The 576,716-nt window shown below is 43.5% G+C and overlaps 6 protein-coding genes and 2 long non-coding RNA genes across 13 annotated transcripts; 5 read left to right on the top strand and 3 right to left on the bottom strand.

Annotated features, from left to right (window-relative positions):
* The first annotated feature begins 107,523 nt into the window (after positions 1 to 107,523).
* On the top strand, positions 107,524 to 170,520 carry LOC137321705 (hippocalcin-like protein 1). 2 transcript variants are annotated; one of them, XM_067984266.1, is made up of 4 exons: positions 107,524 to 107,648; positions 157,300 to 157,698; positions 162,219 to 162,324; positions 169,436 to 170,520. In XM_067984266.1, the coding sequence occupies exons 2-4, from the start codon at positions 157,321 to 157,323 to the stop codon at positions 169,531 to 169,533; spliced, it is 582 nt and encodes a 193-aa protein (XP_067840367.1). In that variant the 5' UTR covers positions 107,524 to 107,648; positions 157,300 to 157,320; the 3' UTR covers positions 169,534 to 170,520. The 2 variants fall into 2 exon arrangements, with proteins under 2 accessions (XP_067840367.1, XP_067840366.1); XM_067984265.1 differs by lacking the exon at positions 107,524 to 107,648 and adding an exon at positions 108,534 to 108,878.
* A 38,194-nt stretch (positions 170,521 to 208,714) lies between these two features.
* On the top strand, positions 208,715 to 242,182 carry LOC137321707 (uncharacterized). Of its 2 annotated transcripts, none has more exons than XR_010962888.1 (3): positions 208,715 to 208,792; positions 237,830 to 237,997; positions 241,697 to 242,182. It is a non-coding gene; the product is annotated as an uncharacterized lncRNA (long non-coding RNA). The 2 variants fall into 2 exon arrangements; XR_010962889.1 differs by lacking the exon at positions 208,715 to 208,792 and adding an exon at positions 225,118 to 225,162.
* odc1 (ornithine decarboxylase 1) lies at positions 219,470 to 225,647 on the bottom strand. The gene is made up of 12 exons (XM_067984267.1): positions 225,527 to 225,647; positions 224,600 to 224,746; positions 224,360 to 224,513; positions 223,895 to 224,068; positions 223,634 to 223,806; positions 222,315 to 222,449; positions 221,832 to 221,913; positions 221,585 to 221,668; positions 221,348 to 221,510; positions 220,580 to 220,695; positions 220,281 to 220,495; positions 219,470 to 219,877 (listed from the first exon to the last, which is right to left on the bottom strand). The coding sequence occupies exons 3-12, from the start codon at positions 224,459 to 224,461 to the stop codon at positions 219,733 to 219,735; spliced, it is 1,389 nt and encodes a 462-aa protein (XP_067840368.1). The 5' UTR covers positions 224,462 to 224,513; positions 224,600 to 224,746; positions 225,527 to 225,647; the 3' UTR covers positions 219,470 to 219,732.
* A 284-nt stretch (positions 242,183 to 242,466) lies between the features above and the next one.
* Positions 242,467 to 297,348, top strand: LOC137321709 (uncharacterized). 3 transcript variants are annotated; one of them, XR_010962892.1, is made up of 6 exons: positions 242,467 to 242,550; positions 252,114 to 252,222; positions 277,503 to 277,539; positions 286,896 to 286,972; positions 288,786 to 288,896; positions 295,702 to 297,348. It is a non-coding gene; the product is annotated as an uncharacterized lncRNA (long non-coding RNA). The 3 variants fall into 3 exon arrangements; XR_010962890.1 differs by having other exon boundaries at positions 286,896 to 286,958; XR_010962891.1 differs by lacking the exon at positions 242,467 to 242,550 and adding an exon at positions 242,563 to 242,645 and having other exon boundaries at positions 286,896 to 286,958.
* nol10 (nucleolar protein 10) lies at positions 282,004 to 346,185 on the bottom strand. Its single transcript, XM_067984269.1, has 21 exons — positions 345,993 to 346,185; positions 337,668 to 337,713; positions 334,300 to 334,398; positions 325,986 to 326,063; positions 323,196 to 323,233; positions 322,832 to 322,968; positions 321,800 to 321,865; positions 320,471 to 320,531; positions 319,648 to 319,733; positions 317,182 to 317,260; positions 312,911 to 313,060; positions 310,776 to 310,842; positions 308,939 to 308,991; positions 307,279 to 307,405; positions 300,764 to 300,843; positions 300,380 to 300,478; positions 299,266 to 299,355; positions 295,644 to 295,817; positions 288,643 to 288,887; positions 287,126 to 287,228; positions 282,004 to 282,435 (listed from the first exon to the last, which is right to left on the bottom strand). The coding sequence occupies exons 1-21, from the start codon at positions 346,056 to 346,058 to the stop codon at positions 282,316 to 282,318; spliced, it is 2,064 nt and encodes a 687-aa protein (XP_067840370.1). The 5' UTR covers positions 346,059 to 346,185; the 3' UTR covers positions 282,004 to 282,315.
* Positions 346,186 to 346,303: 118 nt separating this feature from the next.
* On the top strand, positions 346,304 to 413,827 carry LOC137321710 (V-type proton ATPase subunit C 1-B-like). Of its 2 annotated transcripts, none has more exons than XM_067984270.1 (13): positions 346,304 to 346,549; positions 347,420 to 347,589; positions 347,962 to 348,029; positions 351,393 to 351,478; positions 362,827 to 362,921; positions 366,216 to 366,307; positions 372,192 to 372,290; positions 372,394 to 372,462; positions 379,588 to 379,680; positions 382,421 to 382,514; positions 390,927 to 391,024; positions 399,785 to 399,914; positions 413,467 to 413,827. In XM_067984270.1, the coding sequence occupies exons 2-13, from the start codon at positions 347,461 to 347,463 to the stop codon at positions 413,560 to 413,562; spliced, it is 1,149 nt and encodes a 382-aa protein (XP_067840371.1). In that variant the 5' UTR covers positions 346,304 to 346,549; positions 347,420 to 347,460; the 3' UTR covers positions 413,563 to 413,827. The 2 variants fall into 2 exon arrangements, with proteins under 2 accessions (XP_067840371.1, XP_067840372.1); XM_067984271.1 differs by lacking the exon at positions 346,304 to 346,549 and adding an exon at positions 346,596 to 346,789.
* Positions 413,828 to 420,081: 6,254 nt separating this feature from the next.
* LOC137322146 (protein disulfide-isomerase A6-like) lies at positions 420,082 to 482,163 on the bottom strand (the record flags this gene model as incomplete). Its single annotated transcript, XM_067985261.1, has 15 exons — positions 420,082 to 420,538; positions 444,189 to 444,282; positions 451,208 to 451,366; positions 454,616 to 454,688; positions 454,796 to 454,883; positions 457,798 to 458,005; positions 458,241 to 458,355; positions 460,785 to 461,010; positions 462,963 to 463,100; positions 473,125 to 473,239; positions 475,512 to 475,636; positions 481,366 to 481,472; positions 481,602 to 481,728; positions 481,838 to 481,895; positions 481,997 to 482,163. Coding segments are annotated over 15 exons (1,869 nt in total), but the record flags the coding sequence as incomplete, so codon positions are not given.
* A 21,902-nt stretch (positions 482,164 to 504,065) lies between these two features.
* kcnf1a (potassium voltage-gated channel, subfamily F, member 1a) lies at positions 504,066 to 508,976 on the top strand. Its single transcript, XM_067983742.1, has one exon. The coding sequence runs from the start codon at positions 504,674 to 504,676 to the stop codon at positions 506,129 to 506,131; it is 1,458 nt and encodes a 485-aa protein (XP_067839843.1). The 5' UTR covers positions 504,066 to 504,673; the 3' UTR covers positions 506,132 to 508,976.
* Positions 508,977 to 576,716: the final 67,740 nt, after the last annotated feature.

Consider the following 576,716-nt stretch of genomic DNA (forward strand, 5'->3'; position numbering starts at 1 on the left):
CACCATGCCAGCAAAAAATGAATTATAAAAATATTTAGTAAGCGATAATGTAATTAAACTAATGCGCAGTCAAGATTACAACCAGTAGCATTTCTAATTTGTTTATTCTGCAGACCTGCAATGTGAAGTCTATTGAGTGCCCTGGAATTTACTTTAGTGATATTTAAAGGTATCCTAACAACCAACTGCTATAGCACATGCTTTAATAAATTGCAGTATATTAGGCATTAAAGCTACTGTTTAGTTATTTTTTCTACACACTTCAAATGTGTTTAATGATCAGAGTTGCATCTTTTTCCTGAAGTTGACATTTCATACAGTCAGAAGGTCATTTTGAGTGATTAACACAGGAGCAAATTGCACTGGGCACCAAAACCTAATAAGCTTTATGTTTCTACAGTTCAAATTGCTTTTGGTGTTAATACTGAAGTGGTTAAGGAACCTGTGTGTCATCCTGTTAGCTGTATTGGGTGAGTGGGTGTATGTGCATGAATAATTCCGGCTGTTTCTGGCAGTAAAAGCGTACAGGTGGCATCACCCAAACGACATGCACACTGCCAGATAAGAGCCAAATCCGACATGATGAACGTAGACACTCAGTAATGTCATCATTACAGACTGTTTAGAATGATCTAATTTCCAACTTGTGGGTAGGAAAATATACTGTACTGGAGTGGTTGATTGTACCCCTACTCTGGCTGCCACTCATCTTTGATCTGCAAAAAGAACCCCCCTCATTAACCATCATGTAACATAGACTATGGATCAGCTTCACTGGTTTTGCATCTCATAAAATTGTAGCACTGTAAATGAAATGTTCCCATACTGTTGCTCATTTATACGAGCCCTAACTTTGGGAAAGGGAATTGGCCCTATAATGTTATGGAACACAACTTGTTTGAGGATATAGGAACATAGGAACAGGAGTAGGCCATTCAGCCCCTCGTGCCTGCTCCGCCATTTGATAAGATCATGGCTGATCTGTGATCTAACTCCATATACCTGCCTTTGGCCCATATCCCTTAATACCTTTGGTTGCCAAAAAGCTATCTATCTCAGATTTAAATTTAGCAGTTGAGCTAATATCAATTGCCATTTGCGGAAGAGAGTTCCAAACTTCTACCACCCTTAGTGTGTAGAAATGTTTTCTAATCTCACTCCTCAAAGGTCTGGCTCTAATTTTTAGACTGTGCCCCCTACTCCTAGAATCCCCAACCAGCAGAAATAGTTTCTCTCTATCCACCCTATCTGTTCCCCTTAATATCTTATAAACTTCGATCAGATCACCCCTTAACCTTCTAAACTTAGAGAATACAACACCAATTTGTGTAATCTCTCCTCGTAACTTAACCCTTGAAGTCCGGGTATCATTCTAGTAAACCTATGCTGCACTCCCTCCAAGGCCAATGGGCTTCATTTTAGCACCTGCTATCGGGTGCGTTCCTGGCGGGGGGGCTCCGAAAATCGGGGAATCCCGGAGTGGGTCTGGAGCCCGGGTCCAACCCGCCCACTTCCGTGTTCTCCACTGACGCGCCGACGGGCGCGCGCAGCCCCCACATGTGGGACTCCCGCCGGCAATTAAAGCCTGCGGGGTGCCACTTGAAAGTATTTATTGTGCTATTTCAGGTCTTTAACTGACCTGATTAAGGGATTATGTGAGGAGGGGTGGGATTTTATAGACAACTGGGACTGTTTCCCATACTGGGGGAAACACTCCCAGTTCAAATGGATGTGTTGCAGCTGTCAGCCTGTGGCAGCTGCAAAGGTCCATTTGACAGGTTGTGGGGGAGACCCTCACTCATTGCAGCAGGCCACTCTGTCACTTGAGACAAAGTTTGGCCTCCACCACCCTCCTCCTGACAAGAAAATTCACCAACTTGCACACTTACCCCGGGGTCCAGAGACATGTACCTACCTTGCGGACCCCCTCAGATGTACATCTTCCGGATGGGGGCCGCCATAGCTGCAGTCCTGACCTCCTCGGAGGGCGAACAGCATCACCAGCCTCGCCGGCCACGCCGTCCACCTCTGACACGTGGAGCTCCACAAAACAGTGCTGTGACACAGGAGGGAGGGCAACCGCAGAGAGAGATGCGTCGCAGGGGGCACTACCCTCGCCACAGGGTCCACAGAGCGAGGCTCAGCTTCCTGGACCTCTCTGAGCAGCAGTGCACACGGAGGCTCAGAGTCACTCGACATGTAGTTGTGGACATCTGCAGCCTCCTTCATACTGAGCTGCTCCCGGCTGGCCCAAGCACCATCTTCTTATCTGTCGCTGTCAAAGTCACCACTGCCCTCAACAACTTCTCCGCATCCTTCCAGGGTGGCACCGGGGACATTACTGACATCTCTCAGTCGTCTGCACAAAAGAGCCCTGCAAATACACCTACACCCACTCTGCAGTGACACAATAGGTGTCATCAGTTGTGGGTCTTCATTGTGATTCTCAGGAAAGGGCATTATTGCACAAACCAGACAGGATTCGCAAAGACGTGGCAGTAGTGGTGCCAATATAATATGTAATGTGAGTTGGACAGAAATTCAATACAAGTAAAAACCATGACAAACCTTTAAACACCCTTGTGCATCCCTTTCATGCTCACAACACGTTTGCCTTACGCTGCCTACTGCACATATGTGATGCATGCCCTGTGGCTGCAGCACAGGTAGTGGCAGGTTGAGTGAGGCTGGCTGTGAAAAAGATGCACGAGAGGGTGAGTTTGAGATAGAGCCATGAGATTGTATGAGGATTGGGTTGAGTGGTAGTGGTGGGATGAGTACTGGCGAGGTGAGTAAGTGCAGGGAAGATGAGGATGAGCTTTGAGTGGGTGTGAGGGGTGATGTGACAGAGTAGTGTTGGCAGTGCAGAAGGAGATGTGGGGTGGGGGCGGTGATGTGGCAGATGGAGTGTAGGGGAATGAGTAAGTGTACTCACTTTGGCTGACCTACTTAAGTCATTGGAGAGCCTCCTGCACTGTATGCAGGTGGGCGATATGTTGGTGGTGCAGGTGAACTCCTCTGCCACCTCGAGCCAGGCCTTCCTGGTGGCAGAGGCAGGCCGCTTCCTTCCGCCCTCCGGGGGGAAGATCTCTGTCCTCCCCCTCCTCCTCACCCCATCTAATGATACCTGGAGTGAGGCATCAATAAACTGGGGGCAGCCTTCCCCTGGGCTGCTCCATGCTGTAATTTTTGCTACTTGTTGCAGCATCTGTCAGTGGAGGACTGCCCTTTTAAATAGAGCTCCTCCAGCTGACAGACCTTACTGCGCATGCGCAGTCTGCCCGACGCGCAGATCAACAGCGGGGAACCCGGAAGACCAGGTAAGTGGATCGCGCGGGGGGCAGACTAATTTCGCCGGGCGCGTTTCCCACGCGCCCAATAGCCGCCCCGCCGCAAACCCACAGCCCTGCTAACATCGAGCCCAATATGCCCTTCCTAAGGTGCGGTGCCCAGAACTGCTCACAGTACTCCATGTGCGGTCTAACCAGGGTTTTGTATAGCTGCAGCATAACTTCTGCCCCCTTGTACTCTAGTCCTCTAGATATAAAGGCCAGCATTCCATTAGCCTTATTGATTATTTTCTGCACCTGTTCATGACACTTCAGTGATCTATGTACCTGAACCCCTAAGTCCCTTTGGACATCCACTGTTTTTAACTTTTTACCATTTAGAAAGTACCCTGTTCTATCCTTTTTTGATCCAAAGTGGATGACCTCACATTTGTCTACATTGAATTCCATTTGCCACAGTTTTGCCCATTCACCTAATCTATCAATATCGCTTAGTAATTTTTTTTTTCATCCACACTGCTTACAATGCCACCAATCTTGGTGTCATCGGCAAACTTAGATATGATACTTTCTATGCCTTCATCTAAGTCGTTAATAAATATTGTGAATAATTGAGGCCCCAAGACAGATCCCTGCGGGACTCCACTAGTCACATCCTGCCAATGTGAGTACCTACCCATTATCCCTACTCTCTGTTGCCTTTCGCTCAGCCAACTTCCTAACCAAGTCCGTACTTTTCCCTCGATTCCATGGGCTTCTATCTTAGCTAACAGTCTCTTATGTGGGACCATATCAAGTGCCTTCTGGAAGTCCATATAAATAACATCTATTGACATTCCCCTATCCACTACTTTAGTCACCTCTTCAAAAAATTCAATCAGGTTTGTCAGGCATGACCTACCTTTCACAAATCCATGCTGGCTCGCTCTGATTAACTGAAAATTCTCGAGGTGTTCAGTCACCCTATCCTTAATTATAGACTCCAGCATTTTCCCCACAACAGATGTTAGGCTAACTGGTCTCTAATTCCCTGGTTTCCCTCTCTCTCCTTTCTTAAAAAGCGGAGTGACGTGCAATTTTTCAATCTAGAGAGACAGTTCCTGAATCTAGAGAACTTTGAAAGATTATAGTTAGGGCATCCGCAATGTGCTCACCTACTTCCTTTAAAACCCTGGGATGGAAACCATCTGGTCCTGGGGATTTGTCACTCTTTAGTGCAATTATTTTCTTCACTACTGTTGCTTTACTTATGTTAATTTTATCGAGTCCCTGTCCCCGATTCAATATTAGTTTTCTTGGGATTTTCAGCATGCTATCCTCTTTTTCGACTGTAAATACTGACTCAAAGTAATTGTTCAACATGTCCGCCAGTTCCCCATTGTCAATGACAATATCCCCACTTTCAGTTTTTAAGGGCCCAACACTGCTCCTGACCACCCTCTTTTTCCTAATATAACTATAAAAGTTCTTCGTATTGGTTTTGATATCCCTTCGAGTTTCTTTTCATACTCTCTTTTTGTAGCTCTTACTATCTGTTTTGTGACCCTTTGTTGATCTTTGTATCTTTCCCATTCGCCAGGATCTGTGCCATTTTTTGCCTTTTTGTATGCCCTTTCCTTATGTCTTATATTGTCCCTTACCTCTTTAGTTGTCCATGGCCGTTTTTTTTGACAAGTAGAGTTCTTGTCCCTCAGGGGTATAAACCAATTCTGTGTCACGTTGAATGTTTCTTTAAACATTTCCCACTGATCATCAGTCGTTTTACCCATTAACAGATTTGCCCAGTTTACTGTGGACAGTCTCTGTCTCATCCCATTGAAGTCGGCCTTGCCCAAGTCTAGAATCTTAGCAGCTGACTCACTTTTTTCCCTTTCAAACACTGCATTGAACTTGATCATGTTATGATCACTATTGGATAGATGTTCACGCACAGTTAAGCCGTTAACTAAATCTGGTTCATTACTCATTACTAAATCTAGTATGGGTTGCCCCCTTGTTGCCTCTAGGACATACTGCTGTAGAAAACTATCCCAGACACACTCAAGAAATTCGCTACCTTTCTGACAGTTGCTAGTCTGCTTTTCCCAATCTACACGAAGGTTAAAGTCCCCCATTAAGACCACTATGCCTTTCTTACATGCTTGTCTAATCTCTGCATTTATACAATCTAGCACTTCAGAGCTGCTGCCAGGGGTCCTATACACAACTCCCACTATAGTCTTAGATCCTTTCCTATTTCTCAATTCAACCCATAAGGTCTCTGTTGGCTGCTTACCTCTCATTATATCCCTCTTTATCATTTAAGTGATTTAATCTCTAATCATGAAGGCTACTCCTCCCCCTCTTCCATTTTCCCTATCTCTCCTGTAGACCTTATAACCTGGTATATTCAGTTCCCAATCCTGACCATCCTGCAGCCATGTCTCTGTAATAGCTATCATGTCATACCCTCCAATTTGAATTTGAACCTGTAGTTCATTTAATTTATTCCTTATACTCCATGCATTTGTATATAGAACTCTTAGTTGGGCCACACATCCTCGCCTGACCTTCAGTTTTGATGCTGGGTTAATCGCCTTACGCCTTCTAGTTTTTACTTTATCTGTAGTGCCTAAAGTACACTTTCTTTCCGCTGCTCTACGCTTTTCCCTTTCACTTGTTCTTGAACAACTGTTTGTACTATTTGTATTGTAAATTTCCCCTGGGTCTTCCCCTCTCTTGCTGCTCTCAACTTTACTCCCTTCTGACTCCCCGCTCAGGTTCCCATCCCCCCCGCCACTCTAGTTTAAACCTTCCCCATCAGCAATAGCAAACACCCCTGCGAGGACATTTGTCCCGGTCCTGCTCAGGTGTAACCTGTCTCGCTTGTACAGGTCCCACCTTCCCCAGAACCGGTCCCAATGTCCCAGGAATCTAAATCCCTCTCTCCTACACCATCCCTGCAGCCATGCATTCATCTGGTCTATTCTCCTGTTCCTATACTCACTAGCACGTGGCACCGATAGTAATCCTGAGATCACTACCTTTGAAGTCCTGCTTTTTAATTTATCTCCTAACTCCTTAAATTCACCTTGCAGGACCTCATCCCTTTTTTTACCTATGTTGTTGGTACCAATATGGACCACGACTACTGGCTGTTCACCCTCCCCCTCCAGAATGTCTTGCAGCCGCTCCGTGACATCCTTGACCCCAGCACCAGGGATTTAACATACCATCCTGGAGTCACCTTTGCGGCCGCAGAAATGCCTATCTGTTCCCCTTACAATTGAATCCCCTATCACTATAGCCCTGCCACGCTTCTTCCTCCCCTCCTGTGCAGCAGAGCCACCCGTGGTGCCCCAAACCTGGCTCTTGCTGCTTTCCCCTGATAAGCCATCTCCCCCAACAGTATCCAAAGCAAAATATCTGTTTGAGAGGGAGATGGCCCCAGGGGACTCCTGCTATACCTGCCTAGTCCTTTTACTCTGCCTGGCGGTCACCCATTTCCTTTCTGCCTGCATAATCTTTACCTGCGGTGTGACCATCTCACTGAACGTGCTATCCACGATAACCTCAGCATCGCGGATGCTCCACAGTGAATCCACCCGCAGCTCCAGCTCCGAAATGCGGTTTGCCAGTAGCTGCAGCTGGACACACTTCCTGCACACATGGTCGCCAGGGACACTGGTCGTGTCCATGACTTCCCACATAGTGCAGGAGGAGCATATCACGGGTGCGAGCTCTGCTGCCATGACTTGCCTTAGACTCTCAGACTCTCCTCCCGCTCTCGGCCTCTCCTTTTATACTGTGCTCACCTCTCGGACTCTCCTGCCTCACCTGTGACGTCGCACAGTAGTTTTCTCTTGTTGCAGGTCTGCTGCTGCTTTTATTCCCCAATCTCAGTCTTCTGCTGCTCCGGTCCACTGCCGCTCTGCGGAAAAAGTTAAGAAAAGCAAGGCAAAGCAGCACCTCCTTCCCCCACTTCACCGAACTCCCACACTTACCAAACTTTGAAGTGTTCACTCTGTGTTGGCTGCACTCCATGCTGTCGCACTAACAGGCCGCTGTATTTCTACAGTTTGTGACTCAGATGAGTCAGGCCTGCCCCACCTTCAGGAACCAGTTTAATCTAGCTAACCAATTAACTTACTACAGCAGCTCTCTCTGCTGAAGCCTGAAAGAAACTTAAAAATTTAAACTTTAAAATTGAACTTAAACAGTTGAAAGCAATATGTATTAGATTTTAAAGAGATTAACCCCTAAACTCCCACACTTACCAAATTCTCAGCAGTTCACTCTGTTTTGGCCGCACTCCGGTTGGGCATGACACCTATGATGGCATGCCCAACCCTTGTCCCCTTTTTTCCCCTCCCTCACTGATTCCTCCAAGTCATGTGCATCCTGTGACTTAGAGCTTGGGTTAGATGCTCCCAGGCTACCACCACCAGTGCTGCATTTACCCTTATACCAGGGGATGCACAGAAGAAGCCTGGCGGAGACTTCATTATTTGCTATTTCCTCCTGTAGGCAGATGCCTGAACTTTGCTGTGGACCTTCCCAAAGCAGCACAGCTGAAGTCAGGAACTCAGTTGAAATGAGATCCAGTCTGTGCCTACCAACACATTTCCAGGCACAAGTATGGCAGCCACTGCTCCAACTCCAAAAGGAAGGCACCTTTATATCATGGCTTCCATCCAAATGCATATTAAATATTTTTTATAAAAGGACTGTCTCCAGATATTTTAAGTAAAGGCCATTCATTCCATCAGCTTGCTCTTTTTTCCAGGTCCTGTTTAAAGGACTATTCAAATTGATTTTATCTGTTCTTTAATCTCTTTCCCATCCTGAACCCATATCCTCCTAGTCTTTGAACCTAGATTTGATCCGATTCCTTCTGAGCGCTTAAAGTAATTCAGTATCTGCACTCGGTGGCCGTCTATTTCATAGGCTGAAGGTTCCAAGTACGAAGAAAGAAAGAAAGTCTTGCATTTATGTAACGCCTTTTACAACCTCAGGACGTCCCAAAGTGCTTTACAGCCAGTGACGTACTTTTGAAGTGTAGTCAATATTGTGATGTAGGAAACGTGGCAGTCAATTTGCGCACAGCAAGGTTCCACAAACAGAAATAAGATTATGACCAGATAATCTGCTTTAATGGTGTTCATTGGTCAAGACATCAGGGACTTCCCTGCCATTCATCAAACTGTGCCATGGGATTATATACATTCAATTTGAGAGGGCAGATAGGGTCTTGGTTTAACATTTCTTCCGAAAGACTTCCTGACAATGCAACACTTCCTCAGTGCTGTACTGGAGTGTCAGCAAAGTTTTGTGCTTAAGTCTCTGGAGTGGGACTTGAACCTGCACCCTTCTGACTCAGAGGCAAGAGTGCTACCACTGAGCCACAGCTGACACAACTCAAGTTAAAAAGGAATGAATGTTATGGGGGGAATATTTTTTGTTTAAAGTACTCCCTCATTGTTAAAAAAAATGAATAAAATATGCCTTGATATTTAAAAAAAAAAATCAAATTTACTACCTCAACGAGGGCTTGCTATGACATGTATAAATGTAGAGATTAGACAAGCATGGGGACGTTCAAAAAAGAGTTTAACGTGATACAAAACCAGTTTATACCCCTAAGGGGCAAGAGCTCTACTTGCCAAAAAAACAGCCATGACTGACAAAAGAGCAAAGGGACAACATAAACTAAAAGAAAAAGCATACAAAAATGTAAAAAATTGTCACAGATCCTGGCGACCGGGAGAGATACAAAGAACAGCAAAGGGTGACAAAACAGATAGCAAGAGCTACAAAAAGGGAGTATGAAATGAAACTTATAAGGGATATCAAAATCAACACAAAAATTTTTTACAATTATATTAGGAAAAAGAGGGTGGTCAAGAGCAATGTGGGCCCCTTAAAAGCAGATAATGGTGATATTGTAAATGAAAATAAGGAAATGGCGGACATGTTAAATAATTACTTTGTGTCAGGAGTCAGAATAGAGGAAGAGGATAGTATCCCGGACACCCCAAGGAAACTAATTTTGAATCAGGGATGGGGACTCACCATAATTAACGTAAGCAAATTAACAGTAATGAAGAAAATAATGGCACTAAAGAGTGACAAATCCCCAGGACCAGATGCTTTCCATCCCAGGGTTTTAAAAGAAGTAGGTGAGCACATTGCAGAGGCTTTAACTGTAAACTTCCAAAGTTCTCTCGATTCAGGAACTGTTCCTTTAGATTGGAAAATTGCGCGTCACTCTGCTATTTAAGAAAGGTGAAAGAGGGAAACCAAGGAATTATAGACCAGTTAAACTAACATCTGTTGTCAGGAAATTACTAGAGTCTATAATTAAGGCTAGAGTGACTGAACACTTTGAAAATTTCTAGTTGATCAGAGAAACCCAGCATGGATTTGTAAAGGGTAGGTCATGCCTGATGAACCTGATTGAATTTTTTGAAGAGGTGACTAAAGTAGTGGTCAGGGGAATGTATATGGATATTGTTTACATGGACTTCCAGATTGTATTCGATAAAGTCCCTCATAAGAAAGAGACTGTTAGCTAAAGTTGAAGCTCATGGAATTGAGGGCAAATTATTGACCTGGTTAGGAAATTGGCTGAGCGGCAGGAGACTGAGAGCAGGGATAACGGACAGGTACTCAAATTGGCAGGATGTGACTAGTGATGTCCCACAGGGATCTGTGTTGGGGCCTCAACTATTCACTTTATTTATTAACGACTTACATAACAGGTTAGAGAGCCACATACTCAAGTCTGCCGATGATACAAAGATAGGTAGCATTGTAAGCAGTGTAGATGGAAGCATAAAATTACAGAGAGATATTAATAGATTAAGTGAATGGGCAAATGGATTTCAATGTAGGCAAGTGTGAGGTGATCCACTTTGGACCTAAAAAGGATAGATCAGAGTACTTTCTAAAAGGTGAAAAACTCGAAACAGTGGAGGTCCAAAGAGACTGAGGGGTCCATGTACATAGATCATTAAAATGTCACTGTCAGGTACAAAAAATAATAAAAAAAGCTAATGGAATGCTGGCCTTTATATCTGGAGGACTAGAATACAAGAGGGTAGAAGTTATGCTACAGCTATACAAAGCCCTGGTTAGACCACACCTGGAGTACTGTGTTCAATTCTGGGCACCAGGCCTTACGAAGGATATATTGGCCTTGGAGGGAGTGCAGTGCAGATTTACTAGAATGATACTTGGACTCCAAGGGTTAAATTACGAGGAGAGATTACACAAACTAGGGTTGTATTCCCTGGAATTTAGAAGATTAAGGGGAGATTTGAACATAGTTTTCAAGATATTAAAGGAAACTGATATGATAGATTGAGAGAAACTATTTCTGCTGGTTGGGGAGTCTAGGACTAGGGGACATAGCCTAAAAATTAGAGCCAGGACTTTCAGGAGTGAAGTTAGGAAACACTTCTACACACAAAGGGTGGTAGAAGTTTGGAACTCTCTTCCGCAAACGGCAAATGATGCTAACTCAATTGTTAATTTGTAAATCTGAGATTGATAGATTTTTGTTAACCAAAGGTATTAAAGGATATGGGGCTAAAGTGGGTATATGGAGTTAGATCACCGATCATCCATGATCTCATTGAATGGCGGAACAGGCTCGAGAGGTTAAATGACCTACTCCTGATCCTATGTTCCTACATGCCTTGTTGCCTTCAGGCCTTTCTGGTGACATTACTGATGGGCAGTAGCTCTGTGCATCCCAGAATGGCTCCACTGATTGCAGTGATCCCTGCAACTTCAAAAAGCCTGAGAGCTAATCCAGAACCAATCATCCAAAGGAAAAATTATCATCAGCACGGGCATAAAAGGAAAGGCTGTAGATTTATACAGCGCCTTTCACAATTTCAGGAAATCCCAAAGCACATGACAGCCAATGACGTACTTTTGAAGTGTAGTCAATGTTGTGATGTAGGAAACGCGGCAGCCCGTTTGCATAGAGCACAATCCCACAAACACCAATGAGTACATGACCAGATAATCTGTTTTTCAGTGATGTTGGTTGAGAGATAAAAATTGGCCAGGAAGCTGGGAGAGCTATGCTGCTCTCCTCTGAATATTGCCATGGGATCTTTTCTCATCCAAAAGACAGCACCACCGACAGTGCAGAACTCCCTCAGCACTGCAGTCACAGCCTGGATTACGTGCTGAGGAGCTTAGAGTGGGACTTGAACCTACAACCTTCTAACCAGCCAAATTGCCACTTCCTGTGTTGAACTGTCAATGATTCTGTGAAGACTGCCAGCTGGACGGCATATTTTACTGATCACATTTTCCCAGGGTTGTGCAGTTCCTAGGTAGGTCCAGAGTTATGTAACCTATTGCAATCAATGGTGCCACTCCAGGTCACATGGGTTCCTCCCCATATTAGGTATGTCCCCAGAGTAGCCTGGTGGTAAGATGGCAAGTCATTGAGGTAAAAAGAAATGAACATTTAAAAAAATTGTCAAGCATATTTTTTAATCAATATATATTTTTCAATAGATAATTTGACAGTATGTCGAACAAAAGTACTTGCCTTAGACTTCCCCAATTATGTTTAGTTTGTTACATTCAGTTAGGGTTGTTCAACAAATAATTCAAATAACCTAAAATCTGGACTTATTTTTATACTCTGTAGACTGACTTATATTCAGAAATATTTAATTTGTCATGCTTATTATTATCTTATTTATAAAAAAAATCTTAACTTTATCATCATTTAGTACCAGTAGGTATTATATCTGTTAAATTATGAAATTTTATTTACAATATAATGTCCATTCACCACCAGCAGGTGGATCTTTTGTGGACTTCATACATTTTCTCAGAAAATTCTGCTTTACCAGATGACTTGGTCATATACAGACTTTGATACTCTATTTCTTTCCCAGTTTTCCCTCCTTTTCTTTGATTCATACTTGGATGTGCCGGTCACTGAAGGCTGTTGCTGATGGCTTGAGAGAGCATCATTAACAGGCAGCATTCTAGGCCTCCCAGAAATAGTTTCAGCGGACGGCTTTTGCTGACCTTGAGGCAATTAAAGAATTTAAACACAAGGATTAGAATTTTAAATTGGAGGTGTTGGGGAACTGGGAGTCGATGTAGGTAGGCACGGACGGGGGTGATGGCTGAGCAGCACATGGTGCAGCATAGGATATAATCAGCAGAGTTTTGGATGAGCTGACCTTTACAGAGAGTGGTGGATGGGAGACCAGCCAGGAGAGCATTGGGTTTGTCAAGACGAGGGGTAACAAAGTCATGCATGAGGGTTTCAGCAGTGGATGGGCTAAGGCAGGGAGTGAACCGGATGATGTAATAAAGGTGGAAGTAGGCAGTCTTTGTGATGGAGCAGAAATAGAAGCTCAGCTCATGATCGAATAGGACGGCAAGTTTATGAAGAGTCTGGTTCGGCCTGTGACAGTGGCCAGGGAGGGGATGGAATTGGTTGCAAGGTATGGAGTTTGTGCCGGGGTATTTTTCCTCCTTAATGGTGCTGGAGCTTGTTCTGTCATTCTATTAGATCATGACTGATCTGTACCTCAACTCCATTTACCTACCTTTGATCCATATCCCTTGATACCCTTACCTAACAAAAATCCATCACTGTCACTCTTGAAAATATCATGTCTTCAGTCTTCCCAACATTTAACTGGAGGAAATTGCAGCTCATCCAAAACTTTATGTCGGACAAACCATCTAATACAAAGGCAGTGGAGGGTTGTGAGATGTGGTGGAGAGGTAGAGCTGGGTCCCACTGCCAATTTGTGGGGCCCATTTTTTAGGTGTCCCGGGCGGTCACCTAAAACAGGCATGAGACCCTTTGAATACGTTAATCGTTGAATACGATAATGCCTGCCTATACATCAATGATTTGGATGAGGGAAAAAAATGTAATATTTCCAAGTTTGCTGATGACACAAAACTAGGTGGGATTGTGAGTTGTAAGGAGGATGCAAAGAGGCTTCAAGGCGATTTAGACAAGTTGAGTGAGTGGGCAAATACATGGCAGTTGCAGTATAATGTGGATAAATGTGAAGTTATCCACTTCGGAAGGAAAAACAGAAAGGCAGAGTATTATTTAAATGGTGATAGATTGGGGAATGTTGATGTACAAAGGGACCTGGGTGTCCTTGTACACTAGTCACTGCAAGCAAACATGCAGGTGCAGCAAGCAGTTAGGAAAGCAAATGGTATGTTGGCCTTCATTGCAAGAGGATTTGAGTATTTTTTTTATTCATTCATGGGATGTGGGTGTCGCTGGCGAGGCCAGCATTTATTGCCCATCCCTAAATGCCCTTGAGAAGGTGGTGGTAGGCCGCCTTCTTGAACCGCTGCAGTCCGTGTGGTGAAGGTTCTCCCACAGTGCTGTTAGGTAGGGAGTTCCAGGATTTTGACCCAGCGACGATGAAGGAACGGCGATATATTTCCAAGTTGGGATGGTGTGTGACTTGGAGGGGAACGTGCAGGTGGTGTTGTTCCCATGTGCCTGCTGCTCTTGTCCTTCTAAGTGGTAGAGGTCACGGGTTTGGAAGGTGCTGTCAAAGAAGTCTTGGCGAGTTGCTGCAGGGCATCCTGTAGATGGTACACACTGCAGCCACTGTGCGCTGGTGGTGAAGGGAGTGAATGTTTAGGTTGGTGGATGGGGTGCCAATCAAGTGGGCTGCTTTGTCGTGGATGGTGTCGAGCTTCTTGAGTGTTGTTGGAGCTGCACTCATCCAAGCAAGTGGAGAGTATTCCATCACACTCCTGACTTGTGCCTTGTAGATGGTGGAAAGGCTTTGGGGAGTCAGGAGGTGAGTCACTCGCCACAGAATACCCAGCCTCTGACCTGCTCTTGCAGCCACAGTATTTATATGGCTGGTCCAGTTAAGTTTCTGGTCAATGGTGACCCCCAGGATGTTGATGGTGGGGGATTCGGCGATGGTAATGCTGTTGAATGTCAAGGGGAGATGGTTAGACTCTCTCTTGTTGGAGATGGTCATTGCCTGGCACTTGTCTGGTGAGAATGTTACTTGCCACTTATCATCTCAAGCCTGGATGTTGTCCAGGTCTTGCTGCATTATCTGAGGGGTTGCAAATGGAACTGAACACTGTGCAATCATCAGCGAACATCCCCATTTCTGACCTTATGATGGAGGAAAGGTCATTGATGAAGCAGCTGAAGATGGTTGGGCCTAGGACACTGCCCTGAGGAACTCCTGCAGTAATGTCCTGGGGCTGAGATGATTGGCCTCCAACAACCAGTACCATATTCCTTTGTGCTAGGTATGACTCCAGCCACTGGAAAGTTTTCCCCCTGATTCCCATTGACGTCAATTTTACTAGGGCTCCTTGGTGCCTCACTCGGTCAAATGCTGCCTTCATGTCAAGGGCAGTCATACTCACCTCACCTCTGGAACTCAGCTCTTTTGTCCATGTTTGGACCAAGGCTGTAATGAGGACTGGAGCCGAGCGGTCCTGGCGGAACCCAACTGAGCATCGGTGAGCAGGTTATTGGTGAGTAAGTGCCGCTTGATGGCACTGTCGACGACACCTTCCATCACTTTGCTGATGATTGAGAGTAGACTGATGGGGCGGTAATTGGCCGGATTGGATTTGTCCTGCTTTTTGTGGACAGGACATACCTGGGCAATTTTCCATATTGTCGGGTAGATGCCAGTGTTGTAGCTGTACTGGAACAGCTTGGCTAGAGGCGCGGCTAGTTCTGGAGCACAAGTCTTCAGCACTACAGCCGGGATGTTGTCGGGGCCCATAGCCTTTGCTGTATCCAGTGCACTCAGCCGTTTCTTGACATCATGTGGAGTGAATCGAATTGGCTGAAGACTGGCTTCTGTGATGGTGGGGATATCAGGAGGAGGCTGAGATGGATCATCCACTCGGCACTTCTGGCTGAAGATGGTTGCAAATGCTTCAGTCTTGTCTTTTGCACTCACGTGCTGGACTCCACCATCATTGAGGATTGGGATCTTTGCAGAGCCTCCTCCTCCCGTTAGTTGTTTAATTGTCCACCACCATTCACGACTGGATGTGGCAGGACTGCAGAGCTTTGATCTGATCCGTTGGTTGTGGAATCACTTAGCTCTGTCTATAGCATGTTACTTCTGCTGTTTAGCATGCATATAGTCCTGAGTTGTAGCTTCACCAGGAGCAAGGATGTCTTACTGTAGTTATACAGGGCCTTGGTGAGACCACACCTAGAGTATTGTGTGAAGTTTTGGTCTCCTTACTTAAGAAACGATATACTTGCCATAGAGGGAGTGCAGCGAAGGTTCACCAGACTGATCCCTGGGATGGCAGAACTGTCATATGAGGAGGGATTGGGTCGACTTGGCCTGTATTCACTCGAGTTCAGAAGAATGAGAGGGGATCGCATTGAAACATATAAAATTCTGACAGGGCTAGAAAGACTGGATGAGGGAGGATGTTTCCCCTGGTTGGGGGGTCCAGAACGAGGGGTCACAGTCTCAGGACAAGGGGTAGGTCATTTAGGACTGAGATGAGGAGAAATTTCTTCACTCAGAGGGTGGTGAACTTGTGGCATTCTCTACCACAGAAGGCTGTGGAGGTCAAGTCGCTGAATATATTTAAGAATGAGCTAGATAGATTTCTAGACACAAAAGGCATCAAGGGGTATGGGGAGAGATCGGGAATATGGTATTGAGATAGAGGATCAGCCATAATCATATTGAATGGTGGAGCAGGCTTGAAGGGCCGAATGGCCTACTCCTGCTACTATTTTCTATATTTCTATGTTTCTACGTTTCTATGAAGAACCTCTCTACAAAATAAGTTACCAATGAGCGGGGCAGGCGACAGACCCGCCCCACTCAGGATTCTTCAGCGGCCCCAACTAAAGGTGTTATTTTTTTTTTTAAAAACCCTTTCCAAGGAGCTAGGAGTAGCAGCACTGTCCCCCCCCACCGACTCCACAGTCCTAGCGATCATCTCTCCTATCCCGCTCCCCCTCGTTTCCTGCCTCAAGCCCCCCTCCCAGAACTTATCTGAGGACTGCTGCCGGCAAGGCAGGCAACCCAAAATTGATTTTTCTCATCAGGTGAGCTGCCCTTGGAGGTGCGACCAGTGCCGGCAACTCGCCCCGAACATGTAGATGAGGCTCAAGGCCCATCTTCGGGCCCAGACTAATTTCTACCCCCATGTCTGCAAATGATTTTGAGGGTTACCCATTAGGCTAGCTCCCTGCACAAAGCCTTAGTTCTGGAGGCAGCTATTAATATTTATTCAAATAAACTGATCCTGCAAAATTGTGGACAGTCAACTCATTGTGCAGTTGGATAGTTTTGTGCTATCAGTTGTGCATTCAAGCCTAACACTAGCCTAGACCACAACACTGGCCTTACAGTTCCTAGGATTTTGCTTCTAAACATTTTTTTTAAAAAATTGAAAATATGCTATTTTCTAAACTCTGATACAAGCCCCGAATTTAATTGTGTCCAAATGTTACCAAGAGCCAACTTTACTTTTATCCTCATTTCCTGAAGTATTATTGGATACATTCCATCTGGTTGTGTTGTCTTATGAATATTCAAACAATCCTGTTTTTAAATAACCATTTGATTATGATTCTGTCTAGTTTCTCTCTGAATTCAGATTCAACTACCAATGGTTTCTGTTTTGGAAACATAAGAAAAAAATTATTTAGAAAATTTCTGCCGTACTTCTCCCCCACTACCTCACCCCTCATCATTAAAGGGACCCACTTGCTCTTTCACTTTCCATATCCCTTATATTTTTGACATTTTCTCTCCATTATAGATTATCTTTATAGCAGTTCTTATTTTTTGTGTTTTTGTTTTATATTTCAGCTACCCTATTGGGTCTAGCCTTTGATATCAATCTTATGCTTCCAGATTGTAGTGATTTTAATGTGCAATGTAACCAAGTTTTTATATAGCCATTAGATTAGAACCCACCTATCTTTAAATAACCATTGTTTTGTCTAAAATATTTCATTTTATTTGGATTTCTCTCCCTTTAGTATTTCACTTTTTATGCTCAGTTTCAAGCCTCATTGCTTTAGAATTGGCTTTCCTGAATATTTTATTAACTCAAGCTTTTCGTGGCACAGGATCAAATCTAATGACAAGATAATTGTTGGTAATCAAGGGCCAAAATTTTTGTGCTCACTAATCTTACTGAAAAAGTAAACGTAAGGGAACAATGGTGAAATGTCAGGAGGAAACATAAGTGGATAATTCATTTCCCTTGTGTTTAAATGCTGCTCTGAGGATTCCTATCACTCATTTTAAAAAGAGTCAAAAAATCTAGCATTGAGTGAACAAAGGATAACCTAATTTGACAATGTCTTGTTAAAGGTCATTAATGCTGAACTTATGCAGCATTCCACAGTTACAGTCATATTGAAAAGTATTTTCCTCCAGGATGGGCTTAGAATTAGTAAACTTAACAAAGAGGATGACTTTGAAGTTTGACCACAGCAATGGTAGTAATGAATTGTAGAGAGATTTCTGTGTGAGAGTGTGACATAGTCGCCATTGGCAGTTATATTACAGTGGATCAGAGGAAGGAGAAGATGGCAGCCAATGGCACATGACAATTATGCTACTTGCTGAAGGTACCCCCATAGTAGTTGGTGTACTGCGTTAGAGTCTTAAAGCTTGGTAGAGGAGCAGCGCATGAGAGACTCAGGCTCATCAGGGCGCTTGGGCTTGAGGTGTGCCAACTTGTCCATCAAGACCTGCAAGGACAGTCAACCACCTGCCATGCGCTACCATTGGCATGAAGGTCACCAGTGCCTCAACTTCTATGCCAAAGGTTCTTTCCAGGTGCCAAGAGAGGACATGTCTGGATTCACCCACTTTTTGGGGGCTTTTAGACATCTGTCACTTTATTTTCTGTCATTATTTTGTTATAAAATTCCAAGATATACTAAAAATGTATTAATTTTAGGAAGTTGTACAGTGCTAATGGTGTACTTGTTTAATGTGTACTGCCGCCTTGTTGGCCTTTGCCTGTGGTGACCTTCTCCATGTTGAGTGTGGATGTGCCTTACCAGTGATGCAGACACATTGGAGGTAATTGTGACTTTGGGCAATAGTGTAAAATAGGCGATATCAGATCAGCCGCCTGTTATATATCTCGCCCGATTTAAATAAAAATCAGGAATGATGTATAACGGGCTGCTGATCTGATATCGCCCGTTTTACACAATCGTCCAAAGCCAAAATTACCCCCAGTAAATCCGAAGGATGGCTGGCCAACTGGTAAGTTGCAAGGGATACAGAAGGTTTTCCAACTGTATGTGCAACTAACCCTGATGGGCCTGCGTCACTGTCATGTGTCTATTGCTGTAGTCACAATGCTTTCAGAGGTGGTACTTAGTGCAGTAGATGTGACGGCTGCTTACATAAGTACTAACCTGCTGCTGCTATGGTACCGCATACTGGTAGAGGGTGTCTCCTCACCATGGCACCTGATCTGTGTAAGCATAGAGCAATGGGGATCTGAGTTATTGGAATCCTGCCATCATGATCATCTGTAACTCTTCTCCAAATGAGTTGAAGCTGACCTTGACTCCATCTTTGTACTCCAAAGCTAGCGTGACAGCAGTGGGAACATTCACAAGAGCTGTTTCAACTGTGCCTGTGGCTTGCATAAATAATGCCTCTGTTATATTGGTTTTTTGGGCTCTTTCGCTGATCAAGAATAAAAGATGTGACTGGTGCAGCCATGTACTCATGGAAGACTGCATTGCAGACAGCCACTGCTCCATGAGCTCATGAGTTCATGTAGCTGATGGTAGTGCATGTCTGGGTGTTGGCTTCCTTCACATTAGGCAGACCTCCTTCCAATGTCATATGCAAGAAGGAAAGTGACAACTCAGCACTGTGCTGCTGGTGTAGCAGCCTCTATTTCAAAGGAGTTCCACTAAGGTCTCTAGCCCCACACAACTGAAGAGGGGCACTCAGAATGCTGGATCTCCTCCCTATACCAGCTGGCTACTCATCAACTACCAGCACCCCTACCCTCCCCTCATCAGTGTGTGGTTCCTCCCCCTGTTTTGCTTCACTGGACCCTTTCCTCCTTGGAGAGAGTAGATAGTACATTATGCATACATATATAAAATTATCCATTTAGCTTATGCATTAACATAATGTTCACTATAACACATTGGACACAATCAACGTGTCTGAACAGACTGGTGTAAATCATACAATATATGATTAATATGTTACATAATCACCAATTATGCCCTTTTCCAATTTCTACAGTCTTCCTCTAAACTCTTCCTCATGAACAAATGAGCCATGGCTTCCTCATATGGAGTGAGTTCTTACTGGCTGAGGTTCCATTGCCTGTTGCACACTGTAATTTGCATTAATATGCCACTTTTCTCTTTGAAGATAGAGGCCCAATCCACTGCTGTTCAATATACTCCTGCTGTAACTTCATCAGTAATCCGTCCAAACAGCTGGAAACTAGGTTGAGACCCATCCTCCATGCATCCTCCACTTCCACACCTCATTAGCCCTTTCCCTTGGAAATTGTAAACAATTTTACAACACCAAGTTATAGTCCAGCAATTTTATTTTAAATTCACAAGCTTTCGGAGACTTCCTCCTTCCTCAGGTAAATGCCTCATTTGTTCATGAGGAAGAGTTTAGAGGAAGACTGTAGAAATTGGAAAAGGGCATAATTGGTGATTATGTAACATATTAATCATATATTGTATGATTTACACCAGTCTGTTCAGACACGTTGATTGTGTCCAATGTGTTATAGTGAACATTATGTTAATGCATAAGCTAAATGAATAATTTTATATATGTATAAAATTATAAACATTTACCTGAGGAAGGAGGAAGTCTCCGAAAGCTTGTGAATTTAAAATAAAATTGCTGGACTATAACTTGGTGTTGTAAAATTGTTTACAATTGTCAACCCCAGTCCATCACCGGCATCTCCACATCATGACTTCCCTTGGAAAGGCATAGCTTGTTTCCAGTGGATCTCCTACATAGTTTTCACATTGCATCCTTTTTACTGCTTGTCTTTGTGTGTCTCTCTTATTCTATTTCTGAAATCTCTCACTCTGATCTGATAGTCTTTTTTTTTGCCTTCGTCTGTTTCCACTCAGAACCCCGCTCATCCATAAGGGGCACTTAGCAGCTAGGACATGGCAGGAGGAGGCACAGATATGGCAACTATTTTTCAGAGAGATGCCATGCACACCCAAGCCACCTCAGAGGGCCGAAAAGTGGGAAGTAGCAAACAGGAACAGCCAACCAGCACAGTTGTTGAAGTTGCAGAGCCATGTTATAAGTGAGCACAAAGACACACAGTGCCATAGATGTGTCAAAAGGCTTCCATTGAGGTGCAGCAGCCTGCCATCACACTTAAACCTTCCACTGAGGTAGAACTTAGGAGGAGCATAAAGTTATGTTGAAAATGTGAAAATGCCACAACATACACTCTCATCAAGGTTAAGTACCCAATAAGCAAACGATAAGATCACCTACTCAAGACTAGTAGGGAAATAAACTGGTTACACCTACTTTGGACTGAAGTGTAATACTTATTTTCAGAAGGGACATATTAATATAGCATTGGATGGGTTGATAGGGATGTAGTAGAGGCAGGGTAAAGATGATGGCCTTAGGCTGGGATGAGGAGAAGCAAGAATGAGGCAGCCAGAGTGGGAGTCTAGAGGCCCAAGTAGAAGGGAAAATGAGATGGGTAGGCAGGTCAATAAACCTTATATTAGAATGAAATTAATATAAAATTGAATAAAATTAAATTTTCATTAATTTTACCTAGCACAGTTAACAAAATTAAACTAAAACTTACCAGCGGTACTACCTAGAGAAACAGGGATTGGCTGACGGAGATTGGAGCATTGTTTTTTTTTTATTCGTTCGTGGGATGTGGGCGTCGCTGGCAAGGCCAGCATTTATTGCCCATCCCTAATTGCCCTTGAGAAGGTGGTGGTGAGCCGCCTTCTTGAACCGCTGCAGTCCATGTGGTGAAGGTTCTCCCACAGTGCTGTTAGGGAGGGAGTTCCAGGATTTTGACCCAGTGATGATGAAGGAATGGCGATATATTTCCAAGTCGGGATGGTGTGTGACTTGGAGGGGAACGTGCAGGTGGTGTTGTTCCCATGTGCCTGCTGCCCTCGACCTTCTAGGTGGTAGAGGTCGCGGGTTTGGGAGGTGCTGTCGAAGAAGCCTTGGCGAGTTGCTGCAGTGCATCCTGTGGATGGTACACACTGCAGCCACAGTGCGCCAGTGGTGGAGGGAGTGAATGTTTAGGGTGATGAATGGGGTGCCAATCCAATGGGCTGCTTTGTCCTGGATGGTGTCGAGCTTCTTGAGTGTTGTTGGAGCTGCTCTCATCCAGGCAAGTGGAGAGTATTCCATCACACTCCTGACTTGTGCCTTGTAGATGGTGGAAAGGCTTTGGGGAGTCAGGAGGTGTGTCACTTGCTATAGAATACCCAGCCTCTGACCTGCTCTTGTAGCCACAGTATTTATGTGGTTGGTCCAGTTAAGTTTCTGGTCAATGGTGACTCCCAGGATGTTGATGGTGCGGTTCGGTGATGGTAATACCGTTGAATGTCAAGGGGAGGTGATTAGACTCTCTCTTGTTGGAGATGGTCATTGCCTGGCATTTGTCTGGTGCGAATGTTACTTGCCACTTATCAGCCCAAGCCTGGATGTTGTCCAGGTCTTGCTGCATGTGGGCATGGACTGCTTCATTATCTGAGGGGTTGCGAATGGAACTGAACACTGTGCAATCATCAGCGAACATCCCCATTTCTGACCTTATGATGGAGGAAAGGTCATTGATGAAGCAGCTGAAGATGGTTGGGCCGAGGACACTGCCCTGAGGAACTCCTGCAGCAATGTCCTGGGGCTGAGACGATTGGCCTCCAACAACTACTACCATCTTCCTTTGTGCTAGGTATGACTCCAGCCACTGGAGGTATTGCCCCCTGATTCCCATTGACCTCAATAGGAAGGCTTGTGAGGACTGAAAGGTAAGTATAACGGTAAGTGAACATATCATGCAGTTAAAAGTGTTATCCAGACATGATACACTTGCTTGACACCCAGGTGTGACAAAATTGTGACACAGGAAGTAAATGTGAGAAACAGGAAGTCATGATTGATGCATGATTCTTAATATTGTATATAGTAACATAGGTATAATTGTAAGATACCTTGCCAAGGTATAGAGAAGGACACCCCCCGCCAACCCCCATTGATCTGTCCAAACATTGGAATCTCTGGTTGAGTATGTTCCAATGAATTCAAGAGGAGACATTAGTTTCATTTTATATCTGCATTCTGCCTCTGAGGCATTTTCAACCGATGCATTAGCCAGGGCTCTAGTTGGTCTCCTAGCAGCCAACCATCTAGTGTGCTTACTCCTTCCAATAATGGTGATATGGTTGACTGGTGCAAAAGGAAGGCTCTATGGCTACTGCTAGGGTCTTGTGCATTAACCTGCATTATTCTGTTCCTGTGGCCCAACACCACCTACGCATTAATGGAATGAATATTTCCTATTCATATATGCCAAGGCGATGTTGAGAGAGATCCTGTTGGCCACATGTGTGCCAGATATGAGGCCTGCATCTTTGGAAAGCATGCCTCCTGTTAATAGCACAATGCCCTCTCTTGTTGTTGCCTCCTTTCCATAGGGAAAATGATGAAAGTGATTCCCTGGCAAACAAGGTTTCTGTCACTTGTTTCATGCGTCGGTGAACTGGAGACTGATTGATGTAACAAATGTCACAAGTAGTGAGTTGGATTAATCCAGTTGCTAATATTGTGCTAACTTTCACAGCCACAGGCAGGGCTGCCCCTGTGGTAAATCTGTTTGCAGCTTAGGCTGGAGGAGATGACTTAATTCTATGGCAGCTTCCCTTATGAAGCGTAGATGGAAAAGGCAAATTCTTCAGACGTCCCCAAGTAAGTCTGCCTACATCTGAAGACTCAGTTCCTGGCATAAGATCAAGTAGGTGCTAGGTGCTGAGGTGCAGTTGCAGCTGCCTTTGTTCTCTCTGCATGAAATCCTTTTCCTCCTCCAAATCCATCACTGCCATTGGGATGTCCAGTGGAATTGCTATGCCAAATACTGTGGTTGTTGCTCATGAAGCAGCTGCTGTCAGCAACAGCAGAAATGGTATCTGCAAAAGTAGTCTTGCAATGCAAAAAAAGGAGCGGCAAGTAATGCACAAAAGATTATGCAGATACATCTGTATGAAAAGCATAAATGGGTGAGCAAAGGTGAAAGATGAACTGGTCAAAAAGATTGCTGATTTTGACATTAGAATTTAAATACAAATGACCAAAATCAAGAGCTCTGCAAGTAAAATGTAGAGGTAAAAGGAAGTCTCTCAGGATGGACAAATGTGGTGAGTGGGATTCTACAGGGATCTTTGTTGGTACAACTGTGATTATGATGTGCATAAATTATCTGGACTTAATATGAAATCATTGCTCAGCTCCATTCAAAAGACATTCCATCTTTCTGCTGCAAGAGGTGTAATATTTAAACATTTCAATATAGGCTAGCTGTCAATGGGGTAAAATAAATAGCTGTTGTGGTAAAATAAAGTGCTTACCACTGATGGTTGGCCCATACTATTTGCTGGAGGAAAATCTAGGCCTTTAAACAATGAACTTCAGCTATTAAGGAGATTGAGCATGTAAGTTAATTGCCTGGAAGCGAACAATATTACTGACAGCTTTGCTTTTTTTTCATAGAAGAAATGTTTTATTATACAAGTTTTTAGACAGTTTCTTTGACAGGGGTTTCATATTCATCAGCTCTATCTACTGTAGCATCAGCATCTTCACCCGATGGTTTGTGATGGAGAGAAATATTAGAAACACAGCACGGAAAAAACAATACACTTTCAAACTGGGGGCTCAGTTCGGTGTGGGCCACCTGCATCTATGTAGCAAGGGCAGAAGCAAAAATGCCCATGGTGCCTGCTAGATTACACTTCAGTGTTTTATATAAGGCATGGGGAAAACTGGGCTTTCAAACAGCAATGATAGGATAACTAGTAGCTGCCTGGTCTGAATTGAATAAAGCCCCGTGACTAAAAGACAGTGACAGATACTGTCATTGACTCACAGCGAACTGCTTCACAGACAATTGCCGGTGGAAACAAGAGTAGCGACTCGCTTTACTGCAAATTTAAAGCGAGCTAGCGGAAATGTACCACAAAATGGAACATTAAATTACAGTGAATAATATTTTCTTTTGTCATGGTTTAATCTTTCCCAGAACTATTCGGGTAAATCAAAAGTAGTTATGACGTCTTTGGATTCATCATCATCATGTAAAAATTAAATTTTAATGTTCCAGGAAGTTGTGGGAGTGGGTAGATGTAAAATGTTTGCAACCCACGGCTGTAATATAAGTCGCTGAGTATTGCATAAAGATATTTCATGTTAAGGGGAAGAATAGTATGATGAATATTATAGCAGTGTGGTATACCTCACTGGTATTTTTACCGCAGAAAATGAAAATATCAAATAACTGAAACCATTTGGGCAACTCACTCGTCGAATCGTCAGTTTCTGGGCCAATAAATGATGACTTGAGTCGATTGTAACTAAAAGTGCATGTTTATGTTGCAAGTTTAACATTGTTGCGAACTGTGAATCTTGTGTCAGGCCCAGAGAGAAGCAATGTGAGACTCCCTGGACAAGGCAAACTTACACCACTTTGACTCTGCCTGGTAAGTAAATCAACCTGATTTGCCAAGGCTGAGAGACCCATTGGGCCTCCTGGATACTTTTTAAACTTTCCTGACAACTTAAACGTTGAAAGTGGGAATTGTCCGCTCAGTGTCTCTAAACATTTAAATTTTAACTGCTGGGAGAAGAGCTCTGCCCGAGTGTAATCCGTCCTTACTCAGAGCTCTCTCCTGGTCAGGGAGATTGAAGTCACACTTAGACAAGAAGCAGTGTAAATAGGGTACTGACGAAAGATCGGATCGCGGGAGAGAAGCGATTGGATTGGATCACGGGGGAGGGGAGAGATCAGATCACGGGAGGGTCAGTCGATTGCGGGGGTGGGATGGGGAGGGATAGCTTGGGGGGGACTCCTGCTCCTCCTGGCCCACAAGCAGTGCTGGAAAAGCACTTAGCTGCTCGATCCAGCAGTTCTCCCCCTGCCTTTAGCTGCCAGGTTTTCCAAGGAAAACCCGTGCTCGGGGCGTTAAGTCCAAATCACTGACAAAATCTGAGGCACAGAGCCTCATTTAAATATTTTAATTACCGACCCGCCTCTCGAGAGCAGGTTACTCAACCGACCCCCAACCCACCTCGGATAAACCAGAAGTAGGCACGTTCGTGGCAGGTTGGGGTCGGGTTTCCCATTTTTAACAATTTAAGCCCCCCCACCTACCACTGTCCCGCCCAGTGGTTAAAATTACTCCCGTTAGTTCTGTTTCTCTCTGCACAGATGCTGCCTGATCTGCTGAGAGTTTCCAGCATTTTCTGTTTTTATTTCAGATTTCCAGCATCCGCAGTATTTTGCTTTTGTGTAAATAAGTCACTGCCTGGCTGGAACCCATATTGCAGTTGCTGGCCTGACAGCAGTAGCTGCAGTTTAAATACAGCTTAAGACGGTCTTAAATCAGAATTTTCTGTATTCTGGAACAAATGATATCATAGAAAAAAAAAGACTGGAGGCCAATAGGTTGAAGTAATATCAATACAATGCAAACATATTTTGTGAATGAGAGCCTTCTGATAGTTTGCTTGGAAATTGTGCCATTCTTTTCAATGAGAGAAAAATATGACAGCAGGTCATTCTGTCAACAACTCACTTAAACACTAACATGGCCCTATTGGAACCTTTAGCTCAATGGCTCAATTGGTAAATACACCACCCAGTAAGAATACATACCAGGAAAATTCCAGGTTCAATCTGAACTCTCTGCTCAGCAGGGCAGATCTAGGGCTCTATAATTGGCTGGAATGCCCTTGGGCTAGATAGAGGGATAAAGATCAGCCAGTTCCCTGTCTGTGATTGCTATCCAGTGGCGCATGCTGGAAAATCACTTATAGGTATTGGATGAATACAGGATGGAGCTGGGCTGTGATAACCCACACAGTCAAATGGTCTGCTGATACTCATCGTCAAGGCTTGCACATGAAGGATGGCAAATGCTTGCAACTCCAAGAATTGCCACCATAATCAGCATGAGTCAGTAGGGTAAATTTAGGGAATTTAGCAAGAAGCTGCAGTCACAGGGAGAATGGGTTGGAGAATGGGCTACAATACTATAGTGCTGAATCTCCAACCCATGCTTCTTTCAAGCTGGGAGGTCGAGATCATTAAATTTACCCTAATGTCAGCAGAAGAGGGGGGAAAATTGGGAATAAAAATATAATGCCATGTCTTATGATTTTATGCAATTGAATGAAAACTTGGATCTGGCAACAGATACTGGCAGATTAAATAGGCACTCAGTTATCTTGCAAGAAAAGGCTTTTTAAAGAATATTAAAAAAAAACACATCTTGCAGTATTCTTCAGTAGCTAGAACTAATAGACAAAATAAGATTAGCTGTCCTTGCTTAGTAACAAGAGAAGATGTGATATCTAGAAATAAAATTGATGTGCTCAGGGTAACATAATTCTTTTTAAACTGACACAAAATCACTGACAGAAACCTGTGCCTTTTCCTGGCATACTGCCAAAATATTGTGAGTGCTTTAAAACAGCAAATATTAAAATTTAGGTACTGTGGGAAGTTGGAGCTTTAACCCATCATTATTCACGTTGCAGCCTTGAGCTGCTTTTAGCATGGCATGTGAGCATTAGTTAACTAGTACAGGCAAAAGCAATTAAAGACTCAACTACTCAATACAAAAGCAAAGCTTGGCCTTAAATACCCCAGCAAATTTGGAGTAGGATATATGCTAATAGGCTGAATCAAATGAGTTACCAATTAGAGCCAACCTCAATACAGCTAGAGTTACCTCTTAAAGGGAAAGATTACTTTCCAGCCGCTATAGGTTTAAAAACAGAAAATGCAGCAAAAGAGACTAAAATCAGCAATTTATTTAACCAAGGAGTAAGAACACTAAATCGTGCATAAAATATTATGCTATTGGTGGAATAGAAAACCTTTTGTCTGTGCACAATTTTCTCACCATGCCTATTGAGTGAAGAAAGGACAATAAATTATGTAGTAATATTGCACCTTAGAATAAATACTGGATTTTGAGGGTGGAAGTGTTGTGTTGATAATGGCATATTAAGAGAAACAGTCCTGAAAAAATGGGTTTAATATCCTGCCTAAGGTTTGTGTTAGTGGTTGTTTTTCTATTAAGAGGGAGTACAGAATAATGGTTAAAGAGATGGATAAATGTCCCTAGTATGACAAGGTGATCAGGTGAGAAAGCTGAGAAAACAGAAGGAGAAATGGTGAGTGTGAGGAAAAAGCAGGAGAAAGGCTAAGAAAGAACAAGGGCAACTACTGGCCTATTAACCTAATAAAAATAATGGGTAAAATACCTGAAACCTTTCTAAGAAGCAGGCTGAAGGGGTACTTGCCGAGCAATAGCTTAATAAAAAGTAGCCAGCATGGATTTAAAAGGGGAAGATCCTTAATTACAAACCTCCTCAACTTCTTGAGGAAATTACTAATCAAATAAATATTCAGATTTCCTTGATGCAGTTTCTTTGGACCCTCATAAAGCTTTTAACAAAATTTCATATGAAAGACTTCAATTAAATTAAAAGGCATGGGAATCCAGGTATAAGAAGTTAGTTTAAAAAGATAGAAACAGGGTACATGTGAGTGGTATAGTGTCAGACTGCTGGAAAGTGTTGTGGGTTCCCTCCAGGATCAGTGCTTGGATCCGTGTTGTTCCTGATCTACATAAATGCTTGTATTCTTAAACTAATAATAAGCTTATCAGCCTTCCAGGCAATACTAAAATAGGGAGAGCAGTAGAAACTAGGGATGCTGTTTAAGATTTGCAGAAGGATTTAGATCTGTTATCCAACTGGGCAGACAAAGGCAAATTTAAATGTAACACTGAAAAATGTAAAGCATTGCACATTTGATGAAAAAAAGTAACATAGCAATCCAGTGAATGGAATAAATTTAACACAGACTTAGAGACCTGGGAATAATAGTAGACTAAAAAGGAAAAACTGCAAATGTTTGAAATCTGAAATACAAATAGAAAATGCTGCAAATACACAGCACGTCAGTCAGTAGCTACAAAGAGAAAAGCCAAGTAAAGACAATTAGTAGATTGGTCACTTTCAATATCTAGGCAATGAAGTGAAGCAGTTAAAAAAAAAATATTGTGATATAAAAGTGAATTTAGCGATCCCACACTTCTACTGGGAGCTGTGCTTGAAGGGTGTATAGGTTGGAAGTAGTGCTACAGTGTTGTAGCCCTAATTCTCTGACTCACACTCCTTTTGAGCACAGTTCCCCACTGGAACTTTGGGAGTACTCAATTTACCCTCTATATACATAACAGTAGATTTCAAGTCTACAGAGGTTATGCTAAGGTTTTACAATTATACCGGTCAGACCACATTTGGAATAAAGTGGTCAATTCTGGCCACCATGCTACAAAAAGGTTGCATATGCATTGGAGAGAGTGCAAAGAAGAGCAACAGGAATCATCCAAATTTATAGGAATAGGAGTAGGCCATTCAGTCCCTTGAACCTGTTCCACCATTCAATTAGATCATGGCTGATCTATATCTTAACTCCTTCTACCCGTCTTGATTCTGTAACCCTTTATACCCTTGCCTAACAAAAATGTTATGATGAAAGGTGGGAAAATCTTAAGCTCTGCAGTCTGGAGAAAAGACACCTCACTGAGATATATAAAATATTAAACCTGGAATATTACTTCAAAGTACCTCAGGCTATTAGGGCCAGAGGGCATAAATTTAAATTAGTGAAAGTGAATTTAGACCAGATATTTGGAAGAATGTCTTTATCCAAACATGAAAAATGTTTGGTATAATCTGCAAAGCAAGATAGCAGAAATGGAGATTTTCAGGGTATTCAAAATGCCGTTAGATGCTAGGTTGGAAGAGTTGAGCTATTAGGAGGATGAATTTTGATGAACCCATCACTTGCTATTCTTAACTCTTATGTTATAAACAAGCAGTGGGAATTATAAAAGGCAGGTATGAGAGTGAAAGCAGTTTGTGGTGCAGACAATAGATCTTCTAATTCTTGGCCCCGGCCTTCCCCTTCCCCTCCTGTTTGTGCTCTCACATGTGACTTGTGTGTTTTCACATTAAGGAATATAGCAGAGAGGTAGTTGGATAACGTGATAAATACTAGATGGTGCATACCAAGGAGTGTGAGGGATGGAACTCTAATTCTAACACAGCCATGGTTCAAGTGTTGCAGAGGTAGAATCATTTCTCTTAGTGATTGATATCAACTCAAAACCATTCTGCTCGGATCTCACAGGAATCTATGCACCGTTGCCCCAATTCCATTCCCTTCCCTTGCTCGGGCTGTATTTGACAGTGCAAAGCTTGGTATCCTGCTCTTCAAATTTCACATCCAGTCCATTACCAAGACTTTGTCTGCCTCTGCACATAGGAACATAGAAACAGGACTAGGCCATTCAGCCCCTCATGCCTGCACCGCCATTTGATAAGATCATGGCTGATCTGTGATCTAGCTCCATATACCTGCCTTTGGCCCATATCCCTTAATACCTTTGGTTGCCAAAAAGCTATCTATCTCAGATTTAAATTTAGCAATTGAGCTAGTATCAATTGCCGTTTGTGGAAGAGAGTTCCAAACTTCGACCACCCTTTGTGTGTAGAAATGTTTTCTAATCTCACTCCTGAAAGGTCTGGCTCTAATTTTTAGACTGTGCCCCCTAGTTCCAGAATCCCCAACCAGTGGAAATAGTTTCTCTCTATCCACCCTATCTGTTCCCCTTAATATCTTACAAACTTCGATCAGATCACCCCTTAACCTGCTAAACTGTAGAGAATACAACCCCAATTTGTGTAATCTCTCCTCGTACCTTAACCCTTGAAGTCCAAGTATCATTCTAGTAAACCTACGTTGCACTCCCTCCAAGGCCAATATGTCCTTCCGAAGGTGCGGTGCCCAGAACTGCTCACAGTACTCCAGGTGCGGTCTAACCAGGGTTTTATATAGCTGCAGCATAACTTCTGCCCCCTTGTACTCGAGTCCTCCAGATATAAAGGCCAGCATTCCATTAGCCTTATTGATTATTTTCTGCACCTGTTCATGACACTTCAATGATCTATGTACCTGAACCCTAAGTCCCTTTAGGCATCCACTGTTTCTAACTTTTTACCATTTAGAAAGTACCCTGTTCTATCCTTTTTTGATCCAAAGTGGATGACCTCACATTTGTCTACATTGAATTCCATTTGCCACAGTTTTGCCCATTCACCTAATCTATCAATATCCCCTTGTAACTTTGGGCTCAATTTTCGCATCCCCGAGCAGGTGCGTTCATGGCGGGGGGAGGGGGGGGCTTCGAAAATCGGGGATTCCCGGGGCGGGTCTGAAGCCCGGCTCCAACCCGCCCACTTTTGGGTTCCCCAGTGATGCGCTAGCATGCGCACGCAACACCCGCATGTGGGACTCCCGCTGGCAATTAAAGCCGGCGGGATGCCACTTGAAGTAATTAATCAGGTACTTCAGGTCATTTACAGACCTGATTGGCATGATATTTTAGGAGGGGTGGGATTTTCAAGTCAACTGGGACTGTTTCCCGCTCTGGGGGAAACACTCCCAGTTGAAATGGACGTGTTGCAGCCACCAGCCTGTGGCAGCTGCAAAGGTCCATTTGACAGGTGGGGTGGGGGGAGACCCTCACTCATTGCAGGAGGCCACTCTGTCACTTTGGACAAAGTTTGGCCTCCACCACCCTCCTCCTAACAAGAAAATTCAAAAAATTGCACACTTACCCCAGACACATTTACCTACCTTGCGGACCCCCTCAAATGTACAGCTTCCGGAGATGGGCGCCGCAGTAGCTGCAGTCCTGACCTCCTCGGAGGACAAACTGCATCATCAGCCTCGCCGGCCACGCCGTCCACCTCTGACACGTGGAGCTCCACAACACAGTGCTGTGACACATACACCTGCACAGCAGGAGGGAGGGCAACCGCAGAGAGAGATGCGTCGCAGAGGGCACTACCCTCGCCACAGGGTCCACAGACCGAGGCTCAGCTTCCTGGACCTCTCTGAGCAGCAGTGCACACGAAGGCTCAGAGTCACTCGACATGTAGTCGTGGACATCTGCAGCCTCCTTCATGCTGAGCTGCTCCCGGCTGGCCCGAGCACCATCTTCTTACCTGTCGCTGTCAAAGTCACCACTGCCCTCAACAACTTCTCCTTCGCATCCTTCCAGGGTGCCACCGGGGACATCGCTGACGTCTCTCAGTCATCTGCACAAAAGAGCCCTGAAAATACACCTACACCCACTCTGCAGTGGCACAATGGGTGGCATCAGGTGTGGGTCTTCATTGAGATCCTCAGGAAAGGGCATTATTGCACAAACCAGACAAGATTTGCAAAGACGTGGCAGTAGTGGTGCCAATATAATATGTAATGTGAGTTGATCAGAAATTAAATATAAGTAAAAACCATGACAAACCCTCAAACACCCTTGTGCATCCCCATCATGCTCAGGACACGTTTGCCTTACGCTTCCTACTGCACATATGTGATGCATGCCCTGTGGCTGCAGCACAGGTAGTGGCAGGTTGAGTGAGGCTGACTGTGAAAGAGATGCATCAGAGGGTGAGTATGAGACGGAGCCATGAGATTGTATGAGGATTGGGTTGAGTGGTAGTGGCGGGATGAGTACTGGCGAGGTGAGTAAGTGCAGGTAAGATGAGGATGAGCTTTGAGTGGATGTGAGGAGTTATGTGATAGAGTAGTCTTGGCAGTGCAGAAGGAGATGTGGGGTGGGGGCGGTGATGTGGCAGACGGAGTGTAGGGGAATGAGTAAGTGTACTCACTTCGGCTGACCTACTTAGGTCATTGAAGCGTCTCCTGCACTGTATACAGGTGCGTGATATGTTGGTGGTGCAGGTGACCTCCTCTGCCACCTCGAGCCAGGTCTTCTTGGTGGCAGAGGCAGGCCACTTCCTCCCGCCCGCTGGGGGGAAGATCTCTGTCCTCCCCCTCCTCCTCACCCCATCCAATAAGACCTGGAGTGAGGCATCATTAAACCTGGGAGAAGCCTTCCCCCCTGGGCTGCTCCATGCTGTAATTTTTCCTATTTTCTGCAGCATCAGTCAGTGGAGGACTACCCCTTTAAATAGGGCTCCTCCAGCTGACAGCCTATGCTGCGCATGCGCAGTCCGCCCGCTGCGCAGCTTTCCAGCGCGAAACCTGAAAGCAAAGGCAAGTACCTTCAATCAAGCTGCAATCGTGTTCGGAGCACCCCGATTTCACTGGGCGCGTTACCCACGTGCCCAGTCGTCCCCCCACTGCCAACCCGCTGCCCTCCTAATATCGGGCCCATTATGTTTTCATCTACACTGCTTACAATGCCACCAATCTTTGTGTCATCAGCAAACTTAGATATGAGACTTTCTATGCCTTCATCTAAGTCGTTAATAAATATTGTGAATAATTGAGGCCCCAAGACAGATCCCTGAGGGACTCCACTAGTCACATCCTGCCAATGTGAGTACCTACCCTCTGTCGCCTTTCGCTCAGCCAACTTCCTAACCAAGTCCGTACTTTTCCCTCGATTCCATGGGCATCTATCTTAGCTAATAGTCTCTTATGTGGGACTTTATCAAATGCCTTCTGGAAATCCATATAAATAACATCCATTGACATTCATAGGAACATAGGAACAGGAGTAGGCCATTCAGACCCTCGTGCCTGCTCCGCCATTTGATAAGATCATGGCTGATCTGTGATCCAGCTCCATATACCTGCCTTTGGCCCATTCCCCTGTCCACTACTTTAGTCACCTCTTCAAAAAATTCAATCAGGTTTGTCAGGCATGACCTACTGGCTCTCTCTGATTAACTGAAAATTCTCGAGGTGTTCAGTCATCCTATCTTTATAGACTCCAGCATTTTCCCCACAACAGATGTTAGGCTAACTGGTCTATAATTCCCCGGTTTCCCTCCCTCTCCTTTCTTAAAAAGCGGAGTGACATGTGCAATTTTCCAATCTAGAGGGACAGTTCCTGAATCTAGAGAACTTTGAAAGATTATATTTAGGGCATCTGCAATGTGCTCACCTACTTCCTTTAAAACCCTGGGATGGAAACCATCTGGTCCTGGGGATTTGTCACTCTTTAGTGCTATTATTTTCTTCATTACTGTTGCTTTTCTTATGTTAATTTTATTGAGTCCCTGTCCCCGATTCAATATTAGTTTTCTTGGGATTTCCGGCATGCTATCCTCTTTCTCGACTGTAAATACTGACGATAAGTAATTGTTCAACATGTCCGCCATTTCCCCATTGTCAATGACAATATCCCCGCTTTCAGTTTTTAAGGGGCCAACACTGCTCCTGACCACCCTCTTTTTCCTAATATAACTATAAAAGTTCTTCGTATTGGTTTTGATATCCCTTGCAAGTTTCTTTTCATACTCTCTTTTTGTAGCTCTTACTATCTCTTTTGTGACCCTTTGTTGATCTTTGTATCTTTCCCATTTGCCAGGATCTGTGCCATTTTTTGCCTTTTTGTATGCCTTTTCCTTACGTCTTATACTGTCCCTTACCTCTTTTGTTGTCCACGGCTGTTTTCTTTAGCAAGTAGAGTTCTTGCCCCTCAGGGGTATAAACCGATTCTGTATCACGTTAAATGTTTCTTTAAACATTTCCCACTGATCATCAGTCGTTTTACCCGTTAACAGATTTGCCCAGTTTACTGTGGACAGTCTCTGTCTCATCCCATTGAAGTCAGCCTTGCCCAAGTCTAGAATCTTAGCAGCTGATTCACTTTTTTCCCTTTCAAACACTAACTTGAACTCGATCATGTTATGATCGCTATTGGATAGATGTTCATGCACAATTAAGCTGTTAACTAAATCTGGTTCATTACTAATTACTAAATCTAGTATGGGTTGCCCCCTTGTTGCCTCTCGGACAGACTGCTGTAGAAAACTATCCTGGACACACTCAAGAAATACGCTAACTTTCTGACAGTTGCTGGTCTGCTTTTCCCAATCTATGTGAAGGTTAAAGTCCCCCATTAAGGCCACTATGCCTTTCTTATATGCTTGTCTAATCTCTGCATTTATAAAATCTAGCACTTCAGAGCTGCTGCCAGGGGTCCTATACACAACTCCCACTATAGTCTTAGATCCTTTCCTTTTTCTCAATTCAACCCATACCTCTTACCTCTCGTTATATGCTCCTTTATCATTGAAGTGATTTCATTTCTAATCACTAAGGCTACTCCTCCCCCTCTTCCATTTTCCCTATCTCTCCTGTAGATCTTATAACCCGGTATATTGAGTTCCCAATCCTGACTATCCTGCAGCCATGTCTCTGTAATAGCTATCATGTCATACCGTCCAATTTGAATTTGAACCTGTAGTTCATTTAATTTATTCCTTATACTCCGTGCATTTGTATATAGAACTCTTAGTTGAGCCATACACCCTAGCCTGACCTTCAGCTTTGATGTTGGGTTAATCGCTTTACACCTTCTAGTTTTCACTTTATCTGTAGTGTCTAAAGTACACTTTCTTTCTGCTGCTCTACTCCCATCCCCCTGCCACTCTAGTTTAAACCTTCCCCAACAGCACCAGCAAACACCCCCGTGAGGACATAACCTGCCTCCATCAGTATCTCACCCCCACCACTGTTTTATCTACACCTATGTCACCTCTAGGCTCAATTTTTCAATTGCACTCCCAGTAGGCATATTGCGACTCTAAAGGAATCAAGAGGTATGGGGATCAGGCAAGAAAGTGGAGTTGAGGTCGAAGGTCAGCCATGATCTTATTGAATGGCGGAGCAGATTCGAGGGGGCGTATGGCCTACTCCTGCTTCTATTTCTTATGTTTTTATACTAATTTTCACTACACAGTCTGCAACTCATTCAGATCACTGCCCACTTCCTATCTCATAATAAGTCTTGATCACCCATCATCCTAGTCCTTACCAATCCTAACTTTATCCTCATCCCTCAGTGTATTGATTTCAAAGTTCTCGTACTTGTTTACAAATCCCTTCAAAGCCTTCCCACAAACTACCACTGCAGTCTCCTCCAGCTGATATACCAGCTAGCTCCTTCTACTTTTTTTCTGAGTCTGAATTACTGTGTGTTCTTTCCTCCCTCCCATAGGTGGCCAAGCTTTCAGCCATTATGGTCCCACTCTCTGGAATTCTTTCTCTAAACCCCTCCTGTCTTGCTAAGTCTCCATCTTCAAAACTCACCTCAAAACCTTCCTCTTTGACTATACCTTCATTCAGCTCCCTAACCTCCCTATTTCTGCTTGTCCAATTGTGAAGTCCATTCCTCCTTGTGAGTGCCTTGGGACATTTTGCTACATTAAAGGCACTTTATAAATGTAAGTTTTTGTGTTGTTGCACTGTGGTGATAGTCCTTCCTAATTGAAGATAACAGCCCCTGTTGGAAAGTGAATCAGTCTTGGTGATTGTGTTGATGGCTATTAACTAAAGGATTGATTAAGAAAGGGAAGATAGATTATGAAAATAAATTAGCAAAAAATATAAAAACAGATAGCAAGAGTTTCTACAGTTATATAAAAAGAAAAAGGGTGGCTAAGGCAAACGTAGGTCCCTTAGAGGATGAGACCGGGAAATTAATGGTGGGAAACATGGAGATGGCAAAAATGCTGAACAAATATTTTGTTTCAGTCTTTACGGTAGAGAACACTAAGAATATCCCAACACTGGACAAACAGGGGGCTCTAGGGGGAGGGGGGAGGAGCTAAATACGATTAAAATCACTAAGGAATTGGTACTCAGTAAAATAATGGGACTCAAGGCGGATAAATCCCCTGGACCTGATGGCTTACATCCTAGGGTCTTGAGGGAAGTGGCAATAGGGATTGTGGATGCTTTGGTAATAATTTTCCAAAATTCTCTGGACACAGCAAAGATCCCGGCAGATTGGAAAACTGCTAATGTAACACCCTTATTTAAAAAGGGTAGTAGACAGAAGGCTGGAAATTATAGACCAGTTAGCCTAACATCTGTGGTGGGTAAAATTTTGGAGTCTATTATTAAGGAGACAGTAACGGAACATTTAGATAAACATAATTTAATAGGACAAAGTCAGCATGGCTTTATGAAGGGGAAGTCATGTCTGACAAATTTGCTTGAGTTCTTTGAGGACATAACGTACGGGGTGGATAAAGGGGAACCAGTGGACGTAGTGTATTTAGACTTCCAGAAGGCATTCGACAAGGTGCCACATAAAAGGTTATTGCTCAAGATAAAGAATCACTGGATTGGGGATAATATTCTGGCATGGGTGGAGGATTGGTTATCTAACAGGAAGCAAAGAGTTGGGATAAATGGTTCATTCTCGGACTGGCAACCAGTAGCCAGTGGTGTTCTGCAGGGGTCGGTGCTGGGTCCCCAACTCTTTACAATCTATATTAACGATTTGGAGGAGGGGACCGAGTGTGACATATCAAAGTTTGCAGATGATACAAAGTTGGGAGGGAAAGTAGAGAGTGAGGAGGACATAAAAACCTACAAGGGGATATAGACAGGCTGGGTGAGTGGGCGGAGATTTGGCAGATGCAATACAATATTGGAAAATGTGAGGTTATGCACTTTGGCAGGAAAAATCAGAGAGCAAGTTATTATCTTAATGGCGAGAAACTGGAAAGTACTGCAGTACAAAGGGATCTGGGGGTCCTAGTGCAAGAAAATCAAAAAGTTAGTATGCAGTTGCAGCAAGTGATCAAGAAGGCCAACGGAATGTTGGCTTTTATTGCTAGGGGGATAGAATATAAAAACAGGGAGGTATTGCTGCAGTTATATAAGGTATTGGTGAGACCGCACCTGGAATACTGCATACAGTTTTGGTGTCCATATTTAAGAAAAGACATACTTGCTCTCGAGGCAGTACAAAGAAGTTTCACTCGGCTAATCCTGGGGATGAGGGGGTGGACATATGAGGAGAGGTTGAGTAGATTGGGACTCTACTCATTGGAGTTCAGAAGAATGAGAGGCGATCTTATTGAAACATATAAGATTGTGAAGGGGCTTGATCGGGTGGATGTGGTAAGGATGTTCCCAAGGATGGGTGAAACTAGAACTAGGGGGCATAATCTTAGAATAAGGGGCAGCTCTTTCAAAACTGAGATGAGGAGAAACATCTTCACTCAGAGGGTAGTAGGTCTGCGGAATTTGCTGCCCCAGGAAGCTGTGGAAGCTACATCATTAAATAAATTTAAAACAGAAATAGACAGTTTCCTAGAAGTAAAGGGAATTAGGGTTACGGGGAGCGGGCAGGAAATTGGACATGAAGCTGAGTTCGGATCGGTCAAGGCCCTGTGGGTGGCGGAGCGGGCCCAGGGGCTGAGTGGCCGGATCCTGCTCCTACTTCTTGTGTTCTTTAGATTTGAGGTTAGGATCAGATCAGCCATGATCTTATTGAATGGCGGAGCAGGCTCGAGGGGCCGATTGGCCTACTCCTGCTCCTATTTCTTATGTTCTTATATCACACAGGTAAACTCACTCACATACTACGGAGACCCAAATGACCTATTTGGGGTTCAACATGCTGCTACTATTAATTTTTTATGCTATTGCCACTTATTCTTCAAGAGATTAATACAGTGATGCTTGTATTGACTGTAATTGCTTGCCAAAAAATACAGTGAGCTGCAAGATTTTCCCTGCTGTCAACATCAACATCACATCGATTGAGGTTGTGCTTGGATGTGTCCTTATGTACCTACCCTGCTTCTGTTTGGCCTGTTCTAGTTCGCTATACGAAATTGCTTTTGACATTCTAAAGTCTTCCACAAAGGAGTCATAACCTGACCAGAGAAGCTGTGCTCTTAAAAGCATGGCCTTAATGCCAGTGGTCTTGGCATACTCAAGGACCTCACAGTTGGTAATTATGTCCTGCCACTTGATGTGCAAAATAGGAGCTTGTCAAACGGCTGGAGATCATTGCAGAAATCCATCTATGCCTCCCACACACACAGCCCATTGGTCATTTGCCGGAGCGACATCATTAACATTTCGTGGGACTTCCCTGGTCATGTGAGTGGATTATTGCAATCTAAGGCAGTGTCCCAAACCACTACATGTGTAGGGTATAGGGAGCATGGCAAAAGTGTTCACTTTGGGACACACCTCAACATCGTTTCTTCTAAAAATATTTTATTTTTCCAACCTCTTCGTGCAGGGGGAGGGGCGCCCCACAGTTTGGGAAATGTTGCTTTACAGTAAGGACCTGTAGGGTAGGAGCCAGTGCCATTAGGAAAACAGTACCACACAGACTGCACCGGTTCAAGAAGGTGGCTCACCACTACCTTCTCAAGGGCAATTAGGGATGGGCAATAAATGCTGGCCTTGCCAACGACGCCCATATCCCATGACCAAATAAAAAAAAAGTATGTTTTATTTTTATACTTGTGTTTTATTGAGCTTTGATTCATGTTTTGTAAGTTATCAACAAATATCTAATGTTTATGGGGGGTGCGAGAGTGCTCACCCTCACTACTGTGGAGCGGGATCCAAAATAGCTTGGGAAACGAGGGGAAGGGAACAGGAACTTCGTTAGCAAGCAATATTAAAGAGTCCCCACCGGAATCCTGCTATGTTATAGCGTCCTCAGTGGCAAGCAAGGTCTCATCACTCACCTCAACTTTTCTGCCTTTACTTCCTTCCAGACTAGGATAGGGATCAATTGCAGTATTTGGCTACACCTGTTAACATCTAAACAGGTCATCATGGCCAGCACTTCCACATTCTTTTTTGTGTTTTGTAATGCTGACTGAAAGAGGAATGTTGGTCAAGACTCCCAGGTGCTCTTTAAATATTATCATTGGGACCTCTCATATCCCCTTGAACCAGTCGAATAAGATGACAAGGGTCTGATTTAACATTTCATCTGAAGAATTGCACCAGTAACAAAACGGCACTCACTCAGAACTGCAATGGAGTGTGCATCTAGATTAGTTGCTGATGAGCGGGGGTTGGAACCCACAACCTTCTGACTCTGAGGCAAAAATTCCACTGACTGAGCCAAACTGATTCTGTAATCGGTGTTATGACATTTTTTGTCAGAGAATAAATAGTAACCTTGTTCAGTTATTGTTTGCCTAATGAAAAACAGAATTTTCTGATCAACCACATATTTATTTACTGCTGCTAGTAAATTAAGTGATCTAATAGTAAGTTAAATAGGGAAATTACATGAATTTAGCCCCTTAGCAACAAAAATTATTCACTTAAGCTTTGCAAATGAATGGTTTATAATACAATGACCATAAACTGTAGAAAATGCCAGCACAAGCAAATTAATCAGAAGAGCTCACATGTCCAATTTAACAATTGCAAATTCTTGTAATGGAATTATTTATAACAGGAAGCAATTGTTGATACACCAAGTTCTTCACAAAGAGAAGGGGCTCCACTCCACTCATTAAGGCGAGCATTAGAGAACACTAATGTGTTGGCCTCAGTGTATAGTTCAGTTTTGGGGAAAATGCTGGAGTCTATAATTAAGGATAGGGTGACCAAACACCTTGAGAATTTTCAGTTAATCAGAGAGAGCCAGCGTGGATTTGTGAAAGGTAGGTCATGCCTGACAAACCTGATTGAATTTTTTGAAGAGGTGACTAAAGTAGTGGACAGGGGAATGTCAATGGATGTTATTTATATGGACTTCCAGAAGGCATTTGATAAGGTCCCACATAAGAGACTGTTAGCTAAGTTGGAAGCCCATGGAATCGAGGGAAAAGTACGGACTTGGTTAGGAAGTTGGCTGAGCAAAAGGCGACAGAGAGTAGGGATAATGGGTAGGTACTCACATTGGCAGGATGTGACTAGTGGAGTCCTGCAGGGATCTGTCTTGGGGCCTCAATTATTCACAATATTTATTAACGACTTAGATGAAGGCATAGAAAGTCTCATATCTAAGTTTGCCAGTGATACAAAGATTGGTGGTATTGTAAGCAGTGTAAATGAAAACATAAAATTACAAAGCGATATTGATAGATTAGGTGAATGGGCAAAATTGTGGCAAATAGAATTCAATGTAGACAAATGTGTGGTCATCCACTTTGGATCAAAAAAGGATAGAACAGGGTACTTTCTAAATGGTAAAAAGTTAAAAGCAGTGGATGTCCAAAGGGACCTAGGAGTTCAGGTACATAGTTCATTGAAGTGTCATGAACAGGTGCAGAAAATAATCAATAAGGCTAATGGAATGCTGGCCTTTATATCTGGAGGACTAGAGTACAAGGGGGCAGAAGTTATGCTGCAGCTATACAAAACCCTGGTTAGACCGCACCTGGAGTACTGTGAGCAGTACCTTCAGAAGGACATGTTGGCTTTGGAGGGAGTGCAGCGTAGGTTTACTAGAATGATACCCGGACTTCAAGGGTTAAGTTACGAGGAGAGATTACACAAATTGGGGTTGTATTCTCTGGAGTTTCGAAGGTTAAGGGGTGATCTGATCGAAGTTTATAAGATATTAAGGGGAACAGATAGGGTGGATAGAAAGAAACTATTTCCGCTGGTTGGGGATTCTAGGAGTTAGGGGGCACAGTCTAAAAATTAGAGCCAGATCTTTTAGGAGTGAGATTAGAAAACATTTCTACACACAAAGGGTTGTAGAAGTTTGGAACTCTCTTCCGCAAATGGCAATTGATACTAGCTCAATTGCTAAATTTAAATCTGAGATAGATAGCTTTTTGGCAATCAAAGGTATTAAGGGATATGGGCCAAAGGCAGGTATATGGAGTTAGATCACAGATCAGCCATGATCTTATCAAATGGCGGTGCAGGCACGAGGGGCTGAATGGCCTACTCCTGTTCCTATGTTCCTACTCTCAGGTCAGGTGTATCACGGTTTAGATGCAGTGTAAAACTTTCTCTACTCTGCCCAACAAGTTACCTTAACATCAGTCTAAGTGAGACTGACAACCGTGTCGTGCTGTAGGGAGTTTTTGTGATGTAGGATCTAGGGCTATGATGAGTTGCATCATCCAGCACCAAATTTATTTGACATGTGTTATATTCCACTCCTGAAATTTTCCCTTTTGTCGTTCCCCCCCACCCCAGCTCTCTATATGTGGCTGCACATGGGAATTGCTAGACAAAAAAAGACCAAGGTCCATCTAGTTCACCTTCTACCATTCTACCTTCTGGTGGTTGCATGATACAATGATAATGGACTTGTTGACTAATCATGGCAATCAATCTCTATCAATTAGTCTACAACAGTCCCAGACGTGAAACAAGGAAAACTCCAGTGTTGGAAAGCTTTGGAAACCATAGGCCCAAAGTTATCTTTTTCCTCCCAAACATGCTACAGTTACCACATGTCATGTCTCAAATTACTCATGTACTGTATCCCAAAATGTTATTTTCTGAAAGAAATCTATCCACATCTGGATTGAGACTATCCAAACTCATTTCACTTAGTATACTTACATCCAGCAGAAAAGGGAGGCCTTCATCACAGAGGTCTGGACTGCGTTTAAACCAGAGCCCCAGATGTGAAAGGACAGTGTGCTAACCTGGACTACAAACAAGAAGGTTTCTCTCCATAAACTTAGAGAGCTAAGCCCGGGGACACTTTTGAGCCTCCCTTCTGAATTCTCTCTAATATATCAATGTTGTTTTCATGGTGTGCTGTAAAAGTTGCACACACTACTCCAAACATGGCCTCACTAATGATTTGTGTAACTTGTTAAATAACTTGCTTCGTCTTGTAGTCCAGTATTTGCACAGCTACGGTGATTCCATATTTAACTGGAACCTCAGCGCTCATGCAAAATTGGGGAAGAGCCCAGCAAAGCAGTTTCTTATCTCACTATTAAAATAGCTAACATTCGTTGAGAAATGCAGCAGAGTTTGGAGAGACAGAAAGCAATTAAAGTGATTAGATAGCTGTACATTTTTTTATGTTGGTGGGTTTCCTTTTACAATTCTCTAACTGATGTGATAGTCTGTGATGATAAGGTAAAAAAAAACCCCAAAGATTAATAATACGACTGCGGCATAATGATGTTAAATGTGATTAAAATTTTGCGATTCATGTTCATTGCATTGCACTGTAGCATAATCTAATGTTAAGTGTCCCAAAATACTTAAAATGCATTAGTATAATTAGGTTTGTTTGAGTGAGCAAGACAGAAATATGAGATTGAGACACAAAAAGAGAAAAGCATAATCACAGAGCAAAAGTGAAAAACAGAGAAGGAAAAATCATAAGCTTTAATTGTTATACACTAATCAATTCAAATGCCTTAAGATCTTCCTTGTTTTCATGTCTGGTGTGTTCTGACTTTGTTTGTATATAATGAAATATACAACTGCCCAACCCCATTTGGCTGCACTTTTTTTGCAAGCTACACCTACTCTACTTTGATTCTTTTAAAGTAACTCCCCCAACTTCCCATCCACAGCACCCCCTCTCAACCTTCCCTTCAATTTGCTGCCTCCTCTTCCCCCTCCCCACTCCCACACATTGGTTCCATTATCCCCCACCCTCTAATCCTGCTTGAACTGGAAAAATTAAAATTGGACCTGACTACCCATGTGCAATGCCATGAGAAATTGACTTGCATAGATTTATATTTAATACTGATAATTTCAGAAAAAATCCTTTTTTCCTGATGCATGATAATGCTGTCGGTAGCACTTTCATCATAACTGCTAAAATCATGTTTTGTTGCTCAGGCTGAACTTTGAACAACAAATAAGGTGCCTGAGGGTTGCCTGTTAATTAACAATTGCAAGCTCAATGGGTGACACCAGCAGACGGAAGACACATCTTTGAGAGTTCTGATGCCCTTTTAAACTGTGGCAGTTTCATCCTCCCAATTAAAGACATCACAAAACCATTGAATCATGTTACAGAATGGTAAAACATATCCACTTTTATTTTGCTTTATTTATATATTTATACACAATTCATTTTCTGTGGTATTGCCCACAAACAAAAGCTTTTCAAGGTTTCTGCATCACTCTGCGGTATCTTGTACTGTTTGCGTATCTGTCCGTCTGCGGGTCTCTTTCTCCCTCTATCTTTACAATTTTATTGGCGCTCTTTTACTCACAGATGAGGCACAGGATGCAGCTGGCTGTTTACTTTGCTGTGATGATGGCCTCGATTTTAACTCGGCGGCATATTTGGGATGGGTGGGGGTGCGGGCGGGAGGGAAATCCCCCACGGGAATCTCAGCGTGGGACCAGGGCCATTTTAACTCCCGGGCCTCATGTAAATAATCAGGACAGTCTCCCTCCTGAAACCGGCAGGACTGCATCAGGGCCGGCGTACATTTTCACGTTGTATTTTTTAGTTAACTGTTCCTTTCACATTTTTCTCTGTCTGCTGTACCACCTGTATAATTTGCTTCACAATGCCAGCTCCATTTCTCATTCATTGCTTGCTACCTGTAAAAAGATATATGGAATGAGCTGATCTCATTGCTTTGTTTCTCACTGAGTTGAGCAGCCGTGTCTCTGGGGCTTCATTCATCCCACTGACCACATTGATGTTTAGGGTCCTGGTTTCGACCTGGCACGGGTACTTGGCTAGCTCATCCCCAGTCATTTTACCTCATCATTAACCTTGAAGATGCTTTTGATTGAAGACTTCTCTTCTTAATGGGCTTGTAGATTCTTGAGCGTCCTGAGGCCATGCACTTAAATTAGGTTTAACGGATGTGAACGTATGAGGAAAGCCTAGGAGTGGGTCCGGGTGGGGGATGGTGCAGGCCAGCGTTGAGGCTATAGCCAGGCCGTTTATTGAGATGTGGCAGGGTTGCATGTCGAAGCAGCAGTTGGGCTGGGATCAAGAATGCTGGGTATAAAGTCAGTCCAGGAGTGGCCCGCTATCAAGTGTGGGATCCAACAAGGATTCTGGATGACAAGAGTGGTCACGGCAATGATTAATAGAAAGACATTACCAGGGCACAGTAACTAATAAAGAGGTTACTAGAAGCAATGACAGGGTGTTTTCTTAGGTCTGCAGGAACCATGTAACTATCAGCTCACTATAAATGGACACTCAGATATGCATGGACTGATGAATGGTTCTTTATTTTGTACTTAAAACTAAGTGGGACTGTATGAAAGAAGGCATGCCAAGGTGAACAACAGCCAGCAAAGCCTGATTGGCAACACCTGCCAAGATGCCAATAACCATATCTGTATATCCTGGCACACCTACCTGGCAGCAAGAAAGGGGAAATGGCTTCAGGGCTCCAGGTCCACAGAGAGCCAGACACAGAGCTGTGCCATCTGCTTCAAGAACACGTGCAGCTAACATGTACCAGAGGGATGCACCGATGACAATAATAGCACTCAACTCTGCTTCTACCTCCCTCCAGCCATGCTGACCTATAGGAATGGTGCCCTGGAATGGCAAACTAGGGCAGCTCCCTTGCAACCAATTCTTACAGGGCCACCGCCTTGGGTGGGATGCATTCTTCCACATCCCCATCCATTCTCCCACCCATTGGATTTCCCAATGGTGACTTTGAATACGCCTGCATATATAGGCATCAGGGCCCTTATCAACCCCATGGTCTTCATGAACAACAAGGGTTTGCACATAGTTAATGTTCAGTTCATATCTGATGATAGAACCATTATTATGCACATCATTGGCCCTTACCCAGGAAGCATCTATGATGCCTTCATTATTTGGCAGCCCACGAAGACTGGATTGCTGGAAGGGGGGAGAAAAACTGAGGGTTGAGGAAGGCTCTTGGGAGACCAGCTCTGAACTCTACATCCAGGCTGCTGACCCCACTGAGAAATCCCCCAATAACAAAGGAGCACTTTGGGTTATGTGTTTGCCGTTTGCCGGCCACCACCTCCACTTCCCATCCAGCTTTTGCACAATGAACGAACGTGTGCAGAAAGGGCAGTGATATTCTATGATGTTTGAAATGGTACCTGCCAGAGGGTACTTAGGTTTGTGCCAAGCCTGATCCACAAGAAATGTATGCAAAAGTAAGGAGCACATCTACCTTTGCCTTCTTCCTCATACTCTTAAACCTATTAAATCAGAGCCAGGTATGAGTGACCTGGGTGACTGCATTGACTTGGTCGGCATTCTCCCTCCATGCAGTTTGCACCTCGGTTTTTACTGAAAGGTGGCCTTCAGTTCCAAATAGGACCACTCTCCTTTGGTGCACCTGCTGCAGTAGGACCCCAACTCTTCAATGCCTTTCTAAATGACGATTTATGCTGTCCCTCAGAATCAATTCCAAAATTTGTCCACCACCGACATTAGACTGACTGGCCTATAATTACCCGGTCTATCTCTTTCTCCCTTTTTTAAACAATGGTACAACATTAGCATTTTAACTGCTGCATTTAATTAATATGATTGGTCATTAACAAAAGTAGAAAATAACTAATCAGAAAATATAAAAACTCAGACTTATATAATTAACCAATGAGGAGGAAGAAAATTGATGCTCAATATAGACAACAGACTCAACCTACATGACGGACGTGAAAAATGTTATTACAAAGATGTGGGTTTTGTTTGTTAGTGCAAGGTAACATGGTGGACAGTGGAGGACTGAAGGCCTCAGAAATCAACCTCTTAATGTGAAGTAAAGTGTTTTTGCAACACCTGATTTGACCTACAGTGACTGTGGGGTAGATTTTGACTCTGCGATAGTGTAAAACGAGTGATAGCGAATCGGCAGCAAAGTTAATGGAAATAAAAATCGGGAGAGATATAAAAAGTCTAAATCTACCCCATTGAGCCTTGATTTGCTGCACTTTACAGTTATGTAGCATACCCTGTATGTGTACTAAAGTAATCCATGTTGCAGTGTGATTATTTCATTTGATATAATGTTATTCCATGCGAAAATGCAATTATTTTTATAATAGGTTTTCCAGTGTAACCTGTTAGGCGTTCTGGGCATTTGATTCAGTAAAGGAAGAATCCTACCCGGCATTATTACATGCAGGGGGAGGAAATCAATCTGACTGTAGCAAACTTGACCTCAATTAAACTTTCTCCCCAATTTCAATCTTCTCTGCAATCACATCCCACCAAAATAATTCTACATAATCATATTCCAACAAAAAAAAATTCTGGTACAATCATTATAACAGTTGCTCACCACACTATTATACGCCCCCTAAAATAGCGTTTATAATATAATAATCCCACAAAAAATCCATTTTCCAGCCAGTCCAATAACTCGTTCCTATATTTCCAAATGTGCCTGCCATGCCTTAGGAATGTCCCTGATAAATAACTGTACCTTAACTCCCACATGCGACTACATATCCCAACACAACACATGCACAAAGAACAAAATGTCACTGCAAGCTAATGAAACATAACCAAGCAAGCTGACTGCAATACCCAAAATTCACCAAGTAGCCCCAGAATTCCCACTCCCTCCCTACTATACTAGAGCAACCACAGGCCTCCCATTTTGCTGATCCCTCTAGGCCTCAAACTCTACCTAGCTGCCCCAATGGCCAGCACCACTATCCTAATTTACAGGCCCTGCTCAAGCCAATTTTGTTCCCCATATGAGCTCCCCTGCTGTCTCTATGCCAACCTTAATGCTAGGCCTAGTGCTGTTGGAGACACAATGAGGTACTCCTGCTGAGTGGGAGGATAAGTTTTAAGCAGGCTCACATGACTGGAACTGGTAGATCAGCTGATTTCCTGAATCAGCTGATCCGGCTGCTTCTCTGCTTCATTGCTTAAGAACATATAAGACATAAGAAATAGGAGCAGGAGTAGGTCATACGGCCCCACAAGCCTGCTCCGCTATTCAATAAGATCATGGCTGATCATCTCCTTCAACTCCACTTTACCGGCCTATCCCCATATTGATTCCCTTAGTGTCCAAATATCCATCAATCTCAGTCTTGAATATACTCAACGACTGAACATCCACTGCTCTCTGGGGTAGAGATTTCCTAAGATTCATAACGTCTGAGTGAAGAAATTTTTCCTCATCTCAGTCCTAAATGGCTGACCCCTTATCTTGAGAGTATGACCTCTAGTTCTAGATTCTCCAGCCAAGGGAAACAGCCTCTCAGCATTTACCCTGTCAAGCCCTCTTAGAATTTTATACGTTTCAATGAGATCACCTCTCATTCTTCTAAACTCCAGAGAATATAAGGCCATTCCACTCAATCTCTCATCATAGGACAACCCTCTCAACCCAGGAACCAATCTAGTGAACCTTCACTTCATCTCCTCTAAGGTAAGGAGACCAAAACTGTACACAGTACTCCAGGTATGGTCTCACCAGAGTCCTATATAATTGCAGCAAGATCTCTTTGTTCTTAAACTCCAACCCCCCTGCAATAAAGGATAACGTACCATTTGCCTTCCTAATTACTTGCTGTACATGCATGTTAACTTTCTGTAATTCGTGTATAAGGACACCCAAATCCCTCTGACTACCAACATTTCCACCAACATTGCTTACAAGCAGCAGGATCACACTTGGGAAATCAGCTGATTTGCCAGTCCAACTCTGAATGAGCCTGCATGTATCTTAAAAGTGCTGCACTACGCCTTAATTTAAATCAACTAGTTGACTTCCCGTGACATTGCACACAGGGAGTCAAGACCAAGGGGTTGAAATTCGACTTTGGTGGTAACGCAAAATGGGCAATAACGAATTGCCAGCCTGATTGACACAGGCTGCTGATTCATTATCGGCAGTTCTGCGCTGCCAGCAAAGTCGAATTTCACGTCCTAAGTCCAGTCTTCAAGTTGTTATTTTCATACCTTCATACTCTTCCCTTGGAGAATAGTGTGACATAGTGAAAGGATTCACAGGCTTATTAGCAGTCTGACGGGCGACAACATGAACACTCCTTCCATGGCTGTAACCATTTTTATACCACAGATAGGGTGGTTAGTCTTATACAGCGGAGGGTTTTCTGGGCTCCCACAACCCATTTTGATAAAGGTGGGCTACCCATTGATGGGCGAGTATCCCGCTGAATACCAACCCAGAATTCAGAGCCAGAGCTCCAGTCTCCACTGGCCGGGGCTGTCTGGTACGGGGTTTGAACCCTTCACCTGACTCAGAGGCAGAAATGCTACCACTAAGCCAAAGTCTCACTCCTAGTCTTCAGATGAAGCAGGATTAGAGAGTGGGAGATAATTGGATCAGAGCTGTAGTAATTCATTCCCCATTTTAAAGTCATACATTCTGATCTTACTAGTCTTTTTCATTATAAATTGCTATATTCACATTCATAATAGAAATGGGTAAATGTGGTCATTACACCCTCCTGCCAGTGGTGACGCTACAGCACCCCTGCTGGCAGAAGGTGTAATTACAGCGTGACAGGTTTACATGGGTAGTTTCCATTATAAATGTAGACACAGCAGTTTACAATGGAAAACGTTGACAGGAAGTATGTACAGACAGCATCTCCAAGGAACCAGCTACTCTTTCAGAGGCTGATCGACCTGTTGTGCATTTCCAGTATTTTCTGTTTTTCTATCTAACATGTTCTAAAGTGAAGTAAATAACTAAACAGCTTTTAGCAAAGTAGCGATTAATGTTTCCCACAATTATAGTGAGCATCAGGATTTAATAATTTGGATTAAACTTCATTTACAGTTTAAAAATATGCATTTAATGTGAAAAGAGAAGTTTGTTACTAATACTCAAATATAGGTTAATGTTGGCCTGGAGACTTTTGGTCATACTTCTAAATCTGGGGCAAGTCTGAAATGCATGTGCAATTGGTTTAAGCCAAAATTCATGGTTCCAGACACTAAAAGCAGTTCTCATTACCTTGATCTCACTCTGAAAATAATTGGGTAACTTTCTATTCTTAGGGGTAAATTTTAACCCCACGAACGGGTGGGCTGGAGGCGGACGGGAAGGTAAAAATTGTAATAAAAACTAAAACCCGACTCCAACCCGCCCACTTCCGGTTTTAACAGGGGCGGGCGACCAACCCGCTCTCAGGAGGTGGGTCAGTCCGTGAAAGCTTTTAAGGAAGCTACGGCCTCCATTTTGACAGCTTTTTTGTTTTTAACTCCTGGGGGCCGGGATTCCCCGGCCTTCTGCTTCACGCCATGTAAGAGGAGGCATGAAGGCACGGATCAGCAGGTAAGTGCCTTTATTGCACTGCTCATGGGTCAGGAGGAGCAGGAATGTTTCCTCCAGGCCAACAAGCCTACCTGCCACGAACCCACACATGTAATCAATCGACCCCAACTCCTCCCATGTCCGTCCCTTCCCCCCCCACGATCTCCAATGCCCCCCCCACGATCTCTGACGCCCCCCCCCCCCCCACGATCTCTGACGCCCCCTCCACGATCTCCGACGCCCCCCCCCCCACGATCTCCGACGCCCCCCCCCCCACGATCTCCGACGCCCCCCCCCCACGATCTCCGACGCCCCCCCCAACGATCTCCGACGCCCCCCCCAACGATCTCCGACGCCCCCCCCAACGATCTCCGACGCCCCCCCCAACGATCTCCGACGCCCCCCCCACGATCTCCGACGCCCCCCCCCACGATCTCCGACGCCCTCCGGGATCTCCGACAACCCCCACGATCTCCGACGCCCCCCCACGATCTCCGACGCCCCCCCCAACGATCTCCGACGCCCCCCCCACGATCTCCGACGCCCCCCCCCACGATCTCCGACGCCCTCCGGGATCTCCGATACCCCCCCACGATCTCCGACCCACCCCCGCGATCTCCGACCCACCCCCGCGATCTCCGACCCACCCCCGCGATCTCCGACCCACCCCCGCGATCTCCGACCCACCCCCGCGATCTCCGACCCACCCCCGCGATCTCCCTCCCCCACCGCGATCTCCCTCCCCCCCCGCGATCCCCGACGCCCCCCCCGACGCCATCCCCGACGCCCCCCCCCCCCGACCCTCCCCCCATCCAAGACTAACCTGCTGGCATCCGCTCACTGGCTGTTCTCCTGTCCAACTGACAGCTGGCCTGTCAATCTGGCTGGCTTGTTGGGCGGGAAACCTAAAAAAAATGAAAGATGTCCTTGGTCAAATCCAGGTTTCCCGTCAGGAATCCTTCCCCCACCCAGTCCTCTTCCCGGCTCCAGGTATAAGGGGGTAAGGCTTCCTTTTTTCGGAATCTCCTACCCAAGTTACTTCACACATCGGGTAATTTTCAATGGAACAAACATCAGTTTTACACCCTGCCTGATTTTCCTTTCCGCTGACCCCCTCTGTTTCATACACTTTAGCTCTGATCAGTCTAAATCGGTAATTTTATTATTTTATCTTATTGCAATTTGCGTCAATTCTCACAGCCTGCATACTTCTGCTTGATGTACAAATCCTGTCTGTCCAATATATAGAGGTGAAAAATTTAACCTGCAGCCAACAGACAGAAATTTCAGCACTGAAATGTTGATTAGCTGTTTGTGCTGGAAGTTGGATGTGTGCAGCATGAAATAGTAATGTGAGCTGAAAGTTATGGTCCCCCCAACTGAGGTCAAAGAGGAATGGAATTGGATATGACCCAATAAATAACATTTGCTGCAAGGTGTCTGCAGGACTAACTGGCCTCCACAGCTTTCTCGCTTGAATCCAGGTCCTGACAGGTATTTTCCATCACTTTATCTTTGCTTTTAGCCTTGCCTTTCAGCAATCAACGGGAGTAATGAGATGAGAAGAAGATGTTTCTCTGCTTCATTACCACTGCAGCACTTTGTTTGCTGCTTCTTTTAAAATATTGGCACTTTGCCCTTAGTGCTGTGCACATACATTTGTTACGTCCCAGGAGAAGAAAAGGTATGTGAGTGGGCAGCTAATGAAGGAAAAAGGGGGCATGGCTGCGCCACAGTGCTGCACCAAACGGGAAACCCTGCACTGATGCTCTCGCAAGATTTCCTCTGCCCAGCGCCAGTTTCAGAAATGCAGGAAGTAGTAATTTAAATAAGAAACTGGGGTACTGTCATGGTCAGAAAATTATGCTAATGAGGGATATCAAGGCACTATGGCCATTTCTGATGTTTAGGCACATGAAACTTCCTGTAATCTGCACCCATTTGTAAGGTTTTTTTTGTCAGTTGGTGTGTGTTATGCGTAGAAATCCACAGTGTTTAAGAGACTCTAAACCAAGCTTCTGGTAAATCCACACAGGTAGAGTCAAGATGAGAGAGTTGTCCTATGAGGAGAGATTGAGTAGAATGGGCCTATATTCTCTGGAGTTTAGAAGAATGAGAGGTGATCTAATTGAAACATATAAAATTCTTAGAGGGCTTGACAGGGTAGATGCTGAGAGGTTGTTTCCCCTGGCTGGAGAGTCTAGAACCAAGGGTCATGGTCTCAAGATAAAGGGTCGGCCATTTAGGACCGAGATGAGGAAAAATTTCTTCACTCAGAGGGTTGTGAATCTTTGGAATTCTCTACCCCAGAGGGCAGTGGATGTTCAGTCGTTGAATATATTCAAGACTGAGATTGATGGATATTTGGACCCTAAGGGTATCACGGGATGTGAGGATAGGGCGGGAAAGTGGAGTTGAGGTAGAAGATCAGCCATGATCTTATTGGAAGGCGGAGCAGGCTCGAGGATCCATATGGCCTACTCCTGCTTCTATTTCTTATGTTATGTTCTTATGTCCGATATGGAGTGCAGATTCTGTCCCCACTTACCCCAGTCCAGAAAGTTTAAGTGCAAGGTGGCAAGAGCCCAAGCTGAGGGGTAATGTTGGAGTTTAATCAGCCAAAACTACACATCAATCTACCGTCACAGAGCACTAATAAGCTTCCTGTTGCTTGTCCAGCCAGGATTGCCCTACTTTCAGGGCAGGGTTATCTGGAGCCGAATGGGAAGAATCTGAGCTCCCGGTTTTTCAGCTCCTATTAATAAGCCAGGCTGACTGGCCAATCATTGATAGTGTCTTGGAGTACCATGGACTTACTTGGCTTGGGTATCGGATAATCAAGTGCCACAAGGGGTTGTTTCTGTTCCAATCTTTCATCTTCAGGTGTATGATCTTTCAGCCACCTTGATCTAAGAGAAAACCTGCTTAACTCCCCCTCCTTATCAAACCACTGATTGGGGGTTAGCAACAAAAAGCAGAGATTCGAGCCCTAGCGAGGCAGACCAGCAGATACGAAGAGCTCCCTATAAGTAGAATGATGAACATGACAACTCACCATAAGATGTGCAGATGTATTGCCATAATCTTGCTGACATAACATGGACACACACCATACTCCATACCATATTGTTGGTTCCACCAGTTAGAGGTGTGTAGCTTCAGCAGCAACTGCCTGTATCTCAGCAACCCATAGAACCATAGAGGTTTTCAGTGTAGTAGGAGGCCATTCAGCTCATCATGTCTGCACTAAATCTATGCTAGAGCAATCTAAAACTAGCCCACTGCCCTGCACTCTCTCCATATGCTGTATTTTCCTCTGCTTCAAATATTGATCCAATTTTCTCCACTGTAATGTACAGCAAGAATTGTATCACTTTGCTTCCTATTTCTTGACTCTGTCTATATGGATTCTGCCTTAATTCATTCTAGCACAGTGATAGAATCCTTTACTAACATTACCACCCCTTTTATGCCTCCCCAGCTCCTGAAAATATTATAACAAGGAACATTTGTTTCCTAGTCCTGTCATCTCTGTTTTAGCCATTATATTCTATCCCTTCATAGTTATTAATTAATCACATACATACTACTTAATCTTAACTCCAATTGTTTGGGTTGTTGATTCTTATTCTTTTTACTGGTTTTGTCATTTCATCTTTTGATATCCCTTGCCTATTCTACAACAGTATTTTTATCTCCCACTTTCTCATTGCCTCTTTCCCTTACTCCTCTGACAATACTTTCTCACTATTTAATAGTGGTAGGTACCAAACCCTGCGTATCTAAGTGCATGTTCTTATACCCAGCCTCTATCTAACACCTTCCAGCAGCTGTCTTCCTCATCAGCTATTTGCAAGCTGTTATTGTAATATTGAAATCAGGGCTGAGGATTTGGTTTTGGAATATTCACAAGTATTAATAATCCACTGCGTAAATGTGCTGAAGCTTGCAATACTGACATTTAAATTAATTTTGTGCACAGCTAGTATAGCAAAGCCAGAGGAAATTATTAGAAGCAGTGGAAGCCAAAAGCTAAACTTAACCTAATGAAAAGTTTCTCCACATTTAGAGTCCTTGGGGTAGATCTTGACTTTGTGCGATAGTGTAAAATGGGTGATTAGCGAATCGGCAGCCCGTTTTACATCTCTCCCGATTTTATTTCCATTGAAGTCAGTGAAATAAAAATTAGGAGAGGTATAAAATGGACTGCTGCCTCTCTATCATCCATCAGTCCTCTGGCACAATTTTCCTTTCCTCAGAATTGAGAAAAATGATAGTCAGTGGCGGTGAAACTGATCTTCAATGGGAGTGCAAAACGGGTGACAGAGAATCGGCTGCCTGTTTTACACCCGACTCGATTTTCTTTTCCGTTGAAATCGAGCAGGTGTAAAACGGGCTGCTGATTTGTTATTGCCCATTTTGTGTTACCGCCGAAGACCAATTTCACGCCCAGAGGCACCACATGTTGTTCCCTAGCTTCCTTCAGGATATGATGTGGAGATGCCGGTGATGGACTGGGGTTGACAATTGTAAACAATTTTACAACACCAAGTTATAGTCCAGCAATTTTATTTTAAATTCACAAGCTTTCGGAGGCTACCTCCTTCCTCAGGTGAACGATGTGGAAATGAAGTCCTCGAAATGAAGTCGCATTTATAATTCACAGAACAATGCTTGGTGATAACAGACAGTTTTTTCAACTGCCCGTTGCCCGTTGCCCGTTAAGTAAAAAAAACCAAACGGGCAACGGGCAACGGGCAGTTGAAAAAACTGTCTGTTATCACCAAGCATTGTTCTGTGAATTATAAATGCGACTTCATTTCGAGGACTTCATTTCCACATCGTTCACCTGAGGAAGGAGGTAGCCTCCGAAAGCTTGTGAATTTAAAATAAAATTGCTGGACTATAACTTGGTGTTGTAAAATTGTTTACAATCCCTCAGGATACTCGGATGTAAACCATCAAGTCCCTGTGCCTTGTCTACCTTGACTTCTTTAGTACCATTTCTCTTTAAACAGTCACCTCCACGGACGCTTCAACACCGGCCTCTGGTGGTTCTCCAGTCCCAATGTCCACCTTCTCTATGAAAGCTAAGGCAATGTACTTATTTAGTATCTCTGCCATTCCCTCACTCTCCATTACAAGATTGCCTCCATCTCTTAGCAGCTCTACCCTTACTTTGACTATCCTTTTAATAATAATATTGACCAATTGGCACGCAACCTTTTCCAGTCCTCCAGGCCCAGGAAGTTTAAAGAGCAGAAGTTGAAATCAGCTCTGTGCGCAAAAGTGCAAAGAACCGGCAGGAGATTCATGGGCCAAATCAAAGGACAGGTTTGGCCCATGGGCCATGTCTTGAATGACCCCACTCTGCAGCACTCGTGTAACATTTCCATTTCTCACACCAACCGCCTTCCCTCAGTGACAGTTTTGTTTTTGTCCTGTGAAATTCATATGCACAACAGTTTAAACTGCCCAAGCTCATTTCAGTTGGGACTCCTCTAGCTATTGAGTTTTCATCTCATCAGTATGGACTGGATTTGAACACAGGTCTCAGAAGTGAAAAGACAGTGTTCAAACCCAATGTAGCATCCACTCTCTCCATTATGTTTAAATTTTAAGTAGCATTGCAATGACACTTTCACTTATTTGTTCAGCCTGACATTTTCATGTCCAAATGATGCACTGAACAAATTCTTTTTTTAATTTGCCTAAAGAAAATATGCTGTGCTATCTTCGTTTTTATTAAAAACTAATGGAGATTTTTAACAGTTCTTTAACAGATGACCACTCCTGTAGGATAATTGGCAGGAAGGCATTAATATAATTGCTGCTTATTCTGCCGCTGTATCAGGACCTCTCCAAAAGGTTTCTACACAGTGTGTCAGTCTCTATTGTACATTTGTCAGCTTTAAAGAAAATCACGATTTTGCAAATAAGGGGGAAATGTCACAAACCATGAAGCATCTGGTTGGGAGATCGTTTTTTTATTACTGATTTCTGAGGAGATGAAAGAAGATCCAAGGAAACTTTATTGAGGGAAAATCAACAAACAAATTTTAACAAAACCGATTCTGCATCCAGAGCAAATGTAAATATTCATATTACATACATAGAATTACAACTCAGAAATCTGTGTTGGTATTTATTCTCAACATGAACAGTAGTCCGAATCCCATGTGCCCACTCTGCTCCTATGTTTCTTTATCTCCCTTTCATTCAATCACCTACCTAACCTATTCTTAAATGTTGACTTGGTGGGGTAGAATTTGGTATGCATTTTGCACATTTTTTGGGTGTAAAACGGGCGCAACATATACCAATTTCTGGGTGCAAGGTTCTGTGCCCGGTCTGAACCAGCGGCATGGCCACCACCATATTGGTCCTCGCTGTTTGTAGGCGTCCCTGGCAGCCGACTGAAAGCAGCATTGGATTAATTTAAATATGCAAAGAAATCTTGTGCCTGTTTCAGGACCTTTCAGCAACATTCATGAAACACTTTTCAATTTTGGGCACCGCACTTTAGGAAAGATGTCAAGGCCTTAGAGAGGGTGCAAAAGAGATTTACTAGAATGGTACCAGGGACGAGGGACTTCAGTTATGTGGAGAGACTGGAAAAGCTGAGGTTACATACGAATTAAGAGCAGGAGTAGGCCATTCGGCACCTCAAGCCCACTCTGCCATTTGATAAGATCATGGCTGCTCTGATTGTGACCTCAACCCTACTTTCCCATCTACCCACTATAACCTTTGACTCCCTTGTTAATTAGGAATCTATCTAACTCAGCTTTAAAAATATTCAATGAACCTGCCTCCACCGCTCTCTGGGGCAGGGAATTCCACAGACTCACGATCCTCTGAGAGAAAAAATTTCTCCTCATCACCGTCATAAATGGGAGACCCCTTATTTTTAAACTGTGGCCCCTAGTTCTAGTCTCTCCCACAAGGGGAAACATCCTTTCAGCATCTACCTCTTCTAGTCCCCTCAGGATCTTATATGTTTCAATAAGATCACCTCTCATTCTTCTAAACTCCAATGTATACAGGCCCAACTTGTCCAACCTTTCCTCATAAGATAACCCCCTCATCCCAGGAATCAGTCGAGTGAACCTTCTCTGAACTGTCTCTAAAGCAATTATGTCCTTTCTTAAATAAAGAGATCAAAACTGCACACAGTATTCTAGGTGTGGTCTCACCAATGCCCTGTACACCTGTACAGCTGTAGCAAAACATCTCTACTTTTATATTCCATTCCCCTTGCAATAAATGTCAACATTCCATTTGCCTTCCTAATCACTTGCTGTACCTGCATACTAACTTTTTGTGATTCATGTACTGGGACACCCAGATCTCCCTGTACCTCAGAGTTCTACAATCTCTCTCCATTTAAATAATATACTGCTTTTCTATCCCTCCTGCCAAAGTGGACAAGTTCACATTTTCCCACATTATATCCCATCTGCCAAAATTTTGCCCACTCACTATATCCCTTTGCAGACTCCTTATGTTCTCTTCACAACTTACTTTCCTACCTAACTTTGTGTCATCACCAAATTTAGCAACCATACATTTGGTCCCTTTGTCCAAGTCATTGGTCGAGATTGTAAATAGCTGAGGCCCAAGCACTGATCCCTATGGCACTCCATTCGTTACATCTTGCCAACCTGAAAATGACCCATTTATGCCTACTCTCTGTTTCCTGTCAGCTAACCAATCCTTCATCCATGCTAATATGTTACCCCCTATACCATGAACTCTTATTTTGTGCAGTAGCCTTTGATGTGGCACCTTGTCAAATGCCTTCTGGAAATCCAAGTACACCACATCCACAGGATCCCCTTTATCCACGTTGCTTGTTACTTCCCCAAAGGACTCTAATAAATTAGTCAAATTTTTTTTTTATTCGTTCATGGGATGTGGGCATCACTGGCGAGGCCAGCATTTATTGCCCATCCCTAATTGCCCTTGAGGAGGTGGTGGTGAGCCACCTTCTTGAACCGCTGCAGTCCGTGTGGTGAAGGTTCTCTCACAGTGCTGTTAGGAAGTAAGTTCCAGGATTTTGACCCAGCGACGATGAAGGAATGGCGATATATTTCCAAGTCGGGATGGTGTGTGACTTGGAGGGGAACGTGCAGGTGGTGTTGTTCCCATGTGCCTGCTGCTCTTGTCCTTCTAGGTGGTAGAGGTCGCGGGTTTGGGAGGTGCTGTCGAAGAAGCCTTGGCTGCAGTGCATCCTGTGGCTGGTACTCACTGCAGCCACAGTGCGCCGGTGGTGAAGGAAGTGAATGTTTAGGGTGGTGGATGGGGTGACAATTAAGTGGGCTGCTTTGTCCTGGATGGTGTTGAGCTTCTTGAGTGTTGTTGGAGCTGCACTTAAGAAGCTCGACACCAGGCAAGTGGAGAGTATTCCAACACACTCCTGACTTGTACCTTGTAGATGGTGGAAAGGCTTTGGGGAGTCAGGAGGTGAGTCACTTGCCGCAGAATACCCAGCCTCTGACCTGCTTTTGTAGCCACAGTATTTATATGGCTGGTCCAGTTAAGTTTCTGGTCAATGGTGACCCCCAGGATATTGATGGTGGGGGATTCGGCGATGGTAATACCGTTGAATGTCAAGGGGAGGTGGTTAGATTCTCTCTTGTTGGAGATGGTCATTACTTGGCACTTGTCTGGCGCGAATGTTACTTGCCACTTATCAGCCCAAGCCTGGATGTCGTCCAGGTCTTGCTGCATGCGGGCACGGACTGCTTCATTATCTGAGGGGTTGCGAATGGAACTGAACACTGTGCAATCATCAGCGAACATCCCCATTTCTGACCTTATGATGGAGGGAAGGTCATTGATGAAGCAGCTGAAGATGGTTGGGCCTAGGACACTGCCCTGAGGAACTCCTGCAGTAATGTCCTGGGGCTGAGATGATTGGCCTCCAACAACCACTACCATCTTCCTTTCTGCTAGGTATGACTCCAGCCACTGGAGAGTTTGCCCCCTGATTCCCATTGACTTCAATTTTACTAGGGCTCCTTGGTGCCACACTCGGTCAAATACTGCCTTGATATCAAGGGCAGTCACTCTCACCTTACCTCTGGAATTCAGCTCTTTTGTCCATGTTTGGACCAAGGCTGTAATGAGGTCTGGGGCCAAGTGGTCCTGGCGGAACCCAAACTGAGCATCGGTGAGCCGGTTATTGGTGAGTAAGTGCCGCTTGATAGCACTGTTGACGACACCTTCCATCACTTTGCTGATGATTGAGAGTAGACTGATGGGGTGGTAATTGGCCGGATTGGATTTGTCCTGCTTTTTGTGGACAGGACGTATCTGGGCAATTTTCCACATTGTCGGGTAAATGCCAGTGTTGTAGCTGTACTGGAACAGCTTGGCTAGCGGCGTGACTAGTTCTGGAGCACAAGTCTTCAGCACTACAGTCGGGATGTTGTCGGGGCCCATAGCCTTTGCTGTATCCAGTGCACTCAGCCGTTTCTTGATATCACGTGGAGTGAATCGAATTGGCTGAAGACTGGCTTCTGTGATGGTGGGGATATCAGGAGGAGGCCAAGATGGATCATCCACTCGGCACTTCTGGCTGAAGATGGTTGCAAACACTTCAGCCTTGTCTTTTGCACTCACATTCTGGACTCCGCCATCATTGAGGATGGAGATGTTTACAGAGCCTCCTCCTCCCGTTAGTTGTTTAATTGTCCACCACCATTCACAACTGGATGTGGCTGGACTGCAGAACTTTGATCTGATCCGTTGGTTGTGGAATCGCTTAGCTCTGTCTACAGCATGTTGCCTCTGCTGTTTAGCATGCATGTAGTCCTGAGTTGTAGCTTCACCAGTTTGGCACCTAATTTTTAGGTACGCCTGGTGCTGCTCCTGGCATGCTCTTCTACACTCCTCATTGAACTAGGGTTGATCCCCTGGCTTGTTGGTAAAGGTAGAGTGAGGAATATGCCGGGCCATGAGGTCACAGATTGTGCTGGAATACAATTCTGCTGCTGATGATGGCCCACAGCGCCTCATGGATGCCCAGTTTTGAGCTGCTAGATCTGTTCTGAATCTATCACATTTAGCACGGTGGTAGTGCCACACAACACGTTGGATGGCGTCCTCAGTGCGAAGACGGGACTTCATCTGCACGAGGACTGTGCGGTGGTCACTCCTACCAATACTGTCATGGACAGATGCATTTGCGACAGGTAGATTGGTGAGGGCGAGGTCAAGTAGGTTTTTCCCTCGTGATGGTTTGCTCACCACCTGCCGCAGGCCCAGTCTGGCAGTTATGTCCTTCAGGACTCGGCCAGCTCGGTCAGTAGTGGTGCTATTGAGCCACTCTTGGTGATGGACATTGAAGTCCCCCACCCAGAGTACATTTTGTGCCCTTGCTACCCTCAGTGCTTCCACCAAGTGATGCTCAACATGGAGGAGGACTGATTCATCAGCTGAGGGAGGACGGTAGGTGGTAATCAGCAGGAGGTTTCCTTGCCCATGTTTGACCTGATGCCATGACATTTCTTGGGGTCCAGAGTCAATGTTGAGGACTCCCAGGGCCACTCCCTCTTGACTGTATATCACTGTACCGCCACCTCTGGTTGGTCTGTCCTGCCGGTGGGACAGGACATACCCAGGGATGGTGATGGAAGAGTCTGGGACGTTGGCTGAAAGGTATGATTCTGTGAGTATGGCTATGTCAGGCTGTTGCTTGACTAGTCTGTGGGACAGCTCTCCCAATTTTGCCACAAGTCCCCAGATGTTCGTGAGGAGGACTTTGCAGGGTCGACTGGGCTTAGTTTGCCTTTGTCGTGTCCGGTGCCTAGTGGTCTGTCCGGTTTTATTCTTATTATGACTTTCTTTAGCGAGATTTTACAACTGAGTGGCTTGTTAGGCCATTTCAGAGGGCAATTAAGAATCAACCACATTGCTGTGGGTCTGGAGTCACATATAGGCCAGACCGGGTAAGGACGGCAGGTTTCCTTCCCTAAAGGGCATTAGTGAACCAGATGGGTTTTTACGATAATCCGGTAGTTTCATGGCCACCATTACTGATACTGTTTTTTTAAATTCCAGATTTTATTTAATTAATTGAATTTAAATTCCCCAGCTGCCGTGGCAGAATTTGAACTCATGACTCCGGATTACTAGTCGAGTAACACAACCACTATGCTCCCGTACCCCTACATGAGCAGAGAATGTTAAGGGGAGATTTGATAGAGGTGTTCAAAATCATGAACAGTTTTGACAGGAGAAACTGTTTCCAGTGGCAGAAGGGTCGGTAACCAGAGGACACAGATTTAAGTTGATCGGCAAAAGAGCCAGAGGCGACATGTAGAAACATTTTTTACGCAGCGAGTTGTAATGATCTGGAATGCACTGCCTGAAAGGGTGGTGGAAGCAGATTCAATAATAACTTTCAAAAAGGAATTGGATAAATATTTGAAGGGAAAAATATTGCAAGGCTATGGGGAAAGAGCAGGGTAACGGGACTAATTGGATAGCTCCAATCGAGCCGGCACAGGCACGATGGGCCGAATGACCTCTTCCTGTGCAACCTCCCCTCCCCCCATCCTTTCCCCCAACCCTTCCAGGACTTACCTGAGGGCCACTGCTGGTGAGGCAGCAAACCCAAATTCGATCCCGACATCAGGCGAGCTGCCTCGGGAAGTGCCGGCAGCTCGTCTCCATTATTAAAATGAGGCCAAGGCCCAATTCACTGTAGATGGTGTTCATTCTGTCTGCCATCTCCTTCCAGGCATAGTGCACTGCCACCTCATGTAGTGGAATGTCCACTTCACCAGCTATCAAAAAGGGGCTCCTGGAGTGGAGCTTGAACCCAGAACTTTGAGTGGAAACAAGTATAATATCATTGAGCTAAGCTGATACAATGGTAAACAGTAAGTTCCTGTTTTCCAAACTCTACCAGTTATACTTAATCTGAGTGTTATTATTGTATTTATTATTGACACCAATGGATCCTGTAAGTGACCAAAGAGTAATCGTATTAACCATCTCCACCAATATGACTTCATTAAGTTGATAAAGACGAATTTTGATGAAACCGAAGCTAGTCATTCTTTCTCGTATACTAACTAACATACTTTCAGATGAGATATTAAACTGAGGATCTGTTTGCCTGTGCAGGTGGACATAAAATATCCCATGGCATTTTTTTGAAGATGGCCTGGTATCCTGGCCAACATTCATTCCTAAACCATCTGAACTGATTAATTGCTCATTCATCTTCATTGCTGTTTCTGAGCCCTTACTGTGCACAAATTGAATACCACGTTTACGTACAAAATAACAGTGACTACACTTCAAAAAAGTAATTCATTGGCTGTGAAATGCTTTAGGACATTCTGATGCACCATTTACATGAAAGTTTGTTCTTTCTTTCTTATGGTGCTTTTCATAATTTTTTGATCTTATTTCAGATTACCAGCATTTTTGATTTTTCTTTTCAATCTTTTTATCTCTATTGAGGTGCTAAAAGTGTCATACTGACCTATCAAATTAGATTGTGGAAGATTGTATGTCAGTAGTAGGAATTATGAATAATAGCAAGTTGTTCAAAATCAACTCAATCAACCGGTCTAGTATTATATCTGTTAATGAAAAGCCTGTTCAGCACTCACTATAAAGGGTCACAATATTTAGTTTATCATATGTAAACGAAAGGGTAATTTTTGCAAGGCTCTGTACCACAATAAGGATTTGCTAGATTCATTTCATGCTTGATAATGCCAGGCACATTTTGGGGCAGGTTAAGGAGGCCTCACTATCGGTGTGAACCCCCCATTTTTAACGCATTGCAAAACTGGGACTGAAATGTTAACTATTGTTGTTGTTTACGGGGCCGGGGAGAAGCACTCCTGTTCCTCCTGACAAACAAGCAGGGCTCGAAAAAAGCACTTACCTGCTGGATCAGGCCATTCTCACCTCCCTTCAGCTGCAGGGTTTCCCAAGCCCTAGGAAACCCGGCCACAGTCATTAAATGTAAAAGTCAGTTCAGTTTTGAGACACGCAGCCTCATTAACATATTTAAATAACTGACCCGCCTCTTGAAAGCAGGTTAGTTGCTTGCACCCATCCCCCGCGGCAACGCGCGTCCATTACAACCGAAATTTGAAGGCGGGTTGGGTTTCCAATTCTTGAAATTTTAAACCCCCCCCACCGAGACCATCGTCTCACGCCCACCCTGGGGAGGTTAAAACTCCTCCCTCTGTTTTGGCAGAGGCCAGAAGCACTAGGCTGTGATAAATGGATGTCTATCTTCTATAGGGGTACTTCAGGGAAACGTGCTTGGTCCCAACCTGTTTCTTGTCTTCATTAATAATTGGTGGTCAGTAGAAGTGACATTGACCTCTTCGCTGATGATATCACTCTCTACAGAGAACCAGTTACTCTCTACACTCTATCTAAAGGACGAACAGTGACTGTGGGCATAATTGAACAGCGGGAAGACTTTGGGCTCGATTTTACCACCCGCTATCGGGTGCGTTCTCGGCGGGGGGGCCCCAAAAATCGGGAAATCCAGGAGCGGGACCAGATCCCACTTCCGGGTTCCCCGCTGACGCGCCGGCGTGCGCGCGCAGCCCCCGCTGGTGGGAATCCCGCAGGCAATTAAAGCCAGCGGGATGCCACTTGACAACATTTAGTTAGGTATTTCAGGTCATTAACTGACCTGATTAAAGGACTATGTGGGATTTTGGAACAACATGGGACTGTTTCCCACACTGGGGGAAACACTCCCAGCTCGAATGGACGTGTTGCAGCTGTCAGCCTGTGGCAACTGCAAAGGTCCATTTGACAGGTGGTGGGGGGGGGGGAGACCCTCACCCATTGCAGGAGGCCACTCTGTCACTTGGGACAAAGTTTGGCCTCCACCACCCTCCTCCTGACGGTCAAAGTCACCAATCTGCACACTTACCCCGGGGTCCGGAGACATGTACCTACCCCCCTCAGATGTACATCTTGCGGATGGGGGCCGCCGTAGCAGCAGTCATGACCTCCTCGGAGGGCGAACAGCATCACCAGCCTCACCAGCCTCGCCATCCACGCCGTCCACCTCTGACACGTGGAGCTCCACAACAGAGTGCTGTGACACATCCACCTGTACAGCACGAGGGAGGGCTACCGCAGAGAGATACGTCGCAGAGGGCACTACCCTCGCCACAGGTTCCACAGACCGAGGCTCAGCCTCCTGGACCTCTCTGAGCAGCAGTGCACACGAAGGCTTAGAGTCACTCGACATGTAGCCGTGGACATCTGCAGCCTCTTTCATGCCGAGCTGCTCCTGGCTGGCCCGTGCACCATCTTCCTACCTGTTGCTGTCAAAGTCACCACTGCCCTCCTGAACTTCTCCTCCGCAGCCTTCCAGGGTGCAACCGGGGACATCGCCGATGTCTCTCAGTCGTCTGCGCAGAAGAGCCCTGCAAATACACCTACACCCACTCTGCAGTGACACAATGGGTGGCATCAGTGGTGGGTCCTCATAGTGATACCCAGGAGCGGGCATTATTGCACAAACCGGACAGGATTCGCGAAGACATGGCAGTAGTGGTGCCAATATAATGTGTGATGTGAGTTGTTCTGAAATTCAATATAAGTAACAACCATGACAAACCCTCAAACACCCTTGTGCATCCCCTTCATGCTCACGACACGTTTGCCTTACGCTGCCTACTGCACATATGTGATGCATGCCCTGTGGCTGCAGCACAGGTGGTGGCAGGTTGAGTGAGGCTGGCCGTGAGAGAGATGCACGAGAGGGTGAGTATGGGATAGAGCCATGAGATTGTATGAGGATTGGGTTGAGTGGTAGTGGCGGGATGAGTACTGGCGAGGTGAGTAGGTGCAGGTAAGATGAGGATGAGGTTTGAGTGGGTGTGAGGGGTGATGTGACAGAGTAGTGTTGGCAGTGCTGAAGGAGATGTGGGGTGGGGGCAGTGATGTGGCAGATGGAGTGTAGGGGAAAGACTACGTGTACTCACTTTGGCTGACCTACTGAGGTCATTGGACCGCCTCCTGCACTGTATGCAGGTGGGCGATATGTTGGTGACGCAGGTGATCCCCTCTGCCACCTCGAGCCAGGCCTTCTTGGTGGCAGAGGCGGGCCGCTTCCTCCCGCCCGCCGGGGGGAAGATCTCTGTCCTCCCCCTCCTCCTCACCCCATGTATTGATACCTGGGGTGAGGCATCATTAAACTGGGAGCAGCCTTCCCCCTGGGCTGCTCCATGCAGTCATCTTTGCTATTGGTTGCAGCATCAGTCAGTGGAGGACTGCCCCTTTAAATAGAGTGCCTCCAGCTGACAGATCTTACTGCGCATGTGCAGCCCGCCCGACGTGCAGATCAGCAGCGGGGAACCCGGAGGAGCAGGTAAGTGGATCCAATTAGTGGTTTGCCTGCTACGATCGCGCGGGAAACCCACAGGCCTGCTAAAATCGGGCCCAAATTGTGTGGTGTCTTCAACCCGAGAAGACCAAGTCAGTTTCGAAAGGCTGGGATGTTGTCCACTCACTCTAGGTGCAAGGATTGGAAATTCTCATCTATTACAAAGGACCATATCTCATCAACATTGAGACAAATAAGTTGTGAAAATGGTTGTAAAAATTTGTAGAAGCATGAGGGCCCCCAAGAGATCTTGGTGTGCCTTTCATTTAAGTAGAAAATAGGGAAGATTTTTCCTCTGTCCTCTTCCTAAGTAGCGCTCAAAATAGGCACAAATGAAGAATGGCTGCTAATCCTTTGCTCCGATTGTTCTCCTGAACAGCACTGCCCATGAACTTCCTCTATGGCTTTTCTGGTGTCTGCACCTGACTGCGCCAAGGAGGCTGCAGCAATGTATATTTCACACAAATAAAACTCAGAGACCTCTGCACTCAAACTTCCTCTAATTGCACTGGGTGCAGTTCAGGGGCAATCACTCCCAGTAAAACCTGGCAATACGGATCCTAGCTGTTCAGTCTGTCTTAAGGGGCAGGCTGGTATTGCTCTGGAATATCTTTATTTTTGACTTTTTGAATGAAGAATGGTTTTGCTGCTTCTGTACTTGTTGCCAAAGCTGCTAGTACTTTACACTTGGGGATGGAGGCTGTGTTTAGCACTGGGCTGCCTGCCCTTTTGTGTTGTAGCTTATTTGGAAACAGACAAGGGGAAACAACCTCAAGCACCTTTGACAGTTGTTTAAGTCATTTGCCCGGCCATTTCCATTGCCACAAACATCTGTTTCCCTACCATAGAGGAGAATCCTCACCCACCTGCCTACCTTCCTGACTGTGCAACTGCTCTATGCTACTCAGAATAAAAAGGGAAGCCTCACATTCAATCCACACCCTCCTCCTATTCCCACAGCATCATTCTTCCAACCCAAACTTTATATCCCTGTTCCTCCACCTATTGCTGCCAATCTCTTACCAGCTCTTTCCAAGGCCAGCTGTAAGCAACTGCTTGCGATGCTGCTGCTGCCAATCCAGCCGTGGCACAACAGCATGCACCCATTCACAGGGGACAGAACATTTAAGTAAATATAAAGACCACCAACATGCAATTTACAGCTTCATCAGACGATGTCCAGATAGTAATCTTGCCCCCTTTTCTTGCAAGAAAATCCTTCTGGCTTTCCCATGGGACTATAATTGTGCTTTCCCCTTTGATGGTGTTGGCGCCTTTCTAGCCCAGGATACAGCCAGACCTCTTCTATTTATGGCAGTGGCCAAAATTGCCCCACAAGTGCGCCCACTTGGTGCCTCCTTCATTTAAATGAGTTACATTGAGTCTACAGCACTGAAACAGGCCATTTGGCCCAACTGGTCTATACTGCCATTTATGCTCCACACAACCCTACTTCATCTAACCCTATCGGGATACCCTTCTATTCCTTTCACCCTCATGTGCTTATTTAGCTTCCTCTTAAATGCATCTATGCTATTTGCCTCAACTATTCCTTGTGCTAATGAGTTCCATATTCTAACCACTCTTTGGTTAAAGAAGTTTCTCCTGAATTCCCTATTCAATTTGTTAGTGACTGTCTTCTATTGATGACCTTTAGTTTTGGACCCCACCACAACGGGTAACATTTTCTCTGTCTACCCTAGCAAACCCTTTCATTATCTTCAAGACCTCTAGCAGATCACCCTTCAGCCTTTTCTTTTCCAGAGAAAAGAGCCCCAGCCTGTTTAGTCTTTCTTGATAAGTACATCCTCTCAGTTCTGGTATCATCCTTGTGAATCTTTTTTGCACATTCCTCAATGCCTCTATATCCTTTTTATAATATGGAGACCAGAATTGTGCACAGTACTCCAAGTGTGGTCTAACCAAGGTTCTATACAAGTTTAACATAACTTCTCTGCTTTTCAATTCCATCCTTCTGGAAATGAAACCCAGTACTTTGCTTTTTTTATGGCCTTATTAACCTGCACCACTACTTCCAGCGATTTGTGTATCTGTACTCCGAGATCCCTTTGCTCCTCTACCTCATTTAAATCCTTATTATCCAAGCAGTATATGGCCTTCTAATACTTCCTATCAAAATGCAGCGCCTCACACTTAGCTATATTGAAATTCATTTGCCAATTACACACCCATTCTGCAAGTTTATTAATGTTTTCTTGCATTTTAACGCATTCTTCCTTTGTATTAACTACACCCCTCAATTTCATGTCATCCGCAAATTTTGAAATTGTACTTTAATTTAAAATTTAACTTAATTTAAAAAGGAAAAGAGTAAGTAAAGAGCTTTGGTCCTCTAGAGAGTGAGTCTGGGGAATTAATAATGGAGAAAAAGGAAATGAATTGAACAGATATTTTGCGTCTGTCTTCACTGTAGAGGATACAAATAACATGCCAGAAATAATTGTGAATCAAGAGGTGAAAGGGAGGGAGGAACTTAAAACATCTACAATCATCAGGGAAAGGGTTCTGAAAAAAATATTAGATCTAAAAGCTGACAAGTCCCCAGGTCCTGACAGACTTCATCCTAGGGTCTTAAAAGAAGTGGTTGCAGAGATAGAAAATGCATTGGTATTAATTTTACAAAACTCCCTAGATTCTGGAAGGGTCCCATCAGATTGGAAAATAGCAAATATAACTCCTCTATTCAAGAAAGGAGGGAGACAGAAAGCAGGAAACTACAGGCCAGTTAGCTTAACATCTGTCATAGGGAAAATGCTAGAATCTATTATTAAGGAGGTCATAGCAGGGCACTTAGAAAATCTCAATGCAATCAGGCAGAGTCAACACGACTTTGTGAAAGGGAAATCGTGTTTGACTAATTTATTAGAGTTCCTTGAGGAAGTGACAAGCAATGTGGATAAAGGGGATCCTGTGGACGTGGTGTACTTGGATTTCCAGAAGGCTTTTGACAAGGTGCCACATCAAATAAGAGCTCATGGTGTAGGGGGTAACACATTAGCATGGATAAAGGATTGGTTAGCTAACAGGAAACAGAGTAGGCATAAATGGGTCATTTTCAGGTTGGCAAGATGTAACGAGTGGAGTGCCACAGGGATCAGTGCTTGGGCCTCAACTATTTACAATCTGTATCAATGTCTTGGATGAAGGGACCGAATGTATGGTTGCTAAATTTGGTGATGACTCAAAGGTAGGTAGGAAAGCAAGTTGTGAAGAGGACATAAGGATTCTGCAAAGGGATAGAGATAGGTTAAGTGAGTGGGCAAAAGTTTGGCAAATGGAGTATAATGTGGGAAAATGTGAACTTGTCCACTTTGGCAGGAGGAATAGAAAAGCAGTATATTATTTAAATGGAGAGAGATTGCAGAACTCTGAGGTACAAAGGGATCTGGGTGTCCTGGTACATGAATCACAAAAAGTCAGTATGCAGGTACAGCAAGTGATTAGGAAGGCAAATGGAATGTTGTCATTTATTGCAAGGGGAATGGAATATAAAAGTAGAGATGTTTTGCTACAGTTGTACAGGTCATGGGTGAGACCACATATATAATACTGTGTGCAGTTTTGGTCTCTTTATTTAAGAAAGGACATAATTGCTTTAGAGGCAGTTCAGAGAAGGTTCACTCGACTGATTCCTGGGATGAGGGGATTATCTTATGAGGAAAGGTTGGACAAGTTGGGCCTGTATACATTGGAGTTTAGAAGAATGAGAGGTGATCTTATTGAAACATGGAAGATTCTGAGGGGACTAGAAGGGGCAGATGCTGAGAGGATGTTTCCCCTTGCGGGAGAGACTAGAACTAGGCGCCACAGTTTAAAAATAAGGGGTCTCCCATTTAAGACGAAGATGAGGAGAAATTTTTTCTCTGAGGGTCGTGAGTCTGTGAAACTCCCTTCCCCAGAGAGTGGTGGAGGCAGGTTCATTGAATATTTTTAAAGCTGAGTTAGATAGATTCCTGATTAACAAGGGAGTCAAAGGTTATAGTAGGTAGACGGGAAAGTAGAGATGAGGTTGCAATCAGATCAGCCATGATCTTATCAAATGGCAGAGCAGGCTCGAGGGGCCGAATGGCCTACTCCTGCTCTTAATTCGTATGTTCGTATGTACTTCTGATTCCTGAGTCCAAAATGTTGATGTAAATTATGAACAACAGTAGTCCAAGCACCGACCCCTGTGGAATACCACTTTCCACCTTTTCCCAGTCTGAGTAGCTACCCTTAACCCCACTCTCTGTTTTCTGTTTTATAGCCAGCTTACTAATCATTCTGCTACCTGTCCCCTGACTCCACATGCACTGACCTTAGTCATGAGTCTACAATGCAGTACCTTATCAAAGGCCTTTTGAAAATCCAAATATATTACATCTACTATATTACCCTTGTTTACTTTTTCTGTTACTTCTTCAAATAATTCAGTAAGGTTGGTCAAGCATGACATTCTCTTCTGAAATCTGTGCTGACTACTCTTTATTATGTTTTCATTTTCTAGATGTTTTTTCTATTACATCTTTGAGTAAAGAATCCATTATCTTTCCTACCACTGACTGGTCTATAATTCCCTGGACTTGTTCTATCTCCCTTTTTAAATATAGGAGTAACATTAGCTGTCCACCAGACCTCTGGCACTATTCCCTTTTTTAATGAATTTTTATATATATGTAATAGTGCCTCTACTATCTCTTTTAACTGCTTTTAATATGCACGGATGCAATCCTTCTGGACCAATGGTTTTATTCTCCCTATGTTTGATTAGTTTATCAATTATCTCCCCCCTTTTTATCTTAAATGTCTTTATACCTTTTTTGATCTCCTCTTCTAATGTCCTGCCCACCTTGTTAGTCTCCCTGGTAAATACTGAGGCAAAGTAACTATTCAATATTTCTGCCATTTCACTGTCAATACCTGTGAGTTTATCATGTGCATCCCTTAGTGGCCCTATCCCTATCCTGATTTTTCTTTTGTTATTTATGTGTCTGTAGAATACTTTACTATTTATTTTCATATTCTTTGATAATTTAATTTTGCAATTCCTAATTATTTTTTGACATCCTTCCAAACCTCCTCGTATTCCCTTTGTCATCCTTTCCTTTATTGTCTATGCACTTAGTGTATGCCTTTTTTTTGGTTTCAATTTTACCCTTATCTCTTTATCCATCCATGGTGATTCATTATTGGCTAATTTGTTCTTGTTTTTTAGTGGAATATATTTCTCTTGGACTCTATTTTAAATATTTCCCACTGCTGTTCTATCTCTTTGTCAAAATCTTTTTCCAGTTTACTATCCCTAGTTCCATTCTCATCCCCTCTATTACTTTGGTCTTTATCTTACTTATGTCTTTTTCAATCATTAGTTGAAACCCTATTATGTTATGATCGCTATTGCCTAGATGTTCCCCTATGCTTACTTCTGTTCTTATTCATCTCCCATTACTAGATCCACCAGTGATTCCTCTCTTGTTGGGCTTCTCACATACTGGATAAGAAAGGAGTCATGTACATACTGTAAAAACTCCATTCCCATACATATTACACCTTTAAACGCCACCTTCCTGTCCCCCAACCATTTTGTATCCCTGCATCCCCAGAGTTTAAAGTAAATAACAGATGTCAATAGAACTCTACAGGATCATTTGCAGGAAAAAATGGTTCCATAAATAACCTTGGAGATTGCAAATATATAGAAAATTAGCTCCAAAGTTGTTAAAAGGGTACTGTTTTCTTGAAAACCTGTTTGACAGCCCTTTTGTGATTTGATTGCAAACAGAGAGCACAGTGATATGAATCTCACTGAAACACATTATCATTTTCAGACAACGTTTTACTCAACAGGAAAAACTACTTGTTGCTTCTGACTCATTTTGATCTCTCAACAAATAAAAAATAGGTTTTTCAATAATTTCTCATGAAGAAGGTGCTTCCTTAACCATACAGAGCAGACTGGAGGAGAAACACACAGCATTAAACAAAGCTTGCAAACCCATGTGCAGGCAGGGAGTTAACGAGTTTCAACAAGCTAGGATTGCCAAAGAGAGAAAAAAAACGTAGGCAGAGGAATGAGTGTCAAGACTGCTGCGACTACACCCTCAACTGGGTTGGCTTTCAATTCCCTTTCACGTGTCCGTTTTGTGGTAAAATATGTCTCTCTAGGATTGGTTTACAAAACCATCTAAATGATCACCAAAGATGGGGCCGAACTTAACTCGAATCTGCTTTTTTTTTTCTTTTTATGCTGAGAAACAATCTTACTCGATTATCGAGGGATTGCCAAAGGAAGCAGCCCCAGAGCCTCAGGCCTTGTGACATTTCCCTCATGACAGCATCTGGCACCTGCAAGAGAAGTCACAAGTCTGTTTTCACATTCTTTGGTTAAATAAATATTTACTTGTCTCTTTGCTGGAGTGGTCTAGTGGCCTATCCTAATTAAGAAAAAACAAAAACAGATTTCATGTGGACAAGTTGCAACTCTTAATGGGAATAAATCAAATGATATCAGATTTTGCCATGTGCTTTTTGGCATGATATAGATGTTGTTCCAAGAAACATGCAAATACTTGAAACAAAGAGAACTTTTTATGGACTTCCACAAAAAAAGGTGTATTCATGTTATTTGCTGTTGTTTGTTATTTGAAAATCAAGGCCTTTCTTTCCAGAAGGTCCCATAAACATGAACAGACTTGTATTCATTGGGTTAGGTTTCCAACCACCCCTGCTACAGCTGATACATTAAGTCTCCAGGGCCTGATGTTCCTCAAGCATGCTCCTAGTTTGCTTCTATGTATGTATAGCTGGTTCCAGGACAGCAGCTTTGTGGCTAATATAATGCTTTTGATTCACTGGTGGCAACTAATTAAAATTTTGATGTAACAGCTGAATCATAAATCCTGGCAATAGAATACTGAGCAGATTAAAATCTAATATTCATGTTGCCTCATTTTTTATTTTTAAAAATTTGTTATTTTTCCTTTGCCATTTCATAAGCCCCCACCCCATGCTCTGGTCAAGAGGGTGATTGCCTGACTTACTTCCAAGGCTCCTCCAATGCTGTTTCTAAAACTAGCTGTTTGGAGGTATGAGAGAGAAGCCACAGATGACCCTCCCTCCAATTTTACTCCCTCCCTGTTTGGAGATGCCTGACATCCACTCAATGCTTCCCAGAATAATATGGTTTAGTTCTGACACTTCCTGTGTGGGGAATCATGGGTACTAACCTACATTCCACCAATCCACGGCACCACCCCTCTTAAATATATGAATGGAATTACAGCCAGATGTGGATTCACAAACAATCTCAATTTAGAAAAAAAATCAATCGAATAATAAAGAAATTTGTGCAAATAAAATGTAGGTTGAAAACGTGTGTAAAAACTTTCATGCCAATGCTTTCAGTGTCAAACACCCTTCCCCTCACTCAGGAAAAGAATCAGAACCAGCTCTCATGCAACATGAAATGTCCTAAAGCCACTAGAGTGGTGATCAATTACTGTCCATCATCATCCCCCTGCGATATTGTCAGTCTTTCTCAAGGACAGTGGAAACCTTTTTATGTTCAGCATTTCATTGAATATTTTAAGCCTGAACTTCACCTACTAAGGTCTGTCAGTGCCCAATGCTTCTTTGACATTAACCCTGTCCAGGCATTTGTCGGCTTCATTGATCCAGCTTCATAACCATGTTTGTCAATTCACTTTCCTTTTATTTTACTGATATTGTAGGATCAGAAGACCATGCAACCCCAAATGGCATCACAGTCACACAGTTTGAAAGAATCTAAAGAATCTAATGGTTGAGTCTCAAAACCATTAGTTCAAATTCATTAGAATTTTACAAGTCACAGTTGAGGGTAGGCCTATTTTGATGGACCAATAAGGGTGACATTGGGTTGCCCAGTGTCACCAAACAAGAATCAGCACAACAAATACCCCTTATAGGACACCACTAATATAAGAAAGAAACACTAAGTTTGATTGGACCAGAAGAAGCTCAACATAAGCAAAAAAAAAAATCCCAACAAGAGCAAAGGGAACATTCCTGGGATTCATTTATTTCCTCCTTAAATTTGCATATAAAGTTAGTGCATAAACCTGTCTGTGATTTGAGACTTCCTGTTTGGTATCTGAATTTAAATCACATGTTTGCTATTGTTGGGTAGGGCTGTCAGACATTGCATCAGGAATGTACTAATTCCTTCCTCAGACAAAGGATCTCAGTTTACAGTGAGCCATAATTTGTTTTGAGCAATTTATTTGGTGTTCATTATAATTCAAGTGACAGGGAAAAATAGTTTTCTGCCAATGAATCTCAGATTTGGGGACAAGGCAGTACGGTGATATAGTAGTCTGTTTGACAGTCTGGAAGCACCTGAAGTTCATGCATCACCAATATACCTCTTATTTTGGGGGGCGGGGGGGGTTGCTGAATATGTTATGTAAGTTTTAAGGCCAATTTGCTTCATTTAGTCATTTGTCTTCTCATCAAAACGTTCTGACCCCAAAATGGGTTGCAATCTCCGCAGTTATATCAGATCGTGTCTGATAGTGTCTTCCAGTGCTGACCTCACAGGGGCTGGGTACACACAAGTGTCACTTCGGGCACATCTCCACGAATGACCGCTGGAAACTCCAGCACCCGCCCGCCCATGGGAGAGGAGGTTGCCTAGGGGCCCACCCCCCTGAACTTGCCAATTCTCAGTCCTGTAAACATAGGAACATAGGAACAGGAGTAGGCCATTCAGCCCCTCGTGCCTGCTCCGCCATTTGATAAGATCATGGCTGACCTGTGATCTAGCTCCATATACCTGCCTTTGGCCCATTACCCTTAATACCTTTGGTTGCCAAAAAGCTATCTATCTCACATTTAAATTTAGCAATTGAACTAGCATCAATTGCTGTTTGCGGAAGAGAGTTCCAAACTTCTACCACCCTTTGTGTGTAGAAATGTTTTCTAATCTCGCTCCTGAAAGGTCCAGCTCTAGTTTTTAGACTGTGCCCCCGACTCCTAGAATCCCCAAACAGCGGAAATAATTTCTCTATCCATCCTATCCGTTTCCCTTAATATCTTATAAACTTCGATCAGGTCACCCCATAACCTTCTAAACTCTCGAGAATACAACCCCAATTTGTGTAATCTCTCCTCGTAACTTAACCCTTGAAGTCCAGGTATCATTCTAGTAAACCTACGCTGCACTCCCTCCAAGGCCAACATGTCCTTCCGAAGGTGCGGTGCCCAGAATTGCTCACAGTACTCCAGGTGCGGTCTAACCAGGGTTCTGTATAGCTGCAGCATAACTTCTGCCCCCTTGTACTCTAGTCCTCTAGATATAAAGGCGAGCATTCCATTTGACTTCTTGATTATTTTCTGCACCTGTTCATGACACTTCAATGATCGATGTACCTGAACCTCTAAGTCCCTTTGGACATCCACAGTTTTTAAATTTTTACCATTTAGAAAGTACCCTGTTCTATCCTTTTTTGATCCAAAGTGGATGACCACACAATTGTCCAAATTGAATTCCATTTGCCACAATTTTGCCCATTCACCTAATCTATCAATATCCCTTTGTAATTTTATGTTTTCATCTCCACTGCTTACAATACCACCAATCTTTGTGTCATCGGCAAACTTAGATATGAGACTTTCTATGCCTTCATCTAAGTCGTTAATAAATATTGTGAATAATTGAGGCCCCAAGACAGATCCCTGCGGGACTCCACTAGTCACATCCTGCCAATGTGAATACTTACCCATTGTCCCTACTCTCTGTCGCCTTTCGCTCAGCCAATTTCCTAACCAAGTCCGTACTTTTCCCTCGATTCCATGGGCTTCTATCTTAGCTAACAGTCTCTTATGTGGGACCATATCAAATGCCTTCTGGAAGTCCATATAAATAACATCCATTGACATTCCCCTGTCCACTACTTTAGTCACCTCTTCAAAAAATTCAATCAGGTTTGTCAGGCACGACTTACCTTTCACAAATCAATGCTGGCTCTCCCTGATTAACTGAAAATTCTCGAGGTGTTCAGTCACCCTATCGTTAAATATAGACTCCAGCAATTTCCCCACAACAGATGTTAGGCTAACTGATCTATAATTCTCTCTCTCCTTTCTTAAAAAGCGGAGTGACATGTGCAATTTTCCAATCTAGAGGGATGGTTCCTGAATCTAGAGAACTTTGAAAGATTATAGTTAGGACATCTGCAATGTGCTCACCTACTTCCTTTAAAACCCTGGGATGGAAACCATCTGGTCCTGGGGATTTGTCACTCTTTAGTGCTATTGGGCATCATTTTAGCACCCGCTATCGGGTGCATTCCTGGCGGGGGGGCTCCGAAAATCGGAGTATCCGGGAGCGGGACCGGAGCCCGGCTCCAACCCGCCCACTTCTGGGTTCCCCACTGACGTGTCGGTGTGCGCGCGCAGCCCCCGCATGTGGGAATCCCGCAGGCAATTAAATCCAGCGGGGTTCCACTTGAAGGTATTTATTTTGCTTGTTCAGGTCATTAACTGACCTGATTAAGGGATTATGTGGGATTTTAGAGCAAACTGGGACTGTTTCCCACACTGGGGGAAACACTCCCAGTTCAAATGGACCTGTTGCAGCTGTCAGCCTGTGGCAGCTGCAAAGGTCCATTTGACAGGTGGGGGGGGGAGACCCTCACTCATTGCAGGAGGCCACTCTGTCACTTGGGACAAAGTTTGGCCTCCAGCACCCTCCTCCTGACAATCAAAGTCACCAACTTGCACACTTACCCCGGGGTCCGGAGACATGTACCTACCTTGCGGACCCCCTCAGATGTACATCTTGCGGATGGGGGCTGCCGTAGCTGCAGTCATGACCTCCTCGGAGGGCGAACAGCATCACCAGCCTCACCAGCCTCGCCATCCACGCCGTCCACCTATGAAACATGGAGCTCCACAACAGGGTGCTGTGACACATCCACCTGTACAGCACGAGGGAGGACTACCGCAGAGAGAGATGCGTCGCAGAGGGCACTACCCTCGCCACAGGGTCCACAGACCGAGGCTCAGCATCCTGGACCTCTCTAAGCAGCAGTGCACACGGAGGCTTAGAGTCACTCGACATGTAGTCGTGGACATCTGCAGCCTCCTTCATGCCAAGCTGCTCCTGGCTGGCCCGAGCACCATCTTCTTACCTGTCGCTCTCAAAGTCACCACTGCCCTCAACAACTTCTCCTCCGCATCCTTCCAGGGTGCCACCAGGGCCATCGCCGAGGTCTCTCAGTCGTCTGCACAAAAGAGCCCTGCAAATACACTAACACCCACTCTGCAGTGACACAATGGGTGGCATCAGGTTTGGGTCTTCATAGTGATCCTCAGGAAAGGGCATTATTGCACAAACCAAACAAGATTCGCAAAGACGTGGCAGTAGTGGTGCCAATATAATATGTAATGTGAGTTGGTCAGAAATTCAATATAAGTAACAACCATGACAAACCCTCAAACACCCTTGTGCATCCCCTTCATGCTCACAACACGTTTGCCTTATGCTGCCTGCTGCACATATCTGATGCATGCCCTGTGGCTGCAGCACAGGTAGTGGCAGGTTGAGTGAGGCTGACCGTGAAAGAGATGCACGAGAGGGCGAGTATGAGATAGAGCCATGAGATTGTATGAGGATTGGTTTGAGTGGTGGTGGCGGGATGAGTATTGGCGAGGTGAGTAAGTGCAGGTAAGATGAGGATGAGGTTTGAGTGGGTGTGAGGGGTGATGTGACAGAGTGGTGTTGGAAGTGCAGAAGGAGGTGTGGGGTGGGGGCGGTGATGTGGCAGATGGAGTGTAGGGGAATGAGTAAGTGTACTCACTTTGGCTGACCTACTGAGGTCATTGGAGCGCCTCCTGCATTGTATGCAGGTGGGCGATATGTTGGTGGTGCAGGTGACCTCCTCTGCCACCTTGAGCCAGGCCTTCCTGATGGCAGAGGCAGGCCGCTTTCTCCCGCCCGCCGGGGGGACGATCTCTGTCCTCCCCCTCCTCCTCACCCCATGTATTGATACCTGGAGTGAGGCATCATTAAACTGGGAGCAGCCTTCCCTCTGGGCTGCTCCATGCTTTAATTTTTCCTATTTGTTGCAGCATCTGTCAGTGGAGGACTGCCCCTTTAAATAGAGCTCCTCCAGCTGACAGACCTTACTGCGCATGCGCAGTCCACCCGACGCGCAGATCAGCAGTGGGTAACCCGGAAGACCAGGTAAGTGGATCCAATTGGGCTGCGATCACGCGGGTGGCTGACTAATTTCACCGGGCGCGTTACCCACGCGCCCAATAGCCCCCCCCGCCGCGAACCCGCAGCCCTGGTAACATCGAGACCATTATTTTCTTTATTACTGTTGTTTTACTTATGTTAATTTTATCGAGTCCCTGTCCCCAATTCAATATTAGTTTTCTTGGGATTTCCGGCATGCTATCCTCTTTTTCTACTGTAAATACAGACGCAAAGTAATTGTTCAACATGTCCGCCATTTCCCCATTGTCAATGACAATATCCCCACTTTCAGTTTTTAAGGGGCCAACACTGCTCCTGACCACCTTCTTTTTCCTAATATAACTATAAAAGTTCTTCGTATTGGTTTTGATATCCCTTGCAAGTTTCTTTTCATACTCTGTTTTTGTAGCTCTTACTATCTGTTTTGTGACCCTTTATTGATCTTTGTATCTTTCCCATTCGCCAGGATCTGTGCTATTTTTTGCCTTTTTGTATGCCCTTTCCTTACGTCTTATATTGTCCCTTACCTCTTTCGTTGTCCATGGCTGTTTTTTTTGGCAAGTAGTGTTCTTGCCCTTCAGGGGTATAAACCAGTTCTGTATCTCATTAAAAGTTTCTTTAAACATTTCCCACTGATCATCAGTCGTTTTACCCATTAACAGATTTGCCCAGTTTACTGTGGACAGTCTCTGTCTCATCCCATTGAAGTCGGCCTTACCCAAGTCTAGAATCTTAGCAGCTGACTCACTTTTTTCCCTTTCAAAAACTGCATTGAACTCGATCATGTTATGATCGCTATTGGATAGATGTTCACACACAGTTAAGCTGTTAACTAAATCTGGTTCATTACTCATTACTAAATCTAGTATGGCTTGCCCCCTTGTTGCCTCTCGGACATACTGCTGTAGAAAACTATCCCGGACACACTCAAGAAATTCACTACCTTTCTGACAGTTGCTGGTCTGCTTTTCCCAATCTAGGTTAAAGTCCCCCATTAAGACCACTATGCCTTTGTTACACGATTGTCTAATCTCTGAATTTATACAATCTAGCACTTCAGAGCTGCTGCCAGGGGTCCTATACACAACTCCCACTATAGTCTTAGATCCTTTCCTATTTCTCAGTTCAACCTGTTCCTATACTCACTAGCATGTGGCACTGGTAGTAATCCTGAGATCACTACCTTTGAGGTCCTGCTTTTTAATTTATCTCCTAACTCCTTGAATTCACCTTGCAGGACCTCATCCCTTTTTTTACCTACGTCATTGGTACCGATATGGACCACGACTACTGGCTGTTCACCCTCCCCCTCCAGAATGCCCTGCAGCTGTTCCGTGACATCCTTGCCCCTAGCACCAGGGAGGCAACATACCATCCTGGAGTCAGGTTTACGGCTGCAGAAATGCCTATCTGTTCCCCTTACAATTGAATCCCCTATCACTATAGCCCTGCCACTCTTCTTCCTCCCCTCCTGTGCAGCAGAGCCACCCGTGGTGCCCCGAACTTGGCTCTTGCTGCTTTCCCCTGATAAGCCATCTCCCCCAACAGTATCCAAAGTGGTATATCTGTTTGAGAGGGAGATGGCCCCAGGGGACTCCTGCTCTACTTGCCTGGTCTTTTTACTCTGCCCTCGCTCACCCATTTCCTTTCTGCCTGCGTAATCTTTACCTGCGGTGTGACCACCTCACTGAACATGCTATCCACGATAGTCTCAGTATCACGGATGCTCCACAGTGAATCCAGCGGCAGTTCCAGCTCCGAAATGCGGTTTGCCAGTAGCTGCAGCTTTTTTTTTTTTATTCGTTCACGCGATGTGGGCGTCGCTGGCAAGGCCGGCATTTATTGCCCATCCCTAGTTGCCCTTGAGAAGGTGGTGGTGAGCTGCTTTCTTGAACCGCTGCAGTCCGTGTGGTGAAGGTTCTCCCACAGTGCTGTTAGGAAGGGAGTTCCAGGATTTTGACCCAGCGACAATGAAGGAACGGCGATATATTTCCAAGTCGGGATGGTGTGTGACTTGGAGGGGAACGTGCAGGTGGTGTTGTTCCCATGCGCCTGCTGCCCTTGTCCTTCTAGGTGGTAAGTCCTCACCTCTCGGACTCACCTGCCTCACCTGCGACGTCGCACAGTAGTTTTCTCTTGTTGCAGGTCTGCTGCTGCTTCTATCCCCACTCTCAGTCTTCTGCTGGACACACTTCCTGCACACATGGTCACCAGGGACACCGGTAGTGTCCATGACTTCCCATATAGTGCAGGAGGAGCATATCACGGGTGCGAGCTCTGCTGCCATGACTTGCCTTAGATTTACCCTGCGTTCACCTCTCAGACTCTCCTCCCGCTCTCGGTCTCTCCTTTTATACTGTCCTCACCTCTCGGACTCACCTGCCTCACCTGCGACGTCGCACAGTAGTTTTCTCTTGTTGCAGGTCTGCTGCTGCTTCTATCCCCACTCTCAGTCTTCTGCTGCTCAGGTCCGCCGCCGCTCTGCGGAAGAAGTTAGGAAAAGCAAGACAAAGCAGCACCTCCTTCCCCCACTTCACCGAACTCCCACACTTACCAAACTCTGAAGTGTTCACTCTGTGTTCCGCTGCACTCCAAGTCGGCCGAGCTAGCTAAATTTTCTCAACAAAAAGCAATTTGCTTCGTCAGAGGTCTAGGCTGCTTGCCTGTCCTAGACCCCACTGGTGGGGCCCAGATACGCCCTTGTGGAGGTCTGTACACCTCCACTCAGTGTAACAGCCGACACACAGACACTGGGTCCTGAGTCAGCTTCAGGAGCAGGAGCTCTCGGCTTAGGGAGTCTCTGGCTTTGGCTCCAACGCTTGCCCATCATTTGCCTTGTAATGGGTGAATGGATGTTACACCTCTTATAAGGCAGTGGGAAAACTCACATTCCTGGAGGTTCTACTGGTTTTCTGCAGAAGTTATGGTGGAACCCCTGTGGAATTTCAGGGTCTCTGTACATTGTAGTCCAGCTCACCATCGACTGTAACATTTTTTAACCTGCTTATTTTTTAGATCTGGAGTACAAAATATTCTGTCCTCGATCCCATTTGGAATGAGGTTCTGTTTTGTAGAGCTGGTCACATGAGCAATGTATGTGTACCCAGAGTGAAAAGGGAAATCACTATAAGTAAACAGAATAGTACATTTGGTATTGCTACGTGTAATATACCTTTTCAGATTCAGACCTCTGGAACTTTTGATTATTTTTATTTGAATTAATTACAAAAAGGCTGTTATGGACCTTTTAGAACATTGGTCTGGATAATAAGGAACAACTAAATGAGCTAGGCTGACATTTAGAAGTGGTGCAAGGCAGTCACCTGCCTTTGTTTTAAGGTATAATCCTGGGGGGTGAGTTTCCACGGGAGTTCTCCCGCTCATCCACCATCACTTCGGCAAAAGAGCCATAGAAATCCCAGAAAACATAATTTGGTTCTGTCACCAGGCACACCTCTTGTGACCGCGCAAGTTTTTCTGTGCCTTTTCCTAACATTTCTTCTACATGCCAGCTGAAGGCCTGGTCTGTTGTACAATAATATGAGCCCCTTGGGATGGAAATAGCCTTTTTCTCAGGACCCCCAAGTCCTGAGACAGGTTGACTCTGTCATGGGCTCCTTGGCAGCCTGAACCTGCAAAGATGAGGGCTTCTGCAGGGAGCTGATGGAGTGCTTCTCTGCACTGCTGCCGTGAGGAGACACAGGCTCTGAGGCATGCACACGGCCTTTTACACTGCTACTGGGAACAGGATTCTGGTTACCAGCAATCAGTGGGAGAACAGACCTCATGGAATCAGAAAGATCCTTCAATGCCCAGAGGTTATTCAATCAAATGTCCTTTAGACTCTTCAAGATGTTGCCCTGTATACTTTGTAATCCAATTGACAACGACTTCTCCAGATGGTCGCCCAAGACCTCCAGCCCTTCATTTAATGCCTCCACATTGAGTTGACCGACTTGCTTGGCTATCTGATGAAGCAGGAAAAGGTTTTCAGATGTTTCTGCAGCTGGCCACTTTCTCTAGGCTGCATTGCTAAGAGTTGAACGCCTCTTGGATGTTGGAACACCACAGGTCATTGGACTCCAGCACTATTCCAGCCATTTGCCACACATCTTGGAAGTCATGCAGAACCTCCATATGTATCTAATGCTCTGACAGCATCCTTTACTTCACAGCAGTACCCCTTAGATCATCATCCGTTTGTTCTACAGCCAGGGGTTGCCTTATGCCTCCACTCAACTACTTTAGGCTCCACTTCCACATCTGCATCTTTTGGCTTCCTTGAGCTCTGTGTCTCACTACATGTTAATTCCACATCTTCACTATCTGTACCCCTCAATTGGATGACTCCGGAATGCTAAGTATAAGGGAAAGGGTTAATGATGGGGTGAGTGGTCGACAGTGTAGGTAGAGGTAAAAGAGACTGCAAGATCTTGTTCTTCAGAAATCTTCTCCGCTGTATCCTGGCTTGCAGCCTTTGCAGGAAACAAACTTTGGTGTACTTGAGTAGAATTGAAACATAATCAGCTACTTTGTAGATTTGTTATAAAGAGAGTGGTAGCTGGTGAAAAGATTGAAGAATACATGGAAACATTAGAAAACAAATGTTATACATTCTCACAAACTCACTGAAAGCACAGAGACTCCCACATCTCCATCTTCAACTGCCAGGCCAGAGTGGAAGCCAATTCTATCCTTTGCTTCCTCTTCATGTGATGTAAAATGCCAAGCATTGGCATGTTCTCCTCTGGTAGCCTGGTGTTCCCTGGCATTGTACGCTGTCTTTTCCTGCAAGAGGACTGCATAGTGTTAATTAGCTGCTGCAGTCTCCAAATCCTGCAGTCACAAGCAATCAGGATTCATGGGATGGATGATAGTAAATAAAGAGAGTATATAAGGAGAGCAGTAAATAGCAAGTTCTTTCTTTCTTTCGTTAGTAAGAGTAGGTGTCAGGGAGTAGGTTGTGAGACTTCTCTTTGCTAGCATGCATTACAGAATGTGAAACACTCAACAAGAGTGCTGCCAATTTACTTTGCTTCAGGGACTAGGGACATGGTGCCAGATGATACCCTAACGGGCTATGCCTGACTATTGTTATATGGAATATCCATGTGCATCTTTGTGATTCAGTTATCTGCCCTGTTATTCGTCTGAAAACTCTCTTTGTTGACCTAGTGAGGTCATCAAACTACTTCCAACAGTTTATGAAAGATCTTGGGGTTATGGCGATCCCACTTACAATCACAGCTTCATCCTTCCAGGTGGCCCACGCTGCTGCATGTGATACCCTCCTCCTCCGTACTCCAACAATGCCATTCCACCATTCGTGAATTTGTACCAGCACAACTTTTACATCAGCCTGCAAAAAATTAGAAGCCCCCATATCTTCTTCTTTAACTCCAGCCATTTCAGTCCCTTTAACTGCATGCAATCCTTTAAAAAGGGAAGTTACACCCTTGTTATGTCTACTTACTTGCTGTTCCTCGGATTGTATCCTACAATCTTTGCTGTTGCTGCTCCTTCTCTTGCTCGCAGTGGATTGCTTTCATCCCTCTCCAATTTATTTCACCTGTGCTCACTCCTTTTCTGGCACTGTGCTCAAAGTATTGCCTTTTGCTATGGTTCATCTAAATTAACGGTTTTAATAATGTGCGATCACCGATGCAGCTAACTAAATCAAGAAATTAACCAATTTAATCTTTAAATCAAAGAATACAGACAGATATTTATATACATGAAACACTCAATTCAAATTTTACTACACAAAAGATCAAGCATTAAGTTGGTCAACCTGAGTCCTTGTCATTCTATATATTAGATGGCAGAAGGGTCTGCCTGACCTCTGTGACCTCTTCACTTTCTTCCCCATCCCTCTCAAATAGAGATACCTCATTTGAAGTAGCACAATATGAAATATTTTGGGTCCTCGTCATGCAGGGCAGTTTAACATCTGATATGTACCCACAACATTATGTGGGCAAGATCCACCTCTGCAAATCTATGTTCACGATGACTGAAGGTATTGTTCTCCATCAGCTTTCTGAAACTTGCATTCTATAGAAACTCAGAGGATGTTAAGAATTAAAAAGCAACACTCAGGCATGCTCAATTATGGCTATTGTGCTAATATCAATTTCGCATGGAGATAGGAACGAAGCAAATTGATGACATTTTACAATGGTACACAAAGGTTTCCCTCCAAGCTGTGGAACTAGAGCATTAGTTGTGTATTTCTGATATGAGGGAATCAGTGAAGAAAAATTATTCTTGAAACAGAAGGAAATGCCTCAGTAATAAATCAGCCAGTATAAATATTTTTTTAATATGAAAGCATTCTGCCCATTTCAGATCTCCATGCACCTCATACTTTCACAAGGCCAAAAAGCTTTCAACAATGCTACTTAAGTCTGTCATCAACTGCTTGTAGGTATATAAGGGCAGCAGATGGCTGGCCCTCTGATTTTCCTTCCTCCTCTGTAAGGAAGAGCCTTCATTCCACTCAATAGCGCAGCTGATTGGCATTACGCTGTGCAGGGAATCAGCACAAACCTGGCAATTTGTTTTTTTTAGTTTGGCCCAATCAAACAATAACAAACTGTGATCAACTCACAACATTTTATTTTAAATGTTGAGAACTGAGTTGTATGTTTGAGAATGTTGAACTTTTTTTTTACATTTTCTCAAGCATTTGAATTCAGCAAGAGTTGCCATGAAAACGAGTATTCTCTAACTGAGCATACACTTTCCAAGGAATTTTCTACACCTGGATACTATTTTCTGAGCTCAGGTTGTGATCAATTATGGGTGTTATGATGATTTAACATAATGGAAACTAAATTAAGTAGAAAATGTATGACCAGTAAATGCAATTGTTTGCAGATTCTTTTAAATTTGGCCTTTAATGTGCTGAAAACTCAAAAATCCATTTGAATATACAGTAGATATTAAAGAGTAATAGGCTAATGGTTAAACAACACCTGATTTTAACTTGGGGTCTAAGTTAAAAATAGGTAAGCAATACAATTTAAAATATCTGTGTCTACAGTTGCAATACCATTTAACAAAGATCTCAAACCCGTAGCATTGCACATTAGAATTATATTCTCGATGCTCAAGTCTCATTAGCAATGTAGCCATGTTTAACATGGATCTTGGAGCAGAGCGGTGTTACCATAGAAACATTTGCTCCTACTGTAGTTTCTCACTTTGTATGGAGTTTAAGCCATCAAAGTCACAACTGAATTTAGCTTGATTTGATAAAGCAAAATATTTTGGTGCTAATGTGGATATGATATCCAATCAAGGTAACATGTTCCTATGGATACATGACTTCATTAAGAAGGCAGTCTCTCACAAAAGTGAAGTGACTAACTCCAGGAGAGCAGGTCATTTGTTTGTCATACATGGCAGCTTCAAAAACTAGTCACCTTGAAACAAAAAATAATTTGGTCTTTGGAGCTTTACATAAACATCACAAAATGTTTGTTAAGTAAGTGATAAATACTTTTTAAATTTAAACAACATACTGATTTCTAATACACCTTTAAGTTATATTTAGCTACTTCAACTAAAGAGGTAGAAATACATGAAGCATTTTTCCAGTGAATAAAAGAAACATAAAACAAAATAAATTCAGATCAAAGAAATATTGTTTGTGGGACCCTAGATATTACCCAAACTGAACATACAACATTTTTCTAAGTTTTAATTATGGGTTTATTCTAAATACAAGGGACTTGTTACAAAAATCGAGGCACATGTTATTAAATAGAATGTAATCACATGAATGCAGGGGCAGGGGGGCTGGGGACAGAAAGCAGAGATAGGGGTAATTACATGCTTTTTGACTGGCAGGATGAGGGTAATAGTGAACTCCAAAGATTTGTGCTGGGACTTCTTTTGTTTTCCATTTATATGAATGATTTGCACATAGGCACAATAGGAATGATATGGAAGTTTGCTGAGGATACCAAATTAGAGGGCTTGGCAAACTGTGAGGAAGGATTCAGGAGACCGCAGGGGTAATCAGACAAGCTCGTGAGTGAGTAGATAGGTAGGAAATGCTGTTCAATACAAAGATGTGAAATGGTATATTTCCAGAAAAAGAACAGCAATAGGAAGTATACCCTCAATAGTGAGTGGAAGAGCAGAGATCTAGGTGTGCAGATACATAGACTGTTTGTATTGCTTTTTAACCATCTGAATTTCCAAAGTATTTACATTTTTTCTATTGTTATTAAGAAATGAAATTGTAAATACTAGAGAATGAAGCAGTTTTCTATGACAGACTTCTGGGAAACATTATCAACTCAAGGATATCATCAGCTAAAGCACTAGAACATTCAGACGTTACACTAGATGCAATCTTACCTCAGGTGAGTATATTCATTTTACCTACCACCACCCTTTGCATTGCTGGTCACTGACCTCCATTTGAAAAGCTGGACTTTATGAACTGTTTGCTGCAGGGTCATGTCCGTTATGCAGTAGACTTAATGGAACACAATTTTCTCACTGCTATTCTGCTGTTGCTGAAACAAAGGCCTGGAGTTTCCTCCATGGGCGCAATATGACTTAAACTTTGCCATAAAAATACATTGAAAGAAACAGATAATACAAAGCAGTTCTCAGTAAGGATACAGTTTTTTAAAAAGCTCAGAAAGTGCAATTGAAAGACCAGAAAAATGACTTTGTTTCCTGCTGCACCTGAAAATCTGGACACAATGTATAGAGACCCCCCCCCCCACCCCCGAACAAGTGGAATTGCAGGATATTTGCATTTGAGAGTCAGGGGTGTGGCCAGTTTTGTGGGCAGAGATTTGTTCGAACGGAAGCTTTGATGGATGGACGTAAAAGATGGAGGAGACTTGGGCATATTGTAGTTCCATGTGTAACTCACTTACACCCAATATTCCACGGTCTTTTACGTGCGTATCTGAGCACAAATGTAGCGGAGACACCAGGCCCCAGTATTTATTCCCTTAAATTGAAACAGAAAGTGCTTGAAATATACAACAGATCGATCAGCATCGAACAAAGAAAAGACACTTTCCCTTTTTTGGTGTTGCTCAGATCACTTGTAACCTAGGTCTCCCTTAGGATGACCATCACCACATCAATAGGATTAACCATCCTAAGCTTTATCCAAGGGAAAGTTGTTCATCAAGTTAAAACCACTTGATCATTCTTTGCTTTACAAACACAATCCTATCCAAATGCAGCACCATTTTGTTTTATTGTACATGTGACAAAAACACCTGAGGATCAAAGACCACTGAACTGAGGTCACATTGTAACTTTGTAAGCACAATGACTGTTGCCAGGTACATGTACAAATTAAACCTGTACCAAAAGCTGCTCTTGGGGTTGGGAAGCCAACAAAGAAAATGTTTCGTACAACATGCTCCCTGCTTTCATTACCACAGCCACCATAAACCACCTTCGATGTTATACAATAAATTACAATTAAGAGCATTTTTAAAAAATGGGACATTGAGAAAAGGGGCAGCGGCAGCATGGATATGAAATTGGCGAAGTGACAGGAAACAGAGAGTAGTGGTGAATGGCTGTTTTTTGGACTGGAGGAAGGTATACAGTGGTATACCCCAGGGGTCGGTGCTAGGACGACTGCTTTTTTTGATATATACTGATGACTTGGACTTGGTGTACAGGGTTCAATTTCAAAATTTGCAGATGACACAAAACTTGGAAGTGTAGTGAACAGTGAGGAGGATAGTGATAGACTTCAAGAGGATATAGACAGGCTGGTGGCATGGGCAGACACATGGCAGATGAAATTTAACGCAGAGAAGTGCGAAGTGATACATTTTGGTAGGAAGAACAAGGAGAGGCAATATAAACTAAAGGATACAATTCTAAAGGGGGTGCAAGAACAGAGAGACCTAGGGTATATGTGCACAAATTGAAGGTAGCAGGACAGGTTGAGAAAGCGGTTAAAAAGTATATGGGATCCTGGGCTTTATAAATAGAGGCATAGAGTACAAAAACAAGGAAGTTATGATGCACCTTTATAAAACACTGGTTCGACCACAACTGGAGTATTGGGCACCGCACTTTAGCAAGGATGTGAAGGCCTTAGAGAGGGTGCAGAAAAGATTTACTAAAATGGTTCCAGGGATGAGGGACTTCAGTTATGTGGATAGACTGGAGAAGCTGGGATTGTTCTCCATGGAACAGAAAAGGTTGAGAGGAGATTTGATAGAGGTGTTCAAAATCATGAGGGGTCTAGACAGAGTAGATAGGGAGAAACTGTTCCCATTGGCGGAAGGGTCGAGAACCAGAAGGCACAGATTTAAGGCAATTGGCAAAAGAACCAAAGGCAACATGAGGAAAAACTTTTTTACGCAGCGGGTGGTTATGATCTGGAATGCACTGACTGAAAGCGTGGTGGAGGCGGATTCAATCATGGCTTTCAAAAGGGAATTGGATAAGTATTTGAAGGAAAAAAATTTTCAGGGATACGGGGAAAGGGTGGGGGAGTGGGATTAGCTGGATTCCCCTTGCAGAGAGCCGGCATGGGCTCGTCGGGCCAAATGGCCTCCTTCCGTGCTGTAAGCGTTCCATGATTCTATGAAACATTAGGAAAAAAAGAAAAACTGAGTGGTACAAAATACTGTCCTTTCATCTCTGAGGTATCAGTGTAAATCCAACTCAAAGTAGTGGGATTAAAGGCTCTCTCTATCTGCCTGCATTAAGAGTCCAAAGAAATGGGCAGTGTCAACATAGTTCCTAGGGTCTCTACACTAACCAGCCTGGGAGAGTAGCAATTAGTGGCTGGCTGGGAGCCCCATGCATTAGGCATCACCTGCAGGTGTGAGTTTCACTGGTGGCTAAATCCAGCTCTGTGACTTGTAGTTTTGTCACTTGTGCCCTAGATCTCTCTTGGCATCTTACCATCTGCTTCAATGGCATATTGCTTGGTGCTCACTTGGCATCCTACTATGAGTCCAACATGTACTTCATGCTCTACAGCATTTTGTTTTCTGTTTGTCTAGCACCATACCTGGTACATACTCAGTACTTTCCCAATGCTCGTTTGGCCTGATAACTCATTGGTTCGATACTCATCTGGCATGATGCCAGATACTTGTCCAACGCCTTCCTGGTGCTATCCTTGACCGAACACATTATCTGTTGATCTGTGCACCCAAACCAGAAAGCTCCAATTTTTTCAGGAGACTCTCTCATTTATTCTTATAGTTTTTCTCTTGCTTTTGTTTCCTGAATATTTTTTTATTACAAAGCAAAGGGTAGGATTACATCATCCTGCCAATTAGTTCAGATTGAAGGACATCTCACTCCAAGGATAATTAGACCTTAATTCAGATAAGATTAAGTTCCATTAAGTGCACTTAGTTCCCATAGTGTAAATATATAAATATATACTTACAATATAAATGTTATTATGACCTATCACCTCTACATCAGTCTACAGCATATGACTTTTGCAAAACTCTTAAAGTATGACAGTATAGTTCCAAATAAAACTATTAAAAGAATACTGATGGGGCAAACATTGTTCAAATAAATCTATTTGTTTAAAAGTTTTAAAAGCATCTGTCACATCATATTCCCTGATGTCACAATCCAGACATCATGGGGCCTGAAATTCTTGGAAAAGGGGTTTTCTGCCCGGGGAGGGCCAGGAATTTGAGGCAAAACCTGTTCCACTGGGATTCCATGCCATTGAGTAAGGCCACCTAAATTCTGATGGTGGGGAAAGGGAGTGAATTTTCCAGCTGCCTTCCCAGTGCCACGGGGGCATGTCTGGGGAGGTCCCAGTCTACCATTGGAATTCTGCCCTTTCCAAACTTGGCTGGCCTCATCCGTATTCTCACCAGCTGAGATCTAGAGTGAATCCCAAGGAGGCCCAAGAAAGGGCCCAAACCTCAGAAGGTCAAGGTAATTGATCAATTCAGGATCAATTACCTGCAAAAAATGCCCCCATAGTTCCCTGAGGAACTGAAGACTGAAAATTCAATGTTTTTTGGGGCCTTTCCGGGGCTTTCCGTCCATTGGTGGAATGGCACAGCATCGCTCCGACATTCCTGCCAGCAGTTCAGGTTTGGCACCGCTGAAATGCCTTTACTAGCATGATGAACCTGCCCCATGTATGTAGATGACCCCATACCTATAATTTGGTACGGGATCTGGGCCTCTCTTCTCAGGTGGACTTTAGGTCCACTCTACCACTCTTCTGCCGGTAGTCTGGCCTGACAGGAATTTTGGACCCAACACTTTGTATGAAACACCAAGTTATGGTTAAACAATCGTCTCAACAAAAGTATACAAGAAGAAAAAGAAATCCAGTTACGGTCAAGCCCACTTAAATGAATAACTGATAAAAGAATAAAGCGTTTAAGAGAATAAAACCTCCATGCACAAATTCCTTTTCTATATTTTACAATGACAGCTGTCCCTGCTAAATAAATAAAATGTTTAAATTAATTTCAAAAGTCTGGATTTATTCATTTGGTTGTTGCACTGCCTCATTAAAGCCACTGTTTTAAGTCCTTCCTTTGCCAATCAATGCGTTAAACTCTTTTTACAAGTGTTTCAGTCAAGGTGTAAAAATTGCCTAATAACCAATTCATCTTACAAGACCTCCTTCCTCCTTTCTCTAACAGACTCCTCTTCCATTCCAGGCAAACTCAGTGAATGACAGATGTTGAGAGGAGAGAATCTCTGGAAATATATTACAAAAAAATCAGACCAAAGTTTGGATTTGGAGTTCTGAAAAATAATTTTCGTTATTTTAATCCCTTTTTAAATCATCTTGAACACTGTTACATTATCCATCCAAGAGGATAGGGATGCAAATTACTCACAATCCTTTGGGCAATATCCTTTCACTATGAGATGTATAAGACTAGCCTGGAAGTGACTTACCCTCTGATTCTCCCTTTGTCTTTCTGGGGAAATACCTCCTCTTCCCCCTTAATGAAGCCTCCCTGCCTGGCTCTAGCTTCCACCACCTACCCCTGCCCAGACCGCCGCAGTAGCAGTGTGACCCTTATCACCAAATCTCACTTCGGTCTGTCCCCCTACTCCTCTGGCACCTTCTCTTCCTTTGAGCATCTCACCTTGTTCCACCCCTCTCGCCTCTCCTTTAAACTCCTTGTTCTCTACCGCCCACCCAAGTACCACGTCACGGGTCTCACCGAGATATCTTCACTGCTTTCCTCCCTCAGCCTCTGCATCTTGTGACTTCTCATCCTCGGTGATTTCAACCTCCACCTCAACTCATCATACCCTCTCTCCTCCGAGTTCACTGCCCTCCTAACCTCCCTTAATCTCTCCCACCAAATAAACTTCCTTACCCATATTCACGGCCACCCCCTCAATCTTGCCATCTGACGTGGACTCTCTACTCCTATCATGTCAATCACAGATAAGGCCATCTCTGATCACTTCCTTGTATCCCTCCTCACCCACATCCCCCTTCCCCCTCCCAACTCCACTTCCTTCTGTGTCCACCCCTGAATAAAACTCTCCCCCAGGTCACTTACAATGGCACTTTCAAATTCCCAACTCTCTAGCCTTTGCCCCTCCATTCACCACGACATTTCTGCAGCTACTGATCTGCTCACAGCCTCACCTCCACCTTTGATACCACTGTCCCCATTAAAACCATTACCCTCTCTCACCCTGGACGTACCCCTGGTACGGCACTCATTTCCGCTCCCTTTAGTCTAAGGGACACAGACTTGAACGTTTATGGCGGACAACTGGTTTAGCCATTCATCGCCAGATCTGGCTGGACCACATAAAACACTATTGGGTCCTACTCTCCTCTGCCAAAACTGCTCACTATTTCATGATCATCCTGGAATGCAAAGATAACCCCCAGTTTCTCTTCACAACGTTGGCGTCCTATTTGACCCTGAAATGAGCTTCCGACTATACATTCGCTCCATCACCAAGACTGCCTACTTCCACCTCCGTAACATCGTCTGACTCAGCTCACCTGCTGCTGAAATCCTCATCCATGCCGTTGTTACCTCTAGACTCGACTATTCCAAGGCTCTCCTGGCCGGCCTCCTATCTTCCACCCTCCATAAACTTGAGCTCCTCCAACACTTTGCTGCCCGTATTCTAACTCGCACCAAGTTCCGTTCTCCCGTCACCCCTGTGCTCACTGACCTACTTTGGCTCCCGGTCCGGGAACAATTTTAAAATTCTCATCCTTGTTTTCAAATCCCTCCATATCTCTGTAACCTCCTCCAGCCCTACAACCCTCCGAGATCTCTGCGCTCCTCCAATTCTTGCCTCTTGCGCATCCCTGATTTTAATCGCTCCACCATGGGCGGCTGTGCCTTCAGCTGCCTAGGCCCTGAGCTCTGGAATTCCCTCCCTAAACCTCATTGCCTCTCTACCTCTCTCTCCACCTTTAAGATGCTCCTTAAAACCTACCTCTTTGACCAAGGTCACCTGTCCTAATATCTCCTTATGTGGCTTGGTGGCAAATTTTGTTTGCTATTCGCTCCTGTGAAGCCTTGGGATATCTTACTACGTTAAAGGCGCAAAAAAAAAAGCATGTTGTTGTTGTTGTTGTTGTTGATGATGATGATGATGATGATGATGATGTTTCCCAGTGTACATTCTGGGTATTGTAGTTCCATAGTGAAAACCTAAGCTCCCATGATTCATCTATTTCACACATTTATACAGAATTTGTCAACAGGAACCAGAACTTTCTAGTTTTTCCCCACTGGTTGTTATGAAATAGGTATTGTCCTTGTGCACTCTGCCTATAGTAGTTACACAGGAACAGTGTGGAAAATACAACTCCCATTATGTACCTCTCTTACACACACAAACACATACACACAAGACCTCTGGAGTCCCCCAAGGATCTATCTTTGCCCCCCTCCTATTTCTCATCTATATGCTGCCCCTCAGTGACATCATCTGAAAACTCGTCAGATTTCACATGCACGCTGATGACACCCAGCTCTATCTCATCATCACCTCTCTCAACCCCTCCACTGTCTCTCATTTGTCGCACTGCTTGTCCGATATCCAGTACTGGATTAGCAAAAATTTCCTCAACTAAATATTGGAAAGACTGAAGCCATTGTCTTTGGTCTCCGCTGCAAACTCCGTTCCCTCACCACCGATTTCATCCCTCCCCTGGCCACTGTCTGAGGCTGACGCAACCTTGGCATCCTATTTGACCCTGAGATGAGCTTCCGACCACACATCCATTCAATCACCAAGACCGCCTACATCCGTCTCCGTAACATCGATGTTTCCGCCCCTGCCTCAGCTCATCTGCTGCTGAAACCCTCATTGTTACCTCTAGATTGGACTATTCCAATGGTCTCCTGGCTGGTCTCCCATCTTCCACCCTCCATAAACTTGAGCTCATCCAAAACTCTGCTGCCCATATCCTAACTTGCACCAAGTCCCGTTCACCCATCACCCCTGAGCTCGCTGACCTACATTGGCTCCCGGTCCGGGAATGCCTCAATTTTAAAATTCTCATCCTTGTTTTCAAATCCCCTGACCTTGCCCCTCCCGATCTCTGTAACCTCCTCCAGCCCTACAACACCCCGAGATCTCTGCACTCCTCCAATTCTTGCCTCTTGTGCATCCCTGATTTTAATCACTCCACCATTGGCGGCTGTGCCTTCAGCTGCCTGCGCCCTAAGCTCGAATTCCCTCCCTAAACCTCTTCGCCTCTCTACCTCTCCCTCCTCCTTTAAGACACTCCTTGAAACCTACCTCTTTGACCAAACTCACCTGTCCTAATGTCTCCTTATGTGGTTTGGTGTCAAATTTTATTTGATAACACTCCTGTGAAGCACCTTTGGATGTTTTACTATGATAAAGACGCTATATAAATGCAAGTTGTTGTTGTTGTTGTGGCCAAGGGCTGCCCACCTGAGACAGCAATAGACATTTTTTCCGACTGGAAAAATTCCACAGCAGCTATCTAAAGTGACAGAGCTCAAAAAATCCTTGACACTATCCAATACCAATCCACCATTGGCAAATTTAGAAAATACTGTGGAACTGTGACTTGATTGGGTGAAAATTACTAAAAATAACCTCAGCAAATTTGCCTTTTTGATTTTAAATGAGGGCAGAATGTTTCTGAATGTAGTCCTTGTCACCAGTGATTGCGCCAGCTCAGCATTCCTGCAGCAGGAGTATCAATATCCCTGTGTTCAGGTCCATTAACATACATTTCTCCACGCAAAATCCTTCCAGTTTTCCATTGGCAGCAATTTTCACCACTTTGGTATTAATGTTAATGCTGGACTCTGCCCAATCTTGACTTACCTCTGATAACATTAGCGTTGCTATTTTTGGGTCTGCGCTAGCTAATGCTCTCGGGTTCAGCACCACTGGTCGCTCCCATAAGCGATCCCGTATGTACCATTAGTTTACCGTTACTGCCCAATTTCTAGTCTTAAGATAGAGTGACTCGGGGTGGGGAGGGGGCGCAGGGATTGTAACAATGAAACCCCCTTGTCACATGAACTGGATATTGTAATCATACGCTTGCAGTCTTCCGAAAGGTGGACTGATCACCTGTTTGTAGACCCACCCACTTTCGTGAGAAGAGGCCGATTGAAAATCAACAAAGCAGGTTTATTTTACAATTGTTAAGTAAATGAGCAGAATATCATTTGTAATGAATCTTACCAGACTTCAACTTAATTACTTTATCACTCTCACAACATGGAAATTAATAAAATTCACCACACTGTGCTATTAGTGTGCTAAATATCATTGTTCTGGTCAGCCGTTTCTCTGATCCTGAGCAGCTTTATCTTAAGGAGGACTTGCCACACCCATCTGTCTTCCTTAACAGATCATCTAACAACTGAATTAGTCCATGTATCCCCAGTCCTTTTGTTCCCTAGCTGGATAGAGAGCCAGCAGTTTGACCCCCGACCCCAACATCTTCTCAGCTCTCCCCATCCAGGGATGGACCACTAGGCATGCCAATTCTTCCAGCTGCCACCTCCCTAGCTGGGAGTCCCTAGAAACTATCTCCTGCTGTTCTCAGATGAACAGGTCCATCCTGACATAATGGGGGCAATTTTTAACCACAAGCCACCTGTTGGAAATTGGGGAGGGCACTTTAGCCATCCCAATGAGGCCCAACGCCAGCCTGATGCAATTTCCAGGTGGGCCTACAAACAGGTGAGCAGCACACCCACCTGTTTGGACTAAGGCTGCTTAAATATGCACTATGGGGTCTGCACCAGTTGTAGGATCCTGATTGCAATTTTGGGTACAAATGGGTGAAGCGTGCACCGTGCTCCACCCATTTGTATCAAGTGGTCAGCGGTCAATCAACGCTCTTAAAGGGACCGCTAGTGGCCGCTCAGGAAAAGGCCCAGAATTTTTGGGGGAAGAGTTTTTGTGGGGCCAAGAGGAGCAGGAGCAGGTCTTTCTTGCTCCACAAAAATACTGTGGCCCACAGCCAGCCTGTGCTCGACCCCCTCCAGGATCAATTCCTTCCAACCCCTCGGATCGACTCCCCCCAGGTCCGATCTACCGACCAGCTGAGTGTGGGAGCTGGCTGAATTCCCGTCCTCCCACAAATGGTGAGCTGCAGTGGGGCACCTGTTTAACACTCACAGCTTGCCATTGGCATTCAAGTGTGGCCCGAATCCATAAATGGCTCAGGCCTCCCAATGCCAGCTTCGGGCAGGCAGCATGGCCGCTCTAGTTTTAGGGAAGTCGAATTCTTAATGGTCCATAGGAAGATCTAAACAACTTCCATTGTGTTAAACTGAAGTGATATGCAAGAGGCACCAGTTCATGAACTGGTTCATTTGGCTTTAATAAACATTCCCTAGTACTAACTGTTCTGTGACTGTAACCCCTCATAAACTAAATTTAACTTAATCGTAATGTTTCAATATAAATTGTATACCAAGATCTCTCCGTGATGAATATTCAAAAGTTCCAAAATGTGACAACCAGTTTCAAATTTTTGAAGTTTAACTGGCATATGTAACACCAAGTGACATTATACAGCTGAAAAAAGGTAATTCCAGGGCTATTACATCTCCTCCATATACAAGTCAAGGAAAGCTCTTTTTATGCATAGGTCTCTGTCTGTGCTTGTTGATGCTGGAGAAGGAGATAAGCTTTTTTGGGTCAGCATTGCTTAACATCCCCAAGGCAGAAGCTACATGGTTTGAATGCTGTGTTTTGAACTCCAGGACCAAGTATAAGGTTAAAAAGAAATCCAATAACTTGCGCAAAGGTAAAACATCACTAACATATAAAGTAAGTATCAAAGGACAGATTGTGAATCCATTCTTAGGGAGCTGCTTGATTTATAAGAATCTTGTTACCATCACACAACATGATGTAAATATGGTGTGACAGTTGAAATAAATGTGCAAATGGGCTACAAATAGCGTAGACTTCACATATGGGGTAAACTCAAACTGAATGTTATTGTAAATTTGTATTTGTAAGGAATGCACAGAATGTCCAATAAAGGCCAGTGGCTCTCTGGAAATGGAGAGGGAGGCATTATATGGAATAGAAACATGTACACCCACTGTCGTTTGCATTCTGTGTTTGAAATGGTGTGAATGAATTGGAATGCCCTACGTATGACTTAACACAGTAGGGCATAAATAGCACCTGTTGCCCTCAAGTTTAAAACTGCTATCCCTGACTCACTCATGCAGATATCAAACTTCATCTGTGCACTTGGTTCATCACTATATCTTAGCAGTAATGAAAGACATTCACACCACACATACTGCCATGACTGATATTAATATAACCACGTCTCTGTTGTCCTGCAGGTGAAGGGCCCACAAGTGTTTTTTTAATTCGTTCGTGGGATATGGGCGACGCTGGCAAGGCCAGCATTTATTGCCCATCCCTAATTGCCCTTGAGAAGGTGGTGATGAGCCGCCTTCTTGAACCACTGCAGTCCGTGTGGTGACGGTTCTCCCACAGTGCTGTTAGGAAGGGAGTTCCAGGATTTTGACCCAGTGACGATGAAGGAACGGTGATATATTTCCAAGTCGGGATGGTGTGTGACTTGAATGGAAACGTGCAGGTGGCTTTGGTCCCATGTGCCTGCTGCCCTTGTCCTTCTAGGTGGTAGAGGTCGTGGGTTTGGGAGGTGCTGTCAGAGAAGCCTTGGCGAGTTGCTGCAGTGCATCCTGTGGATGGTACACACTGCAGCCACTGTGCGCCGGTGGTGAAGGGAGTGACTGTTTAGGGTGGTGGATAGGGTGCCAATCAAGCGGGTTGCTTTGTGCTGGATGGTGTTGAGCTTCTTGAGTGTTGTTGGAGCTGCTCTCATCCAGGCAAGTGGAGAGTATTCCATCACACTCCTGACTTGTGCCTTGTAGATGGTTGAAAGGCTTTGGGGAGTCAGGAGGTGAGTCACTCGCCGCAGAATACCCAGCCTCTGGCCTGCTCTTGTAACTACAGTTTTTATGTGGCTGGTCCAGTTAAGTTTCTGGTCAATGGTGACCCCCAGGATGTTGATGGTGGGGGATTTGGCGATGGTAATGCCGTTGAATGTCAAGGGGAGGTGGTCAGACTCTCTCTTGTTGGAGATGGTCGTTGCCTGGCACTTATCTGGCACAAATGTTACTTGCCACTTATCAGCCCAAGCCTGGATGTTGTCCAGGTCTTGCTGCTTGCGGGCATGGACTGCTTCATTATCTGAGGAGTTGCGAATGGATCTGAACACTGTGCAATCGTCAGCGAACATCCCCATTTCTGACCTTATGATGGAGGGAAGGTCATTGATGAAGCAGCTGAAGATAGTTGGGCCAAGGACACTGCCCTGAGGAACTCCTGCAGCAATGTCCTGGGGCTGAGATGATTGGCCTCCAACAACCACTACCATCTTCCTTTGTGCTCCAGCCACTGGAGAGTTTTCCTCCTGATTCCCATTGACATCAATTTTACTCGGGCTTCTTGGTGCCACATTCGGTCAAATGCTGCCTCGATGTCAAGGGCAGTCACTCTCACCTCACCTTTGGAATTCAGCTCTTTTGTCCATGTTTGGACCAAGGCTGTAATGAGGTCTGGAGCCGACTGGTCCTGGCGGAACCCCACTTGATAGCACTGTCGACAACACCGTCCATCACTTTGCTGATGATTGAGAGTAGACTGATGGGGCGGTAATTGGCCGGATTGGATTTGTCCTGCTTTTTGTGGACAGGACATACCTGGGCAATTTTCCACATTGTCGGGTAGATGCCAGTGTTGTAGCTGTACTGGAACAGTTTGGCTAGTTCTGGAGCACAAGTCTTCAGCACTACAGCGGGATGTTGTTGGGGCCCATAGCCTTTGTTGTATCCAGTGCACTCAGCCGTTTCATAGGCACAGTATGCATAATCTCAGATGGATGCTCACACTGCAGCTATGGAAACTTTGGGTGACAAAATGCTGGAAGTTGTGAATGTTTTGAGAGCTTTGAGTTGTTGGGAGGAACATTGCAGATTACCCTACAGGAGGGATTGCGACAACTCATTCGGGCATGCTGTTCTGTTCTAATGCCCCACATGAGGTCATGCTCCCCTATAGTGCGTTGCAAGATATTATGTCGGGTTTGTCAGATGTCACTCAAGTCAGTAGCAATCCTATGCAAACGCACAGCCTAGCACAAATGTCAGTGGAACATACTTCTGCCCTCTTGGATGTAGGGGTGACAGTATCTCAGGAATCTCCTGAGACTGATGCTGATGTATCAGGGTTGCTTATGCCTAGAGGTGATTAATCTTCTGCTTCATCAGGTGTACAGAAGGTGTTTCATAGCCCCCAGCTGTTTGTTAGTCACTGGGGACCACATTCCAAAAAGTAAATTAGAACCTACAAGTTTGAGAAGGAGCATCGGGTCACAAAAGCACAGCAGTATTAAGCATACAGTAAATTCATCTCACTCATTCAATTGACAGCATCCATTTCCAGTACGTTACATATAAGTCATTGCACATAAATACAGCTGTTCACGCACCATACTTCTGCTCATACTCTCTGTTAAAGGCACAAAGACATTTAGGACACAGACACGGACCTGCACATTACAGTTTAATGACTGTTACTACCAATTAAAACTGTCCATACCTGTTTTGTGGACACTAAAGGATACTAGCAGATGTGGCTGGAAAGCAAAGGCGTAACGGTCTATGAAGGTGTTTGGCATTTAATTTTAAGGGAAAGATTTTTGGAAATAGTGCCAGACAATTTAAGAATCTGGTTATTTGCTCAGAAGTGTAAAAGCCTCAAGCAACTGGCACACATGCTGATCATTTTATGGTCTTATGACCACGGGTGGGAGACTAGATGCCACATGCCGGCTCATGAGGCTGGAGGGGGTCAGAGATCTGAAAACAAGGAGCTCAGGTGACTGACATGTGGCGAGGTAAGCCACAAGACAAACCACTGATCGTTCTCTTGGAAATCCTGCAATATAATCCGGGAGGCCACTTGAACTCATGAGGTATGAGTCGGCCAGTTATGCAGTGACTGCTGATGTAAATAGGTTGACTCCTTACCGTTGCCCAGTCACTGCCAATGGGATTCTGGGTGCTCTTTCATAATGGTACATGGCAGCCTGGTGAAGGACTATCATAAGTTGCCCGCATTCAGGACTGTGGCTGACCACAGTTATACCAGTGGATTGAGTTTGGTTGGAATATATAGGTTATACAGGGGTCACAGAGTTTACTCACCCATGCCTTTCATTGTTTTAACAGGACATGACTTGGATGTAGAGTGGGTTATAGACAAGCAGCTCAGGGAATAGGAGATCAAGACAATGCAGCACAGAACTGGCTTTATAAAGTGCAACGCAAGCAGCTTCAGAAGCCGCTAAATGAATTGCACAAGGTCTGTGGCTCCCTACAGCCTAAATAATTGAGACTGAAGTGATTTACGGTGGACGGCTTGCTGGGTTGGCTCCCTTTAAACTTCACCCACGTACAATTTTCCACTTTCACCACTAGTGTATTCCATGCACCTGCCCAATCAGCACCTGGACCTGTGAATAAATATGCAAATAGTTGGTCCAGAAAATAAAATGCTATTAGGATACTAACATTCTGGTGAGATTAGCATCAGTTCTTAACCATTTAGAATTGAGTTATACAAGTATTTGAAGATCACCCACAATATTTTGCCATGTAAGCTCTGTTTGAAGAAAGGCCTTCCTGCCACTATTCTAACATATGCTGTTCTTTTTTTTTATTCGTTCATGGAATGTGGGCGTTGCTGGTGAGGCCGGCATTTATTGCCCATCCCTAATTGCCCTTGAGAAGGTGGTGGTGAGCTGCCTTCTTGAACCACTGCAGTCTGTGTAGTGAAGGTTCTCCCACAGTGCTGTTAGGAAGGGAGTTCCAGGATTTCCAAGTTGGGATGGTGTGTGACTTGGAGGGGAATGTGCAGGTGGTGTTGTTCCCATGTACCTGCTACTCTTGTCCTTCTAAGTGGAAGAGGTCGCGGATTTGGGAGGTGCTGTCGAAGAAGCCTTGGTGAGTTGCTGCAGTGCATCCTGTGGATGGTACACACCGCAGCCACAGTGCGTCAGTGGTGAAGGGAGTGAATGTTTAGGGTGGTGGATGGGGTGCCAATCAAGCGGGCTGCTTTGTCCTGGATGGTGTTGAGCTTCTTGAATGTTATTAGAGCTGCACTCATCCAGGCAAGTGGAGAGTATTCCATCACACTCCTGACTTGTGCCTTGTAAATGGTGGAAAGGCTTTGGGGAGTCAGGAGGTGAGTCACTCGCCACAGAATACCCAGCCTCTGACTTGCTCTTGTAGCCACAGTATTTATATGGCTGGTCCAGTTAAGTTTTTGGTCAATGGTGACCCCCAGGATGTTGATGGTGGGGGATTCGGCGATGGTAATGCCGTTGAATGTCAAGGGGAGGTGGTTAGACACTCTCTTGTTGGAGATGGTCATTGTTTGGCACTTGTCTGGCGCAAATGTTACTTGCCACTTATGAGCCCAAGCCTGGATGTTGTCCAGGTTTTGTTGCATGCGGGCCCGGACTGCTTCATTATTTGAGGGGTTGTGAATGGAACTGAACACTGTGCAGTCCAAAGGCCAATGTTCGGTCTATCCCTAGCACCTTACAGCAACGTTCATCACTTGGTCCAACAGTGGCAAGCACCAACACAGACACATCCATTTTGGTGGGCGTTTCAGTTGGTGAGTTGTAGGAGGGAGCAGACCACGAATGCTAGCGGAGGTGGCACAGGAGGAGCAGAAACCTGCTGCCCGAAGGGCCAGCTCAAGGCCTGGTTCAGCTGCTGTCCCCGGGCTTGGGACGTCATGGGGCCTTCATACAGATGAAGGGGCAGATTTTCCCGTTCTTAAACCTGGTACTATTGGATTACCTGGGCACAGCGAATACAAGAAAATCAGCCAGGGAGGATCACACACCCGTAAGAAAACCTGCCCGATTTTTCACCCATTTAAATGAACGGACAGAAAATTGGGTGGGCTATATCAGGAGCATGTGTTCAGTTTTCCTGTATTTGCTGCACCTAGGTGACCCAATAGTCCCAGGTACAGCAACAAGAAAATCTTCCCCAATGTCTTAGATCTGAGCATGAGCTTTTCATGCAGTCAATTCAGTGTATGCAAAGTCTGAGGATGACAATAGAGGAGTCAATTCATCACATCTGTGAAGTGATGTTTGACTTGCTAAATGAACGTCAGAGCAGCTTGGAAAGGGTAGCCACACCAGTGCCACCTGCAGTGGAATCCCCAGTGACAAAGGTCCTGAACCCAGGTGTAGATTTTCTAATAAATGCCTTCACTGTGGCTATAGAAATCCTGAGCTTCCATATGCAGCTGTCTCATTAGTCCAGTTTCAACATGCCGGGGGATCAATTTGAAAGAGACAGTGCCTCAACAATCAGGCCTTGTAGAGGGAGTGACTAGCAGCAGGGGAACTGCAGCAGTTGGTATGGATGATGAAACTATCTCTCAGGGCAAGACCACATCTGTCAATCCCAGCTGCCCCGTTCAAATGAATCGTGATGTTTCCAGAGAGTGTGCAGGACCAGCAGTTACAGAGTCACTTCATGAACCAGCACAAGGAAGTACTGGACCACCTCCATCCTGAGAAATACCCAACAACCACTGACCCTGCATAGAATCATAGAATGGTTACAGCACGGAAGGAGGCCATTCGGCCCGTCTCTGCAGGCTTGCTGCAAGATCAATCCAGCTGGTCCCACTCCACCGCCCTTAGGAAGGCAAATGGTATGTTTCCCTGCATTGCAAGAGGATTTCAGTACAGGAGCAAGGATGTCTGACTGCAGTTATACAGGGCCTTGGTGAGACCACACTTGGAGTATTGTGTGCAGTTTTGGTCTCCTTACCTAAGAAAGGATATACTTGCCATAGAGGGAGTGCAGCGAAGGTTCACCAGACTGATTCCTGGGATGGCAGGACTGTCATATGAGGAGAGATTGGGTCGACTCAGCCTGTATTCACTCGAGTTTAGAAGAATGAGAGGGGATTTCATTGAAACATATAAAATTTTGATAGGACTAGACAGACTGGATGCAGGGAGGATGTTTCCCCTGGCTGGGGGTCCAGAACGAGGGGTCACAGTCTCAGGATACGGGGTAGGACATTAGGACTGAGATAAGGAGAAATTTCCTCACTCAGAGGGTGGTGAACCTGTGGAATTCTCTACCACAGAAGGCTGTGGAGGCCAAGTCACTGAATATATTTAAGAAGGAGCTAGATAGATTTCTAGACACAAAAGACATCAAGGAGTATGGGGAGAGAGCGGGAATATGGCATTGAGGTAGAGGATCAGCCATGATCATATTGAATGGCAGAGCAGGCTCGAAGGGCTGAATGGCCTACTCCTGCTCCTATTTTCTATGTTTCTATGTTTCTATCCCCGTAGCCCTGCAAATTTTTTCCCTTCAAGTACTTAACCAAATCCCTTTTGAAAGCACGATTGAATCTGCCTCCATCATCCCCTCAGGTAGTGAATTCCAGATCACAACCACTCGTTGTGTAAAAAAGTTTTCCCTCATGTCGCCTTTGGTTCTTCTGTGTCATCTATGTCATCTGGTTCTTGACCCTTCCGCCAATGGGAACAGTTTCTCTCTCTCTACTCTATCTAGACCCTTCATGATTTTGAATACCTCTATCAAATCTCCTCTCAACCTTCTCTGCTCTAAGGAGAACAACCCCAGCTTCTCCAGTTTATCCACGTAATGAAGTCCCTCATTCCTGGAATCATTCTAGTAAATCTCTTCTGCACCCTCTCTAAGGCCTTCACTTCTTTCCTAAGGTGCGGTGCCCAGAACTGGACACAATACTCCAGTTGTGGCCGAACCAGTATTTTATAAAGATTCAGCATAACCTCCTTGGTCTTGTACTCTATGCCTCTATTTATAAAGCCCAGGATCCTGTATGCTTTCTTAACCGCTTTCTCAACCTGCCCTGCCACCTTCAACGAATTGTGCACGTATACACCTAGATCTCTCTGTTCCTGCATCCCTTTTAGAATTGTACCCTTTAATTTATATTGCCTCTCCTCGTTCTTCCTACCGAAATGTATCACTTCACACTTTTCTACATTAAATTTCATCTGCCACGTGTCCGCCCATTCCACTAGCCTGTCTATGTCCTCTTGAAGTCTATCACTACCCTTCTCACTGTTCACTACACTTCCAAGTTTTGTGTCATCTGCAAATTTTGAAATGTGCCCTGGACACCCAAGTCCAAGTCATTAATATATATCAAAAAAAGCAATGGTTCTATTACCGACCCTTGGGGAATACCACTGTATACCTCCCTCCAGTCCGAGAAACAACCGTTCACCACTACTCTCTGTTTCCTGTCACTTCGTCAATGTCATATCCATGCTGCCACTGCCCCTTTTATTCCATGGACTTTGATGACAAGTCTATTATGTGGCACTTTATCAAATGCCTTTTGGAAGTCTAAATGCACCACATCAACCAGATTACCCTCATCAGCCCTCTAAGTTACCTCAAAAAACTCAATCAAGTTAGTTAAATTTAGTTAATCATGATTTGCCTTTAACAAATCCGTGCTAGCTTTCCTTAATTAATCCACACTTGTCCCAGATTATCGTTTCTAAAAGTTTGACCCACTGCCGAGATTAAACTAAAATTTCTGAAAATTTTAATCATCTTTTTTCCTTATAACTGAAATTTCTAATGTCCAGGATAAGGGTTTAAACATAGGAACATGGGAATTACTAGATGAAAAAAGACCAAGGTCTATCTCATTTGCCTTCTACCATCCTGGTAGTTGCATGATACAACAATAATGGAGTTGTTGACTAATCGTGGCAATCAATCTCTTTCATTTAGTCTACAATAGACCCAGACACAAGGCAAGGAAATCCCCAGTGGTGGAAAGCTTTGTGAACCATAGGTCCAAAGTCACCTGTTCCTCCCAAGCAGGCTACACTTACCATATGTCATGTCTCAAATTACTCATATACTGTATCCCAAAATATTACTTTCTGAAAGAAATCTATCTAATTAGCATTTAAATTAATCAATACTAACTGCTTCCATTGTCTCCCTAAGGAGCCTGTTCCATAGTTTTACCACATGCTGACTGAAATAATGGGCAAAATTTTCACTTTGAGCTGGGAAGGGTGGGGAGGGGGGGAGGGGTGGATGGAGGGGGGGGGGTAGGTGGGGGGTAGGGGGAGAGGGAAGATTTTTGGGTGCGAAACCTGGAAGGTAAGTTGGCAAATCTCAGTCTCGAGCTTAATGAGGCCAATATATTTTACTTCTGGGTTTCACGCCTGGCAGCCAGCCTGATTGACAGGCCGCAGCCAGGATTCAGAAGGAGGGAGGGAGGGATTATGGGCCGGGGAGGAGATCGGGGGGGGCCAGGAAGAAGATCGGGGGGCCAGGGAGGAGATCAGATGGGCCGGCACTTGGAGATCGGAGGTCCATGGAGGTCGGATGAAGAGTCGGAGGTAGGTGGGGGTCCACCATTGGGGGGTGGGGGGGGGTGCGGACGATCACGAGTGTCCTATCGGCCAGATGAGCTTGTTGGGCCTGGAAGAAGTGCTCCTGCTCCTCCCGGCCCACAAGCAGTGCAATAAAGGCACTCACCTCATGGATCCGGCCCTTTCCACCTGCTTTCACCTGATGTGAATCGGAAGCGATTGGAAACCTGAACAGGTAAGGTTAAATTCATTTTAATTTTCCAATACACAAGAATTAAGTCCCTCAAGTGTTCCAATGAGGTACATTGCCCTTTTAAGTATGGGCCCGCCAGCTTTAAGTGGCGGCGGGACTTCCTGTCTGCTGCCCACACAGATCTGCCTGGGTTAAACCCAAAAGTGGGCAGTTTGGAGCCCGGATGTGGTCATGCCCCCAAAAAGCTGTTACTTTAACCTCCCCACTCGCCCCCAATCCACCTGTTCTTGGGGGTTAAAATTTAAACCAGTGTGTCTGCAGATTAATTTTGAATTTACCCCCCTTCAAGCACAGGCCATGTCCTCGGGCTCTACTGCTCTGGACAAGGTGAAAAAGCAGCAAAGAGAATCCTAGAAACAGCAATCATTTCACCTCTCAACCTCCTGTTTTCCAGTGAAAAAATGCTTAATTTACATAATCGCTTCTCATAATCCTCACAATCCAATCCCTCCATCCCCTCAATCATTCTGGTTGCTCTCTTCTGTATACTTGCAATAGCTGTAATATCCTTTCTGTATTGTGGCGACCAGAACTGTACGCAGTATTCTAAGTGCGGTCGCACCAATAATTTATAAAGTGGCAGGGCTACCTTACTATTTCCACTCAATATTGATATTTTAATGCATCCCAACATCTGATTTGCTTTACTCACTACCACTGAGTATTGTTGCGATAGCTTCAATTTATCGTCAATCAGGACTCCCAGATCGTTTTCATTTTCTATGCACGTTAAGTGAGGACAAGACTAGTCTTGGTTGTGATAGTCCACATGAAGTAATGATATAATTCACTATCCAGGACCCCATACGGAGAGTGGCCGCTTGAGTGAGGTACAAGCAAGTTGCCAGCACTTGTAGACGCGAACCTCTGCATGAGTCAATGTTTACAGGAGAGGAGAAAATTGGAGGAAAAAAAATGAAAATGAATATTGCAACTGTTTAAGTGATCGGTCTACTTAGGCTCTCGATTTACTTACTCAAAAGTATTTACTTCAAACTCTTACTATATGGTGGTGTGGTGGTAGAGCAGTTGGGAACAGGAGAAACATGCGTATTGTTTTTTCAGTTATTTAACTATTATTGACAATTTAAAAAAATTCTTGTTCTGATAGTGATTTCAAGTATATTTTTGATCATGTGAAAATTATGAGTAACAAATTATACTGTATTACATAGAATAGCCACCATACCTGTGTCCCCACTCTGGAAAGTTCTGTTGATGCGTTATGGGCAGTTAGCAGCCTTTGACTGACTCATGGCACCCACAATTCCAGCCCCTGTCCTTCAGTGCCTCTGGCAGATTTAAGAAGTCTACTTCCATAGGCCAGGCATCATTAGCACTCATGCACCCATTTATATGATGAAGCAGCACTATGGGTGAGGAGCCAGCAAAAAAATGTGAAACCCAGTGTGGGACCTGTTTAAGTTAATTTAGCAAGGATAACACAGCTAGCTTCATACTTCAGAGCAGTCTCCTCAAAACTGGACATTTTCTTTGCCGCAACATCTAGCACATAGCACAGCAGATGCTGGAACCTGCATGCCTACTTTCACAACCCACAAAGCATCGCAAAATCAAGCCTCAGCTACACCAGTACCTTTAAACTCTTGCCTATAGTTATTAATAGAATAGAATCATAGAATCTTACAGCACAGAAGGAGGCCTTTCGGCCCATCGTGCCTATGCCGGCTCTTTGAAAGAGCTATCCAATTAGTCCCACTCTCCTGCTCTTTCCCCATAGCACTGCAAATTTTTCATTTTCAATTATATATCCAATTCCCTTTTGAAAGTTACTATTGAATCTGCTTCCACCACACTTTCAGGCAGTGCATTCCAGATCATAACAATTCAATGCTTAAAAAAATATTCTCCCCCTTGGTCCTTTTCCCAATTATCTTAAATCTGTGTCCTCAGGTTGTCGAATCTCCTGCCACTGGAAACAGTTTCTCCCTATCTACCCTATCTATCTTACTTACTCTATCTATCAAAACCCTTCATAATTTTGAACACCTCTATTAAATCACTATTAAGAGTGACATATATCAAAAAGGTTACATTTTTAAATCAAATGAGTGGTGTTTATATAGTCTGTGAATTTGGACATTGATAAACTGTAAATAAGAGTACAGTCGTACTATATGTATTGGCCTGAGACTGGTAGGTACTTGTTGGATAGAAGTTATTCCTTCACTCAGGTGAATTTGTTGCGCTCTGATTGCTGGTTTCTTGGTCATCTGTATAATAACGCTTGCACGCATGAATGTTCATGCACGCTGCAAACTCATCATCGAAACTTGATAGATAGTGGAGTGGATGAAAGTGACAGTTCACAGTAAAAGGATGGGCTCTTTGAGGAAAACACCGCTTCAGTGATGGTCTTTGATTATTTGACTATTAGCTTCTGCTGGTGTACAGCTAAACCAAGGCAGGCTGGGACTTGCATGCAGTAGCAGGTAAGTGAAACTACCCAGTGGAGGCAATTTTTCTCCTTTGACTAAATGCATTTAGGTGCGAGATCGCCAATCTGACATCTGAATTATATTCTAAAACAAAAGCAAAATACTGCGGATGCTGGAAATCTGAAATGAAATCAGAAAATGTCGGAAACTCTCAGCAGGTCAGGCAGCCTCTGTGAAGACAGAAACAGAGTTAATGTTTAAGGTCGGTGACCTGTCATCAGAACCCCTGAATTATACTTCTGTTTTTGCATCAACTGCTTTGCATTTACATGAAAATGGAAATATAATGTAGAGGTGCAAAGTAGTGTGGAGAGGTACATCAGAGCAATGAAAAGGGGGACACAACCCACAGTCGGGAGCACTTCCCCCTTAGCCACCGCCAGCCCAGTGGTTATGACCCATGGTATAATTTATTTGTCAAAAGCAAAATACTAGGGATGCTGGAAGTCTGAAGTAAAAACAGAAAATGCTGGAAATACTCAGCAAGTCAGGCACCATCAGTAGAGAAAGAAACAGAGTTAACGTTTCAGGTTGATGACCCTTCGTCAGAACTGGTAGACTAGTCTTTGTATTTGTCCTATTGCTATTGACCTGCGTGAGTGATCTCATGTGTTCAACAAATCTTGACTTTGATTGGCTGGAATTCATTCATCTGACTCCAAAATATTTTGATCCCTCAGTTAATATGGAAGCATTATTGACTGCAGTAACTCTAAAGCAGATTGCTGGTCACCCAGTATATAGGACCGCTGTAAAAAGTTACCCTTTAAAAAAACACCTTTAACTATTGCATTAGCGGGTAAGTGACTGTGGCTGAAAAGAACATAGATGATGGTTTCGGTTTACTGGAAATAAGTACTCAAAAATTATTTTTATTAGGAGAGATTTCTGGTGTGTAAAACTGCTCTACTATCTGACTACGTTTGGAAATATATTACCAAATCATATGACCTGCAGTTGTTGTGAGACATGTCATCTTACTTTAGATATTAAATAGCGAAAAATACCAAATGCACTTTTGTATCAATAACATAACTTGATCGCTGTTCTCAGGAGTTGCTTTCTATAGATCGAAACGCACCAATGCTTATCCCATAGCACATTGCACGAGTAGGTCCTCTTTAAGTTGTACCCTAAGCATTTATAATCCAATAAGGAAAAGTGAAAACTTCTGGTGTAATAGTGTTAAGGAGCGCTCCTATAACAATACAGTAAAACACAGCGGCAGTAAGGAAGTTCTTTTTTTAAATATTGCGTCTTGTAATGTGTGGATTTGGTGTTCAAACAAATATGTAACCTCCCCCCGACCTAGTTAAAGGAGTTATCTAATGAGAAAGACAGGGAGTCAAGCTATTGCTGCACCGAATAAATCCTTAAACTTGTGTAGATTCAAGCATCGATTCAGGCCTTTAATTTGTCTTCACTTCCTGCCACTCAGCGAACCATGGACAGGCAGGAATGTGCTAAGTAAAAAAAAAGGGGGGGGGGAGTTTGATTGCTCAAGTGCTTTTACTTTGACGTATGAGAATATATGTGCATTTTCTTTGAAAAAAAACAAGAGGTGCTGAGTAATTGCAGTAGATTATATGCTGTGGGAGGATTGCACCATGATGAAGAGGAAACGGATTGCAGTGTGTGAAATTCCCCCCTTCCGTGGGTGGGTGGGATGCCCCTTAAAAAAGGTTACATAGTAGTCGTGCGGCGGCTCTTAATCTTTTTGCCTGAAATGGGAACAGCTGCCGGAGGGGACAGGTCTTCCTGCAGCCAACTAATGTTTACTGACACACATTTGTTGCGAGCTTTTATTTTTTTCCAAAATACCGTATTAGACTAAACTTATTTTGCTTTTACCTTTTAACGGTTCCTTTTTGGTTAAAGTTGATTCTTGTATCATTTTTTAAAAAAAAATAAGGAGTCACCAAGAGATACTTTTAAATAAGATATATAATTTCCAAAACTCTTGACGACCGGACCTACAAAGTAAAGGTGACGAAGAAAAGCTAATCAAAGAGCCCTCTGGGGGTAGACGGTGAGTGCTGTGTGTGTGTGCGGGAAGGAGCCGGGTTGCAGACCGAGAAACAACAGTGCAACTACCTGACCTGTTATTGTAACATGTAAATTGTAGTCGCGGCTCCACACACCGGGCTGCAGGCGTGAAGGGGTCCGCGAAAAAGTGCAGAATGGGCCGGGGTGCCTTTTTTTTTTCAAGCGAAACAGTGTCTAAAGCTTTCATCCCCAGTTCCCAGGAGCAGCATTTAAATCATTTTAGACTGTAAATTAATCGCAACACAAAAAAAAAAGCGTCGACAAGATTCTGCTTTTTGCAAACTTTTTTTTTCTGGACGGGGCGGGTGGTAACAAATATTTAGATTTAAAGAATTCACCCTTATTGAAAAGTGTATTGACTTTTCAGGTTCCGCTAGGCGTAATTTTTTTAACCAACTGATTCCGCAGTCATGAGCGTTATTGCTAGAAAGCTGAGCTGTGGCTTGTGACTGTTTGCGAGATGGGCATTGGGGTTGGACCAGCGTGTGTTCTAAATTCCTCTTTAAAAGAAAATCTGATCTCGCTCGCTGACAGCTGTATTACCCGTGTATAGAGTTAACAGTGAAACGCTTATTTGCGCCGTTTTGCATTTTGGAATCTGAGCGTCTAAATGTACATCTTTCCAGCTTTATTGGACATAACGCGAAAAATCTACTTCGCAATGACCCAATAAAGTAGCATACATTTTTATAAAAAGTATCGTGTATTCTAAGCTCAACGTTTCCCTGAGGTTTAGAAAAAACGATACCCTGATTTTAGTAGTTTAAGGTCATTTCCCTTAAGTACAATTACATGACCACTATTTATCAGAGATTAATAATTATAAAGAAAATGTATTCTGGAAGGAGAATGAAGTTGCTGCACTTTAAAACAGTATGTTAAAATATCACTAACATGTTTCACACTTTTATAACTGTTGGTTTCACAAGATGACGTACAGTAATCCACGGATGAAATACAAAGCTCGCTGACTATAGCGGGCCTGTGGCAGAGGTACAGTGTGAAGCACTGGTACAAAGCCTGCGCTTGCTTCCTTCATTACATTTCTAGGGGTCCAAACCAAGTATTAGATCCATAGATCTAGTTGATGAGCTTGAAGGAATTTGCTGGTGGTCTCTGCTTAAATTATTAGAACACACAAGGATGTTAACACTTTCAATGGCATAAACAATGTTTCCAGAGTGTCCGTTGCCAGTGCTGTTTACCAGTGTACAGTTTGTACGTGATTTTACTTTAGGAGCTCAAAACTGGCTATTTGGCTTTGTTATTTTTAGTGTTCAAAACTGATTCGTGGTAGGGAGCTCTTCTCACAGGTAACGAATGCCTACATGTGCATTTTGTTTACAGTATTAGCTTAACTGAAAATATTTAGGTTGAATCTGATGCTACCCTACATCTTGCACTTCAGTCAGTGAATTCACAGTCAACAATGTAGAAGCCTGACAGAAATTTGTAAACTAACTGCAATCAAATTAAATGTTTTTGTATCTTCACACTCTCCTTGGTGAATAATTATGAAGTAGTGTAAGAATTTCCAGGTTGATTAACAGTCTTGAGCCGCATGAACGCTTCTTCCATGGCTGTTTTTATACCAGCCTATAGTCCTTTATGCTGGGAGGGTTTTAAGATCCCACCGTACACGAGTATCCTGCAGAATGTCAAATTAAATGAATGGAGGCTGCACTTAGTTGCTGTATGATTTTAATTTTAGATTGTGTAACACCTATTGTGTAGTGTGGTAGTACTAGATGGACAGCAAAATACTTGCTTTACAACTAGGTTCAAATCCCAGGAGTTCTTGGAAGCATAATTTTCAATTTTTATGCCTGTTAAGATGAGGATGTTGGTATGAGGGAATGCCCTATGTTTGGTATCCAGTGTTAGTATCAAGCACTCAAGTCAGTTACACCATAGGCCAGATTAAAGCTGCTTCATCTGTGCTCCCACAGTATACCTAAACACCAACCTCAGGACAGCTTCTCCTATTGGACTAGTCTGAATTTTTCCAAATCCCATATCAGCCATTCTGGCCTCTTTTGAAATGTTTATGCTATACCTCTGTTGAGATTGGCACCATTTATATTAGACCTTTACAAAGAGGTCTTTAATTCCACCAATTTGAGCTGAATTTAAATCAAAATTGAAAGGGTGGATTCCTAATTCACTGTAAAAGTTTATTTCCCCCATTCCACATTTTAAAGAGGAATGTTCTATTCTCCATTAGGCTGCTGGGTGAAGAACACCACATGAAGTTGAGATGTGAAGCAAAAAGGGAGAAAAGTTGTTCATACTTTTTGAAAGCACATTTTCTACTTCAAGTTGTATCAATTTTTCTTTGAAAAAGCAGCACCAAGTGACTCAGCCCCCTTGGCTGAAGGAGATTGCATGACAGTGAGCAATTACGAGGGATGGGGAGGGGTGGAGCAGAAAGGACAGAACAAGAGATCCAATTAAGATAGAATTTAAACGATTCTTCAAAATTATACTTCAAACAGGCCTAAGCAATTAAAGCTTCATAGAAACATATGTAAAGAATCTTATAACACCAGGTTATAGTCCAAAAAATTTATTTGAAAATCACCAAGCTTTCGGAGGCTTTCTCCTTCGTCAGGTGAATGTGGAAATCCCCCCTCAGCCTCCTTTGTTCCAAAGAAAACATCCCCAGCCTATCCAATCTTTTCTCATAGCTAAAATTCCAGCCCTGGCAACATCCTCGTAAATCTCCTCTGTACCCTCTCTAGTGCAATCGCATCTTTCCTGTGATGTAGTGACCAGAACTGTATGCAGTGCTCAAGCTGTGGCCTGAGCAATGTTTTATACAGTTCCAGCATAACCTCCCTGCTCTTGTATTCTATGCTTCGGCTGATAAAGGAAAGTATCCCGTATCCCTTTTTAACCACATTATCTACCTGTCCTGCCTTCAGGGATCTATGGACATGTACTCCAAGGTCCCTCTGTTCCTCTACACCTCTCAGTATCCTCCCATTTATTGTGTATTTCCTTGCCTTGTTTGCCCTTCCCAAATGCATTACCTCACACTTCTCTGGATTGAATTCCATTTGCCACTTTTCTGCCCACCTGACCAGACCATTGATATTTTCCTGCAGTCTACAGCTTTCCTCCTTGCTATCAACCAAATGGCCACTTTTTGTATCATCTGCAAACTTCTTGATCAAGCCTCCCACATTCAAGTCCAAATCATTAATATATACCACAAAAAGCAAGGGACCTAGTACTGAGCCTTGTGGGCCCCCACTGGAAATAGCCTTCCAGTCACAAAAACACCCCTCGACCATTACCCTTTGCTTCCTTCCACTGAGCCAATTTTGGATCCAATTAGCCACTTTCCCTTGGATCCCATGGGCTTTTACTTACTTGACTAGTCTGCCATGTGGGACCTTATCAAAAGCCTTGCTAAAATCCATGTAGACTACATCAACTGCGTTGCCCTCATCGACCCTCCTTGTTACCTGCTCAAAAAATTCAATCAAGTTAGTCAGACACTATCTTCCCTTAACAAATCCATGCTGACTGTCCTTGATTAACCTGTGCCTTTCTAAATGACAATTTATCCTGTCCCTCAGAATCGATCCCAATAATTTGCCCACCACTGTGGTTAGACTGACTGGTCTATAATTACTCAGTCTATCTCTTTTTACCTTTTTAAACAACAGTACAACATTAGCAGTCCTCCCATCCTCTGGCACTACGCCTGTAGCCAGGGAGCATTGGAAAATGATGGTCAGAGCCTCTGCTATTTCCTCCCTTGCTTCTTTTAACAGCCTGGGATACATTTCTTCCGGGCCTGGCGATTTATCTACTTTCAAAGATGCTAATCCCCTTAATACTTCCTCTCTCTGTTTATCCAATCCAATATTTTACACTCCTCCTTGGCAACAATCGCTGCATTGTCCCCCTCTTTTGTGAAGGCAGACGCAAAGTATTCATTAAGAATCATACCCACATCTGCCTCCACACATAGGTTACCTTTTTGGTCTCTAATAGGCCCTACTCTTTCCTTAGTTTTCCTCGTGATCGTCATGAATTTATAAAACATTTTTGTGTGTTCCTTTAATTTTACTTGCCAGTATTTTTTCATGACCTCTCTTTGCTTTCCTAATTTCCTTTTTAATTTCATCCCTGCACTTTCTATCCTTCTCTAGGCTTTCTGCAGTATTGAGCTCTTGGTGTCTGACACGAGCTTCCCTTTTTTGTGTTATCTTGCCCTGTATGTTCCTTGTCATCCAGGGGCTCTAGATTTGGCAGTCTCATCCTTTTTCTTTGTGGGAACATGTTTACTCTGAACCCCTTGCATCTCTTAGATGTTTAATTGCTATGGTATAAATGAATGAATTGTGGGATATGCCACATTGATCCTGACTTTGTTCTCCAGTTACCTGCTGAGCTCACTTGGAAATAAATTGCATTGTACAGCCTCTTGTAAAATATTATCTCCATATTGAAATTACATTTTTACAGGTGGTATTAAAAATAAATATTTGCTTTATCAAAACAAAATCTAAAAGTGCTACAAAGAAAAGGCTTTACTTTCCTATCTACAATACAACGTTTCCAGGTACAAATGAATATTCACTTTCCATAACAGTTGATCAAGGTGGACTTGTCTCTGGAATGGTGAAGTAAAAGAAGCTGCATTGCAAGGTTTTGATCTTGGTATAGCAATCCCAAGAGTAGTGATACGGGTTTTGTAGTTTTGAGTACAGTTTTAGCAAATTCAGATACTGTACTACAGTCTGGTCAGTTGAGATCAGATGTTTGGACTTGCTCAAATTTGGAATGGATGTGTATAACACAGCTTTTTAAAATATTGTGTATAAAGTATGTAATCAGCATTTCTAGAACTTATAGTTTATTATATCCTGTTTATGGATAGTGACACAGCTTCCACTAAGTACCATGCAGTATCTGAACTCGTGTAAAGTTGGTTTATACCTGCCTTAATGTAAGCAAGGTTCTTCCTAACCATTTTTGGCAATTGAATAGAATGCCCACTATTTGACCTTTGTGGACTTATTATTTGTAGTATGAGCAAACCTGGTGCTCATTTTGCAATGCCAAATTAATGAGAAATTTGACTACATAGTGATTCAAACCTTCAGGCATTTTTAACTAAAATAAAAATAGAAATAACTTCTATTTTGTGAATAATGGCTATGTGGTAACCTGCTAAATTAGATATGTTATAAATAACATAATACACTATAATGGATCACCAAGACGTAATAGGATTTCCTATCGTTGTGGACTTTAACTCAGCCAACCTAATCGTATAATTGAGTATATTACAAAGTTGGAGATTCTTTTCAAGGTATTCTAACATTTTAATTCAGTAGCACCTCTATTTAAAAAAAAAATTATAACCTCATTTCCCAAATGCTGCAACTAGTGGTTTCAACAATCCAAATGTCATCAGTTTAATCTCACTTGTTTATATGAAAATTGAATGTTTGCTAACCCTATAATTTTAGCCCAGTTCTAAAGACTGAGAAGATTGCCTAAATTGCACACCAAAGTACGCACAAATATGTGGGTTTTATAGTGGAAATTAATAGTTTGTGTACAGGATTTTAGGGTAATGCATCTCAAAAACAAAGTCCATGATGAATTGAGTTTTATATCGTAGATTAATAATTGTAACAGCTTTTTGGGGTCAAAACCCATTTGGCCCAAATCATCTAATTTTTGTGATTAGACCCTCATCAGGAGGTTCAGAACTTCCATTATGGATCTGGATATAAATCCTCTTTCTTTTATATAATTTAATTTTAAAAACTTTTATTTGTGGTTCCCCAAAGTTGTGTGACAATTTATAGTCAAACTATCCTGTGAGCTACTTGCCAACATTGCTCTGAGCCAGCCAACTGCTATAACCAGAGTATCCTGGTGATGGCTTTGCTCCCGGTTTTCCCATGCGAGGGGGTATCTGGCTGCAGCTTGACTCTTCTGAGTGTAGATCAACAACCCTGATGTAGGAGATTACAGATGGAGTTCCATGTCCAATGTCACTGGTGTCTGGCACTGTTCTGCTCAGCATAATTTTATAATTTAATTTTTGAGCGTTAAGTGCTGAAACAGGGAAAAAAGTCATAATTTCTTGTGGACAATGCACTTCTGTTGAAAGTGAGTATATTTTTTCATATTGACTGACTGTAAAGTACAATTGCCTGTAGCCAAAATATTTTATACTTTGCCTTCACTTTAGATGCCCCACCTGAATATTACCAAAAATAAATTGTAAAGCTTAATGGCCTAGTTACAAAAAATAGATTTTTGATTCACTGTGGGCATCAGGCCTTTGAGATTTTGTCATGTGCTGGAATTATGTTGAGAGTCTGAGAGATTGAGTTTTGAAGCAGAATTTTCAACTTTCAAATCCTGAAGAAGGAAAAATAAAATCCATCAGGCATGCTACCTTCAAGATAAGTGGATTTTTTTTTGTTTTTAACTTGATACATTATGTAACTCCTGAGTGAAGTTATCAGCCATACATTTATATTTTTTTAAAAAGAGGAAATTGTACAGGATATGTGGCAAGTTATAAACTCAACAAATTTATTAGCAATTTGTTCAAAACCAATTTAAAACTATATGGATAGGCTGTTATTTTAAAATTGTGCACATCCATGGCAAATCCAGTTGCATTAGATCTTCGGTGGGTGGGGAAGGAATAGAATTCCCAGCAACAACATTTTTTTAAAAAAAGAAGGGAAATGTCACAACTAAATTCTTTGGTTTAGAAATTGGTCGATATTGGAGATTCAATTAAAACATATTTTAGCACTTCCTAACCTTTTTTTATTATTAGTTTGCTTGTCTGTGCTTAGCAGCTAATACTTCACCAAAATTGGAGATCAAGTGTTTTCAACTTGCCACCCGAATGTAAAACTATGGGCGGCTGATCCACAGCCATATTGAAACTACCCAACATTCATTTCCAGTTTCATTTACGCGTGGGCGGCAAGTTGAAAATCTATCCAGCTGATTCTGTTCTATATGGACGTGGCAATTCAGACGTTGCAAATAGATCTTAACAGTTCATGTAACAATGTTGCCAAAACTATCATAGTTTTCATTTTGGAGATGTGAGAAAATAGTTTACTTAAATACGTCCCTTTATAATGTGAAACCAAGTGGTGTGGAACATTGAAGTGTCAATGGGTTTTGTCATAGTGATGGAATATAGGCTTCTGTCCTTTGAGTCCCCATCTAGTGAGATCCCAGTCTCGGCCATGCCATCAACAAGTAGCCAAGACCAGGACCAGTTACACACCATCTGGAAATTGGCTGAAGAGATACTAGAAGATGGCCACCCATCCATCCTCTGGACTGGGGATTGGATTTTGATACAAAAATATTGTGCAGGAGGAAGGTAATAATTAGTCCTAATTTATGGTTGGATAGTCTGTAGAAATTAGAACTACCTGCTAATTCAATACTATAGATGTTTTGTGTATTCAATGACTTTTTAAAAGTAAAACTTATGGTTTGTGATCAGCTCATGCCCAATTAATGTGAGGTGTGGTTTTAGTTCTCTTGGTCGGCTGTGACTTGAAGGTATATAAAATGAGAGGAAGCGGACTTTAAATATTTAATTTTGTGCCTTTATCTATTCTCATTGTAGAATATGCTGGAAATGCACAGCATGTCTGTCTGCATCTGTAAAGAGAAAAGATGAGAATTCAGGAGTAGACTCTTCAATACTGTGTTTATAGCAAGTAGTAGCTTTTTTTGCACAAAATGGCTACTTAATATTTCCTGTTGGTGTGATTCAAATTGAGTTGATGAAAATGATCATACTGACTCATTCAATGCAAATAGGACTCTTATACTTCCCCCCCCCCCCCCCCCTCTGCCACAAGCACAGCAATGTATTCACTGGCCATGATGGACAGTGACCCCAATCAACATCAACATGTCTAGGATGGATGGAAACTGATGTAAACCCTCTTAAAGTGGATTTTTTTTGGTGTGGGCGGGACAGGGAATGGATATTTAGCTAGAATTTTTAGGACTTGCATGTGAGTATAATATGATAGATACATGATAGTAAATGGATTTCAATAGTTTACAGCAGTTCACACTTCCAGCTTTTTAATACGTTAAGCTATTAAAATTTATTTGCTGTCTACAGTGAAACCTGGTCCTATGGATACTGAAATGACAGACAACTGTAAAATATGGACACTTCAAGACAGTCCCAAATATTTTATATTGTAAAAGATAAGAGGTACTTTGAAACAACGGACACTTGCAAAGTATGGACAGCCTTCAATGTACTAAGCCTATTTATTTAGTGTATTTTAAAATACCTTAAAACACAGGACAGTGCATCTTTCCTAAAGTGATGAGCTCAAAACTGAACATAGTGCTCCTAATGAAGTCTGACCAGTGATCTATGTGACTACAGCAGTACTTTGCTGCTTTTATATTTGAAGCTACTTGTGATAAAATGCAATATCCTGACAGTTTTTTTTATCATTTTCTAACAAGTAAACAAGCTTTTATAAGCAGTGGCAGAGAGCGTGGATAAGAGTGTGAACTGCTCTCAGCCCCCGAGATCAATGCCAGAAGTGGAGCGACTGCAGCTGTCCCTCCGATCTTCACTGCCCTTCTTTTGGAGGAGGGGACTGCTGGGCTTCTGCCTGGAGTGCAGTTTCAGCAGTGGAGCTGAGATGTGGAAGCCCACCTGAGCGGAGAGCCAGGACGGAGTCTCATTGCTCTGTGACTTTACAAAGTTGCCCCCTTTCTCGGTGTCTGCCTCTCTTTTTTTTCTTTTTTTTCTCCCCCCTCCCCCCAAAAAAATCGGTGCTTATAACAATAGAAATGGTAAAATTACACTGCTTTCTTGTCTCGTGTTGTACAGATTTTAAAAAGTCAGTGTTCCTTGAAGTACAAATCCAAAAAAAACATGGGTTCTTGTGTTAATTTTGCATTCGGTTACATTAGGATTACCTACCAATCCTCTAGGATCATCTTGGAGTCTCTGAGAATTAAAGATTAATCTCTTGGGCACTGCTGCAAGCGACCTGGGAGAGAAATCATAGGGACGTTCATTTTTTTTTTCATTGAACACTTTTTTTTGTTAGTTGGGGATGGGGTGGTGGAGGGCATTTGACTGGGTGAAGCAGTTGGAGGTGTGAAATCATGTAATGAAACCTCCAGAAATATGTCTAGCCAGAGTTGGTAACCCTAGGTGACATACACATTACTTTAACTGGTAAGGGAATCATTTCCTGGCACAAATTACTTGAAACTGCTGCATAAAATGTAACATTTAAAAACACAACCTCGGCTTCTTTTCATGATGTAAGGTTTAACGTTGTAGAAGACCAGTTTGCTGGACACCAATGCTTAAGGTTTGAATCTTAGTTACTTTTGTATGTACAAAAGCATCAAGAATTCTCTTTGTAGGAAGTGTGGCAAAAGAAATATGTAAATTGTGGTGTGGAATTTGCATCCTTGGCTTTTTAATCCCACCTGATGCAATCTATATTTTCTCTATTACAAGTCATTTATATATAAAAAAATCTACATGGTGCAATGTAAATATTAGATTTTATAGTGGTTATGGAGCTGAAAGTGTCAACAAGTAATGAAAATGCACTATAGATTTTTTTTTTAGGAATCCTTTATAAAGTGAAAAGAAATCCTAAATAATTTAGAACAGGCTGAAATGTAACCCCACTGATAGGAATTGCAGGGAAGAACGCAAGGAATTTTTTGTTTTATCTTGGTATGTCAGGTTCTCCAGTGTGAGATTGGTGTTTTTGTATAATTTGTTTTCTCTTTTTAAAAAAAACCTGACATTTCATCACCTGATTCAGTGCAGATGATTGCTGTCCTTGGGCTTTGAAGCTTGTGATCAGGAAATTTATTTTGTGACACTCTGATGTAGTAATGAATGAGTCAATATTCTGATACTTAGTTCAAATTGCCAGTATTCAATTGACCTTAACAGATGGCTGTTCTGTCCCTTTTTTTAGAGACACGGGTTACCAAGCATGTGTGGTAGCAGATAAATTCATGCTTTGCAAATGCACCAGAGAATTTTCTTACCTCCTGATGAGCTTTAGGCACTTCCGGTGAATTTGGGGTAGAAGGACAGGAGCTGAGTGCATGTTAACTCAGGTTCCTTTAACCTCCAGTTATAGCGTAGCAAAGACTTGAGTGCAGATCTATTTTGTGTTTGGCAGGGTGATGATGTGTGTCAGGCAGGGGGAGGGTTTGAAGAAGCTAAAAGGACAGAGGAGTTAAGTGCTAGTTAATTCAGTTTGCCATAATTCATTATATACCTCCAGTTATAGCGCAGCAGAGACTTGAATGCAGATCTATTATGTTTGACGCAATGATGAGTCAGGCAGGGAGAGGGTTTGAAGAAGCTAAAAGTAGTAAACAGAAGTAATTAGCTTGGTGGGGGAACCCTCCTGAAGGCTCACTTGAGCTTAGCCAGTGAGTAACTAAGCCATGCGAAACAGAAAGGTTTATATTTCTGCCTGGGTTGGCTGATCTCGGCCAAGGTGGTAGGGGCACTACACTTGATCACAGCACGCTTTAGGTAAGGAGGAGAAAATCAGCTGGGGTTTTTCTCATTGCTGTCCAGAGACCACTGCTAGAAATGTACAAGTATAGATGTTGATTTATGCTTGCTGCAATTAAATAATCAGGATTCACTGCTGAGGCTCCTTCTTCAATAATGGTCCCTTGAGTGAGGTACTATATCTCAGCACAGGATGAATGTCTTCATGTGGTGATGAAAATTGGCCATGAAAACAGTAGGTGGAGGGGAAAAGTAACTAAGGGAAAGAAAGCATTCACTTTTACACTGCTTGTTTGTAGGACTTGATTATTGTAGAGCTCTACTGTTGAAAACCACTTTGCATAGAGATTCACGTGCACAATTAATTACTTTGACATTTTTGTACTTTGTCAGGGTGGAGTACAATGAAAAGCCACATCTAAGGACAATGGAAAAACTTGGTTCAGACATTTCACTTTATTACTAACCACTATCATAGTTTCTAAGCAGTCATTTTTCAGATGGGTTTCTTTTTTAATGTTCTGCTGTTGGCTTATAGTGAACAGAGTGCAAATAAATCTATTTTGAATGCTCAAATGGCATAGTACTTCAACTTGGATTGACTGAAGTGGAAGTTTAGTGTACATTACTAGGGGTATAAATAATTCAGTGGAGGGAATAGTTCACATGAATGAATATTTACTTAGTCAACATTCTTGTGTTTTTCATTTGGCCAAGCTGACTTGCATCATCCTTAGTCTGGGATTTTCATAAGTCTAAAAATAGCTCATTATGCTGTGTTGCTTATCTTTTAGTAAAAGCATTTTTGGTTGAAAGAAATGATGCTTTGACTTCCAACTATTTTGTTTCTGTAGAAATAAATTGTAGCCTATGTAATTATTTTTGTTACCCTTAAACAAAGACCAATTCAAGAAATGGCAGGTGTGCATGGTCACATTGTTTTTACAAACTTTGAACTATTTCAGAAATAAAATTCCATTATATTGAGCAAGAAAATGACCTGTTTATGAACTAATGTTGTTGTGTATGTGTTTTTTAGTTAGGTCCTTGGCTACACATAGCCATTGTTGATTTCAGTAAGAATCATAAACCAGCTCCTTTTGTCAATGCAGAATCTTCACTGTTGTGAATCTTGCCTCTGTTTTGGTCACTGCAAGTTTGGTGCGTATCTGTGCCCAGTTGCCCCAGCTACTTTAATGAAATCATTTATTCAAACTTGCAGTTGGGGATAAAATAATGTCACCTTCTATAGATCTATCTGAAGTTTGTCTACATATTTCTGAGATTAATTTAGGACAGTATAATTGGTATCTAATTTTAGTGCTTCTATCAAATCTAACCTCTAGGGCTCTTTGAACTGCATTCAATGAACATTTAGCATTTTTTAAGCTGTCTAAAGATAGCGCAATCGGATTTTAAAAATAATTTTGAGTAATATGGGTAGTCCCTAATGTCAACAAAATGTCAAATGAAGGCATAAATTTGCACATGTCTCTAGATGCAAAGCAAATACGCGGCCTAAAAGATTTTGGGTGTAAGTACAATATGCCCAAATTTCCTTGACCTTTTACGATCATCTATCGATTCCCTCTACCCGAATGCATCTCTGCCCTTATAACTGGCCCCAGCCAGTTATAAATGCTAGTATCCTGCAATTATGCTTGTTCGGAGGCTCTCTTTTTAAATTGTGAGCAGATTTTCAGGCGCACAGGCAATTGTAGTCACCTGAAGCAGGTACAAAACAGCTGCTACAGGAAGCATTGAAGGCATTCTCATCCTGTTACTACAGACAGCTATTTTACAATCTATTTTAACAAAAATGGCACTTTTCCTGGCTCTACCCTTGATTTATAATATATAATGGAGGAAACGAACCAAAGCTGGGAGGCCTAGAGAATACAGCACACCATATGAAAGCATCTGGTCTGGAGAGTGTATAGGCCTCGAATGACATTCCAGGAGATTGCGCTTTACCAAGGAGACCATAGGCCGACTGTGCAACTTGCTCCGAGATGACTTAAAGCCCCGGTCCATATGCAGCAGATCCTGAACTGTAGAAATTAAGGTGACCATGCCCCTCAACTTCCAGGCATCCAGGGAGGACCTATGCAGGATTAGTCAAGGGGCATTTGGCAGGTAACTGATACCCTGTTGGGTAGGCCTGGGGAGCTCATCAGGTTTGGAATGTCTGTGGTGGAGCAAAGGCAGAGGCCGTTAAGCTTCTATAGGGTTGCTGGGTTCCCCGGAGCACTGGGTGCAATTGACAGAATGCACATTGCACTGAAGACTTCCCTTCAGAACCCACACCGCTACATGAACAGAAAGGGCTACCACTCCCTCAACAGCTTGCATGTGAACGCACAGCACGTGAATGCCTGTTGCGATGCATTCATTGTGCACAACTCAGTCATTAGATACATGCTTGGGGCCCAGTGGGAGGATGAATAATTGGTGACAGGCAGGTGATTGTGAGGACTAGCGGGGTGACGAAGCATTCCTCAGGTGCTTGGATAGAATCATAGAAGTGTACAACATGGAAACAGGCCCTTCGGCCCAACATGTCCATGTCGCCCAGTTTATACCACTAAGCTAGTCCCAATTGCCTGCACTTGGCCCATATCCCTCTATACCCATCTTACCCATGTAACTGTCCAAATGCTTTTTAAAAGACAAAATTGTACCCGCCTCTACTACTGCCTCTGGCAGCTCGTTCCAGACACTCACCACCCTTTGAGTGAAAAAATTGCCCCTCTGGACCCTTTTGTATCTCTCCCCTCTGGGAATGTCCTCCGATGTTCCCTAGAGAGGGTAGTGTGGATAGTTGTCATGTGATGTGCCCTGCACAACCTCACCATAACAGAAGGGCTGGATCTTGACATACCCGGAGAGAAGCAGAAGGTGCTGTAGCACGAGAGCCGGAGCCAAGGGTCATGGCACGTCCACAGGAGGCATCGCTTCGAGGGGACAGGGCAGTTAGAGCACGGCTTGTGGCTCAGACTTTTACCCAGTGAGCGTCCCTGCAGAGATCGCGACCAGAAGTGTGGGACACCGCTCTCAACGTCAAGGACAGTTTTGTTACAAAAATGTTTCACAAGTTTAAAATGCAAATTGTTACAAATAATTATAAATGTTGCCTGAAAAAGTTAAACTATACTTGGACATTTCAACAAATTGTTAACTAGACCCTGAGAAACCTTTTTTAAAAATTAGTGTTTGCAATGTTAATCTCTCTCTAAGTTTGAGCAAGTATTTACAAGAATATATCAATATTGAGTTACATCAAAACTACAGCACCAAAACGGGCCATTCGGCCCAACTGGTGTATGCTGTCATTTATGCTCCACAGGAGCCTCCTCCCTCTCTACTTCATCTAACCCTATCAGCATACCTTCCTGTTCCTTTCTCCCTCATGCTTATCTAGCTGCCCCTTAAATGTATCTCTGCTATTTGCCTCAACTACTCCATGCATTCCACATTCTTACCACTCTTTTTGGGTAAAGAAGTTTCTCCTGAATTCCCTATTGGATTTATTAGCGACTATTTGATACTTATGACCTTTAGTTTTGGACTCCCCACAAGTGGAAAGACTTTCTCTACATCCACCCTATCAAACCCTTTCATTATCTTTCTATCAGGTCACCCCTCAGCCTTGTCTTTTCTAGAGAAAAGAGCCCCAGCCTTTCCTGATAAGTATATCCTCTCAGTTCTGGTGGTATCCTTGTGAATCATATTTGCACCCTCTCCAATGCCTCTATATCCTTCTTACAGTATGGAGACCAAAACTGTGTACAGTGCTCAGTGTGGCCTAACCAAGCTTCTGCACAAATTTAATAAAGCTTTTCAATTCTACCCCTTTAGAAATGAACCTGTGTTTGGTTTGCCTTTTTATGGCCTTATTAACCTGTGTCGCTACCCCTAGATCCTTTTGCTCCTCTATCCCATTCAGCCTCTTTTATTATCCAAGCAGCATGTGACCTACTTGTTCTTCCTACCAAAATGCATCACCTCATACTTATCTATATTGAAATTCATTTTGCCAATTACATGCCCATTCTGCAAGTTTAATAATGTCCTCTTGGCATTTTGATGCATTCCTCCTTTGTATTAACTACCCGCCCCCCCCCCCCCCCCAAATTTGGTGTCGCCTGCAAATTTTGAAATTGTACTCCAGATTTGCAAATCCAAATCGTTAATGTAAGTTGTGAACAACAGTGGTCCCAACACTGATCCCTGTGGAACACCACATCTCAACTTTTGCCAGTCTGTGTAGCTACCCTTAATCCTCTACTCTGTTTCCTGTTTTGTAGCCAACTTGCTATCGTTTTGCTACATGTCCCCTGACTCCACGTGCTCTGACCTTAGTCATGAGCCTACAATGTGTGGACCTTATCGAAAGCTTTTTGAAAATCGAAATAGATTACATCTACTGCATTACTTTTGTCTATTCTTTCTGCTACTCCTTCATTAAAAATAATAAATGTTAGGAACTGTTTAAAAACTTGAGTTAAACTATTGTAAACTTTAGAAATTGTTAAAAGGTTTGCAAACTTTGACACATTTAAAGATTTTATTCAAAAACTAATTATTTAGCAGCAATATCACATCAAAAACAAGATATTCAACAAACAAGCAGGACATGACTGGTCACAATGTTCCAGCTGGGCAGTTTCCTTTTCTCTTTCCCCCCCCCCCCCCCCCCCCTCCACTTCCCAACAGTGATTTCTGTTCGGCTTGGTTTCTGGCTTGGTTTCTTGCCTGATCGCCTACCTCTGGAGTCGCACCTGTCATTCAGGCAGTCAGAACTCACTTGTCTGGATTAATGTCAATCTTGCCTACCTCTCCGCCTCTCTCCTCCAAGATGCTCCTTAAAACCTACCTTTTTGACCAATATAAATGATACCATTTCCTGCATTCCAGTCTTTCCTTTTAGCCTGTGCCATTTGTAACACCTTCATTACCATCGTTGTACCATTCCACTTGATCATTAGCCTATGGTCAGTCCAGTGTCGTAATTTGATATTCCATACCATATTCTTCCAAAATTGTTTAAACTCTTTCAACCATTGTTGGTTCACAGCGATGTGATGTAGTTAAGTCCAAAACTAGGGTCTTAATTTTAAAAATAGTCAATTATGTTGGTATGAGGGGCACGTTGGCTAAGGTGGAATGGGAAATTAGATTAAAAGATATGATGGTAGATAAGCTATGCTGAATATTTAAAGAAATGATTCATAATGCTCAACAAGTATACATTCCCTTGAGGAATAAAAATTCCACAGGAAAAATGATCCAATCATGGCTAACTCGAGAAGTTGAGGATAGTATTAGTTTAAAGGTGGGGTTTAAAATGTTGCCAAAAGAAGGAGTAAGTCTGAGGATCAGGAGGGTTTTAGAAATCAGCAAAGGATGACTAAGAAATTGAATGAGAGTAAACTAGCAAGAAATATAAAAACAGGTTGAAAGAGCCTCTACAAGTATGTAAAAAGGAAGAGAGTAGCAAAAGTAAACATGGGTCCCTTAGAGGCATAGACAGGAGAAATTATAATGGGGAATAAAGAAAAAGTACTGGTGAAATTAATGGGACTAAAAGCTGACAAATCCCCTGGACCTGATGGCTTACATCCTAGGGTTTTAAAAGAGGTGGCTGCAGAGATAGTGGATGCATTGGTTTTGGTCTTCCAGAATTCCCTAGATTCTAGAGCGGTCCCCATGGATTGGAAGGTAGCAAATGTAACCCTGCTATTCAAGAAAGGAGGGAAAGAGAAAGCAGGGAACTATAGGCCAGTAAGCCTGACATCAGTAGTAGGGAAAATGCTAGAATCTATTAAGGCAGTTGTAACAGGGCACTTAGAAAATCATATGATTAGCCAGAGTCAGCACTGCTTTATGAAAGGGAAATAGTGTTTGACAAATCTTAGAATTTTTAGAGGGTGTAACTAGCAGGGTAGATAAGGGGGAACCAATGGATGTAGTACATTTGGATTTTCAAAAGGTATGCAATAAGGTGTTACACAAGGTTAGGGCTCATGGGATTGGGGGTAATATATTAGCATGGATTGAGGATTTGTTAACAGATGGAAACAGAAGGAATAAACGGGTCATTTCTGGGTTGACAGACTTTAGCTACTGGGACGCCACAAGGATCAGTATTTGGGCCTCTGGTGTTTACAATATATATCAATGACTTAGATAAAGGGACCGAGTGTAATGTATTCAAGTTTGCTGACGATACAAAGCTAGGTGGGAAAGTAAGCTGTGAGGAGGATGCAAAGGGAGAGACAGGTTAGAGACAGTGGGTAAGAAGTTGGCAGATGGAGTATAATGGGATATGTGAAATTATCCACTTTGGTAGGAAGAATAGAAAAACAGAATTTTTTTTTAAAAGATGAAAGACTAAGAAATGTTGGTAGTCAGAAGGATTTGGTTGTCCTTCTATCTGAAGCACAGCAAGTTCACATGCAGATTCAGCAAGCAATTAGGAAGGCAAATGGTATGGTAACCTTTATTGCAAGGGAATTGGAGTATGAGTAGGGAGGCCTTGCTGCAATTCTACAAGGCAATGGTAAGACCACACCTGGAGTACTGTGTACAGTTTTGGTCTCCTTACCTAAGGAAGGATATATGTGCCTTAGAGGGAGTGCAACAAAGGTTCACCAGATTGATTCCTGGGATGAGAGGGTTGTGCTATGAGGAGAGAATGAGTAGAATGGGCCTATATTCTCTGGAGTTTAGAAGAATGATAGGTGATCTTATAGAAACGTATAAAATTCTTAGAGAGCTTGAAGGTAGATGCTGAGAGGCTGTTTCCCCTGGCTGGAGAGTGTAGAACTAGGGGTCATATTCTCAAGAGAAAGAGTGGGCCATTTAGGACTGAGATGAGGAAAAATTTCTTCACTGAGGATTGTGAATCTTTGGAATTCTCTACTCCAGAGGGCTGTGGATGCTCAGTCATTAAGTATATTCAAGACTGAGATCGATAGATATTTGGACATTAAGGGATATGGGGAGTTGAGTTAGAAGATCGGCCATGATCATATTGAATGGCAGAGCAGGCTCGAGGTGCCTTATGGCCTACTGCTGTTCCTATTTCTTATGTGAAAGCGGTATTCCATACGTCGCGAAGATCTGCTTCATTGTCCTTGCGATGTTCACTGCTGTACTTCCCTTCAAAATGTTGACGTCAAAAGATGTACTGTAATAGCCCATGACTACCAGCAAATGCTCACCACTTGGTAGAGGTCCTGTAAGACTTGCTGCCGAATCCTGCTACTATCTGCTTGGCAGCCTGCTTCACCCCAACAGTTCCAATGGAAAAATAGGTCCCGCCATATGGCAATGTTTGCACACCCATTCCATGTGCTGGTGATTCCTGGCCTCCACACTTTGAGCCTCAGTCGGTTCTTCATTTTTACCATCCCTTGGTGTCCTTTGTGTACCAACATCAAGACTTGCTGCTGTAAAGTCCATGGGATGACAATTCAGTTCCCTCTGGTGACCAATTGACCCAGCGCGCACGGTTCTTTTCGGGACGATGCTGTGGATAGTGGCTTTCGTCCCAACGTCCAGATTGGATGCATGGCCGATCAGTTATGCCCTTTCTATTTGCCGTGGACACAAACAACTGCCATCGCCTGCTCAGCAATTACCCGTACCTCCTCAGCTAGGAAACATTCTCTTTCCTTAGTGGACTTGTGGGCTCAACCTAGACAACACATCAGCAATGTTTTGCTTACCAGGCCTATCAATCAGCTTGAAGTCATGTGCTTACACTCGCCAGACCCTAACTGACACCTTTGACGTTTTGAAATAAATGTGCTCCACTGGCTTGTGGTCTGTTTTCAATTCAGGACAAAAACATAAGTGTTAAAGTGCTTGCATGTCCACACCATAGCTAATACCTCCTTTTCCGTCTGCGAATAACATCATTCCACATCAGTCAGGCTCCTACTCTCATAACTGATGGCTCTCTGCACTCTATCCTGTTCTTGCGTCAGCACCGGGTCTGCCATGAATCGTGTTCTAAAGTTTTTGTCGAGATACGCCAAAGATGCAAAGATCTGACCAGTAAACTTGACAGTCAAGTGTCCTGCTGCATTTGACCCTAGCGATAAAGCATGTTCTTCCTTGTCAGCTGCTGTAATGGTTCTGCAACCATCGCTAAATCAGAAAAAAAACTTGTAGCTATACTGCACCAAAACTAGAAAACTCCAGACATCCAACGTAGATTTGGGTTTCTTCTGCACTCCTAACTGCCCCTATCTTTCCCGACGTCAATCAGTGCCCAAAGAATGTCAGTTCAATCAGTCAGAATCCACACTTGTCTGGATTAATTTCTTCAGCACCACAAAAAGGTGTTCATCTACCTTCGCATTCCTGCCATGCACAATCACATCGTCTGCAGTGTTGCTATTCCCTCAACTGGACAGCACAGTATGAATGCTGCTTTGATGCTCTCCACATCTTTCCTCCTTTTAAGACACTCCTTAAAACCTACCTCTTTGGTCACCTGTCCTAATATCTCACATGGCTCAGTGTCAAATTTTGTCTGATAACGTTCCTTTGAAGCACCTTGGGACATTTTACGAGGTTAAAAGAGCTATGTAAATTGAAGTTGTTGTGCTCAGCCATGTTAGAAATTTCAAATGTCAAACATTTAGGAAAAGTCCTCAGTCCATTATAAATGTGGTGGTAAATCCCAACTCGGATGCCAGCTCAATTTGATGGAAGCCCCATTTCAGATCTAACTGAAGTCTAAAACCCTTTACTACCATTAAAATCCCTCGACTATTTCCTCCAGAGTCAGAAGTGGATGATGTTCTCATCATGGTGCATGTTAATCATCCCCATCTTTGGGTACCATAACTAAAGGACTAATCTGTGGACTCGGACCATTTACTGGCTCAATGATGTCGTCAGCTTAAAAACGGATCCAGCTTTGCATCCATCTCGTCGCGACAACTGAAGTTTTCTCAGCAGCTGAGCTATTGGCTTAACACAGGTGTAGTCTTAGAAGTTCTGCAGCTTATCAATTATAGTGAAAAATTTCCTGAACCTCATGGATTTCACCAACAGTCAAACCTATAAAGTATTTAATTATCCACCGTCTTATGACCCAATAACAGCATGCCTTGCAATTAATTACAGTAAACTCAGCCTCGCGCTTTGCATTGCAAAACTGCACCACAAGTCCCTAGCACTTTCAGCAGCTTTGCCATACCATACGCAAACAGCTTCCTTGTGCATTTATTGGTCCTGCACTTAATCCTGCTATCCTTCAAGGCTTCCCATGTGGATTTGTAACTAGGTCACATGAAACACCACTACCGATCAGCGATGCACCATAACATCGCCCAGATTTACATCACCACATCCATCGTCATATAGGCCTGCTTCAACAACAGAAAGTGTGTAGGCTGATTTTACTTTGGCAACACTCCTGACCCAATTACACCCCTATTGCCTACCCTGAAGATTGTGCCCAACTTTCAGTTTCCTGGTCATGCTGTGAAGTGGCCAGCCTCCCTGCAATTCCTGCATTTCTTCCCCCTCGCCAGACAATTCAGGTCCTTTCACAAAATGTCCTTCTCTGTTACATGCAAAACGAGTCCCCTCCGGGGTTGCTCCTAAGTTCCTTGGGCCTTGCCCCAGTCAGCTGCCTTAATTCCTGGCTCCTGCATCCATAACCTTAATTCCCCATTTCACTTGCTCGTGAGCCCTGCGTATTCCTAATGATTTGTCCATGCTCAACATGGTTCCTCTCCCAAGAGTTCTATCTCAGTGTGGAAGACTGGCACTGATCAGTTATTTGATTATCAACACAGTTAAATGCCTGTAGTCTCAATCGGCGCACACGCACTGCTCTATTGTTTTCCCCCTCTTACTGGTGGAAAGTGTGCCTCCCAAATGGAGCATTGGCCTAAGGAGGAAAATAACTGGTCAAGACAGCAAGGGCTCATGGGGTTGGGGTAATATTAGCATAGACTGAGGATTGGCTAAAGGACAGAAAACAAAGTAGGAATAAACCGGTCATTTTCTGGTTGGCAGGCTGTAACTAGTGGGATGCCACAAGGATCAGTGCTCGGGCCTCAACTGTTTACAATCTATATTAATGATTCAGATGAAGGGACTGAGTGTAATGTATCCACGTTTGCTGACGATACAAAGCTAGGTGGGAAAGTAAGCTGGAAGGAGGACAGAGTGTCTGCAAAAGGATATAGACTGGTTAAGTGAGTGGGCAAGAAGGTGGCAGATGGAGTATAATGTGGGGAAATGTGAGATTATTCACTTTGGTAGGAGGAATAGAGAAACAATATTTTTTAAATGGTGAGAAACTATTAAATGTTGGTGTCCAGAGAGATTTGGGTGTCCTTGTACATGAGTCACAGTTATCTTACAGGTACAGCAAGCAATTAGGAAGGCAAATGATATGTTGGCCTTTATTGCAAGGGGCTTGGAGTAAAAGAGTAAGGAAGTCTTCTTGCAATTGTACAGGGCTTTGGTGAGATCTCACCTGGAGTACTGTGTACAGTTTTGGTCTCCTTACCTGAGGCAGGATGTCCTTGCCTTAGAGGGGGTGCAATGAAGGTTTACTAGATTGACTCCTGGGATGAGAGGGTTTTTCTATGAGGAGAGATTGAGTAGAATAGGCCTATACTCTGGAGTTTAGAAGAATGAGAGGTGATCTCATTGAAACTCATACGATTCTGAGAGCGCTTGACTGGGTAGATGCTGAGAGGCTGTTTCTGCTGGCTGGAGAGTCTAGAACTAGGGGGCACAGTCTCAGGATAAGGGATTGATTTTAGGACTAGGATGATAAATTTCTTGAGGGTTGAATCTTTGGAATTCTCTCCCTCAGAGGGCTGTGGATGCTCAGTCATTGAGTATATTCAAGGCTGAGATCAATAGATTTTTGGACTCTAAGGGAAACAAGGGATATGGGGATCGGGCGGAAAAGTGGAGTTGAGGTGGAAGATCAGCCATGATCTTATTGAATGGTGGAGCATGCTCGATGGGCCATATGGCCTACTCCTCCTATATCTTATGTTCTTTAGGATGTCCTCATACCCCCACAAGGGCACCCTTGTTGTCTTGACTGATCATTTCACACATTAGACCAAAGTGACTAAGAATTCTAGCACCGCCAATCGCACTGAATGTGGAAGTAGAGCTGCCTTCTGCTCATCTTTGACTCCTCGGGCAGCCAAGTATAACTTGAACACTCTAATCCACTGCATCCATCTTTAGCCATGTGTGTGGAAGTCACCTTCATATCAAAACATGGGAATTTACCCAATTCATTGGACACAATGTCCCCTTCATCACTGACTTGATTATTCCTCAACATTCTCATTGCCAATTGTGTATTAGTACTGCCAGGGTAATCAAACACTAAAGAACAAACTATTTATTTTGTAGCTTCAACATACATAGTGGAACTGAAATTTGTATGCATCATTATATGTGACCTGCTCATGTTCGTTCCTACAGTAACAACAGTATTCCACGATGTTATTGCCTATTCCTTGCAAGAGCTGAACATTTTAAAAATTATTTTAATGGGATGATATTGGCTTGAAATATGTAGATGTCTTTTTTGACTTTTGGCATAACCATTTAATTCCCTTGTTCTAAAGTCAATCAAGTTGGATAGTAAAACCATTACTTTTGTTTGAATCTCCTTGGTGTGCCTTTTTTTGGGGGTAGGGGAGGCTTGACCATCATACATTGAAATAGTTTGTATTTTATGAAACTAAATATAAAATGAGGGCATGTTCAAATTTATTCACAGGAACTTATCCAATTGCTGCAAGACTGAGCATCAGTCACTCTGAATTAGTACTTCAAAAGTAGACTGAGCGTGTACTTTGTACTCTTTTTAGCAATGAGTGCCAGGAATTCCTTACCCTGCTGGGAGTTAGCTGTTTAAGCATAGGTTTAGGTTTTGGGAGATGGTATGGCAAGTTTTAGTCTCCAGAACCTCTGATTGGAGGCAGGGTCGGGCTTAAATTTGGCTGCATTTGTAACCGCATTCATCTGTCTGTATTGGGTGGAATTTTTGTCCTAGGTGAAGTAGACGTGAAAGTTTCTAATCTCATCCTGCTGCAGGTGGAGGTGACCAGGATCACCCACATGGTGTAGGAAGGAGGGCTTCAGATTCTTGGGGAATTGGGACCAGTTCACGGGCAGGAGGGACCTGTTCAAAATGGACGGGTTGCACCGCAACAGAGCTGGGACCAATGTCCTCGCATGGAGGTTCACCAGTGCTGTGGGGGAGGGTTTAAACTAATTTGGCAGGGAGATAGACACCAGGATGTCGCATTAGAAAGGAGAAACGAGGTGCACTATAGTAAGAAATAGGATAGCATTAAGGGATCAGACAGAGAGAATACAAGAAGGTCCAAGATAGGTTTACAGTGCATGTGTGTAAACATATGAAGTGTGGCAAAAAAGGTTGGTGAGCTGGAGGCACAAATAGTCACAAGGGAATATGATGTCATGGCGATAACGGAGACCTGGCTCAAAAAAGGGCAGGATTGGGTACTAAGTATTCCTGGATACAAAGTCTTCAGGAAAGATAGAGAAGGAAAGAAAAGAGGAGGGTGGTGGTGGCAGTATTAAGGAGAATATTGCAGTGCTGCAGAGAGGATATCCTTGAAGGGTCAAGGATGGAATCTATTTGGTTAGAGTTAAACAATAGGGGCGTCATTATGCTAGGTGTATTCTATAGGCCACCAATTAGTGGAAAGGATACAGAGGAGCAAATTTGCAGGGAAATTCGAGAGGTGCAAGAACTAGAGAGTAGTGATAATGGGGGAGTTCAACTATCCTAATATAGACTGGGATAGTAATAGTGTAAAGGGCAAAGAGGGGGAGGAATTTCTGAAGTGTGTTTAGGAGAAGTTTCTTGATCAGTATGTTTCCGGCCCAACGAGGAAGGAGGCATTGCTGGATCTAGTTCTAGGGAAATAAAATGGGTCAAGTGGAGCATCTTATAGAAAAGACAAGAAGCAATCTAGAGTAAAAATACTTAATTGGAGGAGGGCCAATTTCAGTGGGTTGAGAACAGATCTGGCCTGAGTAAATTGGAATCAAAGATTGGCAGGCAAAACTGTAATTGAACAATGAGTGGCCTTTTAAAGAGAAGGTTTGGGTACAGTCTAGGTACATTCCGATGAGGGGTGGGGGGGGGAGGGGGAGAAAGTAGGGCAACCAAAACCAGAACTCCCTGAATGACGAAAGAGAGAGAGAAAGTAAGATGAAGCAGAAAAAGTGGGTGTATGACAAATGTCAGGTTGATAATAAAAGTGAGAACCAGGCTGAATATAGAAAGTACAGAAGAGAAGTGAAAAAGGAAATAAGAGGGGCAAAGAGAGAGAATGAGAATAGACTGGTGACTAACATAAAAGGGAATCCAAAAGATTTCTATCGGTATATAAATAGTAAACGGGTAGTAAGAGGAGGGGTGGGGCTGATTAGGGACCAAAAAGGAGATCTACACATGGAGGCAGAGGCATGGCTGAAGTACTAAATGAATACTTTGCATCTGTCTTTACCAAGGAAGAAGATGCTGCCAAAGTCACAGTAAAAGGGGAGGTAGTTGAGACACTGGATGGGTTAAAAATTGATAAAGGCAATAATAGAAAGGCTAGCTGAACTTAAAGTTGATAAGTCACCTGGTCTGATGGGAAGTATCCTTGGTTGCTAAGGGAAGTAAGGGTGGAAATTGCGGAGGTATTGGCCATAATCTTCCAATCCTCCTTAGATATGGGGGTGGTGCCGGAGGTCTGGAGAATTGCAAATGTTACACACTTGTTCAAAAGAGGATGTAAGAATAAACCTGGCAACTACAGGCCAGTCAGTTTAACCTGTATGGTGGGGAAGCTTTTAGAAACAAAATAGTCCAGGACAAAATTAAGTTACTTGGACAAGTGTGGATTAATAAAGGAAAGCCAGCATGGATTTGTTAAAGGCAAATCATGTTTAACTAACTTGATTGCCCTCATCAAAAAAACTCAATGTGGTTGATGTGTTTATGGACTTTCAAAAGATGTATGTTAAGGTGCCACATAATAGGCTTGTCAACAAAATTGAAGCCCATGGAATAAGAGGCAGTGGCAGCATGGATATGAAATTGGCGAAGTGACAGGAAACATAGTGATGAATGGTTGGTTGTTTTTCGGACTGGAGAAAGGTACACAGTGGTGTGGTGTTCCCCGTGGGTGGGTGGGTGTATCAAGAGAACATAGACAAGCTGGTGGGCAGACATGTGGCAGACGAAATTTAACGCAGAAGTGCGAAGTGATTTTGGCAGGAAGATCGAGGACAGGCAATATAAACTAAATGATACAATTCAAAAGGGGGTGCAGGAACAGACTACTGGGGGTATATGTGCACAAATCTGACAGGTTGAGAAAGCGGTTTATAAAAGCATGTAGGATCCTGGGCTTTAGAAACAGAGACATAGGGTACAAAAGCAAGGAAGTTGTTGAACCTTTTATAAAATACTGGTTTGGCCACACCTGGAATATTGTGTCCAATTCTGGGCATCGCACTTTAGGAAGGATGTGAAGGCCTTAGAGGGTGCAGAAAAGATTTACTAGAATGGTTCCAGAGATGAGGGACTTCAGTTATTTGGGAGACTAGAGAAGCTGCAGTTCTCCTTGGAGCAGAGAAGGTTGAGAGGAGATTTGATAGAGGCGTTCAAAATCATGAAGGATTTAGATAAAGTAAATCGAGAAACTGTTCCCATTGGCAGAACAGTCGAGAACCAGATGGCACAGATTTAAGGTGATTGGCAAAAGAACCAAAGGCAAAATGCGGTAAAACTTTTTTATGCACTGAGTAGTTATGAACTGGAATGTGCTGCCTAAAAGGCTGGTGCAGTAGATTCAATCGTGGCTTTCAAAAGGGAATTGGATAAATACTTGAAAGGAACAAAGTGCAGGGCTACAGGGAAAGAGCGGGGGGGTATGGGACCAACTGGACTGCTTACAAAGCCGGCACGGGCTCGATGGGCTGAATGGCCTCCTTCTTGCTGTAACCATTCTATAATTCAGTGCTTACTTTTGTCTTCTATTTAGTAGGTATAGCAATTCAAGATCCCAGAACTTAGTCTTGCACAGCTTCAGATATCAAATGAAGGGAGATGTATCTGCAGGGTAGCTGTGTGCTTCAGAGATATAATGGGGTTAGTTTGCATTGGATTTCAGTGTGCAAGTGGTGTACTGGAGGTAACAAAAAAAAGTTCTGCGTGAAGTGAGACTTACCAGCAAGTTAGTAGGACGACATAATTCGGTCTTTGTGGAAAATCGCGCCTGTTTTTGTAAATTTTTTTTTCCTCGTGAAAACACTGGCAGGTTGCTTCTGCATCATGGTGGGGAGTGGATCGACTGAACCAAGGCACCTTCAATGCAGTGTGGATTTCCCTCCAGGCTGTTGAGATCAGCGATGCAACAGGTTTCTGGGCTGCTGATTTTCCCCCCCCCCCCCTTCCAGATCTCTGAAGGAGTTAGTAGGGTGGGATTTTCTTCCATGCCCTAGCACCAGTGGATAGGCAGCTTAGTTACAGGTTCCCCATTAGTAGTAGTGCTTAAAAATGAGGAAGTTAAAACCTGCCTTCCAGAATGGAGAGTTGGGACTACTGCAAGCATATTACAAGTCACCTCCCTGTCTGGTTCAGTAATAGGAAACAAAGGGTAAAAGATGATGGATGTCTTTGCGAATGGAAATCCGTTTCCAGTAGTGTGCCACAAGGCTCAGTGTTGGGTCCCTTGCTGTTTGTGGTATATATTAATGATTTGGACATGAATGTAGGGGGCATGATTGGCAAATTTGCAGATGACACAAAAATTGGCCATGCAGTTGATGGCATCTACAGCTATCCTCTTCACTAAGAAGATATCAATGGGTTGGTGGAGTGGGCGGAAAAGTGGCAAATGGAGTTCAACCCGGAGAAATGTGAGGTAATGCACTTGGGGAGGGCAAACAGTGAAAGGGAATACGCAGTAAATGGGAATATATTGAGGGGTGGAGGAAGTAAGACCTTGGAGTGCATGTGCACAGGTCCCTGAAGGTGGCAGTACAGGTAGATAAGGTTGTGAAGAAGACATACGGAATGCTCTCCGTTATTAGCTGAGGGATAGAATACAAAAGCAGGGATGTAATGATGGAACTGTATAAAACGCTGGTAAGGCCACAGCTGGAGTATTGTGTGCAGTTCTGGTCACCACATTACTGGAAGGACGTAATTGCTCTAGAGAGAGTGCACAGAAGATTTACAAGAATGTTGCCAGGGCATGAAAATTGCAGCTACGAGGAGAGATTGGATAGGCTGGGGTTGTTTTCCTTGGAGCAGAGGAGGCTGAGGGGTGACTTGATTGAGGTGTACAAAATTGAGGGGCCCAGGTAGAGTAGACAGGAAGTATTTGTTTCCCCTAGCGGCGAGTTCAAGAACTAGAGGACATAGATTTAAGCTGATTGGTGGAAGGATTAGAGGGGACATGAGGAAAAACTTTTTTTACCCAGAGGGTGGTGGGTGTATGGAATTCGCTGCCCGAATTGGTGGTAGAAGCAGGGACCCTCACTTTTTAAAAAAAGTACCTGGACCTGCACCTAAAGTGCTGTAAGCTGCAGGACTACGGACCGGGTGCTGGAGGTGGGATTAGAATGGGCACCTGGTTGTTCTTCAAGCTGGCGCGGACATGATGGGCCAAATGGCCCCCTTCTGTGCTGTATCTTTTCTATGGTTCTATGTCTCACATATGTTTAAGGTCACTGAACTAATGAGCAGCGATTATGGATTACAGTATCTGAAAGAGACAGCAAAGGGAGGCTTGCTCTTCAATGGAGAGATGGATAGGCTGCTACACCTGTTTGGGTGTGTAGATGTGCTTTGTGGTGGGAATAGTTGAGCTTGTAGCCTGAGAACTGGCTAAATTATTTGGCCTGATGGTGAGGAAGGATGAGATCTTTCAGAATATCTCGTAGTTATACTATATGCTCCATGGATGTGTGGGTTCATTCTTATTGCCATGACTATGGGTGACCTCTTATTATCTTGAGGTTAAATTATTTACAAATACATAATTAGAGGACATGAGAATGAATTTAACACCGTCTCACTCTAAATTAGATTTTTTTTTTTCTTTCCAATCCAACTGCTTTTTAAAATAGCTGGGTTGGATTCCCCACACTGCCATGCACCTATGAATGCATTCCAATTGTTGCTCGGGAAGGGAAAAATCTGCTATTTTTGCTCCTGGTTGCTACCCAGTGACCTCTGCTGAACACTGCGGAGCAACTCCAAGAAAACCATTTGATCAGAGGATGTTCAGTACCAATGGGGTATTGAATTTTCTTCAACCATCTACGGACTGCCTTCAGAGACTTTAACAAGATCCTAATTTGTGAGATTTCCCCTAGAGCTGTTTGACCTCGAGTTATGAGTGACTCCTTGAAGAGCGGAAGACTGAAATACTCTGCTAGCAAGCAGAGGGAAAATTAGGCTAAAATTTAGTGTACTATTGCTTCATGTTTTTTTTGTGGGGTGGGGGGTGAAGAGGGAAAGAGAGAGGTGAAGGAAGATTCATGCTGAAACTACTTCTGCGCCTCCTTTGTGTTCCTATTAGGTTACTGACTTGAAATATTTTACATGTAAATGTGAGAAATGTACACGTTAGCTGAATTATAATTTTGAGACTTATGGTGACTATAAAATATGGTTTAGTGTGTATATGGGCCACGTACTAATATTGACCCGTGGCTAAATTAATGTTATTAAAATAGCCAGTTGATGTGTAGTGCACAAAAATGAAATGTAGTGTTACTTGAGTTGTATGTTAAGCGCCTTGGGATGTTTTACTACGTTAAAGGCGCTATATAAATTCAAGTTGTTGTATATGTTTTATATCGCTGATTAAGTGTAAATAGGAATTTTTTTTATTTCCAAGGGTAAAAGTTTTGTTTTAAAACAAAAGATGGTTAAGCAGCTTTGTAATATCAAGGAAGATAACTTTCTGTCTTGTAAAGAAATAATCAATTCACGAGCACTGTTGACATAAGCTGGAACATGTTACAAGACATGTATCAATGACAACACACACCATGAGTGAAGTTCAACTTTTACCACTTTCCCCTTGGATTTTACTTTGAAATGTTCGAGGTGGGTGACAAGTGGAGTTTGTGGGTTTGTTTAGAAATTTTTTCCTTTGCAGTGGCAGATGCCCCTATAGTTGGGGTTGGATTTAACATTTGTATGCTCAAAACAAATTCTTTAACAAAAAGGCAGTTACACCATATGCACTTGAACTAGTAATATCTGGCTTCATTTCACTATTTGTTGCAGGGAAGTGGCATACTCTATATAACATTTTGTTCTTCGTATTGTGATAGTGCTTCCAATTTCTGTTGCACCTCATTGTCCAACAGTCAGCCTGAGTGGTGGGCTGCCTGTATTATTTATCAGTAGGTAATGAAAGCCACTACACTAACCATTTGTAACATGCTATTTGTGTCCTTATACATGAATCACAGTTAACATGCAGGTACAGTAAGCAATTAGGAAGGTAAATGGTATGTTAGCCTTTATTACAATGGGGTTGGAGTGTAAGAGTAAGGAGGTCTTGCAGCAATTATACAGGCCTGGGTGAGACCACACCTGGAGTACTGTGTACAGTTTTGGTCTCCTTACCTAAGGAAGGATTTCATTCCTGTAGAGGGGGTGCAATGAAGGTTCACTAGATTGATTCCTGGGATGAGGGTTGTGCAATGAGAGATTGAGAAGAATGGGCCTATACTCTGGAGTTTAGAAGAATGAGAGGTAATCTCTTTGAAACGTATAAAATTCTTACAGGGCTTGACGGGGACGATGCTGAGAGGCTGTTTTCGCTGGCTGGAGAATCTAGAACTAGGGGTCATAGTCTCAAGGTAAGGGGTGGGCCATTTAGGACCAAGATGAGGAGAAATTTCTTCAGAGGGTTGTGAATCTTTGGAATTCTCTACCCCAGAGGGCTGTGGCTGCTCAGTCGTTGAGTATATTCAAGATTGCGATTGATAGATTTTTGGACACTGAGGGAATCAAGGGATATGGGGATAGGGCAGGAAAGTGGAGTTGAGTTAGATCAGTCATGATCTAATTGAATGGTGGAGCAGGCTCGATGGGCCGTGTGGCCTACTCCTGCTCCTATTTCTTATGTAATTCAGTTTATGGTCGTCATGGACATGTTTTTGGTGTTGACTCAGTTCTTCGATGTACCTAATAGATTGTTTTAAGGATGATTTAACTCTTTGAAAATGCCAGGACTTATGGGCTTTCTTAGTTTTCAGGGCAGCATTATAGAAAGATTATTAACCATTTGAATTTCCAAAATTAAATGTATGACCAGTTTTTCAAGTTAAGCCATTATTCATGCAGCATCATCATTTCCTGGGACTTTGTGCCGCTCTACCAAAACCCTCGCTGAAACAGTGCAAAATGGATTGATACTCTGTTCTTAATTATACATTCCTATAACTTCCTCAACAGATGTTAGACTGACAGGTCTATAATTTCTTGGTTTCTATCTCTCACCTTTCTTAAATAATGGAGTGACATTAGCAATCTAAAGGGACAATTCCTGAATTGAGAGTTTTGGAAGATTATGGCTAAAGCATCTGCAATTTCCTCACCTGTTTCCTTTATACCCCTGGCATGGAAACCAGGTGCTGGGGATTTGACAGTCTTTAGTGCCATTATTTTTTCTGATACTGTTTTCTTGCTTATCTTAACTTTAGTGAGTTCCAGTCCTTGATTCTTTTTAGTTTCCCTGGAATGTCAGGTATATTATCCTCTTCCTCTACTATGAAGTCTGACGCAAAGTAATTATTCAAAAGTCTGCGATTTCCTTATTTTCATTTGCAATATTACCCACATCTTTTTTAAAAAGGGCCCACATTAACCTTGACTATCCTTTCTCTTCTAATATAATTGTAAAAACTGTTGTAATCATCTTATCCCTTGCAAGTTTCTTTTTGTATTTCTTTTTGCAGCTCTTACTATCTTTTCTGCCTCCCTTTGCTCCCAGTCCCCTGGATCTGCACTATTCTTTGCACTTGTGTATGCTCTTTCCTTTAGTTTTATGTTATCTTACCTCTTTTGTCGACCATGGCTGTTTTATTGCAGTTGTCACAATTGCAATATTGGGTGAATCTTACCAAAATAACTTTCTTGTTTCTGTATGTTAATTAGAAAGCATGATGCAGAGGTATAATTGCGGTTAATTTAAATATTTATACTATGCCTTATGATTTTTACATCTTGGGGTGGATGTCTGTTTATATACTCCTGTTTTATTGAAACAAAATCTAATATTGCAGTAATCGACCCAAAAATAGCAAGTTATATTAAACATTTTAATAGGGTGCCTTGTCTTAATATTCATTCATAGTTTCACTAATTTAGATTTAAGTAGACTATTCCACCTACTTGAAACATTTTCTTCCAAGAACAAAAACTGAAAAATGCTGGTAACACCCAGCAGGTCAGATCGCACCTGTGGAGAAGTCCAGACAAATGCCAAATTGTCCTAACTCCGATTTTTAGAAATTGAATTGAACCTGGACTTCATAATATGCCAGTTCTTTAATGTAAAATTCTTACCCTGCTTACTAAGTCTGCATAACTTCTTTCCCGCAGACTTTAAATGTATATTCCCCCTCTTTTTCCCCCCCCCCCCCCAATCTTTTCGAAAAGATGTGCTGTACTTTTTTTTTCCAAGTATGTTTAGTGAAGTAAGGACATAATGCAGGTTTACTGCAAAGCAGACATAATCCTACATTGTATTTGCTTACTATAAAAATACAGCTATTTAATTGGGGGAAATGTAGTGAGAAAAGAAAGTGACTTTCTGTAGTCTGATGCTTTGGTTAGAAGAAAAATAAATGCAGTGTTTCCTGTTAATCTTGTGGTGGAGTTGGTTATTGTGTACACATACTCTACTATGGAATGATGAGTTCTTGATCACAGCTGAACTCCTGCTGAGCAGAGGTTAGGTACTTCTAAGCAACTCTGAAAGGGAAGTAAAATTGACCTACTTTACCATTGTGTACTCTTCAGTAGACTGTTTTATAAGTCCTCCAATTCTGGCCTCTTGCGCATCCCCGATTTTCATCACTCCACCATTGGCGGCAGTGCCTCCAGCTGCCTAGGCCCTAAGTTCTGGAATTCCCTCCCTAAACCTCTCTGCCTCTCTACCCCCCTCTCCTCCTGTAAGACTCTCCTTAAAACCTACTTCTCTGACCCCTGTCCTAATATCTTATGTGGCTCAATGTCAAATTTTGTTTGATAACACTGCTATGAAGCACCTTGGGATGTTTCGCTATGTAAATGCAAGTTGTTGTTGTATGACTTTGATGAGCAGTGTAATATAGTCTTGAGGTAGTGTCTTGCACATTTTGCACCAGCTGCTGTATGACTGCAGCAGATGCAAAGTGAATTAAAAAAAATTTTATTCTCAGGTTCATTTTTTGTTGGCAAAAGCTGACTGTGACTGTCCTTACAGTCAGCTCTTTTTGTGAACATGAAAAATAAAGATGACGTGAAAGAATTCCATTTCCTGAGGGAATCTTCAGACTTATTGCTTCAGTGAGAAGAACAGATTTTCCTTTTTAGGGATCTGCAGATGTTTACTGTAAATGTGCAGAAAGTTGTAAGTATTTTACAACAGTTTTCATTTTACATCTTATACAAAAAATAAAGCTACAGTGGTTGAAGGATTTACAAGCCACTCTGACTTTAAAGAAGCTGTGCTAAATTTCATAATTTCACCCCTGTTAAACTGTGACCCTCTCCTGTGGTTTAAATCAGTACCTTGAATATTTTAAAAATAGATGCATTTCATTTTCTCACTTTTGAAATGGTTAGGCCTCATGGTTTACAATGAATCTCAGACTAAAAATCCCCCCCCCCCCAAAAAAAAAAGAATTGGGGATGAATCTTGGATACTAAAATTAAAAACCATTGCAAGAGACGAGGTGAGATCAACCTTCATTAAACTGCTTGAAGTGAGCATGTGAATTAAACTATACAAACGGCAAAAACACTTAAATTTTCCACATTTACATGCTTTTAGAAACTCTAGTCAAAAATTATTTATTTTAAATTCATGTTATAAATTATGCTCATTGTTTATATAGAAACTGATAATTATTAGTAATTGGTCAGGCAAAGGCTCACCTCCCTTCCACAGAACACTATTATACATGGATACATTTTATAAAAATTTGCTTTAAAAAAAAAAGTGGGCGCAGCATATATTGGGTATTATACCTTAAAATTTACAATAATGAAGGTATACCACTTATAAATAATCTTGATTAGCTTCAGAGTATCTTTTCCATATGTGTCAAAGGCAGCTTTGAAAGAGAAACTTCACTTTGCCCAAAACTTGGAATGAATTCGGCTTACTATTTAGTCCCATAACAATTATTTTGTTCCAAGGTCTTTGTATGGGTGTATCCACACTTTGTTCATGTGGCGTATAGCTTATTGAGTACCTTTTTAAGATGGGGACTTTGCATTGCATTTCTGCATAGTTTGTTGAACCAAAGACTAACATTCTCACGGTGATAAACCATTTTGATTTAAACTGAACCAACTGGGCACAGATGCTTTACTACGGTACTAGAATTCTGTCCTTATAAGGCAAATATGTTTACAGCATTGTGCCTAGTTAGCATTTGCTTTTCACAGCTTTGTTCAATTAAGTTATATCTCTAACACATTAAGCAGTTGAAATCAGGATTAGCATACACAGCATTATGTTGTCCAGGAAGACTTCACCTATCTTGTGATTGCTCTGCATAGCTGAAACAGCCTTTTCAGAACTTGAAGTAATTCTTTCAATATTCAGTAATAAAATAAGGATGAATTCTTATTAACTCTTGGGATGATCAACATTGCTAATTATTGGGTTAGTTTTAATGGAATGGGTTTAGTGTGATGGCTTATTACCTAGCAGTTTTTTAAAATCTGTATTCAAATTCTTTGAAGTAACAAAGGGTAGACTAGGGTGATATAGTGGATGTAATCTATTTTGGATTTTCAAAAGGCCTTTGATGAGCTACCACATAGTAGACTTGACATAAAGGTCAGAGTATGTGGAGTCAGGGACAGGTAGCAGAATGGATAGCAAGCTGGCTGCAATTCAGAAAACAGAGTAGGGATTAAAGATAGTTACTCACACTGGCAAAAGGTGGGAAGTGGTGTTCCATAAGAATCGGTGCTGGGACCACTGTTCACCATTTACATAAACGATTTGGACTCTGGAATCGGAAGTGCAATTTCAAAATTTGCAGATGGCACCAAATTGGGGGTATAGTTAATACTAAGGACTGCAACAAAATACAGGAAGACATTAATAAATTTGCAGAATGGATGTCTAATTGGCAAATTAATTTCAATATAGATTGCATTAGTTGTGATCCTCCAATTCCCTAGATTCTAGAACAGTCCCACTAGATTGGAAGGGAGCAATCCGCTATTCAAGAAGAAAGGAGGGAGAGAAAAAACAGGGAACTACAGGCAAGTTAGCCTGACGTTGTCGGGAAAATGCTAGAATCCATTATTAAGGAAGTGGTAACAGGGCACTTAAAAAATCATATGATTAGGCAGAGTCAACATGGTTTTGTGAAAGAACAATCGTGTTTGACGAATATAGAAACATAGAAAATAGGAGCAGGAGTAGGCCATTTGAGCCTGCTCCGCCATTCAATACGATCATGGCTGATCCTCTATCTCAATACCATATTCCCGCTCTCTCCCCATGCCCCTTGATGCGTTTTGTGTCTAGAAATCTATCCAGCTCCTTCTTAAATATATTCAGTGACTTGGCCTCCACAGCCTTCTGTGGTAGAGAATTCCACAGGTTCACCTGTGAGTGAAGAAATTTCTCCTCATCTCAGTCCTAAATGCACCTGCATGTTTGCTTTCAGTGACTGGTGCACAAGGACACCCTGGTCCCTTTGTACATCAACATTTCCCAATCTATCACCATTTAAATGATGCTCTGCCTTTCTGGTTTTCCTTCACGTTTATCCACATTATTCTGCATCTGCCATGTATTTGCCCACTCACTCAACTTGTCTAAATAGCCTTGAAGCCTCTTTGCATCCTCCTCACAACTCACGATCCCACTAGTTTTGTGTCGTCAGTAAACTTAAAAATATTACATCTGATTCCCTCGTCCAAATCATTGATATATATTGTGAATAGCTAGGGCCGAAGCACTGATCCCTGCAGTACCCCACTAGTCACTGCCTGCCACCCCAAAAAAGACCCATTTATTCCTACTCTGTTTCCTGTCTGTTAACCAATTTTCAATCCATGCCAGTATATTACCCCCAATCCCATGTGCTTTAATTTTTAATTCTTATGTGGGACTTTATCAAAGGCCTTCTGAAAATCCAAATAAATCACATCCACTGGTTCTCCCTTATCTATTCTACCAGTTACATCGTCAAAAAACTCCAGTAGGTTTGTCAAACATGATTTCCCTTTCATAAATCCATGTTACATAGGAACATGAGTATGCTATTCAGCCCCTCGAGCCTGCTCCGCCATTTGATAAGATCATGGCTGATCTAACTCCATATACCTGCCTTTGGCCCATATCCCTTAATGCCTTTGAATTTGTCTAATCCCGTTGATACTTTCTAAATGTCATGCTATCACATCCTTTATAATAGACTCTAGCATTTTCCCTACTAACGAATTTCCCTGCGAGGGCATTGGCTGCAGCTCCGTTGAGATGCGACCTATCTGGCCTGTACAGGTCCCACCTCTCCCAGAACTGGTCCCAATGCCCCAGGAATCCAAAGCCCTCCCTCCTGCACCATCTCTCCAGCCATTCATTCATCTGCTGTATCCTCCTATTTCTATATTCACTAGCGCGTGGCACCGGGAGTAATCCAGAGATTACTAACTTTTGAGGTCCTGCTTCTTAATCTCTTTCTCCTAACTGCTTAAAATTTGCCTGCAGGACCTCATCCCTCTCTACCTCTGTCATTAGTACTGATATGGACCATGACCTCTGGCTGTTCACCTTCCCCCTCTTTTCCACCCCCCCCCCTCCCCCAAGAATGTTCTGCAGCCACTCAGTGACATCCTTGACCCTGGCACCAGGGAGGCAACATACCATCCTGGAATCATGTCTGCAGCCGCAGAGACGACTGTCTGCTCCCCTAACTATGGAATCCTCTATCACTATATTGCTCTCCTGACCTTTCTCCTTTCTCTCTCCTCCTCATCCGCCCCCCCACTTCTCTTGTACAGCTGAGCTATCCATGGTGCTGTGGACTTGCCTCTGGCTGCACTCCTCAGAGGAACCCTCTCCCTCACCAGTATTCAGAACTGAATATTGGTTAGAGTGAGATGTACTCGGGACTCCTGCACTACCTGTCTTGTCTGTCTGATGGTCACCCAGTCCCTCTCTGCCTGCACTCTCTTAAACTGTGGGGTGACCACATCCTGAAACATGCTATCCACCTAGCTCTCAGCCTCACTGATGCACTGCAGCGATGCCAACTGCTGCTCAAGCTCCGAAACCCGGAGCTCGAGCTCCTCCAGCTGACTACGCTACCTGCACCTGTGGTTGTCCAGGACACTGGACGCGTCCTGGAGTTCCCACATGGTACAGGCCGTGTATTCGACGGTTGTGAGCTGCCCTGCCATGCCTTGATTTATTAGTGTTGACTTAATTTATTTTTGTTAAGTTTAGTAGTTAAAAAAACTCAACAGAAAAAGCAAATGCTTACCAGTGAATCAGCTCCTTCCCCTGTTTGTTTAGTTTTTAGTCTAGTTAATAATGTTGTTAAATTTACTAAACAGCAGTTTTACACCCCCAGCATTTAATTTAATTTTACCCAATTCCCTAACTCGGGGTGGGGGGAAGCTGCTGTAAAACTTACCAGCAAGGTATAAGAAGGCCTCTTTATTGGAAAATAAGTGTCCAAACGGGATAGAGGAGCAGAGGGATCTGGGGTAAAGATACACTTCACTAAAAGTAGCGACATGGGTTAATAAGGCCCTTTTTTTTAATAAAAAGCAAACAAAGCACTCTGGTTCATTTCTAGAAGGGTAGAACTGAAAAACAGAAGTTATTAAACTTGTATAGAACCTTGATTAGACCACACTTGGAATATTGTGAACAGTTCTGGTCTCTTATAAAAAGGATATAGAGGCCCTGAAGGTGCAATGAAGATTTAGAATGATACCAGAACTGAGGGGTTATACCTATCAGGAAAGATTGTACAGGCTGAGGTTTTTTTCTATAAGAGAAGACTGAGGCAACCTGATAGAGGTCTTTAAGATTATGAAAGGATTTGATAGAGTAGATGCAGAGGGCTGGATCAGAACTAGGGGCCATATATATAAGATAATCACTAATAAATCCAATAGGGAATTCAGGAGAAGCTTCTTTACCCAGAGAGTAGTTAGACTGTGGAACTCGCTACAATAAAGAGTAGTTGAGGCGTTGATGCATTTAAGGGGAAGCTAGATAAACACGAGGGAGAAAGGAATAGAAGGATATGATGGAGTTAGATGACTGGTGGGAGGAGGCGCGTGTGGAGCATAAACACTGGTGTGGATCTGTTGGGCTTAATGACCTGTTTCTGAGCTGTACATTCTATGTAATGATACTGCATTTGGATATTAACTCCAGGTTAATACTAGATGTACTTCTTGGTTCAAAACAAGATTTCACCTCTGGTGAATAATTACAAAACAGACTTAACTCAGTGATATTCAAGGAGAATTTTGCAACAACTGAAAGTCGGGGTTGTACTGATCTGTATGCAAGCGAATGGCAGTTGGAAACTCTGGGTTTCTGTAATGCTTAATTGGCATCTAGTTTCTACTTGTTGAACAAAGCACAATGGGAAAAGCTGCAGGTTTACTGTTTTCAATAAATCTGAAAGGGCACATTTTCAATATTTGAATTCCTCAATGGCTCCAGAAAATAGACAGCGAATGTGGGCAGTTCAGGGATTATAATTCTGAATAAATTGCAATGTTTTGAAGAATTTCGATCTTCCTAAAAGATGTAACAAAAATGACCTTCAAATAAAATACCTGCATTTGACATGAAATGAAAAACAACTTCAAAATGATAAAACCTATTGACCTTAGTGTCAAGTGTAGACTGAACCAAATGTTTACAACAGCTGTGTAACTGTAGATAATTTTTAGATTATTTTTTATCTCGAGACTTTCTATCTAGGGTTAACAATGTTGCAGTATTACAAGGTTTCTTGTGTTCTGAAAGAGATTATTTTTTAGAAGAAGGGAACAAGGCCCATTTTCCAACCAGTAACAAATAGCTAAGCAAAGGATTTATCTACTCCAGTCATTCTATTTTCACTGTACCATAAACCCTATTCGCAGGCTATGCAAGTCTCCACTTCTTTCATCTGATTGGAAGAGTGTGTGCTTTTTTTTCCTATTTTACATATTTGGGGTTGGATGACTGCCAATTCCAAGTTGTGAAGTTTGGCAATGTCCTCATCTTCCCTTCTAAGTTTTTTTTAATGTGTATCTCTTTTCTTTCTGTCACATATCTTGACTACTTGAATCAATTGTAGCATCACCTGATATTCCTGAAGTTTCAGAATACTCTATTCTGCAACCTGTTTCCCATTTCTGGGTTTAACTTGTGTTCCTGTTCATGTCTGCTTGTTGTCTACATTAGATTTGCTTGGAAGGGTGTTTATAGCCATAATGGGGAAAATCTTAAGTTTTGAGCATCAGTGGTGGCTGAGGGTACCTGCTTCCCCTTTCATGTTGTGGATTACTCTTTTATATTCCAAGTATAGGCAGACCTATTGAAGCAAATGAATCTTTACAGGAAGCATAGTGGGAATAAGCATACTCTGAGTAGTTGTGGGTGTTGGGTAGGCTTGTAATAGATTGTGGGATGCCTATTGCAAAGGATTAGAGAAATCAGGCAAGGGAGGAGTTAGAGATTATCATGTGAAGGATTGGTGGAAGAAACATAGCTAATAAATTTTCAAGATCAGAGCAACAACACAAAGCAACACCAATAGTCAGCACCACCAGAATAACAGTAGAATAGGTCAGGGAGGGAGTTTGAGTAGGATTTGAATAATGTTCCCACAAAAACACAGGCATAGTTGGGACTTGAGCTGTTTCCCATAGTGACGCCTTTCATGTGGAGGAAGTGAGTGGAGTGAAGAGAAGGTGTTCAGTATAGGATATGAAAATGTAAAGTCACTGTACATCCATGCTGAACAGGAGACAGGTTTATGATGTTCCAACATTTTCTGTTTTTATTTGATTTCCAACATTTGAGGTTTTTCCTTTTTTTTAATAATACCTGTATCAAGCAGCTCTGCAGTGCCTTCTAGCTATAGAGGCCTTTTTAAAAATCTAAATCCCATACCTCTTGCTCTAGTTTCCACTTATAGTACTTACGTGTGCTTTTTCCATTTATACTACTGTAGATGATCTTGAAGTTCCAGCCGCACAGCTCCGAAAAGGCTGCCAGGTTACTGTTTCTCAGTTGTTAGGGCTTCATGTATGCTCCAGTAATCAGAGCCATAATTAAACCCTAATCATACTGGACTTCTAGAAGCCCTTGAATTTGTGGCAGACTAAATGGCTGTTTCATCTCATGCTTTGTTAATTTAGAGCATATTGTGGTTGAAAATATTGATTGCAAATATTGTAATTTTAATTTTTATTTCTTTCCCCATTGACCCCAACTGATCCCACTGATTCTAAACATTCAGTGCCTGGATGCTTAAAAACAATAAAAGGCTGTCAGTGACTAGTTTGTTTAATGTAGAAAAGCAGTTAACCTACATTACATTCTAGTTAACTCTGGCAATAGATAGTTTTTGTGCTGAGTCATGATTTTTTTTGTGTAGTTAGTCAATGGCAAGTGACTGCACTCAAATTGTATACTTTAATTGGAAATGAGTGAAGAGTGGACTTGTTTTCATATTTTCCTTTCATCTCTAGAATACGGGTTGAAATTCATCCCAGATGGTTGAGCTAAAAGTTTCTCCTCTTTGCTACTTGCGAGGGTCCTACGTGAAGTGAATGAGCAACTTCAACAACATTCCTTGTGGGTGTTGATCCGCAGCATTAACATTGCCAGTACTTTGGAACTAAATTGTGAGCCTTGCACAGAAGATGGCTGAATGGAAAATTGAAATAGCACTGGTTTCAGCACAAGCCTTTCTGTGGTTGAGGCACTTCTTTTGAGTTGAATAAAACTGCATTAGTGTCAACTTGACTGAGGTAGTAGCACTCTTGCCTCCTGGGTTGAAATATTTGTGGGTTCAACCCCCACTTCAGCCTATTTGCGTACCAACCTGGAAAACTTGCAAAAACAAACTAACTAACCAAACACCTCCCAAAAGGTTAACATCAAGAGTATAGACTGATGTATAGAAAAAAAGTTACACAAAGTGCAGTAGGACATGGGTGTGATAATGTAATCATTTGCAATGCAGGAAAATATAGTAGAAAGTAAGTATTGCAGCAATTGTTTATGGGAAATTTCTTAAGAGCTTGAGCCTGAAAACATGATTTATTTTCTAGACTGGTCTAATGAGAATTCTGTTTGTTTTCCCCTCCCTCCCTCCCTCTTTCTCTCTCTTTCCTCCCCCCCCCCCCCCCCCCCCAAAAAAGAAGAGAATTTAGATTTTTTGACACTTTGGGCAAGAGTAAACTCGAAAAAATGTACCACTTAGCCCAGCTGGTAGCACTGTCAGAGTCAAAAGGTTGGGGGTTCAAGCCCAATTTCAGGACTTGGGCACATAATCTAGGTTGACTCCTCATTGCAGTACTGAGGCAGTGGTGCATTGTTTTAGGTGCTGCTTTTCAGATGACCTATTGAACTGAAGTGGTCCAGGTGGAGGCTAAAGAAGAATTTCCTATTGCCTTGGCCAACATTCCTCCTTCAACCAGTACTACCAAAAATAGACCTCTTGGTTATTCATCCAGTGTTAACCTGGGCATTTCAATGGCTGTAGGAAATGTTAATTTAGAAACAGCAAATGGAGCAAAACATTATGGAATCCACATACCAAAAGAGAGGCAAAATTGATGAATAAAGTATTTTTTCCTCCTATAGGTTTGAATGAGCATTAACGAAACAATTAAAACACAATTAAGTTCCCATTATTAACAGTCCATTGTTAAACATCATTGCTTTCTGCCCTCAAGCTCTGATGAACAAAGATTGTACATTCATATGTCTAAACAAGTGAAAGTGTGTGTTTTTGCAGTAGAAATGTTTGTCACTAACTGTATATTGGGTGATCCAGTTTAAAGATTAAAAATTTTGTTTAAAATCTTGTTTTTTCACAATCCCATGGTAACATCACCTTTTAAATTTATGTAAATCCTGACTGGGTTATTACACTATGTTCATGCTAATAGAAGAAAGAATTCTAACCTGATTTTTTTAAAATGTCTTTGCACGTTGCTAATCTGGAAAAGCAGTTCATTTTATGCAAATGTCCTTACAACAAATTGAAAAATTCTAAATGTATTGTGAGCCAAACCATTACTGATTTTAATTCTTCTGTGGTCATTCAATTGAAGGTGACCTATTTTAAAGTGTTTGGGATTTCTGTAAGCAGACAGCATATCTCTTGAACTGAAATTTGCACCCTCCTGTGTGCCATAAAAGGCATGGTGTCACGGGACTAGAGATTTGTTCCTTTACAGTATAATGTACCAGACCGCATGAGATGCCTGCCCCACATTCCTGTCCATTCAAAAAGGTGGTAAATATCACTCAGACCCTTCTGTTCAAGCTTAAAACTAAGTCAAATTTATTCACATTTGAAAGTTACACCCAAGTAGAAAAACATAGCATGAAACTAGCAGTATAATGCTTACACAATAACTCCACCCTCTCGCTCTCAGGACCTCGTCCCTACCTATCATCTCTGTAACCTCCTCCAGCTGTTCTCTCCTTCCCTTCCTTTCCTTCCTTCTGCCCCCCCCCCCCCCCCAAGTGCCTTCAGCAGTCTGGGCCCCACGCTCTGAAATTCTCTCTTTAAATGCCTCTTCCTCTCCTCCTCCTTTTAAGGCCTCCTTAAGATCCACCTCTTTGTCGAAGCTTTTGGCCATCCCTCCCAAAATCTCCTATGGCTCAGCATTAATTTTTGTCTGAATTCTCCTGTGTGAAGCGCCTAGTAAAACTTTTCTATGTTAAAGGCACTGTGCATAAATGCAGGTTGTTGTGGTTGTCAACATGCAATTGATATTAACCAGTTACTGTACTTAACTAAATAGTTTTCTAGCCAGCTAATGATTCATTTGCTTTTGCCACCTGACCATAACAGAAACCATTCTTAATTTCTGATTAGAGTCCCATGTGGATGACTAATTTCAATTATCCCTTTATATTCCTATATTCTGGCTGACATGCATGTTAAACTACATGCCTACTATTGCATAAATGTAAGGAATCTTACAACACCAGGTTATAGTCCAACAGTTTTATTTGAAAATCCCAAGCTTTCGGAGGCTTCAAAAGCCTCCGAAAGCTTGTGATTTTCAAATAAAACTGTTGGACTATAACCTGGTGTTGTAAGATTCCTTACATTTGTCCACCCCAGTCCATCACCGGCATCTCCACATCATGGCTACTATTGCATAGGCATCTGGTCCCAAATGATGTTCTTTGGACAGTTTTGTGTATTGGCTATTCTCTGCCACAAAATTAAAAGAACTCTGAGATTAACTAACCAAAGCTAGCTTTAATTTATTTTACTCTAAGCTCTGGGATTCCCTCCCTAAAACCCCTCCACCTCTCTTCCTTTAAGACCCTCCCTAAAACCTACCTTTTTAACCAAGTCTTTGGTCACCCATGCTAATATCTCCTTCTTTGGCTCTGTCAATTTTTGTCTGATTACACTCCTGTGAAGTGTTTTGCCACATGAAAGGCACTATATAAATACAAGTTGCATCTAAAGATAAATACAGACATTTTCTCTGTTAAAAGCTCTGCTACTGTTGCAGCATGTACATTTTATAGTTTTATAGCCTTAATGTTCACACGCAAGAAATCAGGTTTAATTTTTTTTGATGTTTTGCTTGTTTGAAAAATCCTGGATATTTGCATCATCGACTTACTGATTTTATATAATTAATCAAACACCTATGACCAGCAACACATTTTGTACTTGCATGTCACTGTGTTGACTTTTGGCATGTATGCTGAAGTATGTACACCCACTGCAGCAATGAGGAAGTGCTTGTTGTCAGAAGTGCTGTCCTTCAGTAATCTGTTAAATCAAAGCCCAGCTTGCCTGATCTGGTGGTCTAGATAGATTTTTAAGATCCTTAGAATCAAAGAGTAGAGTTCTTATGCTGTGGCCAGCATTTCTTCCTCAAATGACCCCTGCCAAATATAGATTAACAGATCATTGATCTCATTGCTGTTTGTACAATCTTGGTGTGCAAAAAATGCCATGTTTGCTTACATAATTTGCTGTATAGGAAAGCAATTGTGTGTGAAGCAGTTTTGAGATGTAACTAGATACTATAAATTTTTATATTTGGCTGTGCTGTATGTGTGCTTGATGCTGGAGGGGAAAATGTTCTATTCTCCAGCACTGAACATCTACACCTTGATTTTAAAAAAAAATTAAGTATGCTGAGATCATGCATCCATCTTCTACAGTTTTACAAATAAATTAATATTTCAAATAACATTGTAAATAATGACTTGGCTAGTGGTATATTGCAGCTTTGGGTAATGAGCAAGATTTTAAGAAAATGGTGTACTGTATTTTGTAGGTAAAATTGTTGGTGTAAAAACATTTATGGTGGAGGTGCGTTTCCTACTCACTTCCATACACAGAATTGGGTCACCTGAATGTTTGATTCTTCTAAATGCTCATTCCTGCTGTTCATGATTCATGTTCTACTGTTAAAATCTTACCTCTTGGTTTAGTTCTATGGCCAGTTATTACTAGGCTACAGACCCTACAAAAAGGTGCAGCTGAATTCTTGCCTTGTATCCCTTTCCTGGACCTTTTTTGAAACCAAGAAAGCTGGTAGTGAATGATCTGTCCTTCATCTGCCAGTGCTGCTCCCCTTGAGCTGCTCATTAACATATGTAAAATGCTTCAAATCTTCCATGAAGGGGAGGGCTTAAAGTTTTCTTTGAAATTGAACTTTTGTACTTTAAATTAAAGAACAAACACAACGTGCTCTCCATTACCAGTCACTCATGTAATCATTTTTTTTCTTAATACTTTCTGGAATAATGGGCCAGAATTTGCTGTCAAAATAACAGTGAGGCTAATAGCACTCGTCATTATTAATGCGCAAATGCTACAGCAACTTCAGGCGAGGGGCAGATGCCCAGTTAAATGTGGATATCCAAAAGTTGCTGTCAGAGTTGCGCCACTCCACTGTTAGCTTCACGAAAACGGCATCTCACTGTCTGCCTCACCATTAACATGCATTGAATGTTGTGAAGTTGCTGTATTTGCGTGGTAGATATGAACTAAACTCATCACAGAAAATTAAGTCTAAGTACCCTTTTAACAACGTGGTAAGTGTTAATTACTGCCAGTCAACCTCTCTGGCACTGAAAATTAACTATAACAAGTGCGGAGTCTCATTCCTTCAGGTTTTAGTTGTTGGAGATTTTAAAAATGTAAAATTTTAAATTTAGATTTGTTTTTAACTTTTCCTTTGTCTCTTTCTCTCAATTCAATCTTTCCCTCCCTTTATTTTCCTTTCTGTACCTGATTTAACATTGATTTCACCCACTCTAACTTACATTTCCTTCTCCGTCCTTGTGCTGTTTCACAATCCTGCAATCTGATTGGTTAAGGAGATACACAGTTGCTTGCCCTGAGCAGTTAGATCGCAGATGCCCGGTTTCCCTCGCTGCGATGTTATCAGCTCGCATTTTCAGCAATTTGCCACCCAAAAAATCTAAAAGCCTAAACGGATAAGGGCAAGTCTAACTAGCAGCAGATACCATTAGATGCCCTGCCACAGCAAACTATGGCCCAATATTTTCCTCAGGATGCACTCAGCTTCCTTACACAGCTTTGGAAAATGAATTATTGCACTTTTGGTAACACCAGCAGAAAGTATTAGGATCCTATTAAGAGCCTCAACAATTTCTTTGAACTTAGGAACTATCTGTTCTGAAATGGGAAATTACAGTATTTCAATTTTTAAGTTACTGTGCTGGGTTATAATTTGGATATATAGTTTAATTTGTTCTATTAGAGTTTTAATAAAGTTTGGACAGAATTGGGGTAGTATAGTGTGCCATTAATTGGAGTGTTTCAGAAGGCTAATGTGAAGGGTACAAATGACTAAATCAAAAGCAAAATATTGCAGAGAAAGAAAGATTTAATATTTCGGCTCGATGACCCTTCGTCAGAACTGGAAGGGTCATCGACCTGAAACATTAACTGTTTCTTTCTCCACAGATGCTGCCTGACTTGCTGAGTATTTCCAGCATTTTCTGTTTTTAATCTTAAACTACTAAAGCAACATTCAAACACTTTGTAAATGTCTTGGGTTGTAATGCAGTAAGGACTGGCATATTCAAACCCTTTGTGCAATGTTAAACGTCTCACAAAGACGATGGAACCTCGCAGGTCCAGATATAAACAATGGTGATGTTGCATGCAATAATTTGATCCCAAAATCTAAATAAAAAGATATTAAAAGTAATTGATGGTTTGAATGATTAGTTTGTGATTTGGTCTGCAGACCCAGATCCCTGATCTTCAGTTAGCAGGCAATCCATCAGACTCAGACCCAGATCCCTGACCTACATGTAGATCAGCATTGGTACCTAAAATAATTTTATTTATTACATCGCAACAAGGTCAAAAGTAAATCTAAAATTGCTATCAACGCTTGTTAAAATTCAGCTTTCTTACAGTTTTATGTGTTGCTGCTTTTTTTTTGTATTTAAGAAGTTTGACCATAAGAAATTACTTTTAAAATGTGGGAGGGGAGAAAAGACTGTCTTTAAAAATGTTTTTGTATATTATCCATTTGACATTGTAGGTGCTGTTCAGTCAGTGTTGTGTTGGCTGTCAGTTCTTGGTTGTATGGAGGCCTCTTATTTTTCTGGCTCAGTCTGACTGTCCTCCCTCGACTGAGATTCAGGGGATCTGAACTGGGACAAAGGACTGAAATATTTCTGCAAATCCAATAAGTTCCTAGTTGTGATAGATGACATCTGCATTTGGCAGCTTATTTCTTCATCAAATGGTGGTTTGGGTGCGGGGGGGGGGGAAATATCCTGCACATGCAGTTCTACATATTTCTTAAGTATCCACAACACAGTTTTCAATAGCTTCGATAGGTTAAATTTTCAGGTTTGGGCTCATCATAGCCTTGACTCTGATTAGCTGTGCATTTGAACATTGCTTGACTTCCACGTCTGTTTTTCAGTCTTTTACACCTATTCTTTCCTCCTTGCATCAATCTTATAAAATTAAGAATTAATTTCCATCCCTGCTTGGCTGCTCCTTAGTTTATTTCCTCCCTCCTTCTTGGTGGTATATATTTAGTCTTTGCAGGTTTGAAAGGAGAGGTTAATTTATTCATGGGCTATCAGTTTGCTGTTTCTATTTTGGTTATATTGCTTACACCACTGGAGTGCCTGTTAAAATTTGGCAGTTTGGAAAGGACTGCTGCCTTACTGGTGAATTAAGGGTTTATCCACCAAATGCATGAACAGCTCTGAAAGCTGGAAGTAGAAATTGAGACGACGGCAAAGTGGGCTGTGGGAAGAGTATTGCCAGAGCTTTCAGGTCAATATTTGACTGTCCAGTACTGGATAGTGTTGTGGTCTGTGTAACATGTTGTGGTTTTTGCAGTTGAGCAGTTATGGTGCCTTGACCACCTCCTAAAGACAGATGGTTAACTGATGTGGAAGTATTAGTTTGTGGCTATGCAATAACACTTAATACTTTTGTCAGTAGAACTGGATAATATAAAAATTATGTAACTTGCTCATTTACTAATCTGAACCTACAGATGAAAAGGGAGAAAGAGAACGTCTGGTAGTGTTCAATTAAAATGTTATCTCGTAAATACACAAACTAGCTCATATTAGTGTGGAATGGAGTTTTTCAGGTTCTCCAAAACCTTTTATTGCCTACTGAAAAGGCAGTTTCTATGGGCAGACTGATACCTCCCAATGAAGCGAACAAAACTTAACCTTGTACATGAAGTGACTGCAAATAGCATGCCGCAGGGTTAGGAACCCACCTAACGCCACTGTTAATGTGTTTTATTAACCTAAAAATTGGGAATATTGTCATTTTAATGCAGACTGCACACGGCACGCTAACTGTGGCCTAACCAATGTTCTCCACTAAATTCACCTAGCATTTACATTCTCAAGCTGTAAATAATGTTTAGATCTGGTATTATCTGACTTTGCTGAACAGCTGAAAGCATCTCTCTTCCACAAGAAATGCAGTCAAAGTACCTGTGGGATATATATCAGTCTGAGTAATACATGTGCTCCACATTCAGCTGCAGATGAACAAAGCAGTATGGGCCCTCCCTGAGCTATTATTCCACACAACCTTTTCTTTTTTCCCGTCTACCCAAAAAGGCACATTTGTAACCGAGGGGCCTGAGACCAACAATGGAAAGTTGAGTTTTTCACTTCCTACCCAAAGCTCTCTGGGATAGATCCTGCTAAAATTCTATGCATACCTACTGCTCAGTGAGTTTGCTGCATCTCAGCTACCTGTTGAGGAATGAACACTTGACCTCAGTAATATGTAGTGCTGTTTAAATATATACAACTTTAAGAGCCTGTTACCAACGTTCAGCATTTACAGTTTTCCTTTGGGAGATGGTTAGTGCTGCCTCCCTACATCCTTCAAGATAATTGAGTGAAGAGGCTACATAATCTATGCAACTTTGAAAGCGTGGGAGTTGGAACCACAATACTTGTGTGCAATCACAGAAACTCGAGAGCCATTATCTACTCTTGTATTAACTTTCCTGCTTTTAATTATGGCTTTAACTTCTGTTACAAGGTAGGGGAGGATGAAATCATTTTATTGACCATCTATATATCAATGCTATGAAACATGATCATGATTGACCATTTAAGACAATGAAATTAGTGTATAATTATCATTGACCAAGGCTACTAGTCTTATTTTCATTTCTGCATTTGGGAGAGACTATCCATCTTGAATTTCCATTTAAAATAAATTGTATGCTAACTTTCCCAATTTGCAAATAGTAACTGTGGAGGAAAAATTACTCTTAAATCCTATCCAGTAGAACTCTTAAGCATGAGTCTTGTACTGAATGATTCATAGTTGCTTCATGAAAGAGTATATCTTTAAGAGCTTGGAATTTTGTAAGTGGCCAGTCAACTGGTACCTCTTTCATATACCATGTAGCTGATGGATAACATGGGACCTGGTACCCTGGGTGTCCTCTTGAGATAAAGGATTATTAGACTGTTTGGGGAGGACTGGTTGCACACTCCATTTCCCTAGTGCTTTTACTCTTGCCTCTTTTCTTTTACTCCCCGTGCCAGACCCCTGTCACTCGATAGATAGAGGTGGCAAATTAATCCATTACTTCGGTAACCCCTTGAACTTTTGAGCGCAGGAATGATATTTGCTCCTCTGTTCTTTGTTCCCCCAATGCTATTTATCTAATTCTGTTGAGGTACTTGAATGGTGGACACACCAATTATAGGGCCTTGGATATAAGGTAAATGCATTTGTCCTAACTATAATTTGTTTATTCAGCAGGTTAAAATAATTCACTCACATGTTAACTCTCATTTCCTGTTTTATGTAGGTTTAATTCGAGACCAAGAGGATGGGAAAGCAGAATAGTAAACTTCGTCCAGAAGTGCTTCTGGACCTGCGAGAAAATACAGAATTCACAGATCATGAGCTCCAAGAGTGGTACAAAGGGTTCCTTAAAGATTGCCCTAGTGGCCATTTAACTGTAGAGGAGTTCAAGAAAATCTATGCAAATTTTTTTCCATATGGAGATGCTTCAAAGTTTGCAGAGCATGTGTTCCGTACCTTTGATACAAATGCTGATGGAACTATTGACTTTAGAGAATTTATAATTGCACTTAGTGTCACATCCCGAGGGAAACTCGAACAGAAGTTGAAGTGGGCGTTTAGTATGTATGACCTGGATGGGAATGGGTACATTAGCCGAGGTGAAATGCTGGAGATTGTGCAGGTATGCCATTGGGTAATAATTGTTGAATTTGTTTGTATAGTAACTTTTTTTTTCCTTCTGCACCGACACCAAATTTCTCCTTTCTTCCCAACCCCCACCCCCCTACCTTTCGTGGAAACGCACCAAATTCCAACTACAGCATCAACAACTTGCATTTATATAGTGCTTTTAATGTAGTAAAACATCCCAAGAGGCTTCACAGGAGCGTTATCAAACAAAATTTGACACCAAGCCACATGAGCTATTAAGACAGGTGACCAAAAACTCGGTCAAAGAGAGGTTTTAAGCAGCTTCTTAAAGGAGGAGAGAGAGGTTTAGGGAGGGAATTCCAGAGTTTAGGGCCTAGGTAGCCGAAGGCATGGCCGCCAATGGTGGAGCAATTAAAATCGGGGATACACAAGAGGCCGGAATTGGAGGAGCGCAGAGATCTGAGGGTTGTAGGGCTGGAGGAGTTCACAGAGATGGGGAGGGGCGAGGCCATGGAGGGATTTGAAAACAAGGATGAGAATTTTAAAATTGAGGCATTGCTGGACTGGGAGCCAATGTAGGTCAGCGAGCACAAGTGATGGGTTAACGGGACTTGGTGTGAGTTAGGATACGGGCAGTAAAGTTTTGGAGGAGCTCAAGTTTATGGAGGGTGGAAGATGGGAGGCCAGCCAGGAGAACATTGGAATAGTCGAGTCTAGAGGTAACAAAGGCATGGATGAGGGTTTCAGCAGCAGATGAGCTGAGGCAGGGGCGGAGATGGACGATGTTAGAGGTGGAAGTAGGCGGTCTTGATGACGGAGCGAATTATGAGGTCTGAATCTCATCTCGGGTTCAAATACGATACCAATGTTGTGACCGGTCTGGTTTAGCCGGAGACGGTGGCCAGTGAGAGGGATGGAGTCGTTGGCTAGGGAACAGAGTTTGTGGCTGGGACCGAGGACAATAGCTTTGGTTTTCCCAATATTTAGTTGGAGGAAATTTCTGCTCATCCGGTACTTGGATGTTGGATAAGCAGCACGACAAATCAGAGGCAGTGGAGGGGGCGAGAGGTGGTGGTGAAGTAGAGCTGGGTGTCGTCAGCGTGCATGTGAAATCTGACATCCACAGATTGGATGGTCCAGCCTGTATCTCCACAAATGTCTTTAGCCTAGTGTTTGACTAACCTTCCAGAGAGGTATTTTTTGATTATCTGTCTCGATGTTGAATATTTGAAAGTGAAAATAAAGATTTTAGTCATTCATTTTCGTAGAGATCCAATAGAGCCAGGTGTGAGGCAAGGCCATACAGTAGCATTGGGAAAAGTGTGGAGTTTCTGGAGAATGAAGGCAGGTGAGGACGACATTGAGAAACCTGAGCCTGAAAGTGAAAGAGGTGTGGATTAGGGTTTTAAGAGGTATGGGTGGAGCATGCAGTGTTTTGAAAGTGAAAGAAAAGGGTCTTGGCAACAGATCAAATGTGGATGGAAGCTCTGTTTAGATTCAGACAGGAAACCAACATCCACATTTCAGACTTTGGCTTAATAACAGCCAAAATGGTTGAAATTTAGGCTAAGGATATGTAGGTGCTGGCAGGAGGCAAAGGTTTGATTATAATTTTACTATTGTTGAGCTGGAGGTTTTTGACTTGATGTTGACCAAGCAGATGAAAAGGTTAGCAACAGCTTTGGGGTTGGTGGAAGTGGAGAGGTGAAGCAGTGTGTCAACCACGTGCACATGGAAGCTATCCCTTTAATTATAGATGTCAATGGGGAGTAGCATATAAGGAGCCAACGATGGAGCCCTACGATACTGTGGAGTGACCGTGCATGCCTGAGGGAGATTCCATTAAAGGAAATATGTCTGCATTGCAGAGGGTATGAGTGGAACCAAGAGGGAATAGTGCCATGGAGGAGACATGTATGAAGATGGATAGGATGAGGAAAGATTGGGGCAGCATCAGACGCACAGGATGTTAGCAAATTTTGACTGGTGCAGTCTTGGTGTAGGCAGGGCAGAAACCAGATTGGAATGTGTTGAACAGGGAGAGATGGGTTCATAGTTTAGAGGTGTCCATAGTTTAGAGGCAATAACTCATTCCAAGACTTTGGATAGAAAGGGAAGCTTGTAAATAGGGTGGTGTGGAATTAGTGGGGGTGTTTTTGAGAAGGGGGTATGTTAATTTTGACGGAGATGAGGATGAAGTGAGCCTGTGGTTGAGGAGGGAAAGTTAAATGGTTAGAAGCTGGGATGGGTTGATTGGGTGTCAATGGTGAGCTTGATGGGTGGTCGGTGACTGGGTGGGGGCAGGATTGGGAAGAGGCCAGAGGACAGTGTGGTGATCTCAATTTTGGGCTGAGGTCCTTGCATTTGGTATACAAGGTGAATATTGAGCAGAGGAGGGTGGTCAGAGGGAGAAGTCTACCGTTTCTCTGCTCTCCAGTATTTGGGAGTAGGAGCAGGATTTGGTTGTGCAAAGCGAGCAACTATACTCTCAATACAAAAATAATCATTAGCATTTTTATATTCTCAAGTTCAAGAATTGAGCTTTGATCAGAAATCATAAATGTACTGCAAAATCTGTTGCTGTTACTTAAGCAAATGCAATCTGAGGAGATGTAGCTCAGAATAGGGTTAACAATTTGGATTGGTGATTTACTAAAAGAAATGTGCTTTTATTACATAGTCTTTAGTCAGTTTCACCTGATGCCAACAACTCCTTGCTAACCTGAATAATGTAACAGCTTGGCTGAGAAGCAATCTCGTGCTTGGATGTTGAGATTCTTTCATTACTATCAATAATTTGTTCAATGTTCAGCTTGTAGTGCAATCTTGGAGTACAGGTTAGTCTGATTTGAATTGAGAATTGGATTTTAGGAAATAAATTTTAAAATCCCAAGATAATTTAAATAGGGTGTAAATAGGTCCCAATAACCCATTTAAAATTGATTCTCATTTACCTAAATAACCTTTTTCAAACAATCCCAAGATGCCATTCAAAGGTTCCTTCCTCCTGTCCAACAATGTCCCCTCTTAAAGTTACACTCTGGACTTGTCTAGTTACAGGAACTTATGTAAGCAGGGCAAAATAATTACCAAATGCCATTCCTGCTTATTTCCACAGAGCATAAAATGCTAACACATGCTGACTAATTATTTGGTAGTGAAATGGCTGGTAATGGGGGTGGGGAAGAGAGGAAGAGGAAGGCAAATAAAACCTCAAAAGAAATGTTAAGCAACATTCCAGAAGTTGTGTGGACTAGCATTAACTAACTAATGTGACATCAAAACTGAGCAATCCATATTCCTTTTTACCAAGTATCATGTTTTGTATTTTACTAAATAGGATGTGTATTTGCTAGTGCAGTGTTGGCCTCCATGGTTTGTCTGGTAGGTGAAGGAAGAAAAGTAGATGGCTTCCCATAGTCCTGATTTCCACCCCCCCCCCCCCCCCCCACTCTCTGCTTTCTTCTCTTCCTCTTTCACCACTGTTCTCCCAAGGAAACGAAACATCATAATGATTCTTTGCCCTCTTTCCTGCTGGAACTTGAAGTGTTCATTTGGGGTGGAGGGGCTATGTGTTTGAGCTTTTTCTGCAAGCTGCAATATCTCAGGGCTCGCACCACAAGCGTAATGAGTAGATGGAAAATCAAATTAACCCAGTGATGAAGCCTAATAGAAGTTGCTTGGAAATTCTTCCAAATGACCCATTTTCAAAAATTGTAATAAATTAAAATAGTGCTTCTCTTGGTGGATTGTGAAATATAATTGAACAATAAACTGCATTTCAAAAGCTATTGTTTAAAACTTACAGAAACATATTTCTGCCTCAGACCTTTATATCTTCACACTGAAGCAAATGACAGTCCAGTAAATGGTGCACGTCCCAGCAATTTGTTTTCACTAACCTGTCTCGCATAAGCTTGCAAAATTCCAATTTTGTGTTTATTGGGAAAGGTGCTGTTGTATCCTTGACATACTGGGAGGAGAAATGGAACTATGAAGTTGTGCATTCCATGTATTCCCATCTATCCCTAGTTATTGCTTCTTCCTGAAGTTTTTTTAAATCAGCCTGTCCTTGTTTATTATAATTAAGGACTACAAAATTTCCAGATAATTGACCTGGAGATGGGAGAAAATAAAATCTTTAATCTTGAAATCTTGCAAACTGGCACGCAGCATGCTTTTGTACTCCCTACTCCCATGTTTATGCCCTAATCTGTGTCACTGCCAAAAAAAGCCCTGCTTAGAGATGACTGCCAAAAGAACATTAATTGTTATGCTACCTTATGTATCATAACTATGAAATGAATCTTGATTTGCATTTAGAAGTTAAGTCTTTAACATTTAATTAGAAAAATATCACTTTGCTGAACTATGGTAAAATACAAGGATGGTAATTCCTTGAGCTTACAATGTCCACCCATTGTATTTGAATGTAATGTTCAATCCTCACCTTGCTCTTCCACACAAACATTTCAAAAGTTTTGAAGTATTGTCAATTCCTTGATACAGTAAATGAAATATGAGCTAACCAATCCCATTTCTTGGTGTCAGGCAATTTATAAAATGGTGTCATCTGTGATGAAGATGCCAGAAGATGAATCTACACCAGAAAAACGGACAGACAAGATTTTCAGACAGATGGACACAAACAACGATGGTACGTAACAATGGGAATGCAGTGAGATGTATAAGCAAGAGTTTGTGGTTTCCTACCAGTATGAGCTCCCTGGTTAAAGGGATGAATATTTATACTGATAATAGGAGAAGAACATTCATTACACACTGAAGCAGACTGTTTAGTTTCACTATCTTTGAATAAGGAGAAAGGCAAGGCCCTAAAAAAAAAAATCAGACAAGTTGGTTTGTTATTACTTTGAAGAAGGAAGAGTAGAAATGCAGAAGTTAGAGCACTTTAATATTAGGAACATAAGCCCTAATGTTTAGGGCCAGATAAGATCATAGGTAGAGCTCTATCAAATTCAAGCAGCTTACTATCTGAGTGGATTTTCTTGTCAGTTGATCAGATGAGTGGAAGGTTGTAGTCTGCATTGCTACGTGTGTTGATAGTTATCTTTCACAGCATGCTCACAAGTAGGAGCTCTCACTGGAACAAGTCTGCCTTTTTATTGGTTGGTCTCAAATCTACTGTCTCAATTAATTCTTATATTCTATATTTCTGCAACTACACCTTGTGTTATCTCTTGAATCCATATACTATTTGATTCAACAGTCTTCCCTGGTAACTGTTCTTATGCCTTATGTTGCCCATTATGAGGTGAGGTAGTTGTGTTTGAATTCCTCTTTTTCAATTTCAATTTCAATTTCAATTTCTGAATTGTGTGCTGTCTCTCCCTCTTTCTTGAGATAAAGGGGTGAAAGTTATGTTATAGCTGTACAGAGCTCTGGTTAGACCCCATCTGGAGTACTACATCCAGTTCTGGGGCACTGCACCTCAGGAAAAATATATTGGCCTTGGAGGGGGTGCAGCACAGATTCACCAGAATGATACTGGGGCTAAAAAGATTAAATTGAGGTCAGGTTACATAGACTAGGCTTGTATTTCCTTGAATAAACATTATCTGGTGATCTAATTAAGGTCTTTAAGATGATCAGAGTTGATAGGGTAGATGGAGAGAAACTATTTCCTCTGGTGGATCCAGAACAAGCTAGGCCATTCAGGGGTGATGTCAGAATGCACTTAATACAAAGGGTAGTGGAAATCTGGAACACTCCCTCCCAAAAAGTTGTTGAAGCTAGGTCAACTGAAAATTTCAAAAGTCAGATTGATAGATTTTTGTTAGGCAAGGATATTAATGGTTATGGAACAAAGGCGGGTAGATGGAGTTAAGACACAGATCAGCTATGATGTAATTGAACGGCAGAACGGGCTCGAGGGGGTGAATGGCCTACTTTGTTCTTCTGCCTCTTATAGTAATATGTTCCTAGTACATCGAACAGTACTTGAGATAAGGTCTAACATCCATCACATTTTTGTATATTCAATCTGTCTAATGCCAGTAACTTTCTACTGCAGCCTCGCTTTGGGTTAATGATCACAAAGGATCCATTAACCGTCATTGGTGCACTATCTCACTACTTCCTCCTTGATCTTTCTGCTGCCTTTGACCCAGTCGACACCATCCTCCAATACATCTCCTCTGTTGTCCAGCTTAGTGAGATTGCCCTCACTTGGTGCCACTCTTATCTATCCAATCATAGCCATGGATTCTCTTCTCACTCCTGCCCTATTACCTTGAGTCCACTAAGGATCTATCCTTGGCCCCTTCATCTTCCTCATCTACATGCCGCCCCTTGGTGGCATCATTCAAGACACTGTACCAGTCTCCATTTGTATGCTGACAACACCCAGCTCTACCTCTCTACCACCCCTCTCGACCCTTCCATTGCTTCTGTGTTGTCAGCTTGTTTGACGTCCGGTCCTGGATGAACCATTTCATCCAGTTAAACATTGGGAAGACCAAAGCCATTGTCTTTTTGGTCACTGCCACAAAACACTGTACCCTTGCCTCCGATCCTTTTTAACCTCTGCCCCTCCCTCCCCCACCCACCCCCTTTCTCTTCTCCCCACCCACCCCCTTTCTCTTCTCCCCACCCACCCCCTTTCTCTTCTCCCCACCCACCCCCTTTCTCTTCTCCCCACCCACCCCCTTTCTCTTCTCCCCACCCACCCCCTTTCTCTTCTCCCCACCCACCCCCTTTCTCTTCTCCCCACCCACCCCCTTTCTCTTCTCCCCACCCACCCCCTTTCTCTTCTCCCCACCCACCCCCTTTCTCTTCTCCCCACCCACCCCCTTTCTCTTCTCCCCACCCACCCCCTTTCTCTTCTCCCCACCCACCCCCTTTCTCTTCTCCCCACCCACCCCCTTTCTCTTCTCCCCACCCACCCCCTTTCTCTTCTCCCCACCCACCCCCTTTCTCTTCTCCCCACCCACCCCCTTTCTCTTCTCCCCACCCACCCCCTTTCTCTTCTCCCCACCCACCCCCTTTCTCTTCTCCCCACCCACCCCCTTTCTCTTCTCCCCACCCACCCCCTTTCTCTTCTCCCCACCCACCCCCTTTCTCTTCTCCCCACCCACCCCCTTTCTCTTCTCCCCACCCACCCCCTTTCTCTTCTCCCCACCCACCCCCTTTCTCTTCTCCCCACCCACCCCCTTTCTCTTCTCCCCACCCTCCCCCCCTCTTCTCCCCACCCTCCCCCCCTCTTCTCCCCACCCTCCCCCCCTCTTCTCCCCACCCTCCCCCCCTCTTCTCCCCACCCTCCCCCCCTCTTCTCCCCACCCTCCCCCCCTCTTCTCCCCACCCTCCCCCCCTCTTCTCCCCACCCTCCCCCCCTCTTCTCCCCACCCTCCCCCCCTCTTCTCCCCACCCTCCCCCCCTCTTCTCCCCACCCTCCCCCCCTCTTCTCCCCACCCTCCCCCCCTCTTCTCCCCACCCTCCCCCCCTCTTCTCCCCACCCTCCCCCCCTCTTCTCCCCACCCTCCCCCCCTCTTCTCCCCACCCTCCCCCCCTCTTCTCCCCACCCTCCCCCCTCTTCTCCCCACCCTCCCCCCTCTTCTCCCCACCCTCCCCCCTCTTCTCCCCACCCTCCCCCCCTCTTCTCCCCACCCTCCCCCCCTCTTCTCCCCACCCTCCCCCCCTCTTCTCCCCACCCTCCCCCCCTCTTCTCCCCACCCTCCCCCCCTCTTCTCCCCACCCTCCCCCCCTCTTCTCCCCACCCTCCCCCCCTCTTCTCCCCACCCTCCCCCCCTCTTCTCCCCACCCTCCCCCCCTCTTCTCCCCACCCTCCCCCCCTCTTCTCCCCACCACCACCCCCCCCTTTCTCTTCTCCCCACCACCACCCCCCCCTTTCTCTTCTCCCCACCACCACCCCCCCCTTTCTCTTCTCCCCACCACCCCCCCCTTTCTCTTCTCCGCACCACCCCCCCCCCTTTCTCTTCTCCCCACCACCACCCCCCCCTTTCTCTTCTCCGCACCACCCCCCCCCCCCTTTCTCTTCTCCCCACCACCCCCCCCCCTTTCTCTTCTCCCCACCACCCCCCCCCCTTTCTCTTCTCCCCACCACCCCCCCCCTTTCTCTTCTCCCCACCACCCACCCCCCCTTTCTCTTCTCCCCACCACCCACCCCCCCCCTTTCTCTTCTCCCCCACCACCCACCCCCCCCCCCTTTCTCTTCTCCCCACCACCCACCCCCCCCCCTTTCTCTTCTCCCCACCACCCACCCCCCCCCCTTTCTCTTCTCCCCACCACCCACCCCCCCCCCTTTCTCTTCTCCCCACCACCCACCCCCCCCCCTTTCTCTTCTCCCCACCACCCACCCCCCCCCCCTTTCTCTTCTCCCCACCACCCACCCCCCCCCTTTCTCTTCTCCCCACCACCCCCCCCCCCTTTCTCTTCTCCCCACCCCCGGCCTATTCAACCCTCAGCTGAACATCCAACCCCATATCCTCCCTGTCGCACAGACTACGAACTTCTACCTCCATAACGTCACCTGCCTTAGCACCCGCTTCAGCTTATCTGCTCTAACGCTTATTGATGCTTTTGTTACCTCCTGACTTGTCTCTCCTTTCTAATCTTCAGCTTATCCAAAACTCTGCTGCCTGTGTCCTATTCCAACCAAGTCCTGCTCGCCCATCACTCCTGCCGTTGCTAACCTACATTAGCCTCCGGTCCCTCAACACCTCCAATTTAAAATTCTCATCCTGGCCTCACCTGTCTATCTCTACAACCTCCTCCAGCCCTAAGACTGCTCGCAGCATTCCTCAGACTCTGGCCTCATGCATTTTTTCACCCCATCGTTGACTGCTTTGCCTTCAGCCATCTACGCCCTACGCTCTGGAATTCTCTCCCTAAACCCCTCAGTCTCTCCACTTCCCTGTTTTCTTTTAAGCCCCTCCTTAAAACTTGCCTTGTTTTTGGAGCTTTTTGTCACCCCTCCTAATATCTCATTTGGCTGTGTCTATTTTATCTGATTATGCTTCTGTGAAGCACCTTGGGCTGTTTTTCTATGTCAAAGGTGCTATATAAATGCAAGTTGCTATAGGAAATATGATCATGGAGTCAGTGGCATTGGGTGGAGTAGAAGAAAGATTTGGGTGGGATTGCTGGTTGGTTATGAAGTCCTTTTTGTCTATAAGAAGTAATTATTGTAAAAGGAGCCACTTGTAGAACGAGTTTAGACTGAGGTGCTAATATTGATGCTGTCATTAATGAGCCTGTATTTGGGTTGTTGGCAGAAATGGATGCAAAAAGTATTAATGGATTATGAGGGTTAGTTCCTAGGATGATTCTTGATCACAAGAGGCTGAGAATTATTCTTAAAAATGAAAGGGAGCAAATACATGGTTATAGAAGGGATGATGTAGCTTGTGTCAAGCTAGAAACTGGTATGAAACTAGCATTAAAGAACTCAGGGGAGATTATAAGATTATATGGAGTTATGGAACAATCTTGCATGTGTTGTCAGTTTATTCTATTAATTCATACAAAGATGGAGTACAGAATTTGTTAAACCATTCAGAAAGAAGCTAGAGATTTCCAAAAAGGGGAGAAGTAGAAAGAGCTAGGGATGAGATGGAGCCAGAAATTTGGGACATAGAGACCAAATGATCCTTTTGCATTCCTAATTGTCTATTTCTATGATGATAAATTCACATGTGCACTATAGGATGTTAAGCAACTCATTTTACTATATGATGTAGAGATGCCGGTGATGGACTGGGGTTGACAATTGTAAACAATTTTACAACACCAAGTTATAGTCCAGCAATTTTATTTTAAATTCACAAGCTTTCGGAGGCTTCCTCCTTCGTCAGGTGAACGATGTGAACCTGACGAAGGAGGAAGCCTCCGAAAGCTTGTGAATTTAAAATAAAATTGCTGGACTATAACTTGGTGTTGTAAAATTGTTTACATTTTACTATAGAAGGATTCAAACTAACTTTTCTAATTTCTTACAGGTCTACTGTTTATATTTGTCCAACTAATTGAGCCTATACTCACTGTGGTCCCATGATCTGCCAACCCATCAGTAACAGCCCTTTCCAGTTTTGACATTGGAGATTGGAAATTGAACTGTGTGCACAACTATGCCAATCTTCATTCTGTTGGATTGACTAAAAACCAACTCCAAAGGCCAACTTACTTATATTTATACCTTGTTTCCTTCTAATGGTTCCTGCTGCTGTGCAGTTTGGAGGTAGGAGTGTATGTGTCTATATATTATATAGAAGACTATACTTGCTATAGCCACACACACTCCCCCATCTCCAAATTGCACAGTAGGCAGAAGGAGGAGGCAAAAAAAAGGCAAATAACAAATTTGGATATTTTTTAAAGTAAGAGCAATAATGAACTAGTTGATTTCCTGTGATATTACCCCTGGAGAGTTGGGACCAAGTATAGCCTTGAGCAGAGGATCAGACTTGATTGGACCAGGGTGCACAAACTTCATTCAGTTCCTATTATAAAGTCATGTATTCTGTCATTTTTATTTCCACTATAAATGTTGGCATAGGAATTTATAGTGGAAACTACCTATGTAAACTTGTCATGCTGTAATTATGCCCTCCTGCCACTGGTACTTCAGTGCCTCCATTGGTGGGAGGGTGTAATTGGAGTGATAATTTTGCATAGCCAGTTACCATTATAAGTTTTGACATAGGAATTTATAATGGGAGAAAAAGGTAACAGGAAGTCATACAGATCTGTGATTTTTTTAATATAGATAAGAAAAACATTAAACATGAAAAATTAAACAAGGGAAGGAAAGGAATGATGGGTTAATCAGAATTGCCACTACAAACCAACTTAAATCAGGATTAATGGCGTAGTGAAGCTGGGCTGAAAACCTAGAAGAGCTGCTGGTTCAGAGAGACTGTTGTTTCCATGAATGTAATAGGACACTCAGTTGATTTGGTAGGATGCCAATTTGTTTTCTGTCAATTCAGTGCATCAGCAAAGATGATTGTTCAGGTTTAGAGGCCTTGGCACCTGAATTGCAATGTTTGAGGATAAAATTATGATATTGGCCACATTTTAGTTCCCCTTTATTTATGAGCATAGCATCTGTGTCCAGATAATGGATCATCAGAGATGTCTGGCTGACTATTCCCCACAAGACTATTATGTGTATATCATTTCAAATACACCATTTTGTTACAGTTCCATCAACAGATGGCAACAACCCAAAGCAATCTGCCTGCAATGACTGAGAAATTAATTGCAGAATACACAAATAGTTGGCATCTTCAGGGTGACATTTTAATCTGCAACACTTTTTTAAATGGACAAGATAAATTAAAATGATCTTTGAGTAAAATGTGATGTTGCCAAAATGGCATATTGCAGGTTTAGAATTTGGTTTGTATTTCCTTGTGCAGCATGCTTAATTGCACACTACAACTAATGTAAACACTTAAATTATAGAGGTAAACCTTCCCTATCCAGCTGGCTGCACTAAACTTTGTTTAACTGCTCTGAATAATTGTAATGTTTTCCAATTAGCAAATATGCAATTGAATTGACAGCAAGCTCAATGGGATGGACTACACTTTTAAAAAAAAAAAAAAATCTGATTTTCCTCCACCTATATCTGCCTCAGTGGTATGAAAGAGTTCATTGTTATTAACCGAAAACAAACACTGCAAGTGCAAAATTCTATTAGTGATAGAATTTTAAAATGTCAGTGTTGGAAAGTCTGTACTACATTTTGTGAGGTAACCATAAAATATTTTTAATTTTATTTCTAGGTAAACTGTCTCTTGAAGAATTTATAAAAGGTGCCAAGAGTGATCCTTCCATTGTTCGACTACTACAATGTGATCCCAGCAGTGCAAGTCAGTTCTGACTTAACTAAGATTTGTCTGGACAGTAATGATGACCCACTGGCTTGTCATTCAAGCTTAGCTTGCAACAGATGCCTTTCACTCATTCCTAATGGTTTGGTGGACAGATTCAGTTGCCAGATTTTGCTGTATCATGCATTAAAGTGGCTGGCATTCTGCTTTTTGCAGTTACATAAATGAAGCATTCCCATGCAATGGAGCATTTCCACAGATATTCAGAGTTTAAGGTTATGTTTACATGCAGTTGTCTGAGCTTTTTTGAATGCAGTTAATGTATCTGATGTGTAGCTTCAATTACTTATTAGTTCAGTGAGCGACGATGGAAGTGTTTATTTGAGACTAGATCATAGCCAGGTGTTGAAATAACAATGAATGTAGCTGACAGCTAAAAAACCTTATGAAAGCGCCTGTAGCTTCTATTCTGTAGGAAAATTGCTTGCACTTGAAAAATGTTGGGCATTTCAAAAATTCTTTATGGTGGAATATACAGTAGTTCAATATTGAAGGCAGATCTATATATTTAATGTAATGCTATTTAGCCTTTTCATGTATTTCATTTCAAAGCATATATTCATACAATATATATTTTTATCTTGTTACTCACTAGCGATTGAACATGTGTCAACTACTAGTGACCGTCATGAACATTTAATATTTGCCTATTATGTAAAATATATTGATCACAAATAAGTTAATTTTTTATTATAAATTGAGGAGAATCTGTTTTTAGGTTTGAGTAAGGAAGGAGAAACTTCCAAGTTGTGTTGGCAGAATTAAATGGTAAATTTACAGCAGTAGGGGATTATTGGAGTAAAGGTCAAGTTATCTGGAAATGAGTATTTCTGCTGTTACCGATGTATTGCAACATCCTTTTGCAATGTTTCTATATTTTCAGCTGTCAATAGTTCATATCTTGTGTACACCAGTGTTACTTAACATCTGCCTATTGCCGAGACATGTAGCAAAATAAAGCCTACCTTTTCTTGTCAGTGACCTTGTGATTATTTATAAAATCAATTGTAATACTATACAAATTAAATCTCCATCGTCCAAGAAGTGTCACCAGTTCAGTGGACCCAAACAAATATTTAATTTGAAAAGCAAACTTCTCACTGTGCAACCATTGATTATAACCTACAGTGGGTGGTGGTCTTGCTCCCCACTGCATTGTTCCTTGTTTCCTATCATTTCAATTCTTTTGAATTTTTGTGACCGTTCCTTCATCATCGCTGAGTCAAAATCCTGGAATTCCCTACCGAACAGCACTGTGGGAGTACCTTCACCACATGGACTGCAGTGTTTCAAGGAGGCAGCTCAGCACCACCTTCTCGAGGGCAATTAGGGATGGCCAATAAATGCTGGCCTTGCCGGTGACGCCCACATCCCGTGAATGAAGTAAAAAGAAAATGCAAGATGAACCACTGATTTGTTCTGTTTATGGACTATTCTCTGATGTGGGCAAATGTTCTTTTGGAGATTAAATAGAAGGTGGTGGAGAAGAGGCTCATCCTCGGATGTATATTAACTGTATCAAATGAAGATCTCATTTCAGACAGTGGAATTTTTGGAGACTCCTTGGAGGGGCAGATTTACTCCTCCATGTTTGCACATGGACTCTAACAATTCCCTACTCAGCAGGAAAACTAACATTTATTTTGGACCTGGCAGTAATAATCCTCTGACCCATAAAGTTCTTTTGATTTAAAAAGTATAGAGTTTCTCATGTTCTGAATGTTGGCCCAAGTATTATCCACTCTTGGTGTCTTGATGACTTTGTGGGTTCTTGGTCCTAATTTGAAAGCAACTTCTTTTTTATTTGTTCATAGGATGAGGGCATTGCTGGCAAGGCTGGCATTTATTGCCCATCCCTAATTGCCCTTGAGATGGTGGTGGTGAGCTGCCACCTTGAACCGCTGCAGTCTGTGGTGAAGGATCTCCCACAGTGCTGTTAGGTAATGAGTTCCAGGATTTTGACCCAGCGACGATGAAGGAACAGCGATATATTTCCAAGTCGGGATGGTGTGTGATGTGGAGGGGAACGTGCAGGTGGTGGTGTTCCCTGTGCCTGCTGCCCTTGTCCTACTAGGTGGTAGAGGTCGTGGGTTTGGGAGGTGCTGTCGAAGAGGCCTTGGTGAGTTGCTGCATTGCATCCCTGTGGATGATACACACTGCCGCCACAGTGCGCCGGTGGTGAAGGGAGTGAATGTTTAGGGTGGTGGATGGGCTGCCAATCAAGCTGGCTGCTTTGTCCTGAATGGAGTCAAGCTTCTCTAGTGTTGTTGGAGCTGCATTCATCTAGGCAAGTGGAGAATATTCCATCACACTCCTGACTTGTGCCTTTATAGATGGTGGCAAGGCTTTGGAGAGTCAGGAGGTGAGTCATTTGCCACTGAATACCCAGCCTCTGACCTGCTCTTGTAGCCACAGTATTTATGTGGCTGGTCCAGTTTAGTTTCTGGTCAATAGTGACGCACAGGATGTTGATGGTAATGCCATTGAATGTCAAGGGGAGGTGGTTAGACTGTCTTGTTGGAGATGGTCATTGTCTGGCGCGAATGTTACTTGCCAGTTATGTGCCCAAGCCTGGATGTTGTCCAGGTCTTGCTGCAGGCGGGCACAGATTGCTTCATTATTTGAGGGGTTGCGAATGGAACTGAACACTGTGCAATCATCAGCGAACATCCCCATTTCTGACCTTATGATAGAGGGAAAGGTCATTAATGAAGCAGCTGAAGATGATTGGGCCTAGGACACTGCCCTGAGGAACTCCTGCAGCAATGTCCAGGGGTAACTACCACCATCTTCCTTTGTGCTAGGTATAACTCCAGCCACTGGAGAGTTTTCCCCCCGATTCCCATTGACTTCAATTTTACTCCGGCTCCTTGGTGCCACACTTGGTCAAATGCTGCCTTGATGTCAAGGACAGTCATTCTCACCTCACCTTGGAATTCAGCTCTTTTGTCCATGTTTGGACCAAGGCTGTAATGAGGTCTGGAGCCGAGTGGTCCTGGCGGAATCCAAACTGAGCATCGGTGAGCAGGTTATTGGGGAGTAAGTGCCGATTGATAGTACTGTTAATGACACCTTCCATCACTTTGCTGATGATTGAGAGTAGACTGATGGGGCGGTAATTGGTTGGATTGGATTAGTCCTGCTTTTTGTGGACAGGACATACCTGGGCAATTTTGCACATTGGTAGATGCTAGTGTTGTAGCTGTACTGGAACAGTTTGGCTAGAGGTGTGGCTAATTCTGGAGCACAAGTCTTCAGCGTTGCAGCCGGGTTGTTGTTGGGGCCCATAGCCTTTATTGTATCCAGTGCACCAAATTGTTTCTTTATCACATGGAGTGAATCGAATTGGCTGAAGACTGGCTTCTGTGATGGTGGGGATATCGGAAGGAGGCCGAGATGGGTCGTCCACTCAGCACTTCTGGCTGAAGATGGTTGCAAATGCTTCAGCTTTGTCTTTTGCACTCACGTGCTGGACTCTTCCATCGTTGAGGATGGGGATGTTTACAGAGCCGCCTCTGCCTGTTTAGTTGTTTAATTGTCCACCACCATTCACAACTGGATGTGGCAGGACTGCAAAGCTTTGATCTGATCCGTTGTTTGTGGAATCGCTTAGCCCTGTCTATAGCATGTTGCTTTGCTGTTTATCATGCATGTAGTTCTGTGTTGTAGCTTCACCAGGTTGGCACCTCATTTTTAGGTACGCCTGGTGCTGCTCCTGGCATGCTCGTCTACCCTCCCCATTGAACGAGGGTTGATCCTCTGGCTTGTTGGTAATGGTAGAGTGAGGAATATGCCGGGCCATGAGGTTACAGATTGTGCTGGAATACAAATCTGCTGCTGATGGCCCACAGTGCCTCATGGATGCCCAGTTTTGAGCTGCTCGATCTGTTCTGAATCCATCCCATTTAGCACGGTGGTAGTGCCACACATGTTGGATGGTGTCCTCAGTGCGAAGACGGGACTTTGTCTCCACGAGAACTGTGCAGTGGTTACTCCTACCAATACTGTCATCGACAGATAGGTGAGGACAAAGTCAAGTTGGTTTTTCCCTCATGTTGGTTCGCTCACCACCTGCTGCTGTCTGGCAGCTATGTCCTTCAGGATTTGGCCAGTAATGGTGCTACTGAGCCACTCTTGGTGATGGACATTGAAGTCCCCTACCCAGAGTACATTCTGTGCCCGTGCTACCTTGAAGCGGTGCACAACATGGAGGACGACTGATTCATCAGCTGAGGGAGGGCGGTAGGTGGTTTCCTTGCCCATGTTTGTCCTGATGATGCCATGAGGTCCAGAGTCCATATTGAGGACTCCCAGAGCCACTCCCTCCTGACTGTGACTGCCACCTCTGGTGATGGTCATGGAAGAGTCTGGGACGTTGACTGAAAGGTATGATTCTGTGAGTACGGCGATGTCAGGCTGTTGCTTGACTAGTTGTGGGACAGCTTTCCCAATTTTGGCACAAATCCCCAGATGTTAGTGAGGAGGATTTTGCTGGGTACACTGGGCTTGGTTTGCCTTTGTTGTGTCCGATGCCTAGTGGTCCATCCGGTTTTATTCTTATGATTTTCTTTGTAGCGAGATTGTACAACTGAGGGCCATTAAGAATCAACCTCATTGCTGTGGATCTGGAGTCACATATAGGCCAGACCGGGTAAGGATGGCAGGTTTCCTTCCCTAAAGGACTATTAGTGAACTTATTGGATTAGGTCGACTAGGCCTATATTCACTAGAGTTTAGAAGAATGAGAGGTGATCTCATCGAAATGTATAAAATTCTAACAGGACTAGACACTGAGGATGTTCCCGATGGCTGGGAAGTCCAGAACCAGGGGTCTCAGTCTCAGGATACGGGGTATGCCATTTAGAACCGAGATGAGGAGAAATTTCTTCACTCAGCGGGTGATGAACCTGTGGAATTCTCTACCACAGAAGGCAGTGGAGGCCAAGTCATTAAATGTATTCAAGAAGGAGATAAATATATTTCTTAATGCTAAAGGGATCAAGGGGAAAAAAGGTACTGAGTTAGACGATCAGCCATGATTTTGAATGATGTGGAGATGCCGGTGATGGACTGGGGTGGACAAATGTAAGGAATCTTACAACACCAGGTTATAGTCCAACAATTTTATTTTAAAATCACAAGCTTTCGGAGATTATCTCCTTCGTCAGGTGAGTGAGTGAAAGGTTCTCAAATCGCATATCTTATATTAGGCTGGGACACCATCACACCAAAGGTGTCGTTGGTGTTCAGACAGGTTAGCCACGGAAAACAGTAGGTCCCAGTATGCTGAATACACATTGTGTCAAATTACACAGACAGTGAGAAAGAGACCCAAAAGGCAGAGAGAGAGAATATTAAAAACAGATCATTTTTTTTCCCTTGCTGATGGGAAGGCTACACGTAACCCCACCAGCAAGGGGGAAAAAAAAGTTATCTGTTTTTAATATTCTCTCTCTGTCTGTGTAATTTGACACAATGTGTATTCAGCATACTGGGACCTACTGTTTTCCGTGGCTAACCTGTCTGAACACCAACGACACCTTTGGTGTGATGGTGGTGTCCCAGCCTAATATAAGATATGCGATTTGAGAACCTTTCACTCACTCACCTGACGAAGGAGATAATCTCCGAAAGCTTGTGATTTTAAAATAAAATTGTTGGACTATAACCTGGTGTTGTAAGATTCCTTATGATTTTGAATGGCGGAGGAGACCTGAACGGCCAACTCTTGCTCCCATTTTCTATGAACCAGAGGGGTTTTCATAGCCACCATTACTGATACTAGTTTTTTTTTACTTAATTAATTGAATTTAAATTCCCCAGCTGCCTTGGCAGGATTTGAACGCATGACTCCAGATTATTAGTCCAAGTTACTTGATTACTAGTCAAGTAACATAACCACTATGCTACCATACCCACTGTCAAAATTTATAGATCAGTCTACTTTATAAAGTCCTTATGGCACCTCACTAGAGACCATACTAGATGCAGGGAGGATGTTACCAATGGCTGGGGAGTCCATAACCAGGGGTCACAGTCTCAGGATACGGGGTATGCCATTTAGAACAGAGATGAGGAGAAATTTCTTCACTGAGGGTGGTGAACCTGTGGAATTCTCTACCACAGAAGGCAGTGGAGGCCAAGTCATTAAATATATTCAAGAAGGAGATAGATATATTTTTTTAATGCTAAAGGGATATGGGGAAAAAGCAGGAACAGGGTACTGAGTTAGACGATCAGCCATGATCATTTTGAATGGCGGAGCAGGCCTGAAGGGCCGAATGGCCTACTCTTGCTCCTATTTTCTATGATTCTATGATCCTCTGATTTCTGTTCATTGAAAGGCAATGCACTTTCTAACCACTCTCCTGGCTTGGAATCTGAGTTTAGTATTATGCAAAGTACCAAAGATTGGATTAAAAAAAATTAAGTTCTCATCAATTTTATGTTTATTTATGTAATGAATGATATCCCTGAATAGAATACCATTCCCTTCACTTCCATGTTGAAAGTTGTGCCCTTTCAGTACTTTTTTAGAAACTGAATGCTTCATCTATTCAGCTCATCATATTTGTAGTTTGAGGGGGGAAACTATTCTGCAGATACTGTATGCTATTCATGGATCTCTCTGGACACAAACATTATTTGGTTTTATATTTTTATATATAAATATATATATCAATGTGATGCTAACTCTGCCATGGGTTGTGCTTTAGTTTCTTTTCTCTTTCCTTCCCCTCTTCCACTTCCACCCCCCCCCCCCAAAAAAAAAACCCAAAACCTCTTGCAACATATGCTGGCATACTTTCACTATCTTATCCAACCTGAATATCTTCGCTCACTCAATCTTCACGTAATTAGGATTTGGTGTTTTCTTAAAAAAAACTGATCATTTTAGCCAGGTTGCAATCTTTCATGTTTCTCAGCTCACCTACACTCCCCATTCTGTTTTGCATTTTAGATCTCATTGTGAGCTGCATTTAAAGGTTCTTTTCAGAACTATAAAGCCTCAGAAATGCCCTCAAGCACTTTGCACTTAAAAAGTACTTAATTGTATTCAATCACTGTTCCATAGGCAAACATGATAGCCATTTTATGCACTGCAAGTCCCACAAACAGCCATGAAATGAATGACTAGTTTGCTTTTGGTGGCTTTTGTTGAGGGAAGAATATTAGCCAACACACTGAGAGAACTCTCTTTGAATAGCATTATGGTCTCTTTAATCAGTGTCTATTGACATCACTGATAGCCAATGAGTTGCAGGCATGGTGGGACTTATGGCAGGACTAACAGTAAACAATCTATTTTACAGCAAACAAAGTCTATTTACTCAATAAATGGCAAACAGAGTCTCTGCGAACTACAGCAAACAGAACTCATGACCGAAACTACAGCAACATCTCCCGATAAAAGCAGGGTGATTTCTCCAGCAAAATGCAGTGAGTGGAGGATATGTGCATAAAATCAATCCTAGTCACTTACAGCAATGTGGTCTCCAGGTGTGATTGGCAGGGAAATTACCCAATCATCTTCATTTTGGCTGGGAATAGTGGTGTCACTATAAGCAGCCCTCTTTTTTAATAGCCAATAGAACAAAGAGCCTTCAGATTAACATCTTATCCAAAGGAATGCTCCTCTAATCGAGCAGCATTCCCTCAATACTGCACTGGAGTGTCTAGGTTACGTACTCAAATCCTGGAGTGCGCTTGAACCCACAATGTTCTGCCTTGAGGTTACCAAGCTGAAACCAGCTCTGTTAGCTTTGTGCAGAATTTCAACGGTTTGAATCATGGGCAAAGAACTAGCATTGTTTTGGTTTGGGCTGTAGAGTGATGTTGCATGTTTTGAGGATAACTACCACCGTTTGGTCTAGAATTTGTGATCTAGTTTGCCAGTACCAGCAATACAGTTGCTAATGTTGGATGTATTCCTAGAAGTTTCATCACATGACCAACCGCCCAACCAGTTAAACAGCCTTTTTCCCCTGCATCTCCAATATTTTTATAATGAATAAATGAAAGTGTTCAAAGAAAATAAAAAAGACACTCTTTAAATGCCCCTCTGATTTTCCTCCTGGGTTGCTCGTGACACTGTCCAGAGGATTAATCTTTAATTCTTGAAACTCCAAGCTAATCCTGAAGGTTGGTGACCCTGATCAACAACCAAGGCAAATGGAACTTTTGACAAGAGGGAGAGTAGCTGATTACTCTTGAAATATTGACATAAAACATTGGATGTAGTAGATACACCACAATCAATATTTCAGCACTAAATTTTGTAACTGAGCTTTCAGTTACGCTACCTCGCCAGTGATGGAAAATAATAAATGAGTCGTACATGGAAAATGAATCACTATTGTTTGTTTCTTATGCCCTCTACATACAGATGCTTTTTACAATATCTAAATGTGACTTTCCAAATGGTTTGCCAAAGTTAATCTGGCTTTTTTGCAAAATTTTAATTTGCAGCACCATTTGTCTGATGTTGAATCTTGCTCCTTTGTAGCAACAGATAGAGAAATTCTATTTGTGCCACTAAATTTTTTCAAAATTATTGTATGAAAACTGTCATTCTTTAAGGTTCCATTTTTAAAAAGTGTAGACACGCACGCGCGCACACACGCATCTAAGTTTTCTTTTCCTCTATCACATACTGTTGTTTGAGTGAGACACTGCCCTCCTCTGTCAACTGTGTTCTGTAGTCAGCTAATGGGAGATGCACAATAGCAGTCCATGATGACTTACCTCTCACTTGGACTCTCTTTTCTTGGACTCTCTTTTCTTGTTGCCCGCACGCACGCGCACGCGCACACACACGCACACTTTTTGGTAAAATAGCTAGTCGCCACTCATTGGTTCTACTTGGCAGTCTAGTTGAAGTAAAATCTAAATGTGTGTTTTGAATTTGGCAGTGTCACCACCAACTGCGTTGTGTGTGCAGACCCCCAGCTGTGATTTATGATAGGTCGGGCACTTTGTAGAACCTGACTACATAGTCAACTGAAAAGGCTGGATTGGAGTTGGTAAATGGGTACAATGGGGCAGTCACTCCGTTTCTTCACACTGGGCACATTAGCTGCTACTGTCCAATTTTCCAATTATATTGTTTTTAAATGCAAAGAATTCAACTGTAAAAATGCCAAAGAGATGTTAGTCAATCCTACTTTTCAATTGTTTTGAGGTTAAAAACTTCATTGTATCTGATATTTGTTTGCAATTAGATTTTGTAATCTAGTATTCTGAATAAGTATCCTATCTATGACTATTACATTTTTTTGAAGGAATAAACAGTGATAAATAGATGTCAAGAAGTCTGTAATTACAAAGAAGGAAACACATGAAGCAGATGCTAAAACTCTTGGGGACACCAGCATAACATCATTGTGAGCACCAACACAACAAGGACTGCAGCGGTTCAAGGAGAAGGCCCATCACCACCTTCTCAGGGCAATTAGAGCTGGGCAATAAATAGTCTTGCTAGTGTCATCCACATCCTGACAGCAAATTAAAAAAAGACAGCCAAAAATGAAGAAAAAGGAAACCTGAGGTGTAGGTATGAAACTGCAGGCAAATGACAGAAGCCCAGCACCCAACACATTATTGGGTGGCTGTTGAAGTAGAGGTAACACTGCATAAAATGGTTGCCATGAAGGTTGCTCTCTGAGCCCCTCCATGGCACCATATCTCCATAAGTCAGTATTGTAGCCGGCCTGCTAGGACGTAGAGCCAAGTTTCAGACTATAAGCTGACAATTACTGTCATGACAGTGCTATGCTGTATGATAACTGCATGTGACCTTGAAGGAGATGGCATAGCACTGTATCTGCCCTTCTGTTAGCAAATGCTCCTGCCCATTTTCTGCATCCTGCTACATACCACCCTGAAAATGGGCTGCAAAGGTAGTAAAATCCAGGCTTGAGCATCATTTAACCTAAGGTATTGGTGAGAGCGCACCTGGAATACTGCATACAGTTTTGGTCTCCATACTTAAGAAAAGACATACTTGCTCTCGAGGCAGTACAAAGAAGGTTCACTCGGTTAATCCCGGGGATGAGGGGGCGGACATATGAGGAGAGGTTGAGTAGATTGGGACTCTACTCATTGGAGTTCAGAAGAATGAGAGGCGATCTTATTGAAACATATAAGATTGTGAAGGGGCTCAATCGGGTGGATGCGGTAAAACTAGAACGAGGGGGCATAATCTTAGAATAAGGGGCTGCTCTTTCAAAACTGAGATGAGGAGTAATTTCCTTTACTCAGAGGAATTTGCTGCCCCGGGAAGCTGTGGAAGCTACATCATTAAATAAATTTAAAACAGAAATAGACAGTTTCCGAGAAGTAAAAGGAATTAGGGGTTACGGGGAGCGGGCAGGAAATTGGACATGAATTTAGATTTGAGGTTAGGATCAGATCAGCCATGATCTTGTTGAATGGCGGAGCAGGCTCGAGGGGCCGATTGGCCTACTCCTGCTCCTATTTCTTATGTTCTTATGTTCTAACCTCTGGAACATACGTTTGTTCCTCTACTAAGCCTCCATCTCTTGAGAGGGACAAACATTGGCCAACGATCTTCCTACTTTGCTGGTAGATATAATTATAACATAAAAATATCCTCCACGCAAGGGATTCACTACAAGATGGGAAAAGGTTTGTATTTTGGTGCCATCCTTTGCATTAAGATATCCTGACTATTTTACTCTACCTTCAGTCTCAGATTTTTGGAGGTCTCTTACTTATCTCATCAAGGTGCTTTTGGATAGCAACTCTGTTAGGTATTAAAATCCTCGAATACTGAGATTAATATAAGATGTTTGGAAAGTGATACTGCTCATTTGTTTCAATACCAGTCTGTGATCTACACCTTACTGTTCACAAACTTACGTAGGTTAAGAACATAAGAAATAGGAGCAGGTGCAGGCCATATGGCCCCTCGAGCCTGCTCCGCCATTCAATCAGATTATGGCTGATCTATGACCTCAACTCCACTTTCCCGCCCAATCCCTATATCCCTTGATTCCCCTAGAGTCCAAAAATCTATCCATCTCAGCCTTGAATATATTCAAGACTCAGCATCCACTCCTCTCTGGGGTAGAGAATTCCAAAGATTTACAGCCCTCTGCGTGAAGAAATTCCTCCTCATCTCAGTCTTGAATGGCCGACCTTTATCCTGCAACTATGCCCCTAGTTACAGACTCCCTAGCCAGGGGAAACAATCTCTCAGCATCTACCCTGTCAAGCCCCCTCATAATCTTATATGTTTCAATAAGATCACCTCTCATTCTTCTAAACTCCAGAGAGTATAGGCCCATTCTACTCAACTTCTCTTCATAGGACAACTCTCTTAATCTAGTGAACTTTCATTGCACCGCCTCCAAGGCAAGTATATCCTTCCTTAGATAAAGAGACCAAAACTGTACGCAGTACTCCAGGTAAGGTGTCACTAAAGCCCTGTACAACTGTAGTAAGACTTCCTTACTCTTGTACTCCAACCTCCTTGCAATAACAGCCAACACGTCATTTGATTTCCTACTTGTTTGTTGTACCTGCATACTAACTTTTTGTGTTTCCTTTATGAGGACAGCCAAGTCTCTCTGAACACCAACATTTAATAATTTCTCACCATTTAAAAAATATTCTGTTTTTCTATTCTTCCTACCAAAGTGAATAACCTCACATTTCCCCACATTATACTCCATTTGCCACCTTCTTGCCCACTCTCTTACCCTGTATATATCCCTTTGCAGACTCTTTGGGCTCGATTTTCGGATGTCCGAGTGGGTGCATTCATGGCAGGGGGCTCCAAAAATTGGGGATTCCCAGGGCGGGTCTGGAGCCCGGCTCCAACCCGTCCATTTCTGGGTTCCCCAATGATGCGCTTAGATGCGCGCACAGCCCCTGCATGCGGGACTCCCACCGGCAATTAAAGCTGGTGGGATCCCACTTAAATCAATTAATTTGATACTTCAGGTCGTTAGGAGACCTGATTTGGAGGATATTTTAGGAGGGGTAGGATTTTCAGGTCAACTGAGCGTGTTTTCCGTACTGGGGGAAACACTCCCAGTTGAAATGGACGTGTTGCAGCCATCAGCCTGTGGCAGCTGCAAAGGTCCATTTGACAGGTGTGGGGGGGGGGGGGAGACCCTCACTCATTGCAGGAGGCCACTCTGTCACTTTGGACAAAGTTTGGCTGGTACCACCCTCCTCTTAACACAAAAAATCACCAACTCGCAACCTTAACCCCGGTGTGCAGACACATTTACCTACCTTGCGGACCCCCTCAAACGTACATCTTCCAGATGGGGGCCGCCATAGCTTCAATCATGACCTCCTCGGAGGACGAACAACATCACCAGCCTCTCCGGCCACGCCGTCCGCCTCTGACACGTGGAGCTCCACAACACAGTGCTGTGACACATCCACCTGCACAGCAGGAGGGAGGGCAAAGGCAGAGAGAGATGCGTCGCAGAAGGCACTACCCTCGCCACAGGGTCCACAGACTGAGACTCAGCTTCCTGGACCTCTCCGAGCAGCAGTGCACACGGAGGCTCAGAGTCACTCGACATGTAGTCGTGGACATCTGCAGCCTCCTTCATGCCGAGCTGCTCCTGGCTGGCCCGAGCACCATCTTCTTACCTGTCGCTGTCATAGTCACCACTGCCCTCAACAACTTCTCCTCCGGATCCTTCCAGGGTGCCACCAGGGACATTGCCGGCATCTCTCAGTCGTCTGCACAAAACAGCCCTGCAAATACACCTACACCCACTCTGCAGTGACACAAAGGGTGGCATCAGGTGTTGGTCTTCATGGTGATCCTCAGGAAAGGGCATTATTGCACAAACCAGATAAGATTTGCAAAGACGTGGCAGTAGTGGTGATAACAAAATTTTATGTTTTTTTGCAAAACAAACAAAAGTAAATCAAAAACATGACATTTTGTCTTACACCCTTGTGCAGCCCCCTTGTGCTCACAAAACCTTTGCCTTGCGTTTCCAGGAACCCCTACGTGGTGCTACCTCTGTGGCTTCAGCAGAGGTAGTGGCAGGTTGCTCTTGCCCATGCCCTGACCGATGAGATGCTTTGCGCGGACGCCCTTTGGGTTTCGGTGCCCGTGAGGGCCCCTCCAAAGACTGCTCCACCTGCATCTGTGCAGGGGCAGACTCAGCCACCTGGAGAGGGGGCAGCATTGCGGGTACTGGTTGAGAGGGGGGCAACGGGTGAGACGTGGGAGCGCTTTGAGTGGCGTCCCCACTTCCATGTCCCCTTTCACCATCAGCCCTCTCCTGGCCCAGGCCCACATCACTCCTTCCACCCTGCTGGACGACAGTTTGGAGGACTTGTGTGAAGCCTTGGAAGGCCAGTTGTAAGGTATCTGCCTGTTTAAGGCGGCAGAATGTTGCTCACCCTGAACCCGAACGGCCGTTGTCAGGGCCTGAATGGACTCATTGTTGAGCCGTGCTTGAAGCTCGATGGAGGCTAGCCTTCCCTCCATCGCAGACATTCCCACAACTACCCGCGACACTATCTCAGAGATGCCTTCACATCCCTGTGACACTATCTCGGAGATACCTCCTGTACCCGTGCCACCCTTCCACTCATGCAGGAGTTGGACTCCTCCATCCTCTGCGCGATTGTGGAGAGTGCAGGTGACAACTGTTCCTCGGCAATGTGCTGCTGCCCTCGACGACTCTCCTATTCATGGCTGGCCCCCAGGGTTCAGCATCTGGGTCCAGCTGAGCAGAGCCTGGAGAAGAGTGCTCCCACCGACGCGGACTCTCCACGGCTGCCCCTGCCACCAAGGTCTGCTCGTGCTCACGTGTGTGGTGACTCACCATGTGCAAGCCCAACTAAGTGAGGACGGGGACCCACCAAGGTGTGTGTATCTGTGTTGGTGGATGGCTGGCTCAGATGTGAAGATACACCCTCAGAGGCCGGCAGGTCCTCTGAGGAATCGCCCTCCGCCATCATGGCGTTCGCAGATGGCCCTGCAAGAGAACAGAAAGCAATATTAAGCATGTGGACAGATGTTGAGGTGCTGCAGATGCCAAGTGATGCTAAGATCATTCGCTATCATGAGTGCTGAGTTAGATTTCTGTCACCAGCCGCTTGTGCACTCCCAGTCTCGGCGTCCGCCACGGACAGGCACTCCAGCGTCCGGCTTATATCTAGTGCCTGCTGCTCCGCGTCTGTTAAGACCACCTGGTGTGGTGGGCCCCCTCCAGTCCTTGCCCTCTCCCGGGCATTCTGGCATCTCTTCTATCAAGGCAAAACACAGAGAGGCATGATTGAGTGATGGTTGCATGGTGACCCGCTGCATGCATTGGTGTGGGTGGGGGTGAGCGTGAGGGAGATGCATGGGTGGGTGCGTGTGAGACATAGCCATGAGATTGTATGAGGATTGGGTTGCGTGGTAGTGTTCGAATGGGAACTGGGGCGGTGAGTAAGTGCAGGCAAGATGAGGATGATGGTTGAGTGGATGTGAGGAGTGATGCGAGAGCGTTGTGGTGGCAGTGCAGAAGGAGTTGTGTGGTGGTGGAGGTGATGAGGAAGACGGAGTGTGGGAGAATGCTTAAGTATACTCACTTTGGCTGACCTGGTTAGGTCATTAAATCGCTTCCTGCACTGGACCCAGGTTCGGCACACATTGCTGCTGCTGCTGACCTCCTCGGCCACCTCCAGCCAGGCCTTCTTGGTGGCGGAGGAAGGCCACCTCCTCCCATCTGATGGATAAAGAATTTCCCTCCTCCTCCTGACCCCATCGAGCAGCACCTGGAGTGAGGAGTCAGAGAACCTTGGAGCAGCCTTACCTCTGGCCTGCTCCGTACTCCAAAATTGTTTCTTTGCTGCAGAAGGAGCATTGGAGGACTGTCCCTTTAAATAGGGCTCCTCCTGCTGACAGCCTGTGATGCGGGTGCGCAGTGCGCCTGCTGCGCAGGTCTGGAACAGGAAACCCAGAAGCACGCGTAAGTAACTTCAATTAGGCTGCGAACGCGTGCGGAGCACCCCGAATTCACTGGGCACGTTACCCACGCGCCCAGTCGACCCCCTGCTGCCAACCCGCCTCTCTCCTAATACCGGGCCCTTTGTGTCCTCCTCACAGTTTACTTTCCCACCTAGCTTTGTATCGTCAGCAAACTAGGATACATTACACTCGGTCCCTTCATCTGAGTCATTAAAATAGATTATAAATAGCTGAGGCCCAAGCACTGATCCTTGCGGCACCCCACTAGTTACAGCCTGCTAACCTGAGAATGACCCATTTATCCCTACTCTTTGTTTTCTGCCCTTCAACCAATCCTCTGTCCATGCTAACGTATTACCCGCAGCCTCATGAGCCCGTACCTTGTGTAACAACCTTTTATGTGGCACCTTATCAAATGCCTTTTGTTCTCTTTGAACAGATAGCTTCATACAATCTCACATTTCTCCAACAAAAGCAATCACTCTTATTTCTCCATCCCTCTCTGCTGCCCTCAACATGGTTGACCAAACGGTCCTCCTCCAAAGGCCTTGCCTCCATTATCCAGCTCTGTGGAACTGCCCTTGCTCTGTTGCATTCGTGCTCATCTGATTGCAACTAGAGCCACTGGAATTTCTTTGGGGGTTCTGGCATGCGACCAATAGAACCAGCAGAAGATCAGCATCGACCCCAGATAGACATGGAAGAGGGGTTTCTTCCAATCTTCCACCGAAGTTATAGCGGCCAATCAGGAGAACCCCCGAGGAAATTCTTGATGTCCATTTCTAACAATTACTTCTCATTCCCACACCGTCACCACTGGAGTCCCCCAATGCTCAATTCTTGACCCCCTCCTCTGCCTCATATCATTTGCAGATGTGGTCCGCTTCCACATATATACTGATAATCCAGCTCCAGCTCTCCTGATCCCTCCAATGCTTCTGCACTTGCAGACTGCTTGACTACCACACAGTTTCAGATGAACCATAATTTCTTCCAGCGAAACATTAGGAAGACTGAAACCATCGTCTTTGGCCCATACTGCAAACTTCATCCTCTCCCAGCCACTGTCTTGAGCTGGGCCAGGCTGTTTACAACCTTGCCATCCTTATTGATCCTGAGCTGCGCTTCTGCCCCCATATCCTCTCCTTAACAAAGACCGCCTATTTCCACCTGTGTAACATCGCCTGTCTCCACCCAAAGCTCAGTCCATTTTCTACTGAAACCTTTGTCCATACCTTTGTCATCCCAAGACTCTACTAGACCAATGCTCTCCTGGGCAGCCTCCCATCCTCCACTGTGTAAACTTCACTCATCCAAAATTCTGCTGCCCATATCCTTTCTTGTACTATCCCACTTGCCTATCTTCCATGTCCTTGCTGACCTACATTGGCTCCTGGTTCCACAATGCCTCAAATTTAAAATTTGCAAACTTGTGTTTAAATCCGTCCCTATCTATCTAACCTCTAATAACCTTACATATCCTCCACCCCCCCCCCCCCCCTCACAAACACTCCATCCTATGACTCCAGCCTCTTGTGCTCATGTTCCCTTCATCCCAACATTGGTGGCTGTGCCTTCAGCTACCTAGGCCTCACACTGGCTATCCCTCCCTAAACTCCTTCTTGCCTTAGGACTCTCCTTAAAACCACCTCTTTGACCACACTTTGGCCCCTTGTAACTTAGCTTGCCATCCATTTTGTTTTCCTTATGCCAGGATGAAGTGCCTTGGGACATTTTTTTATATTAAGGAACTTAATAAATGTTATGTTTACAATCAGCACTAGCTTGCTTCTCTTTTTCTATTGATCAGGTAACACACATGCCCTTTCTCATTCTGAATGAGCTTGAATAAATTGTCAGTCAGTCTAAACTATATTCTTGATCAACCCAGTAATCCAGCTAATCTCCTAGACTTTTTCCTCATCCCAAGACCTCACCACTGGGCTCTTCTGACCCTGTCTGATATCTACCTCTTGCAGAATATACTGCAACGTATCACTCTGATGGTCTGTCCAATTGAACCTCTTTGAGAAAAAAAGAGTACACATAAATGATTTGATGTCACTGAGAAAGAATATCCCAACATACAACTAATGGAATCCAGACTGCTAAATAATGCACATAAAGATTAAACTCAAACCAATCAATCTTTCACCTTCCTTGTGAGCATTTTTGAGTGGGATAAACCGGTTGCCTATAGAGATTTGTTTAATCACATAACTGAGAAAAAGTTACATCTGCAAAACATTTTCTTAAAGAAGTTTGTCTATGGTTATCCATAAGAATTTGCATAATTTGCAAAACCAACTTTTTCAAGTTAGTGGTATATAGTTATATAACCATCAATAAGGTTATAACATTGAAACATAGGAAGAGGAATAGCCCCTCGAGTCTGTTCCGCCATTCAATGAGATCATGAATTCTCTACCCTAGAGGGCTGTGGATGCTCAGTTGTTGAGTATACTCAAGACTGAGATCAATAGATTTTTGGATTCTAAGGTATTCAAAGGAATATGGGGATCGGGCGGAAAAGTGGTGTTAAGGTCAAAGATCAGCCATGATCTGATTGAATGGCGGAGCAAGCTTGAGGGGCCATATGGCCTACTACTGCTCCTATTTCTTATGTTCTTATGGCTGATCGGTGATCTAACTGTATATACCCACCTTAGCCCCATATCCCCTAATACCTTTGGTTCATAAAAACCTATCAATCTCAGATTTAAAATTAACAATTGAGCTAGTATCAGCTGCTTTTTGAGGAAGGGAGTTCCAAACTTCTACCACCCTTTGCATGTAAATGTGTTTCCTAACTTCACTCCTGAAAGTCCTGGCTCTAATTTTTAGGCTTTGTCCCCTAGTCCTAGACTCCCCAACCAGTGGAAATAGTTTCTCTCTATCTACCCTATCAGTTCCCCTTACTATCTTGAAAACTTCGAACAAATCTCCCCTTAATCTTCTAAATTCCAGGGAATACAACCCTAGTTTGTGTAATCTCGCCTCGTAATTTAACCCTTGGAGTCCAGGTATCATTCTAGTAAATCTACGCTGCACTTCTTCCAAGGCCAATATATCCTTCCTAAGGTGCGGTGCCCAGAACTGAACACAGTACTCCAGATGTGGTCTAACCAAGACTTTGTATAGCAGTAGCATAACTTCCACCCCCTTGTATTCTAATCCTCGAAATATTAAGGCCAGCATTCCATTAGCCTTTTTGATTATTTTCTGTACCTGTCCATGACATTTTAATGATCAAAGTACATGGACCCCTAAGTCTCTTTGGACCTCCATGTTTCGAACTTTAGAAAGTGCTCTGATGTATCCTTTTTAGGTCCAAAGTGGATGACCTCACACTTGCCTACATTGAAATCCACTTGCCACAGTTTTTCCCATTCACTTGATCTATTAATATCTCTCTGTAATTTTATGCTTCCATCTACACTGCTTACAATGCTGCCTATCTGTGTTATCGGCAAACTTGGAAATGTAGCTCTCTATTCCATCATCTAAGTCGTTAATAAATACAGTGAATAGTTGAGGCCCCAACACAGATCCCTGTGGGACACCACTAGTCACATCCTGCTAATTTGAGTACCTGTCCGTTATCCCTACTCTCTGTCTCCTGCCACTCAGTCAATTTCCTAACCAGGTCAATAATTTGCCCTCAATTCCATGAGCTTCAACTTTAGCTAACAGTCTGTTATGAGGGACTTTATCGAATGCCTTCTGCAAGTCCATATATACAACATTCATAGACATTCCCCTGTCTGCTACTTTAGTCACTGATTCAAAAAATTCAATCAGGTTCGTCAGGCATGACCTACCCTTTACAAATCCATGTTCATCAGGCATGAACTACCCTTTACAAACCCACACTGGCTCTCTCTGATCAGCTGAACATTTTCAAGGTGTTCAGTAACTCTATCCTTAATTATGGCCTCTAGTAATTTCCCAATAACAGATGTTAGGCTAACTGGTCTATTATTCCCTGATTTCCCTCTCTCAACTTTCTTAAATAACGGTGTTTCATGTGCAATATTCCAATCTAAAAGGAACGGTTCATCAATTGAGAGAACTTTGGAAGATTATAGTTAGGTCATCTGCAATGTTCTCACCTACTTCCTTTAAAACCCTGGGATGGAAGCCATCTGGTCCTGGGGATTTGTCACTCTTTAGTGCTATTATTTTCTTCATTACAGTTAATTTGCTTACATTAATTATGGCGAGTCCCGGTCCCTGATTCAAAATTAGTTTCCTTGGGGTGTCCGGCATGCTATCCTCTTCCTCTACTGTAAATACTGATGCAAAGTAATTATTTAAGATGTCCGCCATTTCCTTATTTTCATTTACAATATCACCATTATCAGTTTTTAAGGAGCCCACATTGCTCTTGACCACCCTCTTTTCCTTAATATAATTGTAAAAAATGTTTGTGTTGATTTTGATATCCCTTATAAGTTTCTTTTCATACTCCCTTTTTGTAGCTCTTGCTATCTGTTTTGTCACCCTTTGCTGATCTTTGTATCTCTCCCAGTTGTCAGGATCTGTGCTATTTTTTGCATTTTTGTATGATTTTTCTTTTAGTTTTATGTTGTCCCTTACCTCTTTTGTCATCCACAGCTGTTTTTTTGGCAAGTAGAGCTCTTGCCCCTTAAGGTTATAAACTGGTTCTGTATCACGTTAAATTCTTTTTTGAACACCTCCCACTGAACTTTTACTCATTAACAGATTTGCACGGTTTACTGTGGACAGTCTCCGTCTCATCCCATTGAAGTCAGCCTTACCTAAATTTAGAATCTTAGTAGCTGAGACGGGTTTCTCCCTTTCAAACACGATGTTGAACGCAATCATGTTATTATCGCTACTACATAAATGTTCATGCAATGTTAGACCGTTAACTAAATCTGGCTCATTGCTCATTAATAAATCTAATATGGCCTACCCCCTTGTTGGTTCTAGGACATATTGTTGCAGAAAGCTGTCCTGAAGACAAGAAATTTGTTACCTTTCTGATATGAGCTCGTCTGCTTATCCCAATCTATATGAAAGTTAAAATTCCCCATTAAAACCACTCTGCCTTTGCTACAGCTTGTCTAATCTCTGCATTTATACATTCTGCCACTTCACAACTGCTATCAGGGGCCTATACACAACTCCCACTACAGTCTTACATCCTTTTCTATTTCTTAATTCTCCCCATGAAGTCTCCAATGCCTGCTTACCTCTCGTTATATCCTCTCTTATCATGGAAGTAATTTCATCCTTAATCACTAAGGCTACTCCTCCCCCTCTATCTGTTTCCCTATTCTTCCTGTTGACCTTATAACCTGGTACATTCAGTTCCCAGTCCTGACCGTCTTGCAGCCATGTCTCAGTAATGATTACCATGTTGTACCCTCTAAGTTAAATTTGTACCTGCAATTCGTTCAATTTGTTCCTTATACTCCATACATTTGTATAAAGAATGCTTATTTGGGCCACACATGCTAACCTGTCCTTCTGCTCTAATGTTGTTTTTCTCACACATTTCTTGTTTCTCTCTCCTGATTTAATTACTTTACATCTTTTAGTTTTCCCTTTACCTGTAGTGCCTAAAGCATAATTTCAGACTATCATTCTACTCTCATCCTTTTCGGTTGTTTTAGAATTATTATTTATACCACCTTTTCCACCTCAGCCCTCCCCCCCCATTTACTAAAGTCCTTGTCCCCACCCTATTTATCCTTTCCGCTAGGACTCTGGTCCCAGCCCGGTTCAGATGGAGCCCGTCCCAATGGTACAGTTCCTTCCTGTCCCAGTACTGGTGCCAGTGTCCCGTGAAATGGAACCCCTCTTTCCCATACCTTCAGCCAAGTGTTCACCTCCCTAATCTGTTTATCCCTACACCAATTTGCACATGGCTCAGGTAATAATCCAGAGATAATAACCCTCAAAGTCCTGTTTTTTAAATTTAGCTCCTAGCTCTCTCTGAACAGGACCTCTTGCCTACTCTTTCCTATGTTGTTGGTCCCAACATGGACCACAATGACTGGATTGTCCCTCTTCAATATCCTTTCAAGCCATTCGAGATGTCCCTCACCCTGGCACCAGGTAGATAACATACCACATGGGACTCTCGATCCTGATCAAAGGATGCTATCTGTCCCCCTAATTATTGAATCCCCTACAATTACCACATCACGCTTCTCCTCTTTCCTTTAGACAGCCTCCTGCTCCAGGGTGCCATGGTCAGTATTCTGGTTGTCCTTCCGACAGACTTTATCCTTATCCTCACAAGTAGCAAGTACATTGTACCTGTTGGATAGGATTAGTTTCTGCAGATCCTCATTCTCTATCTCACCTGGGTTCCCCTTACTCTGTACACTATCGGTCACACCAACCCTGTTCTGATCCTGTACCTCTCTACGAGGTGTGACTAAGGTCTGGAGCAAACTGTCCAGATATTCCTCCTCCTCCCTTATGTGTCAGTGTCTCCAACTCGCACTCCAGCTCAATGACTCTGAGCTGGAGAGATTCGAGGTGGAGACATCTACTGGAGATGTGTTCGTTCGGGACATTCCCAATGTTCACAAACTCCCACATACTGCAGTCCAGACACAGAACCTGCTCTGCCATATCTTAGTCTATAATTTTTTACAGATACTGGACTAGAAATTGGGCTGACCAGCACCTGTTGTTTCGGCGCTACGCAGCCTTTCGAAGTGCCAAGATGGTGTCATGGCTGCGCACGCACGTTTCTAGCGGGACATGCGCTGGACGCCATCTTGGTAAAAGTAGTAGTGCATGTGTAAATAACGAACGCCAGCAGCATGTAAAGTAAGGAGAAAATGGATACAATCAGTGTGCAATGCTGATTTAAAGTGATAGACACTACTTTGGCACTTAACACTCCGCTGAACATACTGTCTTAACCATGACCATCTGAACATGTCTTAGAGTGCCTGGAGGACCCACCAGTGCTATTCAACCTACAGGTTAGTTGCTGGATTATTGCTTCTGGCTACTGATGCATTTGTAACTGTTTTTGGAGGTCTCCTAAACTTGAATACTAAGACAAGGGGTCATAGCCTAACATTTAGAGTCAGGACGTGCAGGATTGAAGTTAGGAAACACTTCTACACGCAAAGGGTGAGAGAAATCTGGAACACTCTTCTGCAAACAGCAGTTGATGCTAGTTCAATTGTGAATTTTAAATCTGAGATTGATAGATTTCTGTGAACCAAGGGTATTAAGAGATATGGGGCTAAGGCGGGTATATGGAGTTAGGTCACAGATCCACCATGATCTCACTGAATGGGAACAGGCTTGAGGGGCTAAATGCCACTGCCACTTGCTGCCTCCTGATATGCACCACCTTCTCCTGCAAGAAAGCAGGATGTGTGTCTGCATGATGTGCCTGTCATGGTTGAATAGCTGCCAGTGTGTGTGCCCTTTGAGTTGTGGGTGGGCGGCTTGCAACAGGGTTAATGTGCAAGGGTGAGAGGAAGTATCTGATTGGCATAGTTGAGTACTGATGGAAAGAGTTTTTTGGTATATGGGTGATGGGGGGTGTAGTGCATGGAGCAGTGGATGCGGCTAGTGGTGCAGTTTGGTAGGAGATGCCATTTGACAGTTGACCTCATTCACCTTGACCACTCATATCAAAGCATTGAACTTCTTCCTGCACTGCATCGATGTTCGTGGTGCTATGCGCCTGGCATTGACTTCGTCCCCCGCTGCCTTTTGGGCATATGTCTGGAGGGCCACTTGCCCTCCCACGGATATAGGATGTCCCTCCTTCTGCCCACCTCTTGCACCAAGGCCTCCAGTACATCAGCAGAGAACCTTGGTGCATGCACTCTCAAGGCCTGGTACAAGCTCAGATTGGCAGATTGGTGAGGTCTGGTATGCAGATTGGAGGATGTGGGATTTAGTAGTGCGCAACCTTTATTCAATGTTTTAACATAACTTAACAGTTTGTAAACATAGGGACGGGACCCGCATCTGTGTTTTACGTGTGCGATGTCCAATCTCCATTCAGACTCCATGCAGACAGCAGACTGTTATGTTCAGCAAATAACAGGTACCAGCTATCTTTAAGAGATTTTAAGAGACCTCCTCCCTTTAAGAGATTGGGGCTCCCCCTGCTGGTGGAAAGTGTAAATTTTCTTGAATCCTCGTGTCTGGCCTGCTGTCAGTAGGTACTCAAGCAGGAAACAGCAGGCGCGGATTAGCCGCGGATCACGCTACCTGCACCCGATTATTAGCTTTGTCCAATTTAACCCCCAATGACTTTTTAGTCTGTTTTGTTTTTTCTCCTTTTTGTAAAATTTAGCACTTCCTTCCCCCTCTACACCTAATTCCCACTCTCACCAAATTCTCAAGTTCCCGCTCGGTTCCTGATCTACTCTATTTGTAATGTACTCTGTGCTTCAGCTCTATACTTCAGCAGATACCTTCTAATTTAGCACCTTTTGAGAACACCAGTTACAACTGCTCTATCAGCTTCAAGCTCACGGTCATTACCCCCTATTCAGGCAATCACTTACAGCTGCTTGACTGTTAACTGTTAACTGTCACTGATTTGCAGTCTCTGTTAACCATTAACTAACTTGCAATTTCTTTCAAAGTTTTAAAGTTCTAAGTTAAATTTTCAACTAAATTTTAATTTCAATTCACCCACTACTTTACCACAGATTCCCACTCTCACCAAATTTTGAAATCCCCACTCGATTCACGATCCACTCTGTTTGCGATGCACCTTGTGTTTCAGCAGATACCTTCTAATTTAAATACCTTTTGAGAACACCAGTTACAACTGCTCTATCAGCGTCCAGCTCACAGTAATTACCCCCCATTCAGACAATCACTTACAGCTGATTGACTGTTAACTGTCATTTTTTCTTTTTTATTTGTTCATGGGATGTGGGCGTCTCTGGCAAGGCCAGCATTTATTGCCCTCGAGAAGGTGGTGGTGAGCCGCCTTATTGAACCGCTGCAGTCCGTGTGGTGAAGGTTCTCCCACAGTGCTGTTAGGAAGGCAGTTCCAGGATTTTAACCCAGCAACGAAGAAGGAATGGCAATATATTTCCAAGTCGGGATGGTGTGTGACTTGGAGGGGAACGTGCAGGTGGTGTTGTTCCCATGTTCCTGCTGCCTTTGTCCTTCTAGGAGGTAGAGGTTGCGGGCTTGGGAGGTGCTGTCGAAGAAGCCTTGGCGAGTTGCTGCAGTGCATCCTGTCGATGGTGCACACTGCAACCACGGTGCACCGGTGGTGAAGGGAGTGAATGTTTAGGATGGTGGATGGGGTGCCAATCAAGTGAGGTGCTTTGTCCTGGATGGTGTTGAGCTTCTTGAGTGTTGTTGGAGCTGCACTCATCCAGGCAAGTGGAGAGTATTCCATCACACTCCTGACTTGTGCCTTGTAGATGGTGGAAAGTCTTTGGGGAGTCAGGAGGTGAGTCACTCGCTGCAGAATACCCAGCCTCTGACCTGCTCTCGTAGCCGCAGTATTTATGTGGCTGGTCCAGTTAAGTTTCTGGTCAACGGTGACCACCAGGATGTCGATGGTGGGGGATTCAGAGATGGTAATGCCGTTGAATGTCAAGGGGAGGTGGCTAGACTCTCTCTTGTTGGAGATGGTCATTGCCTGGCACCTGTCTGGCGCAAATGTTACTTGCCACTTATCAACTCAAGCCTGGATGTTGTCCAGGTCTTGCTGCATGCGGGCTCGGACGGCTTCATTATCTGAGGGGTTGCGAATGGAACTGAACACTGTGCAATCATCAGCGAACATCCCCATTTCTGACCTTATGACGGAGGGAAGGTCATTGATGAAGCAGCTGAAGATGGTTGGAACACCTGCAGCAATGTCCTGGGGCTGAGATGATTGGCCTCCAACAAGCACTACCATCTTCCTTTGTGCTAGGTATGACTCCAGCCACTGGGAAGTTTTCCCCCTGATTCCCATTGACTTCAATTTTACTAGGGCTCCTTGGTGCCACACTCGGTCAAATGCTGCCTTGATGTCAAGGGCAGTCACTCTCACCTCACCTCTGGAATTCAGCTCTTTTGTCCATGTTTGGACCAAGGCTGTAATGAGGTGTGGAGCCGAGTGGTCCTGGCGGAATCCAAACTGAGCATCGGTGAGCAGGTTATTGGTGAATAAGTGCCGCTTGATAGCACTGTCGACGACACCTTCCATCACTTTGCAGATGATTGAGAGTAGACTGATGGTGCGGTGATTGGCCTGATTGGATTTGTCCTGCTTTTTGTGGACAGGACATACCTGGGCAATTTTCCACATTGTCGGGTGGATGCCAGTGTTGTAGCTGTACTGGAACAGTTTGGCTAGAGGCGTGGATAGTTCTGGAGCACAAGTCTTCAGCGCGACAGCTGGGATGTTGTCGGGGCCCATAGCCTTTGCTGTATCCAGTGCACTCAGCCGTTTCTTGATATCACGTGGAGTGAATCGAATTGGCTGAAGACTGGCTTCTGTGATGCAGTGTGACTTGCAGTTTCTGTTAACCGTTAACTAACTCGCAGTTGCTTTTAAAGTTTTAAAGTTCTACGTTAAGTTTTAAAGTAAATTCTCAATTTCTCACCAAATTCTCAAATGCCCATTCGGTTCACAATCCAGTCTGTTCGTGATGCGCTTAAATTTGTTGAAATGGCACAGGTTGCATAAAGAACATTTCTTGCACTAAAATAACAATACCAAAACCACTGAAGCAAAAATGGGCTCCTTTTATGTATATATTTATCCGTATTCTGAGAAATTGAAGCTTTAAAAACAAAAATATTTCTAATTTGCAGCATCTCTGGGCGATTCTAAGGGTTTCCTGTGTCTTGCAGAGTTCCTTTTCTATATGTGGTTTTCCTTTTGTCAATGAATGCATTATGAAACTGAAGACTTCCTGAATATGCCTGCAGCATTTGACCTCATTTTAGACCTAAGAAGTTACTTTCTTTCAAGACTCAAAAATGCCTAGATATAAACCGAGAAACACGAATTCTATTGTTATATTTATTTATCCAAACTTTATAGCAAATAGATTTTGATCAGACTCAAAATTAACGAAAATCTAATCAAGACCTGACGTTATGTCTGTGCTAATTCTTAATGCTGTAGCTTTCTTGCTGGATACATGCCACTTTGAAGGAGATGTGAACTCTCATGACTAAATCATCTCTTCGCCCCCGTACTACCCACCACATCTATTATGCGCCACCTGCTGACTGTTCTGTATGCTTTTTTAACACAATACCAAAAATGTTTGCGAATGTGCAGTGTTTGATGTTTCCACATATGGGGTGAGCGTGTGAGCATTGTACACAAGTATAAACCAGCAGCACAACCAGCAAAACTTCAATGAACCTGCACTCTTGTTTCACATACTGAGCCCAATTTGCAGAGCTAGGCCTTGCGGTAAAGAACAAACAGTCTACTCCTTCAATTTAAGTTGCTTATTTCAAATTATCTAAATATTCAATTTTGTTAAGCACTCAATTCTCTGTGTTCTTTGCATTGCTGAATTCAAATTGTTGGATGATTCAGTTTTTAGCACAAAAAATGACTCAATTATCAGGAGTAGACTGTATTTGTTTTTAACTGTAGTGCAAGTCTTATAGGGACTGAGGTCATAATTTTACCAAGCAACTAAATGTGAGTCATAAAGTGGTGTATTGTTGGTAGAAAGTGCTAATGGACTATGGTTGATACTTGTCTGATTTGAGGGCCAGCACGCCAGAAGTAAATACTAGTCAACATTAGTGAAAAGTGAAGGTATTTAAAATGTTTGTTATTTGTTTGTTAAGGCCTTATGGTTATTAATGACAAATGTGTTCAGCATTCTGTATCTGTAAAATCAAATTGAAAAATTATCATTTTACTCCTGGGCGGACATGGCGTTGGTGAAATTAGAATCTTCAACTGACTTTTTTTCAAGTCCTCCCTACTGTTATTTTCCTTATATATCTTTTAAATATTTCTGCACGGCCTTGACATTATTTTCACTTCCTAGAAATATAGAAACATAGAAAATAGGAGCAGGAGTAGGCCATTCGGCCCTTCGAGTCTGCTCCGCCATTCAATATGATCATGGCTGATCCTCTATCTCAATACCATATTCCCACTCTCTCCCCATACCACTTGATATCTTTTGTGTCTAGAAATCTATTTAACCCCGTCTTAAATATATTCAGTGACTTGGCCTCCACAGCCTTCTGTGGTAGAGAATTCCACAGGTTCACCACCCTCTGAGTGAAGAAATTTCTCCTCATCTCAGTCCTAAATGTCCTACCCTGTATCCTGAGACTGTGACCCCTCGTTCTGGACCCCCCAGCCAGGGGAAACATCCTCCCTGCATCCAGTCTGTCTAGCCCTGTCAGAATTTTATATGTTTCAATGAGATCCCCTCTCATTCTTCTAAACTAGAGTGAATACAGGCCAAGTCGACCCAATTTCTCCTCATACGACAGTCCTGCCATCCCAGGAATCAGCCTGGTGAACCTTTGCTGCACTCCTTCTGTGGCAAGTATATCCGTTCTTAGGTAAGGAGACCAAAACTGCACACAATACTCCAGGTCTCACCAAGGCCCTGCATAACTGCAGTAAGACATCCTTGCTCCTATACTCAAATCCTCTTGCAATGAAGGCCAACATACCATTTGCCTTCCTAACTGTTTGCTGCACCTGCATGTTTGCTTTCAGTGACTGGTGTACAAGGACACCCAGGTCCCTTTGTACATCAACATTTCCCAATCTATCACCATTTAAATAATACTCTGCCTTTCTGTTTTTCCTTCCGAAGTGGATAACTTCACATTTATCCACGTTATACTGCATCTGCCATGTATTTTCCACTCATTCAATTTGTCTAAATCGCCTTGAAGCCTCTTTGCATCCTCCTCACAACTCACAATCCCACCTAGTTTTGTGTTGTCGGCAAACTTGGAAATATTACATTTGGTTTCCTCATCCAAATCATTGATATATATTGTGAATAGCTGGGGCCCAAGCACTGATCCCTGCGGTACCCCACTAGTCACCGCCTGCCACCCCGAATTTATTCCTACTCTCTGTTTCCTGTCTGTTAACCAATTTTCAATCCATGCCAGTATATTACCCCCAATCCCATGTGCTTTAATTTTGCACACGAACCTCTTATTATTCTGGTCTTGGTCTTTGCTCTTGCGATATGTTTCCTTTTTTCTCATACAGATATACTTTCTTTCCACATCTTTCTTAATGGTCTTTTAAAAAAATTTCATCATGCTTCTTTTTTATTTTCTAGTTCTGCTTATTTAATACTCCTGGACCTCTTCTCAAAGCTGCGAAGTTTACTCCTTTAAAAACTTGCAATTCTGTAATGTAAATTTTGGTCTCAGCCTTTAATACAATATCATAGCCTTAATACAGTGTCAGTTGGAACTATAAAATGATAACAAGAACCAAAGTGCTAACTCACCTCCAGGTTGTTAATCAGTTTTGATGGACTGACAAACCCTATGGGCTCTATTTTCCTGAGTATGTAAGGTTTAGGTGTGTGTAAGCAGATAAAAAAGGACAGTAATGGACTTATCTCCTGTTTTTACCACAATTTAGGCTCTGAAATTATGCCATGGGTTACTAGCAAACAGACACTAATGCATTTGACCAATATCCTCTATCTGCTATTTTAATGGAGGTATTAACCCTTTGGAAATAACCAAGTTAGTGCCTCTGCTAAAATAACAAATGCATTAGCATTTTTCCCCTGGTATCCCTTGATATAATTTCAGAGCCTTTAACTTTTGCTCCTGTGCTAGAATGTGCTAACAAAAAAATTGCTTGTAAAGGACCATTAATCCCTAGTTAAAGGCTAATCAACAGAAACAAATGCAGTTTGGTGTCACGGTGGAGGGGTAGTTGAATATAAAAATGTATTTAATTACTAACACCCTGTGAGTTTGTTGTAAAAAGAAAGGGTAAGATTTCACAATTTCAACAGAACACTAACAGAAGTGTTGGTTCTATTAGTATGGTTTTTATATTCACAATACAGGTGCAACAGAATTAACTTATAAAAACTGCAAATTTCATAATTAAGAATGCACTTATCTAAAATAATTTGTTGCTTTCTTTTTTCTAAAAAATCCTGGTTTTATATATTCCTTAAATATAATCATCCTCCATATTCAACTTGGGTTTCATCAACACTTGCTTGTAACTGTCTGCCAAGATATATCTGGTACTGTGAAAAATAGGAAATAAACATACAGATGTTTTAGTTCTTATCAAAGAACTTTAGAACCAATTTTACCAGATTTTAAGGACAAAACATCTGAACCCAAGAGTACAACAATAAATGCAAGTTGAGCTGAGTTGATTCCAAATAAACTGTGGATCATTATCAATAGGTCAGTCCCTTTAGCAGTGTTAGAATATTTGTACTTGTAGTTTCATGCTATTTATAGTCACATTTCCTAACCATATGCCAGCAATTATTCCACACATTATTAAAATGTCTAAAAATAGAACCACTTGCTACCACATGGAGTGGTTGAGGTGATTAGCATAGGTGGATTTAAGGGGAAGCTAGATAAGTACATGAGGGAGAAAGGAATAGAAGGATATATTGATAGTGAGAAGAAACAAGGTGGGCGGAGGCTCATATGGAGCATAAACGCTGGCATAGACCTGTTGGACCAACTGGCCTGTTTCTGTGCTGTAAAATTCTATGTAATTCTATGTAAATTAGTTCCCTCAAAAATTATAGGGCTAAACTTTGATAAGGTTCCCAAAACCATGCCTGATTCTGGAAAGTCCCTTTGACATAAAAATTGAGGACAATAGTGATCTTCACTGCCACTGGTAGTGTAGTGCAAGTGATCAATAAACTCTCTAAGTCTTCTTGGACCAGGTGACACAACGCAGCCACAACTTTCCTGCTGAGCCCATGCCTACTTGTGAATTGTTCATTTGTCATGCCCAAGTAGCTTGTCTGTTAAGGTAGTCCAACTGCCTAGGCTGTCGGCAGTCCCAGGGTGGTCTTCTCCTTCTGCTGCTGCACTATAAGGTTCTAATGATTGCCGCCCTCATACTCTTTGGAAAAAAATCACCTCCTTGTTATTCACTTTGTCACTGTAATACTTTGAAGTGTTTCTTTTCCTTAAGCTTGTTGGCACAAGGTCTGACCTGTTCTTAAATACTCAATTTCTTGAATATCCTCCTCAGCTGCATAAATAAATGGCTTTTTTGCATAGGAAGCTGCACTTATATAGCGCATTTCACATTCACAGGACGCCTCAAAAGGCTTCACAGCCAATGAGTTACTTTTGAAATGTAGTCACTATCACTTTGTAGGCAAACTTAGCAGCCAATATGCGCACTGCAAGGTCCACAAACATCAAATTAAATAAATGACTAGATAATTTGTTTTGGTGTGGTTGAGGGATAAAGGTTAGCTAGGACACCAGAAGAACTCCCATACTCTTCTTCAAAAAGTGGTACAATATCTACCTGAGTTGGGAAATAAGTCCACAGATAGATAGCATCTTCAACTCCATCTGTACTGCACTGAAGTGCTAGCCTAGAATGATATGCTCAAGTCCTGGAGTGAGACTTGAACCCATGACCTTCTGACTCAGAGATAAGAGTGCTACCTTTGAGCCAAACTGACACCTTTTAATCTTTGTAATCCATTTTTGGAGTGGTGAGAATTCTCAGAGCAGTGCTAAACTTGAGCCAATAGTCTGTTAGTGTTTTCAGCTGACATACCACAACTATTTACTCACTTCTGCTTTTTCAGTAAAATTAGCAAATAAAGCAAACTATGGCCCTAAACTCTTTGCAGTGTGGCCAAGTTCAAACTGTTAGGTGCAATATAAAGAAACATTGGGAAAATCACAATGCACATTATTGTAAAATGTTAGAGGTTTGTATTCATAAAAGTAATCCTAGTTGAAATGATATCAAACAGAGATTTTCCATTCTCCATATATACCTGAAATATTATTCTGTTGAATAATGAATAATGCATTCATTTTCAAGGTAAGAATATGGTTTTGTTTTTAATACTGTAATTTAATATTAGTCAACTTGATAAACAGCCAAGAGACCTTGGGTTACGCTATGAAACAATCCTTTGGGACTGGTACTTGTGTCAGAGTGTGAGTCATGTAAATTAACACAGCATAGGAGTAAAGAATGTGGTGGCAATTTACTGATCATCACTACCACTGCTGGAGTACAATTTTCTTGAATTATTCACCATTTTATGACTAACTTGTTGATTTGAAAATAAAAACAATTCAAGAACCATTGGCCTTGAATTTCCTCAGTTCTCTCAATCTCCTGCTATAATTTTGAAACCCCCAGAGCAACAGTTTAAATGGTTGTTTTTAATTGTTTACCCTATTTCTCTGGGGGTTCCACTGATCTTGTGCTGGGGAAGCCCGTTATGTCAGCAACTTGAGCTGTACAGGGCACATAAAGAGCAACACAGTCAAGTGGCAAACTGGTTCTTGCTATCAAAAAAAGGCTACAAAGGTTTGAGTTTTGAGTAGTTTTCGCAAGGTTTTAAGGCAATTGTTTTAACATGCTCAGTAATCTCGCATAAGGCTAGGATGCCCAGATCAGAGGAGCTGGGCATAAATTGCCTGTACATGGAATATTTTCAGTACAAGGCCCCTTGGGCATCTGGGCGCTGGTCAACAATGGTTACGCGACATAGTCATGTAGTTCTGTAGGTGCAGTGTGTCCGAGTTTATGTTATAGTGTCCAACTCTTTGTGTAGGAGCATCATATGGTGCACTTGCAGAACTTTCCCAATCCACAATTAAACATGGTAGAAAACAAATGATCCAGCAAAGGGACTTGTAAACAACTGAGGCAATGTGCCACTAGAGACTCCTGGTGAGCATAGGAGTTGTGTTATTAATTCCCCCACAGCAGTGATAGGAAACATAACATTTCTAAACTGATGCTTCCCTGTGTCGAGGTGAGAGATCACTACACATCTAGCTCATCAAATCAGATTTACCAGTTTTTCTTTTTGCTATTTTCCCATTTTCCCTCCTCTTTTCCTGATTCAGCTTCAATGTTATCACAAACATCACAAAGATAAATATAAATGAGGGAGACATCAGCCCATCTACCTCATCCTCCCATGGAAAACTATGATCCCCAGCATCGCTTGCATCTAGCCATTTCTTGAATTATTCCAGAAATTTTGTTTCCACCAACTTACCTGGAAGATCATTCCAAGTGCTTCCTCAATTGGCTTTTACAATTTTGTATCTATGTCCCCTTGTCCTGCAGTCTATTTTTACTTCCAATTTAACTTGAAATAGTACTCTGGATTAACTTTTTCTATTCCACTTAGAGTCATATATCTTTTTTCAAGGCTGGAATTTGAGCTTTTCTAACCTTTCCTCATAACTCAGTCCTCTAACAGTAGGGATCAGTCTCATGGCACTTTTTGCACCACTTCCAGGGTTTGACTGTCTCCCCTGTGCCTTTGTGACAAGAACTGACCACACTACTTAGGATGGGGCCTGACCAGAGCAATATACAGTTGTGAATAATGACCTCAGACATATATATACTGATTAAGGACATACGAAATTGATGGGGAGGAAAAGACCAGCTGGTCCATCAAGCCTGCCCCACACCGCGATGGCCGGACCATCATGGCTAAACACTTCTTCCCTCCCTGGACCTCCCCCCACCTTACCTCACACCCACCCCCGCAGCAATGTAATCTCCTGGGAGAAGTAAAAAAACAGAGACAAAATCCAGGGCCAATAAGGAAAAAATTACTCTGTAAAATTCCTCTCTGACTCCCTCTGGTGATCAAAACTAGTTCAGGAGATCACATGGACCAAGTGTTACCTATAAAGACATTTACCTTCTATATGATGCGATCTCTGCCCTAGTCAGTAACCGGTCCAGCTTCCTCTTGAAGGCCTGCAAAGAGTCAGCACCCACCACACCAGCCGGCAATGTATTCCAGAGGCTCACTACTCTCTGGGAAATGATGAACCGCCTAACATCCAGTCTATTCCTATTCCTATTCCTACGTAGTTTAAACTCATGTGCCCTGATCCTCTCCAATCTGTTAAACTGGAATAATCGATCAATAAGTATTTTATGGACCTCAGAGTCTACGCTGCCCTAAAGTAAATAGACCAAGGCCCATGAGCCTATCTGAGTAACTGAGGTTCTTTAAGCTAGGAATCATTCTTGTAGCTCTCATCCAGACCTTTTCCAAGGCCACTATATCACCTACCATGTAGGGGGACCAAAACTGGGCACAGTACTCTAGACGCAGTCTGACCAGCGACCTGTGTAATGTCAAAATTGTGTCCTTTGATTTATAACTGGTTCTATTAATACAACCCAATATCTTGTTAACTTTAGCTACAGTTTCTCTACATTGGTGATGAACCTTTAGTGATCTGTGCACAATAACACTAAGATCTTTTTGTCGCTCAACCTCTTTCAGTATTGTTCCCTGCAAATGATACGTGTATTCTGTGTTGGCCCTACCAACATGCATCACACTACATATATCTAAATTAAACGCCATTTGCCAATATGTGGCCCATTCCCCTAGCACATCTAAATCTTTTTGAATTTTATTGCAATCCTCTACTGTCTTAATCCTTGCACAGATTTTGGTGTCATCAGCAAACTTACTTACCATACGCCCAACACTGCTGTCCAGGTCATTAATAAAGACCATGAAGAGCAGCGGGCTTAGGACCGATCCCCGGAGGACACCACTAGTAACATGTCTCCAAGCTGAACCACATCCATTAACTACAACAGTCATTATAGCTCAGCATTCTGCTTGTGATATTGATTGGTGCTCTGCAATGACTATACATGGTAAGTATTTGTAGTTTGTAGTTCCTTGGCTGCTCTATCAGACTTGACTACTCCTCATCCTGTTTAGTAGCCATCTGAAAATTTAACCAACTTCCATTGCATTTCAGAATCCAGGTTGCTTATGTATATTGGAAATGTTAGGGTCCAAGCACTCATCTGTGGGGCATTCTACTTAGTACAACTCCCCAGTTGGATATCACTCACCCAGTTAGCACCCATTGCCAAGGCTTTCAGTCAGTTTCCTCCTTCCTGGGTTTTGCTCAGAGGTACTGGAATATTGTCCCAAACAGTTGCATGGCTCCAAATGACTAAGAGTGAGTCTACTGTACAGGCAGTAATACTGCCTGGGATGGCAGCTCTATGAGGCATTGGATTGGTGAAAACATGGACAGAGTAAATATAAATATTTCTGGAGTGTCACGCCCTTGAATAGGCTGTCATCAGTATTGTTTCAAATGAGTTCATTGGGGCCAAATCTTCTCCGGATTGGGTTTTGAGTCAAGTCAATGACATCAGATGTAATGAAGCTGGCCAGATGTAACGAGTAGACCAAGAGTTAGTGCACAAGTAGCTGCCTCTATTAATTAGAATTAAAACCTACTAACTAGCCATCGTTGACATTTTTCTCAGCAACTGTGTCTCCATTTGAAGACATTCATCCCATGGAGGTAGAGACCCTGGATTCTTTGCCTTTATCTATCTATACTTTCTTATGGCTGGAAATCTTTTGTTTCTCTATATGAACACACTGACAAATTCCAAATGCTACAAAATCGTTAACAAGTCACACCAAACCATGTGAATTTGATAAAACCTCCAATTCTGTTACATTTCAACTTGTAACTTCATGATTCTTGTATTATGAGTGTTTATGTGTGTTAATTTTGTCATGCAACTGGAAATTTCTCTTTCAAAGAAAAGGGAATGTGACATGGAGACTTACTAATATTTTTTTATTTAAATAGAGGAGCTGTGGAGTACAGACATAGTCTGTTTCAACAGCACCACCTATTGTCTGTGCTCACAGGTTTCATTTGAAATACATGTTTCATTTGTACTTTTAGGTAGTTTAAATGCTTACCTTGGAAATCTCAACTAGATGTGATGAAAATTCAAAGATCATCACTTTTAGTGCTAAGCTAAATATTATCTAAATGCATGCGTTGATTTGTGTGTGATGTTTTTCATTATTTGAATTATTGTATAATCTTAAATGCCATAGGCACAATGGGCCGAATGGCCTCCTCCTGTGCTGTACCTACTATGATATTATGAACAGTACCTGAACACTTATTGTTGTCTTCCAGCCTTCCCTTATTTCTACTTTGCTTCATTTTTGTGTTTCTACTGTTTATTATGTATTTAGATATTTACATGTAACTGCCATTTCTCAATCCTATCTTATTTTAATGGTTTTGTGTAAATTCCACTGCTGTGATACCAGAAAAGGGAATGGTATTCAGTTATGGGGCAATGAATAGTGACTGTGGTTATCAGAGAATGGATTCACTAATAGGGGACGATTCTTCCCTCAGTGCCACTCTCTATTGCTCAGCACTCAGCACTGAATACCAGTGAGGGTGACGACACCTCGAAGGAGTGCAGTCCTGAGCATGCCACCATAGGGCAAAGGACTGCACAGGGGGGCACAATGAAGTGTAGAAATGCAGTAGTCATAGGGGATTCGATAGTCAGGGGGTCAGACAGGCATTTCTGTGACTGTCGACGTGAGTTCCGCATGGTGTGTTTCCTCCCTGGTGCCAGGGTAAAGGACATCATAGAGAGGGTGCAGAACATTCTGCAGGGAGAAGGGGAACAGCCATAAGTCGTGGTCCATGTGGGTACCAACAACATGGGAAAGGAAAGGGATGGGATCCTGTGGCTAGAGTTTCAGGAGCTACGGAGGAAATTAAAAAGCAGGACCTCAAAGGTAGTAATCTCTGGATTATTCCCAGTGCCACACGCTAGTGAGTACAGAAATAAGAAGATAAGGCAGGTTAATGCATGGCTAGAGACATGGTGCAGGAGGGAGGGCTTCAGATTCTTGGGGCATTGGGACCAGTTCTGGGGCAGGAGGGACCTGTTCAAGATGGACAGGTTGCATCTCAGTAGAGCTGGGTCCAATGTCCTCATGGGGAGGTTCACTAGTGCTGGGGGTGGTGGGGGTTAAACTAATTTGGCAGGGGGGTGTTAGAAAGAAACAAGGTACACACAGGATTGGGAGAGACAGATAGCATTAGAGTAAGAAATAGTACGGTATTAGGTGGGATCAGACTAAGAGAGAATACGAGAAGGTCGACGATGGGTTTAGAGTACATGTGTGTAAACGCACAAAGCGTGGTAAATAAGGTTGGTGAGCTGCAATAGCACAAATAGCCACATGGGAATATGATGTAGTGGCGATAACGGAGACCTGGCTCAAAGAAGGGCAGGATTGGGTATTATAAGGTATTCAGGAAAGATAGGGAAGGAAAAAAAGGAGGGGGTTGGCATTATAGATTAAGGAGAAAATTACAGTGCTGGAGATAAAGGATGTCCTGGAGGGGTCAAGGACAGAATCTATTTGGTTAAAGTTAAGAAATTATAGAGGTGCCATTACACTACTGGGTGTATTCTACAGGCCACCAACTAGTGGAAAGGATATGGAGGAGCAAATTTACAGGGAAATTACAGAGAGGTGCAGAACTATAGAGTAGTGAAAATGGAGACTTCAGCTATCCTAATATAGACTGGGATTGTAATAGTGTAAAGGGCAAAGAGGGGGAGGAATTTCTGAAGTGTGTTCAGGAGAACTTTCTTGATCAGTATGTTTCTGGCCCAATGAGGAAGGAGGCATTGCTGGATCTGGTTCTGGGGAATGAAGTGGGTCAAGTGTTAATGGGGGAACATTTAGGGAACAGTGATCATAGTATCATAAGGTTTAGATTAGTTATGGAAAAGGACAAGGAGAAATCTAGAGTAAAAATACTTAATTGGAGGGCCAATTTCAATGGGTTGAGGGTGGATCTGGCCTGGGTAAATTGGAATCAAAGATTGGCAGGCAAAACTGTAATTGAACAACGGGCAGCCTTTAAAGAGGAGATGGTTCGGGTACAGTCTATGTACATTCCCATGAGGGGGAAAGGTAGGGCAACCAAAGCCAGAGCTCCTTGGATGACGAATGAGATAGCAAATAAGCTGAAGCAGAAAAAGGGGACGTATGATATATATCAGGTTGAAAATACAAGTGAGAATCAGGCTGAATATAGAAAGTACAGAGAAGAAGTGAAAAAGGAAATAAGAGGGGCAAAGAGAGAGTATGAGAATAGATTGGCTAACATAAAAGAGAATCCAAAAGTCTTCTTTAGGCATATAAATAGTAAATATGTAGTAAGAGGGGTGGGGCCAATTAGGGACCAAAAAGGAGATCTACACATGGCGGCAGAGGGCATGGCTGAAGTACTAAATGAATACTTTGCATCTGTCTTTACCAAGGAAGAAGATGCTGCCAAAGTCACAGTAAAAGGGGAGGTAGTTGAGATACTGGATGGGGTGAAAATTGCTAAAGAGGAAGTACTAGAAAGGCTAGCTATGCTTAAAGTAGATAAGTCACCCAGTCCAGATGGGATGCATCCTAGGTTGCTGAGGGAAGTAAGGGTGGAAATTGTAGAGGTGCTGGCCATAATCTTCCAATCCTCTTAGGTACGGGGGTGGTGCCAGAGGACTGGAGAATTGCAAATGTCACATGCTTGTTCAAAAAAGGGTGTAAGGATAAACCGGGCAACTACAGGCCAGTCAGTTTAACTTCGGTGGTGGGGAAGCTTTTAGAAACGATAATCCGGGACAAAATTAATAGTCACTTGGACAAGTGTAGGTTAATAAAGGAAAGCCAACATGGATTTGTTAAAGGCAAATCGTGTTTAACTAACTTGATTGAGTTTTTTGATGAGATAACAGAGAGGGTTGATGAAGGAAATGCAGTTGATGTTGTGTTTCTGGACTTTCAAAAGGCTTTTGGTAAAGTGCCACATAATAGGCTTGTCAATAAAATTGAAACCCATGGAATAAAAGGGCCAGTGGCAGCATGGATGCAAAATTGGCTAAGTGACAGGAAACAGAGAGTAGTGGTGAACAGTTGTTTTTCGGACTGGAGGAAGGAATACTGTGGTGTTCCCCAGGGCTCGGTACTAGGACCACTGCTTTTTTGATATATATTAATGACTTGGACTTGGGTGTAGAGGGTAGAATTTCAAAATTTGCAGATGACACAAAACTTGGAAGTGTAATAAACAATGAGGAGGATAGTAATAGACTTCAAGAGAACATAGGCTGGTAGAATGGGCGGACTCATGGCAGATGAAATTTAATGCAGAGAAGTGCGAAGTGATACATTTTGACAGGAAGAACGAGGACAGGCAATATAAACTAAATGGTACAATTCTAAAGGGGGTGCAGGAACAGAGAGACCTGGGGGTATACGTGCACAAACCTTTGAAGATGCCAGGATGAGTTGAGGAAATAGTTAAAAAAGCATACAGGATCCTGGACTTTATAAACAGAGGCATAGAGTACAAAAGCAAGGAAGTTATGTTGAACCCTTATAAAACATTGGTTCGGCCACAACTGGAGTATTGTGTCCAATTCTGGGCACCGCACTATAGGAAGGATGTGAAGGCCTTAGAGAGGGTGCAGAAAAGATTTACTAGAATGGTTCCAGGGATGAGGGACTTCAGTTTCATGGATGGACTGGACAAGCTGGGGTTGTTCTCCTTAAAGAGAACAACCCCAGCTTGTCCAGTCCATCCATGAAACTGAAGTCCCTCATCCCTGGAACCATTCACATCGTTCACCTGACGAAGGGGGAAGCCTCCGAAAGCTTGTGAATTTAAAATAAAATTGCTGGACTATAACTTGGTGTTGTAAAATTGTTTACAACTCCTTAAAGAAGGTTGAGAGGAGATTTGATAGAGGTGTTCAAAATCATGATGGGTTTAGATAGAGTAGATAAAGAGAAACTGTTCCCATTGGCGGAAAGGTCGAGAACCAGAGGACAGATTTAAGGTGATTGGCAAAAGAACCGAAGGTGGCCTGAGGAAAGACTTTTTTATGCAGCGAGTAGTTATGATCTGGAAGGTATTGCCTGAAAGGGTGGTGGATGCAGATTCAATCGTAGCGTTCGAAAAGGAATTGGATAAATATTTGAGGGAAAAAATTTGCAGGGCTACGGGGAAAGAGCGGGAGAATGGGACTAACTGGATTGCTCTTACAAAGAGTTGACACAAGCTCAATGGGCAGAATGGCCTCCTTCTGTGCTGTAACGATTCTATGATTCTATTTCAGGGTGAATAGGGCGGCTGCAAGAAGGAAAAAGAAACTACTGTTCACTTACTGCCTGAGGCCCGCACGATGCAATTTTGGAGCGGCCCTCAATTTAGGCAGCCAGCACTCCTGCCCGAAACAGGTAGGCGCCTCATTAATATATTTAAATCAGGACCCTAAGAGCAATTTTGGTCTTCCACCAGGCGGAGTGTACACTCACCCAGTTGAACTGAAGCTTCCAAAGCACTGGTCCTTAAAGGGACCTACTGGAGGCTGCTCTGAAAACAACACAGGTACATTTTTTTTGAATGCTCATCCTGGCCCCACAAAAATTGATTACACCTGCAGCTGGTCCCTCTGTCCCTCCCCCCTCCTTTAACAAGATTCTACTGGCTTGGTTTCACAGAGGAGCAGCCAGATTTCCCTTGCCCTTTCTCTGATAGGTGAACTTGTTTAGGTGTCATTGAAATGGAAGGTGGGGGTGCTGAACCTATACTGCAACAGGAAAGCTTAAATTCATTTGTGCAAATTCCTGATTCTTCATTTCTACTTATTAATTTAGAAGGTCCTATACTCTTTAGAAACAATTGGTTGCAATAATAACATAAATGGAAGACTTCTTTGTGGTGGTGGTCGGGGGTGTTCCAGCTGTTATCCATTGGGGTCCTTGGTGGAGGAATTGATTTTTTTTGCACTCTCAAAAAGGTACATTTGTATATATAAGTTCTGAAGCCTTTGCAAATTTTGATTGCTTGCTGCTTGCAGGAATGCATAGATATAGCCAGGTTTCGTAGCATGACTGCTTGTGCTGGGAACCACGTGTGCCTCCTATCTGTAGCTCTGAGCGGAAGAGCTACAGGATCTGAAGTTCATAAGTCCTGCATTTAAAAGAATGATGCTCACAGAATATCAATATTGGTGCAGGCAGTGGGGAATGCATTTGGACAGTGTGCTGCAAATGGGGCTCAAGTGTGCTCTAAATGGAGGCTCCAGTGGATAAGACTACCAGCAGAATATGCTTCCAAGTGGGGGAAATTTAGCAGCACTGCAGTCTATGAAAGGTGTGGTAGCAGACCCCAGAGACAATCTATACTTCCTTTATGGATGCTCAGGCAGCTGCCAGAGACCTGGGGTGCCAGATTGAACAGAACTATCACTTCCAGCTTTGATAGGCTTTGTGATCAGTAGTAGACAACTTTGAGGCAAGACTTCACCGTTCTTATTAGGGGTGCTACCCCACATATCACTAGCCATGCAGTTAGTGCCCAGTACTAGTGGAATGGCAGGAATGCAGTCAAGATGATGATTTTGTCTCAGGATAGTTGCATGTAAGGATCTATCCTTGGCCCCCCTCCTATTTCACACTTACATGCTGCCCCTCGGTGACATCATCCAAAAACACATCAGGTTCCACGTGCGTGCTGACGACACCCAGCTCTACCTCACCACCACCTCCCATGACCCCTCCACTGCCTCTGATTTGTCATGCTACTTGTTCGAAATCCATTAATGGAGGAGCAGAAATTTCTTCCATTAAATATTGGGAAAACCGAAGCCATTGTCTTCGGTCCCCATCACAAATTCCGTTCCCTAGTCATCCACTCTATCCCTCTCCCTGGCCACTGCCTCAGGCTGAAGCAGACTGTTTGCAACCATGGCATCCTATTTGACTTTGAGCCGTGCTTTTTTTAAAATTCGTTCATGGGATGTGGGCGTCGCTTGCAAGGCCAGCATTTATTGCTCATCCCTAATTGCCCTTGAGAAGGTGGTGGTGAGCCGCATTCTTGAACCGCTGCAGTCCGTGTGGTGAAGATTCTCCCACAGTGCTGTTAGATAGGGAGTTCCAGGATTTTGACCCAGAGACGATGAAGGAACGGCAATATATTTCCATGTCGGGATGGTGTGTGACTTGAAGGGAAACGTGCAGGTGTTGTTGTTCCCATGTGCCTACTGCCCTTGTCCTTCTAGGTGGTAGAGGTTGCGGGTTTGGGAGGTGCTGTTGAAGAAGCCTTGGCGAGTTGCTGCAGTGCATTCTGTAGATGGTACACACTGCAGCCATGGTACGCCGGTGGTGAAGGGAGTGAATGTTTAGAGTGGTGGAAGGGGTGCCAATCAAGCGGGTTGCTTTATCCTGGATGGTGTTGAACTTCTTGAGTGTTGTTGGAGCTGCACTCATCCAGGCAACTGGAGAGTATTCCATCACAATCCAGACCACCTACCTCCCCCTCCGTAACATCACTCATCTCTGCCCCTACCTCAGCTCCTCCACTGCTGAAACCCTCATCCATGCCTTTACTACCTCTAGAATCAACTATTCCAATGCTCTCCTTGCTGGCCTTCCACCCTCCATAAACTTGAGCTCATCCAAAACTCTGCTGCCCGTATCCTAACTTGTACCAAGTCCCGTTCACCCATAACCCCTGTGCTCACTGATCTACATTAGCTCCTGATCCGGCAACACCTCGATTTATAAATTCTCATCCTTGTTTTCAAATCCCTTCATGACCTCACCCCTCCCTATCTTTGTAACCTCCTCCAGCCCTACAACCCTCCACGATCTGTGCGCTCCTCCATTTCTGATGTCTTGCACATCTCCAATTTTCTTCACTCGACCATTGGCGGCCGTACCTTCAGCTGCCTAGGCCCTAAGCTCTCCGATTCTCTACCTCTGTTTCCTCTTTTACAATGCTCCTTAAAACCTACCTCTTTGACCAAGCTTTGGTCACCTGTACTAATATCTCCTTATGTGGCTCGGTGTCAAATTTTGTTTGATAGTCATTCCTGTGAAGCGCCTTGGGATATCTTACTGCATTAAAGGCGTTATATAGGTGCAAGTTGTTGTTGTATGCCCTCCTCCCAGGCCACTCTAATGCCTGCACAAGCGGCAGAAAGGTGGTCAGGCCAAGTTTCCCAAGTTGCAGTATAAGACGTGCAGTCCAAGCAGCTGAGAGATGTGGAATACATACTCACACACTGAAAATAAAATTATAATGGCATTAAAATTGTATGCAAACATTATATTTGGCAAAATATACTAATTTCTTGCACGAATAAGAAGGGAAAATGAAGACAGGACTGTTAATGCCTTGACCTGACGTGGAAGTCAAGAGAAGGCTTGAGTAATACATAATAAATGTCTTGCAGTCAGAAATAAGTTCTCCTGTACACTGTCGTCAGGTTGCTACTGCTCTCTTGCTCCTTCTGAACTTGGATGCCTTTTTCCTCAAAGGCATCAATGATGCGTCCTCTTTTATAAGTTAAAGCTGTGTAGCAGGCAGCACACATCCACAATTCCTGAGGCTCTAGATACGATATATTGCAGGGTGTCAATTCGAGCACTTGAAGCACAACTTCAACATGCCAAATGGCACCCTCAATTATTACTCTGGTGACTGCATTGACCTTACTGTACATAGAATTACATGGAATTTACAGCACAGAAACAGGCCATTCCACCCAACTGGTCTGTGCCAGTGATTAAGTTCCACACGAGCCTCCTCCCATCCTACTTGCTACTGTGTGGGTCCTGGCCAGAGATTCACTCTCCTAGTCTGAAGTCCATTTCTCCACCACTTCTGGATCTTATTGCGACCTCCAACTTTGCCCCACGATCGATACTGCACACCTCCTGGCTCTTCATTCCCACGGGAATACCTCCAGTGGTGCGTCCTTTGATACTCTACCCTTCAAATAGCTTCTGGACTCACTCGCCCTCCACACCTGTCTCCGAACTTGGCCATCAGTTGGTCGATGCTCCAAGCTGACTTCACCTTGTCTACATCAACTTTATCCCACCACGGAACCTCTGACTTTAACTTTGGACTCCCTCCTATTGTCTCCTTTATTACCAGGACATCTCCATCCTAATCTTGCTACGTAACCATGCCTATGTAACTTGAGTTTCCGTGTGTCCATTCGTATGCATGTTTTGGCTGCCACGCCAGACCCAAGCCCATCACTTCTATTTCCCTCTTTTTTTTCTTTTCTTTTTACCCCTCCTGGGCCCCTCTCTCCCCCGTCATGCCTCCTTTCATTTCTCCCCTCGGGTACCCTGCCCCCCCAAATTCCTATCCCAACCCTTCAGCACTCCTTGACCTTCCTACTCTCCTGCCGCCATCCCAGGCTTGACACCCTAACAGTAAGCCTACAGCTTCCCTGTGCCTCACCTGGCATCCTCCAAAGAGTCCAAGGAGGCACTCGTCCCTGCCTCCTTATGAGCAGTAACCCCAACTGCCCCATCCTACTCTCTCACTGACCTTCCCGCCCAGCGCGACCGCTGGGGGCTAATCTTGCCAATCTCCTTCCTATCCCACTCACCCCTCCCAGCGCTTGACCCTATGGACTCTGCCAGTCGATCAACTATCACAGCCACTCTCCGCATCTCCCTCCGGAATGTCCGCTCACTTGTGAACAAGGCTCTTGCCATCCATGAACTTACGAGGATGATTGTATCGACATCATGGCCTTGACGGAAAGTTGGCTGACTGGTGATGACACCTTCCCCCTTAATGAAGCTTTCCCACCTGGCTACGTCTTCCACCACTTGCCTCATCCAGACCTCCGCAGTGGCGTTGCGACCCTTATCACCAAATCACACCTTGGTCTGTGCCCCTACTCCCTTGTGGAGCAGCCACTTAAGGAGCGGGAGAGAACCGGCAGAACATCGCGAGAGGTCCGAGGAGCGGCCACATAAGGAGCGGGAGAGAACCGCAGAACATCGCGAGAGGTCCAAGCAGTGGCTACATAAGGAGCAGTGAGTCTGAAACAGACAGGGAAAAAAAAGCAACGTCAAAAAGTGACGTCACAACACAAGGGGAACGCCGAGGGTAAGTCAGTGTAAGTATTTAGTTTATTGGTTAGTGATTTTAGTTGTTATTGTTTTTAGTGGTTAGTGTCTTTACTGGTTGGTTAGTGTTTGCTAAACAGTTAAATAACCTTAAAGCTAATCAGTTTTAAATAACTGTTAGCTGACATGGCAGGACAGCTGGGGCCCATCGTCTGCATATTCTGTGCCATGTGGGAACTCCAGAACACTTCGTGTGTCCTGGAAAACCACATATGCAGGAAGTGCCACCAACTGCTCGAGTTCGAGCTCAGAGTTTCTCAGCTTGAGGGATGGCTGGCGTCACTACAGTGCATATAGGAAGCTGAGAGTTTCGTGCATTACCCGTTTCAGGACATGGTCACCCCGCAGAGTTCAGGAGGAGAGGGTGTAGGTGACCACCAGACTAGGAGGAACAGGCAGGCATTGCAGGAATCCCCTGGGAATGTGGCATTCACAAACCGGTATTCAGTATTGAATACCAGTGAGGGTGATGACACCTTGGGGAATGAAGTCAGAAGCAAATCCACGGCACCACAGGAGACTTGGCTGCACAGTAGGGCACAAGTGAGGAATGCAGTTGTTTTCGGGAATTCGACAGCCAGGGGGATAGACAGCCGTTTCTGCAATCGCAGATATGAGTCCTGAATGATGTGTTGCTTTCCTGGTGCCAGGGTAAAGGATACCACTGAATGGGTGCAGAACATTCTGTGCGGGGAAGGGGAATAGCCACATAAATACTGTGGCTACAAGAGGAGGTCAGAGGCTGGGTATTCTGGGGCGAATGACTCAACTCCTGACTCCCCAAAGCCTTTCCACCATCTACAAGGCACAAGTCAGGAGTGTGATGGAATACTCTCCACTTGCCTGGATGAGTGCAGCTCCAATAACACTCAAGAAGCTCGACACCATCCAGGACAAAGCGGCCCGCTTGATTGGCACCTCATCCACCACCAGCGCACTGTGGCTGCAGTATGTACCATCCACAGGATGCACTGCAGCAACTCGCCAAGGCTTCTTCGACAGCACCTCCCAAACCCGCGACCTCTACCACCTAGGACAAGGGCAGCAGGCACATGGGAACAACACCACCTGCACGTTCCCCTCCAAGTCGCACACCATCCCGACTTGGAAATATATCGCCGTTCCTTCATCGTTGCTGGGTCAAAATCCTGGAACTCTCTTCCTAACAGCACTGTGGGAGAACCTTCACCACACGGACTGCAGCAGTTCAAGAAGGCAGCTCACCGCCACCTTCTCAAGGGCAATTAGGGACGGGCAATAAATGCCGGCCTCGCCAGTGACGCCCACATCCCATAAACGAATTTTAAAAAACCCCAACCTCTACCACCTAGGATAAGAGCAGCAGGTACTTGGGAACACCACCTGCACGTTCCCCTCCAAGTCACACACCATCCCAACTTGGAAATATATCGCCGTTCCTTCATTGTCGCTGTGTCAAAATCCTGCAACTCCCTTCCTAACAGCACTGTGGGAGAACCTTCACCACACGGACTGCAGCGGTTCAAGAAAGCGGCTCACCACCACCTTCTCAAGGGCATGATGTGGAGATGCCGGTGATGGACTGAGGTGGATAAATGTAAGGAGTCTTACAACACCCACCAGGTTATAGTCCAACAGCTTTATTTAAAATCACAAGCTTTCGGAGGCTTCCTCCTTCGTCAGGTGAGTGTGACGAAGGAAGAAGCCTCCGAAAGCTTGTTATTTTAAATAAAGCTGTTGGACTATAACCTGGTGTTGTAAGACTCCTTACATTTCTCAAGGGCAATTAGGGATGGGCAATAAATGCCGGCCTCGCCAGCGACGCCCACATCCCATGAACAAATAGTAAGAAAAAGGTCATGGTCCATGTTGGAACCAATGACAGACAGGTAAAGGGTTGATGCTTGACAGTTTCAGAAGCTAGGAAAAAAGATTAAAGAACAGGACCTTAAAGGTGGTCATATCTGGATTGCTCCCAGTGCCACATGTGAGTGAGTACTGAAACAGGAAGATAGTGCAGGTAAATGTGTGGCTGGAGAAGTGGTGCAGGAGGGAGGGCTTCCGATTCCTGGGGCATTGGGACCAATTCTGGTGCAGGAGGGACGTGAACAGGGCTGGGACCAATGTCCTCGCAGGGAGGTTAACGAGTGCTGTGGGGGAGGGTTTAAACTAATTGGCAGGGGGAGGGGAACTCACACGTAGCAGCGGAGAGGACACACGGTGCATAGAAAACGAGTTGGGACAAATAATAACAGAATAAAGAATAGTGTAGAAAGAGCAGGAATTAGATTGAGGAAAAAAGTCACGCCAGACCAGCATGGTGTTGGAATGCACGTGTTAATGCGAGGAGTGTTACAAATAAGGTTGATGAGCTGCAGGCACAAGTTGCCACATGGGGTTATGATTTAGTGGATATAACAGACCTGGCTTAAATATGGGCAGGAATGGGAAGTAAACATTCCTGGTTACAGTGTATTCAGGAGGTTAGGGAAGGAAAAAAGAAAGGAGTGGCTGTATTGATCAAGGATAACATTACAGTTCTAGAGGGGTGATATACTAGAGGTTTGAAAGACTGAATCTATTTGGTTAGAGTTAAGGAGCTGTTACGTTGCTGGATATTTACTATAGACCCCCAAATTGTGAGATGATGATAGAGGAGCAAATCTGTAGCTAAATTTCAGAGAAATGTAAAAATAATAGAGCAGTAAGGGACTTCAATTACTCTAAATATAGACTAGGGAAAAAACAATGTTAAGGGCAAGGCAGGTGAAGAATTCCTAAAATGTATACAGGAGAACTTTCTTAATCAGCATGGGCGTTAAATTTGATAACCTCCGAATCCGGCCGCGGGGGTCACTGCGCAATTAACTAGCACCCCAGTGTTTCCGATGCAGGCAATGTGAGATTCGTGCTGCATCCACATCATTTGTACGTGCAGCTAGCACTACCCACGCATTGAATGGTTGCACGCACCAACAGGAGTCACGATATGTTGCCTGTTAAAAGCACTAGTTAAAGGCAGCCTGCACCTTTTAAAGTGAGGTGCACTATCAATGGAAGCAGTGGAGGACGACAAGTAGAATAGCTGGAGCAGCAAGAGAGCATGCCCAGAGATTCTCAGACAACGCAAAGGAGGCCTGAGTGGGGGGAGTGGACCAACAGGGGTATTTGATAAAGTGCCACACGGTAGGCTTAACAAAGATTGCAGCCCATGAAATAAAAGGGGCAGTAGCAACATGGATACAGAATTGGTTAAGGGACAGGAAACAAACAGTTGTTTTTCAGATTGGAGAAAGGTGTACAGGGGTGTTCCCCAGGGGTCAGTACTAGGATCACTGCATTTCTTGATACATGTTAATGACTTGGGTATACAGAGCATAATTTCAAAATTTGCAGATGACAAAACTTGGAAGGGTAGTGAACAGTGAGGATAGTGATAGACTTCAAGAGCATATAGACAGACTGGTGGAATGGGCAAACACATGGCAGACGAAATGTAACAGAAAAATGCAGTGTGATACATTTTAGCGGGAAGAACGAAGAGAGGCAACATAAACCAGAGGGCACAATTCTGAAAGGGGTACAGGAACAGAGAGATAAGGGGTTATTTGTGCACAAATCTTGAAGGTGGCAGGGCAGGCTGAGAAAGCAGTTCAAAAAAAGCATATGGGATCCTATGCTTTATAAATAGAGGCATAGAGTACAAAAGTATGGAAGTCATGATGAACCTTTATAAAGCACTAGTTCAGCCACAACTGGAGTATAGTGTCCAGTTCTGGGCACCGCAGTTTAGGAAGGATGTGAAGGCCTTAGAGGGCACAGAAGAGGCCAGGGATGAAGGACTTCAGTTACATGGATAGACTGGAAACATTGAGAATTGTTCTTCTGGAACAGAGATGGTTGAAAGGAGATGGAGAAACTGTTTCCATTGGCAGAAGGTTCAAGAACCAGATTTAAGGTGATTGATAAAAGAAACAAAAAAGGTGACATGAGGAAAAATTTAAGAAACAGCAAGTGGTTAGAATCGGCAATGCACTGCCCGAGGGGGTGGTGGAAGCAGATTCAATCATGGCCTTCAAAAGGGAACTGGGTAAGTATTTGAAAGGAAATAATTTGCAGGGCTACTGGGATAGGGAGGTGTAGTGGGACTAGCTGGATTGCTCTTGCATAGAGCTGGTGCAGACTCAATGGCCTTCTGTGCTGTAACCCATGATTCTAATATCCCTGCTTCTCAATTCTATTCTTCTAGAAATGAACCCCAGTGCTGTGTTTGCATTATGATGTCAACTTGCATTACTACTTTTAACAATGTGACTGTATATCCTAGATCCCTTTGCTCCCTCTACCCTTTGAGTATGGGGCCTCCCTATTCCTACCAAAATGCACCCCATCACTTATCAATATTGAAATACATTTGCCATTTACACATCTATTCTGCAAGTTTAATAACTTGCCTTGTAATTTCTCCCCACAATCTTCCTCAGTATTTAACCCCCCCCCCATTTGGTGTCATCTGCAAAGTTTGAAATTGTACTTCCCACCTTTTTCCAGTCTGAGTAACTACTTTTAACCTGTTTTATAGCCAATTTGCTATCCATTCTGCTTATCCCAACTCCACATGCTCCAAGCTTAGTCATGAGTCTACTTTTCAGTACCTTATCAAAGGCCTTTTGAAAATCCAAGTATATTACATCTACTGCATTACCCTTGTCTACTGTTACTTCAAAAGAATTCAATTATTCAAGCATAACCTTCCCTTTTAAAATCTATGCTGACATTTTTGGTTTCTAGATTTTTTCCCCATTACACCCTGATACAGATTCCATTACCTTTCCTACTACTGTTATACTTACTGGTCTATTGTTCTAGACTTGTTCTTTTTAAAGGGATAGGAACATTTAACTGTCCTCTAGTACTATACAGTTTTCTAATGAATTTTTATAAATCTCTTCTAGCTTTTTAGTATGCAGATATATTCTAGCTTTTTAGTATGCACAGATATATTCTAGCCAGACATGTGGATTTATCCTCTAGGTTGATATCTTGATTTCTTCAGTCATGTCCACCCCATTAGTCTCCCTGGTAAATACTGAGGTAATTCAATATTTCTGCCATTTCAATCATTAAATGCATGTTTATCTTGTGCATCCATTGGTGGCCCTATACCTATCCTGATGGTGGCCCTATACCTATCCTGATTTTCCTTTTATTACTGTATTAATAAAAAAAGCTTGCACTAATACAGCACCTTTCACAACCTCAATGTCCAAAAAAGTACTTTTGAAATGTAATGTAGGAAACATTGCAGCCAACTGGCACACATCAGGGTCCCACAATGTGATAATGACCAGAATTTGTTTTAATGTTGGTTGAGGGGTAAATATTGACCCAAACTCCTCCAAAATACTGCCATGGGATTCTTGTGTCTGCCCAAGGTGGCAGACAGGATCCTCTGTTTAACATCTCATCTGGAAGATGGCACCTCAGTACTGCACAGGAGTGTCACCCTAGATTTTGTGCTCAAGTCTCTGGAGTGGGACATGAGCCCACAACCTTCTGACACAGGCAAGAGTGCTATCACTGAATTAGAGCCAACACCCAACTAAGCAGTCATCCAATTTAACTCACAGCATCTGCCAAGTTTCAAAAGGTAAAAAAGGCCAGTCCAATCTTCTGCATTACCCAACCTCCAAAAGCTATAACAGTTGGGCAAAAGTGTAATAATTTCCAAATCTATATGGAACAATTCAGTAAGTCACAATCCTTACAGCAACATCTAAAGTAGCTACTTGTTCCAATAAAATGCATTACAGCAAAATTAGAAAAATATCCCTAAACTAATGCACAATGCTGCCCAGTCAATTTTGTGTTCACAATTTACATGATGCAGCTTTGTTCATTCTATCTTCTACATTGCAGTGAAATGTGCTAAGATCAAAAGAGCATCTTGCAAACTCCAAGTTATCAACCCATCACTAATGATTGAAATCCAAATAAAGTTTTATCTTTTATTTCAAGCTCAAATAAAAATACAAAAGTTATAAAAGTGTAAACAAGTTTCCATAGGAACACTTCAGAATGTGATCCCACCTCCTAGTCAACCATTTTGTTGCATACATAAACTAATTCATGATATTTTAAAATTCAAGCACAGCATTCTGCATCAGTTACTGGTCCCAAAAGGCAGCCATTTAATATATTACCCAAACCTAGTTCAGCTAACAATTGCCAACTGGTCAGTTATTATATCCAACAATTTAGACATTAACTCTTGCAGATGAGCATGAAGAACAAAGAAGCTCCATTCCACTTTCCCAGGCACAGGATGCCAGTACAGTATTAGCAGCATGATCCTCAGCATGAGGGGGAAAATCACCTTCCTTGATTTGCTGCATTAATTGCCTAGAAGAAAAAAAAATTCAATCACACTGCATTCAACTAACCATAAACTACATGAAAATGGTTCCAAATTTAGAAGGGAAACTGCACTGTATGGAGTGATTGAAATGCTGCACAGACCAGAAATTGTGCTGGAAGTATATCAAGTCAAATTCTGCAGGCTCATGTGACACCAGAGGGTCACTTCCACCTGCAGAACTACATCCCAGAATAAGCCAGTATTCTTGGAAGGATGATGACAAGCAGGAAACTATAAATGATGCTGGTTTCATTAGTACATGTTAAATGTAGGAAAACTAGAAAACAGTGCCCATTTCCAAACCAAAATCAGTGACAATGGCAATTAAGCTGCTCAACTTAAGTACAACAGCAAAAATAAAAGTTTCAAAACTATAAAATACTGTACCAGGTCGGCCTTGACATAACATAGAAGATCTGGGGTCTTTGAAAGCCATTGAATGTCGAAGCAGCAGCAACAGTGTAGGCTCCCATGTTCTCATACACCATCCAGTCTCCAACCTGCAGCTCTGGCATATCACAACGTTCTACAATACGATCAAGCCCATCACATGTTGGGCCCCAAATACTAGTTGAGTACAGCCTCTCATCAGACTTTGGTTTCTAAACAAAAAGTATATCAAGATTAATATACATGCCATCTTATATACACATTTGCACAATTTAGTAAGATTTTAAAAGTCTTACCTTGAGCAGAACTGGCATTACATGAGCGTGATCATACAGTATGCAGTTGAATGATCCATAAACTCCATCATTTACATAGTACATGAGAGTTCTGTCATTTTCACCATCATCTTCATCTTTTTAAAAAAAGTATTGCATATTAGTTGCATGATGCAAACAAACCAGTCTATATTAAAGCAATGTGGTCATTACAAGCACAGTACGCCAATCTCAAGATCAAATGCTTAATACTGTTCATTGTCTAACAATTTGTAAGTAACAGATCCACTAACTGAGCACGTTTCAAATAGGAAAATACCATTAAGCAACAGGTATAATATTGTAATCATTTTTTAATTACTTGAATGGGATATGTAGCACAAACTAGGGATCAACACCAAGAAAAAGGGAGTCAAGATATCAGGTTCAAATGATGGGGATGGAGTGCTAATTTAAAACCCTAACAGCTATGGATCAGAGAAATTATTTGCTCTCCGCCAAAAACAAGTCTCAATTCAGTATTTTTAATCAGCATCTTTATTAATTCTTACAGCTCCTTTTCAGAAGTTCCCAGCATTTGTGACAGGAGACATTTGTTCCATAAACCCACATTATGAACAGCCTAAGAATTAAGATTAACATATGATTGAGGTCTCTGCACCTTTCCAATAGGAGCTTTCTAGCATACGTTAGTGATCCTTTTAATATTGTTACCCCTAACAATTTCTGCTAGAAATATTCTGGGCCTAACTGTACAATAAATGGCTATGCTATTGTTGATATACCTACCATCAGAGCTACTCTGTTCATTGAAGACCACCTTCTTAGCAATGATATTCACAGTAAGCGTGTAGGCAGACGCCACATAGAACCGACCAGGCTCAGCAATGACTTGAACTCCAGAATCAGTAGGGAAATATTTGTCCAATGCAGGGTTGATAACAGCTGCAATCTAAAAATATTAAGAGTTAATATTATCCATTTTCAGGCAAATTCACTTAGATACTAAACAGCAGCACTTCTCACCTCTTCAAATTTGAGCTTGGTATCTTCTGAACCAGGGAAACCACCACCAATATCAAGCAAGTACATGTTGAAACCATAATCAACCTAAAATTAAGAGGACACAGTAAGCAAACAACACTGTCTGGATACAAGTCCAAAACAGTAACTTGGACTTCAAGTTGAGAGATTATATATATGGCAATGAACATTTAAGTACTTTAATGTGTTAAAATTAAGACATTAAAACTGGTGAAATCAAGATACCTACCCCCATATCAAAAACAAAACGAGCATCTGCAATAGCCTGGGCATACGTTTGAGCATCTGTACAACCGCTTCCCACATGAAAGCTTTCACAGGGGAGAAAAAAATTAGTCCATATAAGTCAGTACCTAAAATTTAAACCAATGTGATACAGGAGTGCTTTTACCAAAAAAGGTACTTAGACATCTGGGTTCTTCTGGTCAAGTACAGACAGAAGATTTTTTTTGGGGGGGGCAGGGGAAGAAAAGAAGCAGTATTCATGTAACATTCAGATGCCATTAATTCAAAGTGGTTGATAGTAATGCAATGTAGCAAATTGCCTGCTTTAAAACCATTTACACCATAATTACAGTTGGGCCACATTGATTATTTTAACCCCCACAAGCTACTAAGATTTGGGAAATCTTTGTAGTACTGTTTTCTACACAATCTACTATTGCATAACTCAAGCCATCTGTACAATTCAAGATAACATCGGCAGATCTACCTTACTCCAATAACATCAATATTCAGCTCTTTGGCACGTTCAAGGAGAAGTCTACTAGTCTTGAGTGTTGCTCCAAACTTCACACTCAGGCGGCAGATAGCCTTGGAGTCATCAGTAGCAATGCGCAGAACCAGCCTAGGACAGAGGAAGAGGTGGATGCATTTTACGCCAGGATTTGACGTTAGTTCTGATAAAGGTGTCAATGAAACAGTATAAAGGAGAATCCAATATCCAGTAGATGAACCACCACAGGCAACCTAAAATATGAAAACCTGTACAGGAAACAATATCCTAGAATTAAGATCTGTCAGACAAAACACCTGACAGAAGTGAGATGAAAAAGCACAGCTTGCCCAATTAAGAGATTCTGGAATAATCTAATTTAAAACTAATCTAAACACAAAAGTCAATGGTATAAAAGTTATTCAAATAATATGTAGATTGTAATACCAACTGTCTAAATATCAGTGAATTAATCTGCACCTGCCCAGGCAAGCAAAATGCCAGTGACCATCCTCCATGCAAAGATTTTTAGTCAAGTATGATCATTTCCTCCATTTCAAGCTGAAGCTCAATTTTCCCCAGTCCAATAGAATTGTGCCAATAACTAAACTGAGTGTCTAGTTGTAAAGAAAGCTACATACAGCATACAAATGTTACTTGCCATCCTACATATTTCCACTGGACTGGTCTCAACCAGCAATTAGATATTTCCCCTCCCTCAGTAACGAAGATCTAAAGGATTGTTGGGACATTTAAGTCCTCCTCCCACCCCCTTGTACAAAAAGCACCAATGTAACATGAACACTTCAACTCTGCATAAGCTCAAACACTGCTTTTATTATAGGATTGATATGACCTCAATCATATGTTAATCTTAATTCTTAGGCTGTTCCACAATTTCTATTTTTTTTAAAAAAGTCAGCATTTGTCAAGAGTAGTTATTTACTAAAATGCCCTACACAATTCAGAGAAGACCAACATGCTATGACACTAGCTGGTTGCTCACTTCTCTCCCACCAGACCCCAGTTAGCAGTGCTTTCAGCCACCTGGGTCCTACACTCAGCTCCCATTGCCTTGTTACTTCCTTCTCTGCCTTTAAAAATCCCCACATTCTCTGTTCAAACTTTGTCAACTTCTAATTGTACCACTCAGTTAAATATCTTGGGATGTTGATTACAAAAAGGTATTATAAAAGTGCCATATTTCAAACCAACTAATTTCCACACGAAAAGCCATGTGCAAGATTTTTGAAACTACATTAGCATTTTGTGCACAAATTACATTATTCCTTAGTAGTACTTGATCAGTAACTTACTTTGCGCTTGGATGATATCTGGCTACTTTCATCAGTTCCACTTCACTATCAAATGTCATCTTCTGCACCCCATGTGTTGCAGCATATTTGATCTGAGACACTTGTTTGCAAGGGTTAGCATAGATTATTTTCTCAACTGGAACTTCAAGGCTCTGCACCAGCTGAATTTCAGTCTGCAAAGAATTATTGTATTAAATCACCACAAAAATTTAAACAGTGGGAAGCTTAAATTAGAATAGAGAATTCAGAATATTAGCATACCTTGCTAGCACAATCAAATCCAGCACCCAAAGTAGCAAGAGTTTTTACCACAGCTTTATCATCATTGCATTTGACAGCATAAAAAGGAGTCACTTGAGGGAGGACTCTGTGCCACCGCAAGTGCTTCTTGACAATGTCACCCAAGTCCGCAACATAAAAAGCATCTTTGTCATCCTAGGATCGAAATAGGTACAAAAATAAAATTCTCATGTTAGAGTCAAAAACACTATAGCACCTTTAATGTAGAAAAAATATCCCAACAGGCTAAAGTCTTAGGAATTTGGGGGGGGGGGGGGGGGCAGAAGGCAAACAAGGTTAGTTTGCACAGCTGGAGGATGTTAAGCAAAAGGTTGTGGCAACACCATGGGGGGATAACTAATAAAACTAACATTTATATATAGCACCTTTAATGTAGTAAAACATCCAATGCACTTCACAGGAGAATTAAGTAACATTAATACTTACAGAATGAGAAACGGCATTTATTTTGCCTTCTAAGATATCTCTGGCACTGAATCCTTCCTCAAGGAAAGTAAAGTCAAATTCACCATTGCTGAAGTCATTCATTTTGAGATTTGTAGGAAGTTTCACAAAGCAGGAATTCGTAATATGCAACAAACTGAAAATAAAGTCATAAGCTAAGTGATACAGGATAACAAATTTATACATTCTGCATAGTATTAACTGGTAAGCATTTATACCCACATGGACAAGTAAGAGATGGAATCTATTTAAAAGCAGAACTCAGCTGTCTCGCCAAGGCGGCTTTCCAACAGAGTTAAACCCTCGAAGATACAACGCAAGGTCTGGGCTCTCCGTGTAGCCGTTGTATGCCTTTCTGACTTGTTCGTTCTGAAACGGAATATCAGCAGACAACAAATTTAAAAACAAAGCCTCTTTTTTTTTCCTGAATACAATAACACGCACTCTGCACAGTACAGCACGAATGCATACTACAGTGACACGCGCACTCCATTCAGCACTAGTGTCCAAATGCAATCCTCTCGGTCTGTCCCTCCCCCCGCCTCACTCACTCACTCACTACCCTCCAATTGCCTCCACTGTGGGCAGCAGCGGCAGTGAGGAGGGGGAGGGATATCATTTAACTGACATGTCCGTCGACCAATGAGAAAGCCGAACTCGTTTCCCCACCGGTGCCGGGGACCATGCCTGAGAACCAATGGGGGGAAGAGGGGGCGGTGCCAGTTCGCAGATCCGTTTGCCGACACCACAAGACCGGCCAGACCACATCCTCACTGCACCCGAAGGTATTTTATTACAGCCGCCAGTACTAACCACAGACTTTAGTTACACACTTTTTTCGGTTACTAAAAATACAAGACGTATTAATTTCAAACTCCCCCCACCGCCTCAAACTCGAGATCAGTGGGGTTTTCCCCCACCCCCCAACTGCACATTGGATTGTGTCACTCAAGATGAAGCCTTTAAATTTAATTTTTCCTGCCGTTTTTTTTTTAAAAAAGAGGATTTTTAAAGAACAAGATCGAATTTCTTTCCCCCACCCTCCCCACTTTGAATTAACACGTAGCACGTGGCAAATTTATATCGGCACATTAAAAAAATAGCACAAAAGGCTCGCGTATTAAAACATTAAAAGTACAAAAAAATTACCTTAAAAAACATTTACGAAGACTGTGTCCATCGAAGAAATCCGTTTTAAAAAAAAAAGGAACAGTCGTCCTGCGCTGCGCTAACCGTTCACTGCTGCTATCAGACAGAATAAAACCGGCTGTGCTTGCGCCTCCACCTTTTATAGAGCGAGGCCGGGTTGCTATGCGACGTGTCCAGCCCAAACCGGTCCTGATCGGTTTGCTCTTGTCTGTTTCAATGGAGCAAGCGCGAGACTAACAGACGCAAGACCCTGCGTCACCCTGATTGACACCTCGCAGGACCAGTAGGGATTCGCACACGTCACACCTGCAACAGGAGCACAGCATTGTTAACTGTGTGGTTTTGTTAATCAATCTTGTGCAATATAATGAATCTTGGGGGCTGCTGTAAAAGTTACAGAACATTGATCTAATCGTTTTTGATTTTAAATCAAGATTATCTGGGATCTGTCACTAGTTTGGAATTATGTTTCGTTTGAGTCATCTCAAGGAAACACTTGGCTCGACCGTTCCCTAACCTTCAGCATCCACATCCGCCAACCACACTTTATTGAAAGCGTCTGCCCCCGGAATAAACTGCCCCAAGTCACTTACAATTGCACATCCAAACTATCATTCCTCAAGATACTTATGCTATTGTCAATCTGCTCAACCACTCTCTCACCTCCACCTTTGATGTCTTTTGGCTCAGGTTAATTTTTTTTAATTACACCTCTGTGAAGCGCCTGGAGCCATTTTTTTTATGATAAAGGCACTATATAAATGCAAGTTGAAACTTCCTACTTGAACTTGCCACGTTATAAATGCACCCTTCCATAGTGGTGATGCTGTAGAGTCTCAGTTTTGCATCTCCCAGCTCCTTAGCTTGTACTATGGAGAAAGTCATAAGCTCCAACCAACTCGACTCTAATTTCCAAATTGCTGGAAGTTTTACTTTTAACTAAAAATTATAACGTAACATCAAAGTATTGTATTAAAATAAGGACAGAATGTATGACTTTAAAATGGGGATTGAATTTCATCTGCATACCCTGGTCCAATTATCGCCTGCCCTCTAACCCCACTTGGTCTTAACTCCCTGTGTGCAACATCACTGCAGATTGACTAATAGTTTATTAAAAGTCTTGTGAATAACGCACACTTGCTTCTATTAACATTTTCCCTATCACAGTAATGTTCCATTATAAAACACAATATCCTATGACTAATCGTGATCTGCTAGTAATCTATCTGTATATTATTAAAAATCTTGCATAGGGCAAACACTTTTTTTATTCGTTCATGGGATGTGGGCGTTGCTGGCAAGGCCAGCCTTTATTGCCCATCCCTAATTGCCCTTGAGAAGGTGGTGGTGAGCCGCCTTCTTGAACCACTGCAGTCCGTTTGGTGAAGGTTCTCCCACATTGCTGTTAGGTAGGGAGTTCCAGGATTTTGACCCAGTGACGATGAAGGAACGGTGATATATTTCCAAGTCAGGATGGTGTGTGACTTGGAGGGGAACGTGCAGGTGGTGTTGTTCCCATGTGCCTGCTGCTCTTGTCCTTCTAGGTGATAGAGGTCGAGGGTTTGGGAGGTGCTGTCGAAGAAGCCTTGGCTGCAGTGTGTACCATCCTGTGGATGGTACACACTGCAGCCACGGTGCGCCAGTGGTGAAGGGAGTGAATGTTTAGGGTGGTGGATGGGGTGCCAATTAAACGGGCTACTTTGTGCTGGATGGTGTTGAGCTTCTTGAGTGTTGTTGGAGCTGCACTATTCCAGGCAAGTGGAGAGTATTCCATCACACTCCTGACCTGTGCTATGTAGCTGGTGGAAAGGCTTTGGGGAGTCAGGAGGTGAGTCACTTGCCACAGAATACCCATGGTAATGCCATTGAATGTCAAGGGGAGGTGGTTAGACTCTCTCCTGTTGGAGATGGTCACTGCCTGGCACTTGTCTGGCGTGAATGTTACTTGCCACTTATCAGCCCAAGCCTGGATGTTGCTGCATGCAGGCACGGACAATGTGGAAAATTGCCCAGGTATGTCCTGTCCACAAAAAGCAGGACAAATTCAATCCGACCAATTACCACTCCATCAGCCCACTCTCAATCACCAGCAAAGTGATGAAAGGTGTTGTCGACAGTGCTATCAAGCGGCACTTACTCACCAATAACCTGCTCACCGATGTTCAGTTTGGATTCCGCCAGGACCACTTGGCTCCAGACCTCATTACAGCCTTGGTCCAAACATGGACAAAAGAGCTGAATTCCAGAGGTGAGGTGAGAGTGACTGCCCTCGCTACCACACGGACTGCAGCGGTTCAAGAAGGCGGCTCACCACCACCTTCTCGAGGGCAATTAGGGATGGGCAATAAATGCTGGCCTCGCCAGCGACGCCCCCATCCCGTGAACGAATAAAAAAAAAGGACTGCTTCACTATCTGAGAGGTTGCGAATGGAACTGAACACTGCAATCATCAGCGAACATTCCCATTTCTGACCTTATGATGGAGGGAAGGTCATTGATGAAGCAGCTGAAGATGGTTGGGCTTAGGATACTGCCCTGAGGAACTCCTGCAGCAATGTCCTGGGGCTGAGATGATTGGCCCGCAACAACCACTACCATCTTCCTTTGTGCTAGGTATGACTCCAGCCACTGGAGAGTTTTCCCCCTGATTCTCATTGACTACAATTTTACTAGGGCTCCTTGGTGCCACACTCGGTCAAATGCTGCCTTGATGTCAAGGGCAGTCACTCTCACCTCACCTCTGGAATTCAGCTCTTTTGTCCATGTTTGGACCAAGGCTGTAATGAGGTCTGGAGCCAAGTGGTCCTGGCGGAATCCAAACTGAACATCGGTGAGCAGGTTATTGGTGAGTAAGTGCCGCTTGATAGCACTGTCGACAACACCTTTCATCACTTTGCTGGTGATTGAGAGTGGGCTGATGGAGCGGTAATTGGTCGGATTGAATTTGTCCTGCTTTTTGTGGACAGCACATACCTGGGCAATTTTCCACATTGTCGGGTAGATGTCAGAGTTGTAGCTGTACTGGAACAGCTTGGCTAGAGGCGCGGCTAGTTCTGGAGCACAAGTCTTCAGCGCTACAGCCAGGATGTTTTTGGGTCCCATAGCCTTTGCTGTATCCAGTGCACTCAGCCATTTCTTGATATCACGTGGAGTGTATCGAATTGGCTGAAGACTGGCTTCTGTGATGGTGGGGATATCGGGAGGAGGCCGAGATGGATCATCCACTCGGCACTTCTAGCTGAAAATGGTTGCAAACACTTCAGCCTTGTCTTTTGCACTCAGGTGCTGGACTCCGCCATCATTGAGGATGGGGATGTTTACAGAGCCTTCTCCTCCAGTTAGTTGTTTAATTGTCCACCACCATTCATGACTGGATGTGGCAGGACTGCAGAGCTTTGATCTGATCTGTTGGTTGTGGAACCTCTTAGCTCTGTCTATAGCATGTTGCTTCTGCTGTTTAGCTTACATGTAGTCCTGAGTTGTAGCTTCACCAGGTAGGCACCTCATTTTTAGGTACACCTGGTGCTGCTCCTGGCATGCTCTTCTACACTCCTCATTGAACCAGGGTTGATCCCCTGGCTTGTTGGTAATGGTAGAGTGAGGAATATGCCGGGCCATGAGGTTACAGATTGTGCTGGAATACAATTCTGCTGCTACTGATGACCCACAGCACCTCATGGATGCCCAGTTTTGAGCTGCTGAATCTGTTCTGAATCTATCCCATTTAGCACGGTGGTAGTGCCACACAACACATTGGATGGTGTCCTCAGTGCGAAGACGGGACTTCGTCTCCACGAGAACAGTGCGGTGGTCACTCCTACCAATACTGTCATGGTCAGATGCCAATACTGCGACAGATAGATTGGTGAGGATGAGGTGAAGTAGGTTTTTTCCTCATTTTGGTTCGCTCAACCTCTGCTGCAGGCCCAGTCTGGCAGCTATGTCCTTCAGGACTCGGCCAGCTCGGTCAGTAGTGGTGCTCCCGAGCCACTCTTGGTGATGGACATTGAAGTCCCCCACCCAGAGTAAGTTTTGTGCCCTTGCTACCCTCAGTGCTTCCTACCAATACTGTCATGGAGCACAAGTCTTCAGCGCTACAGCCAGGATGTTTTTGAGTCCCATAGCCTTTGCTGTATCCAAGTGGTGCTCAACATGGAGGAGGACTTCCTCTCCATAAATTTTATTTCCTAATTATCATGATTTTTGGTCACGCATCTGTCAGCATTTATCATTGTAAATTGCTATGTCAACATTTCCCTTTCAACTTTGTTATGTCAACAGTCACAATGTATCCGCAGACTCTGGCCACTAGGTGACTCTCTTCCAATTCCATCACCATTATATATAAAAAGAACCGTATATTCATCAACTGACCATAGGCAATTTACTAGTAATATTTTAAATTACATACATGTGGCACACATTCTATTGAAATCTTCTGTGTAAACCACCTCCTAGGAAGATTTTTTTGCAATTACCTGTGCTGTTTATAGGTTACATTGAGTTACATTGAAACTACAGCACAGAAACAGGCCATTCAGCCCAACTGGTCTGTGCCGGCGTTTATGCTCCACACGATCCTCCTCCCTCCCTACTTCATCTAACCCTATCAGGATACCCTTCTATTCCTTTCTCCCTCATATGCTTATTTAGCTTCCCCTTAAATGCATCTATGGTATTTGCCTCAACTGCTCCTTGTGGTAGCTCTTTGCACATTCTTATCACTCTTTGGTTAAAAAAGTTTCTCCTGAATTCCCTATTGAATTTATTAGCGATTATTTTATATTTATGACTTCTAGTTTTAGACTCCCCCACAAGTGGAAACACTTTCTCTACGTCTACCCTATCAAACCCTATCGTTATCTTAAAGACTTCAATCAAATCACCCCTGAGCCTTCTCTATTCTAGAGAAAAGCACCCCAGCCTGTTCAGCCATTCCCGAGAAGAATATCCTCTCAGTTCTGGTATCATCCATGTGAATCTTTTTTGCACCCTCTCCAATACCTCACATCCTTTCTATAATATTGGGACTGAACTGTGCACAATACAAATGTGCTCTACTCAAGTTTCTATACAAGTTTAACATAACTTCTCTGCTTTTCATTTCCATCCCTCTAGAAATGAGCTCTAGTGTGTGATTTGTCTTTTTTATGGCCTTATTTACCTGCGTCACTACTTTTAGTGATTTGTATATCTGTACCCCTAGGTCCCTTTGCTCCTCTATCCCGTTTAGACTTTTATTATCAAGCAGTATGTGGCCTCCATATTTTTCCTACCTCACACTTATCTATATTGAAATTCATTTGCCAATTACACGCCCATTCTGCAAGATTATTAATGTCCTCTTGCATTTTGATGCGTTCTTTCTTAGTAATAACTACATCCCCCAATTTGGTGTCGTCCTCAAATTTTGAAATTGTACTTCCGATTCCCGAATCCAAATCCAATCCGAATCCAAAGTTAATGTAAATTGTGAACAACAGTGGTCCCAGCACTGATCCCTGTGGAACACCACTTCACACCTTTTGCCAGTCGAAGTACCTACCCTTAACCCCTACTCTCTGTATTCTGTTTTGTAACCAGCTCGCTATCCATTCTGCCTCCTGTCCTCTGATTCTGAACTTAGCCATGAGTCGACAATGCAGTGCCTTATTGATGGCCTTTTGAAAGATCCAAATATATTACATCTACTGCATTACCCTTTTCTACTCTTTTTGTTACTTCTTCAAAGAATTCAATAAAGTTGGTCAAGCATGACTTTCCCTTCTGTAATCTGTGCTGACTATTCTTTATTATATTTTCGTTCTCTAGATGTCTTTCTATTACATCTTTGAGTAAAGATTCTATTATCTTTCCTACCACCGATATTAAGCTAACTGGTCTGTAGTTCCTTTGTCTTGTTCTATCTCCCTTTTTAAATATAGGAATAACATTAGCTATCCGCCAGTCCTCTGGCACTTTTCCATTTACTAGTGAATTATTATACATATGTAATAATGCCTCTGCTATCTCCTCCCTAACTTCTTTTAATATTCACAGATGCAATCCATCCGGACCAGGGGTCTTATCCTCCCTTAGTTTGATTTGTTTATCAATTATCTCCCCCCTTTCTATTTTAAATGTTTGAGGGTTTGTCACGGTTTTTACTTATATTGAATTTCTAATCAACTCACATTACATATTAATGTCCTGCCCACCTTGTTAGTCTCCCTGGTAAATATGGAGGCAAAGTAACTATTCAATATTTCTGTCATTTCGCTGTCGTTACCTGTGTATCCCTTAGTGGCCCTGTCCCTATTCTGATTTTTCTTTTGTTATTTATGGGCTCGATTTTTGGACGTCCGAGACGGCGGGTTCGTGGCGGGGGGGGCTCCGAAAATCGGGGATTCCTGGGGCGGGTCCAGAGCCCGGCTCCAACCCGCCCACTTTCGGGTTCCCCAGTGACGCGCTTAGATGCGCGCGCAGCCCCCGCATGCGGGACTGATCCCACTTAAGGCAATTAATGTGATCGTTCAGGTCGTTAGCAGACCTGATTTGTAGGATATTTTAGGAGGGGTGGGATTTTCATCCCAACTGAGAGTGTTTCCCGTACTGGGGGAAACACTCCCAGTTGAAATGGACATGTTGCAGCCACCAGCCTGTGGCAGCTGCAAAGGTCCATTTGACAGGTGGTGGGGGGAGACCCTCACTCATTGCAGGAGGCCACTCTGTCACTTTGGACAAAGTTTGGCCGGCACCACCCTCCTCCTAACAATAAAATTCACCATCTTGGAACCTCAACCTGTGCAGACACATTTACCTATCTTGCGGACCCCCTCAAACATACATCTTCCGGATGAGGTCCGCCATAGCTGCAGTCATGACCTCCTCAGAGGACGAACAGCATCACCAGCTTCGCCGGCCACGCCGTCCACCTCTGACACATGGAGCTTCACAACACAGTGCTGTGACACATCCACCTGTACAGCAGGAGGGAGGGCAACCGCAGAGAGAGATGCGCCGCAGAAGGCACTACCCTTGCCACAGGTTCCACAGACCGAGGCTCAGCTTCCTGGACCTCTCTGAGCAGCAGTGCACACGGAGACTCAGAGTCACTCGACATGTAGTCATGGACATCTGCAGCCTCCTTCATGCCAAGCTGCTCCTGGCTGGCCCAAGCACCATCTTCTTACCTGTCGCTGTCAAAGTCACCACTGCCCTCAACAACTTCTCCTTCGCATCCTTCCAGGGTGCCACCGTGGACATCGCCGATGTCTCTCAGTCGTCTGCACCTACACCTACACCCACTCTGCAGTGACACAATGGGTGGCATCGGTTGTGGGTCTTCATTGTGATCCTCAGGAAAGGGCATTATTGCACAAACCAGACAAGATTTGCAAAGACGTGGTAGTAGTGGTGACAATATAATATGTAATGTGAGTTGATTAGAAATTCAATATAAGTAAAAACCGTGACAAACCCTCAAACACCCTTGTGCATCCCCTTCATGCTCACGACCCGTTTGCCTTATGCTTCCTACTACACATATGTGATGCATGCCCTGTGGCTGCAGCACAGGTAGTGGCAGGTTGGGTGAGGCTGATGGGAAAGAGATGCATCAGAGGGTGAGTATGAGACGGAGCCATGAGATTATATGAGGATTGGGTTGAGTGGTAGTGGTGGGATGAGTACTGGCGAGGTGAGTAAGTGCAGGTAAGATGAGGATGAGCTTTGAGTGGGTGTGAGGAGTGATGTGATAGAGTAGTGTTGGCAGTGCAGAAGGAGATGTGGGGTGGAGGCAGTGATGTGGCAGACGGAGTATAGGGGAATGAGTAAGTGTACTCACTTCGGCTGACCTACTTAGGTCATTGAAGCGCCTCCTGCACTGTATGCAGATGCGTGATATGTTGGTGGTGCTGGTGACCTCCTCTACCACCTCGAACCAGGCCTTCGTGGTGGCAGAGGCAGGCCATTTCCTCCCGTCTGCCGGGGAGAAGATCTCTGTCCTCCCCCTCCTCCTCACCCCATCCAGTAGGACCTGGAGTGAGGCATCATTAAACCTGGGAGCAGCCTTCCCCCGGGGCTGCTCCATGCTGTAATTTTGGCTCCTTTCTGCAGCATCAGTCAGTGGAGGACTGCCCCTTTAAATAAGGCTCCTCCAGCTATGATGCGGGTGCGCAGTCCGCCCGCTGCGCAGCTTTCTAGCGCGAAACCCGGAAGCCATGGTAAGTGCCTTCAATTAGGCTGCGATCGCGTGCGGAGCACCCCGAATTAACTGGGCGCGTTACCCACATGCCCAGTTGACCCCCCGCTGCCAACCCACCTCCCTCCTAATATCGAGCCCTATGTGTCTGTAGACACATGTGGCTGTTATTTATATTCCTTGATAATTTAATCTCGTAGTTCCTCTTTGCTTTCCTATTTGCATTTTGACTTCTTTCCTAACCGCTTTGTATTCTCTTTTGTCATCCTCTCTTTTATTGTCCATGTACTTAGAGTATACTTTTTTCTTTAGTTTCAATTTACTCTTACCTCTTTATTCATCCATGGTGTTTCATTATTGGCTAGTTTGTTCTTGCTTGTTAGAGGAATATACTTTGTCTGAACTCTATTGATCACCGTTTGGAATATTATCCACTGCTGTTCTATTTGTTTGTCTGTCAACATTTTTTCCAGTTTATCTACCCTACTTTCATTCTCATCCCCTCAAATTAGCTTTTTTCAAATCTATTACTTTGATCTTTGACCTACTTACGTCTTTCTCAATCATTATTTTAAACCTTGTTATGTTATCATCATGTTTTGCCTAGATGTTCCTGATGCTTAGAAATTCAATTGCACTGAAAAACAGGTGCTCAGGGAGCATTGCATACACTGCACACACTTTTTCATGTCACAATGATAACGTGAAATTTATGCAGGCAGCTCATTATATGCCAGGCGTACAGCCAGTGCTACACACGCTGATAATTGGCTGCAAGCCTGTTGGGGAGGGTGAGAAATCAGACTTCACTGACACCACTTAAAGGCAGCCAGCACCTCTTAAAGGGGAGGTGCACTCTGGTTGGAGACAGCAAGGTAACTTCAGAACTGTGAAAATGGGTACAAGAGAGCCAGATAGGGCACCTAGGTTCTCTGATGCAGCGCTGGAGACCCTTAACCTGGCGGTGGAAGGAGGAGGAGGAAGATCCTGATCCCACTTGGGGGCAGAAAGCACTCCAGACAATTGCTCCGCCACCAGTGGAAAGAGGTTGCTGAGGGGAAATTTAGAAATCTAATGAGAAAAGTTAAGACAATAGAACAGTGTAGTGACTTGGGTAAAGATAAGCAGAGTGCAGCAGGAAGGGACAGAGAGTTTACCAATAATAGTGCAAAAACAAGTAAGGTCAAAGCAGGAAAAAATGGTAATAAGTCAAAATTAAAGACTCTTATCTGAATGCACAGAGCATTCGTAACAAGATAGATGAATTAATTGCACAAATAGAGATAAATGGGTTTGACCTAATAGCCTTTATAGAGACGTGGTTGCAAAATGACCACGGTTGGGAACTAAATATTCCAGGGTACATGACATTTAGAAAAGAGAGGCAGAATGGAAAAGGAGGGGGTGTAGCCCTAATAATAAAGGATGACGTAAGGACAGTGGTGAGAAAGGATCTTGGCTCAGAGGATCAGCAAATAGAATCAGTATGGGTGGAAATAAGAAATAACAAGGGGCAGAAAACATTGGTGGGAGTAGTTTCTCGGCCCTCTAATAGTGGCTGTACCGTTGGACAGAGTATTAATCATGAAATAATAGGATTTGTAACAAAGGTAATGCAGTAATCATGGGGGACTTTAATCTGCATATAGACTGGACAAATCAAATTTGCAAAGGTAGTTTGGAAGACGAGTTCATGGAATGTATTTGAGATGGTTTCCTAGAGCAATGTGTCACGGAACCAACAGGGAACACGCTATTTGAGATCTTGGGCTCTATTTTAGCACCCGCGATCGGGTGTGTTCGTGGCGGGGGGGCTGTGAAAATCGGGGATTCCCGGGGCAGGTCGGGAGCCCGGCTCCAACCCGCCCCATTTCCAGGTTCCCCACTGATGCGCTGACATGCGCGTGCAGCCCCCGCATGTGGGACTCCCGCCGGCAATTAAAGCCGGCGGCGTACCACTTAAAGTAATTGAACAGGTACTTCAGGTCGTTTACAGACCTGATTGACCTGTTATTTTAGCAGGGATGGGATTTTGCAACTGACTGGGACTGTTTCCCATACTGGGGGAAACACTCCTAGTTCAAATGGACGTGTTGCAGCCATCAGCCTGTGGCAGCTGCAAAGGTCCATTTGACAGGTGTGGGTGGGGGGGAGACCCTCACTCATTGCAGGAGGCCACTCTGTCACTTTGGACAAAGTTTGGCCTCCACCACTGAAGGGATTCGCAAAAATTCACATGTTCCCCCCACCCCGAAGATTTATTGGAGTTATTAAAGAAACCCTGGTGTGACTGTTTTAAAAATCCAGGATCTTTCAAAATGGCTGCGGTCAGACTCATGGCCTAAAAAAAAGCCTGCAGCATTCTCTAACAACTTGTCAGGCTTCGTGTCTCAGACAGGTTTCCTTGCACAATACAGTTGCATTCAAGCCCTGAGGCAAGCCATCAACATGGCCGGCCAACACATCAAAATTCAAGCAGGAAGTGATTGCAGGACAAAAGGTGAACCATCAAGGTACATTCGGAACAATGGTAAAGCAGTTATGGAACAGATCGATACAGGAACTGGCCATTATGTAAATGGGCCAGAAATGAGGTCCTTTGTCTTAAAGCAGTTATGGAACTCAGCAATACAGGAACCGGCCATTAATGTAAATGGGCCAGAGATGGGGTCCTTTGTCTTACGTTTCGTGCTTAAATCAAACAATGAAGCACGCTGATGAGGTACGAAAAAAACCTGTTACCAAGAGGGTATAACTGGGGCTTGCCCAGTATCTCTCTCTCTCTTTCTCTTCGCCTGGTGGCCGGGGTCCTGCTGCTCACTAGCTCAGACTTGAGAAGGAAGGCCATCCAGAAAAACCTCGCAAACGCAGCAGGAGGCCAGGCCTTTTCATCTGTTTCACCGGTGAGCATTAATTTTCTGGCCGCCACAATAAAATCTAGCTAGGTATAAGGGTGGGGGTTAAGGGATATTGCTAAACTTGTGATTTTAGAATTTTCCCTCGATGTGTCCGTTTTCTTCCACCCCGATAAGTGTAAGACTGTATTACATCCATAGCGATTTCTTTCTTTTATCTTCTGTATAATACTGTTTACCTTGTAGTTTTAGTTTTCTTATTAATAAACATTGGTTTTCCTTGTACCAATCCACTGGTCTGTTCGTCTGTCTTTGTTACCACTCGATAAGTCCTCAGCTCAGAATCAGGAAGGGGTAAGCGATTCGCAACCGCACAGGCGGGCAGGGCAGCTCAGGAAAACATAACTGGCTGACCTATTATAAGCCCGAGAAACAGTAATAAAAACCCCTTACACCACCCTCCTCCTAACAATAAAATTCACAAACCTGCACACTTACCCCGGTGTCCAGACACATTTACCTACCTTGCAGACCCCCTCAGATGTACATCTTCCAGATGGGGGCCACCGTAGCTGCAGTCATGACCTCCTCAGAGGGCGAACAACATCACCAGCATCGCCGGCCAAGCCGTCCACCTCTGACACGTGGAGCTTGACAACACAGTGCTGTGACACATCTACCTGCAAAGCAGGAGGGAGGGCAACCACAGAGAGAGATGCGTCGCAGTGGGCACTACCCTCGCCACAGGATCCACAGACTGAGGCTCAGCTTCCTGGACCTCTCTGAGCAGCAGTGCACATGGAGGCTCAGAGTCACTTGACATGTAGTCGTGGACATCTGCAGCCTCCTTCATGCTGTCGCCATCCCCAAATTTGTCTTCACTAATCTTTTTCTCTTGACATATTTATAGAAGCTTTTACAGTCAGTTTTTATGTTCCCTGCTAGTTTACTCTCAATCAATATCTTTGTTCTCCTTTGCTGAATTCTAAACTGCTCCCATTCCTCAGGCTTGCCGCTTTTTCTGGCAATTTTATATGCCTCCTCTTTGGATCTAATACTATCCCTAATTTCTTTTGTAAGCCACGGTTGAGCCACCTTTCCTGTTTTATTTTTGCACCAGATAGGAATGAATAATCGTTGTAATTCCTGCACACGTTCTTTAAATATTAGCCATTGCCTATCCACCGTCATACCTTTTAGTAAAGTTCCCCAATCTATCCTAGCCAACTCACACCTCATACTTTCGTAATTTCCTTTATTTAGATTCAGGATCCTAGTTTCGGATTCAACTACTTCACTCTCCATCTTAATGTGGTATGATGATCAGTGGGAAATGTTTAAAGAAACATTTAACGTGATACAGAACCGGTTTATACCCCGAGAAGCAAGAACTCTACTTGCCAAAAAAAACAGCTATGGACAACTAAAGAGGTAAGGGACAGTATAAGAAATAAGGAAAGGGCATACAAAAAGGCAAAAAACGGCACAGATCCTGGTGAATGGGAAAGATATAAAGATCAACAAAGGATCACAAAACAGATAGTAAGAGCTACAAAAAGAGAGTATGAAAAGAAACTTGCAAGGGACATCAAAACCAATACGAAGAACTTTTATAGTTACATTAGGAAAAAGAGGGAAGTCAGGAGCAGTGTTAGCTCCTTAAAAACTGAAAGTGGGGATATTGTCATTGACAGTATTTACCGTAGAAAAATAGGATAGCATGCCGGAAATCCCAAGAAAACTAATATTGAATCGGGGACAGGGACTCAATAAAATTAACATAAGTAAAACAACAGTAATGAAGAAAATAATAGCACTAAAGAGTGACAAATCCCCAGGACCAGATGGTTTCCATCCCAGGGTTTTAAAGGAAGTAGGTGAGCACATTGCAGATGCCCTAACTATAATCTTTCAAAGTTCTCTAGATTCAGGAATCGTCCCTCTAGATTGAAAAATTGCACATGTTACTCCGCTTTTTAAGAAAGGAGAGAGAGGGAAACCAGGGAATTATAGACCAGTTAGCCTAACATCTGTTGTGGGGAAAATGCTGGAGTCTATAATTAAGGATAGGGTGACTGAACACCTCGAAAATTTTCAGTTAATCAGAGAGAGCCAGCATGGATTTGTGAAAGGTAGGTCGTGCCTGACAAACCTGATTGAATTTTTTGAAGTGGTGACTAAAGTAGTGGATAGGGGAATGTCAATGGATGTTATTTATATGGACTTCCAGAAGGCATTTGATAAAGTCCCACATAAGAGACTGTTAGCTAAGATAGAAGCCCATGGAATTGAGGGAAAAGTACAGACTTGGTTAGGAAGTGGCTGAGCGAAAGGCGACAGAGAGTAGGGATAATGGGTAGGTACTCACATTGGCAGGATGTGACCAGTGGAGTCCCGCAGGGATCTGTCTTGGGGCCTAAATTATTCACAATATTTATTAACGACTTAGATGAAGGCATAGAAAGTCTCATATCTAAGTTTGCCGATGACACAAAGATTGGTGGCATTGTAAGCAGTGGAGATGAAAACATAAAATTACAAAGGGATATTGATAGATTAGGTGAATGGGCAAAACTGTGGCAAATGGAATTCAATGCAGACAAATGTGAGGTCATCCATTTTGGATCAAAAAAGGATAGAACAGGGTACTTTCTAAAAGGTAAAAAGTTAAAAACAGTGGATGTCCAAAGGGACTTAGGGGTTCAGGTACATAGATCATTGAAGTGTCATGAACAGGTGCAGAAAATAATCAATAAGGCTAATAGAATGCTGGCCTTTATATCTAGAGAACTAGAGTACAAGGGGGCAGAAGTTATTCTGCAGCTATACAAAACCCTGGTTAGACCGCACCTGGAGTACTGCGAGCAGTTCTGGGCACCGCACCTTCGGAAGGACATGTTGGCCTTGGAGGGAAAGCAGCGTAGGTTTACTAGAATGATACCCGGACTTCAAGGGTTAAATTACGAGGAGAGATTACACAAATTGGGGTTGTATTCTCTAGAGTTTAGAAGGTTAAGGGGTGATCTGATTGAAGTTTATAAGATATTAAGGGGAACAGATAGGATGGATAGAGAGAAACTATTTCTGCTGATTGGGGATTCTAGGAGTAGGGGGCACAGTCTAAAAATTAGAGCCAGACCTTTCAGGAGTGAGATTAGAAAACATTTCTACACACAAAGGGTGGTAGAAGTTTGGAACTCTCTTCTGCAAAAGGCAATTGATGCTAGCTCAATTGCTAATTTTAAATGTGAGATAGATAGCTTTTTGGCAACCAAACGTATTAAGGGATATGGGCCAAAGGCAGGTATATGGAGTTAGATCACAGATCAGCCATGATCTTATCAAATGGCGGAGTGGGCTCGAGGGGCTGAATGGCCTACTCCTGTTCCTATGTTCCTATTCAATAAGGTGCCACATAAAAGGTTGTTACACAAGGTAAGGGCTCATGGGGTTGGGGATAATATATTAGCATGGATTGAGGATTGGTTAAAGGACAGAAAACAGAGAGTAGGGATAAACGGGACATTCTCAGATTGGCAGGCTGTAAATAGTGGGGTGCCGCAAGGATCGGTGCTTGGACCTCAGCTATTTTCAATCTATATTAATGACTTAAATGAAGGGACCGAGTGTAATGTATCTAAGTTTGCTGATGATACAAAGCTAGGTGGGAATGTAAGCTATGAGGAGGACAAAGAATCTGCGAAGGAATATAAACAGGTTAAGTGACAGGGCAAGAAGTTGGCAGATGGAGTATAATGTGGGGAATTTTTTTTATAATTCATTCATGGGATGTGGGCGTTGCTGGCAAGGCCATCCTTTATTGCCCAACCCTAATTGCCCTTGATAAGGTGGTGGTGAGCCGCCTTCTTGAACCGCTGCAGTCCATGTGGTGAAGGTTCTCCCACAGTGCTGTTAGGAAGGGAGTTCCAGGATTTTGACCCAGCGACGATGAAGGAACGGCGATATATTTCCAAGTCGGGATGGTGTGTGACTTGGAGGGGAACGTGCAGGTGGTGTTGTTCCCATGTGCCTGCCGCTCTTGTCCTTCTAATTGGTAGAGGTCGAGGGTTTGGGAGGTGCTGTCGAAGAAGCCTAGGCGAGTTGCTGCAGTGCATCCTGTGGATGGTACACACTGCGGCTACTGTGCGCTGGTGGTGAAGGGAGTGAATGTTTAGGGTGGTGGATGGGGTGCCAATCAAACGGGCTGCTTTGTCCTAGATGGTGTCGAGCTTCTTGAGTGTTGTTGGAGCTGCACTCATCCAGGCAAATATAAGGTTACTCACTTTGGTAGGAAGAATAGAAAAACAGAATACTTTTTAAATGGTGAGAAACAATTAAATGTTGGTATTCAGAGAGACTTGGGTGACCTTGTACAAGAAACACAGGAAGTTAGTATGCAGGTACTGCAAGCAATTAGGAAGGCAAATGGCATGTTGGCCTTTATTGCAGCGCGTTGGAGTACAAGAGTAAGGAAGTCTTACTACAGATGTATAGGGCATTGGTGAGACCTCAGCTGGAGCACTGCATACAGTTTGGTTTCCTTATCTAAGGAAGGATATACTTGCCTTGGAGGCGGTACAACGAAGGTTCACTAAATTAATTCCTGGGATGAGAGGGTTGGCCTATGAAGAGAGGTTGAGTAGAATGAGGTCGAAGATCAGCCATGATCTAATTGAATTGCGGAGCAGGCTCAAGGGTCCGTATGGCCCATTCCAGCTCCTATTTCTTATGTTGTTATCATATGTAGGTCAATGTTAGGACCTCAGCTCTTAGGACATGGCTGCAATGCCGGTAAAAGTTCAGTGACCTCACCAGAGTTGTCGAGGTAAGAATCTCACCTCTCACATCAATTACTCTCTCCTCACACCTGTACCACCTGCAGCCACACTACTCACAACACTTCCCTTCCCTACTTGCCTTCTTCACTCTCCTACAATTACTGCACCACTCTTCACTCCACCTCCTTCTACTCCTACTCACACACTCTGCAGATCCTACTCTCACCATTATTGCAGCCCTTAGTTCCCCACACCTCGCTTCTGCACAACATCCACACTATTCCACCATGACAGGCACATTCTAATATCAGCTCATAAAGCTGTCACTAACACACTGTCTTCTTTTTTGCAGGAGAAGGTCGCGCACAACAAGAGGCAGGAGTCGGCGACCGGAGGAGGCCGAGCCCACCTGTACACCCTTTCCCCACTCGAGGGAAGACGTGTTGGCCATCACGGACAGGGAGTGGGTCATGGCTGTTGCAAGTTGCAATGCTGGAGGAGATGTTGTGCAGGTTTTCTTCTAGTACTGCCAGACTTGGGGACTTTCCTCCCATATCTACTAGATCCCCAATGCTTCCATTGTCCAAAAAACCCTCCCTACTACTGAAAGACCCCTGAACCCCACTGCATGGGTATATGGTGCTGCCATATTCTGGAACCTGCCACCTATTGCTGCACTTCAAGGTCAACAAATTAAAGTTTTCTATTTTGTGAACACTGATCTCACATGACAGTAAAGGCTCAATCAACTAATGGCACATTAAAGATTGTTTTACATGGATTGCTGCAATGATATGTCATATCTGCCATGTCTTTGTGCATAATTATTATGGGTCAGCTCCATATTTGATTACACATTAGTGGTCTCACAAGTAGTTTCAGCTGTTGTTTCACATTGTTTCAACCCTTTTATTACTGCATTTTGGGTTTTTTTCTCCACTTTTAATGTTCAACCTGTAATTAAAACTACAAATTTGAGCAGTGGTCTGACATGTAGTATTTTCACTTTCCAAAGAAAATAGGCGAATATGGGCATTCCGTGTAATCTTTGGTGTACTACATACCATAATTAAGGGTAATAATTAATCTTGGGCACGGCAGTCCACGCACAGAATGTACAAGGGCACAGGTTTCAGATTGCAGGAGACTTGGCCTGCTTATCGAAACTGTCTTTTCACCATAAACCCGAGACAGGAAGTTCAAACGGTAACAATTTGTTGGATAAATGTCACTCACAGACCAAACATCTTGTTTAAAGTTCAAAATAAAAGAAATGAGTGCAGAAGCAAACAACAATTACTGTGAGTACAAAGGCCCAGAAAGACATGGGCAGAGAGTTAGAATTGGCAGCAGAGGAAAGCTAATGCTGTTATGAAGATGAAACGTAGGTCGGCATTAGAGGAGGAGTAGCACAAGCTCAAGGAGGAATAATGTCAGCACAAGGAGAAGAAAAGGGCATCAGTGCAACTACAAAGTGGAGGAAAAGGAGAACAATGGAGGCATTCAAAATATTGAAGGGTTTCGATAGAGTAAATAAGGAGAGACTCTTTTCACTGGCAGAAGAGTCAATAACCAGATGACACAGATTTAAGGTAATTGGCAAAAGAGCCAGAGATAAGATGAGGAGAACTTTTTTTATGCAGCGAGTTGTTATGACCTGGAATGCACTGCCTGAAAGGATGGTAGAAGCAGATTCATTAGCAACTTTCAAAAGGGAATTGGATAAATACTTGAAGGGAAAAAAATTGCAGGGCTATGGGGAAAGAGCAGGGGAGTGGGACTAATTGGATAGCTCTTTCAAAGAGCCGGCACAGGCACAATGGGCCGAAAGGCCTCCTTCTGTGCTGTAAAATTCTATGATTCCTTAAGATCAGCGATTGGGGAAGTTGATTCAGCCCATTATTCTGTATTATATAACTTTATTATGTCTAAGCTTATTCCAAATATTAAGGAAGGGGATGACAGATGGTTTCTTAAGGGCATTCAAACTGCTGGCAAAGCTCTGAAGGTAGAGAAAAGAAGTATGGGCTGAAAGGCTGGTACCGTCATTTAACTATTTACTATTGCAAGTAGATTTGATACAGATTATAATGTAGTGGAGCAAGCAATTCTCAGTGTTTTTAACCAGACACCAGAAGTAAATTTAAAATGTTACAGGAAGCTTAGGACCGTAGTTAGAGAATGAGCAAGAAGAATGCAAGATATATTGAAATTGTGGCTACTGGAAGAAAATATAATGACCTATGATGAACTGTGTGAGATAATATTAAAAATAATTTTCTGGAAGTTGTTCAAGATAATATATGACCCAGTATCCTGAGTCAGATCGTCAATTGAGCTTATCATTTTCAGGCCTCACATGTTTCAGGCAGCGGCCGAGTGAGCGATGGGAGGGCAGAGGTTCCACACCAATGGACAACCGAGTGATTCACTGAGTTAATAATCTGCTGACACCCCAGAGATTGTATAGCCCACAGGCAAGAAATAGGAGTCATTTTATGAGTCCACACTCAGCCATGAGAAGAAAATTGCAGTTATATGGGAGGCAAGGAATTTCAGCACTATGGCTGAGAGTGTGGAGGAATCTGTTTCCAGCATGTGTGGTGTTATCTCCCAGGGCATAACCGTTCTGCGGTGTACCCTGGATAGTGTGGTCACCAGGCCCTCACAGCAGGAGTCCATGTGGCATGCATTGCAGCTTTGTTGGAAGCTCAAGCAGCTGCCATGCAGACTCGGCTCCACAATGGAGAGATTAATGGATTGAATTGATAGGGGCTTTGAAGGGGTCGGTCATCTTCTGCAATCTGCTCTCCCGCAGATCAGTGGAAGTGCTGAGGCCCAGCCCCAAGGGAGTGGCAGTGGCGTAATGGGAGCGGCACTTGCTAGTCTCTCTCAGGATGTCAGCACATCTTCCTCCTTCGTCACTCTCTCAATCCATGGTGTCAGCAAGTCAGCTGGGAAAGACTTCCCCGGCAGTAGCTGAGGTGCAACAGTCTGCAAACAGGCCCTCATTTGCTCCAGCATCTAGAAGTTAGCGGCCATGAGCATCTCAAAGGACCCTACATGAGCAACAGCAGCCTTCCATCTGCTTTGCTAAGACCAGTAGGGGAGCACCTCATAGTAGTAGTAGAGTTAGTAAACCTGTAAAGAAAAGCACTGTGGGTTGATCACTTGGGTGAGAAATGAATGGAGAGAAAGTATTTGCCATTAAATTACATTTGGCACTTTGGTCTGCAGTGTAGTTTAATAACAGTTTCTGCATTTGCATTGTCTGTATGTCATTGATATAAAAGTTAAGTAAATGGTTTGAATGTTCCTTAATGCAGGATGAAGGGAGTGGTGAAGGATGTATCAAGAACTGTTAAGCAGAGGAGCTTCGTAAGTTATATGGGCAGGGACGTGAGCAGCTTAGTGGAATTTCTGAGCAATGAGCTGATCCCTCACATCTCTTGCTATAAGGTGTTGAGCTGGCCCTCCTTCTTATGCTGCTTCCGGTCCTTCCCCGAGTCTTTCTTTTCTGATGAACACTCCTGCTGCTGCTGCTCTGCCTCCTCCAAATGCAGGCCTCACTGTAATGAGAAGTTATGCAGCATGCAGCTCACCACAACAATGTGACTGACTGAGGCATATTGTAGGGAGCCCCCCGACTGGTCGAGACACCTAAATCTCTGCTTCAGCATCCTTATAGAGTCATAGAGTTATACAGCACGGATAGAGGCCCTTCGGCCCATCGTGTCCACGCCGGCCATCAGCCCTGTCTACTCTAATCCCATATTCCAGCATTTGGTCCGTAGCCTTGTATGCTATGGCATTTCAAGTGCTCATCCAAATGCTTCTTGAATGTTGTGAGGGTTCCTGCCTCCACAACCCTTTCAGGCAGTGAGTTCCAGACTCCAACCACCCTCTGGGTGAAAAAGTTCTTTCTCAAATCCCCTCTAAACCTCCCGCCTTTTACCTTGAATCTATGTCCCTTTGTTATAGAACCCTCAACGAAGGGAAAAAGCTCCTTAGTATCCATCCTATCTGTGCCCCTCATAATTTTGTACACCTCAATCATGTCCCCCCTCAGCCTCCTCTGCTCCAAGGAAAACAAACCCAATCTTCCCAGTCTCTCTTCATAGCTGAAGCGCTCCAGCCCTGGTAACATCCTGGTGAATCTCCTCTGCACCCTCTCCAAAGTGATCACATCCTTCCTGTAGTGTGGCGACCAGAACTGCACACAGTATTCCAGCTGTGGCCTAACCAGTGTTTTATACAGCTCCATCATAACCTCCTTGCTCTTATATTCTATGCCTCGGCTAATAAAGGCAAGTATCCCATATGCCTTCTTTACCACCTTATCTACCTGTTCCGCCGCCTTCAGGGATCTGTGAACTTGCACACCAAGATCCCTCTGACCCTCTGTCTTGCCTAGGGTCCTCCCATTCATTGTGTATTCCCTTGCCTTGTTAGTCCCTCCAAAGTGCATCACCTCGCACTTTTCCAGGTTAAATTATGGTGTGTTCTACAACGATCCTGGTGGTTCCCTGGCTTCAGTTATGTCTGTGTTGCTGGGGTTTGGTGTGGTTCCGCAGGGGTGTCATCAGCCACGTCAGTCCCCCAGCAGCGATGCTGTCTCGTTCCTCACGGTCGAATATTGGGGGTGGGGGTGGGAGGGGTGGTACATTGTCTCAGGATTAATGCATCTTGGCAGCTCCCTGGGTACCTTGTTCAGACCTGCATGATGGTGTTCCTGTGATCAGCCACTAGCTGCACAAAGATGGAGTGGAATCTTTTCTATTTACATATGTTGCTGGCTGCTGTTCCGGTGCCCTGATGGCAACATGTGTGCAGCCAATGATGCCCTGCACATGAGGGAGCCATTGACTGCAGCATCGTTCCCTGAGCCCTCTTCGGCTGATGATTAAATGGGGAAGGAGATGTACTGTTCCATCCTGGTCAGCATGGCGTCAGTCACCTGCTTAATACAGCAGCGTACTGCAGATTGTGATAGCCGCCCGTTATACATCTCTCCTGATTTTTATTTCCATTGATTTCATGGAAATGAAAATCAGGAGAGACGTATATGGATGCCCAACCTGATTTCGCTAATTTTACACTATCGCCCAAAGTCAAAATGACCTCCAGTGAGTCTGCTCCAAAACCCAGTAACCTTTGTTTCCGAGGCCTTTCAAATTATATGGGGTCTTTAAGAGGCCGGGGGTAATTCATATGCTGCTTAAACTTAACCACTCAGATGGAATTCTAATTTTAATTACTGTCAGATGTTGAACGTACAAAAATGACGAATAGGAAAAGATCCACTGGTCCACCTAACCTGCCCCATATAGTTGTGATGCTCTATGCATCATGATACAGACACTTCCTACCCGCCCAGAGCCATATAATCTGGGAGAGGCGAAAAGCCTGATAAAAACCCAGGCCAATTAGGGGGAAAATTCCTCTTTGAATCCCTTTAAGCGATCAATACAAGTCCAGGAGATCACTGATCCTGATTTGTATTACAGGGTACCTACCCCTTGTACAGTGTGATCTCCTCCCCTGCCAGAAACAGGTCCTGCTATCTTTTGAAGGAATACAGTGAATCAGCGTTCACTGCACAAGCTGGCAACTTTTTCCACAGGTGCACTATTCTCTGGGAATAGAAGAATCGCCTAACATCCAACCTAGTTCTGCCCTTACATAACAACCTATCCAGTTGAAATAATTGGTCCACATTAAACACAATCTAGTCCCTTCATTACTTCATATGAAATGGGCAGATACATGGCAGATGAAATTTAACGCAGAGAAGTGTGAAGTGATTCATTTTGGTAGGAAGAATGAGGAGAGGCAATATAAACTAAAATGGTACAATTTCAAAGGGGGTGCAGGAACAGAGAGACCAGGAGGTGTACATACACAAGTCTTTGAAAGTGGCAGGACAAGTTGAGAAGGCTGTTAAAAAGGCACAAGGGATCCTTGGCTTATAAATAGAAGCATAGAGTACAAAAGCAAGGAAGTTATGCTAAACTTTTATTAAACACTGGTTAGGCCCCAGCTGGAGTATTGTGTCCAATTCTGGTCACCACACTTTAGGAAGGATGTCAAGGCCTCAGAGAGGGTGCAGAGGAGATTTACTAGAAAAGTACCAGGGATGAAAGACTTTGGTTACGTGGAGAGACTAGGGAAACTGGGGTTGTTCTTCTTCTGCTTCGAGCAGAGAAGGTTAAGGGAGATTTGATAGAGGTGCTCAAAATCATGGACGGTTGTGATAGAGTAAATAAGGAGAAACTGTTTCCAGTGGCGGAAGAGTTGGTAACCAGAGGGCACAGATTCAAGACAATTGGCAAAAGAATCAGAGGTGACATGAGGAAAAAAGAATTTACGCAGCGAGTTGTTATGATCTGGAATGCACTGCCTAAAATGGTGGTGGAGGCAGATTCAATAGAAACTTTCAAAAGGGAATTGGATGAATACTTGAAGTGGAAAGATTTTGCAGGGCTATGGGGAAAGAGCAGAGGAATGGGACTAGGTGGATAGCTCTTTCATAGAACTGGCACAGGCACGATAGGCCGAATGGCCTCCTTTTGTGCTGTATCATTATTTGATTCTATAATAAACCTTGATCAAATCACACCTGAGTCTATGCTTTTCTAAAGTAAACAGATCCAGCTCTTTGAGCCTATCTGGGTAACTAGAGCGTTTTAAACTGCAAATTAATCTTGTGGCCCTCCTCTGCACCCTTTCCAAAGACTCAATATCCCCCACCATTTGAGGAAACCAAAACTGGACACAGTATTCTAATTGAGGCCTAACCAAACTCTTGTACAAGGTCAAAATGATATGCTTTGTTTTATAGTAAATTGTCCTGTGAATATGTCCTAGAACCCTGTTCTCTTAGCTATACAACAACAACAACTTGCATTTATATAGCGCCTTTAACGTAGTAAAACATCACAAGGCGCTTCACAGGAGCATTATCAGACAAAATTTGACACCAAGCCACATAAGGACAGGTGACAAAGAGGTAAGTTTTAAGGAGCGCCTTAAAGGAGGAGAGTGTGGTATAGAGGCGGGGAGGTTTAGGGAGGGAATTCCAGAGCTTAGGGCCGAGACAGCTGAAGGCATGGCCACCAATGGTGGAGCGATTAAAATTGGGGATGCTCAAGAGACAAGAATTGGAGCAGCGCAGAGATCCCGGAGGGTTGTAGGGCTGGAGGAGGTTACAGAGATAGGGAATGGTGAGGCCATGAAGGGATTGGAAAACAAGGATGAGAATTTTAAAATCGAGGTGTTCCTGGACTGGGAGCCAATGTAGGTCAGCGAGAACAGGAGTGATGGGAGAGAGGGATTTGGGTGTCCTTTTACATAAATCACAGAAAGTTAACATGGAGGTACAGCAAGCAATTAGGAAGGCAAATGGTATGTTGGCCTTTATTGCAAGGGTGTTGGATTATAAGAGTAAGGAGGTCTTGCTGTAATTATATAGGGCTGTGGTGAGACTACACCTGGAGCACTGTGTACAGTTTTGGTCTCCTTACCTAAGGAAGGATATACTTGCCTTAGAGAGGGTACAACGAAGGTTCACTAGATTGATTCCTGGGACGAGAGGGTTCTTCTATGAGGAGAGATTGAATAAAATGGGCCTATATTCTCCGGAGTTTAGAAGAATGAGAGGTGATCTCATTGAAACATATAAAATTCTTAGAGGGCTTGACAGGGTAGAGGCTGAGAGGCTGTTTACCCTGGCTGGAGAGTCTAGAACTAGGGGTAATAGTCTCAAGATAAGAAGTCGGACATTTAGGATCAAGATGAGGAAAAAATCTTCAATCAGAGAGTTGTGAATCTTTGGCATTCTCTATCCCAGAGGGCTGCTGGTGCTCAGTCGTTGAGTATATTCAAGACAGAGATTGATAGATTTTTTGACACTAAGGGAATCAAGGGATAAGGGATATGGGGATAGGGCGGGAAAGTGGAGTTGAGGTAGAAGATCAGCCATGATCAGCCATGATTTTATTGAATGGCAGAGCAGGCTCGAGGGGCCGTATGCTCCTATTTCTTATGTTCTTATGATAAGGGCCACACCACCACCGTGGCGGTCTGGGCGGGGCAAGTGGTGGAAGATATAGCCTGGCGGGGAGGCTTCATTAAGGGGGCAGGTATCATCACCCGTCAGCGAGGTTTCCATCAAGGCCATAACATCAATGCAATCATCCACAATACACTCATGGATGGCAAGGGCTTTGTTTACAAGTGAATGGACATTCTGGAGGGAGAAGTGGAGAAGGGCGGTGATAGCTGATCTACTGGCAGAGTCCACAGGGTCAGTGCCGGGAGAGGTGAGAGGGATAGGAAGGAGATTGGCAAGATTAGCCCCCATCGGGCGCGCTGGGTGGGAAAGTCGGTGAGAGAGTAGGATGGGACAGTTAGGGTTACTGTTCGTAAGGAGGCAGCGATGAGTGCCTTGATGGGCCCTTTGGTCGATGCCAAGAGAGGCACTGAGGGAAGCTGTAGGCTTATTTAAGAGGGAATCAAGCCTGGGACGGCGGCAGGAGAGTTGGAAGATCGAGGATTGCTGAAGGGTTGGGGTAGGGATTTGGTGGGGGCAAAGTACCTGAGAGGAGAGAAATGTAAGGAGGCATGATGGAGGAGAGGGGCCTAGGAGGGGTAAAAAGAAAAGAAAAAAAGGGAAATAGAAGCGTTGGGCTCAGGTCCGGAGCAGCAGCCAAGACGTGCATGGGAAACTCAAGTTACATAAACGTGGGTAGATAGCAAGACTGGGATAGATATGCCTTGGTAATAAACAGGGAATAGAGAGGAGACAATAGGAGGGAGTCCAAGGTTAAAGTCAGAGGTCCCGTGGTGGGATAAAGTTGACCTCGATAGGGTGGAGTCAGCTTGGAGCATCAACAAACTGATATCCAGGTTTGGAGAAAGGTGTGGAGGGCGAGTGAGTCCAGAAACTCATGGCATTGGTCATGAACCTTTAGCGAATGATGCACTATAACCCCTAGATCTCTTTCACCACTGGCTTAAATTCTGTTGCCTGTAGGGTGTATGTATATTTAGCATTAGACTTGCCCACGTGCATAACACTACACTTTTCTAAGTTAAATGTGATTGGCCAAACACAAGCCCATTCCCCCAACACATTAAGATCTGTTTGTTGTAGTCAAGCATCCTCCTAACACCCGCACGTGTCTTGGTGTCGATCATTCCCCCCAACACCTACATCTAGGTCATTAATGAAAATAGTAAATAGCAACGGTCCTAACACTGATCCCTGTGAGACACCACTGGTGACTGGTCTCCAAGCAGATCCAAATCCATTGACAAAAACTTTCTGCCTATGGGCATTCAGCCAATTCTCAATTCACCGCAGCAGATTAGCACTAACTCCACACGATTCTATCTTGTAGAGAAGCCTCTTATGAGGTACCTCATCAAAAGCTTTCTGAGAGTCCAGATAGACAATGTCTACCAGGTTACCCTCATCCGCTAACCTCGAAAAATTCAATCAAATTCGTAATACACGACCTTCTTTTCCAGAAGCTGTGTTGGGTGTCCCTGATAAGGCCCTCTGTATCCAAGTGGTCCTATAGAGTATCTCCAACGATATCTTTGAGCTTCTTATCTATTACTGAAGTCAAGCTAATCTGCCCTTTAGTTACCCAGTTGTGCCTTACCACTCTTTTAAAAAATAGGAACTATGTTGGCATCCTTCCAGTTTGAGGGAAAGCAGTCAAATTGAAATGTCAACACATACCGATTGAATGAATGTGAAATAGATGAATTTTATTGCTCATACTGCTGAATCACTAAAAGGAGAATGTTTATAATACCTATATGTTAACACCTTACCTCACGAGGATGTGAGAGCTGATTTCAAAAGACTGGCTATAAAATGAAAGAATTCCCATTGCACAAATCACAGTGCAGGTTGCTTCATCTTTAGTTCTAACTGGGAGATCTGAACTCATCCATAAACAACATTGTATTGTGAAGTTTTACAAAAGACTGCTTCATCCAAAAGTTCTGCTGCTTAACAAACTGTGTGAGAAATGTGGATATTGTGGACTGTTGTTATCTTTATTGCTTTAAGTATTGTACTCTGTATTTTACTGTGCAGTAGGACCGGAATGTTGGGAAAAAGCCCAAACTGCAACAATAACCATTCATGGAAATACTTGCAGCTAGTTTCAATCCACGGCATGATCCATGAGAATGATCCTACCCTTTTCAGAAGCAAATTGTTCAATGGAAAAAAAGAAAGACTTGCATTTATTTGGCATCTTTCATGACCTCAGGACATCCCAAAACGGCTTTACGGCCAATGAAGTACTTTTGATGTGTAGTCACTGCTGTAATGTAGGAATGTCCAATGCCCAATCAAAATTTTCCAAGTTTAATTTTCCCTCTTGGAATAGTTTATCTGTCCAGTCTTTATGTCTTCCAATATTACTTACAGTTATTGGGTTAGTGCCTCTTCTCAGTCCCCAATCTCCCCTTCTTTTTAACTACAGTGCGTTAGCAGCCTATAATAATTATGTCACAGTGTGGCTGCTAAATAAAAGAAAATCATGTTCCCTTGATTGATAAGGAGTCTGGGGTCATTCTGTTCTCTCTACAAGCATCCACTGAACCCAAATTCTATTTATTTCAGGCCCATGATGTAAAAATATATATGTATATTGTGGCTGCTTCTACATTTGTTAGCCATGCTATTTAGAATTCAAAAGAGATTTGCATTCCATTGAGCAGAGCTCATTTGTAAAATCTCTCTGCAGGCTGCAGCTGGATTACAAGCTTTTAACTGACACCTTGTGGTGGTGGGTCAACCTCTTCACTCCGAGATTGAGGGAGAAGAATTAGAAATGACTATGAAGCACCAAACAGGTATTTATTATTTAGTAAAATCGCATAATTATAAGGTCCCCTTTTGGACGTGTGTTAGCTTTTGATACACAAGGAAAGTACAAAGGAATCAGTCAGGAGTTGCAAGAGCTGCAATCCCCAATGGCAGTGCTCAGAGCTGTAGATGGTTGTACTTTATGAATGCTGCTGCTTTTTGTAACAATAATAATTGTTACAAAAAAAGAGAGTTTTTGCTATTTTATTCTTCAAGCAGTTGCTACTTGAGCACTATTTTGTTAGAACTACTTGATTAAATTACTACCTTTTAACTCACTGTCAGCCATCTACAATGTAGAGCATCATATAGAGTACAGTATATGTAATAATTGCATGGAACATTGCTGAATTCACAATATTTTTGAATAGCTTTAAGAGAATTGCATTTTTTTCGAGTGTAAAATTGGTTCTGCATCCTCAAATGGCTCATCTGAGCTACATCTAGAATGTGTTCTTAATGCATAAAAACTCTCATCTATGCAAAGCATAGCAGTAGGGGGGCTAATTTAAAAGTGGGTACATGTACATCATGTACAGTACATGAGAGCTTTGCTCATCCACTAGTATCTTGCTTCTTACTTGTTTCTCCTTTAATGTTTCTAGCTTCTTCCTCCATTTGTTTCTGTCTCTATTTCCACCTCTTTTCATTCTCCTCTCTCTTTCTTGACTTTTGTTATTTATCAGCACAGGTGCATTCAGGCGCTACCTCTAGCGTACCTCTAGTATTAAACTACAAAGTTATTTTGATACAGAATAGTCTTTAACTCTAGAGCAGCATTGGATGCTTCACTCCATAGATTATATTTAAAGACTAGACTGTTAAATTCCAACTTTAGTTAATGACAATAAAATAACAGCACCCCTGTTCTAGCTGGAGATTAGAATGAGGCCAATGAGTTAAGAATGTCACATTTCAGCAGTTTATATACTGCAACTTCACTTAAATAAAACCATTAAAATATTTCCTATTACTGACCTTATTTCATTCCATGGATGGAACTTCCAACTTTGGGGCGGGCGTAAAATGGGTGGTAGCTAGTTGGCCACCGGTAATATACACCCCGCCTAATTTTCCTTTCAATTGACTTCACCGGTAAGGGAAATTGTGCTGGGCATATAATGGGCAGCCAATATTTTTTTTTTCTAACTAAACATCTCTTGATGTTTTTCACAGACAAATTAAAAATAAATATATCTCTCTCTTTCTCAAACTTTCTCTCTGCTTCTTTCCCATGCTGTATTTCCTTTCCACCTCCCTATCTGTTTACTCAGTTTGTATCTTTCACCTTTTTTAAAGACTTGGCTACATTCCATTTCTAACCTGGGCCAATTGTCTTCCTGTTGCAGTGAATTCCAAATCATAGCCCCAAATAGTACTGGGACACATAGGAACATAGGAACAGGAGTAGGCCATTCAGCCCCTCGTGCCTGCTCCGCCATTTGATAAGATCATGGCTGATCTGTGAACTAACTCCATATACCTGCCTTTGGCCCATATCCCTTAATACCTTTGGTTGCCAAAAAGCTATCTTTTACACCATTTAGGAGGAAGCAGAGACCAAAGCATGGGCCTGTGAAAGAGAGCAGCGCATGAGAAGGAGTGGGAAGTCTGGGACTGGAGCTAGGGCTGGTCAAGAGGAGAGGCCAACAATAAGCTGCTCCTTTGTAGCCATGTTAAGCATGTAGCTGAGGGCAGAAGGACAGAAAACTTGTGTTTGAGACCAGCAGCTGAGTGCAACTATCCTATGAGGAAAAGAAAACAAGAGCTTGAAGACCCAGGACTGGCTGGAATAGCTTTAGATAGCAACCAACATGAACTGAACCTCACATTTGATTGGTCCCTGCTAACCACATGACCGATAATGAATTAATGGTCATGTGATTTGTATACATCAATCATCAGAAAATGGACAGACAAAAGAGTAATTTTCTAAAAATTTATACAAGTGGATGTCCTGTGGCTTTCCCCTCAGCAGTACAGGTGATATGCTATTTTATAATGATGAGAATATTGTACAATGTATTGTTTTTCAGCCACCCAAATCATTATTAGCCAGTTGCAAGCTATGTTTACGTTGCCCTGTCTCTTTAAGATCATAAAGTTTAATTCTTAAAAGAAAGCAGCCTGAGGTCAATAAGAGTTTAATTGTTGAGGGAATGATTGTAATATTCTTGTAAAATTTCGGCAGCATATTAAAAAAAGAAGGAAATTACTGTCTTTTCGTTTGTTCTATACTTTTGGTGTTGAAATGTGACAGACTTACAGCTGTTATATAAGGTAAGTGGATAAATACATAAAATCTGTTATACTGAAGCCTCACCAGTGGATAAATCCTAACTCAGAACACCGAGACCTGTTTGTATCAGCAACAATAGATTTATGCAAATAAATGGAAACAAATAAATCGGGGTGGATACGGAGGGGCGGATTGAAGTCCTGCCCCACTGGAACTCTGCCCGAAGAAGGGGATTTCCCCCCCCATAAAGTGGAGATTATGATATTAAGCAGGGCAGATCTCCAATTTGTCACCTGTCGCTATCTTTCATATCCTCCAAAACCGCCTTTAACAGCACACCTTAAAAAACTCACGCTCCATTCACTCCAATAACTGCCCTATTTCTAACCCTCTTTCTTTCCAAAGTCATGTTTTACAACTTCCTTCTCACCTATAACACTGAGACTGCCCTGGCTAAAGTTACAAACAGCATCCTGTGTGATTATGTCCAAGGCTCCTTATCCTTCTGTGACAGCATCAACCCTGCCGTCTTCCTTCAATTTGTGTGAAACACTTTGAAATGTTTCGCACATTTGAACCTGTCCTATATAAACGTAAGTCTTTCATTTTTTTTCTTTCATCATTACATGCTACTCCTCAGCAACATTATCCAAAAGCAAGGAGTCCGCTTCCACATGTACGTTTATCTTACCATCACCACCTTTTATTCCAAAACATTTGCTACTTTTTCCACCGGTTTGTTTAACATTAAGCTCTGGATGGATCGTAACTTCCTCCAACTTAATGTTGGTAAAATCAAAGCCAACCTTCTTGACTCCTGGCCCCATCTTCATGCCTAGGACTCCCATTGACTTCAAGCTTAACCTGGGGGTGCAAAGCCTTGACATTCTGCTTGGACCTAAACTTGGCTTCCTTCTCTACACCTGATCTGTCACTAAGACTGTTTCTTGCATCCCCACCTGTTCTTCCACTGCCAAGATCCTAGCCCCTGCCTTCATCACCTTAAGGCTTGATTTCCCAAATGCTTTCTTTGCCATCCTTTCTTTCTCAATGCCCTGCATACAGATGGTAGACTAAACTTCCAGTATAAGTTTTGTGATACGGATCCAGGTTCAGTATCATTTGGAGAATTAGTGAAGTATCGCATCTCATTATTTTGTATGTGAACATAAGAACATAAGAAATAGGAGCAGGGGTAGGCCATCCGGCCCCTCGAGCCTGCTCCGCCATTCAACAAGATCATGGCTGATCTTCTACCTCAACGCCATTTTCCTGCACCATCCCCATATTCCTTGATGCCTTTAATATCTAGAAATCTATCGATCTATGTTTTGAATGTACTCAATGACTGAGCCTCCACAACCCTCTGGGGTACAGAATTCCAAAGATTCACCACCCTCTGAGTGAAGAAATTTCTCCTCATCTCAGTCCTAAATGGCCTACTCCTTATTCTGAGACTGTGACCCCTGGTTCTAGACTCCCCAGCCAGGGGAAACATCCTCCTGCATCTACCCTGTCGAGCCCTGTAAGAATTTTGTATGTTTCAATGAGATCACCTCTCATTCTTCTAAACTCTAGAGAATACAGGCCTAGTCTACTCAATCTCTCCTCATACGACAATCCCGCCATCCCAGGAATCAGTCTGGTGAACCTTCGTTGCACTCCCTCTATGGCAAGTATATCCTTTCTTAGGTAAGGAGACCAAAATTGTACACAATACTCCAGGTGTGGTCTCACCAAGGCCCTATATAATTGCAGTCAGACATCTTTACTCTTGTACTCAAATCCTCTTGCAGTAAAGGCTAAAATACCATTTGCCTTCCTAATTGCTTGCTGCACCTGCATGTTAGCTTTCAGTGACTCATGTACAAGGACACCCAGTTCCCTTTGAACATCAACATTTCCCAATCTCTCACCATTTAAAAAATACTCTGCATTTCTGTTTTTCTTACCATAGTGGATAACTTCACATTTTTCCACATGATATTCCATCTGCCATGTTCTTGCCCACTTACTTAACCGGTCTATAGCCCCTTGAAGCCTCTTTGCATCCTCTTCACAACTCACATTCCCACCTAGTTTTGTGTCATCAGCAAACTTGGAAATATTACATTTGTTCCCCTCATCCAAATCATTGATCTATATTGTGAATAGCTGGGGCCCAAGCACCGATCCCTGCGGTACCCCACTAGTCACAGTCTGCCAACCTGAAAAAGACCCATTTATTCCTACTCTCTGTTTTCTGTCAGTTAACCAATTCTCAATTCATGCCAGTATATTAACCCCAGTTCCATATGCTTTAACTTTGTTCACCAACTTCCTGAGTGGGACCTTATTGAAAGCCTTCTGAAAATCCAAATACACCACATCCACTGGTTCCCCCTTACCTATTCTACTAGTTACATCCTCAAAGAACTCCAATAGGTTTGTCAAACATGATTTCCCTTTCATAAATCACTGCTGACTCTGCCAAATCCTATTATTATTTTCTAAATGTCCTGTTATCATATCCTTTATAACAGACTCCAGCATTTTCCCTACTACTGATGTCAGGCTAACAGGCCCGTAGTTCCCAGGGGATGCAAGTTCTGTAACTGAATGAAATCTACTGTGTGATTCTTTTCCCACCATTCAGCTTCTTGCTTCTTTAGTAAACCTGATTTGTAGGTTAGAACCTAAGTCACCATGGTCTGATAAAGTGACCATTCTTTGGTGTCTGAAGTCTAGGAGAACGTGAGATGGCTTGTGTGATTTCCATTTAGCAAATCAGAGTAACAAGGGAGATCTGTTTGACCTCTGGGCTACACTACGTTACCATATAATGCATGTATAAAGTTGCACTTTGGTTTATAGGGAGAAATGGTTCACTGACAGGGCTAGGTTTGCCAACTCTGGTTGGAGGCATTCCTGGAGGTTTGATCACATGACATTCTGACCACATGACATCTGACCATGTGATGCCAGATCACATAACATCAGATCATATGGCTTTACAAATATTATTGCATTTAACTTATAAAGGTTGGGTCCTCTGTAGTTGAGTATTTTTGCTCGTGGTTTCACGTAAGCAGCTGTTGTGCGACAAGTTCCAAGAACCTCCTGTGAGCAGGCTTAGAGGGGAAACGGAGGGTGAGGAAGAGGGGAAACGGAGGGTGAGGAAGAGGGGAAACGCAGGGTGAGGAAGAGGGGAAACGCAGGGTGGGGAAGAGGGGAAACGGAGGGTGAGGAAGAGGGGAAAAGCAGGGTGGGGAAGAGGGGAAACGCAGGGTGAGGAAGAGGGGAAACGGAGGGTGAGGAAGAGGGGAAACGGAGGGTGAGGAAGAGGGGAAACGGAGGGTGGGGAAGAGAGGAAACGCAGGGTGAGGAAGAGGGGAAACGGAGGGTGGGGAAGAGGGGAAACGCAGGGTGAGGAAGAGGGGAAACGGAGGGTGAGGAAGAGGGGAAACGCAGGGTGAGGAAGAGGGGAAACGCAGGGTGGGGAAGAGGGGAAACGGAGGGTGAGGAAGAGGGGAAACGCAGGGTGGGGAAGAGGGGAAACGGAGGGTGAGGAAGAGGGGAAATGCAGGGTGAGGAAGAGGGGAAACGCAGGGTGGGGAAGAGGGGAAACGGAGGGTGAGGAAGAGGGGAAACGCAGGGTGAGGAAGAGGGGAAACGCAGGGTGGGGAAGAGGGGAAACGCAGGGTGGGGAAGAGGGGAAACGGAGGGTGAGGAAGAGGGGAAACGGAGGGTGAGGAAGAGGGGAAACGGAGGGTGGGGAAGAGGGGAAACGGAGAGTGAGGAAGAGGGGAAATGCAGGGTGAGGAAGAGGGGAAATGCAGGGTGGGGAAGAGGGGAAACTGAGGGTGAGGAAGAGGGGAAATGCAGGGTGAGGAAGAGGGGAAACGCAGGGTGGGGAAGAGGGGAAACTGAGGAATTCCCCCATTTCAGAGACCCCCATTTCAGAGACCCCCATTTCAGACAACCTCCCATTTCAGAGACTCCCCCATCGCCTAGACTCCCTGATTGCCAAGACACTCTGATTGTCGAGATTCCCCGAATGCCCAGATTCCCTGAATGCCCAGATTCCTGATTGCCGAGACTCCCCGATTGCCGGAACTCCCCGAATGCCGACACCCCCCCATTCCCGACTCTCCAGCCCCCTCCCAACTGCACTCCATGCGATCGCAGCTCTGCATGTGACGTCATCGAGCCGGAGGCTTCTCCAACAGCAGCCAGTGATGTTGTGGAGTGGGGGTGGTGGGGGGGGCACTGCAGCGGGAAATTAAAATCGCAGATCTCCCAGGCTGCTGGAGACAGCCTCAGAGGAGGAACCCCACTTTCCGGCAAACTCCCGGTAATTCTGGGAGGGTTGTGAACCCTGGACAGGAGGGATCCTTATTGGTGAGCACAAGAGAAAATAGTTGGTGAAAGGCAAAACATCTACGTAAACACATCATGGTAATGTAAGTTATTGTTCTGCTGCATTGTTCTTGCCATTTTCTTCATTTAATGGCTGACAATAATCCTTCATGCCACTTCCAATGATTCCCACAAAGTACTTACACAATGGATTCTGGGAATTGCACTCTTTCATATTGAGTTTAGCAGTGTCTTTCAAGTCTGTCGGAAATAAGTAAGTCATTGTACACTGCAAATTCAAACATGGTAGTAACAAAAAGCTCTCTTTCCTTCCCTGCCCACCCTCACCCATCCCAACGTAACTCATTGTGTGATGGGGTACTGAGCCATCAACCAGGATGGTATCAGGCATGATCCTCGGTCTGTGCTGAGCAAACTGGCCTAGTGTTGGAACGAGTACAATTTGCTGCTTGTTTTCCTCAGCTAGGGAGAAGGGAAAAAATGATTGGCCACGGTTCTTGTTCCCGATCTCTATCTATTCTCTGTTGTTGGAAACTTCTAATGGGAGACACTGGATAGCGATCAGGTGGTAGCAAGTGGTTCAGCTGTAATAGTCCCCACAGTTAAATAGCAAACTAACATTCACTAGCACGGTTTGCACATGAACGACCACTTGGGCATGAACTGGAGGGCCACAGGCACCCATGGAATCATACTTCATTGAGTCACGAGCTTCAGGAGAAGACAAGACATAGGAGAAAATTAAAGGAATGTTTACATTGGGGTGAAGAGTGGGGTGGGGGGGCGGGGGGTGTGGGGAACATGTTAGCAAATCTTTGAAAACTTTACCAGACTACACAAGGTCTGGACTTTTGGTGTTCGGATTAATATGTGCTGCTTCCTGACAGCAGTTCAAGGATAATTAAACTTTGCATATAGTTGCAGACAAACATTAGATTTGGTCAGGAGTTAACAATCAGGTCATTTTAACCTGGAATATAACTTGTGGGAGGGAATTTCTCAGTAAGTGGAGTTGAGCACATGACCAATTGTATTTGTTAGTCTTGGTAAGAACAAACTACTTATTTCCATGACATAATCGCAATGTTAAGTATTTATCTCAGGGCGCTGGAATGCAAAGGGGAGGAAGTTTTGCTTTGGTTAGACCCCATCTGGAGTACTGTGTTCAGTTTTTGGCACTACTTCTCAGGAAGGGTGTATTGGCCTTGGAGGGGGTGCAGCGCAGATTCACCAAGATGATCAAGGTAGATAAATCTCCGGGACCTGATGAAATGTATCCCAGGACGTTATGGGAGGTTAGAGAGGAAATTGCGGGTCCCCTAGCAGAGATATTTGAATCATCGACAGCTACAGGTGAGGTGCCTGAAGATTGGAGGGTAGCAAATGTTGTGCCTTTGTTTAAGAAGGGCGACAGGGAAAAGCCTGGGAACTACAGACCGGTGAGCCTGACATCTGTAGTGGGTAAGTTGTTAGAGGGTATTCTGAGAGACAGGATCTACAGGCATTTGGAGAGGCAGGGACAGATTAGGAACAGTCAGCATGGTTTTGTGAGAGGAAAATCATGTCTCACGAATTTGATTGAGTTTTTTGAAGGGGTAACCAAGAAGATAGATGAGGGCTGTGCAGTAGACGTGGTCTACATGGACTTTAGCAAAGCCTTTGACAAGGTACCGCATGGTAGGTTGTTACATAAGGTTAAATCTCACGGGATCCAAGGTGAGGTAGCCAATTGGATACAAAATTGGATTGACGACAGAAGACAGAGGGTGGTTGTAGAGGGTTGTTTTTCAAACTGGAGGTCTGTGCCTCAGGGATTGGTGCTGGGTCCGCTGTTATTTGTTATTTATATTAATGATTTGGATGAGAATTTAGGAGGCATGGTTAGTAAGTTTGCAGATGACACCAAGATTGGTGGCATTGTGGACAGTGAAGAAGGTTATCTAGGATTGCAACGGGATCTTGATAAATTGGGCCAGTGGGCCGATGAATGGCAGATGGAGTTTAATTTAGATAAATGTGAGGTGATGCATTTTGGTAGATCAAATCGGGCCAGGACCTACTCCGTTAATGGTAGGGCGTTGGGGAGAGTTATAGAACAAAGAGATCTAGGAGTACAGGTTCATAGCTCCTTGAAAGTGGAGTCACAGGTGGATAGGGTGGTGAAGAAGGCATTCAGCATGCTTGGTTTCATTGGTCAGAACATTGAATACAGGAGTTGGGATGTCTTGTTGAAGCTGTACAGGACATTAGTAAGGCCACACTTGGAATACTGTGTACAGTTCTGGTCACCCTATTATAGAAAGGATATTATTAAACTAGAAATAGTGCAGAAAAGATTTACTAGGATGCTACCGGGACTTGATGGTTTGACTTATAGGGAGAGGTTGGATAGACTGAGACTTTTTTCCCTGGAGAGTAGGAGGTTTAGGGGTGATCTTATAGAAGTCTATAAAATAATGAGGGGCATCGATAAGGTAGATAGTCAAAATCTTTTCCCAAAGGTAGGGGAGTCTATAACGAGGGGGCATAGATTTAAGGTGAGAGGGGAGAGATACAAAAGGGTCCAGAGGGGCAATTTTTTCACTCAAAGGGTGGTGAGTGTCTGGAACGAGCTGCCAGAGGCAGTAGTAGAGGCGGGTACAATTTTGTCTTTTAAAAAGCATTTGGACAGTTACATGGGTAAGATGGGTATAGAGGGATATGGGCCAAGTGCAGGCAATTGGGACTAGCTTAGTGGTATAAACTGGGCGACATGGACATGTTGGGCCGAAGGGCCTGTTTCCATGTTGTAAACTTCTATGATTCTATGATTCTATGATAAGGGGCCATAAACAAGTTGCATAAATGTGGCTTATATTCCCTTGAGTATAGTAGATTGAGGGGTGATCTGATCGAGGTGTTTAAAATGATAAAAGGATTTGATAGGGTAGATACAGAGAAACTATTACCTCTGATGGGGGAATCAAGAACAAGGGGACAAAATCTTAGAATTAACATTCGAGCCAGACAAGTGCCAGGCAATGACCATCTCCAACAAAAGAGAGCCTAACCACCTCCTCTTGACATTCAATGGCATTACCATCGCCGTAGCCCCCGCCATCGACATCCTGGGGGTCACCATTGACCAGAAATTTAACTGGACCAGCCACATAAATTCTGTGGCTACAAGAGCAGGTCAGAGGCTGGGTATTCTGCGGTGAGTGACTCACCTCCTGACTCCCCAAAGCCTCTCCACCATCTACAAGGCACAAGTCAGGAGTGTGATGGAATACTCTTCACTTGCCTGGATGAGTGCAGCTCCAACAACACTCAAGAAGCTCGACACCATCCAGGACAAAGCAGCCCACTTGATTGGCACCCCATCCACCACCCTAAACATTCACTCCCTGCATCACCGGCGCACTATGGCTGCAGTGTGTACCATCCATAGGATGCACTGCAGTAACTCGCCAAGGCTTCTTCGACAGCACCTCCCAAACCCACGACCTCTACCACCTAGAAGGACAAGGGCAGCAGGCACACGGGAACAACACCACCTGCACGTTCCCCTCCAAGTCACACTGCCCCAACTTGGAAATATTTCGCCGTTCCTTCATCGTCGCTGGGTCAAAATCCTGGAACTCCCTTCCTAACAGCACTGTGGGAGAACCTTCACCACACGGACTGCAACGGTTCAAGAAGGCGGCTCACCACCACCTTCTCAAGAGCAATTAGGGATGGCCAATTAATGCTGGCCTTGCGAGCGATGCCCACATCTTATGAACGAATAAAAAAAAATTAGAGCTAGGCCTTTCAGGAGTGAAATCAAGAAGCACTTTTCACACAAAGAAACTGGAACTCTTGCCCCCAAAAGGCTGGGGATGCTGGGATAATTAGAGCTTTCAAGACCTGAGATAGGTGAATTTTTGTTAGGTAAGGATAACAAGAGATACAGAGTAAAGGCAGGTAAATGGAGTTGGGGTACAGATCAGCCATGATCTAATTGAATGGTGGAAAAGGCTCAAGGGACTGAATGACCTACTGCTGTTCCGAATGTTCCTATGTTCCTAAATATGTGTTCAACTTTGATGCCTTATTAAACTGTTAAAAGAAAAACAACCAAAACTTCGTGGCAGAGAGTATATGTAATTTTCATATGCAAACTAATTCTGGGGCTACAACTTAAAAGGCTCATCAGCTATTAGCATTATGTTAGTGCAGCCACAAGTGCTGCATTTAAACCAGTTTGACCAATATCCTGTTAAGAACATTAGAAATAGGAGCAGGAGTAGGCCTTATGGCCCCTCGAGCCTGTTCCGCCATTCAATAAGATCGTGGCTGATCTTTGACCTCAACTCCACTTTCCCGCCCTATCCCCATTCCCCCTGATTCTCTTAGTATCCAAAAAGTGTTTACATTGCCAGTTTCCTACCTGGCTCAAACTCTGATTCTCATGCCAAGGAGAGAACCTGCACAAAGCTCCTCTCCCAGCGGTTACATTTTGAATGTTTGGAAATTGTGATCACTAGCATCTGCATGGTTTAAATATTTAAATTAACTCCAGGTAGGAGTCCCTCGGGCTCCTTTTAATCATCGTTCAACACCACACTAGAGTCATACTCCATGTAGTATTGAACCCATGCGGTGAAAGGCAATGATCGCTGCGCCAGAAGAAGTAGACCCTGGGCCCGACCGATATTGGGCCTCATTTTAATAACCGGTGAGCTGCAGACGCTTACCACACATCCCCAGGCAGCTCAACGGCAAAGCACAAATGAATGTCGGGTCGCTGTGACGTCGGCAGCAGCCCCCAGGTAAGTCTTGGGAGGGGAGGGGAAGTGATCAGGAGGGGGCCGAGCGCGGGCCAGCAGCAGCCCTTGGGAGTGGTGTGGCGCTGGGAGGAGCACTCCAGCTCATTAAGGCAAGTACCTTTTTGGTGGTGGCGGCCTCCAGCGGTCCCTTTAAGGGCATACAGAGCAACGCCTGCTCTGCTCAGGGCAAACGAATTTCCGGGCTGGATCCTAAAACAGGTGTTTGGCCCCTCATTAACATGTACAAGGGGTCTAACACCTGTTTCGGGCGGCCGTCAGGTTAGCCTGAAAAATTGCCAGACCAACTATGTTTTCCAGGGCTCTCTGGACCCCGCGAAATTGGTTCTTTTTGCCCTCCTTTTCCACCTGGAAAACAGGCGCAATGAAGTCCAATTTGCCCCCAATAACCTTCAAGGAGTCTCTTCAGAATCAGGTGAGCTTTGCTTTATAACTGTTGGTGAGAAGTGGAAACCGCTTTGTAGCAAAGCCAAAGTTATAGTGGAAATGCACCAAAAATAGCAATGGTGAAATTAAGCTCTGAATCTTATGCATGTTTCAAAATTATATTCATTCAAATTCAATTACAGCAAATTATCTTTGGTTAAAGTAAGCTTGAACTAATACTGATTGAGCACTTCATCAAAAACTTGTGATCTGGAGACGGATGGCCTTACTGTAACTCAGCCTGGAGTTATCGGTCTCTCCATTTCGTTAATTAGCCAGGAGCATTTTGTTACATGGCCACTGACTATCGCACAAAAGAAGTACCCCTAAGATTTCATCACAAAAGGGCCCTGTTGCAATCCATTTTTGATAGACAAATGCTGCATGCACTCGTATCAAATATGATTCAAAACCTTTTTAAATGTTCACAATAGATCATGAAAATGTGATTGTGTTTTTGAATTGAATATGAATTGAAATCTGAAAAGACACATCTCCACTTGTTGATGCACAGGATTATATACTTGCCAAAATATAATTAGTGTAGTACCAACATAGTGCTTAGACAAAGGGCTCCAACTGAAGGTTATTTCTGGTCATACACTGAAGCACTGCAAAATTGCTTATGTGGCAGCATGAAGCCTGGATGGAATCCTTCCAAAAGTTATTCTCTTCAGGCTCACATAATTATACATACATATAAATATAAACACACACAAGAGACTAGAACATTTTCATCACATAGGACATCAAATGAGCTTTTACATCAGTACACTAATGTGAAAACTAATCGGAGAACAAAACATTCTTTCAATGTGACGAATTACATTTCAAATGTTTAAGAGGGTTTGGACTGAAAGATGAATAATAAGAAATGTGTTGATATAGCAACTGATCTCCAACTATTTATGATCGAAAGAACCTGTGACAGCTGGCCAGACACTGTGGCCCTGAAAGTCCACGCCATTTTCAGGGGCAGAAAATCAGGCCAACTCACTCGTGTGGTCGGCAGATCGGGGGTGGGGAGCTGTTTTAAGCCAGTTTTCTTCCCAAAATCGAAGCGTCCAAATGTGTAAGTGCGATTTGGCCCTTCCAGCGATCTGCCCACTGAGTCCCCATGCACCTAATTTAAATATATTTAAATGAAAGGCAGTGATGCTGCAGCTCCAAATTTCCTGTATTTAAGCTTGTAATGCACAAGGAGTAAGTTAGAATGGGAAATATAAGGCGCACCTGTTGCCAGAATCAGCCGAGGCTGGTGGAAGTGAGGATTCTCTACACACCCTCATGCTGTTACCTATGGAGTCCCCCAAGGATCTATCGTTGCTCCTGTTCTGTTCTTCAATTGCATGATGCCCCTCAGCGACATTATCCGAAGGTATGGCATCAGGTTGTACATATACACTGACGACACCCGGCTCTACCTCTCCACCACCTCTCTCAAACCCTCCCCTGCCTCTGTGTTGTCAAGCAGCTGAGTCACAATTTCCTCCAGTTAAACATTGGGAAGACCAAAGCCATCATCTTCAGCCCCCGTCCAAACTCTGTACTCGTGCTACCGATTCTATCCCCTTCCCTAGCTACCATCTCAGTTTTTGACTATTCGCAAATTCGGCTTCCTATTTGACTCCAGCTCATCCAAAATTGCTGCTCATGTTCTAACCCGTACCATCTCACGCACCCATAACCCTCGTGCGTGCTGATCCACCTAGACTCCCCGTTCCACAATGCCTCCAATTTAAAATTCCTTGGGCTATAAATTCGTTGGCGCCCAGTTTCGGGCGCGGAGGCGGCAATGCGGCTGCAACACGTGCACAAATCAGGAGGCCTGAGGCCGGCCCAAAGTTGGGCCTTGAGTCTCATCTAAATAACCTGGGCGAGTTGCCAGTGCTTGCCGCGCCTCCACAGGCAGCTCGCCCTTGTGCAGAAACGAATTTCAGGCCTCCTGCCGCGTTGGCAGTGGCCCTTAGGCAAGTGCTAGGGGGAGGTCGGCAGGAGGGTGCTGAACGTGACCAGCAGTGGATACCAGGAGTGTTGTGGAGTCGGGAAGAGCACTCTACTCCTCCTGGCTCAACATGAATTAAAAAAAAAGAAAACTCATCTTTTCAGTGGCAGACGATTCTTTGCCCGCATCCTCGCCAGGAACATCTGGCGCCTGCTCCACTCAGGGCAGCCCAATTTCTCAGAAGGGTTCTAAAACAAGCATTAGGCCTCTCGTTAACATATGCAAGGAGCCTAATGCCTGTTTTAGGCTGCCGACCCAGACATCTGAAAATTGTCCAAGGCCAAAATGGTGTTGGATGTTTTTCAGGCGTACTTGAGGCGTTGGGCATAGCACTGCAAAATTGGGTACACTGATGACCAATTTCTACCCCCTCACGTTCTTAATCCCTTAAAGGCCTCGCTATTCCATATCTCTATAACCTCCTCCAGCCCCACAACTCTCTGAGAGCTCTGCGTTTCTCCATCTCTGGCCTTTTGTGTATCACTTCAACCCATCATTAGCAGAAATGCCTTCCAAAGTCTAGGCCCTAAGTTCCAGAATTTCCTTACTAAACCTCTCCTTCGCTCTCTCCTCCTTTATGGGCCTCCTTAAAACCTACTTCTTTGATCAAGCTTTTAGTTACCCCTTCTACACGCTAATGATGTGGTGTTTTGAGGGAGAAGGCTGGATGCCTGGGGTATGCTATTCTTTGGAACTCTCTCCCTAAACCCCTCCTCCTCAGCACACTTCTCTCCATCTTTAAAAACCTCATCAAAATCCATCTCTTTGACCTAGACTTTGGTTACCAGCAGCCCCCCCCCCCAACCCCCGCAATCTTTTCTTTCCCAGTTCCATGTCTTGTTTCATTGGGCTCAATTTTAAAATGAAAGTCCGAGTGCATTGGGGGCTGGGGGCAAAGATAAAGTTTTTTTGGAGCTGAAGAAGCCGGCAATTTAAAGTGCTTGAAATGTTCATGAATGTAATTAATTATGCTGGCAAGTGATTTCAACGCTGCCTCAACGTGTTTCCCGTGCTGTGTGAAACACGCGATGGGAAATGAGTCGTGTTTCAGCCGGCAGCTATTTGGACATTTAAATCCCTGTTTGACAGATGGGGATAAAAGGTCTGTTATTGCAGCAGGCACTCAGTTCTCTCAGACAAACTTTTGGCTGGGAGATATTTGTGTTTAGACTGAAAATTCATGGTTTCCACGCAGAAACGCACTGTTTACACATATTTTCCAACTTTTTGGACCCCCTCAAACTGACACCATCAGGATGGGGGGGCGTGATGGCTGCATTCACCAGTACATCTGAGGACGAGGAACATCACCATCCTCGCCAGGCACGGCGTGCACTTCCGCCACGTGGAGCTCCACAACACAGTGCTGCGCCACAGGCACCTGCACAAGAGCACGGAGGGCAACAACAGAGGGACCGACGTTGCAGGAGGCACTACCCTTGTCAGAGGGTCTACGGACCGAGGCTCAGCTTCCTGGACCTCTCTGAGGAGCAGTGCATACAGAGGCTGAGAGTGAGTCGCCAGGTGGTCACAGACATCTGCAGCCTCCTTCATGCCAAGCTGCTTATGGCTGGGCCGAGCGGCATCTCATTACCCGTCGCAGTTAAAGTGATCACTGCGCTCAACTTCTTTGCCTCTGGATCATTCCAGGGTGCCACCGGTGACATCGCCGGGGGTCTCTCAGTCATCTGCACACAAGTGCATAAGGCAGGTCACCGATGGCTTGTTTCGCAGGGCCTCGCAGTACGTCAACTTCCCCATGGACGACCTCAGCCAGACGGAGAGGGCAGTGGGATTCCACTCTGTGGATGGCTTCCTACGTGTACAGGGTGCAATCGATTGCATGCATATAGCAATCTGAGCACCTCCTTACAAGCCAGGATTGTTCATCAACAGAAAGGGCTATCACTCCATCAACGCTCAGCTCGTTTGTGACCACCGCAAGAGATTTCTTCACGTGTGCACCAGATTCCCTGGCAGCTGCCACGATTCGTTCATTCTGAGTGAATCCAACATCCCGGGCCTCTTCGACGTACTGAACACCCTTAAGGGCTGACTCCTCGGGACAAGGGATACCCCCTGCACACATGGCTCATGACACCTCTGAGGAACCCCATGAGCGAGCAACAGCTTTGATACAACAGCCACATCACCACCAGGTCTATAATTGAACATGCGATAGGGCTGCTGAAAATGCAATTTCGGTGCCTCGATCATTCTGGGGGAGCGCTTCAATATGCACCAGCGAGAGTGGGTCGTATTATAGTAGGGTGTTGTGTCCTGCACAACATGGCGCAATAGAGAGGGGTACCGGTTGAGAAGGCCCCATCACCTCATCCACCATCCACATCTTCCATCACATTGAGGAGGAGCAGGAGGAGGAGGAGGAGGAGGAGGACGAACCCATGGGCAGAGCAGCGGCTCACCTGGCTACTCGTGAGGCCAGGGAGTCACTCATATGTGAACAGTTCTCATAAGATCAGAAAGTGAGAAGAGTCCAGTCCTCACAGCACCTGGAAAGACCAGCACCAACACCAGCCCACCCCCCCACCCACCGCACCCCCCGCACAAAACAGTCCTGCAGCTACACATACACCCACTGTAAAGTGACCCAATGAGCGGCATCAAGTGTCGCCGTTTATGGTGAGGCACATGAAAGGGCGCTATTACAAAAGCCAGTCAAGAAATGGCAAGACATGGCAGTAGGGGTGAGAATGATAACATTTAATGTGACTTTAATATAAACCAAATATAAATGAAAAACATGACCGTCTGTCAGACACCCTTGTGCATACCATTTGTGATCACAAATCCTTAGCCTTTCTCTTCCTACCGCTTCTACGTGGTGCATCCCCTGTGGCTGCAGCAGAGGTAGTGGCAGGTTGCTCATGTCCATGGTCGAACTGCTTAGATGCTTTGGACCTACGCCGTCTGGGTTTTGGAGCCCGTGAGGGTCCCTCCAAAGACTGCTCCACCTGCAACTGTGCAGGGGCAGACTCGGCCACCTGGAGAGGAGGCAGCATTGTGGGTACTGATTAAGAGGAGGGCAATGGGTGAGACGTGGGAGCGCTTTGAATGGCGTCCCCACTTCCATGGCCCCTTTGGTTATCATCCCTCTCCTGGGCCAGGCTGGACAACAGTTTGGAGGACATGTGTGAAGCTTTGTAAGGTCACTTCCAACGTATCTGTCAGCCTGTTTAAAGCGGCAGAATGTTGTTCACCCTGAGGCCACACGGCAATCGTCAGGGCCTGAATGGACTCATTTGTGAGCCGTGCTTGAAGTTCAATGGAGGCTAGCCTTCTCTCCATCGCAGACATTCCCACATTTACCTGAGACACTACCTCAGACATTTCCACAGTTACGTGCGACACTATCTCAGACAGTTGCTCATGTCCCTGCGACACTATCTCAGCGATTCCCTCCTGTACCTGTGCCACCATTCCACTAATGCAGGAGTTGGACTCCTCCATCCTCTGGGCTATTGTGGAGAGTGTGCGTGGCACCTGTTCCAGTACCTCGCAAATGTGCTGCTTCCCTCGATCATTCTCCTTTTAAAGGATGGCCCCCGGGGTTCAGCATCTGCATCCAGCTATGCAGAGCCTGGAGAGGAGACCGCCCACCGACGTGGACTCTCCACAGCTGCCCCTGCCACCAGTGTCTGCTAGTGCTCACTTGTGTGTGGTGACTCACTAAGTGCCAACTAACTGACTACTAGGACCCACCAAGGTGTGAGTATCTGTGCTGGTAGATGGCTTGCTAAGATGTGACAGTGCGCTCTCAGAGGTTTCCTCTGAGGAATCGCCCTCTGCCATCACTGCGGTCGTTGAAGGGCCTGTAAGAGAATAGAAAGCAATATTAAGCATCATCACAGATGTGTCATGTTGCGATGAGCATACTGAGGTGTTCAACATGCCAATCATTGTTAACATCAATTCATGTTGTGTGTGATGAATGTTAAAGTTGTGTCACCAGACGTTTGTTGGGTGCCAGTCTCAGTGTCCCCGATGGACAGGTACTCGAGGGTGCGGCTGTTCTCCGGGGCCTCCTCCTCCACGCCAGTGAGGACCGCTATTTGTTGTGGCCCCCCTCCAGTCATTGCCCTCTCGCATGCATTTTGCGCTCTCTTCTAGAAGAGGAGAAAGTACAGACCTGTGAGTGAGTGATGGTGAAGTGGCCAACCGATGAATGCATTGGTTTGGGTGAGGCTGACTGTGAAAGAGGTGCTTCAGAGGGTGAGTATGAGACAGAGCCATCACATTGGATGAGGATTGGGGTGCGCGGTAGTAGTGGGGTGACTAATGGGGAGGTGAGAATGTGCTCAGGAAGTGCAGGTAAGTTGAGGATGAACCTTAAGTGGATGTGAGGAGTGATGTGATGGAGTAGTCTTGGCAATGCAGAATGGGTGGCGGGGTGGGGGGGTGGTTGTGATGTGGAACACGGAATGCAGGAGAATCAGTAAGTGTACTCACTTTTGCTGACCTGGTTAGGTCATTGAAATGCTTCCTGCACGGGACCCTGCGGGATATGTTGCTCCTGCTCATTACCTCCTCTGCCACCTCGAGCCAGGCCTTGGTGGTAGAGGCAGGGCGCTTCCTCCTGTCGGCTGGGTAAAATAATTCCCTCCTCTTTCTCACCCCGGCCAGTAGCAGCTGAAGTGAGGCATTGCTGAATCTTGGAGCAGCCTTGCCCCTGTGCTGCTCCATTGGATTTTCTTGCTCTTTGCTCCAGCAAAATCCACTGGAGCAATGGCTCTTTAAATCCAGATGCTCCAGCTGACAGCCTGTCATGCGGGCGCGCAGTCTGCCCACTGTGCAGCTTTCGGACGGCAAACCCGGAAACAAGGTTAATGGTCACCAATTATGTCGCGATCGCACGGGGAAAGGTATGTTTTTATTATCCGGGTTTGCCACGTGCCCATTGAACCCCCCCCCCACCACGCTGCCATCCCGCCACCCTTTTAAAATTGAGCCCATTGTGTCTATTTCTGTAGAGCCTTGGGACTTTATGATAAAGATGAGAATAATGCAAGTTAATGTGATGTTGTTGCACCAACATTACACACAGTTAATTCTATAACTAACATTCCTGTCGGCTGCCCAAATACTGGACGTTATTTTAATATTTTTCATTGAACTACATAGAAATACATAGACAGACAGACATTGAAATCATACTGTTTACGGAGTTACAGAGACAGAACCAGTGCACAGGGACAGGGCCAGTGTTGGAGCAGAGTCAAACTTGATCTACAGGCTCACTAAGTAACTAGTCAGGATGGTATGATTAAGGGATGGTTCTTTAAAGTATTTATACGTGACTATTAAATTATGATTCACACCATACCCGATTTCAATGTCGTGTTTCTCTATAGACTGTACTGATTTCAGTCTCCTTTCTTGCTCTGCATTTATAAGTAATGTGCATGTATGTTTCAAACAATGAAGCACACTATGTACAAAAGATAATGTACTCAACTTGCAGTCAAAAGTTCTATTAGAGATAAAAGGAAAACCTACGAATGCTGGTCATACCCTCTCGAAGATGATTACTTAGATGTGTGTTGCCAGCATTTTCTGCCTTTGTACAGTCAGCATAATTCACTGTTTAGGCTCACACATAAAGAATGGTCACTTGCATAAGGTACTGAAAGGCTGATCCCACTCATGAAACTGTACCCCCAAATGAATCGGTAACTTCAGGAGAGGAGCAGAGGAAATTTTGGGGGAAAAGAATTAAAATGACTACAACACATGATTAATGTTAACATTCACATCACTTTCTTGTGGTGTTGATCTTTTACAAATGGACATCAACAATAATAAAAGAAAACAGATTAAGTGTTGTACCTGCGGAGGCTATTAATAAAGATGCTGTGTTGTCCATATTTAAATACAATAGGTTATGTTTTAGGTGTCCATTTGTAACACATCTTATTTTTATACAATGGAAATTTTTACAAGGTAAAATGAAAGAAAAAAGCTTTCCTGCCTTGGCCTTCCCATTTTAGGGCAGCCAAACAATGAATCTTCAGATTGAAATAACTTATTCAGCACAACTTTTTGCCCATTACTGGTTTCAACGGGTTTCAACAAATGAAAGACCAAGGGCTTTGAAAAGCCTTTGTATTCACCAGCAGTAAACACAGAGGGCTGCTTTCACCATTGCTTTGTCTGATGAAACTAGAAGAATTTAACACTGAAACATCTCAAAATCTGGAGTCTATCTGCATATACTGCTAGTATCTTTTCTCTTTTTTTCACCTTTAACAATTTTTTCCTTCCTTCCTCCTCTTCTCAAGACACTGAGTCATTGCTGCAGTGCATTTACGAACATATGAAAAAGACGGACAGAAAAAGACCAGCAACTAGGCAACATGACGCTCAATGTTCCCCACCCAGCAGCAGCCATTAAACCCCCTGGGAGAAGCAAAAGAAGTTTTAAAAACCCGAGGCCAATTCAGGGAGAAAAGAATTGTGGCAAATTCCTTTCTACCCCCGAAGACGATCAAAAACGAGTTCCAGGAGATTAGAGTGACCATGAGGTACATCACCCAACGTCCCACCTCCCTTTTGTACACAGCAATATCAGCCCCCTCCAGGAGCTTGGGAGTGGGGGGGGGAATATCTTTGAATGTTTGAAATGAATCCACACTCACTGCATGAGCCGGCAAATGGTTCCTTAGGTTAATCACCCTCTGCGGAAAGAAGAACCTCCTGACATCGAACCGCGTTCTATGTTTACATAACTTATACGCATGTCCCTTTTTTCTCCATAACTTACCTAACTCAAATAATCTATCTACATGAACACAGTTTAGTCCCTTAATCATTTTAAATACTTCAATCAGGTCACCCAGAAGACTGCTTTTCTAGAGTAAAAAGTTATTGTGATAGCTAAAGGTTTTTAAATAAGGTATTAATCTAATGGACCTTCTCTGAACCTCTTCCAAGACCTCAATATCTGGGGACCAGAACTAGACACAATATTCTAGGTGAGGCCTGACCAAGGTCTTGTACAAGGACACTACAGTGCTTTTTGTTTTATATTGGATTGTCCTAGCTATACATCCCAATACTCTATTTGTTTTTGCCATAGCCTCTCAGCACTGGTCGTGAACCTTTAGAGACTCATGCACTGTAACACGCAGATCTCTTTCCCACTCAACACACATTAATTCAGAACCCAGCACGATATTCACATGCTTGGTAGTATCCCTGCCCACGAGCATAGCACTACATTTGTCTCCATTAAATATCATCTGCCAGATCCTGACCCATTCCCCCATCACTTCTAGATCTGATTGTCATCTTTTTTTCTTCTCAATGGTTCTGACACTGGCCCAAATCTTCATGTCATCTGCTAACATGCAGACAGTAGCCCCAGTGCCATCATCCAGATCATTAAATTAGATCACGAAGAGTATCGGTCCTAACACCGATCCCTGCGCAATTCCACTAGTAACGTGTTAAACCACTACCATTAATGACAACCCTCTGTCTACGAGAATGCAACCAATTCCCCATCCAACCATGGATCCACCCTCCAATCCCACAGGACTCTATCTTATTTAGTAACCTGTGATGTGTCAAAAGCTTTTTGAAAATCCAAATATATAATCCAAAAACCTAGTAATCGCCTCAAAGAATTCAACCAGGTTGATATATCATGACCTTCTTTTCCAGAAGCCATGTTGTGAGTCACTAATAATCCTTCTCTGTCAACGTGGTCTTACAGACTACGTATCCCTAATTATCCCTTCTAACAACTTTCCTATAACTGCCTCAAGCTAATGGGTCTTTAATGTTCTGGTTCTGCCTTGTTGCCATTTTGGTACAACATGAGCCTCCCTCCAGTCCATAGGAATGATCCCACACTTTGTGAGCTATTATATAAGCAAAGGGCTCACTTAGCACAGATTCCATTTCTTTGAGCACGCACGGGTGAATGCCATTCTGACCAGCAACTCAATTTGATTTGAGACACCTTATTCTCTCCAGGATTAGATCTGCATCCACTTTAACATTTACAACATTAGTGTCCATGGGTGCTACTTGGCCTCTGGTGCCTCACCCAAGTGGCCATTATTTACTCATGATAGTGAATGTCTTGGCCCTAAGCTCTGGAATCCCTTCCCTAAACCTTTCCACCTCTCTCACCTCCTTTAAGATGCTCCTAAAACCTACCTCTGACCAAACTTTTGTTCACCCGTCCTAATATTTATTTTTTTGGCTCAGTCAATTTTTATCTGATTATGCTCCTGTGAAGCACCTTGGGACATTTTACTACTTCAAAGGCGCGATATAAATTTAAGTTGTTGTTAGCGGGCTATTTGACAATGGTAGCATCACAGTCCAGTCCAATCCAATCTTTGTCAGACATCCCCCCACATGCACTTCCACCAGGATCATTGTATAGTGATCAGAAGTGGGAACTCTGGACAATTTTCCCCTCAGTGACACAGAGGTGCTGAGGTCAAGGGTAGTGCTCCTGCCACCTGTCCTGACTGAGGTCAACCAAATCAGCACAGATTACGGATTAAAATTGGGATCTCTTCATTTGTATGGTTCAACTATTCACTGCCTTAACCAGTGAGCTACCGCTGAAGGCACTGCGAGCACATTTTCAACATCAAACCTCATCTCAAGTTATACATTTGGCTACATTAAATATATTCACGTCAGCTTAGAACAATAATTTTCACTTTTGCAATCGTAGTGATCTTTGTGATCTAACTCGGCTAAATTGGCAGAGTTTTAGCTTTTTAGACCTTGCTCTGAACATATTGTGCAAAATGATTGGGAACCGTTGTTCCATGACTGATACCAAGTATCGCCTACAATTCACGTAATTTTGCTACTTTGTCATAGTTGTATTTACATGCTGGGAGAGATGTTATTCGTGCACTAAAGCCACGTATTTAGAGTTGCAAGGTCACTATATTTTTGACATTGTTGCAAAAATATACAGTATTAAAAATCCCTTCACCTAACAAAACCAGTGCCATAAGAACTTAATTTAAAGGATCAGTGTCATTGGGCCCCCCGACTGTCGGGAGAGGATTGGGGGGGGGGGGGGGGGGGGGGGAGAAGTAGCAGTGGGATAGGGGTCGCCCGAGTAACCTGCTCTGGAGAAGCAGGTCCATAATTATAATATTTAAATAAGGCTCTGTTCTCTCTCTCCCTCCCTCCTTGCTGCCGCACTTCGAGGTCCCCCACCATGCCCCGATCTCCGATTGCCGGGGACCCTAAATTCGGCAGGATCTCTCTGTCTCAGGATCTCACGCGCCCCCACTCCCTCCCTGCCTCCCCGTATATATTGGGGCCATTGTGTTTGGTAAATCTCTGTTTCAGGAGGGAGCAGAGCCAGAACAGCTCTTCATCATTAAAAAGACTAGATGCAATAATGCACGGGATCATGTCATATGTTTGCAAACAAAAGGTTTATGCAAGATACTTTTCTTGAAGGTGGCCTTTTAATGTCGTCTGTAAAATATTAAGAGTAATATGTGGGTTATATAGACTGTAGTCATGAATCCAAGCAGCAATAATAGTATGGCCTGCACTCATGTATTCAAGTAATAATATTTGGGGTTATATAAACTATATTAATGTATTCAAGCAATAAAAACTGGTTATATAAGCTGTACTAATGCATGATTTTCCTGAATTTCTATTGCACCAACTCACAAGGGATCTGGAACTACAACTGAAGATATACAAGATCGCCTTACTGGGAGGAGGGTAGGGGAAAGATTAGATTCCTTTAAAATAACAAAATAGGATTTCCCTATTGTATTGAACCACACAAAGGACTTAGATTTGATCCCTAAACTGTGTGGAGTCAGCTAATTTCAGCAGGCCAACTATAGGACTATTAAAGCTGCCTCAGCATCACTGGGCAATGGAGGGGAAGAACCAGCCAAGGTCCCATTCCTATTCATTATCCAGTGGCACTCACTGAAAAATCTGTCTGTACAAATGCTAGATAAGGGCCAGTATTGTGATGATCCCCAGATTCAAATAACCTGCTAAAACTCACTGGGGTAGATCTTGACTTTGGGTGAGTGTAAAACGGACAATATCAGATCAGCCGCCCATTATAGATCTCTCCCAATTTTCATTTCCATTGAAATCAATAGAAATGAAAGTCAGCGGAGGTATTTAACAGACGGCTGATCTGATATCGCCCGTTTTACACTATCGTCCAAAGTCACAATTATTCCCAACAGCTCTCTGTATTACTCACTTGAAGGCAGACCCATATTAGAACAAATATGGATTAACTCCTCAATGTTTACCACTGCAAGAAAGGCAGAACTAATGGCTGTCTCATGAGAGTGTATCTTGCTGAGGAAGCTCATATTGTATCCAAATCCACACCGATGACTTGAAAGACTTGGTATAAAGGGCTTGAGATTACTGTTCATCTTTAGTTCACTTGAAAAGTACATGTCCAAATCACTTGGCATGACATAACTCAATAAGCACAAATATGGCTGCTTGTGTAAAAAAAAAATCAAAGTACACAGTTCCAAAGTCTAAGAGACTAAGAATCTCAAAAGTCATCTTGGACTTAGAACTGTTGACTGTACTGAGAATACAGGACTGTACAATCATATTAACACTATTATTTTCATTTTCATTTTCTAAGCAGAGCAGGCCTGCTTATGGAAACTACCTTTTACAGTGAACTTGAAAGTTGGGAGGAAGCCTGAATTATAAAAGCAACTTTGGCAAAAAACTGGAGGGCCAACATTGGCTTATGAGCCATCAACAACTTGCATCTATATAGCGCCTTTAATATAGTAAAACATCCCAAGGCGCTTAATCAGACAGAAATTGACACTGAGCCAAAGGAGGAGTTATTAGGTTGGGTGACCAAGAGCTTGGCTAAAGTGGTAGGTTTTAAGGAGTGTCTTAAAAGAAAGGTGGAGAGGTTTAGGGAGGGAATACCAGAGGGGTACCAGAATATCACGGAATACCTATATGGCTGAATGCACGGCTGCCAATGCTGCGGCGAAGGGAGTAGGGGATGCAGAAGAGGCCAGAGTTGGAAGAGCACAGAGTTCTTGGAGGGTTGTAGGGCTGGACGTTACAAAAGTAGGGAGGGGTGAGGCCATGGAGGGATTTGAACACAAAAATGAGAATTTTAAAATCAAGGTGATGGTGGAGCGGGAGCCAATGTAGGTCCATCCCTAGCATCCAGGAGGAAAGGAGCAAAAAAAAACGTTATTTTCTTTTAAAGCCTCAAATTGAAACAAACACACATTGCCTAGAATTTGTAGAAATTTGGACATATGGGGATTTCACAGCACTTGGATCTTTTGGTATTTCTGCATCCACACAGGCTTACTTGATTGAACAGAAAAGAGCCAGGGTTACCTGTAACATTTACTGACTTAGAAAATTTTCTGTTTCTTTTTTAAACAGTGACCCAAACATAAGCTGCTATCGGGTATGTAACGAGGTAAGAAATTGAAAAAAGATTTATAATTTGGTGTAAAATAGAAAAAAGAAAATGCTGTTTGACGTTTACTATGGCAACAAGAAGCTGTTATAAGGAGAATGTAATAGCACCAAGGTCTAGGAGCCAAAGAGTTCCAAGAATAACCCAAATTTTCTGCACTCCCACCTGTTATCTAAAAAAGCCTTCATTCCTTGTGGCTCTACAGCTACAATGTGCGATACTGCACAATCTCAAGGACTTTGCAAAACCAGTTATGTTCTCAAGAACTCTCAAGTATCCCAGAATCCTATAGGACATTGACTTTACTTTTTATCTGAACTGCTGCAGATGTATAATAATTGCTACACTTGCGTGCCAGAATTGTGAGTAGAGTTTTATATATAGCGATCAGTCAATCCTGGTGTCATATTACCTGAAACATAGCACAAGCAGCTGTAATTCAGTTTCCTCAGTGACAAAAACATTTGGTGCTAGAAAATGGATTCTCTGTAATTTGGCAGGATATGATTTCAAAGATTTTGAGAAATCTAATGAAATGTTCAATTTTCTTTAAATCGGGGTGAGATGCATTTTGAAACACTGCCACAATTTCTGTAGCTACCTTTGCTAAATTCTGACGATAAATAGTTAGTATCAAAATTGGAGAACATGCTAAACTTGACCCACAAAGGCCAAATTGAATTTATAAAAGGTAAGATTATCACCTGCGCACAGTATTCAAGGATTTATATAAAAAAAGCTTAAAACCTACCTTGCCATCTTCTTGAATGCAGGACAAGTAATTAATCAAGGAGTTTAGGAGCACAAGAATGTTGCTAGATCAGAAATACATTTTATTAAGGTTACTTTCCCAATATAAACAATCCTCAAGTAGATTTACGACTGCTGTAAGAGGGCAGAGAATTGGCCTGCTTCCAAAACGATGGTTGGTCACAAGAAACTGCCCAAGTTGAAATACCACATTCAATTTTCCTTCCTCCTGCTGGGAGATGCTGCAGCTTCCAACAAACATGCTCTGAGGTCTGTACCTGCATCCTCCTGGCTCTTTGGCACCTAACATCAATGCTCCAATGCTCATTGTCACTGTGCTGCATATCAACAGCAACAATTTACATTTACATAGTGCTTGTAACGTGGATAAATGTTGAGGTGATTGCTAGAAGCGTAATCAAAAAGTTAATGGACACCGAGCCAAAGGAGGTATTAGGAGGGATGATCAAAAACTTGTTCAAAGTTTTAAGCAGGGTCTTAAAGACAAGAGGGATGTGAAAAGGCAGAGGTTTTTTGAGGTAATTCCAGAGTGTGGATGTAGGGGGGCTGAAGGCATGGACACTAATGATTGCATAGAAGGAGGGGTGGGGGGTGGGGATGCACTTGAGTCCAGAGTTAGAGTAATGGAGAGTTCGGGGGGGGGGGGGGGGGGGGCGGGGGAGTTGTTGTAGGGCTGTAGGAAATTACAAAGATAGGGAGGGGCAAGGCCATGAAGGGATTTAAACACAAGGGTAAAGTTGAGGTGCTTGAGTGATGGGAACCAACGAAGGTTAGTAAGGATAGGAGTGATAGGTGTGGTACTTCAAAAAAAAAATCTCTGGGTGTGGAAGTTGCTGGCAAGGCCGGCATTTATTGTCCATCCATAGTTGGTGAGGTGGTAAGGCCTTCTTGAACTTCTGTAGTCCGTGTGGTGAAGGTTCTCTCATATGCTGCTTTGTAGCAGTTTGATACAACTGAATGGCTTGCATACCATTTCAGACAGCAAGTTGGTGTGTCAACCACAGTGGTATGGGACTGGAGTCATATATAGGCCATACAAGTACATTAGTGAACCAGTTACACTTTTTAACAATTCAACAGGTTCTTCTGTCACTTTTATTGGTTTCAGATTTCTTCAAAAAACTGAATTCAAATACTCCCAACTGCCGTGGTGGGATTTGAACCCACATTCTCTGGATTACTAGTACAGTGCCATAACCACTACACTACCATACCCACAGATGCAGGATAGGAAATGGTCAGCAGAATTTTGGATGAGCTTAAGTCTACAGTGGTTGGCACGGTCTCACAAAAGAGTACATTTACTTGTGTTCACTCTGGAATTTGATGTATTCAGAGTGTACTTCTATAGTATGCTTTCTTATTCATCGAAATTAGAAGCATACAGGAAAGGGTGCACTTATTTCATGCTCAGTTATTCAATCAGTTGGTTAATGGCATGGCAAAGATGTGTTGTGATGTTCTAGGATAGATACCAAACTTAAGGATTAAACCTTTATTTGAAGGTTGTAAACAATTTTACAACACCAAGTTATAGTCCAACAAATTTATTTTAAATTCCACAAGCTTTCGGAGGCTTCCTCCTTCGTCAGGTGAATGGTGTGGAAATGAGATTTTCGAATCCTTCGCATTTTAAAATCACAGAACAATGCCTGGTGATTACTGCCCGTTGCCAAGGCAATCACAGTGAGCAGACAGAAAGGTGTCACCTAAAAAGGCCACCGAATATACAAACCCCCAAAAAAAGAGAGAGAGAGAGAGAGAGAAGGAAGACAGTCATACCATTCACCTGACGAAGGAGGAAGCCTCCGAAAGCTTGTGGAATTTAAAATAAATTTGTTGGACTATAACTTGGTGTTGTAAAATTGTTTACAATTGTCAACCCCAGTCCATCACCGGCATCTCCACATTATTTGAAGGTGGGGGAGAAGGATTTAAGACAGCAGTGACATAGGTAGACTGTGGTTAAACAGAAGACAACTTTGGTGATCAGTTGTGATGTAGGAGTCCTCTGAGTGATGGTCATCCTGATGCTCTCATTAATGTAGTTCTGTCTTCAAAGCAGCTAGAGACCTCCCCAGGAATGTCCACATCCAGTCGTTTCTTGAATGACAAATTTGTGCAGGGCACAGCATACTACAACTCTGCAGGTCCTAAGAGACGGAGCATGCTCTAGCGTCTCCCCTCGGCAAACTGTCAAGGAAGCGAAAGGGCCCCTTTAAGACATCAACAATTCACTCAATCATTACTCCGGTAGAGGTATGTGTCGCATTGCAGCACTCCTCTGGCCCTAGTAAGCCTTGCACAAATTGTCCATTTAAAAAAAAACTAGATTGCCATGTTAGATAAAACATCTGTAAAACAAGACAACCAACCCAACTGTATAGTCAGCACCGTTATCATTTAGCAGACGTCAACTACAGGTAGAAAGTAGATATTTGCCTTTGAGATAGTGTTTTAATCTCTCAAACTAGCAAACTAATAGATGGCATCTTATGGATAAGACACACTAGCACTAGGCACTACTTTGGACAGCTATATTAAAAGTACATTATGTAAATAATTCATTATGTATCAATTCTTTTGCTTTTTCATAAATCATCAGCAAGGTGTCACAGGAATTGGTGCTGGTGGTACTACTGTTTAGAGCACATATAAACTATTTAGAGCTGTGGACAAAAACAAAAGGGTGAGTTTTAACCCAGAGCAGGTTTCAGGCAAGTGGGCACAAAACGAACCCGCTGTCAAAAATTTCAGGCCCAGGACATTTCAACTCCCTGGCCTCATCAACATGCCACCATTCAGCTGTCTACCAGAAACAGACAGAAAGCATAAGTGGGCGGGAGAGAAAGTTCAGGCATTATGAAAGCCAGCTGCTGGCACTAAGGGAAAGATCACTGGCACACAGGTGTGTGGGCAGGGTCTCCCGGGTGGGAAAGGGGAGGCCCAGATACTCCACTCCTCCTAGCAGGAAATCCAGCATGACTGGTCCAATAACGACATCATAGGACCCTGATTAGCATTTATGCATGAGGTTGCCACACACGTCCAGCAGGCACCTCATCCGCCGACAAAACCAGCACCATTAAAATTAGAAATTGGGGGTTCGGAGTGAGAGATGGAGCTGCTCCATTTTAACTGCTTAGCTAATTGATTCCTGCCCAGCAGGGCCGGGGTGGGGGAGAAGAGAAAGAGAGAGGGAGGGAGAGAAGGAGAGAGGAAAAAAGTGAAGAACTTGCATTTATATACTGCCTTTGACAATCTCAGGTTGTCCCAAAGCATTTTCCCAATAAAAAGTACTTCATTTGTTGTAGTGTAGGAAAGTTAAAATTCCCCCCAAAGTTACATTTACAAACTTGGGGATTGGGGAAGTCAGTATTTGGTTTGCCTGTTCTCTAATAGATCTGGCTATGGAAAAAAAAAAGTTCTTACATGATATTTATAAATCATCTGCATTGTTTCAACATCCTTTCAAGAAATGCTTGAGGAAATACACCTTCAATAAAAATAACATTAACATGCCCTAGATTATGGCATTTATATACTGAAACTCTATTTCATACCACAAGATTGCTGGTTTCATTTAAAGGAAAGGAACAATGCTAAACTAATAGAACAAGCTGTTTTCTGTATATGCTTGTGGATACGGAAAAATGCTAATTTAGAAAAACAACAGGTGGTACTAAACAGACAAAACACGAACAAACAATATTTAATAAATTTTTTAAAAACCCTGTGCTGATAAATATACATGATATTTTGTCTGTACAGTGGAGAATGTGATCCAAAAATACAAATTTTCAAGGTCTCACATCATCCAATACTTCTAAGTTGTCTAATCTGAAGTAGCAGATGGCAGAGTTCCTGTCTGAAGCTACTGCAGATAGCCTTTATTGTTGGTTTTCTTTTTACTGATGGTGTTTTGATTTTAGAGTGTTTGGAACTGCTCGGCACCCAGTTATTCACTGAGGGAAATAAAATGGAAACCCAACAATGTTCTTTGCTTTAGGAGAACGGCTGGCCTTTCGCTGCTTTGCCTCGGAGGTGTCCTGCAGAACGCCTGAGTCGTCTCCTTTCTTCATGATGCTGCTTCTCAGCCTCTTGTCGCTTCTTTTGTTGTTCAGACTATGAAGTGAAGGTTAAGAGATTTAACAACTTGCATTTCTACAACACATGCAGTAAGACTTCTCAAAGCACTTCACACCGAGGACAAAACAGTGGATGCAGAACAGAATGGGAAAATGGAGAGGATTAAGGTGGGGGAACCAAAGGCACGGGTTTTGGGGAGGTTCCTGAAAGCAGGGAGGGCAGAAATGTAGGGATAGATTTTCCGCTTTAGGCACAATCTGGAAATTGCGCTGAAAATTTGCTTGAAATTGCGATTAGGTTAGGCTTTAAGTTTCCGCTAAAATTCATTTGCATAATCACAAACATAAAATCTTCCATGAACCAGCGCAATAAAACGTAATTGTTCCCCCCCGCTTCCATTAAAAAGTATTCCTTGATGTATTTAAAGTGTGGTAACCTGGTGCAGTTTTATTAATACAACTGAAAATGGGTTTATCATCACCAAAAATATGCCTTTTTAATAATGGTCTCTGTCCTCCACCTGCAAGTAACCTGATTTAAAATCACTGAAAACGACTTAAAAAACTACTGAACCATTTTACATTTTCGCTGTTGTACACTAATCGGTCATTTAGTAAATTAAATATTTTTTGATATGAAAAGACTTTTACAACGTGACTACTAGTGCCTCTGTGCCTAACAAATTGATTGTAATTTGAAGAGCCTTCCCGAACCAGCGTAATCTTGCAATTTCGACGTGGGGGCGTGGCCAGTTTGTGGGCAGGGCCTGATTCGGGTGAAATGAATCTTGATCCAGCGTAAAAGATCGCAGAAAACATCAGCGTAAGTGGTTTTGGGCAATAATTCACTCACATTTAAAATTCCCTGGTGCTGGTTTGGCCGATTCTGCCTGGATTGCACTGATAATAATGGTGTAAACGAGCTGAAACTCTACCCCTAATGACTAAACAATGATGAACAATACATAAACCAAGTGTAGTAGTTATTATAAGTTCATCAGGGACATAATCTGCATTTGCACCCAAAAGTCCTATAATAATTTGGCGTAATTTTTAAGTGCTACTCCCTTTAATACTTTGCGCTGCATTTTCAGAATTATTAAGAGCAGTTTTTGCTCAGAAACCGGAACTTTTCAAAGAGTAAGATCAAAACAGTGGCTTATAAAATATGCATCAATATACAGTACTTTATGATGTTCATGCAAACCTATTTGACACAGAATTAACATTCAGGCGCCGAGCCCAAGAAGTTTGTGCTTATTCATGGAATGCTTCATTTTGGAACTCCTCAGGTTTTTTTCTTTAAAAATATTTAAAATGCAAACCTATTTTGGGTTGTCATAGATATCCAAAGGTACTTTGAATTGAATGAGTTGATGAAGTGTTGCTCTGTATTTGGCATTTGATGCTGACACTGAATAGCAGAAGTAGGAAATGTTCTGTTCTCAGCAGTAAGCACTTCCAACTTTAACCGCAAACATTTGCTATAGTGGTTGAACCAGTACTTTGAATTTAGGCTTACTATACACATCAGTTGGGATTTCCTGTCTCAAATAAATCTCATTAGTGGTAATTTATTTTCCTATTGTAAAACCATCAGAAAGGGCAACACAAATTTAACATTTGTTGCTTGCAACTAACACTTTCAATCACTTGTTACAAATGGAAAGAAAAGTTTGATACTCAAAAAACTGCAAGGGTTCAGAATACTTTCCCAACTTTTATAATCCAAATTAAAGCATTTGACAGTAAAGACAATCCACTTTTAAAATTTCTAGTCTGTAGATCTACTGCAGTATGTCATAAATTACACCCCAAAATAAGGTCCTGCCAAGATGAGCACTACGCTTTTTCCTAGCTGCAGAAAAATGAAAAGAATTTCTCTTACCTGTACGTGAAAGTATAGATCTTTTAAATTTTCCAAACATAAAAGAACTTAATTGTTAGTAGCATAGTATTTCTTTGTTCTGTTTTTTTTAAACTATCAAGTGGCTCTGTAACTCAGTTCCTCCAAAAATGAGGCTCCACCTCAATATCCTCCCACCAGCCCCAAAAAAAATTCTCATACTGAATTTCAGGAAATTGCTTTAATTTTATAGCAAATGTTTGCAGTTAAAGTTGGAAGTGCTTACTGCTGAGAACAGAACATTTCCTACTTCTGCTATTCAGTGTCAGCATCAAATGCCAAATACAGAGCAACACTTCATCAACTCTGTCCAACAAGGCAACCTTATTCCCAACTCAGAAGAGTGCCCCTATTGTACCAGTCTGAATTTTTTTCACTCCCACATCAGCTACGAACAACTTCATGCTGATTTGATGTTAACACTGTAGTTCTTCAAATAATCTCCACGAAACAAGAGAACTGAAGTGAGATACGGGTCACATGTGGATAAGGTTCCCATCTGGGGAAAGCTACGTTATATTGCATCACTGTGGTGGTAGTGAGGACATATTGGGATAGACTTTTATCTTCATTGCCTGGGCAATAATCTGGCAGAAGGCCTATTTAGCCCATTGTCGCTTCACCTCAACCAATTCTCTACTGATGGAAGTTTGCGATTTTCTCAAAAAGCAGTTATGCAAGATGCTAAAGGACCTGTGCTCTAGCTCAGACACAATGGTGAACTGTTTTATGCACTGGATCAGAGTATTCTTAACTGGAGGACCAAATTAAAACTTCACTAAAAAAGAGATTGTTGGAAGTTTGATTTGAATGTTCACTGCAATGCCCACACAAGGGCAGTGCAAATCACATGACTCAGTGACAGATCAAGCAAACCAACCTGTTAAACAGGCTCAAAATGATGAATATCCTTTTTGCAGTGACCAATGTTAGATTAGTATCAAATTCCAAAATACCAACTCAGAGAAGCCAACACTGAAGAAATGTTTGGAATGAGACTATTACATTTAAAAAGAGTGAGACCAACTATAAAACCAGATTTCAGATGAGAGAAAACTCGGGTTTAAATAGATCTGTGAACCAGGAATCTGTATTCCAAACCAGACTAATAGTATTGGATAGCAGCTGACAAGTATTTAGTCAAGAATGCATTCATTGACTTCAACACTTTCTTTGCCTGCAATTAACCATCTACATAAAATTAAAAGTTATCTGCCTGATGCATGTCTGTAAGATGTCAGAAAGCATGTGTCCTTTTGCCTATGTAGACACAAAGCATATTGATTGCTCAAATTTACCTATCAAAGAAGCATTTTTACAACTGCATGTTATTTGGCTCAAATTTTTTATTCACTAAAACATATTGAAATGCTCAAACTATTGGAAACAAGTCAGGTACTTCATGTGGTAGGTAACAAGCATAATCTGACTGCAACCTAAAAGGCACCTTCTAAAAAAAAGTAAAGCCTCCAAAAAGCAATTTTTAAGATTGCAGGCTTACTTGAGTAACTAACTGTTCTTAGCCATTTAGTTGCTCAGGTAAAGTAACACTTGGAGCAGTGTGAAAATGCTGCAACTGGTCTTCTGAATTACACTATTTCCATACATACAAATCTTTTCCAGCTACATTTTTATCAATGTACAAGATTTATTTTGCCTGAGAAAATGTTTCATTATTGATTGACAAACAATTGTGAGATTTGCACGATTCAAGAGCTTGTGTTTGCCAGTTTCAGGACTACATGCCCACCATAAAATATATTAAACCTCTCAAAAGGCTTTATTTGATATTATTCCATTCCGCCCCCCCCCCACCCAAACTCAGGATAGAACGACTTGAAGCAATCTTTAACAGTTGCCTTTCATTTCTGGTTAATTGGGATCAAAATAAGTTGCAATCTATCATAAATTTGGTTTCTGCTCTGTAACAATCAATCCTGGCTAAAGCACTTCACTTATTTTATAGAGCAAAAAAAGACAATCACAATTTTTAAAAAAAGTGGTGAATTTTTGAGCACTTGATTATAAGGATATAAAAACATTGGAAAAGGTGCAGTGAAGATTCACTGGGATATTACACATAGGTATTTGAGAAGTTTGAGTTGTTTTCATTAGAGCTGAGGAGATTAACAGGTGACCTGATAGGAGGTCTAAAAGATTATGAAGGCTTAGAAGGAAAGAAGTGATAGATTGTTGTCATTGATTAGCAAGACATTAAAAAGAATTAAAAGGGAAGTTAGAAAAAAATTCTTTACACAGGTGGTTAATAAGTGGAATTCTATGCCACAAATTACTGTTGAAGCAGAGTCCATAAATTATTTTAAAAGGGAATTAGATAGTTGGCTGAAAAAGATCGAAGGGCTTGGGGAGAAAGCAGTGGCATTAGACTAGGTGGCTTATGTGGAGAAAAACGCTGGCACAGACTGAATGGGCCAAACAGCCTGTTTGTGTATTATAGCATTCGATGATTCTGTATCAATGGGGATTGATCTCAGTCCTGACTACAATAATTGAAATCTTTGTTAAAACTGTAGTAATTGCAGGTGCAATATTGTCCAAATCTTTAACATTTGTCTTTTTTTATTTTGAAGGGGAGGATTTCGACTTGTGAATTAATGCTGCCTGTTCCATTTAACAATAACAGAACTTACCAGGTGAGGACTGTAATGTGAGTATTATGCAACTGGAACCAAGTTTTCAGTCCTCCTAATTAATGGTCAACATGATAATTTGGTAGTTTTATCTTATTTGTTCACTCTTACTTTATCACATCTATGAATATTCCACCCTTATTGTAAATAACATCATGGAATTAACTCACCTTTTTAAGGGTGAATGTTAACTGTTTACTGCCTACAGTGGTGTCAGATAGATGGATTGTTCCAGACCTTTCCTCATGTTTCAAGCGATCTTCAAGGGTTGTTCTGTACAATATCAAGTAAAAAGAAAATAATGGCAAGGTTAGAAATTTTTAAGTGTTTTGTACACCTCGATAGGATGTTACAAGTGCCAGAAATGTAAAATATGTAGAATAGTTATAATGAAGTTGATCAAGAACGTTATATTGGATGACTATCATAGCACACTCAGATTCCATCAACATTTTTCTGTTCCTTCCATTAACCATCCTTTCTGAAAGCGGGGGGGGGGGTTTAATGCTAAAATAGGGTTTCACTAAGTGATTGTATATAGCCACTATGGTTGAGATACCTGACAATCACTTAGCAACAGGCTATTCAACTAAGGAAATTATCCAAATGGCTCCTTTGCTGACCCAACATCCACACATGTACTTCCAATGGGGATTACTGCATAACCATTAAGGAATAGGATGCCGTGCTGATTTTTTTTTTCACAACACAGCCTGGGGACACTGAAGGCAACTGTATTCCTACCGATGGTCGGCTGAGGTCAGCTAATGCAGCATAGACAAGGAAGTATTCTGGTCCATGCGGCTCAATACCACATCATACAATGCAGTTACTCACAAAGACATGGGGTAGGGACACGCTAGGAATTCTTTTATTGAAACAAAATTGCATTACTTGGGTTTTCTGGTATGAGGGTGGAAGGGGGAAAGGGCTGGGAGATCAGGGTAGTTACTATAAATAACTGGCCTAGCATTTTAACAGTTGCTCCCGTCATTTTTACATTTTACAAACTCGCAACTGTAAGAACAAACTTCCTTTATGCAATGCCCTTCATGTCCTCAGAACATCCTAAAGTCAACAAATTAAGTCGAAGTGCCATCCCTGTTATATGGACAAACGTGGCAGCCAATTTGCATCCAGCAAGGCCCCACAAGCAGGAAATGAGACAAATGACCAGTTAATTTGTTTCTGGTGGTGTTAGCTGAGGGAGGAATATTGAACAGGACTGTGGGAGAACTCCCTGCTTTTCTTCAAAACAGTGCCACGGGATCTTTTACATCACTTGAGCAGACAGAGGGCCTCAGTTTAATGCGTCATCCAAAAGATAACACCTCTGACAAAGTAGAACTCCTCAGTATTACACTGAAGTGCCAGCATAGATTATGTGCCCATGTCTCAGAGTGAAACTCAAACCCACAACTTTGACTCAAACAAGAGTGCTACTAACTAAGCAAAGCTGACACTCAAATAATGATAAATATCCTCACATACTCTTGTTTTCTTTTAAATCAGTTATTGATATTGATTAAAAAGGTAGACAACTTTGCCCAGATATCCCTCATTTGGGGGCAGCGGAGGAAGGGAAGCAATGTGCCTCATCCATCTTCTACGAGGGAACTTTGGATTATGTATACCATCAGAAAAGTAAAAACCATCAAGTTTACTGAAACATAGAAGCAACACTCACTTAAGAAGCTTTTGTTTTCGAGCAGCATCTTTAAAACTCCTGAACTCTTCTCCAGTTTTGATCTCAAAGAATTTTGGTTTCGAATGAGTTTGCTGATCATGTTCACTTTGTTCCATCAGTCTCAATTTTTGTTCTTTGCGCAGGAGTTTATGCTGTTTTTGGACCTCTTCAACCCAGCCTCGATCATCATCAGAACTTTCAGAGCTCTCTGCATCACTAGGTTTTCCTTCTAACTCCTCCTCCTTCTGCAGATCGTAAGTACAAACATAAATTATGAAAATGTGCAAGATTTTAGAACATTTTTGTTTTGCTACAATTATTCTTATGCTTAAATCGTCTACATATGCCAACATTGAGGTTAACCAGTTTTTAAACACAGAATTCTACAAAACGATGTCCAAATGAACAACACATTAAAATAAATATTTTCAAATAAAATAATTAAACACCAGTTTAGGGACTACAACTTTTCACATCCATTTTATATATCCTAACTTTCAGCCTATATTTGAATACACAGCAAGTTTAAGGGAAATGGTAGACATATCTTCACAACTAGGATGTGTTTTTAGCTCCAAGCTGTTAGAAAGGAAGACAATAGCTGTAAAATTCGGTATTTTTTCCCCAGAACACTGAAAAGTAAAACTTGTCAATTTCAAAGCCACAATTAGTTGCAATTCTAATCTCTATTATTTTGATAAAATGAACCTTCTTCTATTGCTACTTTGTGTTCAACAATTATGACTGACATCAAGTTTAATCCTGGCCAGGTCAGATCCTCTCTGACATCAATAAAACATCAGGTCCCCATTGTATCTGTTTCATAATACATGAAGTGCATGTCTTGACAAAGACATTTCCAATTTCTTTTACTCCCAGCCTATCTTTCCTCCTCCTTAGAAATTTACTCATATTCATTTATTTCCAAGAAAGCGGATCCTTTTTTTAAAATTCATTCATGGGATGTGGGCGTTGCTGGCGAGGCCAACATTTATTGCCCATCCCTAATTGCCCTTGAGAAAGTGGTGGTGAGCCGCCTTCTTGAACTGCTGCAGTCTGTGTGGTGAAGGTTCTCCCAGTGCTGCTAGGTAGGGAGTTCCAGGATTTTGACCCAGCAACGATGAAAGAACGGCGATATATTTCCAAGTCGGGATGGTGTGTGACTTGGAGGGGGAACGTGCAGGTGGTGGTGCTCCCATATGCTTGCTGTCCTTGTCCTTCTAGGTGGTAGAGGTCGCGGATTTGGGAGGTGCTGTCGAAGAAGCCTTGGTGAGTTGCTGTAGTGCATCCTGTGGATGGTACACACTGCAGCCACTGTGCACCGGTGCTGAAGGGAGTGAATGTTTAGGGTGGTGGATGGGGTACCAATCAAGCGGGCTGCTTTGTCTTGGATGATGTCGAGCATCTTGAGTGTTGTTGGAGCTACACTCATCCAGGCAAGTGGAGAGTATTCCATCACACTCTTGACTTGTGCCCTGCAGATGGAGGAAAGGCTTTGGGGAGTCAGGAGGTGAGTTACTCGCCACAGAATACTCAGCCTCTGACTGCTCTTGTAGCCACAGTATATACATGGCTGGTATAGTTAAGTTTCTGGTCAATGGTGACCCCCAGGATGTTGATGGTGGGGGATTCGGCGATGGTAATGCCGTTGAATGTCAAGGGGAGATCATTAGACTCCCTCTTGTTGGAGATGGTCATTGCCTGGCACCAGTCTGGCACGAATGTTACTTGCCACTTATCAGCCCAAGCCTGGATGTTGTCCAGGTCATGCTGCATGCGGGCACGGACTGCTTCGTTATGTGAAGGGTTGCGAATGGAACTGAACACTTTGCAATCATCAGCGAACATTCCTATTTCTGACCTTATGATAGAGGGAAGGTCATTGATGAAGCAGCTGAAGATGGACGGGCCAAGGACACTGCCCTGAGGAACTCCTGCAGCAATGTCCTGGAGTTTAGTTGATTGGCCTCCAACAACCACTACCATCTTCCTTTGTGCTAGGTATGACTCCAGCCAAGCAAGTTTCATCGCCTTCAAGATAGGCACTTCATGTACTAAGACATTTCCAATTTCTTTTACTCCCAGCTTAACTTTCCTCCTTCTTAGAAATTTACACACGTTCATTTAACTCCAAGAAAGCTGATCCATCTTACCTTTTAAACTACAGCTCGATTGTCTTTACATTGGTACTTTCTAAAGTTACGGAGTCTGATGGTTAATTTGAGTGTTACTATCACAATGAAAGTTATGGCCTAATTCATGATTACCAGTATGGTTTGAAGCATTATTGATCATCTGATCATCTTGCTTCCTACACTATGTACCTCTTGAACACTTTGATGAATCATCTATCATTACCTTTGATTAGATATGCATTGTGCCAGATCTTAACAAATTACCAATTTGGGCTCCCACCAAAACTATGTTTATAGCCATCCAGTTCCCTTTCAAAATCACTCCATCTGTGCTGTAGTTGATGGCTTATAGTCTTACTCTTCATCTGTTTGTTTCTTTGTATAAATGACTGCCTCCATCTAACCCTATTTACTCCTTTGCTACTGGTTCAATAACTTCCTTCAGACACAATTTCAGTGCAATCTCTAGACCACAATCTGTACAATCTTCTCTTGCAAGGGGGCAACAAAAATGTTATTTGTTTCACTTCTTTTAAGAGACTGTTTCTATCCAACAATTGAAACCTAATGCTTATGATGGCCCCACCTTCATGCCCTACCAATATTCTTGGCCTCACCATCTCCTCTGACCTAAGACGTACCTCATATATCTGCTCCATTGCTAAGACTAACTCGAAACGTGCCTTTCGCAATTCCCAACTGCCTATTAAGACTACATCAGTCCAAGGCTGGAATATTCTTCTAAATCTGTGGAGGTTCTTTCAACAATTCTTTTGCACTGCTTGACAATAGAAGAAAAAACTCATCTCTTACCTCTAGTCTCCAACCTCTCTCTGGCACGGCCTTTATTTATTTACGGCCTTTCAAATATGTGGGGCGTCATTTTAGCACCCGCTATCGGGTGCGTTCCTGGCAGGGGGGCTCCGAAAATCAGAGAATCCCTGAGCTGGACCGGAGCCCGCCTCGAACCCGCGCACTTCCGGGTTCCCCGCTGATGCGCCGGCGTGCGCGCGCAGCCCCCGCTGGTGGGAATCCCGCAGGCAATTAAAGCCAGCGGGATGCTGCTTGAAAGTATTTATTTAGGTATGTCAGGTCATTAACTGACCTGATTAAGGGATTATGTGGGATTTTAGAGCAAACTGGGACTGTTTCCCACAATGGAGGAAACACTCCCAGGTCAAATGGACGTGTTGCAGCTGTCAGCCTGTGGCAGCTGCAAAGGTCCATTTGACAGGTGGGTGGTGGGGGGAGACCCTCACCCATTGCAGGAGGCCACTCTGTCACTTGGGACAAAGTTTGGCCTCCACCACCCTCCTCCTGACAGTCAAAGTCACCAACCTGCACACTTACCCCGGGGTCCGGAGACATGTACATACCTTGCGGACCCCCTCAGATGTACATCTTGCGGATGGGGGCCGCCGTAGCTGCAGCCATGACCTCCTCGGAGGGCGAACAGCATCACCAGCCTTGCCATCCACGCCTTCCACCTCTGACACGTGGAGCTCCACAACACAGTGCTGTGACACATCCACCTGTACAGCAGGAGGGAGGGCTACCGCAGAGAGAGATGCGTCGCAGAGGGCACTACCCTCGCCACAGGGTCCACAGACCGAGGCTCAGCCTCCTGGACCTCTCTGAGCAGCAGTGCACACGGAGGCTCAGTCACCCAACATGTAGTCGTGGACATCTGCAGCCTCTTTCATGCCGAGCTGCTCCTGGCTGGCCCGAGCACCATCTTCTTACCTGTCGCTGTCAAAGTCACCACTGCCCTCAACAACTGCTCCTCCGCATCCTTCCAGGGTGCAACCGGGGACATCGCCGATGTCTCTCAGTCGTCTGCGCAAACGAGCCCTGCAAATACACCTACACCCACTCTGCAGTGACACAATGGGTGGCATCAGTTGTGGGTCCTCATAGTGATCCTCAGGAGAGGGCATTATTGCACAAACCAGACAGAATTCATGAAGACATGGCAGTAGTGGTGCCAATATAATATGTAATGTGAGTTGGTCAGAAATTCAATATAAGTAACACCCATGACAAACCCTCTTACACCCTTGTGCATCCCCTTCATGCTCACGACACGTTTGCCTTACGCTGCCTACTGCACATATGTGATGCATGCCCTGTGGCTGCAGCACAGGTAGTGGCAGGTTGAGTGAGGCTGGCCATGAAAGAGATGCACGAGAGGGTGAGTATGAGATAGAGCCATGAGATTGTATGAGGATTGGGTTGAGTGGTAGTGGCGGGATGAGTACTGGCGAGGTGAGTAGGTGCAGGTAAGATGAGGATGAGGTTTGAGTGGGTATGAGGGGTGATGTGACAGAGTAGTGTTGGCAGTGCTGAAGGAGATGTGGGGTGGGGGCAGTGATGTGGCAGACGGAGTGTAGGGGAAAGACTACGTGTACGCACTTTGGTTGACCTACTGAGGTCATTGGAGCGCCTCCTGCACTGTATGCAGGTGGGCGATATGTTGGTTGCGCTGGTGGCCTCCTCTGCCACCCCGAGCCAGGCCTTCCTGGTGGCAGAGGCAGGCCGCTTCCTCCCGCATGCCGGGAGGAAGATCTCTGTCCTCCCCCTCCTCCTCACCCCATGTATTGATACCTGGAGTGAGGCATCATTAAACTGGGAGCAGCCTTCCCCCTGAGCTGCTCCATGCTGTAATTTTTGCTATTTGTTGCAGCATCTGTCAGTGGAGGACTGCCCCTTTAAATAGAGCTCCTCCAGCTGACAGACCTTACTGCGCATGCGCAGTCCGCCCGACGCGCAGATCAGCAGTGGGGAACCCAGAGGAGCAGGTAAGTGGATCCAACTAGTGGGTTGGATGCTATGATCGTGCAGGGAGCTGACTAATTTTCACCGGGCGCGTTACCCACGAGCCCGATAGCCCCCCCGCCGGAAATCCGCAGCCCTGCTAACATCTGGCCCATGGTCTCAGATGCTCATCTTCTTCCCTACTTGTTGAAATCAGTACTTAATGCACATGTTCCTACTTTAATCATTTCTAGGTCCTCAAAACAGTGGAATTCCTCAGGCTTTACTTTTGTGATTTTTTTTCTCTCCCTCCAATACTTCTACTGTACAAAAGACACCTACAGTATGTAAGCCCTTGCTCCCTTACCTTCAGATTGTAGCTTAGGCTATAAACTACACAGCAGTTTAATTAAAAACAGATAAAGAATATGAATACTGTACAAGGCATATCTATGTCTCATCAAACACTGGAACAAACAGACTCCACCCTTGCTAATACTGGACCTGAGATTGCATCCCTTAATCATAACTTCTTTGGCTTTGCCCTCAAGAAATCTTTTGCTTTTCTCTTGATGGCCTCAGAACTGGTGAACAGGGAGCTTGCTGCCCCAGATATACCCCAGGCACCAGTTGAAGCATGACCAGAAATCAAAAATGTATCTTTCAAAATCAAATAAAGCTGGCAATCATGGAATGTTTACAGTTCCAGTCTACCCTCTGCAGTGTCCATCTAATAAGTACAAGACCCAAATTCATCTGCCACCTGGACTACAAATTCTTCTCGTCTTCATGATCCAGTTGCAGAACAAAGCCAGTCACTGTACTGAATAGTTCTAAATTGATGAACAACTAAGTTTAACAAGTTTTGCAAACAAAATATATTTGCCTAGGAAGAATGTCCTGTTATTTAATTGAATATGAAAGTCATAGATCTTATCTGCAACAGCTTATGTAATTTCAGCTGAACATAACTTACAGTAACCAACATTTGAAGTGACTGCCAGTTTCTAATACATAAACCTATATATTTTTAATATCTAGATCATGATTAAACAGAGACTGAAACATGTGATTATCAAACCTTCTTCCTACAGTCTTTGGGCTTTTATAAATCTAATGTTGATTTCACCTAGTCACTACCCATCTTCCGCTTTACTCTTTTCAACTTTGATGGTGTCCAAGACTATGGGACTTGGGGGAATTTTAACCCCCAAGAACAGGAAGGTTGGCAGCGGATGGGAGGTGAAAATCAAAGTTTTTTTCGACCCCGACCGCAACCTGGCTCCAACGCACCCACTTCCAGGTTTGCGCGCGAGGCATGTACTCACCGGGTCGTGTCCCTAATTAGTGCCGGAGGGCGGATTATTAGCGGGGCAATTAACGTCGTTATGAGACGTCAAGGACCATTTTTAAAAAAAAAATGAAATTAACATAACTTCAAATTGAACTTCTCCAGTGCAGCTTTCCCGGGCCTTCTAATTCTCGCCAATGAAAAGGGAGCGAGAAGGGCCGGATCCACAAGGTGAGTGCCTTTATTGCACTGCATGTGGGCCAGGAGAAGCAGGAGTGTTTTCTCCAGGCCTAACAAGATTAACTGCTGCGATCGGCCGACCCCCACCCCACCCGCCTCGATGTCAGAGATCCCTCCTTACCTTCAATCACTAACTCTTATGATGTCCTCCATGTCCTCTTCTCAAGGCCCTCCCCCAATCATCTCCACGATCTGTCCCTCCCTGACTGCAGCCTGCTACCACAGACCTTCCTGCCCACAGCCAGCAACGGGTACGAAGCCCGAAGTAAATTTTTTTATCATTCAATTAGGTTGCAATTGCACATTCCGACCCACCAACTTTATTTCTGGGTTTCACGCCCAAAAAATGCACCCCCCCACCTTCTTCCCAACCCCGTCAAAACCATGCCCGTGGTTTCTCAAAAAGAAATGGACACAGCCGTGTTTTAGCAAATGCACTAAGACAAATCTTCTATCCCTGTTATCACTAACAATGCTTTTTTTGTAAAGCTGCAGATGTTAAACACATATTCTTGTTTATTTCCACTGCTATTAAGAGCTTTGTAGCTTAAGATGTTGCTGCTATTTTAATAAAGTGTTACCTGTTCAGTCTCTCTGTATTCCTGCAGTTGCTTAAGTTTTTTCTTCCTTTTTTCTGAGGCTTTGGACACAATTGGATTTATGAGTCTGAATTCTTCACTGGCTTCATCCACTTGAAAATCTGGATTTTCAAACATGACCTTGAATCGCTCATCTCGGAGAATGTTGGGTAGACTCTGACAAAACATCGAAAAGGTTCCAGATCTTTACTTGCTTGATATTTGTAACAAGTCATGACACAGCAAACATTTGAGAGAATAGGTCAAATTTATACATCTGTTTTGCTTAGAAAACAAATTTAAATTCCCCATGCTGTTTTAGACCATTATTAGTCAGTTTTGAAATGATGCTCTGGGGACAGTTCAGGTTAACTTGCATCTCTAATTTCCCTCTCACTTAATCTAGAGATGCATCACCTTGTTTCCCACATGATGTGGAGATGCCGGTGATGGACTGGGGTTGACAATTGTAAACAATTTTACAACACCAAGTTATAGTCCAGCAATTTTATTTTAAATTCACAAGCTTGTGAATTTAAAATAAAATTGCTGGACTATAACTTGGTGTTGTAAAATTGTTTACGATTGTTTCCCACAGGTAGTTTAGCTGAAATCAAGAACTCAACATGTGCAAAATCAGGCATGAATCAACATCCCATCAACCTGTGGTACATCATGTTACCGCTCCCCTTGGTTACCCAAGTTTTGGGATTTTATTTAGAGGACACGGTGCACAAAGAAATGGTCTATGGTTCCACATATTCCTTCAAATCCAACTTACAATTCTAGCATTCAAACTTACGATTCTAGCCTGTTCGGTTTTAAAACCCAAGTGCGAATTTTGAAAGTTACCACTGAAATTCCGTACTCAACAGGATTAGAGTAAAATTCAGCTTGTAAAGTCTTTCTTCCAAATGGAAGAGCCTGCCACATACTTTAGGAGTATTCCTGGACTGCTTCTTTGGCTTACTCTTTATAGTGTGTGGAGAACTTTGGAATGCAGGAAAAAACCCCACAGAAAGATCCCATATTTATTCAGATTAATTGCAGATCAACTAAATGAAGTTAGTAGATGTAACAACATTGTTTCATACCAGTGAACATCCATGACTCCTTATATTGAAAGTATTATTAAACTTCTACATTAAAAGGATGACTAAGCTGTTGATTATAATCTCTAAAGAAACTTGTTGTCTCATGCTTCTTTCTTGGCTCAGTTCTTAGCACATTTGCTGGAGTAAGAGGCCCCACCCAGGATTTGAGCACAAGACTAGCACTTCAGTGCAACACTGAGGGAGTGCTGTATTGTTGGAGGTACTGTCTTTTGGATACTTGGTTAAAGCAAGGCCCCATCTGTCTGTTCAGTTACATGTACAGAAAATTGCAATATTCAGAGAAGAGCAGGGAGATCTCCCTATGACCAACATTTGTTCAACCAACATTAACAAAAAGATAGATTCATTAGTAATTCATTTCACTTGTTGTATGTGGGACCTTGCTGTGCACAAATTGGCTGAATACTTACCTACGCAACAATAGTGACTACACTTAATTGGCTATAAAGCGCTTTGGGATGCCCTGAGGATGTAACAAGGCACAATATAAATGCAAGTTTATTCTTTCTTTCTGAAGACTTGCTGTATCTTCCACTGTGATCTAGCTGTTCTTATTAAAATGAAAAATCTGTTCATAATGCCTATGTACCTTGGATAGGTTTCAAATCAAATAAAAGAATTTCCTAAAGAACATAGTGTGACTTCTTCATGCAACGTCAGTCAAATTGGAAGGGCAGGAGGAGAAGGAAGAGGCATGACCAGAGATCAAGTGGAGCAGTGCATAAGCTTACAGAGATTTTGTTTTTTTAATTGGATCCTTCAGGTACATTAGTTGGAACGTCCTTTCTCTGTAAAAGCACAATTCTGACTTATTTACCATATTTTTGCACTGATGAGAACATTAAAAATAAGAGAGAAAAGAACAAAAACTACAAAAAAGGAAACATACGGAGATAAAATGAATGATTTAAAAAGGGTCAAAATTAAATGCACTATATACAGTTTTGAGCCATGAACTGGAGTTAGCCCAATTAGTCCAAAATATAGTGAATATAGGAAAATAAATAAAAGGTGTTCTGTTGCTGAGATTTCTTGATCACACACTGAATAAAATCAGGAGTTCTATGATCTGAGTTTTGAATAAGCATTTTTGATCTCAACCTTAAAGTACCTTGATTTACACCTTGTTTATTCAAAGAGTAAACAATTGTGTGAAACATTTCAACAGGTTGACAAGTGATTAGACATGTAAGAAAAAGAAAAGAAACTTGCATTTAAACAGCACCTTATCACATCTCAAAAGGGCCACACATACAAGAAATTACTCTTGACGTGGTGAGATCATTGCAAATGTGCACAGTAATATTCCATCAATAGCAATGAAATAAATGACCAGTTAATCTATTTACGGTGGCGCTGGTTGAGGGTGGAATGTTAGTCAGGGCATATTGAACAACCTGCTCTTTTTCAAATAGTGCCATTAGGACCATGAACGTCCACTTGAACCCACATAATCAGTTTCACATCTCATCCAAAGGACTGCACTTCCAACAATGCAACAGTCCCTCAGCATGTACTGGAGCATCGGTCAGTACTCAAGGCCTGAACCCACAGCATTTTTACAAATATTATTTATTATAAAAACTGGTGGGTAACACCAAGAGAGTTGATTTATTTTGTTCACACATAAATCATGGGAACCAGAAAAGATTGAAATATATAAAATCAAAATCCCTTTGAGAACACCAAGACTGTGTGAATATAACTTAGAAGTTTCAAATATGCCGAGATCGTACACTTCCAAATTTAGGATTTATATTATTATTAGATGGATCCATCAGCCTTTGAATAATCATAAAACAATGATTCTTCATTAAACTGTAAGCCCTGTGCCTTTTTCCTCTGTCGAAAAACCAACATGTTGCAGTCACGAGCGTGAGAGGGTTAGACTGATCTGTGATACTCCCAACAATTCGATAATCTAGATAAGGAATAACGGAAGGCTAATACACGAATTCTTCTGATCTCACCCCAGTGGACTCACGGTAGGTCCAGCGTCCCCGCCGGCCGATCTTAGTCTTCTTCGCGACCGGCGCACTTCCTCTTAGGATGTGACTGGCATCCCCAGAATACTGGTCACGTACTGATGACGCAAGAGGACCAATTTCACCCAGTCCTCTTGCTCATCAGTTTCGGCGACATTACTCATGGAGTGCAAACCCAGCGGCACCCAAGTCGTGCGCAAGCCAATTTCCAGGGCTATGGTAAAGTTCAGGTTGGAGTAGAAGAATCATAGATTGAGAACTGGTCAGGAAGACTAAAAGTTCATGCACAATAAAAATAAAATTGGAAAGTAAAAAAAAAGGGAAAAAAAAGTGAGGAAGCAATTAATCAAAATCTTGAGAAACTTAAGAAATACCTCACATCCAACACGACTACAGCATCGGTGGAAAATTGTGTGTAAAGATCAGAAACTTCCTGGCTATTTTGCATAGTTTCAAAAGAAAGAAAAAAGTCTGCTTTTTCAACAAAATTTCACATTGGAGAAAACACGCTTTATAGTTTGTTACCTTTCCCTTCTTTCTCCTTTGTACTTGTTCTTCTGCTTCCTCTTCTTCAATAAACTTCATTGCTAGCTCTTTGTTTATTTTTGGCAGCTTCTGTTTACAGAATTATTAAGAGAGATTATTGATGTACAATATTAATGCATTGCCTCACAACTAAAGAGAAAAAGGATCTAACTGAACACTTGCTGGACACTTGCTATTTTATACATCTGTTAACTGAACTTTGGCAACACTTCCACATTGTTATCAAAAAACCTAATTCAAGTGTGATGCTGCATCCAGATTTAATTAGATCATCACATAATGCATTGTTACAAAAACAATTTTGTGTTCTCAAAGGGAATTCCTTAAATTCAAATAGAGGTAGTTGTGAGTTTTTGGATACCATGCAATCTGAGTCACTTTAAAATGACATCACTAGACAGTTTGAGGGGATTCAAAATTGGACAGAAACGCATTAACATTTCAGTTTTCAACTGTGACCCATTTGAATTTGTATTAATGAAGACTTGCAGTACATCCTAAACCTCTTTCTAGACCAATAATGAAAAAAAATGCTCCATATTTGAAGAGGAAAAGCAAGAAGCCCCATCACTAACTATTAAGTCTAGCATCAAGCATGAAACTACCACCTTGGGATGAAGATGGGCAAATTGAGATTGTATTGGGATTGAAAAAAAAATCAAACATTCTGGTTTCTAGACCTCCAGGACCAATTTAAGAACTTTCATATTTTCCATTTCATTATTGAGCAAGGTGGATTGATATTTATATAATTCATTGCAGAATGGTGTCACGTTTACAGCATCATGAGAAGTAACGAACATTCAAAATTTAGACACTCTCTTTGTTAACCCAGAATGAATGATAAAAACAAAAGAAATGGGGAAAAAGGGTGAGAAAGGCATTTTACCAGTTACTTTAAAGGAACAGAATAGTCTGTAAATGAGTGAAATTTGATTCACTCTTGGTTTCTAATAGTGAATATAAATCACTTAGCATTACCACTTCTTAAGTGTGCAAAGTTTCAAGTTTCTTTAAGAACAAAGATGAAAAGAAATCCATTTTCTTCGTTATGCCATTAACACTTAATACCAACTGAGCAGTGACCTCTTACCTTTACTTGGACTCTTTGAGCACGTGTTTCTTCTATCTTCTGCCTAATCTTATCTTTTCGGTATTCCTCATAGGCAAATGGATTTGCCATAGCTTTCACCTTTTAATTACACAAACACAACAATTAGTAATCCTCTTTAGAAAACCATCTCAACTATTTATATTCCAATAGGCCCTCTCAACATAGGTTAGGTTTGATTTGAAGTAAATAGATTTTAAAAAAAAATTAAACTTGCAACTTTACCATTTTTATGCACAAAATGGATATATTTAAGTAACTGTAGTATTAGAAAGGCCTAAAACACAGACTGTGCATAGTGCAGTCTTTAAAACAACAACTTAGGGATCAATCCCTGAAAGCAACTATACTTGCACACTTGCATACCTTGTGATACAGTCGAATGTCCATGAAGAAGCCATGCATGTATGCGCGAAGCAATGGTGAGCCAATAAGATGAGTAAGACCTATAGTAACAAGGTACAGCACATAAATACACTGACAATTTTTGCTAAAAGTATATTGTAACTAATAATAAAATTATGTGCTGCTTTCACAAACAAATTTATGATATTATTACTATTCTCCCAAAAAGTTCATTACCTCTGTTTACAAAATAAAAACAGTGAAGGGAAATACAGCTGTGTACAAATGCCTGTTATACTCTTGTAATGTTACCGGAATTTCTTACCCAAATCTCTTCCAAGAAAAAAGTGCATTCCCCCCCACACAACTTATCTGCCGTCACAGTACTTACTGCATACAGTGGAGGATACGATAACAAATTTAGATAATCGTGCTTTGAAAGTAGGGAGGTCATGTTTTATATTGGCCATTTTGGCAGATACTGCTGTAGCTCGCTCACTCACCTGCTGCTGACCTAGTCTGATCTCTTGTCTATCCTGAACTCTCCAGCACCACTTGCCTCTCCTCAGCTCAGGATTTCCTGCTGCCCTTGCCCAGGCTCCAAGTCACCTGCTTCTCTCTCTCACCCCGTTGGTGTGCAGTGGTGGCAACGCATAGGTGTCAGCATGCATTGAAATCATTAAATTGTAGTAATTAATGCAACATATTGTATGTGGGTCATAAATAATATTTTTTGGAAGTTTTTGTTTGGCTGGGGAATGGTGTTTGGCTCCTGTAAAGTAAGGCCAGCATTCCTGACAATTACACCAGTATCATTTAAAATGCAAAAGATTTTCCTATCCATCAAAGTGATTAGCCACTTTACTAGGTGGATACACAATCAGCTTCTGTATGTGTGCTGATGGAACCGAGCGCTATATCTCCACCACTTTCCACAACTCACAACCACCTCGTATAACGAAGGCATTTGTGAACAGCTGTATTTCTCTTCACTGTTTTTATTTTGTAAACGGAGGAAGTGAACTTTTTGGGAGAATAGTAATAATCATAAATTTAATTGTTTGTGAAAGCAGCACATAATTTTATGCAGAATGCTTGTTGACACCAGATTTTTTTTGCAACTGATCAGCATGCTGCCACCGTTTTCAGTCCCTGCCATAAAATTCTGCCTCGTTTTTTTTTTATATTCGTTCACGGGATGTGGGCGTCACTGGCAAGGCCGGCATTTATTGCCCATCCCTAATTGCCCTTGAGAAGGTGGTGGTGAGCCGCCTTCTTGAACCGCTGCAGTCCGTGTGGTGACGGTTCTCCCACAGTGCTGTTAGGAAGGGAGTTCCAGGATTTTGACCCATCGACAATGAAGGAACGGCGATATATTTCCAAGTCGGGATGGTGTGTGACTTGGAGGGGAACGTGCAGGTGGTGTTGTTCCCATGCGCCTGCTGCCCTTGTCCTTCTAGGTGGTAGAGGTCGCGGGTTTGGGAGGTGCTGTCGAAGAAGCCTTGGCGAGTTGCTGCAGTGCATCCTGTGGATGGTGCACACTGCAGCCACAGTGCGTCGGTGGTGAAGGGAGTGAATGTTTAGGGTGGTGGATGGGGTGCCAATCAAGCGGGCTGCTTTATCTTGGATGGTGTCGAGCTTCTTGAGTGTTGTTGGAGCTGCACTCATCCAGGCAAGTGGAGAGTATTCCATCACACTCCTGACTTGTGCCTTGTAGATGGTGGAAAGGCTTTGGGGAGTCAGGAGGTGAGTCACTCGCCGCAGAATACCCAGCCTCTGACCTGCTCTCGTAGCCACAGTATTTATATGGCTGGTCCAGTTAAGTTTCTGGTCAATGGTGACCCCCAGGATGCTGATGGTGGGGGATTCGGCGATGGTAATGCCGTTGAATGTCAAGGGGAGGTGGTTAGACACTCTCTTGTTGGAGATGGTCATTGCCTGGCACTTATCTGGCGCAAATGTTACTTGCCACTTATCAGCCCAAGCCTGGATGTTGTCCAGGTCTTGCTGCATGCGGGCTCGGACTGCTTCATTATCTGAGGGGTTGCGAATGGAACTGAACACTGTGCAGTCATCAGCGAACATCCCCATTTCTGACCTTATGATGGAGGGAAGGCCATTGATGAAGCAGCTGAAGATGGTTGGGCCTAGGACACTGCCCTGAGGAACTCCTGCAGCAATGCCCTGGGGCTGAGATGCTTGGCCTCCAACAACCACTACCATCTTCCTTTGTGCTAGGTATGACTCCAGCCACTGGAGAGTTTTCCCCCTGATTCCCATTGACTTCAATTTTACTAGGGCTCCTTGGTGCCACACTCGGTCAAATGCTGCCTTGATGTCAAGGGCAGTCACTCTCACCTCACCTCTGGAATTCAGCTCTTTTGTCCATGTTTGGACCAAGGCTGTAATGAGGTCTGGAGCCGAGTGGTCCTGGCGGAACCCAAACTGAGCATCGGTGAGCAGGTTATTGGTGAGTAAGTGCCGCTTGATAGCACTGTCGACGACACCTTCCATCACTTTGCTGATGATTGAGAGTAGACTGCTTTTTGTGGACAGGACATACCTGGGCAATTTTCCACATTGTCGGGTGGATGCCAGTGTTGTAGCTGTACTGGAACAGCTTGGCTAGAGGCGCAGCTAGTTCTGGAGCACAAGTCTTCAGCACTACAGCTGGGATGTTGTCGGGGCCCATAGCCTTTGCTGTATCCAGTGCACTCAGCCGTTTCTTCATATCACGTGGAGTGAATCGCATTGGCCGAAGACTGGCTTCCGTGATGGTGGGGATATCGGGAGGAGGCTGAGATGGATTATCCACTCGGCACTTCTGGCTGAAGATGGTTGCAAATGCTTCAGCCTTGTCTTTTGCACTCACGTTGCCTTGCCACTGACTTTATCCCCCTCCCTGGCCGCTTGTTATGGCTGAATCAGGCCATGCAAAATCTCAGTGTCCCGTTAGACGAGATTCAAATCTCATCGATCACCATGACCATTTACTTTCAACATCACCCATCTTCACCAATGAGACATTTGTACATACTTTCAACATCTTCAGACTTCATTTCTTCAATGTCTTCCTTACCGGCCTCCTATTCTCCATAAATTCCAAACTGTCTAAACTCAATTATATGTATCCTGTCCAGCACTAGGTCACCCTCACCTCTGTCCGCTATCCGTACTGACCTATATTGGCCCCTGATCTCACAACACACTGAATTTACTCTCTGGAACTTCCTTCCTGAATCTCTCCGCCTTTACTTTTCTGTCCTCCTTTATAAGCCTTCTTCAAACCCATCTTTTCAGCCAAGTTTCCACTCAACCATCCCACCATGGCTCAGCATCCATTCTTTGCTCCTGCACCACCACCGCCACCCCCCAACACAATCCAAGTGCCTTGGAACATTTTTCTACACTAAAGACACTCTATAAATACAAGACATTGTTTATTTGCTGTTGAGATATAAATGGTAGAGTAAATGGAGATTTTTAGACCAGTATGTTTTAAATGCTCAACAACTGCAAAATACAATAGTTGGATTCTTTTCTGAAAATCCCTTCTATAATCACACTTATATTTAGATAGCAGGCTTTTTATTCAAAATATCCACAGGACGATCTTGAATTAAAGAGTAACATCAGTTATGATCAAGGCACATGAACACCCAGACAATATTGTACATTGGAAAGTGAAATGAAAATTGCATTGCAGCACAGTGTTATGTACAAAAAGTAACAGGCAAATTCCATTAAGATGCACTGATCATATCCCTTGATTCCCTTAGTATTTTTGGACACCAAGGGAATCAAGGGATATGGGGATGGGGTTAGAAAGTGGAGTTGAGGTAGAAGGTCAGCCATGATCTTACTGAATGGCAGAGCAGGTTCGAGGGGCCATATGGCCTACTCCTGCTCCTATTTCTTATGTTCTTATATCAGTCATGGATATACGTTATTGCTCAAGAAAGGACTTAAATCCAAGTGTAATACATTGGGAAATAAGGTAATGTAAAACTGACCCACTAAACTTCCTAGGACTTGCTTACTGATAATAACAATGATTACAGAACATCTACTTAGCAATGCTAACTATACTTAATATTTTCCATCTAGTAACTGATCAATTAGCGTCGCCCAAGAATTGTGTGTGCATACTAGTCAAGATTCAGGATTGGATATGGGTTCATAGAATCATAGAAGGTTACAGCACGGAAGGCGGCCCATCGAGTCCTATCTCCGTAGCCCTGCAATTTTTTCCTTTCAAGTACTTATCCAATTCCCTTTTGAAGGCCATTATTGAATCTGCCTCCACCAGTCCCTCGGGCAGTGCATTCCAGATCCTAACCACTCACTAAAAAAAATGTTTTTCCTCATAACACCTTTGGTTCTTTTGTCAATCATCTTAAATCTATGTCCTCCGGATCTTGACGCTTCCACCAATGGGAACAGTTTCTCTCTATCTATTCTGTATAGACCCTTCATGATTTTAAATACCTCTATCAAATCTCCTCTCAACCTTCTCTGCTCTAAGGAGAACAACTGCAGCTTCTCCAGTCTCTCCACATAACTGAAGTCCCTCATCCCTGGAATTATTCTAGTAAATCTTTTCTGCACCCTCTCTATGGCCTTCACATCTTTCCTAAAGTGCGGTGCCCAGAACTGGACACAATACTCCAGTTGTGGCCGTACCAGTGTTTTATAAAGGTTCATCATGACTTCCTTGCTTTTGTACTCTATGCCTCTATTTAAAAAGCCCAGGACCCCGTATGCTTTTTTAACCACTTTCTCAACCTGCCCAGACACCTTCGACGATTTATGCACTTACACCCCCAGATCCCTCTTAGAATTGTGCCCTCTAGTTTATATTGCCTCTCCTCATATCTCCTACTGAAATGCATCACCTCGCAATTTTCCGCGGTAAACTTCATCTACCACGTGTCCGCCCATGACACCAGCGTGTCTATATCCTCTTAAAGTCTATCGCTATCCTCCTCACTGTTCACTACTCTTCCAAGTTTTGTGTCATCCGCAAATTTTGAAATTGTGCCCTGTACTCAAGTCCAAGTCATTAATATATATCAAGAAAAGCGGTGGTCCCAGCACTGACCCCTGGGAAACGGCACAACTCCCTCACCGAAAAACAACCGCTCACTACTACTCTCTACTTCCTGTCATTTAGCCAATTCTGTATCAATGTAGCTATTGTCCCCTTTATTCCATGGGCCGCAATCTTAATAGCAAGCCTACCATGTGGCGCTTCATCAAACGTTTTTTGAAAATCCATATACACATCATCAACTGCATTGCCCTCATCTATCCTCTCTGTTACCTCATCAAAAAACTCTTATCAAGTTGGTTAAACACAATTTGCCTTTAACAAATCCGTGCTGGCTTTCCCTAATCAATCCACACTTGTCCAAGTGACCGTTAACTCTGTCCCGGATTATTGTTTCCAAAAGTTTCCTCACCACCGAGGTTAAACTGACTGGCCTATAGTTGCTGGGTTTATCTTTACAACCTTTTTTGAACAAGGGTGTAACATTTGCAATTCTCCAGTCCTCTGGCACCATCCCCGTATCTAAGGATGTCTGGAAGGTTATGGCCAGTACTTCCGCAATTTCCCCCCTTACTTCCCTCAGCATCCTAGGGTGCATTCCATCCAGACCAAATGACTTATCTATTTTGAGCACAGCTAGCCCTTCTAGTACCACTTCTTTCTCAATTTTTAGCTCATCCAGTATCTTAACTATATCTTCTTTTACCGAGACTCTGGCAGAATCTTCTTCCTTGGTAAAGACCAATGCAAAGTAGTCATTTAGTACCCCAGCCATGCCCACTGCCTCCATGAGCAGATCTGCTTTGTCGTCCCTAATCGGCCCGACCCCTCCTCTTCCTACCCGTTTATTATTAACATGTCTGTAGAAGACTTTTGGATTCCCTTTTATGTTGGTCGCTAGTCTATTCTCATACTCTTTCTTTGCCCGTCTCATTTCCTTTTTCACTTCCCCTCTGAACTTTCTATATTCTGCCTGGTTCTCACTTGTGTTATCAACCTGACACCTGTCATATGCCACTTTTTTCCACTTCATCTTATTTTCTATCTCCTTTGTCATCCAGGGAGCTCTGGATTTAGTTGCCCTACCTTTCTCCCTCGTTGGTACCTTGTCTCCTCTTTAAAGGCCGCCCACTGCTCAATAACAGTTTTGCCTGCCAATCTATGATTCCAATTTACCCGGGCCAGATCTGTTCTCATCCCACTGAAATTGGCCCTCCTCCAATTGAGTATTTTTACTTTAACGTTTACTTTACGTTAACCAGATTTTACTGAAGTAAACACTAACTTTTTGGTTCAAAGGGCAAAGGCTAAAGTTTGGACCATTTGTAATCTGAAAAATGTAGTTTGGGCTATCCAAAGCCCTGAACAGATATTACGAAGTCAAGCATTTTAAAAACAAAAGTTATTTGCTTTTCCATGTAATTAGTTTCACAAATCAATTAGCCAGTCTCGGCAAATATAAAATTTAATCCCTAACATAACTTACCCAGGTTTTCTAGATCCTTTCTGGTGACAAATTTATAATCATCATACACGGTAGTTTCTGGGTTTTCTTCTAGTTCCTCTGTTAAATTATCCAAGAATGAACACCAGCGGGGTGCAGGTCCCAAAGTCTATGTTTCAATTGAAAAATATCCATAATGTCAACTGTTAGATCATAAACTCCCTCCTAAAATCACAATTTACTCCCAGTTATACAGATTAGCAGCAAAAACTAGTTGATCTGGAGAGGTATAATAATAGATTTATTTAAGACCTATGACAAGCTTCATTGTGATTTGAGGGTGGAATGAGGAGGGAGAAGAAAACAAACAAATCTTTCTAAAATCTACGCCTCATTTAAAAACTGTAAACATTAAAGTTTTACTCACAAATAGAAAAAAAAAATCTCAAAACGAGCACTGCAAAAAAAAAAATCTATATGCTTCATTTTTTTCCTCCTTGCCTATCTTTTCCCAAAGCTGTTGATGCTGGGCTATGGCCGTAGGGTCAGGAGTCAACCTCTGGTACCTCACCCAAGTGCTAATTATACACATATATGCCTTGGTAGCGAATGCTGACAAGCTCCCATGGGGAGCTAAGCCTAATCCTCTTCACCTGATACCCATACATGTGCACTTGTTGCTGTACTCGGTGCAATAGCAATCAGAAATGGGAATCCTCACCAATTTTCCACTCCTAATCCAAGGTGCTGCCCTAATTGCAACATCCATACCTTCATCCTGGCTTAGATCAGTAAAAGGTAGGTGTCAAACCCATAAACTTACTCAGTCATTGAGAATTCAGTATTTTCCTATCCATCTTAGAATGTCTTTTCCTTTTCCTGCCGAGAGCTGATTTTCTCCCAGGCCTCTGCAAGTACTGCTATGTCAACTAGCATTGGGTGATCTGCCCTTCAAATGTGAGGTACCTAAGCTTTGCCTGGTACCAGCAACGTTACTGTGGGTATTGATGGAAGTGCTCTATCCATTATTTGTAATGCAGCATTTGAAGCACATACTGGAGCATTTCTATATTCTTTATAATATTGAATGAGGTCCCCCAATAGCTCAATGAGTAATGTGCTGTATGGAGACAGCCACAGCAAGGCAAGGTGCCAAGTTCAAAAGCTTGTCTGTGCTGATTTAGCAGATCTCAGCTAGGGTAGTAGTGGAGGTACTACAATTAGTGGCAGCAACCCCAGACTATGGATGGAGGGGAAAATAAAATCAGCCAGTTACAGATCCAAATTGCTGTCATGCCTCCCTCCCCTACCCAGTAAGCACGTTAAGGAAATGCTGGAAACACTCAGCAGTATTTGACTAGGATGACCCCATAGTTGAACAGATTCCCAACCCAGTCCAGACTTGTACAACAAGAATGGCAACACACAAAGTTCTGAAGGGGAAAAGCACTTAATAACTGTACTGCTGGCTCATGTTTAATGAAAGCCGCTATTTATGAGCAAAATCAAGTGAAAAGTTATATAACACTAGCGCAATCACACAGTACAAGCAAATTATGTTATTTTACCTAGAAGCAGCTTCTCAATAGAAACTTCCAATGAAAAAGGCAGATGAAATCCTACAAGCTGGATAAGTATAAAATAATCTTTCCACAATGATGTGAAAATACAGCAAAGAAATTCATTAATCTGCTGTACTTACTGGAACATAGAACGTATTCATCTTAGGTGCTTCATTTGCCAGGAAGAACATTCCTGGAAAGGTAAAAATTGAATTGAGTTTTGTTTCATTCACAAAACAGACATTCAGGAAAAGAGAAGTGTAATGTTTCTGCTCTAGTGAGCGTGACAAGTTTTCATAAATGTTTGCTTGGACCAATTGCTTCTGAATTATTAACATTTCACTGTTCCCCCAAGCCTCCACTGCATCAGAAGTCCTTGTGGGATGATTAAAACCACAAATAACTCTATAGCTACCACTAATATTCTTCCAGCAAAAAAAAGGGGGAGGAACAGAGGAACTGACCTGCTACTTTTTTTTTTAAAACTGCCCCACTGTCTCAAAATCTAGCAGTCCAGTTTAACCAATTCCCTATATCCTTTTTTCTTCCTTCCTATGGAAGGTATTCCAGGTCCCCTGTGCAGCTTAAAAACATCTTCTGGTATTATTTTCCTGCCCATTGCCAAAAAGGAAAAACATTAGAGAATACAATACACATGAAAACAATGCAACTGTGGTGCTACTTTAAAGTGATAACCTTTAATAGAGCAAGGAAACAGCATAGATAGCAGCATTCCTGTTGGTTTAAATATGATACTGGTAATTTATAATTTGTAAAAAATAAATTAAAACCATGATTGATCTTTTTCAGTAAGACCTAAATAGAAACAATTCAGAATGACAGACTGTGAAAATACATTATATTAAATAATGATTTCCTACATATAGTTCAGTATGACTATTAGAGACTGGTTTTGTTTAAAAAAAATTAAATGCCCGTTGCACTACATTTTTAAAAAGTGTGCGTAAAAACCTATTGCAACTGTATCAGGTGGGAATTCTGCATAGCAAAAAGGCCACCGACCGATTAACCAATTGCATCACTGAACATGCTGTAGCTCAATGTCAAAAGAAAGAAAAAAAGTGAAGTTTTTTTTAAATGGATTACATGTGTTTTGGTCATTGTTAAATTAGGGGTGTAAGCGAGCACTTTCAATGTAAAGTAATTTTCCCATTTCTAGTTGGGAGCGTCTAGGTTTAAATTTTACTGGTATTAAATGAAAATGTACAACCCAAGTGCAACATGCAGGATAGCAGAAAATAGATGGTCAAAAATAAATCTGTTCTTTTCTTACATGGACACATCATTGTGCATGTTATTTTTCCATCAGCACATCTCAGAGTAATGTTACTATATATTTTCTCCTTATACTGCAGCAACTGTGATGAGCTGATGGGAATAGGCACTTCTATGCTTTGGGTTGAACATTTGGATCATTAGCACAGATAATTTAGATATATAATATACTTAACACCACAAGGCACATTAGGATTGCAAAATGTGTACACTTGAATGCAAAACACAAGAATGACATGTTGACTTAGACATTAGCAACAGCTTCTCTCATGACGTGCAAAAATTTAACTCAAGTGTATGACTACATAAATGAGATGTTGCTGTTCTTTTTCTCTTGGCCCAAAGGCCTCCAGAGTGGGAAAAAATAAAAATTATAAAGAATTAAAATAAAACATATTTTCCATGGACAAACACTTTTTGTGCATAGAAATTTGCTTTAGTAGTGCAGGAATGAAGTCAACCAATGTAGCTTTTAATCTAGGAAGTGTTAAATGCAAAATACAAACGTTATAAGGTCAGTTAATGCAGAAATGCATTCCCAATTAGCTTTATTGACAGTCCTGGGGCTTCAGAGTTCAGTTCAAAAGACAGATATTGAAACACTAAGTGTATTTTCATAGGCAACATTGATGTCGTAAAATGTATCCACATTTTTCACGTGTAAAGTGATTTTGCACTTACCTGAGTTAGGATAAAGGCAAAGGTCATTGATCTCATGCTCCGATTCAATGGAGGTGAATATTTTCCCCTAAAAAAATGAACTTCTAGTCACTAAAATATTTGTACACCTTGGTCTCATTTCATCTTCTCCCCTCTCTTGCCACCACCCTCGTTCCAGTTTTTTTCCATGTTTGTCCTAATCCCCTTTTATTCTCAACTCAATGCTACATTAAAGCTAGAAATGTTAGGAGGGCTATAGCTATTGGAGGCTACCACAATCAAACAGTTCCACAGCAGTTAAAAATCTCGGAATAATCACACTGCCAGTTCATTTACTCTAGTTGTGTTCGGGAGACATTGCTGGTATACCACATAACAAAGGTTATGGAATCTGCCACCTCCTCTCACATTATAGCAGTGACGGCTCTTCCGCTTTGCTCTTTTCATTCGCATCAGTATTACGTATGCAAGTACAATTTAAGAATTCATATCCGAGCACTGCCCCCAATATGACCTAAATTGTATCCACCAGATATGATGCTCACTATATGCTGCATTCCTGCAATATTCATGTCCTCTCCTCAGACCTTTTTAACCACACCTTTTCTACCAATTTTCTCCACTTTCCTGAAGCATTAGCTCCTTTCTGGGATATAGTTCCATTGACATCAGGTGCTCTCCCTTACCTCACTTAAGTGGCTATCCTTCACGTGTGAACCTAGATGGAGTGTTGGTAAACTATTCAACTGCAGGGGCACCATAGATGAGTCCAATGACCACAGATAAGCACTTCTGACACTGATCACTGGCTAGCAATCAGGAGTAGGAATCTCAGCCAAAGAGGCCTGGCTGGGGCAGAGATCACATTATACAAAAAGGTAGGTGCCAAGTAACACAAGTCACAGTCAATGTGGTCTCCTGGACAAGTTTTGATTGCCAAGGGAGGGTTGGAGGGGACTTACCAGATTTTTCACCTCTCCCAGGAGATTACATGGCTCCTAGTGGGTAGGAAGTGTCTGAATAGTGATTGTATGGGACAGGTAAGTTGGACCAGCTGATCTTTTCCTGCCAGACATTTTCATATGTTTTCCCTTCTTAACCTGGATACTGAAGTTAACTGTAGTCCCCTTACCATTGCCCTGGTTAAGATCAAATAACTCACTGCAGACAAGACATTGAACTGGGACCAGTTTAATCAGCAGGAAAACTATCCATCTCCAATCATCTCACCCTCATCTACTGTTTCAGAGAAACACTCAACTGTGACTGCATTGCCACCTCCCTCCTAACCACAGCTCAGCCACACCCAGTGAATGGCATTTCAACCAGATAGAGCTTCAGCAGCTGCTGATAATCTCTCTACTACCCAATCGTGGTAGGTACCGAATCCTGGATATACGAGTGCCTCCAGGTAATTCCCTCCAGTAACTGTGGTCCAAAGTCTAGAGTTTCCTCAACAACCATCAGCATGGTGGAAGGACCTGCACAGGAAAGTTTGCAATGTGCTCGGCATCTTCATGTTCTAAATGTCCAAATCTGATGCCATATACCAAGCTGACATGTCACAAGCTCCTCACGTGAGGGACTTTAGGGAAGAGGTGACAGGGAGGTGTAGGCGAGTACATTATCGTAAGTAGCTATTAAAGTAGTGAATCACTGCGCTAAAGAGGGAATTAGATGAACATGGAAGAAAAATAAGACAGGATACAGGGAAAGAGTTTGGAAACAAGATTAGAACAGGTAGCTCAGATGTAGTGCTAGCACTGGCACACACGATCAGCTGAATGGCCTTCTGTGATTAAAGCTTCTATGATTCCATGAAAATACAGATTTTTCTAGCTAGCATCAAAAAGCAAACAGACTAATTTTAAGTAATGCATGTTTTGCAACCATTGTGTTTAAATTGTGCAGCTGCTGTTCTTATTGCAACTGAATTCAGAGCACTGTGACAATGCAAACTGCACAAGTGCAGTTTCTGGCCACAGAGCCCTCCGATACTGGGAGATCTGCACAGGCAATAATACAAAAACTGCACCTGAAATGCATGGCTGGTCTGTACAGGTGGGCTAAGTCCTTAGGCTCTGCTTGAGGCGGGTTTCTGTGCCACTGGAGGAAACAACACCACCTCATTTATATTCAAAATATTAATAACCTACCGTATTCTGATTCCACATTTTTACAATTCTGGAATCTGCTGAAATGACCAAATCCAACTGTTCCTGGAATTCAATTGATTTAATTGGTAGTCCATAATGATGGTCCTTGACAATCAGTGGACGGTTTGAACGAAGATCGTATAACAAAACCTTGTATTGAATATCAAAAGAACATTTGAATTTTAATTAATACAAAGTTGGTAAATGATTAACTGAATTGAATTATTGTTGACTTCTGAACATGCAAACCAAGTTTACATTAAAAAAAAAGGGAAATATTATGAACACATTGCAAAAAGTTTTTTTTTAAATTTATCCTCGGGATGTGAGTGATGCTGGCAAGACTACATTTATTGCCCATCCTAAGTTGCCCTGGGAACGCGATGGTGGACCTCTTCCTTGAATCGTTGCATTCCTTGTGGTGATTGACTTAACACCACTGTGGGAGCACAATGATAATTCCCCAAGATATTGATGGTAGGGAATCAGCAATGGTGGTGCCACTGAAAGTCATGGGGAAAAAGCTGGGCGAGATCATCATTATCTGGCACTTGTGTGACAAATGCAACCTGCCACGAGTCAGCCCAAGCCTGGATGTTATCCAGGTCCTGCTATGAGCTGCTTCATTGAATGGAGCTGACCACTGGAGTTGTTAGCGAACAGCTCCACGCCTGACCTTATTACCGAGGGAAGGTCATTGGTGAAGCAGCTGAAGATGGTGGGGCTGAGGACAGTTCCTCGAGGAACTCCTGCAATGATGTTCCTGGGGCTGTGATGATTAGCCTCTGACAACCACAACCATCTTTCTTTGTGTTAGGTATGACTCCAGCCAATGAAGATGTTTCCCTTTGACTCCCCCAAGGACCTCAGTTTTGCTGGGGTCCCACACTTGGTTGAATGCTGCCTTCATGTCAACCGCAGCTACTTTCACAAAATACCAAGTTTGAGGTTGTGAGAAAAAGATGTGGAAAATGCAGTCAAAGCTTTTACAAATCAATTATTTTACCGACTGCCAAAATTTATTGCACAGTTCTCTCTCCCTCTGTGCCAACACCCAAATATAATATTTTTTATGACTGTAACTGGGTAAAGGAGGCAACTCCTTAAAGTAGCAAGGACAAAGAATAATAAAATCCATTCATGTGTTGCAGAAGAAATGTACCATAAATCTTCTATGTATAATATAACCGCACTCCCTATTTTAGGTCACAAATTTTAAGAAAATGTTTTGTATTTTAGTATCCATAAGGAGTGTGTTTTATATTTGAAAGTTTATGACACTTTTAGGCACCCAGTACTAATGGAACAGAATTCAAGCCAATACTACTCTCATACAGCAGAAGGGAAACAATGGGCCCGATATTAGCACCCATTATCGGGTGCGTTCCTGGCGGGGGGGGGCTCCGAAAATCGGGGAATCCCGGCTCCAACCCGCCCACTTCTGGGTTCCCCAGACGCACTGATGTGCGCGTGCAGCCCCCCGCATGTGGGAATCCCGCAGGCAATTAAAGCCGGCGGGGTGCCACTTGACAGTATTTATTGTGCTATTTCAGGTCATTAACAGACCTGATTAAGGGAATATGTCAGGAGGGGTGGAATTTTAGAAACAACTGGGACTGTTTCCCGTACTGGGGAAACACTCCCAGTTGAAATGGACATGTTGCAGCTATCAGCCTGTGGCAGCTGCAAAGGTCCATTTGACAGGTTTGGGGGGGGGGGGGGGTGGTGTTGGGAGAGACCCTCACACATTGCAGGAGGCCACTCTGTCACTTGGGACAAAGTTTGGCCTCCACCACCCTCCTCCTAACAAGAAAATTCACAAACTTGCACTTATCTCGGGGTCCAGGCATGTGTACCTACCTTGCGGACCCCCTCAGATGTACATCTTCTGGATGGGGGCCGCCATAGCTGCAGTCATGACCTCCTCGGAGGGCGAACAGCATCACCAGCCTCGCTGGTCACGCCGTCCACCTCTGACACGTGGAGCTCCACACAGTGCTGTGACACATCCACTTGCACAGCAGGAGGGAGGGCAGTCGCAGAGAGAGATGCGTCGCAGAGGGCACTACCCTCGCCACAGGGTCAACAGACTGAGGCTCAGCTTCCTGGACCTCTCTGAGCAGCAGTGCACACGGAGGCTCAGAGTCACTCGACGTGTAGTCGTGGACATCTGCAGCCTCCTTCATGCCGAGCTGCTCCCAGCTGGCCCGAGCACCATCTTCTTACCTGTCGCTCTCAAAGTCACCACTGCCCTCAACAACTTCTCCTCCGCATCCTTCCAGGGTGCCACCGGGGACATTACTGACATCTTTCAGTCGTCTGCACAAAAGAGCCCTGCAAATACACCTACACCCACTCTGCAGTGACACAATGGGTGGCATCAGGTGTCGGTCTTCATTATGATCCTCAGGAAAGGGCATTATTGCACAAACCAGACAAGATTCGCAAAGACGTGGCAGTAGTGATGCCAATATAATGTGATGTGAGTTGGTCAGAAATTAAATATAAGTAAAAACCATGACAAACCCTCAAACACCCTTGTGCATCCCCTTCATGCTCACGACACATTTGCCTTACGCTTCCTACTGCACATATGTGATGCATGCCCTGTGGCTGCAGCACAGGTAGTGGCAGGTTGAGTGAGGCTGACCGTGAAAGAGATGCATGAGAGGGTGAGTATGAGATAGAGCCATGAGATTGAATGAGGATTGGGTTGAGTGGTAGTGGCGGGATGAGTACTGGTGAGGTGAGTAAGTACAGGTAAGATGAGGATGAGGTTTGAGTGGGTGTGAGGGGTGATGTGACAGAGTAGTGTTGGCAGTGCAGAAGGAGATGTGGGGTGGGGGCGGTGATGTGGCAGACAGAGTGTAGGCGAATGAGTAAGTGTACTCACTTCGGCTGACCTACTTAGGTGATTGCAGTGCCTCCTGCACTGTATGCAGGTGCATGATATGTTGGTGGTGCAGGTGACCTCCTCTGCCACCTCGAGCCAGGCCTTCTTGGTGGCAGAGGCAGGCCGCTTCCTCCCGCCTGCCAGGGGGAACATCACTGTCCTCCCCCTCCTCATCCCATCCAATGATACCTGGAGTGAGGCATCATTAAACCTGGGAGCAGCCTTCCCCCTGGGTTGCTCCATGCTGTAATTTTTCCTATTTCTTGCAGCGTCAGTCAGTGGAGGACTGCCCCTTTAAATAGAGCTCCTCCAGCTGACAGACCTTACTGCGCATGCGCAGTCAGCCCGACGCGCAGCTCAGCAGCGGGGGACCCGGAAGACCAGGTAAGTGGATCCAATTAGGCTGCGATCGCGCGCGGGGCAGACTGATTTCACTGGGCACGTTACGCACGCGCCCAGTCGCGTCCCTCCCCCTACGAACCCGCAGCCCTCCTAATATCGAGCGCAATGTGTTGTTCAGCAATACTGCCACCATAGCTGTAATTGGCAATTAGAATATTTGCTGCTCAGCTGATTGGAAAGCATTTCAGTGAAGTAGAGCAGGCACAGCTTAATAGGATGAAAATCACTTTAAGTTCACAAGCAAACTATAAGTAATTTCTATCTTTTTAGATTATTATTTTTAATGATGACACAGTGGGTGAGACATCAAGTGGAATTATATCAGATGGTGTGGTATATTGGTAATATGACCATGACAACTGAGTGGGAGCTTAAATAATTTTGTAAATTTGTCTTGGTCTTAATTACTTGCTAATCAGCAGCATATTATGGCTGCATTCATGCTGCCACTTTTGCACTGATGCAAAGTGGTTTGGGGTAAACATCAATGCAAAAATGGAGACTACTGGGGGCACTAAAGTCCTGAGGAATGAGACCCTTAGACAAGGCCATCTCATATTGAATGGAGTTCCCAAAGTTTGCAGTACAAGTCCATCCCAAATAGATTTCTAAAACAAATCACTGGTCCTACTCAGCCTACATGTGTCAGTGGAGCACACCACTTCTTATGAAATGAAAACTCCTGCCAACATGAAGTCAGATGCCTTAGGAACTTTTGTAATAAAATTCATACAAAGGGAGAGAAAGGGTATAGAAGGGAGAGAAACAAAATAGTTTCACACAGAAATCATTTGCTTTTTAAAAAGCAATTTATAAAAGATAAGAATCAATCTCTCTAAGTGAAATTGTAAGATTATGAATTTCACAAGTTGCATCATTACAAGTATTACAAGACTCAATAAGTTTTTTAAATTAAAGAAAGTCTAAATGAGTAAACTCAACAGATCAGACATATTCTGGACAACATGATACTCACTTGACCTGTTGTGGTGCCAACAACCATATGTAATGCTCCTTTAAACTTCAAAGCAGAAATAGAAGGCAAACCATCAATCCTGTAATTAAAAAAATTCAATTACTAAAGTGCAAACAGGACATTATTATACACCATGTCTTTTAAAAGCTGGGTTAATTCCCTTTTTGTCTGCCAGATATCTCCAGACTGAACAGGTGATCCAGGCCTCCTTCCTCTGCCAATGATGCTCTAAACCTCTTCTCTAGCTGATGGCAAGTGCTCAATAACAGTCTAGGATAGGAAAGTTTAAGCTTTTATTCATGAGGTACTTTTATTCATAGTATGCATCAAAGCATACTATGGAGCCCTAGGGGCCACATAGTAAGTTTAAAATCAATGTCCCAACAAATTTATATAGATCTCAAACTACCCACAGATTTTGGTGTCCTGATTTAAGATTTATCCACACTGGGGCAACAGTACCAACAATGGCCCTTACCCAACCCTCAGGCTCCCAAAATTCAAACAGGTCAAACCAGTGAGTAAGAAATAAAAGTGGAAATAGAACTGAGCTGCTTGTACATAGTGGATGGGATTGCCAGGACTTGCACATGGCCCATGGGTCGTAGTTTGGATACCCTCATTTAAAGATAATTCCTGTTTACCCCTCCTTGTGGAGAAGCAACACAGTTGATATTGTGAACTCAATATAAAGGAACAGAAAAAAAATTGAGTTTGTATCCTACCACTACTACAAGGCACTGCAGCTGTGCACTCCTAGTGAGCTAGAGACCGGACTGAACACAGCTATACTTTCAAAATACTGGATTGGCCTAAGCAGCCTGGCTGGATTGAAACTCAGCAAGCAAAGAAGAATGCTCAACTAGTCTGAAGTTTTGAGGGCTAGTAAATCAAATCGTGGTACTAGCAGGTGATTGAGAGTCCTAGTAGCAACTGTTACTCTGGCATTTTCATTATCAACTGCAAACTCAGTGGGCTAGCTCCAAGTTTGGAACTTAACAGTGACCTGAGCTAATCTATAATTCTGGGCCAACTATCTCAAACAGGGGGAAAAAAAACATGTGCCAAATAGCTTTTATTGAATATACTAGCAAGATCTCATACTGAGTTGGAAGATATGCTGTTTAATAATGAGAAGAGCATTATACCATATGCTCTAAAGACAAAGTATAACATAAAACATGAGTCCTGATAGCCCTTTCCTGCAACAGCCTTGATAAAAGCTGTTTGCTAAGGCGGAGCTCTGTTTAACTTTACCCAGTCCTTTAAGGCAACAAAAGTCTAACTGGACCAGAGCAAAAATCTGTGTTTCTACTTGCTCAACCACTCCCTCTAGGAAAAGATATATAAAGGTATTGCCTGCAGGCAATTAGAGATTGACTGTTGTTGTTCAGGGAAGTTTATATGCAAATAAACTAAAGTTGCTCCTTGATCAATTATATGTTCTCCATTTTGCTGCTTGTGAAACATTGCTGTTTTCAAACTAGCAGACACATTTGCCTACAAAACAAGTTACTATACTTCAAAAGTAATTCATTGGCTGCAAAATGCTACAAGATGTTTTGAGGACAAGATGTTTTGAGGACAAGATCAATCAAAGTTCTTTCTTTACAATATATTTATATTGTTAATTTTCAGTCATTTCTAACCAACAGCAAAAATGACTTGTTCTAGATTAATCATCTAGGCTCCACACATATAGAAAACTACCAGCTCCAACTGAAGAGGCCAAAGATCATCATGGTTACACACCCAAGTCCACATGATTTCCCAATCACTGACATATTACTGTTGGGAAGAACCAGTGGAGACTCTCCACAGAGAGAAAAAATAAGAGAATAAAGTCAGAGGTAAAAGTTATCAGATTGCAGCACTAAATCTAATCAATGTTGGTCAACCTCCCACAGTATTGCACACAGGGAGTCAAGACCCAGTCTAGTATTCAGGTCAAGATGGTTAGAAAGTGGTGAGATAACTGGACCAAGTGGGCAAGGGGAGGTTAGAGGATGGAGAGGGCACAAGTTCCAATTTGAATTGTTATTTCACTTTACTTAGGCTATTTCTAGCGAAATTCTCTTCAGTTATGTTTTTTCTCCTTTCGGCTCCACGACTTCTTGTGTGTGCTGACTTTTCAGCTGACTAGCAGGCTGACTTTGAACTGCCGAGAAGCTGTTCCCTGAACTTCGATTCAATGATTTGAGTTGGCAAGCATTTTTTAATAATTTTTCTATTTTAATACTTAGTTTTCTTTGCTTGCATGGACCTGGGGCAGCCAGAAATTTGATTCTTCTGCAAACAAGATACATTGGGAATTTTTATGGCCAAGCAAAAGGCTGTCGCCCCCATTAAACACAATTATTCACATAATACGTTCACAGTCCCACTTACATGTGCAACATCTTTGTTATCTTGAGATCACTTACTGTTTATAGTATATAATAAATACATTTACATTATATTGCTTACTCTGTATCAGTTGTCACACTACTTAAAGCGCAGTCAAGCATGCCTACTCGATTTCTTGCTCGTGGATCCCAACATTCTATTTTACCCTGAAATGGATAAAAAATATTTTTAAGAGGTAAAACACATTTATGCAATGTGTTTAGCATTTAAAAAAAATTTTTTAACTGCAAATTTTTTCAACACCCGAACTGCACTGCTATGACTATAAAGAATTTTAGATTGTAACAATGCTCTTAACTGAATATTTTTAATCTAATGTGTGCTCGCCAGAATGGTCATAGATATGAGCAGTTCAAAAGAGCTACGGGCATCTAAAATCCACAAAACTAATCAGCAATCTTTTATGAATTTCTGATCACAGTTGATCAAGATTGAATACCATGATCTCCTCTAAAAGCAATGACTCATCCTGGAGTACTACTTCATAGGCATTGCCAGCCCAGACGCCAAGTGCTGGCAAGTTATTTGACTGTGGTGCTTGCCCTAATATAATCATGCATAGTCACAATTTCTTTACTATTACATCAATGACAAGTAAACCCCATTATACGTGGCATTCAGTGTTATAAATTGGATAGCCAGGTGGTGAAGGATAGAATACTACAGCCCGGTCTTCAGTTGCTACCAAGCCTTTATTCACAGAGCTCCACATTACACCCACACGACACCCTAGATCAGCTCTCTTATAAATGGATACAAGAGTCCCCATTTGATATGCACCACCTGAATACAATCAACACTAGTTGGTATAAATCATGCAGATACAATTAACATTCGGTATCTTACTTTTTTCGGACAAGAAAACACCAGTGTTTCGTATTACCTCAGTTGTCCCAGTAGCAAACAGGTAGTGTGCAGGGTTAATATCACAAACATTGTTCTGCCTGAGAATATAAATACTTAACATTAAAATGTATTTTTTAAATGGCATTTTGTATGGCATCTTGTTACAACACACAAACATAATGTAATCAGATTCATATTAAAATAGGTATAAACATACAAAAAAAACAAATGCTATAGTGTTCTGCAAAAGTCTCAATTACATTCAGGCCATGTCTAATTTGAATCTCTTTGTTGATAGTTTGCTCATATCTTTTTTTCAATGACAACTCCAAAGTCCTGCTTCTCTCCTAATCCAAGCTTAACTTAGCGACCTTTCTTTATAGATGTATTAGAAAGCATACATGGTTTCCTTTTTGCCTTCTGATGATTTCCCCATTTCTGTTGGGGGAATGCTAACTTGTTCTTTCCATGTTATGTACCAATCTCAAGAACAAAACATAGAAGAAGAAAAGGATATTGAGCCGATCAAGCCCCTATGCCTTTACGATATTTCTAACATTTAAAAACAATTAACAAAAACAGTGCAATCATTTAACAATTCCATATTCCTCTCCTGCCCTAGACTCAACATCTGTTATACAGGTTCCATCTGTTATACAATTTTGCAATAAAGCAATGTGTATTATAGCATAGCAATAGCTCCTCCCAGTGGTAGACTTGTTTATCTACATAATATATGCCCCCTCATACAATGTTCCATAGTTCAGAAAAGAGGTGTGCAACCTCAGTGTCCTGTTTGAGACTGAGCTGACTTTCAAACTGAACATCCTAGCCAGCACTGCCTATTTTCCCATCTGTATCATCACCCATATCTAATCCTTACTACCACTCTTATCCACATGTTTAGCACCTCCAGAGTCAATTATTCCAGTGCTCACCTTGCTGGTCCCCACAAAGTGAAACTCGTCCAAAATGCCACCACTCACATCCTATCCCTCAAAGCATTGATTTCAAAATGCTTGTCCTCGTCTACAAGTCCCTCCATGGCCTCACCCCGCCCTACCTCCGCAACCTGTGTGTGCTCTTGTTCATCTAACCAATTTATTTTTCACCTGACCTCCGCTGCATCTTCAGCAGCAGAGCTTTCAGCCAGCTTGTGCCCATACTCTGGAACGCTCTCCTTAAATTGCTCCCCCTTGCTTCCTTGCTCCACTCCTTCAAAAGCTCTCTCAAAGTCTACCTCTTTAACCATGCTGTTAATCATTGACCCTAACCTTTCTCACATTACTGCTACTTTTGACTCTGAAATGCTGTGGGACATATTATATTAAAGAGTGATAACAGTGCAAATTGTTAAGATACTTACGAAGCATCTGTCTGTAAGGAATTTAAGAATCGACCCTGCTCCAAGTTCAATCTGTATACTTCAGAACTGCAGAGGAACAAAAATAAAAGCATAACAGTATTTAAAAGAAAAAGTGAATTCACTAAAGGTCTTCATTTTCAGACGTCTTAAATTTATCAGTGTCAACAGCATTTGCCCTGCAGTCTGGAAATGCATATAATGCCACTCGTATGGCAGGGGTGCTTTATTTTTTTTTCTATCCTTTTTTCCCATCTAGTTTATGAAGTTTAGTCAATTCTTCATTCCCATTACAACATTTTCAGTTATGATTCATTATAATTTGGTCAAGAATACAACTTTACAATTTTAGAAAATGTTCAACAGTGCAAAGTGAATTTTAACACAAATAAATGATAAATTTTGTGCAGCCATTGTCACTATTGCTGGAATGCAATGAAGAAACATCCACAAATAGCTCTAGTTAGGCATTTCTCTACTCTACCCAAAGAAGTGCATGGATAAAGCAAAACACACTTCTTACTGCTTTCCTTTTGTAAAATAAGAATAATAGACTACCACCTTGAAGACCAAAGTGTATTACAAGAACTGCCAAACCAAAGTCCAAGTCCACCAGCAAGGTAATAAATTCCCAATGGGAGAAAGTCAATCTCCCCCTTTTCAGCAGTATGAAATCTGATGCCCACACTAATAGGGTGGTGGGGTAAGAAACAGAGTGCAAGAGAATTAAATACAAATCACTTTGTTTGGACTATCAGTAATAGCACCAGTGCCACACATTTAGCAATTCAAAACAAAAAAAAAGTCCCACTAAAACAGAAAACAATAAAATTCAGAAATATGGGTCTACTTAGTTTCACAGTCTATAGTGTAAGAACATGTTTCAAAGACAATTGTGAGGACTTGTTAAAAGTCACCAAAAGTATTTTGTGCATGTTTTATGTAAATGTCCCACATCATCCAGTGTTACTTAACATTAACTATCTGACTCAGCTGAAAAGGAAAATAAGTTTTTAAAAAATCCTGTTTGCATACCTTGCTCCTACAAAATAGAGATCACATGACGGATAATGGTAGGAGAAATCTCTACCAAACTTGGGGATTCGTGTTCTATAATAGCGGCCATGCTGTGAATGAAACTCTACGTAACGGTCACACTGCAGAAAAACTATCTGAAAAAGCAGAAAAGCAACTATTAAAATGAGAACAGATGCATAATCACTTGCAATTTGTTTGAATGTAAAGAATCTTACAACACCAGGTTATAGTCCAACAGTTTTATTTGAAAAATTTAATTGGAGCGGTTTCTCAGATGTATTACGGCACTATATAAATACAAGTCTACTAACTGTTTAAAATACAAACTGTACATTAGTAAAATACAGCAGGAGATACATACCTTTGAATAATCATCTGACAAAATTTCAAATGTTACAACTGCAAAAGAAAACACTGAAAATTACCAAGTATTGTTTACTTTCACTATATCAATCTTGAACTACAAACTGAAATATACAAAAAATATACACTGATCATAAACAAAATTCAATTTTAACAGAACTCAATGTGAAATTTATGCTTCGCAGCGCTCAAAAGTTTGCTGAAATTTCACAATTCCTAAAATTGTTATTATTTCATTTTATCATATGTTCTTAACTCGAAGTAAGTCAATATTTTTTTTAAGTTGTTCGATCAAACCCAAAATCTGACCTTGAAACAAATTATATGCTAGAAGTTTTATCCATTTCAAAACCAATATAAAACAAAAGCCATCTCAAAGATTGCTAACAATTTTCTCTTCCCATTCAAATTGGAGAATTGCCTGGCTACCACTTGATACCCTCCAAAAAGCAATGCAGCCAATATTGGAAGATCACAGACATAATCCACTTAGTCTCCAATCTCTGACACCCATGTTGAAGTGCCAGTGTCTCAACCACTACATAGCCTTAATCCAAAGTAATTTAAAAGTTAAAAACAATTTGACATTAGGTTATGTTTGCTAATGTTGTACAAATCACTCAGATCTAAATATGGTTCTTTAAAAGGTATCTAGGGGCTAACCTTGCCAACCTCCTTCCTGTCTCGCGCACCCCACCAACCACTGCCCCATGGACTCTGCTAGCGGATCAACAATCACTGCTTCTCTCTCCACATTTCCCTCAATGTCCATTCACTCATGAACAAGGCCCTTGCCATCCGTGACGTTATTGTGGATTTCTGCATTAACATTATGAGAGAAACTTGTCTCACATCTTGCCCCTTACTGAAACCTTCCCACCTGGCTATACTTTCCAACATCTTCCCTGCCCAAACAGTCATGGTAGCTATGTGGCCCTCATCACCAAATCACACCTTCCCCAAGGTTCCCATTTGTCCTAGTCCTGAATCACCATCATTTTCTAACATCTCTCCTATCTCCCCTCTTGACCCCATTCCCACTAAACTGCTGACCACCCAACTTCCCTTCCTGGCCTCCATGCTGGCTTTGTAAATGGTTCTCTCATCAGGTCCTGTTCCGCTACTTTTCAAAAACAGTCATCATCACCCCCTCCTCAAAAAAAACCACCCTCAAACCCTGTCCTTGCAAATTCCTCCCCATCTTCAACCTCCATTTCTTCTCCAAATTCCTTAAATGTGCTATTACCTCCCAAATCCGTGCCCATCTTTCCTGTAACTACATGTTTGAATCTCTTCAATTAGGTTTCTATCCCTGCCACAGCACTGAAACAGCTCTAATCAAAGTCACAAATGACATCCTCTGTGACCGTGGTGCATGATCCCTCCCTGACTATCCTCTTTCAACGTCTCTCCTCAGTGGGACTGCTTTTGCCTGGTCCCACTCCTCCAATCCAATCACAGCCAGAGCATCTCCAGCAATGGTTTCTCTTCCCACCCTCAGTTACTTCTATGCTTGGCCCCCTTCTCTCTCTCTCTCTCTCTCTCTCTCTCATCTATATGCTGCTCCTCGAGGATATCACTCAGACATGAGGTCAGGTTCCACATGCATGCAGACAACACCCAGCTCTACCTCTTCACCACCTCTCTCAACTCCTCCACTGTTTCAGTGATGTCAGCTTGCTTGTCTGACATCCAATCTTGAATGAGCTGCAATTTCCTACAGTTAAATATTCAAGCCATCACCGTTGTCCCCATCACAAATTCTATACTCTTGCCATTGATTCTATCCTCTGCCTCAGCCACTGTCTCAGGTTGAACCTGACTTAACAACCGTAGCATCTTATTCGGCCCCAAGCTTAAGTTTCCAATTCCGTATCCTCTCCATCACAAAGACTGCCTACTTCCACCTCCATAACATTGCACGATTCCACCCAGACCGTTGCCCATCTGCTACCAAAACTGTCATCCATGCATTTGTCACCTCTAGACTCGACTATTCGAATGCCCTTCTGGCCAGCCTCCAAAATTCTGCTGCCTATATCCTATCCCATAACAAGTCCCACTCACCTATCACCCCTGTGCTCACTGACCTACATCGGCTCGTGGAACCCCTAATGCCTCAGGATTCAAATTTGCATCCTAGTGTTCCAATCCCCTCATGGCCTCACCACTTGCTATCTCTGTAACCTCCACTCCATCCCTACAACCCTCTAAGAATGCAGCGCTCCTTCAACTCTGGCCTCTTCTGCATCCTGAAATCCCCTTGCTCCACTATAGGCACTGTACCTTCAGCCGTCTACGTCCTGAGCTCTGGAATTCCCTCCCTAGACTTCTCTGCCTCCCTCCCCCTTCTATGAGCCTTCCTAAATCCCACCTCTTTGACCAAGCTTTCAGTCACTCCTCCTAATATCTCCTTCTTCGACAGTGTCAATTTTCACCTTATGATGTTTTGCTGAAGTGCCTCGAGACGTTTTTTACATTATGTAAATACAAGTTATAAATTTCAACATATGTCAATTTCTTTGTATAAAATTATATTGAACGAGAACATTTTACCTTGAACATAGCTGTAAAAAGGAAACAAAAAGCAGGAACCCCCCCCCATCCCCCACAAAAATCAAATTTTGGATGGGCGTTGCAAACATAATTAAATGCCGCATGCTGTAGATTAAAAGATACAGCAACAGTGAAGTGTATTACATTTTCATTACAATGTGTTTAGGTCAGTCTTATTTAAACACGAATTGTTGAATGATTAAAATATAAAAGAGAAAATTATTTATCCAACCCTCTGAATCTAGACATCGTTCAAACTTCATTGATAACTGGTACGTGTCATAACATCGAATCCGTGGCTTGTATGTGCCTGCAAAGATAAATAGTTTGTATTAAAAATTAGAGAACTATATTATATTTATTCATTCTCAAAAAGAAGTTGCTGTAATATCACCCAATAGAAAAAGATATAAGTTTACTTTTAAAGAATCCGTTCAGTACTTGGTAGATCATATGTAACTTTCAAACTAATAGTAAAACTTGGAAATTTATGATATACTAGTTATAAAGACTTCTCCAAATAAACTGAAATCTGTTGTATTCAAAAAATAAGTTACATCTTTGCAGTTTTAAGCTCACCGATACAGAAAAGATAGATTTGTAACAACCGCATATAACAATCACCCCTTGGAGGTCTTCTTTCTAGGTAGAAAAGCTCAAGTTTCTCCTGCTTTTGCTCATAACTTAGAACTGACACTGGGGATCGGCCTCAAAGCACTTTTCTGCACTAACTCCAGCACTTGAATGTCTCTTATTTCTTGTCAACCAGAACTGGACGCAGTATCGAAGTTGTGAACTGATCAAAGTATTATAAAGTTTGATCATTATTTCCTCCGACATACTTATAGAGATACGGTAGCATAGTGGTTTTGTTACTGGACTAGTAGCCCAGAGACCTGGACTAACAATCCGGAGATAAGTTCATGAGTTCAAATCCCGCCACGGCAGCTGGGGAATTTAAATTCAATTAATTAAATAAAATCTGGAATTAAAATACTAGTATCAGTAATGGTGGCCTTGCAACCACCGGATTGTCGTAAAAACCCATCTGGTTCACTAATGTCCTTTAGGGAAGGAAACCTGCCGTCCTTACCCAGACTGGCCTATATGTGACTCCAGACCCACAGCAATGTGGTTGATTCTTAATTGCCCTCTGAAGTGGCCTAGTCCTCCTCACTAACATATGGGGACTTGTGCCAAAATGGCAAGAGCTGTCCCACAGACTAGTCAAGCAACAGCCTGACATAGCCATACTCACAGTATCATACCTTTCAGCCAACATCCCAGACTTTTCCATCACCATCCCTGGGTATGTCCTGTCCCACCAGCAGGGCAGACCCACCAGAGGTGGTGGTACAGTGATATACAGTCAGGATGGAGTGGCCCTGGGAGTCCGCAACATTGACTCTGGATCCCATGAGATGTCATGGCATCAGGTCAAACATGGGCAAGGAAACCTTCATCTGATTACCACCTACCGCCCTCCCTCAGCTGATGAATCAGTCCTCCTCCATGTTGAACACCACTTGGAGGAAGCACTGAGGGTAGCAAGGCACAGAATGTACTCTGGGTGGGGGACTTCAATGTCAAGAGTGGCTCAGTAGCACCACTACTGACCGAGCTGGCCAAGTCCTGAAGGACATAGCTGCCAGATTCAGCCTGCGGCAGGTGGTGAGCGAACCAACACGAGGGAAAAACCTACTTGACCTCGTCCTCACCAATCTACCTGTCGCAGATGCATCTGTCTATGACAGTATTGGTAGGAGTGACCACCGCACAGTCCTCGTGGAGACAAAGTCCCCTCTTCGCACTGAGGACACCATCCAACGTGTTGTGTGGCACTATCACCGTGCTAAATGGGATAGATTCATAACAGATCTAGCAGCTCAAAACTGGGCATCCACGAGGCGCTGTGGGCCATCAGCAGCAGCAGAATTGTATTCCAGCACAATCTGTGACCTCATGGTCCGGTATATTCCTCACTCTACCATTACCAACAAGCCAGGGGATCAACCCTGGTTCAATGAGGAGTGTAGAAGAGCATGCCAGGAACAGCACCAGGCGTACCTAAAAATGAGGTGCCAACCTGGTGAAGCTACAACTCAGGACTACATGCATGATAAACAGCAGAAGCAACATGCTATAAATAGAGCTAGGCGATTCCACAACCAACGGATCAGATCAAAGCTCTGCAGTCATGCCACATCCAGTCATCAATGGTGGTGGACAATTAAACAACTAATGGGAGGAGGAGGCTCTGTAAACATCCCCATCCTCAATGATGGCGGAGGCCAGCACGTGAGTGCAAAAGACAAGGCTGAAGCGTTTGCAACCATTTACAGCCAGAAGTGCCGAGTGGATGATCCATCTCGGCCTCCTCCAGATATCCCCACCATCACAGAAGCCAGTCTTCAGCCAATTCGATTCACTCCACGTGATATCAAGAAACGGCTGAGTGCACTGGATACAGCAAAGGCTATGGGCCCAGACAACATTCCGGCTGTAGTGCTGAACACTTGTGCTCCAGAACTAGCTGCGCCTCTAGCCAGACTGTTCCAGTATAGCTACAACACTGACATCTACCCGACAATGTGGAAAATTGCCCAGGTATGTCCTGTCCACAAAAAGCAGGACAAATCCAATCCGGCCAATTACTGCCCCATCAGTCTACTCTCAATCATCAGCAAAGTGATGGAAGGTGTCGTCGACAGTGCTATCAAGCAGCACTTACTCACCAATAACCTGCTCACTGATGCTCAGTTTGGGTTCCGCCAGGACCACTCTGCTCCAGACCTCATTACAGCCTTGGTACAAACATGGACAAAAGAGCTGAATTCCAGAGGGGAGGTGAGAGTGACTGCCCTTGACATCAAGGCAGCATTTGACCAAGTGTGACACCAAGGATCCCTAGTAAAATTGAAGTCAATGGGAATCAGGGAGAAAACTCTCCAGTGGCTGGACTCATACTTAGCACAAAGGAAGATTGGTAATGGTTGATGGAGGCCAATCATCTCAGCCCCAGGACATTGCTACAGGAGTTCCTCAGGGCAGTGTCCTAGGCCCAATCATCTTCAGCTGCTGCATCAATGACCTTTCCTCCATCATAAGGTCAGAAATGGGGATGTTCGCTGATGATTGAAGTGTTCAGTTCCATTCACAACCCCTCAGATAATGAAGCAGTCTGTGCCCGCATGCAGCATGACCCGGACAACATCCAGGCTTGGGCTCATAAGTGGCAAGTAACATTCGCGCCAGACAAGTGCCAGGCAATGACCATCTCCGAGAGAGAGTCTAACCACCTCCCCTTGACATTCAACAGCATTACCATTGCCGAATCCCCCACCATCAACATCCTGGGGGTCACCATTGACCAGAAACTTAACTGGACCAGCCATAAAAAATACTGTGGCTACAACAGCAGGTCAGAGGCCGGGTATTCTGCGGCGAGTGACTCACCTCCTGACTCCCCAAAGCCTTTCCACCATCTACAAGGCACAAGTCAGGAGTGTGATGGAATACTCTCCACTTGCCTGGATGAGTGCAGCTTCAACAACACTCAAGAAGCTCGACACCATCCAAGATAAAGCAGCCCGCTTGATTGGCACCCCATCCACCACCCTAAACATTCACTACCTTCACCACCGGCGCACTGTGGCTGCAGTGTGTACCATCCATAGGATGCACTGCAGCAACTCACCAAGGCTTCTTTGACAGCACCTTCCAAACCCGCAACCTCTACCACCTAGAAGGACAAGGACAGCAGGCACATGGGAACAACATCACCTGCACGTTCCCCTCCAAGTCACACACCATCCCGACTTGGAAATATATCGCCGTTCCTTCATCGTCACTGGGTCAAAATCCTGGAACTCCCTTCCTAACAGCACTGTGGGAGAACCTTCACCACACGGACTGCAGCGGTCCAAGGCGGCGGCTCACCACCACCTTCTCATGGGCAATTAGGGATGAGCAATAAATGCTGGCCTTGCCAGCGACGCCCACATCCCATGAACGAATAAAAAAATTACTTTACTGTTTTGATTATGTAGTTCATCATCTCATTGGCTTTGTTGATTCAAGCTCTGTATTGACTGAACATGTTTAGCATTAAATCTACTAGGACTCTAGTCTTTCTCAGCTTCAGCCCTAGCTATTTCAACAGCATTAAGTATGCATGTCATTGATTTTTCCCTTCCCACGAGTAGCACTTCATCTATGTAACCTGAATTCCCTGTGCCTATTTGCATGTGTATTTTCGCTGCTGCTCTGGACTCGACCCCATTACTTCCGTCTCCTTTATCTTCCCCAGGAGCTCATCTCTCCTGTCTCTTACCCCTCCCGTCACCCAGTCAAGCCACCTTTCAGTTGTTCCCTCTTGGATACTTTGCTCCTCCTAATCTCTACCCCAACCCATCATTACTCCTCTGTATTCCTACTCTCCTGCCACCATCCCAGGCTTTAAACCCACAGCTACGTTCCACTTCTCTTGCATTTTCCGAAGGGGCCATCGAGGCACCCATCACTGTATCCTTATGAGCAGCAACCCCAACTGTCTCATTCTCTTCGTTCACGGATCTTCCCACCCAGCTTGCCCACTGCAGACTAATCTCGCCAACCTGCTGTACATCACACTTACCCCACCCACCATTACCCTTGGACTCTGCCAGCCGATCAACAATTACAGCCCCTCTCTACATTTCCCTCCAGAATGTCCATTCACTCATGATTGAAAACCTTATTATGGATATTTACATCGATATCCCAGCTTTAACTGAAACTTGGCTCATGGGTGGTAACACACTGGCTCTTGCTGAAGCCACGATGCCTGGCTACACTTATCACCAACTGCCCCACATAAACCAACCTGGTGCTGGTGTAGTCCTTAAATTGCCAAGTCACGTTTTGGTCTCTCCCACTACTCCTCTATAAGCTTCTCCTCTTCTAGCACCTCATTTCCTTCCACCTCTCCTATAAAATCCTGGTTGCTGACCACCAACCCAGCAACCCACCCCACCCCCACCCCCCCCAAAGATATCCTCCCTCCTTAACTCCCATAGTCTCTCCACTGAACAACTCTCACCACCTCTCCCAACCCCTCCACTGCCTCGGTGTTGGACTGGTTGCCCGATATCTAGTCTTGATTGAGCCACAATTTCTTCCAGTGTTTACAACTTCAGCGTCTTATTTGTTCTCAAGCCAAGATTCCAACCCCATATCCTCACAATCACAAAGACCTCTTACTTCCACTTCTGTAACATTGCCCGTCTCTTGCCCTTTCTCAGCACATCTTCTGCTGAAACCCTCATCCACACCTTCTTCCTCTCCAGACTCGACTATTCCAATGCTCTCTTGGTTGGCCTTTCAACCTCCACCCTCCGTAAATTTCAACTCGTCCAAAACTCTGCTGCCCATATCCTATCCTGCACCAAGTCCCCTCACCTATCACCATTGTCCCTGCTGACTAACATAGGCTTCTCGGCCCCCAATGCCGCGAGTTTAATAGTCTCATCCTGGTGTTTAAATCCCTTCATGGCGTTGCCCATCCCTATCTCTGTAACCTCCTCTAGCCCTACAATTCCCTCTCCGAACTCCATTTTAAAAAATTCTTTCATGGGATGTGGGCGTCGCTGGCAAGGCCAGCATTTATTGCCCATCCCTAATTCCCTTGAGAAGGTGGTAGTGAGCCGCCACCTTGAACCGCTGCAGTCCATGTGGTGAAGGTTCTCCCACAGCGCTGTTAGGAAGGGAGTTCCAGGATTTTGACCCAGCGACGATGAAGGAACGGTGATATATTTCCAAGTCGGAATGGTGTGTGATTTGGAGGGGAACATGCAGGTGGTGTTGTTCCCATGTGCCTGCTGCTCTTATCCTTCTAGGTGGTAGTGGTCACGTCAAAGAAGCCTTGGTGAATTGCTGCAGTGCATCCTGTGGATAGTACACACTGCAGCCACTGTGCGCCGGTGGTGAAGGGAGTGAATGTTTAGGGAGGTGGATGGGGTGCCAATCAAGAGGGCTGCTTTGTCCTGGATGGTGTCGAGCTTCTTGAGTGTTGTTGGAGCTGCACTCATCCAGGCAAGTGGAGAGTATTCCATCACACTCCTGACTTGTGCCCTGTAGATGGTGGAGAGGCTTTGGGGAGTCAGGAGGTGAGTCACTCGCCACAGAATACCCAGCCTCTGACCTGCTCTTGTAGCCACAGTATTTATATGGCTGGTCCAGTTAAGTTTCTGATCAATGGTGACCCCCAGGATGTTGATGGTGGGGGATTCAGCGATGGTAATGCCGTTGAATGTCAAGGGGAGGTGCTTAGACTCTCTCTTGTTGGAGGTGGTCATTGCCTGGCACTTGTATGGCGCGAATGTTACTTGCCACTTATGAGCCCAAGCCTGGATGTTGTCCACGTCTTGCTGCATGCGGGCATGGACTACTTCATTATCTGAGGGGTTGTGAATGGAACTGAACACTGTGCAATCATCAGCGAACGTCCCCATTTCTGACCTTATGATGGAGGGAATGTCATTGATGAAGCAGCTGAAGATGGTTGGGCCAAGGACACTGCCCTGAGGAACTCCTGCAGCAATGTCCTGGGGCTGAGATGATTGGCCTCCATCAACCACTACCATCTTCCTTTGTGCTAGGTATGACTCCAGCCATAGGAGAGATTTCCCCCTGATGCCCATTGACTTCAATTTTACTACGGCTCCTTGGTGCCACACTCGGTCAAATGCTGCCTTGATGTCAAGGGCAGTCACTCTCACCTCACCTCTGGAATTCAGCTCTTTTGTCCATGTTTGGATCAAGGCTGTAATGAGGTCTGGAGCAGAGTGGTCCTGGCGGAACCCAAACAGAGCATCAGTGAGCAGGTTATCGGTGAGTAAGTGCCGCTTGATAGCACTGTCGACGACACCTTCCATCACTTTGCTGATGATTGAGTGTAGACTGATGGGGCGGTAATTGGCCGGATTGGATTTGTCCTGCTTTTTGTGGACAGGACATACCTGGGCAATTTTCCACATTGTCGGGTAGATGCCAGTGTTGCAGCTGTACTGGAACAGCTTAGCTAGAGGCGCAGCTAGTTCTGGAGCACAAGTGTTCAGCACTACAGCCGGGATGTTGTCTGGGCCCATAGCCTTTGCTGTATCCAGTGCACTCAGCCGTTTCTTGATATCACTTGGAGTGAATCGAATTGGCTGAAGACTGGCTTCTGTGATGGTGGGGATATCGGGAGGAGGCCGAGATGGATCATCCACTTGGCACTTCTGGCTGAAGAATTGTCTGACTGGCTTCTTGTATAATCCCCCTCCTTTCATCCCACCATTGGCAGCAATGCCTTTAGCCACTTAGGCCCCATACTTTAATTCGCACCACCTCCCCCTTCCTTTAAGGTCCTGCTAAAAGCCCCCTTCTTAGACCGAGCATTTGGTCACTCCTGTTAATATCACCTTCTTCGGCATGGCGTCCTTTTTATTTTTACTGTGCCTCTGAAGCACCTTGGGATGTTTTTCTATATTAAAGGCACAATATAAATGAAAGCATTATTGTTGTTTACACTTCCCAGCATTAAATTTCATCTGCCATTATTCTGCCCACTTACATATTTTGTTCAAATAGTTCTGTAATTTCTGAGCTGCCTTCTCTGATTTCTCCTCCTGGTTTAGTACCATGTGCAAATTTGGCCACTTTATAATAAGTCTCTGAATCCAAGTCATTTATGTAAATTAGAAAAAAAGAGTCATGGTCCAATCCCCGAGGCACCCCACTCAGTGCTCGCCCCACTCCTATCCTCTAGTCAGCTTCTTATCTATTCCCAGAATTTACACTGAAACCACACAGCTTGAGCTTAATTAATAGCCTTTTATGTGGAACTTTTATCAAAAGTATACGTAATATGGCTTGCCATTCCACGTGGGTTGTCACTTTCTCAAATCAGTCGAGGAGATTAGTCAGACAGAATGACCCCCTTCTGAATCCGTACTGACTGCTGTCAATTGGCAGTTGTTGAACAGATGATTCTCAAGTTCATTCCCAATAATCAATTCCATTATTTTACATAGAATGGAAGGAAGACTGATCGGTATGTAGTCGCCTGTGTCTGCTTTGTCACCCTTTTTGAATATGGGCACCATGTTAGCCCATTTCTAATCTACTGGTACTGCCCGAGTGTCCACTAACTCTCTCAATGATGGTCAGCGCCTCACAGATCTCCTCCCCAGTATTCTGCAATACGTACAACCTGTTCCTGGGGATTTGTTGGTTTTATTGTGGTCTTTTGCACCAAGTGGTAGATTTTCTATCTAATAAATTTCAATGCTGTATAAAACTTTCCACTAAACAGCTGTTTTTTTTAAAACCAAAAATAAGAAGTCTTACTAGGAGATAAAGCAAGAAACCAACTTAGCTGAGCATACTGCTCCATAATAGTTTGAAAAGTTACATATTGTGCATAAGAGGTTTTTATAAACCAAGTTGAAAGATGACAATGAGTATGAAACAATTAAGCACCAGAGAAATAAAAGATCATATTAAAAAAAAGTCATTTAACTTACCAGTTGCTATGATATACTGGCCATCTCGTGAAACCTTAATGGTGGTACTAACAGTAGGCATCTCGAAGTCCTGGATAAGCTCAATTCTTCGACGTATATCTAGGGAGAAAGAAAATGATTTGCTTTTTTGCTCCCAGACATCAACCAGCTGATCTCCCGGCACTGCTGGTTTATAAGGAGAGTGCTATACAATGTAACACACAATATATTATTCTGCTGCTAAAGTGAAGCTGCAAGTAACTGGTCCGTCCTTTTAAGGCCACAAGGTCTATTTGCTGAAAACAAGCACATTCTGAGGTTTATAAGAGGATAATTGCTGTTGTTGGGAAAGTTCTTCCTGTAGATGTGTAGTTGCTTGTAAATCGCCAGCTCTTTCTCCAAGGTCGGATGAAAGATGTCGGGAAAGATGGGCTTTCTTTTCCTTAATTTTAAAAAAATGTACAACATAGTATTTGCAGGTGAGACACATGTAGATTCAAAACATACATATACAAGGGACTGATATAAACACCTCGCATCTGGATAGTAATGCAATAAATCTTTGTTTTTCTAACAATTTCTGCTCACATTTCCCCAGTTTTTTTGTCTTCTTAACCAAGGCATTGAGGTCTATGAAAAATGACAGCCTTGTATTTAAATTATGATAATTTAAAAATACGTCTAATGCCCCTCTTGCTCAGATAACAGAATAGATAAGGTATACCTGTGTAGGTAAAAGTATATAAAACCCCAAAACAAGAAATTGCTTAAATTGCATATCGTGTACAATTCCTGCTCATATTAAATCAGCAGAGGTGTGTGGTGGTTTGCTCAACTAATCATGGAGCAGTTCTAAAGCTAACTCGGTCAAAATAGGACCAAAACATTCCTCCCGATTCAGCCAGTGAGAGTATATGGGCAGGGTACAGGCAAGGAAACCTCCTGCTGATTGCCACCTACCGCCCTCCCTCAGCTGATGAATCAGTCCTCCTCCATATTGAACACTACTTGGAGGAAGCACTGAGGGTAGCATGGGCACAGAATGTATTCTGGGTGGGGGACTTCAATGTCCATCACCAAGAGTGGCTCGGTAGCACCACTACTGACCGAGCTGGCCGAGTCCTGAAGGACATAGTTGCCAGACTGGGCATGCGGCAGGTGGTGAGCGAACCAACACGAGGGAAAAATTTACTTGACCTCGTCCTCACCAATCTACCTGTCGCAAATGCATCTGTCCATGAGAGTGTTGGTAGGAGTGACCACCGCACAGTCCTCGAGGAGACAAAGTCCCGTCTTCGCACTGAGGACACCATCCAACGTGTTGTGTGGCACTAGCACCGTGCTAAATGGGATAGATTCAGAACAGATCTCGCAGCTCAAAACTGGGCATCCATGAGGCGCTGTGGGCCATCAGCAGCAGTGATGCCAGCATTTATTGCCCATCCCTAATTGCCCACGAGAAGGTGGTGGGCCGCCTTCTTCAATCGTTGCAGTCCGTGTGGTGAAGGTTCTCCCACAGTGCTGTTAGGAAGGGAGTTCCAGGATTTTGACCCAGCGACGATGAAGGAACGGCGATATATTTCCAAGTTGGGATGGTGTGTGACTTGGAGGGGAACGTGCAGGTGGTGTTGTTCCCATGTGCCTGCTGCTCTTGTCCTTCTAGGTGGTAGAGGTCACGGGTTTAGCGAGTTGCTGTCGAAGAAGCCTTGGCAAGTTGCTGCATTGCATCCTGTGGATGGTACACACTGCAGCCACTGTGCACCGGTGGTGAAGGGAGTGAATGTTTAGGGTGGTGGATGGGGTGCCAATCAAGCGGGCTGCTTTGTCCTGGATGGTATCGAGCTTCTTGAGTGTTGTTGGAGCTGCACTAATCCAGGCAAGTGGAGAGTATTCCATCGTACTCCTGACTTGTGCCTTGTAGATGCTGGAAAGGCTTTGGGGAGTCAGGAGGTGAGTCATTCGCCGCAGAATACCCAGCCTCTGACCTGCTCTTGTAGCCACAGTATTTATATGGCTGGTCCAGTTAAGTTCTGGTCAATGGTGACCCCCAGGATGTTGATGGTGGGGAATTCAGAGATGGTAATGCCGTTGAACGTCAAGGGGAGGTGGATAGACACTCTCTTGTTGGAGATGGTCATTGCCTGGCATTTGTCTGGCGCAAATGTTACTTGCCACTTATCAGCCCAAGCCTGGATGTTGTCCAGGTATTGCTGCATGCGGGCACAGACTGCTTCATTATCTGAGGGGTTGTGAATGGAACTGAACACTGTGCAATCATCAGCGAACATCCCCATTTCTGACCTTATGATGGAGGGAAGGTCATTGATGAAGCAGCTGAAGATGGTTGGGCCTGGGACACTGCCCTGAGGAACTCCTGCAGCAATGTCCTGGGGCTGAGATGATTGGCCTCCAACAACCACTACCATCTTTCTTTGTGCTAGGTAAGACTCCAGTCGCTGGAGTTTTCCCCCTGATTCCCACTGACTTCAATTTTAGTGGGGCTCCTTGGTGCCACACTCTGTCAAATGATGCCTTGATGTCAAGTGCAGTCACTCTCACCTCTGGAATTCAGCTCTTTTGTCCACGTTTGTATCAAGACTGTAATGATGTCTGGAGCCGAGTGGTCCTGTCGGAACCCAAACTGAGCATCGTTGAGCAGGTTATTGGTGAGTAGGTGCCGGTTGATAGCACTGTCGACGACACCTTCCATCACTTTGCTGATGATTGAGAGTAGACTGATGATCATCATAACTGAACATCATAATCAGACCTCAGACTGACCATTAGCAATGCCATGGAAGCAGATTAAAACCAATGCCATGTGTAAACAGAAGAAACATAGAAAATAGGAGCAGGAGTAGGCCATTCGGCCCTTCGAGCTTGCTCTGCCATTCAATATGATCATGGCTGATCCTCTATCTCAATACCATATTCCCGCTCTCTCCCCATAACCCTTGATGCCTTTTGTGTCTAGAAATCTAGCTAGCTCCTTCTTAAATATATTCAGTGACTTGGCCTCCATAGCCTTCTGTGGTAGAGAATTCCACAGGTTCACCACCCTCTGAGTGAAGAAATTTCTCCTCATCTCAGTCCTAAATGTCCTACCCCGTATCCTGAGACTGAGACCCCTCGTTCTGGACACCCCATCCAGCCAGGGGAAACATCCTCCCTGCATCCAGTCTGTCTAGCCCTGTCAGAATTTTATACGTTTCAACGAGATCCCCTCTCATTCTTCTAAACTCGAGTGAATACAGGCTGAGTCGACCCAATCTCTCCTCATACGACAGTGCTGCCAACCTAGGAATCAGACTGGTGAAAAGGCTATAAGCTCTAAAACATTACATTTCAATGGGTTATGATTAAAAATTTGGTCTGAATATTGTACTCACCAACATCATTCTTCTGCAAAGTTCTCTTTTTTCTATCTGAGAGCCACTGAAATGAAAATAAAAATTTAAATAAGCTGCAGTTTTAGTTCAGTCAACAGATAGTTGGAGTTCTTGGATTGTGACTACATAATCATCTGGTAGATGGATCAATCTACAAAAATTATTAAAACAGTCAACTTCTGAAACTTAAAAAATGACACTCAAATACTGGGCTGTAGCTAACTGTTAAAGCTTTAGCAACCAGACAGTAGCCCTTGTGTTGAGGCATCACTGGAGTTACATTTTCATAAAGCCTTCATGACCCTACAGAAATGTCAAGAACACACCTAACTTTGTTCCTTTCTTTAACTGTAACTCAGCACACTTGGCATTACAAATACTTTGCACATGCTAGGCTGCTAAAAAAAGTTTCAACGATCAAATGGTTAACTACTCAGTACTTCACAAGATTTTTTTAAAATACCATTCTTCCGCAAACGGCAATTGATGCTAGCTCAATTGCTAAATTTAAATCTGAGATAGATAGCTTTTTGGCAACCAAAGGTATTAAGGGTTATGGGCCAAAGGCAAGTATATGGAGTTAGATCACAGATCAGCCATGATCTTATCAAATGGTGGAGCGGGCACGAGGGGCTGAATGGCCTACTCCTGTTAATGTTTGAGGTCTTTCCCAGTGACAGTGCCAGAATGTTTTGACCTAAATGACATTCCTTACTTCATTGAATTTTCAATGGAAGCTAAACAGCTACATGAAGTTTGGACTGTACTTAGCATTCAAAATTTACGACGCAACTGTTAAAACATACTCAACTAAGCCAAGTGTTTAATTTAGCATCCAGCAAAAATAAAAATCCTTACTAGTTATAGATTAGGCAAAGTGAATAATGTACAGCCACTGGCTCAAGAAATGTTGCCTTCCTGGAGGCCTAAATGACATTATTTCCCCATAAATACCCCAACAAAGCTTCATGAAAAAGGTGAACAGCCTAGTACAAAAGGGAAAACAACACAGAGCACCATCCTGCCCAAGGTAGTACAAATTAATAACTCAATTCAATCCTAAATGTAGACCCCAGCAAATCTCTTATCTGATAGTTCCCCACACAATAAACCAGTAGTTTAATTCATATGCAGTATCGAAAATGGACAATTGCAAGCAAATCTATTGTTTCAATACATGCTCCTGTAAATACCACAAATCATTAAAATACATATGAAATCAATATAAATTCAAAAGGGGTGGGGAATTTAAAAAAATTATTTGAGATATTAAAAAAATGTTGGAAATCTGCAACAAAACTAGAAAACTTTCAGATGCTGAGCTGTGGTCAAACTCTGTAGTCACTGAATGATGCACAGAATAATATCATTCACATAACTGCAATTGGTGGAAAATGATTAAAAATGTTTAATATTTTTTTAATTTAAAAAAATGATCTCATTAGGTGCTCTCGTAACCACAGTATTTATATGGCTGGTCCAGTTAAGTTTCTGGTCAATGGTGACCAGATATCCAGACACCCTGCCAGGTGCATCACCCAGTTAATGAAAGGAGGTGGGTGCAAGTGTGATGTGTTTGTGTATTTACATTGGAGAAGCAGAACATGCATGAGTGTGGGAATTCATGCAAATAAACTACTTGTTTAATGGCCATCATAATCCAGACCACCTGCCAAGTATTCAATTATGTTACTTGCCATTTTATTTTTCTGTAAACATTCAATTTTTAGCATTTATCCTCTATTCACATGATTACTGGAGTCACAGAAGCACCTGGCAAATTTAGATGCAGAAGCACTATCGAACTAGACTTCAATGCAACACCCTCAGGGAGCTGATACAGCAGTGAAAAACTCAATGTTGAATTTGATCTCACCATAATCAACTTTCAATTTAATTTTAATAAACTCTGCTTTACTTCATAAGCCTAAAGGTAAATTAACAAAATTTACTGGTATTCACCCAATATTTCTGAAACTTTTTCAAAAATTGCATTTGCTTCATATAGCAATGCATATAGTTGCTGTGCTACAATCACCGGATACAGACATTTATGGACACATCAAGAGATGGTGATTTACAAACAAAAAAATGACTAAGTCACATAACTCCTGCTTGCTACAAATACATGTGTTAAATGCATGTTTTTTTCAACTTGCAATGTACTAAAAGACTGCAGTGACACATATTGTAATATCACAAGTTATTTCTGCATGGTTGTTGAAGTTGGAACATTCTCAGTTTAACATTAGAGATTAGTGGTGTATTAGTAAAAGCAAATGCACATACATGCACATAGCTGGCTGCTATCAGCAATGTACTCTTTACAGGTGCAGGGGTTATGCAGAATAAGCTATAATCAAAAGCAATTAAATTATTCCAGAAATACTCAGCAAGTCAGGCAGCATCTGTGGGGAAAGAAAGAGTTAACGTTTCAGGTCGAAGACCTTTCGTCAGAACTGGAAGATGTTGAGTTAACAGTTTTTAAGCAAGTACAGAGCCAGGGAAAGTGCTTTTACTTGGCTCGCTAATGCATTGAGTCCAGGTGAAAAGATTGTTTTTCTCTGTCGCCAAATAGGGTTACACACTTCTACTGATCAGCAGACAGGCTTCACAGAACACTGAAGTTGCAAGTGGGGAAATAAAGTTATGCTTTGGTGGGGATTCCCACCCCGCTTCCTGTAAGGATTCTATTCCAGTCTCCCAGTTTCTCCGTCTCATCTGTTCCCAAGGTGCCACCTTCCACACCTGTGCTTCTGACATGTCTTCCTTTTTTCTCAACCAAGGATTCCCCTCCAATGTAGCTGACAGGGCCCTCAACTGTCCAGCCCATTTCAGACACCTCTGCCCTTACCCTTCCCCTCCCCCCCAGAACCATGATGGGGTGCAAGATGAGGACAAGGGGGACACTAACAGCCTCCACGTTCAACGTAATCATCCTCCACCATTTCTACCAGCTCCTGCGCAATCTCACCCCCAAACACATCTTCCCTTCCCCTTTCAGCATTCCGCAGGGATCGTTCCCTCCACAACAACCTGGTCCACTCTTCCATCACCCCCAACAGCTGCTCTCCTCCCCACGACCACCTTCCCGTGCGAGCGCAAGAGATGCAACACCTGCCCTTTCACCTCCTCCCTTCCCACTGTCCAGGGCCCCAAACACTCCTTCCACATGAAACAGCGATTTATTTGTACTTCTTTCAATTTAGTATACTGTATTCGCTGCTCAAGATGCGGTCTCCCTACAATGGGGAGACCAAATGTAGACTTGCTTTCCTGAACACCTCCGCTCAGTCCTCAAGCGTGACCCTGAGCTTCCGGTCGCTTGCCATTTTAATTCTCCAAAGTACTCCCGCTCTGACCTCGGCCTCCTACACTGTTCCAATGAAGCTCAATGAAAACTCGAGGAACAACACCTCATCTTTCAATTAGGCACTTTACAGCCTTCCGGACTCAACGGTGATTTCAATAACTTCAGACCATAACCACTGCTCCCATTTTTAATTTTTTTTTCCCTGTTGGACTGCGGCTACTGGTAATGGTTCTGCTGTTGCCATTTACAGCCCCTCTAGACCCATCTTTTGTTTCTTTACTTGTCCCATTACCACCCTCCTTGCCTTGCACCATCACTCCTGCCCTCCACCCTATCACAGACCTTCCTCTTTGTTCTTTCCTCCTCCCTTTCCCTGGCTCTGTACTTGCTTAAAAACTGTTAACTCTTTAACAACTTCCAGTTCTGACGAAAGATCTTCAACCTGAAACGTTAACTCTGCTTCTTTCGCCACAGATGCTGCCTGACTAAATGAGTATTTCCAGCATTTTCTGTTTTTATTTCAGATTTCCAGCATCCGTAGTATTTTGCTTCTAAATTATTCCGGGATTTGGATGACTCTATAAACTATTACAGCATTCCTTGTCATATATGTATGCAACAATTTTTGTGACATGGTATACACAATATAGACCTTACAGCTCAGTCTTTTTCTTAAAATCAGCTGTCAAGAGTCCTTTTGTTTAGGACATAACAGTTCAGTGACAGGCAATAACAAATAGTCCAGATATACTGTGAAATTTACCCTCGTGCTTGTTGGGATAACGGAAATACTCAGACGTTGTGCTGAGGTACCAACAGGCAAATCGATGTATTCTCTAGCAGACCTATTATGCAAGTGACGATAACCTCAGTCTTCAAACTTTATTTTTTAATTTGTTCATGGGATGTGGGTGTCGCTGGCGAGGCCAGCATTTATTGCCCATCCCTAATTGCCCTTGAGAAGGTGGTGGTGAGAAGCCTGCTTGAACCGCTGCAGTCCGTGTGGTGAAGGTTCTCCCACAATGCTGTTAGGAAGGGAGTTCCAGGATTTTGACCCAGCAACGATGAAGGAACGGCGATATATTTCCAAGTCGGGATGGTGTGTGACTTGGAGGGGAACGTGCAGATGGTGTTGTTCCCATGTGCCTGCTGCTCTTGTCCTTCTAGGTGGTAGAGGTTGCGGGTTTGGGAGGTGCTGTCGAAGAAGCCTTAGCGAGTTGCTGCAGTGCATCCTGTAGATGGTACACACTGCAGCCACAGTGCGCCGGTGGTGAAGGGAGTGAATGTTTAGGGTGGTGGATGAGGTGCCAATCAAGCGGGCTGCTTTGTCCTGGATGGAGTTGAGCTTCTGGAATGTTGTTGGAGCTGCACTCATCCAGGCAAGTGAATAGTATTCCATCACACTCCTGACTGATGCCTTGTAGATGGTGGAAAGGCTTTGGGGAGTCAGGAAGTGAGTCACTCGCCGCAGAATACCCAGCCTCTGACCTCCTCTCGTAGCCACAGTATTTATATGGCTGGTCCAGTTAAGTTTCTGGTCAACGGTGACCCCCAGGATGTTGATGGTGGGGGATTCAGCGACGGCAATGCCATTGAATTTCAAGGGGAGGTGGTTAGACTCTCTTGTTGGAGATGGTCATTGCCTGGCACTTGTCTAGCACGAATGTTACTTGCCACTTATCAGCCCATGCCTGGATGTTGTCCAGGTCTTGCTGCATACGGGAACGGACAGCTTCATTATCTGAGGAGTTGTGAATGGAACTGAACACTCTGCAACAATCAGCTAACATTCCCATTTCTGACCTTTTGATGGTGGGAAGGTCATTGATGAAGCAGCTGAAGATGGTTGGGCCTAGGACACTGCCCTGAGGAACTCCTGCAGCAATGTCCTGGGACTGAGATGATTGGCCTCCAACAACCACTACCACCTTTCTTTGTGCTAGGTCTGTGTGCAAGAGACAGCTCTCAAGGCGATGGCATTGTATTGGAGCATTTTGCAAACAAGAGAATTGGTGTATGAGGCTTCCTCACGCATACTCTATGCAAACCTTGAAATTTCTGCAGTGTTGAGGCACAAGAGGGTTTGGTTTGTATGTTAGCAACACCAGTGGTATTGGATCTGGTCATAACCTCATATAGCCCAGCCATAGCTCTTCAAAGTTGGAGGGGATGGTTTGTACCATAGTACAGGCCATCCTCAAATGCAGTGCTTTTACTTGGCTCTAGTCCAGGTGAAAAGATTGTTTTTCTCTGTTGCCAAATAGGGTTACACATTTCTATTGATCAGCAGAGGGGCTTCACAGAACACTGAAGTTGCAAGTGGGAAAATAAAGTTATGCTTTGTTCGTGATTCACACTCTTCTACTAGCTTTTTTTTATTAGTTTTCCCCAACGTAGATTGGATGTTTTTTTAAAAATTTGTTCATGGGATGTGGGCGTCGCTGGTAAGGCTGGCATTTTTTGCCCATCCCTAATTGCCCTTGAGAAGGTGGTGGTGAGCCGCCTTCTTGAACTGTTGCAGTCCTTGTGGGGAAGGTTCTTCCACAGTGCTGTTAGGAACAGAGTTCCAGGATTTTGACCCAGCGACGTTGAAGGAACAGCGATATATTTCCAAGTCGGGATGGTGTGTGACTTGGAGGGGAACGTGCAGGTGTTGTTGTTCCCATGTGCCTGCTGCCCTTGTCCTTCTAGGTGGTAGAGGTCACGGGTTTGGGAGGTGATGTCGAAGAAGCCTTGGCGAGTTGCTGCAGTGCATCCTGTGGATGGTACACACTGCAGCCATGGTGCGCCGGTGGTGAAGGGAGTGAATGTTTAGGGTGGTGGATGGGGTGCCAATCAAGAGGGCTGCTTTGTCCTGGATGGTGTCAAGCTTCTTGAGTGTTGTTGGAGCTGCACTCATCCAGGCAAGTGGAGAGTATTCCATCACACTCCTGACTTGTGCCTTGTTACATTATTCTGCTGCAAAGCATAATTTATTTTTAACACTACCTACTAGAGGTAGTTGCACAACTCACTGTGCTCAAGAGTCAGATTGGGACCAGACTCCATAATTACACTGCTGCTTTACATCAAACCAAAAGTAAAAAATTACTGGTTACTTAAGGGTTCTGTTGTACTGCTACTTTCGTGTCAAAGTGAAATCATTTGAGTGCCCACGAATGTAAAAGTGGTATTATAATTGAGGTGAAGTCCCAATTGCACCAAAGCAAAGTGGTGAAAGCAAAGTGGTGAGACACCCCTCCAATAGGGCCGTAGGAACTCTTACATTCACCTGGACAGGCAAATGAACAGGATGAAAATTCGAGGCGAAAAAAAACATATGGTCCATTAATGAAGCTACAGCAAATTTGGTTCATTCCACATGACATTAAGTAGTGACTAAGTGCACCGGATACTCTAACTACATCCTGGCTGTACAGCTGAAGACCTGCACACAAAACAAGCTGCCTCCCATGACTGAGCTATTCCAATGCAGCTATGACACTGGTATCTAAACAACAATATGGAAAATTGCCCAGGTGCGTCCTATTCAGAAAAAGCAGCCAAATCTCATCTGGAAAAATACAGCCCAATCATCAGTAAATTGATAGAAGTCAACAGTGCCATCACGCAACACCTACAGACCAATATAACCTGCTCACTGCCACTCAATATGAGTTCCACATCTTATCACAGCCTTGATCTAGACATGGACGCAAGAGCTGGATGCCAGAGGCGTAGGTAGAAAAGCTGCCCTCAACATCAAAGCAGTATTCAACCACATTTGACACCATGGAGCCCCAGCAAATTAAAGTCAATTGGGTCAAGTGAAAAACCCTCCAGTGGCTGAGATCATACCAGACACACAGAAGATGGTCATAGCCCTGGGGGGGGGGTCATCATTGACCAGAAACTTAGCTGGACCATCCATATCAACAAAGTGGCAACAAGAGTAGTGCAAAGACTGTGTGACAACAGGCTCACATCCTGCCTCCTCAACCATCTACAAGGCTTAAGTCAGGAGTGTGACAGAATACTCACCTGGACAGATGCAGCCACAATAAAAGAAGCTCAGTGCCATCCAGGGCAAATCTCACCAACAGTTAAACTGTTTTGGTCAAGAGGTGAATGGTGGCCAGGACACCAGGAGAAATCGTCTGCAAATAGTGCCATGAGGTCTTTTAGGTCCACCCAAGGCCACAGTTGAACATCTCATTCAAAAGTCCCTGGAGGGGGGCTTAAACCTTCTGACTCTGAGCTCAGAGTATAATGACTGGAAGGGGGGGGGGGGGCACACAAGGCTATCACCATAATTGGGCCAATCCAGACCCACAGTAGGAAACGGTGGCGACTATACACATGCATAGGCTTAGCCCAGAAGCAGCCACCCTGACCAGCGGACTCCTGTAACCACTGGACCAAGACACAAGTGAGCCTAACAGTCAACCTGGGCTCGAGCCACACTCAATCATCCAGCACAGAAAGAGGCCATTCGGCCAGTCATGCCTGTACCTGCTCTTTGAAAGAGTTATCCAATTAGTCCCAAACTCCAGCTTTTTCCCCATAACCCTGCAAATTAGTCCTCTTCAAGTACATGTCCAATTGCCTTTTGAAAGTTCCTATGGAATCTGCTTCCACCACCCTTTCAGGTAGTCCATTCCAGATCTTAACAACCCCCTGTGAGAAAAAAATGTTTTCCCCCTCTAGCTCTTTTGCCAATTAATTTAAAATCTATGACCTCTGGTCACCGACCCACTGACCAGAGGAAAGTTTCTCCCTACTTGCTCTATCAAAACCCCCTCATGATTTTGAGCACCTCTATTAAATCTCCCCTTAACCTCCTCTGCTCTAAGGAGAACAATCTCAGCTTCTCCAATATCTCTCCACATGACTGAAGTCCCTCATCCTGGTAAAACCTCTCAATTCACCCTGCACTCTCTCTCTCTCTCTCCCCCCCTCCAGGGCCTTGACAGCCTTCCTGAAGTGTGGTGCCCAGAACTGTACACAATACTGCAGCTCAGGCCTCGCCTCACCTCCGGCAGCGACCTGCCACAGCTCAGGTTGTAAATCTTCACATCGTTCACACTGGAGACCTGCATCCCGCCCGCCGCTTTATCGCCACCGGCCTCTCATCGACGTCGAAGTTATTTCTAGATTCTTCCCAACAACACCCGCCTCGTGTGGACCCCTTGCTACCAGACGACAGGAGGCGCAGAGTTCAGAGGCCACCCGGAAACGGCGTTATGCAAATTACCACGCGCCCTCTGGTGTTTGCAAATGAGAGGGCGTGGTTTATGTTAATGAGATCGCGCCGCGCAACCAGTTGTGCGCACAAGGAGAGGAGCTTTATGCCTCACCTGTAACATTTTTCTCGTTGTATCGAAGCGCTCGGGTTCCAGAGGAGGGAGAAGGAGCTCAACTAGCAACTTGAGAGAGGGCAGAGGGGAAGAGCTTTCAGTGACACCACTAAAAGTTATTTGTTAATAACTAATCGGCGATAACTGAACGAAATGACAAGGGGGTTGCAAAATTGAGAGCAAAGAGCTTTTTTTTAAATCCCCAGGGCACTGCCAAGACCAGTAATTCTGAGGTAATGTGAATGACGTTTCTTTTTATTTCACAATTCATTTTGTATTTTACGCAGTTGATTGTGGCAGGGGGCCTTAATCTACCTGATTTTAACTTTTTTAATACTTGAATAGCTAATACAATAACCGAACTTTTAAGCAAAAACAGAAATTCTTAAAAGAAAGAATCTATATATAAAGTAGCATACAAAGAACAAGAATTGCGAAAGGCGGATCTGATCTGGCTGGCTACAACCAAGATAGTGAGTATAGTACGGTATTTCTTTCGCTCCCATAAAGGCGTGATTGTTCCTTTGGTGAGGATCATAAAATAAGTTTTGTGAAGTTTTCTATTTTACTATATACAGTGTAATTGTCTTCTAATGGGTGTAATTAATTGTAAAATGAATTATTTAGACTCGCGAATATATTTATATGCAGTTTGTTTATTGTGTTATTTTATAGTGAACTTTAAAAGCCGACACACACATCTGTGATATTTTAACTGTTCATATTTTGCACTGTAACTGTGGTGATTTATCACAGTTTATGACACAGTAGTGCAGATCAAGGTATGTGGACCGTTAAGCAGATTTTTATACGGTGTAATCAGTCGCAAAGGACTCCTGTATTGAAAGAGATATTAACGATCAGATATCCCACTATCGATATGAATCCTACGAGCTTGCGTTAAACGACCCCTTTTTTCTATCCCAAGATTGGTCGTTAGACAGGATCTGTTGAAACCCCTGGTCTGGTCCCCGAGTTCAAGTTGAAGTCTGAACAATTAATTTAGTGTCGATATTGAGTAGCAGATGGTTTGTACATCGATGATGACTTTAAGGTAAATTCACTGTCAGACTTTTTTTTCTCAAACTTTTTTTTACCCACAGGTGCAGTGAGGAGCCTGCGTTCCAAAGCGTCACAGAACAACATGAGCGAATACTGGTTAATTTCGGCCCCTGTAGACAAATCGAACCAACAAATATGGGAAAGAATGAACACTGTAACTGAAAAAGCCAGTTTATCGAATAATTTTAAATTCCCGATCCCTGAACTCAAGGTAGCTTCTGTTCCTTTACCCGACTTCAAAACAAGAAACTCTTTAAACTGAAAGTTGTAGCACTGTCTGTCTCTGGGCTTTCTAGCAGAATGTATGAGGATAATGTAATAGGGATACAGTTTATCAAACACTTTAGTATCTTATGGAGCAGGGTTATTTCAGTTCGGATACATTTGCCTTTTCTGTCATGTGACTATTACATTACTTAATTTCCAGTTTCAAACTTTTTTATTGTATTATTATAAAAAATGACTTGATTACATATTTTTAAATAAGTAGTCATGTGATTATTTTGGCTGTCTTATTTCACTGCATCAAATAGTTTAATTATTATAAGCAACAAACGTCATGATGCTCTCCATTTTCTCTTAGGTGGGAACGTTAGATTCATTGGTTGGACTCTCGGATGAACTAGGAAAACTTGATACGTTTGTTGAAGGGTAAAACATACATTCTTTACTGTATACAAACGAGTTAAAGCGTGTTTGAATCGTAAACGGGTTTCCTGCGGTAACTGTTTGTTCCTTAGTGCTAAACTGACCTAATGTAGATTTAACTCGGCAAGGGCAGCTTTATCCAAACTGATGTCACCACACAGCAACAGAGATCTGCAAGGCTCTGGTTTGATCTGACAGCCAAACTCAGAACCACTCGCAGTCCAGCAAACAAGGTGACATAAAGATGAAAAATATAAACGGATAATGATAAAAATTAAAGGGACAGGCAGTGTTAAAATCCAGTGGCTTTTCTTGTGAAAGCAGAATATAAAAGTTTGCCTTAAACATGTGCTAAATCTGCCTCAAGAACATTTTTGGTCTCTAACCACAACTTTCAATGTTATTGAAATATAGCCAAATGTTTGAAATATTGTGATCCACAAATCTAATATGTAAAATATATGAAAAAAGGTGTGTCCCAGGTTGAAATATAATTCCAGATTAATCTACACACGTTTATTTATTATCCTGTTGACAAATTTGCAGAGGGCAGACGTTGTAGAAAATGGAGATATTTTGTCAGGCAGAAAAATATAACTAAAAGGGAAAAATATAGGTCTTCTCCAATAATTTAGTGGGTAAATGCACTACTTGGTATACTACTGAGCCATTAAGCTCCCAGTCTTGATCTCTGATCAATATTGGCTCAGTTGGTAGCATTCTTGCCTTTGAGTCAGAAAGTTATTAATTTAACTATGAGTATGGATCAACTCAGGCAACAAATCGATGCACAAAGGTCTAATCAAATTCCAATAATATGCCATCAAGCCCTCTGTGCATCAGAGGGTCACACAACTACAGATAGTTGTTAAATCAAATCAAACCATGCTTCCCTTCCTGCTCATTTGCTGCCCTTCATCAAGAACCAGGTACAGTCCATACATAACACTCCAGGGAGAGATCCATTGTCTTCAGTCTTCTGGTTCAGTGAATGGTGTAGCTGCATTTAGTATCACTCACATGGAAGTACCAAGAGCAACCACTTGGCTGTAATCTAGGAATAGGTGGCCTGCCTGTTTTCCCATTTAGAGAAAGATATGACATATAGATGAAAGATGAGAGTTGGATTTTGGAATGGACCTTTTTTTATTGTTGTGTTGATTGATAGAATCTGGAAAGCTGCCTTGTTTTTTCTTGCTTTCGAATAAAATACAATTAAAAAGCCCTCTTATACTGGCATTTAGTTTCCCTATGTCTTGTAGTAAGCAGTATTACATCATCACAAAATATTGCCAATAGCTGTTTAATTATATTTCACTTGTTGGTGATTAACATGGAGTTTTCTTTTCTGTTAATTATTATTCAGCACGCTAGTGAAAGAGAAATATAGTAAAATACACAGCACATAATTGCAATCACAAATGTACTATGATCATTGCATGAGTAAAGGCTGTTACCAGTCTTTCAACAGTTTGAAGGGTTTGAAATAGTTTGAAAGCTGTTTTCTTATGTAAATGAAACAATAATTAATTGTTGCCAGGATTAAATATTGAAATAATGTTATGTGCATTAAATACAAATTGTTTAGAACCAGAGTATCTCCCTTACAGTTTACTTGCAACAGTTAAATACAACAATTCAATAGTAACATTTAGGGAGTTTAAATCTTACGGGCGCACTGAGTGGTGCAGAGGGTTAGCAGACTGTCCTTTCTCTTTTGGCATTTGCTGTTGAATCCACTCAGACTGATGGAATAAAAGTCTTCTCTTTCCTCTAGCTGTAAGGGTCCTACATGAAATGAGTTTGAGCAATCTCAACCCAAATCCCTGATGGTCATGGACCCATATCATTAACTTGACTAATTTAGCACTAAATTTGGCAATTATCAATCAGAGATGCCACAAGAATGACTGGTGTGGAAAATGAAAACATGATCTGTGCAGTGGGGCACTCTTCTGAGGTTAGGACTAAGGCGCATTGTCAGGTCAGAGTAGAGACGCTTTATCCAGCAGCTTCATGTGCTATACATACTGACACTGCTAGGAGCCATCTCAGGTGCCAACTTGCCCCAAACTGCCTATAAATCTGGCCCTGATACCAGGTCTGATACCAGAAAGGGTGTTGGTGCCTCCCATGAAACTAGGGAAATTCAGCCTCCAGCAGTCTCCTTTATAAGGGGCCCCAGTTTCATAAACCAAAAAAAACTCTTCAATTTCGGGAATCCAGGCCACAATCCCAGCTTGGACCCTCCTATCCCTCCCAGTTGGGCCCACATACGTCCTTCAGAAGGCTGGTACACCTCTTCTCATTCGAGTAGTTGGGTCCATGTGATGTGGAGGACGCGGGTATTGCCATCATAGGGAGACCCACCCTCGGAGGACACGGGAAATCCCAGCAAAGGCAGTACCTGCTCGCGGCCCTGCCCCCTCGACTTGTAAGTAACTCCACCCTTAACTGGCCAGGTAAGTCCAGAACCCAGCGTAACCAGGTCCTGGTGGATTTTGCAGCCTCTCTTGAGTCCACCGGAACAGCTAAGGAAGTTTAGCACTGTTACGTCTATTGCACTCTAATAAGAAGAAATGGGGTGGGGGGTGGAGGGGTGGGAGAGGGTGTACCAATAGGCCATAGCTTTCTTCTGTTTTGCTATACAGAAAACGGATACACTTTTAAAGTTCTTGTAAACCTGTTGCACTTTTTCAATGGAATTGTTAACAACATTGAAATTGTCCAAGTATTACATTAGTGTTTAGGAATTATTTGTTTAACCATGTGTGCTCCATGTTTCAGAATAAATAACACATTTAATTGTTGCTTTCTTATATAAATATCTTTTTTGTTTACCTTTGATTGTTTGTTTAAGGTTTTTGGCAAATGTATTGGTTTCATAATTCTGTACCAATATGTTCTCATAAGAAGGGAAATTAACTTTTCTTCTGTCCTTTCTTTCAGTAATAATTTGTAAAATGATTGTCAGTAAAAGATAGCAATGCAGATAGCTGTTGTGGCAAAATATTAGCCTCTTACAAATGCATCCATTTAACTTTGAGCTTTAACTATTCAAATCTGTGGGCTCTCATTGAATAAATTTTGCTGCTTTTCATCAAGCTGAAAGATCTACAGAAGCAAAGCGGTTTACCTTTGGGGCTGGCATGCAGGGGGAGAGAGCAAACAAAAAAGTGCAGGGTGCAGCGTATTTAGCACCAGCGCACTTCATGCCAAATGATTAAGGGGTATTTTCAATGGCAGCTAAATTTGCTAGAATGATCTATTCTTTTTCACTATTTTAAATATTTATTTCAAGTGATTCCTTACCATGTTTACAGTCAGTTACTTAAGAGTTGGTTCTGTTTGTGTGTTTGATCTAAGCATCGTAAAGAAGCTGGCACAGTACACAGCAGATATTATGGAGGATTCCAAGGATAAAGCTCAAGAAAACTTATTAGCTAATGGAGGTGGGTTCTATAAAATGTATCATTAAAAGTGAAATTTACCCAACAAGATACTGCAGCTTTGAAAGAGGTATGATGTATGTTACTCAAAAATGTCATGCTTTTAAATAATTTTTAAGTTCCCTGCAATAAAGATGATGAGTTTATTTGTATGTGTATTACACTCTTAATAATCATGCTTTTAAGACCTAACTCCGATTTCTAATATATATCTTTCCAAAGGGTACATTTTCTTTCTTTCAATCAGTACATATTTTCATTTTGTGAAGGCCCTTCCAGATAATACCCATACACAAAACATCATGCCTAACAATGTCTCGCAGTTGGTACTTGTACAGATCTGGCATTTACGCTGAAGGATCACTAGTTTTGACTTTTAATTGTGGTGTAAAATTAATATTTGATCAGTGATTGAACATTAGTAGCCTGATTAGATGAAGTTGAACATTCACTTTCAAACAACTGAGAATAGTCTGGCCTGTGTGACGATATCTCTCTATCTTTCTATCTATCTATCTATATATAATATAGTGTGTGACCGGTGACAATGGAGCATTCTTTAAACTGCACACTGAGGATGGGACTTTTGAAAACTGTAAAGGACTAGAAAACCATGTTAATGGCTAAACAATTGCTACATTGATGATCTGGTTTCTGTTTTCTTCATCGAAAAGTTGAGTATCCCAGCACCAGGAGCAGCACCAGTCTCCTGATCTCCACTTCATTGACCAGAGAGTAATCAGGTTTAATCAACTGTTAATTATTATAAAACAGTGTTCAAACCAGTGAATTAAGGCTATCGTGCTGCTTGACATAGCCATATTCACAGAAACATACCTTTCAGCCAACGTCCCAGACACTTCCATTACCATCCCTGGGTATGTCTGGTCCCACCGGCAGGACAGACCCACCAGAGGTGGTGGTACAGTGATATACAGTCAGGAGGGAGTGGCCCTAGGAGTCCTCAACATTGACTCTGGATCCCATGAAATCTCATGGCATCAGGTCAAACATGGGCAAGGAAACCTCCTGCTGATTACCACCTACCGCTCTTCTTCAGCTGATGAATCAGTCCTCCTCCATGTTGAACACCACTTGGAGGAAGCACTGAGGGTAGCAAGGGCACAGAATGTACTCTGGGTAGGGGAATTCAATGTCCATCACCAAGAGTGGCTCGGTAGCACCACTACTGACCGAGCTGGCCGGGTCCTGAAGGACATAGCTGCTAGACTGGGCCTGCGGCAGGTGGTGAGCGAATCAACACGAGGGAAAAACTTACTTGACATCATCCTCACCAATCTACCTGTCGCAAATGCATCTGTCCATGACAGTATTGGTAGGAGTGACCACCGCACAGTCCTCGAGGAGACGAAGTCCCGTCTTCGCACTAAGGATACCATCCAATGTGTTGTGTGGCACTATCACCGTGCTAAATGGGATAGATTCAGAACAGACCTAGCAGCTCAAAACTGGGCATCAATGAGATGCTGTGGGCCATCATCAGCAGCAGAATTGTATTCCAGCACAATCTGTAACCTCATGGCCCGGCATATTCCTCACTCTACCATTACCAACAAGCCAGGGGATCAACCCTGGTTCAATGAGGAATGTAGAAGAGCATGCCAGGAGCAGCACCTAAAAATGAGGTGCCAACCTGGTGAAGCTACAACTCAGGACTACATGCGTGCTAAACAGCGGAAGCAAGATGCTATAGTCAGAGCTAAGCAATTTCACAACCAACGGATCAGATCAAAGCTCTGCAGTCCTGCCACATCCAGTTGTGAATGGTAGTGAACAATTAAACATCTGACAGGAGGAGGAGGCTCTGTAAACATCCCCATCCTCAATGATGGCGGAGTCCAGCACGTGAGTGCAAAAGACAAGGCTGAAGCGTTTGCAACCATCTTCAGCCAGAAGTACCAAGTGGATGATCCATCTCGGCCTCCTCCCGATATCCCCACCATCACAGAAGCCAGTCTTCAGCCAATTCATTTCACTCCACGTGATATCAAGAAACGGCTGAGTGCACTGGATACAGCAAAGGATATGGGCCCCGACAACATCCCGGCTGTAGTGCTGAAGACTTGTGTTCCAGAACTAGCCGCACCTCTAGCCAAGCTGTTCCAGTATAGCTACAACACTGGCATCTACCGGACAATATGGAAAATTGCCCAGGTATGTCCTGTCCACAAAAAGCAGGACAAATCCAATCCGGCCAATTACCGCCCCATCAGTCTACTCTCAATCATCAGCAAAGTGATGGAAGGTGTTGTCGACTGTGCTATCAAGCAACACTTACTCACCAATAACCTACACATCGATGCTCAGTTTGGGTTCCGCCAGGACTACTCAGCTCCAGACCTCATTACAGCCTTGATCCAAACATGGACAAAAGAGCTGAATTCCAGAGGTGAGGTGAGAGTGTGACTGCCCTTGACATCAAGGCATCATTTGACCAAGTGTGGCACCAAGGAGCCCTAGTAAAATTGAAGTCAATGGGAATCAGGGAGAAAACTTCCCAGTGGCTGGAGTCATGCCTAGCACAAAGAAAGATGGTAGTGGTTGATGGAGGCCAATCATCTCAGCCCCAGGACATTGCTGCAGGAGTTCCTCAGGGCAGTGTCCAAGGCCCAACCATCTTCAGTTGCTTCATCAATGACCTTCCCTCTATCATAAGGTCAGAAATAGGGATGTTCGCTGATGACTGCACAGTATTCAGTTCCATTCGCAACCCCTCAGATAATGAAGCAGTCCGAGACCGCATGCAGCAAGACCCGGACAACATCCAGGCTTGGGCTGATAAGTGGCAAGTAACATTCGCGCCACTCAAGTGCCAGGCAATGACCATCTCCAACAAGAGAGAGTCTAACCACCTCCCCTTGACATTCAACGGCATTACCATCGCCAAATCCCCCACCATCAACATCCTGGGGATCACCATTGATCAGAAACTTAACTGGACCAGCCATATAAATACTGTGGCTACAAGAGCAGGTCAGAGGCTGGGTATTCTGCGGCGAGTGACTCACTTCCTGACTCCTCAAAGCCTTTCCACCTTCTACAAGGCATAAGTCAGGAGTGTGATGGAATACTTTTCACTTGCCTGGATGAGTGCAGCTCCAACAACACTCAAGAAGCTCGACACCATCCAGAACAAAGCAGCCCTCTTGATTGGCACCCCATCCACCACCCTAAACATCCACTCCCTTCACCACCAGCACACTGTGGCTGCAGTGTGTACCAGCTACAGGATGCACTGCAGCAACTCGCCAAGGCTTCTTTGACAGCACCTCCCAAACCCGCGACCTCTACCACCTAGAAGGACAAGGGCAGCAGGTACATGGGAATAACATCACCTGCACGTTCCCCTCCAAGTTACACACCATCCCGACTTGGGAATATATCGCCGTTCCTTCATCGTCGCTGGGTCAAAATTCTGGAACTCCCTTCCTAACAGCACTGTGGGAGAACCTTCACCACACGGACTGCAGCGGTTCAAGAAGGCAGCTCACCACCACCTTCTCAAGGGCAATTAGGGATGGGCAATAAATGCTGGCCTCGCCATTGACGCCCACATCCCATGAACGATTAAGAAAAAATGCTGAACCTGCAATCTTACTATGCTTATTCTCAGTACAGTACAGATGGCTACTGGTTATTACTTAAGTATTCATGATGGCAGACAAGAAATGTCGGGAAGAAGGCCTACTTCATAACCTAATGATTGTAGATAATGTTTTGTTATATATAACTTGCCAATTGAAAATTGGGCACATTGAATAATTTTGCCTCTCTTCTACTGGCCAGATTATTAGGTGCTTCAGATTCCTTCAAAATTTGGAGCATCACTATAGATGTGCAACCATTTGTGCACTATGTCATCTATTGTATTTGTGCCTGAAAATCTGTAATGTTGCTCTGAGTTTTGCTCAGTGTATGTAGCCGATATAATTTAATTAAATACACATTGGCCTTGGAATTTGATCACGCCCAAAAGCTGGCCATATCTGTGCTGCTTGGCTGGGTGCCTGTTTGTGTGGGTGGGAAATCAGGCATCTCTGACTGGTTGTGAGGACACTAGTCAAGTGAACGCAAGACCCATGAGGCTTTGTCCATGGGGAATGTGATGTATGTGTTCCTCCTGGCACAGAGAGCCTTGGTGACCTCCCTAATACAGCAGTGCACAGATGTCACTGATGTCACCTGCTGCAGCCTGGAAGGACCCCACGGTGTAAAAGATAAGGCTTACGGTGACCTCAACAGCCACAGGCAGTACTGTCTATGGCTTGGTTTAGGGCTTCAGTTGTGGTTGCCAGAAGATGACATAGCCCTTGACAGCCTCCTTGGGTGAAACTGAAGTACCTGAGACATGGCTCCTCAGTGAAATTGAGGTATAAGACGTGCTCTCTGAAGACCTGCTGTGGATATGACCTCCTGCAGAGTGCCCTCCTCCTCCCTCTTCTCCTAGCTGCTCCTGCTCTCTCCTTTCTTCTTTGCTGCTCCCCCTCCTCCTCTAGCCCCAAATACAGACCTACCTGACAACCCATGACTAGAATCAACTCTTTTCAAAGCAGTTCAGCACTAACACAAAGTTGTTTCCAGAAGTCAGAATCACTTGTGGAACAGAGAAAATAGCCAACCAAAAAAAAAGGCCTGTAAGTTAACTAGCAACTATTCTATATGGAATGGAAGAGCCCTTTTAAGTAGCAATCTTGCAAGGTCATTTCTGACTGTTAGCACCATGGATTGATGGGCAAGTTTATCACATGGCGAGTCAGGTGCTGGGGCATGCAAATTTCTCAAAATGATCCTACAATAAGCGTGGAACCCTTAATTTAATAACATAATGAGGCTATTTAATATTTCTGGTGTGTACCCTGGATGTTTACAGAGCAGCCCAATCCAAAATGGTGGGCAGTGCACTTCAGTAAGATGGGTGCAGCACGATGGAATTTCTAGGCCGTTACATCTATCCATCAGTGCATCTTCTGTTGCTCGGAAGAGTCAACCTCAAGGTGCTCCATAGTTATAAACATGAAGTTCACTGTACATCATAATGCTATGTGGGCCATACAAAATTGTGTTGGCCCAAGGTATGACTGGCACATTACTGCACCAATGGACTGCCACCTTAGTCATATATTGATTTGGTCTGAGCTTCTTTCCATTCAGCAACTGTATTACTAACATTTTTGTGCTATACTTTTAATAGTATGAGCATAAACGTGTAATGAAAATCCTAGTATAATAAGATAATTAGAGTCCCAATATTGCTTGTGTCCCAAACCTACTTATCAGTAATAAGTACTGATTATCTCCCAGCAATTATTCATGAGTGAGCCTTGACAGTGAATATTTTCAGGCTCTTCAACCACAGGGTTCGTGACATTCAAATGTAGATATTTCCAGCAAAGGACAATGTATAGCAATCAAGTTTGACAACTTGGACTGATTTTCCACTTGCTAACCCAGGTGCATCAAGGTTAATTTGTGGTACTCCTACCTCCACTTGGGCTGAGATTAATTAATTCAGGGAGCACAGATGGGCATCAAACTTGAGAACCTTCCCGGTCTCAGCCACACACTGGATAAGCCATCAGAGAAGCAACAACTGACTTTTTCTATCACAACTCTTTTTACTCAGCAACACAGAACATTGATATCTGGAATTTCTGTGGAAGTTATTCCGATCTCTTGTCGTTACTTCAGGCGGAAGATTGGCAGAATCCCCAGAGAAATGCATAAATGGCTAAAAATGGTTATTTACACACACCATTTTTCTGGGGGTTTCATTGATCTCCCATCGAAGTTACAGCAGAAGATCAGGAGGTCCCCACGGAATTTCTCCCAGACTCTTTTTGGATGGAGGAAATTTGGATTTTTTTTTAATATATATATATATATATATATATTTACACAATATTCAAATAGCTTATTCACCAAGCTCTTTTCTCATGGCAGCTGAATCAAAAGTCATTATTATTAACAATGATATTGTGTTGGATTCTCTCTTGTAGGACTGAAGACAAAAAAGTTGAGACATTCACAGTATCCACCTGGTATTTGTTGTAGTGTATTTTGAAAGGTCCACTTAATAGTTTGATAACAATTAGTGACCTCCGCTGAATATTCTGTCATTAGTAGAAATCGGACATTTACTGTTGTTACTTTGAATGTACTCGACATTGTTTCAATGTTCTTATCATTACCACTGAAACAGCTGAATATGCCCATTTGAACTTTATAACTTTTCCCAGTAATTGATCAGAAACAATAAGGAAGTATTTGCTGGTAAAACGAGTGTTGTTATTTTTGCTGTGCTTAATTTAGTGATTCTCCACTTTCTTAATTACTCTGCACCTGAAAGCGAGGGTAGAACCAGCATTTCTAAACTGTATGCTACCACCCTGTCTGAAAAGCATGAAACCCCCAAGAATTTGTGCCATTATTCAGTCCTCCCTGTGAAAAGGAAATAAATTTCAGATTCTAAGGCAAAGTTGCTCAGACGGGGAGTATAGGCCCATCTGAAACTGATAAACATTAAGGGGCTGACCTCCTGGTGTAAGTGCGGGGATGTGCCCAATGGTGACTTCTGCTCCTGACCCCGTCAAAGTATCCAGGGTCAGGAGGAGATTACATGTTGGTGGTGAATGCCCGGGCCACCTGGACCTTCCGGGGCACCGCGCAAAAACATGCTGCAAGCTTGTCCATTGGCCCCTTTATAAGAGGACAAAAAAATTCATGGAAAAATAAAATTCTTCAGAGGTCCGGGCCACAACCCAGGTCCCACTTACACCCCTGCAGCAGCCGGTGCACCTCTTTTTATTGGGTTACTGGTAGTTGCTGTTCTCTGAGGCCAGGGTCAAAGAAACTCCCAGCCTGTGAGTCCCTTGTGTGCCCTGGGTTTTGCCCCCACTCTCCTCCGGCCACGATCAGTATGGATCCCCCTCCTGCGTGCTGGGAACTGTTTCCTTCTGTCTCCAGTGGCGTCCTGCTCCAGGTACGATTCCTGCTCCCGCCCGACGACCATGATTTCACTCCCACCAGTTTCGGGAGGGAGACAGATCTGAACTATTCAAATGAAGCCAAGGAGTTAAAATGGCCCTGGCCTCATGCTGAGCAGTCCATGGAGATTTCACTCCCGCCTCCACATAAGCCCCCAGTTAAAATTGAGGCCATTGTATCTTATCATTGGCATGGAATACAATGCATTACTTGTTTAACTAAACTTATTTAATCCTTCTCAGACTTCAGATGGTCCATATCTAATGCAGCCTCTACTTGGGACTTTGACTATGTTGAGAATATAATTGAACATATCTCACAAAAGTGCTCTGCATCAGATATCCAAGACATCTTCCTTTCTGGTTTTGTCAGACAGGAGCTTGTTTAGGTTGACGTCTATCATTCATTGTCAGTATATGACCACAGAATTGCCATTGATGGAACCTTGTCTTCTTTATCAAAGAAGTTGTTTACTTCTTCTTGCCTTCTCTTCATTCGCATATTGCCACCCGATGTTCTTCCCAAATGTTTGATTTCAACCCTTTGCACTTTCTTTCAGACCTTTGCAGTACTTTGCACTAATATTACAAACATTTGAATTCAGAATGAGCATCACAAAAGTAATTCAGAATTAGTGGCTTTATTTTTAGAAATGTTATTTGCTGTGCTGATTTCAGTACAAATAATTTCCAAATCATGGGCTTCTAAGGTGGTTGTGGGCCTTTTGTTGGCTGCTTTGGCTGCAGCAGCAGTGTTTTGAATAATTTATCTGATGAACTTTTTGGAGGTTTAGAAACTTTTCTCTGCTTTTCATTCAGCACCATTATTTTTATAATGGGTGGTCTTCTAGCTCTTCCATTGCGGCTGAAGGATGAGGAGCAGCAGCACCAACAAGGAAGAGTGCACAGACCAGGGGATGCTGGTAGAAGAGAGCAAAGGAGAGATAAGCGCAGGAGGCCATTTACCATGTGTGCATTCAGGTACCAGATTTCCTACCTGAACCTGCCTGTGGAGCAATGTGTGAGTTGGCTCTGCGTTGCAAGGGAAGGTGTTACTGAACTGTGTCACCTGTTGTAACACCAACTGGAACCCCGCACTCGCGCACGGACAGCACTGTCAAGCAGCTGTCAAGGGGTCACGGGCCCTTAAGCCACAGGGAACTCCAGGCTGCAACTGGTGATATAAGCAACATCACACAGTTTGCTGCTGTATCAGGGATGTGGCAAAAGTGCTCGCTGTACTACAACAGGAACCAATTCATTTCTTTCTCTAATGGAGGCAACGAAGCAAGAGGAAAGAGCTGCAGGTTTCGTCAGGATAGCAGGCTTCCCACGGGTGTATTGTCTTGTGTGCTCCATGCGAAGACCCAGGTATATATGGGAACAGGAAGTGATTCCACATCTTGAATATCCAGCTTGTGTGCAACAATGGGCAGCGCATTATGCAGGTCTGTGCCCACTTTCCTGGCAGTAGTCATGATGCCTTTATCCTGCGCCGCTCCTCTCTTCCACCTAGACCTTCAGGGCTTAGGGACATGGGGTATCCATTGAGAACCTGGCTCTTGACTGCTGTCAGGAACCCAGGCACAGACACCGAGGAGTGCGACAGTCGGAGCCATGCCTCCACCCGAGCTCTGATAGAACAAACCATCGGCCTTCTAAGGCAGAGGTTCTGCTGCCTGGACAAGCCTGGAGGTGTTTTGCAGTACAGCCTCGACACAATCTCCAACTTCGTCATCGTCTGCTGCATCATCCGTATTTGCCCTGCAAAAGGGCCAATCCTTACAGACACCTGGGGAGGAAGGTGCAGGAGGATGAAGATCAGCAGGAAGATGAGAATGCCGGTGAAGAACAAAGGCCACCAATCCCGTTTGCTGCCAGTCCTCTGCAGCAGCAACTCATCAAGCAGAAGTCCACTTGAATAATTCCTCCCCTCCCCTCCACAATGCACCAAGGTCCTTACACCCACCACATGAATACCCTCAAGTCTGAGCTCTAAAGGAAGCTGTCAGAATTGACACCAGAGGCTCCTGTGGGCCCCACTGCAATGTTCATTGAGCTGACCACTGGCTCCAGGATTGATTGCATTGTTTTGATGCCATTCACGAAGGCCCCACACAAATTGGAGCTGGATTCTTCCATGCTCTCTGATATTATGTGCCAGCTCGCTGGCAGAAAGGCCAGTGCACTTCGAAGCTACTGATGTATAGCCATCAGTCTTCTTCTGTAGGTTGGTCCTTCAAAGCCTTCATCTGTGCCCTCTGAGCAGGACCAGGATGTGAGCTCACCCTCTGGTGAGCTGCTTCCGAACCTGTCCTATCCTCCTGGTCTTACTCCTGCCCACTTGTTCAGGCTGAATCTCCCAGTGCAGACCCCTCTAGCTGACCCTTTAAAGTACGTGCGGTGCCAGTCTCTGAGTTGGTGCTTGTTAGGTTAAGGTTGAGTGATGCTTCATGTTCTGGAGGGCTGTCCTCCTCTTTCTCTGCTCCCATTGGGCTCTTTTCAGCTGCTGGACCTGAAAAGGATGAGAGGGACAAAGGTCAGCATTTAGTGTCAAGGCTAAGCAGAGACAGATGAGTGGCTGCTCAAATAGCAACATCTAGTCATTCATCGTGTGTGAGGGTGAGATTTCAGTGGGAAGGGGAAGATGGTCAAAAACCCTACGGAGCATGTCCTCCAGCCTCGCCTGTCGCTACGCCCTTTGCCCACGATGCCCAAGGTGTTGTCTTCCAGTGGGGACAGTACATGGAGGGAAGCTCACCCTCCTCCTGTCCTTGCCTGCTCCCTTGTAATGTGTACTTCAATTCTTCTACAGTATATGTACAGCTAAAATATATAAAAATGTAAAAATCTTAAATCTATTTATTTCTTGAATGATTATGGCCTTCAACTATATGTCGATCTCAGTGATCTGGAGCAAGACATAAAAATATATAATTAATACCCCAAAAATACGAACATTTGAGGTCCTGAAGCAATGCTTTTTTTTGTTGCTATTTACTGCCACTGGTGTAAAGCTTGGTTGGAGGTCACCAAAGGACATCCAACTATGATCTCACTTGTTTTCTTGAGCATATGCATGTGAATTTGATTTTTTTTTCCAGAATGATAATCTGGACACATGGATACAGTGATCAGGTTACGATGGATTAGATAAGTAAGAACCACTTGGCTTGGTCACGTCATCCATACGATCAGGAAAACATCAACCTTTGAAGCAAAAATATTTGACTATGAATATTTACTTTTATCAGAGATCTTTACAAAATAGAACAGGTTAGGCAACCAAGCTAGTATTTATATGAACATAAATCAATGCCATTAAGGTAGAGACTTGAGTGGTTTGATAAAATTGTGAGGATAGATTAGTCCTCTTTTACCAGGTGGGTTTTTAGGTGTGTGTGTGCTCATCTTAGTGCTGCTAAGTAGAAATACAAATTTTGGCAAAAAAACTGAACATGAATTTGTATATAATCATTGTGCTACATAGAATGTGTCAGACATGTAGGTTTACTGATTAATATTGTTGTGACAGGCAAGGATGGATCATGGGGCTGACATTTAAAAATCTTTGAAATTTTCCCTAAAGATTTCTTGTTTTGTAGTTATTTTCCATGAGGCATCTAATTCCATTAATTGTGAAACAATTTTATAGTAATTAAGAGTATTTATGAGAGTCGTCTTCTTATCCATTACCAATGATAAAAATACAAATGAAAGAGTTGTGTTCAGATAAAGTGACAGTAAAAGTGATCAAGATGTATTTTAGAAATATCACCTCTCACTTGCCCTACCCCTTGACTTTTTAGTTGGAAATTACGATCCATATTAGTCAGGTCTGTTTGGATTTTGAGTGAATAGTTCTGATGCAAAGTAATGCTTGTAAACCAGTTTGAATACGGGGAGGAGCAACAGGACTTTGGACAGGCAGAAGCCACTGTTTTCCTACTTCACTTCCATTATCGCTTCAATTTATTGTGGTAGGAAGTAGAGTCAGAAGTTGTGCTCATTAACGCTAGCTTCTGGAAACCCATCAAAAGGTATTTTTTTTTGCATTTGTGACATTTATAAAGGTAAACAGAAGCTGGACCATGTATCTGTTTAGCTCCTGTTTGCTGCTATAAATGAAATAAGAGAGGGGAAGTAATGACCAACATGTAACCACACTTCAGCCTTAAATTTATTGTTTAATGCATGAACATAAAATATTTTAATTTTTTTTGGCCAATATAGTGACCTGTTTTGTGGTGCTGTATTTGTAGCACTGTGGTGGTGTGTGGTTTGTTACGTATGTATAAAGGAACATCAGTCACACCACTAATTCCATCTTGCTTTCTTTATTTGTAGTTGACCTTCATAGATATGTGACACATTTTCAGTGGGACATGGCTAAATATCCTATAAAACAGTCACTACAATATATAACAGAAGTTATTGGCAAGGTGAGATTTGGTATTGATTCATATTCAGAAAAAATTGTCAGTAAAGTTTTTAGTAAAATAAGTCTGTATAAATCAAATTTGTTTACTACCTGTGTATTATTCAAAATCTTGCACAAGGCATGTACTTCCTGTTCATATCCCTTACTTCCTGATGTCATGATTTTTTTTGTAATGCTTTGATGTCAACATTTACAATGTCAAGATAGTGGAGGTAAAATTCAACTTTGACGGAGGAACAAAACAGCCGCTAGCAGATCACCCATTAATTTCAATGGAAAGGAAAATCAGGCATTATGTAATGGGTGGCTGATCTGCTACTGCCTGTTTAGTGCCCCAGGTGAAGTTGAATTTTACCACAAATATGTAAACATTTGTAATTGAAAATGGATATGCCCACACTTGCTCTTACGGTGTAGGTGAAGACTCTGACCACTGGGTAGCACCATGGTGACTTCCCTTTCCATCGCCCAGCTTCCCACCACCTCAGTCTCCAGCCCCATTAGCCAGTTTCTCCTACATGCTACCCCTTTACATTTTTAACATCTTTGGTAAGCTTCTTTTTGTGCTCTTCCACTCCACTGCAAACTTTTCTGCCCTTTGTACCTCTGGCTCCGTTTGTCTTGTCCCGCTGCCTTCCATCTCCAGCCCTGTGTACCATTTCAGCTATCAACCTTGCCATTCGTGTCTCTCCTGGGCCACTTTAGGCCTACTTGGTGTTCTTCACTACTCCTGTTCCTCTTCATCACTTTTTCCATGTCTGAATTGCACTTTCCCCTTAGCCATTGTCTGCTCCCAGACCTAATCCAGCTATCAATTTGTGGCTTAGTTTTGTCACCTTCCCTGCTCTTGGGCACAACTGTATAATTTTACTCTTGGATGTTTTGGCCTTCGGCCCTGCAGGTTCCCAATGGTTAGCTAGGAAAAGTCTTTTAAATTTTATCATCGGCCAGAAGCAGCAAAAAGCTTTTCAGCCTCCAGCCCCAGTGCCCACATATGGGCCTCCAAAGAACTTCTACCTGGCCCATTTCTCTCCTGTTTTTAAACTCAACACGGCTTGTACTGCTTAAGTCTTCCCTCCTTTCTCTGCCTTATTCCCACTCACTTCCCGGCTCTGCTACCAAGCCAGGATTGACACAAAGCTGGAGAAAGATGGCAACAGAGATGGATTCAAAAAAGGTGTGTTCATATTTCTCCATTCATTTGTTGATTTACTTGTGTGCCTTGTGCTTGCTCTATATTAATTTATTGATTTGCTGATGGCTGGTGCTTTATTCATCAATTCACTGGTACCTGCTGCTCCTTTAATTTATTTTTTTCTTTATATGTTCCCTGCTTTATTAATTCATTTATTCAGTAGTACCCACTATTTCATTGAATTGTTGGTGCTTTATTAATTCACTGATGCCTGGCTTTCCACTAATATATTAATTTGTAGGTGCTTGCTGAACAATTAATTTATTGATTCAGTGGTGGCCAGTGCTTTATTTTTTTTTATTTTGCTGGCGCCTCCTTACCTGTGCTGCAGTGTTCATTTGTAACCTTTTGTTTTGTGATTGAATGGTCATGCATGTGTTTTGTGTTAGTTTGTCTGGATTGAATTTTCCTGCTACAGTTGTACAGTGTCAAATAAAACCAATAACATACTTTGTTGCAATTTAAATTCTCAAGCTTATTGTGTTAATTTTTAATCTCTATGTTCGTATAGTGGCAGCTTCTGTTCTCTACTACTTTAGGTTATACACTCATCGCCTTCTTTGGGAACATTGAGATAAAACTTTTCAATACTGTACAGGTCTTAACTCTCCATGTTCAATGTCACAAAAAATCGACTAGTTATCTCTTTAAAAAAAACCTGTTTGATGTTTTAACTTGTCTTCTGAAGCTGCCCCTTCTTGAAGTATTTCAATCCCTTCCTTTTTTGGATCTCCCAATGTCATGAACCACCCCCGATGGAGAGGGTACCATCAATACCACTCTGAAGCCACCTATTAGGAAATGCACAAGTGGCATGGGACCACTCTCCATTCAATTTCCCTCTCCTTCCCTGTGGGGAAGTGCCTGTCCTCCCCTTGCTACCTCCTCACAACCTCACTGCTGAGAGTGAGTGAGTGAGTGAGTGAGTGTGTGTGTGTGCGTGTGGAGTTATGGGTGCAAATCTGTATCATGTCACCATCCCATCTATCAAAGTGCCATACAGCTGCTAGTATAGTAGCATACATAATAGGCTGATCAGTATGCCAACACATTTAGTTTTTCTTTGAGAATGTGAGATTATAACTTAGAAATTTCTGTTGATGATTTTAGCATATGGATGTGTTACATGTATGTATGACATTCCTCTGTCCATTATTTTAATGGAGGTGCTATCTCATTAAAAATATAAATAAATGCCTCAGTTGAAATAACAGACAGAAATGTCATGCCAATATATTAAGTGTTCGTATGTTAATATTGACAACTGTAGTTATAATGTTTATAAGTCTCGTAATAATCTAACTGTGTATCATTGTATTGTGTAGGTACTTTCCTACTTCACTTCCACTATCATTACAACTTTAACTTGCCATAGAAGTGTTGTATATGTATTTAAAATATACAGAGTTGAAGATTTGGTTATTTAAATGAATATAGTGGGATTGTAAAGCCAGCAGAAGTTTAGTCAAACAAGGAATGGTTCTTAGAACACAAACCTATGTCTTGCTTATTCATACAGGAGTTCAGATTGGGTTTGAAATTGGCCACAACTCAACCTCTAATTTTCAGTGTAATCTACTTGAATAATGGCTGTCAAGTTGATAGCCATTGCAAAACATTGCAATTGTTTGTGTGCTAGGACCAAAATAGATGCATGGGAGTGTAACTTGGCAGCAGACTGAGCTGAATTGCTCCACTCCTACCAACCATTCCAATCATTCCAGCTGCTACATCCCCTATTCAGTTGCCAAGTTTCACCCATTGTCTTGCCTACTTTTGCTTCACTTTAAAGGACATGGGTAACATATGAAGGCCCACAGAATGTACCCAGTATAACTGGGAAAATTTCACCAACCTACCCCCAGCAGCTTGGATTACAGAGTCAGGCGTTGTGATAGTGTTTCTCACATACTTGGATGGATACTGGTGTACACCCCTGTCCTCCTAAAATTGTATCTGCTTACATGCCAAAAATGGCTACTTTTCATCTGGTTCTTCTAAATACTTAAAGTATTATTTAAAAGAAAAGATCAACTATGAAATATTTGAAAATAATGGCATCAAAGAACAAAATAACTTCACTATGTTTCTTATTTTCAGCAAATCTCACAGATTGATACTGATTTAAAGTCTCGTGCAATGACATATAACAACACCAAGGGAAACCTACAAAATCTGGAAAGAAAAGCAGTGTATGTAAATAGGAGTCATTTCTTAATAAATCAATGTATGGTGGAAAACTACAAGCCCAGGTGTTTGAAAAATGGACCAACTACAGATACAAGTCTTGTTATTACAAACTCATGAGATTTACAAATAAGCAGTGTACTATGACGCTGATATTCTCTAGTGCAGATACAAGCATTACTGGCGCGTTTCTTTTCTACCTGGTACGACTGATGTATGGGGGTATTGATCATTATGGGAGTAACTTTCAACTTAGGCGGCAGCCTAAAACTGGAAAGGAAAATCGGTCGGGTTGTATAACGTGTGGCCGATCCAATACCGCCAGTTTTACACCCCTGCCAAAGTTGAAAGTTACCCTCATATGACTGAATTTTCATGCAAAGCTACAGAGCACAATTTAAATCAGGAGTGCCCTCTCGTGTACGGTTTCCACCTGTAGGCTGGAAAGTGTGTCATGTTTTTTGGTATTATTCCCTACACCCTGTCCAATCATTGAATTTGAATGTTCCGCATAACTTAATTTAACATTGTATTTTAAAAAAAAATAAGAGGACAACAAAAGTCCACTTTCTAAAACATGGCTAAACCAAGAAATTGTGTACTGCTGAATGACTATTTTTGGACGTGGGAATTTTATTAGATAACTGTCTGAATTATAAAATTAAAAACTTAAATAAAAGATAGGGTTAGATGAAGTAGAGTGGGAGGAGATCAGTTGGGCTGAATGGCCTGTTTCTATGCTGTAAATTCTATGTAATAAAAAGAAGGCGTTTACACATAACAAATCGATAGCTGCATCCAATATTGACATTTAACAACAATTTCAAAGATTGGGACATCAACAATGCACCAAACAGAAGATTTAATAGAGACAAAATATTAATCTGTTTCTGTAGAATGGGTTGATCATAATTAACTAATATGGAATATTGGTTGTATTTTTAAACAGTGGTTTGGAGGAGATTTGTCTTTGATAACTTATTAGATGTTTTAATGTTTTACTTGAATCTAGATTTTTTTTTGGCAGGACTAGACACTAAGTGGCAGTTTACAATGACCTTAAAGTGGTCAATAGGTATTTGGAAGAGACTTTTTAATGTATTTTTTAAAAAAAACTATTGCTAGTTTTCACCTTTCCTCTTCTCTCCTGAACACATTGACTCCTTGGTGGGGTATATTTTCACTTGCACCACTTACCAGAACCTTACCCAAATGTCCATTATTCATGTGTGTGCTTTGACACATGTGCAGTTCCAGCAGGGGTCACTAGATAGTGATTAGGAGCAGGACAATTTTCCTTTCTTTATCACAGAAACTAAGGGGTGAAATTGGTCAATGCCAATAGTGCAAAAAGGGCTGATAGCGAATTTATGAATGAAGCGAAGTCAACGGAAAAGAAAATGTGGTGCGGTGTAAAATGGGCTGTTGATTTTCTATCACCCCGTTTTACATTACTGGCATTGACCAATTTCAATTACCTATTTGAGCTCAGTTTTGGAGCCCCAACCACTGTTAGTTAACTTAGCAGAGAATCTGGGACCTTCATTGTCTGTATGGCTCCAATATTCACTGGGTAACTCATCAGTGCATCTTGGAAGAGGCTTATAATTGTGCAGAAGGAAAAAGTCTGTTATAATGAGAGGATTGTGATGGATTGTATGCAGTGATACTTGAATAAAGATGATTGAAAAAACAAATGACTTAAAAATAAAAATAAATGTACTACACTTAAACATTGATATTTTTTGACACCTAATAGGGTGTAAAATTGGTATATGAAGAATGATGATTTCAACAAGGCTGTGTTATTAGTATATGGCAAATGTTATTGCTTTACCACAATGCATATCAGATTTTTAAAAGCATCTTAACACAAAAGAACAAAATATTACTTGGAATTGAAGGGTGTATTGTTAAGGGCAGTAAGTAAAGTTGCAGAATCTTTTCCCCTAGGTTTTTAGAATCATAGGATGGTTACAGCACAGAAGGAGGCCATTGGGCCCATCGAGCCTATGCCAGCTCTTTGTAAGAGCGATCCAGTTAGTCCCATTTCCCTGCTCTTTCCCGTAGACCTGCAAATTTTTTCCCTTCAAGTATTTATCCAATTCCAAGCCACAATTGAATTTGAATCTGCTTCCACCAGTTCCACTTTTCACAAGCCTTTATTCAAATCTTTATTAATACATCTTAGTGATCTTTATATAAAGTTGCATTTTTATTACCAATTATTATTCTTTTGAAAGTTATTTCAATTCTACAATCTGGACACACTCTCAAGACAATTACAACACAAATATTATTTGTTTCATTAGCTGTCAAAATAATATGAGCATTGGATATATATTTGAGGTTAATTGGGCAACAATTTAAATAAGGTGCCTTACACTTAGAATCATAGAATAGAATCATAGAAAGTTTACAGCACGGAAGGAGGCCATTCAGCCCATCGAGTCCAATCCGGCTCTATGCAAGAGCAATCCAGCTAGTCCCACACCCCCGCCCTATCTCCGTACCCCTGCAATTTTTTTCCTTTCAAGTACTTAATTGTCTTATTCTAAAGATTACTGACTAATAGCTCAAAGACTAATTATTTACATGGTCCTGAAGGAGTACAGTTTTATTGTTTTTAGTGATGTTGCAATCAGAAACTATGAAAAAAAAGCTGTAAAGGAAGAATTTTCTTCTACCTGGCAAGTGATGAAATGAAGCTAATTGCTTTCATTGGAAAGAGTCCAATCTTCCTCCAACCCAAATGAAATCAAATAGAGATCTCTAACATTGTTTAGTTTAGATTAGCTGGTTAATAATAACTCCACTAACTCCTCTAAACAAAACTGTCTCACAGTTAAACATTGCACTGAGGGTCAGAGGGACATTGGATTCCATTTGAGTTAAATTAACTTACTTGGAGGAATCCAATTACTCTCTAACCCAAGCTAAATTGAGCTGGGCCTATGGTTAACTAAAGTGAATAAGTGATTTCCTTTCACTTTAGAAAGTGTGCAACTTTGCAATATATTTTAAAAATTCACTAGAATAAAATTAAATGCAAGACTCGCCAGCTTGACTGTGCAAGAATTTTCTTGTACTAAAATATCAGTAATTGGTGAAAAGGAAACAATAAACATGAAAAATTAGATATTTATAGGAAGGGAAGATTAAAATGGTGTCCTGGAAGATAATACATTGTTTAAATCACAACCACATAATTAATTTAATAATTCATTGTCATTGAATTTATATAGCTGGTCAATGGAGAATTATATTAAAGTTCTGATTGCACTTTTAATGATATAAAGCAAATACAATTGCTTATAAAGAAATGGTTTGTATAATATTATTTTCTGAAGGTGATGTAATCATAGCGGCTGCATTAATTAAATTATTCCAGACATTTAAAATAGTTAGCTTGTTAATTTAATATTTGATCTGTTCTGCTTTTGATATATAGTGAACTTACAGCCCAACAAAGGAGGCAATTTTGCTGTTACTGTGCTTGGGCATATTGGATTACCTGACTGCAGTGTACAGAGAAAAAAACATTAATTTAAATGGATAGGAAATTGGGCAGGCTCACTTAAAAATTCAAAATTTGTGGATGGCACAAAACAGTGAAGAGGATAGCAATAGACTTCAAGAGGACATAGACACTCTGGTGGCATGTACGGACACCTGGCAGATGAAGTTTAATGTGGAAAAATGCGAGGTGATGCATTTCGGTAGGAAAAATGAGGAGAGACAATATATACTAGAGAGCACAATCCATAAGGGGTGAAAGAACAGAGGGATCTGGGGGTGTATGTGCATAAATCGTTGAAGGTGGCAGGGCAGGTTGCGAAAGCGGTTAAAAAAGCATACGAGGTCCTGGGCTTTATAAATAGAGGCACAGAGTACACAAGCAAGGAAGTCATGATGCACCTTTCTAAAATACTAGTTTGGCCACAACTGTGTCCAGATCTGGGCACCACACTTTAGGAAAGATGTGAAGGATTTAGAGAGGGTGCAGAGGAGATTTACTAGAATGATTCCAGGGATGAGGGACTTAAATTACTTGGATAGACTAGAGATGCTGGGATTGTACTCCTTGGAACAGAGACGGTTGAGAGGAGATTTGTTAGAGGTGTTCAAATCATGAAGGGACTAGACATAGTGCATAGAGAGAAACTGTTCCCATTGGTGGAAGAGTCAAGAACCAGAGGGCATAGATTTAAGGTGATTGGCAAAAGAACCAAAGGTGACATGAGGAAGAACTTTTTTACACAGCGAATAGTTAGGATCTGGAATGCACTGCCCGAGGGAGTGGTGGAGGCAGATTCAATCATGGCCTTCAAAAGGGAACTGGATAAGTACTTGAAATGAAAAAAATGTGCAGGGCTACGGGGACAGGGTGGGGCAGTGGGACTAGCTGGATTGACAAGGTACCGCATGGTAGGTTGTTACATAAGGTTAAATCTCACGGGATCCAAGGTGAGGTAGCCAATTGAATACAAAATTGGATTGATGACAGAAGACAGAGGGTGGTTGTAGATGGTTGTTTTTTAAACTGGAGGCCTGTGACCAGTGGTGTGCCTCAGGGATCGGTGCTGGGTCCGCTGTTATTTGTTATTTATATTAATGATTTGGATGAGAATTTAGGAGGCATGGTTAGTAAGTTTGCAGATGACACCAAGATTGGTGGCATTGTGGACAGTGAAGAAGGTTATCTAGGATTGCAACGGGATCTTGATAATTGGGCCAGTGGACCGATGAATGGCAGATGGAGTTTAATTTAGATAAATGTGAGGTGATGCATTTTGATAGATCGAATCGGGCCAGGACCTACTCCGTTAATGGTAGGGCGTTGGGGAGAGTTATAGAACAAAGAGATCTAGGAGTACAGGTTCATAGCTCCTTGAAAGTGGAGTCACAGGTGGATAGGGTGGTGAAGAAGGCATTCAGCATGCTTGGTTTCATTGGTCAGAACATTGAATACAGGAGTTGGGATGTCTTGTTGAAGTTGTACAGGACATTAGTAAGGCCACACTTGGAATACTGTGTACAGTTCTGGTCACCCTATTATAGAAAGGATATTATTAAACTAGAAATAGTGCAGAAAAGATTTACTAGGATGCTACCGGGACTTGATGGTTTGACTTATAGGGAGAGGTTGGATAGACTGAGACTTTTTTCCCTAGAGAGTAGGAGGTTTAGGGGTGATCTTATAGAAGTCTATAAAATAATGAGGGGCATCGATAAGGTAGATAGTCAAAATCTTTTCCCAAAGGTAGGGGAGTCTATAACGAGGGGGCATAGATTTAAGGTGAGAGGGGAGAGATACAAAAGGGTCCAGAGGGGCAATTTTTTCACTCAAAGGGTGGTGAGTGTCTGGAACGAGCTGCCAGAGGCAGTAGTGGAGGCGGGTACAATTTTGTCTTTTAAAAAGCATTTGGACAGTTACATGGGTAAGATGAGTATAGAGGGATATGGGCCAAGTGCAGGCAATTGGGACTAGCTTAGTGGTATAAACTGGGTGACATGGACATGTTGGGCCGAAGGGCCTGTTTCCATGTTGTAAACTTCTATGATTCTACAGAGCCGGCATGGACTCGATGGGCCGAATGGCCTCCTTCCGCGCTGTAACCTTCTAGGATTCTATGGCTTTCTATGAACAGCATGTGATCCTCCTGCCTGATTTTCCTCTATGGTGCTACACCCAGGTGATTCAATATGCCAATAGCACAATGACAGGAAATTTGTATATGGTGCATCTATGCTTACAGAAGAAGAGGCTGACACATATCATCTGATACAAAAATGGAACATATAAAATGTTAAGGTGCCAAAGCACTGACTTTGTATCTTATACTCACTAACTGTGGCCTGATTTTCTCCGTTCATGTTTTTTTTTAGGGGTAGCCTTTTGACCCGTACCTTGGCAGACATTGTAAATAAGGAAGATTTTGTGTTAGATTCAGAATATCTCACTACTCTTCTGGCTTTTGTCCCAAAGTAAGTTCCCTGCATGGTATGAGTTGGTGCAACTGTGCTTTGATTGTCCCATTAAATGCTTTTATAACTAACTATTATTTTTATTACTCTTGGTATGCATTAGGTCCAATTACATCAACTGGCAAAAGACATATGAGTCCCTGTCTGACATGGTGGTTCCTCGATCAACCAAGTAAGTTTATAAAGAATAATTTACATAAGTGGAAAGATGTTTTGTGTATTATAGTATGAGGAATCTTATTAAACAAATAACTTATCACTTAATTTTTTCTCAACAAAAATGTTACAGAATCATAGAATGGTTACAGCACCGAAGGAGGCCTTTGCCCGTCGAGCCCGTGCCGGCTCTCCGTAAGAGCAATCCAGCTAGTCCCACTCCCTCACCCTTTCTGCCTAGCCCTGCAAATTCTTTCCCTACAAGTACTTATCCAATTTCCTTTTGAAAGCCATGATTGAATCTGCCTCCACCACCCTTTAAGGCAGTGCATTTCAGATCACAACCACTCGCTGCGTAAAAAGGTGTTCCCTCATGTCGCCTTTGGTTCTTTTGCCAGTCACCTCAAATCTGTGTCCTCTGGTTCTCGACCCTTCTGCCAATGGGAAGAGTTTCTCTCTATCTACTCAGTCTAGACCCCTCATGATTTTAAATACCTCTATCAAATCTCCTTTCAACCTTCTCTGCTATAAGGAGAACAACTACAGCTTCCCCACTCTATCCACGTAACTGAAGTCCCTCATCCCTGGAACCATTCTAATAAATCTTTTCTGCATCCTTTCTAAGGCCTTCACATCCTTCCTAAAGCGCAGTGCCCAGAATTGGACACAATACTCCAGATGTGGCCGAACCAGTGTTTTATAAAGTGCATCAAAACCTCCTTGCTTTTGTACTCTATGCCTCTATTTATAAAGCCCAGGATCCCGTATGCTTTTTTAACCGCTTTCTCAACCTGCCCTGCCACCTTCTACGAGCTGTGCGCATATACCCCCAGGTTTTTCTGTTCCTGCACCCCCTTTAGAATTGTACCCTTTAGTTTATATTGCCTCTCCTCGTTCTTCCTACCAAAATGTATCATTTCGCACTTGTGTTAAATTTCATCTGCCACGTATCTGCCCATTCCACCAGCCTGTCTACGTCCTCTTGAAGTCTATCACTATCCTCCTCACTGTTCACTACCCTTCCAAGTTTTGTGTCATCTGCAAATTTTGAAATTGTGCCCTGTACACCCAAGTCCAAGTCATCAATATATATCAAGAAAAGCCATGGTCCTAGTACCGACCCCTGGGGCACACCACTGTATACCGTCCTCCAGTCTGAAAAACAACCATTCACCACTATTCTCTGTTTCCTGTCTCTTAGCCAATTTCGTATCCATGCTGCCACTGCCCCTTTTATTCCATGGGCTTCAACTTTGCTGACATGCCTATTATGTGACATTTTATCAAACGCCTTTTGGAAGTCCATGGGTTCGATTTTCGCACCCCCGATCGGGTGCGTTCATGGCGGGGGGGCTGCGAAAATCGGGGATTCCCGGGGCGGGTCTGGAGCCCGGCTCCAACCCGCCCACTTCCGCGTTCCCCATGACATGTGCGCGCAGCTCCCGCATGTGGGACTCCCGCCGGCAATTAAAGCTGGCGGGACGCCACTTTAAGTACTTAAACAGGTACTTCAGGTCGTTTACAGACCTGATTGACCTGATATTTTAGGAGGGCTGGGATTTTGAAATTAACTGAGACTGTTTCCCGTACTGGGGGAAACACTCCCAGTTAAAATGGACGTGTTGCAGCCATCAGCCTGTGGCAGCTGCAAAGGTCCATTTGACAGGTTGGGGGTGGGGGGGGGTGGGGGAGGGAGACCCTCACTCATTGCAGGAGGCCACTCTGTCACTTTGGACAAAGTTTGGCCTCTACCACCTCCTCCTAACAATAAAATTCACAAACTTGGACACTTACCCCGGTGTCCAGAGACATGTACCTACCTTGCGGACCCCCTCAAATGTACATCTTCCGGATGGGGGCCACCGTAGCTGCAGTCATGACCTCCTCGGAGGGCAAACTGCATCACCAGCCTCGCTGGTCACGCCTTCCACCTCTGACACGTGGAGCTCCACAACACAGTGCTGTGACACATCCACCTGCACAGCAGGAGGGAGGGCAACCGCAGAGAGAGATGCGTCGCAGAGGGCACTACCCACGCCACGGGGTCTACAGACTGAGGCTCAGCTTCCTGGACCTCTCTGAGCAGCAGTACACACGGAGGCTCAGAGTCACTCGACATGTAGTCGTGGACATCTGCAGCCTCCTTCATGCCGAGCTGCTCCCGGCTGGCCCGAGCACCATCTTCTTACCTGTCGCTGTCAAAGTCACCACTGCCCTCAACAACTTCTCCTCCGCATCCTTCCAGGGTGCCACCGGGGACATCGCCGACGTCTCTCAGTCGTCTGCACAAAAGAGCCCTGCAAATACACCTACACCAACTCTGCAGTGACACAATGGGTGGCATCAAGTGTGCGTGTTCATGGTGAACCACATGAAAGGGACCTATTCCACAAGCCAATCAAGAATGGGCAAGACGTGGCAGTAGTGGTGATAATAACAATATTTATTGTGCATGTGAAAGAAAACAAATATAAATAAAAAAACATGACAAATCATCAGACACCCTTGTGCTCACAAAACCTTCGCCTTGCGTTTCCAGGAACCCCTACGTGGTGCTACCCCTATGGCTTCAGCAGGGGTAGTGGCAGGTTGCTCTTGTCCATGCCCTGACCGAGGAGATGTTTTGGGCCGACGCCCTCTGGGTTTCGGTGCCCGTGAGGGCCCCTCCAAAGACTGCTCCACCTGCACCTGTGCAGGGGCAGACTCAGTCACCTGGAGAGGGGGCAGCATTGCGGGTACTGGTTGAGAGGTGGGCAACGGGTGAGACATGGGAGCACTTTGAGTGGCGTCCCCACTTCCATGTCCCCTTTCACCATCATCCCTCTCGTGGCCCAGGCTCACATCACTCCTTCCACCCTGCTGGACGGCAGTTTGGAGGACTTGTGTGGGGCCTTGGAAGGCCACTTGTAAAGTATCTGTCAGCCTGTTCAAGGCGGCAGAATGTTGCTCACCCTGAATCTGAACGGTCGTTGTCAGGGCCTGAATGGACTCATTGTTGAGCCGGGCTTGAAGCTCGATGGAGGCTAGCCTTTCCTCCATTGCAGACATTCCCACAACTAACCGCGACACTATCTCAGAGATGCCTTCATGTCCCTGCGACACTATCTCGGAGATACCCTCCTGTACCTGTGCCACCATTCCCCTCATGCAGGAGTTGGACTCCTCCATCCTCTGCGCAATTGTGGAGAGTGCGCGTGGCACCTGTTTCAGTGCCTCGGCAATGTGCTGCTGCCCCTCGACGATTCTCCTTTTCACGGCTGGCCCCCAGGGTTCAGCATCTGGGTCCAGCTGAACAGAGCCTGGAGAAGAGTGCTCCCACCGACGCAGACTCTCCACGGCTGCCCCTGCCACCAGAGTCTGCTCGTGCTCATGTGCGTGGTGACTCACCATGTGCAAGCCCAACTAAGTGAGGACGGGGACCCACCGAGGTGTGTGTATATGCGCTGGTGGATGCATGGCTCAGATGTGACGATGGACCCTCAGAGGCCAGCAGGTCCTCTGAGGAATCGCCCTCCACGGTTACGGCGCTCGCAGATGGGCCTGCAAGAGAACAGAAAGCAATATTAGGCATATGGACAGATGTTGAGGTGCTGCAGATGCCAAGTGATGCTAAGATCAATTGCTATCATGAGCGCTGAGTGTTAGCTTTCTGTCACCGGCCGCTTGTGCAATCCCAGCCTCAACATCTGCCACGGACAGGCACTCCAGCGTGCGGCTGATGTCCAATGCCTGCTGCTCTGCGTCTGTTAGTGCCACCTGGTGTGGCGGGCCCCCTCCGGTCCATGCTCTCTCCCGGGCGGTCTGGGATCTCTCCTATCAAGGCAAAACACAGAGGAGTGATTGAGTGATGGTTGCATGGTGAGCCGCTGCATGCATTGGTGTGGGTGGGGTTGAGCGTGCGGGAGATGCATGGGAGGGTGCGTGTGCAACGTAGCCATGATATTGTATGAGGATTGGGGTGCATGGTAGTGTTCGAATGGGGACAGGGGCGGTGAGTACGTGCAGGCAAGGTGAGGATGATAATTGAGTGGATGTGAGGAGTGATGTGAGAGCATTGTGGTGGCAGTGCAGAAGGGGTTGTGTGGTGGTGGAGGTGATGTGGAAGACGGAGTGTGGGAGAATGCGTAAGTATACTCACTTTGGCTGACCTGGTTAGGTCATTAAATCTCTTCCTGCACTGGACCCAGGTCCGTGGCACGTTGCCGCTGCTGGTGACCTCCTCGGCCACCTCCAGCCAGGCCTTCTTCGTGGTGGAGGGAGGGCACTTCCTCCCATTCCCTCCTCCTCCTCCTCCTCCTCCTCCTCCTCCTCCTCACCCCATCCAGCAGCACCTGGAGTGAGGAGTCTGAAAATCTTGGAGCAGCCTTCCCTCTGGCCTGCTCCATGGTTCAGCATGGGTTGTTTGCTGCAGGAGGAGCATTGGTGGACTGCCCCTTTAAATAGGGCTCCTCCAGCTGACAGACCTTGCTGCGCATGCGCAGTCCGCCTGCTGCGCAGCTTACCAGCGGGAAACCCGGAAGCACAGGTAAGTGGCTCCAATTAGCCTGCGATTCCGTGCGGAGCACACTGATTTCACCAGGCGCGTTACCCACGCGCCCAATCGACCCCCCCCACTGAGAACCCGCCGCCCTCCTAATATCGGGCCCCATATACACCACATCAACCGCATTGCCCTCATCAACCCTCTCTTTTACCTCATCAAAAAACTCAATCAAGTTAGTTAAACATGATTTGCCTTTATAAATTATTATAAGAACATAGGCCTAGATGTGATGACGCAGAGACATTGTACATTGGGGTATCAAGTCATGGCTGCACAAAGTGGTGGGATGCAGGTTCAATCCTAAATTCAGTTCCAACATCTGATGTGCTATTGTGGAAGGTCACGTGTTACTCGCAGGAGAGAGAAAAGATCAGATGGAAGTATCTACCAGACCAATCTCTTACCTCATTCTCAGCCATAGCAATTTTATGACTCTGGTGGGAACTTGAAATGGGAGAAAATAAGGAAGAAAAAGATGCAAAACCCTTAATGTTTACAAAGGAAAATAAAACCTAGGCCTAGATTATTATCTTGTTAATAATTATGAAACCAGATTTTTGAATGCGTTTTACTGAGCAGCAGAAAAAAGCAATCACTAGGTAAAATTATTTTGCTGCTACCACTCTTGACCTACTAACTGGAGTTATATTTGATAATTGAGCATGGGAATTGCTCACCTGACTTTGGTCTCCTGGTATCAGTGGTACAAATATCAATGACGCAGCTGTGCAGATCTATCTATTTTTTTTTTAAAAAGCCCCATGTCTCTTTAACATCAATGGAATTTTGCCCTGGATGGGGACAGTTTCTCGTCATGCGTTCAAACAATATTCAGAAAAGAGGGGAAAGCAATAGGAATAACATTTATTTAAATTGAAACCCAGCTACTACTAATCATTGGCTAAGCATTTGTCCCTCTCCTTAATTGTGACTGTATTTCTGATCTAAATGCTACCAGCACACTGCCAAGCAACCATTCAAATATTTTTGTCTGCTAGTCATTGCTAGGGGTGAAGAATCATCAGCATGTTAGGTAAACAGATTGAACATTATTGAGAGAAAAATCTTGGCCTTGCTACTAGTCTTTAAGAAGCTTAAATGACACTTAATACCACTTTCCATTTATTTTTTCCAATTATGGGGACTCTGCTTATAATCATTTAATTTTATTAAATATATTACATTTTGTGAACGAATATAATAAAAGAACACTTTTCCTACAAGTGTTTCAGAAAATGTGATTTATTTATGCGTGCTGAGGGTACTATATGATAGGAATAATTAACTTTGAAAGCTGCATTATAATGTGCACTTTAGAACTAGGTTAGGTACTGTGTAGTGGAATTTTCCCTTCATGCATTATGAATGAATGGAAAATTCCAGCCAATTTGGATGTATGTACCAATAAAACATTTCTAATAATTACAATTAGGGCTGTAACACTTGATTTTTACTCTTGGTGAATCCTGTTAAAGTCAATCTTTCATTAAGTCCAAAAGTCAGTTGTTTAATTTCCTCAAAATAATATTTACGGTTAAATTGGGCAAATGTTGCATTATATTGAACATTACCTTTATAAAATTGTAAACAATTTTACAACACCAAGTTATAGTCCAACAATTTTATTTTAAATTCACAAGCTTTCGGAGGCTTCCTCCTTCCTCAGGTGAACGAATTCACAAGCTTTCGGAGGCTTCCTCCTTCCTCACCTGAGGAAGGAGGAAGCCTCCGAAAGCTTGTGAATTTAAAATAAAATTGCTGGACTATAACTTGGTGTTGTAAAATTGTTTACAATTGTCAACCCCAGTCCTTCACCGGCATCTCCACATCATTTATAAAATTGGGCAATGGTGTATTGTCTGTGGAGACTTAAAATAAGGGAGGAAAAGATAGATTTAAAAATCATGAGTAGATCAAGCACAGAGCCATAGCTGGAAGCACACAAGTGGTAACTACAGCTACCACTTGTAGTAACTGGTAAAAAGCATTATTTCATGTGTTTGATTTTGCCATATCCTTGAATGCCAGTGGTTTGAACTACCACCACTGCTTGGAGAAGAGGGCAAATGGACCAGTCTTCAAAGATTTGACATACTATTTACCTGCAACTAAATGTTCTTGTTTTCTGGGGGGTTCTACTGCTGATACAGATGAGGAAGCTGGGCCTATCCAGACTACTTAATGTGATTTTAACTCCCAACCACCCATTTGTTAATGAGACCTGGACGTCTGTTTTCAGTGGAGCTCGTCTCCAATCAGACATTGTGATGAATTTTCTGAAAATAAATATTAAGCCACAGCTCCCAAAATGAACCTATTGCACACATAGATTGACAATCCATTATGCATCACTAGCAACTGAGAACAATGGTGTCTGCTGTGCTAAAACCTACCCTGAAGGCATTTAAAATTTCAGTGTTGCGATTTCACATACCAGGGTAAAATGTAGATCGTATATGGTAGTGGATTTGCCATCAGCACCATCACTGGCAAACTGCCTACCAATTATCAGTGTGCTCTTTTTAAAAAAAAACTATTTTCTGAATCTGTTAACTAGAAGTTTCTTTGAACTAACATCAAAATCTCTCTGATGCACAGAATGATCATAGAAGATACAGAGGGAGCCCTCTTTACGGTAACTCTCTTCAAGAAAACTATGGATGAATTCAAAATCAGAGCCAGAGAAAACAAGTAAGTTTTGAAAGTGTTTTAAATAGTTTTATCAATCATAATTTGATTCTTCTGCCTTTCGTATTTCCAATTGGAATAAATGATTGAATTGTAAAATTGTGACTGAAAATACAATGGGACTGATTTTCACTTCCATGAGTCACTCAGTTTATTTAGAGAGGATTTATTGACCGCTCTGATGCCTTAGCGGTTAATGCACTGCATGTTCTGGGTACTGGTAACGCACATTCGGAAAAATGAGCAACAATTTATCTCGTATTCAGAAATAAGCATGTTCAGAAATTTAGTAAGCGGCAATCTCATATAGCTTGTAAGTCATCTAAGACCCAAAAAAAGTATCACAAAGAAAAATAAAATCAGTTCTAATAGAACCGCCCCCCCAATCCCGGGTGTATGTGCTATATGGGACTGTGCCACATGTCAGAAAATAGCTGCGGAGAAGATGACAATTGTAGTTTCAGGTAATGAATTATTTGTTTGAGCAAGATGCATTAAAATGGAACTGTGCTATTGGAATTAATACTTTAATTTTCAGTCTGGCAGCAACAGTAATTATACTATATTGGGGGGGGGGGGGGTTGTGGGTAGGGACACAGTCAACTAAGGAATTGGATCAGGAATATCAAAATTAAATGTACAACTCTGGTATGACACAAAAACCAATATCAGTTTTTCTGTGTCTTGCCACTGTACTTTGAGCATTGGCAGATGAATTATGCAGAATAAGGACCTTCTATATAGTATTTGTTACAGTACAATATCTATAAAAATTGTCAATTAACATTTTTAAATCTATATTTACAGTAAAAAAGCATATTTAATAGTGTGTATGCTTTGCTTTAAACAAGAAGGTAACCATATGCAATCAACATTATTAGAAACATAGGAACAGGAGTAGGTCATTCAACCCCTTGGGCCTGTTCTGCCATTCAGTGAGATCATGGCTGATTTATATACTAACTCCATTTACCCGCCTTGGCTCCATATCCCTTAATACCCTTGGCTAGCAAAAATCTATCGCTCGCAGATTTAAAATAATTAATTGAGCAAACATTTACTGCTTTTTGTGGGAGAAAGTTCGACACTTCTACCACCCTTTGTGTGAAGAAATATTTCCTAGCTTCCCTCCTGAATGGCCTGGCTCTGATTTTAAGGTTTTGTCCCCTTGTCCTAGACTCCACCATCAGCAGAAAAAGTTTCTCTCTACCCTATCAATTCCTTTCAAAATCCTAAAAACGTCAACCAAATCACCCCTTAATCTTTTATATTCCAGGGAATACAAGCCTAGTTTTTGTAATCTCGCCTCCTAATTTAACCCTTGGAACCCTGGTAACATTTTAGTGAATCTGCGCTGCACTCCTTCCAAGGTGCGATGCCCAGAACTGTACACAGTACTCTAGATGTGGTCTAACCAGGGCTTTGTATAGCGGTAACAAAATTTCCTCCCCTTTTATATTCTAGCCCTTTAGATATAAGGCTAAAATCCCATTAGCCTTTTTAATTATTTTTTGTATCTGACCACTACATTTTAGTGATCAGTGTAAATGGACCCCTAAATCTCTTTGGAGCTCCAATGTTCCTAGCTTTTCACCATTTAAAAAAATACTCTGATCTATCCTTTTTTGGTCCAAAATGAATGACCTCACACTTATCTGTGTTGAAATCCATCTGTCACAGTTTTGCCCTCTCACTTAATCTATCAATGTCTCTTTGTAATTTTATGCTCGCATCCACACTATTTACTATGCCACCAATCTTTGTGTTATTGGCAAATTTGAATATATGGCTCTCTATTGTCTTATCTAAATCATTAATAAATATGGTGAATCGTTGAGGCCCCAGCACATATCCTTGTGGGACACCACAAGTCACTTGCTTCCAATTCGAGTACATACCCATTATCCCTACTCTTTGTCTTCTACCGCCTAACCAATCGCCTAACCAGGTCAATAATTTGCCTTCAATCCTATGAGCTTTAATTTTAGCTAACAATCTCTTATGTGGAACCTTATTGAATGCCTGCTGGAAGGCCATTTAAACTACATCCATAGACATTCCCCTATCTATTAATAGTGACTTGTCCATATAGTTCTTTCATGGCAATAAATCATTTTTTTCCACATTTCATTTTTTTTTATAGAAATCTTCATTTACAAGGTGCCTCCATGTAACCCTCTTAACCTTTGTCTCAGGTCATCTACCTGGGGTGGATATGCTGAAGTGACATTAGTCAATAGACTTGGGGGGAAAAAAGGGAAAACTCAGCCAGGACTTATATCTGTGAGCTCTTTGGAACAAACTCACTAAAGAGATTCCCTTGGCAGAGCACACCCCAGTATATCTGCTCTCCACAGACTGCTTAAGATGGACAACTCCATGAAGAAACCCTGTAAGTCAAGATTTCTCAGAAACAAAAACATTGAGGAACTCTATGGTTAAGGAGTTACCTGAGAAGCCTGATGGTTACCTTCTTTAAAAAGACAATGGGGTAGATTTTTGTCTTCACTACCTGGGTGTTAATCTGACAGAGTGAATCCCCCACGCTTTAAATAACCTGCCTGATTTTCATTCCAAAGATTTCAATGAAATGAAAATCAGCTGGGTTCTATAAAGGGCGCTCTGCCAGATTACTGCCCAGGTGGTGGTGATAAAAATCTACCCCAGTTGCTTTGGCAATTAAATTCTTAAGTGAATTCAAAAACAAATAGCAGCAGAGTTTTAAAAAAATGTTCTGTGCTAGATTTGTAGTACGTGAATTTAGCTACAGTGAAGAGGAATTGCATGCCGAGAAGGAAGAAATGACACGACTAAGTGCAGACAAGAAACAACAGTATGTGAGTACTGTATTCCTGTCAGAAAATCAGATTTTCGTAACTTGCAAATAGATGGGCAACTAATTTTACTTTATCCATAATATGCCAATAGTGGGTTTAGGAAAATATTATTAATTTAAATACTACATATTGTCACCAGCTATATAAGATAATTGATGCAATGGTATGTTACAATTTATGAAACACCATGTGCTAACTTAAAAAACAATTTCACCAAATTATATACAAAAACAATAAAACCCCTATAATCCAGTATATAAACTGCATCTATTTTACCCCACAGAGGCATATTAGCATAGAATACATAGGGGTGGTGTCAAGCTCAAACAGATCTGAACTGGAATGTGGATCAATATGTGCAATATGGATAAATGTTTCTGTTTCTTTGACAGTCAACTTCAAACTCTGTGATAGAATAGATTCTACAAGGCCTGTGAATGACCAAATAACTTCCCTTGTTCCATGATTTTTTAAATGTTGTTATGGCCCAAAATTTAGATCTTAGCAATCTGAAGCCAAGGGCACATCACCTCAGCATCACCAGGGGTAGATGCATGTGTTAGACAAGCAGAGATTAGATACACACACGCAAATTGCCAATGAATATAGTTGCATTTCTCCCTCTACCAGACTACCAGGTGTCAAATATATAATTTATTTACACTGTCCGATGGGGAACTCAATCCCACGGATCAAACATATTTCCACTGGACAACATGGGACTGGAAACATTGTCTGGAAATTCTGCGGGAGTGCCATAACTTCGGCGGGAGATGTGCAGAACCCCCAGGGAAACAGTGTAAATGGCCGTTTTCAGCCATTTACGCCATTTCTTCGGGGGTTCCGGTGATCTCCCACTGAAGTCATGGCAGGAGGTTGGAAGAACCCTCCCAGAATTTCAGAGCCATCTGCCCCTTCAGACCACCAAGATATATAAACACATTCACCAATGAACAATCAGCAGTCAAACGTCTCACCAATAGTCCACCAGACATAGAAATAAAAAATAAATATTTTTTTCAGGTTCTAAAAATATACTTTTGCTACTGTGGTCTAACCACAAGTGCCAGCCAAACACCCACCATAATGAGGAAGAACTAGTGGCACGACAATGAAGTTAGAAATCTCATTTTATCTATCTGTACATATTAATTAACACTGATTTTAAGTAACAGGCATATCCAAACCCAAAGTGGGCCAAATTTGAAGATAAATTAGAAGGGGTTCAATTCATGCCAGCTTGGATTTTGAATTCAGTATGCTGCACAACCTAATACAAACTTACATTCATAAATAAAATTTACTGAGAAATTTGAATGTAAAGGATGGAATTGCAAACCTGAAGTGTCCGAAATTGTTGAATTTTGAGTTTCTGTGGCAGCCTCCTGGGGGTTGATGCTGGCCAAAGTGGATTTTCCGCCTGCCCCATGGATACAACCCTAACTTCATCTCAAATCATAGTGCCAGACTCATTAGCATGTTTTAGATGGAGGGTGAGTAGCACAAAAATAATGGGAGGGTAGGTGAAAGCCTGAAAAGGAACAGGGGAGGCCAGGCCACATTCTATTGGGTTCTCTCTCCCTCGATGCCAACAGATCCTAGCTCTGCCCCTTAATACTGCCAGACTATGCCCCTGCAATGGTCATAGCTCATTCTCCCAAGTCCTTGTGGATTTTGGGACCCTGCTCCCTCAATTTCATGCATTTCAAGATTACCTCTCTACACCCATATCTTCAAGACCACAGTGCTCTCAGACTCAAGAACCTATTTGCTAATGCTTCCAGACCGTGAGAGTCCCTTCCCACCACTACCAGGCCCTAATACATCACTCAAAAAGCTCCCACACACCAACCTCCCCCCAATGCACCAATTTCCTAGAACTCCCCAGTGCTCCTATAACTTGGAGATATCCTCCCCACTACTTCATTACCTGGAGATCCTTTCGACCCAATGCTTGCAAACCTTGAGACACCTATAGGATGCCTCCAGACTCTAAAATCCCCACCCCCCCCCACCCATTTATACTAAATTGCATCACTCAACCCAAACCCCAAGAATCTCAGGAACCTTAGGAACCCTTCTCCCAGTGCTACTAGACCATCAGTTCTGCCAAAGCCACAAACCATCCCCCTTTCCCCCACCCCCACATTTTCAAACCCAAAGGAACCCTGTACTCCTCAATTCCAAGACCTTTCCAGTCCTGAAAAATCTCAGCACAGTGCTTACAAGCTCCAGCACCACCACCCCACTTCTATCAAGCAGCACCACCCCACCCTTACCCAAACCCCAGGAATTTCCCCCTCTCAGTGTTGCTAGATCTCATCATCTTCTTCCCCAGTACTCCTAAATGGCAGTACTCCCCAATTCTGCAATGCTGCTACTTCTAATAGGTACATCTGGTACCTAGAATCACAGAATTTGATGGTAAAAATCCAAGAATATATGTAATAAAAATAAAATTTCACTTATTCAGTAACCATAAATTATGGTCCTGATAATGTCGTGGGACATTATACACTATTATAAAACAACTTATTCTTCGACTTATCGTGAGGAATAACAGGGAAAATCTACTGGTGAATATAAAAGTTTTCGGTCCATGATGTTTCCGGCATCACATTTGGTTGTAGATGCAAAACAATCTTTTAAAATAGAGCAAGAAACTCAGTTCTTTCATGCTGCTTTTTCTGACTTTGGGGAGGAAGTTAGATTTACAGCCACTTGCCAAAGGCCACCTAATTAACCTCAGGATATGCTTAGGAGGAATTAACCTGTAATTGACCCCAGGAGTGTCCTCATTTACAGTAATTAAACCTTGTGGCTTTAACAACAGAATAGTATACTGTGAATTATATGGTACAATATTCATTTCCTTATAAAATAGCATATCTACTGATTTACCATGAGCAACACCACAAGAGACCTACTGGTCAGTACCAAATTCTAAACAGCTTTGTGCTGTGTAGACTATTGTGATTATCAGAGAGAGGAAACTTTCAACATATTGCTCAGGGCTAGATGTAAATTAGGGTACCAGAGGTGAAAGTACAGCGTACGAACCCACTGCAATACCAAGTCTCCTTGAAAAGTGGTTTAAGAGTGACTGATAAATATTACATCCAAGTAACTAAACCATTGTTCCACAGTTTGTAAGTCTTCAATTATAATTTACATTGGACACAAGGCCCCCTTTGTCTTTGTTCATCCATGCATCATTGGATTATTGCCACTATGTTGATTGGAGGAGGCAAGAATAATCATAGCATCTTTTTCTTCTTTTTATTCAGTATGCCCCTTGTTTCACCATTTTCTTTTCATACCCACATAATATCCACTTTTTTTCATGCCACATTCCTACAATTAAGTGATCAGATAATTCAGCTAATTGCAATTGTTCTGGTGCTTTGGCTAGGCTAGGTGTGGCATGCTCTGCACTCATGTAACTCTGACCCACCTAATGTTGCTGGCTGAAAAAACTGTGAACATCTATTGTTCATGCAAATACATATCTATCAGGGCATTAGAGTGTTGGCCACTATTAGGGATTGAAGGTATAACTTGAAGGTATAAAATATACACCTTAATCACTTGTTTCCCTTTTTTAGAATTTGCAAATACAATCACAATAGTCAAGACTTTTACAATATTTTGAAATATTTCATATCAATTTCAAAAAGTTCACAAAACTTGGTGGATTGAACAATAAACCATTGAGTGACTTCAACTTTGTAATTCAAAAATTAGTGAGTTATATAAGCTTACCTCTGTTGGTACCTCATTTTCTGTAAGCACCTGAGTGCTAAAATTTCTGCTCCCTGGATAGTCAGGGGCAGAGTTTGGGATGGCATCTGGTTACGCCAGGTTACTGCCCATTTTCTACTAGGTGTCCAGATTCCACTGGAAATGACAGTGAGCAATTCTTGCATCTACCTCCTTCCATGTGAACATCACAGAAAGAGGCACAACTTATCTGTCAGAATTCCCTCCAATTCCACCGCATCTGCCCCACTGCATGAAGCAGGCATACTTGATTGTCAGGACTTGATCCTGACGGAAGTGGGGGCAGTGCTATTTACAAAGGCTGATTTCCCTGTGACAATCGATTGCCATTGGGAAAGCAGCAACTTTAAATTTGGACGGTTTTTTAAAAAATTCTCAATCTTAAGTTGACACAGCAACACCACTTATGCTGTGACAGTATGCCGCTATGATAGCCTTCCCTTTTCCACTGAGGCGAGCACACTAGTTATGTTGAACATGGCATGGTTACCTGGCCAAATTATGCTAAAACCCCTGGCCCCAGGAATTTGGGATGGGGTCAAGGTCACATCTGTCGGTTCCACCCAGCCCCAGATCCACTTCCAGAGGAATTTCAGCTCTCATTATCTATCTTGTTTATGCTGTAAATTTTAGGCAAGCACTATAAATTATAAGAAAATACGTTACTTTGCAAATGGATTTACGGTTACAATCAATGCTAACAATGCACAAGGCAGGTTCACTGAGAGTGGGAAATGTGCTACATAATGGGTGTGAAATTAGTCACCGTGTGTAGCACAAAGTAGGTTGATAGCGAATTGGCAACCTGCTTTACACTGCACCTGATTTTTCTTTCCATTAACTTCAGTGGAAAAGAGAATCGGGCGCGGTGTGAAACGGGCTGCGATTCACTATCAGTCCATTTTGTGCTATTGGCGGTGACCAATTTCACCCCCATTGAGTCTTGTTATTGGGCAGAAGGGTTAAAGGCTTGTCATTGGGCTTGATTTTTGGACGTCCGAGTGGGTGCGTTCGTGGTGGGGGGGGGGCTCCGAAAATTGGGGATTCCCGGGGCGGGTCCGGAGCCCGGCTCCAACCCGCCCACTTCCGGGTTCCCCAATGACGCAATTAAAGCCGGTGGGATCCCTCTTAAAGCAATTAATTTGATACTTCAAGTCGCTAGGAGACCTGATCTGGAGGATATTTTAGGAGGGGTGGGATCTTCATCCAAACTGAGCATATTTCCCGTACTGGGGGAAACACTCCCAGTTGAAATGGACGTGTTGCAGCCACCAGTCTGTGGCAACTGCAAATGTCCATTTGACAGGTGGTGGGGGGAGACCCTCACTCATTGCAGGAGGCCACTCTGTCACTTGGGACAAAGTTTGGCCTGCACCACCCTCCTCCTAACAATAAAATTCAACAACTTGCAACCTCAACCCCGGTGTGCAGACACATTTACCTACCTTGCAGACCCCCTCAGATGTACATCTTCCGGATGGGGGCCGCTGTAGCTGCAGTCATGACCTCCTCGGAGGACGAACATCATCACCAGCCTCTCCAGCCACGCCGTCCACCTCTGACGCATGAAACTCCACAACACAGTGCTGTGGCACATCCACCTGCACAGCAGGAGGGAGGGCAACCGCAGAGAGAGATGCGTCGCAGAAGGCACTACCCTCGCCACAGGGTCCACAGACCGAGGATCAGCTTCCTGGACCTCTCTAAGGAGCAGTGCACATGGAGGCTCAGACTCACTCGACATGTAGTCGTGGACATCTGCAGCCTCCTTCATGCCGAGCTGCTCCCGGCTGGCCCGAGCTCCATCTTCTTACCTGTTGCTGTCAAAGTCACCACTGCCCTCAACAACTTCTCCTCCGGATCCTTCCAGGGTGCCACCGGGGACATCGCCGGCGTCTCTCAGTCTTCTGCACAAAAGAGCTCTGCAAATACACCTACACCCACTTTGCAGTGACACAATGGGTGGCATCAGGTGTGGGTCTTCATTGTGATCCTCAGGAAAGGGCATTATTGCACAAGCCAGTCAAGAATGGCCAAGAGTGGCAGTAGTGGTGACAATATAATATGTAATGTGAGTTGATCAGAAATCAAATATAAGTAAAAACCATGACAAACCCTCAAACACCCTGTGCGTCCCCTTCATGCTCACGACACGTTTGCCTTAGGCTTCCTACTACACACACGTGATGCATGCCCTGTGGCTGCAGCACAGGTAGTGGCAGGTTGAGTGAGGCTGACTGTGAAAGAGATGCATCAGAGGTTGAGTCTGAGATAGAGCCATGAGATTGTATGAGGATTGGGTTGAGTGGTAGTGGTGGGATGAGTACTGGCGAGGTGAGTAAGTGCAGGTAAGATGAGGATGAGGGTTCAGTGGGTGTGAGGAGTGATGTGATAGAGTAGTGTTGGCAGTGCAGAAGGAGATGTGGGGTGGGGGCAGTGATGTGGCAGATGGAGTGTAGGGGAATGAGTAAATGTACTCTCTTCGGCTGACCTACTTAGGTGATTGAAGCGCCTCCTGCACTGTATGCAGGTTTGTGATATGTTGGTGGTGCTGGTGACCTCCTCTGCCACCTCGAGCCAGGCCTTCGTGTGGCAGAGGCAGGCTACTTCCTCCTGTCTGCCGAGGAGAAGATCTCTGTCCTCCCGCTCCTCCTCACTCCATCCAGTAGGACCTGGAGTGAGGCATCATTAAACCTTGGAACAGCCTTTCCCCTGGGCTGCTCCATGTTGTAATTTTGGCTCCTTTCTGCAGCATCAGTCATTGGAGGTCTGCCCCTTTAAATAGGGCTCCTTCAGCTGACAGCCTATGATGCGGGTGCGCAGTCCGCCCGCTGCGCAGCTTTCCAGCGCGAAACCCGGAAGCCAAGATAAGTGGCTTCAATTTACTTGCGATCGCGTGCGGAGCACCCCGGATTCACTGGGCACATTACCCATGCGCCCAGTCGACCCCCCGCTGCCAACCCGCCTCCCTCCTAATATTGGGCCCATTGTCTCTAAGTGGTTACAGAAAGTAAAGAAACAACTTGCATTTATATGTGTGTTCATCAACTGCTGCTTGGTGAAACTTTGATAGTTGAAAAGTGGCAATGGTTAAGAATAAACTTTTGCAAACAAGCCACCAATTTAGAGTCCACCAAGCGGATCTCTGTCTGCTGGTGTAAGTCAGTTCTAAATCGTTAAGATCTGGAGCTAGTCTTGCCAGAATGACAATGTGCTAGTATCACTCCCATTTTGTGGATTAGTTCATTTGCATAATTACTCACAGATCCAAGAGCAGATTTGGGTAGGTATAGGGAGCACTGTGGTGAGAGTAGAAAATTGGGTGTACGTAATATTTTAAGCGACGGGGGCAATAAAAGAAGTGGCACAGTAGAGTGATAAAAATTCTGAAAGCTTTTAGAAAGGCTTAAAAAAAATCTTATAGCATTAGCAACTTTTGTCAAAGCTGAAGGCGCAGGAGATTTAGATGAGTGAAAGTAAACCAAAGGTGCAGTCTTGAATCTGCAGACAAGTGAGGGAGCAGTCTAGCACCCGAACCTATTTGTTGGCCTCTGCATGAGGTGGTTATAAGGAGACTTGGCCTCTGTGCCACTCTAAGGTATCAGTGCAGCATGCCTGGAAGGAGATAGAGGCAGGCTTAAGGCTGTGGTTGACTGGTATGGTCACTGGTCATGCTATTCCTATGCTGCATGTTAGCAGTAGGTGTCCTTACAGCAGATGGCATAGTTTTGCATCTCTGCAGACCTGGACCCTTTGAAGACAGTTCCCCACAATTGCTGCTAGGTAGATGCAACAATAGTATCAAATATGATTGGTGGCATCTTTTGCAGGCACAAACCATTCAGTCTTTGCTGGCTGCAGATCACCCTGGTGTGCTTTCTTCATGCAGCATTGTGTAAAGCATGACATGCTGTTGGAGCAGATATGTGTGAAGACCTGATTAACCAGGGTAATGGTTAACCAAGTTTTCACACACATCTATTCCAACCAGCCTTGAGAATGGGAGCCTCTTCATTTACGAATTGTCTGGCAGTGAGGTATGTTCACCTCTGCAGATATGGGTGTGTGAGTATCAGCTGGTGGGCATAGAGCACCTCTAGTGCAGTCTGACCTGTGTGTTCTCATTCTATTAGTCCCCCTCTTCTTCCAAACATATCAAATGGGGGACTCCTATTGATAAACCCATTGGTGCCAGTAATAGTGCAATTGTTACAAATGCTTATGAGGAGCTAAGTTACAGCAGAAAAAATTGTGCAGAAATTATCTTAAAAATGTTGAATGAATCTTTTCAGTAGGCCTTTTCAACTTACTTCCTTTATGAGGTGTGGGCTTCCATTGCCCAGCCCCTTCTCTCTGACCCACCAGAAAGCCACATCATGCACAAAAAGGGCAGACACCCGGCATTATGAATCTCCACCCCTTTTCTGATCCATTGTGCCCAATGAACTGGCCCACATGGGGATTAAGGAGATGAATATCAGCCCCTACACGTGTGGTATAATTCAAAATATGAGTGAATAAAATTCCTTGGACAAAGTAGCACATAGATATCAAAAAAAGATTTGTGACAAATATGTTTTAGTTTCAATAAAATATACCTACCTAAATTTATTATTTTATTTTCATTTCCAGGGTCCTTTGCTGCGTTGGCTAAAAGTTAATTTTAGTGAAGCATATATTGCCTGGATTCACATAAAGGCTTTAAGGGTTTTTGTTGAATCTGTCCTTAGGTACGTAATTTTTTTAAATCTCTACAAATCAATGAAAGCAGTTCCATTTAGATATTATCACCAAAACCTATTGGATTGCACTATTCACATGTTATTGAACAATAATGTATTCAATGTCAGTTCCAGAGCCCTGAGTGTGGGTTTCAAAAGGTAAAATGTTATTGTGAGGTGAAAGTTGGGTCTGAGTGCTACAGCGCTGAAGACATGCAGGAGAGTCATTGTCCTTATTTTTTCTAGCATAATCGCTTGTTAAGAGCATAGTTCATCATATTGCAATGCTAGCACATCACATGTATAATAGATTGCTAGCCCCCATACTGAACTGGCATTGCTACAGAGGCTGCAGTCTATGCAGCCCATGGAGTCTTTAGTAAAAGGTGAGCTGCTGCTAATTTTAATTGAAACTTTTATGGGGATTGTATTCAGTGCTCCACCAGCACTGGCCTTGGCACAGGAAGACAGCGAGAACAGGAAAGGGCTGCCTGTAATGTCAGGTGACATGCATGATGCACCATCAGATTCTGCTGCTCTGCATCACAGTGGATCTACTCTAATAGACACAGCTATCTGGGAACGACAGAAGTGATATGCCTCAAGAGGCTGAGGTTTATCAGGGAGGCTGCGACAGAGCTTTGTCATCTCCTTCAGGAAGATCTCCATGCAGCATGTAACATCTGTACAACACTGTCAGTGGTCATAAAAGTCAACTTGCTCTCAATTTTTTTGCTTTGAGCTTATTCCAGGCTAGTACTAGGGACATCTACGGTATTCCTTAGTTTGCTGTTCACAGATGTATCAAAGAGGTCACAGATGCATCATTCAGCAGTGGAAATGACTTCAGCACTTTGACTGACGAACAGCAGCCAAGAGGGCAATATCTGCAAAGCTTCCCAAGAGTCCAGGAAGTCACAGATGATATCTACATTGCTACTTGGTTCTCTGTGCACAATGTTATGCCTTATATGAACTAAGGTGGATTTTATTCTCTTGGGCTGAATTTCCTCATCTGTTCTGCTGTATTTCTGCTGTAAACTCCAACAGGAATCTGGTGGAACGCCTCGGAAAAAAGGCTGGGACCTGGATACTCTAGACCTCATTTGGGAAATCCTACTTGGTCTTGTCAGGTCAACCATGTCAGTGGAAGAGGGGTTGGGGGCTTCCTATGCTGGGAGTTCCTATTTGTCCATTGTAACTTTGGCCAAAGAGCAGTGGAAAACCTTCTGCCAAAGGTACGGTGAACAAGCGGGAGAACCCTTGTGGAAATTCACTCTCTGGTCTGAGACTGTAGGCCAGTATGTTGAGTCAGATGAGGCCTACTGGCCTCCAGAAGGGCACAAGTGAACCCCACTGTGGAGTCCAGGTCAGACGATTGGCTTGGACCCCCGAAGATAGGCAAAGCTTTTTTTTAAAAAAGTTTGTGTTGTGGCTGCTTTACACAAGTGCAATAGATTGCTAGCCCCATACTGAACTTGCATTACTACAGAGGCTTCAGTCTATGAACTGGAGTCTTTAGTAAAAGGTGAGCTGGCAGGAGTCTGGCAGAATGATCGAGGAAATTTGACCCCCGAGAGAATAAAATTCATTTTTGTTCAGATAGCATTAACTAGTTTAAGATATCTTCTAATGTGTGCTACAGCTACAAGCCACATCTACAAAGTAACCAAGCCCAAACAAACTTCTCCTACACCATCATGCTCAGTTTTACAAATATCACCCTTTGCCATCTTGCACTGGACACCTGCTTTATGAGAAATAAATACTCAGCATAATGTTGAAACTAAAGCAGTGCATTTATTTTGGCTATTGTCCGGTGTGTCAATTATGTCAGCTTGATTTGGCAGGGTGCTTTTTGCTTTGTGTCAGATATCCATGTAATTCTACGTGACATGTAAGCTCATGTAAGTGATTCTTAAACCTAAATTACTTGCAAGGAATAAGTTTGCTGACTGGTGGCAAGCTTTCACCGATGGCCTCTTGGGATTTTGGTCACCGTGGACCTCCTTGGGCTGTGCAGTGCGAGGGGCCCATCAGGTACTATGTTGGCAGATTGGTCCTGCCTGGTTTCTGTCACTTCCTCTCATGCCGGCTGCTGTTTCTGGAAGTGTAGCAGTCCCACAAAGTGCATCTCCCCTCTTGCTTTCCAGCAGCTGGCTGGTAAATCTGCCTTTCCTCCCTCTGTAAAACTTCAGCAATTTTGTTCAGTTAACAACCCCCTCTGGCTACCTAAGGGGGTTGTTAACTGGCTTCTAAATGCAGTTTAGTGCTAAGAATGATAATTACTCCCTTTTCTGTCTCAATGGCTAGCTGCATGGTGTGGGTATTAAGGACAATGTTTTAGCCCACACACTGATAACAATAACAGCCTGTTAAGCAGCTTTTTTTTTGTGACCCTCAAAAACCCAAAGTCACCTCAATTAACTCCTGAAAAGTGCAACAGTAATGTGCAGACTTAAATCTTTAAGCAGAAATGTCCTAAAATCCATTCTGGCTCAAGATCTCAAATCTTTCAACAAGTTGAAAATGAAGTTTAATTTCATCCTGGATGGTATTTGAGCAATGACAGAGGAATTGCTGTCTGCCAAACAGCAAAGACTGACCAGCTGAGGGACAAGACAGAAGGACAGATCTACCACCGCACAGGCCCATCCTAAATTTGTCAAGTTAGAAAAATAAAGTATGTTGTATACTATTTAATTCAATTTTTAAGAGTCTGTCACCACCAGTAGTCTTTTTAAAAATTACAAAGACTTATGAACCTTTTATTATTATTCTTGGGGCCGGATTTTGCTGTGAGCGCGACGTTCGTTAGGCTTGCACTTGCCCATAGACTTTCTATGAGCTTTTGCACTGCAAGTTCCAGTAAATTAGAAATCTAAACAGCGCGGTGCCCTCTACAGGGCTCCTGGAACCTGCATGAACAGGACAAGCAACCGTGTATCTCCTTAACCAGTCTGATTGAAGCATTGTCAATAACAGCGCAGTCAGAACCAGGAAGTATAAGTTAGAATAGTGAATTCAATGTCAAATCAGGTACAGAAAGCGAAATAAAGAGAGGGTAAGAAAGATTGAATTAAGAGACAGAGATAAAAGAGACAGAAAGAAAAAGTAACAAAAAAATTATACATTTTTTTAATGTCCAACAATAATTAAAATCTGAAGGAATGAGACTCCATTTTTGTAAAAGTTAATTTTCAGTGCCAGAGAGGTTGATTGGCAGTAATTAAGACTTACCACGCAGTTAAAAGGACTTGAAATGAATTGACTTAACTATTTTTGTCGCGTTTATTCTGTATCTATAAGGTAAGTATAGGAACTCCACGCCGTTGGGAACCAGATGGCGAGATGCTGTTTTCACCCAACTTTTGGAGGAGCATCACATCTCAAACAGCAACTTCCCAATTTCCGTGTTTAACTGCAGATGTGTGGCCACCGGAAGTTACTGTTCGATTTGCACATAAATAACGGTGAGTGCTGTTAGCCTCACCATTATTTTCACAGCAAAATCTGGCCCATTATTCCTCTGCCTGCCTACTCTCCTACCCCCATCCCAGGCTTGAATCCCCCTGGGATAACCCCACAACTACCCTCTGCGCCTCGAGGAAGGGCCCATTAACCTTCAGTCGCTACCTCCTTGGACTCTGCTAGCAGATCAATAATCATCACCCCTCACGGCATTTTCCTCCAGAATATCTTCGCTCGTGAACAAGGCCCTTGCCATCCATGACCTTATGGTGGATGTTTGCATTGACATCATGATTTTGATAGAAACTTGGTTCATGGGTGGCGACACCTTAACCCTTACTGAAGCCTCCCCACCGGACTATATTTTTCACCACCTACCCAACCACTGCTGCTGTTTCCAGGCCCCAGGCTCTGGAATTCCCTACCTCCCTCTTCTTTAAAGCCCTCCTTAAAGCCCATCTCTTTGACCAAACTTTTGGTCATCCCTCCTAATATCTCCTTCTATGTCTTAGTGCCCATTTGTGTCTAATTACTCCTCTGTCAAGTACCTGGGAAGTTCCTCTACATTAAAGGTGCTATATAAATGCAAGATGTTGATATTTATTTCTGTAGATTTTAACTGAAACAATAAACATCGGTGGGATTAGTTTGGAGGTGTGAGGAAGCTAATTAATATTAGTAGATTCAGCAATTAGGTATACAATAATTTTATCATTTCAATTACTTGTATTAACCCAGTAACCCTGTCAGACTAGTTCTGCCAATTGCCCAATCAACACAATTTAAATAAAAGAGTTCAAAACATGAACGGAAATAGAAGTAGAAAAAGCCCAAATTAATTCCAGCCACATTTCTAATTTAAGCAACCATATGTATACTTTTTCAGGATCCTATTGAATAATTAGGGAATTATCCAATTATCCAAATATCCCAAAAAAGGAACATAAAAATTCCAAAGATTCACAACCATCTAAGTGAAGAAATTTTTCCTCAATCGGTCCTAAATGGTTGACCCCTTTTCTTGAGACTATGACCTCAAGGTCTAGACTCTCCAGCCTCTCCAGGGGAAACAGCCTCTCAGCATCTACCCTGTAAAGCCCTCTAAGAATTTTTCAATGAGATCGCCTCTCATTCTTCTAAACTCCAGAGAATATAGGCCCATTCTACTTAATCTCTCCTCATAGGACAACCCTCTCATCCCAGGAATCAATTAAGTGAACCTTCGTTGCATTGCCTCCAAGGTAAGTAAATCCTTCCTTAGGTAACGAGATCCAAACTGTACACTATACTCCAGGTGTGGTCTCACCAGAGCCCTATATAATTGCAGCAAGACCTCCTTACTCTTATACTCCAACCACCTTGCAATAAAGGCCAACATGCCATTTGTCTTCCTAGTTGCTTGCTGTACCTACATGTTAACTTCCTGTGATTTATGTATAAGGACATCCAAATCCCTCTGACTACCCACATTTCTTAGTCTCTCACCTTTTAAAAAATATTCTGCTTTTCTATTCTTCCTACTAAAGTGGATAATTTCACAATTCCCCTCATTATACTCCATCTGCCACCTTCTCGCCCATTCACTTAACCTGCCTATATCCCTTTGCAGCCTCTTTGCGTCCTCCTCGCAGCTTACTTTCCCATCTAGCTTTGTATCATCAGCAAACTTGAATACATTACACTCGATTCCCTCATCTAAGTCATTGATATAGATTGTAAACAGCTGAGGCCCAAGCACTGATCCTTGCTGCACCCCACCAGTTACAACCTGCCAACCCGAAAATGACCTGTTTATTCCTACTCTCTTCTGTCTGTTAACCAATCCTCAATTCATGCTAATATATTACTCCCAATCCCAGGAGCCCTAATCTTGTGAAACAACCTCTTGTGTGGCACCTTGTCGAATGCCTTTTGAAAATCCAAATATACTACATCCACTGGTACCCCCTTATCTACCCTGCTAGTTACACCCTCAAAAAACTCTAATAGATTTGTCAAACACAATTTTGCTTTCATAAAACATGTTGACTCTGCCTAATCATATTATGATTTTTTAAGTGCCCTGTTGCTACATCCTTAATAATAGATTCTAGCATTTTCTCTACTATTGATGTCAGGCTAACTGGCCTATAGTTCCCTGTTTTCTCTTTCCCTCCTTTCTTGAATAGCAGAGTTACATTTGCTACCTTCCAATCCACGGGGACCGTTCTAGAATCTAGGGAATTCTGGAAGATCAAAACCAATGCATCCACTATCTCTGCAGCCACCTCTTTGCTTCAGGTCAGCCATCTTCTTCCTGACCTGTACCTCTGGGTCGTCCTGCACACTACTCCCAAGCTTGCTGAATGAATTTTTTTTGAGGATGGTACCCTTCTGTTCCACCAGGACAGCACTCCTTTCTCACACTTCATCGATCAGGACCTCCAGTGCTAGGTCATCAAAACATGCTATTTTCATGCTTCCTAGCTCTATTCTACAGCAAAATTGTAGAGAATATCCACAGCCTGGGGTTTAAATGCCAGTTTTTCCCATTTAGCTGTTGCTCAGGATGTCAATCTTTGACAATGCTTGATTGGGTAGCCTGCTGTGTGGGTACAAAGTCACATGGTTTAAATACGCAACTAAAAATAGTGATATTGAGGGTTAAAGAACGGCAGTAATTCTTCCAAAAACCTTAGCAACTCACAATTACTCCAAAATAGCACACTGAGAGCAATTTCTTGGCTGAAAAAAAGTAAAAGAGAAGATGAAGTAAATCAGGAAGTAGTGATTAGATGATATCAAGCTTGGGTTTTAGAAGTCTGAAGAGTATAGGAGGAGAGGAAGACAAGAAAGGTTGGGAATGGGAGAGAGAAAGGTGAGAGATAGAAAGATGGGAGAGAGAGAGAGATCACATATCAGACAACAAGGTTTTCCTTTTTGTCCTGTTCAGGAGTACGAAAAGAAGGGGTGGCAGTGGAGGATGACAAAAGTCTTCAAGTGTTCAAGTCTTGATCAGACTTGGGCTTTATAGAATTGAGTTTTTGAAAGTTTTTGGCACAAAAGAGGAAACTAAACTTTTTGGAGGCAAATTTAACAATGGAGGGGGTGTAGGAGTTTGAATTGAGATCAGAGGAGATGATGAGGTCAAGAATACCACTAGATAAGGAAGAACTAAGGGTAAAGACATCAAAGGGAAGAGGATACACATGTTGGTTAGGCATGCCTCTGGTTCCTGCTCCCAGCGCGCCGACCACTCTGGACCCAAAAATAGGCCGAAATAAATTTCTAACCCTATATGTCTAAGTCAGTATGGTGTGTGACTTGGTCGGGGACTTGAAGGTGATAATATTCCCATGATATTGCTGCTCTTGTCCTTCTCATTGGTCAGGATTACTGGGTTGTTAGGTGCTGTCGAAGTAAGCTCGGTGAGTTGCTGCAGTGCGTCATGTAGATAGTACATGCTGCAGCCACCATGCGCCAATAGTGGAGGGCTGGATATTAAGTCAAATAGCAGGGACATTAATCAAGTGAACTGCTCGTGTTTCTGAAGCAGGTCCAATCTCGCAGCTACATCCTTTGAGGACTCAGTCAATGCTGGTACTACTGAGGCACTCTTGGTGGTGGACATTAAAGTCCCCCACCTAGAGAACATTTCCCCAATTGGTGTTCAACATGATTCGTCAGTTGAGGGGGGTATTAGGCAGTAATCAGCAGGAGATTTTCTTGGCCTGGTTTGACCTGAAGCCATAAAACTTTGTGGGGTCTGGAATCAACGTTGAGGACTTCCAGGGCCAACCCTACCCAACTATTTTTAACTGTGCCCTCTCCTCCCCCTTCTGGTGTGCCTGTCCTGCTGCAGGGCTGATAGATATGATTTTGTGAGTATGGCTGTGCTGCTTGACTAGTCTGTGGGACAGCTCTCCCAACTTAAAGACCAGTCTCTTGATGTAAGTGAGGAAAACTTTACAGCTTCAACTCAGCTAGGATTGCTGGAATCTGGTCCTGATCTGATGCCTGGGTAGTTGCTGACAGGTCGATCCAGTATTTCCCTTATGATTGTGTTATGTAGCAACTACTTATAACTGGGTGGCTTGCTCGGTCACTATAGAGAGCATTAAGAGTCATCCATATATTATGGGACTAACAGGCAGGTATCTTTCCCTGAAGGGCATTAGTGAACCAATTGGAACTTTACAACAATCTGGCAGCTTTGATGGTAATTTTTTCTGGTGCTAGTCCACAAATTACCAGAATTCAATTTCACAACTTATCACAAAGGGATCTGAACTCAAAACCACTGGGTTACTAGTACAGTACTATAATCACTACATTGCCGTACCCTTAACTCAGCCATTGTAGTGAGAGAAATAAAGGTTGTGCGTATACTGAGGGCTGTAATTTGAAGGAAGTTGATGAATGTATGGTGGAAACAATAGAGTAAGGAGGATAGCATTGGATAATGAGGACAAGTTATTTTGTTTGTGTAGCAACTGGAATTTGTCTAGAATGTGAGCTAAGTACAGTGGCCACATAAATGGCAAACATAATCTATATTTTCTTTCCCAATGGCTTATAGCTGTCCAAATGATATACGTGTATCCACATCAGCTTTTATGTTGTGTATACTGTAGGTCAGTGAGGTGTAAACGATTTCTTCATAGCATATTTCTGTGTTCAGATGTACGTAACTTCTGATCAATCTTTGTATAGTGGGAGCTGGAGCACTATTAAACTACTGAAAAGATAGAATGAATTCTTGGAAATTCCTCTCCCATGATTATTTAAGCCAAAAGATACTGTACTGTAATTAAAGATGACACTCCTATTTCTGAGAATTTCTGTGACGATGTTTCTTTCTAAGTTTAAAAAAAAATCTGTTGATAAGTTATTAAATCTATTAGCTGCCTTTCTGCAAAGTTGTTAGCATTACTGTCCTTTTGCCATTTACCTGCTTGTCCTTTGCTCTCTTTGTTTTGGTCATTTATATAAAGGAGCTGTCCCACTTTCCTTTATCAGCTCTGACAAAAGGTTACCAGATCAGATATTGATGGACATTTTCTGTTATACCCATAATCCTATGTCCCACCGCCTCCCAAACCACATTGAACATAATTGGTTGAAAATGAAAAGCAGACTCAATTTTATATTTTTTTCTTTTTTTAAAATGCTTGAGATTGTTTTGCAATTAAGAGGCCCATTTGATTTTAATCTATTCAGGATTGGTTTATGACAACATTTGAATATCTAACTGTTATTTATTACCTGCTTACATCCCTAATTAATGTATTATTCTATACACAATTGCAACTTTTCCAGATATGGGCTTCCTGTTAACTTCCAGGCCATGCTTCTACAACCAAATAAAAAAACCATGAAGCGACTACGAGATGTTCTCAATGCACTTTTTAAACACCTAGATGAAGTTGCTGCAGCAAGCACCATTGATGTAAGTGTATGCAATAATGTGCTAATAATGGATGCTAAGTTATTATGCTTTTGTTTCTGCAACTAAAAAAGTTGTGAATTCAAGCCCTTGCCAGTACCTTATTCTCATTCTGTGCTCCAGTTTTTCTCTCCTCCTTGACCAGCATCTCTCAGCTCCCCTGATCTGAGGGACGTCAGACGTAAGACTCAAGACTTCATTTCGGCCCCCTTCCTAATGGGGTGGAAAATGAGGCAGGAGGCACCATGACATCTCACCCGTTGCATTTAACACCAATTTCAATGTTTGCACCAGCTTCAGGGCAAGCCCACTCCTTGGGGGAAATTCTGGAAATCCCAGGACACTACAAAAGGGGTGCAGACCTGACATCATACATTTACTTTGAAGTTATAATCAGGGTTTACATTAACTATAACCATTTAATTGAATTCTTAAAAGTGTACATTCACTCATATAATATATCTATGTCCTTTTTCTCTGTCTTTGGGCCTGGGAACTTAACATTCCCCGGATGCAAAACAGAAGAAAATCGACCCCTACAGCACTCACACTGCTTTAGGGGGCACTGTACTATGGAGATAGCATTTCCAGTGTCTATCCCATGTAACAGGTGTTGAACGTCTCGTAAAATTTTCAGGAATATCTAGTGTATTCTGTAATTTTTTTTCTGGTCAGCTGAGTGATGTGCGAAAACTGTTGATCGTGGTTAAGAGTCTCCAAGCTACGTTACTGAGAATTGCATACAGGTAAAGTTTCTGTTTGCCTGATTATGGAGTGCCGTTCTCTCCCCATAGTCCTTACCAAGCCCAGTCAACTTCCGTGCAGTTTAGCACAAGTTAAGGCTTGGTGTGCGCAGTGGTTCCGGTGTAGCTTATCTAGCTAAAACAGCATATCTTACCAGCACAGAGCACTGGTAAGCTTCCTGCTGATTGTCCAACCAGGACAACCCTGCTAGGTGGAGCATTAGTTTGTAGGGTTTTGTGGAGCCAAGTGGGAAGAATCCCCACCCCCAGTGATGGGTCAACCCCTGCAGGTTCCATTAATGAGCTAAAATAGCAGGTCTATCATCAGCAGTACCCTGGACTACTGGAGACCTGATTGGCTCAGGAATGGGATTACTAAGGCCACCACAAAGGTTAATGTTGTTCTAATCTATTATTGCCTGCCATGTCATCCTGGAGTCAACTTGGCCCCATAGAGGCCTTTCGTACATATCCCTCCATTTTAAGCAATAATCCATAAAATAATTAAATACCAGCTAGGCAGGATTAGTACCATCTGGTTCATCTATTGCATTGATTATTTCTGTGCTATAAAAAATGATTTTTTTTTTCTGAAATAAGAACATAAGAAAATCCAAGGACAAGAAACGGATCTTCGGCCCATCGAAGCTCATCCATTTGGTACAATAACTCTTCTTTGTTGGCACACATTTGAATGCCCCTAATATTGCCTCTACCACCCTGCTGGGTGGATTATTCCTAACATTTATCATTCTTTGAGTAATGAAGATCTTCTTAACATCTGTTTAAATTTGCTTTTGATGAATTTAAATTGCATCCACTTTCCTGGCTTGTGTGAAGACCCACAGAAGCACCAAATAATAAGGTCCTCAACGTCTTCCAGCATTGCATATAGAACAGGTATATTTAAAAATAACTGGTAATAATGGTATGTCAGGCTTCCACCTCCCTCTCCACAGAACCTTCTGGACTTGCGTTCAATGGGCTGAAGGGCCTTATCTTGTCCTTGGCCTTTCTTATATTCTTACTTCAGAAAAAAAATTGTACAGCACATAATTAATCAACCCAATAGATGATACTTAATAGATTTAATTGCTTGATGAATTATTGCTTCAAGTAGCTATCCTCCTTGGGCGGGGGGAATACATAAAGTTTCTTTTGGAGCTAAATTGTCTCCAAAATGACACAACTGGTGATTGTGACCAGAACTGAATACAGTACTCTACGTGTGGTCTGAGCAATGCTTGTAAAGCCTTATCATAAAATTATGTGGACTTGTACTCTGATGTTCAAGCTATATATCCTAGCATTCTATTAACGTTTTAAAATTATTTCATTGCATTCTCTAGACATTGAAAGTCTACTATTATTCCCATTATATGCCTTATATAGCCAGCTTCCTCTTCCTTCTCCGGGGGTGGGAGGATCCTCAACTCTGCAGCTCATTCCATCATATTTTATATATATGTTGTACATTTTAATTCCATGGTGCTTGTGGGGGAGTGTATTGATCTATCTAAGTTTCTTGACATGACTGCTGGGAGTAATGCAGGTCAAATGGTTGACGCAATTTGTTTGTTTTTTGCTTCTGGAGTTTAGTTAGGTCTGGGAGTGGTCATGTCAGCTGGGTTAGTTGTCCTTCATAGTCAGTGGCTGGGTCACTGTTCTGAATAAATCTCCAAAAATGGGCCCCAGATTGATGGTATTTCTTGAGTTCTAGGCAGAAACTGAACATCACTCGTTCTGTTTGCAATATGTCCCACATGTGCTTCAGCCATCTGTAGGGAGGCCTGTATTTTATCACAGGGAAGGGATGCACTTTTGTAAACTAGTAATGAAAATTGTGCTAGCCTACTCCTTGTGGGGCTCTTTGTCCTGTCACTAGGTAGACCCAGCAAGCACCTAACTGGGTCTTCTGCATTTACAAGACCAGGCATGGTCTTTGTGGTCTCGCAGATTACTGTTGTAGAATGCCTGAATGTGAAAGCATGATCAAAATATGTGTTGGATGGTACCTTTCTGGGCACAGCCCCTCCAGCAGTCATCTAGTACAGAGAAATAAAATTTGAGCTTGTGTGGGGTGCAGTATTTGTGATGTATGATCTTGATTTGGCCGTCATGCATATCATTGCAGATGGTGGTGTTGAGGAACTGTCTCCATACCGGGTTATTCCTGCTCCCTTAACAGATGGCTTAGATCTTGTTCCCAGGCCACATTTTCTGTCTTGTATTTGGTCATAGAAGTGATCACGATGCACAGGGTTGCGATGTGTCTGTAGGAAATTATTGGGGGAGCAGAGAGTTACAGGGGTGTTAGCAAATGCTGAAATCTGCAAAGTATTGCAGAGTTTTAGAGGTAGTGCCTCCTCTGGAGCTGGCAGTATTGCTCACATTAGGTGAGGTGAAATTTGTCAACTCCCAAGGGCATAATTCTTTATCATGAAAAGAAAATTGGTTGCTGATTCACTATCGTCCATTTTGCGCTGTTGCCAAAGACCAATTTCACCCCCAGAGTGTTCAAATAGGGGAGGGAGCGAGAGGTCAGTTTGGGTATATTACACCTGGAAGAGGAAAAGTAGAGGTATTAATAATTAACATCAAAAAATAAGCACATTTTTAAAAGTGAATGATTTTTTAAATGACTTTTTAACTTACCTGGTTACAATGCAACAAAAAAAATCCAATATGGAGAGATCAAGGCTGCAGATGAGAGCGATCTATATAGACAGCACTGCAGAGACCCCAGTGGTAATAGCGTACAACTGCATGCAGGTTGTGAGGGCCCTGAAATTCTATACGGGTTCCTCTGATCTCCTGCCATTATTCACAGGAGACCCAGTTATACCTGCCCTTTACAAGACAAGAGGCCCAGAACCCTGAAAACCTCTCAATTCTTTTTTAAAACCAGCCAGATTGGCCCCCTTGGCAACCTTCCCCCTGAAGGTGGACAATCGGGTGAATTTCTTTGGGCATGGGGCAGGTGCCAGAGATATGCCCGAAATGGTGATTGCATCCATTGTCCAATGCTAATAAAGTGCCCTCCGACTAAGCCCTTGGGAGCTTCCTACACCTGCTACACACCCAGCAGAAATGCGAATATGTGCTAATGAAAGGGAGACCTGGGGGTGGGGGGGGAGGGAGGGGACAGATTTTAACCCCCAGGAATGGGTGGGTTGCGAGCAGGTGAGAATAAAATAATAGAAATTTGAAGTGTGACCGCAACCCGGCTCCAACGCTCCCACTTCTGGGTTTAACGGAGGCGCGTTTGGCTGCGTGCGATAGGGGGGTTGATAATTAATACAGGTGAGTCAGTAATTATCAGAGCAATTTACATGATTAACAGATGTTAATGAGTCGTATTTAAATTGAATTCAACAGGCATTCAAATTTAATGCCTCCAGCACGAGTTTCCCGGGGCTCGGGAAACTTGCCAGTGAAATGGAGGTGAAATGGAGCCACAGGTCATGGGAGTCTTTAAAGTTCTGATTGCCCGATGTGAATAAAAGCTCAGTGCTTACAGCCGGCATCTCAGTTCCCTCCGGCAAACGTTTGGCAGAGTTTTCTTGTGTTCATAGAGCTTTTTCAGAACTTTGGAGGCTTTCAAATGGACAAGATCAGGAGGGGGGGGGGGTTGTGCGGGTGGGGCGCCATGGATGTATTCAATAGGACATCGGAGGAGGAAGACAATCCCCATCTACGGCAGCCACATTGTGCTGTGGTGGGATTTGCAGGTGCACAAGAGAGAGGTGCACAACACAGACCTGGAGAACAGCAGAGAGAAGAGCAGAGTGGAGAGCAACATCGGGGCCAAGGTCGCAGGAGGCATTACCCACGTGAGAGGGTCTACAGACACAGGCTCAGCTTCCTTGACTTGTCTGAGGAGCACTGCCTAAGCAGGCTCAGATTGAGCTGGCAGGTGTTCGCAGGCATCTGCAGCTTCCTTCAAGAAGAGCTGCTCCCTGCTGGACCTGGTGGCCACGCAATGCCTGTGGCCGTAAAAGTCTCCACTGCCCTCAATTTTTTGCCTCTGGCATAAATGTATAAGGCAGGTAATGGATGGGTTGTTTGCCAGGGCGTCCACTTATGTCAACTTCCCCTGCAACGACAATAGCCAGAAAGAGCGGGCAGTTGGATTCTCCTCTCTGGCTGGTCTCCCACAGGTACAGGGTGCAATCGATTACAATCTGAGGACCATCACATGAACCAGGCGTTTTTATCAACTCCAAGGGATTTCACTCCATCAATGCACAGCTGGTGGGCAACCACAAGAAGAGGTTCATGCAGATGTGCACCAGATTCCCTGGGAGTTGTCGTGATGCTTTTACATTGTGTCCAACATTCCAGACCTATTCCTACCAGGAGATAGACTTAAGGGCTGGCTCGTAGGAGACAAGGGATACTCCCTGCAAACTTGGGTCATGACACCTGTGAGGATCTTCATGAATGAGGCGCCAGAGCGTTACAACCAGAGCCACATGACCACCGGGTGTGTCATTGAGCAAGCCATCGAAATGTTGAAGATGCGCTTCAGGTGCCTGGATAGGTTTGGAGCTGCCCTTCAGTACTCGCCAATGAGGGTGTCCACAATAATTGTGGTGTGCTGTGACCTGAACAACATTGTGCAGCAGAGAGGATTAGAGATGGAGGATGACCAAGGAGCTTGTCAATCATCTTATGATGAGAACATTGAAGAAGAGGAGGATGAGCAATATGATGATGGGGCATTCAGCGTCAGACCAGCCGTGTACATTGGTGCCAGGGATGCCCTCATATCTCAAAGGTTCACTTAGTTAGTCAGTGTAGGGAAAAAGAAAAATTGAAATACTCCGGCCCACTCCCAATCCCCCCTCCCCCACCCTTTGCACAAAACAGTCCTTCAACCATGCATACACCCATTGCACATCCACCCATCGGGTCCCGTCATGTATTGACATTCATCATGAAGCAAATGAAAGGGCAAGTTGGCAGTTGGGGTGCAGTGATGGGCAAGATGTGGAAGTGGTGCTAATCAATATATTTTATGTGCTGATATTTTTAAAAAAAGGAAACTTCACAACATAACATTTTTTCAAATACCCTTGTGCATACCCTTGATGAATTACAATTGCTTAGCTTTTCTCTTCCTACCGCTTCTACATGGTGCATCCCCTGTGGCTTCAGCAGAGGTAGTGGCAGGTTGCTCGGATCCCTGCCCTGACTGTTGAGATGCTTTTGCCCTATGACCTCAGGTTTTGGAGTTCGTGAGGGCCCCACCAAAGACTGCTCCATCTGCATCTGTGCAGGGGCAGACTTGGCCATCAGGAGACGAGGCAGCATTGTGGGTACTGGGCGAGGGGTGGGGGGAACGGGTGAGATGTGGGAACAATTTGAGTGGAGTTCCCACTTCCAAGTCCCCTTTTGCCATCATCCCTCTCCTCAGCCAGCGCCACATCACTCCTGCCACTCTGCTGAAGAGCAGCTTGGCGCACATCAGTGACACATTGTAAGGCCACGAATAAGGTATCTGTCATCCTGTTTAAGACGGCAGACATCTCCTGCACGGCCATGGTCATGGCCTGCATAGACTCATTTGACAGCCATGCTTGAAACTCCACAAAGGCGGCCACTCTCTCCATGGCAAATATTCTCGCAATTACCTGCGCCACCAATCCACTACTGTTGGAGTTGGACGCCTCCATCCTCTCCGTATTGTGGAGAGTGTGCGTGGCACATTTGCCAGTGTCTCGCAAAGTTGTTACTTGGAGAGGAGTGTGCCCCCTGACACGGACTCTCCACAGCTGTCCCTCCCACCAGTGTCTGTTCGTGCTTACTTGTGAGTTGTGAATCACCGGTTGAAAACTCAACTAACTGCCTAACAGGACCCACCGAAGTGCAAGTATTTGTGCTGGTGCTTGGTATGTCCTGGAACAGTGCACGCTCAGAAGGAATGAGGTCCTCTGATGAATCATGGTCATGCTTCTCCACAGACTCTTGTTTTACGCATGAAGGCCCTGGAAGACATTAGAAAGTGATATGAATTAGCCCTGGTAAAGTAACAAACTTACCAATCATACTTGGGCTTCTCATAGTTCAATCATTGATGAAATAAAGTCGGCATGTGCATCAGAGATGTTTTAAATTCTGTCACCAGGCAACTGCAAGTTCCCAGTCTCTCCAAGTCCGATTGAGAGGGACGCAGATGTCCCACATATCTCCAGAACGTCCTCCACTGCACCTGTCAGCTGGACTATTTGTAGTGGGCCACCTCCAGTCCTCGTCCTCTCCCTCTCCCTTGCGTTTTGCTCTCTCTCCTCCTACAATGGGCGAAAGAACAGACTTGTGAGTGACTGAAGGTCACGTATTCACCAGATAGATGCAGTACATTGGGTGAGGCTGACTCTCAGACAGATGCATCAGAGGGTGACTATCAGACAGATGCATCAGAAGGTGACTATCAGACAGATGCATCAGAGGGTGACTATCAGACAGATGCATCAATTGCATAAGAATTGGGGTGAGTGGCAGCAGTGGATGGATTCATGGGGAGGTGAGGAACTGCATAGAAAGTGAAGGATGGGTGTTGCTGAAACTTAAGTGGGTATGAGGAGTGATGAAGATGGAGTACGCTTGGCAAGACAGAGTGGGCCGGGGGTGGGTGGGGGGGTGGTGTTGTACACCACAGGATGTAGGTGAATCAGTAACTGTACTCACTTTTCCTGATCTAGGTCATTAAAACGCTTCCTGCACTACATCCAAGACTGGGCCATAATGCTCCTGCTCCTCACCTCCTTAGCCACCTCCAGCCATGCCTTCTTGGTAACAGAAGCAGGTTTCTTCCTCCCATTGCTGAGGAAAATAATGTCCCTCCTGCAGTATTTCAAGGGAAGCATCATTGAATCTGGGTGCTGGCCTTGCTGTTTGCGAATCCAAAGTAAATTCCTCCTGGCTCCTCCAAATTCCATTTATGCATTGGGACTTTAAATAGAGGACTTCAGATCGCGTCATGTGGGTGCGCAGTACGCCCACTGCACAGCTGGTAGACACGAAACCTGTAAGAAAAAATGTGATCGTTCAATCAAAATGAGATGCAGAATCCGACCCGTTAACTTCACTTCCGGGTTTTGTATCCGAAAATCTTCCCCCCCCCCCACCCCCGGTGAACGTGATCAGAAACTGCCTACTGAAAACTAGTTTTCTGCATGATAAATTATTGTATGTGACCACCATTTTTTATCTAAGGAATCATTGACGTTTACAGCACAGAAGGAAGTCACTTGACCCATCATGTCTGTGCTAGAGCAATCCAAAACTCACCCCACCATCTCTCCATGGTCCTGTATCTTCCTCTGTTACAAGTATTTATCCAGTTCTCCCTTAAAAGATAGTGGTTTCTACCTCTGCAACTCTCTGTTCCAACAACCCTTTGAGTAAAGAAATTTCTTTTAATCTCCTCCCTCTTAGTAGCAATTTTAAATTGGAGGCTTAATTTTCTATGCAATTTTTAAAAAAGTACACTATCAATATTGATTATTATGTGGTAAAATGTCTTCTTCATTAATGATCGTAATGGTGACATGTTAGTTACATGGCAGGAGCATTTGACTATCAAGAAACACCCAAGTACAATTCCTAATCTCAAATGGCATTTGCAGTTCAATTTTATTGTGTTTTTTTTAAGTTATTTGCCCACCATTTATTCTATAATCCGCCTGGTACAAATCCCTGTCATAAATTATATGTTTCCTACTATTTATGTTATATAAACATTCCACCCTCCTTTCCTGACGGCACTGATTCTTATTGGAATACAGTTCTATGAGTAGTGACCTCACTTCATCTGGCCATTCTTTATTGGTGAGCTTAGACAGTGGAGGTTAACCTAGGTGTCATAACCGAGCCCAGACTTATTCGCAACCAATATCAACCAGAGGAAGGGGCTTCTTTCTGCTTCCTTACTCATTTCCCAGCTTGGGCTTTTTAAGGTATAAAGATAGAAATCTTTGCTTGAAAGCAATTCTTTCATTTTGCAGGGAAGGGATAAACCCTAAGCAGCTATGCCAAGGATGGCTTTTCTTGTATTTTTAAAAAAATGTGCAGCATCTCCTCAACTTGCTTCCTAAAGTGTTGCTTCCATTTTTAAGGTAGTTCAGCAAGAATGTCTGAAATTCTTAGCCAAGCATATCTGCACGCTAAGACACCTTGGGTCGCAGAATAACATGACTGCTGTAATAATTTGTAAAATGTCCAAAAGGGGGAACATACTGTCTCTGTCTTGTTAAAAGTTAACTCAACACTTGCTGAAGAACAAACTTGATTCAATGAGCTTGGTAGGTCACAATCCTCATTTATAATGCGTCTCAGGCATACACTGTTCCCCCCCACCAACCCCCGCCAAAGTATCCAATATTTTGGACCCTTGGGGATAAGGGGTGGTATGGGTTTTTTTTATCCTGAAGTGACTCTTGAGTTCTGAAAATCCCACTTGACTTGCCAAACCATCTGAACCGTGAAATGGCTAGCAGTGTTGGTGGGAAGTATGTACCGATGCAGGCAAGAAATCCTTGTCTAACTCTGTGCCCAAGCTAACAGTTAAGTGCACAGCTATCAATGTTGGTCTATACTGACATTCTTACTCACCTGGAGATGCATGGTGTTAGGCAACAGTAACATCCTCTGTGTTCAGCATTGTGTCATCCAGAGCTGAGGTAATGATCAATATCCTGTGGCTAGCACCGAAGAATTGGAATGGTACTTTAGACACCTCAGGGGAAAAGTATATGTCAGCTGACACAGATTTAATGGACCATCGGTGCTAAGAACTCAGACAGTAAAAGAAAGTGACACAGAACTGAAATTAGCTGATTAAAACTAATTAGTGATAAATAAAAAATTATAATTGATATCTATGAGAAGCAACATTTGAATAATAGGGGATGAACAAATAAGCAGGAAATGGGGCTGAAAATTCTCAGCCCTTCTCGTCCAGCGGAGGGCCTCCATTTCTGACCGTGCCAGAATATCTGTGGCCAGGAGGCGGTCACCTAATTAGCATGAGAATAGTGGTGCTTGTGCCACTATGGGTGCATCTTGACCGTTTACCCACGGAGGGGGGTATGGGACAAACAGTGGCAGCAAGCTGCTCGCTAATCAGTCGTTGCCACCAGCCAAAAATAAATTAAAAAGTGCGCTCCATCAGCTTTCTTTATAAGGGGACTAAAAAGAAGGATGGCGCCATTTTTACAGAGGTCTAGGCCAGTACCCCCAGGTGGGCCCCACTTCCTCCACTCAATGCACCTAGACACCAGGTTCATCCCGGAATCCAGGTTGCTGAGCATTAGAGGGGCTAGGAACGAGGAAATTCCCGCTGTGTGAATTCCCTTCCCCTAGCCCTGCCCACTTTGATTCATGGGCTATGTTTGGGGCAGACGGAGGCTGTGGCTTGGCATATCTGGGTCCCGGCCAATTTCCCTGTGGCCATGTTGCACTCCTGGTCAACTTAGGCGGGATGCACCACTGGCCCCATGGAAATTCAGGGCCAGTTTCTTTATAATCCATGGCATTTGAAGATTTGCAGGGCTGGATTCTCTTGTTTTGGGCTGGGTAGCAGCAGGGCAGGACATCCTATGCAACCGGTTTTGGGGGGTGGGGGGGGAAACGGTGGGCTCCCTGCATGATCCCTGCCACTGAGGGAGCCCGCTACCGCGGTAAAGGAAAATTCTGTTGGTGCTGCAGCGGGACCAGAGGACAACGTCTTTTGTTCAGGCCTTGGCCGAGGCGGAGGCCTAGAAAGGTTAATGACGGGAGCCATTATGGAAGAAATGGAGGCCATTACTAGATTATTGATTGACTTCAGGGACCTACCGCTGCCGCCTTCTACCATCTTTCCCTTGACGGTCCCTGGAGTTGATGAACACAGCAGCAGTAAGGAGGGAAATTGGCCAGGAACTGGACTCTGTGCCCCTGATGGCATTTACATGCAGCAAAGGAAAATCCAGCCTGCAACGTCAATAAATTCAGTAGGTAATCATGCAGGGTTCTGCGAAATTTTTTAAAAATGGAAGTCACATTCGATAAGCCATTTCAGTTGGTCTAGTGTAGTGTTGATTTGACCGATATCCAAATATACATTTTATGTACAGAGAAAATGATTTAGAAACTATATAGCAGATTATTGAAATTTTACTATGTACACAGCATGGTAAATAGTCCTAACACCAGAATGTGCTCCTTCATAATTTAAGTTTTCACCTTCAATGTGTCCAACTACTGTTTTTAATGACAAACTCTTAGTTATGTACTGTAAATACCAGTGCACTAAACAGGAGTGTATACCTCTTCATAATATATCCATAAGCAGTTTTTGTTTTGTTATTGAAATTAAAAACATTTCCTGCAGTACTGTGTTCCTACCAATAGATGGTAAGAGAGTACTTTGTAAGTCAAATTGACACTCACTGTCAGAAACACTTGCACGAGCAAAAGTGGTCCCATTCTTCATTTTACCAGAGATTTTTTGTCTGTAACTCCAAGAACTTGATAAATCCTCAGAAAATTTCAACAGAATGTAGTACATGAAGTTCAAGAAATTGATATCTCTGAAGAACTCAATATTAAGTCAGTCCATATTTTATGAGTGGTCTCAGAGTGGATGTTTGATATTCTTGGAATGTTCTGTTTGCCTTTATTGTTCACAATTTGATTATTTGTGTGAAGTTATTCATCTGTTGTCCTTATTACTTTCATGCTTGGGAACAAATATGCTCTATCCACGTTTTCGTCTGTGAAAGATTATTTGAGAAACACTTGATGGGATTCAAGGAGATTTGGTACCGTTCAAGAGGATAATACCTTGCGAGAGACAAATCTGATGACGTGACCTTTAATTGTATTTTAAAAACATTTATTATGAATGTTTTTAAAATGAGTTTGCAACATTTCACAGATCCTATCCAGTATCCTCTGCGAATCTTGCAAATGCTTTGATGACTTTTTAATGAAATTATATGGTATAGCCAGATTCTGGCAAGACAAACGATGTTCTTACCACTGAATGGGGAGAGGTCTGCATTCTCAGATGCTTTTCCAGTTCCTGTCCTATGATTGAGCTGCCAGTGGGGATCCTTGTCTGCTGAGAGTGCATATCAGAGCTTTAGGAGCATGTTGCACAAGATTCTTTGACCATTTAATTAAAAAGATACTCCATGAGTGGTGTTGAAATAGCTAAGGATGAAATTGAACAAAATCTAACAGTTTTAGAAAACTAGATGCTCAGTAGGCAGATTACCTAGCCCCCGCGCCCCCCCCCCCCCACCAACCAATCCAATTCTGGACAGGAGCAGTGCACTCAAAAACCCAGGAATGCTGGGATTTCCAGTGCTGGCCCACTCATAGACAGGACCTGATGCTAATGGAAGGGGCAAAAATGTTAGGTGCAGTGGACCTTGGAGGTCGAGACCAGCTGGCTACCAATCTCCATCGGCAGCCAGAAGGTGCCAAACACCACATGAAGATCCTGGGAGGGGTGATTAAAGTGGATAAATTGGACCTACCTGATACCCCTTCTTCTTGACCTTCTCACTCCAAGAAAGGATCAGGAAAATCAGCCCTAATATGTCCAATCAATGCACAACAGCAATCAATAAAACAGATAGAATGCTGAACTATATAACCAAAATAGCAGAGTACAAGTCAAAGGAAGTCATGCTCAAACTGTATAATGCTCTCGTCAGACGCACCATGAGTTCTGGTCAATCAGACACAGGGAGACATTCAAACTCTGGAGGCAGTTCGGAAAAGAGCCATGAGATCAATTCCTAAGCCCTGACTTTAACTCGGGGCGAGCATGGGACAGGGCCATTTAAATACACCAGCCCCAACTCCCACCTGAACCTAGCATCAGTGACTTGAGGCCGGGAGACAAGAGTCGGATGAGTGCGACAGAAGGCCACAGGAACAGTCCCTGGCAGTGAGGAAAGTCAATTTTGGGGGGAGGGGGTGGAAGCACTACTGCTCCTCCTGGCCCACAAGGAAACGTGAAATACTTAAATTAACTGATCCTCTCGGACCTCTCCTTGGCACCGAGTTCCCTTGACGATGCCGGCACCAGGCACCGACCTCACGACACGAAGTTAAAATAGTGATGGGGTCTGATTAACATCACCAGACCGCTATTTTTAAATCTCAATGAGGTCTTTGTCTGCCTGGGGTGAGGGCTTCATGTGCTGCCTGCAGCATGCCTGTTAAAATGGCGTGAGTGCATGATCAGCATGGATCCGGCGAGTGCCACGTTGCTGATACTTTAACCTCCCCGTAAGCCACGTTCCCAAATGGTGCAGGGGGTTAAAATCAGGGCTCTAGTGTCAGAGGACTGAGTTATGAGGAGAGACTAGAGAAACTTGAGCTTTACAGCCTTGGAAGAAGATGACTGAGGGGTGATCTTATATAAAATAGTGAACTGTATGAAAAGGGTAGATCTGGAATGCCACTTCAAATTAAACTGTCACAATAGGACACTGATTCATAATTGTAAAAAAAAATAGAGGACTGATGTCAAGAAGTTCTTCCTCACACAAAGTACCATCAATTTATGGAAGTGACTTCAACATAGGATAATGGAAGTATAAGCCCTGGAATCATTTATAGATCCCATGATGGGGGGGGGGGGCCTATCGTGTCTTTCTGAATGGATGAGCTAAGATAGGCCAAAAGGCTGTCCTCATCTGTATCTATCATGTGATCTTGAGAACCTTAATACTGATATTAACTTAATACTGATAACTTTAATAATAACTGTAATACTGATATTAACCCATGGTATTTAATTTCTACTACAGGCCAACATGGATATCCCTGGACTGAATGTTAGCCAACAAGATTACTATGCTTATGTCTACTTCAAGATTGACATTGACTTATTTAATTTTAAGTAAACCTTTGGCTAAAATATGAAAGAATAGATGTCACTTGGTTTTCTGTACGTATATCGCGCACACACACATATATACACATATACACACGGAAGTGGGTCACTTGGTAATTTTTAAAAATGTTTATCTGAACTTAAATAAGATTTTAAAATATTATGATGCTGGTTAAGGCTTGTCTTTTACAGAACATTTTTTTAATGATAAAATCTGTACACTGTTACCTTAATGGAAAATTTTGGCTGATTACAAATAAAATATTTCTTTGTGACTATACCATCTTTAGTCATTTCTTCTATCCATAATAACATTCCATTTTATGCTTTTATTTCAATCAAATCATTCAAAATTCCAATCATTTAGCACCATCTCTCATCATAGTGTTGCACTTTTCTTGTTTTTATGTTAATTATTTGTCTATGTCCACAACATCAATTTCCTTTGTGATTTAAAAAAAACTTACAACATGTCCTAATTTTTTATTCCATTTTGAATAAACTGAACTCCCTCTCTTCATAGCTTGGTGATCAAAAAAAGCATCCCTCTTGTTTTTCTTTGAATTTTCTAAATTACCTTTGCCATTTTGTCAATATGATGATCAAAAACTATACACAATACTCTGTGTACATCTTATCAATTCTTAATAAAAAGTTAATATAGATAGTTGCTTCCTGATACTTAGTGGAGTTAGTTTTACACACTAACAATCTACTTGTTTCAGTAAACTTAACACTTTGAATCTTGTAAAGAATCTTACAACACCAGGTTATAGTCCAACAATTTTATTTGAAAATCACAAGCTTTCGGAGGTGACGAAGGAGAAAGCCTCCGAAAGCTTGTGATTTTCAAATAAAATTGTTGGACTATAACCTGGTGTTGTAAGATTCTTTACATTTGTCAACCCTAGTCCATCACCGGCATCTCCACGTCATGACTTTGAATCTTAACTATCTGATCTGAATAGCTTCCAAACCACCTTCTTGACATGTACAAAAATATTATGCAATATGGTGTATAACACTTACTATGCATTATCTTACATTTCTCAATATTAATTGCCAACTATTAGTCACCTAACCAATTACTAAGTATCTGAATTATATCTATCTGTATAGAAAATCTTTCATTCCCACACAAATTTAGTATAGTCATTAAACCTTAGACATTTTAACTACAATAGTTTCATTAAGATCCTTAATAAACATTATGAACAGCAGGGATTCCCAAAAGTGATTACTAGGGACCTGATCAATTTGAACTATTGCTATTTAGAGCTATCTTCCATTTTCCATTATCTAACCAATTGATTATGGCTGAAGCATTAAACAAATATTTTGTATCTGTCTTTACAGTAGAAGACACAAAAAGCACACCAAAAATAGTGGGGAACCAAGAGGCAAGTGAGAGTGAGGAATTTAAAACAATTAATATCACTAGAGAAAAAGTACTGGACAAATTAATGGGTCTAAAAGCCAACAAATCCCCTGAACCTGATGGCCTACATCCGAGGGTTCTACAAGAGGTGGCTCCAGAGATAACGGATGCATTGGTTATGATCTTCCAAATTCTCTAGATACTGGAACGGCCGCAGTAGACTGGAGGGTAGCAAATGTTACCCCACTATTCAAGAAGGGAGGGAGAGAGAAAACAGGGAACTACAGGCCAGTTAGCCTGACATCAGTCGTTGGGAAAATGCTGGAATCCATTAGTAAGGAAGTGGTAACAGGGCATTTAGAAAATCATAATATGATTAGGCAGAGTTAACATGGTTTTATGAAAGGAAAATCATGTTTGACAAATTTATTAGAGTTTTTTGAGGATGTAACTAGCAGGGTAGATAAAGGGGAACCAGTGGATGTAGCATATTTGGATTTTCAAAAGGCATTTGATAAGGTGTCACATAAAAGGTTGTAACACAAGATAAGGGCTCATGGGGTTGGGGGTAATATATTAGCATGGATAGAGGATGATTAAAGGACAGAAAACAGAGAGTAGGGATAAACGGGTCATTCTCAGGTGGCAGGCTGTAACTAGTAGGGTGCCGCAAGGATCTGTGCTTGGGCCTCAGCTATTTACAATCTATATTAACGACTTAGATGAAGGGACTGAGTGTAATGTATCCAAGTTTGCTGACGATACAAAGCTAGGTGGGAAAGTAAGCTGTGAGGAGGACACATTAGAGTCTGCAAAGTGATATAGACAGATTTAGTGAGTGGACAAGAGGGTGGCAGATGGAGTATAATGTGGGGAAATGTGAGATAATTCACTTTGGTAGGAAGAATAGAAAAACAGAATATTTTTTAAATGGTGGGAAACTATTAAATGTTGGTGTTCAGAGAGACTTGGGTGTCCTCTTACAAGAAACACAAAAAGTTAGTATGCAGATACAGCAGGCAATTAGGAAAGCAAATGGCACGTTGGTCGTTATTGCAAGGGGGTTGGAGTACAAGAGTAAGGAAGTCTTACTACAGTTGTACAGGGCTTTAGTGAGACCTCTCCTGGAGTACTACGTACAGTTTTGGCCTCCTTATCTAAGGAAGGATATACTTGCCTTGGAGGCGGTACAATGAAAGTTCACTAGATTAATTCCTGGGATGAGAGGATTGTCCTATGAGGAAAGGTTGAGTAGAACGGGCCTATACTCTCTGGAGTTTAGAAGAATGAGAGGTGATTTCATTGAAACATATAAGATTATTAGGAGGCTTGACAAGGTAGATGCTGAGAGGTTGTTTCCCCTGGCTGGAGAGTCTAGATCTAAGGAGCATAGTTGCAGGATGAGGGGTTAGCCATATAAGACTGAGATGAGGAGGAATTTCTTCACGCAGAGGGTTGTGAATCTTTGTAATTCTCTACCCCAAAGGGCTGTGGATGATGAGTCATTGAATATATTCAAGGCTGAGATGGATAGATTTTTGGACTCTAGGGGAATCAAGGGATATGAGGATCGGGTGGGAAAGTGGAGTTGAGGTTGAAGATCAGCCATGATCTGATTGAATGGCAGAGCAGGCTTGAGGGGGCCGTATGGCCTACTCCTGCTGCTATTTCTTATGTTCTTATGTTCTTATAATAGTGATTCAAAGAGGTTTCATTTTAGCCACTCTTATGAGTAACCTTATCAAATACTTGATAAAAGTCAAGATACGCATTGGCCAAAATACTCTCATTTACCAACTGATAAATCCTTAAAGAATAGTAAGTAATACATTTGTTAAATACGACTGGTAAGTGGTACAGTGGTGTAGTATTTATGGTACTGGGTTAGCACCCCAGAGGTTGTGAGTTCACATATTACCATAACAAGTTGTGAAACTGATTTCAATAAATCTGGTAACTCATGTGACAGTACCAGAGAAGTAATTGGATTGTCATTAAAAAGAAACAGCTGGTTCACTAATGAAGGCACCCTGCCACCCGTGCCTAGTCTGACCTATACGTTACTCCAGTCCCACACTACAGAGTTGACAATGGCTACTAAAGCAAAAGTAAGGACAGACTTATCAGCAACGACTGAGGCATCATCAGGACAAGACTTAAGGAATCTCAGCTCAATTGACCTTGCAAAGTCCTCCTCATTTATATTTGGGGACTGGTGCCCAAGTTGGGAGAACTGTGCCAGAGATTAGTCAAGCAACAGGCTGACAATAGTACTCACAGAATGGTATCAATCAGCCAACATCCTAGACTTCTTTATCACTATGCCTGGGTATGTCCTGTCCCATGGGCAGAATAGACCCAACAGAAGTAGGGGCACAGTGCTATACAGTCAGGTGGGAGTGGCTCTAGGAATCCTCAACATCTGGACCTCGTGAAGTTTCATTGCTTCAGGTCAAATAATGTTAAGGAGATATGCTGCTGATCACCACATACCATCTGCCTATTGAACATCATTTGGAGGAAGCTCTGAGGGAAGGGAATATACACTGGGTGGGGACTTCAATGCCCACCACCAAGATTGGCTTAGTATCCATGAAGCACTGTCAGCCATCAGCAGCAGCAGAATGTATACCACCAATCTGTAACCTCATGGCCCAACCCATCCCTCACTCCTCAATCACTGTCAAGCCGGGACACTAACCCTGGTTTAACAGGGAATGTAGAATGGCATGCCAGGAGCAGCACCAAGCATACCTTAGAATGAGGTAGCAATCTAGTGAAGCTCCTACACAGGGCTACCTTGTGCAGTTCTGCCTTCCCTCAATTGCTTCCCTTTTTCTCCATTCCTGGAGCTTCAATTCTTCAGCTGTACTACAGTTGCAAAGTTTTCTGTATCTCCACGCAGGAAAAACCCGGGCTCATGATGTTTACCTGACTTCTGCAAATGCACAATTGCAAACTTTTCCCAGCTTCTGTGTATAAGTGGTGAATTAGGATTCCTTCAGAATTATTTGACTTTCTTGTCAATTCATATTTCTTATCTAACCTTGTAAGTAAAATGTGCTGCTTTGCTATGTACAAGGCTAGTCCTTTAATAGAGACTGCGCCAAATTCTTAGTCTTCAGGCCTATTGTTTGTCTTCTAGAATAAAAATAAAGTAGCTGGTTCCTTGTTGCCATTAATCAGCAGTACAAATGTTGCTTTTCCGAAGAAAAAAAAGTCAACTCCATTTAAATGCTGTTGGCTGGCTGGACTTTGTGACTACCAGCTAGTCAGCTTGCAGGCCTGACTCCCTGTACACATTCTCAATGCACAAAGGATCTTAGCATGCTATAGACTGCAAAATTTGGCACAAAGCGACCCAGTGCTAAAGGCATGCGCGCATCGCATCCATGTGTAGCCCCAATTTTTAAGCAATTGCAAAATTGGGTTTGTGTGCTATCTTGTTGATGTTCTTGATGTCACTGAATTTTTTATGCATCTCTTTTACTGTTCTTCTGGTTTCAAACACAACACTGCCACTCATAAAAGGGTAAAATTCCCACTTCTACTCCTGGTGCGAGAAGTGCGTATCGTAAAATTGAAAACCATAGGCTGCAGTTGCACATGCTGGGAGTGCACAAGTGAAAATTTTACCCCAAAGTCAATGGGTCTTGGTTGTTGTTTAACTTGCCGATCTAGAAATCAGCCACTGGGTCAGCGAGCATTATGGCAACAAGCACAGAGACAATTTGGTCAGTGAAACGCAGCTTCCTTCTACGGGGAGCTGCCATATTATTTCCAATTTTTCCACTCTGCACAGCTGCTTTAACAGCTACAGCTGCTTTTATCTCAGTTATTAGGGCAGTTTCTACTTTGTGATGATTGGTTTCTTTTTTGCTGTAAACGTGAGCAGACAGAAGTTAAAACCTCACTCAGGAGACGGCTTGATCTGCATCAGAGATATACTGATGGCATTGTTGGCAAATACTTCAAAAGTGGAGGAATTAGCCTCAGGTCTCAAAGCTGACAAGAAAGATGTTCAACTGGCATAATGGATCTATCACCAACTGACTACTGCAGAAGTGTACACCTTTTCCGATGCGGGAGCCTGATCCTGAGGCCAAATTCAATTTGAAAATTAATTACTGGTTAAATCCTGACTAGGATGAGGAAAATCCACAGGACTAAAATCTCTTAACTGGACAGACGTTCATTGCAATCACCTGTTCTCTGGTGTGAGGTGGATAAAAGAAAAATAAACAAGTTTTATATGCAATAAATCATGCAACTAGTCTATTAAGGATTAAATGAATCTGATCATCCTAGTTGTGGTTCACATTTATGTAAAACAGAATGGCCCCAAAAATCTGCAAACTTACCACTGGATTCGGGCCACGTTCAGGATGGGTGGAGACTGGTGGCAACAGAAGGGGGCAGGATCCAGTTATGCCAGGTCTCTGCCCTGTTGTGCTGAGATTTCCTGTGGTGGTAGGGGGCGGGACGGGATGGGGGCGGAAAGTTATTGCAACAGCCCCCTTGCAGCCTAGCCTCAAAACCGAGATGGGACCGGTGGGATGGAATCACCTACTGGAACTCCCGCTGGTATTGCCTCCGGTGCCCCCAATGTACTGTGCACCTATTAGAAAGAAGCAGGCACACAATACTTGACAGGGTGGAAGTGGGGTCTTAGGATTGTTTTAGAGCAGTTTGAATGTCTACCACAGTTATTTCAAGGAGATTCTGCCAAGGGATGAGCGGCCTTCCTGGAAAGAGGCAGATTTTCGAACCTTTCACCAATCTCCTGCTGGCTGTGCCCCAGTGACTCACCAGTGCTGCATCTTCCTGCTCCCCTCCCCTCACCCCCGGCAGACACTCCAGCTTTGTCACTATAGGTTCAGGCGCCTGCCAGCATTATGCAAATTGCTGGAGCCCGGGAATTCCAACAGGGTCAGGCACAAAGGTCCCTTGCAGGTCGGAAATCGCACTTTACCACTGTTATGGTGACAGAGCAGAATTTTGGGTTTTCAGGCCCTATATTTATAATTTAAATGTTCTCCATGGAGTAGCTCAACACAGAAGTATTTTTATCAAAAATAATTTTTATTCTGTAACTCAAGTACATACATTTCCAAAGAACTTCAGAACAAGAGCAATTTTTCTAGTGTGTTTGCAGAATAAAAGTCTTTAACCTGAGCAATTATCTTACAAAAGCAGTGTAGACTGCAGTATAGAACACAATATTGTTAGCGTTTCTACGCTACTTGGATACTTAACACACATTACAAACAGCCACTAAAAATACAGAAACAGGAGAATCTGAACTGATACTAAGGTGTATATATTTCTAGTTGGTAATGGTCAACAAAATCTGTCAGATCAGGTGATAAATATAGCTTTATCAAAGGTTGAATTATACTCTAAGTAATAAGTACAAGTATGCTTTTTTTAGAAAAGGCCACTTCTGGTTGAAAAAAATTATGAAAAAGTTTAAGCTATACTTTATAGCATTCATTTCTTCTGGCAGTTGAAATTCTCGAACGAGGAGTTAGCTGTTGACTCACAACTCATCATTTTCTAACTCTTCAAAACTTGGGCCACTTGAGATAATAGGATCTTTCTTAGGCAACTTTAAAGACAGAAATATGTATATTTGAACACTTTCTAAACAGAATATGTTAAAAACAGAAAAGAAGGTGATACAACATGTTGTCACAATACATGGAGTTCCAGATTTAGGAAGTGGGGCTTGAGAAGGTTATTTAAACAATTTTGTTTTAGTTCACGGGCGTGGGCGTTGCTGGCAAGGCCAGCATTTATTGCCCATCCTTAATTGTCCTTGAGAAGGTGGTAGTGAGCTGCCTTCTTGAACAACTAAGTGGCTTGCTCGGCCATTTCAGAGGGTGATTACTATTTTTTTTCATTCCAGATTTTTTATTTATTTAAAAAATTGAATTTTAAATTCCCCGGCTGCCATGGTAGGATTTGAACTTATGACTCCAGAATATTAGTCTAAGGCTTCTGGAATACTAGTCCAGTAACATAAACACTATGCTCCGTACCCCTTATATTCAATGAGATACCTGTGCCTACTGATTTCCACATAAACTATTGCGCTTCAGATTTAAATATAAAAATGTTATAAAAATAATGGGGCTGAAATTCCGTGAGGCTTCCACCCATCTCCCACAGTAACTCAGGAAATGACCAGCTGTTTCCATGAGGATTTTGCCAGTCTCTCATCAGAGTTGCAGTGGAAGATGTGATGAACTCTTGCAGAACTTAAGCTCCAAGCACTTGGTGATATTTAAATCCTGGGACTAACACATAATATGGGAACCATTAGGCTCAATGAATTTATAAAAAAATTGTATCACACACCACTCTCCAAATCCAGGCTCACCATATTTGGAAAATTTCAGTCCAAATTCCGGAAAAAATAATTTTTGAGATCTAATTTTAATTTAAGGAATCCTTAAATTAGGAAAATTATTCCAGATCCAATGTTGAAATTTAACTAAACAACACAGTTACAGGGAATGCTAAAAAAAATCTGAAAAGTCCACCAAACATTATTTCCTCTTTACTACTTTAAAAAAAAATCATGTGTGAGGGATTGCAGGTGTAACGAGTTATCCCTTTTACCTCTAGGGCTTGTGTTGAAATTTAGTACAGGTTGATGGGATGATAAGATATCTGCTGGATGTAAGAGTTCCAAATTAATGTGGGCAGCTTCAATATAGTGAGCACAGGCCATAATTCAGCACTACGTTGATAGGCCTATTCATAGAGGCCTCAGGATAGCTAGCGTGGGAAATGGAAAATGTCACACTAGTGCATTAGAGGGTGCTCTTCTGAGACTGGGAAAAATAGAAAGAGCTGTCTTCTACATTTAACTGTGCCATGCCTAACTTGGGAGTGCTTGATTATAGCACTGGGATAGTGTTACATTTCTCAGCATTAACATTTTTCACAATGATTCATAAAATATGCCTTTCCTCGAATCATGTGTATCCACAGTGAGTACCACTGTTATATTTGTCATGCTCAAAATAAGATTCAAGCTCTTGCAGTCTCTTCCTGCTATCCACCATCTATTTTAAGCACAATTTTTTTCAGGCATGAACTTTGTGGTGTATCTTTTAGCTCCTGTTAGCAACAAAGGGAAGTAAACATATGGAGTAGTTCCAGACTCATGGCCATTACTGTTAGAAAATGACCCAAAGAACTTGCCTTTAAATAATGCCTTTCAAATGCTCAGGATGTCCCAAAGCACTTCACAGCTAAAGAATTACTTTTGAAGCGTAGTCCTTGTTGTTATGTAGGCAAACACTGCAGTCAACTTGCACAGAGCAAGATCCCACAAACAGCAATGAAGGAATGACCAGTTAATCTGAGTCCAGCATCCTGGCCTAAACTCTTCCATCTATATGTAGAAATATTTTCTGATATCTATCTCAAATTTGCCCTTTACATTCCTGAATCTCTCTTAGCCTGCTTCTCCAATATACCTGAAAGTATTGTTTTAAGTTTAATTTTTCTATCCTGTTAAGTATCTTATATACCTCTATGTTACCGTAAAGCCCTAGTTAATCAAGTCTTTCCTCATAGCTCTTCCCTCCAACATTGGGGATCAGTCTTGTTGCTCTCCTCTGTACTGCCTTTAAAGTACCTCGATGGGCTTCTCATGTTGCAACAACCAGAACTATACACAGTATGCCAGCTGCAGCCTGATCAGGACACTGTACAGCCTCAGCAAGACTCCTAGAGATTTAAACTCAACTGATTTGACAATATAATCCAGCATACTATTTGCTTTGTTTATTGTCATCTCAGGTTGTTTAAATGCAGTTAGATACTAGTACCCTAAGTCTCTTTCATCTTCCTCCTTTCAAGTTCTATCCCATCCATGAGTGCATGTATCTCCTACTTATACTTCTAATACATAGGGAAAGAAACCCAATTTTTTTTGGTGCAAAAGTGGTGTAGTTCTGACAGAAGGGACTGGGATTTGGGTGTAAATTAGATGCACCAGAGTTAAACCTATTCTGCAATAAAAGCTCAATTTTGGTAAAATTAGCTGCTGGCAGAAGATGCACCCATCCCCAAAGTGGTGCATGTATGTAAATGACAGGATCATGAAGCCCAAAGCTCCTGGCCTAGAATTTTTTCCATTTACATTAGAATTGCATCTGACTTAAATTAAGCTTGTAAAAGAGGGATAAGCTACCTGCATGACTTGGCAAACCAGAAAGTGGTTGAGTTCACAAGCTTTAAATATCCACAATTTTTTTCTGCAACATCAGCTTTGAATGAAGCAATTAGGAAAATCTTTTCTCATTGTGTCCAAGGACTCTCCAAGCTGCCTTTCATCATTTCCAGGCAGGGACATTTTCTGTTTCCCATCTTTCCATCACACAGCCCTTATTATGGGCATTCCCATATATGCCTTTATGACGGAGACAAGAAAAGGATAGGAGAAGGAAATTAGGGAAGCACACAGGTGGCCCAAATCTTTGTGCTTGAGTCCTAGGAGGGCTCTTCAGCCAGCTGAGTCGCTACTGCAGGTGCATGGGCAGCTTGGTCCGATCTCCTGACACCTACATCAGCAGGCATCTGAGGGCATTGGCTAGAAAGGTCACATGAACTGTCATCAGGAAAGAGGACGGCATCATTAAGGTGGGCTTTAGCCACGCCACTTGTACTGGGTCCTGGATCCGATGGTATCAGTAAGATCCTGAGAGATGTCACTCCGAAGCTCTCAAAAGTCGCTTTCCGTTGTTCTCTCCAAATGGTTCCCCGAGCCCTGATGTCCAGTGGTCAAAGAATCCACGTTGGATGCACTGGCCAGTCTGTAGGTCTTTCTGTTGGGGTGGGGGTGGTGGATGCAGATGATTGCAGTGCCACCACCTACTCCAGGTAGTGCTGCATTGCATCAAATCCTTCTCAGGTATTGGTACTAAAGTGACCACTGCTATCTGTCTCAGTCCCTCTATGATGGCCCTAAGTGTGTCCATGTGTGTTTTCTTAGAGCAAGACCCCACAGATAGAATCATAGAATCATAGAAGTTTACAACATGGAAACAGGCCCTTCGGCCCAACATGTCCATGTCGCCCAGTTTATACCACTAAGCTAGTCCCAATTGCCTGCACTTGGCCCATATCCCTCTATACCCATCTTACCCATGTAACTGTCCAAATGCTTTTTAAAAGACAAAATTGTACCCGCCTCTACTACTGCCTCTGGCAGCTCGTTCCAGACACTCACCACCCTTTGAGTGAAAAAATTGCCCCTCTGGACCCTTTTGTATCTCTCCCCTCTCACCTTAAATCTATGCCCCCTCGTTATAGACTCCCCTACCTTTGGGAAAAGATTTTGACTATCTACCTTATCGATGCCCCTCATTATTTTATAGACTTCTATAAGATCACCCCTAAACCTCCTACTCTCTAGGGAAAAAAGTCTCAGTCTATCCAACCTCTCCCTATAAGTCAAACCATCAAGTCCCGGTAGCATCCTAGTAAATCTTTTCTGCACTATTTCTAGTTTAATAATATCCTTTCTATAATAGGGTGACCAGAACTGTACACAGTATTCCAAGTGTGGCCTAACTAATGCCTTGTACAACTTCAACAAGACATCCCAACTCCTGTATTCAATGTTCTGACCAATGAAACCAAGCATGCTGAATGCCTTCTTCACCACCCTATCCACCTGTGACTCCACTTTCAAGGAGCTATGAACCTGTACTCCTAGATCTCTTTGTTCTATAACTCTCCCCAACGCCCTACCATTAACGGAGTAGGTCCTGGCCCGATTCGATCTACCAAAATGCATCACCTCACATTTATCTAAATTAAACTCCATCTGCCATTCATCGGCCCACTGGCCCAATTTATCAAGATCCCGTTGCAATCCTAGATAACCTTCTTCACAGTCCACAATGCCACCAATCTTGGTGTCATCTGCAAACTTACTAACCATGCCTCCTAAATTCTCATCCAAATCATTAATATAAATAACAAATAACAACGGACCCAGCACCGATCCCTGAGGCACACCGCTGGTCACAGGCCTCCAGTTTGAAAAACAACCCTCTACAACCACCCTCTGTCTTCTGTCATCAATCCAATTTTGTATCCAATTGGCTACCTCACCTTGGATCCCGTGAGATTTAACCTTATCTAACAACCTACCATGCGGTACCTTGTCAAAGGCTTTGCTAAAGTCCATGTAGACCACGTTTACTGCACAGCCCTCATCTATCTTCTTGGTTACCCCTTCAAAAAACTCAATCAAATTCGTGAGACATGATTTTCCACTCACAAAACCATGCTGACTGTTCCTAATCAGTCCCTGCCTCTCCAAATGCCTGTAGATCCTGTCTCTCATAATACCCTCTAACAACTTACCCACTACAGATGTCAGGCTCACCGGTCTGTAGTTCCCAGGCTTTTCCCTGCCGCCCTTCTTAAACAAAGGCACAACATTTGCTACCCTCCAATCTTCAGGCACCTCACCTGTAGCGGTGGATGATTCAAATATCTCTGCTAGGGGACCCGCAATTTCCTCCCTAACCTCCCATAACGTCCTGGGATACATTTCATCAGGTCCCGGAGATTTATCTATCTTGATGCGCGTTAAGACTTCCAGCACCTCCCTCTCTGTAATATGTACACTCCTCAAGACATCACTATTTATTTCCTCAAGTTCCCTAACATCCATGCCTTTCTCAACCGTAAATACCGATGTGAAATATTCATTGGGACTAGCTTAGTGGTATAAACTGGGCGACATGGACATGTTGGGCCAAAGGGCCTGTTTCCATGTTGTAACTTCTATGATTCTATGATTTAGGATCTCACCCATCTCTTGTGGTTCCGCACATAGATGACCTTGTTGATCCTTAAGAGGCCCTACTCTCTCTCTAGTTACTCTTTTGCCCTTTATGTATTTGTAGAAGCTCTTTGGATTCTCCTTTGCCTTATCTGCCAAAGCAATCTCATGTCCCCTTTTTGCCCTCCTGATTTCTCTCTTAACTCTACTCCGGCAATCTCTATACTCTTCAAGGGATCCACTTGATCCCAGCTGCCTATGCATGTCATATGCCTCCTTCTTCTTTTTGACTAGGGCCACAATCTCCCGAGTCATCCAAGGTTCCCTACTTCTACCAGCCTTGCCCTTCACTTTATAAGGAATGTGCTTACCCTGAACCCTGGTTAACACACTTTTGAAAGCCTCCCACTTACCAGACGTCCCTTTGCCTGCCAACAGACTCTCCCAATCAACTTCTGAAAGTTCCTGTCTATTACCATCAAAATTGGCCTTTCCCCAATTTAGAATTTTAACTTTTGGGCCAGACCTATCCTTCTCCATAGCTATCTTAAAACTAATGGAATTATGATCACTGTTCCCAAAGTGATCCCTCACTAACACTTCTGTCACCTGCCCTTCCTTATTTCCCAAGAGGAGGTCAAGTTTTGCCCCCTCTCTAGTCGGGCCATCCACATACTGAATGAGAAATTCCTCCTGAATACACTCAACAAATTTCTCTCCATCCAAGCCCCTAATGCTATGGCTGTCCCAGTCAATGTTGGGAAAGTTAAAGTCCCCTACTATTACCACCCTATTTTTCTTGCAGCTGTCTGTAATCTCCTAACATATTTGCTCCTCAATTTCCCGTTGACTATTTGGGGGTCTGTTGTACAATCCTATCAAAGTGATGTCTCCCTTCTTATTTTTCAGTTCTACCCATATAGACTCAGTGGGCAAACCCTCGGATATATCCCCTCTCACTACTGCCGTGATGTTCTCCCTAATCAAGAACGCAACTCCCCCTCCTCTCTTACCTCCTGCTCTATCTTTCCTATAGCATCTGTACCCTGGAACATTGAGCTGCCAGTCCAGCCCCTCCCTTAGCCATGTTTCAGTAATAGCTATAACATCCCAGTCCCATGTACCCATCCATGCCCTGAGTTAATCTGCCTTGCCCATCAGACTTCTTGCATTGAAATAAATGCAGTTTAATCTAGACTTCCCTTGGTCTTTGTCCTGCTTTCTCAGACCATCTGTCCGGTCATGTTTTGTACACTCTCCCTTACTGCCTTTTGTTTCTGTCACTACTTTACTTCCCACTGACTTCCTGCATCGGTTCCCATCCCCCTGCCATATTAGTTTAAACCCTCCCCAACAGCACTAGCAAACACTCCCCCTAGGACATTGGTTCCAGTCCTGCCCAGATGCAGACCGTCCAATTTGTACTGGTCCCACCTCCCCCAGAACCGGTTCCAATGGCCCAGGAATTTGAATCCCTCCCTCTTGCACCATCTCTCAAGCCACGTATTCATCCTAGCTATCCTGTCATTCCTACTCTGACTAGCCCATGGCACTGGTAGCAATCCTGAGATTACTACCTTTGAGGTCCTACTTTTTAGTTTAACTCCTAACTCCCTAAATTCAGCTTGTAGGACCTCATCCCGTTTTTTACCTATATCGTTGGTACCTATATGCACCACGACAACTGGCTGTTCACTGGAGATCTGAGTCCTCAGTTTCTGGAGCCAGGTTGGGGGTGGGGGGGTGACTTCTGCGGATCTTCCATTTCCCATTATCAGATCCCAATTTAACTTTGGACTCCTCTGTCACCGTGAGGGTAATAAAGAAAGGAATGCCACACATAAAAAGATTGCAAGGAAGGATCGGGGGGATCAGCTTGTCATAACTGTTCTAGTAAGGTTATTAAACTTCTTCCTGCACTTCAAAGGAGTCTTGGATTGCCAGGACATGGCACTTACTACCATAGCCACCTCCCTCCACAGAGAGTGTACAACATTCTTGGTGGGTCTTCGATCCCTGACCCCAAACAGCCTGTATCACGTCTTCCATATCTCAATTAGGAGGACATCCAGGTTCATCTTACTGAGTTTGCCCGTCATTTCTTCGATTTGGTTACCATCCTTGTAGCCTACATTGCCTTCTTGCTCCAGTGCCCCTTTAAGCAGAAGATTTTATATCCTGCTGCACCAGGATTCTTCATATCCTGCAGATATTTTCTGCCCACCCCACTTCCCTCTTCAGATGTTTTCCAGCTCCTCTCTCTGTTGTCCATTTGTGGCCTAACTCCAGCCTCTGTGCTACTCTCTGCTTTCTCCCCAGAATATCTGACGTGTTTCAGGCTGTATTTACACAGCCTGCACACTCTGCCTGTACACAGTGGATGATCCCACAACTTACAGTTGAAGATGTGGAGAAGTCCCGCTCCATCTCAGCTTCAACAGCGCCATCAGAATTTCAGGCCCATAATATGTTACATGTCTTGATATTGAACTCATCTGCCAATGTTCAAAGAGGTGTGTTTTAAGGAGGGTCTAAAACCAGGAAAAAGAGCTGGAGAGGTGGAGAGTTATAGGGAGGGAATTCCAGAGCATGGGGCAGAGACGACTGAAAGCATGGCTGCGAATGGTGGGCCTTAGGAAGGGGGAGGAATGCGCAAGAGGCCGGAATTAAAAGTCAGTGGCAGGACTGCTTGCAACTGTGGCGTCCTATTTGACCTTGATTTGAGCTTCCGACCCCATATCCTCTCCATCACCAAGACCGCCTACCTCTGCCTACTCCCATGCCTAACATCGCCCGTCTCCACCCCTGCCTCAGCTCATCTGCTGCTGAAACCCTCATCCATGGTTTTGCTACCTTTAGACACAACTATTCCAATGCTTTCCTGGCCGGCCTCCCACCTTTCACCCTCCGTAAACTTGAGCTCATCCAAAATGCTGCTACCTGTATGCTAACTTGCACCAAGTCCTGTTCGCCCATCACCCCTGTGCTCCCGGACCTACATTGGCTCTCGGTTTGGCAACATCTTGATTTAAAATTCTCATCCTTGTTTTCAAATCCTTCCAGAGCCCCATCTCTGTAACCTCCTCCAGCCCTACAACCCTCCGAGATCTCTACGCTCCTCCATTTCTACCCTCTTGTGCATCCCTAATTTTCTTCGCTCCACCAGCTACTTAAGCCCTAAGCTCTGGAATTCCCTCCCTAAACCTCACTGCCTCTCTACTCCTTTAAGACACTCCTTAAAACTTACCTCTTTGACCAAGCTCTGCCTTAATATCTCGGTGTCAAATTTTGTTTGATAATCGCTCCTTTGATGCGCCTTGGGATGTTTTACATACATTAAAGGTGCTATATAAATGCAAGTTGTTGTTGTAGTGCTGGAGAAGATTATAGAAATAGGGAGGTGTGAGATCAAGGAGAGATTTAAACATGACAATCAGAATTTTGAATTTGAGGCATTGGGGGACTGGGAGCCAACATCGGCCAGTGAGGACCGGGGTAATGGACAAGTGGAACTTGAATACCATATGAGCAGCAGAATTTGGATAGACTGAAGATTATGGAGGGTGGAGGATGGGAGAGCCAAGAGAGCATTAGAATCATAGCGTCTGGAGGTGACAAAGCATGGATGAGGCTTTCAGTGGCAGATTGACTGAGGTAGGAGCAGAAACAGGCGATGTTAGGGAGGTGGAAGTAGGAGATCTTTGTGATGTACGGGAAATGGTGTTGGAAGCTCAGCTCAGGGTCAAACTAGATGCCAAGGTTGAACAGTCTAGTTCAGCTTGAAAATAGGTGGCCAGAAGAATCACAATAAGCTACTTTGGAAATCTCTTGAGAAGCTGTCACAACTAGTCCATCCACCTCCTTCTACTTTGGAGTAGCAAATGAGAAGGAACATAGCACACTGGTTTACACTATCTTTTTGGGGCTTTCACAGCTCTTCTGCCAAAGTTACGGCAGATGAGTGGGAGAACCCCATGGAAATGAATCCCCTTAAACTTGTGTTAAAAAAAAGTCAGCTGGGCAACTTTAGGTAAAATAGGGTCGAATTTAACTGCACATAGTTTTCAGGCGAGCAGTGGGCAGGGCGATTGGGCCACTCACCCAATGTCACCAGCCTGTGGCCTGCATCATTTTGACGGTCAGGCCTCATTTAACGACAGGTTGCCTACGCTTTTCCAGTGGTGACTAGCAGCTCATCCAATTGGGGGGGGGGGGGGGGGGCGGGGCAGGTTTTTTGCAGGGTCCACAGCCCATTTAAAGTGTGAATGCACCTCTTAAAGGAAGATGTCACTCAACTCATATTCTGCACATCAACATGTCTCAGGCAAGAACACCTCGCTTCTTAGTTACAGGTGCAGAGGTGCTAGTGGAGCAGGTTAGGGCATACAGGCAGGTTCTGTTTCCCTCAGATGGCAGGAAAGTGCCCAAATAGATGTTGCGGCAGTCCTGCAGGTAGGTGGCAGACAATGTCAATGTCTTCACCATCACCCCCAGGATGTGGGTTCAGTTCGCTTACAACGACCTGACCCGGATATCAAGGATATCTCTATTTCTCTGTATTACATCTGGCCACAGAACTCCACCCCCACCATACAATCCAGCATTCTAAACACTTCCTTCCACATGCTTCTCCACCAGTCACAAGGGGACACTGTGCCTGCCTAGAAGCTGCCGCACCATATCTGAGAGTATGGAAGGGTCCACTTCTAGCTTGTATGACATTCTGGTGCAAGGTATCAGTGCTCTGCAGCCTACCATGGAGTGTGTGGTCACCTCTATGAATGCTGCAGTCAGGCCAAGAGTTTGTATCACCAGCTCTTGAAGCTTTGATCGAAGCTCAAAGTGGCGTCATTCAGGCTCTGGGCTCAGTGTCTCCAATGCCTTCGAGAGGCTGGAGAACACATGGATATAGACTTCATTCGTGTTGCATATCTCCTGCAGTCTGCTCTCCCGCAGATCAGTGGGAATGATGAGCTGAAGCCCCGTGGGAGTGGTAGTGGCACAATAGGTGTGGCACATATTGCCCTCACTTAGGATGAAAGTACATCTGTTCCCTCAACCATTCCAGCCATGTTGCCAGAAAATCAGCTGGGTCAGACTGCCCGGCAGCAGCCAAGATGCTGCAGTCTGTAACTGCGTTGTCTCAGGCCCGGGTTCCTAGAGACTGCCGACGAGTATCTCAAGGATCCTCATCTGAGAATCAGCGGCCTTCCACCACCAATGCTGAAGCCACTGGGGGAGCACTTCATAGGAGTGGTAGAATAGGCAAGAAGTCATACAAGAAAAGCACTATGGGTTAACACATGGTGAAAATATGATATTATGGGTGGAAAAAAAATTTGATAGGGCCCATTTTCGGGTGCGGGTAGCGTGATCCACTATTACCCCGCACCCGATTGCCCCTACACAGGCAGCACGTGAATTTTGAGCTGCCTGCTACATACCATGATATCTCCGTGCAGCCAGCACTACCCGCACTGCTGAGAGGCTGCACGGAGAATAAGGAAGCCAGAAATGGGGCGTGCTCAGCGCACGTCATCGGCAGCCTGCACCTTTTAAAGGTGCAGGTGCACATTTTAAATGGGGCATGCACAGTCCACTAGAAGGTGGGAAAGATGGCCACAAGGAAGGCAGGAACGGCGTGAGAGAGGGCCCCACACTTCTCAGATGATCCACTGGAGGCTCTGGTGGAAGGGGTGGACAAAAGGAGGGCCAACATGTACCTGCAGGGTGGTAGGAGACCCTCCAGACTGCAGCTCCACAGGCATTGGCAGGCTGTGGCCCAGGAATGCCAGGAGCATTACACCACGCACGTGGGTGCAGTGCCAAAAGAAGTTCAATGATTTGACACGAGTGGTCAAGGTGAGTGAATGCAAGTGTCAAGTGACACATCCAACCAACTGCAGCACTGCTCCACGCATCACATCCCCTGTCACCCACCCACCAACAAACACTGCCCATCGATACGCAATGCTGCACTCGGCATGCTGCATCTCACCCGCACATAGTGCCACACTTGCAGGCCACAAAACCACCACTCACAGGTCACACACATTGGCAGCTATTTGACCACCACCCACATCACTCACACAACTCGCAGGATACTCACTGACACACTGTCCTTTGTCTTGCAGGAGAAGGTGACGCATAACAGCCGTCAGCAGGAGAGACCTGAGGGTGGACAGGGACGCTTACACGTCCTCACCCCCCAGATGAGGCAGTGCTTCAGATCATTGGGCGGGCCGTCGCTGCAACCGTGACAACATGCCACGCTGGAGGTCCCGATGAAGGGGGTCTCTGCATATCTAATGCTCCTTCTCGTTTCCCACATCTCCCTCCTCCATAATCTTTTCTGACTCGTGTGCTGCACATGCTGTCAGTGTGCACGTCTTACTTGCTCCTCTCCCCGCTCCACAACTCAACCTGTTTCCCTTTGTCATTGCAGATACCCAAGAACACTTGGTGGCACCGTCCAAGGAGGAGGAGGAGTGGCAGGAGGGGGACACTAAAGACACCGTCACTCGATCTGACACTCGCTTCAGCTGCGCTTTGTTTAGAGGCTAGTTTAGAGGAGGGATCTGCACGTGGTGAGACACCGGGCACAAGTACGTAGGAGCTGGGGTGGGGGGAACAGATGCCACAGGTGCCAGCTCGCCGGAGGGCGAGGTTGCTCACTAGTTCTGCAGCAGAGGAGTCAGATGAGGACTTTGATGGGTCAGGGTACAGAAGATGGCTGATGGATGTACACCACCAAATACTTGGGGCGCTGGAAAGCCTGCCAGAAAGCTTGCGCACAATGACGAAGGGCATGGAGGAGTCCAGCTCCAACTTGGCACAGGGCTTTGCACAGAGCTTGGAGCCCATCCTTTCCAACATGGAATGGATGGTCACCTCCATCAGCGCACCTGTGGAACACACCATGATGCAGCGCCTGATGGCCGATGTCGGGGCTTCCACTGCAGCACAAACCAATGTCATCAAAGGTCTATAAGCTACGGTTGCTACTTAGACTGCTGCTATGGAAGCTCAGACTGCTGTTATCGTGGTGCTGGGGACCACTGTTGAACGGGGCTTCCAGGGAGTCACAGCACTCCAGCAATCTGTTCTCCAACTGATCACCAGGATTGCTGAGGTGCCGCCCTGGGAGAGTGGCAGTGGCGCCATGGCAGTCTGACCTGCTGTCCTCTCTCAGGACGACAGCATTCCTGCTCCCACTCCTGTCACTCCGCCAGTTCCCTTGTTGTTGCCTATTGGCCAGCCAGGCCAGTCTGCTGCAGCCCATGCTGAGATGGTGAAGTCTGAAGCCGGGCCCTCCTGGCCCAGAGCTGCTTGAGGTCGTCCTCCACGGCCATTTGCACGCTCCTCCATTGAAGGCCAGCAGCCTCCCACCACCCATGCTCCAGCCACTGGGGAAGCCCCTTATAGGAGCATACGGATAGGTAAAAGCACATGAACAACTGACACTAAGGGAATGCACAAGGGTGAATAGTTCTGTTCTGTTTCCATAATTTCATTTATTCATTGATAAATGTGACTTTGAATTTGCATTTGGTGGTGGCTTTATTTGTGCGATGAGCTGAGGGGGAAACCAATGTGCAATCAGATGGCGGGTGATTTGATTGTCTTGTGGGAACGGAAAGGTCGGGAATATAGGACTGTTGGTGAGTTGGGGGATGTAGTCGACATTATTGATAGTGGGCACGGATCAGGTGAGCACGCAGAGCCCTTGCAGACAAGGCATGTGGTTCCTGCTGCACCCTTACATCTTCCTCCATCTCCTCTTCCAGCTCCACCCCCTCCTCCTCCTCAGCCTCTTCCTCCTCCTCCTCCTCAGCCTCTTTCTCCTCAGCCTCCTCCTTCTCAACCTCTGACTCAAGGTCTTCTCTGATCACTGGTGGCAAAGGCTAGTCCCTCATGATGGCGAGGTTGTGCAGATGCAGCATAGCACCACGAAACTGCCCACTCGCTCAGGGGAGTACTGCAGGGCTCCTCCAGACCGGTCTAGGCAGCGGAAGTGTTGTTTGAGGAGGCCTATGGTGTGCTCCACATGTGGCAGTATGGCTCTCATTATAGACCTGCTGTGCACATGTGCGTGGGTTCCTCACCGGTGTCATGAGTCACGGCATGAGGGGATAGCCCTTGTCGCCCAGTAGCCAGCCTTTGACTTGCCGAGGCGGGAGAAAAATGGCTGGCACGTTGGACTGCCGTATGATGAAGGCATCGTGACTGATCTCAGGGAAGCGGGCATCGACCTCCATGATTTGATGCGTGTGGTTGCACACCAGCTGCACATTCAGGGAGTGGAAGCCCTATCGGTTGACGAAGATGGCCGAGTTCATATGCAGGGTACGCAAGGCATGTGCATGCAATCAATGGCACCCTGCATCATGAGGAAGCCAGCAATCCGAGCGAACCCCCGTGTTCACTCGTTCTGCTTGTCTCCGTCAAGAGGGAAGGTGATGAACCTGTTCCTCATCTGGTACAGTGCTTCAGTGACCTCCCTTATAGAGCAGTGCACTGCATACTGCGAGATGTTGCACATGTCACCAGCAGAGGCCTGAAATGCTCCTGAGCTGTAGAAATTCAGCACCACGGTGACCTTCACAGCCACAGGCAATGCTGTCCTCGCCCTGCTCTGAGGCTGCAGTTGTGGCCGCACCAGTTGACAGATCTCAGTGACGGCTTCCTTGGTGAACCTCAGGCGTCGGATGCAATCCTCCTCGGTCACGTTGAGGTAAGAGAATTGGTTCTGGAAGGCCCTCATTGGATACGGCCTCCTGCTCAGTGCCCTGCGCCTCGTCGTCCTCCCTCTCCTCGCAGCTTGACCCACTGTGCGTGGCAACTCTGCATGCTCCCAGTCGTGTTCAATGCTCAGCGGGAGCCCTAGCAGACCACCCATGGTTGCCAGGAATGCTGTTCAACCAGGGTTGTAACTTTCCGAACCGTAAGGCAGTACCTGCCAAACCACTCTCAAATGTACTATAGGAACTCTCAGTAAGTATAGGAAGCTTCAAAAAAACACTTCCTATTCCACCAGCAGCCAGAGGCAATAATCCAGCAACTAACCTGTTAATCCTGCATGGTCCTTTTAAATAACGCTGGTTGGGGATCGTCCAGGCACTCTAAGACACGTTCAGCTGTCCATGGTTAAGACTGTGTGTTGAGTTGAGCGTTAAGGTCCAAAATGGTGTCTATCACTTTAAATCAGCATTGTACACCGATTGCACGCACTTTCTCCCTACTTTACATGCTTCCAGCGTTCGGTATTTACACATGCGCTAACTGCTATACCAAGATGGCGTCCGGCGCACATCATGCTGGAAACATGCGTGTGCAGCCAAGACGCCATCTTAGGCGTTCGAGGGGCCGCGTGGCGCCAAAACAACGGGTGCTACATGGGCCAATTTAGCGCCCTATGGCTATTGTGTTAGCCATTAAACAAAAATCACAGCTTTTGACTTTCCAATTTTGTCTGCAATGTCATTCGGTAGTAGCTACTGAACCTGCAAAAATATGAATATATATTTCGTGTATATGAAAGTTAACCAGTGTTTCAAAGTTCTTTATTGCAGGAAGAAAGGATTGGTGGAGGTTGTATTGAGGAGTGTTAATGAGGCGGTGGGGGGAGGGAAAAGGAACGGAGTAGTTCAGCTGTAGCATTGGACAACCAACTGCTGGCAGACAGCTTTGGCTGCTGTAAGGGTGGGTGTGCAGGTCATGTCGCAAGAGGATTACAGGTGTGTGACAGCCTTTCTGAAGAAGTGTAGCCTCCTGATTCACTGCTTCTCGTAAAATTGGAGTTGGGTGACTCTGGGCCTAGAGACCCTATGGATGGGTAAAGATGCCTATGTGTAGCTCTCCTTGTGTCGTCTCCTGGGAGCCCCAACAGCAGCTCCTTGAGGCTCCTTGGTCTGCTGCTGCTGCTCCTGTTGCTCCTCTTCTTCCATACACAGTAGAATGCTCAGGATGACTTCCATCTTGAGCCATGTGCTTCTTGAGGGTGTAGAAGCAGAAGAAAAGTGAAAATCAGCAAATTCCAATGGAAAGACTTGTGCAGCAATCCAGCCACATGAATTGCTTATAGGTACCAATGATCTGAGTGCTTGCAGGTGAGTGTTCAGTTAAATACCGTTCCAATTGCCGTTTCATGCCGGTACCGACCAGTAGTACTACTACTTCTGCTTTCACACCTTAAAATAGCGTTGGGAGTTCTACTGACATCATAGCACCATAATAAGGCTCCTGACTGCTTCAAGCAGGCCCCTGGGCTGTACTTGTAAAGTCCGGGCGAAACTGCAGCAGTAGGATCAGAGCGGGAACTGTACGGTAGGTGCTGCACTCCAATTTTAAGGCAGCGACCGCTCCGTTCCCACCGGGTCGATCAAGTTAAAATCAGTCCTAGTGCGTTTAAAGTTCTGTGCTTTTTGCATTGGGGGGAGGGGGGTTGTGGGCGTAATCATTGACCTGCCATTGTAGCTATTTATGTTCCCCTCATTCTCTTCCTGGGACCTGCCTTGCTGCAGCTGTTCTTTGGCTAGCATGCACATGCTTTTCAATGGCAATACTATGCAGCATGAAGCATATAACATACTACAACTACTTTGTTAACTCATTCCAAGCCATACCACAATGCAGCACCAGAATATTCCAGATATTGGAAATGTTTTAACATGACAAAGGTACGCATTGTTATATTTCTGCTTTGCAAATGTGTGCCATTTTAAGCCATTTCTTGCAGGGTCTGGAGTATCCATAAGGTCTGATCAGCCATGTTTAGATTGGTGACGTGTCTTCCAGATACAATTCTTGCATTGTCTTCCCCTTGACAGTTGGTGAACTCTTAATTCCCTCAAGATATGTGAATTGTGACCACTCTCTGGAAAATGATGTTAAGTTGTTAACCTCTTTGCTGGAGGTCACATACCATTGGAACACTAAGGAAGCAGTAGCCTTTTTGTTGATAAAAGGGAGGGCACTGCCTGCAGATATACAAATAGTTACATGAATATATAATCAATGGCATTTTGTACTTGGGGAATGACATATGACTGGTAATATTGCATCTGCCTCTATGGATGGTGCTGCATGCTGCTGTTGAACTTGCTGTATATTAACATGTAACAGAAGAGGGCACTTGTTATCTCATGCAGCCCTGAACTGCCTCATAGTTTATTAGTTACTTCTCCCCTTGGTGCCTCGAAGGAGCCAGTAGTATAGAAGTTGAGTGCGCTGGTCACTTTCACTTCCATGGAGAGTGCTGCCAGAAGGCCCATAAAAAGGCGGGAGTCGGAGGCCCGAGAGCAGTTGAGGCGGCAGAGCAGAGGAGAGGGAGCAGCCCATAAAAAGGCAGGATTTGGAGGCCCGAGAGCAGCTGAGGTGGCGGAGCAGAGGAGAGGGAGCCACCCATAAAAAGACGGGATTCGGAGGAGAGGAGAGGGAGCGACCCATAAAAAGATGGGATTCGGAAGAGAGGAGAGGCAGAGCCGGAGTGTGCCAGGGAGAGAGAAAAAAAAACAAAGTGACGTCAACACAAGGGAAGGAGCTGATTGGTGAGTAGCCAGTGGGTGTTTTTTTTAAGTCTTTAGTTTATATTCGGTTAAGTTTAGTTAATAATATAATAAATCGAGGCATGGCAGGGCACCTCACTCCCGTGGAGTGCACATTTTGTGCCATGTAGGAACTCCAGGACGCTTCCCGTGTTCTGGACAACCACAGGTGCAGGAGGTGTCATCAGCTGGAGGAGCTCGAGCTCCAGATTTTGGAGCTTGAGCAACAGAATTCCAGAGGTGAGGTGAGAGTGACTGCCCTTGACATCAACGCAGCATTTGACCGAGTGTGGCACCAAAGAGCCCGAGTAAAATTGAAGTCAATGGGAATCAGGGGAAAAACTCTCCAGTGGCTGGAGTCATACCGAGCACAAAGGAAGATGGTAGTGGTTGTTGGAGGCCAATCATCTCAGCCCCAGGACATTGCTGCAGGAGTTCCTCAGGGCAGTGTCCTAGGCCCAACCATCTTCAGCTGCTTCATCAATAACCTTCCCTCCATCATAAGGTCAGAAATGGGGATGTTCGCTGATGATTGCACAGTGTTCAGTTCCATTTGCAACCCCTCAGATAATGAAGCAGTCCGTGCCAGCATGCAGCAAGGCCTGGACAACATCCAGGCTTGGGCTGATAAGTGGCAAGTAACATTCGCGTCAGACAAGTGCCAGGCAATGACCATCTCCAACAAGAGAGAGTCTAACCATCTCCCCTTGACATTCAACGGCATTACCATCGCCGAATCCCCCACCATCAACATCTTGGGGAACACCATTGACCAGAAACTTAACTGGACCAGCCATATAAATACTGTGGCTACAAGAGCAGGTCAGAGGCTGGGTATTCTGCGGTGAGTGACTCACCTCCTGACTCCTCAAAGCCTTTCCATCATCTACAAGGCACAAGTCAGGAGTGTGATGGAATACTCTCCACTTGCCTGGATGAGTGCAGTTCCAACAACACTCAAGTAGCTCGACACCATCCAGGACAAAGCAGCCCGTTTGATTGGCACCCCATCCGCCACCCTAAACATTCACTCCCTTCACCACCGGCGCACTGTGGCTGCAGTGTATACCATCCACAGGATGCACTGCGGCAACTCATCAAGGCTTCTTCGACAGCACCTCCCAAACCTGCGACCTCTACCATCTAAAAGGACAAGAGCAGCAGGCACATGGGAACAACACCACCTGCACGTTCCCCTCCAAGTCACACACCATCCCGACTTGGAAATATATCGCCATTTCTTCATCGCGCTGGATCAAAATCCTGGAACTCCCTTCCTAACAGCACTGTGGGAGAACCTTCACCACACGGACTGCAGCGGTTCAAGAAGGCGGCTCACCACCACCTTCTCAAGGGCAATTAGAGATGGGCAATAAATGCCGGCCTCGCCAGCGACGCCCACATCCCATGAACAAATAATAAAAAAGGTGGCGTCACTGCAGTGCATCCGCGAGGCTGAGAGCTAGGTGGATAGCACGTTTCAGGAGGTGGTCACTCCACAGCCAAAACCAAGACCATAGCACCATGGGTGGCTCAACTGTACAGGGAGGGAGAAGAAAGGTCAAGAGAGTGATAGTGATTGGGGATTCTATAGTTAGGGGAGCAGACAGGCGTTTCTGTGGCCACAGATGTAATTCCAGGATGGTATGTTGCCTCCCTGGTGCCAGGGTCAATGATACCAATGAACGGCTACAGAACATTCTGGAGGGGGAGGGTGAACAGCCAGAGGTCGTGGTCCATATCGGTACCAACAACATAGGTAGAAAGAGGGATGAGGTCCTGCAGGCAGATTTTAAGGAGTTAGGAAAGAGATTAAGAAGCAGGACCTCAAAGGTAGTAATCTCCGGATTACTCACGGTGTGACGCACTAGCGAGTATAGAAATAGGAGGATAGAGCAGATGAATGCGTGGCTGGAGAGATGGTGCAGGAGGGAGGGCTTTAGATTCATGGGGCATTCGGACCAGTTCTGGGGGAGGTGGGACCTGTACAGGCCAGATGGGTCGCACCTGAACTGAGCTGGGGCCAATGCCCTCGCAGGGAGATTCGTTAGTGCTGTGGGGGGGGATTTAAACTAATTTGGCAGGGGGGTGGGCACCAGGATGTAGCATTGGAAAGGAAAAACAAGGTGCACAAAGGATTGGGAGAGAAAGATAGCACTAGAGCAAGAAATAGTACGGTTTTTGATTGGTCCAGACTAAGAGAGAGTACAAGAAAGTCTAAGATAGGTTTTGCAGTGCATGTGTGTAAATGCATGAAGTGCCCGTAAACAAGGTGGGAGAGCTGCAGGCGCAATTAGCCACATGGGAATATGATGTTGTGGCGATAACGGAGACCTGGCTCAAAAAAGGGCAGGATTGGGTACTAAGTATTCCTGGATACAAAGTGTTCAGGAAAGATAGGGAAGGGAAGGAGGGGAGTTGGCAGTATTGATTAAGGAGAATATTGCAGTGCTGGAGAGACAGGATGTCCTGGAGGGGTCAAGGACAGAATCTATTTGGTTAGAGTTAAGAATAGAGGTGCCATTACACTATTCAGTGTATTCTATAGGCCACCAACTAGTGGGAAGAAGATGGAGGAGCAAATTTGCAGGGAAATTACAGAGAAGTGCAAAAGCCATAGAGTAGGGATAATGGGGGATTTCAACTATCCTAATATAGACTGGGATAGTAATAATATAAATGGCAATGAGGGGAAGGAATTTTTTAAGTGTGTTCAGGAGAACTTTCTTGACCAGTATATTTCTGGCCCAATGAGGAAGGAGGCATTGCTGGACTTGGTTCTGGGGAATGAGGCAGGCCAAGTGGAGCAAGTGTCAGTGGGGGAACAGCGATCATAATATCATAAGGTTTAGAATAGTAATGGAAAAGGACATGGACCACGCTAAAGTAAAAATACTCAATTGGAGGAGGGCCAATTTCAGTGGGATGAGAACTGATCTGGCCCGGGTAAATTGGAATCAAAGATTGGCAGGTAAAACTGTAATTGAACAATGGGCGGCCTTTAAGGTGGAGGTGGTTCAGGTACAGTCTAGGTACATTCCCACGAGGGAGAAAGATAGGGCAATTAAAGCCAAAGCTCCCTGGATGAAAAAAGAGATAGAGAGTAAGATGAAGCAGACAGAAGGGGCATATGACAGATGTCAGGTTGATAACACAAATGAGAACCAAGCTGAATATAGAAAGTTCAGAGGGGAAGTGAAAAATGAAATAAGAGAGAGTGTGAGAATAGACTGGCGGCTAACATAAAAGGGAATCCAAAAGACTTCTACAAGCATGTAAACAGTAAACGGGTAGTAAGAGGAGGGGTGGGGCCAACAGGGACCCAAAAGGAGATCTACTTATGGAGGCAGAGGGCATGGCCGAGGTAATAAATCAGTACTTTGCATCTGTCTTTACCAAGGAAGAAGATGCTGCCAAAGTTTCTGTAAAGATGTAATTGAGATAATGGTTGGGCTAATAATTGATAAAGAGGAGGTACTAGAAAGGTTAGCTGTACTTAATGTAGATAAGTCAGCTGGTCCAGATGGGATGCATCCTAGGTTGCTGAGGGAAGTAAGGGTGGAAATTGAAGCGGTACTGGCCATAATCTTCCAAACATTCTTAGATATCGGGGTGGTGCCAGAGGACTGGAGAATTGAAAATGTTACACCCGTGTTCAAAAAAGGGTGTAAGGATAAACCCAGCAACTATAGGCCAGTCAGTTCAACCTCGGTGGTGGGGAAACTTTTACAAACGATAATCCGGGACAGGATTAGCAGTCACTTGGACAAGTGTGGATTGATTAGGGAAAGCCAGCACGGATTTATTAAAGGCAAATCGTGTTTAACTAAATTGATAGAGTTTTTTGATGAGGTAACAGAGAGGGTCAATGAGGGTGATGTGGTTGATGTGGTGTATATGGACTTTCAAAAGGTGTTTGATAAAGTGCCGCGTGATAGGCTTGTCATCAAAATTGAAGCCCATGGAATAAAGGGGGTAAATTGGCTAAGTGACAGGAAACAGAGAGTAGTGGTGAGGGGTTGTTTCTCGGATTGGAGGGAGCTACACAGTGGTGTTTCCCAGGGGTCGGTATTAGGACCACTGCTTTTCTTGATATATGTTAATGACTTGGACTTGGGTGTACAGGGCACAATTTCCAAATTTGCAGATGACACAAAACTTGGAAATGTAGTGAACAGTGAGGAGGATAGTGATGGACTTCAAGAGGATATAGACAGGCCGGTGGAATGGGTAAACACATGGCAGATGAAATTTAACGCAGAAAAATGTATTTCAGTAGGAAGAACGAGGCGAGGCAATATAAATTAGAGGGCACAATTCTAAAAGGGGTACAGGAACAAAGAGGAATCATTGAAAGTGGTAGGACAGTTTGATAAAGCGGTTAAAAAAGCATATGGGATCCTGGGCTTTATAAATAGAGTCATTGAGTATAAAAGCAAGGAAGTCATGATGAACCTTTATAAAACACTGGTTCGGTCACAACTGGAGTATTGTGTCCAGTTGTGGGCACTGCACTTCAGGAAAGATGTGAAGGCCTTAGAGAGGGTGCAGAAAAGATTTACTAGAATGATTCCAGGGATGAGGGACTTTAGTTACCTGGACAGACTGGAGAAACTGGGGTTGTTTTCCGTGGAACAGAGAAGGTTGAGAGGAGATTTGATAGAGGTATTCAAAATCATGACGGGTCTAGACAAAATAGATGGAGAGAAACTGCTCTCATTGGTGGAAGGGTCAAGAACCAGAGGACATAGATTTAAGGTGATTGGCAAAAGAACCAAAGGTGACATGAGGAATTTTTTTTTAATGCAGCGAGTGGTTAAGATCTGGAATGCACTGCCAGGGGTGGAGGGGGGTGCTTGAGGCAGATTCAATTGTGGCTTTCAAAAGGGAACTGGATAAGTACTTGAAAGAAAAAAAATTGCGGGCTACGGGGATAGGGCAGGGGAGTAGGACTAGCTGGATTGCTCTTGCATAGAGCCGGAACGGAGTCGACGGGCCGAATGGCCTCCTTCCATGCTGTAACCTTTCTATGATTCTACTCACACTGCATCAAGTGCCAAGTCCTGGAAGTACACCTCCCATGGCCTCAAACCTCCCAGACCATGTTCTCCAGCTATACATGGTCATTCTTCTCCTCCTCCAAAGCATTTACCTTTGACAGACTTGATCCAAGAACCAAGCTGCAGAGTTCACATAAAGTCTGCTCCTTTATTAAATGGGGCAGATTTTCCACTTTGTTGCACCTGGGAAACACTTAGTTCCCAGGCACAGCAAAGAGGAAATAGAAACAGAGACCCATTGCATCAAGTCTCTTACCCTACAATGCTGCTCTGGGTTGTTCAAGGCATCCCCCAAACTGACATAACCAGACCTATGCCTGCAGTAGGCACAAGCCCAGTGTAAGCATGCAGAGAAGGCAGGAGGGGACGTTGTGGCCCTCTCCTCTCACTTTCCTCTTTGTCTGAACCCAAACAGGAGACAAAAAATTATTTAAAGTTCTGCTGAAGCTATTGCACAAAATTTCAATCCCTTAATTCAAAATTAGAGCCTGTACTTGCTCTAACGAACAGACCCAAGTAAACTCCTAGGAGAGAAAATACATTATTAGTTTGTTGTATTGTTAAAGGTAAAGGAACTATTTATGGAAATAAAAAACTCAGCCAAATACAGACCTCCATAATGCAAGTGCATCATTCAATCTAAGTCATGTTATTGCATAAAGTAACCCTCCCCCTTTTGCAACACCCATTATTTACTGGTCTGAACATACTGTAAATGTCTAATAATAAACTGAAATCCCGTTGTGTAAATTTCTATTTTTAAATTACAGTGAAACCTGTAAATTACAGACACCTTAGGGACTGACGACAGCTGTCCTTTTTTTGCAGGAGTCCTTATTTTCAAAATGGTGATTGTATGTTCGTAGTATTAGCCAGGTTGCATGAAGATAGTCGCCGCCTCCATTCAATCGGCTCTTGGAATCGGTGAATCCGCCCCCTGCCCCGGGGACTGGTAGGTTCAGCGGCTGCAATGGGTTTCGAACCTCGGCGGACCAGAAGGGACAATGCCGTAGGGGGATTCAAACCCCGGAGGACCAGCAGGAACAATGCTGTAGGATTCAAACCCTGGCGGACCGGCAGGAACAATGTTGTAAGGGGATTCAAACCCCGATGGACTGGCAGGAACAATGCCATAGGGGGATTTAACCCTGGCGGACCAGCAGAAACGATGCCGTAAGGCGATTCAAACCTTGGCGGACCGGCAGGAACAATGCCGTAGGGGGAATTCAAACCCCGGCGGACCAGCAGGGATAGTTGCTGTAGGGGAATTCATCTTTCTGCAAGTGTATCCTATTCCTGTTGCCGAGCAACCAAATTGCCACTGTGACCATACAACTGCACAGTGGAGACACTGACTGGAAGCTGAAAAGCCAGTGCACATTCCAGAAGCAGCTCAGCGGCGGCCACAGGCGGATATCTGAATCAGATACAGGTACAGTACTTCGAACATTTTAAAGTGTGACGTCAGGCTGTGACCCATGTCCCGTGTTTTCACCAAATACACCAAGTAAATAGGGCTTGGTAGTTTGTAATTTGCGAATGTCTTTCGTTTCAGAGTGCCTCTTGTATCTTTTACAATGTAAGTTATTTGGGACTGTTATGAAGTTTTGCAGGTGTCTGTTTATACAGATTTCACTGTAAATGCAAACCTGAAACTATGAATTGTTTGTATATGCAGGTATTGTTTGGAATATTATAGCTAAGTTTTATATTTTTAATCATTTAAACAAAAAAGTACAAACTCAAAGACAAATAATACTCCATTCTATTTTTTTAAGTAATAAATCTTTAACCAGGTCCATATCTATGAGTCCTAATTAAATGGAAAGAACTTACTTCTCCCTCTTTGCCATCCCAACGTTTCACTGTTTTAACTTTAGGGAAAACGTCACTTATTGGTGTTCTGGAAACATGTCCTGTAGAAAGTTTTCTATCGATCAGCAATAATTAAAAATCAATGATTACTTTACTAAATTGGAAGGGAAGCTTCTTCAGTGATATTTTTCTATATTTCACAATCAAAATATGCGACTACAACACATACCATTTTTACTGTTAAATGCAAATAAAATATTCATCATGCTGCTTTGAATCAGTTTTAATTATTGTAACATGTAATTTCAATGACCATAAGACAGAATTTTAAGATAAATTAAACAGCCATTGTTTCTACAAATGACTTAATAAAAAAACACACACAAATTGATTCTGACTCAAAAGGCCTGGTTAAAAGAAAATTGGTTACTGCAGCAAAAACTCATGTTTGCAAAACATTCTCAGATAAAATGAAAACATAATGGGCCAGATTTTGCTGTGAGCGGAGAATGCCATTTGCTGGACTTGCACTTGCCCATAGTCCTTCCATGGGGTTTTACATGGCAAATTGCTGTCAACGGGATAGCCAAACACTACGGCACCTTCTAGAGGGCATCTGGGACCTGTATGAACAGGGCAAGCAACTGTGTATCTCCTTAACCAATCCGATTGAAGAATCATTAATGAGCAGCGCAGAGTCTGAACCAGGAAGTGTAAGTTAGAATAGTGAATTCAATGTCAAATCAGGTACAGAAAGAGAAATAAAGAGAGGGAAAGAAAGATTGGATTAAGAGACAGAGATAAAAGAGACAGAATGAAAAAGTTTTTAAAAAATTATTTAAATTAAAAAAAAAATCTCCAACAATAATTAAAAGCTGATGGAATGAGACTCCACACTTGTAAAAGTTAATTTTCAGTGCCAGAGAGGTTGTTTGGCAGTAATTAAGCTGTACCACACTATTGAAAGGGTACTTAGATCGGAATGGACAAGCCCTAACGTTTTGTGGCGAGTTTAGTCCGTATCTACGACGTCAATACAGTAACTTCACACGTTTATGGAGGGGTAACACATCTCAGACAGCAACTTACGGATTTTCGCCTTTTAACTGCGCATGTGCGCTCGCTGTCTGATTTACACATAAATAATGGTGAGCGCTGTTAGCCTCACTGTTATTTTCACAGAAATATCTGTCCCAATTGATATATATGATACAATCTCAATCAATTTAAAACAATAATCCAAGCTCAGGCTTCATTTGACAATACATGAATACTTAAGTTTTGGTTCGTGCAATCTGTGTCATCTGGACCCTGCTACTAGATTACAGCCTTGTGCTTCACAGAAAGATATCCAGTATTCTCTACATAAACCTGGAATTTCCTGGATCACACTGACGCAGAAATTATGCCAAAATTTACGCCAGTTTTTGTGCCAATCTTGCTGACAAGAACATACATCCAAATTTCCTGCTCATTTGCCTCTGCCAGAATGTAAAAACTGGCATAAAGCAAGCGCATAATCAGCGATATTATCTTGTAATCTAATTTCTATATTCAAAGTGGCTTGACAGAGCTGTAAATTTATGATTGTTTTAGTCATGTCCTAATAAAGTTGATCAGAATTATACACCTGTATACTAACATTTTTACTTTATTGTATATTTCTTTAAATAATCAAAACTTGTAAATAAATTAAACTTTTTTCTTCACTAATTATTAGTTCTTGATAAGTGCAACTAATTCAGGAAGCCTAAATGTGAATTTTTAGAAAACCAGATCTGAATAGAAGCTGCAACTGGATCATAAGGTTCCATTCAACCACCTTTATAATTGTATTGCTGAATTGGACTAGTACTTATTTACTTATATCAGGTTACTTTGGGTCCTGCTGCATCTAAACTTTTGGGTATAAATCTATGTCAGTGTATTACTGGTGTAAATGTAAGAAACTTGTGTGAGCTGGTCTTTTGCATGGAGACAAACTGGGGGAGGGAGAAACTCAAACTGGAGGGAGGGAGAGTTCATACTGGCCTGTGATGTGCATTGTTGTATAATATGTTTTATTACAGGTATCAGGTAGCTTTGATGCTCCTCCGTGAGGACTGAGCCTCACCTCCCTGAAGCTTCAGCTGTGTATTGTAAAAAGTCATAAAATTGTACAAAAATATATCGATGACGCTTTTGTTGAATCAGTGGAATTTACTTGGTGTTTCTCATTGCAGTCAATGCTGTAGAAACATCACAAAAGTAGCTTTTATTTAAACTTGATTTATCCTTAAATCTTTCTATTCTTTTGTGTTCTTTCTTTGATTTATAAATTATGTTATTCATCTCACTACAAAACAAAAAGTCAAATATTTTATTTGGGGCTTGGTGATACTAAGGCACTCAACTAAGCTAAATGGAATAACACTTGCAAACAGTGGGCAAATGTCATGTAATCAAATGTCATGTGATTAACCATCACATGAGTGTCACATGATCAAATGCCATGTGATCAAATGTCACATGATCAAATCTCCAGGAATACATCAAATCAGAGTTGGCTACCCTATCCTGTTCCTATGTTCTTAAGAGGGGGGTAGTGCCTTTTTTATATGTAAAAGGACCATTAAGGGGCACCTCTTCACCCCTTAGGCCTTAAACATTCTGCTTTTTAGGCCTGGGCCCAGTAGAAGGTCTAGCAACAAAGACCTCTATGATCTTTGGAGCTCTTCCATCCATTTAAGTAGCCTCCTCTTCAGGTACTGCAATGGCAGATCCACTGCAGTACTGACTGAGTTTTCCTGGCCGGAAGTGGCAAGCTTCCTCTAGCTGGTGAGGATCCTGCAAGGTGTTTATCCTAAATATCTAATGACTGCCTTTCCAAACCATGTAACTGGGCCGAGGTCATGCCAGGATTGGGGAAGTGGGCAGAAGTCCCACTCTGATCCTCCAGGGGTGCATTCAGGAAAATCAAGTACATAATGCCTGCCTCTGTGGATTTCTTAGTAGCTTGGTTTGGAGACTCTTACATATGCTGATCAAAAAATGGAGGTGGTTTATATCAGCATTGCCTTCTAACAAAACAATAAATATTTACAGAAAGTTATTTTTAATTCATTAATTTTCAATATTTTTTAAGATCAATGTACATGCAAGGATTCCAACTCCTAACAGCACAATACTCTTAACGTATTTTATCCAGACAACTGGAGCACAGTTGCAGTATCTCTGTACCACCATTTTCACCTAATGTAACTTGTGTCTGGTCAGTGATTTTATGAAGAAACGAAAGCCAAATTAAAGATTACCAAATTAACCATGAAAATAAGTTAATATTATATACAAGTAAGTTATTTTTCTGTAATTCATTGTTCATGAACTATGTCGCAAATTTAAGACACCTTCAAGTCTGACATCACAAATTCAAGAATCACTCAGGGCTTACAATAACCAATTGAACTTACACAGTACCTTTAAGGCTAGTTTAGTAAAACTTTAACTTACATTATACCTTATTTATTTTGACTTTAATTTAAAATTATTTTAAAATTAGTTTTGTAATAGCCTTCCTGTTTTTCTGTGCCTCCACCAACCTTCACTTCATTCTGAAGCTGGGACCCACATTTATAAAATTTAAAGACTGATTGTTTAAAAACCAGTTCCAAAGGTTGAATTTCTAGTCGATCAGGAGACTGAACACTAAAGTTTGACTTGGTTGCACTCCTGAGACAAGCTGGTCAAAATTTGATCTTTTCATAAATGCAAAGCGGTTAATGACCTAAGATCTGATGCCACACGTCTTTAGGAGCTGAAACAGACTACGGAGAACATGTATAGGGCAATGGCTATTACCACAAAGGGATTATTGGATACCATTGAGGTTCCACAGAAATATAGTAAGCAAATATAGTACCTTTATTTTAAAAAGTGAACAAATCTGGCCTGGAAATTAATTAGTTCAAGATCAATATTAGGTAAAACCATGGAAACCATGTTTATGGAGTAGGCTGAAGAAGTACCTACATAAACCGCATGGGTTTACACTATTCGGTGGTACCTTAAGGCCATCTCATGAACCTGAACCTGAACCTAGAGGTATAATGCCACCTTCATCACTTGAAAATTCGCAATGCATATCAACAATCTGTCACTGGACTTGCTTCTCCCACTCCGGAAGCACTTAAGATACAGTAATGGATTAGACAGAAGGAGCAGTATACTTTATTGGTACATCAAGGAAAAGCAGTGGTAGGCTTTGCAAGAATGTCATGATGTAAATGTCACCTAACAAATTTTGAGCACTTTATTTCTCCTTAGTGCAGACAGTTTTTGTTGGGAAAGGGCCATGTTAAGGTAACAGCTGATGGTAGGATGGAGTAAGATAGTAGTTAAGGTACAGTAGATGGAAATGCACATTATGTTGTTTCCAGGAACACCATGTGGGTTTCAGTAATCTGCAATACTTGTGTAAGGGCCAGATCAGGAAATTACTGGAAGCAATTATCAATGAACTCTACCAATCTTCCTGGCTGTATCTCTACTTCCTCCATTTGCTCCTCTGCTACTGCTTCACCACGAGCCTCCTTTTTGCCCTGGTGTGTACTTACTCTTCTTTCCACTGAGAAGTTATGCAGTAGACCATGATTATTTTAGATATGTTTGCTTGGTTATAGAAGAGCACCCTGTCTGAGTGGTTCAAACAACAGACCTTTTAATTTTTCATCATAATTGTGTGTTCCACTGTAATTCTGATTAGTCCTGGTCTTCCAGCAGCCATCTGCTCAATCTATATGAGCTTTCAAACAATGCATGCACCATGAAGTGAAGCATATTGAAGGCATCATAGAAAGTGAGCATTTCCTTGTATGATGTTTTTGTAGTCAGACACACCTGAACATTAATTGGATGGAAGCCCCTTCTATTCATGTGGGTTGTGAGGTTGACATGAGGAACACTGAACCCTACATGGGTACCATCTACTGAGCCCTGGACTCTTAGCAACTCTGCCATGTTGTTGTCCTGTCCTGCTGGTACCAGGGAAAGTGATGAAGTTGCTGCCACTTGAAAATACACCATCTGTCATTTGCTTGATGCATCAATGGATTGCAGAGTCATTGATGTGGCAGATGACAACTATGATGACTTGGAAAGATCCAATGGCATAAAAGTTTAATACTGTGATAACCTTCATAGCTGTTAGAAGAGTCATCCTGTGGTAGAAACAGATCAGCCTGGAACAGATGATATAGCTCAGTGACAGCCTCTCTAGTGAGGCAAAGGTGACACAAGTCTCCTCTGACATAGTCACATCTTTTGTTTAGCTTATTCTGTTGTTTCTGGGCTACCTTCTTTGATTCCAGTGCCCCTCCCAGTTTAGTATCATCTGCAACTTTAATCAATTTCCACTGAGTTTTCAGAATCCAAGCCATCGTAGTAGATCACAAACGGTAGTGGTCCAAACATTGAGCACCCCCCCAACTCAGCCGCCCCCCCACCTTGACATTACCCCTCTAACCAGTACCCATTGTTTTCCACCTTTGAATCAACTTCTTATCCATGGCTAAGTTTTGCCCTGAATCCCCACAGGTTTGAGCTTAATTAGTAATCTGTCATAGGGAACTTTAGCAAGTCTAAGTACATAACATCATAGGGTTTACCACAGTCAACTTGGATTGTCTCTTTCTCAAAGAAATCAAAGACAATGGTTGATTCTATTATTTTACATGGAATTGAAGTCAATGGAAAGCAACATTGGGCGAGGTGTATAACAGGCGGCCGATCCAATACCGCCCGGTTTCCGCCATCGCTGACGTTGAAAGTTATGCCCATAGAATTTTATGCCATTTGGTGCATTGTACCTGCACTAGCTTTCTGATGGAGCTATTCACTTAGTCCCATTCTTCTGTCCTTTCTCCCTTTTAAATTTTTATTTTTCAATTATGTATCCACTTTGATTATTATAGATTCTGCTTCCACCACTGTTTCTGGTAAGGCATTATGGGGTAGAAATTCCGACACACCCATTTTTCGGCACATGGGGGGCGCAGGGTGCATTCCCTGTGCCTGAATGGTGAGGCCCGATGTACCCCCGATTTTGGGCCTTGGGCCTCATTTCAATGGAGCCAGCATGGCGCGAACAGTCACCCGACGAAGACTAAACCAAGATCAGGCTGCTGTTAGCGTGCAGCAGCTCTCAGGTAAGTGAGGGCCGGGGGTCGGGAGATCAGATGCCAGGGGTTGGGAAAGCGGAAGCGGGTGGAGGGAGCGGCGACAGCCCACATTCTTTAAATATGGGGTCAAGAGGAGCACACCTGCTCCTCCCGGCTCCACATTCAGGTAAGTAAATTCCAAAAACTTACCTTATTGGTAGCAGGCGGTCCCAAGGTCTGGTTTTACTGAGTGGAGCTGTGCTGTACTGGCTGCCTCAGGGCAAACCAATCTTGCAGTGGGAGCCTCAAACAGGCGCTAAGACCCTTATTTGTATATAGAAAGGACCTAACGCCTGTTTCAGCCGTGTGCCCTGGATGCCTATTTTTTTTCCTTCACCAATATGGCGGACGATGCACTTCCAGCCGGAAATGAGCATATGCTTCCTGCCTGCCAAATTAGGGGCTTAGTAGGCTGGTTAGCAGCCCAAAAACGGGCACTCCGTGGCCAAATTTATAGGCCTACATGTATTAACAACGCTCTGCGTTAAAATGAACTAATCTCTCTCTTTGTTTTGATAATTATCCCATAAATTTATACCCTCTAGTCACTGGTTCGCTGACCAGTGAAAATAGTTTTTTCTGATTTACTTTATAAAAACTCCTCATAATTTTGAGCACCTCTATCAGAGTTCCTCTTAACATTCTCTATTTTAATGAAAAAAGACCCAGTTTCTCTTTTCTCTCTCCGTAACTAAGCCTCTCATTGCTGGTATCATCTTACTAAAATGTCTTCTGCACATTCTCCATGGCGTTGAGATACTTTCTAATGTAAGGCACCCAAAACTCGACACAATTGGGATGAAAACAATTAAAAAACTTACTTAATATAAAAGTTTAGATCTTTACCTAAAAAATGCAGCTATTCCACGTTCATTAAATGAACCTTTCATAAGTACATATTTTGTTCTTCTTGCATTAATAGCTACTACGGTAGGATACACAAGGCCTCCAATACCCAAAGCAGTTTCTAGCCTCGGCTGAGCCCCAGATTCTGTCCACAGCCAGCTAAAATGAGAACAAAACTGTTATGTTCCACTACAGTCATGCAACAACATGAAAACCTTTTTTTCAATTACAGTATTATCATCGTACATAGTAAATATCTATGTGAACATAGGTATGCTTTAACTTAAAATTTAATTGAAGGTTGAAAAGATTTTAGAAACTAAAAGACTGGTCTCAAATCAGATCAAGCTGCTGGTCCAGATGGCATTCACTCAAGGGTGCTCAAAGAACTGGGAATTGTACTAAGTGAGCCCCTTGCTTATATATTTAATAGCTCCCTGACGTCCAGGATTGTTCTTCTGTATCGGAAGGAGGCTCATGTTGTACCGATATTCAAAAAATTATAGTGAAATTATATGCCCATTAGCTTGATGTCAGTTAGAGGAAAGTTGTTAGAAGGGTTCATGGAAATACTCTGTATGCCACCTTGACAAAAATAGGGTTATTAAAGACTCACAATATTGTTTCTGGAAAACAAGATCATGTCTTACCAACTTGGATGAATTACTAGGTTGATGGATAAAAATAGTGCATTTGGATTATCAAAAAGCTTTTAACAAGGTCCCATAAAATTGATAAATAGCCTGTGGGATTAGAGGCCAGATCCTGGGTTGGATAGGGAATTGGCTGCATTCTCGTAGACAGAGGTTGTCATTAACGGTACTGGTTCAACGAGGAGACCGGTTACTAGTGGAGTCCCGCAGGGATCGGTGTTAGGAATGTTACTCTTCAAAATCTAATTTAATGATCTGGATGAAGGCACTGGGGATACTGTCTGCACCAGTGTCAGAACCCTTGAGGAGAAAAAAAGATTACAATTAGATCTAGATGCGATGGGGGTATGGGCCCAGATCTGGCAGATGACATTTAATGGAGATAAATGTGGTGCAATGCACGTGGGTTGGGCTAATGCCAATCACGTGTATACCGTGCTGGGTTCTGAATTAAAGTCTTTTCAGCAAGGAAAGGGACCAGAGTGTTATAGTGCACAAGTCTCTAAAGGTTCACCAGTAGCGAGGTGCGACAGCTAAAGCAAATAGAGTATTTGGATGTATAGCTAGGACAATCCAATATAAAACAAAATGCACCATTGTCCTTATTCAAAACCTTGATTATGCCTCATCTAGAATACTGTGTCCAGTTCTGGTCTCCTCAAATGGAGGGTGATATAGAAGCGCAAGAAAAGATTCAGTGGAGGGCCACTAAATTAATATCTAATTTAAAAACTCTTAGTATCACAATAGGCTCAGAGGGCTGGATCTTTTTATTCTAGAAAAGCGAAGAATTCAAGGTGATTTGATTGAACATCTAAATGATGAAAGGACTAGACTATGTCCATGTGGATAGGTTATTTAAATTAGATAGGGTTAGGGAGAGTGAGGGGACTTGCCTATAAGTTACGCAAGTGTAGAAATAGGCTAAATATCAGAAGGTTTTACTTTTTGCAGAGGACCATAGATCTGTGGAATAAGTTGCCAGCTCGTGCATTGAGTGCGGATTCAATACAAACTTTCAAAAGAGAGCTGGACGAGTTCTTGGAGGAGATCGATATTGTTGCATACAAAAGGTAGGTGGGAAGTTGGGTGATGTACTTTGCGGTCACTGTTATTTCCTGGAACTCATTTTTTGATCACCTTTGGGGGGTGGGAGTGGAATTTCCCAGAATACTTTTTTCTCTGAATTGGCTTAGGGTTTAAAAATAATTTTTTTTGCATCTCCCAGGAGGTTACATGACTGCTGGTGAATGGGGAGCATTGAGGGTTATGATGCTTAGTTGAAACATGGCTAAATGGGAGAGACTTGATAGACCAGCTGGTCTTTTTCTGTGTGTCTTTCGCATTGGTTCATATTAATACAGTTTATGCTGATTTGTTTATGCCGATCAGATCACTACTGAAAAAGTACAGCCAGATTCAGTTCGATAGGCAAATATTTTAACTATCTTCAAATAACCGACAGAGTATGAAATTAATGACTTTTTTTTCTCTCCTCTCCTGAAAATGCTGACTTCGCTGAAGTACAGATCATTGGGCTCGATTTTCGCATCGCCGAGCGGGTGCGTTCGTGGCGGGGGGGGCTGCGAAAATCGGGGATTCCCGGGGCGGGTCTGGAGCCCGGCTCCCTTCCCCAGAGAGCGGTGGAGGCAGGGTCATTGAATATTTTTAAGGCTGAGTTAGATATATTTCTGATTAACAAGGGAGTCAAAGGTTGCAGTAGGTAGACGGGAAAGTAGGGTTGAGGTCACAATCAGATCAGCCATGATCTTATCAAATGGCAGAGCAGGCTCGAGGGGCTGAATGGCCTACTCCTGCTCTTAATTCGTATGTTCGTATGTAAGTGGCAGGCACCATATTTTTCTTTGCCGCTGCAGCTAGCTTGTTGCTTATTGAAGTGGCAGTTCAAAATAATGTCAGAGTATAAATTGCTGTAAATAAAAGAAAGAATTTGCATTTATATAGCACTTTTCACCATCTCGGGACATCCCAAAGCACTTTATAGCCAAGTACAACAATGACTATACTTCAAAATGTAGGCAACCGTAGCAGCCAAATTGTGCATAGCAAAGTCTTACAAGCAACAATGAGATAAATTACCAGATAATCTGTATTAATTATATTGATTGAGATATTGATATTGGCCAGGACACTGGGAGAACTCCCTTGCTCTTCTTCAAATAGTGCCTTAGATTCTTTAATGTCTACCTGAGAGACTGGACTGGTCCTCGGTTTAGCATCTCATCCGAAAAATAGCATCACTGACAGTGCAGCACTCTCTCAGTACTACACTGAAGTATCAGCCTAGATAATGGGCTGGAGTTTGAACCCACAACTTCTGACTCAGAGGTGGGAGTGCTACCACTGAGCCAAGGCTGAGTTCTTTATAAACTGCTTATAAATAGTTGGTACCACCATTGGTTATGGAGTTATTTATAGACATTCCATTAATTTTCCAGATTAGTCTGACATATTTAGCAATACAAAATTAATTAGCAAATGATTTATGACTTGCATGATGATTTAGAACAGCATTTAGAGAGCCCTGCTCCTTATTTGGGCATTGTAATGCAATAAAATGGAGCAAAAAATGCAAGCTATTCAAAACCATTCAAAGAGTTATTTACTAAAAGATGGATGGGATCATCTTGGTAATGAGTCCTTTCAACTTGAATAAAAATTTGTATTAATTTTGTTCTCACTGTAGACTCATACTGCTCCTCAGCTAAAAAAACTCCTGGTGGAAATTACTCACCCCCATTTTCTCTTCTTGTACTTGTCTGCCATTTTCACCAGTACGCCCAGATAATCACTTCTGTCACTAGTCCCTGGCAACAGGAAAGTTTCATTAAAAAATCAAATGCAAACTTAATTAAAAATTGATATAGGAAATATATAACAATAAAATTTCATATCATCTCACTGGATAATATACCTGTGTCAAAAGTGCGAGGCAGTATAGCAATAATACATAATAGCTGACTATCACAGGTTGTCTTTAAGACTTCTTCACTCACCATTTGCTAAACAAATTAAAAGAAAATAGAAAACAATGTTAGTTTATTATGTTAATAGGGTTTTGATTTCCTCAATACTGATGTCTCATCTGTAGTAATAAAAAGAATATATAAGTTACTTTGTATTTCACAGCTTCATTATCCCTTTGCCAATTTCAGATCATTTTCAGAAATTCAATATCAATCTTTTCCAAAGAGCATTTAAAAAGGAGTTTAGAAGGAAATAATTCTAACATTTTAAAGATAGAGGTCAGAGAATAGAAACACGGATTCTACCGTTATCCTGCTCGAGTCATATTGGAATTTCAAGGCCAGTAATTTTTGGATGCCTAACCTTCAAAAGGGTATTAATGTGATGAGAGGGTTTAGAAAATAACTTCAGGGATGACTCGGGACTTAAGGTTCTAGGTTATGAAGAGAGAACTGAAATTCCTTTCATTACAGAAAATAAATTGAGAGAATACTGAGACGGATAGATAATGCATATGCAAGCTGGTTTAATCTGGATTGTAGTCATAAAACTAGAAGACACAAGCAAACTTGACATTATATATATATATAAATTCTCCACAAAGCAATGGATATGTGGAATACTCTCCCAACTAGAATCACGGGGCTGATTTTAGTCTCCATTATAGTCTGGAAACAGGTGCAGACGGGAAGTAATGGAGAGTGAAATTGGGCAAACAATCTGCACCCATATAGCTGTTATTCTATTTTCTGGTGGGGTTTGGAGTAGCTTGTGGAAGCTTCATAGATATAATAGCCTAGATTTTCCATGACCTATCAGCATAATTTAAGGATATAATTGGCAGCAAAATGGGACAGAATCTGTTTATGTCAGTTTTCCAACCAAAAATCGATCTCCCCAAATTCTTTCTTGCGTTTTGGCCTTTATTGCAATCCTCCCACCAAGTCCCAAGTGACCTTATTTAAATATATTATAATGAAGGCCAGTGGTGCTGCAGCTCCGAGCTTCTTGCTTTTACACTCGGGCTAAGTTACCCTGAGAATTATAAGGCACAGCAATTGCCAGGATCAGCTGAAGAATGTAGACAGTTTCAATAGTGATTTCCGCAGCTGGAAACAACTTTTTGCCACAATTGTTTTTGGAATTCTGTTACAAAGACATGGAATTGCTTCTCACTGCTTCAGTGTTAGGCCAACAGAGATTTTCAAACCCCACCCACAGTGAGGGCTTCTTGGGAGCAGGTATGACATTCTCTATGGGCATACTCTTATATGCCATTATCATGGAGAAGGAGCAGCACAGAATGGAGCAAAGGTCAGGCAGCATTTGAGGAGGATGGATCCCACCAGATATTACCTCTACATGGGCGACATATGAGGACCTTAATGAAGAAATGTGTATAAAAAGAATGTGCTTCACCAAGGAGGCTTAAGGCAGCTCTGCCACCTGCTGCATGAGTACCTGCAGCCACAGTCATCTGCCCACACTGATCTCTCTGTGGCTATGAGTTTATGGCACAAACTCATCTCACGCAGCCACCGGGGACCTCTGTAACATCAACCCAGGTGCAGTACAGAAATGCATTTGTCAGATGACTGAGGCATTTTATAGGACAGCTGGGGAATTCATTATCTTTGGCATCGCAACAAGGCTGCAGTGAGAAAGTGCCATCCTGTTTATGGGGTTGCTGACTTTCCTAAGATCCAGGGCGCAATCGATGGTACCCATATTGCTTTGTGGATTCCTGCAGAAAACCCCTTCAATTACCTCAACAGGAAGGGCTTCAACTCCCTGAATGTACAGGTTGAGTATGACAAAAGATCCTATTCATAAATACAAGATATGCTAGAAGTTGTCATGATGAATTCATCCATTGAAATTCGGTGCTTCCTGAACTCTTAACAGAAGATGATCATTTCAATGGATGACTTGTGGGTGACAAAGCCGACACTCTATTCCCATGTATAATGACCTCACTAAGAGTGGCCTGTACAGCAGTAGTGGAGCGCTACAATGGTCTTAAAGGGACGCATTCGCTGCCTAGAGGTCAGGAAGGGCACTGCAGCGTGCTCCAGATCGTACTTGTTGCAGCCTAGTGTGTCCTGCACAACTTCACCATACAAAAAGATCTAGACTTGGACATTACTGGGGAGGTGGCCCTAGCTCCTTTGGAGGTAGCCATGATGTGGAGATGCCAGTGATGGACTGGGGTTGACAATTGTAAACAATTTTACAACACCAAGTTATAGTCCAACTATTTTATTTGAAAATCACAAGCTTTCGGAGGTTTCCTCCTTCCTCAGGTGAATGTGGAATGTGGAATGTGGAATTCACTTCCACATTCACCTGAGGAAGGAGGAAGCCTCCGAAAGCTTGTGATTTTCAAATAAAATAGTTGGACTATAACTTGGTGTTGTAAAATTGCTTACCTTTGGAGGATGACCTACACTCTGAAGTCTCTTCAGTGGCTGCTGCAAGGGGTCAGAGCACATCTCATCACTAAAGTCTTCTCTATATAACACAGTTACTTTTGACACCAATGCCTCGACTCCTTCTCTCCCACTTTCAAATAAAGGAACATTCCTTCAATCCAGTACCCATCCTAGAACACAACAACATGTCAGATCGCTTTGCCCCTACATAGCCATACCAGTAATTATCACCTGCTTGAATAAGTCAATGCCTGGGCCAGGAATTTCCTTGGAGCTGCTCCTGCTTCACCACTATAACTTTGCTAGATGTATGGCGGAAACCCTGAATTCCCTTGTGCAGATCAGCACTGAGGAAACTTCCTGTACGACTCAAACCTCCATGAATAACATAAGTGCACATCCTATTAAATTCCAAAGAGAACACACCCAAACCTACTCCTTCCTAACACTGTGCTTCCTCTGTGAGGCCACACATGCCTTTTTTTCACCTTATTCTAGTGCTTCTCCTAGGTGGAACCTGAGGGCCAATATCACTAGAGATGGTTGGCTGCTCATACTCTGCAAAAGGGTCACGGGACTCAGATGGCACGCTGAAGCTTGTTCCTAGCTGCGAACTGCTGCTGGCTGCTTCTCCTGGAGTTTGTACCTGGGCAGCCTGGTGTTGCTTCCTATGTTCCACAAGTGTGGTGTCCCAATGGGGATAGCCGGAGGCCTGGCATGTGCTTCTGTTCTCAGAGATGGCAATATCATGCAGGTTTATTCTGCAGTCCACTGGGCCCTGGATCTGTATCCCCATTGATCAGTGGGAAACCTTGTCTAATGTTAGCTGTAAGATCCTGAAAGCCAACAGAGTCAGCATCACGGCATCATGGTCTGGAAGCCAATTGGCAGGGTTCTGTCTATTCTCTCCTCTAGTGCTACCAGAGCTTCAGTCTGCTCCGTGGAGGTGGAAACACCGACTGGTTCCTGGTGCTTCCTAGGTAGCGGTCTGCTGCCGATTCCAGTGAAGCTGCTGCAATATCCATTGATGTCGGCAACAAAGTAAAAGCTTCCCTGATGTTGCCGCGAATGAGAGCTGTAGACTCAAGTCACACCTGTCAGCTGTTGCACATGTTCAGAGATTGACCTTATAGCTTGCTCATAGGTACAATGTTCATTGAGCAACCTTCTCTTCAGGTGACCACCCATGAGCTCTGGATCATGGGACTCCAAAGCCAATGGCAGCCTTCTCCTCAGCCTGTTAGGGGAGATGGGATGGCATATAGTAAGTTCCCAAGTTAGTGCCACCCCTTAACCAATGTGCATTGTGAAGGGTTAGCTGTAAAACTGTTATTTTAGAGGGAAGTGTGTGCAGGTGTCCAAGGGAGAAAAGGAAGAGTAGCTAGTATGTTATCTTGCCTGGCCTAGTCAGATCACTGAATTTGTTGCTGCAGTCCTAGGGGTGAGAGAATTGGCACTCAGTGCCAGTGCCACCTCCCTCCACATGGCATGAGTGACATTTTTGGCAGGTTTACTCCCACAGACATCTAGCAGTCTATCTCTCCTAAGCTCATTTTCCTTGAGGAAAGCTTGCAGTTCAGACTCGGTGAAATTGTGACATCTTCTCTGCCTGTGTGTCATGCCCTCATACAGTCAAGCTACCTCACGTTCAACTAACTGCGCCTAGCACTGTTTCTTACTTACTTGATGCAATCTTCAGCTAGAACTGTTTTTTAAAAGTTACACTCTAATATCCTTGCACACTTGCAGATTACTCCCGTTTTACACCAATGACTACGCCAATGGGTTATGCAAATTAGCTTACCCAGGAAATGTTCCTGTGTATACCTTTCCAGACCATCAGCAGACACAACTAATTTTTCAACAACAACAACATGCATTTATATAGCACCTTTTAATGTAGTAAAACATCTCAAGGCGCTTCATAGGAGCGTAATCAGACAAAAACTGACACCGAGCCAAAGAAGGAGACATTAGGACAGGTGACCAAATGCTTTGTCAAAGAGTTAAGCTTTAAGGAGCATCTTAAAAGAGGAGAGAGAGATGGAGAGATGACGTGATTTGGGGACAGAATTCCAGAGCTTAGGGCTTAGATGGCTGAATGGCATGGCAGTCAATGGTGGGGTGAAGGAAGTGGGGGATGCACAAGAGGCCAGAGTTGGAGGAGGTTACAGAGATAGGGAGGGGCAAGGGCATGAAGGGATTTGAACAGGAGGATGAGAATTTTAAAATTGAGGTGTTGGTGGACCAGGAGCCAGTGTAGGTCAGCGAGCAAAGGGGTGATGGATGAATGGGACTTGGTACGAATTAGGATACGGGCAACAGAGTTTGGATGAGCTCAAGTTTATGGAGGGCGAAAGGTGGGAGGTCGGCCAGGCAAGCATTAGAATGGTCAAGTCTGGAGGTAACAAAAGCATGAATGAAAGTTTCAGCAGCAGAAGGGCTGAGGCAGGGGTGGAGACAGGCAATATCATGGAGGTGGAAGTAGGTGGCCTTTGTGATGGAGAGAATATTGTGTCAGAAATTCAGTTCTGGGTCAACTAGGACGCCAAGGTTGAGAACAGTCTGGTTCAGGCTGAGACAGTGGGCAGGGAGGGGGATGGAATTGGTAGCTAGAGAACAGAGTTTGTGGAGGGGGCCAAAGACAATGGCTTCGGTCTTCCAAATGTTTTATTGGAGGAAATTTTGGCTTGTCCAGGACTGGATGTTGGACAAGCAGACTGACCACACAGAGGCAGTGCACTGGCATAAAATTGATGCAACCCACCATGTGGAATTTCTAGGTCAATAAAATTAGCAGGAAATGACACTGTTTAGACATAAACCTAAATCTGCAATATTACTGATGGAATTACAACAACAACAACTTGCATTTAAAAAGCGCCTTTAACGTAGTAAAACGTCCCAAGGCGCTTCACAGGAGCGCTATCAAACAAAATTTCACACCGAGCCACATAAGGAGGTATTAGGACAGAACTTGGTCAAAGAGGTAGTTTTTAAGGAGCATCTTAAAGAAGGAGAGAGAGGTAGTGAGGTGGAGAGATTTAGGGAAGGAATTCCAGAGCTTAGGGCCTAGGCATCTGAAGGCACGGCCGCCAATGGTGGAGTCTTTAAAATCAGGGATGCGCAAGAGCCAAGAACTGGAGGAGCACAGAGATCTCGGAGGGTAGTAGGGCTGGAGGAGGTTACAGAAATGGGGGGGGGGGGGGGGGGGGGTGAGGCCATGGAGGGATTTGAAAACAAGGATGAGGCTTTTAAAATTGAGGTGTTCCCGGACCAGGAGCCAATGTAGGTCAGCGAGCACAGGGGTGACAGGAGAACAGGACTTGGTGCGAGTTAGGATATGGACAGCAGAGTTTTGGATGAGCTGAAGTTTATGGAGGGCGGAAAATAGGAGGCCAGCCAGGAGATCATTGGAATAGTTCAGTCTGAAGGCAACAAAGGCATGGATGAGGGTTTCAGTAGTAGATGAGCTGAGGCAGGCGCGGAGTCGGACAACGTTACGGAGGTGGAAGTAGGCGGTCTTGGTGATGGAGCGAATATGTGGTCGGAAGCTCATCTCTGGGTCAAATAGGACGCCAAGGTTGCGAACGGTCTGGTTCAGCTTCAGACAGTGGCCAGGGAGAGGGATGGAGTCGGTAGCTGGGGAACGGAATTTGCAGCAGAGACCAAAGACAATGGCTTTGGTCTTCCCAATATTTAGTTGGAGGAAATTTTTGCTCATCCAGTACTGGTTGTCAGACAAGCAATGTGACAAATGAGAGACAGTGGAGGGGTTGAGGGAGGTGGTTGTGCGGTAGAGCTGGGTGTCGTCAGCGTACATGTGGAATCTGACGTTGTGTTTTCGGATGACGTCTCCGAGGGGCAGCATGTAAATGAGAAAAAGGAGGAGGCCGAAGATACATCCTTGGGGGACTCCAGAGCTAACGGTGCAGGAGTGGGAGGAGAAACCACTGCAGATGATTCGCTGGCTACAACTGGATAGATAAGAACGGAACCAGGCGAGCGCAGTCCCACCCAGCTGAACAACGGAGAGGCGTTGGAGGAGGATGGTGTGGTCAGCCATGTCAAAGGCTGCAGACAGGTCGAGAAGGATGAGGAGGGATAGTTTACTATGGTCACGGTCACATAGGATGTCATTTGTGACTTTGATAAAGGCCGTTTCAGTACTGTGGTGGGGCGGAAACCTGATTGGAGGGATTCAAAAATGGAGTTGCTGGAAAGATGGGCACAGATTTGGGAGGCGACAACACATTCAAGGACTTTGGAGAAGAAAGGGAAGAGGGGGCAGTAGCTTGCAAGGACAGAGGGGTCAAGGGTGGGTTTTTTGAGGCGGGAGGGTGATGACGGCAGATTTGAAGGGAAAAACATCAGTTCCTTTTGATATCCTGATAACTTGGGCACTCACAGATCAAAGGCTGCTGTTTCAGTTCTAAAACATTTAAAAAGCCATGCAGCTATCAATTGTTTGGAACGTTGTTTTTCTTGCTGTTCTGAATAAATCTTAATAACTGTTCTGCATTCTATATATAAATGGGATTTACAGGAGAGATTTCATGACCCCATCTTTGATTGCTAGCCCTATGGAGTATTGGTGCACCTTTGGAAATCTCTCTTAATTTGGCCTACTTCGAGGAAGAAGTCCTGAAAGCAGTAAATAACTCATGAAAAATCCTAGTACAGTAGTGAACAAAAGGTGTGATTAACAACGAATAACTAATAATTTCAACAAGCACAGAGAATACTAAAACAGACATCTTTCAGCCCTGTAAACATTTCTTTTACATATACTCCTTGGGATGAATGAAAACACATGAACAAAATAATTCAGATCACATTTTTTTAAAAACTGAACCATACAGTACAGGACCATTTTTATGACCTTGCAGGCCTAACATTATTGGAAGCCTGGTGTAGTCCATTTTCTGTGTCTGATCATATGTGGTACATTAAGCCGACCCGAAACAACAGCTTGCTGTGTTATACGCAATATAAAGATTTGGAACCATAATCTAAAGGTGCCTTCTTATGGGGTAATATTTTATATATTATTTTGAATTCAGTGTTTCTAATTCAAAGCATGATTGGTGTTGCCACATCAGCAACAGTCACTGTTCTCCTTAGTCAACAATATTCACATATAAATTGCTCTGACTTGAGATCTTGATTTTTTGACTGAAATACAGTCTGGGAAAGAAGCTAGCATTTTAATTATTTTGCTAAATTACGTTAACAAATTCTTGATACAATCATATTTTACCCTGCCAAATTTTTTGATGCATTAAACACACAGAATTGATAAAGCCATTCAAATGCTCCTGCAGCTGATCTTTCAATGCAAATATATAAATACCCATACCTGTAAAAAAAAAACCTGTACCAAGAAAAGTTGTCTGTTGAAGCTACAAGTGACCTTCCTGAAATGGAAAAACTAGTCAAAAGTCTCTGATGGGTATATTGGACAATGGATTATAATAGACAGAATCCCAATGTACTAATGAGTCCATTATAAGTGGCTTCTGCTCTACAGTTTAAATTTTCCATTTATGTGACAACAGTGACAACCTTCTCCACTGCCAGTGTGTACTTGAAAAATTTACCCCTTTATTTTGTCATTCAAAAAAATAATTTGATTTATTTTGGGCAGAGATATCATGATTCTTTCCAAGCCCCGTTTCTTACCTCAAACGGCTTATATGGTGGCAGCTTAGCATAAAGGTCAAGTCCTGTAGCAATAATGCTGGATGCAGATTTCTCATCATTATAGTCAACAGCTTCTTTGTTTTTTTGAAATATCTTAATCACTGGAACTTGTTGAATCTAGGAAGCAATACCATTTTATGTTAGCTTAAAATGAATTACATAAGTATACTTATGATCTGATATTTCCTTCATCACCAAAACAAAAGCACTTAAAAGAGGGGAGAATAAACATTTTGAAAATGTAGGCAAGACAAAGACTAAATCTCTGATATCCTATTGTTCATCGAGTTAATGAATCTAAAAAATGTACATTATTGTGGCAAAATTCCTAGAATTTGGAATTGCAGCGCATGTTTTGAGTTAAGTCGAGTTGGAAGAGGCCAAATGATTGAAAGGGCAGTTGAGTGAGTAATGGGACTTTGGCCTAAACTGGAATGAGTGGGTAAATGCTAAATTAAAAAATTTTGACAAGTTAGTTATCAGCTAGAATTTATTTTTATGATTTTTCATTAATTGGCTATTTTAAATGTGATATATGTGTTTGAATTGACTGTTTGTGCTGAGTGTGTTGCTTTGAGAGGATTTAAATAGATTGACAAGAGGTAATCAAGTTGTGAGGGGCCAGGGAATGAGAAGGCAGTTGAATGAATACAGCTGTAAGAAGTCTGTCCAGATGGTTGCTAAGCTTGAGCAAGAGTTGTAGACACTGCACTATACAGGAGAAGGAAGGTTCCCAGAGCACACGATGCAAGAAGTGACTTGAGAGGCAGAGGAAGGGAAGTGGATCAAACAGAAGCAGTGCAGTAAACTCTCGGAGGTCTGAAACTGTCTGTATAGCTATGATACAAAGATGGCAACACAGAGGAGGGAAATCGTGAAAAACGCCATGGCACCGTGAAGCAAATGGTTACTCAAGGGGGAGATTTAAGTACAGGAATGTTGTGATAGTGGAAGATTCAATATTGAGAGGAATAGGCAGTCATTTCTATAACCTGTAAACATAAGTTCTGAATAGTGTGATGCCTCCCAGGTGCCGGGGTAATGGATATAATGCCACTGGTGCAGAAGATCTTGAAAAAGGAGGGGGTCAGCCAGAAGTCATGTCAAAACCAATGATTTAGGGAATAATAGGATTTACTTACTACAAAGAGAGTTGCAGAAGTTGGGAGGTAGATTCAGATGCAGAACTTCAAAGGTAATAATTCAGGATTACAACCAGGACCACAAGCTAGCCAGATTAGAGAGGTAACTATATGGCTGGAGGTGAGGTGTAGAAGGAAAAGATTCTGTTTCTTGGGCATTGGAGCCGGAGTGAGTTGTACCAACAGGATGGCTGACGTGTCAATAGAACTGGAATCAATAACCGTGCAGGGAGGTTAACTAAAGACTTGGAGGAGGGTTTAAACTAATATGGCAGGGATAGGAGAAAAAAGCAAGAGAGGAGACTAGGCAGCTTGGAAGTAAAAGCAAGCTTTAGATGGATAGGTGATAAGGATGTAGAAAGGTTACGAGGTTAAATAGGACAAAATATTGATAAATGAAATTGGGATGCGAGAAGGCAAAAAAAGGAAAAAATAACCAAGGGAATCCAAACTAAAATCTTTGTATATTAATGCACAAAGTATAAGAAGCAAAATTGGGGAATTAGAGCCATTGAATAAAATAGAAAATCATGACATAATAGGAATAACTGAAATGTAGCTGCAGCTGGGTCACGATTGGCAATTAAATATACCTGGTATAAAACTTTCAGGAGGGATATGGAGGGAAGAAAGGGAGAAGGTGTAATGTTGAAACAATGTATTATTGGATAGTAAGAATTTAAATAGGGAAGTAGTCCAAGCAGAATCCCATTGAGCTAGGGAATAGCAAGAGATTGGTCACACTACTGGGAGTATTTTACAGATCACCGAACAGTGGAAAGGATATTTGCACAGAAGTTAGAGAAGTATGCACAGCTCTGGTCTCCATATTATGAAAAGGATATAGAGGCACTGGTGAAGGGGCAAAAAAGATTTACAAGGATGATACCAGAGCTGAGAGGTTATATTTATTAGAAAAGGCTGAACAGGCTGGGGCTCTTTTCTCAGGAAAAGAAAAGGCTAAGAGGTGACCTAATAGAGGTCTTTAAAATTATGAAGTGGTTTGATAGGGTAGACAAAGAGAAGATGTTTCCACTTGTCAAAACTAAGGCCTGTAAATATAAAATAGTCACTAATAAATCCAATAGGGAATTCAGGAGAAACTTCTCTACCCAAAGAGCAGTAAGAATGTGGAACTCACTACCACAAGGAGTAGTTGAGGTGAATACCATAGATGCATTTAAGGGGAAGCTAGATAAGCACATGGGGGAGAAAGTAATAGAAGGGCATGCTGAAAGGGTTAGATGAAGAGGGATGGGAGGAGGCTCGTGTGGAGCATAAACACCGGCATAGACCAGTTGGGCCGAATGTCCAGTTTCTGTGCTGTAAATTTAACATAATTATATGTATATATGTATATATATAGCTCAATATAAATGCAATTGTAGGAAATTTTAAATGATCCAAAAGTAGACTGGGATTGGGAAAATACTTGTGGTGAAGGAGGGCAGGTGTATTCAGGAGCTTTCTCAGTCAATATGTTGGTACTCCAACAAGGAAGGATGTAAAAGTGCCATGGGATCGATCTCCTGTTCTACTCCTACGTGATTCCCCTATACGAGAAGTTCTGGCTCATCCTTGACTTGATTTAGAACAGGTAGTTGGAGAGCACAGCAACAGTCATGCAATCAAGGATGGCAGTGGACGTTTCAGGGTTTTTTTGATCATTTTTCCACAAAAAGCGGGACAGGAGAGAAGGAGAGGAGGGGAGAAGAGGAAGAGGAGGAGAGAGAGAGACAGACAAACTCAGAACGTCAGAAATGTTGGAGGAACAGTTAGAAGACATCACCCCTGAAATTCCACAAGGATTCTCCTGGTGCCCTACTGTAACTTCGGCAGAAACCGCAGGGAAACAATATAAATGGCCGTTTTCACCATTTCTCTGGAGATTCAGCTGATCTCCTCCAGAGTTACAGTGGGAGCCTGCTGGAACCATAGGAACATAGGAATATAGGAACAGGAGGAGGTCATTCAGCCCATCGTGCCTGCTCTGCCATTTGATAAGATCATGGCTGATCTGTGATCTAACTCCATATACCTGCCTTTGGCCCATATCCCTTAATACCTTTGGTTGCCAAAAAGCTATCTATCTCACATTTAAATTTAGCAATTGAGCTAGTATCAATTGCCGTTTGCGGAAGAGAGTTCTAAACTTCTACCACCCTTTGTGTGTAGAAATGTTTTCTAATCTCGCTCCTGAAAGGTCTGGCTGTAATTTTTAGACTGTGCCCCCTACTCCTAGAATCCCCAACCAGCGGAAAAAGTTTCTCTCTATCCACCCTATCTGTTCCCCTTAATATCTTATAAACTTCGATCAGATCACCCCTTAACCTTCAAAACTCTAGAGAATACAACCCCAATTTGTGTAATCTCTCCTCGTAACTTAACCCTTGAAGTCCGAGTATCATTCTAGTAAACCTACGCTGCACTCCCTCCAAAGCCAGTATGTCCTTCTGAAGGTGCGGTGCCCAGAACTGCTCACAGTACTCCAGGTGCGGTCTAACCAGGGTTTTGTGTAGCTGCAGCATAACTTCTGCCCCCTTGTACTCTAGTCCTCTAGATATAAAGGCCAGCATTCCATTAGCCTTATTGATTATTTTCTGCACCTGTTCATGACACTTCAATGATCCATGTACCTGAACCCCTAAATCCCTTTGGACATCCACTGTTTTTAACTTTTTACCATTTAGAAAGTACCCTATTCTATCCTTTTTTGATCCAAAGTGGATCACTTCACATTTGTCTACATTGAATTCCATTTGCCACAGTTTTGACCATTCACCTAATCTATCAATATCCCTTTGTAATTTTATGTTTTCATCTACACTGCTTACAATGCCTCCAATCTTTGTGTCATCAGCAAACTTAGATATGAGACTTTCTATGCCTTCATCTAAGTCGTTAATAAATATTGTGAATAATTGAGGCCCCAAGACAGATCCCTGCGGGACTCCACTAGTCACATCCTGTCAATGTGAGTACCTACCCATTATCCCTACTCTCTGTCGCCTTTCATTCAGCCAACTTCCTAACCAAGTCCGTACTTTTACCTCGATTCCATGGGCTTCCAGCTTAGCTAACAGTCTCTTTATCAAATGCCTTCTGGAAGTCCATATAAATAACACCTATTGACATTCCCTTGTCCACTACTTTAGTCACCTCTTCAAAAAATTCAATCAGGTTTGTCAGGCACGACCTACTTTTCACAAATCCATGCTGGCTCTCTCTGATTAACTGAAAATTCTCGAGGTGTTCAGTCATCCTAACCTTAATTATAGACTCCAGCATTTTCCCCACAACAGATGTTAGGCTAACTGGTCTATAATTCCCTGGTTTCCCTCTCTCTCCTTTCTTAAAAAGCGAAGTGATATGTGCAATTTTCCAATCTAGAGGGACAGTTCCTGAATCTAGAGAACTTTGAAAGATTATAGTTAGGGCATCTGCAATGTGCTCACCTACTTCCTTTAAAACCCTGGGATGGAATCCATCTGGTCCTGGGGATTTATCACTCTTTAGTGCTATTATTTTCTTCATTACTGTTGTTTTACTTATGTTAATTTTATTGAGTCCCTGTCCCTGATTCAATATTAGTTTTCTTGGGAATTTCAGGGCCATCTTGTTTGCTCCCTGCAGAATTTCAGGGCCATCTAGTTTAAGTTGAGTAACATGACCCAAGTGTTATGGGGAAATGTGCTATGTTCTTTATTTTGTATCATTATGCAAAGACAAGTTGTACTGATGGAACTAAGTGAATCTGATCATAACTATTGCTCTGTATATTCACGTACTGTGAACTAAAACTGCTTAATGATTTTCATCAAACGTTGCCTCAACAAGTGTTTGTTTGCCCTGTCTTCAGAAAGATTGAAGTACACATGAAAGACATGAAAATCTGGTTCTGGTCACAAGGGTCTATTATTGTTACACCACCATGTTACACCATCATACAAGCAGATACAGGACAGTGTGAGTTAATTCCCATTAAAATGAAATGCTCAGACACTGGAGGAGAAGCCGTGCAGCTATGCTGGGGTAAGGCAACATCATCCGAAAACATAACGTCAGATTCCACATGTATGCTGACGACACCCAGCTCTACCTCACCACCACCTCCCTTGACCCCTCCACTGCCTCTGATTTGTCATGCTACTTGTCCAACAAACAGAAATTCCCTCCAACTAAATATTGGGCAGACCGAAGCCATTGTCTTCAGTCCCCGCCACAAGCTCCGTTCCCACTCCATCCCTCTCCCTCGTCACTTTCTGAGGCTGAACCAGACTGTTCACAACCTTGGCGTCCTATTTGATCCTGAGATGAGCTTCCCACCCCATAATTCGCTCCATCACCAAGACCGCCTACTTCCACCTCCATAACATCGCCCAGCTCTGCCCCTGCCTCAGCTCATCTGCTGCTGAAACCTTCAACCGTGCCTTTGTTACCTCTAGACTTGACTATTCCAATGCTCTCCTGGCCGGCCTCCTATCTTCCACTCTCCATAAACTTGAGCTCATCCAAAACTCTGCTGCCCGTGTCCTAACTCGCACCAAATCCCGTTCATCCATCACCCCTGTGCTCGCTGACCTACATTGGCTCCCGATCCGGCAACACCTCGATTTTAAAGTTCTCATCCTTGTTTCCAAATCCCTTCATGGCCTCACCCCTCCCTATCTCCACAACCTCCTCCAGCCCTACAATCCTTCGAGATCTCTGCGCTCTTCCAATTCTGGCCTCTTGCGCATCCCTGATTTTAATCGCTCTACCATTGGTGGCCGTGCCTTCAGCTGCGTAGGCCCTAAACTCCGGAATTTCCTCCCTAAACCTCTCCGCCTCTCTACCTCTCTCTCCTCCTTTAAGGCATTCCTTAAAACCTACCTCTTTAGCCAAGCTTTGGGTCAACTGTTCTAATATTTCCTTATGTAGCTCAAAGTCAAATTTTGTTTGATAACATTCCTGTGAAGCACCTTGGGACATTTTACTACGTTAAAGGTGCTACATAAATGCAAGTTGTTGTTGTTGGAAGAGTGGAACTATCTGAGGGCAATGACTTAAGAGAGGTAATGGAGGAAATTGGTGCAATGACCCCCATCGAATGCCATGGAAAGGTCAAGGAGGAATAATGCACAATGATCACAATCATATAGAATGTCATTGATGACTTCAACTCAGGCAATCTCAGTGCTGTGGGAGGAGGGAAGCCAGAGTGAAGGTATTTGAATAGGGAGTGATAGCCAGAGAGCAGGTTTGTGATAATGTGGTTCAGAAACTTAAGGACCAAAAGGAACATGGAGCTGGGGCAATAAATGGAGGGGTCAATAATAGGCTTTTTTTTAAGAAGTGTAGTAATTACGAATTTTGAAAGGGGAAATATCTCACAGTCAGCAGATCGGGAAATTGGGATGTGCAATTTTCAGAGTGCCTGATTTTCCAACGGATGATTTGGAAGGGTGGAAGAATGCCACACTCCTGGCATGCAGGGCCTTATTAAATGGCTAAATTATGTGAAAGTGGTTCCACACCAAATCTCATCAGTATTGCCCATAAAATCTAGGCACATCAGTGCTGAGCACTTAAAGGGATATTGTGGTTTTCCAAGCTGCATTTCAAGTTGCAATTTTTGTGATAAGAGCATTTTTGTACCTGTGCATTGAACATCTCGAACATCTTGTCATTCCTTGCAGCTGCCTTTTTGCTGAGACCTTGATTTCACCATTCAAAACCAGAAATTGGTTTTGTGCCAAAATCCTACAATACTAGCATGTTCTAAGAAGGTTGGGAAGATGGGGCTTGTAGTGTCAACTCCCATACTGTTGCATAATCTGGATGAGGAGGATTATCTCATAATGGGACATCATCTACAGCTGCAAAGAGATTTCAAGCTTTATGGACACACCTGAGTACAAAGGACACATGCGTACAAACTACACCACTGCTAATGGAACATACCAGTCGAGGTTGGCTGTTGGTGCATCTTCTCCACTGCAGATACAGTAACTGAGCAATGCAGCCTTACTAACAGACAACATCAAGGACTGGGACAGCTCATTCTCTTGTTGTTTAGGTCATTACAGCATTAAGTTTCTATGCAATAGAATTCTTCTAGGCCATCATTGGGGACATCTGCCAGATAAGCCAGGCTGCACTACATTCCTGCATAAAGCAAGTGACTGATGCCATATTTGCAAAAGGAAATACATTTTTCCAGTGGATAGAAGACATCGACTGAAGAGGGCACAGAACTTTTACCACTTGGCAGGTTTCCCAAGAGATAATTTTCTTTATGAAGAGATGAGGAAAGTTATGTTAATGGAATACTTCAATCAACCTAATATAAACTAGGAAAAACCAAGTGGTTTAGAGTCAGTAGATGTAGTATATGACTGCTTCTTGACCCTGTATGTCAAGGAAACCATGAGAGGCAATGTTCATCCTGACCTGGTATTCATAAATGACCCAGAAAATATACAAGATATGGGAGTCATGTAGGTGGGCAGAACATATAAGTGGGCAGAACAGTGGTAGGTCAAAATTTAATGCAGAAAAGTTTAAAGTGCGACACTTAGGCAGATGACTTGTGTACTTCATGAATAGTGTTGAAGTAACTAAAAAAGTTGAAAGAGACCCAGGATTCTTAATACATTTGATGCTGAACATGTCCAACTAATGCAGTGCAGCAATGAACAAAGCCAATATGTTGTTCAATCATGTAGCTAAAAGAGTAGAATGTAAGATGAGGAGATAATGATCAAACTTTATAATGCTCTGGTCAGACCACACCTTGAATATTGCATCCAGTTCCGGTCCTCAAGAAATAAGGGAGACATTCACGTACTGGAGGCTGTGGGATAAAACCCACCAGGCTGACCCCAGTGTTAGGTGCCTGGAGAAACTTGGCTCTTCGGCCTAGAAAGAAGGCAGTGAAAGGTGATCATAGAGGTATATAAGATCGCTATAGGTATCGAAAAAGTTACTTTGGATTAAACTGTAGAAGTGGATCTAGGGGACATATGTTCAAACTAGTAAAAGGTAACTTTAGGACTGATATTAGGAAATTAATCTTCATATAAAGAGTGATCAATGTATGGAATAAACTTCCAGATAGAGTAGTGAAGATAAAAATGCTGGAATCATTTTTTAAGAAACAATTGGATGCTACAATGGGGGAAGGGCATTAGGATCTCCCTAGATGGATGAACTAAGATGGGCCAAATGGCCTTCTTCATCCATAATTATCTTGTGACTACTCCATTAATGTAGACATTTTCCGACCACAAAAATGTCATCCAACAACAATAACTTGCATTTATGTTGCTACTTTAAAAAGAAAAATATCCCAAGGAGCTTCACGGGGCATAAAGAAAAAATGGATGCTGAGCCAAAGGAGGAGATATTAGGAGGGGTTGGTCAGAGGTGGGTTTCAAGGGGGGTCTTAAAGGAAGAGATGGAGGTGAGGTGAGAAGGGGATGGGGGTGGTTAGGGTTTAGCATGCTACTTCCTGTTATCCTGGAGTACCCACAAACTGCCTGCTCTGTTGAAGGCGTCAAGGAAATGATCAGATGGCTTTTGGGAGAACAGGACTACCCTTTGCACACATAACTCATACCACCAATTAGAAATCTCCATGTGGCTGCCAGTGCCAGTCCATTTTCAAGTACTTGCACAATATTTTGAGGGCCTGGTTAAATGGGAGGATGTACAGCCACCTTGAGAGGAAGCCACCTCGAGACTTTCTGTAATCACACCACTAATGCTGGGCACTGCAGCTGGAAGCCTAGTGGGCTTCATGAGAGTAGTTTGTAGGGTGTCTTTTTCCTAGTCTTTCCCATCCAGCAGTAATTGACTTCTGCAACTGGGTGCCCAAGATCTCCATGGAGTTCATGAGAAAATCCTGCTCTCAAATTTGTCCCTCACTTGCAGATGAAGTTACCACTCACTCCACAGTACTCTGCATTTGTGCAAATCCCTTCAATGCAGTGCAGTGACGTCCAAGGTTCTCTGCTGTACATTCTTGAATGGTTGTTGCACGGCGTTCATGGCCTCTGCCCCCAAAAGAGCCACCCTCCTTTGCTATACCTCCTATAGCAGGACCTCCACACTTTATCACTGAAAGGGGCAGTTTTGCTCACGTTATTCCTTGCAATCATTGTACAGCAGTTGAAATGTTGCTCTGGTCAGGGAAAATCATGTCTGCTTTAAGGTGAGCATAATTTCTTTAAATGCTATTTGCTGGCCAGATTTTGTAACTGGCAGACAATCAGCTTGCAGGCCTGACTCCCTTTGCACATTTTCCATGCACAGGAGCCTGGGCAAATTAGGGGGCAGGCTTTTGGTTGCTTTTGGTTGCAAAATTCTGTGGGGTCCACCACAGATGCACTCAGCCCCAATTAAATTGGGATTGTAAAACTGGGGATGATTTTCTACCAGTCTATTGCTACTGCGGTTTGAATTATCTATTTCCTTTGACAAACTTTTCTGTTCATGTTTAACCTATTGTTAGAATGAGGTATCACTACTGATGCTTCACTCTGATTCACTTCCTCCAAATGATGGTTATTTTGTGCCTTGTATCCGTGGTCGTATTCTTGCCTTTGAGTGAAAAGTGATAAGTTCAAGACGTGAGCACATAATCCAGGCTGACACTTCAGTGCAGTACTGAGGGAGTGCTGCACTATTGGAAGTATCATCTTTCAGATGAAATGTTAAACTGAGGCCCCATTTACCCTTCTAGGTGGACATAAAAGATCCCATGGCACTATTTGAAGAATAGTAGCAAAGTTCTCCCAGTGTCCTAGCCAACATTGGTCCCTCAGCCAACAGACTGAGGTGAAGAATTGCTTCTTTTTGAAAAAGAGAAAGATACAAGGTTATGGGGAGAAAGCAGGGCAGTGGGATTGGTTTTGGATTGGTTTTGGATTGCTTTAGCAAACAGCCAACACAGACACAATGCATAGAATGGCCTCTTTCTGTGCTATAAACATCTATTGTTCTATGCATATGCTCACCCCATATCGACTGGCTAACATCTCATTTATTGTAGTATCCACAGCTGCAAGATGGACCATTCCCTTAGTCCGTCTTGTTAGTTCAATAACTGCATTAGTCCACTCTGGCTCTTGACTACAAAAAGAAAAGATTAATCAGTGTTCCGAAATACTGAATTACACCATTGCAGGAACCAAAATAGTGCATGAATAGAATGCTGATGCAAAAATAACTTTTATTAGCTGAAAACTGCACAAGCTTTAAGATTATATTGTAAACCTTTTATAATCCGATGTTTTAAAAATTTTCTTTTAAATGTATTGTTCCTCATTTTAAAAAAAATCTTCAATATTTTCTTTCAAAAGTTATTTACCCTTTGTTATAGTATTCTTTTTACTCATATAATCTGCCCAAACACCTCAGCAGAGTTGTTGGGGGTGATTCTTTTTGGTTTGATGCAGAGTTTATGAACCCATGATTGCCAGGCAATAAGCAGCTTCTGCTTCCAAGTTATTTTCTAATTGACCTTAACGTTCCTATAATTCGTTAGGTTGAATTAGGATAGGGTTGGTGGTTCTTTTCCAATTCGTTGCATTAAGTCATACAACAGTGCTAAAGCTAACTCAATCGGGGATGAATTACACTGGTCACTATATATAGTGATATCTGATTGGTATTTCTAGGAAACTCATAAACCCATTTACAATTTTGCTAGAAATATCAGCCAGAGGATATCTTGTTTAACCACATTATTACAAATAATAACCAGAGCATTCATCCCTAAAATAGGTTTTAACACACCTCTAAGTACACAAAAGTTTCCTTTAAATTAAAAATTAGAAATATCTGGAATCTTGTCCACAGGGAGGCAAGAACTTAACCATTTGTTTATCCTGCAATTGGGAATAAAACATTTTTTAAAAGTAAACTATCCAATCCGATTTTTCTGCCATGGGTGTCTCCACTATCAGTGGATACCATGATTTCACTTGCAAAATATCTAATTCTCTTTGGTAGCAAATTTAAATATTAACAACAACAATAACAACTTGCATTTATAAAGCAACTTTCATATAGAAAAACATCTCAAGGGCTTCACAGTGGTGTAAGGAAAAGATGGATGTCGAGCCAAAGAAGGAGATAGTAGGAGGGGGTGTCCAAAAACATTTTCAGAGTTGGGTCTTAAGAAGACAAAACACGGTTTCCTTAACAGTGTAAACTACTTACAATAACCATGTGGCACAAGCTTTTCCTTGAAAAGGTAAATTCAATTAAATTCTAATTGATATAAAGGGGTAGATTTTAACCAACACTGCCAAGTGGAAAACTGGACATGCAAAGATTTTCTTTTCCATTGCCAAGCAGAAAGAAAATTGGGTGGGGTGTATAATGGTTAGCCGATCCACTAATGCCAGTTTTCTGCCTGGCGGTGAAAGTTAAAATCTATCCCAAAGAAACATTTAAACTTTTCTTATTATTTGTACCCTTTACACAAGAACGCATGGAATAAGAAAAGGCTATTTGACCCATCCTACCACAGATCACATACAATGTACAATCCTTTGTACATGAGGAAAAATCTTTGAGGAAAGATTGAGTAGAATGGGCCTATACTCTCTGGAGTTTAAAAGAATGAGAGGTCATCTCATTGAAACATATAAGATTCTGAGAGGGCTTGACAGGGTAGATACTGAGAGGACGTTTCCCCTGGCTGGAGAGTCTAGAACTAGGGAACAGAGTCTCAGGGTAAGGGGTTGGACATTTAGGACAGATGAGAGAGAATTTCTTCACTCAGAGGGTTGTGAATATTTGGAATTCTCTACCCCAGAGGGCTGTAGATGCTTAGTTGTTGAGTATATTCAAGACTGAGATCGGTTGATTTTTGGACACGAAGGGAATCAAGGGGATCGGGTGGGAAAGTGGAGTTGAGGTCGAAGATCAGCCATGATCGTAATGAATAGTGGAGCAGGCTAGAGGGGCCGTATGGCCTACTCCTGCTCCTATTTCTTATGTCTCTTTCATGGATTCTACCCAACTAATTTAAATCTTAAAGTAATGTTCAACAAGGTTTCTTCTTAGCGTCCTCCTTCAAAAAGGCAACTGAGCAATACTTCAGAATATCAAGCTTTACAGACTACTTTATTTACCTTTGACTAATTGCTTTCCATGACATGACAATTCTATAGTCCAACATCTCAAGAACCAGTATTTGATATAGAGTAATTTTCACATGAAACTAATCAATTGCACAAAATAGAAAACAGCAGTGCAAATCTGTACTTGTCATTATGATGCTGAAAGCAATGATTTTAAATTTTCTAGCTTCTATGTATGTCCATTTTAAAGTACTTTTCAACCAAAAACAGGTGGAAATTCTGTAAAAACTGCAAGGCATTTTATTACCCACCTTAAACAATGTTCACACCAAGGTGCATAAAATTCCACAATCCATATTTCGTCACCTCTAGCCACTTGGTTGTCAAAGTTGTTATCATTCAGTTCAAATGCATCTTTATTTTTTATTCGTCTACACTGTATCAAGAGAAAAAAAATGTTGCTGATGAATTGAAAAGAGCTAACAATAAGCAGGCCTTCTAATTTTCTAGTTTTATTTTTCCTGAATTCGGTCAAAATATCAGGGGCAATCAGCTGCAAGGAAATATGTGCTTTTGGTTCAGAAGTAAAACGATGCTCATAATTCAGAAAACTTCAAGTTTAATCCGCAAAATAATTTTAGAAGCAGCAAATAAACGGCCAGGTTTTCCTATTATTTTTCTTGGGCATATTGATTTGCCTAGGTTCAGTGCATAGATGAAAATCATTAAGGGCATGCGGTCCTCCCCAGCTGATTTTCCCCTACCTGCTGCACCCAGGCTATCCAATACATTAAATTACACAGAACGTACAGTACGGAAACAGGGCTTTTGGCCCAACTGGTCCATGCCAGTGTTAATGCTCCATCGAACCTCCTCCCACCATCTTCATCCAACCCTATCAGTATAACCTTCTATTCCTTTCTCCCTCATGTATTTATCTAGCTTCCCCTTAAATGCACCCGTGCTATTCACCTCAATTACTCTTTGTGGTAGCAAGTTCCACATTCTAACCATTTTCTGGGAAAATAAGTTTTTCCTGAATTCCCTATTGGATTTATTAATGACTAACACATTTATGGCCCCTAGTTTTGATCTCGCTGAAAAGTGGAAACAGCTTCTCTACATCTGGCCTATCAAACCCTTTCATAATCTTAAAGACCTCTATCAGTTCACCCCTCACCCTTCTCTTTTCTAGAGAAAAGAGCTCCAGTCTGTTCGATCTTTCCTAATAGGTATAACCTCTCAGTTCTGAATCTTTTTTGCACCTTCACCAGTGCCACTATATCAGAGAGAGAAAAAGAGAAGTGACACATGGGCAGTCAGTCAGGTTTTAAACAGGATCTTGTGAGGAGCAGGCCTTAGCCTTGGGCTTGAAGGTAAAATGAAGGAGCTTAGTTTTTGCAGTTTGAAAGAATGAAAATGTTAAAAATAAGTAAGTCAGTCCATGAAAGTGGCAGGGATAGTGATTTTTTATTTTTTCTCATTCCTGCAGGGGGGGGGGGAAGTGAAATTGAATGAAGTGAGATTCATTTACAACTGTTAATCTGTATGTTCACTTGCTGTCTGTAAAATAAAGTAGCTTAATGATTCATTCTTGGCCTCGTCTCACCAAAATGTTCCCAGTCCACCTTCAAAAAGTTTGGAGAATTGCACAAATGCACATGTGAAAGACGATATCCAATTCAAATGACAAAGGGATCCTATTGTTACACCCCCAGGTTACACTATCATATAGGATTGGGTACGGTAGCATGGTGGTTATGTTACTGGATTAGTAATCCAGACACCTAGACTAATAATCCGGAGTCATGAATTCAAATCCCACCACAGCAGCTGGGGTATTTAAATAAAACCTGGAATTGAAATACTAGTATCAGTAATGGTGACCATGAAACTACCGGATTGTCGTAAAAACCCATCTGGTTCACTAATGCTCTTTAGTGGAAGGAAACCTGCCGTCCTTACCCGGTCTGGCCTATATGTGACTCCAGACCCACAGCAATGTGGTTCATTCTTAATTGCCCTCTGAAATGGCCTAACAAGCCACTCAGTTGTAAAATCTCGCTAAGAAAGGTCACAATAAGAATAAAATCAGATGGACCACTCGGCACCGGACACGACAAAGGCAAACCAAGCCCAGTCGACCCTGCAAAGTCCTCCTCACTAACATCTGGGGACTTGTGCCAAAATTGGGAGAGCTGTCCCACAGACTAGTCAAGCAACAGCCTGACATAGCCATACTCACAGAATCATACCTTTCAGCCAACGTCCCAGACTCTTCCATCACCATCCCTGGGTATGTCCTGTCCCACCGGCAGGACAGACCCACCAGAGGTGGCGGTGCAGTGATATACAGTCAGGAGGAAGTGGCCCTGGGAGTCCTCAACATTGACTCTGGACCCCATGAAATCTCATGGCATCAGGTCAAACATGGGCAAGGAAACCTCCTGCTGATTACCACCTACCGCCCTCCCTCAGCTGATGAATCAGTCCTCCTCCATGTTGAACACCACTTGGAGGAAGCACTGAGGGTAGCAAGGGCACAGAATGTACTCTGGGTGGGGGACTTCAATGTCCATCACCAAGAGTGGCTCGGTAGCACCACTTCTGACCGAGCTGGCCGAGTCCTGAAGGACATAGCTGCCAGACTGAGCCTGCGGCAGGTGGTGAGCGAACCAACACGAGGGAAAAAACTTACTTGACCTCGTCCTCACCAAACTACCTGTCGCAAATGCATCTGTCCATGACAGTATTGGTAGGAGTGACCACCGCACAGTCCTTGTGGAGACCAAGTCCCGTCTTCGCACTGAGGACACCATCCAACGTGTTGTGTGGCACTATCACCATGCTAAATGGGATAGATTCAAAACTGGGCATCCATGAGGCACTGTGGGCCATCAGCAGCAGCAGAATTGTATTCCAGCACAATCTGTAACCTCATGGCCTGGCATATTCCTCACTCTACCATTACCAACAAGCCAGGGGATCAACCCTGGTTCAATGAGGAGTGTAGAAGAACATGCCAGGAGCAGCACCAGGCGTACCTAAAAATGAGGTGCCAACCTGGTGAAGCTACAACTCAGGACTACATGCATGATAAACAGCAGAAGCAACATGCTATAGACAGAGCTAAGCGATTCCACAACCAACGGATCAGATCAAAGCTCTGCAGTCCTGCCACATCTAGTCGTGAATGGTGGTGGACAATTAAACAACTAACGGGAGGAGGAGGCTCGGTAAACATCCCCATTCTCAATGATGGCGGAGTTCAGCACGTGAGTGCAAAACACAAGGCTGAAGTGTTTGCAACCATCTTCAGCCAGAAGTGCCGAGTGGACGATCCATCTCGGTCTCCTCCCGATATCCCCATCATCACTTCAGCCAATTCGATTCACTCCACGTGATATCAAGAAATGGCTGAGTGCACTGGATACAGCAAAAGCTATGGGCCCCGACAACATCCCGGCTGTAGTGCTGAAGAGTTGTGCTCCAGAACTAGCTGTGCCTCTAGCCAAGCTGTTCCAGTACAGCTACAACACTGGCATCTACCCGACAATGTGGAAAATTGCCTAGGTCATGTCCTGTCCACAAAAAGCAGGACGGCCAATTACCGCCCCATCAGTCTACTCTCAATCATCACCAAAGTGATGGAAGGTGTCGTCGACAGTGCTATCAAGCGGCACTTACTCACCAATAACCTGCTCACCGATGCTCAGTTTGGGTTCCGCCAGGACCACTCGGCTCCAGACCTCATTACAGCCTTGGTCCAAACATGGACAAAAGAGCTGATTGCCAGAGTTGAGGTAAGAGTGACTGCCCTTGACATCAAGGCAGCATTTGACCGAGTGTGGCACCAAGGAGCCCTTGTAAAATTGAAGTCAATGGGAATCAGGGGGGAAACTCTCCAGTGGCTGGAGTCATACCTAGCACAAAGGAAGATGGTAGTGGTTGTTGGAGGCCAATCATCTCAGCCCCAGGGCATTGTTGCAGGAGTTAATCAGGGCAGTGTCCTAGGCCCAACCATCTTCAGCTGCTTCATCAATGACCTTCCCTCCATCATAAGGTCAGAAATGGGGATGTTCGCTGATGATTGCACAGTGTTCAGTTCCATTCGCAACCCCTCAAATAACGAAGCAGTCTGAGCCTGCATGCAGTAAGACCTGGACAACATCCAGACTTGGGCTCATAAGTGGCAAGTAACATTCGCGCCAGACAAGTGCTAGGCAATGACCATCTCCAACAAGAGAGTGTCTAACCACCTCCCCTTGACATTCAACGGCATTACCATCGCCGAATCCCCCACCATCAACATCTTGGGGGTCACCATTGACCAGAAACTTAACTGGACCAGCCATATAAATACTGTGGCTACAAGAGCAGGTCAGAGGCTGGGTATTCTGCGACGAGTGACTCACCTCCTGACTCCCCAAAGCTTTTCCACCATCTACAAGCCACAAGTCAGGAGTGTGATGGAATATTCTCCACTTGCCTGGATGAGTGCAGCTCCAACAACACTCAAGAAGCTCGACACCATCCAGGACAAAGCAGCCCGCTTGATTGGCACCCCATCCACCACCCTAAACATTCACTCCCTTCACCACTGGCACACCGTGGCTGCAGTGTGTAACATCTACAAGATGCACTGCAGCAACTCGCCAAGGCTTCTTCGACAGCACCTCCCAAACCTGCAACCTCTACCACCTAGAAGGACAAGAGCAGCAGGTACATGGGAACAACACCACCTGCACGTTCCCCTCCAAGTCACACACCATCCCGACTTGGAAATATATCGCCGTTCCTTCATCGTCGCTGGGTCAAAATCCTGGAACTCCCTTCCTAACAGCACTGTGGGAGAACCTTCACCACACGGACTGCAGCGGTTCAAGAAGGCGGCTCACCACCACCTTCTCAAGGGCAATTAGGGATGGGCAATAAATGCCAGCCTTGCCAGCGACGCCCACATCCCATGAACGAATAAAAAAGAAATGAGATATTGGGCAGTACAGGCATGCTCCTGAAAGTAAGACCCTTGGATCACTTATGTAATGACCAACAACGCTGTACCAAGAGAATATATAAGCCAGAGCTGAAATTTGCGACAAAAGCCTTGCAGGTTAGAAGAAAACTAATTGCTGTAGTTATTCCTGCATCTCTGCCAGGCTTCCCATTATGGAAGACTAGAAACTGAGTGATCTGCTGCTACACATTCCCATTTCTTAAAGAACATTTTGCTCTCACCGCTGTTAGGCATAATCATTTGCTAATAAACTTAAATATAATCTAATAGGACAATGGCACACCACACTGTTAGTTGGATTTCAGCCTAATCGCATGATAAAAACAATGCAAAATCAACAATTTATGTTCTACCAAAATGGTAAGCATATCTTGGGCAGGAAGGTCTTGAAAAACCAACCAGAACCTTACAGTACAAATTTTACTAGAGTAAAATGTCCACCAATTCAATAGTACTCACTGTGTAAAAATCATAGCAGAAGATTTTACCACAGCACTCTTGATATGGCCACAACTGGTGATGCGAATACTATTAAATGGAACTCACGTACAGTGATTAATTTGCCTTTGTTCCATTCACAACAGCACAGGATTTTAAGAATGCTGCACTATTGGTGGGGGGGTTGGGCAGAGAAACTCATCCGATTTCAGCACTTCATTAAGTGATAATTTAAGATTTTTCAGTGGTACATTGACCTTAACCTAGTGACATTGATAACATCATTTAGGAGACGCCCGTTCTTATTAACTGGCAAACCAAAATACAATGCACCCCTAATTCTTATGCTGTAGGGTTCTAAATGTTCATTATGTTGTTTTCTTTTTTTTCCCTCTTGTTTACTGCGTGATTGTGGTCTCTCTTTAGTTTTGGAGTAATCTGTAAAAATTCTCCAAAGCACTCCAGCAAAATAACTAGAATGACACAAAAATATCATGGGAAAATACAAAATGAGTACTTAAAATAATCATCTTCTGATACTCAAATTGACTTCACATCGATAAAAAATATATTTAGCACTGTAGTATTCAAGAGCACTTTTAGCATCAGCATGGAAGGTTTTCATTTTTTTGCTCTTAAGAAAAATTATTTTGAATGAAGTAAAGGCTTTCTATGGACAATAAGTAAATTCACAAAATTGTGTTTTTCACCTGTCCTCCAGATCCACAGAGACTGCCTTTTTCAATCAGTCTCTCCCTTACTATGAACCGTATAGAATTAAGGACTCCATTGGTAATGGATGCACTTGACCTTCCACCTGATTAATCAAATGATATATTAGGCATTTTAAAGTATAGTACTTTTTAAAAAGTGAGCCAAAATTCATGTTCATAGCAAACAAAAGTATTGAAACATCAACCATTATAAAGAGAGGATAATTGTATACCGTAATATTTTTCTGCCTTGTTCTTATTGGGTCCAAAGAATTTGATAGTGGGAAATTCTTCAATTTCATACTGACGTCCTATCGATGTATATTTGGTCACATCTATTGCACCAACTTTAACAATGCCCTGTTCATAATAAGAAACATTTTCAAACAAAGTCAGCCTTCATCATAAATTAAAGTAACAAGGGGGGAAAATAAATAATTATATACTTTAAGTGACATAGTCAACTTACCTTCAAAGCAGTAGCTACCTTATTCCACTCTGGAACAAACTGCTCACAATGTTCACACCTGCAATGCATATCAAACAAGTTAACAGCTACCACAACACTGGGTGTTTACTACAACACTGGCAATAAAGTACAAGGCCAACTAAGAAACATTTCACTTACCAATGAACATAAAATTTTACCAGCCAAAGTTTGTCACTCTGAATAACTTGTGAATTGAAATTTATTGAAGTTAATTTGATCACATTACTTGATGAGTAGAATGCATTCACAGTCAAAATGCATGTGCAGGCTACAAGACCTGAAATGATCAAACATTTAATATTTAACAAAAATTTCAATATTTACAGGCAATCTGTACTTACTTTATGTTCGTAGAGAAGCCACCTTGTAGCTGAAAACTGCAGTTCAAATCAACAGCTAAATGTTATTGAGTTATCCTATTTAATGCAGTCATCTATATATTCTGTATTGTGGCCAATATATCCAGCCAATGTATCCAATTTTGTTTAGTAATTCCACTTATCTACAATGATCAATTGTTTACAAAATGGCATGCAAAATGTAAGACATTTTTTTAAATTGTTCTTTACGTATGATTTAATGTTGCCAAAAAGAGTAGTAAGCCTGAGGATTGGGAGGGTTTTGGAAATCAGCAAAGAATGACCAGGAAATTGATAAAGAGGGAGAAAACAGAATGAAAGTAAACTAGCAAGAAATATAAAAACAGATTGTAAGAGCTTCTACAAGTATGAAAAAAGGAAGAGATTAACGAAAGTTAATATGGATCCCTTAGAGGCAGAGACAGAAGAAATTATAATGGGGAATAAGGAAATGGCAGAGACGTTAAACAAATATTTTGTATCTGTCTTCACAGTAGAAGACACAAAAAAATACCAGAAATAGTGGGGAACCAAGGGTCTAAAGAGAGTGAGGAACTTAAAGTAGTTAATATTAGTAAAGAAAAAGTACTTGAATTAATGGGACTAAATGTCGACAAATCTCCTGGACCTGGTGGCCTACATCTCGGGTTTTAAAAGAGGTGGCTGCAGAGATGGTGGATGCGTTGGTTTTGATCTTCCAGAATTCCCTAGATTGTAGAACGGTCCCCGTGGATTGGAAGGTAGCAAATGTAACCCCGCTATTCAAGAAAGGAGGGAGAGAGAAAGCAGGGAACAATAGGTCAGTTAGCCTGACATCAGTAGTGGGGAAAATGCTAATTATTATTAAGGATGTAGTAACAGGGCACTTAGAAAATCATAATATAATTAGGCAGAGTCAACATAGTTTTATGAAAGGGAAATTGTGTTTGACAAATCTATTAGAGTTTTTAGAGGGTGTAACTAGCAGGGTAGATAAGGGGGAACCAGTGGATGTAGTACATTTGGATTTTCAAAAGGCATTCGATAAGTGCCATACTAGAGGTTGTTACACAAGATTAGGGCTCATGGGATTGGGGGCAATATATATTAGCATGGATTGAGGATTGGTTAACAGACAGAAAACAGAGTAGGAATAAACGGGTCATTTTCGGGTTGGCAGGTTGTAACTAGTGGGGTGCAACAAGGATCAGTGCTTGGGCCTCAGCTATTTACAATCTATAACAATGACTTAGATGAGGGGACCGAGTGTAATGTATCCAAGTTTGCTGACGATACAATGCTAGGTGGGAAAGTAAGCTGTGAGGAGGACACAAAGAGGCTGCTAAGGGATGGAGACAGGTTAAGTGAGTGGGCAAGGTAGCAGATGGAGTGTAATGTGGGGAAATGCGAAATTATCCACTTTGGTAGGAAGAATAGAAAAGCAGAATATTTTTTAAAAGGTGAGAGACTAAGAAATGTTGGTATTCAGAGGGATTTGGGGGTCCTTGTAAATGAATCACAGAAAGTTAACATGCAGGTATAGCAAGCAATAAGGAAAGCAAATGGTATGTTAGCCATTATTGCAAGGGGGTTGGAGTATAAGAGTAAGGAGGTCCTGTTGCAATTATATAGGGTTCTGGTAAGACCACACCTGGAGTACTGTGTACTGTTTTGGTTCCTTTACCTAAGGAAAGATATACTTGCCTTAGAGGGGGTGCAACGAAGGTTCACTAGATTGATTCCTGGGATGAGAGGGTTGTCCTATGAGGAGAGATTGAGCAGAATGGGCCTATATTCTCTGGAGTTTAGAAGAATAAGAGGTGAGCTCATTGAAACATATAGAATTTTTGGAGGGCTTGACAGGGGGTAGATGCTGAGAGTTTCCCCTGGCTGGAGAGTGTAGAACTAGGGGTCTTAGTCTCAAGATAAGGGGTCGGCCATTTAGGACCGAGATGAGGAAAACTTTCTTCACTCAGAGGGTTGTGAATCTTTGGAATTCTCTACCCCAAGGGACTGTGAATGCTGAGTCGTTGAGTATATTCAAGTCTGAGATCGATAGATTTTTGGACACTAAAGGAATCAAGGGATACTAGGGATAGGGCGGGAAAGTGGAGTTGAGATCTTAATGAATGGCGGAGCAGGCTCAAGGGGCCATATGGTCTACTCCTGCTCCTATTTCTTATGTTCTTATTGATCAACATGTTTTTGATGTATTCACAGTTCATTTGATTGAATAGGAATCTTGGACATTTGTGCACATGTTAGCAATGTTCGATTCAGTCTGGAGGGTGCACAGGAGGATCATCTGCTACATTTACTGCAAATGGTCTGAGTACAGATCTAGCAGAAGATATCGTGACTGACTGGAAGGAGAAATGGCTATCTACAGGAAGTGGCTATGACCCACATGACAGCCTGTATTTTTTCCTATTCTTACTCCCCAATATTTGCTAGATCTTCACCCAGTTTAGCCCAATTTTTCCATTGTCATTTGCCGTGGATGGCAGAAGCACCCAATCTAAAGTATGTGACTTCTTTAAATAAGGACATGGTGATATCATACATCCCGTTTTCCATCAATACTGCCTATTTATCTGGGGGGCCAATCATTCCCATATGTAGCAGTGTCTATTGTTGCTAAGTGCTGAATAAAAAGAGGAAGTAAATTTTAAAAAGCCAAACACAGAAATCTTGAAGCATTGCAGAATCCTTGGCCTAACTTTCCTTGCTATACTTCCCGAAATCCAGCAGTATAGTGGTGGAGGAGGGAAAATGGGGCAGGGAGACCTACCATTGGATGCCCGTCCGTATAACTGGCATAAGAAATTTTCCTCCCTATTGGTCCTCCCAATCAAGGAGCTCGGTTGCCCGATTCTTGACTATCCCTCTGAATATAGATGACAGCAAGGCATGGGAAACCTGCTACAGTACCTCTGACCCCAGGTAAGGCCTGTACTAGGGTAGCAGTATTGACAGCAGCTACAGCTCGAAGCTCACTGATGGCCTTGTTTGAGGGAGAGGGCCTTGTTGTAGCCATCTTGCCCTTTCCTCTGTCCCCATACCTGAAGTATTTTGGCCTTGGTTCATTCAGAGTCTTTAATAAAAAAATTCTTCCAAAAATCTTCAGGGCACTTCTGCCCCCTTTAACAGTAGCTGCTCCTCTTTCCTTTCTTGCAGTGGTAGGCTCCTCCTATAGAATGGGGTCCCTACCAGGAGCCCATCCTACATTTTTAATTTCCTCCCAACTCAGGAAAATGGGTTGGGGTCATGGCAGGGTCAAGGCAGCAGGCATTAATCTCTCCCTGACCCACCTCTGGTGGCGAAACCACCACGGAAAAATATCCAGCCACTTATTTCTGAACCAATTTTGGGTTTTTAAAAAATTCCTGCCAATCTTTTTCCTCTCATCTCTCCAGCAGTACTGACAGACATTGCTTGCAAGCCAAATTGTTATATTATTTTCTTCAAGATTTTCTCCTGCACTGACTTCTTTAAGATGCTGCATATCTTTAAATTGTGCATCATCATGCTTGTTCTTGCCCCAAAATAGGACGGTTCCAATCAGAGGTGGTAATACTACGGGGAACTCATCTGCTTTATTAAAATTAAACCGACTCCAGAAACTGTGGTGGGGTAAGCACACTAGTTCAGGCAGGATTAAATGGTGCCCCACCATTATTCTCCTCAGGTTTTCGCTCAAGTAAAAAAATCTAGGCTAATATGTTTGACACAGATTAAACATCCAGTGACGTACTTTACAAAATAAAAAAACAACTGGTGACTACAGAAATTTATATGGAGTGGCTGAAGCAACTTAACCAACAAATTGTTAGACAGGAACAAAGTTTTCTTCTTTGATTAAATTGGTTGTCACCCTGCAACAGAAACACTTAAACCTGGATTTTCCAATGATATTTGCTTGATTCTCAAATATTATTCAAGCAGACTAGGCAGAATAAGAGCAGAAGTCCCACCCTATTAAAATTCTGCCCACTTTGCATCCAAACCATTTTCCAGTGGATCAGACCACTAGTATCAGAGGCACCCACCTCAAACAGGCAGGAGCTTCATTTGGATATTAATTTGGCGGGGTTGGGGGGGAGGTTGTCAGTCCTAGACACCATTTCCTGTTGTTTGTACATGCAGGACACCTAAAGTAAAGCACACCCATTTGAAACAGACGTCCAGGGTTACAAGCGGCAGCAAATATATGGAAGGTCATAAAAAGAACACAGTAATAATAAAAGTTAAATGCATTTTAGCCATTTCCAAATCATTTTCCTTTTTTGTTTCTGCTAGCACTTAGATTCTCATAACCTTTTGTGCCAGATGTTGTAATATTTTTTGCCCTGTACACCATTCCTAGCACCAATGGACATAAGGAGGAGGATCTATGAGGGGGGGGAATACTATGCAGGTCAGTATGCATGTTCTGTGCCCACCTGCCGGCACCTGACAGTACTCACATTTACAGGCATAGGTAAATATACCTCACTTTGGCAGACAGTGCAAGTGGAGGCTCCACGACCAAAGTGAAGATGGGACAGCAGACTCAAGGTCATCATTAACATGCGAATTCCTGACTAATAGCAATGCTGAGTGCTTCCTCAAAAGCAACCCAAGCACGATACATCATGCTTTCAGTGGCGCTACACGAAAGAAGACATGCCAGGGTAATCAGCAGCCAGCATGCCCTGATGCCTCCAACCATTTCTGCGGGCCCTGGCACACCCACCCAGCAGTAACTGTAGGAAACTGTCTTCTCAGTGTCCTGTCAGCAGAGGGGCAGATGCTGTGCCATCTGGTGCAAGGGCACCTGTAACCACTATGCATCATAGGGTTGGCACATCTAGTGACAACAATGGTCCACTGTGCCTGAAATGTAATTCCATCTGCTTGCAGTTATGCTTGCCGTACTGCTGAACAATGGATATAGTGCCATGGATTGGCATAGAGCACCACCAACCTCACAGCATCTCTTGCAGCACCACTTCCACTTCAGCAGGCCTGAAACACTAAAAAACAAATTATCTGGTCATTATCACATTGCTGTTTGTGGGACCTTGCTGTGCGCAAATTGGCTGCCATGTTTCCTCCATTACAACAGTAACTACACTTCAAAAGTACTTCATTGGCTGTAAAACACTTTGGAACATGAAGTCCCAGGGCATGCCCTGAGGTCATGAAAGGTGCTATATAAATGCAAGTCCTTCTTTCTTTTCTTTCATATAGGTGCTTGGGTGCTGTGCTGCTCTGTTACTTGCCTGTAGACTCATGCCTGCACTTTGGATTTTCTTTCTCTTCATTTTTGCCTGTCATTTTTTAGTTCTCCACCCCTGGAGTTTTGGCAAAGGCTGCTAGTGGATTAAAATGCCTTTTGAGGCTCTCCAAAACCTTTCAGAATTTTTGTCCCTTATTGTGACAATCCCCTTAAATGATTCCCAACCTGCTAAATTTTATGTACATAGAATTTTCCAATTCCACCACTAGAGTGCTCCCTATACCCGTTCAAATCTGCAGCTGAAGTTACGGCAATGAACTGACTTAGGAAAACTGGGTGCGAATACCCTACTTCTGTTTCAGTCCACCTAAAAACTGCCCCAATATCCATTCTAGTATAAATTTTGCCAATAGAGCAAAATATAAGCATTAAATTGCAGAAGATTACAGTCAAATTCTTTGTAGGGTGCTTGCAAGGAGGTGGAGCTGTATTTCAAGCCACAGCTGACCACTACTATTACTGGATGTTAACACATGCTACATGGTAGCTGTAGGTGTCCTTACAGCAGTTGGCATAGCTGTGTATTTGCCTCTGAGCTGACCCAGATCCTCAAAAGACAATTCCCTACGGTTGTTGCCAGGTATTTGTGACAAGAAAATTCTAATCACATCACAATGTTTTATTTTATTCATTCTTGGGATGTGGGCATCGCTGGCAATGCTGGCATTTATTATCCATCCCAATTGCCCTGAAAAGGTGATAGCAGGTCTTCTTCTTGAACTGCTGCAGTCCATATAGTATTTGTAGTGGTTTAATACAATTGAGTGGCTTGCTAGGTCATTTCAGAGGGCAGTTAAGAGTCAACCATGTTGGTGTGGGACTGGAGTCATTTATAGGTCAGACCAGGTAAGGACGTCAGTTTCCTTCCCTAAAGGACATTAGTCAACTAGTTGCGTTTTATGACAGCTTCGTGATCACTTTTAGTAAAGTCAGTTTTTTTTATTTGCAGATTTAAAAAAACTGAATTCAATGTTCAAACTGCCATGGTGGGATTCAAACACATGTTCTCTGGATTACTAGTCCAGTAACATAACCACTGCAGTACTGTACCCTAGTGTGCAAAGACTGTCTACAGAAAGTTTCTGTTGCAGTCACTGATTACCAAGATTGACACAAGTGACATTGCTTCAAATGTATTGAAGTGAATTGCAGTCCTTGATTCCATTTGCTGCATTAAAAAGACATGATATCACATTACATTGAGACTACCATCGAGTGCTTCTGTCATTCAGGATTCCCCAATTGATGTTAAGGATGACAGTGTCCCCCCAAGGTAGTCAACAATTTTGGGTTGTTGCAACCATGAATGAAGCTACCAGAACACTATCATTCACTCAGTCAACGCCAGCAGATTTGAATGTGGACTTAGACTCAAATGTGCCAATCTAGGATGATTTTCAATCAGATGGTCTGGAAAATGTCCTTATGGATAAACATTGCATGAATAACAATTGTGTGAGTAAGCAATGAAAGCCAGAGTATGGTGACAGCAGATCAGAATAAGGCTGTGACAATGTCATGAACAGATAGATGCCTGTTGCTTATATAGACTTTGACCATATAATTGAATCGTTGGAGGTATTAACAACTTGAATTTATATAGCGCTTTTAATGTAGAAAAAGATCCCAAGGTGCTCACAGAGGCTTGAAGTGAGTGGACACTGAACCAAAGAAGGAAAGGTTAGGAGGGGTGACAAAAAGGTTGGTTAAATAGGTGGATTTGAAGGAGAGTCATAAAGTCGGAGAAGCCACAAAGTTTGGGAAGAGAATTCCGGTGAATGTAACCTAGGCAGCTGAAGGTACAGCTCCAAATGATGAGATGGTGCAGGGATGCATAAGAAGTTGGAGTCAGAGGAACTAAGATGTTAATTTCTTGTGTTTGCAGATACTGGCCAGATGGGATCACCTGACTGGAAATTAGCTATGGCAGGTATCCACTTCCACAGCAGTCTAACCATATCATCAACTTCCCAGCGCTGCAGAACTTCACCCAGGCCTGGGCTCGATTTAAACCTCTGGCCCCAACCCTCCAAGAGAGAGGTTGGACCTCCAGCCCCAGGTGCTGCTACCTTACGGCCATCACTGTCACTAAGGGAGAGCCTGTGATTATCAGCCATTTGGCATCTTGCTCCCCAGAGTTAACCCATTACTTGCTAGTGGGGCCGGGAAATGAGAGAGCAGTGCTCCAGCTGAGTAACACTTGAGTTTTTGTCCATGGCATTGGACTAAGAGACCAGAAAAACACTCACCCACGCCACCGGTACTCATGCTTGACAAGTCAGCCCTCCCGGAACCGCGGCGCCACCTGATGGCAACAGGACGGGGGAGCGTCCACACCGACTCCAGGCACGGATTGGCCAATTCAAGTGTGGGTAATTGGCATAAATCGGTTAGGGGACGGCTCGCGCCACCAACGATTGAAGAGGCGCGAGCGATGCGCTGGACAGTTGAATGGCCGCGAGATCAACCGAATGTTGAGAAAAGCTTCAGATTCAGCCGGTTGTAAACAAGGGGGGAGGAATGCAAAACCAGAATGGAAGAAAAAATTGGTGCAAAGGGTGGAGACGAACAGTAGTTGGAAAGTTGAGTCAAAGAGGAATGGGGTAGTAATCTAAACGTTTTTGTAAGAACCAATAACAATGATTACGCTTTTTAACAGGTATGAAAACAAAACATTTTTCTGTCATATAAATGAAGAGTCGTCACATTGTGACTGAAAATGGGCATCGGCTAGAATCAACTGGCTCTGGGTCCATAAGATTATCCAGTGCATTGCTGTGGATGGGCCAATTTAATTTCGTGGAAGAAGAATAGTGGGTTGAAAATTGAGATTTCTTGCTGATTGTCAAAAGTAATTTTGTGAAAAGAGATAGAGAAGGAGGATCTGCAGGAGCTGATACTATTCAACAGGTACTTGCTACCTGTGAGGATAAGAATAAAGACTGTTGGAAGGACAGCCAGAATGCTGATGATGGCACCCTGGAGCAGGAGGCTGCCCAAAGGGAGAAGGAGGAGGAGAAGCGTGATGTGGTAATTGTAGGGGATTCAATAATTAGGGGGCAGATAGCATCCTTTGATCAGGATCGAGAGTCCCATGTGGTATGTTATCTACCTGGTGCCAGGGTGAGGGACATCTTGAACTGGCTTGAAAGGATATTGGAGAGGGAGGATCCAGTCATTCTGGTCCATGTTGGGACCAACAACATAGGAAAGAGTAGGCAAGAGGTCCTGTTCAGAGAGAGCTAGGAGCTAATTTTTTTTTAAAACAGGACTTTGAGAGTTATAATCTCTGGATTATTACCTGAGCCATGTGCAAATTGGTGTAGGGATAAGTAGATTAGGGAGGTGAACACTTGGCTGAAGGTGTGGGAAAGAGGGGTTGCATTTCATGGGACACTGGCACCAGTACTGGGACAGGAAGGAAGTGTACCATTGGGACAGGCGCCATCTGAACCGGGCTGGGACCAGGGTCTTAGCGCAAAGGATAAATAAATGTAAGGAATCTTACAACACCAGGTTATAGTCCAACAGTTTTATTTGAAAATCACAAGCTTTCGGAGCTTACCTCCTTCGTCACTCACCTGATGAAGGAGGTAAGTTCTGAAAGCTTGTGATTTTCAAATAAAACTGTTGGACTATAACCTGGTGTTGTAAGATTCCTTACGTTTGTCCACCCCAGTCCATCACTGGCATCTCCACATCAAAGGATAAATAGGGTGGGGACAAGGACTTTAGTAAATGGGGGGAGGGCTGAGGTGGAAAAGGTGGTATAAATAATAATTCTAAAACAAACAAAAAGGATGAGAGTTGAGTGACAGTCAGAAATTATGCTTTAGGCACTACAGGCAAAGGGAAAACTAAGATGTAAAGTAATTAAATCAGGAGAGAGAAAAATAAGAAATGTGTGAGAAAAGCAACATTAGAGCAGAAGGACAGGTTAGCGTGTGTGGCTCAAATAAGCATTCTTTATACAAATGCATGGAGTATAAGGAACAAATTGAATGAATTGCAGGTGCAAATTTAACTTAGAGGGTACTACATGGTAGCCATTACTGAGAAATGGCTGCAAGACGGTCAGGACTGGGAACTGAATGTACCAGGTTATAAGGTCTGTAGGAAGGATAGGGAAACAGAGAGGTGGAGGAGTAGCCTTAGTGATTAAGGATGAAATTACTTCAGTGATAACAAGATGTAACGAGAGGTCAACAGGCAGTGGAGACTTTATGGGTAGAATTAAGAAATAGAAAAAGATTTAAGACTGTAGTGGGAGTTGTGTATTGGCCCCCTGATAGCAGTTGTGAAGTGGCAGAATGTATAAATGCAGAGATTAGACAAGCTGTAGCAAAGGCAGAGTGGTTTTAATGGGGGATTTTGACTTTCATATAGATGAGCTCAGAAAGGTAGCAAATTTCTTGAGTGTGTTCAGGACAGCTTTCTGAACAGTATGTCCTAGAACCAACAAGGGTGCAGACCATATTAGATTTAATAATGAGTAATGAGCCAGATTTAGTTAACAGCCTAACGGTGCATGAACATTTATCTAATAGCGATCATAATATGATTGAGTTCAACGTTGTGTTTGAAAGGGAGAAACCTGTATCAGCTACTAAGATTCTAAATTTAGGTAAGGCTGACTTCAATGGGATGAGACGGAGACTGTCCACAGTAAACCAGGCAAATCTGTTAATGGGTAAAACAACAGGAGATCAGGGGGAGGTGTTCAGAAAAGAATTTAACGTGATACAGAACCAGTTTTTACCTCTAAGGGGCAAGAGCTCTACTTGGCAAAAAAAACAGCCATGACTGACAAAAGAGGTAAGGGACAACATAAAACTAAAAGAAAAATCATACAAAAATGCAAAAATTGTCACAGATCCTGGCGACGGAGAGATACAAAGAACAGCAAAGGGTGACAAAACAGATAGCAAGAGCCACAAAAAGGGAGTATAAAATGAAACTTATAAGGGATATCAAAATCAACACAAAAATTTTTTACAATTATATTAGGAAAAAGAGGATGGTCAAGAGCAATGTGGGCCCCTTAAAAGCAGATAATGGTGATATTGTAAATGAAAATAAGGAAATGGCAGACATGTTAAATAATTACTTTGCATCAGTATTTACAGTAGGGGAAGAGGATAGCATGCCGGAAACTAATTTTGAATCAGGGACGGGATCTCACCATAATTAACATAAACAAATTAACAGTAATGAAGAAAATAATGGCACTAAAGAGTGACAAATCCCCAGGACCAGATGGTTTCCATCCCAGGGTTTTAAAGGAAGTAGGTGAGAACATTGCAGATGCCTTAACTATAATCTTCCAAAGCTCTCTCAATTCAGGAACCGTTCCTTTTAGATTGGAATATTGCACATGTCACTCTACTATTTAAGAAAAGTGAGGGAAGGAAACCAGGGAATTATAGACCAGTTAATCTAACATTTGTTGTCGGGAAATTACTAGAACCATAACTAAGGATAGAGTGACTGAACACCTTGAAAATTTTCAGCTGATCAGAGAGATTTGTAAAGGGTAGTTCATGCCTGATGAACATGGATTTGTAAAGGGTAGTCCATGCCTGATGAACCTGATTGAATTTTTTGAAGAGGTGACTAAAGTAGCGGACAGGGGAATGTCTATGGATGTTGTTTATATGGACTTCCAGAAGGCATTCGATAAAGTCCGCCATAAGAGATTGTTAGCTAAAGTTGAAGCTCATGTAATTGAGGGCAAATTATTGACCTGGTTAGGAAATTGGCTGAGTGGCAGGAGACAGTGGAGGTCCAAAGAGCCTTGGAGGTCTATGTACATAGATCATTAAAATGTCATGGACAGAAAATAATTTAAAAGGTTAATGGAATGCTGGCTTTTATAGCTGGAGGTCTAGAATACAAGGGGGTAAAAGTTATGCTACTGCTATACAAAGCCCTGGTTAGACCAGACCTGGAATACTGTGTTCAGTTCTGGGCACCGCACCTTAAGAAGGATGTATTGGCCTTGGAGGGAGTGCAGTGTAGATTTGCTAGAATGATACCTGGACTCCAAGGGTTAAATTACAAGGAGAGATTACACAAACTAGGGTTGTATAATTTAGAAGATTAAGGGGTGATTTGATCACAGTTTTCAAGATATTAAGGGGAACTGATAGGGTTAGAGAGAAACTATTTCCACTGGTTGGGAATCTAGGACTAGAGACATAGCCTAAAAATTAGAGCCAGGACTTTCAGGAGTGAAGTTAGGAAACACTTCTACACACAAAGGGCGGTAGAAGTTTAGCACTCCCTTCTGCAAATGGCAGTTGGTGCTAGCTCAGTTATTAATTTTAAATCTGTGATTGATAGACTTTTGTTAATCAAAGGTATTAAGGGATATGGGGTTAAAGTGGGTATATGGAGTTAGGTCACAGATCAGCCATGATCTCATTGAATGGCGGAGCAGGCTTGAGGGGCTAAATGGCCTACTCCTCTTCCTGTGTTCCTATGAAAACTTCAGGCAATTGACAAAATAACTGACATAAATTGTAATTTTTTTGTAACCAGACATTTCACAGATGACAATCCAAGGGCTCAAGGGGGTTGGCACCATAGTGATCCATAACTTATTTGACATATATGTCTATAACTACAACTTTCAATCATGTTTTTAACCAAACATTCATCCTGCTCTTTTAAAAGAGTTATCTGCCATTGCATTAACTCGTTTTGTTATGAGTCTATTTCATGTGTTTACCACTCTGGGGAGGAAAATTCTTCTAATCTCTAGTCTTGCTGGAAGCTGTATTATATTTTCATTTTGTAATCACAGTTCAAGTTAAAAAACTTAGTTATATCATCTATTTCCTCAGCTTGCATTAAACTTTTAATTTCATTAGAGAGACAGGATTAGCACCAGAAATGAGAAGGACTATAATCCCCATTCCCTACCCAAAAAAGATGTATATGTAGAATGTATCATTTCAATACATCCTTTCCAATTTGTCAGGTAATATCTATTGCCTTGGACATCTTCAAAACCATTGGATGAAGGAACCGCTATTAACACCGCCGTTGTCACTAGATGCCCATTTTTATAATTGGTATTGCAGCATAAATTCTGTGAATAACAATTACTTATTGTAGTTCAGATTTACTTCTTACATAATTGTAAAAAATAAATTCAAGTAATTACTAGTGAGTTACTTCTTTAAATGAAGTATTGAACTAGCATAGTAGACTGATCACTGGTAAAATATCCCCACTTAATGTTTGAAATGTGGAGTGTACCACTGTGATTCTTTGTCACAGTGTTTATTCAACAATAATTAATCATGGCCTGGTGAATCTACCTAAACATAGTTAGGTACCATTATCAAATTAAAATTGCAGGTGGCAGTGTCAGTTCTCTCAATACATTTTTAAAAAATCCATACAAAGTTTTAAAATTTCCCAGGAGATCCAATAGACTTTTTAAATGTGGTTTTGCACCTGGATGGTGTGAGACTGGCTACTAGAGATGGTCTTGCATCTCTTGGCTTCAGTGCACTCGGGACTCAGATTGTCTCCTGACTCCCAGGTTACAGTGTCATTATCACTTTGATGCATATTGTAACTTGATTCGGATTGACATATATGCAGTATAAAGGCAGATTTAGATTAGCTTGTCTAATTTTATAGGATTTAAATATTTGTGGGTAGTCTAACAAACTGAAGCTTTAGTCAATTCATTAGAGATCTTTCTTTAGGACTTGTAAACAATTTTACAACACCAAGTTATAGTCCAACGATTTTATTTTTAATCCCACAAGCTTTCGGGGGCTTTCCCCTTCCTCAGGCGGTGTGGAAATGACCATTTCGAATCCTTCGCATTTTAAGATCACATAACAATGCCTGGTGATTACTGCCCGTTGCCAAGGCAATCACAGTGAGCAGACAGAAAGGTGTCATCTAAAAGGCCACTGAATATACAACCCCCCAAAAAAAAAAGAGAAAGAGAGAGAGAGAGAGACAGTCAATGACCCGTTATATTAAAAACAGATAACATTTGTTCGCTGGTGGGGTTACGTGTAGTGTGACATGAACCCAAGATCCCGGTTGAGGCCGTCCTCATGGGTGCGGAACTTGGCTATTAATTTCTGCTCGACGATTTTGCGTTGTCGTGTGTCTCGAAGGCCGCCTTGGAGTATGCTTACCCGAAGGTCGGTGGCTGAATGTCCATGACTGCTGTAGTGTTCCCCGACAGGGAGAGAACCCTCCTGTTTGGCGATTGTTGCGCGGTGTCCGTTCATCCGTTGTCGCAGCGTCTGCATGGTCTCGCCAATGTACCATGCTCTGGGGCATCCTTTCAACGGATGAACAGACACCGCGCAACAATCGCCAAACAGGAGGGTTCTCTCCCTGTCGGGGAACACTTCAGCAGTCATGGACATTCAGCCACCGACCTTCGGGTAAGCATACTCCAAGGCGGCCTTCGAGACACACGACAACGCAAAATCGTCGAGCAGAAATTAATAGCCAAGTTCCGCACCCATGAGGACGGCCTCAACCGGGATCTTGGGTTCATGTCACACTACACGTAACCCCACCAGCGAACAAATGTTATCTGTTTTTAATATAACGGGTCATTGACTGTCTCTCTCTCTCTCTCTTTTTTTTTTGGGGGGTTGTATATTCAGTGGCCTTTTAGATGACACCTTTCTGTCTGCTCACTGTGATTGCCTTGGCAACGGGCAGTAATCACCAGGCATTGTTATGTGATCTTAAAATGCGAAGGATTCGAAATGGTCATTTCCACACCGCCTGAGGAAGGGGAAAGCCCCCGAAAGCTTGTGGGATTAAAAATAAAATCGTTGGACTATAACTTGGTGTTGTAAAATTGTTTACAATTGTTAACCCCAGTCCATCACCGGCATCTCCACATCATTTCTTTAGGACAGCAGATATCTGGATAGTCAGATTCGTTGTCAAGATGCAAATTAATTAAAATTTGCTTAATTGTAGCAAAAAAAATCAGTCATGAGATATAATGTGGGGATCAAGAAAGTAGGCTACTAAACCTCTAAACATGTAACTAAGACTATCAAAAATCCTCTTTTGATATTGTACTCAATGGGAAGCTAATCTGCACCTGTACACTTCAAAACATTAAAATAATCAAATGTTTCAAAAATAAGGTTGGGTTGATTGCATACATATTCATCTTATACTTGGGCTTTGTCAAGTTTAGTTTTCTTGCAATATACATTGACTAATAGTAACAATTAAGTACTTTCTGTAACAATAATCTACATTTAAAGAACAGCTCAACTTTAGAGAGGAGAGAGGGAAAATAAAGGGGCTGGGGAGGGCAAGATTGAAGCTACTGTCAAAGATGTAGATTTTCAGGAGATAGGAAAAGAGGTAGCAAGTCATAGCGATTTTGGGTGAATATTCCAGATGGCAGGGGAATTAATGACTGAAAGACTGACATCTGTTGCTGGATTAGATGGTGGCATGAAATGAGCAGTAATCCAGAGCCAAAAAGACAAGAAGCAGGTTGAGATGGAAGGCTGAGGAAGATTTCCCAAATAAAGTAGTGAGGCCATGGAGGAATTAAAAATGAGAAAAAGATCTCAAAGGTGATTCATTGAGCCAGTGCAACTGGGCAATGGTGGGCAGAAGACCTAGGTCACAGAGTTCTGGATTAGCTAAAATTTGTGAAGGCTGCTGTGAAGAGCATTTGAGAAATTGATTCCTGGGGTGATGAAAACTTGGATGAGGATTTCAGCAGTAGTTGTGTTGAAGTAGGAGTGTAAGTGAGCAATGTTCTGGAGGTGGAAGATGATCTTGACCAGGCATTGGTCACACTGAACGCTGATGTTGCACATCACTTGAGCTCAGTCTAAGTTGGGAGGGGAGGGGGTTATGGATGGAATCTGTATCAGTGTGCTACTGAGAAACAACCACATTGGCTTCGGTTTTCCCAATGTTGAGCTGTAGGAATTATTGTCTCATTTTGGAACTAGTGGCAGACGGGCAGTTAGATGATATGATAATAACCCTGGACCCTAGAGTTAATGGGCTCGATATTGCCAGGGCTGCGGGTTCGCGGCGGGGGGCCCACGCGCCCGGCAAAATCAGTCTGCCCCACGTGCGATCGCAGCCTAATTGGATCCACTTACCTGGTCTTCCGAGTTCCCCACTGCTGAGCTGCGCGTCGGGCGGACTGCGCATGCGCAGTAAGGTCTGTCAGCTGGAGGAGCTCTATTTAAAGGGGCAGTCCTCCACTGACAGATGCTGCAACAAATAGGAAAAATTACAGCATGGAGCAGCCCAGGGGGAAGGCTGCTCCCAGGTTTAATGATGCCTCACTCCAGCTCTTATTGGATGGGATGAGGAGGAGGGGGAGGACAGAGATCTTCCCCCCGGCGGGCGGGAGGAAGCGGCCTGCCTCTGCCACCAGGAAGGCCTGGCTTGAGGTGGCAGAGGAGGTCACCTGCACCACCAACATATCGCCCACCTGCATACAGTGCAGGAGGCGCTGCAATGACCTAAGTAGGTCAGCCAAAGTGAGTACACTTACTCATTCCCCTACACTCCGTCTGCCACATCACCGCCCCCACCCCACACCTCCTTCTGCACTGCCAACACTACTCTGTCACATCACCCCTCACACCCATTCAAACCTGCACTTACTCACCTCGCCAGTACTCATCCCGCCACTACCACTCAACCCAATCCTCATACAATCTCATGGCTCTATCTCATACTCACCCTCTCATGCATCTCTTTCACGGTCAGCCTCACTCAACCTGCCACTACCTGTGCTGCAGCCACAGGGCATGCATCACATATGTGCAGTAGTAAGCGTAAGGCAAACGTGTCGTGAGCATGAAGGGGATGCACAAGGGTGTTTGAGGGTTTGTCATGGTTTTTACTTCTATTGATTTCTGACCAACTCACATCACATATTATATTGTCACCACTACTACCACGTCTTTGAGAATCTTGTCTGGTTTGTGCAATAATGCCCTTTCCTGAGGATCACAATGAAGACCCACACCTGATGCCACCCATTGTGTCACTGCAAAGTGGATGTAGGTGTATTTGCAGGGCTCTTTTGTGCAGACGACTGAGAGACATCGGCGATGTCCCCGGTGGCACCCTGGAAGGGTGCGGAGGAGAAGTTGTTGAGGGCAGTGGTGACTTTGACAGCGACAGGTAAGAAGATGGTGCTCGGGCCAGCGGGAGCAGCTCGGCATGAAGGAGTCTGCAGATGTCCACGAGTACATGTCGAGTGACTCTGAGCCTCCGTGTGCACTGCTGCTCAGAGAGGTCCAGGCAGCAGTCTGTGGACCCTGTGGCGAGGGTAGTGCCCCCTGCGACGCATCTCTGCAGTTGCCCTCCCTCCTGCTGTGCAGGTGGATGTGTCACAGCACTGTTGTGGAGCTCCACGTGTCAGAGATGGACGGCTTGGCCGGCGAGGCTGGTGATGCTGTTCGTCCTCCAAGGAGGTCATGACTGCAGCTACGGTGGCCCCCATCCGGAAGATGTACATCTGAGGGGGTCCGCAAGGTAGGTACATGTCTCTGGACCCCGGGGTAAGTGTGCAAGTTGGTGAATTTGATTGTCAGGAGGAGGGTGGTGGAGGCCAAACTTTGTCCCAAGTGACAGAGTGGCCTCCTGCAATGAGTGAGGGTCTCTTTCCCCCCCCCCCCCCTCCCACCTGTCAAATGGACCTTTGCAGCTGTCACAGGCTGATAGCTGCAACACATCCATTTCAACTGGGAGTGTTTCCCCCAGTATGGGAAACAGTCCCAGTTGTTTCTAAAATCCCACCCCTCCTGACATATTCCCTTAATCAGGTCTGTTAATGACCTGAAATACCAAAATAAATATTGTTAAGTGGCACCCCGCCGGTTTTAATTGCCTGCGGGAGTCCCACATGCGGGGGCTGCGCGCGCACATCGGCGCGTCTGTGGGGAACCCGGAAGTGGGTGGGTTGGAGCCAGACTCCCGACCCGCTCTGGGATTCCCCAATTTTCGGAGCCCCCCTCCGCCAGGAACGCACCCGATAGCGGGTGCTAAAATGGAGCCCAATGGTGGTAGTAGGGAGATTGATTTTGAGTCATCAAGTTATGTCTGAAAGCTGAACTTGTGTTTGTGGATGATAATTAGTAGGTGACCACACATGTAGCCCTGGGACATATTAGGGGTGACTATGGGAGTAAGAGGAAAATGGTTTTGAGGAGATATAGTGCTGCATTAGGAGTGGAGGTAGGACAGCACAGTGCCTAAAGTGAACAGTGGACATGGGGCAGTGGGTGAGAATAGAATGGTCAACAGTATTGGAAAGGATGAGGAGAGACAGCAAGCTGTAGTTGCAATCACAGCATGTTATTGGTCATTTTGACCAGTCTTGCTGCTGAGGGCTGAATATCTGAAATTCAATTGGAGGGATTAGAACAGAAAGTGCTGAGATGAGCCCATAGTTAGTCAGCAAGGATTTGTTAAATGACCTTAGAAAGGATAGGCCATCAGTTTGTGAGAAAAGAGAAGTCAATGTAGACTTTTTAAGGAGGAAAGTATAAAAGCAGATTTAAAAGGGGTTTGAATGTTGCCAAATTGGTTTTAACTGATGAATGGAGGGCTGATTTTCCAAAGAGTAGTTCCAACAAACGCATTGTTTGAAGCCATCATAAAATGGAGCACATCAGCCTTAGGAGGTTCCAGCTATTGGTGGTGAGAACTTCATTGAGTACTTGAAAGTTAGGTTAATGCATCTTGATGAACCATTCCAGTGATTTTCCCATGGTTTGGGAGGGGAAAGCACAGGCATTCTTTAGGCCAACTATAAAATGGGCAAATTGAAGAAACCATTTCCTGGCCTTAGAGACACTGCTTTTAAAAAATATTTTGAGATGGTTTGTCATTGAGATACTTGGTTTTTTTTCTTATTTAATGCATCAATACTTTTTAGTTTTGACTTTTTTGTGTTACTTGATTTTTCTGTTTGTTTCTTCACCTTGCAGCATTTCAGAGTGTTTAAGTCTTATTTTAAGTTCCCTGAGCCTTTAGAATGAGCATTCCTATGGTAATTCCTCTTGTCTTCTGAGAGCTTAAGTTACTTAAGCCAGAATACTTCATTATCAGAAGTTGTGAATTAAGTTGAACCCTTCAGTTGCTGTAATAAAGTTGCTGCCATTATGAAACTCTTTTTGTAAATCCTGTAGTGCCCTTTTAAACTGCTCTTGCACTGTAATTCTGATGGCAGCATGGTTCCTATTCAGTGCCTAATGAGTGGACCTAAGAAAATCTCACAAGTCTGTTCGGGATACTTGCATCACTACAGTTCCAGCTACACTTGGTTAGGACCAGGAAACTTTAGCTTAAATTATTTTTAATGGGAATGTACTGCCTGGATATCTGTATGTCTATCTAACTAAAAATATTAAATCCCTCACCCTAGAGAGAGAAACTAATACCTTGTTTTGAGTACACTTCCACACCGCCTGAGGAAGGGGAAAGCCCCCGAAAGCTTGTGGGATTAAAAATAAAATTGTTGGACTATAACTTGGTGTTGTAAAATTGTTTACAATTGTTAACCCCAGTCCATCACCGGCATCTCCACATCATTGTTTTGAGTAAGGAGAGAGAGAGAGAGAGAGAGACTGTTGGATGTGTAGAGAATGAAAGAGAAACCCAGCTGGGGGGCCAGAGGGCAGAAGGAGAAAGTTTTTGTATTCTCCATCCCCAAGCCTCGGCTCCTACTCCTTCACAGGCTAGGCCCTGGCTCCTTGCTTTATTCCTTCCAGCCTGACCTCCGCACATCCTCCAAGCCCTTGCCCCCAATCCTACCTGCATATATTGCAACAGCTCTTCGATAGCCTCTCGCCCTGGCTGTCTCTGCCAGGCCAGGTACATATTGGCTGCTAACTTGCTGCATGTTCTGACCTTTTTTTAAAAAAAAGTTTAAAAAGATGAATTGAGTAATGTTTTTAATTTGTTCTTGGATGTAGAAAATGCTAATAAGGCTGTATTTATTATTCATCCTTGGCTGCCCTGAGAACGTGGTGGCAGACTTGCTTCTTGAACTGCTGTAGTGTTTGTGCTGATGATGCTCCCAAAAGAATTCCAGGATACTGACCCAGCAATAATGAAGAAATGGTGATATATGTCCAGTTCAGGATGGTTTGTGACTTGAAGGGGATCTTAGAGGTGATGGTGTTCCCATGACATTGCTGTCCTTGTCCCTCTTGTTGGTAGAGATCGCAGAGCTGGGAGATGCTGTTGAAGTAACCTTGGTGAGTTGCTGCATTGCATCCCGTTTCCATACACCACCCACCATGTGCAGGTGGAAGAGAGGAGGCATATTGAGTCCAGTGACAGGGGTGTCGATCAAGCAGAGTTCTCTATCCTGGATGGTCTTGAACTTCTTGAGTATTGTTGTGGTTGCACCTGTCCAGCCAAGTGGCATGTATTCTATTACACTCCTGATTTGATCCTTGTAGATGGTGCAGAGGCATTGAGGGGCTCAGGAACTGAGCCGTTTATTGCAGAATACCTCTGCCCTTCTTTTGTAGGCACGGTGTTGATATGGTTGGTCAAGTTAAACTTCTGGATATTGAGGGACTCAGCAATGGCAGTGCCATTGAAGGTCATGGGGAAATGGTTAGCCTTTTTCTTGTTGGAGATAGGCACTGCCTGGCACTTAGGTGGCACAAATGTTACACGCCACTTGTCAGCCCAAGCTTGAATGCTTCATTGTAAGAGGAGTTGTGAATTAAGTTGGAACATTGTGAAATCGCCAGCAAACAGCTGATGTTATGATGGTGGGAAAGTCATTGATGAAGCAGCTCGGGATAGTTCGCCTTGGAGCTCTGTCCTGAGAAACACCTGCAGCGATTTTCTGAGGCTGCAATGATTATTCTCTGACAGCCAAGACGATCTGCCTGTGTATCAGTAAGAGGCAATGTAAGAGGCATTGAGAGGAGACCGATAGAAGAATAGACTTACAAAAAGAGGGAATATAAATGAGAAAATGTTGGAGGCAATGAGATAGAGATGAGAATGAGAGAAAATGTATGCAAGGTGCACAGAGAGTACAGGAGGTAAAGTGGAAGACAAACGGAAAAATCAGAAGATAAAAAGAATTACAGTAGGAGAGAAATGGACAATTACAGGAAGGATTGACACATTTCTCATTTTCTTGCTAAGAACAGTGGGAGAGATCTGTCCTGCTGAAGATCCTAAGAACCTCTACCGTACGTATTTTTAAATTAGGGTTTCATCCTTCCCAGTATTGTAACAATGTTAAAATTGTCTTCTGTGACTGCTGCTGGGAGACCTGTCTACTTGTATGGGCAAAGATTTGAAAAATGCATCAAATTGTCTAGGATAGGACTGCACCATCCCTGACACTATAGTAAAATAATATAATGTTGGGTGATTTTCTTCTCTGATATTTCTAATTATATTTGAGGAAATATGTATAACTGTATACTAGCTCTATGAACCAGATGTTTTTTTTCCGTGTTTACAAAATGATGCTGGAGATAAGTGGTCTGCATCAACCAAACCAAGTTTTCTGATCTGGTAACTAATCAGATAAGGGACAGAAGACAAATAACTGGCCATTCACCCTCTTTCTGTCCAGGACAGTGTTATTGTTTAAAAGCTAATTGCATAGACTTTGAAATCTATTTTGATTGACAGCTTTGATTAATTGTGAAGGTATTTTTTTATTTTCCTTTTGTACCAGTTTGACTTAACAGGAAAGAGGCATACAATTATGTGGCAATCTAGGTTGTCTCCAGTTCCCTTCTTCCTATGCAAGCTTGTGTATAGAAGAAGGCTATAGGAACTCACATAATCTTTTCATCACAAATTTGTGGTGGTAGTTATGAAAGTGACTGCAGAGAACTCCCATGGACTGCCGAATTTCATTATTTTGGAACAGTTTGAAAGTACCGGTGAAAAATCAAGTATTCTATTGTTATATTAATTCTGCTGATTGGTCCGTTTTGTTTCTGTTATTTCTGGCTCTTAATCGATTCTAATTAGCAGTTTAGAGTGACCTACACGGTCAGTCAGCATGCTATTTTCTGCCGATTTTGGAAAGATCATGAGTTAGGGGTAAGCAATGATTTGTTCCAATGCACATATCAATGGGAAAAGGGTTCACTGTTTACCCTGTGCATGCTACATCACAGATACTCTGTATATAAGGTCAAGTTTCTGATGATAAGAAAGCTACTGAAGCTGACTTTTGTGTTGAGCATGAATATAAGGTATGGGGAGACTCTCGAATCATAAGCAGCAGCACTATGGGAGATCAACTAGTTTGTTCTTTAAAAAAAACAACCAACTTCATTAATAACTTTTTATTGAATTAGTTCAGCGAAACATAAAAATACGCTTTGTGTATACTGTAGCTCCATGTAATGCCGCCATTTAATAATAGTTTAGTAAATCGTCATGGTTCCCCTATGTTTGCTTTGTGAAATATGAAAAAACGTAATGGAGCTTGCAGTATCGTTGAATATTTTCAGATGCGGTGAGCTTTTTCACCAGCAGGGAGTGTAGCTTGCTTCAAGTTGGAACGGTTGGTTCCATACTATCTCGTGTGGATGTAAAGAATTTCTATGCGCGTCCAAGAGACGGATTATATTACCGTTATGATCCTAACTGTTGACATTCTCCAGGACTGTGGACTGCAGTGATAAAATTTGCTTCACTCATTGTGCAACACTGACAGGTCGACAGGTTATCAGGTTACTGCCTGTTTATCAAACTGCCTGCAGGAAAGACAGTCTTTTTCAAACTCCACGTTTCTGAGGTTTTGTTTTGTTCTGGTTTCACAAGATCAGCAAGCTGACAGATCGCTTGGATGTCCTGTTAATTTGAATATATTTCATTAATCATTTGCCAGACGATGACGTACTACTGTACCTCGCTGGCTCTCCTGGGTGAGGTTTATAAGTACGCGATTCCAACTTTCAGCGCGACAGACTTTGGTGAGTTTTGATCTAAAGCGTTTTCCTCACTGAGAAACCTTTTGCCCCTAGTTGCATTCCAGGGGATCGGTGTAATGGTAAATTTCTATATTCGCTCTCTATTCATATATATACACATATCTTACGAAACACTGAGGACGTCGATGCAAGTTGTTGCGTTTAGACATTTATCAAAGGAGCTAGAAGTGTGTTTGTTGAACTTGATTTAGTGTAAAATACCTAAACCATGAAGACGGAACCCAGAATCCCGAGCTCTGGTGAATCAGAAGCTTCGGAAGATCAGGAGATGGTGGTGAATATTGGTGGGGTCCGCCACATTTTGTACGGGGATGTGCTGAACCGTTACCCGGAAAGCAGATTGGCAGAACTGCTAAACTGCAGTGGATACGAAGCGATCTTCTCCCTTTGCGATGATTACGATTCGAGCAAAGGAGAGTTCTACTTCGACCGAGACCCGGAGTCTTTTAAATGTGTGATGGACGTCTACTATTTCGGAGAAATCCACATGAAAAAAGGGATTTGCCCCATTTGTTTCAAAAATGAGCTGGACTTCTGGAAGATCGAGGTGGACTTTTTGGATGAGTGTTGCAAATGCCTGTTAGGCGAGAAAAAGGAAGAGCTCGAAGAAATCGCCAAACAAGTGCAACTTATTTTGGCCGACAGGGGGGAATCGGCTGATAGCTGTTGGGGGAAAGCTCAAAAGTTCCTCTGGAAATTGATGGAAAAGCCCGATTCGTCCTGTCCGGCCAGAGTGATCGCAGTTTTATCTTTTCTGTTTATTTTAATTTCATCCGTGGTGATGTGTGTGAGCACCATCCCTGACCTCCAAGTGACTGATGAGGAGGGGAGCAGAGTAGAACATCCAACCCTCGACGCCATCGAAACGGCATGCATCGGCTGGTTCACAGCCGAGTATGTACTCAGGCTGGTCTCGGCCCCCAACAAACTGAAATTTGTACTTTCTTTCATGAACATCATAGACGTGCTAGCAATTCTGCCGTTCTATGTGAGCCTGACCTTGACTACAGTCGGGACATCCCTGATGGAGCTGAATAATGTGCAGCAGGCGATTCAGGCTCTTAGGATCATGCGGATAGCGCGAATTTTTAAACTGGCACGCCACTCCAGCGGTCTCCAAACACTCACCTACGCACTGAAAAGAAGCTTTAAAGAACTGGGCCTGTTGCTTATGTACTTGGCAGTTGGCATTTTTGTCTTTTCGGCTTTGGGCTTCACCATGGAACAAAGCCACCCCGAAACTCTCTTCAAAAGTATCCCTCATTCCTTCTGGTGGGCGATCATCACCATGACCACTGTTGGATACGGAGATATTTACCCAAAGACAATTTTGGGAAAACTCAACGCAGCTATCAGCTTTCTCTGCGGCATAATAGCCATTGCATTGCCGATCCATCCTATTATAAATAATTTTGTCAGGTACTATAACAAACAGAAAGTTTTGGAAACGGCTGCAAAACACGAACTTGAACTAATGGAGTTGAATGCTAAGGATGGAGAGTCTGCGGACTCCAGAAATGAACAGGTAGATATTGTGGTCACTAAAGCCAGTAGCAATAGTAACCTCTCGCCGAGTAACAGTCTACTAAATTCTTACAGCGACACTTTTATTCCACTATTATCAGAGGAAAAACTGCATCGAAATAGGCTTCAGAGCTGCAAATGAACTGACAGTTTGCCAATATTACAGACTGGGATATGTGCAATTTTATTAGATGTACCAGAATGCTATCCGGATCGTCTTATCCCTTGTCACGTACTGATGCACCAGACATAACTATGCATGCTTGATACAAAGATCAATATGAATGAATATCAGATACTGTCACATGTTATATATAGTTACAATAAACCTTACTTAGTGTAATGATCATTTGGCACAGATGGTTATAATTCCATATCTAGAAAAGAGATTTCATCAGTACAAAAGAGAGTTGGAAATGTTCCATTGGGTATTTTTTAAGATAACGCTTAATTATAACAAAGTGAAGGGAGACGTAGAAACTTGAATAGAGACAGGCAATATAATCATCCAGATAAAAGCTCCATGACAACATTGTTGGCAGTGGTTAGGATATTTTGCATTTGTAGATTTTCAAAATATATTACACAAATATAATCTCTTAAAGTACAAGTGACAAAATATCATGAACATAACGGGACCCAATATGAGAGATTTGTGGCAATTGATCATAAATAATTGTCAGATAATAAAAGTTGTAAATAATTATTGCAAATTCATACCTACATATTCTTAACGAGCATGACACAAACTTAAAAAAAGAAAAAAACTCCAAAAGCTAGAAAATAAAATAAAACCAGAAAACACTGTAACTATACAGCAGGTCGGTTAACATCTGTAAAGAGAAAAAACAGGTTATCAACATCTTATGTCAATCTTATGACTTCATCAGAACTGAAGGTTGCCACATTTGGGAAACAAAGTAATAGAAAATATAAATATAAATAATAATTTGGAAGGTTTTAATGTTATTTCAATATCTGGTATTACAAAGCAAACCCAAAATACTCAATCTTCATACAATGGACTTATAGTAAGACATATAAGGAAAGAATCTATTTTTGTTTAAGTCCATTTTAATGTATTGCTTTTTATGGGAAATCAATCAATAACAATCATCAAGAGCATTTTATTTTGATAAGGTATGGAGCACAATACGACTATATTGTTAATGGCAAAAAGAGCAATTGTTTCAGTATGCTGTATACAATGTTTGAGTAATGAAAATACTGTTCTTCAAATACTACAAAATGTGTGTGCATCTAATTGATACTATCTCATTGATGGTATAGTTCCAGTTTTATGATATGAGTGAAATATTGTCATTTTTATTTACTTTGTAAACTATTTTTAAAATTATCACTCTTTATATTTGATAATAATATTCTGGAAATTCTTTGTCATGCAATAATGGAGACAAGGCTCCAAACCCAGGCAGTTATTATTTTCAGAATGACAATGTCTCATGTTGTCCAGCTTTAATTGTAGAATACATCTATAGTATTTACACTATCTCCCTTTAAACTGTTCTTGCCAATGTGCAAGTCTTATTGGCTATACCTATATTAACGTTTGCTGTTTGATTTAATTGACTTTGCAGTTTGTGCAATCTTCACAGTTTTTGCACAATTGAAAATATCACCACTGTTGTATATTGTCCTGGCACTAATGGGGGAATATGGTCCAAATGTAACAGATGTGTCTAACAATAATTGCATTTAACTAATGTATTAAAAATCTTACATCTGTTCACACTTCCTATCAACTTTTTCCATTGTAAATTCTTATATCCACATTTATAATAGAAATATCCTATGTAATCTTGTCATGCTGTAGTGCCACCACTGACAGGAGGGTGTAATTACAACACCACAAGCTTACATAGGCAATTTACAATATTAATGTAAACATAAGAATTTAGAATGGATATGTGAAAATAAGGACAGAATGTATTTTAGAATGGGGACTGAATTACATCTGCGCACCCTGGTTCAGTTATCCTTGCTCTTCAACCCTGTTTCACCAGAAGACTACACATTGTTTTGACATGAGGAAAAACTTTTTTATGTAGCGAGTGGTTATGATCTGGAATGTACTGCTTGAAAGGGTGGTGGAAGCAGATTCATTCATGGCTTTCAAAAAGCAATTGGATAAATACTTGAAGGGAAAAAAATTGCATGGCTATAGGGAAAGAGTGGGGAAATGGGATTAACTGGATTGCTCTTACAAAGAGCCGGCGTGGGCTCAATGGCTGAATGGCCTCCTTCTGTGCTGTAACCATTCTATGATTCTATGACTTCCTGTGAGCAACATCATAAGAAATCGACTGGTATATATTATAGACGTTTATATAATTATGATAGTTTTTTAAAAAAGGCAAGAATGTTTTAAATAATTTCACACCAGCTTGTCCTTGGCTAAATTCAACCTCTCAATCCATTCCAGTAACATTTAAAGCAATTTAATTTCTAGTAGCATTGATGTATTTGTTGCTATTAGCATTATTAATGTTTCAGGGTGCTGTTTACTGGTAAGATTTTACTGGAAGTCCTGTCACTTAGTTTTGTCGTTAATAACTGTTACAAGCCTATCTAGTCTCTGAACAAATGAATGGCAATCATCTGGGTTGCATTGCATTGCTAATACTAACAATAGTTGCTCCCCCTATGTCAGCACTTATGAATTTCAAACAGATGAGTTAATGAAACTGTACGCTGAAGAGGATTGATCTAAAACTCTCCCACAAGACTACAAAGGCATATTATGATATTCTCTTCTGAGTATGGATTAAGATATACTGTTCAAGCATACATTTGGTTACTTATGTCAATATTTCTTTCCAAAAATTGAAAGACAACATTAAAACCATTTCACAGAATAAATTAGAATTAGGTCTGTTTGTTGAATGGATCTACTTTATGGGCATAGACTTACATTTTCATGGGATCTACTGAGTTAAGAGAAATTCTGTGAAATAATTTGTTTGAGGTCTACAGCTGTACTTCATAACAATAATATAACAACCTCAATTAATGTGTTTTTTAACAACGGTGCAATCCGCAGTCCAGTAATTAAAGTTTTTGGGACAATTTATAACATTTCCTTCTGATTAAGGCTATATAAATTAACTCAAAAACTCAATCATGAAGTATGAAATTAAGCCCATCAAAAATTTGTAGTACCAGACCCTACCTTTTGGAGGTTAAAAGAAATAAATAATACAGGAGATTTGGATTTGAGCTCAGTTTTGATATATATGTATCCTGGCCTTCTCATTCTTAGCTAATCATGGTTTCCTTATTCACTGAAGTATTAATTTAGATATTTACATAAGCAAAGCCTTGTTTATGTAGTTATTAAAAGCCAACCAGTATGCTTTTTCACTCGTACAATTACTTTCAAAAGTACCTCCAACTGCTTTTTAAATGAATTAATGTATTACTTTTGGAGTTCTAAAAGTTTTTGATCTGTTAGCTACATTCCACAGTGATTTCTTTGTGCTGCTTCCTGTAATACATTTGTAAAGCATGAGATTTTCAGTAGCTCTATAATGATAATAACACTGGTCTTTTAATACATGCAATTCAGAATGAAAATGAGAATATATTGAAAAAAAGAGATATTCTGTATGAAACATCATTACATAAAAAATAACAATGCATAAATATTGGTAGTAGTTTATAAAGTGACATTTGACAGACAAAAAGATGGTAAATGCATTTGTTATTTATTTACATAATGAATGTTGTCATGTGTAATTCAATTTGCAATCTAAGTGTAGACTTTACCAAATGATCTGATGCAGTCTATTGAGTGTATAAACATGTTATTCTACTCTAGTGAGCATCACCTGGTATGATTTAGCAATAAGGCAAAATCCAGTAATTAAATGTCCCCAAACAAATATTGTTTTTATCAGATTTGAATTAAAAACTGAAAGGATATCAGAATAGTGGTTCTACGAAGCACATTGAAAGTAAATTGCACTGTGACATGGATATGAGTTTGTTTCCAAAGTGGCACATTCCCAAATTCAGCTGTCCCACTGGGGGAAGATATCAAGTAGAGGGCAGTTGTTTCCCACAATGATGGAGAATTGGCAGGGCAACCTGGGTCAGTGTTGCTTATCTCCTGTGAAACTGCTTATGGTAATATCGAGAACGACTTTGGTAGACGCCTGGAGCAAACAACAAAAAAATTATTACTGATATACAACTGGCAATTGGAGGAGAGGAATCAGTGAAATTGCTCAAAATAAATGTTGAAAATGCTTTCAGTTGTTTTTTGGTTTCTCATTAGCCTGAGGATATAATGCTAAAAATAAAATTTCTTAACATAATAAACATAACAAATAAATAACCATTAAAGTTGCCTTTGCTGTGTTTACAATCTGTGCAATAGCATTTCCCTCCACAGGCCTGCCTTCCCTCCAGTCTAGTGGTTGAGTTCTGTTACAGCTCTGGAACTTGCATTGTCTTCCCTGCTGATATGGAGGCTCCAACAGGTAGTGTAATAGAACATTTATAATTCACTAATGTTACTCTGATGGATTACAAATCCAAGAATTCAGTTTAAGGTTGCCACTTTTCAAACAGAGAGGAGGGTGGATTACAAACTAAGGAGTAACATGCTGTGTGAATGGCAAATCTTGCTGTTGATCACAACAAAAAAATTCTGAGACTTTAAAAATACATCCTGATTGGACAAACAAAAACATTTTCTCTGAGATATAGCCTTCACATTGGAAATTAGATAAATAATTCAAAAAACAGCTGCCATCACAGTTTGTCACTACTAAAGTGGATTAGCAGGTAGCATTTAGCTTCGTAATATTCAGTGGTTAGAAACATAGGAATAGGAGCAGGGCATTCAGCCCCTCGAGCCTGTTCCGCCAGCCACCCTAACTTCTCCCAATCACTGTTCAGTGTTTCAATCCGCCTTGAAGATAATCTTATTTATTGGTTCCATTTTTGGGTGCCCTACTTTAGGAAGGATCTCTCGGCCTTAGAAAGGGTACAGAATAGATTTACTGAGATGATACAAGTGATGAAAGGCTTTATTTATGAGGAAAGACTAGAGAAACCGGAGGGGAGATTTTTACTGGCAACTTTTTGGATAGGCTGTCTGCCGAATGTCATCAGTGTAAGATACAGACCATTTTAATGGTCAAGCCTCATTTGAATTTATTTGGCTGGCTGCCCACGTGATTACCATGGTGACAGGTAGCATGCCATCCGCTCACTGCTTAAAGTGTGAATGCACCTCTTAAAGGAGCTTACATTCAATTGGGAATTTTTTTTTCTGGATGAACTGGGAGGAGTGATGAATGAGGCGGGGAAGAGCACCTAGGTTCTCTGACACGCCTGTGGAGGTATTTTAGAGATAAAGGCATGGAGGAGGGTACTCTTCCCATCTGACGGCAAGAAGGTGCTCAAGAAAAATCTGCAGCAGGCATGGAGACAGGTAACCGACATTGGTCCAGATTTTCCTATAGCAGGGCATCTAACAGGTGTCTGCTGTTAGACTTGCCCTTTCCTGTTTAGGTTTTTAAATTTTTTGCGTGGCAAGTTGCTGAAATTGCGAGCTGATGACGTCGCAGTGAAGGAACCGGCATTAGGACCTGAGTGTACAGCACAAGCAACTGTGTATCTTCTTAAGCAATCAGCTTGAAGGATTGTGAAATAAACTGCTCAAGTATTGAGACGGAAGTTAGAGTGGGTGAATTCAATGCCAAATCAGGTATCGAAGGAAAGTAAGATTGGATTAAGAAAGAGAAAAAAGATATAGAAAGGAAACGTTAAAAAATGTTAAAATTTAATATTTTTAAAATCTCCAACAACAATTCTTCAACAACAAATCTCGAACAATTAAAACCTGAACGAATGAGACTCCATGCTTGTAATAGTTCATTTTCTGTGGCAGAGAGGTTGATTGGCAGTAATTAACACTTGTGTCATTAAAACAGTACTTAGACTTAGAATGATACAGCACAGAAGGAGGCCATTCAGCCCATTGTGACTTGACTTAACTTTCAGTGATGAGTTTAGTTTGTATCTACCATGCAAATACAGCAACTTCACGCCATTCAATGCATTTCAATGATGAGGCAGACAGCGAGATGCCATTTTCGCGAAGCTAACGGCAGAACGGCGCAACTCGGGCAGTAACTTTTGGCTTTCCCCCTCTCCTGAAGTTGCTGTATCATTTGTGTATAAATAATGATGAGCACCATTAGCCTCACTGTTATTTTGACAGCAAATTCTGGCATATTTTCAACGCCCACAGCTTCACCCCTAGGACCTGGATTTAGTGCCAGAAACGCTTCAGTGACCTGTAAATCAGCAAGGATGAGGACAGATCTTTCAATCTCCATTTCTCTGCATTACACCAGACAACAGCACTTCTCTCCCTCCCCCCAGAACTGTGTATACTTCCTCTGCATTACATGCTTCTACACCAATCTTACATGGGGACACTGCACTAACTCTTTCTCATTCTAATCACACACTCATCTGTTGCTTGCTTCCTTCACAACAGGCTCCAACAGCATTCTGCCTTCACCTGTAGCAAATGTTAAATGTTGTGCTCCTCTGATGAATGCCTTCTTTGTTCACGGTCCTGTCACTTTACATTGACCACCTTCCACACCTGCTCACAAATTGCTGCTTCTCACTTTCAGGATACAATCTATATGTACCTCCCTTTTTAGCAGCTATTCACTAACTCTCTTCCTCTGTTTCTGCAGGAGAAAATGGCTCATAATGCAAGGGAGAGGAGCAAAACTGGGGTAGGACCAGCAAGCATCCAAGCCCTCATCTAGATAGAACTGACAGCATTGATATAGTCAGGCCATCCAGAGCAAAGAACATCAGATGGTGAGGCTGGAGGCTGCATTGAGCAGGGTGTCTGCATATTACATGTACCTTTTCATTGACCACAAGCAGCTTGGCAACTTTATGCTGCATAGCCACTATATTATCTTTCAGTACCATGCCGACTCTTATCCCTCTGCCCTTTTTCTAGGTTCTTATCAACACCTGAAACTGTTGGAAGAGTACCAGGAGTAAGACAATCCTCCAGAAGAAGCATTGACACTCAGTCAATCCCTCCCAAGCACCAGCACAGAAACTGGCACCCTTGGTGGCTTAGATAGTGAGTTAGGGGAATCCGCATTTGATGATTCACACAGCATGAGTGAGCAGGAGTTAGTGGAAATGACAGCCTAGGAGACAGCTCACTGGAGGGCAAACTTGGCTCCAAGATCTGCTGAGGAGGACAGAGCTGCAGGCTTCAGGGGCCAAGTCTTTTTTTTTTAAAAGCTTCTTTCTGCATACATGCAATTGTATGATATATTGGAAAACCTGCCAATTAGCTGCTGCACCATGTCTGAAAGTTTGGAGGAGTCTTGCTTCCAGCCCTGTTGCTAGGCATCAGTACTCTGCAGTCTACCATGGAGTGTGTGGCAACCTCCATGGATGCTGCAGTTGAGCCCTCACATCAGGAGCTTTGTTACAAACTCAAACTTCTGCCATTCAGTCTCTGGGCTCCAATATCTGCACCACCTTGGAAAGGCTGGCGGACCACAAGGATAGGGGCATCAATTGCATCGCTGATCTCCTGCAATCTGTTCTCCTGCAGATCAGTGGGAGTAATGAGCCACAGTCCTATGAGCGTGGTAGTGTTGCAACAACAGTGGATGACAGCACATCTGCTCCCTCACCACCTCCCCCACCCCCAACCAATGCCTTTCATGATACCAGAAAGCCAACTGGGCCACACAGCTCCGACAGCAGTCGAGATGCCGCAATATGCAGCCGGACCTTTTCAGGCCCAAGCTTCCAGAGTTTGCTGACCAAAATCATCTCAAGGGTCCTCACTTAAGCAACAGCAGCCTTTCACCAGCCACACTGAAGCCACCGGGGGAGCACCTTGTAGGAGTAATAGGAAAAAATTTAAGAAAAGCACACATAGGTGACAAATTATGTTAAGGCTATTATTGTCTTCGTCATTAAAAAAAAATCACATTTTTAACTTTTAAAATTTGTCAGCATGTGCTTTCATAACGAGTTATGAGCCTGAAATGTCAGGAATCATGTATATAATAGTCAGCTTACAGGTTGGAGATTATTGCAGGACGGAAAGACTGAGAAGATACTGAGGACTGTTAATGCATTGGGGGCTTGGAGAAGGTTTGAGGGGACTGAGTACATTAAGGGAAGTGCTGGGCAATCAACTGATTCTGAGCTTCTCTGGCTGCAAGCTGGTGTCTTCGCCTTCCCTCTTCTGCTCCTTCCTTGCCTTTGTCTGACTCTTCCTTATCAGATATGTGGCGATCTTCTTGCTGTTCTTCCTCCATGTACATTCCTTTTTGCACAGTGAAATTGTGAAGATGCAGTACAGATCCACAACGTGGGAGACTCTCTGTGGGCTGTACTGCAGCAAGCCCCCAGACCTATCCAGGCACCAAAAGCATTGCATGAGGAGCCCAATTGTATGCTCTATGATCATCCTGGTGGTCCCATGGCTCTGGCTATTTCTCAACTACGGGCATGCTTAGATTGCAGAGAGGTATCATGAGGCCCAACCATCTTCAGCTGCTTCATCAATGACCTTCCCTCCATCATAAGGTCAGAAATGGGGATGTTCGCTGATGACTGCACAGTGTTCAGTTCCATTCGCAACCCCTCAAATAATGAAGCAGTCCGAGCCCGCATGCAGCAAGACCTGGACAACATCCAGGCTTGGGCTCATAAGTGGCAAGTAACATTCGCGCCAGATAAGTGCTAGGCAATGACCATCTCCAACAAGAGAGAGTCTAACCACCTCCCCTTGACATTCAACGGCATTACCATCACCGAATCCCCCACCATCAACATCCTGGGGGTCACCATTGACCAGAAACTTAACTGGACCAGCCATATAAATACTGTGGCTACGAGAGCAGGTCAGAGGCTGGGTATTCTGCAGCGAGTGACTCACCTCCTGACTCCCCATATCCTTTCCACTATCTACAAGGCACAAGTCAGGAGTGTGATGGAATACTCTCCACTTGCCTGGATGAGTGCAGCTCCAACAACACTCAAGAAGCTCGACATCATCCAGGACAAAGCAGCCGGCTTTGGCACCCCATCCACCACCCTAAACATTCACTCCCTTCACCACCGACGCACAGTGGCTGCAGTGTGTACCATCTACAGGATGCACTGCAGCAACTCGCCAAGGCTTCTTCGACAGCACCTCCCAAACCCACGACCTCTACCATCTAGAAGGACAAGAGCAGCAGGCACATGGGAACAACACCACCTGCACGTTCCCCTCCAAGTCACACACCATCCCGACTTGGAAATATATCGCCGTTCCTTCATTGTCGCTGGGTCAAAATCCTGGAACTCCCTTCCTAACAGCACTGTGGGAGAACCGTCACCACACGGACTGCAGCGGTTCAAGAAGGCGGCTCACCACCACCTTCTCGAGGGCAATTAGGGATGGGCAATAAATGCTGGCCTTGCCAGCGACGCCCACATCCCATGAACGAATTTTTAAAAAATGTGTGTAGGGAGTAGCTCTTGTCCCCTAGCAGCCATCGTCTGACATTTTGAGATGGGTGAAATAGTGGGGGAATGCTTAACTGGTGTAGAAAGAAGGCATTGTGAAAGCTGCCTGGAAACCAGGCACAGACCAACATAATTCAGTGGCAGTGATCACTAATGAGCTGCACATACATTGAATGATAGCCTTTCCTGTTGATGAAGACTGCTAGCTGATTGTCAGGTACCCTGATTGCTACATGTGTACAGTCTATGACATCCTGCTCTCATGGGAAGCCAGCAACTTCAGCAGATCCCACAGCCCTTTCTGACTGCTGGGATCCATTGGGGAAACTGATGTAGTCATTGGCACTGGCAAAAAAAAGGTTTTAGTAAACTGTTGAATACGTTTATGGAATGCAGACTGACTAATGTGAGAAATGCCACTTGTTTCATACTGGAAGAGGTCCGAGGCAAAGAAGTTAAGCGTGGTGGTGACTTTCACTGCCACGGGCACGGAATGGACATCTGACCCAGTGAGCTGTAGTTCTTGCTGTAGGAGGCTGCACAGGTCTGTGACAGCCTGCCTGAAGAACGCAGCCTCATCATTCACTGCTCCTTAGATAGTTCCAGGAAATTGACTCTTAGCCTATACACCGTATGGGCTGGGTAAGGCTTTCTTTGAGCAGCCATACCCACGTGTGGTCGCCTGAGAGGCCTGACTGCTGCTCCTTGTGGTTGACTAGCCTGCTGCTCCTGTAGCTCCTCTTCCTTCTCTTCATGCAACCAAACTGAAGTGCCAAGAATGACACCCATCATTAGCCCTATGCTTATTGAGGGTCTGGAAGCAGAATAAATGTTGAAAAATGTAATCTCCAAAGCAAACCCTCATAAAAATGCTATAGCAAAGAGATACAAATGATCTGAGTGCTTGCAGGTGCCTGCCCCATTAAATACCGCTTGCAATTGCTGTTTTGAAAGAAATCCAACCAGGTTTTACTCAGCGGGATCAACGCTGGGTGGGACTTTCCTCTGATGAGTTAGAATTGATTTGGTTTCCTAATGACATCATAGGACCTCAATTTCAATACATTAATGAGGCGGGCGCCTCAGCTGCCTAAGAAAACTCTGGAGTTAGGATGGCTACAGGTGGGAAGCAAGCGCGAAAGGGACGGTAAACCCTCCTGTGGTGGTGATTTTAACTCCACTACCCTCCTTTTCCACTGGGTGGTGGGACTCTTTTTCACTACAGCAGGTAAAGTTAAGAGGAGATCTGCTAGAGATACTCAAATTTATGAGGTTTTAATGAGGTAAATAGGGAATTACTATTTTCACTGGTTGGTAAATTGCTAACTAGAGGGCACAAATTTAAGATCATCATCAAAAAAACAAAGGGAGAGATTAGGAAAATGTTTTTACGCAGAGGTTTGGTAGGACATGGAATGCCCTAACAGAAATAGTGGTGAGAGCAGAAACTGTAAAATAATGAAAATGGATAAATAGTTGAAAAAAAAATTAAAAAGGGCAGGGAATGGAAGAAATGTGAATTTCTTTTTTTAGAGAGCCAGCTTAGGCCCAAATAACCAAATGTAGCTGTAACATTCAAACGGCTATAAATTGGATTGTGTAGCGCCTGTTGTGTAGGTGCTACGCGGCCTCCTAAGGACCCAAACTGGCGTCCGGAATGCACGTGCACCCTTCTAGCTGGACGCCATCTTGGTAAAGGTGTTTGCATGTGTGCAGATAACGAACACCGGCACCATGTAAAGTAGGGAGATTATGCGGTAGATCAGCATGCAACGTTGATTTAAAGGGACAGATGCGATTTTGGAACTCAACACTCCAGCCAATGCACTGTCTTAACCACGCACAGCTGAACAGGTCGTAGACAGCCTGGAGCACCCCCTACCAGCGCTGTTTAAAGGGATCATGCAGATGTTGCAGGTTAGTTTGATTATTGCTTCTGGCTGCTGGTACAATTGTACATGTTTGTTGAAGCTTCCTATACTTGGAGAAGGTTGCAATATTATATGGAGATTGGTCTGGCAGGTCCTGCATTACTGTTGGTGGCATTTAAAACAGCTGAACAAGGTTTCTGCCAAGCATGGGTGGCCTGCAAGGCTCCCACTGGGCATTGAACACAACTGGGAGCATGCAGAGAGGCCACGCAGAGCAGGTCAAGCTGTGGGGAGAGGGAGGAGGAGGAGGCGGCACAGGGCACTGAGCACTAGGCCATATCCAATGAGGGCCTTCAGGGACCAATTCATTTATCTCAACCTGAGCAAAGATCGGCGCTTCCGACAGCTGTAGTTCATGAAAGAGATTGTGATGGAGATTTGTCAACTGCTGCAGCCACAACTGCAGTCTCAGAGCAGGACAAGGACAGCATTGCCTGTGTGTGTGTGAAGGTAACTGTGGCACTGAACTTTTACGGCTCTGGATCCTTTCAGGCCGCTGCTGGCGATATGTGCAACATCTCGCAGTTTGCAGTGCACTGCTGTATAAGGGAGCTCACTGAGGCACTGTACAAGCCGCGCAACAGATTCATAACCTTCCCTCTTGACAAAGAGAAGCAAAATGAGCGAACACAAGGGTTTGCTCGCATTGCAGGCTTCCCCATGGTGCAGGGTGCCATTGACTGCACGCATATTGTCATGCGTGCTCCACCTCTCAACTCGGCCACCTTTATGAACAGAAAGGGGTTCCGTTCCGTCAATGTGCAGCTGGTGTGCGACTACACGCACCACATCATGCAGGTCAATACCTGCTATCCTGGCAGCAGTCCTTCATTCTGCAGCAGTCCAATGTCCCAACTATCTTTGATCCAGCTTGGCAAGTCAAAGACTGGCTACTGAGCGACGAGGGCTATCCTCTCATGAGGTGGCTCATGACTCCAGTCAGGAATGCACGCACACGTGCAGAGCAGGCCTACAGTGAGAGCCATGCGGCCACACGAAATGTCATAGAGTCCTAAAGCAACGCTTCCGCTGCTTGGACTATTCTGGAAGAGCCCTGCTATACTCAGCTGAGCGGGTGTCAAGATTCGTCATTGTATGCTGCATGCTGCACCACCTTGCCCTTATGAGAGGACAGCCCTTACCACTGCCGATCCGGCAAGACCCTGAGCCAGAGGCAAAGGAAGAGGAGGACAAGGAGGAGGAAGTGGAGGAAGAGGCAAGGAAGCAACAAGTTGCACAGGCCCTGTTTGCCAGGGCCCTGCGTGCTCACCTTGTTAATGAGCGAAAGCAGTAACTTCAACGACACCTCCCAAGTCACCAACCATCCTACACTCCTCATCTTCCCTCTCCCACATGACCATATAATCGTCCACCTTACGATTACACGTTGCTTCCTTCCACAGCTCATCGCATAAATAAAAACCACCACTAACTGCGACTTCAAATACAAATTTATAAACTAACATTTGAAATCACGTATACAACATTGCACTATTCACCGTTGTGCATTCTCTTAGTACTTGTCATTCATGTGCCTTTTCCTTTCCTAGTGCTCATACGCGATGCATCCCCAGTGGCTGGAGCATGGGTGGTGGAAGGCTGCTGACCTTCAATGGAGGAGCGTGCAGATGGTCGTGGAGGACGACCTCGAGCAGCTCTGGGAAGGGAGGGCCCGGCTACTGACTGCGCCATCTTGGAATGGGCTGCAGTAGTCTGGCCTGGTTGGCTGATAGGCAGCAGCAAGGGCACTGGCGGAGTGGCAGGGGTGGGAGCAGGAATGCTGCTATCCTGAGAGAGGACAGCAGGTTTGACTGCCATGGTGCCACATGGGGCGGCGCTTCAGCAATTCTGGTGATCTGCTGATGAACAGATTGCTGATTGCTGTGACACCCTGGAAGCCCCTGATCAACAGTGGAACCCAGAGACACAGCCTGGATAGCAGCATTCTGAGCTTCCAAGGCAGCAGTCCGAGCTCCAAACGCAGCAGTCAGACCTTGGATGGCAGATGTTTGTGCTGCAATGGAAGCTGTGATATCGGTCCTCAGACGCTGCATCATGGTGGGTTCCACAGGTGCGCTGATGGAGGTAACCACCTGCTCCATGTGGGTAAGGATGGGCTCCAAGCTCTGCGCAAAGCCCTGTGCCAAGTTCGAGGTGGACTCCTCCATGCCCCGTGACATTGTGCACAGACTTTCTGGCAGGCTTTCCATTGGACCAAGCATTTGGCGGTCTATGCCCATCAGCCGTCTTCTGTAGCCTGGCCCATCGATGTCATCATCTGACTCCTCTACAGCAGAACCTTTGTGCGATCTCGCCCTCTGGTGAGCTGGCACCTGTGGTATCCGTTCCCCCCTGCCCCAGCTCCTGCGCACTTGTGCCCGGTGTCTCACCACATGCAGTTCCTTCCTCTAACCTAGCCTCTACACTACATGTAGTGTCAATATCTGAACTGGTGGCTGCGAGTGTGAGATCGAGTGATGGTGCGGCTTTATTGTCTGTGTCTTCCTCCTCTTCCACCTCGGATGGTGCCGGCTCCAGTTCTTGGGTATCTGCAATGACAAAGGGAGACAGGTTGAGTTGCAGAGCGGGGCGAGGAGCAAGTAAGATGTGTGTGTTGACACCATTTGCAGCACGTGAGTCAGAAAAAATTATGGATGAGGGAGATGTGGGAAACGAGAAGGAGGATTAGGTATGCAGAGACCCTTGTCGTCGAGACCTCCAGCACTGCCAGCGGCAAAGGCCGCAGCAACAGCCCGCCCAATGATCCCCAGCACTGTCTCCACCATGGGGGTGAGGACTTGTAGGCGTGCCTGTCCTCTCCCAAGTCTTTGCTGCTGCCAGCTGTTATACGCCATGTTCTCCTGCAAGTCAGAGGGAAGTGTGTCAGTGAGTGTCCTGCAAGATGTTTGGGTGATGTGGTTGAATTGCTGCCAGTGTGTGTGACCTATGAGTTGTGGGTGTGTGGCTTGCAAAAGTGGTACTATGTGAGGGTGAGATACAGCATCTGTAGTGCAGTGTTGCGTAAGGAAGGGTTGCGTTTGTTGGTGGATGTGTGACGGGGGGTGTCATGTGTGGAGTAGTGGTGCAGTTGGTAGGATGTGCCACTTGACACTTGAATTCACTCACTTTGACCACTTGTGTCAAATCATTGAACTTTTTCCTACACTGCATCCACGTACGTGGTGCAGTGCTCCTGGCATTTACTTCCAGTACCATTTCCTTCCACTGCCTCTGCAGTTGGAGTCCGGAAGGCCTCCTGCCACCCTGCAGATACAGGACGGCCTTCCATTTGTCCACCAAGGCCTCTAGTGCATCATCCAAGAACCTTGGTGCACACTCTTTCGCAGGTCCAGCCATTAGATTTTTTTTCCACCACCGATTGAATTGATAGTGCACCTTCCCTTTAAGAGTGCCGGCTTTCTTTAAGTAGTGCTGGCTACACCCCATTTCGGGCCCCCTGCTGGTGTGTGCAGCCACTCAACAGCCAGGTAGCGCTGGCTGCACGCTGCAATCATGCAGATTATCAGGCAACATGAATCTCGGGTGCTGCCTGCACCTCAACGACCGGGCGCGGGTTAATCGCGCACCACGATCTCTGCACCCGGTTTCGGGGGATCACCAATTTAACCCCCCATAATTCTATAATTCATAGAGGACCAGGAGATGGCAGCTGTAGATTTTTCTTGCTCCCTATACTGGGCAGCTAAAGCAAATTATATTGCCACCACTGATTAGCTAAGATTAGGATGAGATTAGGTAATTTTATATTGGCCAGGGAATGAACTGGGGACCTTTCTAGTCCGTATGGCTTAGCATCACATCAGATATGCATTTACTCATTTAGTCATCAGAGGAGCAAAGACAAAGAGGCTGTTTTTAACTTCTTAGCACAAGTGCTGTTGTACAGAACATTGACTGGAATAATTTTTCTAGAAGTAGATACTGTAAGATACAAACATAATATTTTTAAAAACTTTCAAGCGTCTTGGAAAAGTAAAATGAAGACCATCAAAATCTTAACTTTCCAGTTATCTGTTCTCTATTTAATTCCATGCTTTTTCCGCCATAATAAATCCCATATAATTTAAATATAACTCGGATTCTAGAAATAGTGGGAAGATGACAACACCTGACCAAGAATCTAAATATCAAAAAAGAAATGTTAATAATACTAGATATAGCTTTTTTGCTTTAGATCTACATATCTAGCTTAATTGCAAGTCCCAATGCTAGTATATCTTGTGCAGATAGGAGTAGAGGTTTCATTGCCTTATGGATCAATTATTGGCACAGGCCCGTCTAGCTAATACCAGTGATTTCCCCCTCATAAACTGAAGGAATGATATAACAATGAATTAGTGATTGCATTTAAATTACATTCTCTGCTCCTTACAGTGATTCATAAAGAAGCTGATAGAAGTGCTGATTTGAAACGCAATATTAAAGGAAGCATTTTACTTTGAGTCTACCTATTCAACTATTAGAAACAAAGGCCAATGAAAAATTGCAATTTGCGGTAATTTAAATAATTCATCAAATCATCATGAAGAAAGTCAGTATAAGCAAAGTGTACCATGTGTAAATTTGATTCAATTTTTCAGATTCTGTTCTACAAAAACTGCTGAGATTGATAACATGAGGTCCTGCAGTTCACAATGCAACACTATCATGTACTTTAGGTCATTAATTTAATGTATTTGCTGAAGAACTGACACATTGGGCTCGATTTTAGCAGGCCTGCGGGTTCCCAGCGGGTGGTCCTCCGGGAGCGTGGAAAACGCGGACGGCTAATTGCGTGCGTCCCCCGCGCGATCGCGGGATAATTGAACTGCTTAAGCCCTGCTTCCGGGTTCTCCGCTCCCCAGCTGCGTGCCGGCGGGCAGAGCATGCGCAGGCGCAGTACCGTCGACTCGATGTAGGAGCTCCACTTAAAGGGGCAGTCTCCCAAAGCCCCTCCTGCTGCAATCAGTAGGCTAGAGATGATGGCTCACCCGAGGGGAAAGGCTGCGCCACGTTTTTCGGACCTTGCGCTGCAGCTGATGCTGGAGGGCGTGAGGAGGAGGAGGGACACGCTCTTCCCTGCGGATGGACGCAAGTGCCCTGCCGCCGCCACCAGGAAGGCATGGGCAGAGGTGGCGGCGGAGGTCAGCAGCAGGGCCAACACCCCAAGGACATGGGAGCAGTGCCGCAAGCGGTTCAATGACCTCACTAGGTCCGGCAAGGTGAGTATACCAACGCACCCTCCCACAACCCGTCCCCACCATCACGCCAAACAGATCACAACCCCTCCTGCAGAGCCACCAGAGCGCTCCCGCAGCAATCCTCACAGCCACTCACTCACCATCCTCGCCGTGCCCGCAAGTACCCACCATCCCTGTCCCCACCCGAACACTACCACACACCCCAATCCCCATGCAATGGGATGGGCATGTGGCACACGCATCCTCCCATCCATCTGCCCCACGCTCAACCCACCCACACCGATGCTCGATGCGTGTCACTATGCAATACCCACTCACTCACGCATCTGTGTTTTGCCTTGACAGGAGAAGAGAAGCAAGAACAACAGGGAAAGGGCACGCACCGGAGGTGGCCCGCCGCACCTGGTAGACCTCACAGACGCAGAGGTGGAGGCGCTTGACCTCGCCCGCACGCCACATTGCCTGTCGGTCGCAGATGGCGAGTCTGTCGCTGCAGAAACGGCCGGTAAGGGAAAGCTGACACTCAACACCCATGATCGCGAGTGACCGTATCATCACCTGCCATCAGGCGCACCGTAACATTGGTGCACATGCCTCATAGTGCCCTCTGTTCTCTTGCAGGGCCGTCTGCGAGCGCTGCGATTGAGGAGGGCGATTCTTCAGAGGACATGGCGGTCTCTGAGGGTGCATCGTCACATCTGAGCCAACCATCCACCAGCGCAGAGACACGCACCTCGGTGGGTCCCCCTCGCCAACTAGTTGGGGTAGCACTTGGTGATTCACCGCGCACGAGTGAGCATGAGCAGACCCTGGTGGCAGGGGCAGCCGCGGAGGGTCCGCGTCGGTGGGAGCACTCATCTCCAGGCTCTGCTCAGCCGGACCCAGATGCTGAACCCAGGGGGCCACCAGTGAAAAGGAGAGTCGTCGAGGGGCACCAGCTAATTGCTGAGGTACTGGGAGAGGTGCCGCGCGCATTGTCCACAATTGCGCAGGCAATGGAGGAGTCCAACTCCTGCATGAGGGCATTGGTGGCGCAGGTACAGGAGGGTACCGGCGACATAGTGTCGCGGGTAGGTGCAGGAGCGTCTGCGGTGGAGGACAGGCTGGCCTCCCTCGAGCGTCACGCACAGCTCCACATCGAGTCCGTGCAGGCCCTGACAACGGCTGTACGGATTCAGGGTGAGCAACATTCTGCCGCCATAAACAGGCTGACGGATACACTAGGGGTGGCCTTGCAAGGCCTCACACATGCCATCCAAACTGCCGTCCAGCAGGGTGGAAGGGGTGATGTGGGCCGAGGCCACGAGAGGGATGATGGTGACCGGGGACATGGAAGCGGGGACGCTTCTCAAGGCGCCCCCACGTCCCACCCGTTGCCCCCCTCTCAACCAGTACCAACAATGGTGCCTCCTCTCCAGGTGGCCGAGTCTTCCCCTGCCCCGGTGCAGGAGGAGCAGTCAGTGGAGGTGCCCTCACGGGCATCGAAACCCAGGGGCCGTCCGCCCAAAGCATCTACCCGGTCAGGGCGAGAACAGGAGCAACCTGCCACTACCTCTGCTGGAGCCACAGGGGTAGCACCACGTAGGGGTACCCGCAAAAGAAATCCAAAGGTGTTATAAGCACAAAGGGAATGCTCCAGGGTGTCTGTTAATTTGTACACTTTTTGTTTATATTATCTCACATTGTACATATTAAACACTATATTCTCACCACTCCTGCCACCTCTAGTCCATTCTTCCGCGGCCTGTGCAATAGGTGTGTTCCGTGCAGCCCACCTGCTGCCGCCCATTGGGCACATTGCTGTGGGTGCATGAGTACTGGCAACAGTCTTCAGTGGAGGGGGCTGGTATGGCCCCTCGCATGTGCAGGTGAGGAGATGCGAGCGCCTCGCACTGTCTGACTCTAGGAGAACCGTTGACGTATGAGTGCCTCCCTGGCCCGGCGAGCATCCCGGTGAGTCGTGGTTCGGCGCATGGGTCGTCCACCATCCTCTGGCACGTCCGCGTCCTCCTCCTCCTCCTCCTCCTCCTCCTGCTCCTCCTCCTCCTCCTCCTCCTCATCGCCGTCCTCAATGTGGGTGGCAGGTGTGGATTGGGCCTCCTCCAGCGGCACCCCTCTCTGTAGTGCCATGTTATGCAGGGCACAGCAGACAACTATGATTCGTCCCACTCTGAATGGTGTGTATTGGAGCGCTCCCCCAGAACGATCAAGGCACCTGAAGCGCATCTTGAGAAGCCCTATGGTCTGCTCAATTGTAGACCTGGTAGCAGTGTGGCTGTCATTGTACCGACGCTCCGGCTTGGTGATGGGGTTCCTCAGAGGCGTCATGAGCCACGTGTGTAGGGGATACCCCTTGTCGCCAAGGAGCCAGCCGTTGCCGGCGTTGGGTGCCTGGAGGATGGGCGGGACGGTGGACTCCCTGAGGACGAAGGCATCGTGGCAGCTGCCGGGGTATCTGGCGCACACGTGTAGGAATCTCTGGCGGTGGTCACAGATGAGCTGGGCATTCATGGAGTGATACCCCTTCCTGTTGATGAACAGCCCTGGCTCATGCGGAGGTGCCCGTATTGCGATGTGGGTGCAGTCAATTACACCCTGTACCCGTGGGAAGCCAGCCATGGCATGGAATCCAACCGCCCTCTCCATCTGGCTGCGCTCGTCCATGGCGAAGTTGATGTAGTGCGAGGCCCTGCGGAACAACCCATCGGTGACCTGCCTTATGCACTTGTGTGCAGACGACTGACAGAACCCGGTGATGTCCCCGGTGGCACCCTGGAAGGATCCGGATGCAAAGAAGTTGAGGGCAGTGGTGACTTTGACGGCGACAGGTAAGAAGATGCTGCTTGGTTCATCAGGGAGCAGCTCGTCGTTAAGGAGGCTGCAGATGTCGGCGACTACCTGGCGATTGACTCTGAGCCGACGTATGCACTGCTCCTCGGAGAGGTCCATGAAGCTGAGCCTCGGTCTGTACACCCTGTGCGGAGGGTAGTGCCTCCTGCGACGCATCTCTCTCTGTGATTGCCCTCCCTCCTGCTGTGCAGGTGGGTGTGCTACAGCACCGTGTTGGGGGCCTCCACGTCTCCGAGGCGGACGGCGTGGACTGCGAGGCTGCTGGGGCTGGTCATGCTGTTCGTCCTCCGAGGATGTCAACGCACCACCCATCTGGCAGGTGTTGGTCTGAGGGGTTGTGCAGGGTAGGTAGGTGGTTCCTTGCACTGGGGCTGCGGTTTCACGTTGGTCTGTCCTCTGGCTTGGCGGGGGGTGGTGGAGGGCAGGGATTGCCCTACGTGACGCGGTGGCCTCCTGTGTGGGTGAGGGCTCTCCCACCCGCTGTGGAGTGCAGTTTGGCAGCTGCCACAGGCTGCTGGCTGGAACACGACCGGTTGAAGGGAGACTGTTTCCCCCAGTGTGTGAAACACACTGCGTTGAAGCTAAAATCTCACACTTCCTGTTTTGACAGCTGATTCAGCTCATTTAATGACCTCAACAAGCAAGGTAAGTACACTCAAGTGGAACCCCGCTGGCTTTAATTGCCTGCGGGATTCCCACCAGCGGGGTCTGCGCACGCAGCCCCGCACGTCAGCGCGGCACCCGGAAGTGGCCGGGATCTCGGCGCGATCCGCTCCCGCACGTGGAAATTGACATTTTGGAGCCTGCCCCGCCGATAACGCACAGGAAACCCGACGCTAAAATCGAGCCCATTGGCTGTAAATTATAATCCAAATGAGCTGGAGCTCATTCTGCTTAATGTGAATATTTTACAAAATGGAGTATTTAGCTGTAACCAAAACTGTACCTGCAGCTCACAGTGCTGGTGTACCAGTTCAGCTTTTGGGGCTTCCTGGACTACTTGCTCCAAACTAGCTAGTGTGACCTTTTTCGTCCTTCAGACCTGCCTGAACTGCTCTTCAAAAGTACCTTCCAGTAATATTTTTTCCAATGAAAGGAATCATCACCAAATTATAAATGAACCTCTCCAGTACTGCCAAGACTGTCTGGACAACTTCGCTAAAAATATCAGGTAAACAAGATAATTTCTGTTTTCAACTACTGATGAAAAATTATTGAAGGGAATACAGCTGTGGAAGAAAATGTAGGGAAAGAACTACTGGAGAGAAAAAGAGAGTAAAAACAAAGGAAAGGAAAATGAGCAGATAGGAGAGAAATAATTAACCAAATTAAAAACATTATGGAAAAAAAGTGCAAACAAATCTGTTTTAGAGCTGTGAAGCCTGGATTTTCTACTGCTTACTGCCTATTTGGGGCAGGCAGGGGTGGGGTGGGGGGTGGGGGGAGGAATAATAGTGGCATTTGTTATGTCTTATCCCCATCTACTGCAGTACGCAACCAATTTTCTGCTGTCATTTTGGCCGGGCACCTTCAAATGAAGTGATAATGATGCCCACATAAAATGGGGCTGAAGAGAAGAAGGAAATAAGTTTAAAGCGCCAAGCAAAGATATTTGAAAACTTTGCTGAATCTTTAGCCTGGATTTTCCTCTTTTAGTGTCATGATTTCCAGAATAGCTATTGGTGGACTTTAGACCGACTGAAATGGAATTGTGGCGTTTGCACCCAATTTTCCAAGGTTAGCTCATTCCTATAGTTTCAGGTGCACGCTAGGTTTACAGAAAATTACATACAAGGAATGGGGACAATAAAAGTGGAGTATAGGGAGACAAAAATTCTGAAGACTTGGAAAAACTCAGAAGGCAACTTGGCCTATTAACAGGCTTTGTCATGGCTGAAGGGGGGAGGACTAAGAAGTGACAGGCAAAAATGAAACGAAATTAAACCAAAGGTGCAGGTATGTGCCTCCAAGCAAATGATGGAGCAGCCCAGCACCTGATTAATGCCTGCTGATGTGGAGTAGAGGAAGGAGGGTTGCCCCTGCGGTATTGCATGGTACCACCCCCATATATTAGCATGGCAGGATGCCTGCAAGGAGGTGGAGCCAAATTTTAGGCCAATGCTGACCATTACTTTCACTGGATGTGCCAGTTAAGCTACACTGGCTCTTGTTCATCCTGGAATGCCTTCTTTCATCGAGTACTGTAGCAGCACTTGCTCTGATTGGGGTGTTTCTGAAGAACTATTCAGTATAATGGTTAGTCAGACATTCACATCTTGAAGTGTCCTGCTCTGCTCTGGACTATTGATGGGCCTCCTTCTTTTCCTCCTCCACCTGTTTAGGCCTCTCTGGATGGCAAAGTTGAGCCTCATGATAATCTTGGAGAACCTGCCAAGAGTGTGATGGCATATTCACCATTTGCCTGGATGGGTGCAGCTACAGCAAAACTCTAGAAGCTCGACACCATCCAGGACACAGCAGTTCGCTTGATCGGTGCCCTTTCCACGAGACTCAATATCCAGCCACTTCATCACTGGTGCATTGTAACTGCTCTTAAGTTAAATGCATAGGATGCAGTGCAGTAACTGACCAAGGTTACTTCAACAGCACTTCCCTCCTCTGTAGCCTCTACCACCGAGAAGGACAAGAGCAGCAAGATCATAAGAATACCATCATCTGCAAGTTCCTCTCCAAGTCACACACCATCCTGATGGGCATATACCACTGTTCCTTCATTTGTTAGTGGATCATTATCTTGGAATTTCTTTCAGAATACCATCGTGGGGCACCATCAGCACTATGATTTCAGTAGTTATAAGAGAAGGCCCACCACCATGTTAGGGCTACTAGGGATTTTCCCCACAACAGATGTTAGGCTAACTGGTCTATAATTCCCTGGTTTCCCTCTCCTTTCTTAAAAAGCGGAGTGACAAATTTTATATACGTACATATTATATCCTCTCATGTCCAAAAATGATTGTAAAACCATTTAATAAATGACATTTAAAAATATTTAAGGAGTAAAAACTTTAGGAATGTTTGAAGTCCACAGGAATCATGCATCATTTTATTTTATGGCATCATGCAGAAATGAAATAATGGCATTTCCAACATTATTGACACCACTGAAACATGAATGACATATGTCACATATTTATAAACAGTGAGGAAAAAAAATCAACTTCCCAACAACATGACAGTGATACTCCTTTAAATGCCATCTAACTGCACGACCTAAAATGCTAAGAGCTATATAATTTAGCAACATATACAGACACTGAGTAAACACACAGTTAAACAAATGAGAAACTAGCAGTTGCATTTTCTCTTTATTACTTGGCTCATTATGACTTAGTTCAGAAACTAATTGAGCGAGTGAAGTTTAAAAGTTCAAAACAATTTACCATATAATTCTATAAGCTGTGGATTCAGAAAAAATGAAAATATGGGCTGCCTTTGTCATAATATACATTTATCTCTATCCAGCATTTTCAAGGCTGAGGAGGTTCTTTGTCTTGCCTTGCAGGCATTAGACCTGTCAAGTATAACACCTTTTATATTAATTTACTGTCTTCCAGTGACAGCAGCTATAAAGACTGCCATTATAATCCTACATATGGAGGTTAGGCTTATGTGTGTGGGTGGACAAGGAGCGGGCGAATGAAATGTTCTGTTACTCTTACCCCAACTCTAATAACAGATAATAACAGAGATACACAAATATGCTTGTAATTATGAAAAGCAAAATGCTGCAGATGCTGGAAATCTGAAATAAAAACTGAAAATGCTGGAAATACTCAACAAGTCAGGCATCTGTGGAGAGTGAAACTGAGTTAACGTTTCAGGTAGATGACCTTTCATCAGAACTGGAAGAAGTGAAAGATTTAGCAGTTTTTAACCAAGTACACAGCCAGGGAAAGGTGTGGGGGAGGGGGCGAGGGAAGAAGGGGAGGGGAGGAAAGAACAAAAGGGAAGGTCTGTGATAGGGTGGAGGTCTGGAGTGATTAAATGACAAAAGGGATGATGGTGCAAGGCAAGGAGGGTGGTAATGGGACAGGTTAAGAAACAAAAGATGGGTCTAGAGGAGCTGTAAATGGCAACAGCAGAACCATTAGCAGCACCTGCTCCCTGAGAAAATGGGAGCAGTGGTTATGGTCTGCAGTTATTGAAATCAGTGTTGAGTCCGGAAGATTGTAAAGTGCCTAAACGAAAGATGAGGTGCTGTTCCCTGAGCTTCCATTGAGCTTCATTGGAACAGTGTAGGAATCCGAGGACAGAGAGGTCAGAGTGGGAGTGGGGAGGAGAATTAAAATGTCAAATGACCGGAAGGTCAGGGTCATACTTGCGGACTGAGCGGAGGTGTCCAGCAAAGTGATCACCCAATTGATCTACATTGGTCTCCCCCAATGTAGAGGAGACCACATTGTGAGCAGTGAGTACAGTAAGAAGTACAAGTAAATCACTGTTTCACCTGGAAGGAGTGTTTGGAGCCCTGGGCAGTGGGAAGGGAGGAGGTGAAAGGGTAGGTGTTGCATCTCCTGAGCTCACACGGGAAGGTGCCATGGGAAGTAGAGCGGGCGTTAAGGTGATGGAAGAGTGGACCAGGGTGTTGCGGAGGGAACGGTCCCTTTGGAATGCTGAAAGGGAAGGGGAGGGGAAGATGTGTTTGGTGGGTGGGATCGTGCTGGAGGTGGCGAAAATGCGAATGGAGGATAATATGTTGAATGTGGAGGCTGATGGAGTGGAAGAGGAGGACAAGGGGGACCCTATCGTGGTTCTGGGAGGAAGGGAATGGGGCGAGGGCAGAAGTGCAGGAAATGGGATGGACATGGTCAAGGGCCCTGTCAACTAGAATGGAGGGGAATCCTCGGTTGAGGAAAAAAAAAGACATATCGGAAGCACTGGTGTGGAAGGTGGTATCGTCAGAACAGATGCAACAGAGACAGATAAACTGGGATAGAGTCCTTACAGGAAGCGGGGTGGGAGGAAGTGTAATTTAGGAAGCTGTGGGAGTCAATGGGCTTATGGTACATATTGGTTGACAGCCCATCCCCAGAGGTGGAGATAGAGAAGTCAAGGAAGGGAAGGGAAGAGTCAGAGATGGACTACGTGAAGGCAAGGGAAGGGTGAAAATTAGAAGCAAAATTGATGAAATTTTCCAGTTTGGGGCGACAGCAGGAAACAGCACCGATGCAGTCATCAATATATCGGAAAAAGAGATGAGGGAAGGGACCTGAGGAGGACTGGAACAAAGAATGTTCTACGTATCCCACAAAAAGACAGGAATAGCTAGGACCCATATGGGTTCCCATAGTGACACCTTTTATTTGGAGGAAGTGAGTGGAGTCAAAGGAGAAGTTGTTCAACGTAATAACAAGTTCAGCCAGGCGAAGGGGGGTGGTGGTGGATGGGGACTGGTTGGACCTCCGTTCAAGGCAGAAGCGGAGGGCCCGCAGGCCGTCCTGGTGAGGGATGGGGATGTAGACGGATTGGATGTCCATGGTGAAAAGGAAACGGCTGGGGCCGGAAAACTAGAAACTGTTGATGTGGCAGAGGACATCGGAAGAGTCGTGGATGTAGGTCTGAAGGGACTGGACAAGGAGAGAAAAAACAGTCGAGATAGGAAGAAATAAGTTCCATGAAGCAAGAACAGGTTGAAACGATGGGTTTACTGAGGCAGTCCTGTTTGTGGATCTTGGGAAGGAGATGGAAGTGGGCTGTGCGGGGTTGGGGAACTATGAGGTTGGAGGCCGGGGGTGAAAATCTCCAGAGAAAATGAGGTCAGTGACAGTCTGGGAAACTATGGCTTGATGTTCAGCAGTGGGGTCATGGTCCAGGGGGAGGTAGGAGGAGGTGTCGGAGAGTTGGCATTCAGTCTCCACAAGGTAATTATTCTACGAGGATAAATTAATCACTTACATATTATAATACTGAAGCTGCTAGAAAGGTAATAGCCCAGATTTTCCACCGTTTCACAACAGCAATTGTGGCATAAAATCAACATTGGGGGTCAGCTGTATTGGCAGAAATCGGCAATGCAAAATCCCCACCCAGTTCACAATGCACAACCACTTTCTGTTGGGTGTAGAACGTGTGCATGATGGTCTCACCCAAAACTGGAAGCAAGCTAATTAAATGATAATGAGCCATTTAAGTATCTGAATGATAAAAGTGTAAAGAGAATGCAGACACCTCTTAAAACTGCACTTCCCATTTTGAATACCAAAGTGAAAAAAATATTATTTTACAAGATATGTTTCAAAGATTTTTTTTTTGGATATTGAAACTTTGCCAGCAGTTTGCAGTTATTTCTTTGTATTCTGATTTCAGGTGCCAGCTTGGGATCCTGTTGGGAATCCCACTATATTTATGCTTCTTGGACAAAGAAGAGGTACGAAGGAGGGATGCATCATTACTGTATTTACTGCACCATCAACTACCTTCCAAGCCACACGTATAGATAGAGGGAATTCTAATTTAATTTATCTGAGAAACAGTGGAGGCAGTCCATTGTGTCGCAAGCTTCAAACAGACTTCCAGCAATGGAGTTTGCTGGAGTTTAGAAGAATGAGGTGATCTCATTGAAACAAATAAAATTCTTAGCGGGCTTGACAGGGTAAATGCTGAGAGGCTGTTTCCCCTGGCTGAAGAATCTAGAACTAGGGGTCATAGTCTCAGGATAAAGGGTCGGCCATTTAGGACCGAGGTGAGGAAACATTTCTTCACTCAGAGGGTTGTGAATCTTTGGAATTCTCTACCCCAGAGGGCTGTGAATGCTCAGTCATTGAGTATGTTCAAGACTGAGATTGATAGATTTTTGGACACTAAGGGAATCAAGGGATACAGGGATAGGGCGGGAAAGTGGAGTTGAGGTAGAAGATCAGCCATGATCTTATTGAACGGCGGAGCAGGCTCGAGGGGCTTTAAGGCCTAATCCTGTTCCTATTTCTTATGTTCTAGTGCTTGGCACAGCACTGCGAGTAGCTGCAAAGGTTAACATTGCTTTTAATTTCTACATGTCAAGAACCTTCCAGATGCCCATAGGAGACATCATCCACATTTATGTCTGCTAAACAAAGGTGCATATTAGGACCATGATAACCCCAGTGCATAAACAGCCCTCTGTCCCTTACAATGACACGATAAGCCACACACTACCCAATATTGGCTAATGCTGCAATTCAATTCCCATTTATCTCCTTCACCATATACTCCTGCTCATTGGTGCCTTGTGAGTACCCCAGTGCACCCTTGTTACTATCACTTTGCAACCACCCAGGTGGATGTATCCAAGCTGGTGCTTGTTGGGTAGGACTGTAACTTTGCCCACTGTGAAGTACTTGAGAGGTTTGGGGCTGAGGTTGCTCCTCTTGTACATGTACAGAAAGGAAATAAGCAGATATGTTACAATTGTTGAATCATACGCAAAATTATTAGAATTATTAGAATTTGTCACACCCTGTGCTTGAGTGCATGCAGTAGTAACAGTGAGTGGGTGAGTGGATACGTGGAGTGAGAATAAAGAGGATGGTAAAATAGTACTAGCCCTCAGCTTGGGGGAGGCCTTCAACTTCCCCATCCTTTCTACAGCCTCTATGCCTAATAGCTGAGTGCCGTCTCCTCAAAACAACTGAGGGGCTGGTGGTTGTGTAGCCCTCCTCCCATACAAGTCTGTTCTCAGTGGTTATGTGCCAGCATGTCCAGCAAGGAAAGAAGCATAGGCAGACACTCACGTTGGTAGAAATAGATACAGGAATAAGTTAGGGCCATTGTGCAGCTAAGTTGGTAAGGAAAAAGAGTGCAATTTCCTAGCAAGGTTGTGAGTGAAAGCAGAATCTAGGTAGCTGCTAAGGATTTCAAAGATATCCTGTGGCTAAATGGACCTGCATAGTTGGCATTAATGAGTGATAGATAGTGTAAGAGGCCTGAAAGAAAACAGTGTGTCATGCATATTTTGTTATCATACTTAAGAGATTGTAGTGATTCTTGGACCTATCTTTGGAGGCATTTTGAGGTCTCTAAACATTTATTCTTCCAACCATGTTCTGTGAGTGCTGCTTTCAGAGTTGACACACTTTGCCACTTCCTTCCAGTAAATCTCCACCCTCCATCAATCTGCGCCCAGGCTGGAAAATCCATACTAATATGTTTTACTCCCACCAATATTTTTCCCCTCTCCTGAAAATGTTGATGGGGCATGGTTCCATTAGTGCCAGTTATCCTGTAATACCTTGTTGAATTAGCCATAATTTACGATAAACTTTGATAGCTGATATCAGTAGGTTATTCAACTACTGGGGGAGCAATGAAGCCAAGTCTGATACCATCTTCACCCCTCATGTTCACACGCCCATGCCCTTATAGAAGAGGTCACTGAATAGCAATCAGAAGTGGGAATTTGCTTGATCTTTCTCTGGTTAATGCACGTCTAAGGCTAAATGTAGAACTGTTACCATCAACCCAGATGAATCAGCACAGATCAAATATCTAATTTGGGATCTCCCTGATCTTTATTGATCAGCTAGTCATTGGATAAAATATTTAACTGTGGTTTTGAAAATCAATATGCTCTTGCTTATCACTGCTGCAATTCAAAAATTTTAATAGAATAAAATGGATAGGGTGACTGAACACCTCGAGAATTTTCAGTTAATCAGAGAGAATCTTTGCTTAACCTTAAACCTTTACAACACTTGAAAAAATTAGGATAAAAAATGAACTATTTTGTAGTGTTCAGTCTCATGTGCTATTAATTGCCTGAAGGTAGTTTTAATAGCATTATTTCTGTGAACTTTGTGATTATATTATGTGTATTAGGTAGAATTATTTGTATTTAAATATTACAGCAAACTTTGCTAGAGTGTTGTTTGCTGCAGGTGGAAAAACACTACTAACTGTCCTAGCAAAAATTGGTACTTATTTTCTGCTTTTACAGAACGTTCTAGTTAATTATAACCTGATGTTTGTTATGAATTCAGGCAGTTAAGAGCTTCTTGTGTATAATTGTTTGCAATTTTGAAGACTGCAATTGCATTTCTGCACCAAAATCAGAACTATCACTTGATTACAATATTTATACTGTCATTAAGAAAACTTAGGTGATCCTTTAAATTTTTCTAATTCAAAGTACTGAATAATCACTTTTTGATTGAACTGGTTCATGTAACTCTGTTTTTACATGTGATTGAACATATTTTTGGGACATTACAGGATACTCTTCAGAAATGAGCCTACATGCAATGCTCAGTTACAAATGATGTATGTAAGGTAGCAATAAACATAGATACATGGATTGTTATTTTCATGTCTCTGGAGAACACGTTATAGTGAATTTTGATTTTGAAACTACATGGGCATTTAATATGGATCCAGTCTAATGTGGGATTGAATGTAAAATGGTGTACAATAATAATAATCCCAGAAAATGTTCATGTAATATTTCAGCAAAGAAACATTAAACAAACTTTTACCTTTAATCCAGAGGATTGTGCACCTAACTAACAAAACAAGTTTAATGAAAGAATTAACATAGATTGTCTTAACAAAACCCTTAACTCCCATTGCTAATCACGACCACGAGAAACATAGTTACATAAATCTCAGCAGATTAGAACAGATCATAACTTTAGTGATGCCTTTACTTTTCTCACACAAAACAAAATAAAGAAACACATATGATATCAACAGAAGATATCTGAGACAAGGAATGTATTAGTTTTGATTCAAAGATCCCTCAACCTAGAAAACTAGCAAAAGCTGACTGACAGCTTCAAAAAGGCTCATACAGCTTCAAAAAAGTTGACCATTCAAAAACAGCCCTGAATATAGATTTATGGCATGAAGTTACACAAAGTGCAGTGTGGCACAGGCTTGTCATAATGTAAGCTGTGGGTATACCCAACATTGTATCACTTGTAAAGTGGAAGATTGTGGCAGAAAATGTGGGGAGTTTCTCTAATTTCTTGCAGAGAAATTGTGGATATGCATTGATACTCTCTGTTACTAAACATGATTGTTAAATTGTTTATATGGTTGTCACAGTGACACTGAAGCAGTCTTCTCTTCCCACCCTGTTCACACTGGTACTCTTCTCCCCCAACTTAGAGCAATGTTAATCACAGCCTGAAAACTTCAGTAACTTTTGTTTTGCTAGGATGAACTCATTAAGTAGAAAGCACTGTAGCCCAAAATCTTGTCCTAACATAGTTTAGGGTAAGAATCAACCATTAATCAGTCAGATGCTAGCACCCATGTTATGTCTAATAGTAGGCTGTAGCCTAAATTATCCACTTGGCAAAAAACAAGATCTACTATTATAGCTAGAACATTTTAAAGATTTCTTAAATTGACAGTTGTGGCTATTCCCGGATTCAGATTCCCCCTCCCCTTTGTAGTGATGACTGCTGGAGCGCAGGAAAGTGATCTACATAGAGTAATAAAGTGTGGGTTAGTGGAACTACCAATCTGTCACAGGGTATTATCTCGTCACTTTTGATCTTATCTTCACCTAATTTTTAAGGTGTCTTTCCCATTGGACACAACTGGAGTTCTGCTCAAGCTACTCATTTACAACTTTACACCATTAATAAATGTAATGTTTACTTTATTTTGATCTCAGACACGACCAACAAATGTATAAACCCCTTGAGGAATGGCATACCAACCAGGGAATAGAATGTCAAATATGTTTCATAACACAAATGCATCAACACTATGCATATGCATCAATATAAATACAAAGAATAGATTTTAACTCCTAATGTTACATTAAAGAAATTACAGCTTAATTGTAAGTAAAAAAATTATAAAATATAGAAGAATAATAACATTGCCAAATGTTTCATAGAATGGATAATCAATTCTAAGGAATGATGAGCAAAGTGGAAGCAGTTAACCAAAACAGGACAGCTGCAAAATGAATTATGCTGTTATATTGCAGGCGCTAGTTTGAGATTGATACCTGCTTAGAGGATGCGGAGTGCTTAGTTATACTGTCAGCTGCACATCACGTTAGTCAGGCAAGCAAAAATCGCAGACTTCTAAAATGCCAGTTCTATTTTTAATGTTAACGAAGAGCTATCACTGGCTTAAGATGGAAGAAGTCAAGTTTTTGTATGTCTGCTGTCCACTGCTTGTTTATTGTGGAGCAGAAGGTTGGGTGTAATCTGTACTGAAATCTCTCTGTGTGACATCACACCTGTTCTCTGTGTAATTCCTCCACTTCCCTTTTGTGTTATTGACTTCCCATTCTTTCTGACCATCTCTTCCTCCTCCTCTCCCCCCCAACAAATCAGGCACCAGTAGCCATACTGTACCATACCGAAATGAGCATTAATTAATAGAGCAGTAAATGAAACCATGCAATGATCCTTTACCTACTCTACCTACTCATTGATGAACCTAGTACACAGCATTCAAAAATTAAAAATAAAATTAACACAATTCCATATTTTTCCCATTTTATATATAGCGGTAGGAAAGCGAGGGATGGGGTTACATATCATGGAATCATAGAAAGGTTACAGCACGGAAGGAGGCCATTCAGCCCATCGAGTCCGCATGGCTCTATGCAAGAGCAATCCAGCTAGTCCCACTCCACTGCCCTATCTCCACAGCCCTGAATTTTTTTTCCTTTCCAGTTCCCTTTTGAAGGCCATGATTGAATCTGCCTCCATCATCCCCTCGGGCAGTGCATTCCATATCCTAACCACTCACTGTGTAAAAAAGTTTTTCCTCATGTCACCTTTGGTTCTTTTGCCAATCACCTTAAATCTATGTCCTCTGGCCCTTGACCCTTCCGCCAATGGAAACAATGGGCTCGAATTTAGCAGGCCTGCGGGTTCCCAGCGGGTGGTCCTCCGGGAGCATCGAAAACGCGGACGGCTAATCGTGTGCGTCCCCCACGCGATCGCGGGATAATTGGACCGATTAAGCCCTGCTTCCGGGTTCTCCGCTCCCCAGCTGCGTGCCGGCCGGCTGCGCATGCGCAGTACCGTCGACGCGATGTAGGAGCTCCACTTAAAGGGGCAGTCTCCCAAAGCCCCTCCTGCTGCAATCAAGAGGTTTGAGACGATGGCTCAGCCAAGGGGAAAGGCTGCGCCCCGTTTTTCAGACCTAGCACTGCAGCTGACGTTGGAGGGCGTGAGGAGGAGGAGGGAAACGCTCTTCCCAGAAGATGGACGCAAGTTCCCTGCCGCCGCCACCAGGAAGGCATGGGCAGAGGTGGCGGCGGAGGTGAGCAGCAGGGGCAACACCCCAAGGACTTGGGAGCAGTGCTGCAAGCGCTTCAATGACCTGACTAGGTCTGGCAAGGTGAGTACACCAACGCACCCTCCCACATCCCGTCCCCACCATCACGCCAAACAGATCACAACCCCTCCTGCACAGCCACCACTGCGCTCCATCAGCAATCCTCACAGCCACTCATTCACCATCCTCGCCGTGCACGCAAGTACCCACCGTCCCTCACCCCACCCGAACACTACCACACACCCCAATCCCCATGCAATGGGATGGGCACGTGGCCCACGCATCCTCCCATCCATCTGCGCCACGCTCAACCCAACCACACCGATGCTCGATGCGTCTCACGATGCAATACGCACCCACTCACACATCTGTGTTTTGCCTTCACAGGAGAAGAGAAGCAAGAACAATCGCGAAAGGGCACGCACCGGAGGTGGCCCGCCGCAAGTGGTGGAGCTGACCGACGCTGAGGTGGAGGCGCTCGACCTCGCCCGCACGCGACATTGCCTGTCGGTGGCTGATGGCGAGTGTGTCGCTGCCGAAACAGCCGGTAAGGGAAAGCTGACACTCAACACCCATGATCGCGAGTGACCGTATCATCACCTGCCATCAGGCACACTGTCAAGTTGGTCCACATGCCTCAAAGTGCCCTCTGTTCTCTTGCAGGTCCGTCTGTGTGAAGCGCTCGAGGAGGGCGATTCCTCAGAGGACATGGCGGTCTCTGAGGGTGCATCGTCACATCAGAGCCAACCATCCACCAGCGCAGAGACACGCACCTCGGTGGGTCCCCCTCGCCAACTAGTTGGGGTAGCACTTGGTGAGTCACCGCGCACGAGTGAGCATGAGCAGACCCTGGTGGCAGGGGCAGCCGCGGAGGGTCCGCGACGGAGGGAGCACTCATCTCCAGGCTCTGCTCAGCCGGACCCAGATGCTGAACCCAGGGGGCCACCAGTGAAAAGGAGAGTCGTCGAGGGGCACCAGCTAATTGCTGAGGTACTGGGATAGGTGCCGCGCGCATTGTCCACAATAGCGCAGGCGATGGAGGAGTCCAACTCCTGCATGCGGGCATTGGTGGCGCAGGCACAGGAGGGTACCGGCGACACAGTGTCGTGGGTAGGTGCGGGACTGCCTGCGGTGGAGGACAGGCTGGCCTCCCTCGAGCGTCACGCACAGCTCCAGATCGAGTCCTTGCAGGCCCTGACAACGTCTGTACGGATTCAGGGTGAGCAACATTCCGCCGCCATCAACAGGCTGATGGATACACTAGGGGTGGCCTTGCAAGGCCTCACACATGCCATCCAAACTGCCGTCCAGCAGGGTGGAAGGGGTGATGTGGGCCGAGGCCAAGAGAGGGATGATGGTGACCGGGGACATGGAAGCAGGGACGCTTCTCAAGGCGCCCCCACGTCCCACCCGTCGCCCACCTCTCAACCAGTACCCGCAATGGTGCCTCCTCTCCAGGTGGCCGAGTCTGCCCCTGCCCCGGTGCAGGAGGAGCAGTCTGTGGAGGTGCCCTCACGGGCACCGAAACCCAGGGGCCATCCGCCAAAAGCATCTACCCGGTCAAGGCGAGAACACGAGCAACCTGCCACTACCTCTGCTGGAGCCACAGGGGTAGCACCACGTAGGGGTACCCGGAAAAGAAATGCAAAGGCGTTATAATCACAAAGGGAATACACCAGGGTGTCTATTAATTTGTACATTTTTTTAATATAATGTCACATTGGAGATATTAAATACTCTATTCTCACCACTCCTGCCACCTCTCGTCCATTCTTCCGTGGCCTGTGCAATAGGTGCGTTCCGTGGAGGCCATCATGACGGCGAACACCTGCTGCCACCCATTGGGCACACTGCTGTGGGTGCAGGATTACTGGCAACACTCTTCAGTGGAGGGGGCTGGTATGGCCGCTCGCATGTGCAGGTGAGGAGATGCGAGCGCCTCGCAGTGTCTGACTCTAGGAGAACCGTTGACGTATGAGTGCCTCCCTGGCCCGGCGACCATCCCGGTGAGTCGTGGTTTGGCGCATGGGTCGTCCACTATCCTCTGGCGCGTCCTCCTCCTCCGCCTCCTCCTCCTCCGCCTCCTCCTCCTCCTCCTCCTCCTCGCCCTCGCCTTCCTCAATGTGGGTGGCGGGTGCGGATGGGGCCTCCTCCAGCGGCACCCCTCTCTGTTGGGCCATGTTGTGCAGGGCACAGCAGACAACTATGATTCATCCCACTCTGAATGGTGTGTATTGCAGCGCTCCCCCAGAACGATCAAGGCACCTGAAGCGCATCTTGAGAAGCTCTATGGTCTGCTCAATTGTAGACCTGGTAGCAGTGTGGCTGTCATTGTACCGACGCTCCGGCTCGGTGATGGGTTTCCTCAGAGGTGTCATGAGCCACGTGTGTAGGGGATACCCCTTGTCGCCGAGGAGCCAGCCGTTGCCGGCATTGGGTGCCTGCAGGATGGGCGGGACGGCGGACTCCCTGAGGACGAAGGCATCGTGGCAGCTGCCGGGGTATCTGGTGCACACGTGTAGGAATCTCTGGCGGTGGTCACAGATGAGCTGGGCGTTCATGGAGTGATACCCCTTTCTGTTGATGAACAGCCCTGGCTCATGCGGAGGTGCCCGTATTGCGATGTGGGTGCAGTCGATTACACCCTGCACCCGTGGGAAGCCGGCCATGGCATGGAATCCAACCGCCCTCTCCATCTGGCTGCGCTCGTCCATGGCGAAGATGATGTAGTGCGAGGCCCTGCGGAACAACCCATCGGTGACCTGCCTTATGCACTTGTGTGCAGAGGACTGACAGACCCCGGTGATGTCCCCGGTGGCACCCTGGAAGGAACCGGATGCGAAGAAGTTGAGGGCAGTGGTGACTTTGACGGCGACAGGTAAGAAGATGCTGCTTGGTCCATCAGGGAGCAGCTCGTCGTTAAGGAGGCTGCAGATGTCGGCGACTACCTGGCGATTGACTCTGAGCCGACGTATGCACTGGTCCTTGGAGAGGCCCATGAAGCTGAGCCTCTGTCTGTACACCCTGTGCGGAGGGTAGTGCCTCCTGCGACGCATCTCTCTCTGCGGTTGCCCTCCCTCCTGCTGTGCAGGTGGGTGTGCCGCAGCACCGTGTTGGGGGGCCCCACGTCTCCGAGGCGGACGGCGTGGACTGCGAGGCTGCTGGGGCTGGTCATGCTGTTCGTCCTCCGACGATGTCAACGCACCACCCATCTGGCAGGTGTTGGTCTGAGGGGTTGTGCAGGGTAGGTGGGTGTTTCCTCGGACTGGGGCTGTGGTTTCGTGTCGGTCTGTCCTCTGGCTTGGCGGGGGGTGGTGGAGGGCAGGGGTTGCCCTATGTGACGCGGTGGCCTCCTGCGTGGGTGAGGGCTCTCCCCCGTGGAGTGCACCTTGGCACCTGCCACAGGCTGCTGGCTGCAACACGCCTGGTTGAGGAGGGACTGTTTCCCCCAGTGTGGGAAACTCACTGCCTTGAACCGAAAATCCCACACTTCCTCTTTTGACAGCTGCTTCAGCTCATTAACTGACCACAACGAGCAAGGTAAGTACTCTCAAGTGGAACCCCGCTGGCTTTAATTGCCTGCGGGATTCCCACCAGCGGGGCTTGCGCGCGCAGCCCCGCACGTCAGCGCGGTACCCGGAAGTGGCCGGGATTTCGTCGCGATCCGGTCACGTGACCGGATATCGGGATTTTCGGGGCCGCCCCGCTGGGAACCCGCCGGAAACACGATCCCAAAATCGAGCCCAATTTCTCTCTATCTTCTCTGTCTCGACCCTTCATGATTTTGAATACTTCAATCAAATCTCCGCGCAGCGTTCTCTGTTCCAAGGAGAACAACCCCAGCTTCTCCAGTCTATCCACGTAATTAAAGTCCCTCATTCCCGGAATCATTCTAGTAAATCTCTTCAGCACCCTTTCTAAGACCTTCACATCTTTCTTAAAGTGCGGTGCCAAGAACTAGACACAATACTCCAGTTGTGGCCGAACCAGTGTTTTATAAAGGTTCATCTTGACTCCCAAACTTTTGTACTCTATGCCTCTATTTATAAAGCCTGGGATCCCGTATGCTTTTTTAACTGCTTTCTCACCCTGTCCTGTCACCTTCAATGATTTGTACACATATGCCCCCAGATCTCTCTGTTCCTGTACCCTTTTAGAGTTGTGCCCTCTAATTTTTATTGCCTCTCGTCGTTCTTCCGACCGAAATGTATCACTTCGCATTTTTCTGCGTTAAACTTCATCTGCCATGTGTCAGCCCATGCCAGCTGCCTGTTTATATCCTCTTGAAGTCTATCGCTGTATACCACCCTTCCAAGTTTTATGTCATCTGCAAATTTTGAAATTGTGCCCTGTGCACCTAAGTCCAAGTCATTAATATATATCAAGAAAAGCAGTGGTCCCAGCACCGGCCCCTAGGGAACACCACTGTACACTTCCCTCCAGTCCAAAAAACAACCGTTCACTACTCTCTGTTTCCTGTCCCTTAGCCAATTCTGCATTCATGTTGCTACTGCCCCCTTTATACCATGAGCCGCAATCTTAATGATAAGCCTACCATGTGGCACTTTATCAAATGCCTTTGGAATACACCACATCAACTGCATTGCCGTCATCTACCCTCTCTGTTACCTCATCAAAAAACTCTATCAGGTTTGTTAAACATGATTTGCCTTTAACAAATCCATGCCGGCTTTCCCTAATCAATCCACACTCATCCAAGTGACTGTTAATTCTGTCCCGGATTATCATTTCTAAAAGTTTCCCCACCACTGAGGTTAAACTATAGTTGCTGGGTTTATCCTTACACCCTTTTTTGAACAAGGGTGTAACATTTTCAAGTCTCCAGTTGTCTGGCAACACCCCTGTAGCTACAGATGTTTGGAAGATTATGGCCAGTACCTCTGCAATTTCCACCCTTACTTCCCTCTCCCACTCTGCCACCATAACTTTGATGGACATTCAGTGGAAACAGGGTTTCCGCCGAACCTACACCAAAGTTACACCAGCGGAGCAGAAGAAGCCTCATGGAAATTCCTGGTGATTGTAATTTAAAGGGATGCTGTCTTTATTGCAAAATTGTTTGGTATTCAAACAATAAGGATTTGCCAAACATTGCAATGTGATGGTGTCAATCAAATTTCTCCACTGGGTTTTTGGCTGAGCACACATTACTGTAGGTGTGAAACCCAATGGCGAATGATAGTGCCCTCCATTGATTATTTATTTAAATACTCTAGTCATTGTTTGCCCTTACATGGAACTGATGGCCCAGAATTTCCGTGGAGTGGCCCCCCCTCCTCCACACTTTTGGCAAAGTTACGACAGCAGAGTGGGAGCAGCTGCGAGGAAATTCTGGACCAAGATAACTGGAGTGCAGCAATTTTTACACAATGTGTAGCATTGCCAGTGTGTTATATATTTTGGGTTTTCCATTAGATATTTCCTTAGGTTCAATGTCACTGACACCCTGTAAGTGGACCTTCCATTCCCTATAAATCAGAAAATGCCTTTATCTACCCAATATCTAGGTAAATGTATCAAGATCCAGGAGCCGCAAAGAACCCTTGTTCTCTGGCTTACTGCAATATATCACACGCCACCACATCATCTCCTTATCTTCGGTAAGTGGAAGAATATATGTACAATCAGACTCCAGCTTAGGCTATTAACCATTAGACAAACTTATTGAACATTAGACAAATAAATAAATAGTTCTCAGTAGAGATAGTATACTAAGTTCCTTAAAATGTCAAAAACAACAGACACTTCTCTTGTGCTAACACTCAGCATGAAACTGATCCTTGAAACACAGCTCCTTTACTCACTATCTCTTTTGTCGTCCAGGGAGCTCTGGCTTTAGTTGCCCTACCTTTCTGCCTCGTGGGAATGTGCATAGACTGTACCTAAATCATCTTTTTAAAGGCCGCCCACTGTTCAATTACAGTTTTGCCTGGCAATCTTTGATTCCAATTTACCTGGGGCAGATCTGTTCTCATCCCATTGAAATTGGCTCTCCTCCAATTGAGTATTTTTACTTTAGAGTGGTCTGTGTCCTTTCCCATAGCTATTCTAAACCTTATGATACTATGATCGCTGCTCCCTAAATGCTCCCCCACTGACATTTGCTCCACTTGGCCCACCTCATTCCCTAGAACCAAGTCCAGCAATGCCTCCTTCCTCGTTGAGCTGGAAACCTACTGGTTAAGAAAGTTATCCTGAACACATTTCAAAAATTCCTTCCCCTCTTTGCCCCTTACATTATTATTGTTATCCCAGTCTATATTAAGATAGTTGAAGTCCCCGGTTATCACTACTCTGCACCTCTCTGTAATTTCCCTGCAAATTTGCTCCTCTATAACCTTTAATAAAAGCTTTGTTAGATTCTATTAAGTTCAAGAAGGCTTCAAGGTAAATTGAGGTTGTTTGTCAGCATTCATACTTATTATGTACCATCATATATCTGTCATATACCAACTTCGTATTATGTACAGTTTGCATATTTTGTGTGTTCTTTTTCTGCAATTAAAAAAAAAATTGGTCAAGCTGGTGATGACCATCATGGTAAAATAGCCTGTTGACACTTACTATCAGGGCTCATGAGCAAAGAATGATCACTTGGGTATGGTACAGTATGGCTACAGTATAGCTATTGGTGTCCATGCAACTGAACTCAGCATGATTCAAAGCCTTCAAGAGAGGAAGGGACAAAAGAGGAAAAAGAATTAAAAAAAGAAAAAGAGAACAAGTCATATTATTGACTGCTCTGCCCCATGAAGGCAAAACTCCAGCTATTTATAGCAGAATATATTTTAAAAAACACAAATAAATAGAGTTACTGTGGCAGAGTGAAGACAATTTCAATTTCCTACCACTGCTTCTAATTCTAGACCTGAAAATCAGGAGTTCATAGTAATTTATGATTTATATAAAAACACTCAGGAAAATATTGCACCTCCACTTGAGGGTTACAACTATTGATATTAAATAATCTAACTGCCCACCTGAGAGTAGGCTATAAAAGTTTATAAATAATGTGCAACTTTAATTTTATTTAGTTTTGTGAAATAAAAATAGTAATTTCATTTTATTTGCAATGTTTTAATCGACATCAAGATGCTTATTTAGCACAATACCTTTATTGTAAATGCAATGATATCACCCAGCTTCATACGCTTAGTTAAATATTCCTCATGTATATCCTGTTAAATGTAGCATTCTTCAAAATGATTTTTGAGGCACTTGCCGTGATAATAAGTGCTGTAACGGTGGACTTCGGTACTTAATAGAGTTGAACACAGAAGTCAGTGCAGTGTAACCACCACCAGCTCCTATTTCACCAAGGAAGCCACTGAACAATTCAACAGCTGTTAAATGAGGAGCTGTCATGTAGCTGAATTGAACTTGCATAAAATAGAAAAAGAAAATCAATCACAGCTCACTGAATTAATAGCTTCACTTGTTCGTGATTATTCCTCTCTGCAGTTATAGTTCAGTAACACTTCATTTTCAAGGGACATGAGCATTTATATAAGAGTGCTTTTATAAACATTTATCAACACTGGCTACATTTATGTGATGTTATAATGTAGTATTTGCAGTAATAAAAATTTGTACATACCCTTACGAGGTGACTGATAGTTAAAATGGTTGTCAAGTATTATGCTTGTTGTCATTTGTCACATGATACTATCAGGAGGCAACTGGAAAGTTTAATATGCAACAATAATAGATGGCTTTATTCAAACTATCAGTAATTTTTATGTTCATTTCCCACCATACAGAAAATGGCAGACCAGGCAGTATTAGTTCACAATTTCTATTGTAGGTATAACATGGTGGTAACTGTTTTACTTTTAAAATAGTTCTGAATGACAATAAGGCATTTATGCACTAGTTTCAGTAAATTAATGACTACCAATAAAGTAAGCAAGACCCAGCATTCTGTTAGCTAGACAAAAATTATGTATTTAATGAAAGTAAATAAATAAAGAGGAGAAACCATTTAAGTAGGCCTATTTTCTGTTACTGTTTCAAAAATACAGTGGACTCTGGTTTGAATTTTTTTGTGTCTATACAAACATACTTCAGTGAGCTTAACAAAATCTGAGATTTTGTTGTAACACCACAGCAGTGAAAGAAATAAATATCATAGAGGACTTTTCTGCCTGATTTAATGGGTGTACCAGCCATTGGTGGGTATATCATAGTGAAGCAGGAGGCAAGGGTCGCCAGAGGGCACAGGTAGCACGTGATTCACAACAGATAGTACCCCATACCCCGACTACATTTTAAGGCATAAATGGTAGAGTCAACTTTTCTGTACAATTACTTCTCCTTTAATGGTACAGAAAAGTTGACTAACTGGCCGACAGATGACCTGCATGATGGTTGGAAAATCTAATCAGTGCCTGCCCACATTTCCAATATGCACTCTCGGCAGGAATTCCTAAAGTTAGCCATTTTATTTCAAGTTCGTCCAAACTCAGTGATAGAGATGCACTTAATTTTTTAAAAATTCATTCCCAGGGTATGGGCGTCGCTGGCAAGACTAGCATTTGTTGCCCATGCCTAGTTGCCCATGGGAAGGTATTGGTGGACCTTCTTCTTGAACCATTGCAGTCCGTGTGGTGAAGGTGCCACTTTAATGGTGAGCTGCAGCCTCACTGGGTTTTCTGCTTCCCAGTCAAGTGTGCTAAAGGCTAAGTTCTCTGGGCCAGATTTTCATGTGCCAGTAGTCTAATGAAAATTGGGGGTGGGGGGGGGGGGATCTCCTTTCAGAAAATGTAGCATGCCCCATCCTCTGAGCTGTCCGTGCAGGTCAACTTGTACCATGTATAGGCTCAACCTCTATCTTTTCCCACCGTATGATTGTTTGAGTATAAACTTTTTATTTATTGTCAGAAATCAATACTTTAGCCAATTATTAGGTTTAGAATTCAATTATCATTGTTGTAGTTTTCAACTATAATTACTGCCTTTTGCCATGTGCAGGATTTAGACTTACTCAAAGCAGTGTAAAAAAGTGCACAGAAAAGAAAATCTTTATTTTGTTAAACAATACTGTCGGATTTACAATATAATTCATGCTACAATATTATTCCAATATAAATGTTTATAATAAATCTTGTCAGTACTGTTTATCACTGCATAACTGTGAAAAGACATCTTGTCAAAATGGCTTGTGAAAATTTATGGTTATGACCTATTTTATTCATTTGTGAAATAGTACAATTTATACTGTCAGCTACACTACGTTAGGATCCACAGTATAAAAGACGGTAACTGGGATAGAAAATTTTAGAAACTGTTCAATGGGCACATGTCAAGTTACACAGCCAAGTTGGGGGTTAGCCTACTACTTTTAGATGAAACTAATAGATCTCCCATGGCACTCCATATAGTCAGTCAGAGGTTATGCTAAATTGTGACATCTGAAGTGTGATGGCTAAAGTGTTACAAGAAGTAAGTGCGATGTCTCCAGGAAGTGTGCGCTATATGCAAAACTTATGTGGTTCACCAGTAGCTTTGCCCACGGAAAGTCAGGACAAAGCACGTTTCCCTCAGAGTGCATTAATAATGCTGTAGGAATAGGTATGGGAATCTGTAGATGCAGATGTGACTGCGTGTCACAGAATGGTGATGCCCAAATAAGGAATGCACAACATACATAGTAAGTTAATATATTATAGATATAAAGGAAATGCTGCCCAGAAGGGTATAAAACAATGAAGTTATAAGTGTGAACTTATAAAGTATTTTTGGTAACTGCAAGAACATCAGTCTTGTAGGAAGTTTGAAAGTTAAATAAAGGTGCATTCAGTCCATACTAAAGTATTAGAATGTCAACAATAAATTCCTCCATGGAATAACAATTTTTAAAGTGTAAAAGTAGTACCTGTACAATATCAATCAGTGGAAAATCAAAATTTATAAATACATAATTTTGTTAACTTCAAGTGCTCAGTACATGCTTAGTATGTTTTACCCAGGTGTTTCTCCCTGTTAGTAGTGCAAGTTTTATATATTGCAGTTCCTAATCTTGTACTCCTTCTAATGTTTCCACAGTGGAGTAAGTTCAGCCGTTTACGCTATTTTCCAGGGGGTTTCACTGATCTCCCATGGAAATGACAGCAGGTGATTGGCAAAACCCCTGTGGAAATTCAAGACCAACATCTCTTAAATCTAGTTGATGTTCTTTCTTGTATTGGTCTGTATAGGATTCTGCTGTTTGAGAGGTGCTCTTCTACTGTCCAACCATATAGTCACAAATCTGTTCCTAGTATAAACTTTGTTGTTGCTTTTGGGTTTCAATGCTTTCATCAGATATAACAGCTTCATTGTTGTGAGCTGATGTTTCCTCTTTCATTGATTAGAATAGTATCTTGTGTTGATTCCGAGGATGTGAACGTGGAAGAACTACCTACAGAAATACAAGCACAACATTTTGATTTGTGGATACTAGACTAAATGAAAAACTGCAATACAACAAAAATTTACAAAAATTTATCAAAATCAATTTTCTGTTTTCAACTTATGAAAATGTAAAGAACTATGAACCAAGAACGTTTACATAGTTATAAAGGACTTGCATATATATCATACCACTAGTCTACTCTTCTGAATTCAGTCATTTTTTTGCTTGAAAAAAGTTCAAATGGTTCAGTAATTCGAATTAAACAATTTGAATAAAACAGTACAGGAGCTGTTTTTATGCACAATTTCAATTTAAATTAGCAGATTGAACAAATAAAGCAACTTTTAGTTGAGAATAGACTGTGGGGGTGAATTCTACGGGGGGCACTCCATTACTTTGGAAGAAGACCTGTGGAAACCCCATGGGCTCAATTTTGAAATGGTGGTGGGATGGCAGCGTGGCAAACCCGAATAAAAAAAACTTACCTTTTCCGACGCGATCGCGATGTAATTGATGGTGATTAAAGTTGTTTCCGGGTTTCGCGCCTGGCAGCCAGCCTGATTGACAGGCTAGCTGCCGACAGGAGCTGCAACGCCTAAGTGGGGGAGGGGGGGCGGGGAGAGAAAGGGGTCGATTTTAGGATGGCCGAGCGGGTGCATTGGGGGCGGGGAGGCTCGTAAAATCCCGGAGCGGGTCCGGAGCCCGGCTCCAAACCGCTCACTTCCGGGTTCCCCAGTGATGTGTTCACCAGCGCAGCTCCCGCATGCGGGACTCCCACCGGCAATTAAAGCCGGCGGGATGACAATTTACATACTTAATTAGATAGTTGAGGTCCTTGACAGACCTCATTGACAGGAGATTTTGGCAGGGGTGCAATTTTGAAGGATCCTCAGCCTGTTTCCCGCGCTGTGGGAAACACTTGCTGTTGGACCAGATGTATTTCAGCCAGCAGCCAGTGGGAGATGCAAAGGTTTATTTGACAGGTGGGAGGAAGACCTCATTTATTGCAGCAGGGCACTCTGTCACTTCAGACAAAGTTTTGGCTGCAACACCTTTGTCTTTCCACTCAAAATTATTACTTGATACCCTAAACTCTGCTGTGCAAACACAGTTACCTACTTTGCGGACCCCCTCAAATTCACACCGTCAGGATGGGGGGGGGGGGCGCCATAGCTGCATTCATCACTTCATCCGAGGACGAGCAACATCACCAGCCTCGCCAGGCACACCGTTCATCTCCGCCACGTGGAACTCCACAACACAGTGCTGCACCACAGGCACCTGCACAACACGGAGAGCAACAACAGAGAGAGTGGCGTCACAGGGGGCACCACCCTCGCCACAGGGTTTACAGACCGAGGCTCATCTTCCTGGACCTCTCTGAGGAGCAGTGCATACGGAGGCTCAGACTCAGTCGCCAGGTACTTGCGGACATCTGCAGCCTCCTTAATGACGAGCTGCTCCCGGATGGCCCGAGCAGCATCTTCTTACCTGTCAAAGTCACCACTGCACTCAACTTCTTCGCCTCTGGATCTTTCCAGAGTGTCACCGGGGACATCGCCGGGAACTCTCAGTCGTCTACACCCAAGTGCATAAGGCAAGTCACCGATGGCTTGTTTTGCAGGGCCTCTCACGATATCAACTTCCCCATGGACGACCTCAGCCAGAAGGAGAGGGCAGTCGGATTCCATGCTGTGGCTGGCTTCCCACGGGTGCAGGGTGTAATCAATTGCACCCATATAGCAATACGAGCACCTCCATACGAGCCAGGACTGTTCATCAACAGGAAGGGCTATCACTCCATCAACACTCAGCTCATCTGTGACCACTGCAAGAGATTCCTTCACGTGTGCGGCAGATACCCTGGCAGCTGCCACGATTCCTTCATCCTCCGGGAGTCCAACATCTCGCCCCTCTTCCACGCACCCAACACCCACAAGGGCTGGCTCCTCGAGAACAAGGGATACCCCCTGCACACGTGGTTCATGACACCTCTGAGGAACCCTACCGCTGAGCAACAGCGTCGATATAACGACAGCCACATCGCTACCAGGTCTACAATTGAGCATGCTACAGGGCTGCTCAAGATGCGCTTCAGGTGCCTTGATCGTTCTGGGGGAACGCTTCAATACGCACCAGATAGAGTGGGACGCATTATGGTCATCTGTTGTGCCCTGCACAACATGGCATAACAGAGAGGGGTGCCGCTGGAGGAGGCCACATCCACATCTGCCACCCATATTGAGGAGGAGGAGGCCAAGGAGGAGGAGCAACCCATGGGAAGAACAGCGGCTCACCTGGCTGCTCGTGAGGCCAGGGAGTCACTGATATGTGAACGGTTCTCCTAACATCAGACTGTGTGAAGAGTCCAGTCCTCACACCACCTGGACAGAGGAGCGGCCACACCAGCCCCCTCTTCTGCACAAAATAGTCCTGCAACTACACCTACACCCACTGTAGACTGACCCAATGGGTGGCATCAAGTGTGGGTGTTCACGGTGAACCTCATGAAAGGGAATTATTGCACAAGTCAGTCAGGAATGGGCAAGACGTGGCAGTAGTGGTGATAATAATAAGATTTATTGTGAGTGGAAAACAAAACAAATACAGATAAAAAACATGACAAATCGTCAAACACCCATATGCATCCTCTTTGTGCTCACAAAACCTTTGGCTTACGCTTCCTATTACTCCTACTTGGTGCTTCCTCTGTGGCTGCAGCAGAGGTAGTGGCAGGTTGCTCTTGTTCATGCCCTGACCGATTAGATGCTTTGGGCCGACGCCCTCTGGGTTTCGGTGCCCGTGAGGGCCCCTCCAAAGACTGCTCCACCTGCACCTGTGCAGGGGCAGACTCAGCTACCTGGAGAGGAGGCAGCATTGCGCGTACTGGTTGAGAGGGGAGCAACGGGTGAGACGTGGAAGCGCTTTGAGTGGCGTCCCCACATCCATGTCCCCTTTCGCCAGGCCCACATCACTCCTACCACTCTGCTGGACGACAGTTTGGAGGACATGTGTGAAGCCTTGTAAGGCTAGTGCTCGTGTATCTGCCTGCCTGTTTGAGGTGGCAAAAACAAAAACCTGAGTCCGAACGGCCGTTGTCAGGGCCTCAATGGCCTCATTGTTGAGCCGTGCCTGAAGCTCAATGGAGGCTAGTCTTCCCTCCATCACAAACATTCCCGCACTTACCCACGACACTATCTCAGAGATGCCTTCAGGTCCCTGTGATAGTATTCCGCTCATGCAGGAATTGGACTCCTCCATCCTCTGCGCGATTGTGGAGAGCGCGCGTGGCACCTGTTCCAGCACCTCGCAAATGTGTGAGGTAATGCATTTGAGGAGGGCAAACAAGGCAAGGGAATACACAATAAATGGGAGGATACTGAGAGGTGTAGAGGAAGTGAGGGACCTTGGAGTGCATGTCCACAGATCCCTGAAGGTAGCAGGACAGATAGATAAGGTGGTTAAGAAAGCATATGGGATATTTTCTTTTATTAGCCAAGGCATAGAATATAAGAGCAAGGAGGTTATGCTGGAACTGTATAAAACACTAATTAGGCCATAGCTTGAGTACTGCATATAGTTCTAGTCACCACATTACAGGAAAGATGTGTTTGCACTAGAGGGGGTAGAGAGGAGATTTAAGAAGATGTTGCCAGGATTGGGGAATTTTAGCTATAAGAAAAGATTGGATAGGTTGGTGTTGTTTTCTTTGGAACAAAGGAGGCTGAGGGGGAGTTTAATTGAGGTATATAAAATCATGAGGAGCCTAGATAGAATAGATAGGAAGGACTTAGTTCCCTTAGCAGAGGGGGCAATAACCAGGGGACATGGATTTAAAGTAATTGGCAGAAAGATTAGAGGGGAGCTAAGGGAAAAAAATTTCACCCAAAGGGTGGTAGGGGTCTGGAACTTACTGCCTGGAAGGGTGGTGGAGGCAGAAACCCTCCTCACATTTAAAAGGTTCTTGGATGTGCACTTGAAATGCCACAACCTACAAGGCTACGGACCAAGAGCTGGAAAGTGGGATTAGGCTGGATGGCTCTTTTTCGGCCAGCACAGACACAATGTTGTCCCGAATGGCCTCCTTCAGTGCCGTGAATTTCTATGATTCTATGACACAGACTTAGGATAATTGGCAAATGTGCCAGAGGGAAGATGAGGAGAAATTATTTTACTCAGTGAATCATGATCTGGAATGCATTGCCTAAAAGGGTGGTGGAAGTGGATTCAATAGTAACTTTCAAAAGGCAAGTGGATATATACATAAAAAGGAAAAAATTACAGGGGTAAAGGGAAAGAGCAGGGGAGTGGGACCAATTGGATAGCTCTTTCAAAGAGCAGGCACAATAGGCCGAATAGCCTCCTTCTGTGCTGTATGATTTCCTCCATTGCCTCATCCAGAAAACACAGGAGAAAGATATGAGATGAAATAAGGTATAAAAGAGAGATCAGAAAGTACCACAGCTGAATTGGCTGCAGTCACCATGAAACCACCAACTAATTCTGCAGAACCTGGCACACCCCTTCCTAACAACAAAAACAATTTCCTTTAATACAGTGCCTTTAACATAGAAAAATGTTTCAAAAGATACCTGGCAATGATCTTGGAGTAAAAACAGAAAATGCTAGAAACACTCAGCAGGTCAGGCAGCATCTGTGGAGAAAGAAACAGAGTTAACGTTTCAGGTTGATGACCTTTCGTCAGAACTGGAAGAAGTTAAGATTTAACCGTTTTTAAGAAAGTACAGAGCCAGGGAAAGGAGGTTGGGGGGGGGGGGAGGTGAGAGGGAGGGGAGGAAAGAACAAAATGGAAGGTTTGTGATAGGGTGGAGGGCAGGAGTGATTATTTGACAAAAGGGATGATGGTGCAAGGCAAGGAGGGTGGTAATGGGACAAGTAAAGAAACAAAAGATGGGTCTAGAGGAGCTGTAAATGGCAACAGCAGAACCATTACCTGCACCTGCTGTCCGAAAAAATGGGAGCAGTGGTTATGATCTGAAGTTATTGAAATCAAAGTTGAGTCCAGAAGGTTGCAAAGTGCGTAATCGATTGATGAGGTGCTGTTCCTCGAGCTTTCATTGGAACAGAGTAGGAAGCCGAGGACAGAGAGGTCAGAATGGGAGTGGGACGGAGAATTAAAATGGCAAGTGACTGGAAGGTCACGGTCATGCTTGTGTATTGAACGGAGGTGTTCAACAAAGCGATCACCTAATCTGAGTTTGGTCTCCCCGGTGTAGAGGAGACCGCATCGTGAGCAGTGAATACAGTATACAAAATTGAAAGGAGTACAAGTAAGTCCATTCAAGGAAGAAGCAGAGGGCCGGCAGGCCGTCCTGGTGGGGGATGAAGGTGTAGAGGGACTGGACGTCCATGGTGTAAAGGAGATGGTTAGGGCCTGAAAACTGTTAAAGTGGTGGAGGGCATCGGAAGAGTCGCGGATGTAGTTCGGAAGAGACTGGACAAGAAGAGAAAAAAATAGAGTCGAGATAGAAAGAAATAAGTTCAGTGGGGCAAGAACAGGCTGAAACTATGGGTCTACCAGGGCAGTCCTGTTTGTGGACCTTGGGAATGAGATAGAAGCAGGCTGTGCAGGGTTGGAGGCCTTGGGGGGAAGATCTCCAGAGGAGATCAAGTCAGCAGGGAGCTTTTTTCTTTCAGTCTCTTTAAATTGGGACTTTAACCAACTACTTAACGCTGTATCATAATCACAAATTTTAAGGGACCTGATTATGGCCTTTATCAGCATAATTAGGTTTCCACTTTAAAGGAGCAGGAATGAATTGAACAAGGATAAACCTCCCTCTAAACATTTTTGCAGTGCAGATTAGGCAGGAACTCTGTGGAACCCTAGCTACATTCTCAGGTCCTCCCCGCTTCTTCTCCAAAACTTTGCTCCAGCTTTTGCCCTTTCCCTCTCTCGTTTATTACCACCCATTTCCCCCACTTCACTCTTTGGCATCCTTTCCACACTCTCCTCCCTCTCCACTCAGCATCGCCCTACCCAAGTTCAGTGGTGAAGTGATTTATCCAGCTGCATCCTGTTGGAAGGAACTCCTGCTCTCGCAAGAATTTCCACCTACAGTGTGCAGCAGAGGGAATCAATTCACAGCTAAATTCAGTTAAGAATGACACCAAGGGAGAGGAGTCTGGTCCTCACTGATTTTAGTTAAACGCTGACACTCGGATCAGACCTGATGTCAGTGTGAAACCAGAATCTGTGGAATCAGGCAATGGGTCCATGAAGAAGAATACTCAGGGCACCCTCAGTTCTGCCCCAGTCATTGTTTTTTCTTACACTTACTTAGGTCTTTCTATGTTGAACTCTATTTTGTGCCTGGCCGTTTGACATTGGTTATTAATCTCCTTCCTTATCTGACCTTTACTGATTTTAAAAACTTTAAATTTCTTTGGAATAATACACCAATCCTTTTGCTGGGTTTAACTGTTGATTGTTGAGAATTTAGCACTCAGAAATATATCCTGGCACTCAACATATGTGTACGTATCACCCCCCCCCCCCACACACACATACACACACAAACACCATAGATGAAACACATACACACATACAGATCAATATAGATAAGACATGTGCGTGCAAACACACATACTCAGACTGATGCAAATCACAGACTGATGTAAGTGAATCATGTGCATTTGTACTTACACACTTCAAGTGAGAACACATTCTGCATGTGGCAGGAGCTGAGTGGATTTCAGATACTTTCCCTGAGGAAGGGGGAGAAATTAGGTAGAAAATCACCTTGGAGTGTTAAATTGGACCTTGCACTGGCCATTCCAGTGGCAGAAGTCTAGAAGCTTTCCAGCTGCAGGAGATCACAGAAAGTACAAGGGCAAAAATATTTTTTAAAGGAATCTCGCCCTTCCCCCTTTTCCAACCTGCAGTGCCGATTTAAACCAACATTGTTTGTTAAAAAAGAACATTTTATTTCAAAAGTACATTAAATGAGCCACACAGAACAATTTATTACCACCCTATTGAGATATCAGAAACAAGAGCAATGAACCAAATTTATGATATTTTTTCTAGCTGGATTCTTGTCTTTGTACTTTTTGTCATATTAATCGGTCTGTGGCAGCCTTCTTTTGGTCACGATGAAAGACAGCGCAAAAACCAGGACTAAACTCTGACCGTTCCCACAAAACATGGATGGTTGGTATGTATGCAAACTATGTGTAGTGGCCCAAGCGAGGCCTTTGCAGAGCACTGTACAACTACAGCATCATCGCTGGAGACTTGAACTCAAGTAATCAACTGAAATGACAGCTTCAGCATCCCAAATCATTGCAGTTTCATTCCTTTTTAAATAAAAAGTAACACTATCCATGGAATTATTGAACCCTGTGGAAGCTTAATTGAAATGAACCTGAAGTAGTCATGGGAATTTAATCTGCTGCAAAAATTTGCCTAGTTCAGTTTTTGTGATAACTGTCATGAGATTACCGTCCAATATTCTCACGGTATTATTTATTGCAAGGGCCTCCCCTTGTTATAGAAGGTACAATATTTTAGGAGACGTGGAGGTAGATTTTCATCTTTATTGCCTGAGCGGAGCACAAGAGATAATTCTGGCTGGGAGGATCACACACCCCTTACAGAACCCACTGGATGTAAATGGAAGGAAAATCAGGTGGTTCTGTTAATGGTGTGTGATGATCCCTGCAAGATTTTCCTCTCTGCACTCTGCCCAGGCGATGTTTAGCACCCAGGCAGTGTAAGACTACAAATATGGAAAATACTGTAAAAACACTGTAAAACTGCAAGACATGAAACAGGCTGTGAGATATGAAACAGTTAACCCAGGTCTCAGTCAAAGAGACTCCAGTCCATGATCAGTTTCGGAGACTCATTTACATCAAACAATGATCCCCTGGCGAAGACACATTAACATTGAGACAATGTATAATCAAACTGATCCTCTGAGCCATGTTCCATCTCGGACAAGAACGGAAGGCCTTTCACACCCAAACAATGCTGTGAGCCAAGGGCCCATCACAGTGAGGAATACCGCGTTGTCCTGATGCTATGCAGGTAGCGGGGAGGAGATAAGGAGTTGTCTCTCAATCTCACAGCTCTGCACAACTGAGGAGTGTTGAATCACCGAGATGCCCAGATGAAGAGGTGTGAATGTCAAGCAATCCAATAGATTGATAGCTAAAACCACAGATGATGCCCAGGTGGGGATTTGCATGACTGGAACACAATAAGAAGGTACAACAGCAGCATGTGGAGGCTGCAGTCAGGTGAAGACGGACGGAGACCAGTCACCTCCAGATCCAGGCCTACAATCAACATCAGTAATGACCAGCCACATGGGTGATTGTAAGTTCCAGGGGGTTTGCACTGCAGAGGCTGCAGACAAGAAGGGAAGAAGGACGGAAACCAGTCATTTCCAGGTCCAGGCCTAAGATCAACATCAGTAACAACTAGCCGCATGGGTGATTGTAAGTTTCAGTCAAATCATAGAAGGGTTTGTATTGGGGTTTTGTTGGTCTAATAAACTAACAAGTTTGGGTTGAGCCAAAGCCTGTTTGTCACGTGCAATTTTGTTCTTGTAATTCCGAGGTCCAAGAACCGGTGTAAGGCAGATGGGAATGGAACACCTTACAGCAGTAAAGATAAAAATCTACCCCATTTCTTTCTTGGGATTAATTATTAATTCTGGTTTTAAAAATATGCTTGCATTACAAGGGGTTGCAGGATCATCTGTAACACATTTGGAGAGTTATTGAGCATGGGAAATATAGCCCTAGGTTTTTAAACAAAACTGAACATTTTAATATTTATGTTAAAAATAAATAATAGTTTATGTACTGTAGAATGTTATTTTAATTCATGCCATTTTTGATTAAACTGACTATGCATATAGTAGTTTTTTTAAAAATCTGTTAATTATGTATGGCAGGGTAATTACCACAATTGACTTAAAGTCAGCAGCTTATATAATTGCAGAGCTGAACCAACTATACCCACCTTGACCTCAGTCAGCATTTGTACCTGTGTTTTTTTGTCACTTTGATATCACTACACAGTTCTCATATGAAAATAATTCCATCTAATGTATCTGATATTCAATATTCTGATTCCAGTTTCTGTTGAGATACTGCATTTTTTATTGTTAACATATGCTGCATTTTTGTAATCATTCTAACCCTTTCTAAGGATTTTTAACGAAAATGATCACTAATCAACCAGAAGGGTATAAATGAAATGAGCCATAATAATTTTAAACTGAAATGTCATTAAGGATAATTTTCCAACACATTTGTCACAGCTACTTTACACTGTTTCTCAGCAGACAGTGTTAATTTAAATTCTTAAATGCTACATAAAAGGAACAGAGACTTGAAGGCATTATGAGGGTGACGAAGCAGCACGATGGTGTTAAAAGCTTTAAACAATTAAGGCGGTTGTTACTATAGCAACAGCTAAGTAGAATGGACCAAATGGTGGTTGGAAATTCAGGTTTACTGTGATTTCTAAAATAAAGATTCTTTTATAAAGCATTATACAATTATTTTCGTATATTACATTCCTGCCACCATCTTTGACACTTTAGTCACTGTGAATCTTGTAAGCAAGAATTTTTTGTTTCTAAGCCTTAAATTCCTTTAAATATATGGCCTTTCAAAGCTTGTAATATTCATTTTTTCTACCAGCTTTCAAACATTTATATTATCTACTACGAGATTAAAATTCAATTAAAAGTACAGATTGAAGAGGTGTTGTTTACAAGCTTTCTGAGCTAGTTAACTAAAGAAAGAAAGCCTTGCATTAATATTGCGCCTTTTACGACCTCAGGATATCCCAAAGAGCTTTACAGCCAATGAAGTACTTTTTGAAGTGCAGTCACTGTTGTAATGTAGGAAACATGGCAACCAATTTGCACACAGCAAAGTCCCACAAACAGCAATATGATAATGACAAGACAATCTGTTTTAAATGACGTTGGTTGGGGGATAAATGTTGGCCAGAACTCCCCTGCTCTTCTTCAAAATAGTGCCGGGGATCTTTATGTCCACCCGAGAGGGCAGACAGATTAACGTCTCATCCGAAAGACGGCACCTCGAACAGTGCAGCACTCCCTTTGCACTGCACTGGAATGTTAGCCTAGATTTTGTGCTCAACCTTCTGACTCAAGGACGTGAGTGCTTCCATTGAGCCATTGTTGACACCTCACCACGGGCTATAAATTCGGCCGGATAGCGCCAGTTTTTTAGGCGCTACGTGGCCTCCTAAGGTCCCAAAATGGCATCTGGAATGTGCGCACATGCTTCTAGCATGACGTGCGCAGGACGCCATCATGGTAAAGGCGTTTGCGCACGGGCAGATAACGAACGCTGGCAGCGTGTAAAGTAAGGAGAATATGCGTTAGGTCAGTGTGCAATGCTGATTAAAAGGGGCAGATACAATTTTGGAACTCAAGGCTCCAGCTAATGTAGTGTCTTAACCACGCACAGCTGAACTGGTCGCAGACGGCCTGGAGGACCCCCCATCAGCTCTATTTAAAGGGACCAAGCAGGATTTATAGGTTAGGTGCTGGATTATTGCTTCTGGCTGCTGATGCATTTGTACCTGTTTTTCAAGGTCTCCTATACTTGAATACTAGGACCAGGGAACATAGCCTAAACATTAGAGCCAGGTCGTGCAGGAGTGAAGTTAGGAAATGCTTCTACACGCAAAGGGTGGTAGAAGTTTGGAACGCTCTTCTGCAAATGGCAGTTGATGCTAGCTCAATTATTAATTTAAAATCTGAGATTGATAGATTTTTGTTAACCAAGGGTATTAAGGGATATGGGACTAAGGCAGGTATATGGAGTTAGGTCACAGATCAACCATGATCTCATTGAATGACGGAACAGGCTTGAGGGGCTAAATGCCACTGCCACTTGCTGCCTCCTGATATGCGCCACCTTCTCTTGCAAGAAAGCGGGACGTGTGTCAGTGAGTGTCCTGCAGGATAAATGGGTGATGTGCCTGTCATGATTGAATAGCTGCCAGCATGTGTGACCTGTGAATTGTGGGAATGCAGCTTGCAACAGTGGTAATGTGTGAGGGTGAGAAGAAACATCTGGTTGGAAGAGTTGAGTACTGATTGAAAGAGTTTGTTGGTATGTGGGTGATGGGGTGTAATGTGTGGAGCAATGGATGTGGCTAGTGATGCAGTTGGTAGGAGACGCCATTTGACAGTTGACCTCACTCACCTTGACCACTCGTGTCAGAGCATTGAACTTCTTCCTGTATCCATGTTCGTGGTGCTATGCGCCTGGCATTAACTTCGTCCCCTACTGCCTCCCGCTGCCTCTTGAGTATATGTCTGGAGGGCCTCTTGCCCCCCTGCGGATATAGGATGCCCCTCCTGTCCACCTCTTACACCAAGGCCTCTAGTGCATCAGCAGAGAACCTTGGTGCACGCTCTCTCACTGGCTTGGTACAAACTCAGATCGGCAGATTGGTGAGGTCTGACGTACAGATTGGAGGATGTGGGATTTAGTAGTGCGCAACCTTTGCTCAAGGTTTTAATATTGCTCAACAGTTTGTAAACATAGGGACAGGATCTGCATCCATGTTTTACGTGTGCAATGTCTGATCTCCATTCAGACTCCATGCAGACCCATATCTTATATTTTGCAAGTAATAGGTGCAGGCTGCCATTAAGAGGTGCGAGCCACTCAAGCAATACCGCCCCCCCCCGCCTTGCTGGTGAGAAGCCACTCAACGGCACAGCCAGGCCTGGCTGCTCGCCGGAATCAGGTAAATGACCGAGCATGGGTTAATTGCGCAACCCCTGCGCCTTGATTCGGGGGTTATCGAATTGAACCTCCTGCCTTTCTTATAACTGATTTTTTTCATGCAGAAGGTAATGAAGCATGTCTGCCAGCCAGTAGATCTTCGACACTTTCCCCATGAAAAGGCAGCAGCAGAATGAGAGAGCATTGCAATTTTTCTGAATTGCAGGACTCTCCAAAATCTAGAACATTATTGTTTAATTTTCTACAACTTTACATAACTGAACTTCATCATCGTGGAGGACAGAATATTGAGAATAAAGTCAGGACATTAATCAGATCTTGCACAAAATGCCTCTATGTATTTTATTATATTTTCTCAAATTAATTAATTTTCTCAAAAGAATATTAGCAAATCAATATTGCATTACAGAAAACAGATCTATCCTGAAGTTAGAGAAGCTTCAGCACTTGAGTTGAGCGTTTCCTCATCATAGATGCAAGGACCAAGTCAAAAAGTTAGATTGGAGAACATGTTACAAAATTGTATTTGAACTGCTACATATCAGTGTATTAATAAGTTGCCAGAGTCTGAAAGGTAAACTTTTTTAAAAAATTCCCTCCTCTTACAGTTCCACAAGTACCAGCAGCTTTTCAATAACTCACTTAGGTGTGATTCTTTCATGTCTGAGCCAAGTCAGACTAACAGGCTATCTGACCATATGAGATGGAGGGGGTATCACAGACTTATTTTACTATGGAAGGCATTACCACCTAGCCTGATCCTGTCCTCATCTAATATCCACAGGTACACTGCCCAGCAGGGAATCTCCACATTTCCATCAGGAGTAGAACCTCTAGATTTATTTTAACCCTCCTTGGCCCAGGGGCATTAAAACCAATTGTAATGTCTCACTATTTTCATGGCTAAGATCAGCTAACTGAGTACATTGAGGGATGGAACTTGGAACCTGCTTGATTCACTACCACTCAATGCCATTTTGTGAGCCCAGGTTAAATGTCTTGAATCTGCTCCTATTAATCTTTAACTGCATGAATGCATTTATGATAAGGCTGGGAGTATTAGGCTAGGTTCTGAGACATGCCTCAAAGGTGCTACATTTTGTGAAGTCAGGCAAAAATGGCAGTTCCAAATGGGAGGTCAGCCATGTGTAAGTGTGTTTTAGAAATCTAAATTTATGACAAAAATAAGCATGGTAATAAAAAAGATAGGGTGTGATTTTATAAGGAGTATAAAATAGCATGATTGCATTATTAACAAGGTAATTTATCAATGAATCAAAAAATGCATGTTCTTATTGCTACCTTTCAGTGATTAACTGGAGTATTCAGAGTTGGCTGTTGTAAGAATTAGTTAAGCCCCCAAATGCCTTCATGTGTTGATGATGATGCTGTTATAAATTAATTTCATGAATCTCTCTACCATTCTATTCAAAAATCCTTCAAATGTATTTTAAAATTACATTGACTATATGATAAACCCTGAGTAATTGCTTCATTGATTCAATTAATTGCTACATTTGACTCAAAATTAGTTGTATTAGGAGCTGAAATGATTTTTAATTCCAATCATTTTTGCAACCAAGGTATATTATTGCAGATGATTTTTTTCAGTACAGACTTAAGCTCATTATAATCAATGATAATGCTTCCACTTTGACTACCTGTAAAATGGAATTGTTAATATAGATGCACACTAATACCATTTTTGAAATTTATTGTGATTGATGAAAGACAACGAGATGCCCTAACTTGAAACCAAACACTTTTTTGAAAGCTGTTATTTTCAATTTCACGCATCTAGCTTTGCCTCTACTGACAGCACAAGACATCTGCTGGCGAGGGTAATTACGTAAGTGCATAAAACATTTTTGAAGTACAGTATGTGAAACCACCAATGCCTGCACCTCCATCAGCTGTTCTGATTTTAGTAGCAAATAATTAAAATGTGCATGGTACCTGCCTGCTAAATCTGAGTTCATTAAAATATCAAACATTTTAGTATAACAGGGATTACAGTCTTCAGTAATAAAAATGACGCTTCACATAATCCCTAAAAGCAACCTATGATACTATTTATTAACTTACTATTTAACTTTTCCTTGCAGCAGAAAAACAAAATCAAATTATTAGACCCATCACAGTATTAGTAGATTATAGCTTAGAAATTACTGTCAGTGATATTAGGGACGAATCCTTAACTCATTCATTTGATATTCTTCCATTTCCTATTTTAATGGTGACATTACTTGTTCAATTCTAATGGTTAACTCCTCCGCTAAGATAGCGGACAAAGGAATGTCAAATGAAAGCATTAAATGTTCATCCACCAATATCACCAACAGTAATTTCTAGCCTTAGAATTATTGTAGGGGGACTTTTCCATTGTGTCTACTTCAGGACAGGCTTTGCATGTCAACCTTTTTACTCACCATAACCCTTTCCCTCTTTGAAGACCAGGTGGAACATCAGACACAGTTGTGATAAAAGCAAAAGTTATTTATTAAAACACAAGAAAAGGGGGTATTTCATTTAATTTACTGATGAGGCTATATCGTGCCGATTATTTAAATATGTATGCTGCACATAGTTTAAAATCCAGATCTTATATCGTAGAAAATAACAAACTCAAATCAAGAGGCCAGTGAATGGGATTTTGCTTCTGAAGTTTTTGTTTAATTCAAATCCATTAGTGTTAATGAAAGGAAAATGGCCAATCAGGACTCACCTGTAATAATGCTGCTTTCACATTTCTTAAGCACCTAAATTGACATAAAAAAGATTTTGAGTTATATAAACTCCAATGATTGATAATAATCTGGAAATGTAATATAAATATTATAGACTCAGAATTTCAATTGAGATTAAACTATTTCACTCCCCAGTGTAGGTATGTCAAAAAATCAGACCAATTATTGGCATGGCAATTCCACATTACTTCTAACAAAAAAACACATTAGGGTAATTTTAACCTAACTTGCTCAGTGGAAACTCAGATCGGCCGTCCGTTTTCAACGACGCCTGATTTTACTTTCCATTGACTTATAATTGGGCCGTGTATAGAACGGGTAGCCCATCTGATTGCATCAGTTTTCCACTGGGCAAGTTAGATTAAAATTACCCACATTATTTTAGGTCACGTGGGTGTAAAATACATCTAATATACCAATAAAATTTACAGCTTCTGTTCAAACACTTGGTAGAACAGAGTTATTTTATTTCAGCTGTGGCTTTTCATGGAAATTTCTTTTTATGTAACAGCTTTACAAAATTATTCTCTCCAGTTCAACTATAAATTCTGAATTATCATTTCAGATTTATTGTCCAAACTATATTGCTGTCAGTTGCATATTATAATAAAGTTTGCAAAAGTGTCTTTCCAGACTACAAAATTCATCACAGTTTAATTATAGGCTTTCTTTACACTCCAACATCATTATAAAATTAGATATCTCCCAGACCTAAGAGATTTAACCTCATCAGGAAAGTAAGAGGTTTGTGTGAAAAAAGCCAGTGTCAAGAGTCTGTTTAGGATGAAAGACGTACATCTCATTATTTGGTATTACACAGAAAATTAAATTTCTTGGCATTGGCTTCACAGGTGTGAAAGACCTCCCTGAAGGCTTTAATAAAGACTGAATAATAAGATGGAGCTTATTAACATTCATTTGGAGGAATAGTGTGTGCAGACACCTGTCATGTAACACAAAACACCTGTTCTTTATATCCATATTTGAACTACTCTGAAAATAAACCACAGGGGAACCATGAATTGATGTGAAATGTATGTGTTTTGACTACAGTATAAGAGCCCTGTGAAATGGGCAGAAATAAGGCTTAGTTATTTGCCTTTTGCTAACTTCAAGAACATACCTGCAAACTGTCAGTTGGCTTAAGTGAGTTGCATTGCCGCTGATAACAGGGAAATGAGGAAAGTAACAGCCATCTATTTGTAATGTGTTCATGAATAGTGTGAAATGCTTGCTTGATATATGCCTTTGTCCTGTACACAACACACAATAATCATGCCATGTCTTTTTTTTGTGCTATAATCTGCTGAGGTGTAATTATTCACCTTGATGAAGTTGGAATACCTCAGTGCCACCATCATCCAATAGACCATTGTATTTACTAAGAGGATTGTTTTCCTAAATTTGTACGTTATTTAAAAATATTCAATAACTTTATTTCAGCTAGGAAACAGAGATCATACCTGGTAGGAGTAATAGTGTGGCAATGTCCTAACAGTGGGAACATTAAGGTAGCTAAAACATGTGTAACTTTTGATTTCTAACTTAATATTTTTTGTGAATGCTAAGACTATAACAGTTGATTTCAGGTGCATGTACCTTGTCAAAACATGGAAAATTATCTTTGACTTCATGTTTTACAGTAAACAGATGGATAGGCTGATAGAAGCATAGGAATCTTACATAGAGCCAAGGACCAATTTTACAAAAAATCACTCCCAATGATTTCATAAAATCAGCAGCCCTCTAAGATAATAACATATTCCCTTGATCATCCATAGGCTATCCATCTATTGAACATTGCATCATTTCATAATAAAGAGGGCAGTAAGTTTGTCATTTGATAGTGTACCAAGAACAAGGAGATGATTCTTTCAATGCTATCGCTGAAATGATTGTTAGATTGCAGTTCATAACTTTTTTTATAATGTATATACAATGAACGGAATTTAAACTATAACTTCCTACAGGAAATTTAACATTTAACCTAATTGAAACCTTATTTCAATAAATTCTATAAGCAAATTTTTGTGTAAGCTCACATTAGCAGCACAGACTTCTAAAATTACCCCTCCTATCTTTTCTGATCTCAAATGGAACTCCCACATCCCCTCCATTCCTAAAGCTGCCTCCAAGAAATTAGGGAGGAAAAACTGGATAGGGGTCTGTTCTGGGCGATGCGCTACCACCCCGCGCCCAACGGACCCTTCGCAGGCAGCACGTGAAATTCGTGCTGCCTGCTACTTACCCTGAAATCTCCGTGCAGCAAGCGCAGCCCTCGCTGCTGAGAGGCTGCACGGAGAATGAGGAAGTTGGAAATGGGGCGTAGACATCGCACGTCATCAGCTGCCTGCACTACTTAAAGGTGCAGGCACATTTCCCATGGCAGATACACAGCCACGTAGGAGAAGGGAGAATGGCATCACAAGTAGCTGCACCAGCAAGAGAGCGGGCACCAAGGTTCTCCAACGATGCTCTGGAGGCCCTGGTGGAAGGTGTGGATCAGAGGAGGGTAGCCATGTACCCGCAGGGTGGCCGGAGACCGTCTAAACTACAGCTGCATACGCATTGGCAGGCCGTGGCACATGAGGTGAATGCGAGGAACATTGCACCACACACGTGGGTGCACTGCCGGAAGAAATGTAATGATTTGACACGAGTGGTCAAGGTGAGTGAATGCAAGTGTCAAGTGGCACATCCTACCAAATGCACCAATATTCCATGCACGACACTTCCCGTCACCCACCCACCCACCAACAAACACTGCCCATCCATACGCAATGCTGCATCTCAACTGCAATAATACCACACTTGCAGGCCACACAACCACCATTCAAGCCACACAAACTGGCAGCTATTTGACCATGACAGGCACATCAAACACACACCTTGCAGGACACTCACTGACATACTGGGCCCGATATTACCATGGCGGTGGGTTCGCGGCGGGGGGTCTATTGGGCGCATGGGTAACGCGCACGGTGAAATCAGTCTGCTCCGCACGCAATTACAGGATAATTGGAGCCACTTACCTTTGCTTCCGGGTTTCCCGCTGGTAAGCTGCGCGGTGGGCGGACTGCGCATGCGCAGTAAGGTCTGTCAGCTGGAGGAGCTCTATTTAAAGGGGCAGTCCACCAATGCTCCTCCTGCTGCAAACAACGAATGCTACACCATGGAGCACTCCAGCATGGAGCTGCCCCAAGATTCTCAGACTCCTCACTCCAGCTGCTGCTGGATGAGGTGAGGAGGAGGAGGGAAATATTGTTCCCATCTGATGGGAGGAAGTGCCCTCCCTCCACCACGAGGAAGGCATGGTTGGAGGTGGCAGAGGAGGTCAGCAGCTGCGACAACGTTGCACGAACCTGGGTCCAGTGCCGCAAGAGATTTAATGATCTAACCAGGTCAGGCAAAGTGAGTACACTTATGCATTCTCCCACACTCCGTCTTCCACATCACCTCCACCACCACACAACCCCTTTTGCACTGCCACCACAACGCTCTCGCATCACTCCTCACATCCACTCAACTATCATCCTCACCGTGCCTGCACGTACTCACCGCCCCGTTCCCCATTCGAACACTACCACACACCCCAATCCTCATACAATATCATGGCCATGTTGCACACGCACCCTCCCATCCATCTCCCTCACGCTCAACCCACCCGCACCAATGCATGCAGCGTCTCACCATGCAACCATCACTCAATCACGCCTCTGTGTTTTGCCATGATAGGAGAAGAGATGCCAGAACGCCCGGGAGAGGGCATGGACCGGAGGGGGCCCACCACACCTGGTGGTCCTAACGGACGCAGAGCAGCAGGCTCTAGAAATCAGCCGCACGCTGGAGTGCCTGTCCGTGGGGCTGCACAAACGGCCGATGACAGAAAGCTAATACTCAGCACACATGATAGCGAATGATCTAGCATCACTTGGCATCTGCAGCACCTCAACATCTGTCCACATGCCTAATATTGCTTTCTGTTCTCTTGCAGGCCCATCTGCGAGCGCCGTGACCGTGGAGGGCGATTCCTCAGAGGACCTGCTGGTCTCTGAGGGTCCATCGTCACATCTGAGCCATGCATCCACCAGCGCAGATACACACACCTCGGTGGGTCCCTGTCCTCACTTAGTTGGGCTTGCACATGGTAAGTCACCACTCACATGTGATTATGAGCAGACCCTGGTGGCAGGGGCAGCCGTGGAGAGTTCGCGTCAGTGGGAGCACTCTTCTCCAGGCTCTGCTCAGCTGGACCCAGATGCTGAACCCTGGGGGCCAGCCGTGAAAAGGAGAGTCGTCGAGGGGCAGCAGCACATTGCCGAGGTGCTGGAACAGGTGCCACGCGCACTCTCCACAATCGCGCAGGTGATGGAGGAGTCCAACTCCTGCATGAGAGGAATGGTGGCACAGGTACAGGAGGGTATCTCCGAGATAGTGTCGCGGGTAGGTGCAGGAATGTCTGCGATGGAGGAAAGGCTAGCCTCCCTCGAGCATCGAGCACGGCTCAACAATGAGTCCATCCAAGCTCTGACAATGGCCGTTCGGATTCAGGGTGTGCAACATTCTGCCGCCTTAAACAGGCTGACAGATACTTTACAGGTGGCCTTCCAAGGCCTCACACAAGTCCTCCAAACTGCCATCCAGCAGGGTGGAAGGAGTGAAGTGGGCCTGGGCCACGAGAGGGATGATGGTGAAAGGGGACATGGAAGCGGGGATGCCACTCAAGGCGCTCCCACGTCTCACCCGTTGCCCCCTCCCAACCAGTACCCGCAATGCTGCCTCCTCTCCAGGTGGCCGAGTCTGCCCCTGCACAGGTGCAGGAGGAGCAGTCTTTGGAGGGGCCCTCACGGGCACCGAAACCCAGAGGGCATCGGCCCAAAGCATCTAATCGGTCAGGGCATGGACAAGAGCAACCTGCCACTACCTCTGCTGAAGCCACAGGGGTAGCACCACGTAGGGGTTCCCGGAAGCGCAAGGCGAAGGTGTTGCGAGCACAAAGGGAATGCACAAGGGTGTTTGACGATTTGTCATTTTTTTATTTATATTTGTTTAGTTCACATGCACAATAAACCCCATTGTTATCACCACTAATGCCACATCTTGCCCATTCTTGACTGGCTTGTGCAATAGGTGCCTTTCATAGGGCTCACCATGAAGATGCACACTTGGTCCCACACATTGGGTCATACTACAGTGGGTGCAGGTGCAGTTGCACCACTGTTCTGTGCAGGGGGCAGGGGAGGGGGCTGGTATGGCCGCTGCTCTGTCCAGGTGATGAGGACTGGACTCTTCAGATAGTATGATGTTAGGAGAACTGTTCACATATCAGTGCCTCCCTGGCCTCAAAAGCAGCCAGGTGAGCCGCTGTTCTGCCCATGGGTCGTTCCTCCTCCTCCTCCTCGGCCTCCTCCTTGGCCCCTTCCTCCTCGTCCTCCCCTCGTCCTCATATGGGTGGCAGGTGTGGATGGGGCCTCCTCCAGTGGCACCCCCTCTCTGTTGTGCCATGTTGTGCGGGGCACAACAGACGACTATAATGCGTCCCACTCTGCGTGGCGCGTATTGGAGCGCTCCCCCAGAATGATCAAGGCACCTGAAGCGCATCTTGAGCAGCCCTACAGCCTGCTCAATTGTGGACCTGGTAGCGATGTGGCTGTCGTTATATCGACGCTGTGGCTCGGTGGTGGGGTTCCTCAGAGGTGTCATAAGCCACGTGTGCAGGGGGTATCCTTTGTCCCCGAGGAGCCAGCCCTTGCGGGTGTTGGGTGAGTGGAAGAGGGGCGGCACGGTGGACTCCCGGAGGATGAAGGAATCGTGGCAGCTGCCAGGGTATCTGGCGCACACGTGTAGGAATCTCTTGCAGTGGTCACAGATGAGCTGACTGTTCATGGAATGATACCCCTTCCTGTTGACGAACAGTCCTGGCTCGTGTGGAGGTGCTCATATTGCTATATGAGTACAATCGATTACACCCTGCACCCGTGGGAAGCCAGCCACAGCGTGGAATACAACTGCCCTCTCCATCTGGCTGCGGTCATCCATGGGGAAGTTGATGTAGTGCGAGGCCTTGTGAAACAAGCCGTCGGTTACCTGCCTTATGCACTTGTGTGCAGACATCTGAGAGACACCGATGATGTCCCCGGTGGCACCCTGGAAGGATCCGGAGGCGAAGAAGTTGAGGGCAGTGGTGACTTTGACAGCAGCAGGTAACAAGATGCTGCTCGGTCCATCCGGGAGCAGCTCATCATGAAGGAGGCTGCAGATGTCCGCGACTACCTAGCGACTGAATCTGAGCCTCCGTGTGCACTGCTCCTCAGAGAGGTCCAGGAAGCTGAGCCTCGGTCTGTAGACCCTGTGGCGAGGGTAGTGCCTTATGCGATGCATCTCTCGCTGCGGTTGCCCTCCCTCCTGCTGTGCAGGTGGATGTGTCACAGCTCCACGAGTCAGGGGCGGACGACGTGGCCGGCAAGACTGGTGATGCTGTTCGTCCTCCGAGGAGGTCATGACTGCAACTACGGCGGCCTCCATCTGGAAGGTGTACGTCTGAGGGGGTCCGCAAGGTAGGTAGGTGTGTCCGCACACTGGGGTTGAGGTTCCAGCTCGGTGAATTTTATTGTTAGGAGGAGGGTGGTGGAGGCCAAACTTTGTCCAAAGTGACAGAGTGGCCTCCTGCGATGAGTGAGGGTCTCCCCACCCTCCACCTGTCAGATGGACCTTTGCAGCTGCCACGGGCTGCTGGCTGCAACACATCCGTTTCCCCCAGTACGGGAAACAGTCTCTGTTGATTGTAAAATCCCATCCCTCCTAATATAACAGGTCAATCAGGTCTGTAAACAGCCTGAAGTACCTGCTTAAGTACTTTAAGTGGCACCCCGCCGGCTTTAATTGCCGGCGGGAGACCCACATGCGGGGGCTGCGCGCGCATGTGAGCGCGTCAGTGGGAAACCCGGAAGTGGGCGGGTTGGAGCCAGGCTCCCGACCCGCCCCAGGAATCGCCGATTTTCATGGCCCCGACCCCCGCCAGGAATGCACCCAATCGCGGGTGCTAAAATCGACCCCACTGTCTTGCAGGAGAAGGTGCCGTATAACATCCGCCAACAGGAGGGACCTGAGGCTGGACGGGCACGTCTACACGTCCTCACCCCCCTAGAGGAGATGGTGCTGCGGATTACTGGGCGGGCCGTTGCTGCAGCCGTTACCACATGCCGTGCTGGAGGTCCCGGTCAAGGGGGTCTCTGCATATCAAATGATCCTTCTCCTTTTCCACATCTCCCTCCTCCCATAATCGTTTCTGACTCATGTGCTGCACACGCTGCCAGCACCCACCTCTTACTTGCTCCTCTCCCCACTCCACAACTCAACCTGCTTCCCTTTGTCATTGCAGATACCCAAGAACACTTGGTGGCACCCGAGGAGGAGGAGGAAGAGGAGGAGGACACTGAAGCCACACCGTCACTCAATCTCACACTTGCTTCCACCAGCTCAGAGACTGACACTGCGCGTCCTTTAGAGGTTAGGTTAGAGGAGGGATCTGCATGTGGTGAGACACCGAGCACAAGTGCGCAGGAGCCGGGGCGGGGGGAACGGATACCACAGGAGCCAGCTCACCGGAGGGCGAGGTCGCTCACTAGTTCTGCTGCTGAGGAGTCAGATGAGGACTTCGATGGGCCAGGCTACAGAAGACGGCTGATGGGCGTACACCAACAAATGCTTGGGGCACTGGAAAGCCTGCCAGAAAGCCTGCGCATAATGAGGAGCGCATGAAGGAATCCAGCTCCAACTTGGTGCAGGGCTTTGCACAGAGCTTGGAGCCCATCCTTTCCAACATAGAACGGGTGGTCACCTCCATCAGCGCACCTGTGGAACCCACCATGATGCAGCGTCTGATGACCGATGTCACAGCATCCATTGCAGCACAAACATCTGCCATCCAAGGTCTGACTGCTGCATTGGAAGCTCAGACTGCTGCTATCGTGGCTCTGGGGACCATTGTGGAACGGGGCTTCCAGGGCATCACAGCACTCCAGCAATCCGTTCTCCAGCCGATCACCAGGAGTGCTGAGGCGCCACCCTGGGAGAGTGGCAGTGGCGCCATGGCAGTCAGACCTGCTGTCCTTTCTCAGGACGACAGCATTCCTGCTCCCACCCCTGCCACTCCGCCAGTGCCCCTGTTGTTGCCTGTTGGCCAGCCAGGCCAGACTGCTGCAGCCCATGCTGAGATGGTGCAGTCTGAAGCCGGGCCCTCCAGTCCCGGAGCTGCTCGAGGTCATCCTCCAAGGCCATCTGGACATTCCTCCATTGAAAGCCAGCAGCCTCCCACCACCCATGCTCCAACCACTGGGGAAGCACCTTGTAGGAGCACTAGGATAGGTAAAGGCACAGGGACAACAGGAACTAAGGGAATGCACAAGGGTGAATAGTTCTGTTCTGTTTGCATATTTTCATTTATTAATCCATAAATGAGAGTTTGATTTGGCATTTGGTGGTGGTTTTTATTCATGCAATGAGCTGAGAGGGACACCAATGTGTAATCTGATGGAGGGCGATTTGATTGTCTTGTGGGGGGGAAAGGTGGAGAAGGTAGGACTGTTGGTGAGTTGGGGGATGTAGTTCCAATTATTGATAGCGGGCACGGATCAGGCGAGCACGCAGAGCCCTTGCAGACAAGACGTGTGGTTCCTGCTGCACCCTTGCGTCCTCCTCCACCTCCTCTTCCGGCTCCACCCTCTCCTCCTGCTCCTCCTCAGCCTCTTCCTCCTCCTGCACCTTCGCCTCTTCCTCCTCAGCCTCCTCCTCCACCACCTCTGGCTCAGGATCTTCTGCAGTCATTGGTGGCAAAGGCTGGTCCCTCATGATGGCGAGGTTGTGCCACATGCAGCAGACCACCACGAATCTGCCCACCCGCTCAGGGGAGTACTGAAGGGCTCCTCCAGACCGGTCTAGGCAGCGGAAGCGTTGTTTGAGGAGGCCTATGGTGTGCTCCACGGTGTTGCGTGTGGCAGCATGGCTCTCATTATAGGCCTGCTGTGCACGGATTCCTGACCGGTGTCATGAGCCATGTCATGAGGGGATAGCCCTTGTCGCCCAGTAGCCAGCCTTTGACTTGCCGAGTCGGGTGAAAGATAGCTGGCACGTTGGACTGCCGCATGATGAAGGCGTCGTGACTACTCCCAGGGTAGCGGGCATCGACCTTAAAGATGCGATGTGAGTGGTCGCACACCAGCTGCACGTTGAGGGAGTGGAAGCCCTTTCAGTTGACGAAGACGGCCGAGTTGATATGTGGGGCACACAGGGCAATATGTGTGCAGTCCATGGCACCCTGCACCATGGGGAAGCCAACAATGCGGGCGAACCCCCGTGCTTGCTCTTCTGATTGTTTCTGTCAAGAGTGAAGGTGATGAACCTGTTCCTCATGTGGTACAGTGCGTCTGTGACTTCCCTTATGCAGCAGTGCACTGCATACTGCGAGATGTTGCACATGTCGCCAGCAGAGGCCTGAAATGCTCCTGAGCCGTAGAAATTCAGCGCCACGGTGACCTTCACAGCCACAGGCAATGCTGTCCTCGCCCTGCTCTGAGGCTGCAGTTGTGGCCGCACCAGTTGACAGATCTCGGTGACGGCTTCCTTGGTGAACCGCAGGCGTTGGATGCAATCCTCCTCGGTCATGTTGAGGTAAGAGAATTGATCCCTGAAGGCCCTCATTGTATAGGGCCTCCTGCTCAGTGCCCTGCGCCTCCTCGTCCTCTGTCTCCTCGCAGCTTGACCCGTTCGGCATGGTCTCTTTGCATGCTCCCAGTCATGCTCAATGCCCAACAGGAGCACTCTGAGACCGCCCATGGATGGCAGGAATGTTGTTCCACCAGGGTTGTAACTTTCCGACCCGTAAGGCAATACCTGCCAAAGCACTCTCAAAAGTAGTGTAGAAACTCTCAATAAGAATAGGGAGCTTTAAAATACACTTCCTTCTCCTCCAGCAGCCAGAAGCAATAATCCAGCAACTAACCTGCAACACCTGCATGGCCCTTTAAATAGCGCTGGTGGGGGGTCCTTCAGGCACCGTAAGAAATGTTTGGATGGTCGGGGATAAGACTGTGCGTTGAGTTGAGCGTTAAGGTCCAAAATTGTGTGTATCACTTTAAATCAGCGTTGCACACTGATTGCAGCCATCTTCTCCCTACTTTACATGCTTCCAGCGTTTGGGATTAGCGCATGCGCTAACTCCTATACCAAGATGGCATCTGGCGCACGTCATGCAGGAAACGTGTGTGCGCATCCAAGATGCCATTTTGGATGTCGGAGGGGCCGTGTAGCGCTGAAACAACGGGCGCTACAATGCCCAATTTAGCGCCCTAGGCTTCCTCTATTGTACAAAACGTTTCCCTTCAACTACCCTTAACTCTCTATAAATCTATTCAAATCTTAAATACTGCTCTCACATCTGGGAAGGCTCTCCTAGCATCACTCTCATACTCCTGGACAGGATACAAGGATAAACTCATTGCCTGAAAGTTGATGCTTTTCTCACCTTTAGCCTCCAACCTCTCTCTCCATTGCCATTTTTCTTGCTATTTTATCAATACTAAGTCATTGCTCCTTTAAACCATCCTGTTTTGCTCCTCTTTAGCTCTAACTATGCTGTCTTACATGCAATTCCTCCTCTCTGCATACTCACTCTGTAGTTAGGATCAAGAGTCTTCATACCCTGTCCTACTCTAACTCTTTGGGGCTGATTCTTCAATTGTCTGCTTGTGGTAGGTAGCAGTGCTCCTGGTAAGGAGTGGAGGTCCCAGGGACTGCTGGATGGGAAATCATGGGTGCACAGTGCCTGATTTTCTGTCCATTAATTGTGATCAACATTTTGAATAGACTTCCAGCCGGAAAACAAACAATTTGGAATCACTTAAGCGTAGGCGGGTGCTGTGCTCTTTGTCAAGTGCCCATTCACCTCTTTTGGCGGCAATATTGTGCACCACGCAACACCTCCCAAACCCGCGACCTCTACCACCTAGAAGGACAAGGGCAGCAGGCACATGGGAACAACACCTGCCGTTCCCCTCCAAGTCACACACCATCCCGACTTGGAAATATATTGCTGTTCCTTCATCGTCGCTGGGTCAAAATCCTGGAACTTCCTACCTAACAGTGCTGTGGGAGAACCTTCACCACACAGACTGCAGTGGTTCAAGAAGGCGGCTCACCACCAACTTCTCAAGGGCAATTAGGGATGGGCAATAAATGCTGGCCTCGCCAGTGACGTCCACATCCCATGAACGAATTTTTAAAAATTACGATTATTCTTCAAACTCAATCTGGGTGATACTGCAAGGCACTAATTATTAGAAATTTTGCTTTAGCAGACCCAAGTTGTGCCATACAAATGTGCATCACTCTAGGTGCTTTTTGCACGGCACGGATTTTCTAAAAAGGTGCCATCAGCTACGATTGGGATGCACTGCCTGAAAGGGTTTTGGAGTAGATTCAATTGTGGCTTTCAAAAGGGAATTGGATAAGTACTTGAAGGGAAAAAATTTGCAGGGCTATGGGGAAAGGGCGGGAGAGTGGGACCAGCTGGATTGCTCTTGCAGAGAGCTGGCATGGGCTCGATGGATCGAATGCCTTCTTCTGTGCTGTAATCATTCTATGATTGTATGTACCCCAGCTGGTGATCCCTTAATTCCATCAATATATGTGCATTGTGAGCACTACACAGAAAACGAGCAGCGACTTCCATAACTCTTTGCGAGTGCTCACATACTATATATATACATTCAGGAAGCAGTAAATTTTTCTATTGATTAGGAATGGCTTTGCCCACAGGTGCCAAATAGTGACATGGGTATAATCAGTAGTGCTTTGTACTCGTAGACTGCCACACACCTCCAAAAATTGGGTCTCCCTTTCCAGTTGGTGCTGCATACTAGTGTATGCAGATGTTTGGCATAAAAGGATTTCTGTGATGCCGCAGTAAACTGCATACTGGCTGATTCTTCTGCTGGTAGCTGGAAGGACCCGGTGCCACAGAAGTTTAATGCTCACTTTCGCTTCCACTGAGAGAACCGTCTGGATTTTGTTCCTTGGCTGCAGGTGTGGCTTCAGGTGCTGACACAAATCAAAGACATTGTTCCTTCTGGGTTGCAGCTTCCACGCACACTGTTCCTCACTTAGGTCCATGAGTCTTGAGGTGAACCTCACATACAAACATACGAACATTGATGGACAGGAAAAGACCCTCTGGTCCATCCAGCCTGTCCCACACAATTGTGATACCTTGTGTATCACAATATATACACTCCCCACCCCACGCCATGTGATCTCCTGGAAGAGGCGAAAAACCAGACAAAAACCCTGGTTTTTTGGGGAAAAAAATCTGGAAATTCCTCTCCGGCCCCTTTGGCGATCGAAACTAATCCAGGAGATCACTATGGCCCTGAATTCTATGCATTACATTACCTACCTTTTGTAAGAGGTGATCTCTGCCCCAGCCAGAAACAGCTCCAGCTCTCGCTTGAAGGAATTCCGCAAATCGGCATCCACCGCACATGCCAGCAGTCGGTTCCAGAGGTCCACTATTCTCTGGAAAAGGAACCACCTCCTAACATCTAACCTAGATCTGACCTGGTACAGCTTAAAGTTATGACCCCTGGTCCTCCCTACCTATTTAATTGGAACAAACTGTCAACTGGAACACAATCTATTCCTTTCATCACTTTATAAACCTCAATCAGATCCCCTAAGCCTATGCTTCTCTAAAGTGTAGACTCGCAGGTCTTTTAACCTATCTTGATAACTAAGATGCTTTAACCTGGGAATTAATCTAGTGGCCCTCCTCCGCACACTTTCCAAAGCCTCAATATCACCCACCGTGTGAGGAGACCAAAACTGGATGCAGTATTCCAAATGAGGCCTGACCAAGGTCTTGTACAAGGCTTATACACCCTGCAACACTACTTCTTTCCTTGCAAGACAAGATGATATATAGCAAGAGGGAGCTGACCTGACCAAAAGGAAGGCACCCTAATTTTAGACCCATAGTCAATTTGAACAGGGCCATTCCTGACATAGAAGAAGGAGCAGGCCAGACTGAGGCTATAGTTCACAACTAGTACCTTCCTTTTATTCTTATTCTTCCCCCTCACTCAATCAATCATTCATTTATTCAATTGCGTAAGTTGCAACAAAGCACCATGGCACATACTATTAGTTATGTAAGCTCTGACTCAGTGAATGTTTATCAGCCACTATTTTAACAAAAGTTCCTCTTCTGTTTCTATAGGTGGTCCCAATCGTGGCCAGGAAGTCAGCACCTTACAGCATTCTGCATCACTCACTCTGCCCCTTGCAACCACTAACACATCTACATCCCTCTTGGGGCAATTAGATAGTCAGGTTGAAGTGGGTGCACCTGTTGGCACACAATGTATCCGTGGGGAGGAGCAGCTGGTGGTGGTTGTGGAGGAGCAAGAACTTGCTGGCTGGAGATCCAGGCGAGTCCTCTCTGAGCTGTAGAGCCTTGTGACTCGTTCCTCATGGAACCTGCATTTAAAAGGATACTATCTGAGTACATATATTTGCCCCAGTTGCTAAAGGGTGTGCCCACTCCCTGCAATGTCTGGTGGTAACTGTGGAGGAGTTTACTGCCCACACCTGTGCAGTCATGGATAACCATTTAATAGAACTACAGTCCAACATGGAGTATGTGGCAACTTTAGAGGCATCTACAACAGAGCCTCCAGTAACAGAGGTCCTAAGCCCTCTTGAAATATCTTGCTTGAATGCCCAGATTATTGCTGTAGAAATCTTGGGCTTCAATCTCAAAGAAGCTGTTTTGTCCAGTTTTAACATTCTGGGGATTGGACGGAGAAAATCGGGCTTCCTATAAAGATCACTGTTCATGCCGAGGGATTTTCCAGCAGCAGTGACAATGACAAAAGATGTGGCAGGACCATTAGAAATGACCCAGCACATGGAAGGTACAGAACCATCTCAGTCCCAAAAGTCTCCCATTGACAAG

The sequence above is a fragment of the Heptranchias perlo genome, chromosome 5 (genome assembly GCF_035084215.1).
Source record: "Heptranchias perlo isolate sHepPer1 chromosome 5, sHepPer1.hap1, whole genome shotgun sequence".
Taxonomy (NCBI): Eukaryota; Metazoa; Chordata; class Chondrichthyes; order Hexanchiformes; family Hexanchidae; genus Heptranchias; species Heptranchias perlo.

Bases quoted from the DNA above. Each gene is read 5' to 3' on its own strand.
- kcnf1a (XM_067983742.1), top strand. From the start codon at position 504,674: ATGAAGACGGAACCCAGAATCCCGAGCTCTGGTGAATCAGAAGCTTCG.
- LOC137321710 (XM_067984270.1), top strand. From the start codon at position 347,461: ATGAGCGAATACTGGTTAATTTCGGCCCCTGTAGACAAATCGAACCAA. The intron at 348,030-351,392 runs GTAAAACATACA...GTTTGATCTAAG, and splicing joins CTTGATACGTTTGTTGAAGG to CATCGTAAAGAAGCTGGCAC. The intron at 372,291-372,393 runs GTAAGTTCCCTG...GGTATGCATTAG, and splicing joins CTTCTGGCTTTTGTCCCAAA to GTCCAATTACATCAACTGGC.
- nol10 (XM_067984269.1), bottom strand. From the start codon at position 346,058: ATGCAGGTCTCCAGTGTGAACGATGTGAAGATTTACAACCTGAGCTGT. The intron at 337,714-345,992 runs GTGAGGCGAGGC...TTTTCATTTCAG, and splicing joins GTGGCAGGTCGCTGCCGGAG to TGGCTCTCAGATAGAAAAAA. The intron at 282,436-287,125 runs GTGAGTTAATTC...TTCACTTCATAG, and splicing joins TAACATTCACCCTTAAAAAG to TCTGAACAACAAAAGAAGCG.
- odc1 (XM_067984267.1), bottom strand. From the start codon at position 224,461: ATGAATGACTTCAGCAATGGTGAATTTGACTTTACTTTCCTTGAGGAA. The intron at 221,914-222,314 runs GTAGATCTGCCG...CCCCTGTGAAAG, and splicing joins ATTGATGTTATTGGAGTAAG to CTTTCATGTGGGAAGCGGTT. The intron at 220,496-220,579 runs GTAAGACTTTTA...CTTTTTGTTTAG, and splicing joins TAATGCCAGTTCTGCTCAAG to AAACCAAAGTCTGATGAGAG.
- LOC137321705 (XM_067984266.1), top strand. From the start codon at position 157,321: ATGGGAAAGCAGAATAGTAAACTTCGTCCAGAAGTGCTTCTGGACCTG. The intron at 157,699-162,218 runs GTATGCCATTGG...TCTTGGTGTCAG, and splicing joins AAATGCTGGAGATTGTGCAG to GCAATTTATAAAATGGTGTC. The intron at 162,325-169,435 runs GTACGTAACAAT...TTTTATTTCTAG, and splicing joins GATGGACACAAACAACGATG to GTAAACTGTCTCTTGAAGAA.